At 46.1% G+C, this 576,716-nt stretch overlaps 1 protein-coding gene across 2 annotated transcripts; it reads left to right on the top strand.

Annotated features, from left to right (window-relative positions):
- The first annotated feature begins 139,048 nt into the window (after window positions 1-139,048).
- Window positions 139,049-442,561, top strand: FECH (ferrochelatase). Of its 2 annotated transcripts, XM_086960442.1 has the most exons (11): window positions 139,049-139,229; window positions 170,447-170,564; window positions 172,458-172,577; window positions 196,604-196,752; window positions 264,251-264,385; window positions 280,355-280,461; window positions 381,109-381,207; window positions 388,035-388,142; window positions 389,553-389,717; window positions 408,187-408,246; window positions 441,319-442,561. In XM_086960442.1, the coding sequence occupies exons 1-11, from the start codon at window positions 139,160-139,162 to the stop codon at window positions 441,451-441,453; spliced, it is 1,266 nt and encodes a 421-aa protein (XP_086816568.1). In that variant the 5' UTR covers window positions 139,049-139,159; the 3' UTR covers window positions 441,454-442,561. The 2 variants fall into 2 exon arrangements, with proteins under 2 accessions (XP_086816568.1, XP_086816569.1); XM_086960443.1 differs by lacking the exon at window positions 170,447-170,564.
- The last annotated feature ends 134,155 nt before the right edge of the window (window positions 442,562-576,716 follow it).

Raw genomic sequence — 576,716 nt, 5'->3', positions numbered from 1 at the left:
AGATCGAGGAAAAAGTGTCATCAATTGTCGAAAGGTGTCTTTTAGAAGCATTTCCAGACCTACCCCAGTGATTGTGCCTAGATCGTTCCCACCACAGTGCACAATTATAAGGTCTGGTTCTGGGAGATGCATAAAAGTTTTCACCAATGGAATCAATTGGTGACATTTCAATCCTCTTCTGCCAATCCATGTTATGTGTACATTTGGTAAGCCGAGGTTGCAAATTAGTCTGCTTACTGCATATTTTTCACTCCAGTGAATATAACTGTGTCCTATTAGCCAGACCTTCATTTTCAAGGGATTTGTAGTCGTCCTCCGATCGGTTCTGGAAGTGGAATGGTAGTTAGAAATTGAAAGTCAGGATAAAAAAAAAGGATGAGGCTGGGTGTGGTTAAAAAAAAAAATGATTGGTTGATTGTAATAAGTGGAGATTGAAGAGTACGTTGCATGTTAATGTTTATGTTAAACGAAAAGTACTATTGGGTGTGAAAAAAAAAGACATGTAACAGAGCTGTGGATTGGCAGGTGTTTCTGGAGGGAAAACAGTCTTCTTAGTTTGCTGTAGAACGTTGAGACATGAACTTTTGACCTGTGCCTTCAGCAAGGTGCAGAATGAGGTGTTACCATGGAAACAGCCGGAGATGGCAGTTGGTGATGGGTGACTCTCACGTGAGATTGAAAATATTGTGAAGGACAACCAATTGAAATGTAAATTTGATTTTACAATTTTCCGTGAGGAAATGTGATTGGCTGAAGAGTTATATGAGTGTGTATTGACTGGATATCTGTGCCATTGAATTTTGGTTGCAGTGATAGAAACATTATTCAGAGTTCCACAAACGAATATCTGTTTTGTGACTGTCACTGTTCTACATCGTTCAAAGCATTGGTAAAGGTAAGTGTGTAACTGTTTGTTTTGTCATGTACCGTATAATATAGTTTAATCACAAACCATGATTGATTTTCCATGTAAAAACTAATTTTTGGCTGTCATAATGTGTTGTATTTCTAAAAGTAATTTCTTCCATTTAAAAGTTGAATACGCAGTAAAAAATATTTTTAATATAGAGAGTAATTATTTTTGAAATTTTGAAGCGTTTATATATAATGAGAGAAGTTGTTCAGGAAATGAAGAAATGATATTAGCAGAGAGACACATAATGCAGAAAGAGAGAGAAATGGTAAATTACTAGTGATACCGTTGTCAAAAAATGCTAATGGTTAATGAATTCGTAAACTTTTTGTCAGTCGACAAAATTTCAGGCTGGTTGGTGGCCGTGGCCTGCACTGGTGGGGGTGGGGCGAGAGGGACGGGGAAGGGGGCTAAAGTGGTAATGAGTAAGGTATTCACAAAGTTTCTGTTAGACGTCAAAATTATAGTGCGGTTTCTGGTCGCCGTTTGCACTGGTGGGGTGAGGGAGGTGGTCGAGTGAAATAAAATGAAAAGTTTTGACCATGAGGTTGTACAGAGATTTGTGTAGTAAATGTGTTCGTACATTGAGGTTGGAAACGGAGTATATAAATATCTCTCTCAGTCCTGGTGTTTGACTGCATCTTCATGTCCCTTCTGTTTTCCATCTCCGTTGCCCTGTGTTATCTTATTGTCTGTGTGTGTCTGCCTTCAGTCCGGGCTGAGGTAGTTTGCTGTGGAGGCACACACAGATAGTTCTATCAAAGTAATTGGAACGTTTAAAAAAATAAAATTATATAATTGCAATGGTATTTTTAAAGCGCTACTGAATGTTTTCTTCCACAATTACCGCTTGGTTGCTTTTTCAGAGTAGAGGGTATGTCGTATTTCACTCTTTGGTGCCTCTGCATCTGACTCTGTTCTCTGGTGGCTGGCGGAGAACTGCTTGTTATTGTGGAGATGAAAGGGTGATAAGGAGAGAAATACGACATAGCGTCTGGCCTGTAGAAGCGTGGGAGCAGTGATAAACTCTGAGTGAAGCGGAACTGTGGCGGTGCTTGGTAACAGTAAAAAAAAATTTTTAACAGTGGTATAACTGTCGGTGTGCGACCTACTAAGAAAGAGTTCACAGGCCGTAATTGGCTTGCAGGTTCTAGTATCAGTAAGTGAGGTCGAGAAAAGAAAACATTCAGGGCTTTATTTATGAAGGCCTTGCGCCACCGGTGCATCACTTTTTCCCATTTTAAAAAATGAGGCACCAGCGGCGCAAGGTCTTCATAAATAAGGTCCTCAGTTACTACAGTTGAGGTTATGTGGAACCCATGAATAGTTTTTCAATATGAAATCATTTCAGTTGAGATTATGGATTAAAAGAGAAACCGTGAATATTTGAAATGTTTATTTAGAAATGTACTGTTTTAAAGGCAAATCATTATGTAATATGAGTACAGAAATTGCAAAAACACAGTAATTGGTATTGTCAGTAGTACATGGAATACAAACGCTATAGTTGAAGAAAAATGAATATAGTTGGAAAAAAACATTGTACACTCTTATAAGGAAGTATATTATATTTTAATAAATGGAAGAAGGTCTCTGGCCTTTCAGTTTAGGAACGATATATGAAAATGCAAGTGGTTATACATCATTACTTCATCAATCAGCTGTCTACATGCGAAGCACTATCAAGTTAGTGTTATGTCACTGTGTGAGGGAAAAAAAAGGCGACAAAAGCGACAAAATGGCGAGAGGTGCATGTATGTAATCTGTTGGATGGTGCGCCAATCAGTATTGAGGAGAACTACTGTATTGAGATATCTTTTGAAGGTTGCAGTATTGCATTTGAAATACAGCACAAGTAACAATGGAAATATTGTTGAAAGAACATATTTTTCTGTAAGGTATTTAAAAAAAATAATTTTATAGAAAATTAAAGGAGCAGAGGCGTGTGAGGCGGAAATAAGCAGTTGAGATGCGAAATGGCGTTTACAGTTCTAAAAAACTTGTTTAAAATTTACACATTAATTAGGGCACATGTAGCATATATTAGCGAGTTTTGCATCGAGTAAGTTTGAAATAACCTTAGATAAGATATGCAATAGAATTGTTGAGATTAGACTGTTAAAAAATGAAGTTGAAAATCGAGTAGCTGAAGAAACAAATGTAGTCCACATAAAAGACCAAAATTTAACCAGCACGAAATCATAATGTCCACTGTTAGTAAAGCCAATAGGTCTGTTCTTCATAAGAAAATATGGAAAAGAACGTGAAGAATATAGGGAAGCAAAAGGAAATGAGGACGTCAATGGCTTGCATAAGAGTTATCGAAGCATTGTTTAGGCAAAATAGGTAGCTTCTGCTTCTAACAGGAAATCACTTTTATCATTTGAAAGTATGTCAGCTATCCAATGGAAAAGAGTAAAGCAGTACTCATGATCTGTTATAATCGGAGCCTCTTTTTATCAGAGGGCAGCTCGGTGGGTTTTCGATGTAGCTCTCTGTTAGGAAAGCGTTAACCGTCCATTGTGTAGGCAAAATAGGCAGCAAGTGCTTCTAACAGGAAATCACTGTTATTATCTGAAAACATGTCAGCCATCCAATTGAGAAGAGGAAAGGAGCATTCATGATCTGTCATTATTGGAGCGTCTTTTACCATCAGAGGGCAGCTCGGTGGGTTTTCGATGTAGCTCTCTGTCAGGAAATCTTGCGCCGCTGCGAATATATTCCAATGACCCAGAACTCCTTGTATCGCTGCAAAGGCCATAAACCCTCCGTTGTAACAAAGCTGTTCATGATCAAGTAACGGATTCATGAGGTGTTTGTAATTCGCATCAGGAGGTACCAAATTGCAGAGACATAAATCCAGGGCCCACGTGAAATCACAGCTCAGGCAATGAAATATAGGCTGCACACAGGTGAAATACGAATATCGAAATGATAATCGATATGAAGTATTCAAAGTTGAGAGTGCTAAGGTGCCGTAGTAGAGAAGCATTCTCTGTCGAAATAGTTCTAAGTGGTCCGGCTCGTTTGCGAAGGCAGGAGGGATATCCATTTTGAATTTACCAAGATGGTAAAGGAAACGGCGCAGCACTGCCGGTTGTATAGCAACTCTACAGAATTAGGTTGCGGCTATGCAGTGGAGAGGAGCAGAATGACTTGATAAATTTTCTAGGAGTCTAGTCACTTAAATATTGCTTAGTAGTTATCAAAAAAATAGCCTGTCTTGAAGTGGAGGATACGTTAAAAAATAAGGGAGTCATTTGAGCAAGTTGTAAAGCAAGGTCAATTTCTTTTTACACCAATGCTGTTTTCTGTGAATGTTAGCTAAGTGAAAGATATGTGTGTGAGCAGATGCTACATTCAGTTTTAAATGTGACAATGGAGCTCTTGTTCATGTCTTCCGATTCAAGGTCTGTATTCGCTGCCAAATGCAAATATCAAGAAACGCATGCGTGGGTTAGATAATCTACATTCTTAACCCCTTCGATGCTCAATGCGATCTCAGCTCGTCATGAGGCACAGTGGAGCTGTGCTGATGACGAGCTGAGCTCGTCATGAACAATGGGAGTCATAAAATCACAGCACAGGAGAAAAATCTCCCTAGCAGCCAAGGTGTTAAAGGAAAGCAAATGGAGGGTTATTTTTACCGCGTTAGCATTGTCGTTTAAAAAGTTAGTGATTTTCATTATATGTTAAGAAAGTATCACTGATGAAGACTGAAAATAAATCCTTATAAATAACAGGGACTGGTGTATTTTAGAAAAAGTGTGTAACATTACATGAATTGTAAATAAAAAAATAATGTAATTGAAAGTGTATGGTTTAAAAATGAAATGTAAAGGTTTATAGTTGACGTTTTTAAAGCGGTTCTAGAGGGCCAGATGCATGATAGATTTAAAAAAAATACTACATGTTTTTCAATAGTATTATGTAAAAAATATGTGTCTTTATGTACTATTTAGATTATCTGCCTGTTGCCTATTCTTTGAGTTTTAGTAATGCTGTGTCTTATAAGTTTACCAGGGGCGGTTTGAGGTTCATGGTGGCCTTGGGCAGGGAGGGTAGGTTGGGGGTTTCTAATAGGGGTCCGGGTGGGGTGGAGTGCGGAGTTTAGTGAAGAGGGAGGGGGGGGGGTAGGGTGTTTGGTAGTGGAGCAGAGTCAGAGGACGCCAAATTTCTGTTATGGGCTGCCACGCAAATATGTATCCATTCTCAGAGGTTTATTATATTATGGATATATATTAACATGGTGGCTCTTGGGGTTTTGTGGTTCTGTGCAAGTGTACTGCTTACATGTGTATAATGCTGGCCCTGTAGTTTTTGTCTATGGACATGGGGCCTTATTTATGATGGCCTTGCGCCACCTGTGCGTCACTTTTCCCATGCTAAAAGTGACGCAGTGGTGGCGCAATGTTTTCATAAATAAGGCTTTTGTTTTTTTGTGACTTGGCCTTTTAGTTTTGAAAGCCTACTGTTGTAGGTGCATGAATTTTAACATGGGGAAAAGTGACATATCTGTGGCACAATGCTTTTATAAATGAGACATTTTGTATTTATGTTTAATGGAGAGGATTCTGGGAAACTTATTAGTTATGCTTGTTCAATGCTATAATGATTGTATATTGTGTAGGAAATAAGTTTGTAATAAGTTAATAACATTTTATTATTTCCATTTTTAGAGTGTTTGGTGCCTGTAAGGAACAACCTGCCATTTGAAGTCATATATTGAGAGTATATATTCTTTTTTTCAGGTGAGTTCCTTTTTTTGCTTTGGCAATTTCTGTGGGTGGTGATGAAAATAATAAAGAATAATTTGTAAATGTTTTGAACATGATTTTATCTTAAATTTTTCACATGTGGTTCTATCAGCGTATACTACATATTTCTTTTGACATGTTCTCCATTGACAGTTCAAATTATGTTTTAATGAGCTTGGGATATGTGTTCTTTTGCAAGGAGTTCAGATTTAGAAATCATTGGAGTATAATTCTTTCAGGTTTCTTTTAATTAATAATTGTGAAGTGCTCATTATTTTTGAAATCTTGTTGTATTATGTTTGGCAGTGTTCCATTTTTATTTACAGAGAGGTATTATGATATGGATCTAAATGTAATGCTCATGTTTCCTGCATATCTGTGAATATACTATGTATAGGCACTTTTTTACATATTAATGTAGAGCTTTATTATGAGGTGGTTGTTCATGGTAAGTATGACATTTTGCATATGCTAAGACATTGACATGGTGAGTATACTGTTGTAATATAAATGGAACTGTCTCTGTGGGAAGTAGTAATCTGTTAAGTGAATTAAATGGTTTGTATAGTGTGATCCTTTTCTTTAGAGTGCATAAATTTATATTGCACTTTGTAGTGATGAAATAAAAGAAATGGGTCTCTAAAAATTATTGTACAGGTAATAAATATTTCAAATATCTAGAAAATCTAAAAATAAATTTTACAGTGAAATGTCTTTTATCAACAGTAATTATTTAATTGAAAAAAAGCACAGTGTCAATGTTTAGAGTTATATTGCCAATTTCTTTTTCAAAACAAAAGGAATGTGGTATCTTACAATATATAGAGTTAATAAGTTAGAGATTATAAAATTATCTGTAGTTTAAAAATTAGTAAAGGTAGTTTTCAAGTATACACTTATGGACAAAGATATAATTTAGTCTTTATATTTTTTTAAAAGGATAAAGAAGAATTTATTCAAAAAATACTATGGAGAATTTTTCTGAAGATAATGAAGTTCATTTTGATATAATAAATGAACTGATGGAGGAAATATTAGACGCGGTTGTTGGAGAGGAAGCGGATGAAAATCATTATTTTATGGACATTTCATTAGATTCAGCCTATTTAGAGCTGATAGAAGATGAGGACAATGGACTTGAAGAAGTCCCTGATGAACTGATGTTGGAAGTTCTTTTAAATTATGAACTTTTGAATAAATAAAAAAAAAATGATAGCAAAGCATTCGTGATGATAGTTTACTTGATATATTCGTCGATGAAGTGCTTCATGAGAGTGATAAGATATGTTCTCATGAAGTGTAAAAGAGATTGTAGAAAAAAAGATTAAAACACTTATGATGACCGATAGTTCTTGAAAAAAGTGTACTGTTTGTATGCTTTAAAATTTTTTTTTAAAAATGGTCTATAAAGTTTAAAGAAATATAGAGTGTGATAAATTTACAAGGAAAATTCACTACAGGATTTACTACTTTGTTCAGAGATTTTCTGTTATTATCTGTATTTTATTAGAAAATGAATGTGTGGTTTTAATTTGTACGGTATATGCTAGTAGTGAACTATAATATTTGTTATTTTTGTGTCTTACAGATTCACAATTTCATCAAAATTTTAAATTAAGATGCCGACCAGAATTGAAAAAAAGAAACTCTACAAACGGATTTATAGTTTGAAGAAGAAAAGTACAGAATTATTTTCAAAGAATGAGAGGACGGATACAAAGAAGAGTGCTCCTGGTAAGCAAACTAAAAGGTTTTTTAAAAGCATTTTGGGAAGGAAAAATGTAAATATTGAAGTTCAGAAGGAGAAAACGATTTCACCATCTAAAAGGAGATCTGGAGTCAAACAAAATACTATTTCTGGAATTAGGAAAGGTGAAAGTCTGTACAGTAAAACCCGGAGCAATCAATTCAGCCAAATCAGGAAGCGTATGTTTTACAACAGAGTCGTTTCGAATTTATTACAAAAGGAGAAAGTTTCTAAAAAAAGATCAGTTTTTCTTAAAAAAAACCCATATATAGAGGGTATTGTTGAGCGAGCATTTGAGACAAAAAGAAAATTATTTATTTTAATACTTAATAGAATAAATATTTTAAATAAGGCGATTCGAGTTTTCAAAGGTAAAAGTAAATGGAAGAGACATATAAATAGGAGTCATTTTTGTAAAGTGTTTTCTGGGAAGTGGATGCATACTTCAACTTCTGAGCCATTTTTTAATGAAGAGAGTTACTTTCAAAGTAACGATCTGTTGCATGCAGTTGACACCAGTGGTCGAGCGTATGAGGTGAAGGATGGTTGTGTTATTGAGAAAGAGAAAATTGTGGTTAGAAATGCGGAAGATGTTATGGCTAGAGAAGCTTTAGAGGGACGTCCTAATGCTCCTGTTTACAGTTGGAATTGTAGTAGCATTTGTAGTGTACGACAGGATTCAATTGATTTCTTTCGCAATTTCTTACGTAAGTACACTAAAGAAAGTCTAAAAAAAAATTAAAATGTTGCAAGAATTAGATGAATGCAGAGTGCGCGAGAAAATAGGTCTGCAAGGCCATTCTCTGGCTTGTCTCTCTAAAAAAATATGCCAGAGTGTCTTTCATCACTTCCGGATGTTAGCAGTGCATCATACTAAAATGAGAAAATTAGTGAGAAAGTTGTACTATGCAAAAAGTCCAGCACTTAAACTTAAACAGTTAAATAGTGCTCTTTTGTATGGATGTGAATTAGATGTTCAGAAGATTTGTGCAGAAATTGAGGTAAGTTATTTTGGTCCAGAGGAAGATAATGCAGAAGGTGATATAATTATAGAAGGAAATGTGTTAGAAAATGTTGGAAATGTAAATATTGAAAATTTTGAACAGGAAATAATAAAGTTTAAGGTAATTGCAGGTGAGAAACCAAATTTTTCTTGTGTCTGTTGCCGACGCATTCATTACAAAAGTCAAACGAGGTTAGTTGATTTATATTTAAAAAGTGAAGATGAGAGTAATGGACAATGGAAAGATGTTGCAACTTATTTGTTGGTGGAAAACTATTTTGATTTGGGTTTTGAGCAACGTGTTTGTAAATATTGTTATAATAAATTAAATGAAAATAAAATGCCTGCTAGAGCTGTTCATAATAATCTGGAGTTGGTAAATATTCCATCAGAATTGATGGATTTAAATACTTATGAAACGATTCTGATTCAATGTGTACATCCTTTTCAGGCTATTGTTCGAATGGAGCCTAAGACTGGTAAATTAAATCCTTCAGACTTACTAAGAGGATTAAAGGGTAGAGTTGTGTATTTGCCTCTTGATCTAAAAAAAATATGGAAACAATTGGTGTTGAAAATGTAGAAGAGGAACATCTAGTTATTCTAGTTAATGGTGTGCCTACAAAGAGTAAGAAAATCTGGCAAGATTTAGTGGATGTTAGGAAAGTGAAAAAGGCAACGTTGTATTTAGTGCAAAATAATAAGTATTACAAAGATGTATACGTAGAACAAGAAGATGTAAGTGAAGAAGAGGATAGTGATTTGTCTAGTGGACAAATTGAAAAAGTTGATGTATCCAGATCTGAAGAAATTTATGAACATTACAGTGTTCATCCACTGCATTCCAAAGAAGCAATAGGGAATGCTATTGAATTATTTCAGATGAAAAAGGCGAAAGGAAATCCTATTAGTGTCTGGGAAGAAAGTTTGGAAGGTCGTTGTTTTCCACAGTTATTTCCTACAGGTGAAGGTACACGATATGATGATCGACCTATGCAGATTCCTGCATCTGAGTACCGGACAACAAGATTATATGCAGAAGATCCAAGGTTTCGCCAATGCATTCCATATCTGTTTCATCTTCTGTTTGAGAGTGACTTATCTGGTCTGTCTTATGCAGTAAATCATATCTTAAAAAGTAGTGTACATCTGCAAAATATTTCAGCAAAGGAATTTATGGATAAAGTGCAACAGAAAGATAGTGTTTTGGATTCTCATCTAATTAATTTAATGGCTTGTCAGCGGGGTACTAATGAGTATTGGTACCGTCGTCATGGAGATTTGAAGTGCATGCTTAGAAACTTAGGAGCACCAACATGGTTTTTATCTCTAAGCTGTGCAGAGTATGCTTGGGAAGATTTAATTGAATTTCTTCGGGAGGCGAATGCAAACATAGAAAACATAAACTACAAGACACCTGGAGAACTGTGTTCATTAGATCCAGTTAATGTTTGCAGGCATTTTAATCATAGATTTGAAGCTATGATGTCTTTCATTACTAACAAGAAAAATCCGCCTCTTGGTGAAGTACTGGATTTCTTTTGGAGAAAAGAATATCAAGCAAGAGGTGCTCCTCCTATTCATATGCTGCTATGGATCAAGGATGCGCCTAAATTTGGAATAGACTCGGATGAGACTGTACTGTCTTTTATTGAACAGTATGCCACTTGTGACATACCTAATAGTATCACTGATAAGGACTTAAGAGGAAAAGTGTTACGTTTTCAAAGTCATCGCTGTGGAGATGGAGAATATTGTCGGCGAAAATTCAAATCAAAGAGCAAATTTTACACCAAATGTCGCTTTGGATTTGCACGACCGGTACTTTCAAAAGGAAGAGTCAACAATTTGATGTCATGTTTGCGACATAATATCAGAAGGAGGTCACCTAAAAATACGTACAATTTAAGAAGAGGTGAAGAATCGAAATATATTAAGGACTATAACCCAGTCATTTTGTCCATGTGGAATGCTAACATGGACATACAATATGTTGCAGACAACTCTATTGCTGTGGCTCGATATGTAACGTCTTACATCACGAAATCTGAAAAGACGGAACTGAAGGAGATGTGGGAAGACATTTCTCATGAAAAGAGCCTGAGCAAGAAATTATATACGTACAGTTTGAAGATGCTGTCTCATCGAGAAAGTGGAGCATATGAATGTTGTGACAGATTATCATCAGCAAGTCTTTATGCGAAATCAAGGACTATTCTCTGGGTGAGTTTGGGCCTAGCAGAAACACGAAACCGTGTTCTGAAACCTGTGCAAGAAATTGAGTATTTAGCCCAGAAAGAACCAAACAGTACAGACATTTTGAAAACAAATATGTTGGATACATACTATCCAAATAGAAGTACTCTGCTTGAAAACATTTGTCTGTATGAAATACTTCAAAATTATACTTTTAAAAGAAATGTTACGGAGAATATTGATGAAGGTGTACATGCTGTAATTGGACATGAAGGATGTCTGGTAAAACAAAGAAAAGGACACTTGATAAATCATCGGAAACTGAGTTGCGAAACACCTGATAAAAGAGAATTTTACTATTTTGCTCTTTTGCAACTCTTTAAACCATGGCGTAGAGAAGAGGAACTACTTGGAGACTTTGATAGTTATGAAGATTCATTCAACGCATCTAAAAGTAGTATTGAATGTCCTGTTTTCAGCAATTATCTCCAAATGTTGAATGACGAAATAGAGCAAGAAGCGACAATTGCAGTGGAGATTGCTAGAGATAGTTCACAAGGTAGTCAAAGTTCGGCTTAATTAAGTCAAGATCCACTGGGACAACCAATTATTCAAAATGAAGCAGCCACCGCCATGGATGAGGTGGAAAGCGCCATGCAGCAAGGTCAAGAGGAAGTAATCGACTTAGAAGAATTAAAGAAGCAGTTTAATGTTGAGCAAAGACAGATATATGATGAAGTGACAGAGCACATTGAGCATGGCTTTCGTCATGAGAGAAAAGATTGCTCATGTATGTCATTTGAACCTATTCGATTATATGTAAGTGGAGAAGCTGGGACTGGTAAAAGTTTCCTAATTAAAGGAATTACTACATATTTACAGCAAACAACTCAGTCAACACTGTCGTGTGTTGTTACTGCTCCAACTGGATTGGCAGCACATAATATAAAAGGTGTTACTTTACATCGTTTGCTGATGCTGCCGGTTGAACATGAAAATAAATTACAATATCAGAAGCTATCTGGAGAAGCTTGTTTTGAAGTTTCTAGAGTCCTTAAAAAAATGAAACTTCTTATTATTGATGAAGTAAGCATGGTCTCCAATTTAATGCTTGCTTTTGTGCATTTAAGAATGCAACAAACACTTAAGACAGAGTATGATGTGTTATTTGGAGGTAAACATGTCATAGTTTTTGGAGATCAACTGCAGCTAACTCCTGTGAAAGGACAACCTGTATTTGAAACTGTTACACATGAGGAGACCAGAAAGTGCCTGGGCAGTATTGGAAATGTAAATATATGGTCACATTTCAAATATACTGAACTGATTCAAAATATGCGACAGGCAAAGGATACTAAATATGGAAGTATTCTTCAAGATATTAGGATTGGAAAATTAACTGAAGATGCAAAACACACTCTACGAACCCGATTACTTTCCAAGCTGTTTCCTAATGAAGATAATGTTCCTGAGAGAATATATAGTAAAGAGGTAGCAGATAAGTCAGTGATATGCTTGATGCCAACTCTGAAAGAATGTTCAGTTTTTAATGAGAAAATGTTGAATTTAGAAAATCAAGAAATTAAGAAACTGGAAGCTAAAGATAGAATAGAGCATGAAGGTAGTACTATTGTTTTGTCTGAAAAGTTTAAATTAAAATTGGATTCTCTTCAAAAAACTATATCTAAAACTGCTGGTTTAGAGAAAAATCTGTATGTATGTTTAAATTGTCGGATAATTTTAAGAAGAAATTTACATGTAGAAAGAGGATTGGTAAATGGAGCAATGGGTAATGTTGTTGGTTTTGTCAATTATACCAATAGAGATGAGATTGAATTTTTGAGGATAAAATTTGATGGGATTGAGGAAGTTCAACAAATTAGTCGATGTTCAACTCGTTTTTTGCTTGTGAAAGACTTATATGTCCGTCGTAAGCAATTTCCCATTTGTTTGGCATATGCAGTGACTATACATAAATCTCAAGGTTTAAGTGTAGATTGTGCTTTGGTAAATATTGGAAGCACTGTATTCAAAGAGGGCATGGCGTATGTTGCTCTATCGCGAGTTAGAACTTTATGTGGACTTTATCTAATTGATTATGATGAGACAAAGATTAGTGCAGATTTAAATTGTGTGAAGGAGTATAATAGGTTAAGAAGAGAATATGCTCCAAGTTTACCTCAATATCCTTTAATTGAAAGGCATATAGTTGGTCAGAAAAGGAAAAATGAGGACAAATGTGCTGAAGTAGTCAAGAAACGACGAAAAAAAGATGTAGCTGTTGTTGGTAGCTGTAGCAAAACTGTTAGTAGTGAAAAGATTGTTGGATTTAAGTTTGAAAATAGGTCTGGTGTCAACTGCTATGCAAATGTAGTAGTTAATGTTGTTTTCTTTCTGAAAAATGTTAAGGAACAGATTATAGAAAATCAGGAGTATACATTTTGCTATTCTTTAAATTCTATATTTGAAATGTGTAGTAGTGGTGATAGTGAAGTAGCAAGTGTTTCAGAACTAAGGAATGTTTTAGACATATGTGCAGGAGTAAATCAATTTTCTCAGAATATTCAGCAAGATTGTCAGGAATTTATCATGTATATGTTTACAGTTTTGGAAGATGAAGGTGTAGATATTGATAGTCTTTTTGGGCTTTCTTATAAATGGGAACATAAGTGTGATAATTGCTCATTTTTAAGTAGTACTGAGATACCCAGTGAAAGATTTTTATATTTGACATTACCAGACTGCAAAGAAGTGCCTTTTAATAAACTAGTTAAAGATGCGCATCAGAGCATGGTCTGTTCTCAATGCAAGTCTGAAATGTTATCAACTTTATTTATCCATAGATACGGACAATATGTAATTTTAATGTTTCAACGATGCAGAGCTGATGGGAGTAAATTGTTAACTTTAATTAAAAATGTTGTGGCTTCTCAAGTTTCTATTTCTAGAAGAACATTTGTAACTGTAGCCATTATTTTTCATGAAGGGCCTTCTACATCATCAGGACATTATACAGCTTATTTGAAGTGTGCTAGTGGCTGGACGCTTTGCAATGATAGCCAATTGACTTTTAAAAAAAGTTTGCCTTTTGCCTTAAGTAACTCTTATTTGTTATTTTTGGAACCCAAATTTCAGTAGAATGACTTGCTGTAGGAAGATGTATACTGTAAAGATCTGAAACTTACTAGTTTACAAAGATCATGTAAATGAGGGTGTACAAATCTATAAATGAAATTTGTGTTTGGCATAGTGATAACATCAGGTACACATTTACTTAATGTTTGATGGTATAAAATATGGTACAAATTTTAATTGTGAAGGTACAGAAAACAATAGATAAGACTAAGATTAAATAATTTCAGAAAAAAACTACTTAACTCATAGTATTTGGCCACGTGGAAAAATATGAGAGAAGAAAATGAGTACTTTTGAAAATTATTTCAAAACTTATATGGACGCAAGTGTTTGGAAGAGGTATTTAAAAGATAATGAGTTAGCTTATACAATTTGGCCACGCGGAAAGGTATGAGAGAAGAAACTGTGTCTTTCAAATACATTTTTTATAGGAGATAGCTGCACGGGGCTTTGTTGAGATATCTTGAAAAATAAGTGGTATACTTTAATTAGTTTGTAACTGTGGAAGATGTAGTGTGCTTACTCAAGAAATTGCGAATTTGAGGAAAACATTTAAGACATGTTTTTTTCAGGTATTTATAATATGTATGCAGATTTTGTATGGGTTTTTTAAACACAATCATTTTGATTGTGTTTTTTTTTCCCCGCTGTTATATGATGATTAATATTGAAATCACTCTCGATAGTGAAAATCAATGTATTCTGAGGACAGCAAAAATAAATCATTTAATATGTTGTTTTACTTATTTTGTTACATTGCATTCAGAAATATGTATCATAACAGATTTTTTTTTACTCTCCTCCACAGATATTATATTTATAAGGTAAGTTTAATTAATAATATCTGGGAGTTTTCTTTGCATCTCTCTTATTGTCTCCTATTGCTTTTTCTTCAAATAATATACTTTATAATCTTATTTTTAATTTTCTTCCACAGGTGCCACGTTTTAATAAGAAATTTACTTTTTTTTAGGTAAGTATATATATAATAAAGAATTTTTTACATCATTGTGTTATTTATTTCTCTATCCTTGTTAAAGCAATGTCATCTTTTATATTAAATACTTCCACATAGGATTGGGTGCATTGTTAGAAGGCATGCTTTAAAAGTGATTTAATAAAATGAGCGACATTTCACTGAGTGAGTTTAGCAATAGTGATATATGAAAACAATGGTGGATGATATTAAATGTTACATGGTGTTCTTTGCAGGACTTTAAATCCTGTGTTGCAGTGCCAATTCTGCCTCAAGATTAGGGGGCTGGGGGGCTTAGTGGTACTTGTATGGTCATGATAGAGCTACTCCTTTCTGAGCCATGGTTGAGGTGTGTTTATGATAGAGTGGTTCCGTTATGGTTCTGCTTAGTGAATAGAACGTGTCAAGGAAGCGCAATGTTAGTGTTGTACAAGCACAGCGGCAAGTTCATCACAAATGTTGTCCGTCCTGAGGACAGCTGAGGCAATGCTCATGATGGAGCGGCTTTGTGATGAGTATGGAAGGATTTAACAGCTGTTAAAAAAACCTGAGGGGTCTCTATAAAGAGGAGATATGTGTCATTCTAAAGCCCTGTATCATAAAGAAGTGTTCCTCTGAAGTAATGCGTCTTGAAAGTGGCTGACTGTAATTTATGAGATTTTACTCAGTGACTTTCAGGCCCATGTTGTTTCAAAACTGTGCATGTGATTGAAGCAGGCGTAGGTCTTGACGCAGCAATTTGAATATAGAGGTATATTATCAAGGGTGTTTATCTGTGTTTTTTGGCTTTAAAAGCCAAGAAAGCAGAGATAAAATTATCTCTCTCTTACCTAGCTGCTGCTAACACAAGTTAGCGACAGCTAGTAGGAGATAGTGACCATTTTGGGCCCCACTTTGCATGTCAGTTATATTTATATCTAATGAGATGCAAAGTGGGCGTGCCAAGATGTTAGCGACTGAAAATAGTCTCTAACATCGCTATCTCTTATTACTAGCTTTTGGAGATATTTGCGCTAAGCGGGAATATCTCTAAAAGCTAACACCTGCCCTGAGCAGTTCTTAGCCATGTTATCCAATGGGAGGTGGATAACATGGCTAATAGCATTAGGTCGCTATGCATGAATAATGCTGACTTTTCTGTGATACTCATGCTTTGCAACGATTTTTACCGCATTTGCGTTAAACCTCATTAATACCAAGGTTTATTTGCGGTAGAAATCGCTGCAGCGCTGCGGTAAATTTTTAGTCTATAACCAAGCAGGAGGACTACTACATACTTAAATATTGTTTAGTGCTTATTTTCATTGAGACCGTCACAGAAGTTCAATGGATCCGAGACGCTGTTCTTGTGCATCTTGGCGACTGCCAAGCCGTTGTAGCAGTGGGAGTCAAGCCTCTCCAAGGGGCACAGCGTAGCTCCTTTTGATGTTTACAATTGCAGATAGCAGGGTACAGATGTCCGTGGAATTTATGGATGCTTAGTCACAGTAGAGTGTGCGTGGTGCTCTTAGCACCTCATTACGACACACAGGGGAGCCACGTTGCACATTTGGAGATCAGAGACTTAGGAAATAAAACTTTATGATAGCAAGGGCTCTAAGCGATACAAATCGCCCGTTCTCGGTGTAAAAAATATCACCGCTATTGGTGGTATTTTCTACGGTGTTAGTGCTTGAAGGAGAATAGTAACATATATGTGAAAGAAAATTCTGTAACAGGCTCAGCATTTCACATTATCGCGTGAAAACAAAACTTGTTCTCACATAGCAATATGTCCCTTGTAATTAAGGGACGGAGTGTATCTAGTGTTATTTACTACACTGCTATGTGAACGATGACGAATGTTTCATAAGAGGAGGCTTTAAAAGTTTTTCGATAAACTAGTTTTCCAGGGAAGTGGGTGGAGTGTTCCGTGTAAATTGGAGAATAGAAACTAGTAAGAACCAATTGGAAGTGTTGTTTTGAAGTCACATGACTTCACATGCGTGTCTCGATGCCTCTACGCGATAGGTGGGTGCGCGCACCCGGTCGCGCACTGAAAGAAAGCGGCGAGAAAATATCACCTAATATGCTCTTGGAGCTCGTTTTGGTACAAAGAGTTAGTTCTGAAAAGAACTTTTTTTTTTTGGAAACAAGTGTTATGATGCTTTTGATTTCTTAAAGTTGCTACGACATTTTTCAGTATGCCATACTATCAAAATAAAGTGAAGAAATTTAACTTTTCTTGGAGCATTTATAACTCTCAATTTTGAGTTTAATTAGAATAAGGCTTTGCTCTCCGTATAGAAGAAGTTTTCCACAGTTTTTGCATTTCATGTGCACGTTCGCAAGATATGGTTTCAAGTCCATCTCAGCACTCGATGGAGATACAGGTCGTTCTGCAGAAGATGTGCTGGTCACTTCTAATGGTAATAGCGTGGCCTCCTTTTTTCTTGTCAAAGGTGGTCGCTCATTTCCTTCAAATTCGGAAGATGAATGCGGAACGGTAGCCATTGCAGCAAAGTCTTCGGGAAGATGTTCAACGTTGTTCTCTCTTGAGAGTAGAAAAGAAAGTGATGGAAGTGGGTGGAGTGCTGCGTTTAAATTCCAGAATAGAAACTACCAAGAACCAATTGGAAGTGTTGTTTTGAAGTCACATGACTTCACATGCGAGTCTCAGGTCCTGTACGCGATAGGTGGGTGCGCGCACTAAAAGAAAGCGGCGAAAAAACATCTCATAATATGCTCTTGGAGCTCGTTTTGGTAGAAAGAGTTAGGTCTGAAAAGAACTTTTTTTTATTTATTTTTTTGAAACAAGTGTGTAGATGCTTTTGATTTCTTAAAGTTGTTACGACATTTTTCAGTATGTCATACTATCAAAATAAAGTGAAGAAATGTAACTTTTCTCGGAGCATTTATGACTCTCAATTTTGAGTTTAATTAGAATAAGGCTTTGCTCTCCGTATACAAGAAGTTTTCCACAGTTCTTGCATTTCATGAGCACGTTCGCAAGATATGGTCTCAAGTCCATCTCAGCACTCGATGGAGATACAGGTCATCCTGCAGAAGATGTGCTGGTCACTTCTGATGGTAATAGCGTGGCCTTCTTTTTTTTTCTTAAAGGTGGTCGCTCATTTCCTTCAGATTCCGAAGATGAATGCGGAACGGCAGCCATTTCAGCAAAGTCTTCGGGAAGATGTTCGACATTGTTCTCTCTTGAGAGTAGAAAAGAAAGTGATGAAAGTGGGTGGAGTGCTGCGTGTAAATTCCAGAATAGAAACTACCAAGAACCAATTAGAAGTGTTGTTTTTGAAGTCAAATGACTTCACATGCCTCAGGTCCTGTACGCGATAGGTGGGTGCGCGCTCCCGGTCGCGCACTAAAAGAAAGCGGCGAAAAACATTTCTTTATAATATGCTCTTGGAGCTCGTTTTGGTAGAAAGAGTTAGTTCTGAAAAGAACTTTTTTTTTTTTTTGGAAACAAGTGTTATGATGTTTTCGATTTCTTAAAGTTGCTACGTCATTTTTCAGTATGTAATACTATGAAAATGAAGTGAAGAAATTTATCTTTTCTTGGGGCATTTGTGACTTTCAATTTTGAGTTTAATAAGAACGAGGCTCTGCTCTCCATACAAAAGAATTTCTCCACACTTGTTGCATTTCATATGCACCTTCGCAAGATATGGTCTCAAGTCCATCTCAGCACTCGATGGAGATACAGGTCGTCCACCAGAAGATGTGCTGGCCACCTCTGATGGTAATAGCGTGGCCAGGGCTCTTGTCGATGCTTTTGCATAATGCTCAGGGTGCCTTTGTTTAACATGCTGCTGCATGGTATGTATAGAAAAGGAATATTTTCTATTTGGATTTCCCCTTGAGAGCTCCGAATTGCATATCGTGCAGGTTACTTTTGGCGCATTCACTTTCTGTTGATCTTCAGGATAAGTGAAAAATTGCCAAATGAAAGATTCCTTTTTTCTTCTTAAAGGTGGTCACTCATTTCCTTCAGATTCGGAAGATGAATGCGGAAGGGCAGCCATTTCAGCAAAGTTTTCCGGAAGATGTTCGACGTTGTTGTCTCTTGAGAGTAGAAAAGATTCTGAGGAAAGTGGGTGGAGTGCTGCCTGTAAATTCCAGAACAGAAACTACTAAGAACCAATTGGAAGTCTTGTTTTCAAGTCACATGACTTTACATGCGCTTCTCAGGACGTGTAGGCGGTGACACTATCTAGTTACAAACGTGATTTGGAAGTAGCGATGTTCTTCACTGAAGTTTAAAAACGTGAAAAGAAGTGAATTCAAACACATACGGATTTCACATATTTTTAGAGCTCTATTTAAGTATAAAATTATTAAATTATAAAACCTTTTATATTTTTTTTAAAAAATATTAAGGTGTGTACAACCAGTCACGCACGAACAATTAAAAAGAAATTCGGCTCCATTTAATTAAAAGGTTTATATGACAAAAAAAAAGCCTAGGTTCAGTGTCTTTAACGTACTATAAGTTCTTTCATTGGTCTATGAAGAAATTCATTAGGTTTAAATTGGAAAGCTTTCATGAAATAAATAGGTGGGTGCGTGCACTCGGTTGTGCACGTAAGATTGGTATGTCGATATTTATTTCAGGTATATCTTTCATACTTAGGAACTAGCATTCAAAAAACCTATGAAATTCACTGAAAAAAACCATAGGTTTTACACAGGTTATAGTTAGGAAGTAGCATTTGAAAAACCTATGAAATTCACTGAAAAAACCCTAGATTTTACACACGTTATAGTTAGGAAGTAGCATTTAAAAAACCTATGAAATTCGCTGAAAAAACCATAGGTTTGACACATGTTATAGTTAGCTGGACATTTCACTCATATAAAACCAATTAAATTCCCCGTTATAGTTACTTCAGCTAACTATAACTTGCGCGCCCGCAATGCACTGCTGATGACTTCACATATTACATCACTCATGACATGGTCAGTGACATCACTCATGACATCACTGATGACATCTCAAATGACATCACTGATGACATCATCCTTGTGGAAGAGTGGCAGACATTCACTCACACTAATATAACCTTTATTACACACACTCAAAAATAGAAAATAACATTTTCAATACAATAGCCATACCAATGCCACTTGACACACCTATTTAGTAATTTGAAGATCTATATACACAACCACTTATTCATCAACAGATATATACAGTCAATCATATATTATATACAGTCACTCATATATGTATTCAGTCATCATATGTTCTTATACACTGATACATCCTGATCATCCTGTTGCACACCGACACTCAACCATAGAGTTACTCACACATAACGTATATGTACTAGTTTAAAACATATGTACTTACTCAGAAATACACTATTAAAACAGTTATTCATTCACTTAGACAGTCATATATACACTCATACAGAAAAAAACAAATCATAACCTATATACCTTTCACCACACAAACTCACTCACCCATACAGTCCAGCATATATGCTGCCTACAACACATACAAACAGTAAGTCACTCATTCATGCATCTATGCACTACATAAGATCTCCCAACGAAGCATATTGACACTTAGACACTCAGACACTCCAACTAATAATCAAACAAACAATAACCTATATAGACATTATGTATCACTCATATAGCTACTCACCAACACATGCAGCCACTTACACAGAAACTGTCATGAGTGATGTAATATGTGAAGTCATCAGCAGTGCATTGCGGGCGCGCGAGTTATAGTTAGCTGAAGTAACTATAACGGGGAATTTCATTGGTTTTATATGAGTGAAATGTCCAGCTAACTATAACATGTGTCAAACCTATGGTTTTTTCAGTGATATATATATATATATATATATATATATATATATATATATATATATATATATATATATATATATATATATATATATATATATATATATATACACATACATATATATAAATGCATATATATATGTGTGCTTGTAGGTAAAGGTGTAGATGTAGAGACTAGTAGAGAGAGAAGTTGAGAGAGGTAGAGAGTGAGTAGTAGAGAGAGAGTAGCAGAGAGTGAGTAGTAGAGTGAATAGTAGAGTGAGTAGTAGGGAGATAGTAGAGAGTGAGTAGTAGAGAGCAGTAGAGAGTGAGTAGTAGAGAGTAGTAAAGAGTGAGTAGTAGAGAGTAGTAGAGTAAGTAGTAGAGAGTGAGTAGCAGAGAGAGAATAGGAGAGTAGTAGAGAGTGAATAGGAGAGTAGTAGAGTGAGTAGTAGAGTAGTAGAGTGAGTAGTAGAGAGTGAGTAGTAGAGTAGTAGAGAGTGAGTAGTAGAGAGTGAGTAGTAGAGTGAGTAGTAGAGAGTGAGTAGTATAGAGTGAGTAGTAGAGAGTGAGTAGTAGAGTAGTAGAGAGTAGTAGAGAGTGAGTAGTAGAGAGTAGTAGATAGTGAGTGAGTAGTAGAGAGAGTAGTAGAGAGTGAGTAGTAGAGAGTAGTGGAGTAGTAGAGAGTGAGTAGTAGAGAGTAGTGGAGAATATTCCAAAGTTTTGCACAGCACCTCTTGTACAACAAGTCCAATCAAATCATATCACTTAGAGTCCTTATTGAAGCGCTGAATCTTGGTGTATATTCAAATGCTTTTATTTTCCTTAAGTTTATGTACCACAGCCAGCCGACGCGTTTCGTTCTGTACAACAGAACTTCTTCAGGGCGTTCTTATTTCCTTCAAGTTATGTCGGTATCCTGTTGTCATATAACTAGATATTTCTTCCAAATGTTAGATGAGTCGTAAGTACATTCTTATTCAAAGTGACTAGGTATCAATTTTACCCACAGAATTCGGGCAGACTTGAGTAATTTAAAGCATCCTCAAAGTCAGTCTTTCAAAAATTCCAAGGTATAGGACATGATAATCCAAATCCAAATGTTCCTCAAGAAAAGTCATTTTCAATCGTTCGGAATATCGGCGTTTGGGCAGATATGACCCACGGACACGGTTTATGACTTTTCTTGAGAAACATTTGGATTTGAATTATCATGTCCTATACTTTGGAATTTTTGAAAGACTGACTTTGAGGATGCTATAAATTACTCAAGACCATGGATGCTGCTAGGAACGCCCCCCTGCAACATCCATTGCACCCCCCTTTAACGAAGGACACTGTGTTAAAGGGACTGATATTTATCAGGCAGGATTACGCCACAAAAAGTGGCTTAGTCCTGCCTTATATATATCACTCAGTCTTCTGCGCCACCGGAACGTCACAAAAAGTGACGTTCCGGAGGCGCAAGGGGCTCGTAAATAAGGTTCCACTGAAAAAAACATAGGTTTCACACCAGTTAAATTTAGCTGGACATTTTACTCATATAAAACCATTGAAATTCCAACGTTATAGTTAGTTGTACTCACTATAACTTGCGCACCCGCTATCCACTGCTGATTATGTCACATATTACATCATTCATGACATGGTCAGTGACATCACTGATGACATCATCCAGTGAATGTGATTTGCTTTGATATTTAAATATGTATTATAAATACACTACTTTGCATTGAAGAATGAGTGGATATATAAATGTGTGGATGATGGATTTGGTAACAGTGTCATTGATTGTTTCCTTGACTAATTTGTAGAGACTCACTATACATAATGTGTAGTTACTAAACTGTGTGAAAGTCTTTATTGCTTTGTCTTAATTGCTATGTTAAAGACTATATTTGTTATTGGTTTCTTAACTGACTATTTGTATGGGTAAATGAATGTCTATGTGGTTTGGTGGGGGTGTGTGATTGAAAAAACAAAATAGGTGTGTGAAGGGTCGGGGGGAAATATTTAATGACCTTCCTGCTCGCTCCCCTATACCAAGGTATAAAACACACAAAAGAGCAGACCAGGTCTGAAAGCGGTGTGTAACTGTAAAAGCGACCGTGAGGCACTGGTGGCGAGTGCATGAGACAAAGGGTTGCAAAAATGTAGAGACTATTAGTCACAAAAGGCTGAAGGAATTCCCATCAGACCACCCATATGGTGAATTTTACGTCACGTGGGAAGAACTAATCTTACCATCCCAAGTTCGACCATATAGTGTCGATGCGGGAAAGGTTGTCAGAGACATAGTCTTAATGTGACACCCTAAAGTAGTGTGAATGAAAACAGTGCAGTGCTCAAAAAAATGATAAATAAAATTGACTACCAAGACTCCAAAGAGCGTTAAAATAGAAGTCCAAGTGTCAAAGATTAAAAACACGCCGAGTAGTAATACTACTCTTTGGCGCTGTGCAGTGTGGTCGACATGTTTCAGCTTTAAGGGCATCTAGCCAGCTTTCTTCAGGACCTTTGGCAAAAATTAGGCTACTGCAACTACATGTGATGTGTTTCAGTGTAGAATAACAAAAATGTACTGATACAAAGTTACATATATACCAGGAACTTAAATACTTAAATGTCCACTGGAGGGAAAGAAAAATGTCTTCTTCCTATCAAGAGACAAAAAAACAGAAAGACAATATGTCAAACAATACCAAAGTCAAACACACCCATCTACGTACACACATACAGAGACCGTGCAGACACACCTGCAGGAATAATTTACATTCTGCATTCTAAAAAGCATAATAGCTTGATCACATTGAGGCATTTCCTCTCAGTGATACTCACCCAGCTTTGTGTGGGTGATGACCTCACCTCACCCGGCAACCGCTCGGGAGTATAAGGCCCCGCTCTATAGTGTAGAAATAAAAGACACAGTAAGCACACAACTTTACTGTGCCCAACCAAATGGTTCTACACATTTAATCCAACAGACGTGTGATAGTAGGCAAACCGTCACACCCAACACTGATCACCACAAAGATTCACACGGGGTACATAGAAATCGCACAGCTTGCGATCCTAAACATACCCAGGTCACTGACATTGCTGTGTGTCTCTCAATGACTATTTGAAAGATAATGTATATCCTAAATCTCTACCCAGAAGCTTTTTTTAAAAAAAAAACAGATGTGTTTTCAAAAAAGAGGGGAGAGAGAGATATATACAGGGGTAAACTCAAGACCTATTCAAGGCTACAACACTTATGCAATGGTGGGGAGTTTGTGAAAAACGCCCCTGAGTGGCTGCCCGAGCCACCCATGTTAATAGGCTCCCAACCTGTATAGGAATAGCAAAAGGAAGGCTACTCTGGCACTAAGTTAGATTGGAAATAGGATGAAAATCGGGGCCATGCCGGTTCCTACTGAACTGGCTACTTCAACAGGGGATGGAAAATCCAGTCTCCCAAACAGGACCTAACTGAAGTCAAGTGCAGGTACTCTGCGACTCACCTGTCCGTCGGTGCCTACGCTTCTGACATGAGCGGAAGTGGAGGTGAAAGTGATGCCGCCCTTCCCCTTTAAATAGATGAATCTTCCGTGAAGTGATGATTCCACATAGTCGCGAACAAACGCGTGAAGAAAGGTACTACTTTTTGGCGCATGCGTATAGGATGTGAACCGCTACTCTCTATTACCTTGCATGCTTGTAGGATGCAGAACACTACTTTCTGACGCATGCGCAATAACCCGGCGTTACCAATCAGCGGAAACAAAGCATCCCCGGTTGGCACACAAGAGAGCGAACACTCCCACATTCAACAATAGCAACTACTGCGGGGGTAGGACCCAGACATCCCATATGTCGATAGTCTCACTGGGCTCAGTCAGGACCACGACCACATACCTTCACGGGAGGCACTGCTTCCCTAACAATGGACCGGCGGAACTCATCAAACCGGGCTCTCGTGATTGAGATCACTTTGTTAGATGGAGTAAAGAGTGTTCCTCCATCACTTCCATAGAAAGTAATGGCCTCCACATTAGAAATATTTATCCTAGATGGAGGGCTACGTCAAACAAAGGGGGGGGGGTGTCCAAGGTGCATGGTACACGATGGAACATACCCTAAAGAATGACTTCTCGGCTTTACAATTATAGGTAGGCAAACGGACGGTGTCTGAGGCAGGAACAAGACTTTAAGTTTAATTGAGGGGCATGTACGCCTTCATAGGTACTGTGTAATCACAAAGTGACATGACCCCATTTATGGAACAATTATTATTTAACAGTGATGAAAGTGGGTCTTATGATCTTTAAGTGTCAGTGAGGGTGGACAAGGAAGCAACAAACACAATTAGGTTGGATGAGCTATGTGGAGCAAAATAAACTACGTTTGCATCCTAATCAAAACGACCCGCAACTAGAAAGCTGCACTGAATACTGAAAAAACAAAATAGGTGTGTGAAGGGTCGGGGGGAAATATTTAATGACCTTCCTGCTCGCTCCCCTATACCAAGGTATAAAACACACAAAAGAGCAGACCAGGTCTGAAAGCGGTGTGTAACTGCAAAAGCGACCGTGAGGCACTGGTGGTGAGTGCACGAGACAAAGGGTTGCAAAAATGTAGAGACTATTAGTCACAAAAGGCTGAAGGAATTCCCATCAGACCACCCATGTGGTGGATTTTACGTCACGTGGGAATAACTAATCTTACCATCCCAAGTTCGACCATATAGTGTCGATGCGGGAAAGGTTGTCAGAGACATAGTCTTAATGTGACACCCTAAAGTAGTGTGAATGAAAACAGTGCAGTGCTCAAAAAAATGATAAATAAAATTGACTACCAAGACTCCAAAGAGCGTTAAAATAGAAGTCCAAGTGTCAAAGATTAAAAACACGCCGAGTAGTAATACTACTCTTTGGCGCTGTGCAGTGTGGTCGACATGTTTCAGCTTTAAGGGCATCTAGCCAGCTTTCTTCAGGACCTTTGGCAAAAATTAGGCTACTGCAACTACATGTGATGTGTTTCAGTGTAGAATAACAAAAATGTACTGATACAAAGTTACATATATACCAGGAACTTAAATACTTAAATGTCCACTGGAGGGAAAGAAAAATGTCTTCTTCCTATCAAGAGACAAAAAAACAGAAAGACAATATGTCAAACAATACCAAAGTCAAACACACCCATCTACGTATACACACAGAGACCGTGCAGACACACCTGCAGGAATAATTTACATTCTGCATTCTAAAAAGCATAATAGCTTGATCACATTGAGGCATTTCCTCTCAGTGATACTCACCCAGCTTTGTGTGGGTGATGACCTCACCTCACCCGGCAACCGCTCGGGAGTATAAGGCCCCGCTCTATAGTGTAGAAATAAAAGACACAGTCAAAAAATGTGTGAATAGTTCATTCAGTAGGTATATGAAGTTAAGACTACATGTTATAACAGTTGTTTCAGTGAGTGTATATGTTTATGGGTGTGGTGGTTATTAAATATTTCTCTCAATGGTACATCTCCATTAAACTTGAAAAAAGGCAGTGTATGTGGCAATTATATCTATTAAGTGTGCCTAAGACTTAGTAATTGTATGAGTCACTATGTGGATAACTGTATACTTGTAATAGTGATTTTATAACACACTTAATGTGAGTTACTATCTATATAAATAGATGAAGTGGTGTTTGTATAAGTGTGTAGGTGAGTAAATATAAGTATAATCAATTGTTTGCATAAGTCAGAAGGATGTATTTATAAGTGAATACAATGTGTGCTGGTGTGTAATGTTGAAATAGGCGTATAAGTATATTTGATAGTGTTATGTTGATTATTCACTGCATATAACACTGAATCTATAGGTAAGTGATTAGAAGTGTGTATAGTTCTATGAATAACTGAGTGGGTGTTTAGACATTTCTATTGGTGCATCAATGGTTTCAAATATGGCACTTTCTATTTCTATATGAGTGATGAAAGATTATACTAGTGTGTGATGAGGAGTATTTGATTGTCACATGGATGATGTCATCAGTGATGTCACTGACCATGTCATGAATGATGTAATATGTGACATCATCAGCAGTGGATTGCCGGCGCGCAAGTTATAGTGAGTACAACTAACTATAACGGGGGAAATTCAATGGTTTTGTATGAGTAAAATGTCCAGCTAACTATAACTGGTGAGAAACCTATTTTTATTTCAGTGAATATATATATATATATATATATATATATATATATATATATATATATATATATACACACACACACACACATACACACGAGGGGGGCCTGAGGAGATTTACTGCACCAGCAAGGGCACACTCCCCAATTAAAGACTCAAAAGCACACAAAGAGCCCTCGGGCCCGAAGTCACGTAGTGGTAGTCCAAAAGTGAGAGCAACCAATTTAGAGGGGGGTTTCCCTGTTAAAAGACGGTTTTCCTCACATACCAGAGGTGTCATGTTTAATCATGGGGAGACCTCCTCGCATCATGAGGCCTGCTCATGATGCAGGCTACAACCCCCTCGCTGCAAGGGAGAAGCACAGGGATTTTTTCAAATGAGAGGGGAATTCCTAAAACCCAACGTGAGCGATGTGTATGATGGGAAAAGTGCAATGCTGGCGTATAAATGGTTAAAACTAGCTACAGGGTAAGCCAGAAATAGTTTATTATTGCTACCCTGTGCTAGGATTAAAAACAAATGACATGAAGGGCTACTTCCGACATTAGATGCAGTCACACTGAGTAGTGATCAACATGTTGCAGCCTCAGACCTAGACAGAGTCATGACTTTCATCAGGATCTATAATAAAGCTACTGCTCCGTGTAGGTGAAAAAAGAAAATAATAATGCATTGGCTTGTTAAATAAAAAAATACTAAACCAGTGATCCAGCGGCTCAACGGATTCAGTGGTAGGACCGTTTTCATCCCAGAGGAGAGCCGTGGAGTGTGTCGGGTGGGACAGGAAGACCGATATTCACCACAGGTGCCATAAATTAGTCGATGATATGGACTTTTTGTTCTGTTTACGCAAATATTTTGTTAGAATTATAAGTCAGTGTGTCTTAGTAGTAGGATAGTACTGTATGAAAGAAAAAATATGTGGCATTACAAATTATCTTTGTTTTGACATTTAGTTTGCCCATGTGTAAGACAGGGCAAGATGACCTTTGAGAATGGTGATCGCTATGATCTTAGCAGCTTGACATGATATTATCAGCATATCCCCTTACATGTTCCTCTGTAAGTTTCTGTACGTCTCCTTATCGTGGCATCAGAAAACAAATTATGCCAGGATATAAGAGAACCTGAATCATTCATAACTGGGAGACTCTGTGCCGTAAAAACTGCAAGAATACTGTCATAATACTGTAATAACAACAATCATCTCCTAGGTAGGGTGCTTCCAAAAGCTGAAAAACGCCACATCTGTGATGATTGTGGCATATTTCCAACATGTTCAATAGCTCTTCTCTCTGAAGCTTTAAGAAACCAATGCTTTAAAAAAAAAAAAAAGAATAGAAAATATGAAATTGACTTTTTCCCAAAAAATGTTATCCGTATGTCTAAATCGCCTGTAATCCTATTGCAAGCGTTGGAGAGAAGGTGAGATGGCAAATGTGAGATACAGCAGGGTACCAGTGCCAACAAATCTCTGGAGACGAGGAGCGAAGAGCTGCATGGATCTATAGCAGCCGGTGATTGTAAAACACAATGACCAGCTTTTTTTTTCCTGTGGATTTTAGTCAATTTCATCATTGTCGCCCAGGCTGTCCACTAACAAAACTGTTGTATAATTAAGCACACTCGGCTGTTTTCTCAAAAAAGCATTGATTTTTCCATGTGAACTGTAATCATCGCCCCTCAGAAGAAAGACTATTACACTTCCTGCAGGACACGTGAAGGTCACCTGTGGGGTTTTAGAGCTTAACAACCTGGTCACTTCTCTACTCAACGATGGCATAAACTAGGAACATCCGCTTTATAGAGATGTGCTTAAACTTTTAGAACTTTGACTCTTCTACAAATAATAAAGGAGAAAAAACATTAGTATTGAAAGAAGATGGTGAAAATATAGAAGTTGGCATAGGAAGTTAAAAAGGCCATTTACTTTGATAAGAAGAACAATACAGGTTTTCTTGACTGGGGTAGAAGTCAGTAATGTCTGTTCCCATATATAGATATGTCACCCCTTTAACATCAGGTGCAGTTAAAAATTGGTCTGCTTAATGTGCGTAATACTGCACCCTGGTTCCCCTTTGGCACAAAAAATGATTTTTTTTGTTTTGAAACTAATTGTATTCATTATCTTCAGTTACAGGACATGGAAAAATGATTTTTCGAGTCATTTTCCATTTAGGAGGATCACATACATGTACATGATGATGACATTGATTGCATAGTGTTATATCGCAACTTAACCTTAAATCATAATTGTAGTCCCGACTCTTTGGAACTCAACTGAACAGTTTTCATTCTGCTATGGTATCTCTTTCCATCCTACTATTACAAGAATTGTACTATTTTCCTGGACCAAGATTTAGCTGGTGATTTAACAAACAAGCATTTGCAGTGCAATGGATTTCGCATTTGGGACCTTATACGTATTTAGCGCACAGACATACTGTGTAACAACCGAAGTAAAAGAGCCTGTACTCATGGGAGATTACAAATGAAGACAAGGCGGCACTAAGTAGGCTGAAAAGGGGGTGATTACTGAAAATCTTTGAGAGTTTAACGTGAAACTGTCTTTAGTTCCATGTTCTCCAACTTTGAACATAAGGACGAGTTGACGTTCTTCTACATTCTCAAGCACTTGAATGAACACTCACAAGCAGCTGGATGGGCCTATTTCAACACTCTTCTCTGCAGTTAAAAACACTTGGATGTGCATTCACAGGTGTCAAGATTTGCATTCACAACAACGCAGACGTGCATTCACAGGTGGCCAGTCTGTTCAGAGGGTTCAAATTTACATCCACAGGCTTTATAAATACTCTATTGTCATATAGTTACTGCTTACCTATATATCGTGTTAAGTTAGCATGAGCTTATTAAATGTTTAAACGCCATTTTACCTTTTGCTGCTTTTGCACACTACACATAATTGTTGCTTTAGCTTTCAGCCGAGAAGAGCGGTGTGATTTATACAAGAATAATATGTTCTTGCTCTGATAACATTGCTTCGTATACGGTGTCTGTACAGTGAGTGCTGAAGCCTTGAAGGATAAGTAAACACAGTGTTATTGTAAGGTCTGATCTTCGTACTTTCCTAGACAGAACATAAATGCAGCTGCTGCCAAATCTGGCTTTAGGTGTGTTTTATATTGCTTTGCAAAGAACACACAAACACACTTGATGGAGCTTCGCATGCAGAGAGCTGGTGGAAGATGATGTGATCCTCTGCCACTGAGAGATTGAGGTATGGGGTCGCCCTGCTAAAGCCCAAAGAGACCTTCTTAGATATAATATAATATGCTAGTTAGGGAGGGTGAGAATTAGGTGTTAACTCCTATTCATTTCAACATTTTAGCATGTTGTCACCTTTTGCCTTTTATGGACTAATAACTATGCTGATAACTTTGCTCTTTATAATATGTTTGCTTGTGTTATCTAAGATACTGCGTTTGAGAACCCTGCATTAGTAAATAAACATTGCAAATATGCATGAGTCCTCATTTACTCCACGTTCTGGTTTGAAATGATTGTATAACGAATGAGTGTCTATGTGTTCCATGTGACCTGAGGTATTCTAAGTTCATGTTCTGGTTTGTCTAAACATTGGGAGTTTGTTATGACCAATGAGACACTGTAGCTAGCTCGGTAAGGGGATTTTGGGTTCTGAGGTGAGTTTTGGGCCATCTTAATTCACTGAGGTTCCAAATCTCTATGCACAGTTCTGTAGGAGAATGGAATCCCTGCTACACTATATGCTGCTTACAAGGATACAGTGTGCATTTTAAGAATTCAGCTGTGCCTTTACAAACTTTCAGAATTAATATCCACCCAAATGTTCATTCACGAGTACTCCGGTTTGCATTCCTAATTGAAAAGCTATCCTTTCACAGGTGAGTAGGTATAGTATAATCAACTATTTGTCCCATGCAAAGCTGTCCTTTCACAGGTGAGTAGGTGTAGTATGCCTTTCTTGTTCTGCTCGGCCAAGCTTCTTAGGTCATGCGCCTAGATTCACTAGGATTGCACAAGCACTTGTGCGCCGATACGCACTTAACGCTGCATTTTTAAGCATTTTGTGCACCCTACTGTTTTCCCCTGAGACACTTTATTGCATCTGCAATTACACCCCCAGAGCACCCACTGCTGTGTGCCAAAAGCACCACTCTGGCTATGTTGAATCTGCACCCCGAGACCATGACCCAAGAAAAGCTCAGCAGGTGCAGCCTCACTGGCGAAATCTACGCACCATATCCAAACATGGTGAGGTATCGTTCTCTGCCCTGGCCTCACATTTCCAGAGGTTCCCACCAACAGTGCTCGTTCACCTCTCAGCCAGTGCACTGCTCAATGGTCTCGGTCGGTCTGTAACTCCAGGCCACAGCGAGTGCACCAACTGGCAACTGAATAATGCTGAAATGGGACCCCCTTTCAGAAACCCCCTTTCAGAAATCACCAGATTCTCCCTTTACCCCCACTCGCAAAATACGGACTGAGCCCCATCTACGGGGCTCTGAAGCAACATACACGCACCATGCAGCACTCTACGAACTTCTTAATACACTCACAAATTAGGCTACCCAAAGCGTAAAACACTCTCCCACTCCACAAAGGATAGCCTTTCACTCTCACTTCGATGCTACGGCGCAGCTTGGGAGGGAGGAGGGGGGTAAGCCAGTCTGACAACTGTATTGTGTGTGTAAAAGGCCGCTTTATTGAAACAGGTGTACATTACAAACTTTATTTACTGGCTCCTCGCCTTACAAAACTCAAACCTCTCTAAACATTGAGTTACCTGAGCCCTTGGGTTTCTTTCCTCCGCCCCTACGATCCCCACTTGATAAAACATCCCCCAACCTGCAAAAACACAATACATTAAATGCAAATACATTACATAAATAACATAATACCCAATCCTATCCCCTAACCTTTGACCTTCTTTGCCTCCAAACCTAACCTCCTATCCTTCTTCCTGCAACTGTAACCAATGAGCCCCAATGTAAAACCTCCAACCTGTTTAACCTTTCCCCAATCCTGAACCCCACTCCCCAACTTTACGCTAACTACCAAAAACTCCAGCCAAACTTGGCCAACTTCCAAAACCAACACCGCCACCCAGGAAAGGTTGGAAGGATAGGTGGCTACACCACCTCCCTACTTATCCTACCCCCCTCACCCCACCCCGCTCCCCCAACACCTGACAGAACTATCCCGAACTCTAACGAACCCCCAACAACCGTGCAAACACCTCGCGAAGCTCCAGCAGGTACAGATCCATGCACATTTGAGACAAATGTACCCCATCCCCCCTAAACAGTTCCGGGGTGTCTTACCTTATGTCCTTATGCAATATCCTAGAGAAACCCAGGCGCCTACAGAACCTCACCATCTCAACATTGACCTTTCTCCGTGCCTTGTCAATCGCCTGAGGATGCACCGCGCCCCTCCACAACCGATGCGGCACAAACTATATCCACACCACTACGCATCCTGACCATCTCCTTTTAATCTCCCCCAGGTCCCTCTTCATGGCCCTCATAAGCACAAGACCAGTCTCCCTCGCCATATTGTTTTCTCCCAAATGCAACACCAGGACATCCGGACACCTATCCGCTACCACCATGGAATTGAGAGTGGATACCAGTTCCCGCCACAACATGCCCCCTTTTTATAGAAAACACATACGTATTGAATCCCAAATTGCCACCGAAATAACTGGATTGCGCCTGCACCTGGGCCCTCCTAACAAAAGAATGCCCCACGATCCAGACCGCCATGTCTTTGGCGAGGGGACCCGCAACTGAACCTAAGAAAGAAATAAACAATAAATGCCATGTCCCCCATATTCACTGCGCGCTTCAAACGTTGTGCGCTTCTCGAATGTACTGCCGATAGCAGTCCGGCGACCACCTGCCCTGCCGCATGATGTCCCCTCTCCCTTGCCCCTGCCGGTGAGCCTTCCGACGCCATTCCGATTCTGAAAGAGTGGGTGCCAAAGCGCTTCACATCCATCCCCAGCCTCCTCAATGCCTTACGCAAAACCGCCAGGAGCTGTCCCGCCGACCCTCGACGGCCGTCCGAGTGTCGAAAAACTGCCCCATCTGCCCCTCCTGCTGCTCTCAGGCGCAAGCCCCACCTCACCGGGCACCCCCCTCCCGACGCACCCACCGACAGGGAAACCTAATGGCCTACCCCCCTCTGATCCGTCTTCGCACCCCTCAGCCACACGCGTGCCTCTCACCCCAAACGACACCTCCAACCATTTCAACCCAGCGTCCTTCCTCACACCCAGCAACTCAGAAACCCTAAAGGCTCCCGCGAACATCCATGTTATCAGTGTAGCAAACAAACAGGCCTCCCCGACAGAGCAACACACACCCAGCAAAGCATTGATGTCCTGCACCAGCAACAACGGCTGGCGGACCCTGCACCCCCTCCCACATTCTCTGGCCCACCCCTCCAACATGCGAGACCCAAGTTCCCCCGCCGACAGTGCATACCCCCACAGCAACTTGCCCATGAAGGCTATCCCCGCCAGTTTGCCTGCAATCATGACCCGCGAGAGACCCTTCTCAATCAAATCCAAAATGAATTGCACCACATCCTCCTGCCTTCCCCCCGTCATGTCTCGCCTCCATGCCCCGGACGCCAAGAAATCTCCCCAAGCAGTCAAGTACGTCACCTTCGTCGACACCGCCAAGGACTCTAGAACCAGCTGCAACATCCTGTGTTGCCTACGTACCACATCTGAGGGGGAATGCTGGTTGGCTCCTGGTCTGCATCTTTGGCTAAGCAACGGAATCTCCCCTACCGCGAACTAGACAAAGCATCCGCGATGTCATTGTCGACTCCGGGTACATGCACCGCGCGGAAAGCAATATCAAAACACAAGCAGCCCAGCACAAACACACGCAGCAGTTTCAACACCTGAACATCCTTTGCCGACTGTCTATTGACCACCTCCACCACCGCCATATTGTCCACATGAAATGTTACCTTCCAGTGTGCCAGCAGCCCCGCCACACTGCCAGCGCCACCACCAAAGAAAAAAGCTCGGGCCACTTTTCCGCACAGCACCGCCCCTGCCAGTACAGTCCGAAACCGTCGTTCCCCACCGCATCAGAGAAGATCTGCACATCCCACACCAGTGCCTCCCCCAACTGCATCGGAATTCCATTGAAATGATGTAGGAAAAAAACAAACATCTGTTAATCTCTTTGACTCCTGCGGGGAGCCGGATGTGGTGATGCGGCGGGTGCCGCCCTGCCAAAGCCCTGGCCAGCCTTCTACAAAAAGTCCTCCCCACGCGCACCACTCTGCCCGGTGAAATTGAGGTGGCCCAGAAAAACTTGGATCTCTAAAACCGTAACCTTGGGTTGTGCCAGCATTCCTTCCAGCAACTCCAGCATGTGCTGTTTCTTATCCACTGGTAAACGGGCCTCCATAGCCACCAAATCCAGTTCAATCCCTAAAAAGGACAACGCCGTGCTTGGCCCCACTGTTTTCTCCGGTGCCAATGGCACCCCCAACTCCCCCATGAGCTCTTGGAACCTGTCCAGCGCTGTCTGGCAGTCCGCAGAACCAGGGGAGCCGACCAGAAAAAAAGTCATCCAGGTAGTGTGTAACACCTTGATGACCCGTCTGTTCCATAAACAGCCACTGCAGGAACGTCCTGAAGCATTCAAAAAATGTTCAGGACATCGAGCAGCCCATCGGCAATGCTTTATCCACGTACCAGCGGCCGTAAAACTGAATTCCCAGTAGGCCCGAATTGTCTGGATGGACTGGGAGCAGCCGGAAAGCCGACTTGATGTCGCACTTTGCCATCCTTGCTGTTGCGCCCGCTGCCACCACCAGGGCCATGGCCACATCAACGGAAGAATACGAGACCGCAGTCTCCCGCTCGTCAATGAAATCATTCACCGAGCCCCCTTCGGGCCAGGAGAAGTGCTGTATCAGCTGAAACTGTCCTCTCTTTCTTTGGCATGACCCCTACCGGGGAGACAATGAGTTCCACCAAAGGCCAATCCTCGAAAGGACCCTCCATGCGGCCCTCGCACACCTCCTTCTCCAGATTGCCCTGCACCACTTCCAGGGTGCTCCTTGGCGGACTTCAAGTTGTCAGCCCACCTCCGCCGCCTACGGCCCCCGTACCCAGGTAGAACCAGTCTCGGAACCCTGCCCTCAAAATGTCGGTGGCCCCCGCATCAGGGTAATCGCGTAGCACCTCCACCAGTGAACTACCTTAACCGGCGTAAGAGCCCTTGGCCCCAGGACCCTTATCACCTCTGCCTGACGAGCTGCCTGCTGGGAACTCGCCCACTGACCACCTGCTGCTCCTCTCCATCCTTTAGAAGTGCCTGCCGCATCCCAGGACATAAGCAGGGGGTGTCCATATTTACCGCAGCCGGAACATCCATGCCGGAAACGACAATGCTCCCGCGTACACAAACCCTTGTTATAGTCCCAACAAGGGCCTGCGCTGCCGGACGGACTCTAGGCCCCTGCCCCCACCCCTCCACAGGCAGGGCGTCCCTGAAAGGGCTGATAAATTATGGGCAGCCGACTCGCCGTAAAGATGGTCTTCCCCGACCCTGCCAACCCCATCGTGTGTTGCCACAGGTCCGTATCTAGCTCGCCCCATTTCGCCTCCGGGTCCCAGGCCATCCGCGCTCTGAATTCTTCATCGTACTGCGCCCAGGCAAAACCACCCCCCGTGATCTTTGCCTTCCTGATCACGTCCATGTATTTAAACTAGGACACCGACCGCTTCGGAAACTTCTCGCAGTACACGCTCGCGAAGATCAAGAAGGCTGCCACCCAGTTCTCTATCGTGAGAGGCACTTTCGCCTCTTCTGGAGATCATACTCTTCCTCCTTCGAACCCTCCTTCGCCCGCACCTCCCAATGCAGTAACTTAAGAATCTCCACGTACTCCTCCTTCCAAATCCTTTCCTTCGTGGCCAGCATCAAGTGCACCCCCAGCGGCTTCGTGACCGCCATATACGGAAGTTTCTTAATTTTTAGCTCCTTACTCTCCAACTTATTGGCGTCCTCCCCGGCTGCGCCTGTGTCAACTGACCCCGCCGCGCCACCGGGCCCGGATGCTCCCGCCCCTTTTGCCCTGTCCGGCGCCACCTTGGCTCCCACCCCCTCGACGTTGGCCGCCGGCTCCTGGAGCACCTCGGCCCCACCCCCTTGTCTGTCACATACTTGCCTTTACGCAGCCACACATCCCCACCTGCACACTCATCCGAGGGCCCGGGCAGAGGTGCGATCTCCGCCCCGGACCCCCCCCGTCAGCGCTTCTCCGACCGCCCCTGAAGCAGCGGGGCGGTCCAACACTGCAACCGCCGGCCCGGACGGCAAACCCGCAGCTGCTTTTGGGCTATCCCCAAGCAGCCCAATATACTAAAATGGCCGTCGCCATCTCAACCCCCCTCCCAATCTGCCAGGGGGGCAGACCTCGAGGCTCGGCTGCCCCCCAAAACGCCCTTGTACTGCACTCCGTGGAACAGCCTTTCACTCTGGCACTAAGGGGCAACCTTTCACTCTTCATCTCCCCATGGAACAGTCTCTCACACTCTCCTACTCCACAGGACAGCCTTTCACTTTCACTTCTAAGCTACGGTGCAGCCTGTACTCTCTCGCACTCCATGACTCTGCCTTTCACTGTATCTCCAAAAACTTAGAACAGCCTTTTACTAGCTCTCCCACTTTCTGGTGGGAGTGGGACAGCCTTTCACTCTCTCACTAATGCTATGTTTCAGCCTGGTTTTCTTACTCACACCCTGTGCAACATCCTTTCGCGTCAAAACCATGGGGAAGCCTTTTACTCTCTCCCCGCACCATGGAAAAGATTTCCTTCTCTTTCACTCTTCATGGAACAGCCTTTCACTTTCTCCTATTCCGTGAAACACCTCTCACTCCCATGCTGTGTAGCAGCCTTGCACTTTCACTGGAGCACCGGACATGTCTATTTTATCACAGTTTTGCCCCCTTTTACATCACAGAAACCAGTCTACGAGCCTTCTGGCCGCAACAAATTCCCTTGGCTAACGTGCCGCCTGGGCTGCATTTAGGCTCAGCAGTTGCACAGTGTGTGCTCGGGGCTCCAGCGGCCGCTGAGGTCCGTGGGGTTGGGTCCCGGCAGTGTCAGGGATCTGATAATTCATGATTATTTTTAACTTGCAGTGCTGCGGCAAAACCACTGGCATTTATGCCACAGCCTCCACAAACAATAAGCGGCGGAAACATAAAACAAGTTATACCATCATCTGAGGAGGAGCAGCTTCCAGGCAAGGGGCAGTGGCGCTGTAGACCAGCACAGAGGCAGCAGGACAACGGCCCACATGCATCAAGCACTTTTTCATTCGCAAACGGTGCGATTCCTTAAAATCGTCCGTTTGCGAATGCAAAAGTGCTTTTGGGATGCATGAAGCAATTTTAGAATTCGTAACATGTTTGCGAATTCTAAAATTGCGGGTGCTTTTAAGAAGTCGCAGATGTGCGATTTCTTAAAAACAATGCATCATTATTTTAAAAAGTGAAAATTCGCAAATAGGGTGCCAAATTTACCGAGTGGTTGAACCACTCGGTAAATTTGGAAAAAGTGTTTAAAATGTTGAAAATGCTTTTTTTTCAACATTCATGTTACGGACACACATGTCCTTAGGACATGTGTGTGTGCAACATGATGCGAAAAATACATTTCAGGGGTGCATGGGGGGGGTCCACTCGCAATTTGCATTGACTCCTATGGGCCTTTTGGCCCATAGGAATCAATGGGAATTGCGAAAATTAACTTAAGAATTCGGTATTTCTTTGGGAATCACAAAGAAATACCGAAAAAAATGATGCATAGCATTTTGCACTTCTTAATTTGCGATTCCTTATTTTTCGCAAATTAAGAAATGCAAAATGACACAATGATGCATGTGGGCCGAAGCATCTTTAGCGCTGCACGCAGGCACAGAGGCAGGCAGGAGGAGCCTCACCACTGCCTCGAAACTGCACACCGGCACAGAGGCAGACAGAGGCATACGTAAGAGAGCCATTTGTATGCGCATGTCACTAGGACAGGTCAGGCAAAACATAGTGCAAAGTCACCAATCAATCACGGAAAAAAAGCATTGAAAGTGCAATAGGATTCGGATTTACCCAAGACCTATTGCATTTTAAATGTAAATGCGGGCATGAAGGAAGGCACGAACGGGAGGTGGTAGGGGGGCGGTTGTGGTACAAAAAGTAACAGACAGCGGGAGTGATGGGAAAAAAAGGATTTACTAGTAAAGGGGCTGATCGCCTCGGAAGAGGAACAAGCATTTGCCATGCAATAGGTCTTGCATTAGGAAACTGAACTATTGGTCTTGTAAATGAATTTTTTTTTTATTTATGTGTTGGTTTTGAAAATAACTAAATTAATAGCTTTGTCATTTACATTGCCAATAGTTATAACTTTCGCAAATGTGACACCTGTAGCATTTGTAATGCAACATGTTTTGTATTTACGTGACTTAGATGTATTGATATTACAAATAACAATGGCTTTTAATTTTTTTAAATAATTAAAACTTAAATAAAAGTGATTGTAATTTATAATGGCAATAGCTTAAACTTTTGTAAATAACTTGTGAAAATTATGTTCAGTGTATTTTATTGTGACGAAAATCCAAGAACAGAAGTGAAATAGTAACATCTTTTTGTGACATTTGTAATAACGCTTGAAACATTGAGAGAACATATTTGAACCAGTTGTGGTTGAATGGTTGCATAGATTGATGCTGTATTGGCGCGGAGTGATGTTGTGGTGGCGACGAGTGATGCTGTAGCGTTCAGGGATGCTGTGGTAGTGTATAGTGATGTTGTGGTGTCAACGAGTGATGCTATGGCGTTCAGGGATGCTGTGGTAGTGCATAGTGATGTTGTGATGGCGACGAGTGATGCTGTGGCGTTCAGGGATGCTGTGGTAGTGCATAGTGATGTTGTGGTGGTCCTGAGTAATGCTGTGGCATTCAGGGATGTTGTGGTGGTCCTGAGTGATGCTGTGGCATTCAGGGATGCAGTGGTGGTCCTGAATGATGCTGTGGCGTTCAGGGATGCTGTGGTGGTCCTGAGTGATGCTGTGGCATTCAGGGATGCTGTGGTGGTCCTGAGGGATGCTGTGGCGTTCAGGGATGCTGTGGTGGTCCTGAGTGATGCTGTGGCCTTCAGGGATGCTGTGGTGGTCCTGAGTGATGCTGTGGCCTTCAGGGATGCTGTGGTGGTCCTGAGTGGTGCTGTGGTGGTGCACAGGGGTGCAGAGTGGTGGGGCAGAGTGATGCTGTGGTGGGGCAGAGTGATGCTGTGGTGGGGCAGAGTGATGCTGTGGTGGGGCAGAGTGATGCTGTGGTGGGGCAGAGTGGTGGGGCTGAGTGATGCTGTGGTGGGGCAGAGTGATGCTGTGGTGGGGCAGAGTGGTGGGGCTGAGTGATGCTGCGGTGGGGCAGAGTGATGCTGCGGTGGGGCAGAGTGATGCTGCGGTGGGGCAGAGTGATGCTGCGGTGGGGCAGAGTGGTGCTGCGGTGGGGCAGAGTGATGCTGCGGTGGGGCAGAGTGATGCTGCGGTGGGGCAGAGTGATGCTGCGGTGGGGCAGAGTGATGCTGCGGTGGGGCAGAGTGATGCTGCGGTGGGGCAGAGTGATGCTGCGGTGGGGCAGAGTGATGCTGCGGTGGGGCAGAGTGATGCTGCGGTGGGGCAGAGTGATGCTGCGGTGGGGCAGAGTGATGCTGCGGTGGGGCAGAGTGATGCTGCGGTGGGGCAGAGTGATGCTGCGGTGGGGCAGAGTGATGCTGCGGTGGGGCAGAGTGATGCTGTGGTGGGGCTGAGTGGTGGGGCTGAGTGATGCTGCGGTGGGGCTGAGTGATGCTGCGGTGGGGCTGAGTGATGCTGCGGTGGGGCTGAGTGATGCTGTGGTGGGGCTGAGTGGTGGGGCTGAGTGATGCTGCGGTGGGGCTGAGTGATGCTGCGGTGGGGCTGAGTGATGCTTTGGGGGGCAGAGTGATGCTGCGGTGGGGCAGAGTGATGCTGCGGTGGGGCAGAGTGATGCTGCGGTGGGGCAGAGTGATGCTGTGGTGGGGCTGAGTGGTGGGGCAGAGTGATGCTGCGGTGGGGCAGAGTGATGCTGTGGTGGGGCTGAGTGGTGGGGCTGAGTGATGCTGCGGTGGGGCCGAGTGATGCTGCGGTGGGGCAGAGTGATGCTGCGGTGGGGCAGAGTGATGCTGCGGTGGGGCAGAGTGATGCTGCGGTGGGGCAGAGTGATGCTGTGGTGGGGCTGAGTGATGCTGCGGTGGGGCTGAGTGATGCTGCGGTGGGGCTGAGTGATGCTGCGGTGGGGCTGAGTGATGCTGCGGTGGGGCTGAGTGATGCTGCGGTGGGGCTGAGTGATGCTGCGGTGGGGCTGAGTGGTGGGGCTGAGTGATGCTGCGGTGGGGCAGAGTGATGCTGCGGTGGGGCAGAGGTATGCTGCGGTGGGGCAGAGTGATGCTGCGGTGGGGCTCAGTGATGCTGCGGTGGGGCAGAGTGATGCTGCGGTGGGGCAGAGTGATGCTGCGGTGGGGCAGAGTGATGCTGCGGTGGGGCAGAGTGATGCTGCGGTGGGGCAGAGTGATGCTGCGGTGGGGCAGAGTGATGCTGTGGTGGGGCTGAGTGGTGGGGCTGAGTGATGCTGCGGTGGGGCTGAGTGATGCTGCAGTGGGGCTGAGTGATGCTGCGGTGGGGCTGAGTGATGCTGCGGTGGGGCTGAGTGATGCTGTGGTGGGGCTGAGTGGTGGGGCTGAGTGATGCTGCAGTGGGGCAGAGTGATGCTGCGGTGGGGCAGAGTGATGCTGCGGTGGGGCAGAGTGATGCTGCGGTGGGGCAGAGTGATGCTGCGGTGGGGCAGAGTGATGCTGCGGTGGGGCAGAGTGATGCTGCGGTGGGGCAGAGTGATGCTGCGGTGGGGCAGAGTGATGCTGCGGTGGGGCAGAGTGATGCTGCGGTGGGGCAGAGTGATGCTGCGGTGGGGCAGAGTGATGCTGCGGTGGGGCAGAGTGATGCTGCGGTGGGGCAGAGTGATGCTGCGGTGGGGCAGAGTGATGCTGCGGTGGGGCAGAGTGATGCTGCGGTGGGGCAGAGTGATGCTGCGGTGGGGCTGAGTGATGCTGCGGTGGGGCTGAGTGATGCTGTGGTGGGGCTGAGTGATGCTGTGGTGGGGCTGAGTGATGCTGTGGTGGGGCTGAGTGATGCTGTGGTGGGGCTGAGTGGTGCTGAGTGGTGGTGCATGAGTGGTGCTGCTGAGTGGTGCTGCTGAGTGGTGCTGCTGAGTGATGCTGCTGAGTGATGCTGCTGAGTGATGCTGCTGAGTGATGCTGCGGTGGTGCTGCTGAGTGATGCTGCGGTGGGGCTCAGTGATGCTGTGTTCGGGCTCAGTGATGCTGTGGGGGGGCTCAGGGATGCTGTGGGGGGGCTCAGGGATGCTGTGGGGGGGCTCAGGGATGCTGTGGGGGGGCTCAGGGATGCTGTGGGGGGGCTCAGGGATGCTGTGGGGGGGCTCAGGGATGCTGTGGGGGGGCTGAGTGATGCTGTGGTGGGGCTGAGTGATGCTGTGGTGGGGCTGAGTGATGCTGTGGTGGGGCTGAGTGATGCTGTGGTGGGGCTGAGTGATGCTGTGGTGGGGCTGAGTGATGCTGTGGTGGGGCTGAGTGATGCTGTGGTGGGGCTGAGTGATGCTGTGGTGGGGCTGAGTGATGCTGTGGTGGGGCTGAGTGATGCTGTGGTGGGGCTGAGTGATGCTGTGGTGGGGCTGAGTGATGCTTTGTTGGGGCTGAGTGATGCTGTGGTGGGGCTGGGTGGTGCTGAGTGGTGCTGCTGAGTAGTGCTGCTGAGTAGTGCTGAGTGGTGCTGCTGAGTGATGCTGCGGTGGTGTTGAGTGATGCTGCGGTGGGGCTCAGTGATGCTGCGGTGGGGCTCAGTGATGCTGCGGTGGGGCTCAGTGATGCTGCTGTGGGGCTCAGTGATGCTGCGGTGGGGCTCAGTGATGCTGTGGTGGGGCTGAGTGATGCTGTGGTGGGGCTGAGTGATGCTGTGGTGGGGCTGAGTGATGCTGTGGTGGGGCTGAGTGGTGCTGAGTGGTGGTGCATGAGTGGTGCTGCTGAGTGGTGCTGCTGAGTGGTGCTGCTGAGTGATGCTGCTGAGTGATGCTGCTGAGTGATGCTGCTGAGTGATGCTGCGGTGGTGCTGCTGAGTGATGCTGCGGTGGGGCTCAGTGATGCTGTGTTCGGGCTCAGTGATGCTGTGGTGGGGCTGAGTGATGCTGTGGTGGGGCTGAGTGATGCTGTGGTGGGGCTGAGTGATGCTGTGGTGGGGCTGAGTGATGCTGTGGTGGGGCTGAGTGATGCTGTGGTGGGGCTGAGTGATGCTGTGGTGGGGCTGAGTGATGCTGTGGTGGGGCTGAGTGATGCTGTGGTGGGGCTGAGTGATGCTGTGGTGGGGCTGAGTGATGCTTTGTTGGGGCTGAGTGATGCTGTGGTGGGGCTGGGTGGTGCTGAGTGGTGCTGCTGAGTAGTGCTGCTGAGTAGTGCTGAGTGGTGCTGCTGAGTGATGCTGCGGTGGTGTTGAGTGATGCTGCGGTGGGGCTCAGTGATGCTGCGGTGGGGCTCAGTGATGCTGCGGTGGGGCTCAGTGATGCTGCTGTGGGGCTCAGTGATGCTGCGGTGGGGCTGAGTGATGCTGTGGTGGGGCTGAGTGATGCTGTGGTGGGGCTGAGTGATGCTGTGGTGGGGCTGAGTGATGCTGTGGTGGGGCTGAGTGATGCTGTGGTGGGGCTGAGTGGTGCTGAGTGGTGGTGCATGAGTGGTGCTGCTGAGTGGTGCTGCTGAGTGGTGCTGCTGAGTGATGCTGCTGAGTGATGCTGCTGAGTGATGCTGCTGAGTGATGCTGCGGTGGTGCTGCTGAGTGATGCTGCGGTGGGGCTCAGTGATGCTGTGTTCGGGCTCAGTGATGCTGTGGGGGGGCTCAGGGATGCTGTGGGGGGGCTCAGGGATGCTGTGGGGGGGCTCAGGGATGCTGTGGGGGGGCTCAGGGATGCTGTGGGGGGGCTCAGGGATGCTGTGGGGGGGCTCAGGGATGCTGTGGGGGGGCTCAGGGATGCTGTGGGGGGGCTGAGTGATGCTGTGGTGGGGCTGAGTGATGCTGTGGTGGGGCTGAGTGATGCTGTGGTGGGGCTGAGTGATGCTGCGGTGGGGCTCAGTGATGCTGTGTTCGGGCTCAGTGATGCTGTGGGGGGGCTCAGGGATGCTGTGGGGGGGCTCAGGGATGCTGTGGGGGGGCTCAGGGATGCTGTGGGGGGGCTCAGGGATGCTGTGGGGGGGCTCAGGGATGCTGTGGGGGGGCTCAGGGATGCTGTGGGGGGGCTCAGGGATGCTGTGGGGGGGCTGAGTGATGCTGTGGTGGGGCTGAGTGATGCTGTGGTGGGGCTGAGTGATGCTGTGGTGGGGCTGAGTGATGCTGTGGTGGGGCTGAGTGATGCTGTGGTGGGGCTGAGTGATGCTGTGGTGGGGCTGAGTGATGCTGTGGTGGGGCTGAGTGATGCTGTGGTGGGGCTGAGTGATGCTGTGGTGGGGCTGAGTGATGCTGTGGTGGGGCTGAGTGATGCTTTGTTGGGGCTGAGTGATGCTGTGGTGGGGCTGGGTGGTGCTGAGTGGTGCTGCTGAGTAGTGCTGCTGAGTAGTGCTGAGTGGTGCTGCTGAGTGATGCTGCGGTGGTGTTGAGTGATGCTGCGGTGGGGCTCAGTGATGCTGCGGTGGGGCTCAGTGATGCTGCGGTGGGGCTCAGTGATGCTGCTGTGGGGCTCAGTGATGCTGCGGTGGGGCTCAGTGATGCTGCGGTGGGGCTCAGTGATGCTGTGGTGGGGCTGAGTGATGCTGTGGTGGGGCTGAGTGATGCTGCGGTGGGGCTGAGTGATGCTGTGGTGGGGCTGAGTGATGCTGTGGTGGGGCTGAGTGATGCTGTGGTGGGGCTGAGTGATGCTGTGGTGGGGCTGGGTGGTGCTGAGTAGTGCTGAGTGGTGCTGCTGAGTGATGCTGCGGTGGTGTTGAGTGATGCTGCGGTGGGGCTCAGTGATGCTGCGGTGGGGCTCAGTGATGCTGCGGTGGGGCTCAGTGATGCTGCGGTGGGGCTCAGTGATGCTGCGGTGGGGCTCAGTGATGCTGCGGTGGGGCTCAGTGATGCTGTGGTGGGGCTCAGTGATGCTGTGGTGGGGCTCAGTGATGCTGTGGTGGGGCTGAGTGATGCTGAGTGGTGGGGCTGAGTGATGCTGAGTGGTGGGGCTGAGTGATGCTGAGTGGTGGGGCTGAGTGATGCTGAGTGGTGGTGCTGAGTGGTGCTGCTGAGTGGTGCTGCTGAGTGGTGCTGCTGAGTGGTGCTGCTGAGTGGTGGTGCTGAGTGGTGGTGCTGAGTGGTGCTGCTGAGAGGTGCTGCTGAGAGGTGCTGCTGAGAGGTGCTGCGGTGGTGCTGCTGAGAGGTGCTGCGGTGGGGCTCAGTGATGCTGCGGTGGGGCTCAGTGATGCTGTGTTCGGGCTCAGTGATGCTGTGGTGGGGCTCAGTGATGCTGTGGTGGGGCTCAGTGATGCTGTGGTGGGGCTCAGTGATGCTGTGGTGGGGCTCAGTGATGCTGTGGTGGGGCTCAGTGATGCTGTTGGGGGGGCTCTGTGATGCTGTGGGGGGGCTCAGTGATGCTGTGGGGGGGCTCAGTGATGCTGTGGGGGGGCTCAGTGATGCTGTGGGGGGGCTCAGTGATGCTGTGGTGGGGCTGAGTGATGCTGTGGTGGGGCTGAGTGATGCTGTGGTGGGGCTGAGTGATGCTGTGGTGGGGCTGGGTAGTGCTGAGTGGTGGTGCATGAGTGGTGCTGCTGAGTGCTGCTGAGTGGTGCTGCTGAGTGATGCTGTGGGGGGGCTCAGTGATGCTGTGGGGGGGCTCAGGGATGCTGTGGGGGGGCTCAGGGATGCTGTGGGGGGGCTCAGGGATGCTGCGGGGGGGCTCAGGGATGCTGTGGGGGGGCTCAGTGATGCTGTGGGGGGGCTCAGTGATGCTGTGGTGGGGCTCAGTGATGCTGTGGTGGGGCTGAGTGATGCTGTGGTAGGGCTGAGTGATGCTGTGGTAGGGCTGAGTGATGCTGTGGTGGGGCTGAGTGATGCTGTGGTGGGGCTGAGTGATGCTGTGGTGGGGCTGAGTGATGCTGTGGTGGGGCTGAGTGATGCTGTGGTGGGGCTGAGTGATGCTGTGGTGGGGCTGAGTGATGCTGTGGTGGGGCTGAGTGATGCTGTGGTGGGGCTGAGTGATGCTGTGGTGGGGCTGAGTGATGCTGTGGTGGGGCTGAGTGATGCTTTGTTGGGGCTGGGTGATGCTTTGTTGGGGCTGAGTGATGCTTTGTTGGGGCTGGGTGATGCTGTGGTGGGGCTGGGTGGTGCTGAGTGGTGCTGCTGAGTAGTGCTGCTGAGTAGTGCTGAGTGGTGCTGCTGAGTGATGCTGCGGTGGTGCTGAGTGATGCTGCGGTGGGGCTCAGTGATGCTGCGGTGGGGCTCAGTGATGCTGCGGTGGGGCTCAGTGATGCTGCGGTGGGGCTCAGTGATGCTGCGGTGGTGCTCAGTGATGCTGCGGTGGGGCTCAGTGATGCTGCGGTGGGGCTCAGTGATGCTGTGTTCGGGCTCAGTGATGCTGTGGTGGGGCTCAGTGATGCTGTGTTCGGCCTCAGTGATGCTGTGGTGGGGCTCAGTGATGCTGTGGTGGGGCTCAGTGATGCTGTGGTGGGGCTCAGTGATGCTGTGGTGGGGCTCAGTGATGCTGTGGGGGGGGCTCAGTGATGCTGTGGGGGGGGCTCAGTGATGCTGTGGGGGGGCTCAGTGATGCTGTGGTGGGGCTGAGTGATGCTGTGGTGGGGCTGAGTGATGCTGTGGTGGGGCTGAGTGATGCTGTGGTGGGGCTGAGTGATGCTGTGGTGGGGCTGAGTGATGCTGTGGTGGGGCTGAGTGATGCTGTGGTGGGGCTGAGTGATGCTGTGGTGGGGCTGAGTGATGCTTTGTTGGGGCTGAGTGATGCTGTGGTGGGGCTGGGTGGTGCTGAGTGGTGCTGCTGAGTAGTGCTGCTGAGTAGTGCTGAGTGGTGCTGCTGAGTGATGCTGCGGTGGTGCTGAGTGGTGCTGCTGAGTGATGCTGCGGTGGTGCTGAGTGGTGCTGCGGTGGGGCTCAGTGATGCTGCGGTGGGGCTCAGTGATGCTGCGGTGGGGCTCAGTGATGCTGTGGTGGGGCTCAGTGATGCTGTGGTGGGGCTCAGTGATGCTGTGGTGGGGCTGAGTGATGCTGTGGTGGGGCTGAGTGATGCTGTGGTGGGCCTGAGTGATGCTGTGGTGGGCCTGAGTGATGCTGTGGTGGGCCTGAGTGATGCTGTGGTGGGCTGGGGCTGAGTGATGCTGTGGTGGGGCTGAGTGATGCTGTGGTGGGGCTGAGTGATGCTTTGTTGGGGCTGAGTGATGCTTTGTTGGGGCTGAGTGATGCTGTGGTGGGGCTGGGTGGTGCTGAGTGGTGCTGCTGAGTAGTGCTGCTGAGTAGTGCTGAGTGGTGCTGCTGAGTGATGCTGCGGTGGTGCTGAGTGGTGCTGCTGAGTGATGCTGCGGTGGTGCTGAGTGGTGCTGCGGTGGGGCTCAGTGATGCTGCGGTGGGGCTCAGTGATGCTGCAGCGGGGCTCAGTGATGCTGCGGTGGGGCTCAGTGATGCTGCGGTGGGGCTCAGTGATGCTGCGGTGGGGCTCAGTGATGCTGCGGTGGGGCTCAGTGATGCTGTGGTGCGCCTGAGTGATGCTGTGGTGGGCCTGAGTGATGCTGTGGTGGGCCTGAGTGATGCTGTGGTGGGCCTGAGTGATGCTGTGGTGGGCCTGAGTGATGCTGTGGTGGGCCTGAGTGATGCTGTGGTGGGCCTGAGTGATGCTGTGGTGGGCCTGAGTGATGCTGTGGTGGGCCTGAGTGATGCTGTGGTGGGCTGGGGCTGAGTGATGCTGTGGTGGGGCTGAGTGATGCCGTGGTGGGGCTGAGTGATGCCGTGGTGGGGCTGAGTGATGCCGTGGTGGGGCTGAGTGATGCTGTGGTGGGGCTGAGTGATGCTGTGGTGGGGCTGAGTGATGCTGTGGTGGGGCTGAGTGGTGGGGCTGAGTGGTGCTTGTGAGTGATGCTGCGGTGGTGCTGCTGAGTGATGCTGCGGAGTGGTGCTGTGGTAGGTGCTGAGTGGTGCTGCTGAGTGGTGCTGCTGAGTGGTGCTGAGTGATAATGTGGTGGTGCTGCTGAGTGGTGCTGTGGTGGTGCTGAGTGATGCTGGGGTGGCGCTGAGTGGTGCTGAGTGATAATGTGGTTGTGCTTAGTGGTGCTAAGTGGTGCTGTGGTGGTGCTGAGTGATAATGTGGTGGGGCTGAGTGGTGCTGAGTGGTAATGTGGTGGTGCTGTGGTGGTGCTGAGTGGTGCTGTGGTGGTGCTGAGTGATAATGTGGTGGCGCTGAGTGGTGCTGCTGAGTGGTGCTGTGCTAGTGCTGAGTGGTGCTGAGTGATGCTGGGGTGGCGCTGAGTGATGCTGGGGTGGCGCTGAGTGATGCTGGGGTGGCGCTGAGTGATGCTGGGGTGGCGCCGAGTGATAATGTGGTTGTGCTGAGAGGTGCCGAGTGGTGCTGCTGAGTGATGTTTGGTGGTGCTGTGGTGGTGATGAGTGATGCTGTGGTGGTGCTGAGTGATGTTGTGGTGGTGCTGAGTGATAATGTGGTGGTGCTGAGTGATGTTGTGGTGGTGCTAAGTGATAATGTGGTGCTGCTGAGTGGTGCTGCTGAGTGGTGCTGCTGAGTGGTGCTGTTAAGTGGTGCTGCTAAGTGGTGCTGTGGTGGTGCCGAGTGGTGCTGAGTGGTAATGTAGTGGTGCTGAGCGGTAATGTGGTAGTGCTGAGCGGTAATGTGGTAGTGCTAAGTGATAGTGTGGTAGTGCTAAGTGATAATGTGGTAGTGCGGAGTGATAATGTGGTAGTGCTGAGTGATAATGTGGTAGTGCTGTGGTGGTGCTGAGTGGTGCTGTCGAGTGGTGCTGTGGTGGTGCCGAGGGGTGCTGTGGTGGTGCCGAGGGGTGCTGTGGTGGTTCTGAGTGATAATGTGGTGGTGCTGAGTGGTGCTGTGGTAGTGATAATGTGGTGGTGCCGAGTGATGCTGTGGTGGTGCTGAGTGATGCTGTGGTGGTGCCGAGTGATAATGTGGTGGTGCCGAGTGATAATGTGGTGGTGCCGAGTGATAATGTGGTGGTGCGGAGTGATAATGTGGTGGTGCTGAGTGATAATGTGGTGGTGCTGAGTGATAATGTGGTGGTGCTGAGTGATAATTTGGTGGTGTGGTGGTGCTGCTGAGTGGTGCTGCTGAGTGGTGCTGAGTGGTAGTGCTGAGTGATAATGTGGTAGTGCTAAGTGATAATGTGGTGGTGCGGAGTGATGCGGTGGTGGTGCTGAGTGGTGCTGTGGTAGGTGCTGAGTGGGGATGTGTTGGTACTGAGTGGGGATGTGGTAGGTGCTGAGTGGTGATGCTGAGTGGTGCTGTTGTGGTGCTGAGTGATGCTGCTGAGTGATAATGTGGTGGTGCTGAGTGGTGCTGTGGTGGCGCTGAGTGATAATGTGGTGGCGCTGAGTGATAATGTGGTGGTGCGGAGTGATAATGTGGTGGTGCTGAGTGGTGCTGCTGAGTGATAATGTGGTGGTGCAGAGTGATAATTTGGTGATGTTGAGTGGTCCTGTGGTGGTGCTGAGTGATGCTGGGGTTGCGCTGGGGTGGCACTGAGTGATGCTGGGGTGGTGCTGAGATGTGCCGAGTGATAATGTGGTGGTGATGCTGTGGTGGTGCTGAGTGGTGCTGAGTGGTGCTGTGGTGGTGCCGAGTGGTGTTTTTAGTTACCCGCACACACCCTAGTGGTGTCATGCTTCATCATCGGGTCACCTCGACTCCTACAGGTCGGGGTAGGCTCAACCACAGTGTTGGGAAGCTCTTATGATAGTGAAGGCAATAGGGTATATATAAAATACCTCAATCAGACCCCTGGTATCCCTTTATTCATGGGTCTGATTGGGTTGTTAAAAAAATTAATAAAAGTAGGGTCTATTAGGATTTTTATGGTCCTATGACCCTAGTGAAGTGCCGACATGTTTTAGTCCTTATGAGGCCATAAAGGTCCCGGACTTTCTTCAGGGCTAGATTCAGAAAACCCCTTTATGTGTGGGGATGCTTAAGAGGGGGAATTCCCTACTCTATCAGTGTGGCGAGGGAAGAGTAGCTACTCCTCGTGTATGTGTAATACTATTAGTAAGAAATGCCAGGCTCCATCTGTGGAAGAATGTAGCATATGAGATCTTATCAAAAACAGACATTATCCGTATATTTGTGTAAAATCCCTGTGTGTCGCATGCTGAATTCTCAGTGAACATGCTCGATTGGTGGAGAACACGAGTGCTCTCATACTATGTCACTCAATATAGTATATAGTGGCATTCTCATTATATGACACCCAATAGTGTCAAAACATCACACTCTATTTAACTCAAATGGTGTGACAGTGAGCAGTGAGATATTAAAACAATGGTCGAGGTCTCAATTGCAGTACAAATCACACAAGACAAACAAACATACATGTGCTGCATTCGTGAATATAACACTCTCTAGACATATATCCATGCAACAGTTAGTGGTTCGTATTTTCACTTACCCAAATTATGTTGGGCGTAGGCATCTCAGTAAACGGGACTTTAGGGCATACTCTCCTAATTAAAGTGTGGTTCAAAGTTAGGTATTGATCTTAAGCATAAGTGGGTCTAGCGTTGCAAGAAAGGCTCCAACGGGGCTAAATAAAGCTTGTAGAAATCCGCTGTTATTCAAGGAGACTCAACACTTGTTTAGAGGATGTTCTCTACCGGAATAAACAGATCCACTCGCCGGCTTGTAGCTGCTGTTCCAGCCGGTGCGGGCAAAAGCTCTGTTTATTTCCGTGTTGCGCGTCAGGAGTATGACGCACAACCGGAAGTAAGCCTGTCCTCATCCTACAAGGATTATGGGGATTATTATGCCTGATTTTCCGTGTAAATGACCGGAAGTGCCGTAAAAAAATGGGAGGGTTTATTTTATATATATTGAATATTGACATAAGCTGATTAGTGCCGGCTCATATGTATTCATGAACAGTTTCAAATATAAATTATTTTTTATTATCCTTATCTTCCTGTCTCAACAGCACCTATTGGTTGACAGAAATAACGAACTGGTTTTAAAGAATATTTTGAAAATGTTCATGAAAGTTAGGTGTTGGGTACTGGACACCTCGGTTTGTTCTATCTATGCCAGAGCAATAACTCAATATTATACAAAACCCCTTGTGAATTATGAGGAAGTATGTAAATACATATTCAATGCAGTGGTTGGCTCATTTGGAATAATCATTTCAAATAGCAATAAGGGACGCCTCGTGTGTTATATTCTGGCCAAATTGAAATTCGTGCAGCCACAGCGTCTAGTCTCCTACACTATTAACAAGTATTCGAATATTTATGTATGGTAATGGTAGGGTGCAATCATACACAGAAGAAGTCACATGAAAATTGTACATAAAGATTGAAACATAATGTTATGAACTGAATGTAAATGATCACTCAGTTTTATTCATGATCAGGTATCCAATGTTCTCAGAATAGTCTATTCAGATGTATAGATGTTCCAGAGTGTTTTGGTATCGTTTCCTTCCGGTTCATGGTCTATCATATCACAATGTCATTTTCTCAATTGAGCCCATGGTATTGAGTCATTAAGGCCTGATATGCGAGTCTTAAGACGATCGACCCATCTCTGTTCTTTCTCTAATAGTATCTTTTGTAGATTATTGCCTGGTTTAACTTTTTCAATTACTGTCCATTTTATATCAGTGTCCTTGTGATTTTTTTCAACAAAGTGTGCTGTAAGTCTAGTAGCACTAACTGCTCTTCTTATTGTACTGCGGTGTTCGCTGATACGTATTTTTATCTTGCGGGAAGTCATTCCCACATAGGACAATTGACACGGGCACTTGATCAAATAAATTACTGCCTCCGAGTTGCAATTTGTGTGGCATCTTTGTTCCAAAGGTGTATTAAGGCCGAGATCTAGATGTGTGGTGTGTTCAGTGAATTCACACACCACACATGTGCCACATGGGTAGTGTCCCATCACTGGAGTGGTATTCCAAAGTGTTGTTTGTGTATTTGTCGCTGGTTTGGAACTGTTAGTATGCACAAGTGAGTCTTTTAGACTCTTACTCCTCTTAAAAGATAACATCGGTTTTTCATATTCCAGGTTATTGGACGTCAAAATATTCAATTTTTTGTTTATGATTTTTTTGATCTGATTTGACGAGGAATTAATTAAATTAAATGATATCTTCCCAAATGAAACAGTGTTAATCGACTAACGCTCTTTCATTTAGGAAGATATAAATTCATCAGCATTTATTTCTTATGAGTATTTATTGGGGGCACGGCTATCAATCCAGCAGAGTTTCTCGCCACGGGCACCTAAAGCAACCTTGGAGCAGGAGATCCAGAAATCTATGTGCTCGAGTGGTCCTGTTGGTTTTTATTGTGAAGGACTGAACTTCTAAGCTCACTTTGCTTCCAGTCTCATTCATGAGATGTACAGTATTTGTTTTGGGGTTTCCTGACTGTATGAATGGTTCATTTACCCAAGAAAATTTTGTGTTAGGTTATTTTTTTTTACAGGTCGGTCCCCATATAATTCCCATGCAGCTGTTCTTCCTGAGGCATACATGTGCTCTACTTGCTTGTGGCAAGTACTGTACAAAATTAAAGTGTCAGTGATTGATGGCAAGTGAAACTTAATCATTCTGCAAGGCTGTCATGGAAACATCTCCAACGCCCACCTGCAACATCCTAGAAGACTTGGGCTGTGCCATAGAGGGACTTCTCTTGGCTCACCTTCAGGAGTGACCTCCACTTTCACTCACTCACTCACTCACACACACATACTTACTTACTCATACGCACTAATTCACACATACACTCTCTCACACATAAACACACTCACCCGAAAGCACGCCCACAAGATACATTTAAAATCATTTTTTACTTACATCAGCTCCTATGGCAGGGCATATTCCAGCTTATTTTACTCCATTTTTTATTACACTATTAGTGAATAATGTATTTTATTTATTTATTTACTATTAGTGTAATAAAAAATGACAGAAAATAACGAGGGGAACCCCAGCTGCCCCGGTGTTTATGGTACTGAATTTGCCACCTCTGAGGCCAGGGCTCGAAATCCACTGCCAGGGGTAGCAAAGGGCAAGTCAGAGCTTGCAGCTGCTGTCCCTGGCCATCCCCAGGTGACATCCATGGGCAGGTTTTGCTAATGTACATGTGTACTGACAAAACAGAAAAGTCTTCTTGCTTGGAAAAAAATTTAATGACGTGCTTCCAATCTGCAGACCTTTGAAGTGTAAAGAAAGGCTTTATTTCTGTGGATGCCAGCAGATATGGGCCCAGGGGGTGATAAAACATTTAGACAATGGGTGATGTGGGTGCCTTGAGTTTAGAGCACTGACGGCATCTAAAAGGAACGACTTTGTGATTGAACTGGAACTATTGTCGAGTACCTTAGCAGTGGGAAATCAGTCATATGTGTACTACTCACTATTGATATGTGGCACAGGTGCAGAGCTAGAATATCAACGGGAAAATATCGACATACAGAAATATCGAGGTAAGAATATTGTTTGTATTAAATATCGATGTAGTTTTTATCAATGTCAAAAAATAGTTTTTTTTAGAAGTACAAGAATATTGACAGTGTTAAATATCGATGTTAAAAATATCATTTTAAGTAATATCGTTGTAAAAAAAAAAATATCGATTTAATGATTATAATGCAAGTCAAAATTTAGGGGTCCATTAGGTAACGGGCGGTGGCACCACCGAAGTGCTAGCGGGCGGAAAAGCACCTTTTTCCGTCTGCGAGCAGCAGTACTCACGTCTGCCTTATTAGTATAGCAAAACATAGGTCATTTCCCGTCCGCCGAGGAGCGCCGCGCACCGCCATCAAAGTGCTCCTGTCACCGCGGCGGTGGGAGCCAATGGAGATTCTCTGCCATGCGGAATGACGTCCGCCCGGCTCCACACATTAGGATGGCCCAAACAAGCAGACGCACCGCAGCGGAGACCCCGCCCAACCAGAGACGGCGGAAACTTGACAGTGGAGCGCGAGAGCAGAGTCCCGGTCCACACCACTCGGTCACGACCGCCATGGACCCAGCTCTACATGTGTTTCCAGTGCTGTACCTGCTACACCACTATCATCTAATGGGCCGCCGCGGACGCCGCTGCAGGTAGGCAAATACACAAATATACAACACACGGGCTGACACAGGGTCCAAAACCATAACAGACACCCTGCTGTGGGCAACAACACATCCACAAGGGCACCCACACATGACCCACCTGCCACCATCGACCGCAAACCTGCAGCAACGTCCCGGTCACAACACTGCAGCGGTCAACACATGCGCACAATGCACAAAGCAGGGCCAGTCCAAGGCAAGGGCAGGGCACAAACACCACAGGGACATACCTCCCCCAACCACACATCAACACACCCCATCAAGTCACAGGCCAGGTGCCCATCCCGTGCACCCCCATGCACAGCAACAAGCAAGCACAATTCACACCCTGCACCACACAACAAACAACCAGGGAGACACCCACTGCAGGAGTGGCTGACTATGAACACACAACACCAGTGCCTCGCACACTGAAGGCTGCCAATACTTGCCAGCACACACACACACACAAACACACACCCTGGGTGTAGCCATAAACAGAACACACACACACAGGGATGCCTGAACAGATGCCTGCCCAAAAACTACACACAAACACTACAGTAACAGACACAGAACCACATAAGAAACAGACATACACTGTCAGCCAAACTGTGGAAAGGTAATGGGAGCACAGACACAACAGGAGTGCACAAACTCATCACACAGGAACAAAACAGACACAATATACCACAAATCACACAAGAAGCGCACCAGCACAGAACTACACTGCCACATGAAACCAACCACAGATGCACATCAAATCAAAAATGAACAAACACCACAGGACATCAGGGGATGCACATCAGGCAATGCAAAGGCCACATACACAGAGCACTGTGTGCACAACAAGCAGAACAGTCACACACAGACATGACTGACACAACTCAACACACACAACACTAATCAGCACAGTACAAACACAACAGCACACCCAGAAAGTGAAGCAATACCACAGCCAACACACATACATCCAACACAACAGATGCACCACTCTGGGACTCAAGAGCAGAACCATCTTGACCAGAGCACTGGGCAGCACACACAGCTGAAGTGCACATGAGCAATCCTCACTGATCAATAGCACAAGAACACCACACACAAACCATTGGGGCAATGTCCAGAGTTGAACATTTGCCCTGTCCCAAAAACTGCACCACAAAGCACAGTGTCACAAATGAAGTGATTGGGAGGCACACACACATGTAAACCAAGGGGACAGCTGACATCAAAGTGAACTCGCTTGTCAGTATAGACATGGAAGGGGTGTATCATACACAATAAGATGGAGTGCAGACCCGCAATGGGTAGCCATAAGCGGCACACATAAGGGATAGCATCACACCACACACACCATGCCACACAGGAGGAGAAAAGGCACCATGTGCATGCAATGCATGAGAAACACAACCACAATGGCAGTGAGGAGCAGCAGGGCCACAGTCCACACACTCAAGACACATTGATGATCAAACAAACACAACACTGATGTGTAAGGCACACACTTTGCACACTCATAAGTGACCAAAACAACAAGGAGGAGTCACACAGAACAGCACAGACACACCAACACACTGCACAGTGCACAACAGACAACTCGTACATGTCCATCCAACCATATCCACAGGGCACAACAATACAAACAACAGGCACATAACTCCTGGGTGACATGTGTGTCTTTCACAATCCAGGGGCACACACACGTCACACCCTTCACACTGCACACCGCTTGACTACCCAAGAGCACACATCTCATGTATGCCATGGGACCAGGGCTAAGGGCGAACGCAGGATGACCATACACACACACACACACACACACACAGCTGGGCACACAGAAAGGAATAACACACATACATCATGACAGTGCCCAGCATGCATGCAAACCTGTGCACAGCATCACACCCTGTGCTGGCAGTGTACCCCAACCTGACACGTGAACAATGTACCCAACAATAGCAAACCACTAAAAAGAGAACTGCATGACAGGTAAAAGAGCCATCACAGATAACACTAGTATCAGTGTCTGAATGTCCTGAAGACCCTGTCACCCCTGTATAAAAATGTGATGCAGGCACAGATCTTGGCAATGTTGAAGTGACACATAGAGCATGGGGCACAGGCAACCAAATGCACACACCAACATAACTTTAATCAGCAAGGATACTGACAAAACAGACAGCAGGAGTAACTGTCTTTATTCACATATTACACAGATGTGACAGTAGAACAACCGTAGACAAGAGCAAGGCACAAAATGCTGATCATATGCAAAATAATCTGCACAGGCAAACTCCAAACAGGAAGGCCCGTGTCCAGGGCAGGTGGCACAGCAGGTACATGAGAGGCTGCAGAGGGGAGAGTAATATACAGCAGAGCAACAGGGCCAGTGTCCATGGCACAGGGGAGAGTACAACACAGCAGAGAAACAGGACCAGTGTCCAGGGCAGGTGGCACAGCAAGTACATGAGAGGCTGCACAGGGGAGAGTCCAACACAGCAGAGCAACAGGGCCAGTGTCCATGGTACAGGTGAGAGTACAAGACAGCAGAGCAACTAGGCGAGTGTCCATGGCACTGGTGAGAATACAACATAGAGCAACAGGGCCAGTGTCCATGGCACAGGGGAGAGTACAACACAGCAGAGCAACAGGGCCAGTGTCTAGGGCAGGTAGCACAGCAAGTACATAAGAGGCTGCACAGGGAGAGTCCAACACAACTGAACAACAGGGCCAGTGTCCGTGGCACAGGTGAGAGTACAACATAGCAGAGCAACAGGGCCAGTGTCCAGGGCAGGTGGCACAGCAAGTACATGAGAGGCTGCACAGGGGAGAGTCAAACACAGCAGAGCAACAGGGCCAGTGTCCATGGCACAGGTGAGAGTACAACACAGCAGAGCATCAGGGCCAGTGTCCAGGGCAGCTGGCACAGCAAGTACATGAGAGGCTGCACAGGGGAGAGTACAACACAGCAGAGCAATGGGGCCAGCGTACAGGGAGAAGTTCAGAGTCAGGACATGAGCAGCTGCACAGGCAAAGCCAGAACAGGAAGGCCAGTGGGCATGGCAAAGTGCAGAGTCAGGACATGAGAAGCTGCCCATCAAGGCCGGAACAGCAGTGAATGACAAGGCCAGTGGCCAGGGAGAAGTGCAGAGTCAGGACATGAGAAGCTGCACAGGCAACACCAGAACAGGAAGGCCAGTGGGCATGGCAAAGTGCAGAGTCAGGACATGAGCAGCTGCACAGTGAGTGTGTTTGACTGTACCATTCCATGGCCAGCAACACATTCAGGTTGTAATAAATGGGCAGGACTACCACACATGTATGAGAGACAGGTGTATGAGGGGGACTAACACTCACTCTTGGCTGTCAGGCAGACTTGGAGCTGGCTGTGTGTGCAGGACAGCGGGACCACTTGACTGGGGAGACAGAGGCCCAGGTGATGTAGGGCTATCAGTGGCTTTGCAAGTTGGAGGGCTATTTGGACCAGGTGGTGTAGTGGAATCGGGAGGCAAAGTCATGCAGACCTGTGACACAATGTGGGTGGGAGAGGTTCGAGGGGTGCCTTTCCACTTCTTGGGAATGCAAAATGGCTTTCCTGTACTGGGGTTAATGGGAACTGGTTGGGACACAACAGGCACACACACCAATAGAGCTGCTTCAGGTTCAGACCCTGGCACTCCCTCTGGTGACGTGCTGAATCCTGCGGCACGCTTTGTCTGGCTACGCCTCTGGACCACCTTCCCCTATTTGCCAGGTGTCCCCCCCCCCCTACAGTGCCCTCCATTGCCTGTTTGTCAGGGGTAGCCCCTACAATTGGAATTGGAGTTGATGTGGTGGGAAAATGTGGCCATGAGCCCTTCCTAGGTGTACCCTTGCCAGACAACACCCCCTCAGTGGGCATAGACACTGCACGCCTAGCTCTGCGTGAAGTTTTAGGGCCTGGAGAGTCCTTGGCTGGTGATGCCTCTGAGGCATAGGAGCCTGATGCCTTTCTGCCTTGCTCTTCCCTGATGGGCTCTTGTCTTTGCATTCTGGACTGGCTCTGCTTTTCTGTGGGGATGGTGTCTGTGGGCGTGACCACTTGGGTTGCTTCTGCTTGGTGCTCCTTGTGCTGTATTGTGACTGGGAACCTTGGTCACTACCCTCTGTTGTGGCCACTGACTGGGGGGTGGACAAAGGCACTGGAGCAGGAATGGGAGCAGGATTTATAGAGTTCCCTGAGCACAAAAAGTATATAAGCGTATCTATAAGATTTACAGATAAGGTCTATTCAAACAATGATAGTCCATATCTATGTATCCAAGTTTTGAAAAAGTCCTTATTTTATTTTTTCAATCCAGATGATCACGAAGACTTGTAGGTATAGCAGTACAGTCTTGGTATAGTTTACAATAGCCAAACGCCAACACGTGTTTCGTCAAGGGGCATCACCCAATGACTTCCTCAGGGCTGAAACAACAAATTATACCCTATTATAATCCCCATAAGCTGGGGAACCAAATCATAGTAAAGGATGCCACCACCGACCATTACACCAAGTGTACCAATTAGAGATAAAAGTAACGTCATGCCAAACAATAAGCGATAGGATGAGAAAATTATATAGGAAAAGGAAAAACCAAAAGTACCAAAAGTGAATAAGACTGATTCCAGAAATGTGCCAATATAACAGAACCCTGTGACATAGGTGAAAGAAAACATGCCAATAGGACCAAAAGAAAAGAAAGAGGGGTAAGGAGCCATTATACGAGCACCTATTTTGATCAAGCACTCTATCCAATTAGATTTATGATGCAACCAAATATCAGGTGAGTACCCTCACTAAGGTGTGTATAGGATACCAAAAACCTAGTACTTGTGTTGAACTAATAACTGAAACTCACCATGAAACTGTTATCACTTGTAGTTGTAAGACAAACAGGATGATATCTAGGACCTTTATAAAACAATTCACTGGAAAATATAATGTGGAGAAATTGGAAAAAATTGGGAGTTTTAGAAATAGTCTTAATATTAGTATTTATAAGTCACTAAAATGACAAAATTCTAAAAACAATTACCACATGCTGTTCAGTAAGAAGTTTTCTTACCCCTCAAATGAACTTGCAAGTATATTGCTGACTAGTGTCTTCAACAATGTAATCTTCTCGCCTAGAAGCGACAGGCAATATTAGCCTATGATTCTGGAACCATCAAGTGTGTCAAAAAACCGAAATCGAGCAGACAATTATTTACCAGAGAAAATATCCAAAGCGGATCGTATCAACACTATTAGTATAACTTAAGCATTAGCCAATTATCGCTTACTAGTGCAAGTTTACCGCTACAAGGATTGCCCAACATCACACTTGTATTAGCATTCCGAAGATTTATGCAATATGCCCAATATCACGTGCATGTAAGAGTAACAAGTAAAAAAGGGATGCTGACCTTATCACCCGCAACCGACAAAAACTATAGACCATATCTCCAGTCATGCGGGCATACGTTGTCTGACTAATATCAAACAAAACTCAGATTACACTCACCTCGGGTTCCCGTGCTAAAGCGTAGTCCCGATCCTAATTGTTAGTAGGGCGTGCTGCGCCCGCGCCATCTTGAATAAGTATTATATACTGACGCTTCAGCGGAGATAGAGAAAACGGACTCAGCACATGGAACAGAATAACTCAGTGCTTTCGGTCCACCAGCCGATAATGATTGCGGCCATGAAAATATAATATTTAAAAACTAGTGTATTGTGTTAACAATCCTATAATTATTTTGTAACGGGAAATAACACACAAAATAGTTCGATTGCGAACCCAATCGTAAACAATTGGATTATACCGGCCAATAGCACACTACCGCCGGCACCATTTTAGAGTGGTCCAACTAATAACAATACTCTAAATAATCATATATTTATAACAAAGCTAATATAGCTTTAAGCAGTGATACACCAAATTCATTAATATTGCTCAGTTGGGAATTCTCAGAAAAGGTCTAAGGAATATATAGACACCAAAGATTAAATTAAGGCAGTCTTAATAGGAAGTTAGAAGAAAGTAGAAACAGTGAAAGGACAACATAGAGGAAGCCCCAGTAAAAGAAGAAGGAGGATTAGTCAACACTCCTATGTGGAAATGATAACCACAGTTGCATAACTACAAAACTTGACACTTTACATATCATACAGGATCCCTGATAATCTCACACACATGCAGGATGACTGCACTGAACCCCCTCAGTGGCTTCCACACATCTCCTGTCCTGGCCACTACACACGTCACATATCTGTCTGTGTGTACAATCACTGTATGCATGACTAGGCAGCATTTAATGAGCATGGCCTGTGAACATGTGCGTATGTAATGTGTGTGGCATCGGGGTACATGGACTCACCAACAAAATAGCCATCTACACAAGTGTGGTCATGTGCAATTATACAGGGCTGCGATGGTGCATATCTTTATTTCAGTGTGAATGAACAAGAGTAAGGACACAGTAAGTACAGTGATGTCATCTCATCTTGGTGGGTGGGCACTGGGCATACTTTCTGGGTTCACCCGAGTCGGATAACAGGGGCACACAGAGACAATCGCCCAAGCAATTACTGTCCTGGCACCTGCATGTCCAACATCCTGTGGCTCTGTGAGGCTGACAATGTAACACACTCCACTCAGACATACAACTGCAGGCAGGGTAGGCCGTGACTTTGGGACACACACACTCCCTCGCCCTGAAGACAGCAGGTTTGTCAGTGTATTACGCAACAGCACACCCTCAGACATATACTGCAGCAGTACAACTACATCTCTGACCCCCTGCCATATTCCTCCCTTTACGATGACTTATCACAACATTGGGTTCCCCATACTGCCTTGGATACTGTGCCAGTACATCGCCTCCACAAGGACCTCCAGCTCCTCACTTGTGAATGGACTGACACGGATCTTCTCTGTCCTTGCCATCCCTGTGGACATGGGGTACCTGTGGTGGAAGTGGGTGGTGAGGGGTCCCAGGCAGCAGGCTCTGGAGGCAGCAGCAGGAGGAGAGGGTCCCAGGCAGCACGGTCTGGAGGCAGCAGCAGGAGAGGGTCCAAGGCAGCATGCTCTGGAGGCAGGAGAGGGTCCAAGGCAGCACCCTCTGTGAGCAGTGGAAATGTGAGGCTCACTCCCACAGATTTAAAGCCCCCCTGGGATAATTTCTTAGGTGCCAAGCTGCAACAATTGGTTGTCCAGGTCTGCCTTTTTGAAACCCATCCAATGACCGCCTCCTCGGTGGCGGAGCACGCCTTCGCAGTGGTGGAGCACGCCTTCCGCGATTTTCAAAACTGCATCCTGCCACCACAATCATCGCTCCCATCAGCTGTAGGCAATGCTTCATGGCAGTGATGCACTGCAAGGGCCAAGAGTGCCCTACCACGATGGTGCATCTTTCAAAGCCATCCAATGACCGCCTCCTCGGTGGCGGAGCACGCCTTCCGCAGTGGTGGAGCACGCCTTCTGCGATTTTCAAAACTGCATCCAGCCACCACAATCATCGCTCCCATCAGCTGGAGGCAATGCTCCATGACAGTGATGTACTGCAGGTGCCAAGAGTGCCCTATCGCGATGGTGCATCTTTCAAAGCCATCCAATGACCGCCTCCGCAGTGGCGCAGCACGCCTTCCGCGATTTTCAAAACTGCATCCTGCCACCACAATCATCACTCCCATTGGCTGTAGGCAATGCCCCATGGCGGTGTCACACCGCCGTGGCCAGTAAGGGAGGCGTAAAATCCGCTTCGCGGGCGAATTTGCAGATTTTCTGCGATTTCGCGATCCGCGAATCTTGCGAAATCGCGGTAAAATCTGCGAATCAGCGGAGACGAATTTTCAGCCAAGCAAGGGTTACAGCAGCAGGTGCAAAAGTTGAACCTAATTTCTTTGTAACCTTTTACAAAAGGGTTACAAACAAATTAACTTCAACTTGGACACCTGCTGCTAATTGCTTCCTGGCGCCTCGTTGCCTACTTGCAACTATTCTCTGACCCTGCTCTGACCCTTGAAGCAGGGTCAGAGAATAGTTACAAGTAGGCAACGAGGCACCTGTCCAAGGACTTAAACCTCATCAGGAAGCACTTACAGATATAAAAAAACAGGAAGAAGGGAGAGGATGGCAAATACACCCATTTTGAGTTGTCAGGAGGGGTTAAACTAAAAGAGACCTTTACAGCACAATTTTCATATGCATTTTGCTAAAAATAAAAAGCTGTATGTTCTGTAGGGTCAACTCAGGAATCTGGCCCTTCAGAGATCAGGCCTCTCTTTCTTTCTCTTGTTCTCTCTCTCTCTCTCTTTCCCTCTCTTTCTATCTATCTATCTCTCTCCCTCTCCCATAACTGACTGCATGGGTAACTTCGCTATGCAAGCGGCTCGCGAAGACGCAAAAATCCCCGCGAACACGCAAAAATCCGGCGAACACGCAAAAAACCCAGCGAACACACAAAAAACAAAAATTCTCACAAATTCACGAATTTTGCAGATCGCGAATTCGCAAATCGCGAATTCGCAAAATTCGCCCATGTTACCGCGATTTGGGTGGCGGAGCATGCCCACCGCCATATACCCATGTCTCCATGCCAATGACTACCGCACTTGTGAAGGGTGTGGTGCTGGTGTCACACCATCGGGGCCAGGCGGTAGCTACCGCGATTTGGGTGGCGGAGCATGCCCACCGTCATCTACCCATGTCTCCATGCCAATGACTACTGCACTTGTGAAGGGGGTGAATCTGGTCTCACACCGCCGGGTCCAGGCTGTAGCTACCGCGATTTTGGTCACATGCAATGGCAAATGTCCATCGTGAACACTTCTACAGTGCACAGCGGAGACATGGTTAAGGGCACATCACAATGCCATTATTCCATCAAATCCACAGGTTGACGCACATGCCATGGTTGGCTATGTGTGACGTACATTGGTCTGTGGTCCCTGCCATGTCAATTAAGCATTGGATGCTTGATGATGCATGACAGTGTTGTAGTGGATTCAACAATGTGTAACAAATCAATGTGTTGTGTGTCATTGCGGACCTTGCCAAGGCTTGTCTCACTGTATGGTGTTGTTACTTACTTGTGCCTTCATATCTGATCATGCACACAAATGACAGTTCTCCGCCTACTGTGATCATCGTGTTGTGGTTGTGTGTCAAGTTTACATGATGCATTGAGGTTTGACGGGTAAGCAGATGAATATAAGACAGTCATGTTAATTTTACACACATTGGCTGGATTGTATGCTACAAGGCGTGCACATGTGAAATGTGGCGCTCAGTATGTGTGCATTCCCATTGACAGATGTGTTGTTTGCAGCACTTGTGCATGGTAAATGGAGCGGTGTGCCCTCTGTGTGTCATAAATGTACACCCATGTAACCTGGAGTGTCATGCATTTCACATGGCAGTCTTTCTTTCTCCTTGACGGGATGTGCTGTGGGCATCTCATGAAGGTTGTCATTGACATGTGTCCATGTTGTTCTCAACTAGGAGGAGGCCTAATCTCCTACGTCACTTGACACTGCTGGAGGATGTTGCGATCATTCGAAAATTCCACCTCGACAGACCCACCCTGAAGACCCTTTGTGATCTGTTGGAGCCCCACATGCAGCTTCGTCGCCACTACCCAACTGCTTTCACACCAACGTTCAAAGTGATGGCAGCCCTCCATTTTTTTGCAACTGGTTCCTTCCAGGAGACTGTGGCCAGCACTGCAGGGATGTCACAACCCATGTTCAGCCTGTTGCTGAGGAATGTACTTGCAGCCATGAAGATTTCCCCAGGGGAGCAGAATTGGCCATTGTGAAGGAGACTTCTATCCGCTTGGGAACATCCCTAATGTTGTTGGTGCCATCGATTGCACCCATGTTGGTCTGGTGTCACCACAGGCGAGTGAGCACATTTTTAGGAATCGAAAACATTATCCCTCAATCAATGTGCAGGTGGTGTGCTTTGCGGTCATGGCCATGTCGCATGTGTGTGCCAGATTCCCCGGCTCAGTCCATGACTCCTACATCCTGAGGCACAGCATTATGCCCAGGCCGATGGCTAATCTGCTTCCCGAACGTGCTTGGATTGTGGGTGAGTATGCCTAGTGATATGGCGTGCTGTGTGTGTGACCTGCTGCCCTCTGCCTGTGCAACGTTGCAATGTGTGTTTGTCATTCACAGGTGACTCTGTATATCCCAGCCGTCCATGGCTGCTGAGCCCACTACGGAATCCCCGGACCCCAGCTGAAGTCAGGTACAATGAGGCCCACGGCAGAACCCGTCTTGTCAAGATTCCGCTGCCTTGACAGGACTGGAGGTGCACGGTCATACTCGCCTGGGAAGGTCTGCAAGATCATTGTAGTATGCTGTAGGCTCCACAACATGGCCATTCACAAGGGGATTCCCCTGCTCATGAATGATGGTGAGGACCCAAGGCCCCCGCCTGTTCAGGGCCCTGAGTCCAGTGAGGAGGACAGTGGAGAGGAGGAAGGAGTTGACATGCGTCAACAGCTCATCACCCGCTACTTCACTTGAAGGTGGGTGACGAGGTACGACTTGTACATTATCTGGTGTGATTGCCGTTATGAAGGGCTATGTGCGGATGGTACAGACAGGCACATGTTAAGTTACCTGTATGTGGAAATGTGTATGTTGTACTTTGAAATGCAGGGGGGTACCGGGGCGGAAAAGCGGCGGACTGTCTTTCCGTCCGCGGCAGACCCCCAGCCATGCTAATATGGCAGGGGAGTCATTCCTGCACGGATGGCAGGCAGATCGCCCCCACCAGGCCGGCGATGGCTACCGCCGGCCTGGCGGGGGCGATCCGCCCGCCATCCTAATGGGCCCCTTAGTTTTGGTCTTATTTTGCTCAGAGATCGTTCTATTCTGAGCTCTTGGTAACTTTGTTCTTTTTTAATTGCCTGTATGAGTTTATGGAATGTTGGTTGTCCTCGCTCTATTGTGGCCTGGAAGGCATTATGCCATCCTTCTACCGCATTGTTAGTTTTAGCTTTTTGTGCGCTAGTGCTGCTGTAGACATTCCACCAGGGAATTTGGAATTGTGGTGGTCTTCGGTGACCTGAACGATGCAATCTCCCCACCCAGGTGTCATCAAAGTAATCTAACAAGGGACTTAATTTTGTTTCATTGGTGCAGTAGAAAAGACTGTCTAATAATATGTTATAATAATTTGCTACTGCTGTTGTTGGTACAAATGCTAGTGCTATCATTTTTTTTTATTTGGTATGCAAAGTTACTATTAGTGGAGTATTCTATACTTGAAGGTGAATTTTTGTAGGTGTCTCCAAATACTTTGATTAAAGTGGTAGTAACACCCTTGAACTGCAGTATGTGGTTATATTTTTAGAATAGCTTGAATCATAGCTAATTCAAAATCTATTATTATCCTTTGTGGATAATTATCAGTTAATTATTTCACTGTTAAAAGTTCTACATAGGTAGCATTGTTTTTATGTCGAAGTAAAGCAAAAATGAATGGTATATTTGTTTACTCAAATTCACCATGAATCGTGTAAAGTTGATAAAATGGTTTAGGACGCACTTTAAAAGTCCATCATCCATGTTTCACACAATTTTAATTTTTGCAAGTTATTATTTGTTGCAAAAATAAGAATTCTTTTTTCTTTACTTTTGTTGTCATATATTAGGAATGTGTCCTCTTTGTGGATGGCAGTATAGTCAGGCAATATATAATTTCTTCAAAGGTTTTGGGGGTGGGTGGAGTTGGGTCATAAGCTCTTTTTGTTTTAGCAATTAATCTTTTCAAGTTGGGAATAGAGGGCAATTGTCCTGTAACATTCAGGCACTTTTGTCAATAAAGTTTTTAATATTTCAGTGCTTGTTTATTGAGAACATGTACTAATTTCTCGAATTGCTTCTAGGGCTTCCCTTACTTCTAATTCAGTTACATTGGGTGGATGGTTGTGCTCTATAACATTCATTACATTATTGTCTATAGTTGTAGCTCGACCATAACATGCAGTTGAATAGTATTTTCTACATTTCCAATGTGTCTTATTATTTTTAACTTTTTCTTGCATATACGTATAACCCATATAACATAGCATTAATTTTCCTTTTTGCGATGTACTAAAGCCTGCTCCTTCAGCCATTTCTATGGTATTTCTGTGAAAACATACATATGTGTTGAGACAATCTGCTTTTGCAATTACAAATATGCTTGTTTTTTTACTGACTAATCAAATACTTACATTATTGATTTTTCTGTATTGTTGATGGCTTTTTTGCAGCTTTTTTTCTTTTCACAGCTGTATTTTCTGTAGATAGTTAGAAAATTGTTTATGTTAGTTATAATATTTATTTGTTTTATTTTTTGGTCACAGAAATTCGTTTACATGGGCAAAATACTTACTTTATGTAGTAGATGTTTTTGATTTGGTCTTTGTTCTTTGGTAAATGCAGTTTTTAAAAGCTGTGAAGAAAAATATATTTGTTAATTTTGTTTTTAGTTTTAAAGCATTTATTCAAGTTAGAAAAAGTACATTTATTTATATGTAAAGTTGTATTTTTAAGATAATGCTTTCTTAGAAGTAGAATTAGAGACGGTATTTAGTAACATTTGCATTTTTATATTTTTGATGGTGATGTTAGCATCTTTAGTTTGGTTTTCAAAAGAGGAGGCTATTTTACTAGTTAAGGTAGTTAAGTTAAGGAGGTAGGTAAGAAAATAAAAAAATGTATATCCTTATTAATGCCTCTGTGTTATAGTATGGTTTGCTCTAGTAGGTATTGTAGATATTTCTTTTTTTCCTCTCTCCAACAAAGTAATGTTCTCCCTCCGTGTTTGGCTGATAAACGGTAATTTTCTTTAAGTTAAAGGTTTTTTACAGTGTGCTCTTAATTACTTCTCAGTTTCAATTGGTTTGTTTTATTTTACTTTGAAATCATTGGTTGAGATACTTTTTTGAATTTTGTAGCAGTTTATTTGTGATTAGTTAAATATCTGTATTTGGTTGTTTTTTTATAATAGGTTATATGTTATTTAAAAATGTTTGTCAATAATTGTATTTTATAAGATAAGTAATTGTAGTTTATGTAATTTATTAACTGTAGATATTTTTTGGGTGATTACTTATATTTAATATTTTTTTAGAATTGTTTTGTATTTTATTTAAGTATATTATCATTTTTATATGTTATTAGTTTATAATGTTTTTTAGAATATAAATTATTCAATAGTTGTAAGGAGTGTTTTTTAAATGTTGAATAATATTATCGATATCTTTTGTATAGTTTATCATTATAATTGTAAGTGGATATTAGTGTCATCGATATTATTGTAGTGTTTCATTTTAAATTACCCTTTTTCAATAAGTTTGTTGTCGATATTATTGTAGTCAATATTCATGTTAACAATATTTTTTACGACGATATTCAGGTATTGATATTTGTGTAAAATATTGTTTAGGTATGGGATATGTTTGTATTTGATATTTTTGTCGCGATTTTTATGTATGTCGGTGTTTTTGTGTTCGATAATAAATCAGTGATCCGTGGCACAAAATTTGTACCTAAAATAACTAAGGAATGATATTGTGTTGAGCGGACCGGTCACTCCGGCACAAACTTGACGGATATCCCGCCCGCCATATTACAAGTGCCACTGGATATAATTCAGTTATAATGGGGGGAGGGGATACCCATCACATTTGTGACCCAGTAACCCGCCCACCAAACTGTAAACCAGGCACTAAGCATGAATGTTTGGTCTCTTGTGAGGAAGGATGCTGATAGCAAGCATAGCTTGCCTTGCTGTAATGTTTTAGACTGATCAATATTTAATATAGCCTGGGTAAACTATTGTGCAAGCTGATTTTATACTAAGTTTGTCTTTGGTAAATGTGGATGAAAGTAAGGATGGTAGTTCTATGTATTTTTTGAGGTTACTTGACCTGGAAAGGAATAGGTGCTTATGATGTATGAAGAAAAAATATGTGGTGTTTCTGAAGATGAATGGAGATCTGTGGTGAAAAAGGATTAAGTGATGAAATGACTGAACAGGAGAGAAAAGGTTTATTTTATGGCTGGACGCGGATGTGGGAAAAATTAGTGCAGGTGTAAGGCTTGTCAATTAAATTACATGTCAGTGAAACCTGTGGCTGTTCCATCATTGACCATCGAATGACCATAAGGGCCGAGACAGAACTTGGCAAAGTAATTTTTGGGGATCTTTTGCATGTCATGGGATTGGGTTAGTTCATTTTCTTTCGAAATGGCCCGATGGTTAGTAAAGCAGCCACAGTATTGGCGATTGACATTTTGGAAAACGTGTTTGAAAAAGAGGGGTTTTGGACAACGGAATGGAGTTAACATCTAAAAGGATGTTTACAAAAATGGAAGGTGCACCAGGAAAAAGGAGTCCAAACATGAATAAGGATGTCCTTTAGAATTCTTTATAATAAAGCATGCAGTCTGACATCAGCCAACTTGTTTCGTTCTTTACAAAAGAACTTCTTCAGGGCAAGCTTTAATAAGTAGTTGTGGTCCTATCAAAATCAAAACACTGAGGGATATTGGTTGGATCCCTATTGGCCAACCCTTAATAAGAGTTCCAAATTATTGACTGTAGTTACAAAATTCTTATTTCATAGTATGAGACTATTACAGAAAATTCCATCTGGAAGCCTCACAATCAGTTCGTCGATTAATTCCAGCCAGGTCCCAGAAACGTCCAAATCATGTATGCCACATAAAGTACTACTTACTCCCTTTACCGCTCACTGTCGGTACTTCCCTTTGACTGTATCTCTCCCGGCAAGCATTTCTCCCAGCCCTCATCACTCCTTCCGCATACCTCTCGTAGCCTGGACCCAACCAGTACAACTCCTTGTTTGAAGGTCTTCCAGGTCAAACCGCTCTGCCCATACCTCTTATTGTCCATTACTCTTTGCCTTTTCCTTCCTATATTTGTTCACATACATTATGTAGGTCTCAGTATTAGAGAATGCCAATAGGTCTGGCTTATAACTAAAAATAGATGCGAAACCTATTGATTTTGCCAATGCTTGTTTAATAAAGTCAACATCTTCACTTTCACATTTGCCACACTAACTCTCTGTTGTTGTGAACATTAATGTTTAGTTATGTGGAAGGGGCTGGAAAAGCCACTATTGCTTGCACTAGTGGTTTACCCCACTGGTGGCCAACACAAAAGCATTTCTGCATTGGCTCCCACCCCCTCCTGACGCTAATCAAGGACATCACTGCACCGTCTTTGATGCACTGGACCGTTGCCACATGTTGACTGGACGGTTTTGCGGTACTCATCCAGTGCTAGATCACTCTCCCCCTTCCCCAGTAGAAAAATAGTCAGGAGAGGCAACGTTGGAAAGGGAAGAGTCTCCTCTTTATCATAGTGTATCTCCCAAATAAATAGCTATGGCCATGCTGAGATGCTCTAGCAGGAATCTGATAGGCCACCTGAGATATCTTCCTTTGAGGGGGTCAAACCCCCATACCCCCCACATCCCCACTCCCAGCCTAGGAGTCATACCCCATGAGAGTAACACATCTTTTACAATTTTTGATGAAGAGGGAAGGTTGCTGTCACAGGATATAGCAGGTAAAGAGGCTGCACATCCTTGGGTTAATAAATGTTTTTCCCTGTCCTGGAGGAAGCAATTTCGCCCCGTCGCCGGGTGAGGGTAAAATGGAAGCTGCCATTTTCTCTTTACCCTATTTCCAATGGCGTCCCTCTGCTAAGGATTTCTGAGCAGGTATCCACCATCAAGTCACAAGCGTTTTGTTTTTATAGGAGGTGCCCCCTCCGCTCCCAGGTATAGACGTCGACCCCCATGATTGTAACTATTAATTAACTTTTACCCTTCCCAGAAGGGAGGAACTGCCACCTGATTGCTTCCCCTCCTGCCGAGGGAAGGGCCAAAAGTGGCCGCCATTTTGGATTGGTCTTTTCTGCACCTAGGGATCTTGTGTCCCTTTCCATTGGTGAACATAAAGGGGCCGATGCCGATTCGGGGGAAAAAAGCGTCCATCCGAATCGTATCCGGAGCCCTCTCTGTACGAATCGTACACGTCCGTCCGAATCGCGTAGTACGATTCGTATCTCGTCAATCCATCTGAATCATCGCAAACCGAACGAATTGCAAGGGAGAAACCGTACGACACGGACCCTCACAGTGAACCGTACAATTCGTAAACATGCAGTATGACCCGACGAGTACGATCCAGACAGGGGTATGAGGACACGATTCGTACGGTCTAAGTCAGGTAAGGGCAATTCGTACGGACAACCACACAATCACATACACACCGTACGGTGTATATGCCCCATGATCGCAGGAGTACGATGCGTACCCCTGCGATCATGGGGTGTATGCACCGTACCCCATGATCGCAGTGTGTATACACCGTACACCCTGCGATCATTGGATATGGTGCATACACTCCATGATCGCAGGGGTACGCACCGTTCCCCTACAGACATGGGGTGTAAGCACCATACCCGGGGGGGGGGCGTTCCATACCCGTTTTGAGGCGAACTCTGCTTCTTCGGACGTTTTGGGCTCCCGTAAAAAGAGTGGTGCACGGAGTGTACCCGACACGAATCGTACTTGCTGGGTCAGGAAAACCTGCTTCGAACCATACAGATGTCGCGTACAGCGGGTTCCGAGGGAGAATCGTACGGAGATAAGAGTCGTACGGTCTTTGTACGATTCATGCGGAGTCCTGATACTGGTACGAATCGTACTTCATTGTACCTACGGGGACGTTGCAGGGTACGATTCGTATGGGAAAAATGCTCCGTACGGCTATTCGGAGTGGTTTTTCCCGAATCCGAATCGGCCCCAAAGCGTGCACAAACTCCCCTGTCAGGTTAATTTAGCTTATGAATTGTAATCCTCTTGAGGATGAGTGTGTGTGGCCTAATTGTGTTTTGGGGTTTTATGTTATTCTTGTATTTTTGCATTCTTGGTTCATTGAATATTGGAATTGCATTTCACTTTGCCTTGATGCATGTCTTTTCAAGTTGTAGGTTGCATTTTAACTGCATCTTGAGGGCTTGCTTCTTGGCACTACACAAGATAAGATTTTAATGTATTGCTTGCTTCTAGTTGTAGCCCACTGTCACTTACACTGTATTGCATTGCCTTTTCACTTGCTGCTCATATCACACATGCAAACTGCTTAGTGTATTAATATGTGACCAAGTACCTCTGAATTCTGCCTACCACACAATAACCGAGAAAACTGTTTTAAATAGGAAACATTTTACACACTCTATAGAGCCCAGCTCGATTGGATCAATTTAAGTACCCTCCTGTGTACCTAAAGAGAAAATAATACTTTCATTTTAAACAACTCTTACCCATCAGTTGTACCCCTTGGTGGCATGCTCCATCATAGAGTTCCTTCCCGTCCCTTAGCGGAATACGGCATGCTGCATCCTATGAGAAGCACATGCACACTTTGTTGGAAAAGGAATATGATAGTGAATGGGAAATAGTATAATAATTCCTGATGAAAGCCACAAGCATTTGGGAATATCAGTGGCAGAAACAGGTTGACTAAGAGGAAGTAGGGGCAACTAGAGCCCCAGGACTTCCTGACTTTTCCCGTTTTAAAAACATAACGGCTGGTGCCCTGATTTAAACGTTAGGGCTACCAGGCAAGTATTTTGTCAAAGAGTAACCTTGTATTTGTATTGTGAATTTGTAAAGCGCAACTATCGCTCCGAAAGGAGCATCCTGGCGCTGGAGAAACAATGTGCAAACAATTACAAAAACTAGATAGCGGCCGTTACATAGTCATCTGGAATGTTGAAGATCCAGGTATTGAGGTGCTTCCTAAACTGGCTTTCCTGATTTAGGAATCTGAGGTTCTTGGGCATTGCATTCCAGGCTTTAGAGGACAAGAAGGCTAAAGTCTTACCCCCCTTGGTTTTGTAGTTAAATTTAAACAGCTTAATCAGGCTATCACCTGAAGATCGTAATGTCCTAGAAGGGTTAAAGTGGGGGTATCGCCTGATAAGATACTTCGGGCCTGTGCCGTTAAATGCACGAAAGGCGATCACCAGGATTTTAAACAATATCCTCTTATGCAGAGGTAGCCAATGGAGGGTCTTCAAAGCGGCCGAAGCTGAAGATTTCTTCGGTAATTTTAATTCGAGTCTGGCTGCTGCATGTTGCACGCTTTGGAGTTTTTTCAACTTGGCCTTTTTAACACCTAGAATCAAGCCATTACTATAATCAAGGCGGGAGAGGATTAAAGCCACTGTCACCACCTTTCTTGAGACTGTAGGAAGGAAGTCAAAACACTTCTTTAGGGATTTGATGATGCTAACAACTTCCTGCCACATTCCTCACATGCTGATCAAATGATAGCTCGGCGTCAAATAGGACACCCAGATTTCTGGCTGACATCACGGCCTGTGGAGGAGCAGGGGAATCCTCCAGCCACCATTTGCTAGGACAGAATTGGGGATTTTTTTTCCCATAGGAAGAATCTCTGTCTTATTGGCATTGCATTTTAGATGGTTATTTTCCATCCAAAGGAAGACATCCTTAAGGGAGTTCTTTAAATTTTGCACAGCATTGGTGGAGTTCCTATCAAGGGGTACAACGAGTTGAGTATCATCGGCATAAGATGTCACAAGTATGCCGTATGACTCAATTAAGGAGAGGAGGGGAACCATATAAATATTAAATAATAATGGGCTCAAAATGGAGCCCTGAGGAACTCCAGACAGCACCTTTTTTTCCTTGGAGAGGAAATGACCCAGTGCAATGGTTTGCAATCTATCTGTCAAAAACGAGATTATCTAAGCCAGTACTACATCTGAAATTCCAATGTCTCTTAGTCTACCTATCAGTATTGAGTGGGAGATGGTGTTGAAAGCCGCTGTGAGGTCTAATAAAATCAAGATGGCGTTCTTCCCTTCATCCTGTAGTAATTTTATGGAGTCTGTGAGTTCAATCAGGGCCGTTTCCGTAGCATGATGTGAACGGAATCTGCTTCATAGGATATTAGAAGGCTGTGCGATCGATATTTTGCAGACCTAATTCCTACAATAAAAGGTAAACCATATCACAGATTCAGAGTTTGTATACAGCAAGAAAAGAGGTAAGAGAGCCTACTACTGTCCCCGCCTCAGCTACTCCTAGTCATTCTAACTTGCTTGATACTAAACCACACAAAAGTGAAGTTCTGGAAAACGGTCAAGTAGTCGGTTTAAGAGTTAGTATGGGACTTTGAATAGGTGTGCAAGGATACATATATTCACAGCCCATTACTTAACTTGTCTACATAGCTTTTCAGATTGTTCCATCTGAGTTGGAAAAGCTTTTTTATCTCACCTAAATAAATTTCCAGAAGCGGAGAATTCAATCTAGTATTGTGCTAAATTGGGCAACATGTAATTATGTGCTATGTGCTGAGGTGCTATGGGCCGAGCTGCTATGCACCTACTGTGTCATTTGCATACACAGTATATGTATGTCTGGGTTGACTTAGTCTCTGAATCTTGTTCTTTTGCTTAATAAAAAAGAATTAAAAAAGTAAAATAAACACATTTCCATATTCCATACATGTGTTTCTTCCTCTTTGAGCGATTGTCTTTTCACTAACTTCAGTAAATAGTTACACAAAAAACATCTACTTTGACAATCAGCTGTGAACCATCATATACTTCTTAACCTTTTCCTTTGAAACTAGAGATTACTATAACTTGAATACTGTACTCTAATGTTATTCTTTTTATATAACTTTTGTATTTGATTGAACAGGTCTATCAATTTTTATTAATGTGATTAAATTTTATGTATGACTACATCTGCTGTTTTAAAAAAATCTTTCTTTTGCTTGTGCTTATATTTGCTATACTAATAAGTTGCCAGCTATCTACATTTTTTTTGCCTGGATGCTCTTTTCTCTATCAATAGTTACACATTGGCCACACTTGTGGCTTGTTAGCCATCTTCATCTTTGTCAAAAAACGGCAGATATTCTGTACACCACATTACAAGTGCATAATAGTTAATGTGCTGCACCTACCACATTTTGACAGAGTATCCTGTCAGCCACACCCTAAGGTTCTTAACCTTTCTGAAAATGCTTTTTGAGAGAACTGCTGCCCCAGGATTTTTACTCCAATTTACAAATGTAGATATGCTCTCACTAATGAATGAGTCAAACAACCCCCCCACCAACATAGGGGGTCATTACGATGGCGGACGGAAGGACGTCCGCCGGCATAAAGTAGGCGGAAAATGCCTTTTTTCAGTCCGCCAGCCGCGGCCAGTCTGTCCGCCATATTAGGATGGGAAGCACTGTCAAATGTACGTACGCCGCGGAAGAACAAGCACCGCCGCGGAAATACACCGACCCCGCGGCGGACGTAACCAACCAGAGACACCGCCGAACGGAATGACGTCTCCGACCGGCCACGTAATCACAATAGCGGATAACAAAGCAAATCGCCTTCATGATTCTGTGTTGCTGGAACCCACACTCATTGACTTTATTTTGCAGATGTCCATGGCATAATGGTCTTGTTAATTGTACTTTTTGTTTATGTTTAATAAAAACAATTTTAAAAAACAAAACAGTCCATGGCACACAGCAGGGGCATCAGTGGCAGCACATGAGAGGGCACAATGCAGCATCCTAACAGCAACAGTGCAGTGTTCGTAACAGAGCAGGTACATCAGAGGCAGCACATGAGAGGGCACAATGCAGCATCCTAACAGCAACAGGACAGTGTTTGTAACAGAGCAGGTACATCAGAGGCAGCACATGAGAGGGCACAATGCAGCATCCTAACAGCAACAGGGCAGTGTTCGTAACAGAGCAGGTACATCAGAGGCAGCACAAGGACGTGTGTCAAGCGCCCCGTCCCATGGACATTAATAATGCAAGGGTGGTTACAATGGACTATCTACACACCAAGTACAATGACATGTGAGTGATGGGAACTACACCTCACAGCACAGAATCTGGTGGACTGATCAACCTAGTAGCCTCGGACACAGTGGCAGGATCTGATACCGGATAGGTAGACACAGCCATAGCTCTAGTGACTGACATGAGCCATAGACCCAGACACACTGCCAGCACCAGAAATAGGAGTGTTGGACACAGCCACAGCTCTAGTGACTGATACATGAGCCATAGACCCAGACACTGCCAGCACCAGATACAGGAGTGTGAGACACAGCCACAGCTCTAGTGACTGACACATGAGCCATAGACCCAGACACACTGCCAGCACCAGAAATAGGAGTGTGGGACACAGCCACAGCTCTAGCGACTAGTGACTGGCACATGAGCCATAGACCCAGACACACTGCCAGCACCAGATACAGGAGTGTGAGACACAGCCACAGCTCTAGTGACTGACACTTGAGCCATAGACCCAGAGACACTGCCAGGACATGACCGTGCACAGTGACCAACAAATACCATGCCAGCATCTGAGACATGAGAGTGGCGGACACACACATTGGTAGTACCTGAAACAGGAGAGGGCACAAGTGACACATTGCTACTACATGAGGCATGACCGCGAACAACAGACACAATGCCACTATCTGACACATGAGAGTGAACTGCAGCTGACCCACTAGGACCACTGAAATGATGAGCAACAGGGCTGTATGGGCCAGGAGGCAGGGTGGCTCTGGGAGCTGGGGACAGCTGTACTTGAGCTACATTGGGGTGGGCAGGTGTTACAGGTGTGTGTCTCAGTTTCTTTGGGATATTTAAAATTTAAATTTAAATTTCGCGGTACTTATATAGCGCACGGCTACCCCTAACGGGGTGTCCCGGCGCTTTTGCATTGGGAACCCGTCCTGACCTTTCCCTGTGAGATAGCCCCTACAGGGCATCCCCAAGGTGAAAGCCAGGCATCCCGCCGCGGGGGGCCGTTGTGGAGATTAAGCAAGCTAATGCCCAGAGTTGCAGAGTGAGAACCCATGACTAGAGCAGGCACCGAAGCGAGAATTATCGAGTCCGTGGACGTTTTGAGCTCAAGACCCTGCCGCGACGGGAATCGAACCCTGGTCTGACCTCAGCTTCTGGGTCTGCCTGCTCTACACCGTGAGCCACACTTCTCCATATGGATATGGAAGGGCACCCTAGACATGACTGGACTGGCAAGTGGTGTGGCCTCATCATAAACATCACCCATCAAAGGTGGATCATGTGCTGGTGTGGGTCTGCTCTCTGGGGATGTGCTGGACCCTGCTTGACGTTTGCTGTGGCCCTGCCTTCTGCCGTGTCATCATGTGTAATGGGTGATGCAACAACAGTGTACTCCTTCCTCTGCTTCTGCGGGTGTGGATGGGAGTAAAGGTATGGGGGGGGGGACTCCACTGCTGACACATGTGTTTTACGTTCCTTCTCCAACATCAGCCTCAGGGCATGCAGGGGTGATGTATGCCTGTCCTTGATGGAGCTCGTGTCCATGGGAGAACCCTTGGCCCTGGGAGGTGCCTTGCCCGTAGGATGTGTCCTGTCTCTGGAATGTGCCTGATCCGTGGGCGGTGCCCTGTCCCTGGGAGTTGGCATGTCCTTTGTAGTGTCCCGGTCCATTGTAGTGTCTCTTTCCTTTGCAGTGTCCTTGTCCTTGGGAGTGTCCCTGGCCTTGGGAGGTGCCCTTCCCTTTGCAGTGTCCTTGGGAGTGTCCCTGGCCTTGGGAGGTGCTCTTTCCTTAGCAGTGTCCTTGTCCTTGGGAATGTCCCTGGCCTTGGGAGGTGCCCTTTCCTTTGCAGTGTCCTTGTCCTTGGGAGGAGCCCTTGCCTTGGGAGTACCTTTGGAGGGGGATGCCAGTATCACATGTGAATCCCTGTCCCCCAAAACCCCTTGAGTATCCTGTGTGTCAACTCCAGGGTAGGTAATGTCGTAGTCTGTGAAATATTTCCCTGTCCTACGGGATGGTGTCTGTTCCTTCCGTGCCCTGCCTTGCTGCCTGTGGCTGCTTCTAGTGCAATATCCCAAACATGAGGCCTGCTCAGAAATGTCACTCTCCGCTGAGACATCAAGTGGTGTGGATGGGGGAACTGAAGTAGAACCATGTCCCTGCGACTTTTCAATGGCTGCAGACACTGTGTTGGATAACGACTGAACTGTTCTGTGGAGACCAGCAACATCGCCATGCATCACCTCTATGAATGCTACCACCTGCCCCAACTTCCTATTGTGGTCTAGGAATGCATTGATCATGTTGGTCTGCCCTACACACAGCTGTCGCAGCAGATCAACCGCCTCAGCACAAAGGGCACTTTGTGTCACAGGGGCAGCGGTGCCTGCACCGAAGGCCACTCTGCTCCCCCTACTCTGGCGAGCACGAGCAGTACTTGTTGAAGTTGGTGGCAGTGTTGGCCCTGTGTGCTGTGTACTGACTGAAGGTGTAGATTGCCCACTCCCTGTGTCTACCAACTGTGCTGACTCACCAACACCGTCTGAAGAAGAAGTTGATGGGGTTTCCACATGTGAGTCCTCAGGGACAGTCTTGTCCCCCTCTCCAGGGCTGCTCTTCCGTCTCAGTGTGCGTGTGTGTGATCTCGGATTCTGATGCATTGCCACCACTGAGCTCTGTCGTTTGTGGGTCAGTGCCCTCGGCCAAAGCTGAAAGAGAGAAAAGAGAAGAGATATACGTAAGTGCCACACTCATGTACAGCAAATTTCAAAACCAAAATATCCTTGACTGCTGACCAACATGTAGCACCCATCCTGCACAATAACCACCCCTACCAGACATCATCATGTCAAAGAACCGGGGGTGCCTGTGAAACATGTACATCTAACAACCCAGGCAAGTGCATGCAGACCACCACACGTGTTGCCATGAGAACACAGACCTCAAGGGCATGTCCTGGGACCCTGCACTACAATGCAACTGGTATGTCCACCTGGCTGACATGGATGCAAAGCTCACTCCGATAATGGCACCAACATGCTATTGCAGCACAACATACACACCACGGATGTCACTACTGCGTCTGAGTATCAATACATGCATGCACTCACAAGTCACAAACACATTCAGTGTGCTTACCGCTAGTTTGCTGCTGATCCCCTCTCAACCGGGCGGACAGGTCAGGATGCGTCACTGCAATGATACGGAGCATCAGAGGGATCATGGTGCGTTGTGCAAGCCGGGATGATCGTGGAATCTGCCCCAGTGTCATCTCCGCCACATTCTTGCTGAGCCTGGAGATGTCATCCCAGCGCTTGTTGCAGTGTGTGTGTCGTCTATTGCACACTCACACTGCCCGTACATCACGTACTATGGTCCTCCACACGGCCTTGCGAAGGTGCAGCTTGACCTACCATGATGAGACAAAAGGGGAAAGTCAGTGGACATTTCGCCATTCACACATATAGGAGCAACACGTATGCTTCAGCAGCCATGCACATGTGAAGGTCCCACAGCACAACGCCAAGATTTCAAAAGCCAGGAGTCAGTGACCACCTCATGCACACCAACATGTCCCCCATTGCACTTACCACCTGTCCGGGGGCACCGTAGAGCCGTTCATAGTGGCGGAGCACACTGTTCACAAGGACATCCAGCTCTGCTGCGGTGAAGGGACCAGACCGGATCTCTCGCACTCTCGGCATGGCATGGTCCAGGACTGTGGCACAACAGCAGCAGTTGGTGGATTGCTCAGAAGCAGCAGGTAGAGGTGATGGGTGCAGGCAGCAGTTGGTGGATTCCTCGGCAGCAGCAGCTAGAGGTGATGGGTGCAGGCAGCAGTTGGTGGATTGCTAAGCAGCAGTAGCTAGAGGCAGGGCCGGACTGGGAACTGAGCAGCCCTGGCAAATTTTGCCAGACCACCCCCGTCCGGCACGTAGCGAGCGACCCCCCACTAGGGGGTTATGGTGGGGTTCTCCCCCCAAGAAAATTTTGGAAAACAACGGGCCAAAATGGTGAATTTTAAAGCACATTTTTCATTACATATTCAATTGTATCAACTTTCAAAGTACAGTAAATGGTAGATTATGACCTAAAAGACACTGGAATCATGCAATTTTGCACGTTAATTACGGATTTGCTGCAACAACAAAAAATAAGTTCCCACTGAACTAAAGTTACTAAAAACGCAGAAACGCATTGCAGCACAGTGGAGGATCCTTCCTAAAAGTTGACTGGTCCCCTTTATGTTCCTTATTTCTGTATTTGGAGTATTAAACTGGTAATGAGGAGGTACAACATTTGAAAAAAAAATGTTTATATGTGTTAAAAAGCAAAATTAATAAGCTTATGCTGAAACAACATGTGCAGCGTTATTTGCTTTTTGCTGCTACATAATTTAGTCAATCTACTGCATAAGTTGGTCCTCCCCTACGTATAAATTCATTGGCCCTAGCTATAATATAACAGTTGTAGAGATTGGGTACAAGTAAGGGGACACCACGAGTTCCAGTTTCTTATAAAAAGAATTACATTTCCAACTCAAGCTGAGGGGGATAGTGTCCGCTCTCTGAAATTAGTGAGGGGACTCACTCTGTCCACACAGGTCCTCTCCGCACTTGTACTTTGATTCAGGCAATGCCAGCATGTAAGTCAACGAAGACTAAGTGTCCCATTATTCCAAGATTTGTAAACTTAACAGCGAACTGGGTGAAAGCAATAACTGCTACTGAAAACACTAAGAAAGATAAAAGTGTGGTAGGAAGCACTATATAAAACAAGCATTGGAATAGCCTTTGGGACCTTGTAAGTGTTTAGCCACACAACAGTTAATGTTGTTCGATGAAGGACATTGTGCTGCATAACTAAATACTTATAAGGTCCCAAAAGAGAGACCTATTGTCTATGCCAAAGCTTGTTGTTAAGTTGTATTTTAGGGGAAGTGAGGGGGTTGGATGGGCTGCCCACGTTAGCCAAATACAGGAAACGTCAACCAGCCGCAAAACCAGCCATGTCCCTACCTCTTGTCAACAAACCATGAAGCCACGGCGCTTCCCAAGTGAGCATTTTAACCGCCCAACTCCTTTCTTCCCTGTGAAATAAATCGGGACTGAAATCCGGACAGTTAAAAAAAATATAGGTCACGACATGAACTGAGCCAGCGTCAACTTGTCTGCTTAAAATATATTTTTCAGCACAAGCCCCAAGTTGGGGGCTTGTGCTGAAAAATATATTTTAAGCAGACTTGCTGACCCCAACCTTCACCCCAGTTACTTACAACAGCATCACACTAACAACCTCACCCCTGGTTTATGAACACCGAAGTGTGGTCTATCACTACTGATAAAATGTGCCCATTGCACTCTTGTATAACTCCACTGTTAATTTATCATTTGCACATTTCTATTTGGTGATGTAACTGAGTGGTTTCCCTATTTACAATTACAAGGTATGGGTGATGGTGAAGATTTTTATGCAGAAAGAATGGTTTATGCCAACAAATGTCTTGTGATTGCTCCTTCACAGCCTGGCAAAAGCTCTGTGATAAATGCCAGTGTGAAACACGTGTTGCCTGCGGGTTTCCACTAAGGATAAGTTGCAAAATCAATTTTGTCAATACTTCAATTACCAACTTTTTAGGCAGTGCTGAGTGGAGGGCTACAAGTCTTCATACCTAAAATGTCACACATTCTGGGTTTGAGGGGCAGCGATCAAAGACATCACATGAGTTGCTCAAGCACCGAGCACATCGATTCAGGATTTCAGTGAACAGTCAGCTTAAACTTAAAAATATACATTCATATACAATGCACGTATAGATGCATGGATGGTTGGATGGGCAAATAGATAGATGGATTGGGGTGTGGCCGGATACACAGGCGCAGAGAAGTTGGCTTAATTTTTCGACCCCCTGCAGAGGAAGTAGTATGTTAGGTAGATAAAGGAATGGTGTGTCTAGTCCCACTGTCTTTTCCACATCTTGAAAAAATAGCTTATATTGAGTGCTAAAAGACATAGCCGCGCCAGCACACACAGCTTAGCAAGCATACCTTGATGAATGGGCACACAGGCATTTGTGCATGCAGATCAGCAAACAGACAGAATCTGTGCATACACCTACAGACAAAGACGTACTTTGCTACTGACAAAAAAACACATACAGAAACACATTGCAACATACAATATGCATCTAATCATAAACACAATATTAAAGCATACATGGATTGACAGTTGAACAAACCGAGGGGGTTGGTGATAATAACATCTACATGTACCTTATGCACACATGCAGATGAACATGCCTAGAGATACCACTGTACACAGACCAACAAACACAGTCAGACAGGCACCTGGACACACAAGCATACATGTACATATGTATACCAGTGAAAAAAGACAAACAACAGAAAAGTACCTATGTGCAGAGGCAATCATACAGGAGCTCAACCACAAACAAAACTCAACAGATAATCAAGAAAGACCTCCATTCATGATGTACGGGTACTTATTCCAGTGGCGTAACGATAATTGAGGGGGCCCCCCTGCCAGGTACGTGGAGGGGCCCCTTCCGGATTCTATTAGGAGCTCTCAGGCCGAAGTGCAGTGCTGAGGGGGCCCCCTTGAGCTTGAGGCCCCCAGCCCCCCCGCACTGCGTGGGATGAGTGGGCTTGTGTTCCGCCCCTGACTTATTCCCACAAAAAGTACATGTACCTACACGCATAATCAGACACACATCATGCACCCATGCAAGGAGGCCAAGCCAGAAAGTATAGAGGAATTTTTGTACACATGCTAACAGGCATAAGTGTACCTATGCACACAGAGAGAACGACAGGGCTTTCAGTGGGCAGGGTCTCACCGGTGATGAGCACCAGCAGTTTTTTTAAGGGGGCCTCGAAACGGGTCTCTATCGGGCTCGGTTTTGTGCCCTGGCACAGGCAGACTGCAGTGATAGCAGCACATCCATGTGCGCTGCTCACACTGCTTACTCCTCACTAGTGAAGAAGTTAAGCTATTAAGGCATGCCAGGTGAGCGTTGTAGGGCAAGGGAAATCCTTTAGAGAGTAATTTTCTCTCTGGACTTCTCTTTTTGAAACTTGGAGCAGCAACATTGTCATGTGTCCCCATTTACGTTGAAGCTTTTCCAATATTATATACAAGTCATAGTTGCTGCTTATTTATCTTATGCAACTAACAACCATTGACAAAGCCAATAGTCCTGCCTTGTAGGTATGATGTTACTTGCTGTATCATATATAAGGATGCAATGACAGATACAGCAAAATACAAGTTGGGCAGCACACCATATTTACATTGGCTATGCCCCTTTGAGAGACCCCCCAGTTTTTTCATCCCACTTAAAGCCCTGGAGAACGAAATATAGTGGCATCACAACATCCTTAGATAGAACACACAAAGGTACACTTTCGCTCACATAAAACACTAATAAAGGCCCACATACAGGCACAGATGGATGGTGTGATGGAACACAAAGAGCAATACCACGGATGGAAACCTGAATGGAGAGCTCAATGGATGTATGTAACATTGGTGCAGGGCTGATGGAAAATGGAATTCAAAAGAGAAAGAGTGGCTTTTTAACACACCTTCGCACTTTGTAGAGTCACTGGTGAACGTACTTCTACAGGGAAATTGAATGCTTTGGTCTCTGTGCCCTTCCATGGCTCAATCACGTTGGAATTATCACCTGTATGCAACAAACCTCACTGTGCCCATTCGATCCCTGGTGTACCTGATGTAAGCGTGTTCAAGTAGCACTGCTATTCAGTGTCTGTATCTCTTTAATAGTAACCCACAGGGATTCCAGATCACTCCATGATATACCCAGAGAGGACTCACCAGTGTGTGTCTCGGAGAGTCAAGGCAAGCCAGGCCCGCAGGCACCGCAGGCCCACCGCCCGAGCCGAGACCAGGAGCCCAACTCAACCAAGCCTGAACAACTCGACTCAACTACTCAAGCCAGGCAGGCCGCAGGCAGCCACCACCACCACCACCTCGCTCCTGCAGCCAGCTCGGCCTCCTCCGGGTCGCGACTCGTCTGCCTGGCCCCTGCTCACAGTCACCAACAGGCTCAGCCGGTCTGGCTGCCCTGCTCACAATAAATCCACACTCAGGGGCCAGGTGCTAGTGTGCTGCACCTGGCCTTCGCAGAACCGGGCCGGGGATTAAACAAAAAGGTATAGGCCAAGGCCCACCCCCTGGTCAAAGTGCACAGTGCTAAGCTACAACAGACTCCAAAAACGAGGTAAGCATATGACCTTTCTCTCTGGAGATACCATTTAAAAGTGCATAGCATCTAACTAGTAAGCGTTCATGTTAAAAATATGGTGGGTGCCCATGTCTTAATTTCATACAAGGCAAGGTGCCTGTTCTCAAGAATGTTAAAGCGCAGAGTGCTAAGTTGATTATTAACATATTGGGTCGGTGTAATCATTCGTTTGTTAATTCAGACAGCCCAGAAATCTTAAGGCGGCAATAGATATTAAAGTACACCGTGCTTGGCTGGTAAATGAGTTTGCAAATGACATGTAAACAGCTTTCTCGCCTATTTCTCTGTTGAATGTCACACACAGGGCAGTAAATAAGCTTGAAAGGGGGGTACTGGATGTGATACTTGTAGCCAAGTTGTTAAAGTGCACACTGCTCACATGGTAAGATGGTAAGATGCCTGAAAAGGGGATTGTATAGTTAGTCTAAAGCAAGGCCCGGGGGGGGGAGGGGGAGGAGTGGGGGAGGGGGTTTATACCTTTTGTATAATCCCATCCCAGAATCTTGCAATTGCAAAAATGCAAACGACTGGACGCCGGAGTCCGGACATGGACTGGCAGGGCCGGGCGGCAGTCGTCCGCAGGCCAGGCTGTGAGACTGGGACAGGCAAGCAGTAGGGGCTAGAAAAAAATTCAATTATGGGGTGCCTGAGGGGGCTAGAAATAATTAAATTAAGGGGTGCCTCTTTCACCAGGTGTAGTCATCTTAGTCTCTGCTCTGGCGTACTTATGGAATTCTCCTCGACCAGGCCTCAGTCACCGGTCACGGGCACTTTTTATTGCACATGATCAACCCCAGCTGCCAAAAGAGACCACGCTGATGCAGTGGGAGAGACATCTGCGCCCCAGGCACTACCCACCCACCCGATTAAATGGTGCACAGTGCTCGCATGCCATTTTTTATGCAGAGAGAATCCATTCCAGACTCAGAGAGATTTATAGAGTTTTGCTTTTTTTTTCCCTGTGCACAGAGCGAGGAGAGATGCATGCAGAGCGTGGAGAGATGCATGCAGAGAGTGAGTGTGTGTCTGAGTGTGTACTCTTGAACTTACTGCTCAGATTTTTTTCTAACTAACGCCGCCGGACCAAAAATCGGACCTAGAAAAAAAACCAGCCCCCTGCCCAAAAACTGGCCCCCACCCCATCCAGCCTACCGGGGGATTGCCTGGTGCCCGGCATTGCCAGTCCGGACCTGGCTAGAGGTGATGGGGGCAGGCAGCAGTGGATGTGTGCTGCTGAGATTCACACATATATAGGGCCCTGAGCGGATATCAGTGGCACACGTCTGCAGCAATTTGTTTTCCCGGGCTGCCTCTTTCAAAAAGAGCCAATGACTGGCCCTGCTGTGGCAGTGCATGGCTTCAGCTATTTTTGAATTCGCTTACGCACCCCGTGTTACTTGTTTCCATTGGCTACATGTGCAAGGACCGTCACGGTCACACACCGGCAACCGCATGTGCGCGCTGCCGCGATGGTGCATCATTTGAAATTCAACACTCACTGGCGTAGCAATGGCGGAGCACGCATTCTGTGGGTGCGGGGCAGGCTAACGCATACATTTGAATGTGCAAGTGGGAATGTCAGTTGGTACCCCCCCTTTCAGTCACATGGTAGCACCCACCACAGACCGCCGGGCCTGGCCGCTCACCCACCGCCGGGCCTGGCCGTGCACCCACCGCCGGGTGCAGGCGGGGGGTGACTGCCAGGTGCAGGCGGTGGATTACCGCCCTGTGTAGTGATATCAGCCTGGCATGGTTGCCCCTGGCCGCTCACCCACCGCCCGCACCCGGCAGTCACCCACCGCCCGCACCCAGCGGTCACCCACCTGGCATTTCAACTTGTACATTCAAATGTATCTGTTAGCCTGCTCCGCCATTGCGAGGCCAGTGAGGGATGATTTTCAAATGATGCACCGTCGCGGTAGTGCGCACATGTGGTTTGCGGGGTGTGACCGTGATGGTCCTTGTCAAGTCAGCAAATGTTATGCACTATTGCAGTATCAAGTATCATCTTATGTTTTGGGGGAAGGCATACCTGGATGGCGTGTGTACACACACTGCATGTTTCCGCACACATGTAATGTTCATAGTTGTACATGTGTGTCAGGACATGTCCAGAATGCGTCAGGAATCATTATGTAATGTCAATGGCCCGTGTACACGTGTATCAGTTAGGTCCATTGCTTACATGTGTGGCCATACTATAGACCTTGCCAGTGGTGAACATAGGCCTGTGATGTGAGCCCAAGTTGCGTCAGATGTACATGGCTATGTGTTGACGTCTTGGTTTTGAAGTCACACGTTTCTATTGGTACACATCTACACAGTACATCAAGGCTGTGTACCCACATTCAGAAGCTGTCGTGAGTGTGTGGTTTGTGTGTGAAAGTAGCATTGATGGGGATATACATGCATACTGTGAATGAGTCTGTGTGTCGCCTGTTGTATGCCCATGCCTGTCATTTGAGGATGCAGAGCATTGTAGGTGGAGTCATGGGTGCATGATGACAAGGAGGGTGTGGTCCATGTTAGAGTTGTGTGTGCACGTCCAGGTGTGTCTGTGGGGACGCTTGTCCACACTTGGGCAATCAGTCATGTTATGTTGGCAGTTCTTTCAACATGTGTGCATGTAACATTCAACATTTTTGCACACCGGATGTTGTTTGTGGGTGTACATTGTGTGTGCAGTCAGCTGTAGTGCCTTATATTTCGGTCACGTCACACATACAATCAGTGTCTGAAACCTGTATAATTTGTATTGTGTTGGTCAAGATGTGATGGTGTGGCACAGCTGTGCGTTGTTGGTCAATTGACATCTGCTCCCATCTACTCCCACACAGGAGGGCTCCAAACGCGCATCGACCATACACTGTGCTGGAGGATATGGTTGAAGAGGAGATAATCTGCAAATTCCGGCTGGACAGACGGAGGTTGCAGGACCTTGTAGGCCAATTGTCACCTCATCTGCAGCAACGCAGGCCATATCCAGGAGCAATTACACCCACAGCAAAGGTGATGGCGGCACTTCACTTTTTCACAACTGGCACTTTCCAGTACACAGTTGGTCAAGCCGGGGGGATGTCCCAATCCATGTTCAGCATGGTACTGCGGGATGTGCTGGATGCCATGATGTCTTACAAGGATGATTACATCCATTTCCCACATCCGGCAGAGCTGGCTGCAGTGAAGGGTGACTTCTATGCCCTGGTCCAGATCCAACACGTAGTGGGTGCCATTGATGGGACACATATTGGTCTGATTCCACCCCAGGCACGTGAAGCCATCTATCGTAATAGGAAGCACTACCATTCCATAAATGTGCAAGTGGTGTGCCTGGCTGACAACATCTCCCATGTGTGTGCAAGATTTCCTGGGTCCGCACATGACTCCCACATCCTGCGTAGCATGCTTTGTCCCCCAACTGATGGCTAATTTGCGTCAAGAATGTGCGTGGCTTGTAGGTGAGTTTGCTGTGATGACTACTGTGCTGTATGTGTGCCATGCTGTTCCCACTAATCCTGGTAATAATGTATGTGTCTGACATCCCCCCCCACCTAGGCGACTCTGCGTACCCAAACCGACCGTGGCTGCTGAGCCCCCTACGGAATCCAACTACCCCAGGAGAAATGCGCTACAATGAGGCCCATGGTAGGAAACGTCGGGTGGTGGAACATACATTTGGACTGCAGTTTCGCTGCATTGATAAAACCGGAGGGGCCCTGCCATACTCACCCGGCAAAGTATGCAAAATCGTGGTTGCTTGCTGCATGCTCCACAACCTGGCCTTACGCAATAATATTGCACTGATCATGGACCCTGCAGACCAACAGGTTGCTCCGCTTCCCATACCATGCATATTCAGTGATGAGGAGAGTGGGGAGGAAGAAGGTGTGGACCAGAGGCGTCAGCTCATTGCTCGCTACTTTCCTTGAATGTGAGTAACTACCTCTTGTGCTGGTGTTCAAAGCATGATGTATGTTCGCTGGTGATGTGTGGATGTGGTGTGTGGATGCTGCCTGTTCTGGTATGTTCTGTTCACAAATGGGTGTGGGAGATGGTGTACGTCCAATGCTCCCTGATGTGTGTCCTGTGATCCGCTTAATTTGTGATGAGTGTGGTTTGTGGGATGTTGCTGTACAGTGTGGTGTGATGGGTGTGATTCAGTTTCCTGACCTGTGCTTGTTCTCTCATTATCCCTAGGTCACTCCCACAGAGACATGATTCTCAAGAACATTGATACCTACACCTGGTAATGACAAGTACTAAGACAAACCTGTGATTGAAACATGGAAGTCACACAGCATTGAGTGTTTACGTGGTGTTTATTTACAGGGTGTGAATTACTGTTTGTGCATATTTACAAATAGGTGTTGGTGGGGAAGGGAGAGTTGAAGGTCCTACCAGATGAAAACACCGTGGGGACACCACATTGTGTGATGTACACCTAGTCCAACAAACGTGTGCCAATTCTTGGCATTGTGGGGTAAGATAGTTCACAGAGTGAATGCCAGGCTCAATGAAGGGTGAAGTCAGTGGCGGCCCCTCTTTGGGCGGGTGGATGGTGCATTGCCACTGCTGTCAGCTGGATCCAGCCTCGGACGGCCCCTCTGTCTCGGAGCCGGAGCGGTACCAACTGTGGGGGCAGGTTGTTCTGGGACCACCTCCCTGTCAGTGGCCTCAGGTGATGGTGGCGGTGGTGTTGGTGCCCTGTCCACCTGGCCAATTGGGGGAGGGGGAGGTGGTGTGGTGCGGGATAACCACTCCCTCCAAAGAGCCATTTGCTGCTGCATGACGTCAACAATTTGTCCCAATCGGGTGTCCACGGACCGCAACAGCTGGCAGGAGTCTAGTGAGTCTTGGTGTGCCCGATCGGCCTGTGCCTGCGACCGCTCGTAGAAGGCTTCCACTCTGGCAATGGCATCCAGGATCTCTGTCCAAGGATGGGCTGGGTGTTTTTCCCGACCTCGCCTTGCAGCTGCCCTCCTGTTTGTGACCTGTGGCGTCACCTGTGTCCTCACCCGTCCACTCTCCCTGCTAGCCTGAGATGTCGATGGCCCATCATGTGACGATGAGTCAGGCAGGGTGGCACAGGCAGGAGTGGTGGTGGTGGTGGTGGTGGTAGCTGCACAGGTCACAATGGCAGGTGTTGGTGTTGTGACACTGGCCAAAATGGTGGAGGCAGGGATGTCCTCGGAGTCTGATGGCCCTGGAAGTGTGCTTGGCCCAGCATCGTCCTCTGCACCCGAGGTGTCCATGGATTCTTCTCCTGAGAGTCTTGGCTGTGAGGGGGGAGACTGGTGCTGGCGGTTGCTGGTTTCGCCTGTCAAGTTTTGATCACCTGAGGGACAAGAAATTAACAATCAATGCTGTGGACATGACAGGTTTGTTGCTTTTACATTACACATTACGATACAATCAGGACATGGTTGTTGGTGTCATCATGTTGGTGTGGTAGACAGTAATGGGCATTATGGGGTTGTTGAGGTGGGGAGACAATACTTGTATACGTGTGGTCCGGTCCTGCTATTGGATGGTGCCCCTGTGAAGATGGCTACCTACCTGTAGGTTTGAGGGAGGAGATGCACTAGTCAGCAAATGGTGGCCGAACTCCATCGTGCTCTGGGATGGGACATGGGAGCCTGTTGGGACTTGTAGTGCTGGACCAACCCCAACCCCCACCCACCCCCACCCCCACCCTCCCTGTAGACATGGGGGGCCTGTTGGGAGTTGTAGTGCTGGATCAACCCCCCCCCCCAACCCTCCCACCCTCCCTGTAGACATGGGGGCTGTTGAGAGTTGTAGTGCTGGACCAAACCCTCCCTGTAGACATGGGGGCCTGTTGGGAGTTGTAGTGCTGGACCTGGTGTTCTGTGGGTGTGGTGACTTGGGTGCTCTTGTTTGTGCTGGGGGGGCCTTGGGGCGTGTAGTTGTTGGGGGTGGGTGTTTCAGGTGGGTGTGTGTCCTGTTTATTGTGTTTTCTATTTTCTTCCGTCCGCCATTTTTTAATCGGTTTGACGGCAGAGGTGATGTTAGTTTGGTCCTTCTGCAGTCATGCTCAGTTTCTCGATGATTCCGCGGTGGTCGTGGGAGCAGGTGAGTTCCGTAGGGATTGCGGGGTTATCCTAATCGTGCGGCCGGACCCTCCGCAGGTCGTGCGGCGGTTGGCCCTGTTTCCGCGGTGTTTGCGTCCGCGGCGGAGGGAATTTATGTGGTACCGTCTGCTTGCGGCGGTCTTTCATGCAATCCGTCTGCCGCGGTCGGTGTTTGATGTTATCCGTCCGCCGCGGTCGGTGTTTACTGTCAGTTATATCCTAATCGCTACCGCGGATTATCCGCGGAGCAGTCGGGAGTATTTTTCCCACGACCATGGCGGCCGGAACACGTTGTCGTCCGCCATCCTAACCGACCCCATAGTAAGTACCATGATGTGGAAGGAGTTGGATTTGGCACAATGAAGGCAGAAGAAAGACCAGGCCAGAGCGGCACTAGTAAAAGTTCACTTAGCATATGCATAGTATTGGTCAGGATTCTGAGTGAGGCAGACATAAAAACACAGTAAAAGCTCAGCCTAAACTTGTTTCCATAGGGATCTTGTACAGGGAGTAGGCAGATGGTCAAGGTAGGAGTGAGCCGCAGATCACTGAACTCATCAATACTAATTTAGATTTTGCTAAAAAAAATAAAAAACACATCTTTCTAACCACGCATATAGGTAAACCTGGTAAACATGCCTGTGGCACCTGTACACTATGCAAATGCCAGACAACACAAAAGGAAGATCCGATGACGAAGCAGGCTATTCTATGTGAGTGAGTGTCTACCTTCCTATGCAGTTTTGACCTATAGTCATGAAAATAAAGAAACACACAAAAATGAAATGTCAAAAGATCATGATTATACCACTAGTGGAATTTTGGTATCCATGACATACTTGTTTATTGCCAAAGTGGAATTTTATACCCTTTATCCTTCTTATGCTTTTCCTGGTGAGAATTATTCTGGCAAGTATGGATCTGCTGTCTCTTTGGGAGAAAAAAAGTTTGACACTGCATTCAAATGTAGTCAGTCAGTGTGACCGCATGTAGGGTGGGACTGGAGTTTTTGGCCTCAGGGTCAGCCGGCAGAAAGATAAACTTACCAAATCCAGACATTTCTGCAAAGTAATCTTCCAATGGAGTCGAGAGTGGTGTGACAAGTGAATGCCACTACATTTTCTAACTCTGGTTGCACTGCAAATGTCAAACCTTGGCTAAAAAATATGGTTCTTACTTACATTTCTTACTCGGGGGGGGGGGGTTGGGGAAGGGGGCCTTTTGCCCAAGACAACAGACCAAATCAGTGACCGTGGAGAGGTGTGGCTCACTGGTTAGAGGCAGCAGACCTGTAAGCAGAGAACGGCCCGGGACCAGGGTTCAATTCCCGACGCGGCAGGGTCGTGGACCAGGGGTCAACGGACTCGATAATTCTCGCCTCAGTGCCTACTCTAACCTGGGAACACACTCGGTAACTCTGGGCATTAAGCTTGCCTTATCTCTACAACGGCCCCCCACAGACGCCGGGGATGCCTGGTTTCACCCTGGAGATACCCAGAAAGGGACCATCTCACAGGGAAAACCAGGACGGGTTCCCCAGCGGTCTGCAGCGCCAGGACACTCGGTTAGAGTAACAGTCCGCTTTACAAATACCCCACATTTACATGCAAAAATCCCATTGACGCAAACTGATAAATTCAGCCACACAAGTGAGGTACCTCTTTGAGAGGGATAAGTGTGGGAATACCAGGTGGTAGGATTTTTATATATCCCCACATATTCTGGAACTTCCCTGACAAAAATGTAAGAAAAAAACTGAGATTTTAGATATAGTTTGATGTTTACAAGGCATTCTGAGTAAGAACACTAGAGGTATCAAAGCACGTCACATTACTTCCCTTGGTATTTAGTCTTCAGATCTTTCTGGGTTTGGTAGGTTTTTCTGGTTGTTGGCCAAGCCTAGGCCCAAATATCACTTCCTACCTACATTGACGGTATGGATCAATTTGAAGGCAAAATCTTAATGTTTTCTGTTGCATTTTTTTGGGTCTTTTGAGTCATGTGGGATAGGTCAGCCACACAAGTAGGGGAACTTTTTGTATCAGAAGTATTGGAACTCAAAACAGTAGAACATTTGTTTTCATCAATCGAATGTCTCTACATTTTTGCTTTCACATGTAAGCTAATGTGCAAAAAAAAAAAAACACAATCTGCTAAATGGGCTGTCTCATTCAAATAACCACTATTCCTACATTAATTATCTTGGGTGCATTTCAAAAAAGCATTTTTCATTCATTACATTAACCGTACAAAAGGATTCATGGTCGGTGCACAATGAAAAATCAGCAGCTTAGTTGTTGGCTCTGAAAATTGTGTGTTTTTGCACAAATAAACAAAACTATGTCCCTATGACCAAAAGAGTCTGCCTGCCATAATGATTTATTATCATCCAACGGGGTCAAAATTTACAGATGAAAACGTTGTCTCATTTCTATTTTTTCCAACTTATTTCCATTACTTTATTATTTCAACAGTTAGTTTCTTTGGGGGAAGCCATGAATGATCTACAAAAATGGCCTCTTCCTGAATTCGGAATTGGGTCTTCTTTTCTTAAAAAATTTATAGCCTTCCTGGTTCACCCATGTGTTTTCTCCTTTTTATGATGATTTCTACCTACTTGCTGTACAGGTGTAAATCTACGACCATTTCTAAAATGGTCCCAAATATCTGCAGGATATGGGGAGCCGGCTGGGACCGCGGGGGAATTGGGGACCGCGGGGGAATTGGGGACTCCCTCCCCCCCCCCCCTCCCCCCCCCCCTCCCACGGTTCCAACGGAGAGGGCCAGCCCCGGAGGATAGGGTCCCTAGGGCCATAAATGGCCCAGGACGGGGGCCACGCGGCTCCCTTCCCCAACAGTTTAAAACATAAAAAATTTAAAAAGGGAAAAGGCCATGCTCCGGGGATGGGGTCCCGGGGGCAGATTAAGGCGTCGGGAGGGAGGCCACGTGGTCCCCTTCCACATTTTTTAAATGTAAAAAAAAAAAAAAAAAGAAAATGAATAATAAATAATAGGGGGTGGGGGGGGGGGGGCTCTACAGCCCGCAAAAAAAAAAAAAAAAAGACCGGCATCGTGCCAGAGGCCACACACCCTCCTTTCATCACTCTGCAAACGCACCCCCTGGCGCGTTTGCAGACGGGGAACAAATTTCCCTTGAATACTGGGGGTCCCTGGGGGCCAACAAGCCCACCAGGAACCTCCAGGATGAGCCAGTGCGATGCATTGCAGAGAGGCCATGCCCCTTTTTACACCTCTGCAGCACAGCTCTGTGGCCCTTATTGAAGGTAACTGGAGGGCTATTTGCACCTCAGGGACCCTCAGTATTCAAGGGGAGTTAATCCCCCAACTTAAAACGCACCACAGGCGTGTTTGCACAGAGGTGAAGGGAGGGGGCGGGCCTGAGTTCACATATGTGCAAGCACACCCTGTGGCACGGTTTAAGTTGAGGATTTAATTCCTTGTCAATCCTGAGGATCCCTGGGGGCTAACTAGCCCACCAGGTACCTCCAGTAAGCGCCACGGAGCTGTGTTTCAGAGTGTTGTAAAAAGGGGCATGGCCTCTGAGCACCTCTCTGCAATGCAGCCCCCTGGCACATACTGAGGTACCTGGTGGGCTAGTTGGCCCATAGGGACCCACAGGATTGAGGAAGAATTAATTCTCTAACTTAAAACACGCCACAGGGCATGTTTGCAGACATGTCACCACAGCCCACTACCCCCTTCCTTCACCACTGTGCAAACGCACCCAGTGGCGCGACTGAAGTTAGGGAATTAATTCTCTTTCAATACTGAGGGTCCCTGAGGGCCAAATAGCCCAACAGGTATCTCCAGTATGCGCTAGAGAGCTGCGTTGCAGACAGGTGTTCAGAGGCCATGCCCCTTTTTACACCTCTCTGCAAACCTGCTCTGTGGCGCTTACCGGAGGTACCTAGTGGGCTAGTTTGACCCTAAGGACCCTCAGGATTAAAGGGCACTTAATCTCCCAAATTAAAACACCCACAGGGCGCGTTTACACGGTAGTAAAGGGAAGGGACGGGGCCTGAGGTGATGTGTGCAAACATGCCTGTGGGGTGTTGTAAGTTGGGGAAAAAATTCCCCTTCAATCCTGAGGGACCATGGGGGCCAAGTAGCCCACCAGGTGCTTCCAGGAAGCGCCACTGCACTGCGTTGCAGAGAGGTGGTGCAGGCTGTGCCCCTTTTTACATCTCTCTGCTACGCAGCTCTGTGGCGCTCACTGGATGTACCTAGTGGGCTAGTTGGACTCTAGGGACCCTCAGGATCGAAGGGGAATTATTTCCCCAACTTAAAACGCGTCACAGGGCGTGTTTGCACAGTGGTGAAGGGAGGCGATGGTGTAGGAAAGTGGGTCTATATACTGGACCGAAGTAAAATCAGTCGAATTACAAATTCCAATTTACTCACCTGTTACCAGGAGAGACCTCAGTGCTGCATCTTTCAGCCCAGTACTGATCCTGAAAAGTAATTTTAACCGTACTTACCAGTAACTTGAATTTCCTTTAACAGGATATCATTGCCTGCTTTTGGCTGAAAAAGTTTAAGTGTCGATTTTTGAACCTTACTAATATTCTTCTAAAATCAGCTGACCTACGAATTCCAATTTACTCACCTGTTATCAAGAGAGTCCTCAGTGCTGCATCTTTGAGCCCAGTACTGATCTGAAAAGTAATTTTAACCGTACTCACCAGTAATTTCAATTTCCTTCCATAGGCTAACATTGACTGGTTTCACTTGGAAATTCTTCTAAGTGTGGAGTTTTTGAACTTTATAATATTCCTCTAAAATTAGCCGAACGACGAATTCCGATTTACTCACCTGTTATCAGGAGAGACCTCAGTGCTGCATCTTTGAGCCCAGTACTGAGCCTGAAAAGTAATTCTAACCTTACGTACCAGTAACTTGTAGTTCTTTCCATAGGAATCCATTGTTTGGTTTTCACCAGAAAAGTTTCTAAGTGTCGACTTTCATAAACTAAAAATATTCCTTAAAAATTGCCTGTATGACTTAAACGCATTCTTTCAACTGTTTACAGGAGATGCACCAGTGCTGGATCCATGATCCACCACGGAGTAAGAAAAAGTAACGATAACACTACTTACCTGCTGAGTGAATTTCCTCCCATAGGAGAACATTGGTGAGTCTATGTGAAAATGTTTTCCAAAGGGGGCCATTAGGATGACGCGTGGACTTTGTCCGCCCGCCATCCTATCCGATAACAGGACCGCCCGCCATAAGGGCGGGGTCCCGTGGGGGGTATTAGGATGCGCCCGCCACAGTGGCGGGCGCATTCTGCATTTTCAACATTGTGGCGGGCGGTGCTCTCAGCACCGCCCGCCACAATGCTAAAAATGCATGTTGTGCATGTGCATGCACAATGTGGCCAGCACCGCGCGGTTCCTGCCATGTTGTGCATGCACATGTAGGGGTGGTGCCATAGGTACCCCCCATGTGCCTCCCCCACACCCCCATCACCCTGGGGGCCCCCAAACTGAAAGGCCGCATGCCTTTCCCTGGCGGCACCCTCCTGCCTGCATCCTAATATGGATGGCGGCGTCTAGTAGATACAGCCACCATATAAACCCTTATCCGACCCAGTCACAAGGCGACCGAGGCGGAAAAGCGGCAGACGGTGTTTCCGTCCACCGGGGAGGAAATTTGGGGCGGACAAGGATGTCGGGCAGATCGCCACCGCCTGCATGGCGCCCAGGACGGTGATGTGATCAGTGATGTCACGGACCATGCCATGAATGATGCAATATGTGACATCAGCAGTGAATTGCGGGCGCGTGAGGTATAGTTAGTACAACTAACTATAATGGAGGAATTTAAAAGGTTTTGTACGAGTGAAATGTCCAGCTAACTATAACACCCCTAAAACCTATGTATTTTTCAGTAACCTTATGAGGTTTTTAAATGCTAATTCCTAACTATAACCTGTCTGAAACCTATGTTTTTTCAGTGAAAATACACACACACGTATTATAATATATATATATATATATATATATATATATATATATATATATATATATACATACACACATACACACACATACATACACACATACACACATATATACACAGAAAATCGCCATTCACAAGCGCTTCTTTTCAAAGAGGCTGAATAACGAAGGAGCAGAACCAACGTTTTTGTGCTTTTTCCTCAGTGCTTTATTTGTGCAAAGTTCTCAGCCCGCAAATCAACATGTGAAATAACCTAGGCAATCTACTGTTTGCTTGTCATATCTAATGATAGAGAGGAAAAAGAAACTAATAACATTTAAAAATTCAGCTTTTTATTAATTCAGTCAAAATATAATATATAATAACACATTGTTTAAAAAGATTATAACTCGAAATAAATGAGCCAATACATCAAAAATTAACAGAAGATTGTTTATATTTGTTTATTCGTCTGTGGACCAGGAGGCACATTAACTTCGGCACCCCTCAGATTAGAGTCGTGCCTTGTTACATCGATGAAATTGCATTAGACGCCGCCTTACAGATTTACCAACTTTTAAATCCATTGATACCCGCGAATTAGCATGAGCATCTTAGACAACTTTTTCTTTATCACGGCATGCGGAAACCGAGGTGTTTCGCGTTGTTCTCACTTCGTGATTTAGTAATACGTGGTTACTCCTTAAGAAGGCGCTAGTCGCCAAAACGCGCGTCGATAATACTATTGTGCCGCTGTGTTTTTAAAAAAAAGTTCTCTTTTTAACAAAATATTGCTTGTATAAATTTATGATGTCTTCTGTTAATTTTTGATGTATTGGCTCATTTATTTTGAATTCTACATCTTTTTAAACAATGTGTTATTATATAATCTTTTGACTGAATTAATAAAAAGCAGAATTTTTAAATGTTATTAGTTTCTTTTTCCTCTCTATCATTAGATATGACAAGCAAACAGTAGATTGCCAAGGTTGTTATTTCACATGTTTTTATGAACCTGACCTAGGAATTGTTAAAATCGGTCACTCAGGGGGTCCTTGTTGTTTTCACCTACTCAGCTCGCAAACCGCCATGACGCGTTTCGCCTCCACCAACGAGGCTTGATCACATGACGTGTCATATACATAAATGAGGACATTTATAGCTCAGAATGTTGTGTGGGAGCAGCTGTTACCACTTAGTTCATAGGCAGCAAAGAAATACTACATGTTTATAACGACAATGACAATGTAATAAACGACATAGTGCCCATTTAAATACAAGAAGGTTCTAGATGTAAATTCATGAATAAAACCTTTCCACAATTTCATATATACACATATCTGACCAATTCATGAGAAACTATATATATTCTGTATACCTTTACATATGAAAAAATAATAATCCATATATCTACTTCTGTACAAACTAATTACAACTATATACAAACATGATTTTTGCATCATAATTTGTCAGAACCATATCAATACATGATGTGTCGTATTGAAATAGAATATAGCTCCTTGCTGCCATAATATTTTAACCCCAGTTGGTCATAAAAAAAACAGTTAAACAGCTGATTGTAACCATATTGATAGTTCATCCCTACAATGCCCTCCTTGGGGTGCTGTAGTAAGTTTGTGTGTTAAATCCAAGTGCTTAACATTTAAAAACAATCCTACATTTAACAGACTGCCGAATCTATTCATGAACTCTTTTAGGGAAGCTCTATCGCCTCCATATTTACAATGAAGCCCCGACAGGGACCTAATAACTATTACTCCACATGGGCACCTTCTAGATCAATTTGAAAGGATTATACTCAGAGTTGTTAAAGGAAAGTATACATGTCCTCACTGGCATTCAAACCCCCAGGGTTTTTGCTGCTTAATTCCAAAATATATCTCGTTTCTAACAGGCACAACTTAGCATCCCTGTTGCCACCCATTTTAAGGGGTAGAATTGAATCAATGAGAAAATATTGGAGACCACTGGGGTCGCTGTTGAGGACAGATTCAAAGTGCCGTGCCACTTGATAGGACTGGTCTTTCCCCGATATAGCCCTAAGGTGTTGCAGAATGAGTTTGTGGGCGGGCAGGCGTGTACTGCCCACATATTGAAGCCCACAGGGACACTGCAACACGTAGACCACAAATTCGGTCTTACATGTGAGTCTCTTACTTATTGCTATAGGTTTATCCAGAAAGGGGCTAGAAAAATAGGTCTTATTAATTCCATGGCGACATGCCTTACATGATTAACACTTCTTGAAGCCCTTGATGAGATCCATCCAGGATTTTGAAGTATCTAAACTACTGCTTACCAGAGCGTTGGAGATCTCCGAAATGTGAGGTCTGGTTTGTTTGCTACCAATCCTCCTATTATCGGGTCTTCCTTCACCAAGTTCCATTTCTTAGTGAAGATTTTTCTGATTTCCGAGTGCTGATTGCTATATGTGATAATAGCCCTTGACTGTATCTGCTCATTGCCATTTCTTGTTGTAGCAGCTCTGGCTTAGGGTTTTAGGGCCTGTTCTCTTGTGATCTTTTTTGTACGATCAATAGCCCCGTCAATTACTTAATTGCTATATCCCCTATTTAGGAACCGTATTTTACTGTCCCTTTGGGCTAGATCACATTCAGCATCTGTACTACATATTCTCCTCAGCCTAAGCATCTCCCCGTAGGAGATGCTACGGATGAGGTGTCGACTGGTTGCATGAAGCAACGTATTACCCGCGGTTGCTTTTCAATGTAGTTTTGTCTCTACCTTATCATCCTTGATGTAGACCTCAACGTCTAAGAAGTTAACAGACTCCTTATGAATTTGTGAAGTGAATTGCAGATTAAAGTTGCTGACATTCAATTTCTCTGCAAAATCAGTGGCTTCCTCAATGGATCCCCTCCATACTATGAAGAGATCATCTATATACCTGAGGTATAGCATCACATTGTTGGCCATAATGTCCCTGTGTTGATCCATGAGGACCCGCTCCTCCCACAGCCCCATGTGCAAGAACGCGAAGCTGGGGGAAAAACAGGCCCCCATGGCCACCCCTCTCATCTGTTGGTAAACCTGATTATTAAATGTAAAAAAGTTCTGCTCTAGGCAAAGTTTTACCATTCCAACAATCATTCTGTTGTGATGCATACAGTCCATGGGACGTTTGTCCAGGTAGTATTCCACTGCTTTCACACCATCATTATGCTTTATAGACGTGTAAAGTGAGGTCACATCAAGAGTCATGAGCAAAAAATCAGAACTCCAACTTACTCCTGCCAACTTGCAAATAAAGTCAGTAGTGTCCCTTACATAAGAGTCTAGTTGTTTAACCCAAGCCTGCAAAAAATAATCGATGTATCTAGAGATATTTTCTGTAGAGCTGCCAATAGCCGAAATGATTGGCCTCCCAGGTGGCGTCAAGGCATCCTTGTGCACCTTCGGTAAAAGGTAGAAGGTAAGTATAACAGGGTGTTCTTTTTTGAGGTAACGGAACTCCTCATAAGATATCAATCCACTGCTCCGCCATGCCATCAATTTAGAATTTGTCATTCCATGCTGCCTTTATTGCTGATATATTGCTCTTTCTGTAGCAAGCTAAGTCTCCTAGTTGCTGCTCAGCTTCTTTTATATATTGTTCTCGGTCCCAAAGGACGTTGTTACCTCCTTTGTCCGCCTGTTTCACTATTATTTTGTTGTTGGCTTTTAATTTATTGACCAAGTTGTTATAGCTTTGATTTTGTCTATTGATGGCCAAATGTTTTTTATTTGTGGCAGTGTAAAGTTTTTTGAGATCCTCTATGATGAGTTCTTGATAGACATCGAGATGGTCATGTGTAAGAACTGGCAAGAAGGTGGACTTAGCTTTGAACGGCGTGGTTCCGATCCCGGTACCACACATGGTTGTGCTTGTTGCCACTAGACTTGTGTCCATACCCTCCCGTTGGAGGTCCCAGATTTCCTGAAAGGCCGGCCCCTCCCCCGCAGTTAGTAGTGAGGGGCTTTGCACTCCCATAGTTTTAGACTTTCTGTATGGCTGTAAGCGGTGGAATTTACTTAGTTTTAACACAGAACTCCGTTTTTTTTGTCCTGAATGCACCAGAGAAATGAAAACAGACCCAGGCAGGTAATTTACAATACTTTTATTTTGCGTGCAACACCATGACACGTTTCGGGCCCTATGAGCCCTTGTTCACATAACGTTGTAATGGCAAGCCCCACCCATATAAAGTGCAAGTGCAGGTCTTCTGACCCCCAAGCCGAAGGACATGAAAAAGACATCCGCAGCAATTCCTCATAATACATTGGAAAGTTCTAATCAATTACTTAATACATTTTTTGATATTTACATTTCTAAATAGATGTAAATGAGCTCCTCTATGCTCCACAACTTGATCAGGATCATAGAACTAGCAGCATAAATAAAGGAGTGCAAAACTTTCGCATGCGCAATATTCCGCAAATAAATATACAAATATACAACAATATAAATAAATATTTAAAATGTGCAAATTTGCTTCAGAATGTGCAAAATGTTATATTTTGTGCAAAAGGTACTGTGGTCTAGGTAGCTTTGACCTCAGGCTGCTTTCTACAGGATCGAAGTCTATGCAATATCTACCTAGTTCTATCCCCTTTTCTAAAATGCTCATGAAGGGGTCTTTCCCTACTGATGTCATTGGACTACCCACAGTATGCTATTTCCATCTCGGCTGCCTTCTTTTAGTTAGAACTATGACCCTATAAGTGTGGATCTATGATGTCATAATAAAGCCCCAGTGAGCTGATTACATTTCCTGAAATTGCTGCGTCCCAACTGCCTATCCACCGTGGTCAAATATTACTGTGCAACAATATGGATAAAAGAGAAAAAAAACGAAAAATGATCATCGTGTAGGTCATATAGACCAACCCACTTGTGAAAATCTTTTTTTTTTAAAGTTATAAAAAATGTGAAATGTCTCTTATATACAGCCGTATACATACGGATTCATTTTACTGACTGGGCATGCAACTTGTTAAATCCCAATATGTACTCTTTTGCGGTTATAGAGAACCTCTAAGTCATGTACAACTAGAGACATCTATACATCTCACTTGAGTTTAAACCATTCTGTGTCTTAGAGTTCAACTCAAGGATGTATCGGGTCTCTAACAATCTCAATCGGGCCTCCCGGTCTCCCCCTCTACGTAACTGAGGGACCATGTCTATGGCAAAGTAGCTCAAACAGTTAAAATGCCTCGCCACTGGGTATGCCTCATCCCCATTACTAATAGCCCACATGTGCTGGGGTATGCCTTTGTGGACCTGAAACTTGGTACTCCCCACATATTGCAGGCCAAACGCACACTCCAGCACATACACGGCATAGTCCGATTTGCATGTAATATTTTAGAGATGGGCACTGGCACATCACTAAAGGGAGTGGTGTAAGACATCTTATTTTTACCCAGTTTAAGCTTTGCACGGGGTACATTTAATGAACACTCTGGTGGTTTGTAACCAAGAGCTACTGCCATTAACCTCCGGACTACTTTTCACGAGCATGTCGCTCATAGCTAGAGCTCGACTGAAAGTAATTGCCGGAGTTTTAGACAAAGTCCCTCCAATAATGGGGTCACCTTGAACAATAGACCAATTCTTATGGATAATATTCCGCAATTGTTTGTGCTGCCTAATGTATGTGGTGATGAGCCTCGGTTGATCTGAAACGGTCTTATCAGGGATTGATGTTATCCCTGTACCTTCACCCTGGGTAGGTTGGTGTGGTACCATATTAGCTTTAAAGATGGCTCTGTCTAACACCACTGCTGAGTAACCTCTGGCCAAGAATCTAACTTTACTCCTCTTTTGGGCCTACCTACACTCATCGTCTGTGCTACAGATCCGTCTGGATCTGGATGATGGCTAGTGGCATGCAGGACTGTGTTCCCCGCTGTGTCCTTGCAATGCAACCTGGTTCCTATTTTGCTACTTTCGATGTAAACTTCCACATCAAGGAAGTTTACTGACACCCTGCTCAACTGCCCAGTGAACTGGAGATTTAAATTGTTCACATTGATCCCTTCAATGAATCTCTCTGCTATTGATTCCGAACCTTCCCAGATGATAGAAAGGTCGTCAATATAATGGTACCATGCTATTATGTTGTTAGACATGGTGTCCTCAAATACGGTTCTGAGGACCCGCTCCTCCCACAGCCCCATGTGCAAGCACGCGTAGCTGGGGGAGAAGCAGGCCCCCCATCACCACTCCCCTCAATTGCTGGAAAACTTGATTCTGGAAGAGGAAATAGTAGTTGTTGAGGCAGGTCTGAATCATATCAATGAGCATTCTATTATGATTCAGCATATGGGCAGGTTTAGTTCGCAATAAATATTCCACTGCACGTACACCATCCAGATGGTTAATACTCGTGTACAATGCAGTTACATCAAGCGTAATCAGCAGGAAGTCTTGCTGCCATTCTATCAATTGGACTTTCTTCACAAAAATCCCAAGTGTCCTGTTGTGAACGTATCTAGGACCCTAATTAAATATTCCCGATTTATGCCCTTATGTGGTTATAACAAATCATATCCTTATAAAGGCATAAGAATCATATCCATATTTAGTAATAGCCAATGCAGTCCAAATACGGCAAGGCTACTTCCCTAAGACTCCTAGAAAGTACAACGCGTTATTTAAACAAACCAAACCTTCAGCAGCACGGGAATTACCCCTGCTTTTGTTTTGATTTGTCCTAGAACTCCTGCAAGTCCGAAAGAACTGACAGTTCTTAGTGACAGTTCTTAGTGACGTCTTATGTCCAACCTTACGTCAAACTGGGCACCTTCCAGGTATAAATATACCAGCATTTGCCTTAAGCAACACACTGTGGTTTGGAGCAGAGCGGCTATCTACTTACCCAAGCCCAGCTGATGCGAGTGCCGAAGGAAGCCGTCCCTCCCATTTGATGCACTGAGAAAGACGCAGTCTTTTCTCCAGCCGAGAAAATCCATCTCCAGTGTTTCCAGTCGCCCTTGCGGGTTACTGGTAGATCGAGTCCTGAGAGCGAGATACAAGACCTCCTTCGTTCTAAAACCAAGGTACGGAGCCGATTAGATCCTTCGAGAATTCTTGATTCAGATTCTTGGCAAAACTAACAAACTTAAACCTCAACTCTCTTACTCCTTCCCACGTACTAGGCTTAGGTTAGGCACACTGGGGTATGCGTAATTTAGAAGCACCAGTTGAGTACGTTTAGTCAAACTTATCTTTGTATGTATTGTATATATTTTATCAGTTTTAAGTATCATATGGCTCAGAAACCATATCAATGCTTTTACAGTATTATTTCATAATACTCCTTTTACTGTACGCACTTTATGATAAGTATTGCAATTGTGGCAATTCACTTCTCTTGCATGAGAAAGAAGACTGCTCAATAAATAATACCTTTTATTGAAAACGCCCGTTTCTCTATTTATCTGCACTCTGGTGAAACTAAGTATGCACGATTGAGTGAAATAGCTATCTATTGTTTTCACACGACTCTGGGGATATACTCCTTATTCTAGAGGGAGCAAAGTTGTCATGTTTATAAGGTTGTCAGAAACTAATCCCTTCTTGTCTAATCAGGGAAGTTAACTCCTCCCTGTTCATTCGAGAAAGTTTCTAGTGACCTCTGAGCTAGCTGGCATACCTAATTAAGTCTAACATATTCAGTAGAGACCTAGTCGACCTCAGTCCTACGTCTAAACTGCTGTTTAGGTTATTCCAATGCGCAGAGCCTATTGGGAATATAGGAACTACACTACATGGCGCCCAACGTTTGGTAAGGCGATAATCTAACGCAAGATACTAGAGTAACTCAGTCGTGCTTTTTCCTGTAAAAACTCCAATAGACGTCTGGAGTGGGTGAAAGGTTAATATCCACCAGAACTTAGTAGGAAGAGATTCCTATGTATTAGTTTTTGGTTTAGTCAACGTTGAAGGATACAGTGTTCCAAAATATTGTGCACCTAATCTTTGTTTCCTCAAAACTTGCTCTGCAAACTTTCTGTCAGTAAAAATGTCAGACAGTGAGGACGAAAGGGAGAGAGCTAGACTAGCAGCTCAACTCATAGCGGACAACACAACTGTCCAAAATAACGACCCGGATGTAATAATCATCCTGGTCAATATAAGAAAAACCAGAACTATAAAACAGAGAATGGAGTAACATTAAGAGGTGGTATAGTCGTATTTGTGGTAGAGGCCCATGAACATCGGCAGACAGAGGTATTCTAATCCTGGATAAATTTTCCAGCAGCACATGCTGTAACACATGAGTTCCACTACTACAAAATAGCGGAATCTCCAGAGGAATACTCTCCTTTCGAGGAAGTTGAAATTCCACTAACATACCAAGAGCACCTGCTCTGGTTTAATGGCACCCTAAAACATCAAAATCAAATTACCAGGCTCGGTCCACTAGATAGACCAGGAGCCACATGGCTGGTTCTAGCCAGCTATACACCACATCCTGACATTGAAAATATGTCAAGCAAAGAATTCTTAGTTAAAATAAAAGAACTAACAAAAGCATATAGAGATTTAGTTCATTTAACAGTTGACGGTACAACCTACCGACTAAATACATTAATTGAAAATCCTGAAAAAAAACTTTAATTAAAAATAATCTCAACTCTCAAAAGAAGAAGTGGGAGGGTAATGAACAAACCTCTCCCAGAGAAAACCAGTTTCAGTCGAGAGGAAGGTCTCCCCAACGAAGAAATAGATCTCCAAAAGGGGGGGTGGCTAGTCTCCCCAAAGGGAGCCCTCTGAAAAAAGATATAACCTTAAAAATAGGGAAAATTTGAGAAAACCTGACAGATATCAAGATATTGATACACGTCCCTCTCAATCTTTTCAGACTTCCTCAAAGAAATCGGAAAGAGGACAGTCAGAACATAAAGAAGAGCACGTCAAGTCCAAAGACAAGGAACCTGCTCATCAAAGTAAAAAATTACAATTTCCCAGAAAGAAGGTAGCCAGTATTAAAATAAAACATGCGGAGAATGCGGAGGACACAACTGAAAAACGGAGAGTGGGCCCAGACAGTGCTAGACAGCACAGCAGAAGTGACCATAGCTCGCAAGATCCTAATTAATCTTCTGGAGACAGTGGACACGAATGAATACATTCAAGTGGAAACTGCAGACACCCGAGTTAGCGTGCCCCATAAACTATATGAAATAACATTAAGTATAGAGAGAGATAAAACTAGGAAAATAAAAAGGTCTCTTTTGGGAGAATCTATCTAAAGGCTATGATATCCTTCTAGCAGAGAAAGACTGGCCACCAGGAGAAGGCACTGGAATGGATCATCTCCTTCCTCGACGGAAGGACCCAGAGAGTCCGCCTACCACCGTACAAATCAAAGGCCACCGAAGTCATCTGCGGCGTTCCCCAAGGATCCTCGCTGAGCCCAACCCTCTTCAACGTCTACATGAGCCCCCTCGCTGCCATCGCACGCCAACACAACCTGAACATCATCTCCTACGCCGACGATACCCAGCTGATCCTCTCCCTGACCAACGACCCCGCCAGAGCCAACCTTCATGAAGGAATGAAAGAGGTAGCCGAGTGGATGTCGACCAGCCGCCTGAAGCTGAACTCGGACAAGACAGAAGTCCTCATCCTGGGATCCTCGCCCTCCGCCTGGGACGACTCCTGGTGGCCCCCCGCCCTGGGCAGCGCACCCAAACCGACAGACCACGCACGCAACCTGGGCTTCATCCTGGACTCCTCCCTCTCCATGACCAGACAAGTCAACGCCGTCTCCTCGTCGTGCTTCAACATCCTGCGCATGCTACGGAAGATCTTCCGGTGGATCCCCACCGAGACCAGGAAGACGGTCACCCAGGCACTCGTCACCAGCCGACTGGACTACGGCAACGCCCTCTATGCCGGAACCACCGCCAAGCTCCAGAAGAGACTCCAACGGATCCAGAACGTCTCAGCCAGACTCATCCTCGACGTCCAACGACACAGCCACATCTCCGGACACCTAAGAGACCTGCACTGGCTCCCGGTCAACAAGAGAATCACCTTCCGTCTCCTCACCCACGCACCCAAAGCCCTTCACGATCAAGGCCCGAGCTACCTCAACAACTGCATCAACTTCTACGCTCCCAAACGACACCTCCGATCAGCCAGTCACGCCCTCGCCGCCATCCCCGCATCCGAAGAGCGACAACAGGAGGAAGGTCCTTCTCCTACCTGGCCGCCAAGACCTGGAACTCCCTCCCGACCGACCTGCGCCTGACCCAAGACCACCTCGCCTTCAGGAAGAAGCTCAAGACCTGGCTGTTCGGGTAGTAGCAGCACCCCCTCCCCCCCCCTTAGCGCCTTGAGACCCTCCGGGTATGTAGAGCGCTCTATAAATGTCTATGATTGATTGATTGACCAGAGTTTGCCAGGGAGTGCCCACATGGCGAAGAAATGATTATGCCTGCCTTCTCAAATCACATTCCAATTCATAAAAAATACACATTTGCAAGAAAATGGGCAGTGGCCCAAGCCCCTGCATTATATAAAAATCATGTAGGATGGGATGAGGATTCGCCTCACCATAAAAATCAGTTAAAAAAAAAAAAAAAAAAATCAACCTACTGCGCAGAGGCAGTATACTGTTAAGCAAGAAGCTAAAAAACAAGTCAGAGAAATTTTAGATCAACTTGAATATCAGGGGGTGATTGAAAAATGCACGTCACAAATTAACAATCCTTTGTTTCCTGTCTCCAAGCCAGACGATTCATATTGTCTAGTTTTGGACTACAGACACCTAAACTCCTGCTGTAAAACTTTTGCAGTACAAAACACACAGTGCAGCACTAATGAATAACATTGTGCGCAAGAAATATAAAACGACATTAGAAATTTCAAACGGTTTCTTCTGTCAAAACATAGCACCTGAAAGCAGATATTTGACCGCTTTCTCCAGCATGGGGACCCAAAAACAATTTTGTCGTCTCCCACCGGGATTCAAGAACAGCCCAGGATTATTTTCAGCCAGGGTAACAGAGTTACTACAAATATATGATGATGAGGCATTCTTTTATGTTGATGACATCTATCTTACAGACGATGACCTGGAGACTCACTTGAAAAGAGTGAACACCATAATACTTGGGTACGCATCTGAAGGTTACAAATTTTACTTTAAAAAAATCACTAATTGCCCATCTAACTGTCCTATTTTTAGGATATGAATCATCAAGTGAAGGCAAAAGCCTAGCAGACAACTTCTTAGAGAAGTGTGCTGTACTCCAAGCTCCAAAAACGATGAAAAACTTACAATCAATACTAGGTTGCCTGAATCTCGGAAGAACATACATTCTAAATTATGCAGAGAGGGATAAACCTCTCTACGAACTAATAAAACCTGATTTTAAACCAATTAATTGGACTAAAAAACACACAGAAATTTTAAGATCATTACAGACAGACATGTTAACTAAAACAAAACTGCAAACACGCGCAAACGAACGCAACCTTGTAATCAGAGTCATCCCAGGAAGATGCGGAATAACATACCTGACCTCTAATGAGGGAAAAACGGTACCAATAGCATACAAATCACACGTACACACAAGCTGAAATGAAATTCAGTTCTACTGAAAAAATCCTAACTGCGGTTCAAACTGCTGTAGCAAAAGAAAGAACCCTAGCCCAAGGGAAAAGGATATCTGTTCTAACAGCAGTATCAGCCCTTGAGGCAGTAACAAGACCAGGCATTCCAAATGCTATAGCTCTAGATCCAAAATTGATACAATGGGAAAATTCTCTTGCTATAGAAGACATGAAACACGCTTTTGATCCGAAAATGAAAAAACTAGAAATCTGGAATACGAACATGAATGCTCTCTGTCAATCGAAATTCTGCCTCTCGAACAGTACACCTGTGTAATCTACACGGACAGATTTGCACAACACTACGTTGTGGAAAAACAAATTTACAATGCTGCGTGCGCGATTGTTAAAGGTCGCTGGCGCTTAGGTAAATTCAGACCGATGGTCACTAAAACTGAATCACTCAGAAACTGTACAGTTCAGCGAGCTGAAATAAGATCTCTAAAAATGGCGCTTGAAAATGCTGATCGCGAATTCCCCACATTAATAGTGTGCGATTCGCATTACCGCGTCCGATCTTACAATAATTCCATGCAGACCTGGATAAAAAACGGTTACAAAGATGAGACAGGTGCCACAATAAAAGCATAAAAACTATGGGAACAAGTAGATCTTTTGCAGAAAGTACTACAAAAGACTGACGTGATACATACGCCGAATCTTCAACATGATGGCGTTCATGTTGCAGGGAATTCATTGGCTGACAGAGCCACAGGGGCAGCTGATCATTCTGCTTCCGTAGCTACAAAAAAGCGTACAAAAAAACAAATAGATGGCGAAACGCTGCTTGCAGTAAAAGCTTAAATGGAAGGCAATTATGCGTTGTTACCTCTAAACTATCCACTCGGCAATACATACATAATTGATGCGAACTACGTTCCGTTTGCTCAAATCCCTGGAGTGGGGGATAGAGTAATTCCAAACACGAACAAACACGAACAAACACGAACCAGAGAGTCTACTTGATTGAAGAAGCGCACATGGGATTGGGTCTGAGGCACCAAGAGATACTGAAATCTCGAAATAGGATTACAATCAAAATACTAGTGGCCGGGGATGAGTGTGCAAATTTATAACTTTGCAATGAATTGTCAGGACTGCAACAGAGATCGCAGTTGTGAACCGGACCAGACACCTGCCCAGACACCTCTATTAGACAGCATCAGGCTATCTATACGCAGACATCCAGACGGAAGAATGCGATCCCATAATTATTAAGACAAGATTAATTTAGATGTGGCCCCAGCACTCGGCTGACGCCGGAACTGTTATAAAAAGATTTGCGAGTCTTTATTGGCATATACGCAATTGGCGTGCTACATTCTGACCAGGGTCCTGTGTTTAGCTCTCGGGCTTACAAGGAGGCCATGGCCAGCATGGGCATTGCATTGCTTTATTCTAGTCCATTCCATCCCGAGGGAAATGCAGTAGTGGAGAGAAAAAAACGTGACAAAGCAATCTATAACAGCGAGGGTATTAGGTTCGGGTGACGGGTGGGTCAAACATCTAATAAGTGTCCAACATAGTCTTAATAATCTGCCAAGAAATTCTCTAGGAGGTATCACTCCATACGAATTTTTGTTTGGTACAAGAATGATCATTCATGATCTCGATTGTCACACTCCAGTGGTGAAACAAAAAACCTTTGATATCAAAGATAGTTTGGCTGTTTTACAGGACTTAAATGAAACAAGGAAAAGCTAAAGCCAACGACCACTGAAGAAAAACCACCTGTCCCAGCAAGACCTGTCTGGATTCCAAAGATTGGGATCTGGTCAGAGAAAAGATCGCGGTGAAGAAGGTATTTGGGCCTTCTTACAGAAAAACAGTACCTGTCTTAGCTGTCAGCGGAACAAGATCAGTAGTACTACCGCCCCTTGCTGTTAAAAAGGAGAACAGAGTTGTATCAATCGACCTGGTGAAACCACAACCATGTGGCCAATAATAAGTAGTAGTCCCTGTGGACTCCCAAGAAATAGCAGAAGACCAAACCTTGCTACAATCTAAGAGGTTTAAACTGAGAGACTAATCACATTTGATAAACCTTCAGTGAATAAAAAAAGGACTATGCAACAAAGCCATAGAACTTGTGCCTCTTGATACCCAAATCGCAACAGTTCATCAAGAAACACCTGTATACAACAATGTAGCCTCTGACTATACAAATGTAACACAAGAAAATCCAAAGATCAATGGAAATCCGGAAGCAATTCCACCAATTGACAGAACTGCATCTGGCTACTTTATCAACTTTGATGACTTTTCCGATGATCCAAGTGACCATGGAGACAAGCCAGCAACAAAAACTTTCAAAAAGAAAATCCCAGAGCTCTTTCATCAACCCAGAGAAACATACCTAACTTCACCATGGATTAAATTATGGAATGTGTTAGGTGTACTTTTCCTCCTTCTGTGGCTCATCTTGGTTTTAAGTTTGTGTAGATTTATTGACGGAAATTATAGTACAATGGACACAGTAAGTCAGAACATCAACTTGGTCCTGAAACCACACAGATCTTCTCACATCGAAAAAGAGAACTATCATCAGTGAACATCACAGCCATCCCTATACCTGGTGGTATAGCATGCGACAAAACGGACTATAAAATCTATGGCCCGGTTGAGCTCTTGAAATATCCACACCAATTTAAGATCTCCTTAAGTGACTTTGTATCACCTAATACTTTCTCTGATGATTGGGACTTTGAAAATATTAATAATATGATGGCAGATTTAGAAATGTCAGCAAAATTTACAGAACATGATTATTTACAGGGTTCATCGAATTATGAGGAAATGTATTGTTTCAATCACTTTGGGCATCATTATCTGCATAAATCTGTTAATCCTAGAAATATTTTCAGTTATAATCAGTGGGAACATTGTCCAACTCTGCCAAAAGGCAATTCAAAAACATTTTGAGAAATTTCCATACTTCTCAGGGTTTAATTACACTAATCCAGAAATGTTTTATTTCAAAATGTTAAACAAGACAGGAGTGAAAAACATGTTGACAAATACTAAACTGATTTATTCTGAAAAATTTTATGAAAAAAAGGTCTACATTTGGTTTTGAATTTTGGAAAAATAACATTGAAACAAAAACCATCTGGGGTACAAAAGAGTGGCAGGTACAAGGTCTAGAATCATTGTTTAGAGCCTGCATGATCCCAGAACAAATCATGTTCCTGAATGACACCATTCATCAAACAACCTCTCTTGGTCTAGCCAAGATAAAAGATTTAAACAACCCGTCTATACCAAGGCCTATGCCTGATAGAAACACCACTACAGACGAGGGGTTAGACGTGTCCTATATTTTAAAACAAAACAGAACAATTCCTGATTGGAACAAATGGTTGATCTGGCCCACAGACACTAATAACTCTCAAGATAGATTCCTGAACAAAATACAGGGGTTCAAACAGAACAAGCCAGACCCAAGATATTCCCAGAGACAACATCCAGGGATAGTTACAACATATAGTGTAGGAAAACAATGCCTCGATTAGCTATAGAGATCCACACTTCCCGAAAATAAGCAACTCTTAACTTTACTTAAAGAAGGTGCTGACTTGCGAGATTTCATAATGGGACCTCGCAAAGTGTCAAAAACGTTTCATATACGCCGGTATATACGCAGCTTGCAATGAAGCTTGGAAAGTAACACAAATTGAAACTGCAGAAAAAATACGAGAAATTGATCGTATTCATTTGGAAAAACCACTTTCTGTAGTGGACAATGGGTTAACGACTCTGTCCTCCAGAATGTATTCACTGGACAGCATTGTATCATCTGCTATTGATTTAATAGAACAGGATATACTAATGTTACAACATGGTCAATCCCAATTACGTTCTATTGTGAAGCTAGGCTGGACATTACAAAACTTCCGTTCAGGCTACGTGCCATGGCGTCTAATCAACACAACGTCATTATTTTCTATCTTTAACCTTACTGATAGACAAATCTCGTTGGCACAAAAAGGAGCAGACTATACGGTGCTGAGCATTGAAAAACTAGAAAGATTACCATTGACAATGTCAGAAAGACCTGTCATTAAATGGATAATACATGGCACCATTACAATCCCGATAACAACTTTTCAGTTTCAATACTGCGAAAAGTATATACCAGCAGGCCTGTATGAAAGGTTGGGTAAAGGATACATCAAGTCGACCTGGAATTTGCCTTATACACAGAGATAGTATAGTGAGGGGAAAAAGAAAAAGAAAAAAAGAAAAGTATTTTAGTGGTAACAATTGTAAAAAATCACTAAGCGGTACACTTCTGTGTCAAGGAATTAACTTGCATGGAGCCTGCGAAGGTTCATCAAACAACCTTTCATGTCATCTGCACGGCACCCCTGCTACACAGATAGAGCCCTTTTTCAGACAACTTTCCAACGGTAGCTACGTTATATTAAGTGACCACAGCTGTTGTGGCATGATGCCAGGAAAAGCCTATCTTGTGAGCGTTACATCCAGGGTCATTTGTTGTATGCAAGTATTGTGTCCAAACAGCAACCCAGACATGGAGGCAGCAATATGGACTTCTGTGAATATCTATTATAATTGATACTTTAAGCATAATGAAGTCTATTCTTTTACAAACAAATGTGCCTTTAACCTCGTCCAAAGAGACGTATGACCTGCAAGTTGCAAGGACAGCGGCAGAGATACATACCCTATGATCGACAAATTGCCCCGTGCATTTCGTAGAAATGTTAAGCCAAATCTTAAACATGTCAGATACCAGTGGAATCGCACATGTAGTTAAGACAATTTTTTCGGGACTGCTGGCACCCTTTGAAACAGTTCTGGGCATCTTTCTGAATTTTGTGCATTCTTTTTTCGGCGGCCTGCCTCTTATTTTGGGACTTGTAGCAGGAATTTTATTTTTGTTCCTCCTGCTCCGATATGGCAAGCCAAGTCACAGACAAAACTCAGGCTACGATGGAAGAAACGATCCTAGCAATACGATACCGAGACCGTAGCACTAAGGTCCTCGGATTGGGCCGGCGAAGAGATCTGAATACTACCTGGTATCTTTCATTCAGACCAATCTGGCAAAATTGCATCTTACCTGTGCTTTGATATCTGCTATGCAGAGAAGAATGCGTGTTGGACGTCCGGTTTACCCTACCATCAGCAGTACCAATGGATATCGATGCTTTGCTTTGTCCGGTAACGACTCATACAACGTGTTGTCCCCAGCGGCTACCGATTTTGATGACGGCATTCGTTGAGACTTCACCACTACGATTAGGTGGCTGTGAAGTACGAGATGAAAGCGCCACCACACAGGTACAACCTTCTGTGAACATTGCTGATCTGAACACAGATGATGGCAATGCATCGCATATATGCACTACTTCTGATTTTTCAGCTTTGGCCCAACTTTCACCTACTGTTGTAGACAAATTTTTTGCTGGCCTAGCAGAGGTAATGTTCTCTCCTAACAACGAGAATAATATTTGAAAAAGCGAGCACACAGCGTTCCCTGAACTCTGAATTTGGCCTTCAGTTTTTTATAAACAACACTACTGAAAACATTTGGAACTATTTTTTTTCCCAAATTCCAAAATATTTACTTTTTTTGGCACATGGTACTCTGCTTAAAGTACAACTATTCTTAGAGAACAGAACTTCTATTCTTGTAGACTCTAGAGACAATATTTTGAATCAGCCTCTAGCACATGTACAATCTTGTATAAATATGTGATGAAATCGTCTCTACCTTTTTTCTGTATTAAGAGCCATTTCATGAATGTAATTTTCGTGATTCATTCGGTCAACATTCTATGTGATGAAATGGTCTCGACCTTTTATGTATTAAGAGCCATTTCATGAATGTAAATTTTGTGATTCATTCGGTCAACATTCTAAATGAACACAATTTTATCTGAATGATACCACTGCTTGAAAGCGTACAGTATAATACTCCTTTTCGTGTATCTATACCATTTCAAATGCGATTTAATGTATTTTGGGGTGGGCTGGAAAACACATGCATACACATGTTTATATATTGCTTAGTATTTAGTGATGATGGACATTATACATGGAGTGGGTGTTGTGAATGTATCTAGGACCCTAATTAAATACTCCCGATTTATGCCCTTATGTGGTTATAACAAATCATATCCTTATAAAGGCATAAGAATCATATCCATATTTAGTAATAGCCAATGCAGTCCAAATACGGCAAGGCTACTTCCCTAAGACTCCTAGAAAGTACAACGCGTTATTTAAACAAACCAAACCTCCAGCAGCCCGGGAATTCCCCCTGCTTTTGTTTTTATTTGTCCTAGAACTCCTGCAAGTCCGAAAGAACTGCCAGTTCTTAGTGACCGTTTTTAGTGACATCTTATGTCCAACCTTACGTCAAACTCGGCACCTTCCAGGTATAAATATACCAGCACTTGCCTTAAGCAACACACTGTGGTTTGGAGCAGAGCGGCTATCTACTTACCCAAAGCCCAGCTGATGCGAGTGCCAAAGGAAGCCGTCCCTCCCATTTGACACACTGAGAAAGACGCCGTCTTTTCTCCAGCCGAGAAAATCCAGATCCAGTGTTTCCAGTCGCCCTTGCGGGTTACTGGGAGATCGAGTCCTGAGAGCTAGATACAAGACCTCCTTCATTCTAAAACCAAGATACGGAGCGGATTAGATCCTTAGAGAATTGCAACTCCCTTACTCCTTCCCACGTACTAGGCTGTATATATGTTATCAGTTTTAAGTATCATATGGCCCCGAACGATGGTCCTCATTTCTTTACTAGCCATGCCTCGGATATAGGATTGATAGCTGATACCATTACTGACGATGACTAAGGTGACACCTTCTGAATCATTATGTTATATTGTAATTGTTCCCTTATTGTTTATTTGGTCTTTCTTTTGGGAGAAAAATGCACATCCGATAGACATGTGTCCTGCATTCATTCTGGACGAAAAAGGTTCAACCCTCCAGACTGGCTCACCCTACCTCATGATTTGTACACTATATGCTTGCTTTGCCACTACTAAACGCCGCCGGACCCCCGGGTTGTCGGAAGCTTGGCTGTGTCCTCACATCACACTCCCACTTGTTGCCATTCCTTGACTGCTGCCGGCCCCCGGGTTGTAGGCGATATAGCGGTGTGCATTGTTGAAGTTTGTAATAAACGGTTGAACACCAAAAAAAAAAATATATATATCATATGGCTCAGAAACCATATCAATGCTTTTACAGTATTATTTCATAATACTCCTTTTACTTTATGATAAGTATTGCAACTGTGGCAATTCACTTCTCTTGCATGAGAAAGAAGACTGCTCAATAAATAACACCTTTTATTGAAAACGCCCGTCTCTCTATTTCTCTGCAGTCTGGTGAAACTAAGTATGCACGATTGACTGAGTGAAATAGCTATCTATTGTTTTCACACGACTCTGGAGATATACTCCTTATTCTGGATGGAGCAAAGTTGTCATGTTTATGTGGTTGTCCGTAACTAATCCCTTCTTGTCTAATCAGGGAGGTTAACTCCTGCCTGTTCATTCGAGAAAGTTTCTAGTGACCCCTCAGCTAGCTGGCAAACCTAATTTAGTCTAACATATTCAGTAGAGAACTAGTCGACCTCAGTCCTATGTCTAAACTGTTGTTTATGTTATTCCAATGCGCAGAGCCTATTGGGAATATAGGAACTACACTACAGTCCTGCAAGTATGAAGGCAGGCCCTTAACATGTTCTTGGAGGAACTAATCAATATAACGGGAGGGGTTCTCAAAAATACTTTGTTTGGCCGAGATAAATCTGTCTTCCAGGTGGCTTTGCAGGATCTTTGTCACTTTCGGAATTAAATAAAAAACGGGGATTACTGGGTAGTTCGTTTTTAAAAATTTGAACTCCTCATCACTGAACAACCCGCACTTTTTCAAGATAGTAATTTGGAATTGTAGTTGTTCCAAGCTGTTTTTACTGTTGGCCAATCAATCCGTCTATAACCTTGTCGGTCGCTGAGATGTTACATAGCCTCCTCCTTGTACATACTTTATGGCCATAGAACAATGTTCCCACCTTTATCTGACTGTCTTATTATTACATTCTTGTTGCTCTGTAATTTCTGCATCAGACTACCATTAGCATTGTTATGTCTGCGTTTCCTGTTCTCATTTGCCAATGTGACTGTGTGTAGATTCTTAATTTGGGTGGTCACTAGCTCATTGAACACATCAATGTTGTCATGCATGAAAACCGTATTGAAGGCGGATTTGGGTCAAAACTGTGTTGCCCCTGGTGCATTTATTCTTGGTTCAGTCGTGGTGTCCGAGCTGCTCCAGTCTGTGCTTCCTTCTCTTTGCAACTCTTGCAGATCACAATATAACTCATATTCCCCCGCTGAGATACTGGGTGAGCTCGGATCGGATGTGATGATGGATTTCCATCCATTCAGTGTCCTGTTTTTGTTGAGAAGATGGAATTTCCTTAATTTCAGTTTGTGAGTATATTTAAACAGGTCCATTCTTGTGCGGGCATAATTAAAATTACTTGGAGGACAATATGTTAAACCTAGAGACAGTGTTTTTATTTCCTTTGGACTTAAGTGCACATTGGTCAAATTGATTATTGACAGAGAATCGCCAGTTGGATCTTCTATCTGCACATCTTTCGCGATTTCTTTTTGGGAATCGATTTTTCTACGCTGTTTGCTCTTGTGGCAGTTCCTGCGCTCTCGGCGTTTGATGTTGTTGCTCTGTTTTGTTTTTGGTTGGGCACCCGTGGTCTTAATGTCTGCCTGCGTACCTGTCTCAGGCAGTCCACCTCCTGAGCATGCGACAGCTTGGTAAACCCCAACCGCATACTTGAAGGAGCCTGTTCATTCTCTGATTCACTCCCAGGCACTGAGCTTAAATCCGTCATAGAGGTAGAAGATTGAGCTGCATCATATGGGTATATATATTCTAATTCTAATTAAATATGCCGAAAGTGATCGGATGAAAATCCAAGACGAAATCATAATGGTGGAGGCGGAACTGGAAAAATTGGGTGATGACGAGGCTAATACAAAAAAGATGAGGGAAGAAATGGAATCCCGGTTACAAAAGGAGGAGGAAATTATTAAAAAACGCAAAGCGTTTAAATTTGAGAGGGACAGGTTGGACTACCTAAATGGGCGTATCTTCACCTTTGCACGAAGATTTGAAAAAGATGGTAACTACAAAAGTGCACTGGGGAATAATAAACGTGCCAACAACACTAAGGGCAATGTGAGCTCAGCTTCCTCAGTAAGTTTAAGTTCAACTGAAGGTAGTGAACTTGAAGGTGAAACACGGAATGCATCGTTGGGGTTTACAGCACTAACACCCGCACAGGAGGTGAGTCGCCTGTGCGAGGCCAGACGGGAAACCCTAAGACCAAGAGTTGCCTTTGCTTAACCAGGAAAAGTGCAAACAGAAAAAGAGCAGAGCGACGCAAACGCCACAAAGAAAGGTGGAACAACCAAGAAGAGAACACAACGGAAGTGGTCCAACAAAAAACGGGGGAACCAACAGGGAGCCCCTCAATAATCAATTTGACAAACATAACTCTAAGCCCTAAGGAAACGAAGATACTTAGCCTGGGGCTGTCTTATTGTGCACCACAGACCTTTGACTACGCTGGCACACGTATGGATATATATAGGTTTGTGAGGAAACTCAAATTGACCAAATTCCATCGCTTACGACCAAAACCTAACAAAGATGAGACCACCGTAACTTTGAGCCCTGATCTACTTACAGCTGGGGATGCCTCCTCCTTTGAGGAAATCTGGGAACTTCAAGCGGAACAGAATGTATTGAACCCAGATACACCGCCCACGGCTGCCATCACCAGTACTAGTAGAGAGAAAGCAATAACACCTTTTAGGCCGAAATCTACTTTTAACCCCATTTCGGCACACAATAATCTGGATACCTACCAGGATCTGATGGTGGAAGATCTCAAGAAACTCTATACAAATACAAATAAAAAGAGCCAAGCCATTGCACGACAAAACCAAAACTACAATTTATTGGTGAAAAAACTGAAATCTGAGGAAAATCTGATTGTGAAGCAAACAGACAAGGGGGGCAATATTGTCCTATGGACAAGAGATAACTACGTAGCCGAGGCTGAAAAACAACTCAGCGATACTGCTTGCTACCGCAAAACCAATATTACAATTGTTAAAATGGCTTGGAATGATCTCAATGCAAAGTTGATGGGTTGGCGTAGCTGTGGTTTGATCTCCATGGAGGAATTTAAGTTCCTCAAGAAAGAATTTCCGGTGATTCCGACGTTCTACCTCTTGCCCAAGATCCACAAGGACCCTCTTATGCCTCCAGGGAGACCGATTATATCGGCAATCGATAGTGCGACGGAAAACCTATCCAGGTACATTGATTTCTTTCTACAAGAATGGGTTAAGGGGCTGAACTCTTACATCAGAGACACGAGTGACTTCCTGAGTAAGCTATCTTAACAGAGTTGGAATGAGAACTATTTACTGATGACACTGGACATTTGTTCACTTTATACATCCATCAGGCAGGTTGATGGCTTAAAAGCAACCCAATTCTTTTTGGATAAACGCCCCATACATAATGCACAGCACAATAAGATGCTCATGGGGATGCTCAACATATGCTTACAACAAAATTTCTTTATGTTTGGGGGCCAGACCTATCAGCAACTAAGGGGGGTGGCCATGGGATCTTGCTTCTCCCCCAGTTTCGCATGTCTACACATGGGACTGTGGGAGGAGCAAACCCTGATGGGACAACATAGACAACTAATGGAACAACATGCGATTCTGTATCTCAGATTTATCGATGATTTGTTTTTTATCTGGAGAGGTTCCATGGACAGTGCTACTGATTTTGTTAACAAGCTAAATGTAAATGATTTAAATCTTCAGTTTACTTCGACAATCAGTGATGTCTCAGTCAATTTCCTGGACGTAGAAGTATATGTTGCAAACAACAGAATAGAAACTAAGCTGCACAGGAAAAGTACCGCTGGTAATACGGTACTGCATGCCTCTAGTAGTCACCCGCGCCACCTTATTCATAGCATCCCCTACGGGGAGATGCTAAGAATAAAACGTATCTGTAGCAATGAAGAAGAGTGCAGAACAGCTCAACTACAGTGCAAAATGCGTTTTTTAGAAAGAGGGTACAGCGCTAAAATGATAGATGATGCTATTTTGAAGACTACAAAATTAGTAAATGAACATCTATTACAGAAATGTCCAGAATCTAAGAATACAACTGAAATTCCACCAACAGAAAAGATTCAGTGTAGGGCTATAGTTAACTATAGTCAACAACATGCTGAGATTCGCAAAATATTCAAGGAATTGGAATCTCGTGCAAGGAGATCAAGTAATTGGTGATCTAGTAAAGAGTCAACCAGAGATCACGTTCAGAAAATCTCCTTCCCTAGGCAGTGCCATTGTTAATAACACCCTAGACGTTCCGAAGAAATGGTGGGAACGCATTACAGGCTTTAAAAAGTGTCAGGTTTGCAAAGCCTGTAAGCACGCCATAAATAAAACCCATTACACGAGTCCCTTCCATGACAAGCCCATTAAGATCCGACAAAAGCTGGGATGCAAAACGGAGTTTGTGGTTTATATATTAGTCTGCCCCTGTGACCTTCAATACGTGGGCAGTACCCGCCTCCCGGCACATAAACGCATCCTCCAGCATTTGAGGGCAATCTCTGGAAGGGACCAGGCTTATCCAGTAGCTCGGTATTTCGAGAAATGTCACAACAGCAACGCCGAAAAGCTGCAATATTATCTGGTGGACTCAGTCCTACCCTTGAGGAGGGGGGGGAGACAGAGACAGCAAGTTGCGTCTACTGGAAACCCGCTATATCCTCGAATTAAACAGCAAACAGCCTGGGGGGCTGAATAGTACAGAGGATCTTTATACCTGTTTATAATAAGCTCCCTGTCTTTCCCATTGGATTGGATAAGAAATTGATGAAACAACCTAACTGTATGTGTTCCATTTTAGCAGCCTGCATTTTTTAACTGATGAAACTCTATTGAGTAGTTTTTCTTTATTATTTTTGCACAATCACTTTATTCTAAGTTTATATTTAGCAACCCATAGGGAGGTATTTAGCGATTTACACATCTCTGATATTGGACTGATAATATGTGCATTTCTCACCCACTTGGGTATGATTTATTACACTATGCTAAAAATTGAGACTTTTTCCAACAATACTGTCTACCAGTCAGTAGTCCTAATACATTGATGAAGTGTCGATATGAATTGATAGAGTAGACACGGGACATATGAGGCAATGGTTGATATGAATGTTCACAAGTAGAATTGATGTAAATAGTTGCACATTTATTGCACATGATGTAAATATATGAAATTTGAGATATATTTATATATTTGTATACATAGATTTATATATTTTTCGATAAACTGTATTAGTTTTAGAAATATTCTGCTTGTAATGATGAAATGCGTCATCTATTTTTGCCTCACGTCACATACTAAATTTTGTTACGTTGTCTGACTGGTTTTACACATAAATGTACAGTATCGACATGCACTTTACATGTTTGTATAGCTTTTTTGGGGTGTAAATAAGGGCACTGCGCCCAGCATTACCTTTTGATGTGTACCCCTTTAACAACAACAGGATGTACTATCAGTCATGTGACCAACTTTGCTATTTAAAAACTACCTTCTTCCTCCTTCTCATGACATGTGATCAAGCCTCGGCTGAGGCGAAACGCGTCATGGCGACTGGTGGGCTGTTTATTCTCCACGAATAAATGCACTGACAACAAGAGCACGGAGTTTGTGGCTTTACTCGATCTTTCCGACTTTGCTGTGTGGCGTGGCGTGGCTGCGCTTTGCATCGGACTCAACGATATATATGTGTGTATATATATATATATATATATATATATATATATATATATATATATATATATATATATATATATATTCACTGAAAAAACCATAGGTTTCACACCAGTTATAGTTACCTGGAAATTTTACTGACATAAAACCATTGAAATTCCCATGTTATAGTTAGTTGGACTCACTATAACTTGCGCGTGTAATGCACTGCTGATGACATCACATATTACATCACTCATGACATCACTGATGACACCATCTTTGTGACAGAGAGACTGACCTCCTTTCACTGTAAAGTAACCCTTGAAACACATATTGATAAATAAAAACTAACATTTTAAAAAAAGTGGACATACCAATACCAGTTACAACAACCAATTCAGTAATTACACCATTTATATACACATCCACTCATTCACCAACACTTCTATATAGTCACTCATACATATACTCACTCATCATATGTAGTGAGACACCTATACATCCGTTAACACAACGACAGTCTTCCAAAAGTTGCTCACACATGCAAATAAACTATTGAACATCCATTTATTTGCATATACAGCTATACACACACTACCACCTTACTTCTAAGGAAACTTAGACATACTTACTCTCTTAAACATTCACTTATAGAAAAACATACTTATTAAAACAAGAACTCTTTCAATCTCTCACTCTCACATATACTCACTTATATACACCAATACTCACATATACTAGATTAAAACATATGTAGTTACTGATAAAGACAGTAGTGAGACAGTCATTCACTTACTAACGCATACATATACACACTCACTCACCCATACAGTCTGGCACATATGCGGTCTTCAAAACACATACAAACAGTGAGTCAGTCATTGATGCATCAGTGTGCTAAGTAACACCCCCACCAAATCATACAGATATTTATACGGATACTAAAAAAAATCTAATAAGCCATAGAAACACACATGTAGCTACTCACCAACCCATGCACCCACTTATATACAAAGTGAAACACTGATACAAACATTTAAATATTGAAACAATACTCGCTAATATGTGTATTCACTATGATACACTTAAGCCAGTTAACCAATCATTTTTTTTTTTTTTTAAACATCCATTAAGACACTTATTTAAACATTCATTCTTCCATCGACCTTTACATATACATATATAAGACATATTTATTTTTCAGAAAGGCACACTTTCACTGGATGGTGTCATCAGTGATATCATGAGTGATGTCACTGACCATGCCATGAGTGATGTAATATGTGATGTCATCAGCAGTGCATTACACGCGCAAGTTATAGTGAGTCCAACTAACTATAACGTGGGAATTTCAATGGTTTTAGGTCAGTAAAATTTCCAGGTAACTATAACTGGTGTGAAACCTTTGGTTTTTTCAGTGAATTTCATAGGTTTTTTAAATGCTAATTCCTAACTATAACTGGTGTGAAACCTATGGTTTTTTCAGTGAATTTCAAAGGTTTTTTTAAATGCTAATTCCTAACTATATATAGGGCCTCAAACCTATTTTTTTCCAGTGAATTTCGAATTTCAAATCTCTATAGGTATGAAATGTAATATTTTTATAACGAATTTTATAATTATGTAATATATATATATATATATATATATATATATATATATATATATATATATATATATTTTTTTTTTTATTTGTTTGCCCCGGTGCGCTCCCGGGGCGCGTACCGATGCGCTCACCGGTAAGCGCAGTGCTATGGCGCGCCCCGGGGCGCGTACCGGTGAGCGTCCCGTTAGCGATATTTCCGCGAACGAAAACAACATTGTGACGTATCGCGTAGCCGCGTGATGCGTCATATGACGCACAGCGTAAGCGCACCCGGAAGCACGCATGCGCATACGATCGCAAAACATTCTGACGCGCTTACGCTACGCGACCCGGGTCGCGCCCCGCGGCGCGCCCCGGGGCGCGTAGCGTAAGCGCGTCGGGTCATGTGACCTGAAAATAACACTTTATTGGTTCACAACACTTTTAGTTTCAAAATGATGAAAGCCCTGCTCATGTGACTTGAAAATAACACTTTTCATCGGTCCAGAACAGTTTTTTTTCCAAATGATGAAAGCCCCCTCCTTTTTTCTTTATTCTGACTTTGTCCTTTGACTGAGGAAGACCTGTTTGGAGATCTGTCTCTAATATATTCTAATTAAAAATGGCTACAGTAGCAGCAGCAGCTGGAGCATCTGCCCCACCACCACCACCACCTCCATCAAAAAGACAACCAGAAGATCACATTGGTGGTCAAGAAGAGGAGGAGGAGGAGGAAGAAGAGGAGGAAGGCTCAAGGCAGTTCCTGCAAGAAGTTCATCAGCCCTACAAACCAAAAGAGCAGTTCGTATGGCAGTTCTACAAAATCCCAAGGGGTTTCAAAAAAGTCAACGCTGCGAAGGTGACTTGTTTGATTTGTGATGCTGAGCTGTCCAGGGGGAACCCCAACAAAAAATATTCCTTCGGGAATCATAACATGATTCAGCACATGATCCGTTGGCACCCAATCAACTATTCTGCTGCAGAGGTAAGGGACCTCTGCAGTAAGCTACCCCCATCATCATCTAGACCCTCAACATCAAAAGAACCAACTCCATCGGGTTCAGAGGCAGAGACAATGCCTATCATACAACCCAAATTGAACAATTTTAAAATCATGTGCAAATATTGTGGTAAGTTAATTTGCTATGGTGAGCAAAGTGTTAAACTTATCATCTGTGCTGGGGATAACCATAAGTGCCCGAAAAAACCCTAATTTTTTGCAGAATTTTTTTTGCTCCAGTTGAGCCATTTACAATTCCCTGTTTTTTGTTTCTCCCCCAAGAAAATACAAAAAAAAATATATAAAACTGTTCAGTAAAGCCATAAAAAGTAAAAAAATGTTCAAAAAAACAATAAAAAAATATAAAACAACAAAAAGAAAAAAAAAAACAGTTCTTTTCAGAACTACCTTCCATTTATATAAAATGACGTACATTTTTAAACTCTGCCATTCTCTTTTCTCCCCGGTGCACTCCCCGGTGCGCGTACCGGGCGCTCCCCCGCGCAATTTTATAGCCCCAACATGAAACCTAGGAGGTCACGGGGGTCTAATCTGCCCCCTAATGGTCTTTTCCCCCTTTGTTTTGGCCACCTCTTGTGTCTCAATCCTACCGAGACACTAGATGGCGGCCGCTCCGGACCGTTTGGAATGTTTACCGACACCCGAGAGCCAATCAGCTTTCCGTGCGCAAGTCGCGTAGCGCGCCCGGTGCGCTCCCCGGTGCGCGTACCGGGGCGCTGCCATAGATATATATATTTTTTTTAACCTAAATTACTCAAAATCCACTGGAACACATATCTTGAGACATAGCAAAGGCACATCGGGCTACCAGTCCCTACAATTCAGCCAAGTTTGGGGAAAATCCATTCAGCCGTTCGGGCTAAAAGTGAGGTCGACCGCCCTATGGAAATTAACATGGGGAAAACGCATTTTGGGACCCCCTTTTATCTTGGCCCCCGCTTGACGCATGCCCCCCAAACTTTCAGGGAAGGACCGGAGCTCGACGAGGCCATTTTGAGGAAATTCAGGCAGATTTGTCAACCGGCGCCAAAGATATATATATATACACACACACTTTCGTCGTTTGTGGAAAGACTTTGGCGGTTGCCTGGTTTTTGAGAGACACACACACACACAAAGAAGCAGCAAACTCTGGGTGGTTCTCAAGTTTAGCTGGAAAGCAGCTCCAGTTAGAGCACTCTCAACACCAGCGACACTCTAGATCTGCTCACCTCAAATGTCTGCTTTGCTATCAAAGTCTTTAAGCATAGGATTAGCACACTGCCATCCACGCCGAGATAGAAAAGGACAGTCTTTTGCCATTTCTACAGCAAAGTCCTTAAGCATAGGACTAGCACAGTGCTGTCCTTGCCGAGCTGTAAAATAACAAAAGCCATTTACCACTCCAGGCACAGTATTCTGTGGTATTCACATGCAGGTCTGGGAATGTGCCTCAATCCTGACCTGCAGTCTTCAAAGCATTACCAGTGGGAAGAACGTATCTCAGTTATGTAGTTTTAAACATCAATGAGTGTTTGTTGGTCCAGTTCAAGAGGATCAAGGCTACAGATACTAAAATTAATGGCTTAAATTTAAAATCCAGGATTAGAACACGTGGTCTCCATACCTGGTTTCCTGCTATTGTAATAGCGGTGCCGTTAGAAGAAGCTCTAGCATTATGATTCAGTTCTGATCTGCAGCGCCATCCCTCTGCTGATCTAGAGCCAGGACCATCACAATCAGATCTGCCAATCTGAATCAATCCTGACCTGCATCAGCATCATCATCATCCGGCTTTTGCAGGGGTGGCAGTGCAGGTCAGTCCTGAATTGCAGGACTATTACCCTGCTGTTCCAGAATCAGGGCCTTACTAAGCAGCCCAACAATATCCATCAATCCAGAACGGCATCACAATGACCTTGTTGTTGAGGAACAGGACCCCGACATGAACATCTGCCTCTCAAAAATAGTCTGCAGCCCTTGTCAATGCCATGCTATACTAGGAACCTTACAAGCAAGACCATAATTACACTTCAGTCTACCTCAGGCAAAGGTTGAGCATGCAGCAGGCCCTCCGCATGTCTGGGGACCTGAAGTTTGTAACCCTAAAAAACCTTTCCAGTGCCACTTCTCTTAAAGAAGAATCAGCACACCATCCCCTGAATCACAGTCTAAAGACGCACTAATCCCCGACACACCCTTCTACCCCAATTCGCCCCTATTCTTATGACTCTCCTCTTTCAATCCACTCTCCTTAATGACCCTCATTTCCCAATCTTCTTGTCTACCATTATGAATGCCCTTTCCCCACAACCTCAGAAGGATGAAAGGCGGAGTTGTGCATTCATGGTTTCCGCACTTTACTGCACATGACCAACCAAGTATCACAGGTATGCAGATGCCTGCGTAACAATAGTGCACATTACAGTAGAGTGACCAGAGATATAGGGTCTAACAGATCAACAACAGTAAAGGGAAGCCACTGGGGGGCCTCAGAGAACAGGCCCTATATACGGTGGCAGTGCATGAAATCATCTCTATCCCAGCAATCGCAGGCCCAATATACCCATCCTCTCAGCTGTACCCATTCGGGAGCCCAGAGCCAGTCACATCACACAAACAAATCAAGAAGCCTACCCGGATTCTGGGACTGCTTCTCGTGTCTCGGCAGCCAGGAAGGGACCGCCCACCAAACAGTTGGGGAGACAGTTCAAAGCTCGGATCCATAACCCAGTAAATGACCTGGAGGATGGTGGTTCAGTATGGGAGCAACGTCGGGCAAGACTACACCATGTCTGCATCATCTGCATGGCACTTAGGACAGGCCGAAGCAGCACCGGGGAACATGGCATGTATTTGCTGGGGGACGAGGTAGGCCCTGTGCAGTTAGTAAACTGAATAAAGCTTGAAGCAAGCATTTCTAGATACGTTGGTGCCTTTTTCCAAGCCCATTCAGACAGCGGTGCCTCCTAGTCCTCCTCCCATCATTGACAGATGCGTCAAGTCCAGCTGGTCCCCGCCCTGTATAACAACGTGACCACTCTAGTTCAGCCCACGAGGAGAAAAATATAATGTAAGCATTCACCTTCTGGTGGTGCCAGCCTACATCCACCTGTGGAGCCCCGACTAACCCCCCCCCAACCGTCCCCAGCACCGGGCAGCCAGCAACAACAGCTTGCTTGTATATGGTAATTTATTGAGCTTCCTCTTAAGTGCCCTAGCTCACACAAAGTGTGCTGTTTGAATCAACACATTCATACTTCAAACTATGATTGCGAGTGTTGGATTCTTCAAAATGCTAGTCAACAGGTCTTTGGGGGGGGGGGGACAGGCCTCTCCTGATGGCCTACATCGTCCCATAATGTAGACCTACATCAAGCCATCCACTGTAGCTGTGCCACTAAACAAAGTTCAAAATCAGGTGCAGCCAGGTCCTCTTTAGCGACCGGCAAGCTCGGTTTCTGTAGTACTACATGATGTGCAAGGTACCCAATATAGTGTCAGTAGGATTCCAACTCCCAGAGGAACTTGCACAGGAACACGACCTGGATGGCCGCAAACAAATGGAGGAAGCGGGGTAGCATCACCATTTTAGAGACAGTCACCGTGCCACCCATCGACCATGGCAGCGTGGTCCGGAAGGCCACTGAGAGTTTGAGGGCAGCAGTTGTGTGGCAGAAGTTGCACTTGTACAGCATGTCCTAGGTGAGGCCACCCCCAAACAGCAAACAGTGCTGGTTTCCCATTGTAGGGCTGGGGCAGCGGGGATGGACCTACAACAATGGGCATCCACAGAAATTTTTACAGGGGGGCTTACCTGGCAAATAAAGGGGCGTGGCTAATGTTAATCAATAGGGGCGGGGCTAAAATGGTAGACAATCAGGATCAGGTAATGCTCAGGCCAAGCTGAGAAAAAAAAGTGGTGAATTCTGCATTTGAAACTAGACAACAATTTGAGCACACATATGAACCCTAAAATTACCCGCCTGGCCCCTTAAAACCAATACGTGCCCTGAACTAATGTCCCCCCTTGCAACCTAAAACCCATACCCACCCTGAACCCTAAAATTACCCCCCGGTACCCCAAAACCCATACCCACCCTGCCCCTCAAAACTCATACCCGCCCTGAACCCTAACATTACCCCTGGCACCCCAAAACCCGGAGCCCTAACATTTGCCCTGGCACTCAAAACCCAAACCCAGCATGAACCCTAAAATTACCCCACTGACATCGCAAAAGTTGAATGCTACGGGCAGATTTACAAGCCCCTTACTCCACTTTTGCATCACTTTTAACATGGGAAAAGTGACGCAAAAGTGGCCCAAGGGGCTTGTAAATCTGCCCCCACAAGCTTACACTACATGTACATATTCGGAGGGGACTGTCCTCCTTGACGTTTTCATGCATGCAAGTCTAAAACACCGTAACCTAGATATGCAGCCAGTAGGTAATGCTAGTGATGCTGTAGAATGCATTAAAGTTACTGGAACTGACTTAAAAACTGCTGCTTGTTCTTCTGATACTATTCAGTGGAGTTGAGCTGATCAGCAGCACTGTCGCCCTGGCATCCAGCCCATCCCAAAGGACTCACTTTCTAGATAGGTGTGGGTCAAATGTCTCCTGGATCCTCCTTTACTTCTTAGTCGGTGCCCTTGGATGCAAAAAGAGACAGATCCATGGCCCTGTTCACCATTTATCTGGTGAGCAGCGCCATGGATGTGTATTCCATACAAGTGCACAGACAGCAGGGTGAAAGGGGTGGGAGTGCAGGTGACACTTTTCCTTTGTAAAGTAATTCCTGCTGGCATCATAGCCCAGGGTGTGCGGTCTGTGCACTTGTATGGAATACACATCTATACAAGTGCACAGACAGCAAACCCTGGGCTATGACACCAGCAGAAATTCCTATACAAAAGAAAAGCGTCACCTGCACTGGCCATCCCTTTCCCCCTGCTGTGCATATGTTCACACTCCTACCCCATGATGAGGCAGCTAGAAGTGGTGATTTGTTATTCTGAGGGGTGTGAATGTTCTAAGAATGTGTGTGCCTGGCTGAGACAGCTTCCCGGCACAACACACACACAGCCACACCCGAGTACTTCACACAAGTCTTTAAAAGGACCATTTACTTGGTAATGAGGCTTTGTTGTGATGTCACCCCTATTTAGAGCCCCTGCATCTCCACTCCGCACATGGCTTTGGCTGGATGAATTAGCCCCCCTCCCGAAATTTGAGGGAGACGAGTTGACGTGAGGTTTAAAACCGAGGGATTGAAGTTGCTGAGTGGTGACCGTGATGGGGAAGACATTTAATGCAGTTTCCTTTTCAAATGGGTTTATTGTACAAATATACTTCAACAAACTCGCAGACAGCAAATGCTGCTGCCTTTCCATGGCATCTGAAAGTTTTTTTCTGGAAGTTGGGTCGACGAATTTATCAGGTTCTTTTCTTCCTTCATGTGGTGATGATAAGTGGGTTGCAGGGCGCCTGCATTTGTCGCCTCGGTCATTGGTAGCCCCCTGCTTCCATCTGAATGCCGAGGATCACCGCCCCCCCCAAACCACCGGCACCTGGAGGGGTCGCCGTAATGTCTAGGGTGACCAACTGGCATGGGTGCAAATTCAGGACAGTGAGTGTAAAAATTCAGGACAAAGGGTCAAATTTTGGGACAAAAATTCAGGACAGGAGGTTAAAATTCAGGACAAAAGGTAAGGTTTACAGACACATCAGAGAAAGTTTCCTAATAGTATATAAGTAAGTAAATAGACAACCACTAAAGTACAAGTGAAAATAAGTTTATATTAGGTTGAGACAATTGCGCAGCTTTAATCAAATGTGCAGGTCTTTTTGTGGTAACAAAACTGCCCCCACCTTTCCAGCTCCTAGAGAAAACGCCTGATGCCCGGTCCGGCGAGTCTGGCCTGGATACCACCCTCCAATGGCGCCCCTCATCTTAACATAGACCCTCTCTCATGTGTATTTAATTTCTTCTTTAGTGCTACTCATCCTAAGTATGTGGGGCAGAGTTTTGGAGTGCGTTACAACACACACAGATTATATAGAGACAATCACTCATATAAATGGGAAAGTCAATGTATAGGAAATGTTGCTTAAGATGATGGGGCTTACAATGTGTAATCATACTTTTATCCATCATTCCGTCTTTCACCATTCATTCTGTCCTGCCATCTGTGTGCCCATCCATGTCCATATGCAACCATTTACAAACCTATCCATCATGTATCCTTCCATCCATCATTTCACTCATCCATCCCTCAAACCCTTTTACTCATCCATTATCCATCCATCTTTTCACCCTATCCATCCATACATTCATCGATCCACTCTTCCACCCATCCATCACCGCATCCATCCAGCCATTCACTCATCCATTTACCCATCCATCCTTCCATCCACCCACCGATCCATCTACTCATCCAATCATGAATACATCCATTAAGCCTGTCATCCATCCATCCTTTCACTCCATCACTCATCTATCCATCCTTTTGTCCATCTACCCGCCCTTTCACTCCTCATCCAGCCTTACATCCACGCTTTCACTCATCTGTCCATCCATTCACCCTTTCACTTATCAATTCAATCCACCCTTTTACTTATCAATTCATCAATCCATCCATCATTTCACTCATCCATCCACCCATTCACTCGCCGTCATCCACCCTTTCCCTCATCGATCCATCCATCATTTCACTCATCTATCAGCCATCCATCCACCCATCCCTTCACTTACTCACTCACTCACTCACCTTTTCACATTAATTATGAGACCCATCAAGAACTCAACCCTCACTGTAGTTCCTAAAGCAAGGGGTGGGGTGGAGGAGGGTTCACTATGCCCCTGCACATAGGCAATCTGAAAAAGTGGAAGGCATGAGTCATACATGATGCACAGTGCCTTGACGTGGGGCGACTGTGAAAAGGGTGTTTGATGTAATAAAATGCGTGGCTTAAAACACATAAGCTAAAAATCTCTGCTTAATATAATGTGCCGCCCGACTGGTATTTTTGTTGCTTCTGACATTGCATCTAGATATATAATACAAGTAACGTTACACTTAGAACAAGTAACATTTCCTCTACAACAAGCCAGAACTATTGGCTTTGTCAATGGTTGTTAGTTGCATAAAATAAAAAAGCAGCAACCATGGCTGCTATACTATAACTCTAATCCTTTCAACTTCTTTCACGGCCTTCCTTTGGCTAACTGGATTCTCACCTAGCAGCAGCATGGGCGTTTTTGCACCTCCATGTGGCAGAATGCCCTGCCCTGGACTGAGGCGGGAGGAGGCCCCCACATGCTGTGCCAGCCCAGACTGACCCATTGTCATTCTGTATGGGGCAATCAGCCCCACACAGAATGATAATGGGCAGGGTTAGGCTGCTCTTGTGCTCAGAGGAGTGCGAGGCGGCCCCATCAGGGAGCTGAGGCCTTTTGCAGGGGGACAGCTCTGTTCCCTGCAATGCCTAAAATTACAGACAAAAAGCATCTGTGCACTTGGGCGTGCACAGGGGGGCAAGAAGAGGCACTCCAGGGGGGGGGGGCAAGCGCCCCTCCTTGCCCCCCCCCCCCAACGGACACCCATGCCTACAACCCTTTTGATCTCCCCAGAGAGGGTAGATACAAGATTTGCACCAGTTTACCTCCAGAACGGAGTAGAGCCCAAAATCCATCAATGCAGACACAGCTTTCCCAAGATTAGAGTCCTCCCCCTCATATACAGGAGTACGTCTTCTGCTTATAAGGAAGGATAAAGGCAATCAGATGAAAGTTGCAAACCCTGGCAGTGGCACCCCCGTCGGACCGCCCGGGCAAATGGCTCCAGCGACCAGGGCAAACAACAAAGGAGACAAAGGGCATCCCTTTCTGGTGCCCTACTCCATCGCACATGCCTCTGAAATCACTGGGCCACTGCGAACTCGGGCCAACGAGCTATTGTATAAAAGCTTTGTCCAACATCCATGCCAAGCAAAGTGGCATATTAGAACTCATAGTGGAGTGAGTCAAACGCCTTCCGAATACCTGCAGGAATGACCAGCGCATACGGAGGGCGTCGGTTCTGCTGGTCCCGAGCAAAAAAAGAGCCAACTAATGTAGGGCTTGGAACTATGAGTAGGAATGAAACCGGTTTGGTCAGGGTGGAACAGTAAGCACACATGGGGTAGTAATCTGTTTGCCAGAATTTTGCTCAGGGTCTTATATAGTCGACGTTGTGCATCAAAAGGGGGCGATACAAATCAAGAAATGGATCTTTATCCTGCTTAGGCAGTTATGGTGGTTTCACGCAAGAAGGGGAGTACTCCCCATGTCAGAGAGTCCTTAAATAGGGCCACAAGCTTAGGAACCAGTTCTGTAGTATACAATTCTATGGGGACGCCATCTTATCCCCAAATTACCAACTTTATAGCCTCCCACTCCACCCCCACTGACGATGCCGAGCCTATGCTATTCAGCCAATTGTTATCAATTCATTCCCCCAGATAAGCCACAAAGCCTGATTCTCCAGCGTTGTGGGGTCCAAGTGCAAAGTAGGAACATTCAGTCTACATGAGGATCACCGAATGGAGCAAATCATGGGGAGAGATCGCAATAGCTTCTCACCAGGTACTCAATGTTGAGCACCTTACTATAAACTGCCTTGCAGCAATACATTCTATTAAGCCGTACCTCCAGGTTGTGTAAGTCAGAGCAATAGGTATCCAAGTTCCTCGCCCTCCAGTAATCTACAAGGTCCCACTGTGCAGCTCAGGTGCTAGTAGCTTCAGCCAACCTAAATCCCTGGTGCAGTAAGCAAGGGTGGGTGTGATCTATCCAAACCAAGCCTTCTTGCTGCTAGCGCTGGGACGCCTCATTGCTAAGGCAGCTGTGCGCTTTATCAGCTAAGCTAACATAAGTTCTGCTGTGCAATTAAAGTCACATCCCACAATCCTTGAATAGGGAATCAATGGAAGGACAGGGACCAAGCCAGTCAGAAAGTCAAATTGGTCCATATTCGGAGCATAAACATTCAGCAGGGCAACATCTAAATGATCGAATTGACACAGCACCAAAACAAAAACCCTCCGGGTCAATAACTGCCCTATGTAAATGAAAAGGCACCCCTGGCCTGACCCAAATGAGGGCGGATGTGCAAATGCAGAGTAAGTAGTGTTGTATAACTGTCCCCTCCATCGCCTATGGAGAATCCGGGCCTCAGGTTTCGTAAGGTGGGTTTCCTGCAACAACACAATCTGTACCCCTCTACGCTTCAAGTAATCCAACACATTCTAATGTTTAGAGGGAGTTTAGATGCTCCGCACGTTCCATGTGATCAATTTAATCTGGTCTGCCATTCAATCCACTCCACGTAAAAGGCCCACTAGCTCCTTCCACTCAACCCCAACCCTATTGATCCGGTCCATCCGCACCAGTCTCACAACAGAGCTTCGGCAGCCAATCACACTGCACTAAAAGACAATACCAAAGAAGAATGAATAAAATCATACAATCCCCCGGATCTCTCCTAGGATTATGACACAAAAACAACCTGTTCAAACAACAAACAACCTAAGGCCCACCAAGGAGTCAAATATAGTCCAAGATGGGACCAAATGGCTTCAAATCAGAAAGGTACATTTTAGGGGAATACAGCTGCTGGCCAAAGAATGTGAAAGGGTGAAAATAAAAGCAATCCAACTCAATGGGACATCTTGGAGTCACCCCAGGAAGTATATTCTCTAAGCCCAGCACAACTGAGTCCTCTGATTCAGAGGTAGAGCTACGACAATTTGAGGATGCTTGCCGAAAGAGTACTCTCCAGCCCCAAGAGTAACAGTTTACACCACCCTTGCCTGTTCCATAGTAGCCTAGGACCTAGTTGACTGATTTGACCCCCTGTCGCTGTGGGCATGGTGGCCGCTGTTGCTCTTTTAGTTGTAATCTCATCATACCCTTGTCATAACTCCAGCCAATTCCACACCGCAGCGGGGTCCATGAAGAAGTGCACCAGATTTTCTGTCTGGACTTTCAGCCAGGCACAGCAGAGAGTAAAGCAACCCCAGTTCATGCAGTCATTTCTTAACCGCAAGGAACGACACTCTCCAAGTCTGAACATTGAGGGTGAAGTCAGGATATAAAGTAACTTTTACATTGTCAACCACAAAGGGCCATCAGCAGACGTGCTGGAGCAGACGGTCCCAGTCTTGAAAACACGGAAGACGGGCCACCACCACGCTTAGCGGGCGGCTGTGTCAGGGGTGGCTCTTCAGGCACCTGATTAGCTCGCTCCTGGGCATAGAATTTGTGTAAACCCTCCAAGGGTACCAGCTCCTGGAGCCAGTCTTCCAAAAAGGCTATCATAGAGTCACCCTCAAATCGCTTCGGGAGGCCCACAACTCAGACATTATTCCGGCGGGCCCTCCACTCCTGATCATTCAGCCGAGCGGCCAACTGCCATGTTTGAACCTCCAATTCGGTAAGGCAGTGTTCTGTGGACTGAACAGCTGGTGCCAACGACAGTACAGTGGCCTCCAGAGCATTAACCCTCTCAGATAGTTTCCTTCAGTTCTCTCAAATGAGGCCTAATTATACCACAATGGAGTCTATCTTACCATTCAGCCGTTCCCCAGAATCGCTGCCAGGAGTTTATCAAGCTTGTTGTCAATAAGAGATGTGTCACCACCACTGGTGTCATGCTTAATACCCTCCTGGAATGCGCTTGAGGACGCATCCTCGTTAGTCCATTGGGTACGACCCATGGTAGTCCCGGAGTTGAAGGAATGAGAGCCACCATAAGGTACAGGGCTAGAGGCCAGTCAGAGAGCAAAGTCCAACAGATTCTATAGCAGCAAAGGCTACTGGCAGCACCCCAACAGCCACCAGGTGGCACCCAGATGATCAAATTACCCGCTGCCAACCAGGATCCCAAAGCTTCCGGGAACAATGACAGTCTTACTACTCTCCGTACAAGGCACACAATATGGCAATGGAGGGGTAGGATGTCATGAAAGAAAGAACCACACCAAGCGCTCTGTGTCCCAAAACAGGGAAGTGAAAAGCAATACCAGGGTTCAGGCTCAAAACATCATGAGGAGTGGACCCCGGGCCATGCAGTGGTGAAACTGGAGCCGCTAGCAGACATCTGTGGTCAAGGAAAAGACCTAAGCCCAGTCGAGGTAGGCTAGTGTTAACATCATGCTCACCAGAAGGCCATAATAACTTGGGCTATTCCCAGCACCCAGAGCATCTGGGCAGGTCTCCAGTGCAATCCCCAGGAATCTGTAGCAGAGAAGTTAAGGCTGCCAGAGCTGCTCCACCCAGTGCACGGGGACAAAGATGCGGCCAAACAGCACCAGGGGGCCGGCCCATGGACCTCAAGGGTACAGGGGCCCTCGCAGCGGCACTCATAGCTTTGTGAGCGCCCCATACAAGGGCTGCATCCAATGTCTTTGTGGCCCTTACTAGTCCAGCGAGCTGGCATCTTGGTTGCAACAGGCCACATGCCCGAACACCCAGCGAGGTTATACAGCCCACAAGTGTACAAGGGCCCCCGCCGAGGCCCAGGAACAAGTAGTACTCTGTCAGGCCGGGGGGGGGGGGGACATGGCTCCATTGCAGCAAGGTAGCATTCAGCGGTTTAGCAGCCCTGCTAACTGCATGCCGCCATCTTGTGCTGCACCCAATGCTGCCTGCATCATCACACTGCCATTTCCTGGATCTCACAGGCCACCCAGAAGCCCCAGCAGGGTTGCAGCAATCAGAAGTGTAGCTGCAGGGCGAGCAGGAGGTGCACAGTGGCTGCTTCAGGCCAGCAGTTCGCGATCAGCAAGGAGCTTGCGCCGTCCACTTCCTCAGGGCATGGCGGCATCTGCTTTGGTTATTACCACGGAGGAGATCTGCATGCAGGTGGACAAGGGAGGGAGGGCTGCTCTAATCCTACTCGACCTCTCGGCCTCATTTGACAGGGTTAATCATCATGTGTTTTTCAACCGGCTGGAGACAGTAGGAAAAAAAGGTGCAGCCTTAACCCTACTCTTTTCGCTTGCTTAGAGAACAGACTGATATTTGGAGGAACACCTCTAATCCGTTTTCTCTCCCTTGTGGGCTGCCTCAAGGATTGTCATTATCCCCAACACTATTGATCATCTATATCAGCCCCTTGGCAAGGCTTATTCAGTCTCATAGTTTCTCTGCTAAATACCATGTGGATGATACAATCAATTACATCAGATGCACATAATATGGTCAGACAATTTAACAATTGTTTGACGCACATCACAAGCTGGATGCATGAGAACCATCTCAAGTTAAACACAGAGAAAACAGAGGGGATACTTTTTGGGAATTATCTCTCCTTCTGGAACTACTCCTGGTGGCCTGTTGATTCCAGCCCCTGTTCAGCCCCAGTCTGTAAAGTGAAAAATCTTGGGGTTATGTTCGACAACCAACTTTGTTTCTCTGAACAGATCAACCATATTACATCTTCATGCTTTTATCTTCTAAAGATACTAAAACAGATATTCCCCTTCATTCCATTTGATATGTAAAAAACAGTAATAGTTGCTTTGATCCTGTCCAAGATAGGTTACTGCAATGCTCTCTATCTAGGAATAGACAAACTACATCAAAGCTTAAGTCTGTGCAGAACGCAGCAGCTTGGTTGCTATTTAAAATACTCAATTTCAGCCCCATATCTAACAGCATCAAGGACCTTCATTGGTTGCCTGTTCAAGATAGGGTCAAATTCAAGGCATTTGGTATGTCCCTTGATGGGATTTAAGATCTTCAAATGCTCGGCTGGTGGTTATCCCTAGGGTGAGGAAGGCAAAGTGGGGTGGTAGAAGCCTCTCCTATTTGGTGGGCAAACTATTAAATTCCTTGCCTTCCTCCCTTAGGTCTCAGCTGAATAGGCTCTGCTTCAGAATATCTCTCAAAACCTGGCTCTTTGCCCCCATGTCCAAATAAGTCTCCTCTTAGATCAGCGGCAGAATTATTTTAGAGCTAAAAACACTCAGCATCTGTGCACTTTAGAAAATTTCACTTACTTATTATGGCTGGCACTGCAGTGGGAGTAATAGAACATCTATGTAAATAGTAGGTGCTGAAACAGACTGAGCTACATCACCTAAACTACCCAGGTGAGTTGCAGATGTGTAGGCTGACAGTGCTCCTCAGAGCATGACGATGACTGTGCAGGATGGCATAGTAAGTCTTGAATCACAGGTAAGAGAGCATGAATGAGGAGGGAGGGTTGGGGCCATGGCTAGCGAGCCATGATGGCGGACGGAGACTGCTAGAGCTCCGGAGCCACCGGGGGGTTGAAACTCTGCCGATGCTTCTGGCGGGCCCTAAACCAGCTAAGTAGAGCGGATCCAGAGACGCTGGGTCCCCCGGAGGCTCCGGGATGATATTGACATCACATCACGCCGCGGCTGGCAGCGGACGGGCCCGATGCTGGTGCGGCCTTCCCCCCCGGTGGCAGCCGTGGACTAAAGTTGAAAGTGAATCCGAGAGGTCCGGGGCGACTACCGCCGGAGCCCCACTCCGGGGCACCACCACGGACCCTGATTTCTGGACCGCCATCTGGGTGCGGAAGAGGCTGGGTGTAGGTGTGAGACCCCCGACCATATAATTACGTTGTGGGGGCGAACCAGAAGACCCCTACATAGCTCAGTGGGCCTAATATAAAGCGATTGGCGGCGTGAAGTAGAGGACGCAGCCAACACGGACCGCCCAGGGCCAAAGGACATATCCTAGATAGTGCTTCCTCGCAGCGTGCTAGACACCCTGGATTGTACTAGACATGGTCCGGAAAGGGACAAAACCACTGGATGGTCAGGATGGTGTTACGGTGCCCGCTCAAGAGAATACACCACGGAAGGCCCTGCCAGGGACAGCCGAACTGAATCCTACTGCAGGACAACATATGGACAAATTGGACTTGATCCTAAAAGAGATTAGGGACTCCAAATGAGCAATGGAATCACAGTTGGGGGCCCTCACCACCAACCTCTCCTTACTAAAAGCAGATCATAATAAACTAGCTGACAAGGTTAAAGACCAGGACATCGAGGTAGCGGATTTGACCCCGACGGTAGCGGATCATACTACCTCTGTCCAACAATTACAGCAGCAGCTGGCATGTGGGATGTGCCCTGCAGACCGGCCGGCCCACGGGCAGAGGGAGCCCAGAGGGACCGAGCCCGATAGCCGGTGCGAGACACGGATGACGGGCCCTGAAGTAGTGACGAGGTCGGGTGGCCCCAGGCACTGGAGTGCAGATCCGGAGACGCAGACAAGAAGGTAAGAGGGCGAGACAGGTGACACCTGGGTAGACATTCAGTGGCCTTATCCCTCACCCTCCCCCTTCCTTCCCCCCTGCCTAGATGGCCATAAATCCAATGAGGAGCACCGATATCAGCCGCCACTACTACATTTGGATGTCTACATAGCGGGGGCCCGAGATACTACCGAATTGGGGGCACCTGGTACACCCGTACACCACACCCTGAGGTGGCACGCCCTGCTAACTTGACGGCTCGAATGATAACCTTCTCTAGCCCACGGACGATGACCTGGAGATACTAGAAGGTGTGGGTGTAGGTGTGAGACCCCCGACCATATAATTACGTTGTGGGGGCGAACCAGAAAACCCCTACATAGCTCAGTGGGGCCTAATATAAAGCGATTGGCGACGTGAAGTAGAGGACGGGAAGGCACTGCCAGGGACAGCCGAACTGAATCCTACTGCAGGACAACATATGGACAAATTGGACTTGATCCTAAAAGAGATTAGGGACTCCAGATGAGCAATGGAATCACAGTTGGGGGCCCTCACCACCAACCTCTCCTTACTAAAAGCAGATCATAATAAACTAGCCGACAAGGTTAAAGACCAGGGCATCGTGGTAGTGGATTTGACCCCGACGGTAGCAGATTATACTACCTCTGTCCAACAATTACAGCAGCAGCTGGCATGTGGGATGTGCCCTGCAGACCGGCCGGCCCACGGGCAGAGGGAGCCCAGAGGGACCGAGCCCGATAGCCGGTGCGAGACACGGATGACGGGCCCTGAAGGAGTGACGAGGGCAGGTGGCCCCAGGTACTGGAGTGCAGATCCGGAGACGCAGACCAGAAGGTAAGAGGGCGAGACTGGTAACACCTGGGGAGACATTCAGTGGCCTTATCCCTCGCCCTCGCCCTCCCCCTTCCTTCCCCCCCTGCCTAGATGGCCATAAATCCAATGAGGAGCACCGATATCAGCCGCCACTACTACATTTGGATGTCTACATAGCGGGGGCCCGAGATACTACCGAATTAGGGGCACCTGGTACACCCGTACACCACACCCTGAGGTGGCACGCCCTGATAACTTGACGGCTCAAATGAGAACCTTCTCTGGCCCACGGACGATGACCTGGAGATACTAGAAGGTGTGGGTGTAGGTGTGAGACCCCCGACCATATAATTACGTTGTGGGGGCGAACCAGAAGACCCCTACATAGCTCAGTGGGGCCTAATATAAAGCGATTGGCGACGTGAAGTAGAGGATGCAGCCAACACGGACCGCCCTAGGCCAAAGGACATATCCTAGATAGTCCTTACTCGCAGCGTGCTAGACACCCCGGATTGTGCTAGACATGGTTCGGAAAGGGACAAAACCACTGGATGGTCAGGACGGCCCTGGTGTTACGGTGCCCGCTCAAGAGAATACACCAGGGAAGGCACTGCCAGGGACAGCCGAACTGAATCCTACTGCAGGACAACATATGGACAAATTGGACTTGATCCTAAAAGAGATTAGGGACTCCAGATGAACAATGGAATCACAGTTGGGGGCCCTCACCACCAACCTCTCCTTACTAAAAGCAGATCATAATAAACTAGCCGACAAGGTTAAAGACCAGGGCATCGTGGTAGCGGATTTGACCCCGACGGTAGTGGATCATACTACCTCTGTACAACAATTACAGCAGCAGGTGGCATCTCTGATGAACCGCGTGGAAGATGCGGAAGGCCGCAACCGGCGCAATAACATCCGCGTCATTGGCCTTCCAGAGCGCAGTGAGGGGACCCACGTGACGGACTTCATGGAACAGTCGTTCCGGGACCACGTGACCGCGGAGGGCCTGTCACCACTCTTGTCTGGAAAGGGCACACTGCATCCCCACTGGACGGCCTAGACCTGGCCATCCGCCGCGCCTTTTGGTCGTCCGGATACTTAACTACTGGATAGAGATATCCTACTGCAAAAGGCCCAGGAAAAATTCCTCATAGAATACGAGAATCGACGCATCTCTCTGTACCCGGACTATACTAATGTGGTACAAAAACAACGATCCTCTTATTTTGAGGTCAAGAAGAAATTCCAGAAGGCCAAGCTACGATATGCTTTATCATTCCCAGCCCGCCTCAAGATAGTGTATGACAAAAAAAAAAAAAACATTTCTTAGAAAGCCCTACAGACGTGGAGGAGTGGCTCGAGGTGATGGGCATCGAAGGTAGCCAAGAGACAACCCAAGGGGCGTCGGCCAACGGCTCCCGGAAAGGCTCGGAACAAAACGATGGAGCATCTCTCGCCTCGACAGGGCTGGGACGGCGAAGACCCTCCCGGAAACAACAGAAGGACAGCTAGGACCCGTTGCCTTGGTGTGCAACTTCAGAGAGGATCGGGAAACGATCAATACGGACACGGACGGCAGCACGATACACTCGGACTCTGAACACAGCACAATCTTATTTCCAACTGTAACGCCCAGAGCAGCAGATGAACTGCTGGGCAATTGAAAGGAGAAACCTCTCCATGAGATGAGAACTGCATACCCTAAGGACCACGGATATCCTTTTTCTGTTACTTGTTTGATACTAGTACCTACACAGTATGGGAGGGCAATAGGGTGGTTGAGAGGCTATCTCTACACTGTGATCTCTCTACAACAGGTGGTTTAATCGCATAATATATTTCAAGAGGCATCCTTTGCATTTAATTAAGAGAGAACAGATTTACTGTCACGTTTCTCCTTGGTGCCAATATATTTATGACAGTTTTTAAAAAACAAATGTATAAATTGACTGCGAGACAGCTTTTCTTGGCTATGCAGCCCCTTGTGACTACCTTATTTTAGTTGCCCACCTTGACCCCCAATTTACAGGATCCCAGATTTAAAAAATTCCAATTCCAGAACTATTATCCACGTGAATCCTCATTTGGGATGTAAAGCCAGCATATCACGTTCACTGCTGTTGAAATAAAAGCGTATTTTCCTTCCGCGATCTCAAATTGATTTTTTTCTGTTTCACGAATTCTGATGAAGTAGAGATCACTTTATTGGGCCGGTGTTTCCAGGACAGGGAAGGGACAAGAGGTCTACAGCCTGGAAGCTCGTACGGTGCGCTACATGACACGCACACCAGCCGTGGACTCGGCCATGTGAACGAGACATGGCGCGTGCCTGGGCGGGCTGTTGCCTGCTTTTCAGTTGGAGGGCGGGTCCCGGAACAAGGTTGCCTCCTCCGCCTATCCCTGACGCGACCGGTGGTGGCAATAACAGAAGCACACGTCCTAGAGGGGGGAACGCGCTAGACGCTGGTCCCGGGCCGTGAGAGGAGAAGGTGGCCTCTGCCAACTCCAACGGAATGTACTCCCACTGCACTAACATGGCGGCCGCCTTGAGGAGCGTCGCCTTCAGGAGACTCGGCGAGCAGTGTAAGTCCGCCCTGCCTGGCGCGTGTGCTGCTGCAACAAGCCTCGTCAGGCGTGTGCTGCTGCAACAAGCCTCGCGTGACGCGTGCTGCTGTCTGCGTTTTACCTCTACTGCGGTCATACCTTCGGCTCACTTCTTTCTCACTCTAGGGAACCTGTTCATAATTGTCACGTGCGCCACCTTTAGCCAGTCGTATCTTTTTATAGCCAACAGGACGTTGCATTCTGGGACTTGTAGTTTCACTATAACATTATGAACACGGACCAAGCATCCCCTTATAGAACGTGGGATAATAAACAGGACTGGTTGGAGTTGACACATCTGACACGGGCCCATCAGGCAGCTATGCCCGCATACTGAGAGCGGTGGTGGTTGTTTGCTCTGTGATGTTCACAACTGCAGCTATTGGCTGCTTAGCAGCTGCAGGGAGTGCAGTCCCACCTGTGAACTTAGCCGATGTTTCAAATAGCATCACTCTCCAGGTTTGGGTTTATAGTTAACGCTTCTCTTATTAGCCATGTACCCCAAAAGACCTACCATGCTTAGTACAGTCGGTTAAATAAGGAGTGCCTGATTGTGTCACGCATTAACAAGGGACCTACCGCCTTCAAGCAGAAAATACAGATTACCTGTTTTTGCACAGGCAGTGCCCTTCTAGATCAGTTATTTCAGTCACAACATTCTTGCAAGGGACCGGTGCAATGGGCAATAATAGTGCTACTTTGATTTAGAAAGCGCGTCATGCTGCCGTTTCTGTGCGTTGTAAATTACAAGTGGGCCGTAGTGTCACCATTATTTATTCTTACGCCACCTCATCACCGCATGGCGTGTTTAATGGGTCTAGTTCCATGTGTCGAGTATTTTCGACTGCCTTTACCTTCGGTTAAAGTACCGCAGTTTCTTGGTACTCAACGGACTCAATCTGTGTGCTCTGCTGCAATGGTGGCGCTATCCAGCGTTCCCTTCACCTGCAACTCCGGCTGCGTACTCAGTGGTCTCTGCGGGACGCCTCTGCAGTCTGCAGTCATGGAAGAGCAAGGATGCTATGGTCCCTTATGCAAGCAAATAAAACGGGAACCCACCCGATGTTTAAATAGTGCAGTAAAGATATATATGGGTGCAGAGGGCCCTTCTGATCTCTCGGCCCCGGTGCAACTGTACTTGCTGCGCTATCAATAGCTACGCCCCTGTCTTCATTTGTGGCTGACAGCTGGAGACCTGCGATACGGGAGGCAGGAGTCGTACTAGCACATAAAGCTGCAGTAACTTTACTAGCAGCATAGCCGTCCTACACCGTATTTTCTAATGTTTACATTTTCCTAGCGCGTGTTCTCGTGCAGCATATGCAGCGTGCACGTACCAGTAGCTGAGTTAGAACTGTGTAATTCGGGGACCCTCGTATACACAGTGCTCCTTGCCTCCTAGAACAACGTTTGCACCGCTGTGTAATTTGTTTTAGTTCATGGCACAGCCCAGGGTTGTTCCTCTCCTTGTTCGTGCCAAGAGTTGTACGTTACATAATGCAGTCCCGATTTACATAACTACGCAACCACGTGTTCCGTTGGAGGATTTGGCTTTAGTCAGCTGCCCGCTCTGAACGTAGAAGCCTCTTATTTACTGTGTATCTGTTATGTCTGAGCCTATATCTCACCTTTCAAAAGTTCGTGGCACCCCAAAAGTTTATTCTGTGCCGTGTTGCACCACGAATGTATGTATGTGTTTTTGTAAACGAAGCTCTGATTAAGAATAAATATGTCAGGGAGGCCATGGGAGACTGTTCATACAACATTGTTGGTACGCTGGTATGCAGCGTTTAAGCAATGCAGCATAGCAGTCTTTTTATCGAATGCGCACAAGCAGTGTCTGCAACCTCGCGAGAACAGTGCATAATACTGGATAGCATTACCAGTGATGGGCAGTGGCATTATGTGGATTTTGAGGGGCCCGGCCAAGACATAGGCCCTGTTTGGAATAACTTTGTATTTTTTTACCCAGTTTCTGCTAAGCCAAGCCCCCCTCCCCGATGCCAAACAATATTGAATAATATTGGGGAGAGGATATGGCAAGAGCTCACGACTTTGGAGTTGGGGAACCCGGTTTGAGTGTCGACGTTGGCTCACCATCCTTTGATTTTGGGCAGATCACTTAATTCACCCATCAAGCCCCACTTAAAAAAAAATAAATCAATAATGAGACTTTGTGTAATGTAACTGGGGCTCATGTAAAGCACTACAATACATTCTGGTCTAGTTCACGCTATATAAAAAAACTGCAAGAAAAGAATAATACATTAAAGGTTGAGATGGAGAAATCGATAGATGTGAGACAAAAAAGTTCGCTTTCCGAGGCAGACCCTATTAAGGTGTGTGCCCAGGGCAATTCATAATAATGAAGTTTATAAAGCGCATAGCTACTTCGACAGAATTGTCCCAGCACTGGTAGTTCTAGCTTCTGAAAAAGTCATGAAGGCCAAGGATGAGACAGTGTATGAAAAAGAGGAGGCCAAGGAAAAGATAGTCTATCTAAAGGGCCAGGTTTTTAAGTTTCTACATTAATTTAATTGCCCCTATGCACATGCCTTAAAATGTAATTAAATAGTTACATTTCAATGCATTATTTGAAATGGATGGCAATTACAAAGGTAAAGTAGGAGTACTCGCAGTCCAAGTAGGTGTGTGCTAATGAGAAGTGCTTGTACTCTTCCACTAAAAGTACTGCACCCAGCTGAGAAGCACCCTCATTCTCACTTTCAGATTGATGAAACACAGGTTTTCAGTATCTGAGAGTACCTGACCATGTAAAACACTGTGTCAATTACATTTTTTAATCTGTTATATCTATTCAGTAATCCTTGACCCTCTGTTGCAAACACTGACTTTGATGATGAGGTAGGGTGCCTTTTGAACTCATCGCTATATTCCTCTGGGATCTGTGAGTAACTAATGGTTGGGTCTAATAACATAAACACGAACATTTTATGTTAAGCACTCCTGCAGGTGTCTTCTTGCTACTAGAACTGCACAACTTGTGTGTGTTCTACCAAGGGCAGATACACATAGTTTCAGAAGGCAGGGTTTAGAGCTCTGGACAGGCATATCTATCAGAATGAAATGATCAAAATATACATTCTTAGACTGAGTTTTAGATATATATCAGATGTGTGGTGTAGACCCAAGATGGGCTTGAAGCAAACATTGAAACATGGAACTACCTTAATTTCACCTACTGTTCAGTTTATTCTTATTTTATTCAGGTCGCATAAATCATCTTAATGGACTTTTTGAGTTCAACTGCCCCACTGCCTCTGGATAGTATCCTGTCTGGTTACTTTTTTTGGACACCCCAGGTTTTTCTTTTGCTTCACAGATTATCTTGTTGTATTTTACCTATGCGTCTATTGTTGGCAATTCTCTTTCCTGATCACCTTGTGATTATCCTGTTCTAGACCATCAGAACTTAACTATTTTATCTGGATGCTGACCTTTATTGCCATGCCTTTATATTGATCTACAAAAATGGATGCAGCACACATTTTTATTCCAGTAGGAGAAAGCATAGCAGAGAGAGCGTTGAGGATTGCAGTGGTGCAGTGTGTTACCACCTTATGCAGCAAGCCCAACTAGCTTATGTTCAGTGAAAGATCTTAACATTGTCGTTTGTAATGGTCTTCAAAACTGTAGTTTGTAGGCTTTTATTTCAATATGCCCATCACTACCAGGTTTTGAGTAGATGTGCAATAATCAAACTATCCTAGATAGTGCAAGCAGGAAAGAAGAAGTTACATAGAGACTTCCGTAAAGACAACTGTGTGTTTATGGCAAATAAGCACTATAATATCTAAAACAGATAATTTCTCCAAGACTTTTTTTAACTGCCTTTTTATAAAATGAGTGGTCATTAATGTATTTTTTGATACTTCATATGTCTTGGATTTGCTCAGCTATTTCAGTCAAAAGTACACTATTTCTATCTTATGATCTACACAGTTGTGGTACACTTTTTAACACCAAATGAGGTTTTAAAGGGCTGGTATTAACTATAAATAATACATTTTTAGAAAGTGATTCACATCATCTTAAATAAAAAGAACATTACCTGTAGACCAAGAACTTGGAAACTGTTAGTAAAATTTAAAGTTTGAGACACATGCTTGTATGGTATTCTAAAAGACTTGCCGTAGGCCAAGAATGTATTTTTTAACATAATTGTGGGTTTGTTAATGTTGATTTACCATGCCTTCTCAGAAGTCTGGAGTACTCCTGTTTATGGTGGCTTACCATGTAGGAGTTATCAGCACCTTCTCGCAAAGTACAGTAGAATAGATGAAAAATGACGCAGTTGTTGATGGCATATAATCATTTTAGGGCTGTAATTAGAAGATACCTGGCTAACTGTCCAAGGGAATCTCTACTAAATATAAATCATACGGACAGCCAGCAATTGATCCTTTCATCCTACTGGGAAGCAATAGGCTTGCTTAAACTAACCCTCTTACCTTGGTTTGCAAAGTTATCTCTTATATTCTGCATACAATTTAACATTTAGAATGACAACCAGAATCGTTCTCTGTCACTGTTCCACTGGTGCATTCTTGAAAAGAAGAGTAAGGTGGAGCCACCTCTCTTGGTTAGATTCAGGTCCTGAGTTGGGTGGTTCAGTGGCTTAATGTCTCCACTGCAGGGAAACCGGTTTGAATCCCAGCAGGCCCACTCAGCCTTTCATTCTCCCTTATTTGATAAGATAAGCACTTTCGTTTTCGGTAATGATTAGATCTGTTTTTAGATAGCACAAGGAGTGGACATATACTTTACAAATTTATGTTCTGCTATGTTAGGGTCTCGCAATGCAAAAAAGACTCGGACCAAAACTGTATTGCGTGCCCAAGAAACTCTAATGTTCTACTACCTTTTGCTGTAGAATGATCTAACGTCATTTATGATCACCTATACAAGAGGAAAAACTTTAACAAATCATTAAAAGTTCAAGTAATTTCATAGAAGCATTTATTAACTTGCACACATCTCATAAATCATTCTCTGCAATAGTTAAAGTTGTTTACTTTAAAGGGAGTGCACCCTAGAACTCAAAAAAAGTTAGATGTACCTTCTAAAGACAAGACAAAGGTGAAAGTCAAACAGTGCTTTCAAAACAGGCCATCAAGGAATATGTTATTGACTAAAATGCAGTAATATTTTCATAGTCAGCCCTTAGATGGTTGACCTTCAGCTATTCACATTGCGCTTAATGCTGAACTTTCAGTATGAAGCAATCATTCCCTACCTAAGCAGAGTTTCCATTAGGCAAATATTCTAAAACAGAAATAATACTCCGCTATCAATGCGCTTGTACCAAACCTGCCCCCAGCCAACTCACAAGGTTAATGTTGGAGAAGAGAATAATGCAAACGCTTTACTAAAGGAAAAGAGCAATTAGGTTGCTGATCGAGGCCTGAGATCATGTGTAGCTAACTGGTACTTTCTAAAACATTTAGCAACACATAACTTTGAGTGACCAGAGAAAGATGCCAATTAAATCAAGTGAGTGTTTGTCTTAGTCCTATTTGAAAGAGGAAAGGTAACTTCCCCCACTCGGAGATTCCACGCTTCACACCAAAGTAAATATAACAGCATAGTGAGTTTTGCATACCTCTACTTTTGAGAGAGAAATTTGTTATCAGCACAATGTTGAAACAATGGCAAATCTTTGTTGACATCCCCAAACTGGTATATTTGACATGGTAGAGGTTTGGAAAGAAGACTTACTCCCCTCAAAAGCTTATGTATGAGGGAACACTACCAATAGGATTTTTTTTTTTTTTTTTTTAAATCTCTTTATTAACAGGTTTTTACAATTATTTTCCCCCCTCTGGAACCGAGAGGGGGGTGAGGAACAAATTACAAAAGTAAATCAACAATGCTTCCACCGTGGAAGTGACAAAGTACAAATATATAATCTTAAACTATACACATCATATGACACATTATAACTTATATTGCACCTAAAAAAAAATCCTCCTTCATGCCTTAATATTTACACAGTCCATGCTTAACTCAAAGACAACAAATCCTTTAAACTTACATATTTACATATAAACAAACTATACATCACTTTATCTCGTGTTGAAACCAGTGCCCCTCCCTTATATCCCAATAATCCTTATGCCCTTTTATGCATTATATACACTTTATATACACTTTTATACTTCCTCCTTCCAATTCGTTATTGGCTCCCATATTTTCAATCCTAGTTTCCTTGCATTCTTTCCTCTTCTAGAGTATATTTCTTTTTCAAGATTATATATACTTAGGAGCTTGGCTAACCATTGTTGGAATACTGGTGCAGATTGTTCTAGCCAGGCTGAGGCAATACATAATCTAAAGACTGCCATGGCAACAAAGATGAAGTAGTTGCCCTCTTCATATTCATTACCCGAGTCTACCCCCAGTAAAATAATTGCAGGTGTTAAATTGATAGAAACATTTCTTCAAAGGGCATTGAAATTATCTATCTCGCTCAATATTGTCAAAAGACATGGGCATGTTGCAAAAATATGAATAACATCTGCCTCTAAACTTCTGCATCTAGGGCAATTTATACCCGTAGTCGCCCCCCATTGTGCAAGTTTCGCTGGAGTGTAATATAACCGATAGATGGTTTTATAGTGCTGAGCCTGCAGCGACGCAGAACACAAAATATTCTTTCCAAGTACTACTGATATATTAAAGCACTCCTGCTCTATGTCCAGTTTCGCCGACCAACTTTGCCCCCATTTAACCATATCATCTGTTTTAGATTCAAGTAGCTCTGCGTAAAACCTTTTAATTGTACAATCTGCTCCATTATGTATTACCTCTAATATACAATTTTTCTCAAATCCTCTCACTCCCCCCCCCCCCCCTTTTATTTTGTAGGAAACTTCTTACTTGTAAATATTTAAAGAAGTGTCTTGTTGACAAATCGTATTTCGCCTGTAATTTTGTAAATTGTTTCATCCCCTGTGGGGCCATCAGATCCCCTACTTTTATTATCCCTTTTCAATACCATTCTGTGTACACTAAGTCGGAAAATATATCTTCAGGGAATAATGTATTCTCTCTTATCCTCGTGTATCTATTAAATTTCCCCAATCCAAATTTCTTAATAAACCACCTCCAAATGTTATGTGCACCCAAAATGGTCTTAAATCGTGTTCTCTTAAAATAAGCAGTGTCAAAATGTTTCAAAAATATATTTTTAACTTCTTCTCCCATCAATATGCCATATATCGCTAATGAACCCAAGTCATCTTCTCCTTCCGCTTCTGCTCCGCCTATTAATCCTACCATATATTGTAAGGCTGCAGCCCAATAGTAAAGTTTTAGGTCCGGTAGCGCCCATCCTCCTCTATCCCGTGGAAGTGCCATAAATCTTGCTGCTCTCCTAGTTTTACCTTTAGACCAGATAAATCTGTTGATCATTTGTTCAGTTTTTTTAAACCAAAGGTTATCAAACCACAGCGGAATTGTCCTGAACAGATATAGAAATTTCGGCAGTATTAGCATTTTTATGATATTTACTCTGCCAACCAGGGTGAGATGTAGATTATTAAGTCTATCTAGCTCCTTCCCCACTTTTCGTATAATGGGGTCTATATTTAACTCTACTAGCTTTTCTAATTCTGTAGTTATAGTTATACCCAAATACTTTCCTGTTTGTACCACCCGTGGATCCTGACATATAGTCTTGTTGTTTTTAAAATAAGTTGCGTTTTTCCAGTGTTCAGAGAGTATCCTGATACTTTCCCAAATTCTTTAGCCTCCAGCTCCACATGTCTTATAGCCTCTGTGGGTAATGGTGTTACAACAGCCACGTCATCGGCATAAGCAAGTATCTTACAGTCCCCCCTAGGTGTGGCAACTGGAGGTATACTCACATTTGCTTCTAATCTACGTATCAGCGGATCTAAATATACTGCAAAAAGTAACGGGGAACACGGGCATCCCTGCCTAGTACCCCTATTTATTTTCACTTGTTCCGTTGTTCCCGAATTTATTCTAATCGTAGCTACTGGATCTCTATACAAGGTCTTTATTGCTGTAAGAAAACCATTTCCAAACCCCATTCTTTTCAGTACACTCCACAAATATACCCATGATACACGATCGAATGCTTTTTCAGCGTCTAGCAATAAAACCGAAAACGGCTCCCCAATAACCTCCATTTTATCCATAAGGGTTATTCGTTTTCGTATATGATGCGTAGTCCCTCGTCCAGGTATAAATCCGTGTTGGGTGACAGTTACTAATGGTGTTATTACACTGGCGAATCTTATTGCCAGTGCTTTTGAATAGACCTTTGTGTCAGTGTTCATGAGCGTGATTGGTCTGTACGACCCCGGTTCAGTAGGTATCTTTCCTTTCTTTAAAATAACGACTATTTCAGCCCCGGACCAGGAGTTTGGTATTGACATTCCCTTCTGTGCCTGTTTCATAGTGCGTACCATATCTTCCCCTATCTCCTCCCAGAAAACTTTGTAAAACTCTAGCGGAATCTTGTCCGGCCCGGCCGCTTTTCCGGATGGTAAACTCTTCAAAGCACCTTTTATTTCCTCTTGGTCTAATGGGTTATCTATCCTCTGCTTCTCTGTTTCATCCAGCTCAACCCCTTCGTAGTGATTCAAATATTCCATTATATCTTCGGGATCTTTTACATCATTTTCATTATATAGATTCGTATAAAAATTCCTAAAAACTTCTCTAATTTGTTGCACACTTGTTACAATTCCTCCTGAACTGTCCTTTATTGCTTTTATCTCTCCGAATGATGCTTTTTGCCTTGCTCTAATAGCTAGCATTTTACCAACCCTTTCACTCATCTCATAGGATTTCTCTCTGTTAACCACATATTGTTTTGCCGCCTTCACTGCTATGTATTCTTCTGCTTCCATTCGCAGTTTCGCAAGCTTCATAAAAAAAGGGGGGGGGAGGAACAACAACAAAAAAGCTGGTATTATCGCAGAGGTAAAGTGACCTGGAATACAAGTATCAATAAAATAGAGAAACTATATGAGTTGTACATGGCTGTTAGCCCAATTTGTTTAAGGAATCGGTTTAGTCGGTTCAGTATTTGTAAAATTAAGGATAAATTACCTAAAAAACCAGGATGAATACTCGAATAATGACGTGGAATGTCTGCGGCCTGAATGATAGATTAAAAAGGCAGAAGGTGGCTGTCCTGATCAAAAGTCTAAGACTAGATTTTTTAATACTTCAAGAGACACATATACAGGCGTCCGAAGTTCAATTGCTTGACCAGCTAGGTCTTACTGTCATAGCATATTCCAGACAGGGCGCTAGAGACAGGGGGGTGGCTGTAATGGCAAGACAAAGAGACATCACTACTAGGAAAAAATGGGAGGACGCTCGGGGAAGGTGGGCTCTAATAGAATGTTTGATAGGAGAACGGTGGGTAACCCTAGGTTCTATCTACGGGTCTACAGGAGACGATTCGGAAATCTTTGAAGAAATTGATATTGAATTGGCGACCTGGGCCCCATATGCAGTGATAGGAGGGGATTTTAATATCAATGGTGCAGGGGGGTTGGGTTTGGGGTTGGGACCTCCAGTTAAATATAAAGGAAGGAAGAAAAGAGTGTTTCAAGCAGTTTGTTCTTTAGCTAGGAATAATGGGCTACTGGATGTTTGGGATACTCTTAACCCAGGACAAAATGGGTACACGTATTACTCAGCACCACACAAAGTAAATGCAAGATTAGATTATTTTTTAATTAGTAGTCAAGGCATAGACGGTGCAGGAATGGAGAGATTACCAAGATTACTAGCGGATCATAATCCCCTAATTGTTACCTTAAAGGGATTGGCAGTAGCAAGGAGGGTCTCAGAGTGAACATTTGAAAAGGCACTGTTGGAGGAGGAGGCATATATTCAACATATGAAGAGCTGGATAATTGAGTTTATGACAACAAATAGAGATACAGCAGCTGTAGGGACAGTATGGGATTGTTTTAAGGCAGGGGTGAGGGGGGAGACTATTAGTTTTGGGGCTAGGAGAAGGAAGCAGGAGAAAGATAGAAATGATGGATTAAAGGGGGATTTGTTACTAGCAGAGGAAGAACTAAGTAATAGACCAGATGAGAGTAGTAATGGAGGTGTATTAGATCCTGTTTTTATGAAGCTCACCAATAGGATTTCTATCTCGCCTGTCATGACCTGACGAAAAGGCTAACCTGTGGAAATAAGCTGTCTGGTTGCCTTACCTTCGCCGGCCAACTCTGAGGAAAAAAAACAAAGCATTTGGAAAATCCCAATGCCATGGGATCATCCCCCCCACCCTCTTGGTTCAAACCCCTACATCTAGCCCACCCTGATCACTATATTTTGTACGTGGCAGGAACCCAACCGTGCTCCATAAATACGCAGAGTCTTCAAAAATCTTCCAACCAGTTAGGTTTGTGAGAGAGTTCTGAATCATTGTATCAGTCAGCTCTCCCACTCCCGGTTCCAACAGAAGAGCCTGAAAGTGGAGGAGTGGGGATGAAGAATCCATGACAATTCTAGCAAAATTGAAAACCATAATTGAGATAACTAAACCTTAGTAACCAGTGCTTTCTTTTTTTTAAAACACCATTTTCTATTGCAATTAGAGCACAGTAAGACATTTTACACAGATCATAGAAGAAGCAGGAGTATCAGCCTACACCCAGACTATTACACAGTTAATGTCCATGGGTATCAGTAAAATTTGCATACACATACCTCTTGCGCTCTGGGCCATTAAAATGACAGTGCAACCAATGACAAATGGTCGAACTAAAACCCCCGGGAGCCCTCCCCCCACCCCTTCCAACACCTATGTACTATCCCAACTATAGTCTCTCTCCGCCTCCCCACCACCTCCCATCTCCCCACCTCTCTTCAACCCTCCCCACCCCCCTCCCCCCCTAGGCGTGTCGTGGTGCAGCCCCCAGTGGGCTAGAAAGGGGTTGACCTCTTTACTCCTATCTCGCTACAGAACCGTGGATATTATGTGGTATGAGGCGTCTCACTTCCAAGTGTGGGACATTGGTGTGCAATCAATTAGTGCTAGGCAACTTACTTTCATCTTGACCTTCTATGGCGGGTGTGTCCCAGGGCTATGTGTAGGGGACCCTCCATCCTCTTTGCGGGGGGGTGTGAATTCCATGACCAATCTCTCCCAGGCTCTTGCCCTCTCTATTGCATGGTCGTTTCCTGTTCTATGCGCCATTTGTAGTCTGACCTCCCCCTCACATCGGGCCCACTTACTAAATTCCTGCTTCCATTTATCTACATTGGGGCCTTTGTTCGCCTTCCACTGAGAAGTTATGGTTCTTTTAGCTAAGAAGAATCCCAGATCAATAAATTTACTTGTGATTTTGTTTTTTGAGGTGTGAGGAATCCAATGGAGGATGCAGTGCGCCATAGTGGGTTGTATGTCCCTCTCAGTAACATCCCTCAACAATGCCGACACCCCTTGCCAAAAGGAATCAAGCGCCGGACACGCCCACACCATATGTTTAAAATCGGCGGCCCCCTGTGCACATCTTGGACAAACCGCGGACTAGGCTGGAAAGTATTTCTGTAAACGGGCTGGTGTCAGATATGTCCTATGCAGGATGTGAAAATGCACCAGCTGGAATTGGGCATTGCGCGTACTCTTCCAGGCTCTCTCCACTATCCCATCCCATGCCGGATCGGGTATAAAAAATTCCTATGTCCGCTTCCCATTTCGCCTTCAATGTTACCATTGGTGCTAAAGCTTCGTGGGTCATGCGCCTGAACAATTACCGTCCCATTACTAATATCCCCACTCCCGCCAAACTACTGGAAAAATGCGCACAATTACAACTGACTAAACACATTGAACAGTTTGATCTCCTCAACCCTCATCAATCAGGCTTCCGAGCAGGACACAGTACAGAAACTGTTATGACTCACATAATTGACAACGCACTTCAAATGCTAGACCAAAACGACACTTGCCTCCTCATCCTTCTTGATCTCTCTTCAGTATTCGACACCGTTAAACATGAGAATCTACTCGAACTACTAAACACAAGAATGGGTTTATCTGGAACTGTTCTCAAGTGGTTCACCTCCTTTCTACACAACAGGTCGCAGAAATTCAAGAGCAACAACCTGATGTCCTTGCCAATACCTGTAACGCTGGGTGTCCCCCAAGGATCCGCCCTATCCCCAACTCTGTTCAACCTAGTTATGGAACCTCTCACCACCCTGCTACAGGCATCCAATGTACACTTTCACATGTACGCCGATGACACCCAACTTTATCTCAAATTACAATCCCCTAAAGACATTTTGCTCCTGAACTCAACGATCAGAAGCACCCAATCCTGGCTGGGCGATAACCATCTCAAACTCAATGCTCTGAAAACGGAGTTCCTTCTGATCTCACCTCCAGCGAAGATCTCCACCACTCAATTTTGGCTTAAACACCTAACAGCACTCAATGTCCAACCCACCATCGTGGACTCAGCAAAATCTTTAGGCATACCACTCGACACCAATCTCAACATGCAGCAACATATCAGCAAGGCAACTAAGGGAGCGAACTTCCAAATCAATACCCTGAGGAAACTTAAACCTTTCCTCCCAGCCAAAGACTTCCAAACCGCAGTACAAGCACTAGTCATCCCCCGAATTGAATATGGCAGCGTCGCCCTCTGCGGACTCCCCCTAACTACAACTGCACCCCTAAGAGCTTCTCTAAACGCTGCAGCGAGACTCATCACTGGGTCAAGAAAGCACTCTCATATCTCTCCTGACTTTAAATCCCTGAACTGGCTGCCTTTTGAAGCCAGAATACATCTGAAAATCGCCTGCATGACACACAAGGCGGTACACCTGAACTCTCCCGGCTACCTCACTCAGAAGCTGACAATCTCTGGCGGTGCTAGAAACACTAGAGGCACAAACAATCTATTGCTGAAACCTCGTAGATTCCGGAAGGAAAAAACCTATAAACTCTCCTTCTCAGGAATGGCACCCAGGATCTGGAACTCACTCCCTCCCGAAACTAGGCTCATCTCTTCCACTACACTCTTTAAGAAAGAAGTAAAAGCTATCCTCATGGCAAAATACACCTGAACTATTACTTCGGACTCTTTTATAGACTCTGCACCGATCTGTACTACTTGTTTGACCCCGTTGTTTATTTGTATTATCTGTATTATTGTTTACATGATTCTGATTCATCTATCTGACTATGCTCGCTCATGTACCCCTTCTGTGTAAAGCGCTCTGATATCTGCAAAGATCTTGTCCGCGCTATATAAAACTCTCAAAATAAAATAAATAAAATATACAAACACGAGACCTCCTTGATTGTGCCTGCAGCAACCACGGCGTATTGGCAACCCATAGAGGTAGGCGGTTCTGTCAAGCCCGATTTCCAGTGTTTACGAATTGCTATTCAAAACGGTCCCTGAGGACATCAAATGGCAGCAGATTGCCGTTCTCGTATAGGTCTCCCATGGTCTCTAAACCCTGCTGCTCCCAGTCCTCCAGTCTCCGCCAGTTTCCTCAGTGCGACAGTGCCCTGCACAGTTTTAATGGGATATTGGGATATCGGATCGCTATACCCCCTCGTCGTAGATATCTGTGCCAACATTTACGCGCTGTGGCAAACTCCTGAGTGAGCTGCATATCTCAGAGCGGAAGGCGCAGCACTATACGAGACAGCACCAGAAAGGGGCCCGTCGGTTCTCTCGCCTCTCCTTCGTCCCTAGTGGCCCTCGCCACCCATTGTGTGAGCCATTAAAGTTGGGCAGCTAGGTAGTACGTTTCATAGTCTGGGACCGCTAGTCCCCCCTCTGCTCGGGGTCTCATGAGCGTCCTGAGCGCCACCCTGCCGCATTCCCACAGAAAGGAACTGATCATCCCCCGAAGCCTCCGAATGTAGCTCGCCGGAATCCAGATCGGGAGAGTCCCAAAGAAGTAGAGCAAGCGCGGCAGAGTAACCATTTTGAGTAGTGCCACACGTCCCGCTACAGATAAAGGAAGGGTGCTCCAGAATTCAAAGTTAGCTTTGGCACCCCTAATCGCCTTCCCCACATTTCCGTCCAGTATATCTCCCTGTTCGTGGTAAATCACTGTACCCAAGTAGGGAAGACGTCTTTCTTCCCAGGACACCCCTTCTACCGACCGCAGACGGTCTCTACCTCCGCGTGTCGGAAATAGGCACAACTTTTTCCAGTTGACTTTCAACCCTGCTACCACACTTAGGGCTCTTAGCAGAGATTTCGCTCCTCGCAGGGCTTCCCCCGTATCTGCCAAAAACATTAATAGGTAATTCGCATAAAGTGCAATATGGTGGACCTGCCCATATACGTCCAATCCCTGGTATGCTTGCCCCAAGCGAGCGTGCGCCGCAAGAGGTTCCACTGCCATAGCGAACAACAATGGGGAAAGGGGACAACCATGTCATGTGCCCCTTCCCACTTTACATGCCTCCAAGGTCACCCCTCCCGTTCGCACTCTGGCTGTGGCATCTTTGTACATTAAAGCCGTCCAGCTCACAAAATCCAGCTCACAAAATCCGGCCCCAACCCCATCGGACTCATAACATGGAAGAGGTAATCCCATTCTAAACTATCGAAAGCTTTTTCGATGTCTACCGCAAACACCGCTGCGGTATCCACTTCATAAGTATCAGCCTCCAGAACATGTAGGAACCGTCGTATATTAAGCAATGTGTTGCGCGCGGGGATGAACCCTGACTGATCGGCATGGATCAGCGTGGACTTGTGGGGCAGTAGCCGAGTCGCTAAGATTTTGCTCAGAATTTTGTAATTCAGGTTTAGCATGGATAGAGGGTGATACGCCGTTCTATCCCAGGGTTGTTTGCCCGGTTTCAATAACAGGATAATGATTGCCTCCCTGGTAGATTCCGGCAACCCGCCCAACCCTTTGGCCTCATTGTAGAGCCACGCCAGCCGAGGCGCAAGTACATCGATATAAGTAAGATAGAATTCCACCGGAAAACCGTCAGATCCCGGTGTTTTATTCCGTGCCATACTTTTAATTGCATCTCTCACTTCCCTCACCTCGAAGTTTCTTCCCAGCTGCTTCGCATCCTCTTCCCCCAATTCCGGCAAATCCAGACCCCTCGTAAAGTTCTGTAATTCTTCCTCTGATGGAAGCACCCTACTACGGTAAAGCTCCGTATAGTAATCGAAAAACAGCTCATTTATCCCTGGCTGGTCAAAGCGGGCCACACCTGCCTGGTCCCTTAATTCAAGTATAACAAAGCCGCACCAAGCTGGATTACCCAACCAGGCCAAAAGGGCTCCCGATTTATCCCGCTCTGAGCGCGCCCGAGCGAGAGAGGCTTTGTAGTCAAAGCACCGTAGGCGCTCTACAGTTGCTTCAACTGCTTCCCTAGCTGCCAATAACTCATCTTGCTTATCTGGTCGTTCAGGGCGCTCTATTTCCAGGGCACGCAATTGCTCATCATCTCGTTTGATGTCTTGCAGTAATGTCTTCCGGGTCCCGGCCGCCGCCGAAATACAACTCCCTCGCACCACTGTTTTATAGGCGTCTCATTCAGTGAGCACCGATCCCGTAGTCCCTGCATTAAGCTGAAAAAAGTCTTCAATGGTAGCAACAAGGACGCCTTCAAAAGCGCCATCCGTACTCACCACCAACTGATCCGAAAAGCCAAGAAAACAGCATTCAAAGATCGACTTGACAACAACGCCCACAACAGCAAGGAACTTTTCAACATCGTCAAGGAATTTTCCAACCCCTCGGCCAACTCCAACGACATCACCCCCTCTCAAACCCTCTGCGATTCCCTAGCCTCTTTTTTCCACAACAAGATTGCTGACATCCACAATAGCTTTGACAACCAACCCGGAAGCCAACCCACCCTACCATCAGCTGACCATCTTCCCCCCGTTAACACCCTTAACGCCTGGAACCCAATCTCCACTGAGGACACCATCCGCCTGATGAACTCCATCCACTCTGGCTCCCCCACAGACCCATGCCCTCACCACATCTTTAACAAAGCAGACTCCGTCATAGCTCCGCACCTCCGAGACGTCATCAACTGCTCCTTCAACTCCGCTACCTTCCCAGAAGACTGGAAACACGCTGAACTCACCGCCCTTCTGAAAAAACCAACAGCAGACCCCACCGAACTCAAAAACTACCGCCCCATCTCGCTTCTTCCATTCCCGGCCAAAGTCATCGAGAAAGCTGTCAACATCCAGCTCGCCGCCTTCCTCGAAACCAACAAATCACTCGACCCCTCACAATCTGGCTTCCGAGCCAAACACAGCACTGAGACCGCCCTCATCGCAGCAACAGACGACATTCGAACTCTACTGGACAATGGAGACACAGTCGCCCTCATCCTCCTCGACCTCTCTGCAGCCTTCGACACAGTCTGCCACAGCACCATTTTACAACGCCTCAGAAATATCGGAATCCAGGGAAAGGCACTGGAATGGATCACCTCGTTCCTCACCGGAAGAACCCAGAGAGTTCGCCTCCCACCATTCAAGTCCGAGGCCTCTGAAATCATCTGCGGCGTACCTCAAGGATCCTCACTCAGTCCCACCCTCTTCAACGTATACATGAGCCCCCTCGCGGCCATTGCCCGCCAACACAACCTCAACATCATCTCTTACGCGGATGACACTCAACTGATCCTATCCCTCACCAAGGACCCCAGCACCGCCAAAACTAACCTACACGAGGGAATGAAAGAAGTCGCTGAATGGATGAAACAAAGCCGTCTGAAACTGAACTCAGACAAAACAGAAGTCCTCATCTTAGGTAAATCCCCCTCTGCATGGGACGACTCTTGGTGGCCGGAAGCCCTCGGAAAAGCACCCATCCCGACAGACCACGCACGGAACCTAGGCGTCATCCTGGATTCTTCACTCTCTATGAACAGACAAGTCAGCGCCGTATCCTCTTCCTGCTTTAACATTCTTCGCATGCTCAGAAAAACATTTCGCTGGATCCCCTCCGAAACAAGGAAAACAGTCACCCACGCTCTGGTCACGAGCCGACTGGACTACGGAAACACCCTCTACGCAGGTACTACCGCAAAACTCCAGAAGAAACTACAACGAATCCAAAACGCCTCAGCTAGGCTCATATTAGACATCCCACGCAACGAACACATCTCTGGTCACCTTAAAGACCTCCATTGGCTACCCGTCAATAAGAGGATCACTTTTAGACTGCTTACCCACGCACACAAATCACTCTACAACATCGGACCAGAGTGCCTCAACTCTCGACTGTCCTTTTATACCCCCTCCCGCCAACTTCGCTCCTCCAGCCAAGCCTTCGCCACTGTACCTCGCATCAACAAGACCACCATGGGAGGCAGATCCTTCTCATACCTGGCTGCCAAAACATGGAACTCTCTCCCCGATTACCTTCGCCTCACCCAGAATCACCTAGCGTTCAGAAAGCAGCTTAAAATGTGGATATTTGACAAATAATCCTCCTCCCCTTCCTAAGCGCCTTGAAACCCTCTGGGTATGTAGTGCGCTATATAAATGTTATGACTTGACTTGACTTGACTTGGCTATAGTGGTTCGGAATACTTGGTCCTCAAGTGTTTCTGGACGCAGTCTCCAGGTAGGAATTCTGGGGCGCGGCCGCGACCACTGCAACTGGGCTATCAGTCGGTTATGGTCATAAATAGTGCGAGTGACCCATTCGCTATTGCTAATTTCCCCATGTATCTCAGGGGAGCATAGAAATGCATCCAGGCGAACATGTAATTCGTGGAGGGTGGAGAAAAAGGAGTAATCCCTATCCAATGGGTGTTGAACCCTCCAACTGTCAATCAGCCCCCAAGTTTGCTGCCAGGTAGAGCACGCCACTGCCAGTTTACCCGCTGGTGCGTTCGGTAAGGGTGGGTGTGAACGGTCTAAATCAATGTCTGTGACACAATTAAAATCGCCCCAAAATAGTAGAGGCCCTACGAAGACTGATGCTAATTTGTGGGACAGTAATGAGAAGAAGGCTGGTTGGTCCACATTAGGCGCATATAAACATCCCAGAGTTAAATCTCGACCATCCAGCTTCAGCTGGAGCACCAAGTATCTGGCCTCTGGTTCAATCAATTGTGAGGTGCACTGAAAGGGAAACCCAGCTCTTACCCAAATTAAGACCCCCCTCGCCTATGCCGAGTATGACTTGACCCCTCCAGCGGCATTGGATCGCCTTCCCTTCCTTTGCAGTGAGGTGGGTCTCCTGGAGAAAAGCAATTTGTATCCCTCTACGTGTCAAGAAGGAGTGTATCTTGTGTCGCCTATGCATAGTATGCATCCCCCTTACATTCCATGTGAGACATGTGTAACCTAATGCGGGTCCCATTGCTGGCATTGTTCTAGATCATGTTCCATCCAAGCACCCCAACCCCACAAATAGAACAATTCAAACATCCCCAACTCCCCCTCCCCAGGACAGGCATCCAACGCGGAATCCCCAATCCAAACAAAGAAAAGACATATAAACTCCAATCAGTTCAGGCTGCCTGGAACTCCGATTCAAGAATCCCAGAGGTCCCCCAGTCCCCTTCCCACCCCGTGTGAACATTTCCCTACCCAGGTCCCCCCCCATCAATTCCACTGCGCTCTCCGTCAGCCCAGCCTCCCATCAGGCACCAAATCTCAAGGCCCAGCAGTCCAACTCAATACCTTACAAAGTCAGGCTGATCATGCAACTGTTCAGTCAGCCAAACACCCCATCCGCTGTTTGTGGAGTGACGCCTGGTAATTCCGTCTCCGAGAGCCCGTGGACGCTGCTGGAACTGGGGCTCTGTTCTCCACTCCCTGTATGCTCCGACGTGTTGCTGGTTGGGCTGAGACCTGCCTGACTCATGGCCGCCACTGCCAATACTGCCTTGTCACGTTCTTGTCGCCAATTTGCGGGGGAACTTGGGCGTTGCTTTGGCATTGTGGTAGGGGAACGGTGTCGAGGCGAGGTCGCAGCCGGTGGACACTCACCCGTCTCACCCCGGGCTTCCAGCCAATCCCAGGTGGCTTGAGGCGTAAGGAAAAAGTGCGTATTCCCATCAGCAGTGACCCGCAACCGAGCCGGGAATAGCATTGCGTAAGGAAGGTGCAAAGCCCTCAATTTCCGCTTCACCCCCAAAAAGGAAGTTCTTTGTCGCTGCACATCCCTGGTGTAATCCGGGAAAATCATTATTTTACTGTTGCCAATTTTCAGATTCTGCAACTCCCTGGCTTTCTGGAGGATGTAGTCGTGGTCTCGGTAGTATAAGAGTCTCACCACCATCGGGCGTGGCTGGGACCCTGGATTTGGAGGTCGTGTCGGAACCCTATGCGCTCGCTCTAGTGCGTAGAAGGGAGAGAGACCCTCAGGCGCCACCTCCGCTTTTAATCATGTCTCCAGGAACTGCATCGCGTTGGATCCTTCCTCACGCTCCGGAACTCACACTATGCGGAGATTATTACGCCTGGAGCGCCCTTCGCTGTCCTCTGCGCGCACTTGCAGCACGCGGACCCTCTGCACCACCTCATTGAGCTGCGTTCGCAAGGTATCAACCGATTCCGGAATGTTTTTCATGGTCAACTCATGAGACGCCACTCGTTCCCTGAGTTTCCGGTGGTCATCTTTCAGGAGGGAGAGGTCAGAGCCGATGGAGTCCATCTGTTTCTCCAAGGCCTCCCTCGAGGCCATGATGGGCTGCATGATGTCTCCCGAAGAAGGGTCCCGCGGCTGTGTGGAAGCTCTAGTCCCCGGCGCCAATTCCTCGTCCTCCATGGCGTGACCCAGGTCATCTAGTCGCAAGGCTTCAAAACCTTTCTTCTTGGACACCCTGCCCATTGTGGGTGGCTCAGTGAATGTCCAGTCTTTCAGCACCTCCCCATTCGCTGCGTTACTGGGCCTCTGTGTCAACGGTCGATGTAATAAAATCACCCTTTCAGAGGCTCTCGTGTAGTAGCCAGCCCATGCAGCGTCCTAGCCCCCCTCCGACAATAAGTCTCCTATGCCTGGTGATCCGTGGGATCCGTGTTCCCGCGCCTCCTTGCCGCACACTTGAGCCCAACCACTGTCCCTAAGGGAGCCTCCACGGGGTGACCGCACTGATCGGTAGGCTCAGCTGCTCAGGAACTCAGCTCTCACCAGCAAGGCAGGTAGCCTCCTTTGCTCAGCACCTTTAATCGCCTCTCTTCCTCAGCTTCAGGGGGGTCTCTGTGGGCCCTCAATGGGCCAGCGCCTGTGTTCTCCTTGCCCCGGATCGCTTTCACATGCTCAATCAGGGCCCCTTGGCAAGCTTGCAGTCAGTAGTGATCCGCCAGCGTCAGTGGCCGTCTTCCTCCCTCCTTAGCAGGTCATGCTCCCCTGTCACCGTAGAACCACAGAGCTATCGCCCCTTCAGGCAACCAAGCTGTCCCCTAAGCACTGAAGCAATGTGCCTCGAGTTACAGCACGGGCGCCGCCATCTTAAGGTCAGGCACTCCTCTGCCTGTTCGCTCGTGGGTGCTCGCCTGCCAATACTGTTAGCACCCCCATTCTGCTGATTTGTGCGGCCAAGTGTCCTGTGCCTACCGCTCGTGGCACCTGTCCAAGGAAGGCGTCCTTGCGTCCAGGGGGAACCTTGGTCAGGCGCTCCTCTCTCGCGCTCCGGCTGCCATTTTGTGCAGGAAAGGTTCAGGCTGCACCGTGCTCGGCGAGAAGTGTCCTCATGCCGCGAGGGGGTCCCGAAAACCGCGCTTCTCCTCTGCCAGGTTGGGCACAATGCTTTTAGGAACCCGTTCTGATGTTGTGGACCGGGTATTGAGGTCAGGATATTTGCGGGAGTAGGGCGGCTGCGGAGGAGCTCCGAGGACCGCTGCCGCCTACATCGGTGTCCAAATCACACCCCCCGAAACAGTGCTTTCTTCTCAGTTCCTCCTGATCTGGACACCAATTGCGGGACTCATGGGAAATCACAATTCAGCCCTACTCCCCAAACCTATAGAAAGCATACGTCATTGTTGCTTCCAGGGCCAGATTTAAAAAAACAAGTATGTGGGTGTTCAAATCTAAAGTTTGGCACAAGGCCCCCACCTGTTAATGATCTCTGCGAATACAGACAGGTCCAGTCTCTAATTGCTGGAATGCGCGAGGAAGCAAAAGGTCCAGCCAGAGACCATATTTGTTTTTTTCCGGAAAATACTGTGTTGTAACAGACACTCCACTCACTCAAAGCAGAAGTGCCAGAAATTTTGACTATCTCGGCTAGCATTCTGGACTTTGTGCCTCATAGACAGATGTGTGTAACTGCTGAGATGTTGTTCATCCTCAAGAGTTTAAAATATTGAACCCTGTCACTGACAGCCAAGGACACTCAGGAGCTCCAAACAATTGTTATGAATTGTTATGAAGCTCAAAACTATCTTATGACGACTTGCCTCTCGTGGACACCCCCATAAACTGAGCTTCCCGAATTAGCTGGCTGGCATCTGATGTGATCCCATCTGGAGAGGATCTGAAAAATGGCCTGACTTTTTCTGATGCGTTGGAACACAAACACAGCCCAGTCCCAGTCAGCAGCTCCTCAGACCACAGCACTATGCGGCCCTCGCGGCTGTCCCAGAGAAGAAGGCCAGATCTTGGTCGGGCCTCTGTCAAGCCATCCAGAACCATCGCAGATGCCAGCGGTAGAGGTCGCACCTCGCAAGTGGAAGAAGACAAAAAAGGAATCCAGGCACGGGCGGTGGCGTGATGCGATGGGCGGGGGTGGGACAGCCGGGGCCTCACGGCCAAAGAGCTCTCCACACTTCCCACAGCGGGCCTCCCTTGACAACACTGTCCCCCAATGCTGGGCTGCACCACACCGCCATCCGCCGATACATGGACCGAGTAGGTGGCTATTTCTCTCCACATGCCGCCTCCACGACACGCGAAGCAGACCCCACTCAGGGCAGTAGGCCCCTTCCGCACTCTCCCCGCAGCTCACAGCTAAGACGGGGCTCAGACCCCAAGGAAGAGGCGCCGTCCGCCGACTTATTGGCCGATGGTAGGCCTCCCGCTTCCCACAGGACTCTCAGGCCCCAGCGACACAGCCAGGCTCACTTAATATCCACTCCGGGGGAGGAGCGCCCGCCCCGCCACAGGCTTTCAGGCCTCACCGCTGCGGGGGACACTCTCAGTGCGGTCGCTCCATGCAGCTCCCACACACTCTAAGCAGGGCCATCTCCCAATTAGGCGAGGGAGCCTACGGACCGCCCCAGTCACCAGCGCAGCTTTAGAGCAGGAAACGAGGCCCGTGCTCCCTCAGTCGGCAGGGCCTCCCACCGACTTCCGACCCGCGGAGCGAGATCAAGGTCCCGCACCTGCTGTCCCTCCGCTTCTCACCTCGAGTCTCATGGGCCCACGCACCTTGGCCCCTCGCTGCAGCGTCTCAGGAGCACACACCCGCTCACCGGGGGCTGGACCGCCGCCGCCTCACAGGCAGAATCGCTCGGATCGCACTGCACAGGGTCGCCCTTGCTCCCAGACTCCACACTCCACACTCCTTGCGTAGGCCAGGGCCCCAGAGCTGCAAAATGGTGGCCGCGCCTCGGGACTCGTCACCGCTCACACCGCTCTGCCCTTGAAGTGCTGCTCAGTCCTTCAAGCCGCAGCCGTGTTTGTGGCGTCAGACGTCCCACTGAGCAACCGCTCAACCAGGTCCACTGGGCCGCAGCAAGGCCGGGGTCGGGCCCCCCAGAAAGGGCGGAAAGCCGCTCAACAGCGCAGAAATAGGCACACCGCCAGTGTCTGGGGCGTCAGTAGGGACAGCAGGCCCCTGTAGGCAGCTCAGATGGGCACTAGAATGGGTGATATCCAAAGCTGCGTTCAGACAGCGCCAGTGGGACAGGAAAGCACGTCCTACTCCATCGGCAACTTGGCCACACCCCCCCCCGCGGAAGATTTTATTAACAGTCTTAAATAACTCCTTAATAGAATTTGTAAATGTTAGAATCTTCTGAATAAAAGAAGTAGATTTTCTTTATAGATCAAGTCTTTGCATTTATTGATTTTCCGTTTATAGGACTTTTTTCCCACATAGCAAATTGTTTCCTCCATCTATGCTCCTGTCGATGTCAGAGCTGTTTCATATCTTAGTGTTTCAGAAAACCAAGGTTGAGTTGAAGTGGCTCTCTTGTTGCAAGTAACTTTTTCGGGAGCCAACTGCCTAATTGCTGAGTTTAGCCAAGAGTGATAGTGAGTTGTAGCTCGGTCAAGGTTCTTTGTGATTGTTGGTGAAGAGGCCAAAATGATTTAATCTAGAGTGGTAGTCAATTTTATGCCAAGGATGATTTGTCTTCATTGTGGGAGATGTAAGTGTGTTGGTGAGTTTAGCTTCAAAATTAATATTTAACATAGCCGCAGAATGATTGGACCAAGTCAGCAGTAGAGCCTCTGTGAAAGAGAGTCTGATTATCAGAAACAATTCCATCAAGTCTATCTCCAGCTGAATGGGTAGTGAGGGGTATTGACCAGCTGATTTAGCCCAAGACTGATCATTGGGTCTTTCAACTAGTCTGAATCCCTATTTAGACTATTCTCTAAATGAAAATTAAAGTCACTGAAGACTGTGTAGTCTGCGGTGCACAGACATAATATCGAGTCCAAAATATCGTTTGGACATAATATCGAGTTGTAAATATCGATTGGACAAAATATCGACAGGACAGAATATAGATATCCAAAATATCGTTTTTAAGGTAAGTGATGTATTATCGACTGTTAAAAATATAGAAAGTTAAAATATCGAAGTATATAATGTAGATAGTAAAAAAATATTGTTTTTTTAAATAATATATAATTATTTATAGTGTTTCTTTATGTTATAATATGTGTGAAAAGTGTCTTTATGTTATAATTAATTTTAATTAATGAATTTTGTTTTTATGATTATTGCGTAATTTAATTCTGTAGCGGGTTGTGGGTTTATAGGGGAATAGGGTGGGAAGTAATTTAATTATAATTAATTAAATATGTAAATTTATTTATAGGTAGTAATATTTAATTAATTGTTAAATTTATATTTGTTCATTAATTAAATTTTAATTGGTAATTAATTTAATTGATTAATTGCTAATTATGTTAATCTTAATAATTTATTTTCTGTAGTGGGTTGTGGGTTTATAGGGGAATAGGGTGGGAAGTAATTTATTAATTAATAAAATAATAAAATTTATTTAATTCGAAATAATTGTTAATTAATTTCTAATTATTAAATAATTGTTAATTTGTTATTAATTTGTATTAATGGGTAACTAATTGAAATAATGTATGTTAATTAGTAATTTTAATATATTAATTATTATATTATATTAAATTGTTAATAATTTTTAAATAATTTTTTATTGATATTATTTTGTAATTTTTTTAATAATATATGAAGTATTTACTTTCCCTAATGTTGCACCCACTGGAGAGGGAATAGTCATTTTAACCCCTACGCTATCCAACGCTTTCCCTACTGTTGCACTCTTTGGAGTGGGAATAGTAATTTTTACCCCTACGCTATCCAACGCTTTCCCTACTGTTGCACCCACTGGAGTGGGAATAGTAATTTTAACCCTTACGCTATCCAACACTTTCCCTACTGTTGCACCCACTGGAGTGGGAAGAGTAAATTTTACCTCTAGGCTATCCAACGTTTTCCCTACTGTTACACCCACTGGAGTGGGAATAATAATTTTTACCCCTACGCTATCCAACGCTTTTGCTACTGTTGCACCCACTAGAGTGGGAATAGTAATTTTAACCCCTACGCTATCCAACCCTTTCACTACTGTTGCACTTTTTGGAGTGGGAATAGTAATTTTAACCCTTACGCTATCCAACGCTTTCCATACTGTTGCACCCACTGGAGTGGGAATAGTAATTTTAACCCCTACGCTATCCAACGCTTTCCCTACGATTGCACTGTTTGGAGTGGGAATAGTAATTTTTACACTTTTGTTATTGTTCTTTAATAATATTGGCTATTATTTAATTATATTTTGTTACTATATATATATATATATATATATATATATATATATATATATATATATATATATATATACTTTATAAAATATGATTTTTTTATAACTTTCATAAATTATTTAATTATTATAAGTTAATTTAAGTATTTTTAAGTATATTTTAGTAATTAACTTTTAATAATACTTTAATTTAACATTGTTTTTAGTAAAGTCGATATTTTTTAAAACTAAATTTTAATAAACGATATTTTTAACTCAATATTTTAGTACTTACCTGTTTGTAGATAGAAACTCGATATTCTGTCTGTCAATATTTTTGCTACGATATTTTTGATGGTCGATATTCTTTCCTTCGATATTATGTCAGTGATCCGTCGATAGATTAATAGTCCATTAAAAGAGGTGTTACTGTTAAGAACAAACTTAAAGGAAAGAGCCTCGCATATAAAAATGTGGGGGGCCGCAGTAAAGCTACCAGTTAAATGGTTCCGGTATAATATTGCGAGCCCACCGTCCTTCTTTCCTACACAATCTGTTCTAAAAACTGAATAACTAACAGGGTTTGCTAAAACTTGGTAGGGGCCTGAACTCTCTCATCTGCCCAGGTTTCAGTAATAAAGACTGTGTCTTGGGTCTGAGCCTGAAGAAATTCGAATAGTTCAAGTTTGTTCTTATTCAAAGATTTAGCATTAATAAGATTCCAGATTAGCATTTATTGAGATACAGGTATCTGAGTACAGGGTGGCTTAACAGCTGTCTCCGTGCTGATTTTGAGATTAGAAATTGTTAGGCTGCAACCTGGACACTTCAGCGTGCCTACAATTTCAAAGGGTCAAGAAGGAGACAATGACCATTCCTACCGGAGGGTGAAATTTCTGCAAATATTCCCCCCGGAAATGAAGTGCTGGGCTGGGATAAACCGGCACACCGACAGGGGGGCTGGCCCTAGACACTGTCCGAAAACTGGACGAACTCAAACAGGTTTGCCTTTGGCGCACCAGCGGTGTGCCTGCGTGTGGTTTCTTTTGAAGCCCAACATCTAGGACTGTGTAGGGGGCGTGCCCATAGGTGATACTCACTGCAAACAATAAATGAGGGCAATTAAAAAATAACAAGGGTCCAGCAACCCCTGTTGTGCAATCACAAACCCCCTTGTGGAGTGTAGATACTGCTAACAAAAAAAGCAGAAGCAAATTAAAACGAAACTGACTAGAGGCTTGTGCTACAAGGAAATGATCAACAAGTTGATGATATGGCATCTTTGGCTAGCCTGGCGAGAGAACAATGGTCCCTACAACTATGCGTACGCAGAAAAGTTAATATACACTTAATGTCAATAAATGTTTTTATTTTTCACATAATAAGGTTATTATACTATCATCGAAAGGGAGTGAACGAAAAGTGCCTGGTGATAGCACATGTAACACACTGTGATAAAAATACATTCCAGGATGAAACACTTAGTGATTATCCATACTGCCAAAGAAAGAAAGACACATAATTCATTTGTTGGATCATAGCTTATGGTTGACGACGTTTCGATTCCAAAAAAAATCGGGATCATCGAGACTGGGAAACATAGAAAGAGAACCAGAGAGAAATAGTATAGAGAAGCTGTAAATAAGAAGGGGAGAGGAAGTCCGATTGACTGTTCTGGGCAAATAGTTTGGAAGTGAAGCATGCAGTACTCATATAAATCCATAATTGTTCTAAAGAGGAAATGACAAAATAAAGGAGAGGGCAGGTTAACAAATAATTGTCACTGGCACTGGCCAAGATGCAGATCAAAGCAATGCTCATAGTGATAATTGTAATTTACCTGGCTTGTAACCCTCAATAAGATCTTTAAAAAGGAGCTGCTTTACTCGATAAAGAAATATCCGGAGCAACTAGAGGTGTGAAAAATGAAAAACAAAAGAGGAATAAAAAAAAGAGATCAACAAAAGACCAAAATGATACCCGGACAGTACATACGAAACAATACCTCCGGTGTTTCTGCTGGTAGTAATAATGGATCAAAATTGCCGTGGTAAAACTCCAGTTCTAATGCCACTGAATGGGGACAAGGTCATTCTGTATGGTAATGAAAGAGGAGAATTCTATCAATAGGAGGGGGAAGTCAAAGTGTGGAAACAGGTACAAAATAAAAAAAAAAGGGATGCGCACATTGGACCTTGGACTAACCTGCTGCCATAACTTGTTGAAGAAGCCGGGGAAACCCTAGTGGTGCGTGGTGAAATAACTTTGACTCCTGGAGATTTTTAGACAGTCAAGTACCAAAACAGGCAGAGGGAAAATCGAGAGGAATCCATAATCGAGCATGTCGAGCGACCAACATATATGTCATCTCCCCACTGCCCTCTTTTATCAAACTGCACTAATCTGCTGGGTCTAATTCACAAAAATATTGGAAATCGGAGCCATTTCTTATTTTTCACTGTGTTCATAAAATTCCTTGGAGCATCCCAAGGAACCTTCACAAGTTAAAACTTTACAAGAATACTCCTTCTCCTGTATATCTTTAAATGCAGATTATTCGCTGCGTGCACGACCCGTTGAAGTTATGTACATTTCCACAGTTTAAGGTTTTCTCTTATTTTCCCAAAAACTCACACATTCAATTTTTACACTGACTGACTACGAAGCAAGGTTCGTGGTTAAAGTGGATGTGAAATGTCTTTGGAGTGTTTGTGACTACTAGAGTTAAGCGTTCATGGGTGTTCACCACATTTCTAATGGCCCCGTCTCCACTAATAACAATTGTTTCCACTGCTAAATGCAAAATTTTACAACAGTGACTGATCAAACATACAGATGGATTTCCCAGGTCTGTAATATTTCATTATAGCCTAACCGGGCATTCTAGTCGGCTGATAGGCATACACCACAGGCTAGGACCTATAAGGAGGGAAATGGCCTTAGTGACTAGTATAGCCCGAAGCAAAAAGGATATAAAGTTATTACATGTATAAACCGAGGGAGAAGGAGGTACTAGAGAGCAGGTCGTCCTCCTGAATAGACATATGTAGAAAAAAGAACCCAGTTCTGGGTTCAGAGACCTGTCTCGTGCAGTGGCTAACTACATAGTTAATAAAGTCTGAGTGTAGCCAGAAAAAGAAAGAAAAATGTCTTTCTTTTTCTGGCTACACTCAGACTTTATTAACTATGTAGTTAGCCACTGCACGAGACAGGTCTCTGAACCCAGAACTGGGTACTTTTTTCTACATATAAAGTTATTACAACATTATTGCATCTACCGGGGAAGAAAGTTCCAAATGAAAATGGGAGAATCATTAAGGCAAATGTTGGAGCACAAGTCTATTGGCCCTCTAGCAATCCATTTTCGTCAATGAAGCTCCCAACATTACATGTTTCTAAATTCACAAGAGAATGTGGCAGAGATCACCGCTTTCGTGAGAAAGAGACAGAGATTTTCTGCTTATTCGACATCGACCACTTGAGAGAGGAACTTTAACCACTTTAAAAATAGGGAGGGAGACATTGGCATCTTCCAAATAGTACGTTTACAGAGGTGGAATGTCTGTAGGTAAAGGCCTCTGGCTCACATTTGGAGGGAAATGAACTCTGCCAACAGGCTACGTTGCTGAACAAAAGAGGAATACACGAATGATAATCCTCTTTGGTTTCCCGAGCAGCGTGCTACTCGCTGAAAAGCGATTCAACGCCTCGTGAGGGGTAGGGCTATATAATTACAATTCCAATGAGCGTGCTGCTGCCGAGTAGTGACAGATACCAACACGTGTGTGTGTGTGAAGAAACGATAGGCCTTCAGAGGCCTTCAGCAGGTGGTCTCCTTATCTACTGTGCACTGAAGGCTCCTACAAGAACAAGCCCAGGGCGGCCTCTGACTGCTTAGGCCTGATATGGCCTGTTATGATAATGCCAGGGTTGTTCCCGGGTTATAAAAAAAAAAAAAAGATGAAGAGCTGTGGTGATCATTTTGCACAGTTAGCAGGGCCCCTGCCTGCGACATTTAGATGTGGACTCCTGGAAGGTCGATCCCACTGTAAACGTATTGTGCCTGCCCAAATTTCACCCAGGAGCGCAACAAAGTTCCAGATAATCCATGTTACCCAATTTCGTTATAATTGAGAGCTCGAGTAGGGGTGTAGTAAGCAGCATATGTTTCAGCCTTGTCTCTCTCCAGTAGTTTTTAATCCGCTATTTTTTTCTGGAACTATTTCTACCACAAAGAGGAGCAGACTTACATATTTTTTCTTTAGTAGTCACCGGATAAGCGACATTTTGAACTTGTCTGCAGAAATATCTGTTTGGATATTCATTCATTCATTCACCCTGTAAATTCCAGTGCTTTCACTATGCTGATGGTGCTGTAGTGGCTCCTATTGCATGCTTTTCATTGGCCCTCCATGGTTTTCCTGTATGGTGTAGCATTGCATTTATTGCCTATTATTGACTTTTCTGGGTGAATGTAGTCTCTCTGCACCCAGTCCCTGACTGGCCACGATTTAGGCTTGTTCAAATACGTGAGATATACCTGATCCGCTCTCACTCAGCAAGAAAACTGTTCTGTAGGACCAATGAAAACTAAGTGGCTAATTTACCCTGAAATGTTTTCTTATCCGTGCATTGTCCATAAGCAAATGAAACCACCATTAGTAAGGCCAAGCCAAAAGGCATTGCCTTAGCCTTGCCATTGCAGACCTGTTGTTTTTGCCAATGTTTTCTGACATTGCTGCTCAACATTGCCTATAAAGCGGTTGTATCTGGTACTGAACAGCATTAAAAACAAAAACATAATGATATATATGCACATATGCTGCTTGAGCACAACTGCACATATGCATCAGCTAAGTGGGTCCCTGTACATCATGACATGGTTGCCATGTTTTTTTTTTTTTTGCCATTCCAGGATGGCAGTCGACATTGGATATTAAATTGAAAAACAGAAAAAATAAAGATGCATCAAAAGATTTTCATTGGACATCCTGGCAGCAAATTGCAGCTGCCTGTCCTTCATAAAAAGCAAATTTGAATTTGAATCCATTGTAATGTGCTATTTCATTAGCTCATCCAAATCCTTTTTTTCATCAGTGAGTAGTCTTCATGTTGTTGAAGAACACAATAATGAGACTGTAAGCATGAAGGTGCCGAAGGGTGATAACTGAGAAGCAAGCAGGATCCCACACACATGTAGATGAATAGACTACTCTAACATATTGCTCCTTCCAAAAAAAGCAAGGAACAATACCACTGTGTATTCCTGATGTCATATTCCCACTGATCTGTACTTCTGTCTGACTGGAAGATGCTTAAACACTGGTCACCAAGCTCACAGTCCCCGAAATTACCTATCCACTCGTCATATGGGGGGAAAAATGCTCTAGTGCTATTGCCTCATCAGACCTCTCTAAATAGTCTTGCACATCACCAAATCCAAACCTGATTGCTAAAGTGTACGATGGCAAGGACATTGAAGAGGCCGAACTGTGCTTCACATTCGGACCCAGATCATGAACAATGCTGCAAATTTAGGTCATCTCCTTTCATACGGTTTTAATTTCTCATGTTCCTAAATACCAGATTCTTTTTGTCATAATAGTGTGAGTCTTCTGAGCCACACACGGTCTACTGATCTTCTTGGTTATATTAACTTGGAGAAGAATCAAATGATTTCCGTCTTTCTGCTCACTTATTGCAAAGTGCACCCCTTCAGGTAGTTGGTGTCTGACTTGAAAAAGGAGGAGGTAGATGCACAGTGTATGAAGATCTTCCTTTGTTTGTTTCATGTTTGCAGAAGGCTTCAGGGTGTTTGGGCATCTTTGTAAACCTAATCTAAGATTATGTCACTGGGACTGTAATTGCAAAGGGTGGTTACAGGTGTAATGTCTCTTATTGGACATGTGAAATCTTAATGAAGCAAAGAGATTGCTATTAAGGGGGTGTGGCTACACACTCTGTCTCTGAGTAAGAACTTTGAATACCCTCACTAGCGAAAAATTAATGAAGTTGATGTTTTCCACTAGTGATAGTGATCCTGAAAGAGAAAACGGGATGTTAGTAATTGGCTTGCATTTTAATTACTCTTTGACAAATCAGGTAATTGTCCTTGAAACCAAAGCTAATAAAAGCAAGTTAAATAATTATTTGAAGTACATGTACAAATTGCACCCATTTCTTTAAGTGCTAACCACTTATATTTTGTAGTAAACCAAACATTTTGTTTTCTCATAGTTCTAAAAAACAATATTTGTGGAAGAATAAGATGCAACCATCAACTGCGATGGCATTCAAGTGCGATTCCTGCAACACAAGCAAAAGAATCGGAACCTCAGATCCACCCAGACAAAAGGTAGGCAAGTGTACATGTCGGGTATAGGGATTTAAAAAGCAATATCTGCGGATGGTACTTGACCACGGTGTGAGATTACAAAGACTGATTTCTTCTGCAATTAAACAAGATTTAATAATTGTACTCTATTTCTGTTTCCTGCTCTACCACCCCCCCCAGCCGGTCCCCACTTTACTAGCTGATCCATCACATTCCAGAACAGCCTTCCATTTATGCGCCCAATAAATCTACTGAGTACAGCATGAGGAGTAGCAAAATTAAATTTGTATTGATCATTGGTAGTAGGTTGGAGAAGGAGCATTGGAGCATCTTTGTGGGGTTTTGTTTGTACCTTAGTCTTTGTCATTTTCTTTCCAGTCTTCTTTAGCATGCTTGCCTGATTTATTCTCTTGTCTGCTTGGAAAAATAATCAGGCCATTGTCAGAAGCACAAACAAAGATCCAAGAAATTATATGATGCTCTAGATTTGGAATGTGATGAGCGTAAAAGTAAAATTGGTATTGCTGTTTACAAATTGATTGAATACTGGTTTGAAGGCATGTTTCAAAGGTAAGTAATGTCACTTTTCAAAGGTTATTAATACATGAAAGTTGCATGACATGCGTAGTAGAGATCCATAGGATTGACCAATAGACCCTATGATTTAATATATATTAACAATTTGGTGCCGATTAGGAAGAATCTTTTTTTAATAAAACAGTATAGGCTTGCAATGCTGAGCAAAACTCACTAATAATACAAAAAATATTATCAGCCTCAAAAGAGATGCACTGTAGAGGCCTGATTTAGGGGCCAATTACGATCTCTGTCGAAAAGCCTTCGACCTTAGATTGGAGGCTTTCCGACAGAGAGCGTTGGTTTTCTTCCGACCGCTTAGTTACAATTTAGGCGGTCAGAAGTGAAACCGGCTGGTCATTCCGGCTGGCTTTCGACGGGCTCAAGGAGCAAGTCGGAGACTGGCCCGTAATCCATAAGGACAACGTTTTACGCCGTCCGGATTACAATGGCTGTTTCCGGCAGGCTTTCCATGCCGGGCTTTCTGACATGGAAACCCACATGGAAAGCCAGTTTTAGGGCCCCTAGCAGGATCCCCTTCAGCCAGCGTCCCACGGTTAGTGGCCGAGGGGGCACCTATGGTGCCCCATTGTTTATCCATGCATCATGTGGCAGGCACCGTAAGTTGCCTGCCACGCTCTGCAGAGATGAACACTATATCCCATTTCCCTATGGACGCTTCTGCTATGGCCGGTTATGGCTGTAGCACATGCTCCCATAGGGAAATGTCAGTATGCGACTGCACCATGTGCGGTCTCATCGCGAGGACGGTCGGACCCTTATCTGCGACTGTGTCGTAAGGAGCAAGTCCACCAAACATAATAAGCCCCTTTATGTTCATAAATGTCTTTTATTGCATGTGGTTCCAAATAGAACACACTACAAACTAAATCAGGTGTGCCTGACAGCACCATCCAAGAGGATCAAAGATGCTGATATGTAGCGTACCTTTATATAGCATGCAGTGCGTTGCAAAATCGGAAACCGCTTTTCAATGAGAGTTAACACGAACATGAAAAAGAGGAAGAATAATTCAAATCCAAGTGTTGGGAATATGTTATCACATAATGGAAGCTGGTTGATTGCCTAGTAATGTTTTTAAATATTTAAGTGTGATTATTGTTTCTATGAAACCTAATGAAAAATTCGAATTTAAAGAATAGTGAAGGATTATTAAGCTAGGCATTCTCTTCCAGAACATCAATGGACAAATTTATTAGTATACAGCGCTACATGATGATTTCAAAAGTAGGGAATATATTATCCTGCATTGTGGAATTTGCAAAGTTACACAAAGGTGACATATTTGTTTGTAAACTGGTCGTTGTTTGTTTTCAGGAAACCTAAAACTGGAATCCTGATGTTAAACATGGGAGGCCCCGAGACCCTGGATGATGTACATGGTTTCCTCCTCAGACTTTTCTTAGATAAAGACCTCATGACTCTTCCAGCACAAAGGTAAGGGATGTATGTTTATTCCTCTGTATAACAAGGATAATAATGCAACTTTTTAACACAGTTTTAACATAGTGTAAGAAAGTGAATTATGTTTTGGGGTGAGTGACTGCCCACTACAAGGAATATTAACTTATCCTGTAGGTGTGAACCCTCAACATCAGTAAGATAACCTCAGCTCAACTCCCTGGCAGCTATGGCACAGAGCAGGCAGTCGTAACTTAGGGTACCAAATGGTTATAAAGTTAACAAAAAATCAAAATGATGACCCGAATTAGAAACCTAAAATAAAACGTAATTAATAAAATGACATCAAAGCAACAAAAATTTTATACGTTTAACTGGAACTATGATTTTTTTTTAAACGTAAGTAAAATTGGCACCAAAAACCACAAAGCGGCAATGATCGTTCTTGAAAGTGGTACACCGGGACCTCAGCGCATTTTGAGGCCAACTGTTGAGCCCTGGTTGTAAACCACAAGCTGATCGGTCCCGGTAAAATCCTGGAAGTCAAAATTGTTTCTAAAGTCCTACTCAAAGAGGGGCTATGTCACTTTTTTTAACAAAAGCTTGAAAATTCTTCTAAGCCAAACACAGAATTGGGCTTTTTGAGATAAAAAATTCTCTGCTGCTGTAATTGTAGCCGCCACCGTGGAAGAGAGCGTCAGATATCTGAAGCAGGTTGGTCCCTCTGGACCTAGTTAGATTTTTCACTGAATATGTTCTACGTTCCAACGCAGACTGGGACTTAGTCATTTTTTTCCGATGTGCTAGGAGTTGAGTAGGATGAAGTTGAAATTCAATTTGACGCTGTAGAACTGCCTATCCGATATCCTTTCTGGTTGGTCCTGCTGAGGTTGCGAAAGGACAGTTTTCAGAAGTTTCAAAACTTTCTTCTGATGACCAAACAACTAAAGTAGTACATTCTAAGCCCCCTTGGACCTTACAGGAAGGCCTGTGGAGGTAGTCCGGGTGTCAGGCACAGGCCAAGCCGAAAGTCCAGCTCAGGTTTAGTTGCCTCTGGTCTTTTGCAGTTTGTTTTGTCCCTGTAGCCACACAGGAGGTTAGTCAACTGACCCTTGGAGCCCAATTTTGTTCCTGGACACTGCTTCTTCTGGGTGCAAGAAAAAACAGATCCCGACTTTCAGAGCTCCTCACAGGTCACAGACCGTAGGTTCAGTACTTCTCTGATCTACCGCAGGGCCAGTAAATGTTCTAAGAATGGTGACCGGTGATGCCACATTTATTTCTGGCACCAGCTAGTGGGTGGGGTTGATTCCTGAACACTACCTAACCAATGAGGTAAAAGTTCTTGGGGACAATCTACCCACTTTTTTCAGACGTTCCTGCATGCCCTACTGCAAACAATCCCACAGTGCCGCTCACTCAAAATCCAAGATGGGGAAACCCTTCTCTCCGTCTGCAGAGCCTGGGTCCCCAGTCAGGGATGTAGCTAGGGTAATGAACATTCCTCTCCTTTGTGGTCTCAAAACCGGTTCTAAGGGTAGCTTTCCTCCCACTGGGTTTAGGGCCAGTCTGACTATTGGGATATAGACTGGGGCCTTCCAGAAATCACAGGGCATTTACTTGCAACACAGCAGGTTCCTTTGAAATAAATGATGTTCCTGGGCCCACCTTAAATTGGTCGACCTTCCCACTACTCTACCAGTGTCTCTGTTCTGGAAGTAGGTTTCACACCTAATTCAAGCCAATTACAGGCTAGGCTGTGGATGGCGAGCTAATGAAAATTAGCCTGTGGTAGTTTCAGGCATGGCAAAAGATAAATTTCTCAAAATGACAGTTCCCATATATTTCATAAAAACCTGACTTAAAAGAAGGACATTGGATTATTAATTAGTATAAATAATAAGTCTTTGAATTGAGTCTGTAACTCGTACAGGTCAAAAGTTATAGATTAAAGTGTACAATCTATACCTTGACTCTTCCTATGTGGTAGTTGCAGCCTGATCAGTATCGATGTAATTTTGGCCCTGGTCACTGGTAAAACATGCCATTTCTAATATCACACATGTCCCACTCCTAAGTATTATGCACCTTACCTTGTGGGCAGAGAAATATGCTTAGAGTGACGTATTTAATATTTTAAATCCGATTCCTACCTGTCAAAGGGGTGATTTTGACATGCCTGTGCAGTAGTGTTCTAGCTTCTACTGTCAGGCGTCATTGGGTAGAACTGAAGCCAATGTTATGCTGCCCACTGTAGTAGATGGCATTGTTAGTGCTGCAGTTCACAGGTGGCTTTTAACTTTCATTGCCTGAGGCTTGTTTCCATACAATATACTATGGTCTTGAAGAAAATTTGATTGTACCCATCAAGTTTAAGACCATTTCAAAATATTTAAAGGGGAAGCATAGACACTTTAATCTTGTTTAGCGGGGGTAACGTGCACAGGGTTCCAGGTCCAGAAAAAGGCAGCACATATGGGGGTAAAAACACAGAAAAGGCAGGTTGCCTACATAGTTTTTTATTATATTATCACATGTGTGCTTCACTCCAGCTTGCCCTAGTTGCTTGCTACATAGCAGCTAAGATAGCGTACTGAGATCAGTGGTTGGAGTTGAGATATATGTGTAAACCACATGTCACCAATTTGAATCCCAGGAGGCAAAACTGACCCTTTAACCCTTCTTTGACTGAAACACTGAATACTATTCAATAGGGCATTATCAACACAATTTACTTGCGGTGATATGAAAATGTAAAAATCTGCAGAGGCTAGAGTTTGATATGACAACGTTTTTAAATAATTCTCTCTTTTGATAATTACAAAGCTGTCATTAGGTTTGATCTGATGACATTCTCTCCATTGATTTCAAAATATTGCTATATATATATATATGTATATACACACACACATTATATACACACACACACTAGGTGTTTAATATGTGAGTTGCAATCGGTAGAGCGAGAGTTGTGCTTCAGGAATCATGCTAGTTCGGTATGTGTTTTCATTAGTGGCTTACTGGTGAGGGTACAACGTGCACTATTTACAGAGACAACTTTGAGGCAGGCATTGGTTGTGATAGCTAAGCCCATACTGTCTAGCTGGAGGTAACCTTCTCGTTTGCTGGAAAGATAGTTTAATAAGAAACCTCACTGCTGAGATAGTTGATAATCTGCAGGTTACTAGTTTGAATCCCAGTATGACCGACGTACATTTCAATCATTCACAATTCAGTAAACTTGAGCTTAGTAATGGTTCTCCTTTTTTAGGTTTCGCCTGGCGTCCACTGCGCAGCAGTGTCGCGCAGGCGAAATCTTTTGTTCTTCAGTACGGGGCTTTAACCCGCCTCTGTCTTCCATTGGCTAGCTCCATAAATGGAGGCTAGCCATTGGAAGAGAGATGTGCCAGTAAATGTTGGAGCAGATTCGTGGGCGTTAAGTTGATTTTTTTCCTAGCTCCGCCCCTTTTAGAACGTCATGCGGCGGTGGGCGGTGTTTTTTTTAAAAAAAAATTTAAGAAGGTTTGTTTTGGTCATTTCTCCGAAGATGGCGCCCGGGCAGTAGCTTCGTATTCGAACAGCTACCGACCCTTGTTCTAATATGGCTACAGAACGGGGTACACAAGGCAGTTTCACTGCGCAGATGCAACGGCAAGCCACGGGCTGGTGGGCTGTATCAAGAGGGGGTGATTGTGATCCATCATGGCGGACGTGGCATAGCCGCCAAAGCTGTCCACAACAGGAGAAGAAGCAGGGTCGGAAGGTGGTCACTGAGGCGTCCAGAACGCCATCTTCGGACCAGCAGTTAGAAGGACGAACACAGACCATCCTTGCGTTGAAGCATAGACAGGCGACCATATCAAGTATGTCTTAAGTACCCTGTTCAGCGAAATGCGCGTGCATAGTTCAGAGAGCACTTCATGAAGCTCCCGCTGTCCGTGTGCCAGTTCCCGCCCCCTCCCGCTGTCCATGTGCCAGTTCCCGCCCCCCTCCCGCTGTCCGTGTGCCCGTTACCGCCCCCTCTTTCGCTGTCCATGTGCCCGTTCCCACCCTCCCTCCCCCAGTCCATGTGCCCGTTTCCCCTCCCGCTGTCCGTGTCTCCTGGATGTGCAGTGGATTGCATGCACACACATGCCCTTGACGACCATGAGCGAGCATGCACCAGCTCCTTTTCCTCCCACGCGTCACGTCCCCTTACACCCACGTGACCCCACCCTCCCCTTGCAGGTTTCCATTTAACATGGAACCATTGATTAGTAAGAGTATGACACTTTACTAGTCTCGCTACCGGACACATCCCGGACCCTTGAAACACTACCTTGCAGGGCCTTATCGGATTTCTTCCCCGTCCTGCAGACATCGACATCCCTGCTGCCGATTAGAACCTTCTCCTAGGTAAGCTTACGATGCCCCAGCCAGTACTTTCCCATGTGCTTCTGCCATACGCGCTGGTAGTTACCCCGGGCCGTTTGTCATCCCTACTTCCAGATTGCAGTCCCACTTCGCATCAGCTGCCTCCTTTGATGTGGACTGGATGGAATCATTCGCCGCCCAGCCACCTCGGATTTACTCGCTACAGGTAACCTCTTGGCTGAGATTTACCTACCTTTTTACGCCGTGTTCCCCTGCCCTACCCCTATTCCTGTCACCGCAGGTCCAGACTCCTGGTTTCCTGCTCCCGCCCTCCCCGGACTTCTCTGCCCCAGTGTCAGCTGGTACCCAATTGCTCTCCCAGGACATCCTGGTTTAATTTGTTTTTCCTTCTTGGCTCCATCTCTATTCATTATCCTTTCCCGACTCCTCCTGATTCTATAGAGCACTTTTCAAGAATTTTTGTAACCATCGTCCATTTGCGAGAGCTTAAGCTATTGGCATTGTAAATGACAATGCCATTAATTTATCTGTTTCCAAAACCAACACATAAATACAAAATTTGTCATTTACAATGCCAATAGCTCTAACTTTTACAAAGGCCAAACCGTTGCATTGTAAATGCTTGTTTATTTTTTTAAGCGATTTGCAAAGGCAGAAGTGAGGTATGGAGTTCTTTATTTTTTCAAACCTGAGCCCTTTTTTTGTCAAACCATTGCAATGGTTTCTTGCATGAAAACTATAAGAAAAAAAAATACAGATGCAGAAAACAATATTTTATTCTCTTTCATTGTGGAGGATAGCTTTGGACATTCACTTGCCTACCTTTCGGTCTGACATGACCACCTTAGTATTTAGAACAGTTTTGTGGTGGGTTATAGCATGTCTAACGTCTAATACATTATCTGGACAACATTTTATAATGGAATAGGTGAAAGGGTGGTTTCGGGTAAATACCCCCAATGACAATCAGCTTGTTGTAAGTACATAGTTTTGTGCTGAACTGGATGAAATCCAGTCTCGTTCCAGGAGTGGAAACTCAGCTTTTAGGATTTCAGCTTGAAATGGTGGAGTATGCTTTGAAGCTGCCAAAGGATAAGTGGATGGATCCCCAGGTGATATAAGAAGACTTTTAAATGTGCAGAAGGTTTCTTTTTTTAAAAACTGTATTTATCATGTTTTATCAAACATCACATAAACCAATAGCTTCATCTTATATCAGACGTGCATGTTACAGCAGGAAAGCAAAAAAACTGTTACACATTTGAGAAATTTTACATGTAGCATTACTCTTATGTACAACCACAGCTGTAGGAGTCCTTGAATTGACGCGCTTATACCATGCCACATATAGTTCCTCCAAGATCTATGGGGAGTTTGACAAAGAGAGAGTAGTGTCCCGTGTCTCACATATTTTGCATATTCTATCAAGTCGTATTGCTTGCAGAGCCGGGTTCACATACAGCAAATGACTATACCACACTTCAGGGGGTGTCATATAGCTACTTCTTTTCTACATACTGTGTTACCTTAGCATGAGTTTATTAAATGTTTGCACGCCGTTTTCATTCTTGCTTCACTTTTGCACACGACACATAATTGTTGTTTTAGCTTTCAACCCAGAAGAGCTTCGTGATTTACTAGAGAAATAATATGTTATTGCTCTCATATCAGTTTTGTTCTGCACTCTGTCTGCACAGCGAGTGCTGAAGGCTACACGGATAACTTAACCCAGTGTTGTTGTAAGGTCCGATCTTCGCACCCCTATAGGCATAACACACATGCTGCTGCCAAAATCTGGCTCTAGGCGAGTTTTATATTGTTGTGCTGAACGCACAAAAACACACTTGATATGCTTCGCATGAAGAGAGCTGGTGGAAGGTGATGTGATCGTCTTGCCACTGAGATTTTAAGGTATGGGCCCGCCCTGCTAAAACCCAAATGAGACCTTCATAGATATAAAATACTATGCTAAATAGGGAGAGTGTGAATTAGACATTGTTAATTTCTATTCATTTCAGCATATTAGTATGCTCTCACCATTCGCCTTTTATGGACTGATAACTATCCTAATAACTTTGTTGCTTATAATATGTTTGTTAGTATTATACAAGATACTGCGTTTGAGAACCTTGCATTAGTAAATAAATATTTCAAACGTGCACGTGTCCTCTTTTACTCCACGTTCTGGTTTATGATGATTATATAACGAAAGAGTGTTCATGTGTTCCACGATTCCTGAGGTACTCTAAGTTCATGTTCTGGTCTGTCTAAGCATTGGGAGTTTGTTATGACCAATGAGACACTGTAGCTAGCTCGGTAAGGGGATTTTGGGTACTGAGGTGAGTTTTGGGTCATCCTAATTCACTGAGGTTTCAGGTCTCTATGCACAGTTCTGTAGGAGAACGGAATTCTCGCTACAGGGGGATCCCCGTGTGTCTCCTCCGAGGAGGAACCCTCGGTATGCTCATCTTGTGCCTGAAGATATGAAATCAATGGTTCCCAAATATCTCTGGGACGGGAAGTGATCTGCAATAGTTCTGCATATGCTGTGAGTTGGTCTTTGCAATTTATAAAATCTTGCAGCCACTCATTGAATTTCGGAGCTCGCCTCCTACCCTATCTACAAGCCACTTTCCACTTAGCCAGTAGTAGCCCCCTGGTGGTGAATTTTTTGTGTGTCTTAGGGGATGTCTGCTGTGTAGCTTAGTAGTGTAATCAGGGTAGAGCATGAGAGTGGAATTGTAATCATCTTGGATAGTGCTGCAAGTACCTCCTGCCATTATTTTTGTACCTGGGCACATGCCCATGCAAGAAGTCGGCCCCCTGTTGGTGACATCTTTCACATCTGTCATCCTCTTGTAGTTTGTATTTGCAGAGTAGTGTGGGTGTATAATACGCTCTATGTAGAAACTTGAAGTGTATGAACCGCAGACTGCTCCTGCCTGTGATTTCTGTGGTTTGCTCGCAGCAGAACTTCCACTGCACATCCATTATCAGGGATTCTAGATTGCAGTCCCAGGCAACTCTGGCCGTCGGCGTGGTGTAAAGTCTCTCCAGCAGTGATGCATGATAAATGCGAGACACAGTATGTGAGGGGCCAGACATTTTAAGCGTGACCTGCAGGACCTCCAGCGGGTCAGGTTCCTGTGGGAAGCTAGGTGTGCTGGCTCACATATCATGCTTCAAACGTATGTACAGGAACATCTCTGAAGGTATAAACCCCTCCCTGGTCAGTATGTCCTTCTGATCCTTGAATCACCCCTGAGATACAGATCGCCCCATGTGTGCAGCCCTCTTTTACGCAACATGTCTCTGCATACTGCTTCCTGCATGACGGGCGCATGAGAGCTGTGGTAGAGGCATGAGGGGAAAGTAGAGTAGAGCCTTAACCATCATCCTGGTTAGGCGCTTCAAGGCATTATTGGTGCATGAAACTGTGTGGTGTTACCTTTTTGCCCGGGACTTGCGCTCCCAGCAAGGAGATGATCGGTGTAGGTGCCATGTAGCCTTGTTCAATGACCAGATGGGGCATGAAAGGTGGTGGTTGAAACCAATAGACTGCATAGTGGGCCTGAGCACTAAGGTAGTAGAGTTCTAGGTCTGGAGCTTCAAAACCTCCTCTAGAGAAGGGCTGAGTCAAGCGTGTCCAGCTTAATCGGGGTTGCTTTCCGCCCCAGGCTAGTTTAATGAGTAAGGAGCGGAGAGTGTTAAAAAAAATTACGCCCTGGGTAGTAAGGTATATTGATAAATAAGTAGGGAAGCTTGGGAACGATGTTCATTTTCATGAGGGCTATCCTGCCGGCCAATGAAAGAGGGAGGGCGATATAGCGATCTATTCACGTGCCAATTTTTTCAATTGCAGCACTGTAGTTTGCTCTTATAGTCTCCAGAGGGTCCTCTAGTAATGTTGACACCCAGATACTCAATTTCGTCACTACACCAGTTTAGTGGGTATTCAGATGCAAATCTGGGAATATTGGGGATAAGCGGGAAGATTTGCGATTTATTCCACTTTAGGTTTATTCCTGATATGTGGCTAAATCTGATAAATTCTCGCAGGATGGGATTGAGACTGACACTGAGCTCACAGGGATAGAGGGTGATGTCATCCGCGTACAGGGATATTCGGATTTGGCAGGAGGGATAGATTATGGCGTGTTCTCCATGATGTTGTCAAATCTTTGCGCCAAAGGCTCAATAGCTAAAGCAAAAAGTAATGGGGAGAGCGGGCAACACTGACGGGTACCTCGCTTGATGGGGTCAGAGTATAGTCCTATGATCTGAACCACCACTTCCGGTTTGGAGTATAACAGCTGAATCCAGGCGAAGAAAGGACGAGGGAGGCCCATAACACCCAGAATGGCATGCATATAATCCCACTTCAAGGATTCAAAAGCCTTTGTGGCATCTAAAAAGACTCCTGCTGCCGCACTATCAAGATCAATGTCATGGAGAAGCGCAAAGGTGGTGTGCAGGGAGGCGGCCCTTCACGGAACGGAACGAACCCTGCCTGAGCAGGGATAATCGGTTGGCTATTACTTTGGCCTATATTTTCGTATCACAATTAATTAAAGATAGGGGTCTGTAAACTTCGCACTTATCAGCTGCCTTACTGGCTTGAGTAAAGTTATAATCATAGCCTGTCACATAGACGAGGGGAGGGACACAGAGTCTCTTGCCTCTTTGTAAACTTGTTTGAGAACGGGGTTCAATTGCTCGCTATACCATTTATAAAACTCTGTGAGTAAACCGTCCGGCCCAGGGGCCTTACTGGAGCCCACCCCATTATGGGGGCCCTAATCTCATCCTCCTCAATGTCTGCAGATAAGAATTCCCAGCGGAAACCATTAATCCAACCCAGAGCTGTGTCTTCAAAATATGCAGCTACGTCTGGGGGGTTTCAACCATCCAGTGTGATATAGTGCTGTGTAATAGTTAGTGAAGGTGTCAAGGATTGCCTGTGAGTCTACATTCCTCTGCCCCCTATCATCCGTAATTTCCAGGAATTGATTAGCAAACCTAGGGATTCTACTTGTCTTGGCCAGGGAACTACCAGGACGTTCACCCTCACCATAAGCCCTAGCAGTAAAGTACTTCAATCGGAATTTGGCCTCACGTTCAGCTTCCTCACTACCAGGAGCTCCTTGAGTCGAGCCTGCGTCTGCGCATCCAGTGAGGATGCAATCTGCGATTCAGTTTGTTTGATGTCTATTTCTAACTTACACGGCATGCCCCAGAGGGATCGTAAAATCCCACTGCTCTTGGCAAATGTGGGTGTGATCCCTGGGTCTATTGACAAATTGAAATCCCCGCCCCACAATATAAATGTAGAGCCTGTCTCCAGTATGCGTCCCCATAGTTGGGTAAAGTAGTGAGTATCGTCAACGTTGGGTGCATAACAGCTTACCAGGGTAACCGAGTGCTCTGACAACCTGCCCCACATTATACTGAATCTCCCCTGAGGGTCCTGTATGAAACCTAGCGGGCATTATTCCAGACCCCTCTTGTTCACAATTGCAGTGCCTCTGGCGTATGTGGAGTATGCGGAAAAGCAGCTGTGTGCAGCCTATTTTCTGCCGAACAGCAGCAAAGCCCTAGGGGCCAGGTGCGTCTCCTGAAGCATAGCCACCTGTGCATGATGTCTTTTGAGATAGTGGAGAACCTGCCTCCGCTTTCGGTGATCTCGGTGGCCTCTCACATTGAATGCCAAGAAATTGATGGAGGGCATGCAAGACTGTGATTGACTAGCCAGTCAGTGTTAAATAATTGTGGGGGTGACAGTTACAGGACAACGTTGTTAAAAGGTGTGTGTGCGCCAAACATACTACACGCATCTTAAGTGTGTACGATTATTGCTAATAGCATGCAAATCGAAGCAATATGTCAATCTGCTTAAGTAACCCCCTCCAACACCTGCAGCCCAATCCAGTAGGGAATAAAGGCCCCCTACCCCCAACAAACAATAACATAGGCTGTTTGGACAGTGTACAATAGGAGTTTCATCCCCGAGCCCAAAGCCATTCTGTAGGGTAAGATAGAACATAGAGGGACATGCCTTGATGGGGCCGTACGCCACTAGTCTCTGCATCAGCCATGACCAAAAAAGCAATAAGAACCGCACATTCAACATATAGAGCATTCACTGGGGGAATTCCCTCTAGGGGTACATGCTATAGACGCCATCAGCGAATCTCGCTAGTGCGAGGGAGCCCGAGAAACCAGTGATACATTAAACGCCTCATGGCTAAGTCACTCGAAATAGGGCCAAGCAGAGTATCGAGAATGTCAGAGAGTTCCTAGAACTTGAATATATCTCGTCTCACATTTTAGCGCATCTACAAGGAACAGTCTTACCAGTTCGTAGTATCTTCGAGGCTTCCTGAAATGTCTCTACATCTCCTCTTGGGTGGGCGTGGAGGAACCAGAGCCAGACTCCGCGGCCGGTGGGGTAGGTGATTGTCTCAAACAGGTCTTCAGGAAGTCCTGGATGTGCTGTGGGCTGGTAAAGATGTGCGTCTTCCCTCTATGCAGGAAGCGCAGTCTGGCTGTATAAAGCATGGCATATGGAATTGCCTGCCTGTTGAAGCTTTTTCTTTGCTGGGAGGAATTTCTTTCTCGCCTCCTTTACTGCCATGGTGAAATACGGATATAGCGCCACTTTCACTCCATCGTAGACCAAGTCTTGTTTCTCCCGCTCTAGCCTAAGTGCAGTGTCCCGGTCTTTATAATTTAGGATACGTGCCAAGATAGGGCGCGGTGGCGCACAAGGTGGTGGTCGCTCCAATCAGAACCTTGGAACAGGCGTTGGCTCCAAAGAGACCCAGTTCAACATATTCCTCTATGCGTCCAGTGGCTGTGGATTCCGGGACCCCTACGATGCGCAAATTATTTCTGCGCGGGCGCGCCTCCAGGTCTTCATTTTTCAGCTATGACTTGGAGCAGTTTCTCCATGCCCTGCAATTTGGCATTGTTTGCTTCAGTTGTATCTGCAAGAGTGGAGATACGTTGTTCAGTTTCTGCTATGCGGCCATCATGTTTCTTTAGTTTCTGCGCGAGGAAGTACATGCACAGGTTCATGGAGTCCTTCTTGGATTCAATGGAATTTAAGCTCTGACTGATCGTGAGGAGGATAGTTTTGAAGTCATCATCTTGTGGTTGGGTCAGGGGAGGTTGGTTGTCATCCCGTCGTGATTCTGCATCATCACTGGGGGCCTGCTTCCATGCCGAGAACTGCAGTTTTGCTTGCTTGCCGTCGGTGAAACCCATTGTGCATTTCCCTCTTGTGGGCTCGATACAGCTCTTGCGCAGCAGACCGGGATTGCCTCCAGCAGCAGCAGGGCCAGAATTGCGAGGGATCTCAGGGTAAGGGGATGCTTTTGCTCCGTGCACCAGGGCCCGTGTGGCGCTTAACTACTGCACCTCACTTGCGATCACGGATTCCCCGAGATCATGAAGCATTCACTGTAGCCCAAAGGCGTCACCGGGTGCCACTATGTAATGTGCCACGGGTTGGCGTGTCTTGTCTGCAAAATAGGCTCTTTCCTCTATTTCAACGCCCCAGTCTGGAAGGTGCAGGCCCATTTGTTCATGCGTTAGGGGGGGCCACAGGCATCCCAAACCATCTACCGTGTCCGACCTCAAGGAGTGTTAGCCCCCTCTACCGATGCACATATTTGCAGCAGAATGAGGTCCCTCTGCAGCCCCCGCGCTCTGTAACTAACGCAGGCTCAAAGTCGCAAGAAGGCTCAAGGGCCCGCCACAGGCCTTCCGATCCTCCCAGTCGCCACAAATTGTCCTGCAGGGGTCCGAGTCCGCACGTTGGCAAACAAAGCAGCTCATCACAATTCACTGTTCAGAAGAGGCTCAGCATGGTATCTCAGGTGCACTTGCAAGTAGGCCACGCAGGCGGGCACGGCCGCAATTTACCTTAAAGTTGCTGATTCCTCCGACCTCACCAGGCAAGGCACAGCTGCAGCTCGGCCTCAAGACAGTCAGTTGTCCACTTTACCGCTCACCCAGGGGTAGAAGATCCTAATTATGGGCATTCACCCATATGTCAGGACCCCACGAGCAGAGCGCCCGCTCCTCAAGCCTCTCTTCAGGGTCCCCAGCGGTCGCTCAGGTCAGCGTCCCTGTCAGGCCTCTGCAGGGTATTGCAGACACACTGGAGCCCCACCGCACACGATCCCAGCGGGCTCCGGTGAATGATGAGCTCAGCAGTCTCCAATGCACAGCTCGCAGCGGTGACATAAGGCACCCCGGGGCTCTAACTCTCACCTCTCTAAAGCCCGGGTGCCACCATTTTGCAGTCCTCCTCGCGGACCAGGCCTGAATCAGGAGCAGGTCTCGATCAGCGAAGTACAGCACCGCGGGAGCCTCAAATAGTTTTTTTTTTCCAATTCTCGCTGACTTTACAAAGTGTGGTGCATGGTTTTAAATCAGTGAGGTGCCCTGTATGCGCAGGATGTTGTTCTCTGACGGAGCCTCCCTAAGGTGTGGCCATCATGTCCGCCGGCTCTCTAGCACCCACAGAAGGTTTGTGTAAAGACATTGGCTTGAGTTGTGTGGTTGCTTCCGTCTTCCTAGCAGGTGATTTTCTGGTGATTTCCTTACTTGCTTCATAGGCTGAAAGGGTCCAATTTACACATGGGCATGAGGCATTCACAAAACATTTGATTACCATAGGAAGCTGAACCTGGAGGGGGTGGGAAGCAGGCTTTGGGGACACGTGCAGTAGGATTGATTTTCTCGCCCCATCCCTCTTGATATACAAGACAGAGGAAGGGCTTTGATGTGCGGTGTGCACTCATGTTTAATTCCTTTTAATTGGGAGGTGAGGGGACATTTTCTATGCTAGTGTTTTGTTAGACCGCCAGAGGTCATGTACATGTTGGAATCTATCCATGATACTCTTTGTTAATCTAGTTGTTGATTTCAATAGCGGTATCTAGAAATGCAATAAAGGATAGTTTCCCCACTGAAGCAGTCACACACGAGGGGGTAGGCTACCCAGCTGCCACAGGCGGTAGCAACACAGCGCTCCTGCCGTGCTGCGGATTTCAAAGCCAAACTCGTTTCGAGTTAACAAACACTTGGTCACTGGCAGTTTGGCCAGTGGCCGCGTTTGGCTTTGAAATTAGTAGCGCAGCAGGAGCACTGTGTTGCTACCGCCTGTGGCAGCTGTGTTGCCTACCCCCTCGTGTGCGACTGCTTCAGTGGGGCAACTCTCTTTGATGTGTGTGTGTGTGTGTATGTGTATACTGTGACGTAGCCGAAACGCGTCATGCTGGCGACAAGGGGTCAATAAACCACCTTTGAATCTACTCATAGTGCTGTATTGTTTAGCATTTGCTGTGCATTCTGGGATATGTAGTCTCACACATAGTGATAATACACTTAAGGCGATGCGAGTTCACACTACTACTATAACGCCATACCACATAGAGAATATATGAGAAATACGTGGTTGTTTGCTGAAAACACAGCTGAATAAAGTTGCAAACCTAGCAAAAACTACATATCCCAGAATGCACAGCAAATGCTAAACAATATAAATATGGAAAGTGAAAAGGGACAAATTGTATGATACTGCTGTGAAAAGGAACTACAGGTTCGAAACGCGTAGGCCATCACAATTGTGGAATAAACTAACTTGAAATTACTAAGTGGAGTGCCAGGAGTAATCATTTTCGTGTGGGATATATATATATTCACTGAAAAAACCATAGGTTTCACACCAGTTATAGTTAGGAATTAGCATTTAAAAAATCTATTAAATTCACTGAAAAAACCATAGGTTTCACACCAGTTATAGTTAGCTGGAAATTTTACTGACATAAAACCATTGAAATTCCCACGTTATAGTTAGTTGGACTCACTATAACTTGCGCGCCTGCAATGCACTGCTGATGACGTCACATATTACATCACTCATGACATGGTTTTAAATGCTAATTCCTAACTATAACTGGTGTGAAACCTATGGTTTTTTCAGGGAATTTCATAGGTTTTTTAAATGCTAATTCCAAACTATAACTGATGTGAAACCTATGGTTTTTTTCAGTGAATTTCATAGGCTTTTTAAATGATAATTCCTAACTATATATAGGGCCTCAAACCTATGTTTTTTTTCAGTGAATTTCAAAGGTTTTTTAATCGCAAATTTCTATTGCTATCAAATATAATATTTTTTATAATGAATCCTATATTGTATATTTATGTAATACTATTTTTTATGTGTATATTCTTCATTTTTTTTCCCTTGGGGCGCTCCCGGTGCGCGTACCGGTGAGCGCTCCGGTAAGCGCAGTCTTGCGGCACGCCCCGGTGCGCGTACCGGTGAGCGTCCCATTAGCGCTATTGCCGCGAACGAAAACATCTTCGTGACGTATCGCGTAGCCGCGTCCGCGTGATATGCACGGCGTGAGCGCACCCGGAAGCACCCACGCGCATACGAACAGGCTACGTAAGCGCCCCGGGTCGCGTAGCGTAAGCGCGTCAGGTCATGTGACCTGAAAATAACACTTCTCATTGGTTCAGAACAGTTTTGGTTTCCAAATGATGAAAGCCAGAGTCATGTGACCTGAAAATAACACTTTTCATTGGTTCAGGACAGTTTTGTTTTCCAAATGATGAAAGCCCCCACCTATTTTCCTCATTCTCACTTTGTACTTTGAGTGAGGAAGACCTGTTTGTACCTATTTGTACTGAAAAATGGCTACAGTAGCAGCAGCAGCAGGAGCATCGCAACCACCACCACCACCACCACCACAAGGACCACCACAGTGGTGGTGATGAAGAAGAGGAGGAGGAGGGGGAGGGGGAGGAGGAGGAGGTTCCTGCCTGAAGATACTACCCAATATAAGCCAAAGGAGCACATTATCTGGGAGTTTTTTTCAATCCCAAAGGTCCTCAAGAAAGTAAATGCGCCAAGGGTTACTTGTCTAATCTGTGGCACTGTACTTTCCAGGGGGAACCCTAACAAAAAGCACTCTGTTTGGCAATAACACCATGATTCGCCACATGCAACGCTTGCACCCTAACAACTATGCTGCGGCAGAGGTCAGAGAACTGACCAGAAACCCTCCCCAATCTTCTCCGAGCACCTCCCAAAGTAAGCAACCCACTCCATCGGGTCCAGAGACAAGGGAGATGGTCCCAAACATCCAAACCCAGTTTGGAGAATACAAAATCGTATGTATATTTTGTGGAAAAACAATTACCTATGATGAGCAAAGCATTAAACTCATCAACCGTGCTGGTGACAACCACAATTGCCCCAAAAAACCTTAATTTTTTCCTGATTTTTTTTGCTCCAGTTGAGCCGTTTACAATTCTCTGTTTTTTGTTTGTCCCCATAAAAATAACAAAAAAATATAAAATTGTTCATAAAAACCAAAAAAAGTACAAAATCTTCAAAAAAACAATACAAAAAATAAAACAACAAAAAGAAGAAAAAAAACAGTTCTTTTTAGAACTACCTCCAATTCATAAAAAAAGCTACTTTTTTGAAAAAATCTGTCATTCTTTTTTCCCCATGGTACGCTCCCCGGTGCGCGTACCGGCACACCCCCTCCCCCCCGCCCCCCGGCGCAAATCGAAAAAAAAATCTTTTATTTTTTTGCCCCGCGGGGCCCTTTTATGGCCCCCACATCAAACCTAGGGGGTCAGGGGGGGTCTATCCTGCCCCCTTTTGGTCAATTCCCCCTTTGTTTTTGCCACCTCTTGTGTCTCGATCCTACCGAGACACAAGATGGCTGCCGCTCCGGACTGTTTGGAATGTTGACAGACACCCGAGAGCCAATCAGCTTTCCGCTCGCGAACTCGCGTAGCCGCTGGAGCGCGTCCCGGTGCGCGTACCAGCGCGCTAATAGATATATATATTTTTTAACCCAAATTACTCAAAATCAGCCGGAGCACATATCTTGAGACATAGCAATGGCACATCGGGCTACCCGTCCCTACAATTTTGCCAAGTTTGGTGGAAATCCATTCAGCCGTTCCGGCTAAAAGTGAGTCCAACCGCCCTATGGAAATTAACATGGGGAAAACACGTTTTGGGACCCCCCTCTTATCTCGGCCCCCGCTTGACGAATCCCCCCCAAACTTTCAGGGAAGGAGCGAAGCGCAGCGAGGCAAATTTGAGAAATTTCAGGCAGATTCTATTACAGGACCGGAGGCTTCAGATTATGCTTCTCAAACTTTACTGCATCAACACAGCAGCCAATGAAAATATATTATTTTCGCAACAAACAATAAATTACTACATTTCCCATGAACACCATGGTTATAGGCACGCCCCCATAGTCCATAAGAACCCTCTGCGTGTGTTACACATCCTCTTTCTTTGCTGCTCAAGTCAGAGTTAAGTGCACCTCCCCTGGGTCCCCTCACTCTGCTTGTGTTTGGGTTGTTCCTTTGGGGTTGCTTTGTATTGATTTAACATGGGTTGTATGATTGAGCCATAGCTCCGAATTGAATTGTTTTATTATTTCTGTTGGAATTGTTGTTGCACTTTTCTCTGTCCGTTTACGAACCACTTCAGAGCCGTTGACTTAGGACGTCAGTCTTTCGGTCCTCGCGCTTCTAGCGCTCAGGACAACGGTCTTTGGCCGGCAAGGGGGCCGCCGCGCTAACGCATACGAGCCCGATACCGGCAGCCGCAAGGCGCGCAGAGGCTTCCCTCGTACGCCCTGACGCTTCTCCGGGTGGCTCTCGGCCGACGCGCGCTACCTTCACGCTTACCAATTTGGGCGGTTTTGGTAGCGTTTGGGCGGCGCGCCTCATGCTGATCCCTCGTGCTGATCCTAACTAGAACTACCTACTGGCGACCGCCAGTAGGTTATGTATGTATATATATATATATATATATATATCTCAAAAGGTCTTGGCTAACCCCAGACCTAAAAAAAAATAATTCCCATCTGTAACAACATCAAGGCCCCCATGGAGGACCTATCCAACTATTGCCCAATTTTTCTGTTACCTCTCCTGTTTAAAACATTGGAAAAACCTATCAACAAACATCTATCTGACCATGTCGAAGCCACAGGATGTCTTGATCCATCTTAGTCTGGATTTAGGCCCAGGCACAGCACCGAGTCAGCTTTGATTGCTATTACTGACAATATTAGGCAGTCCCTGGACAACGGACAAGCAGTACAACTTGTTCTGCTCGATCTGTCATCTGCCTTCGACATCTCATCAGATTCTGCCCAGGAGACTTAAAGAAATTGGAATCCTTCGAACTAAGACTATCAACTTACGCCCCTTCCATTCGAAGACTATGGGACTGACTAAGGGAGTGACCCAGGGCTCCTGTCTTGGTCCTTCTTTATTCAACATTTATGTTTCTCCATTAGCGGTGTTACTTAGGAAATTGGGTTTCACACCAATCTTGTAGGCTGATGACACTCAGCTTCTACTTTCCTTTGACAAACACACTCCGAAGGCCCAGTCTACCTTAGCGGAAGGCATGATGGCTATTGCTATTTCCTCCAGCTCAATACGGGGAAAACCAAGATAATGCTGTTTGCAGATGCCCCAATGCTGTGGTCCCCAAGTTGGTGGCCAGAGGAGTTAGGCGACACCCTGGCTCCCACGACTGTGGTCAGAAACCTTGACATACACTTAGACCAGAAACTGACCATGAAGGAACACGCTGCAACCAACGCAGGCTTCTGCTTCCATCCGCTAAGCTTACTATGGAGGGTATTTCCCTTCCTCCCTCGGAAACCACTCATTCAGGCATTAGTGCTGAGCCACCTGGGCTACTGTAACGCCCTTATGATCTCAGAAAATGAGTCCTCGCTGAGCAGACTACAAGTAGTCCAAAACAGCGCATCCCACTTTGTCTCGAATGCCGCCCAACCCCCGAACTGCCTCTCTCCCGCTCCTACAACAACTTCATTGGCTTCCGGTACGTAAACGGCTCAAATTTAAGATATGCTGCATTGGGCATAAAACCCTGAACGGCAAAGGCCCCAGTTATCTTGCAGGAAAATCCATTCAGTACCTCCCACCCAGGTTTCTACGCTCAGGAACTAAATCTCTACTCCTACCACGTTTCAAAAATCATGCTTGGGTAGAAACGCTTTCTTTCACCTAGCCCCTTTCTATTGGAATCAACTTCCTATCCATCTTCGGCAATACCCTGGTCACCTTTAATTCAGAAGGCTCCTTAAAACTGCACTATTTTAATCTTGTGTCTCCTCCTGGCCAGCTGCAGCTCATCCACGGAACAGAGATACACCCCTTTGGGGGTGATTCGGGCACTTTATAAATTAATAAATATCAAATACGTGTGGTCCTTATTTGTAATAGCCTGTAGATACTTTAGGATGCTCATATAAAAATGTTAACTGTACTCCCTGCATATTTTATCCCCATCCACACTCTAATACATAAACATGTGTGGTGTCGCAACTTATCCGATCTTTGATTTCTCTGGTGTTTCCGTGTAGAAGGTCAAATTAGTTTTATTCTGACCATACAAGCATGCCTTGCATTTCCAGAATCCTCTCTTCTTTGCTATTGGCCAATTCAGTGTACCTGTACTTGGAAGATCATAAGCACGGAGATACCCTTCGGGGTCGATTCCAACGCTGTAGAAGAATATATATAAATAAATAAATACATTGTTTCAAAGTCCCATTATATGTTACCGTTGTTATTCTTCAAAAGATTTTATATTTCATGATTAGAGATGTTTAAATCCATAATGTATCTCATTATTTTTTTATCTTCATTATTTATCAGAATTGCCTTCTTCGCTACCAGCAGATCTTATTTCTTTCTATTTTTTGCTCTTTCCAAGGCATCATCCAACACGGTTTTCGGGTAACCTCTCTTCGTGAATCAGTTCCGACCTTGCCCTGATGAACTCCTCATAAGACGCACTCCACTTGAGTGCCTTGGGGTACCCACTGTTTGCATGCAAGTTGCTGTTTCAGATTTTTGGTGTTCTATGGATTTTAGTGCAAATGTTACCATTCTCTATATAGATTCAGGTGTCAAGGCAATTTATTTCCACTGCACTGATTTCCTAGGCGAATTTCAATTAAATTATTGTTGAATGTTTGATAAAAACCTCAATTTTCTTTCCTCTCATATTAAAAACAGACTGCCTATGAAACGGACCAATAGTATTACGTGTACCAGGACTACTTCATTCTGTTCAACTCATGCCGTCGCTGCCTCCCACCACCCCATTGTTAAATTAGCATATGTTGGGGCGAATGTTGTAACTTGCTTTTACAGGAAGTAATGGTCAATCAAATAAAAACACAATATGTCTGCAGCAGAAGCCCATCATCTCTAAATGTTCTAACAAGCTGATAGATCTTGATCAAAGAAAATACCTACATGTGCTGAGACCATCCGTGTGTTGTATTGACATGTATAAAGATTCAGCATCTATGGTTGCCATGAGATACTCGGCTCTCCATGGAATTTCATTTCTGGAAATCTATTGAATCTCTGAGATAAGATGGAAGATTTGGTACATAGGGGAATAAAAAAATGTCTACAAAGCTGGACATGTTCTCTAGAAGTGAACGTGGGCGCTGACAATTGGCTGTCCGGGTGGGTTTATGTTCTGCGGAAACGTATAATATTTTACATTAGCATAAGCAACAGCCATTTTGGCTGTAGCTTCCATTTCGTTTCCTTCGTCCTCTGCTGTTCGCCTTTTCACTCTGCTTGTGTCATCAACTTTAGTTGACCTCTTTCGACATAAACAATGTACGTGCTGGGGGGTTTGTAGCTGCCGGTGCACCTGGTCTATCTATTGATTGTTTACTGTTGCCATAAGCATTCCTGCACCCCCTCCTATTTGCTGACCAAGTGGTCATCCATCTGCCCTTGTTTGCCGATGGCTATTTCTGTGTTTAAAACTGTTCTTTCCATTTCTGTCCATATGCTTACATTACAACAAAACTCATGAGTGATTAATAAACTTTTTGTTTTACTTCAGCTTCAGTGCCGATCTCTCTTTTGTTAGTCTTTGGACCCGTGGACGAGAGGGTGACCCTGCACCAGTGTGCTCACTTTTGGGTACATTTCCACAGTTCCTTTGAGTAGGTAGTACATTGTGGGCCTTATTGGGTGATCTTTCTTGAGGTATCCTTATTCTTCATCCTCTAAAAGGCCCCGCTTATACAAGCTTATCAATTTTTATGATAGATGACCATGGCTTAATCAGTTGGATCCTTAGACTGTTTTTCATAATGTTCCTTATCATTTATTTGTCAACTAGCTTCCTTTATACATTTTCCACAGTTCATAATGACTATTTTTCTGTCTTTGTTGAACGCTTTGGTTATTATATTCTGATCATCTTGGAAATGTTTGAGGGCTGTCCAATCATTTTTCATCACATTACCCTTGTTATCTTGCTGGTTTCTCCTATGTTCCCTATTGGTTATATTACTTAGTCTCTCCATCAATATTTCTTGGAACAAATGTATTTTATTACCAGATGGTAACTGTGGACATAATCTTGATTTGGGTTTGCATGTATTTATTGTTGTTAGGTCTGTTTCAATACCCATTACCTCACAATACTCCACATCGGAAAGCTTTTCTAAAGTTATTTTAATATTTCTGTGAAATTCAACCTCTTGCTCGAAATAGACTTTAAATGGACCATGTCCTTACTTGTGATCATAAAGATTTCCTAACATTCCCTTAATTTGTTCGTCTTTTTTTGTGCATAATATTTTTTTGTTTTCATTTTCTAGAGAATTTTTTTATTCACTTCGAGCCTGTGCAAGATCCATTTTCATATTGGGGCAGAAGATTAGGCCTTTATTCAGCAGTTTGATATGTTTATCAAGTTGTTTCAAGGAAAGATTGGTGACTAATTCTTTGTCAGTCATAGATGTTTTTGCTGTTGATTTCCTCTGCCCCTTCTTCCTCTTCCTGCTTTTGTTTGATCTCCTTGTTCTATTAGGCCTAGGTTCATTTTGCTGAAGGGACCACTGCCCCTTCTCTGGTGTTCATTTGGTAGAGATGCATCTCTCCTGAAAAATCAAGTTTGGGCATAGATGTTGAGGGGCTTTGGTCCCCCAAACTGACCTCCGAGCTTTCTACCCCGGATAATATAGGTTTTTTTTCCCATTACTTTATCCATTATTTGCCTGCTGTAGAGAGAATCAAACCTTCTTGCTAAGGTGTATACCCTACCAGTGATGTTATTCATTCTCTGTTAAACTTCTTAGCTTTTTTAGTTTGTATTTCTTTTTCATGTTTTTCCACTTTCTTTTCCCTGTTCTCTAATGCTTTTGTCACATCATCTCACTGTGTCTTTAATGTGCTCCAGAGCTTTTTCAATTTCTTTATTTTTTACTAACACTCCTTCTAATTTGCGCTCTGCCTGTAGTATCAGTGTGTACATTAATTTTAGGGAGCATTCCACTGTATCCGCTCTCCCTTGTTTTAAAAGATCCATGTCATTTAGTTTGCGGAGTACAAAAATCCTGAGCCCCCTTGGTGTCCTTTCACTTTTGATATACTTTTTTTAAGGTGGTAATTTTCCTTGATTCACACTTGTTCAAGTTCTTTTATTAATTTACCAGGTGTACATTCTTGGTATATCTGTATCTCCTAAGGAGTTGCCATCTTAATGCTACTGTTACCAAACCACTCCTTGGTTACCAGTTCATGATATTGATATATATCCGTAGCCTACTTAATAGTGGTCGCCAGTAGGCAGTTCTAGTTGGGACCTAGTTTCTTAGGAAGAACACTTTTTTATGTTTTGCTAATAACTTTGGCGCCCTTTTGACAAATCTTAATGAAATCTTCAAATCTAGTTTGTCAGTCGCTTCAGCTGCTGCCTGGAAAGTTTTGGGGTATTCCGTCAAAGGGCTGGGAAAAAGGGGGGGGGTCCAAAAACAAGCCAAACTGCTGAACGGAATTGCACCGAATTGGGCAGAAAGATAGATCATTTCAGAGTGCTTTTTAGGTAGAGCCTAGAGCCAGCGCTCATGCGCTGCTCTGCGAGACTTGTTGTGATTCTTTGCAGTCAATTTTTGAGTTTTTTCAAGATAAAGTAAGTTATTATTTCCATTCTAACTATAACAGCATTTTAACTTTGTTTTCTTCCCTGTAAATTTCTCGTTTTTTTTTGTTATATTAAGTAAGATTATAACCATACCTACGTCCTGCAACCCCACCCCCTCCTCTCTGCCCTGTGGGCCAATAACTCCCATTACTGCAGCTTTTGGCAACACGTCGCATGGGGTTGGCCACAGAGGCTACCCTGCAAGCTCCCCACGGGCAGCCAACCCCTTCAACCCAAACTGAGACACCAACACACATTTTCATTTTTAATTGTTTTGTTTTGCCCATCCTGCGTGTGCAGCTCTGGGTCCAGTGGGACTCCTGTTGGAATCTAGCCACACGCACTGGCAGCATCCCAAAAACAAAACTTTTTTTTTTAATATGGCCCTGAGGTGTTTATTAGTAGGAGCTCCCCCACAAGGTCCGGGAACCCCTACCTTGCCCTTTGTACCTTAATTTATTTTTATTTTCGGGACACTGAGACCTAGTTGCCAAGTCAGGTAATGATGGCTGCAACATTTTTGTTCAGGTCGCGCGCAACAGAGGTGGCCAAGGGGGAAATGTCAGGAGGTGGAAGCCCTCTTGGCCAATCAGATTGCTCTATTTTTTAAAGGTGAGTGCCTGCAGAACTCCTGCGAGCTTCCCACAAAGCCACCCATCAAGATGTCTATACATTTTTAACCTTTATTTTTCAAAAACAACGAAGCTGATTTACATAAAATCACAAAAGAACACTTTCTGGGTAAAGATCTAGCTTTCTGCAAAATTGTAGCTGTTTGGGTAGTAGCAATGTTAAGAAACCCTATGGAAATTGTGTAGGGAATTTGGATTTGGAATCCCCCTTTTACTCAGCCCCCGCTTGATGGATTAGCCCAAAACATTCCAGGAAGGAGCATAGATCAACAAACCTTTCTTTGGGAGGTTTTGTGAAGATTTGTCAAAAGGTGCCAAACTTGTTAGCAAAATAAAAAAAAACTATTTTCTATGGCAAGTAGGGCCTATCTATAACTATACAATGGTAACAGCCACTGTGTAATATGTATATATGCTGTACAGTCAATAGTGCCCTATGAAGTGAATCAAGATCTTGAACGTCAAGTTCAACGTTGGTGTTTAAAATATTTAAAATGTATAGTGACATGACATTTCACATATTTACAACTGCACGTTACAATTTTAGACACAGGAGGACCAAATAGGGGCTGACTTGATGTTAGAAACATATTGATATGTTTTTGTTTGATTAATGGTGCAGGCTCTGCTGTACGCAAATGGATTGTTCATATACAACACAATTATTTGTGAATTGGGATCCTGCTCATGTACAAATAGAAAATGATACATCTCTAAAACTAATGCTCTGTCTGATACAAACAGTATGCGTTTGTTGTGTGTGTGCGCCTGTAACCGCTCCTTTATATTTTTAGGCTTTTTGAGTACTCTGACATGAGCTCATTCCTTAATCTATGTTGAAGTTTCCTTTCATTTGAAATAGTGTCAAATATCCATTAAGTCACCAGCAAAGCAATCTCACCTGTTTTTACCCCTTAAAAATGTTTGTAAAGTGGACTGTTTCCTTTTGATTTGATACCGTAGTTAACCTTTGTTATGTTTGAACATTTCAGCAAGCTTGCACCTTTTATTGCAAAACGACGAACCCCCAAAATTCAAGCGCAGTACAGCAAGATCGGTGGTGGGTCCCCTATTAAAAAATGGACTGCAACACAAGGAGAAGGCATGGTGAAACTATTGGATGAACTCTCTCCTAAGACAGGTACATTGTGCACTTCAGGGCGTGGGGTGGAATTACAACATCCATTGAAGGCAACCACAATTCTACGTTCAGTTGCGATTTGTTGAACTAGCTCATGCAATTCAAGGCCCATGTCCTAATTCATGTTTCTGCCTTTGGGTGATGTTTGGCAGAGTAGTTTTATGTCAAACACCTAGGGAGTTATATCCAAGACTGAACTGTGTTTAGACCATACATGTTTCGCTCTCGTACAGCCTTTTCAAGACTGAAGGAAAAGCAAGTATAAGGAAACCAGCATTAGTAAAGCTCATAGATCTTACCTTGTAAATGCAGTGCTCGTTGTTTCAGGCATAGATAATGGCCAAAACCATTCCAAGGCCGCTGCCTGGTTGTATGCATTCATGTGGATACATGGACAGGTGTCCTGGAATTATTTGTTCAAAGTGTAAAAGAAACCATTACAAGAAAGCTGCCTGAGCACGCACTGCAGTCATATTGGAATTATGCCTTTTTTAATTAAAAAAAATAGTTCAGTATAACAAATCATTAGACGATGGCCACCAGTGTGTGAGCAGCTGTCTTGGATGGATTTTCTAAATACTTTTTTCTTACGCTGCTGGGCTAGTATGGCAGATCTACATTTTAGAACTGTAGATTAAAAATGATAAAGTATCTATCTGTGTTGATGCTGCACATAGAGAAAAGTGACCAGCCCAGTAGTAGTGTGCAGCTGCTAGGCCTTCACTAAAATAATTTTAAAATGTTATTAAAAAAGTGGTTTGGGAGGTAGGTGTGAGCTGAATGTGCGGAAGCAATCAGCCAAAAGTGAGCAGCCTAGTAGTAGCAGTGTGCAGCAGCCAGGCCATCAAAGAAGGAAAAAAAACAAATTAAAAAATCAAACTGCTCAGGAAAGAAAACTGGGAATTGATGCATCTAGTGCTGAAAATAAATATAGACCACTCAAGTCAGCAATGAAAGGATACAAGCCTTATAGTCAAACAATGTAATGAAGAAATGCAACCGAGTCAGGGTAAAATAAAGAATATGAAGTAAAGGTGTTGAATAAAGAGCAGGGAACTGAGGTAGATCGCACTGCCATCAGTCCTAAGAAAATGGCTGACCCAAAATCTACTATGTTTATTTTGCATAGTAGACAATAATGCAGTGGTGGCTGCTATTAGTGGAAAGTAGTGGGGAAGCACAGGGGACAATAATATAAATAATAAACTAATAAAAGATCACTTACCTGCCGCCCGCTGCCTCGCCGCTCCTCTGCTTCTAGTGCACAGGCATCCAGACTCCCCTGCGCCAATCCAGGCCCTGCTCTCATGATGCGTATATTATTACTGAGAAGGAGAGAAGCGCAGGGATAGGGCAGAGGGGGCTGGCTTTATGTTCCCAAAGGGACTGGGAGCCTGTGCCTGCTGTTCTCCACCCGGCTTTGCAACACAGGTTGGGTTGGAATCTGTAGAAATTCCAAGTGGGCATGTCAGTATGGCCGTCCTTAGACAGCTGGCCAAACCGACTTGTGCATTTACAGTCCCCACCACCCCTCCTCCATGCTTTGTTGCCGTCAAAGATGGCCCTTCCCCCAAGGCTCGCTCTGTGATTAAGACTAAAACGATAATAAAATTGCTTTATTATCAAGTCAAGTCAAGATTCTTTATTGGAATTTAAAAAATTCATAAAAGTTGTAACGTAACAGAGTATCATAAAATAATAAAATCCCATTTAAAAGACTTTACACAAATTTCCGGAATTTACAACAGATTATTGTAGCAATTAGGACCAACTAACAGTTCATGGGTTTTCCATCATTTTACGGGTGCAGATGATCAGTTTCAAGAAAATGCTAGAGCGGAAGATTAGTTCTTCAGTATCCAAAGAGAGCAGCAACAAATATGATTCTCCCAAGGAGAGGGGTCTATGTTTTTTAAAATATGGAGCTAAAAACCATTTAATATATTTTAAATAGAATTTACAAAAGAAGAAAAAGTGCAAGTCATTTTGTGTGCTCACTCCATCACAGGGACAAGGTTTACAATGCATTTTTGGACAATAACCCAAGGGAAAACATACCCAAACTCTTACGTTTCCAGCCCTTAAGCGAAACAAAAGCGATCTTTCGCAGTTAGACATTGGTAAAATAAGGTAGAGAGGTAAGGGATATCTAAACATTTCCTTATTCATGTATGCTACCACAGTTGATTTTTCCAAGTGCCTTCTTTGTCCTCTCTGAATTATAAAGTGCATATAGTGCAAGTTGTAGCTCTCTCTTATCACTAGGCACAATTCTGGTGGTGTCCAGGAAGAGATGTCCTTTGCCCACGCTACATAAACTTTTATAAACTCCTGACAACCAGGGAATCTCCATACCGTTATCACAACTGTGACAGTCACTTATAATTTCTTGCGTCAGGGTGGCTGAATTATTTCTCCAAATGGATAGCCAAAATGACGCCGGTCTTGTCCCAATAAAATCACAGATAAAATGCAGATTAAGTTCCCTGTGGCAGATATACTCAGAGGTAGAAAATGGTGCACCCAAGATTTTCCTGCAAAATCGATTTTCTTGTAATTGGATGCAATTGCGTTTTTGTCAGGCCCCATACGTAACAACTGGGGCACATTGCAATTTAAAAAAAAATTAAATAGCCTTAGTGGCACATATTTTCCTTGGGCGGGGTAAACTGAGGATTGAATTGATGGCCTTTGAGAACTTGCTCGTGGAGTGGGCCAAATGCCCAGTCCATGAGCCGTTCGCAGCAGAGACCATCCCCAAATATGGGAATGAGCTGGTACAGTGTAATCGGTTACCCCCCACTGAAATGGAGTTGAGCTGTCGCTTCCCTGGCCCACACAACATAATAAAAGATTTTCTCAAATTCATGCGTAGGTCCAGGTCATCCATATATTCAATGAAGGTTTTCACCAGGATACGCAGAGAGTTAGGGGTGCGGCCCATAAGGACCACATTGTCTGCGTAAAGTAATGCTGGGAGTAGTTTCCCTTTGATTCTTGGTACATCTGGGGTTGCCTGTCTTAGGGAGTTACTCAGCCCATTAATATAAATATTAAAAAGCAGGGGTGCTAAATCGCACCCCTGTCTGACACCTCGTCCCACCTTGATCGCGCCCGAGGTTTCCCCCCCAGTCCAATCCTTACTTGTGCATTAAGGTCGGTATGTAAAAATGCTAGCAAGTGTACCAGGGGTTTGTAGTCCAAAAGAATGGTCCAGAGTTTCGCCCGGTTTACTAAATCAAATGCGGACGATAAGTCCATGAAAGCTAGGCAGATCGGTGAGGATCGAGCAATATTGTATTTACCAATTACTAATTTGAGATTCAAACACTGCTCGACTGTACCGACCTTACTTCTAAATCCCATCTGGCAGGGATCCAATATCCTGCTTTCCTCTGTCCATTCCAGGACCCTATTATATAGTACCCTCCCCAGGATCTTCAGCGTGTTGTCTAACAGCGAAATCGGCCTGTTATTGATCGGATCAGATCTATCTCCCTTTTTGTATGTCGGCACAATAATGCTGGTTGACCAGGTGTCGGGCATGGGAGCTAAGGGCACACTGCTAAAAACGTTTAATAAAATTGGGGCCCAAAGATCCGCCTTCCACTTGATAATGTCTATTGGGAGGCCATCAGGACCAGGCGCCTTGTTACCAAGGCTCCGTTTGATGGGTACTTCTACCTCGTGTAGCATAATTTGTAAACAACATAATTCTCCTGGTGTATAACAGGATTCCTCTTCTAAAGGTGAAGCATATATTTTGGAAAAATGGTTTTCCCATATATCGCTCGAGATGGTACAGCTGATAGTTGTCAAATGTTGACCCATATTCCTAACTGCGGGCCAAAAGGATTTTCTGTTGGGGCATATTACCAACAACTAGCGATAATTTTTGTCTCTAACTTGTTTAGAGACAAAAATTATCGCCGCACATCGGCGATTTTTATCGCAGATAAACCTTGCTATTAGCAAGGTTTATCGCAAATGCGATAAAAAAACGGCCGCAATGCATGAATATCGCTGAAAAGTCAGCGATATTCATGCATTATCGAGCAAATGCTCTTAGCCATGTTATCCACCTCCCATTGGATAACATGGCTAAGAACTGCTCAGGGCAGGTGTTAGCTTTGGGAGATATTCGCGCTTAGAGGAAATATCTCCAAAAGTTGGTAATAGGAGATAGCGATGTTAGGGACTGTTTCCAGTCGCTAACATCTTGGCACGCCCACTTCGCATGTCATTAGTGATAAATATCACTGACATGCAAAGCGGGGCCCAAGATGGTCGCTATCTCCTATTAGCTGTCACTAACTGGTGTTAGCGACAGCTTGGTAATAGGGAGATAATTTTATCTCCGCTTTCTTGGCCTTTAAAGCCAAAAAAAGCGGAGATAAACCCCCTTGATAATATGCCCCTCTGTTCTTCTCACCTGCGGAGTCAACTAGGGCCTCCCAATGCTCCATCATTAGGGTAGCCTTTTGTTCACCCGTCTTGATTTTATAAGTCTTCCTAGCCGCTCTTATCTCAACTGGGCACCTAGGTTTGGAGGACAGAGCCTTACGTAGGGCCCTATTTGCCTCTAAGCAACTATGATCAAACCATCTAGGTTCTTTCTCTGTCTTGTGTGGTGGGACTAACAAAAGAAAGGGATTTTATTACAGAGCATAATTTGGTGAATTCATAAATTTTCCTTGTATAGCTCCCATCTGTGGATAGGCTGGAGTTAATTAGTTGCCCATGTTCTGCTAGAATGATTTCTAATATTCCACCACTGCCTACTCCCCTCTATTTTAGCCTTAGATTATTCGTTGAGGGAGTAATGTCTCTTGACCCATGGGCAGTTGCATACACAGGCCTAGTACCTACACATAAGGCTACTGATAACGGATTATAATCTCCAAAGCTTGTTGAGAGAACTTTAGCCTCTATGAGCCGATCTACTAAGCATGGGGACATAAATATATAGTCGATGGTTGGAGATCAATCTCTCCCTCAAAAATTCGGTATCTGTTTTTCTTCCGCAAAATGGCGCAAATCCATTACATTAGTGAGAATATGTTTGTTAATAAAACGTTTCAATTCTGAGCCCCTTCGTGTTGCTGAGTCAACTTGGGGTTTGTCCGTGCCTTGAGATGCCCCTAATATTTTCGCATTAAAATCTCCTCGAAGGAGGATCCCTAAGTCATCGCCCATGACATGTTGTTGGGCTAGGTCTGATATTATTTTAAAAAGTTCAACAAGATCTTATTGGGAACAAAGATGAAATCATTATTATAAAAGTTAATCAGATATAATGGTACCGGTCTCTTATATTCTATTATTTGGATATTTAGACTGGTGGTCAGTATTGCCCTAATACTTCCTCCCGTGGTTATCCTAACGCCAGTTAATATTCCGCCCGATGCACGGCCAAAATCGGGTTTAGGTGCTGTCACACTAATGCAATGATACCCTTCTATGTGTAAGTCGACTGTGGCCCATGTTTCCTGAAGCATTATTATGTCTATGCCACACAGCGTATTTAACCAATCAGTGTCAGCCAGTCTTGATTCAAGGCCGGCGACATTCCAGCTTAAAATCCTAAAATCTTGACTTTTACTTCATTCCTTTGGATTACATGCATTTGCCAACTTACTTTTATTAGTAGTCTATTAACCGTGGATTAGCCACTGCAATAGAGTGATCAGTAAGCTGCATTACTGAGCGTGTCAAAATATTTTCCTGCACCACATTACCCTCTGCTAAGCTTATTTTTACATGGTGTGGAGTTTTCACTATCGGTTGTCCCACCTGGCAGCTTGCACTGGGCAACTTAGTTGGGAGTCAATCTTGGTCATCCAAGTTGGAAAATGCCTGTTCAAAACGGTTAAAAATCGGTACGTTATAATTATATCTCCCTAGATTTTGTGTGGTGGATAGACTGTTACACCGATGAGGAGGTATTGTCTGAGGATTGCAATAGAAAAAACCCAAAGGCAAAATATGAATCTCCTCCCTTCCCATGTGCGTTGCCCCTGCCCTTTCTAAGATAGTTCTTACTAGCTCAGGGGAGCCAAAATTCAGAACTATACAGTCACTCTTTACATATTTATTTGAGCTTCCTACCCACGGCACCCTACGTACCATTTTGAAATCTTCCAACAGATGGTTGCCTAGTCCAGTTCTAATGTTTACTAAGTGTAGTGCTTTATTCTTTATAGAAGTACAATGTTCCTCCGAATTAGGTTCAATCGGTAGGACATTCGAAAGTATGACTGTATAGGGTGTGCATTCTGGTGGTAGGCTAAAATGTCCCTTTCTACTCTTGGTGATAGTTTCTCCCCTGTCTTGACCCGCTAAGCCATTATTATTATTTCCTCCTGATTTCCCCCTGCCCGAGTAGAACTAACAGCTATCGACTGTGCGCTGTCTTTATTAGATTTTTGGGCCTGCGAGTTTTCTTCTGTTATGGTATTTCTAGATACTGAGGCGGTGTTAGCCTCTGCGGCCAAGTGTGCTGGTTGTCTACTCAGAGCTGAAGGACCCTTATTTATTAATTGGCTAGTGGGCAACAGAATTTTTTGATTTATGGCATTCAGGCGGTTTTCAATAGCCACAAGTTTTTCTAATAGTGCTTTTAGCAATGCGTTTAGCCTTCCCTCCATTTTTTCCACAATTACATCTTCCAACTCAGCTGAACGTTGTTCACTAGAGTCTGTCGACGTGTTTATGAGAATGGGGGTGGGGCTACCAACTACTGTTTGTGTTTCCCGGCCCTCTTTGCCGGGTGTGTTGCCAGTTGTTTTTGCCATTTACGTGTTTGATTAGTTGTTAGTGGTGCTTTCCCTGCCTTTCTTTTCCTTACTGCTGCCTGGGCCTTACCCCCTTAGCTTTGTGCTGTGTCTGTCGTGTAACTCTAGCTACGACTGGGGAGGGTGGTCGTGTTGGTGACGATGTTATGGCAATAACATGTGGTATGGCTGGGGGTTCTATAACAGTTATCAAAGGTTCTAGTGGCACTTGTGGGGTAATGATCACCTCACTTCTTTGCTTCAGGCGTTGCCATTTATTTTCCTAGTTAGCGCCACTTCCAGTTCCAGCAGCAACGACACCGGGTTCAGCTCCGATTACGGATCCAGAAACAGTTTCAGCGGGAGCACGTCTGATGTCACCCTAAACCACAAATAAGGCTCCGTCTCAAGTTAAGGAAGCTTTTCTCCTTTTCCTAAAGGCAATATCGCAGGAGAATGGAGGCTATTGGGATGACGGACCTCTGGATGCACGTGTGCTCTGCGAGTGAGACTCAATCTGGAAACGTTTGGAAGAACATTCACAAGTAATTAAAAACTGACAAATTGCTCTCTGCTGATGAGACCAAATCCCAGAAACACTAGGCCAGCAATACCGAGTACAAGCTGTGCCAATAATGGCAATCACTGGATATGTGCGAGTAAACGTAAGACTGTTATCACGCATTGGATAGTATGCCATAATGCATCTGTGAGAGGGGTGCTCCACTCCCCTCCTTTAATGAGGTTACAAGACAGATTTAGCAGATTGTCACGGTTCTCAGTCTGTCCGCCATACAGTCATGCGGACTGCATAAAAGGTCACGGTAATCCGGGGTGTACAGGTTATTCCCCATCCCAGGCTCTTTAACACATGACCCGTGCCCCCTGACTCCCCCTGGGACCGGGGAGGCACCTGCTGGTTTCACCCTCTAAGTTAACGAGGACGTCTCACTGAGGCCCTTATTTGGGCAGAATGCTATATTTCGTCAGTTATAATACATCTTGTAAAGAAGTCTCCATTGATATCGGATTTGATCTAGTTCAGTTTCATGTTTTGCCAGGTCTCCATTCCCCTTGCCCTCAGAAGCACTTACCAAACGCATCTTGGACAGGGCGTTGTTAGGCCATTTGCAACTGGTGCAGGAAATCTGACGCATCAGTGCCGATGCGTCGGGTCTTGTAAATATGCCCCAGTGTTTGGATAACTTTCGCTGAGGAATCAGGCGTTATGAACGTGGACATCTTGTATCCAGGGATGGAAAGTGATTTCAAATGATCTCCTTTATAAATTTCAACGGTGAACAGTAGATTGTACTTTTTAAATAGGAAGGAATTGGAGGTACATTATTTCAGGGGAGCTTTATTTTAATGCAGAATAGCAAACAAAATGCAGCAAAAGGCCCAAACTTGTACCTCAAAATGTGCATACTTGTTGTGCAAATTTTGCTAATCCATGCCGCAATATCCTGGGAGGTCGGATTAAAATGTTGTTTTGATTTTGTTTTTGTCTGTGAATTAAAAAACATATTTCATCGTGTTTTTGTTGAATGAAATCTTGTTTCTTTATGTTTTGCAGTTCATATCAACGAAAAAGCTTAGGATGGGGGCCCTGCTTCTAGTAATGAGACATTGGGTCTTCCCAGATTCCAATGATTCAATGGGGTCCCCGGGTTACAGTAATTATTAAGTGGAAGTTAACATTAGTCAAAGGGTTATGGATCACTGACCTAGAATTCTGGGAGGATGCACTTCCACTTCTTGGATACATAATTCATATTTACTTATGGAGATTAGTGGAAGCAGCAAAAGAATTCTCAAAATAAAACAATGCCGCGGCATTCAGCTTTTCTGTCAATTCCTAAATATGTGTATAAAAATCTTATGTCCAATTCCCAAGCTACGCAAGCAAACCAGTCAACAAAGATCATTTCTAAACAATTAATTTTTACTCATGAAAATATACGCATTACTTTGCTTTAGCAATTAGAGGCGACAGGCGGCTTCGATTTCGTTTCTTAGTTTTCAGGCGCGAATCTGTTTGGCGGAGATTAGGAAACCGTTCTCCACACCCCACAGGGCGTGCAAGGGGGTCTGGGAGGGCGAGGAACAGATGAAAGGCAAGCTCTGGCGCGAGGCGCTATCACGAGCTGCTATCTCGCTGTCCCTCCATCCCAGGGCGCGCCAACACAGTGCACATGGGAGTGCCGACTCTACAGCTGTATCAGTTTAGCAGCTTTCTAACGGAAGCTCCTCGGACCACCAGCATCTGTGGGTAGTCTTGTCTCATGGAGATTGCCCTCACCCCCAGCTGAACTCTCCTGTGCATCCGCGTCATCAGTCCCCCTGTTCTCAGAAGCCGGGGCATGCGTCATGATAATCTCTATGAAAGGTTTCCCGCGTCCATGCGTCAGAATGACGTCCACGGCAAGCTTTTGTTTTACATTATGTGACTTGTAGTCCTGATTTACTAGGTTCGACTGAACTACGAATCCCAGAATGCAAAGCAAACAAGCATTTACAATGCAATGGTCTCGGCATTATTAAAGGTAGAGCTATTGGCATTGCTCATTTTTTTCTTTTTAAAAAAAAATCATAAATAAATAGCATTGTCATTTACATTGCCAATAGCTTAATCGTTAAATAAATGGCATTGTCATTTACAATGCCAATATCTTAATCGCTCGCATATGCATGACCTATTGCATTTACACCCACACAGAGCCACACGCACACACATATAGAGCCACACAGTCATTCACATAAAGCCACCCACACACAGAGCCACCCACACACAGAGCCACCCACACACAGAGCCACCTACACACAGAGCCACCCTCACAGAGAACCACCCTCACAGAGAGCCACCTACAAAAAAAGCTATCACATATACACACTTAACAGAAAAAAACACCAAAAGAAGAGTCATTCTCAAAAGTAAACTGAAGAGCCAGACACACTAACGCAAACACACACATCCCAAAACCACAAATATCAACACAAACAATAGAAACACACAACAACACAAGAACCACCCACCCACCATGAATCATGCATGTATAGCCACAAACACCAGAACACAATAGAGCTACACATACTAGCAAACGTAGGTCCCACACTAAGTAAATTCTGTCAACCTGGGGTTTGGAAATTACCAGGTGAGTAAGTAATGCCGACAAGTGCCTCCACCCTCAAAAATAGGGATAGAGATGTAGATTTTAGAGCTAACTGGTATTTATCAGGCATTGGTGGAAGCTTCATCTTTATGTAAAACGCTAATATATGGAACACGATTCAATAAAAAAATCACCCAACCTTTTCACATAATTGCATGACACAAATTAACAAAAAAGTGTGGCTAATGGTGACTCCGACTATTCTTGCACTCTGCAGCACCCTTTCATATGCGTGTGAGATGAAGGAAGATGGTGCTGAATGGGATGTATAATAGTTGGTTACATCAAGGGCAGGCCGATTTATATGTGTGCATTGGCTGGAGATAGGTAGTGCTACTGTGGATGCCCGATCAGATATCTTTAAAATTGGAAGGTTGACACATGTACTTTGACATGGACACAAACTTCTGTTAGGTGTGCTCAAGGTCTTAAAGTAGAGTGCGCTGCTGGAGTTATTTGGTAATCACGTAACATAGGAGATGGTAGCTCACATGTTGTGTGCAGACGCCCACAGTAGTGATAGTCCACTGTAAAGCAAGATGCTGAACTGAAGGCAAAGGCAACAGGCGATATTGCAGTATTACAGATGTAAGGTGCGTGAACCTCATATGGGGGGCATGGTTTTGGAAACAAAGGAGCTTGTGTGTATAACCCGTATGAAAAGGGCAATGCTGTGTATGCCTGGTTGTAGAGTAATTCGGGGAGTGGAGTATCATGGTACATTTCCTGGGGAGAATACAGAGCAGAGACGTCCCTCTTCATCAAGTGTTTCTGGCTTGGAGACAGCTGGTGCACTAATGGTTGTTTGGCGGTAACGGTTGTCGGGGGCGGCCTGGGACATTACCCCCTGGTTGTAGATTATGACTGATTGTTTGGTCCAGACTGTATCTATGCTGAAAAAAAGGCAAATTACATTGGGCTCTCTGGAGAAGAGGATTTTGCGGTGCTGACAGGCTCGCATTATATCTCTTAGTCTTCTATATGCAACAACAAAAAATAAGGGTTGTGAAATAATTGCAAACGGTAATCTAAAAATATATCTGGTTCAGCTACCCCAAAGCTAAAGTTAGCAATTCATGCAGCTCTTTGACACTGAGTAGAGCCCATCCCCCAATGATTCATTTTAGAGCTTCAAATAACAGATGGTACGGCTACAGATGCTTGCTGAAGCGGTATGTAACCTAGGTACTACCAAATCACTGCGTGCCCACTGGCTCATTAGGGACGGTATTGAATCCTGCAAATAAAATGAATAGACGGCTCCATGCCACTAAAGACGCAATGAGGCAGCCCTGTACCTTTATTTAACTCTTGATATTTAGGTAGCTGAACACTAGATTCTTGTTACTGAAACCGATTGCTGTAAACAACAACATGGTTTGCAAAAAAGAAACCGAAGGCCATAACGTCTGGGGCGACTTTGGGTCATCTGGCAGCCTAACGCTTACGATGTTTCTCAACTGGACGCATAGGGTGCATGCTCCTGGGTGTGCAGCAGTGTGCTAATGTGACAAGTAGTCAAGTGCTCTTTGGTCAGCGACGGGCAAATACCTTTCAACTCTCCCGTATTTTGGCGGGTGACACGCATTTTGTACTTTTATTCTCCTACCTGACAAACAAAATGATTGATCGTAATATGATCACCCGTTTTCAAAACTGCATCACCCTCCAAAAGAAGTGTCCATTCCTAATTTACCTTAAAAAGATCGCCCTCCTAAACGACTAAATTCACCCCATTTTAAAGTCAAGAAGTTGCCAGGTATGCAGACAACTGTTGACCAAGGCTAAGTAAATCTTGCAGCTGGAATGCACTGCGGTGGGTGTAAAGACCCTGCATCAGCTGGCAGCTCCCTTTGTTTCCTCCCGATACCGTAGTGTTCTGTCTGAACAAATGCTGCATACACTGTACAGTGTGCTGGTTAGGTGAACACATATTACAGATAATGTACGGTGTGCCTGTGTGGTAGACACGTTTTGTAAACGAGTGTATCTGGATATTCGGTTCTATAGGGCTCGTAGGTCATTGTGCTACTCCCGGTCATGAACACAATCTAGGTATAGCTGATAAGCGGTCCCTTTTCATGCGTGACACCTTCAGCAGTCCTGCTACTTTCTGAGACTCGTTCCTTCTCCTTTAATACTGTAGGCATGCACTAAACATCTCCGTATGAATGAGCTGTTGTGTAAAAAGCCGCGTCCTGCTAGCTGACGGTGTCACATGTAAGAAAAACTACTATTTTGGCGGTGAAGACTGCAAAAGCCGTTGTAGCGTCTCTCTCTGTAACTGAGGCAGGGATGCTGCTGGGGATGTAAAGAGGAAAATAGCGATTAACATCTTACTGTGTTCTCCTGATCCTGGACGTACACGTTTGTCTCACTGAAGGGTGTGTTTGCAAGCTAGAAACAGAGGGTGATGCTGGGAAGGTACGTCCAGCTGTTACACGATCACGTACCTCCTGTGGTGCTGGCAGATCGAGCCCTGTCGCTCTATGCCTGGCTCGAAGACACGCCCGTCCGTATAGACTATGCATGTGTGCACAAGGTGACCATCTCTCAGCTACTTACAACGCCCATCCGTAAATTCAACCTAAGTCCGTTGCCGGCTACTCATCTTATAAAATCAGGCACTAAACACAAAGTTAGTACTTCCGGGTCGCATAACCACCAATGGCAGGGCTAAGCATAATCTGGAATGGTCTGGAAGTATTAGGGTCTCAAATAGTGTAAGGGGACCTAAGATTGGATCATTAGCTGTCCCTTAGCCAATCCTACTTCGCTGCTAAGAAATATGAAGTGCTCATTGGTCGTGGAGTCTGCACGTGTGTCTGGCATGTATAAACACAGTACCAGCTATCATCTTATTGTTGACAACACTGGCGGGTTAGATTTACGAGTGACATACATCCTGCTAAAACTCCAGGTGGAATGTACTTGTCTAGTTTTCCCCCGATTGATTCATTGAGCCTAGAAACCTTAATGAGGAAAACAAAGTCAGGCTCTCCAGCCGACCCATGTCCTCCTAGTGTGTTTCGCCTAGCCTGCCTCCGCCTAGAAGAACGCATTCTGTCCATGCTAAACAGGTCATTGAACACGGGGCAGCTGCCAGCTAGCTTTAAAGAGGCCCGAGTGAAGCCCCTAATCAAGAAAGCTGGGGCCGATCCCAAAGTATTAAAAAACTATCGGCCCATCTCCCAGCTTCCATTTCTATCCAAGGTGCTTGAGCAGCATGTTTTGAAGTCCCTGGCTGCGTTCCTGGAGTCTAACCATCTGCTCCATGAGATGCAGGCAGGGTTCCGTGCCCACCATAGCACCGAGTTAGTCATGCTCTCGGTGCTGGACGACCTTAGAGGGTTGGCTGACCGAAAGAAACCAGGCGCCCTGATACTTTTAGACCTATCAGCGGCGTTTGATACCGTCAGCCATACCATACTCCTGGATAGGTTGGCCGGGTTTGGGTTTCGGGGCTCTGCTTACCTCTGGCTGGAATCCTTCCTGTCCGGGCGAACCCAGAGGATTCAGCTGGGAGAGGAGGTATCAGGAGCAGGAGACCTGACATGTGGGGTACCCCAAGGCTCCGCCTTGTCCCCCTTATTGTTCAACCTATACCTGCAACCACTAATAAGCACCTTGGTTGAGATGGGCTGTCGGGTGTTTAACTATGCAGACGACACCCAGTTGTTGCTGAGCATAGATGACACCGTGCGGGCCCAGTCGCTGGCACAGGAGATTCTCAGGTACACAGTCAACTGGATGTCCAGGAATCTCCTGAAGATTAACCCCGAGAAAACGGAGGTGTTAATTGTGTCATCCACCTGCTCCCCCTGGTGTGACCTCTACTGGCCCCAGGAATTAGGGCCCACCCCTAAGCCAGCAATCGTGGTCAAAAGTCTTGGCATTAGAATAGACGGCGCCCTCTTAATGACCAATCAAATCTCTGCGGTAGTGGGTACCTGCAACGGCATCATAAGACAACTGCGCAAACTTGTTCCACTTCTTTCCCAGTCCATGATCCGCACAATAGTTTCTGCCACCATACTGTCGAGGCTGGACAACGGAAATGCGCTCTACCTGGGCTTACCTAAAGCCTTAACAAACAGACTGCAGGCAGTCTTAAATGATGCGGCAAGATTAATCTTCAGACTTCCAAGGAGATCACATGCATCCCCGCTGTTGCTGAGTCTTCACTGGCTACCAGTGACGCAAAGGTCGGCTTTTAAGAGTCTCTGCATAGCCCACAAGGCCATCTATGGGCAAGCCCCTTCCTATATCAAGGAAAGACACGCCATCTATAGGCCCGAAAGAAGTCTAAGGTCCTCCGAGGCTCAGTTGCTTGTATGTCCTCGGTTAAGGCTAGCAACAAAAGGAGGGAGATCCTTTTCGGTCCTACTGCCCAAAATGTGGAATGAGCTGCCTGAAGCTCTTCGCAAGGAAGGAAACCTGTTTCGCTTTAGGAAAGCCCTAAAGACAACTCTATTTAGAACAGCGTTGAGCTTAGTATAGACCTAGCTCGCCTCCTGTTGCTGCCCGAGCTGTGATGTCATTGCGGTCAAGAGCGCCCTGAGACCTGTCGGTGATTTGGCGCTATATAAACCGACATAAACATACAGTCCGGTGGCGTATTTTGGGAGGGGTTGGGGGTGAGGTGTTTGGAGGTTACCCCCCTTCCCTAATAAATGCATTGTTTGCTTTGTAGTTGAGTCTGGGGGGGGCCGAGACGAGTCTCCTGTGTGGATTGCTCATCCATGGGACGTCCAGCTGTTACACGATCACCTACCTCCTGTGGTGCTGGCAGATCGAGCCCTGTCGCTCTATGCCTGGCTCGAAGACACGCCCGTCCATGTAGAATATGCCTGTGTGCACAAGGTGACCATCTCTCAGCTACTTACAACGCCCATCCGTAATTCAACCTAAGTTCGTTGCCGGCTACTGATCTTATAAAATCAGGCACTAAACACAAAGTTAGTACTTCCGGGTCGCATAACAGCCAATGGCAGGGCTAAGCATAATCTGGAATGGTCCGGAAGTATTAGGGTCTCGAATAGTGTAAGGGGGCCTAAGATTGGAGCATTAGCTGTCCCTTAGCCAATCCTACTTCGCCGCTAAGAAATACTAAGTGCTCATTGGTCGTGGAGTCTGCACGTGTTTCTGGCGTGTATAAACAGAGTACCAGCTGTCATCTTATTGTTGACAACACAGGCGGGTTAGTTTTACGAGTGACATACAGTCCGGTGGTGTATTTTGGAAGGGGTTTGCGGTGAGGTGTTTGGAGGTTACCCGCTTCACTAATAAATGCATTGTTTGCTTTGTAGTTGAGTCGGGGGGGGGGGGCGAGAGGAGTCTCCTGTGTGGATTGCTCATCCATAGCAAAGAAACAAGAAAAGCAAATGGCAGCCGCTCGAAAATGTCGGAATCGGGGGCGTGTTTTTGGCGTTCTGAGTGACGGATGACGTCACAGGGCGAAAGAACGCCAAAAACACGCTCCGGAATCCGAAAGAGACGGGGCTTTATTGGAGTGACCCCCTTCTCCTCCAATGGCTGGCCTCCGTTTAGGAAGCCAGTCAATGGAGGAGAATGGAGGAGAGAGGCGGGTTCCAAGCTCCCTAACTCCAAAACATTAATTCTTTGGGACTCCGCCCTCAATGCGTGAGAGCTACAGTCCCTCGACCTAAAAAGGATGGCTTTTGAGATACTCGTGTATGACACCGGGAGGTCTTAGAGCTCACATACTTCATAGGGATTACCTACTCGATCACTAGTCAAAACCTGTATAGTTCAGTCACGAATTGTGTCCAATAGTCGCACTATGCAAGATTCAACTTTTACGTTATGTGTGAGGCCCCAATGTAGGGACCTGGGGCATATTTACAAGACCGGACGCATCGGCATTGATGCGTCAGATTTCCTGCACCAGCTGCAAATGGCCTAACCACGCCCTGGATGTGCTGTATTTACAATACAGGGCTTCCATGGCGCAAGGATTTATGGATCTGAGAGAGGTGTGGCACCGCGGCCTGGGCGACTGACGCTAGAATCTGGGGATCACGGTTCGATCCCCGGCTCCGGCGGCAGGCTAGCCCAGCACCATGTGACTCTGGGCAATAGCTTGCTTAATCTTCCCGACTGCCCCCAGTGCCTAAAAACCCTTACGGGTGATTGTTTGCGCTTTACAAATGTGGATTATTATGGATACCTCAGAAATTCTGACGCATCTCTTGGGGCTAAAGTGATGCTTTACTGGAGTTGGTTGTAAGAACACAGATGGGAGTCCCATGTTAAAATCCCTGCATCAATGCTTACATCTGGTTTGAAAAGGCATAGGTATTTTGACACAGTTAAATCGTAGAGTGACGCAGTGAAAAGTTGTAAATGTCACTGCGTCAGTTCTATGTGGCCTTTAACTTGGGAACGCCTACTCTGCATACATTATGCTTGGTGCAGGTATAATGTGACTCCGGCCTCTTCAAACTAACGCATTGGGCCCAATGCATCAGTTTGTAAATATAGAGCAGGGTGGAGCACCTTTTGTACCTCTCCTGCATCAACAAAAAAACCGACGCTGCATCAGTGCTTGCTCCTCTTAAATATGCCCCACAATAATTTTGTTGGTTACTCCCTTTTTATTTCTTATCTATGTTCAGACAGCGAAGTTGCCCTCCCTTCTCCATTCTTTCATCTTTTCTTTCAGTTCCCTTTGTTTAAAATATATTTTTGTTAAAAAAAAAAAAGGCATTTGAAACCTTCCATAGAACCATAATCCATTGTTAGTTTTTGATATTTCATGGTCTTTTACAAGTATATTGTAGCGCTCGCTTCCTCGTACAATAATCTGCATAGACTTTAGGGGTGCAGTAAAACTCGCAGTAGACTGAGATAATCACACACGGGGCCTCAATTATGAGTTTTTGACTTAGGGTAGCGCAGCAAGTCACTTGCTGTGCTGCCTTGCTTCAAAAAGAAAGGGCAGGAATACGCTGTATTTATTCTATAATTTGCATTCCTGTCCCTTCAGCCAGCACTGGCGCACAATATGCTGCTTAGCGCCAACGTAGGCACCCTTGCACCATGGTGCAAGGGTGCCTGCGTTATTGGCAGGATTGTTTTTGTGCAGGAAGGAAAACCTTCCTGCACAAAAACAATCCATGGAGGCGTATTCTTCGTTCTATATGTGCTGCAGATGCAGCTCTCATGGAAAGAACGATCAGAAATGAAACCATTTCTCCTCATTACGCCTGCTCTGGGGAGGTGTAAGATTTTTGCGTTGCCCCAGGTTTACATGATTTTGTAAATCTGGGGCAGCGCCAAAATCCATGGGTGTTGCTTGAGAACACCCACTGCAACGCCTATGGAATGTCTCCTTGACACAGAGTACGGCTGCACATCGCTTTGCTCTGCCTTGCCTTACCCCATATCTATGAGGCCATGCAAATCCACACTGTGCTTTGCGTCGCTGCGTAGATATGACTGAGAGGCCTGCGCTACCGGAGCGTCAGAAAAAGAGACGCTTCGGTGGCACAGGCCTCTTGTAAATGAGCCCAAGTTATTACTGTCGAGCCCATCAGTCACAAATGCTTTCACAAAATATTAATACTGCCACACAAGTAAAATAAAATGTCAATGCTTTGTCACTCAGCTGCTTAGTCTCAATTTAGTGCAAATTCTTACACACATCCATATACTTAATTAGTCTCTCATTCATCTCTCACCTCTATTTCACAAGCCTGATGGGAGACACAATGATATCTGGGCAAAGCAGCATTCAAATGATGGTTATGTGTGGGCAGGATTGATGATGCATTTCTTGTCTACCCCGAGGACAGGATGAAGCAGAGCCTGCCGCTAGTTCACCAGTCTTCGACTCTTCTCACAGTTTGAAGCACATTTTTGCTGTTTTGAGAATTTGCAATAAATCCGCCTAGAAATAGACAGGCGCTTGTTGAGGTCCCCCGAGATTCACACCATCTGGCACCAGTCACAGAGAAGGCTTCCTTCCCTGCATGATATTTCTTCCATTAAGCCGCGCACAACCAAAGGCTGAAAGAGAGCAGAACATAAATTGTAAAATAGCCAGCTAAGAATAGGAACAAAAATCACTTTCTGTCCCTGGCCACAAGATGTCCTCGTTTCCATAAAGTTGGTAACGGAGAGGCAAAAAATATCTATAAATTCTCCGAATTTCATGGGCACGTTTGTAAAAAGTGCAGCCTTTTTTTAAAACTGCTGATCTTGTTAATTTTTGTAACTTGCGAAATCCTGGAGTATCGCTTTAATTGAAAGTTTGGAGTTTTTCTAAATTCAATTGAGACCACTCATCATCGATACTTGATCTTGTTCGATGCACTTGCACTCTCACTCAATCAATCAGGACTTATAAAGCGTCGCTAATAACCAATTGGGTATTCAGGCTATGAGAACCCTGCTGCTGGTGGGGTGTTGGTGGAACAACGAGGTCTCGAGCCCTTTCCTGAATCCCAACAGAAAGGATGCGGTCTGGAGGGGAAGGTAGTTCCAGGACTCTGCAGCGAGGTAGGAGACGGAGCACTCTCCACTGTTGGTTCGGCAGATGCAGGGGGTGTGAGAGAGGGAGACGGAGTGCAGGTGTCTGGAGGGATGGTGGAAGTTCAGGCAGTGGTTGATATATGCTGGTCCTTGATTGTGTAGGACTTTGTAGGTGTGGATCAGCATCTTGAATTGACATCTCTTCTAAATGGGGAGACAGTATAGCTTCTTGAGGTGTGGGTGATGTGGGTCTGCTTGGGGAGGTCGAGGTTGAATCGGGTGGCTGAATTTTGTATGGTCTGTAGTCTTTTTCAGGAGGTGCAAGATGATTCTTAAGTTTAGTACATTCCCATAGTCCAGCCGGTTGGTGACTAAGGCTTAAGTGTCGGTTTGTCTGGTGTTGACCACTGCTCTCACAAGTCAATCTGAGAATACTAACTTAATTTTTAGCCTCTAATTTTGCATTCTGTATTCATGTACATTTTTTTACATCTGTTAGTAATATTTAATTTTCCAAGCAGTCGCTGTCCCCCTGAGTAGGCTTCCCAGAGGTCGACGGACCATAGGTTAAAAAACCTCTGTTTTAGTTGGGCTGAAAAATACACTTATATTGGTTGAGAATAGGTAGAATTTATAAATAGGAAGTGGCTTTCGCCTTGTAACTTAAATTTCTAACTATGCTTGGATGTTTGTTATGAAAGGACCTAATCACATGCGTGCGTCTAGAATCCATTGCTTCTTAGGTTGATAAATATTGCCTTCCTTTGTGTAGACAAAAACTAGAAGAGCAAGATGCCAGCAATTTATAATCTTTTTTAATGGTAAAGGGATGCACACCTTTTTATCATATTTCTTATTTTGTCCCATGTTTTTCTTGCCTTCGTTCAGTTTGCGTGCAAAAAGGTTATTAGGCCTGCCCCACTGCCATCAGTTACAATGAGCTTCTAAGGGATGGGACTACATCTAGCCCCAAAGAACCAATTGCACAGCATCATGCCGCCCATGGCGTGCATGTTTTCAAGTCTTAGCCATTTCTCCATAATATACCAACTTTTTTCCATAATTTTCAGTTTCTCTTAAACCATTCTTTTCTCACTTTTGTCCAAATCCACAAACCGAATGCAATGCCAATTTTCAATTTTCTGATATTCCAACTGTGCCTCAGGCCTCTTGAAAGAATACGAATAATGCCATGTTCATCACAAGCAGTCTTTATTTGTGTTAAAACCCAATGCATTTCGGGCCATAGAGTGCCCTTCCTCGGGGGTCACTGCAATTCATAATAAAGCTATAATTAGCACTATGGTTCTTCAAACATGTATTATTGCAACACATTTTCATCAATGCTACGCTTTATGCTACAATGCATGTCCATCTATTGTATTCTTTACCTTTCATTTCTCCCCACCAAATGACTACATAGCACGCCCTTCGTTCGTCCACACCTGTCTTTAACCCTGATTGGTATATTATGGAGAAATGGCTAAGACTTGAAGAAAACATGCACGCCAGGGGCGGCATGATGCTGTGCAATTGGTTCTTTGGGGCTAGATGTAGTCCCATCCCTTAGAAAAACAATTTATAACCTGCATTTCTTGGGCAGTTAAACACAATATTTGATCAATAATCTATTTTTGTGGAACTTCCTGTTATATTTTGGAAATAGTTTTTGGTCCAATCCACTAAGCTGTCTTGGTCGAATGACGCCGACCACCCCACTTCCACATTTCTCTCTGTAGGTAGAGCCTCCTGCCACTGTTACTACCAGTTTCATCGATGAGGCAGAGCGAGGGAATCCCTAAACCCACTGGTGAAAACCAGTATCAAGACCTGCACCTGAATGTGCCACTTTTTTTGAAAGTGCTGTACTGGGATGCTAATAAAATGTTATGCATTCTGATTCTATAGTGAAACGACACGACTGTGTGTTGCAAATAATCGTTTAGACCCTGGTGAAAAAGGCTTGATGGGCAGGAATATATTTGGTGAATGTAAGCACATTTTGGAGACTCATCTAGAGAAAATATCCAGCGGAAATCCCAGTGGTGCCCTGTATTCAATTATAACTATATTATATTACATTATATTACAATTATAGCGTTTCTCTAGGTTAGGGATTTATTGAAGAGATGGATACCATACGCTGAATGTTTTAATTATCTTGGTCCAGTAAGGTCCCTTGTCCCAATTGATTCTCAGATGCACTGTTGCACATTCAACTAAATTTATGGTGAGCAACACTGCTTTTTCTGTTCATTTAAATGTTACATTGGTCCTGGAACAGTAATGATTTGAGTCGTTAGTAATCCTGAATGGATAAATAGAAGCAGAGTGCCGATTTATCAATCTGCCAGATGATTTCATTACTTGATAAATCAGAGCAAACGGTTGCAAAAGTAACATAACTGTCCCAGGAAGAGTGGGTCCAGGAAGAGAATGCTTTTACTACACTAGGCAGATTTTGTGGAGTTGTAGGCATTAATCATTATTGCTGTGCACTAGCTCACCTAGTGAGGAAGTACACTGGATTCGGTGGGGCATACTTATTGATGATTTAATTTAATGTAGTTCCACATTCTTTGGACCGGCTTATGCACTCTAGGAAAAATAGTTGACACTGAGCTAAACCTGAATCTGACCATGCTTAACATAGGTTGTGCTCTTCATACAAGCACTTGGTGTTGGGTATGACAGAATTGAATAGGGACATGCTAAGTTAATCACTGTTTTGAAGGTATTGTTAATTAACATTAGCTTAGTGCACAATCAACCATTAATATGGCATTGCTATGTCTTTTGTTAGTGAACTGTATATCTGATAGAGATGTCTAGCCGCAGATTCCTTAGCTTAGAATATCCCCAAAGCGATACAAAAGGGTATGATGGACGGAGTGCTTGAGCAAATCAAACACTCACCCCCAGTCAACTGATCTGGGCTTAATCCATCACCATTCTTTAGCTTACTCCGCCACCCCAGTTCAGACATGGCCATATGCAAATCAGTCTGACCCTGTGCCTCATGGGAATTATCCAGGCCTACATACAGTACATCTTTTGGATACATCATGGACATTTTGAACACTGTAAATATTGCACTAAAGACAAAGCTGCACCAATTGAAGTGTGTAAGGTATTTTATTTATAAAGTTGACATGTGAGGGGTGCGGGCATATTTACATGAAGGTGGTGATGGAGCAGTGAGTTGACAGTTATGGTAAATGAGATGCAAGAGTATCCCCAGGCGTCAGACTGGATCCGGAAAAGTTTGCGCAGCAGCACCTCTGCGCGCTGGGGGGCGGCTCGATACGGCTCCGCCCTGACGTCGTCCAAGGACGTGACGTCAGCGGAGCCATATATGCCCCGCCCTGGCACGCCAACATCAGTTTTCTTCTTTTTCGCGTCACAACCCGGATCCCGTAAACCAGCAGTTACTGGCCTAGTTTTGGGCCTTCTCGGCACCGCTAGTGTAGTACCGGAACAGTGTGCAATGCCCTCCGGGTTCAAAGCCTGTGAGGCCTGTGTGCGTCAGATGTCTGGCACAGACCCGCACCTTATTTGCATGTGGTGACTTGGTGTGCACCACAATTCCAAACAATGGGGCGACTGTCAACAGATGAAGCGAAAGTCCCTACGGGAACGCCATATGAAGCTGTTGGCCGCACGACTGTCCGGCCCAGCCACCCGTGACCGGCGCCCTAAAAAAGGTAAGCGGGGCCACAAGCGTCCACTGTGGTCCACCTCTTGGAGGCGTGCCGCTGGTGCTCACTCCTCTCATAAGGGGTTAGCTAAGGGCACCCGGAGGTCACCTCCTCCATACCCTCCTTTTCCAGGAGTTAGAGCGACGCGCGCTCAAATGGAGGCCTACTCCAGGGCTCTTCAGGCCTACTTCGAGTCCCCCTCTTTCCCTGGCACACCTTCGGGCCCCCCAGAGGCGGAGGGTACTCAGGGCGGGCCCTCGCTGGTGGATCCTTCCCAATCCAGAGCTGTGTGCACCGACTCCGGAGCCGGGGCGACGACGTTGGGCCGTCGCCCAGACGGTCCTTGTCGCTCTAGCACACACGCCCAGTCAGACGGTGGAAGCGGCGTCGGCGACGCCGAGCTCGACGCCAGTCTCACACCGCCAGTCAACGCATAGCCATGTGCTGCTTCCTGTGCGGACGGCAAAAGCAGCGTCGACGACGCTGGACTCTGCACCAGGCTCAATGTCCAAACCAATACCCGGCTCTCCGCCTGATCCCACGTCTGGGCAACGCATGATCCGACGCAGGTCGACGTCCAAGTAGCATCCCCAGTGGAGGCCGTCGACGTCCAGTCAACTCCGACAGGATGCCCACCGACGCCGCTGTCGACTCATCCATCGCTGCCGGTGTCCATACGTTCATCGACACTGGCGTCCATGCCTAAGGTTGACCTCCCTCCGTATTCATCGCTTCTGACTCCTCAGCCGTGTCCGGCGGCACTGGTATCCTCTGCAGACCTTATGGAAGCTGCTGCTTCCCCTGGTCGGGGGCCACTGGTGCAGGTCCCTAATATGGCATGGCCTTCGGGTCGTTCCCCGACCCCACTTTTTATGGAAATTGGGAGGATTAGACCCCAACCGTCTCCTACAGATGGCCTCTTGTCCCCTCCTAGAGTGACTACTGAGCTTGGGGCCGCCTATGCACGGACTATCAACAGGGCAGCTGCTATCCTCTGCTTTCAGCCTCCTGTAGTACCCCCTCATTCCCGAACCCTTAATGGATCATCTCAAGCCCGTTACCGTGGTGCCCTTGCTAGCTCTTGGGGGTGCTTTATTGGACGTCTGGCGTGGCACATTGGCACGACCCTATTCCGGAGCCCCGGTTGATCGGGCCATTGCTAATAGGCACGGTCCCGGGGATCCACTTTGCCTGTCCCTCCACCCTACTGCTGCGGGCCTGATAATTCAGGGGGCTTTTGGGTTACAAGACTCCTCCACTTTGCCTTTGTTTCCTTCCACCCGGGAATCCCGGTGGCTGGATGCATGTGGAAGACAGCTTTTTGCTTCTTCTAGCGCGGCCATCCGCGCTCTAAACACTACATGCGTGTTTGCACGTGCATCCTCCGCACTCTGGGACTCCGTGGCTAACCTTCTTCCTTCCCTTCCTTCCCTTCCGGAGGAATTGCGCCCAGAGTTTCTCTGTCTTGTCCTTCACGACAAGGAGATGGCACATTTATCAATACGCTCCTCCCTGGATACCACAGACTCTGTGGGCCGTGCTCTTGCTTGGTTGGTGGCTTTGCGCAGCCTGCATGGAAGCGTGATAGTCGCTTCCCTGATAATATTCGGGAGAGCCTCCAAGACTTGCGATTTAACGGAATAGACCTCTTTGGGTCCCACGCAGGTTACTTTAACAAAAAAACGAACATAAATTTAAAAGAAAGAGGAAAGAGCCTCCCCCAAAGACGTGCCGTGTACGTCAAAAAAGCAGTCCTTTTTTTATTTTGGTATACGTGTTTTGACGCTTGTTTCAAAGGAGGATGGAAGTAAGGGCTCGTGGAGAAAGACGTGCAGGTAAGACGTTTCTACTCGTAGTAAAATGCTACGTTGTAAATACCAGCGTGGTAAAGCCACTTGCGAGGTAAAATTCGCGTGGTAAAGCCATGCGTGGTAACTGAAATCGTGGTATAATCATATAACCACGTAAGACTGTTATCACGCATTGGATAGTATGCCATAATGCATCTGTGTGAGGTGTGCTCCACTCCCCTCCTGTAATGAGGTTACAAGACAGATTTTGCAAATTGTCACGGTTCTCAGTCTGTCCGCCATACAGTCATGCGGACTGCATAAAAGGCCACGGTAATCCGGGGTGTACAGGTTATTCCCCATCCCAGGCTCTTTAACACATGACCCGTGTCCCCTGACTCCCCCTGGGACCGGGGAGGCACCTGCTGGTATCACCTTTTAAGTTAACGAGGACGTCTCAACGAGGCCCTTATTTGGGCAGAATGCTATATTGCGTCAGTTATAATACACCTTGTAAAGAAGTCTCCATTGATATCGGATTTGATCTAGTTCAGTTTCATGTTTTGCCAGGTCTCCATTCCCCTTGCCCTCAGAAGCACTTACCAAACGCATCTTGGACAGGGCGTTGTTAGGCCATTTGCAACTGGTGCAGGAAATCTGACGCATCAGTGCCGATGCGTCGGGTCTTGTAAATATGCCCCAGTGTTTGGATAACTTTCACTGAGGAATCAGGCGTTATGAACGTGGACATCTTGTATCCAGGGATGGAAAGTGATTTCAAATGATCTCCTTTATACATTTCAACGGTGAACAGTAGATTGTACTTTTTAAATAGGAAGGAATTGGAGGTACATTATTTCAGGGGAGCTTTATTTTAATGCAGAATAGCAAACAAAATGCAGCAAAAGGCCCAAACTTGTACCTCAAAATTTGCATACTTGTTGCGCAAATTTTGCTAATCCATGCCGCAATATCCTGGGAGGTCGGATTAAAATGTTGTTTTGATTTTGTGTTTGTCTGTGAATTAAAAAACATATTTCATCGTGTTTTTGTTGAATGAAATCTTGTTTCTTTATTTTTTCTGTATTTTTTGCAGTTCATATCAACGAAAAAGCTTAGGATGGGGGGCCCTGCTTCTAGTAATGAGACATTGGGTGTTCCCAGATTCCAATGATTCAATGGGGTCCCCGGGTTACAGTAATTATTAAGTGGGAGTTAACATTAGTCAAAGGGTTATGGATCACTGACCTAGAATTCTGGGAGGATGCACTTCCTCTTCTTGGATACATAATTCATATTTACTTATGGAGATTAGTGGAAGCAGCAAAAGAATTCTCAAAATAAAACAATGCCGCGGCATTCAGCTTTTCTGTCAATTCCTAAATATGTGTATAAAAATCTTATATCCAATTCCCAAGCTACGCAAGCAAACCAGTCAACAAAGATCATTTCTAAACAATTAATTTTTACTCATGAAAATATACGCATTACTTTGCTTTAGCAATTAGAGGCGACAGGCGGCTTCGATTTCGTTTCTTAGTTTTCAGGCGCGAATCTGTTTGGCGGAGATTAGGAAACCGTTCTCCACACCCCACAGGGCGTGCAAGGGGGTCTGGGAGGGCGAGGAACAGATGAAAGGCAAGCTCTGGCGCGAGGCGCTATCACGAGCTGCTATCTCGCTGTCCCTCCAGCCCAGGGCGCGCCAACACAGTGCACATGGGAGTGCTGACTCTACAGCTGTATCAGTTTAGCAGCTTTCTAACGGAAGCTCCTCGGACCACCAGCATCTGTGGGTAGTCTTGTCTCATGGATGCCCTCACCCCCAGCTGAACTCTCCTGTGCATCCGCGTCATCAGTCCCCCTGTTCTCAGAAGCCGGGGCATGCGTCATGACAATCTCTATGAAAGGTTTCCCGCGTCCATGCGTCAGAATGACGTCCACGGCAAGCTTTGTTTTACATTATGTGACTTGTAGTCCTGATTTACTAGGTTCGACTGAACTACAAATCCCAGAATGCAAAGCAAACTAGCATTTACAATACAATGGTCTCGGCATTATTAAAGGTAGAGCTATTGGCATTGCTCATTTTTTTCTTAAAAAAAAATCATAAATAAATAGCATTGTCATTTACATTGCCAATAGCTTAATCGTTAAATAAATGGCAATGTCATTTACAATGCCAATATCTTAATCGCTCGCATATGCATGACCTATTGCATTTACACCCACACAGAGCCACACACATATAGAGCCACACACAGTCATTCACATAAAGCCACCTACACACAGAGCCACCCACACACAGAGCCACCTACACACAGAGCCACCCTCACAGAGAGCCACCTACAAAAAAGCTATCACATATACACACTTAACAGAAAAAAACACCAAAAGAAGAGTCATTCTCAAAAGTAAACTGAAGAGCCAGACACACTAACGCAAACACACACATCCCAAAACCACAAATATCAACACAAACAATAGAAACACACAACAACACAAGAACCACCCACCCACCATGAATCATGCATGTATAGCCACAAACACCAGAACACAATAGAGCTACACATACTAGCAAACGTAGGTCCCACACTAAGTAAATTCTGTCAACCTGGGGTTTGGAAATTACCAGGTGAGTAAGTAATGCCGACAAGTGCCTCCACCCTCAAAAATAGGGATAGAGATGTAGATTTTAGAGCTAACTGGTATTTATCAGGCATTGGTGGAAGCTTCATCTTTATGTAAAACGCTAATATATGGAACACGATTCAATAAAAAAATCACCCAACCTTTTCACATAATTGCATGACACAAATTAACAAAAAAGTGTGGCTAATGGTGACTCCGACTATTCTTGCACTCTGCAGCACCCTTTCACATGCGTGTGAGATGAAGGAAGATGGTGCTGAATGGGATGTATAATAGTTGGTTACATCAAGTGCAGGCCGATTTATATGTGTGCATTGGCTGGAGATAGGTAGTGCTACTGTGGATGCCCGATCAGATATCTTTAAAATTGGAAGGTTGACGCATGTACTTTGACATGGACACAAACTTCTGTTAGGTGTGCTCAAGGTCTTAAAGTAGAGTGCGCTGCTGGAGTTATTTGGTAATCACGTAACATAGGAGATGGTAGCTCACATGTTGTGTGCAGACGCCCACAGTAGTGATAGTCCACTGTAAAGCAAGATGCTGAACTGAAGGCAAAGGCAACAGGCGATATTGCAGTATTACAGATGTAAGGTGCGTGGACCTCATAGGGGGGGCATGGTTTTGGAAACAAAGGAGCTTGTGTGTATAACCCGTATGAAAAGGGCAATGCTGTGTATGCCTGGTTGTAGAGTAATTCGGGGAGTGGAGTATCATGGTACATTTCCTGGGGAGAATACAGAGCAGAGACGTCCCTCTTCATCAAGTGTTTCTGGCTTGGAGACAGCTGGTGCACTAATGGTTGTTTGGCGGTAACGGTTGTCGGGGGCGGCCTGGGACATTACCCCCTGGTTGTAGATTATGACTGATTGTTTGGTCCAGAATGTATCTATGCTGAAAAAAAGGCAAATTACATTGGGCTCTCTGGAGAAGAGGATTTTGCGGTGATGCCAGGCTCGCATTATATCTCTTAGTCTTCTATATGCAACAACAAAAAATAAGGGTTGTGAAATAATTGCAAACGGTAATCTAAAAATATATCTGGTTCAGCTACACCAAAGCTAAAGTTAGCAATTCATGCAGCTCTTTGACACTGAGTAGAGCCCATCCCCCAATGATTCATTTTAGAGCTTCAAATAACAGATGGTACTGCTACAGATGTTTGCTGAAGCGGTATGTAACCTAGGTACTACCAAATCACTGCGTGCCCACTGGTTCATAAGGGACGGTATTGAATCCTGCAAATAAAATGAATAGACGGCTCCATGTCACTAAAGACGCAATGTGGCAGCCCTGTACCTTTATTTAACTCTCGATATTTAGGTAGCTGAACACTAGATTCTTGTTACTGAAACCGATTGCTGTAAACAACAACATGGTTTGCAAAAAAGAAACCGAAGGCCATAACGTCTGGGGCGACTTTGGGTCATCTGGCAGCCAAACGCTCACGATGTTTCTTAACTGGACGCATAGGGTGCATGCTCCTGGGTGTGCAGCAGTGTGCTAATGTGACAAGTAGTCAAGTGCTCTTTGGTCAGCGACGGGCAAATACCTTTCAACTCTCCCGTATTTTGGTGGGTGACACGCATTTTGTACTTTTATTCTCCCGCCTGACAAACAAAATGATAGATCGTAATATGATCACCCGTTTTCAAAACTGCATCACCCTCCAAAAGAAGTGTCCATTCCTAATTTACCTTAAAAAGATCGCCCTCCTAAACGACTAAATTCACCCCATTTTAAAGTCAAGAAGTTGCCAGGTATGCAGACAACTGTTGACCAAGGGTAAGTAAATCTTGCAGCTGTAATGCGCTGCGGTGGGTGTAAAGACCCAGCATCAGCTGGCAGCTCCCTTTGTTTCCTCCCGATACCGTAGTGTTCTGTCTGAACAAATGCTGCATACACTGTACAGTGTGCTGGTTAGGTGAACACATATTACAGATAATGTACGGTGTGCCTGTGTGGTAGACACGTTTTGTAAACGCTTGTATCTGGATATTCAGTTCTATAGGGCTCGTAGGTCATTGTGCTACTCCCGGTCATGAACACAATCTAGGTATAGCTGATAAGCGGTCCCTTTTCATGCGTGACACCTTCAGCAGTCCTGCTACTTTCTGAGGCTCGTTCCTTCTCCTTTAATACTGTAGGCATGCACTAAACCTCTCCGTATGAATGAGCTGTTGTGTAAAAAGCCGCGTCCTGCTAGCTGACGGTGTCCCATGTAAGAAAAACTACTATTTTGGCAGCGAAGACTGCAAAACCCGTTGTAGCGTCTCTCTCTGTAACTGAGGCAGGGATGCTGCTGGGGATGTAAAGAGGAAAATAGCGATTAACATCTTACTGTGTTCTCCTGATCCTGGACGTACAGGTTTGTCTCACTGAAGGGTGTGTTTGCGAGCTAGAAACAGAGGGTGATGCTGGGAAGGTACGTCCAGCTGTTACACGATCACCTACCTCCTGTGGTGCTGGCAGATCGAGCCCTGTCGCTCTATGCCTGGCTCGAAGACACGCCCGTCCGTATAGAATATGCCTGTGTGCACAAGGTGACCATCTCTCAGCTACTTACAATGCCCATCCGTAAATTCAACCTAAGTCCGTTGCCGGCTACTCATCTTATAAAATCAGGCACTAAACACAAAGTTAGTACTTCCGGGTCGCATAACCACCAGTGGCAGGGCTAAGCATAATCTGGAATGGTCTGGAAGTATTAGGGTCTCGAATAGTGTAAGGGGACCTAAGATTGGATCATTAGCTGTCCCTTAGCCAATCCTACTTCGCTGCTAAGAAATATGAAGTGCTCATTGGTCGTGGAGTCTGCACGTGTGTCTGGTATGTATAAACACAGTACCAGCTATCATCTTAATGTTGACAACACCGGCGGGTTAGATTTACGAGTGACATACAGTCCGGTGGCGTATTTTGGGAGGGGTTGGGGGTGAGGTGTTTGGAGGTTACCCCCCTTCCCTAATAAATGCATTGTTTGCTTTGTAGTTGAGTCTGGGGGGGGCCGAGACGAGTCTCCTGTGTGGATTGCTCATCCATGGGACGTCCAGCTGTTACACGATCACCTACCTCCTGTGCTGCTGGCAGATCGAGCCCTGTCGCTCTATGCCTGGCTCGAAGACACGCCCGTCCATGTAGAATATGCCTGTGTGCACAAGGTGACCATCTCTCAGCTACTTACAACGCCCATCCGTAATTCAACCTAAGTTCGTTGCCCTCTACTGATCTTATAAAATCAGGCACTAAACACAAAGTTAGTACTTCCGGGTCGCATAACAGCCAATGGCAGGGATAAGCATAATCTGGAATGGTCTGGAAGTATTAGGGTCTCGAATAGTGTAAGGGGACCTAAGATTGGAGCATTAGCTGTCCCTTAGCCAATCCTACTTCGCCGCTAAGAAATACGAAGTGCTCATTGGTCGTGGATTCTGCATGTGTTTCTGGCGTGTATAAACAGAGTACCAGCTGTCATCTTATTGTTGACAACACAGGCTGGTTAGTTTTACGAGTGACATACAGTCCGGTGGCGTATTTTGGGAGGGGTTTGGGGTGAGGTGTTTGGAGGTTACCCCCTTCACTAATAAATGCATTGTTTGCTTTGTAGTTGAGTCTGGGGGGGGGGGCGAGAGGAGTCTCCTGTGTGGATTGCTCATCCATAGCAAAGAAACAAGAAAAAAAAATGGTGGCCGCCCGAAAATTTCGGAATCGGGGGCGTGTTTTTGGCGTTCTGAGTGACGGATGACGTCACAGGGCGAAAGACCGCCAAAAACACGCCCCCGAATCCGAAAGAGACGGGGCTTTATTGGAGTGACTCCCTTCTCCTCCAATGGCTGGCTTCCGTTTAGGAAGCCAGCCAATGGAGGAGAGAGGCGGGTTCCAAGCTCCCTAACTCCAAAACATTAATTCTTCGGGACTCCGCCCTCACTGCGTGAGAGCTACGGTCCCTCGACCTAAAAAGGATGGCTTTTGAGATACTCGTGCATGAAACCGGGAGGTCTTAGAGCTCACATACTTCATAGGGATTACCTACTCGATCACTAGTCAAAACCTGTATAGTTCAGTCACGAATTGTGTCCAATAGTCGCACTATGCAAGATTCAACTTTTACGTTATGTGTGAGGCCCCAATGGAGGGACCTGGGGCATATTTACAAGACCCAACGCATCGGCATTGATGCGTCAGATTTCCTGCACCAGCTGCAAATGGCCTAACAACGCCCTGGATGTGCTGTATTTACAATACAGGGCTTCCATGGCGCAAGGATTTATGGATCTGGGAGAGGTGTGGCACCGCGGCCTGGGCGACTGACGCTAGAATCTGGGGATCACGGTTCGATCCCCGGCTCCGGCGGCAGGCTAGCCCAGCACCATGTGACTCTGGGCAATAGCTTGCTTAATCTTCCTGACGGCCCCCAGTGCCTAAAGACCCTTACGGGTGATTTTTTGCGCTTTACAAATGTGGATTATTATGGATACTTCAGATATTCTGACGCATCTCTTGGGGCTAAAGTGATGCTTTACTGGAGTTGGTTGTAAGAACACAGATGGGAGTCCCATGTTAAAATCCCTGCATCAATGCTTACATCTGGTTTGAAAAGGCATAGGTATTTTGACACAGTGAAATCGTAGAGTGACGCAGTGAAAAGTTGTAAATTTCACTGCGTCAGTTCTATGTGGCCTTTAACTTGGGAACGCCTACTCTGCATACATTATGCTTGGTGCAGGTATAATGTGACTCCGGCCTCTTCAAACTAACGCATTGGGCCCAATGCATCAGTTTGTAAATATAGACCAGGGTGGAGCACCTTTTGTACCTCTCCTGCATCAACAAAAAAAACGACGCTGCATCAGTGCTTGCTCCTCTTAAATATGCCCCACAATAATTTTGTTGGTTACTCCCTTTTTATTTCTTATCTATGTTCAGACAGCGAAGTTGCCCTCCCTTCTCCATTCTTTCATCTTTCTTTCAGTTCCCTTTGTTTAAAATATATTTTTGTTAAAAAAAAAAAAGGCATTTGAAACCTTCCATAGAACCATAATCCATTGTTAGTTTTTGATATTTCATGGTCTTTTACAAGTATATTGTAGCGCTCGCTTCCTCGTGCAATAATCTGCATAGACTTTAGGGGTGCAGTAAAACTCGCAGTAGACTGAGATAATCACACACGGGGCCTCAATTATGAGTTTTTGACTTAGGGTAGCGCAGCAAGTCACTTGCTGTGCTGCCTTGCTTCAAAAAGAAAGGGCAGGAATACGCTGTATTTATTCTATACTTTGCATTCCTGTCCCTTCAGCCAGCACTGGCGCACAATATGCTGCTTAGCGCCAACGTAGGCACCCTTGCACCATGGTGCAAGGGTGCCTGCGTTATTGGCAGGATTGTTTTTGTGCAGGAAGGAAAACCTTCCTGCACAAAAACAATCCATGGAGGCGTATTCTTCGTTCTATATGTGCTGCAGATGCAGCTCTCATGGAAAGTGGAAAGAACGATCAGAAATGAAACCATTTCTCCTCATTACGCCTGCTCTGGGGAGGTGTAAGATTTTTGCGTTGCCCCAGGTTTACATGATTTTGTAAATCTGGGGCAGCGCCAAAATACATGGGTGTTGCTTGAGAACACCCACCGCAACGCCCATGGAATGTCTCCTTGACACAGAGTACGGCTACACATCGCTTTGCTCTGCCTTGCCTTACCCCATATCTATGAGGCCATGCAAAGCCACACTGTGCTTTGCGTCGCTGCATAGATATGACTGAGAGGCCTGCGCTACCGGAGCGTCAGAAAAAGAGACGCTTCGGTGGCACAGGCCTCTTGTAAATGAGCCCAAGTTATTACTGTCGAGCCCATCAGTCACAAATGCTTTCACAAAATATTAATACTGCCACACAAGTAAAATAAAATGTCAATGCTTTGTCACTCAGCTGCTTAGTCTCAATTTAGTGCAAATTCTTACACACATCCATATACTTAATTAGTCTCTCATTCATCTCTCACTTCTATTTCACAAGCCTGATGGGAGACACAATGATATCTGGGCAAAGCAGCATTCAAATGATGGTTATGTGTGGGCAGGATTGATGATGCATTTCTTGTCTACCCCGAGGACAGGATGAAGCAGAGCCTGCCGCTAGTTCACCAGTCTTCGACTCTTCTCACAGTTTGAAGCACATTTTTGCTGTTTTGAGAATTTGCAATAAATCCGCCTAGAAATAGACAGGCGCTTTTTGAGGTCCCCCGAGATTCACACCATCTGGCACCAGTCACAGAGAAGGCTTCCCTGCATGATATTTCTTCCATTAAGCCGCGCACAACCAAAGGCTGAAAGAGAGCAGAACATAAATTGTAAAATAGCCAGCTAAGAATAGGAACAAAAATCACTTTCTGTCCCTGGCCACAAGATGTCCTCGTTTCCATAAAGTTGGTAACGGAGAGGCAAAAATATCTGTAAATTCTCCAAATTTCATGGGCACGTTTGTAAAAAGTGCAGCCTTTTTTTAAAACTGCTGATCTTGTTAATTTTTGTAACTTACGAAATCCTGGAGTATCGCTTTAATGGAAAGTTTGGAGTTTTTCTAAATTCAATTGAGGCCACTCATCATCCATACTTGATCTTGTTCGATGCACTTGCACTCTCACTCAATCACTCAGGACTTATAAAGCGTCGCTAATAACCAATTGGGTATTCAGGCTATGAGAACCCTGCTGCTGGTGGGGTGTTGGTGGAACAACGAGGTCTCGAGCCCTTTCCTGAATCCCAACAGAAAGGATGCGGTCTGGAGGGGAAGGTAGTTCCAGGACTCTGCAGCGAGGTAGGAGACGGAGCACTCTCCACTGTTGGTTCGGCAGATGCAGGGGGTGTGAGAGAGGGAGACGGAGTGCAGGTGTCTGGAGGGATGGTGGAAGTTCAGGCAGTGGTTGATATATGCTGGTCCTTGATTGTGTAGGACTTTGTAGGTGTGGATCAGCATCTTGAATTGACATCTCTTCTAAATGGGGAGACAGTATAGCTTCTTGAGGTGTGGGTGATGTGGGTCTGCTTGGGGAGGTCGAGGTTGAATCGGGTGGCTGAATTTTGTATGGTCTGTAGTCTTTTTCAGGAGGTGCAAGATGATTCTTAAGTTTAGTACATTCCCATAGTCCAGCCGGTTGGTGACTAAGGCTTAAGTGTCGGTTTGTCTGGTGTTGACCACTGCTCTCACAAGTCAATCTGAGAATACTAACTTAATTTTTAGCCTCTAATTTTGCATTCTGTATTCATGTACATTTTTTTACATCTGTTAGTAATATTTAATTTTCCAAGCAGTCGCTGTCCCCCTGAGTAGGCTTCCCAGAGGTCGACGGACCATAGGTTAAAAAACCTCTGTTTTAGTTGGGCTGAAAAATACACTTATATTGGTTGAGAATAGGTAGAATTTATAAATAGGAAGTGGCTTTCGCCTTGTAACTTAAATTTCTAACTATGCTTGGATGTTTGTTATGAAAGGACCTAATCACATGCGTGCGTCTAGAATCCATTGCTTCTTAGGTTGATAAATATTGCCTTCCTTTGTGTAGACAAAAACTAGAAGAGCAAGATGCCAGCAATTTATAATCTTTTTTAATGGTAAAGGGATGCACACCTTTTTATCATATTTCTTATTTTGTCCCATGTTTTTCTTGCCTTCGTTCAGTTTGCGTGCAAAAAGGTTATTAGGCCTGCCCCACTGCCATCAGTTACAATGAGCTTCTAAGGGATGGGACTACATCTAGCCCCAAAGAACCAATTGCACAGCATCATGCCGCCCATGGCGTGCATGTTTTCAAGTCTTAGCCATTTCTCCATAATATACCAACTTTTTTCCATAATTTTCAGTTTCTCTTAAACCATTCTTTTCTCACTTTTGACCAAATCCACAAACCGAATGCAATGCCAATTTTCAATTTTCTGATATTCCAACTGTGCCTCAGGCCTCTTGAAAGAATACGAATAATGCCATGTTCATCACAAGCAGTCTTTATTTGTGTTAAAACCCAATGCATTTCGGGCCATAGAGTGCCCTTCCTCGGGGGTCACTGCAATTCATAATAAAGCTATAATTAGCACTATGGTTCTTCAAACATGTATTATTGCAACACATTTTCATCAATGCTATGCTTTATGCTACAATGCATGTCCATCTATTGTATTCTTTACCTTTCATTTCTCCCCACCAAATGACTACATAGCACGCCCTTCGTTCGTCCACACCTGTCTTTAACCCTGATTGGTATATTATGGAGAAATGGCTAAGACTTGAAGAAAACATGCACGCCAGGGGCGGCATGATGCTGTGCAATTGGTTCTTTGGGGCTAGATGTAGTCCCATCCCTTAGAAAAACAATTTATAACCTACATTTCTTGGGCAGTTAAACACAATATTTGATCAATAATCTATTTTTGTGGAACTTCCTGTTATATTTTGGAAATAGTTTTTGGTCCAATCCACTAAGCTGTCTTGGTCGAATGACGCCGACCACCCCACTTCCACATTTCTCTCTGTAGGTAGAGCCTCCTGCCACTGTTACTACCAGTTTCATCGATGAGGCAGAGCGAGGGAATCCCTAAACCCACTGGTGAAAACCAGTATCAAGACCTGCACCTGAATGTGCCACTTTTTTTGAAAGTGCTGTACTGGGATGCTAATAAAATGTTATGCATTCTGATTCTATAGTGAAACGACACGACTGTGTGTTGCAAATAATCGTTTAGACCCTGGTGAAAAAGGCTTGATGGGCAGGAATATATTTGGTGAATGTAAGCACATTTTGGAGACTCATCTAGAGAAAATATCCAGCGGAAATCCCAGTGGTGCCCTGTATTCAATTATAACTATATTATATTACATTATATTACAATTATAGCGTTTCTCTAGGTTAGGGATTTATTGAAGAGATGGATACCATACGCTGAATGTTTTAATTATCTTGGTCCAGTAAGGTCCCTTGTCCCAATTGATTCTCAGATGCACTGTTGCACATTGAACTAAATTTATGGTGAGCAACACTGCTTTTTCTGTTCATTTAAATGTTACATTGGTCCTGGAACAGTAATGATTTGAGTCGTTAGTAATCCTGAATGGATAAATAGAAGCAGAGTGCCGATTTATCAATCTGCCAGATGATTTCATTACTTGATAAATCAGAGCAAACGTTTGCAAAAGTAACATAACTGTCCCAGGAAGAGTGGGTCCAGGAAGAGAATGCTTTTACTACACTAGGCAGATTTTGTGGAGTTGTAGGCATTAATCATTATTGCTGTGCACTAGCTCACCTAGTGAGGAAGTGCACTGGATTCGGAGGGGCATACTTATTGATGATTTAATTTAATGTAGTTCCACATTCTTTGGACCGGCTTATGCACTCTAGGAAAAATAGTTGACACTGAGCTAAACCTGAATCTGACCATGCTTAACATAGGTTGTGCTCTTCATACAAGCACTTGGTGTTGGGTATGACAGAATTGAATAGGGACATGCTAAGTTAATCACTGTTTTGAAGGTATTGTTAATTAACATTAGCTTAGTGCACAATCAACTATTAATATGGCATTGCTATGTCTTTTGTTAGTGAACTGTATATCTGATAGAGATGTCTAGCCGCAGATTCCTTAGCTTAGAATATCCCCAAAGCGATACAAAAGGGGATGATGGACGGAGTGCTTGAGCAAATCAAACACTCACCCCCAGTCAACTGATCTGGGTTTAATCTATCACCATTCTTTAGCTCACTCCGCCACCCCATTTCAGACATGGCCATATGCAAATCAGTCTGACCCTGTGCCTCATGGGAATTATCCAGGCCTACATACAGTACATCTTTTGGATACATCATGGACATTTTGTACACTGTAAATATTGCACTAAAGACAAAGCTGCACCAATTGAAGTGTGTAAGGTATTTTATTTATAAAGTTGACATGTGAGGGTTGCGGGCATATTTACATGAAGGTGGTGATGGAGCAGTGAGTTGACAGTTATGGTAAATGAGATGCAAGAGTATCCCCAGGCGTCAGACTGGATCCGGAAAAGTTTGCGCAGCAGCACCTCTGCGCGCTGGGGGGCGGCGCCATACGGCTCCGCCCTGACGTCGTCCAAGGACGTGACGTCAGCGGAGCCATATATGCCCCGCCCTGGCACGCCAACATCAGTTTTCTTCTTTTTCGCGTCACAACCCGGATCCCGTAAACCAGCAGTTACTGGCCTAGTTTTGGGCCTTCTCGGCACTGCTAGTGTAGTACCGGAACAGTGTGCAATGCCCTCCGGGTTCAAAGCCTGTGAGGCCTGTGTGCGTCAGATGTCTGGCACAGACCCGCACCTTATTTGCATGTGGTGACTTGGTGTGCACCACGATTCCAAACAATGGGGCGACTCAACAGATGAAGCGAAAGTCCCTACGGGAACGCCATATGAAGCTGTTGGCCGCACGACTGTCCGGCCCAGCCACTCGTGACCGGCGCCCTAAAAAAATAAGCGGGGCCACAAGCGTCCACTGTGGTCCACCTCTTGGAGGCGTGCCGCTGGTGCTCACTCCTCTCATAAGGGGTTAGCTAAGGGCACCCGGAGGTCACCTCCTCCATACCCTCCTTTTCCAGGAGTTAGAGCGACGCGCGCCCAAATGGAGGCCTACTCCAGGGCTCTTCAGGCCTACTTCGAGTCCCCCTCTTTCCCTGGCACACCTTCGAGCCCCCCAGAGGCGGAGGGTACTCAGGGCGGGCCCTCGCTGGCGGATCCTTCCCCATCCAGAGCTGTGTGCACCGACTCCGGAGCCGAGGCGACGACGTTGGGCCGTCGCCCAGACGGTCCTTGTCGCTCTAGCACATACGCCCAGTCAGACGGTGGAAGCGGCGTCGGCGACGCCGAGCTCGACGCCAGTCTCACACCGCCAGTCAACGCATAGCCATGTGCTGCTTCCTGTGCGTACGGCAAAAGCAGCGTCGACGACGCTGGGCTCTGCACCAGGCTCAATGTCCAAACCAATACCCGGCTCTCCGCCTGATCCCACGTCTGGGCAACGCATGATCCGACGCAGGTCGACGTCCAAGTAGCATCCCCAGTGGAGGCCGTCGACGTCCAGTCAACTCCGACAGGATGCTCACCGACGCCGCTGTCGACTCATCCATCGCCGCCGGTGTCCATACGTTCATCGACACTGGCGTCCATGCCTAAGGTTGACCTTCCTCCGTATTCATCGCTTCTGACTCCTCAGCCGTGTCCGGCGGCACTGGTATCCTCTGCAGACCTTATGAAAGCTGCTGCTTCCCCTGGTCGGGGGCCACTGGTGCAGGTCCCTAATATGGCATGGCCTTCGGGTCGTTCCCCGACCCCACTTTTTATGGCAATTGGGAGGATTAGACCCCAACCGGCTCCTACAGATGGCCTCTTGTCCCCTCCTAGAGTGACTACTGAGCTTGGGGCCGTCTATGCACGGACTATCAACAGGGCAGCTGCTATCCTCTGCTTTCAGCCTCCTGTAGTACCCCCTCATTCCCGAACCCTTAATGGATCATCTCAAGCCTGTTACCGTGGTGCCCTTGCTAGCTCTTGGGGGTGCTTTATTGGACGTCTGGCGTGGCACATTGGCACGATCCTATTCCGGAGCCCCGGTTAATCGGGCCATTGCTAATAGGCACGGTCCCGGGGATCCACTTTGCCTGTCCCTCCACCCTACTGCTGCGGGCCTGATAATTCAGGGGGCTTTTGGGTTACAAGACTCCTCCACTTTGCCTTTGTTTCCTTCCACCCGGGAATCCTGGTGGCTGGATGCATGTGGAAGACCGCTTTTTGCTTCTTCTAGCGCGGCCATCCGCGCTCTAAACACTACATGCGTGTTTGCACGTGCATCCTCCGCACTCTGGGACTCCGTGGCTAACCTTCTTCCTTCCCTTCCGGAGGAATTGCGCCCAGAGTTTCTCTGTCTTGTCCTTCACGGCAAGGAGATGGCACATTTTTCAATACGCTCCTCCCTGGATACCACAGACTCTGTGGGCCGTGCTCTTGCTTGGTTGGTGGCTTTGCGCAGCCTGCATGGATGCGTGATAGTCGCTTCCCTGATAATATTCGGGAGAGCCTCCAAGACTTGCGATTTAACGGAATAGACCTCTTTGGGTCCCACGCGGACTCTGCGGTCTCCAGGCTTCTGTCAGGGCTACCGTAATTCTGCCGTGCCACTGACTGACTTTCTTCCTGTTTGCAGGTCTTCCTTTACGGCCCGGTTTTTATCAGAGACAGGTTGGTGTCTCTATATTGTCTGTATAGCCGTATGGCAGGGTTGTTTTGTTTTCAGTCCTCTGACTGTCTGTTTTACCAAGAGGACCTCCCTTCTTACCAGGGGTTGACCCTTGCCCTATGTGGGGTATTAGCTGGTGGCAGGTGTCTGCATTTGCCTTTGTACGCTCCTGCGGAGTTTTCATTGTGGGTATCCCTCTGGGACTCATATATCCCTTTACTGCGTCACGCAGGGTCGCATCGCTCTATTGTCTCTAGTGCTTCGACTCCTGGTCTAGGTCTATGCTGTGTAGTATCTACCTAGCACGGCCTGGCATCCTGCTTTTTATCACATGGTCTGTCTTTCGGCGCCAGCCCCTTCTGGGTTGTTCTCACCAGTAAGGAGTTGAAGTGGGCCTCTCTGTTGTACATTGTTATGGCCATTTGGCTTATTCCCCACCAGTTCTCTCCACATCCCCGCTGCTTCAGCGCTGGAATTTCTACATTTTATTGGCGTTCTTACTGTGACGGGTTTGTGGAGCCGGTACTCCTTGATCACTGCTCTTCCTGTCGTCTAGGACCCGTGAGTTGGTCCTGAGTACCCCCTTGATAGGCTTTTCTTTTCTTATAATTGTCCTGCGAGGGGACTATTCTCTCTTCCGGACCGGAGGCAGGCGCTGCTCATAGCCTCGACTAGTTCCACTTTCTGTATATATGCGGGTAATTTTGAGCCTACCCTAGTCTCTGGGTTTGGCCGGGTTTCAGCCTCCTCTTGAGGTTATTTCTGCACCATGATCTTCCTAATGGCTTTTGCAGACTTTCCTGCCTTGGTCTTGGCCCTGTCGTCTTACATCACCTGATCTTCTCTGGTGTTTGTGGCCCATTGCCTTCTTGCAATTTTGTGCATCTCAGCTGTTTCTGCTGTCTCGCTTCCTGGTGCTCTTCTGTTATGGTACTACAGGCACCCTCTGGCTGCGTATGAGTGTATGGGCATCCTTTCAATGCTCTCACACATGTCTGGGTGGCGAGGGTCTCGGCAGTAGTACATGCAGCGGCGGTACGCGTTCTCTCCACCATACCACTTATCAGTCTTTTGGGCCCATATGTTCAGTTCTGCTTCTTGCGAGGTGCTGTACTCCCTTTTCATGCCAGTTTCTTTACTGGGTGTGCTTTTGTTACATATGTTTTACGCTGTTCGAGTTGTTTAGCTGGGGCTAGCTCTGACTCTTGTCAACACCTTGGATCCTGCGGATCCTTCATGCCCGACTGCTCGTCTTCTTTCGAAGTTCGGCATTTTTCGCTCAGGCACCAGCGTTCTGACTTGGTGTTTTCCTTCTCTCATCCCCTCTGCATATTGGGGTTTTCGTGTTATTCTGGATGGGCTTGGCGCCCTAGCCTCCCCTAATTCCTGCTCTCTTCAGCGCATAGGGGTCTGGTGGTTAGCTGCGCTGTCATTTCTGTCCCCACTGTGTTTCGCTCTTTGGTTGGTGACACTGTTTTCGTCATGTTATTGATGGCTAGGTACTCTCTGGACCTTAGTGGGATTCAGTGGCAGTCCCGCCTCCTCTAGGGGTATGGCTTTGGTATCTATTCTAAGTTAAGGAATCTGCGGCTAGACGTCTCTATCAGATGAACGAGTTAATTACCTTTAGTAACGATGTATCTGGTAGAAACATAGTCTAGCCGCAGATTCCTTAACGCCTGCCCGTCCTCCCCGTCCTGCGACAACGCTTTAAGTTTGGGCTTCTTGCCTTTGCCTCCTTTTGGATGGCTTTATTCCTCTGCGGGATGATGTCTTCTCTTCACTCCGACTCACAAGGCTACATTCTGTTTCTTGGCTCTGCTCTTCCCATCCTTGTGATTGGACGGTATGCTCATATGCCATGTGTTCTTTATAACCCTTACCCTGGGTTGTCCGATGTGAGTCTCTGACAATGCTGCATTCGGTAGGTCTCTTATTCGGATCTGACTTCCCCTTTTGAGTGATGCCTTATGGTAGTTTGTCCTTACTCGTGGGTTGTGGACTGGTCGTCCTTCACTGTCATATATTGTGGTTGCAGCCTTTCTGCTGGCTGCTGTGATAGTTCACCGAGGAGCTATGACTGCATGGTAGGTCTTGTGCCTCTGGTAGCACAGATTTAAACAGGCCAAGGGTTGAAATCCTGCTTATGCTCTGCATCTTCTTCTGCCTCCGGGGAAGGTTTTGGACTTAAACAATTGCGAGGGTCCCTCCCAGAGTGGTGCTCTGTTCTTTTCCCTCCCTCACTTTGCAATATATGTTGCCTTGCACTGTCTTTCTATGGTGATGTTTTTCACCATACCTTGTTTTTTCTTTTTCTGCACACTGTTCCCATATTTTCACAATTTTTGGTGGTGGCTTCGCGTTCTGGTGCGGAAAAGTCTTCTGACGAAAACTGATGTTGGTGTGCCGGGGCGAGTCATATATATATATTGCAGTGCGGAGCCGTATAGAGCCGCCCAGGGCCGGACTGGGAACCAAAACCAGCCCTGGCAAAGAGCTCGGCCGACCCACCCCCCCCCCCTCCCCACTCGGGGGTGGGGATGTGTTGGAGCTCTTTGTTAGGGCCGGTTTTCGGCTGATTTGCTGCAAAAACGTCCCTGTAACAAAATCGGCCCCCTCCCTTGCGGCGCACCGGGGGATTGCCCGGTGCCCACTATGGCCAGTCCGGGCCTGGCACCGCCCCCCGGTGCGCAGAGGTGCTGCTGCGCAAAATTATCCGGATCCAGTCTGACGCCTGGGGATATTCTAAGTTAAGGAATCTACGGCTAGACTATGTCTCTACCAGATACATCGTTACCGAAGGTAAGTAACTCGTTCGGCGTTGGGTTGTGGACTTGCTCCTCCTCTGTTGAAATTTTTCCTGCCTGATTTTCCTGGGAAGTTGATCTGAACAAAGTTCTCCTGGCCAGATGTCATGGCTGGAACCACACCTAATGCATGATGATAGTCATTGGTATAACATATTTATTTCTGAGATATTTTGGGCTTCTTGAGGAGAACACTTATTCGCCTTTTAGAATGCAGTAGAGTCCCGTTGACAGTTAAATATAAATAAATAAAACCAACTCTTACATCCCTCTGAATATAACCTCAGTACTCCAAGAGCTGGCCAAGTCTGAGCATCAGGAAACTATGCCTTTCGACAGTGACTTTCTCCTCTGGTGATCCACTTCCTAATAGATAATGCAGAAGCCCAGCACCTTCAGACCCTCGCAGGTAAATAGTTGCGTTTTACCATCCCTGATTGATTGGTTGAGAATTCAACAAATAAACAGTTAGATGCCTGATTTCCTTTCTGTAACATAATTAATTACTAATATGTATTAAAGAACCGTACAATTAAGGGATGTAAATGTCCCTCTCCTCAATATAGTCCTAGTAAAGAGGTTTAAGTAAACAACCCAGTTCTGTAAAGTCTTTGCAAATGCTTTACCTCCTTGATGATGAGAGACATTTAAGGGATAACTTGCTGTTTCTTGTTTACTGCCCTTAATGATGGAAGAGAGTGCTCTTTAAACTCCCAACACCATTGCTAAACCTATAGGGCTTACTGCCATTGATTTGCCAGTCTCAATGGGCAAACTTTCAATTTTAGGTATATAAAAGGTTTGTAGCACAGGTCTTCTACAGTGGAATTCAGATGAATAACTCTGGAAAATACTGTCCAGAAGATTGTTCTGAATGGATGTCTCGTAAGGGTTTGCTTAACACTTACACCATTACAAGCTAAGTAGCAGAACACATTAGAGCGCCTTTGAGGCCTTTACATCAAAACCCTTTCCCCACTCTGTCTTCATTAGTGATCATGTCTGAAACTAAACTTTAAGAACACAACCAAATCCAGACCCATTAACGTATTTTATATAACTGGCACCTACTGCAAAGTTTTTTCTTCAAAGACGGAAATACGGTACCATATATGTGGACAGGGTCCATGTGATAAGGATGCCTTTCAAGCCAGTCCTAATATTTTGTCCCTTAACACTAACAATGATTAGTTATTCACAAAGCTTTCTTCATTTAGTAGGTGTGACTTCTTTTGAGGATTCAGGAGTGACGTAAGAGTAAGTCACAGCTACTCAAGCGAATCTACTAGATAAGATTTGTGGATCTATTGTTCTAATAAGAAAATGAAACTAGAAGTCCTAGCATGCTTCATGCTGTTGGCTGATAATTAGTACCCGCTGAAAGCCACCCTCATTTACAGGAGCAATTGACAGCCATGCATCGGTGACTGAGATCCTTTAAGTGCTAGCGTCAGGACCAATGCTTATTAGTTACTAATAATTAGTATTAAGTACTACAAGCGCATGGTTTATGATGCTTGACACCTAGAGAGGAATCCGATGTCGGGAAGTAATGAAGGGATCAAACTCTTGTGACAGATTTCATGTTTGGATGCACTCGGCTCCATTGTAGCCCCCTTCTTTTGACACTGCTGGCTACCTGTGGGGGTGCCCTGCCCTGTGCTTGCACCCACGCACTGAGTGCTCATACGGGAAGTGTGGCCGGTTTGGGGATCACTGCCCTCGGTCCTTACCAAAGCAATTCACATCCTGCCAACCCTGTGATGGAAGGACACTGGGCTTCACCTCTTCTATTGTAAGAGCAGCCAGCTGAAAGAATTAAGAGATAAAATAAGCCGCGGGAGCATGTGAACACGAAGGCAATAAAAACCCTCTTCTTTCTGCTGCCCACCTAGAGGAAACGTTCTCTAATGGGCTCCCCCTTCTCACGACAATTAACCTTGTCAGGGGAAGGGGAGGTAAGACAAATAGGAGAGGGCGGGGAGGCGCTGTGCTAGCCATCTCCTATAGAAATGAAAAGATACAAAAATGCTTGGAGCTGCTATTAGCTGCTGAGTGGCAGGTGATTTACAGCCCCTCGTCTGTGCACATTTCTCTCTGCCTTAGAACAATATCAGATTTACGCGCCTTTGCAGTCTAAGTCGGTGACAGGAAGAGTAGTGGGAGATGTGCAGCGTTATTGCATTGATGCAGGTTCTTGGCTGAAGAAAACAAAACATAATAATGACAGCAATTGAGCACACCCAGGAAAACTGGTGTGAGTTTCCTAGGCTGATAAAGAAACCCGACTAATGAAATCCTCCCCCGAAGCATAGTAAGGTACTTGGAACTCACTGCAATAAAGAAGCACGGCGCACACATTTTGTTGGAAAACAGTTTACTGCAGGTTTATTTCATACATGAAGAATGCCAACGTGGTGGGTTGACTTACGGGCGATCTGAGGGCAGGCAGTGCTGAGTAAACTGAGCTGCTCACTCACCTGATGAGCCAAACGGCACTTTGGCCAACCCAATCAGTACCACCATACATCTGGGGATTTCCCCCCTTAAATACAGTGGAACACCAGTCCATGACTTTACTCTCCCCTTTTTAGAGCGAGCGGAGCGTTGCAAGGCAAGCCCTTGGTTGCTCAGGCTTACAACCGCCCTAAGGAATAGAGGAGTGCTGACGTTTCCATCCAGGGTTCCTGCAGTGGCCAGACCTCCTTTGTTCTGATTTGGCTGGCTGTTATAACATGCTGAGCATGACAGTTGTCTGATTTTTGCAATACTTATTCAACAAGCATTTACAATGCAATGGTTTTGCCTTTGTTAAAGTTAGAGCTATTGCCATTGCTCTTGACATTATTTTTATTTATGTTTTTTTAACATAAATAAATGGCATTGTCATTTACAATGCCACTAGCTTTATCTATCGCAAATGACACACACAAACACACACAGAGCCGCCCCACACACACCCCCACACAGAGCCCCGCACACACAGCCCCCCACACACACAGCCACACAGAGCCCCCCACACACACAGCCACACAGAGCCCTCCACACACACAGCCACACAAAGCTTCCTACACACACAGCCACACAGAGCCCTCCACACACACCAACACAGCACAAGCAGGCAACAGGGGCAGACGGAGGCACAAGCAGGCAACAGGGGCAGACGGAGGCACAAGCAGGCAACAGGGGCACACAGAGGCACAAGCAGGCAACAGGGGCCCACAGAGGCACAAGCAGGCAACAGGGGCCCACAGAGGCACAAGCAGGCAACAGGGGCCCACAGAGGCACAAGCAGGCAACAGGGGCACACAGAGGCACAAGCGGGCAACAGGGGCACAAGGAGGCACAAGCGGGCAACAGGGGCACAAGCAGGCAACAGGGGCACGAAAACGGAGGCACAAGCAGGCAACAGGGGCAGGTGGAGAAAACACAATTTTCAACAGCCCACTTGGCTCTGCAACAGTTGCCTTTGAAAAGCAATACGGCGTAATGGGCATGATCAAATCCCGTCCCCTGCATTAAAAACAAGCATTAGAAATGCAATAGGTCTCGCAGCATTAGAGTTAGTGCTTTTAGAATTGTTTATGGGTTTTTTTGTAAATCTTTAGCATGAGGTTGAGGGTGAGTGAGGGTGAGGGGTTGAGGGTGAGTGAGGGTGAGGCTGAGGGGTTGAGGGTGAGGGTGAGTGAGGGGTTGAGGGTGAGGGGTTGAGGGTGAGTGAGGGTGAGGGGTTGAGGGTGGGTGAGGGGTTGAGGGTGAGGGGTTGAGGGTGAGGGTGAGTGAGGGTGGGTGAGGGTGAGTGAGGGTGGGTGAGGGTGAGTGAGGGTGGGTGAGTGTGAGTGAGGGTGAGTGGGGGTGAGTGTGGGTGAGTGGGGGTGAGGGTGAGGGATTGAGGGTGAGGGGTTGAGGGTGAGGGGTTGAGGGTGAGTGAGGGTGAGGGGTTGAGGGTGAGTGAGGGTGAGGGAGGGGTTGAGGTTGAGGGGTTGGGGGTGAGTGAGGGTGAGGGGTTGAGGGTGAGTGAGGGTGAAGGTGAGTGAGGGTGAGTGAGGGTGGGTGAGTGTGAGTGAGGGTGAGGGTGGGTGAGTGTGAGTGAGTGTGAGTGAGTGTGAGTGTGGGTGAGGGATTGAGGGTGAGGCGTTGAGGGTGAGGCGTTGAGGGTGAGGGGGTGAGGGGTTGAGGGTGAGGGGTTGAGGGTGAGGGGTTGAGGGTGAGGTGTTGAGGGTGAGGTGTTGAGGGTGAGGGGTTGAGGGTGAGGGGTTGAGGGTGAGGGGTTGAGGGTGAGGGGTTGAGGGTGGGTGAGGGGTTGAGGGTGGGTGAGGGGTTGAGGGTGGGTGAGGGGTTGAGGGTGGGTGAGGGGTTGAGAGTGAGTGAGGGTGAGGGTGAGTGAGGGTGAGGGGTTGAGGGTGAGTGGGGGTGAGTGAGGGTGAGTGAGGGTGAGGGGTTGAGGGTGAGTGAGGGGTTGAGGGTGAGTGAGGATGAGGGGTTGAGGGTGGGTGAGGGTGAGTGAGGGTGAGTGTGAGTGAGGGTGAGTGAGGGTGAGTGAAGGTGGGTGAGGGTGAGGGGTTGAGGGTGATTGAGGGTGAGGCGTTGAGGGTGAGGGGTTGAGGGTGAGTGAAGGTGAGGGTGAGGGTGAGTGAGGTTGAGGGGTTGAGGGTGAGTGGGGGTGAGTGAGGGTGAGGGGTTGAGGGTGAGTGAGGGTGAAGGTGAGTGAGGGTGAGTGAGGGTGGGTGAGTGAGGGTGAGGGTGAGGGTGGGTGAGTGTGAGTGTGGGTGAGGGATTGAGGGTGAGGGATTGAGGGTGAGGGATTGAGGGTGAGGGGTTGAGGGTGAGGGGTTGAGGGGTTGAGGGTGAGGGGTTGAGGGTGAGGGGTTGAGGGTGGGTGAGGGGTTGAGGGTGGGTGAGGGGTTGAGGGTGGGTGAGGGGTTGAGGGTGGGTGAGGGGTTGAGGGTGGGTGAGGGGTTGAGAGTGAGTGAGGGGTTGAGAGTGAGTGGGGGTGAGTGAGGGTGAGTAGGGGTGAGTGAGGGTGAGTGAGGGTGAGGGGTTGAGGGTGAGTGAGGGTGAGGGGTTGAGGGTGAGGGGTTGAGGGTGAGGGGTTGAGGGTGAGGGGTTGAGGGTGAGGGGTTGAGGGTGAGGGGTTGAGGGTGAGGGGTTGAGGGTGGGTGAGGGGTTGAGGGTGGGTGAGGGGTTGAGGGTGGGTGAGGGGTTGAGAGTGAGTGAGGGTGAGGGTGAGTGAGGGTGAGGGGTTGAGGGTGAGTGGGGGTGAGTGAGGGTGAGTGAGGGTGAGGGGTTGAGGGTGAGTGAGGGTGAGGGGTTGAGGGTGAGTGAGGATGAGGGGTTGAGGGTGGGTGAGGGTGAGTGAGGGTGAGTGTGAGTGAGGGTGAGTGAAGGTGGGTGAGGGGTTGAGGGTGATTGAGGGTGAGGCGTTGAGGGTGAGTGAGGGTGAGGGGTTGAGGGTGAGTGAAGGTGAGGGTGAGGGTGAGTGAGGTTGAGGGTGAGTGGGGGTGAGTGAGGGTGAGGGGTTGAGGGTGAGTGAGGGTGAAGGTGAGTGAGGGTGAGTGAGGGTGGGTGAGTGTGAGTGAGGGTGAGGGTGGGTACTCCTCGATGACGGGCGTGGGTGGGGGGCAGTGCTGGAGGATGTGGCGGGGGGGGGGGGGCGGGGCGGTAATCGAAGAACAGGGCGAGAGAAAAAAAATCTAAATAAGAGAAAAAAAATTAAAGGAGAAAAGACAATTACCGGAGAAAAGAGAGGCTACATAGACGTTGCTCGGGGGCGGGAGGGGTTTAATAGGTGCCCGGGAGGGTGAGAGATAGGCGGGAGCGGAGCCGGGTTCAGAGTTACAGCTGGTTTGTGGGCAGAGAACGGAAAGTGCGTCCGGGGAGGGTAGAGGTAGCGAGGCCCGAGGAGCGAGAGGAGGGGAGAGCCAGCGGTGAGCGATAAAGGGTTCGGAGAGGTAGTGCTGAAGTGATGGGGAAAGGCTCGCGATAAAAGGCCCTAAGGGAGAGCCCGTGCTGGGACTGGAGAAGGGCGAGGCATGGAAATCAAACCACGGGGGAGGGCAGGTGAAGTGTGGCCGGGGGAGGAGGCTAGCCAGTGCGGTGGGCGGCTGGAGGGACAGCAGAGGTGGAGGAGAGAGAAAGAGGCGGGAGGGGCTGGCACGAAGATGGAGCGGGAAGGGTGGCAGTGCAGAAAGAGTGGTTTGAGCCCTGGGGAGAGGCCGTGGGAGGGAGAGCAGTGTTATTGTGTGTCGGGGGCGTTGTAGAGGGAGTGAAGGACTATGTATGTGTGCTGTTTGATATAGCGCCAGCCTTCACCCAAATATGATAGAGCGCTTTACATTTGACGATTGAGTCCCAGGTAGCCACGGAGAGTCAGTGGGTGAATGACGATAAAAGTGGGGCAGTATAGAGTCAGTGATATGGGGAGATAAAGTGAGGACCGCCAATCCCTGAGGAAGAGGAAGGAGGAGTAGCAAGTGCAGGAGGAGGATAAGGGTGGATGAGGAGCACGTGCTGCAGGAGGGAGGGGGAGTAAGGCAGGAGAACCAGTGCTGGGGGGAGTAGAGTATGGTCGCGTGCCAGAGAGGGGGCGGGTGCACTGGGCCGAGAGGGAGGGGCGCCGACAGTGTTGAGAGCAGCAGGTGTTGTGAAATGGAGATAAACTGGGCGGAACAAATAAATGATGAAGGCAGGAGATTGGGACTAGGCGCGAAGACCGGATGGAGACTTTAAAGGGGGTGGGGGGGAGAGTGTAGAGGCAAAGTTTGTCAGGTGCAGAGTAATGATGGTACATTTAGGGCCGACTTCTGATATGGGCGAACTGGGCCCAAGCCCAGGGCGCCAAGCTCCAGAGGGGCGAAAAGAACTGTCAGCACAACTACCCTTGCAAACACCAACACAACTCCTCTGTTCCTTTGTCCAGTGATCTATTCAAAGCGCTATCTAGCCCCCTGCTGCCACACATCAACAGCCCCGCCCCTCCAAACAACTTGGAATTAGCTTCACAGGGGGTGGGAGCTACCTTGTGGGTAACTCGAGTGAGGGGGGGGGAGATGTGTGTTCTGACACAAGTCAGTGCTTGATGTAGCCAGTCAGGGACTGGCCAGGCAGAACCGGCCTTGAGCACGGGCGAGCTAGACCCAGGGCGCCAGGGGAGCACCGAGGTGCTTTATTAATGGCATGCAGTCAGCAGACTAAATATGGCTCTAGGGCTTCATCGTATTCTTTTGTTTTTCATCAGTTTTTTTCTATATTCCATAGGCACAACATTTTTACCGTCAACTAACCCTCCTCCCTCAACTAACCTTCCTCCTCCCTCAACTACCTGGCACCCCCTGCCCACATCCCCCAACCGGCCCCTCACCAACAGCTTGGCTCTACCATGGAGCAGTTGATCTGTGTACAATTTAGGGGGGTGAGGGTGATGGCGGAGATGTGTGTGTTCAGAGGCCACTCATGGCTCTGATGTAATCAGCCAATGACTAGCCGTTGAACACAAAAGGGACCCCTTGTTGCCTTATTTTACGCACAATCGGGAGCAAGGGCGAAGTTCTGGTGCCGCCCAGGGCGCTATCTGAGCGAAGGCCGGGCCTGGGCTTGAGAAAGGAGGATGAGGAGAGAAGGCCGGGTCTGAGGAAGGACTGTGGAGGAACATTAGGGTTGTGAAGGACTCAGGGTGAGAATAGAGGACCGGAGAGCCGGGTCGTGGGGTCAGGGTGAGGAGGGAGGTGAATGGGACTAGAGAGTGCGAATATTCGTCGATGCAGAGAGAAGCAAGAGCAATGCCCCGAGCTGGGAGCGAGATTGGAGGGCTGGAGGGCCTGCAGCAGGGAGTGGAGACCGGGCCCTGTGATTGGTAGAACGGCTCCTGTCTGCGCCAATGGCAGCTCGTCACCGGGGCTCACTGTTGCTGCCTGACTGAACTTCCCTCAGCAGCCCTACAGCTTCAGGGCCACGGAGATAGAGGGAAGGGAGGGACGTGCCTCAAAACGGGTCGGACTTGGACAGAAAACCAGGCATAAAGAATAAGAGAGGCACTCAGTAATGAATCACATAGCTAACAAGGCGTATTTCAAGACTCGTCGAAAATACATGAAAGGCGAGCCTGCAGCCTTTACCTTGGACGCGCAGAAACATTTTAGCGCTCCTTGCAGGTCTTCCTCTTTCGTCCTGCTGCTTCCTTCTTCCCCCGGGCTGCCGGGGGCGGGCACTTCCGGCCGGCCGCGCTAGGATTGGCCGGCCGGCCAGTCACGGGGTTAGGAGAGACGCAGAAGTGCCGGCAATGCCGGACCAGACACGGGGGCGTTCCCGGCGTCCCGTGACGTCGGCAAAAGCCAAAGAATGTCGGGAACGCCCCCGTGTCTGGTCCGGCATTGACGGACAGGCCCCTCGTCCAATGGCAAGGCTCCGTTTACGGAGCCAGCCAATCAACGACGAGGGCCGAACCAAGCCACACTACAGTTATCATCAGGTTTTCGCCTGCGCCGAAAAGATGCGCAGAGCGCATCTTCGGCGAGGCAAAACCTAAAAGTAGTAATTCCCTCCATTCTCCGCTGTGCAGGAATATATCCTTGGCAAGTCATGACCCCGTGCTCTTCTCCCATCCTCCCCCACCCACCCATTGTGCATCTTGATCTCCTGAGCGTGGAGGTACCGGACGTGGAATATTTGTGTGTCCATGGACAGTGCTGGATTGGCATGTTGGTCTTTCGAGACTGGCTTGAAAGAACAAGTGTGTGGCCAGTTTTATTTTGGTCCTGTCACAGCTCATTTGACCAAAAAACACAGCCCACATGGACTTTCAAGCTGGCTGATCTGGCAGTGCTAGAAAGGCAGTCCAACACTGTCCAAAGGTAATAAACTAGGTTCAGCGCATTTTGAAAGCTACTGCAAGTGAATTGTCATTTAGGTCACCTGTTTTTTTGGTTGCAGGTTTCACCCCTGGGCTGTCTACCATTTTCTCATTCTAAGGTTTTTTTGGCTGGGTGCCAGAACTCCCTTACCCTGACTGACTGGCCAGGAGATTGTGCTGAACATGATATTAATCAGATTTTTCAATTTTCTTACTTACTTATTTTCTTTTAGTAATCCCCACTAGCATCCTATGCAGGAACATATCCCTGCCAACACCTGAACGATAGTTTTTTCCTCTCTTGCTCCTAAAGTCAGGGTTACTGGACACACATGGGTTTTCTATGGATGTTCAGGAAATTTTGAAAAAGCCAATTAAGGCGAAATGCTGGTATAGTGTACTGGTCTACTGGTCGCACGTATCACCCCTGCGCTCTACCACAACCATGTTATTTCAGCAAGGACACATCATACAGTTTCTCTTGCTGGATGCAATATAGCCCTCTCTGTGTTAGGCTTGACTGGGACACTGCTGGACATGACATTTGTCAGATTTGAATTATTCTCCCACCTCCACTTCCAAAACATGGTAGTGTTCTTCTGTCTTCCTCACTCAGAAACGTGTCCCTACCAATCCTTGACTTACATCTGGGGTGCCCTGGGCCTTCTGAGTATGGGATTATCAGATGTGTGGTATTTCCATGGGTTTGAGCTTTGATCCATACTCCAGGGTATACTTATGAAGAAGGGATATTCCATGGAATATGCCTGTAGTATTTGAGTCTGGGGTCAGTCAGTACTCGGGAGTGGGGGTGGGGGAACCTACCACCGTAGACATTTCCAAAAACTAGAGACCCAGGGCAATCTGAAGTGATGTAGTTTGCGTTAACCCCAACACTTATTTCCCAGAATCCTGCAAATGTCAAAATGTGGGTAAACAAAATCACAATTGTGGGCTACTTTTTTAATTGCTGGAAGTGTGGGTATGCAGTATGGCAGGACATATGTTATTTATTGAATTTCTTTATATTTTATGCTTCTTATTGTAAGCTAGACTACACAAAATGATTTTAGCAAAACCTTCCTCAGAATCCCTTGGCATCATTGGTTATCCTGTATTTGGGATGGTATGAATGTTCCCAGTCCTACACTCAGATTCTTGGGTACGTTTAAAAATATATAGCTTTAATTCACCCCCTGTTGGAACAGAATATCCTTTCCATGTGTTTGTGTTAGAAATGGGGGTCTCTAGTTGGCAGAGGTAGGCACCTTTGTCCAAATAGGGGCCCTTGCTTCTAGTCAGGGTAAGGGGGATACACTCCTAAAATAACCCCTGCTCACCCCCTTGGTAGCTTGGCACGAGCAGACAGGCTTATCTCAGAGGCAGTGTGTAAAGCATTTGTGAACACATACAGTAATACAGTGAAAACACTAAAAATGGACACCACACCAGTTTAGAAAAATAAATTCTCTTTATCCAAATCAAAACAAGACCAAACGACAAAAATTCACAGTACAGTTATCGAGTTACCTTACAAAATTGGTTATTCACTCAAATAAAGCATGTAGCAACAAATAACTCCACTTCAATCAATCAATCAAAGCATTTGTATAGCGCGCTACTCACCCGGAGGGACTCAAGGCGCATGGGGGAGGGGGTCCGCTTCTGCTCGAACAGCCAGGTCTTGAGTTGCTTCCTGAAGGCGAGGTGGTCTTGGGTCAGGCGGAGGTGGATGGGAAGGGAGTTCCACGTCTTGGCCGCCAGGTAGGAGAAGGATCTTCCTCCCGTTGTGGCTCTTCGGATGCGGGGGACGGCGGCGAGGGCGTGGTTGGTTGATCGAAGCTGGCGGGTGGGAGTGTAAAAGTCAGACGGTCGTTGAGGTATCTTGGGCCTTGGTTGTGGAGAGCCTTGTGTGCGTGGGTGAGGAGTCGGAACGTGATTCTCTTGCTGACGGGGAGCCAGTGCAGGTTTCTCAGGTGTACGGAGATGTGGCTGTGTCAGGGAATGTCCAGGATGAGTCGTGCGGAGGCGTTCTGAATGCGCTGGAGTCTTTTCTGGAGCTTTGCTGTGGTTCCGGAGTAGAGGGAGTTGCCGAAGTCCAGTCGGCTGGTGACGAGGGCCTGGGTGACCGTCTTCCTGGTTTCGGTGGGGATCCACCGGAAGATCTTACGTAGCATGCGCAGGATGTTGAAGCATGACGAGGAGACGGCGTTGACTTGTCTGGTCATGGAGATGGAGGAGTCCAGGATGAAGCCCAGGTTGCGTGCGTGGTCTGTTGGTTTGGGTGCGCTGCCCAGGGCAGGGGGCCACCAGGAGTCGTCCCAGGTCGGAGGGCGAAGATCCCAGGATGAGGACTTCCGTCTTATCTGAGTTCAGTTTCAGGCGGCTGTTCATCATCCACTTGGCTACGTCTTTCATCCCTTCGTGTAGGTTGGTTCTGGCGGTGGCGGGGTCGTTGGTGAGGGAGAGGATCAGCTGGGTGTCGTCGGCGTAGGAGATGATGTTGAGGTTGTGTTGGCGTGCGATGGCCGCAAGGGGTCTCATGTAGATGTTGAACAGTGTGGGGCTGAGTGATGATCCTTGTGGTATGCCGCAGATGACTTTGGTGGCCTCTGATCTGAACGGGGGGAGGCAGACTCTCTGTGTTCTTCCGGCGAGGAAGGAGATGATCCATTCCAGTGCCTTCTCCTGGATTCTGATGTTGTTGAGGCGCTGTACTAGGGTGCGGTGGCAGACCGTGTCGAACGACGCGGAGAGGTCCAGGAGGATGAGGGCGGCAGTTTCCCCGTAGTAGAGTAGGGTTCGGATGTCGTCGGTGGCTGCGATGAGGGCGGGCTCGGTGCTGTGGTTGGCTCGGAAGCCGGACTGCGAGTGGTCGAGGGATCCGTTCGTCTCGAGGAAGGCGGCAAGCTGTCTGTTGACGGTCCTCTCGATGACTTTGGCAGGAAAAGGAAGAAGCGAGATGGGGCGGTAGTTTTTGAGGTCGGTGGGGTCAGCTGAAGGTTTCTTCAGTAGGGCGCTGAGTTTGGCGTGCTTTCAGCTCTCCGGGAAGGTGGCGGTGTCAAAGGAGGCGTTATGATGTCCCGGAGATGGGGTGCGATAACGGAGTCGGCCTTGTTGAAGACGTGGTGAGGGCATGGGTCGGTTGGGGATCCGGAGTGGATGGAGTTCATCGTGCGGATGGTGTCTTCGGTGTTTATTGGGGTCCAGGCGCGGAGGATGGTGGTGGGGGGCGTTGGTACGGTCGTAGGGTGCGGCGGATGTGTGCTGAAACTGTTGTGTATGTCTGCGATCTTGCTGTGGAAGAACGAGGCGAACGAGTTGCAGAGGTCTTGAGAGGGAGAGATGTGGTTGTTTCCGGCGCAAGGGTTCGAGAGTTCTTTGACGATGTTGAAGAGTTCCTTGCTGTTGTGGGCGTTATTGTCCAGTCGTTCCTTGAATGTGGTTTTCTTGGTGGCGTGGATCAGTTGGTGATATTTTCGGGTGGCGAGCTTGAGGGTGGTCATGTTGTCTGTAGTTGGGTCTCTGCGCCATGCTTTTTAGAGGGTCCGGCAGTTCTTCTTGGAGCTCTTGAGTTCGTCTGTGAACCAGGATGCTTTCTTGGAGCCGGGTCTGGCGCGCGGGGCTTCAGCGGAGCGAGGTCGTCTGCGCAGTTGCTGATCCACCTCGTGTGGTTTTTGGCGGCTTGGTTGGGGTGTGCTGAGCTGGCGGGAGGGTTCTGGCTCAGGGATGTGGCGAGCTGGTCGGCTGTGATCTTGTTCCAGCTTCTGCTGGGGACCTGTTGCGGGTGGTGATGGAGCGTGGTCCTTCTGAAGCTGAAGTGGACGCAGCTGTGGTCTGTCTAGTGGAGTCCGGTGGCGTGGCTGAAGGAGATGTCCTTGCTGGAGGAGAAGACGGGGTCAAGCGTGTGGCCGGCGTAGTGGGTGGGGGTGGTCACCAGTTGCTTGAGTCCGAGGTTGTCCAGCAGGGTGGTGGTGTTGCAGTCGTTGTTGTTCTCCAGGTGGAAGTTGAGGTCCCCGAGGAGGATGTAGTCAGCGGAGGGGAGGGCGTGCGGGCTGATGAAGTCGGTGATGTCTTCGCTGAATTGTGTGCGGGGCCCTGGGGGTCTGTAGATGAGGGTGCCTCTGAGGGTGGTCTTGGGGTCGGTGTGGATCTGGAAGTGCAGGTGTTCGGCCGCAGTGAGGGTGTCGTCGGAGTTGGTCGCGATGCGGATGGTGTTCTTGTGGACGATGGCGATGGACTCCACTTGGAGTTATAACAACGTCTTGACCGGTAAAAATCCCAAAGTACAGCGCCGACCGTGAGGTTTGCGGCGACTGGCCCACACAGAACAGTACTTTGGAAGATGGTAAAAACAAACACAGTTCACGGCGTCGGGGGGTGCGGCTTTGTTGGCGCTGCACGGCGTTCGACTCCTTACGACCCCAGGGAAGCCTCGGTTCCTTACTGCAGCGTAGGGGAGGTGAGAGGACGGTTCCTTACTGCGTCAGGGAGATAACGTCACAATGGCGCCGAAACCACTGTTCCTTACGATGGCGCGATGTCGATGGATTCGGGGAGTCACCCATGTCTAGGATCGGCTCCGCGATGAGGAAGTCTGCTTCAGAGTCGATGGGGGACAGCAGCAGCCGTCGGTGCTACGTCGCAAGTCGGAGCAGTGCTCACGGCTTTGAGCAGGTTGCGGTGTCACTCGCTGGCATGGATATGGCATGGCGGCCGGTCTACTTGCAAGTCGGAGCAGCGCTCACAGCTTCATTGCAGATTACAGGGTCGCTCCCCGGCGTCGGTGTTGCAGTTTCCTTCTGTAGCAGCCAAAATGGCAGTTCTAGTTGCAGGCAGACAGAAGGGGTCAAGTCTTTGTGTTCCTGAGACTTCAGAACAGGAGGCAAGCTCAGTTTCAAGCCCTTGGAGATCATTTCTCCAAGCAGGAGACGAAGCAAAACAGCAAAGTCCTTTTTCTCCTTTCCTTGACAGCAAGCAGCCACTGCAGGCCAACCCCAGACAGCAAACCGCACAGGGGCAGTATTCCTCTTCAGCTTCTCTGGCTCTTCTCCTTGGCAAAGGTTTCCTCTTGATTTCCCAGAAGTGATCTAAAGTTCTGGGGTCTGGGTCCCACTTTTTATACACACACACCCTTGGTTCTCTGAAGGCAGAGAGTGTCTGTACCCAGCCAAAACCAGTGGTGCAGATTCCTGGCAGGAGGTGGAGACCGCATTGTTGAAGGCAGACCAGGCCCATTCAGGTGAAAAGGAAATACCCTTCCCCTACTCCATATGCAACCCAGGTCTATTCAGCCCAGCCCTGACTCATCAGACTTCTGGAGCCACAGCCCTCTCCACCCCCTGTCATCCAAAAGCCAGACATGCAATAAGCAAACCTTGCAGAGGCACACTGGAGGGTTAGGCAAGAAAATACCTACTTTCTAAAAGTGGTGTTTTCTAACACAGAATGTAAAAATCACCCTTATTAAAAGATACATCTTAACATTCTGAGTTCAGGCATACTAAACTTTTTTCCTTTCCTTGTTCCCAGGGTCAGTTAGGTTTATAAGATGCTATAAACTAACTCCCCATTCGGGCCTACGGGAACAGATAGCCTTACAATAGTGAAAAACGAAATTGCCAGTATTTCACTATCTGGACATGCCACACACATCAGGGCATGTCCTAACTTTAACTTATAATGCACCCTGCCCACAGGGGTACCTTGGGCCTACCTTAGCGGTGACTAATATGTAGAAAAGGGAAGGTTTAGGGACTAGCAAGTGTGTGCACTTGCCAAGTCGACATGGCAGTCCCAGCATACAGGCTCTGCAATGGCAAGCCTGAGTCATATTTTACAAGCTGCTTCTGTGGGTGGCACAATCAGTGCTGCAAGCCGACCAGCAGCATTTGATTTACAGGCCCTGGGCACTCACAGTGCACTGTACTAGGGTCTGACAAGTAAATCAAATAATCCAATCATGGAATCACTAATCCATACAATAATTGACAAAGGGAGCACTTGCAGTTTGGCACTGAACAGTAGTGGCAAAGTGCCCAAAGCATCTAGGCCAGCAAAAACAGATGAGGCAACAACAAAAAATGGAAGGGAGACTCACACCAATGGTGCCAAGTCTTAACAGTTTGGGATGTGCATTCCTGCCCTATATTAGCTAACTGTGAGTGAATCTGTTTGTTCCAGCACTCATGACATCCTGCAAGTATGCCGCAACCTAGGCCTGAAATTGACTCTGAGACTTTGCATTGAAGTTAAGGGGAAGCACAAAAAGTGTGCTCATTTGGCAACACAAGACTACTTTTCTGTGTCCCTGAGACTTGTACAGTGAGCGGTGGTGGTAGAACCATGCAATTTGTGAATCATTATAATTGGGGACAGGCTTTTTTCCTGCTTCTAAAATTGAGTACCGGGCCAGCTTGCCCAATTGTGTAAACTTTTGCTTGTGTGTCATACCCAGACCCTCTGCTGACATCTGTGTATGTGAGTGCCCCATCCAGGAAGACCGATGATGGCCAGGTACACAGCTTCACACTTATTGTGCTCATGTTATGGGTATGTCTGCTTGCAGCCAATATCACCATTACCTGCTGTGAGAGCTATCTATCACCTTACATACATAATTGTTTGCTCTGCAGAAGGAAGATAAAGTTCTAAAAGGTAACTACCCCAAAAAGGGTACCTGAACTGTTGACACTGGATCCACATCCCTTGTCTAAAAAATCTGTATAAATGTGGAGTCCGACTCCAGACCTCCCTACTTGGTTCCAATTCCAAACTGCTTCAGTGACCAAGGACAGTGGTACTCTGCAGAGTAGTTGAAGAGATGCTGTTATCCAGGGCCGTTATCACAAATAGTCAGGCTCCCAGAGATGAGGTGACCTCATCTGAAGCTGTTTGTACTGATGAGTGAGTTAAAGAGCAGGCCTTACCCTGCATGAGCCACCTACCCAAGGAGAAGCTCAGCCTCCGAGTCTTGATTAGGAGCAGGCCAGAAGAGCCGGTTTGCTTAAAGGAGTGTGCCAGACCATCCTGTGTGAATTCCAAGGGCTTCCAAACTCCTCTATTACTTGAAGACCAAATACATCATCGTGGATATTCACCTGTGTGCCCGCTTCTACGACTGCCACAGAGTTGACTTCCTACCTTCTTCGTGCCTGACATCTGATTCTCAGAGCCCAGAGCGGAGTGAGCAGAGTTCGATTGCAAGCTCCAGAGGCTGTGTGCCCGTTGCAGAGCTGCTGTTGAATAACATAGAGCGAAGGAGGGGGGTACTGAGCTAATATTCGGTGACCCCAAGCATGTTTGCTTGGTTGTATGACTTAACAACTACTGCTAAACCACGACTTCTGGATCAACGAAGGCTAAACCACGACCATCACTTAACCACTACATTTTAAACCACTACTCCATAAACCACGAAAAAATTAGATTTAATGCCATTTTTTTTCTAAAATACTTTTTTAGGTCTGTTTTCAAAAACGAGCACACTGATCATATGCTGTTCGTTTTTAAATTAAAGCTACACTGCCATCTTCTGACATAAACTGGTAATTTATGTTAACTAATTTCTTCAACAACCTGTTTGTTTCGATTTTAATCTTCACGTATTTTTCAATCTATATATATATATTTTTAATCTTATTTGTGGGGGGGAGTCCCCCCCACACCCACATTTACCCTTTTAAACGATTTCCTAGCATGCTCCGGTGTGTTTTAAAAGTCGTGGTTCTATCCTTCGTTGTTTCTTCATTCGTGGATGTTTCCTTCGTGGTTCAGCCCTCTTCGTTGTTCAATCCTCGTTGTTCAGGTGAGCCGTTCTTGAAACATCGTGGTTTAGGATGTTTCCCTGTTTGCTTATCTGTGCTGAAGCACAACGGCATACATAGTGGAGAAGTGTGGCTCAATGGTTAGAGCGGCAGACCCTGATGCAGAGGAATATATGATTTTACCTCGATTGCAAGTTCCACGCATGGCATTACCACGCGATTTTAGTTCGCAAGTGGCTTTACCACGCTGGAATTTACAACAATGGATTATACCACGCGTAGAAACGTCCACTAAGCACAAATGAAACATAATGAAACTGATAGGCAAAAAAAGTATGTCTAGAGTTTGTAGTAACTGCTTAACCCAATCGATCGTTTTTTTTCAACATTCAAAAACAAATTACCTTAGATTTATAAATTCTTTTATTTTACTGTGCGCTTAAATATATACATATTTTAAATAAAGATTATTTTCTTACCTTCCACCTTCCCGTCTTTCACCAGCAGCCCTTGCTTCCATTCACCATGGAAACAAGCGTCAAAACACGTCTACCAACATTAAACAAGCATTTGCAATGCAATAGGTCTCGCAGCATTAAAGTTTGAGTTACTGGCATTGTAAATGACAATGCTTTGCATAAATTTTTTTTTGGTGTCCGTGTGTGCATGGCGGTGGTGGTGTCTGTGTGCATGCCACTGGTGGTGTCTATGTGTGCATGGCAGTGGTGGTGTCCATGTGTGCATGGCAGTGGTGGTGTCCGTGTGTGCATGCCAGTGGTGGTGTCCGTGTGTGCATGCCAGTGGTGGTGTCTGTGTGTGCATGCCAGTGGTGGTGTCTGTGTGTGCATGGCAGTGGTGGTGTCTGTGTGTGCATGCCAGTGGTGGTGTCCGTATGTGCATGCCAGTGGTGGTGTCCGTGTGTGCATGCCAGTGGTGGTGTCCGTGTGTGCACGGCAGTAGTGGTGTCCGTGTGTGCATGTCAGTGGTGTTGTCCGTGTGTGCATGGCAGTGGTGGTGTCCGTGTGTGCATGCCAGTGGTGGTGTCTGTGTGTGCATGCCAGTGGTGGTGTCTGTGTCTGCATGCCCGTGGTGGTGTCTGTGTCTGCATGGCAGTGGTGGTGTCTGTGTCTGCATGGCAGTGGTGGTGTCTGTGTCTGCATGGCAGTGGTGGTGTCTGTGTCTGCATGCCAGTGGTGGTGTCTGTGTGTGCATGGCAGTGGTGGTGTCGAATGAACTATAGCTGCAGTGGTTTTTAAACAGAGAGGGGCTGCCCCCCCCCCCTTCGAGCCCTGTTAAAGTCTGATGAGAAAAATAAGTGCTAGTTCACATAAATGAGTGTAGGTGGGCACCACCTGCAACCGCCGTGTCAAAGTAAGCCCTGCCTGTAGCACAGATCATCCAGTTGGATCTCACCTCTTCCCCAGTCCTCAGGGCAGCCTTTCACTCCATTTAGAGTGTGTGTGGACATGCCCATTGAAGCCAACTGGGACAGACTGTTCTAAAGAGAGTAGGCATGCTTAGCCATAGTATATATGTGAGCAGGCTGAAGGCATGGTGGAGCCTGTACACAGCAGGATGGGCAACTTTACCAGAAGTGTCTCTGAGCACACTGATCTCACTGGAGACAGACTGCTCTCAGAAGGGTGGGCAGCCTTATTCATTGTCTATGTGAGCAGACCGAAGTCATTGAGACAAGCGGAATTAAGAAGTGTGAGCATCCTCACTGAGAGTGTCTTCGTGCAGTCTTACGTCATGGAAGACAGACTGCTCTCGGAAGGCCGCACAGCTTCACTTGGAGTGTTTCTGACTGACTGCAGTCAGTGGAGACCGGCTGCTCTCAAAAGGGTTGGCATGCCACGAGACAGACGGGCCCTCCCTGCGGGATTCTCATCAAAGAGGGACTCTTTGGGGTGGGTTGGATGGGGGAGAGATCCTTTGGGGGAGTATCGTGCAGGCGAGGGGCACACGATGGTTGTAAAGACGCGCAGTGAAAAAATATCGCGCAGCAAAATAATTAAATAAAAAATCCGGTACCCAGTGAGAATATCGCGCAGCTACATAATTAAATAAACAAGTAGAGAGGCAGAAAGAGACCTACGAGGCATCCGGACACGGAGACCGAGAGACTGACACAGCGAGACAGACGGCGAGAAAAACAAGGTTTACAATCCGGGCGGAAGTCAGGCAGGCCGGGGGCGGGACGTGAAGACGTGAAAGAAATCTTTTATGCGCTTTGCAACATCCATGTACGAGGGAGGATCGTGGCATTTAATATGAGCAGTTGCAATGATCCTGCTACCAGCAAGTTGCCAAACATGCAGCTCATGAACGGCTTCAACTCCTTCAATGTCATGAACAATCCCGGGCGGAAGTAGTGTGGCTCACTGGTTAGAGGCGGCAGACCCGAGAGCAGAGGACGGCCCGGGACCAGGGTTCGATTCCTGGCGCGGCAGCTTTCTGGACCAGGGTCAGCGGACTCGATAATTCTCTCGCCTCGGTGCCCACTCTGATCAGCGATCACACTCGGCAACTCTGGGCATTAGCTTGCCTCATCTTCACTAACGGCCCCACCAGACCGCCGGGGATGCCTGGTTACCCTGGAGATGCCCATTAAGGGACCATCTCTCAGGGAAGCCAGGAAGGGTTTCGCAGCGGTCGAAGCGCCTTGGGACCCTCCGGGTAAGTAGTGCGCTATATAAATGCCTATACAGGCCGGGGGCGGGACGTGAAGACACACCGGAAGCCCGGGCGGGCTCCCGTGAGGTGAGAGAGCCTCGCACGCAAAATAAGGAAGAGACCGCCGCCGCCTGCAACGAGCCCTCGCCTGGAGACGAGTACCGGTGAGTGGGGGCCTTTGCTGAGCTGCGAGGGCGGGGGGCATGTGTGGGGCGGCGGGGGGCTCTGTATGTGTGTGAGCGTGCATGTGTGTAAGTGTCTTGGAGTCTGTGTGTATGCGTGTGTGGTTTAAAAGAGCCCGATGACTGGGGGCGGGGGGGGGGGGAGTGTGTGTGTGTGTGCGAGCGAGTGTCTGTCAGTGTGTATGTGCACGCATGTGTGTATGTGTGGGGATGTGCACGGCATTGCTGCGAATGTGGACGAAGCCGACGTGCGCGTGCACGAGGTCAAATCCACAGGAAAAGCGCGTGGCACCCTCTTGTCCTAATCCCCCCCCGAAGTTGATAACTATAGTTGTCGAACTGGACTGGAGCATCCTACGGATGCTTACTCCAGCTCGACCTAAAAAGGACTGCTATTTTGACGTACACGGCATGTCTTTGGGGGAGGCACTTTCCTGTTTCTTCAGTGGTACTGAAGTGCGTATTTTTTTAAAAAGTAACCTGCTACTTTTTTTTTTTTTTTTTTGGGGGGGGGGGGGGGGAGACCCCCCCCCCCCATCCCCCCAAGGCCCCTCCACAGCCCCCAAGCCCACGCAGAACGACTGGAAGGAATACCACGTCCCCCCCCCCCCCAGCCCACGCAGAACGTACTTGCGTGGTAAAGTCAGTCGTGGAAGGCACCCGCGTTTTAAAGACGTTTGCGTGGTAAGTGACTCGTGGTAAACGTTATTAGTGGTAATTACTTCGTAGTAAATGATGTTTCCCGATGCAGAGGTCTAGCCCGGGACCAGGGGTCAATTCCCCGCCTCGGCCGGTCTTGGGCTCAAAATTCCACGGACTTGATAATTCTCGCCTCGGTGCCTATTCCAATCATAGAGTCCCACTCTGCAACTCTGGGCAATAGCTTGCTTAATCTCCACAACGGCCCCCACAACGCTAAGGATGCCTGGCCTCCACCTTGGGGGTGCCCAGGAGTGGACACCTCACAGGGAAAGCCAGGATGGGTTCCACAGCGGTATTCGTACAAGCGCCTTGAGACCCTTGCGTGTGAGTAGTGCGCTATACAAGTATCAATTTACATTTACATACATGTGCTAGGACATCACAAGTGTGCCACAAAAGCTTTTTACGGCAACACCGGAAAACATTGACTGTGAACTTGCTAATCAGAAAAGCTTGGTGGGACTTAAAAAAAACACACCTCAACCTATAGAATTGCCTAGCAAAGTGCACGGACTGGCCTGCGGTTCACAGACTGCAGGAAAACGCCACTATTTTAGCCATAGTGGGCCTGTACTTAAATTTAAACTTTGCTATTGTGCTATAAAGTAGACTCCGTAGATTCTTTAGTGAACATTTCAAAAGTGCTACTCCTTTCTTTATGTACTGTATTATGTTTTGGTGTGATTAAAGTACTTCTCTTTCCAAAAGAAGAGCGGTGGGCTCGACATTTTCTTAATGGACCTTTTGTTGTTGGATGATGGTTGAGTTCTGAGTCTCTATTCCTCCCCACACGCCCATTCCACACTACCTCCCTGAGGCACCTTAGACTGCTTGCCCTCACTACCCTGCGAGTCCAGTCTGGTAGTGTACTTTGCCCACTTTGGAGTATCAGTGGGCGACCCACTGACAGCTCGAGCTAGGATTGAGTCATATGCCTGGTAGTGGCTCAGCTCGAGGTCCACTTGGACACGCAAGCCGAACTTTCATGAGACTACTGCTAATCACCAGTGCTTAAAAACACATGAGCCTAAAATGTAAGAAAAAACAGTAAGCTTGGATCTAAACTGGCGACAAAAAGAGATACCCATCTACTGGCAGAGTGTCACAATATGAAATCTGAAAACCAGGGATTTTTTCCAGCTTTCTCTCTTGACCAAATTGTTTGATCCTTGGCAAATAATGTATTTCACTGTGCTTCCTTTTTCCTTTTTGAGATTTTTGAGTTTAGAGTGTGTGCTATACAGGCACCTCTTGTGTTCTTTTGTGTCTGATTTACATAAACTATAATTTTGCTTCCTGTAATAATCAAAGCCATATATAGGGTGCTTCGTGACAACAGGTGTGCCTCTTAATTCACTAATGCAAAAAGAACAATTGATGAATTCACTAATGCAAAAAGAACAATTGATGGACAGAATGCAGAACAATGTCATACATTCACCCCAGTATAGAGATCTGGGCCTAAATCCATAGTTGTTTTGCTCACCAGGCCATTCCAGTTTGGACCCAGCCATATGCAAATCAGTCTTGACCCTGCGCCCAATGGGAACAGTCCAGCCCGAACTGCCAGGCAGGCCAGTTCCTCCCTGAACTGGAAACAAGCATCCTAGGGCTGGTTTCGGGCTTTCAGCCCTCATCAGCCAGAATAGCTTGACTCCAGTAGTATGGAGAGCACAGGACCCACGTCTGGGTATTCCTGTCCCATTCAGGATGACAAATGCAAAAAGAACAATTGATGGACAGAATGCAGAACAATGTCATACTTCACTAATAGCATAATTATCTTGGCAGTTGGTGGGGAGGCATGAACATTTTTAAGTTGAAGTTTAAATTCTGTCATGTTTAATAAATGCCTCTCAATGCAGTGATATATTCTGATGTATTACGTTTCAACGGTTCTGTATATTCAAGAATTACACCCTTTTCCCCTTGAATATTTTTATTTGATTTTCTGTTAGTGACGTAACAAATAATAGGATACACCAACACACATTTAGCTTCTGGAGGGCAAGTACATTTCTGATTGCAAAATATATCAACCCCATTTAGGGACCACAGACTTCACATTGATAGACTGCATATCCATATCCATATTACATTCATGTATGGTTGATAATTCAACATGAGGCTATGCATATCTGGGCTATTCTACACCACTTCCCAATTCTATTCCACAGTGACGCAACCAGGGACCCCAAATCTCAGTAAATTTCCTCAGGAACCACTGGCCATATTTGTGACTTTTTCTGTGGCCATGTAGAGGTCCATATCAATTTTCCATTCTTGGAGCTTGGAGGGATTAGGTGTACCCCAATGTTTAGCTATATGAAGTTTAGCTACTACTAGGCCTAAATTACTAAATACGAGTTTGGCCCTGAGAAGGACTGTTTCCGTGGGGATGCCCAGTAGTATGCATTTAGGATCCATCTGTATTGTTTCACCCAGTATCCCATTGAGTTCACCCACAACATTGGTCCAATGTCGTTGGATGCTAGGGAATTCCCATATTGTGTTTATATTTGTCCCCTGTTCCACCCCACAACGAAGGCAGCTAGGCAAGTCAGTTCTGCTGAAGCTGTGTAGACTGGCCCTATCATAGTAAACCCTATGTAGGAGTTTGCACTAAATCACACAAAGTCGTGCTTTATTGCAATTTCCCTAGGGTTCATTAAGGCGGCCTCCCAAACCAGATCTTCGAATTCCCCCACTTCCAGCATTGTCTTAATTTCGTCAGAGATTTCAGGCTATTATTAGCAATCATTTTATATGTCCATGACACTGCCTTTTCTAGTACCTCCCCATTAGCAGCCTTCACTTCAGAGGTGCATACTCCGGTATATTTTCAACATTCAGTTTCTCTGTCGCCTAAGCATCTTGCAACTGCATGTATTTATAACGTTGTGTCTTGTGAAGTTGGTATACTCTGTAAGGACCTGAAAGGGATAAAAGCACAATTTTCTATTATAAAAAAAAATTAGTTTTTTGAATGTTGTCTTTATAATTTCTTTAATATGTAGTTTATTTAACAGTTTACATGCCAACCGTTTTCAGGGCTCGACCGGTGCATGGGATCTTAGATCTCAGCCAGACCCTTGTGTTTGCTCTCCCTGTTCACTTGTTTGCTTGCCAACCTTTAGGTTTCAGTGCCATAGTGAGACGGGCACCAGAACATCTGTGGTAAATGACCCCAAACTCCATGGCTTGGGGCCCAGTAACTCTTTTCTGACCTGTTGTTCCAGACCACTTTCTGACCACCCCAATTTCTGTTCATCAGATTTTGTGTTATTAAGTAACGCTTGTTTGGGACTCAGTGGAAAACCATTGTAAACCACATTTTGATTGCTGACTGAGTATTTTGGACTTTTGAACTAACCACAAACACTATGCATGTCTGCTACAGGAAGAGTGTCGGACATGTGCTACATTATTTTTGATAATCTTATTTCAGTGCAAAAATGTATGGGTGAAAACCGTATGATCCAATGCTTTTTCTACCCCTCCCCTAGTTATGTGCCCCTGCAAGGAGCAATACACTTTTTGGATGTTTTAATAGGTCTGTGCCCCAGCAAAGTATCCATAGGCTAAGAGAAAATCCGAACAGCGTCTAGCACTTTGCTTGGGCACAGATGTCCATGTCTGTGACTCCGAAAGGAGCTTGAGGTTGGTTGGGTTTTTTCATTGGCCAAAACAATCTGAAAATTGTCTTAGACAAAGAAGCATTCTAAGCAAAGTAGCTATGTGAAATGAACCAGGAAGTGGAGATTTGAATGGAAGGGTGCTAGGGACAGTTTTAGTCCCCTTCCAATCCCAACCTCCTGGTTTGTTTTGTCTAAAGGTGAGTAGGGAGGGAATGTAGGGGAAGTCGTACTGCTCGTTCTGCCCTCTTGCTCTTGCCCATTAAAACATTGGTTGAGCAGGTCAGCATGGCTAAGGAGGAGCTGCAAACCGAAAAAGCAAAAAATGCTACCCTTAGTCGTGCATGCCATCACGATCTTTGGAAGGTCCTTGGATGGGCTAGGGTCTATTTGGGAATTCCGCCCAGGTCTATCTGATATCTGAATTACATCATTTATGACAACACGTGCATATTAATAAGGCAGCCATCAGTGAGCAGTGGGCTGCCTTATTTGTGAGTTTGCTAAATCTCGGAAGGAACTGGGCACCAGAAAACTCCTTACCTGCACCTCCAGCACGTATTTGTCTTCCATTGCGCGGGCAAAAAAAGACAATAAATACAATAAAATAATAGGCCCAGGTGCTGCAGATATGAAACACATTTAGATATGCACGTCATATGACTTTCTAGGCAACAGCTTTTTATGCCTCTTAAATATGCCATTAGATCAACCATCGGGGTAAATGTAACAAGGATCTTAATATACTCTAGAATCGTGTTTAAGCTTCGTACATATACAGATTAAGTCACCTGTGTAAATCCTACCAAACGACTGAATGCACTTTGCTAGTTACTGTTTCTAGGCAATGCTAAAATAAACCTAACGTGCTGGGCATGGGCTACACTTCCTACAAAGTAAATTAGATACGTTGTATGTGTTAGTGACCCTGAGGAAACCATATTAATCTCGCAAAATGTGTTGGACTGATAATGTTCTGCACAACTAAAAAAATGTGGGCTTGTGCAAATTAATGGGAAATGGAAATAATTGAATTAAGTAATGAACTTTCAACTCGCGCCCCTCATATTTGATCTTTGTATTTATTTTAAATAATATCACAGTTGCAGAGCTCATTTGGCCAGTTTGGTTCCGTATGCCAGTGCGTTGGGTTGAAGTTTGATGGACCTGTATTGTGTAATGCCCCTCAGGGAAATCCACATCTCCAGTTACCATTTGAAAATCGCCTCAAATTCACACATTTTCCTTAGTGAGGGATTTTGTTCTTGATGCTATGTGAATGGAATTTGACAATTGGGAGAGATGTCACTCATGGTCTTTTTTTTTTTTAATCAGAGTTTTATATAATGCGAACTTGACCCTAAGGTATCGGAGAGCTTTACATAAGCACTAGTTGTGTAACAGACGGACATATTGATTTTTTTTGTTAGGCACGGGGAGATCTACTGCTCTTAACGTTAGGCCACTCTTTTGTCCAGTAGACCTTGGAGAGAATGAGAGGAAATAGTAGTAATCAAGCTGGCGGGTGGCAGGAGAGACTCGGCCTGCACGCTGAAAAAAATTAAATTACTCCAGCACTGTTTCCATTGTCTTTTTTTCAACTGGAAATTTACTTTTCTGGTTGAAAAAAATAGAAGAAACTACTCTTCCGCCTTTGCATTGCTTTTACATGTAACAAGCATTCCTTTGCAGGTTAAGAACACATATGCTACATTTCTCAAACACCTTTATGTGTGGCATTAGGCAAGACCGTTAGATTTTGCACAAAAAAAAATATATATGTAATATTCTTACTTAGATGGGCTGTCAGCTAGCCCTGTTCATTCTTTGGTCTGCAGTAGTATCATTCTTGTATTATTTCCTTTCTGTGTGAGTGACTGCATCCTGCCCAAGCGTAATGTTGTCAATCGCACAGAAGGCAACCTAGCTTTGATCCCCTTATGTTGCTACCACATATGGTAGTCCATACCTTATCACATGTTTTTGTGTTTCACAGCAAGATTAAATTTGTCAATGCAGATTTGCATTAACATTTTATACTTGAATTCCATCAACAGCACCTCACAAATATTACATTGGCTTTCGATACGTTAATCCTCTAACAGAAGACGCCATTGAACAAATGGAGAAAGATGGAATTGAAAGGGCTATTGCTTTCACACAGTATCCGCAATATAGCTGCTCTACGACCGGTAAGTATTTTCAGTGTAAGCGCTATCCTCAGGTTTTCTTTTGACAATTTCTGTGAGTAATATGCCAGTAGCAACATTAGTAACAAACTTAACAGATGTACTTGAATGGGAAAATATTTAAAGAAAACAGACAAAACCGAATGGTCTGGCCTTAGTGACCTGGTGGGATGAGTATTTTTTAAAACAATGTATCGCAAGCATGTGCCACAAAATATAAAGAAGAAAAAAAGAAAACAGGCCGCCTCCCTTAACACGGTGGCCACATGCAATAAAAATGTCAAATGTAAGAAAAAGTATGTCAGGGTAGACTCTTTCTAGGCTACCTGCCTCTGCAATACTCACAAGCATCCTCTAAGCTATGTACACTTGTAAGAAATGTGGATTATTATCCACATCCAACACTAAAATTCAATTTAAAGCAGACCTAGGGCACCTAACAAAAAATGAGACAAGTTTGGTAAGACAAAGCTTGGACCTTCAGCAACCAGACAAAAATTATGATCTAGTCCTGTTTGATTCCTTTCAAGGGCGCACTAGCATCACGTGTGCCACAGACAGTCATTTCAGGCAGCATTTGACACTGTTTTGCCCACAGGAGAGGCAGCAGCCCCCAGCCTGAATGTCCAGCTGAGCTCAGAGTATTCATCCTGACCATTCAGGTCAACCTTTCAATCCATGTAGTTTGTTGTGTGTCTCCTGGAAGGAATTTCACAAAAAAGCCAAGTACAGGCTCGTCAGCTGTGGTATAGCCTATGCAAATGATCCTTCTGGAGTGTCTAGCTGGATTTAGGTACCTTTCTAAAAGTTACATTACCTTAATACGTACTCAAAATCAGATTTCACCTTTGAACTGGATTTCTAATCGGAATTAAAAATAGTGGTTTCGCCATATGTCCCAAACTTGAAATATCAATTTGAGTATTTAATCTGTTTTCTGGTGTTATGTATAGGACAGCCAACCCTGCCACTGTGAAAATATCTTTTGGAGCCTTGTCACAGAGGAGGATTGGTGACCTGAATTTTCTAGGTGGTCCACTTTTAAACAAGACCTAAATCTGGGTGACTTATTAATGTTTAAAAGGAAAGTCTTTGCCTGTCAACAAGGGTTATTTGACAGATTGTACTGCAGGTTTGACACTGCAGCAGTCCAGCTACAATGCAAGGCCTGAATCACATGTTCTGTAGGCTCACTCTCTGGGTGGCACAATAGGTGCTGCAGTCCCTAAGTAGCGTTTAACTTTCAAACATTGGGTGCGATTTCTACACCAAATGCTGGTGACATATAGGCAAGGTAAATGTGTCAATTATGAATATGCCATTTTTACTATGTTTACAGAGGAAGCACAGGCACCTTACTGCTGTCTAGCCCACAGTCCTAGAAAAAATATGGTTCAGAAAAACATGAAAAAGCTGGGATAGTCATGCAGAAAAGGTGAATTTTGTGCCTTAGAAAATAGTGTCTCCATCATAAAGGGAGTTGCCCAGCTCGGTTTGCTTGTGAACCCTGTAATGGGAGGCAACAGGGAATTTTTCTGACAGCGGCTTGTCTGCCTTTTAAGTTACCTTAGCTTGAGAGTAGATGTAGATCAAGTGAAAATCTTTGTCAGTGCTCAGAATAGGAAATGTCATTGTTTTTTGTCATACACTTACCTCTGAATGGTTCCTAGTGGGATGCCATCAGGCTGATTTGGTCCCTGGCCCTGCTACATGCATTTCCACTGGTTACACTTTTGTTGCAGGTCCTGCAGAAGTTGTGGGAGGATTGAGCAAAACTGATCATTATCACCCCCAGATTGCGTAGGATCTGGTGCGCTAATTTGTTGGCCCTCGAAATTTGGCCATCTTTTCCTCACCTGTGAAGAGTTGACCTAATCTCGTACCAGGGTGGTCAGGTCCTCCACCCTAACTCATGTATGCTGCTGGTGCAGATTGAGCAGTATCCGCTTAACATTTTGCCTGTCGGGTGAAATTGTAGACGTTGTTGTCTTGATGGAACAAATTTGTTCAGTGGTGCACATGGAAATGCTTGAATTTTTTTTATTCCTGCGTGCAATTCCCATTGTTTCTAGCCCTTCAAGGAATAGGGGTTATGGCTAAAGGTTAGTCTTTAACTCTAGCCACTGCCATGTACGCCTTCACGTCCAGCCATCTATGCTTGGATACCCGTTAGTAGAGTGATTTCTAAAAGTAAAAGTTTACTTGACATGTTTCATGTTCAGTGTTCCTCAGTGGGATTTGATGCTTGCTTTGACATTCCTAAGGGAATTCCCATTTTAACATGCACAATTCTCCACTTAGACTTCTTACTTTGAAGACAGTACTGATGGTGGCAATAACTTTAGACTGTAGGGTTGAAGAGCTTCAACTCCTCTTGGTTTGACAAGTATTCAGTTTACTCTCTAGATACATTGGTCTTTATAGCTGGGCATCCTTCCTATCGAAATGAGATCTGCTTTTCATGTACGTCAGTCTGTTACTCTTCTGTCCTTTTTCTCGCATCCTACTCCAACCAAGGAGGAAAAGTAATTGTATAGACTGGACACCAAACATGCAGTACCATATTACATGAACCACACTTTCTGGGACTAGATGGATGATCAGCTATTTGTGGTTTTCCCTTAAGTCAAGAAAGTCAAGGCAACAACCAAATATATCTGCATAGTACACATAAAAAATCCTTTTGTGGTCGAAGCCTACCAGGCTGCACAGCTGTCTGATTTGCTGAAGACATCTTGGGGACATTCAGAAAGCTTCCTTGGGAATGCATTCTGCCTGTAGCTTACTATTGACTTTGTGGTTTGTAACTCGCATTTGCTTGCTTTCTGTTTGCTGACTGTATTTGTTTAAGCCAGTCCAGCTTGAGTTTGTCCCTTTTCTTGCCCAAACCTGGTTCACTGTATCCTTCAGAAATCTCATTTTCTGTAAACAGGGCTTTAAATCTTGTTTTTATCTTGTCACATTTGTGTGCATTTAAACAACAAAGGTCAAATGTCAGGCTCAGTCTTCTGAGGGAGCTTGGTGTTTACTTTTCTTTTTCTGACTTCAAATTGAAAGCGTTTATAGGAAAGCAGGAGGAGCCTATAACATAACCATTAAACAAGGCCTGCAGTGAGGAGGTGCACACGCATTCTGTGGCAGGGCTAAACTCATATTCATGTTGAGGTTCTTCTGTTAGAGCATTGTCGAGGTTTGCTTAATGGGACCCCATAGTGAATGTCTAATGATCTTTCTATCTACAGTCTGCGACCTAGAGTACCAAACGCTTTTCATAATACTTGCATTGGCAAGCCAAAAGGTGTAGCCTGCACAGGTACATTTAATAAACAATAGTGCAAAAGCACTGTGCAGTATAAACCTAAACAACACAGAGTATTGCTTTCCTGAAAACCACAAACAAGACCCCGAAATTCCACTACATTATTTACACTACAGCCTTAAACATCCTGACTCTGTCAAAACCTCGTTTTTATACTATTGAGTGAATGCGTGCGTTGTCAGTGATGAAATAGGTGAACATGTTGCACTGAAGCAACAATGACCTATCACCAGGGCCGACTTTAGCACTGCTGGCATCTGGTGCAACACTTTTTATTGGTGTTTTCTAGAGGTTAGGGTTCCCACAACCTCTCTCAAAAAGCAAAAATTCAGGGCAACATACGGGCAAATGAAAAATGGCAGGGAAAGCAGGGCAGCTGTTGTGGCACTGTTCTTGTTCCATTAGACGCACAAACTCATCTTTGAGCCTGTTTGTTCATATATCAGTGGCCCATCAAACCACACACTACTGCACCCATCCTCTTGCATCCTTATGTTTGTAACTGCATGTGTGGTGTCTGTGTGGATATTTACCTGCGAGTTATGTGCAAACACTCTTTTAGCTGCGTTGTTGCATGTGCAGTAGCCTGTGTGCGTGGATGTTTTGTAGGTGTATTGCTGCATGTGCATTTATTTGTGTCTGTATAACTTGAATGTTGCATTTTTCGATGTTTATATAGTACACAAAATCCAGGTGACTTTGCTCATCAAAGCTTGACTCTCCCACACTGATTCTTTTTTTATGAACATATTTTCTCCAGTATTAGGGGTGTCTTTCATAGATTCACATGCTTGAATATTCCCCGTCGTCGAAGTGGGAGTCCCACGGTACATAAAATAGCAGTAATATATGCATATATAAGTAAAATTATCATAATTATATAAATATATAAACAAATATATATATATAAGTTTCTTATCTAACTTGAGACAGTGCTCAACCATGCATATACACTAGGTTTTAACTAAAGAACATGCATAAATAATTCTTTGTGCGCAGAGTGTTTTGTTTAAACATTTTAGTCATTGACTATTTTGCACTTTCTGACGATGGCACTTTATTGCATTATTCTTTGCACTATGTCTGCATATTTTGCACAATCTTGCTGGTTGCAATATTTGTACATTGTCTCTGTTGGGTGTTTTTTTTTAATAAAAATGAATAATATATTTTTATAAATCAAAAACATATTTATTTTTTTATCTATAAAATAAATTGTAATATCATCGTGATTTTAACATGATTATGCATTTATGCTGTTATAACACTCATGTAAAGACTCTTCATGGCACTGATTTGGAGAAAAAAAGAAAGAAGAAAAAAAGACTGCTTAAGCCTAAGATATGTAGTGTGTCTTCAATGTTTACTACCACGTGGTTGTGAGAAAAAAAAATGCCTGGGAAAACTCTTTGTATTTAAGCGGTGGCGGATGTGCTTTACTCTAATCTCCCTAGTGTAATCAACAAACAGGGAGTCAACAAAGCCGCGTCCGACAACGCTGAAAATACGGACGAAGATAAAATTCGAGCTGCCATGAAACGCCTTGAAAAATGCATGCGGCAAGAACTCACCAAATGGTGGGAACATAAATCCCTCACCAAGTATCTGGAGGAGGGGCGGGTGCCCCGTGGTCTTCGCATCCTCTTAGCTCCGAGCTATGAAAATCCCAATCCGGACATGCTGAGGGAATGGGGACAAACCAATCTCGAATCATCCAGCAAATTAATACAAGTTCTTGTGAAATACGCTGTGATTGACAGAGAAGCCATAATGAAGGAAATAGAGGGCATAAATGAACTGCTCAGCACGTTTGAACCCAACGACTTAATTGGGAAGCTACGGAAAGAGATTGATGACCGGCTGAAACAACAAGAGGAAAAAATCAAAAATCGCAAAATATACAAATTCGCCCGTGATAAGGAGGACTATGCCCAAGGACAAATTTTTACATTTGCCAAGAAATACGAAAATGCAAAGAAGACAAGATTGGCACAACAGGCTTCAAAGAAACCTGCTTCCTCCACCGAAACCCCAGTGGCTGCCTCCACCTCAGCAGGCATTGGCGTGGTATTCGAGAACAGCGATAATGAATCCCTTACAAGTAATTCGTCATGGGAAAGCAGAGGCGAAAAATCATTGTATACACCAATAGCGATTTTGAATCTTGGGGAAGAGGTTGATTTTTTACGCTCGGATCGGCTGCAAACATTGAGACCCAGAAATCGGAAACAGCAGCCGCAAAGCAAGCAAAACGAGCAAGGGCAAACAAACGCCGAAGAGAACGCCGCAAAAAGCAAAAAAATCACCAAAAAAGCCAAAGAGGCAATACTGGCGAAAAAGGAAGTAATGGACAACGCAATTATCAATTTATCCACCATTGTACTTACAGAAGCAGAAAAACAGCTTCTAAGTTTGGGGCTTACTTATTGTCCTGTGTCCGACTTCAGCTACACCAAAACACGTGTAGACATCTTTCTTTATATTCGTAAGTTAAAGCTCATGAAGTTCTTTAACATTAAAGAGGGCAACAAAAACAATCTTCCAAAGCAACCTGAAATTGCATCAACCTCGAGCTCGCTTGATGTCCCGGCTGGAGACACTAGAGCTTATTTGACAATACATCAATTGGCAATGAATGATGCGCCGGTTGCTGAGAACATGTCAACACAGGATGAACTGCGTACAGCACAAATACCACAGGTAGGAATGAATTTAAGTCCATTCAAACCTAAATCAAGTTTCATCCCAATCATGCCCCGTGACTCAATAGACACATTTCACGATATGGTCATTGAAGATCTGAAACAACTTTACCATAAAGTGAAACACAGAAAGAGATACAGAAGTAGCAGAGAACAGGCTTACACAACTTTGGTCAATAAGTTAAGCAAGGACCAAAGTATTATAGTCACCATGGCAGATAAAGGCGGCAACGTTGTGATTTGGCCGCAGAAAGACTATTTTGATGAAGCAATGTTGCAATTAAACAATGGGACCTGCTACATGAGAACTACTATGAAATTGTACAACGAATCAAAAGAGGTCCTTAAAAAACTTTTGTTTAAATGGAAAAGAGAAAACATGTTGTCCAAACAAGAATTTGACTTCTTAAATGTTGAAAATCCAGTACTGCCCAAACTATATCTATTACCCAAGGTGCATAAGATGGTGAGTCCCACCCCTGGCAGGCCCATCATTTCTGCTATCTCCAGTGTGGCTGAGCATATTGGGGAATACATTGATTACTTCCTTCAAAGTTTGGTGCAAGCATTGCCAACCTATATTAAAGACACTGGCCACTTTCTTAATAAAATCAAAAATGTTCCCTGGAGTGATGATCTACTATTAATCACCCTAGATATAGAATCACTCTATACCAGCATTAATCATCAAACTGGACTTAGAGCACTTGAACACTTCTTAGGAACCAGACCCATCAGTTGCTACAAACATAATAAGATGCTAATAGAATTGACAAATTGGTGTTTGCATCATAATTACTTTATGTTTGGCAAGGAATTGTATCTGCAACAAAGAGGGGTGGCGATGGGTGCCTGCTTCTCCCCCAGCTACACGTGTTTACACGTGGGCTGGTGGGAGGAGCGGGTACTCAACATCACTTACAGTGATATTATGGTGAACAATGTAGTGCACTGGATGCGATTCATTGATGATGTCTTTTTGGTATGGAGGGGGGATCAGACCAGTGCAGAAAACTTTATAAAATCAATCAATGTCAATGATGAAAATCTACATTTTACATCACACATCAATCAAGTGGAGGCAGATTTTCTTGATGTTAAGATATTTGTAAAAAATGGCAAATTATGCACTAAATTACATCGTAAAAGCACTGCCGGCAATAGTACACTCCATGCCAGCAGCTCCCACCCCCGTCACACCATCGACAATATCCCTTTTGGTGAGCTATTGAGGCTCAAACGAATCTGCAGCACTGATGAAGATTATGAACTTTGTGCTGCAGAAGCCCTGAATAGATTTGAGGGAGGGGATATAAGGAATCCGTCTTGAAGCAATCTATTGAGAAAGCTAAAAACAGACCCAGGGACTCTCTGTTATTGAATTGAGAATCCATTACGGAGCAAACATCAGATTCAGACATTAGTGCACCTAGACTAATATTGACATTTAATAGACAGGAACGTAAAATTCGGTCTATTATTAACCAAAGGTGGCCGGCTTTAAAAACTGATTTGGTGTTGGCACCTAGAATAGCGGCAGGACCCAACATTACATACAGGAAAGGCTTAAGTTTGAGAACCCAACTGAGCAGAGATTTTCCTGAAATTATCAAAAAAGACAATTGGATGGTTAAGCCTGGCTTCATCCGGTGTTCTAGCTGCAGAGCCTGTAAGTTCGGGGTGAACACTACCAAGTATTCCACACCCTTTAGACCCGATCCAGTGGAAATTAAGGGCAAACATAACTGCAAAACTGAGTTTGCAGTCTATGTTCTGACATGCACCTGTGGCCTCAGATATGTTGGCAGCACACGCCAACAGGTGCATGTCAGAATCCTGCAACACCTGCGAGCCATCGTTAACAACGACAGCTCATACCCGTGGCTCGGCATTTTAAAGCTTTTCACCACAACAACCTTGAATGCCTGACCTACTTTGTTATAGCCTCCATACCTAAACCTATTAGAGGAGGGGACAGGGATCTTATGCTTAGGAGATTGGAATCCCAGTTTATCCTTGAACTGGACAGTCGTTTCCCTAACGGTCTCAACACAACTGAAGACCTTCATGTATTCCTGTAAAAACCATTTCCTGACCATGATGTATTTAGTTTAAAGCTTTCCCGCAAAAACCCGCCCCCCTTTCCACTCTTGAAGTCTCTTTATGAAATATATGTTTAATTTCATCTCTTTAATTTTGGCACATATGTTTGGTATTGAGTAAGAGTTTTTCTCTCACTCACCATTCATATTGGAAGAACATCACTTTGGATTTCTTCCATATTTTTCCCTCCTAGGGCACACATAATTTTGGGTTCTCTATAGCACTTTAACATTGACACAGACAAAGGGGGCATGATGATAAGCAGTGGCATTACTCTTTCGCATTGTATGTTTTACTTCAGTAACCATATATGAATAGAACACAAAATCATGATGGATATATTAAGCATTTATGCTGATATCAGATAAGTTTCTTATCTAACTTGAGACAGTGCTCAACCATGCATATACACTAGGTTTTAACTAAAGAACATGCATAAATAATTCTTTGTGCGCAGAGTGTTTTGTTTACACATTTTAGTCATGGACTATTTTGCACTTTCTGACGATGGTACTTTATTGCATTATTCTTTGCACTATGTCTGCATATTTTGCACAATCTTGCTGGTTGCAATATTTGTACATTGTCTCTGTTGCGTGTTTTTTTTAATAAAAATGAATAATATATTTTTATAAATCAAAAACATATTTATTTTTTTATCTATAAAATAAATTGTAATATCATCGTGATTTTAACATGATTATGCATTTATGCTGTTATAACACTCATGTAAAGACTCTTCATGGCACTGATTTGGAGAAAAAAAGAAAGAAGAAAAAAAGACTGCTTAAGCCTAAGATATGTAGTGTGTCTTCAATGTTTACTACCACGTGGTTGTGAGAAAAAAAATGCCCGGGAAAACTCTTTGTATTTAAGCTATTGAGATTGTACTGATCAACGATCTGTGAACAAGGGCGGATGCCCGAAACGCGTAGGATCTGGTGGCTTGAGCGCAAATAAATTGTTTTTTTGGCCCATGACGAACGTTGGAGTGGCGTGGCTTCATTTCGACATTGCTGCGGCGGCGGCTGCGATAATTACTGGAGAGAGCCTCACCTTGTGTATGTATATATATATATGTATATATACATACATACAACAAATATCCAGAAAAAAATCAAAAGTACCATAGAACAGAATAGGCCCATAGAAAGCCTAAGGGAGAAACTCACCTTGGTAACATATCAGTGTCATTATGTTTTGGTCCAAATTCCAGCCAATCAGGCTGTAGCTCCCTCTAGATCCTTCTCCTCAGAAGCCCAAGACCTCAGATTTTCTACCGCACGTCGTGTGAAGGGAGTCTCCCTGAGCTCTGCTCAGTTTTTCACTTATTTAGCTGTATTCTCAACTCTTCATGTCTTCTTCAAGGAAATCTTTGTTCAGATCTTGTCCATCCTGTGGAAAACTGCGTCTCTTTCATGAAGATCCACACAGTAAATGTATTTACTGTCTCTACCCTGACCATGAAGTGAAGACCAGTAAGTACTGTCGTACTTTTCCACCTAAAACTTTAAGGGACAGAGATGCCCGTGTCCTTCTGTGGCTTCAGAAATTGAAGACAACGGATGCTGTGGTCTCGGAGGATGAGAGTGTCTCTTCTTTTCACTCAAAGACCTCTCAGAAACGTGGGTCGGAGACTAAGATACCTTCTCCTTTTCTAAAGAAAAAGAGACTTGTTGATGTTTCTAAGGTTGTCTCCCCATAGAATTTACCTCCACATGCGCCTACGGGACCTGGTTCTCTGGCGTCATTGTCCAAAGCCATGCCTTCATCCTCTAAAATGGGCACTGGCTCGTCGACGCGTCCGTCGACGACGACGACGAAGTCCGTTGATGCTGTCTCCATGTCGACGACAACATGCTCTATGTCCTCGAGAACTACGTCGACGACGTCCACCTCGTCGACGACATCACATGAGGAGAGGCCTATTACCTCTGTTTTGAAGATCTCGTCGACGGCTGCTAAATCCACCTCTTCGACGAAGGTTTAACAGTCGACGCGCCTTTCGTCGACTCACTCCTCGTCGTCGACCAAGACTACTACAGCTGTCGACGAAGCAGGTCCCGTGGACGGGCGACGACCTGTCGACGGGACCTCCTTCGTCGACAGCTACCTCGTCGACGACTGCCTTACCGTCGACGACGGCTTCGTTGACGGCAGTCACTTCGTCAACGGTCCACCCTTCGTCGACGAGACGATCTTCGTCGACTAGCAAGTCCATTGCCTCGTCGACGGCACCGTTGACGGCGAAGAAATCTTCGTCGACGAAGCCTAAGACACATCCGTCGACTGAATCCTCGCCTGTGGACACAGTGCAGACGCCTCAACCGGCTGTTGACTCTTCCATCGCCACGTCGACGGGCTCGTCGACGCTGCACCATTCTTTGGCCACAGCTACCACCTTCACAGTGGTTACTGCTTCTACGCTGCGACGCGTACCTCTAATTCAACTGAGTCCAATTAAGAGTGGTTCTGCACTTCCTGACAAGTTAATTCAGTCTGCGGAGGAGGACTCCAATGATGATTCGGAGCACGATAATGCCTTTGGTCAAGCGAATAGTCCATCCGAGCTGCACATTAAGTGCCAGGATTATGATGAGGAGGAGGAAGAGTACGTCGAAGATGGGACAGAACTTTTTCCAGTAGATAGGTCGGAAGCACTTATGTCAGACCAAACGGCACAGATACCACTGTCTTTGGTAAGGAATCTGCAACACATGTTGGATGATTATAACCGCAGATTTCCTCCATCTCGGCCTGTGTCTCCAGTCCCGCAACCTCCTCCGCAAACACAAGCCTCTGCACCAGTTCCGTCACGATCACCGGTGCATGCCTTGCCTGATACGGACAATGACGATCCTGATCCTCAAAATACGGATCCTAATGATGATGATGACAATGCCCTTCAAGAATGGGATCATTACAGGGCTCACACGCCTTCCACTCCACCATCGTCGCCATTGGCTTCGCCTCCTGTGGACATTGGCAGCTTCCACAATTTAATGGTCCACGCTGCTAAGAGGTTTCATCTCACTTTGGACGTCCAACAAACTGACTGTTTTCTCTACGATTTTAAAGACCTACCTCAAAGGCAAGCTCACACTATCCCTATAATTGACCACATTTGGGAAGAAGGTCTCAAATTAATGGAGCGACCAAATTCGATCCCAGCTGTCCTGCCAAGACTTGATAAAAAATATAAAGCACCAGCAAATTCTCCAGCATGTTTGGTGTCTCAACCTAAGGCGGACTCCGTCATTACTCAGGCGGCTCAAAAGAGGTCTCGCAATCCTTCCACGCCCCTTTCTTCTCCTCCAGATCAGGAAGGCCGAAAGCTGGATTCCATAGGGAAAACATGTACTACCATGGCAGCTACCACTGTAAGGGCAGCTAATTCCTTGGCCATTCTTGGACGGTATGACCGCCAAATGTGGTCCGAGATTGCAGCATTGCTTCCACAACTTCCAGATGCTATTCGCGCAGAGGCACAAACCATCATTCAGGAGGGTGAAAAAATCTCGGAGATCATTGACTGCGCCATTGATATCTCCTCAACGGGGTTTAGACAGTTGGCGGGAGCTGCTGTTTAAAGGCGTCAAGGCTGTTTAAAATCAACAGCATTTCGCCCTGAAGTCCAAGCTGAAGTCCTCGATCTTCCTTATGATGGGGAATCGCTTTTTGGAAAGCATGTCGACGAGGTCCTCGAATCAATCAAAAAAGACACGGATACTGCCAAGGCGTTGGGGTCTCTCCAATATAAGAAACGCCCTTTTCGAGGAGCACGTGGTAGAGGAGGCAACTATTCCACTTTTCGTGGATCAAACCAATATCGCTCCTACATTGACAACCGGCAAAGACAAACTTACCAGTCCCAGAGTCGTCAGACCTCCTCCAGACCATACCAAAGGAAAACTACCTATAGAGGTGGTTCAAATGCAAAGAAACCGTGACAGTCCCAGCACTATTTCTCCACCGACTGTAAAAATTGGAGGTCGAATCTCAAATTACATCTTGAACTGGTCCAACATTACTTCCGATCAGTGGGTCCTAGATCTGATTTCAAAGGGACACACCTTGGAATTCACAAAATTTCCTCCACCTCGCCCTCCTACTGGCCCACCTCCTCCCCATTTCAAAGACCTTTTGACCCAAGTCAAATTAATGATCAGGAAGGGTGCTATCGAGGTAGTACTACAAGGCCAGCAGGGCAAAGGATTTTACTCCCGCTTTTTTCTAGTCAAGAAAAAATTGGGGGAATGGCGCCCAATTTTGGATCTACGAGCTTTAAACAAATTCATCACGTCCAAAACTTTTAAAATGTTGACCCTGCTCCAGATTCTACATTACCTCAATCCCGGAGAGTTCTTCTCCACGATCGACCTCCAGGAAGCATATTTTCATGTTCCGATCCACCCCAGGCACAGAAAATATCTTCGTTTTACAGTTGGACACCTACACTTCCAATTCAGAGTCCTGCCGTTCGGCCTCCGTTCAGCACCGAGGGTCTTTACCAAGATCATGGCCCCGGTAGCTGCTTTTCTGCGCCTACAAGGCATACAGTTTTATCCATACCTGGACGATTGTCTCATAAAGGCTCCGAACCTCCAACTGGCAATCCAGCATACTCAGTCTTGCATCTCCCTGTTTCAGGACTGGGGCCTTTCCATCAATTGCCAGAAGTCACACTTTCGTTGTCTCAGCGGCGAGATTTTCTAGGAGCCTCACTAGATTCTCAGCTGGCAATGTTTTTTGTCTCCCAGGAAAGACAAGACCGTATGCTCCAGATGGTACGATCCCTGCAGTAAAAACTGTACGTTTCAGTCCGGATGTTGAAATCATTCATCGGCATGACATCCTCTTCCATACAGTTGATTCCCCACTGCAGACTACATATGAGGGTCGTCCAAGAGGAATTAGACAAGCAGTGGAAACAGATTTCAGGATCATTCAACGACAGGATCCTTCTCACGCCCCGCATTCAGGAGGCTCTGGAGTGGTGGGCTCACCCTCGGAACATTTCAAAAGGTCGGTCTTTTCAAGACTCTGCTCCAACTCTGACGCTTACAACTGATGCGTCCCTGGAGGGCTGGGGAGCGCATCTCGAAGGTCTGTCAGTACAAGGGAAATGGACTGCGGTCCAACGCACTTGGCATATAAACCGCCTAGAACTTTTTGCGATCTTCCTTGCCCTGAAGTCTTTTCAACGGATCGTTCAAGGCCAATCTCTGCTGGTGAGGACAGACAACACCACCAGCATGCATTACCTAAACAAACAGGGCGGCACAAGGTCCCTTTTGCTTTCCCAACAAGCACAGGAGAAATGGAAATGGGCGATTCGTCATCAAATTCATCTCACAGCCATCCATGTGCCGGGTGTTTCCAATGTTCTGGCGGATTCACTCAGCAGGTCTTTCTCGGACAACCACGAGTGGGAACTCAATCAACCAACTCTCGAGTTCATTTTCCGCCAGTGGGGCCAGCCGCAGATGTATCTGTTTGCGACTATCACCAACAGGAAATGCCAACGCTTTGCAAGTCTTCATCCCCACTGAGAGTCGAGCGGAAATGCATTTTCGATCAGCTGGTTGAACACATTCAGCTACGCTTTCCCTCCGCTTACGCAGATTCCGTGCCTGTTGCACAGGATGAGGCTTCAACCCTGCCATATCATCCTGATCGCACCCAAGTGGCAGGGGCGCCCATGGTTCTCGGACCTGCTCTTGTTCTCCCAGAACGAGCCAATTCCGCTTCATCCACTGACTCACCTCCTCACGATGCAGCAGGGGCAGATTTGCCATCCGGATCCAGCATACCTCCAGCTCCATGCCTGGAACCTGAACACCATGAATTTGTGCGTCTGACCATCGACGCTGACTGTAGAGAGGTGTTAGCGCACGCCCGTGCTCCTTCCACCATTAAAAGCTATCAGTTGAAGTGGAAGCGTTTCTGTGTGTGGTGCCACACCAAAGCCTTGGATTCGATGACCGCCAAACCAGAACAGATCCTGCTTTTCCTCCTATCCCTTGCAAAGTCAGGACTTTCCCACTCCACTCTGAAGGTATTTCTGGCGGCTCTCTCCCGCTTCCGTCATGATGGTTCTACCTCACTGTATTCGTCTAGAATCATCCAACAGTTTTTATGTACGTTTCCACCCATTCGGCGTCCTCCGCCTGCTTGGCGCTTAAACCTGGTTTTGTCTCAGCTCCTCCTACCTCCTTTTGAACTCATCCATTCAGCAAGCTTAAAATTCCTCACGTGGAAAGTTGCCCTATTGCTCGCCTTGACGTCATCTAGGTGTGTCAGTGACATTCAGGCATTCACAATTCAGCCTCCTTTTCTCCAGGTCTCAAAAGAGGCTGTTACACTACGTACTAATCCTAATTTTATTACGAAAGTTCCCAGTGATTTTCATCTCAATGAACCAGTCATTTTAAAAACTTTCTTTCCTGATCCACAAACTCCTGCGGAACGTTCATTACATTCCCTGGATATGAAACGTTGTCTCAAGTTTTACATTCAGCACACTGCATCCTTCAGGAAATCTGATCAACTGTTTGTGGCCTATGGCCGATCTGCAAAGGACAACCTGTTACCAAACAAACTATTACTAGGTGGATTTCTTCCACCATTTCCTTTTGACATCAACGGGCTGGCAAGCCTCTTCCAGCTCCAGTACGTGCTCATTCAACTAGAGCTGTGTCAGCGTCTACTGCCCTCTTTGCGGGGGGTACCTCTGCGACATATTTGCAGAGCTGCTACGTGGTCGAGCAGCCATACTTTTATGAAGCACTACTGTCTGCAGTCAACAGACGCCGCAGATGCAGCAGTAGGAGAAGCGGTGCTGCGGAATATTTTCCATTAAAGATGAGCCTCTGTTGCTACCAGTCATAAAGGTTTTTTCACTTTAATATGATATGTTTATTATATGCTTGAACTTACTGTTACCTTTATGACTTATATGATGATTACTGCTTTCTACTCTTATTCAAGCATGTGAATCTATGAAAGACACCCCTAATACTGGAGAAGAACATAAGTTACTTACCCGTAAACTGTGGTTCTCCAGTATTGGTATCTTTCATAGATTCACATGCGACCCTCCCGTCCTCCCCTCAGAGGCTCTCTTCTCCTCAGGCACTTTTGGTTACTCTGTGCTACGAAAATCTGAGGTCTTGGGCTTCTGAAGAGAAGTTTCTAGAGGGAGCTACAGCCTGATTGGCTGGAATTTGGACCAAAACATAATGACACTGATATGTTACCAAGTTGAGTTTCTCCCTTAGGCTTTCTATGGGCCTATTCTGTTCTATGGTACTTTTGAGTTTTTTCTGGATATTTGTTGTATATATATATATATATGTTTATATATTTATATAATTATGATAATTTTACTTATATATGCATATATTACTGCTATTTTATGTACCGTGGGACTCCCACTTCGACGGGGAATATTCAAGCATGTGAATCTATGAAAGTCACCAATACTGGAGAACCACAGTTTACAGGTAAGTAACTTATGTTCTTATTGGTTTTGTACAGACAGAATAGTCATTGTTTGATTCACACACTGTTCATATTACAGTGTCATTCTATGCACATCTATACATTAAGTGTGTCTCTCCCACACTGATGTTGCAGTGTTTGCATGCAGGAGCCCAGGTTTGTGTATGAGTATGTGGTCACTATAAACAAATGGATTGTAAACCTGAGATGATATCGCTTTTCATGGTTTTAGTAAACAAAGTATACAAAAACATTCACTGTATTTATCATTGGGTCTGTCTGAAATATTTGCTGCATATTACATGTTAAAATCTTCGCTGACTCCCCTGTATTTTTTTTTCTTAGGAAGCAGTTTAAATGCTATATATCGATATTACAGCAAAAAAGGGGAAAAGCCAAAGATGAAATGGAGTATTATTGACAGATGGCCTACGCATCCACTCCTAATTCAGGTAGTAATCTTACTAGCAAAGTCATCTTTCAAGGTGCTCACTCACCCAAGTCTCGGCGCACCAATGGTCCTTATTTTCATAGTTGACTCACTGATACTGATTCTGTTGACCTTGGATGTTTGAAATTCTGAGTTATCTTAGCTGAGATTCTAGCCCATGGCTTGTAAGTTGTATTCATGTTTCTGCAGCAAGGCTCTTAAATCACCGAACCCATGCCCACTTACCACTTTCTACGAAACCTGTAAGGCGTGTCCTAAAGAAAAACCAAAGGTGATGATGGACGGAGCGTTGACAATACAAACACTCACCCCCAGTCAACTGATCTGGGTTTAATCCTTATGCTACCAGATGACTACCTAATGTCGGCCATCAACAGAGAGGGAAGAGGAGGCGGTCTCGCTATAATCTACAAAAAAACACTCTCCTGTTCCTTTATCAAGGAAGATCTGTCAGACTCCGAAAGCGCCCTCTTCAAAATTACCATAAATCCCAACTTCACCGTAACGGGTCTCTACATCTACCGTCCACCGGGCCCCTCTTCAAAATTTATCGAGGCCCTCCTTGAATCAACAACCTCTCTAATAACTAAAAGCCCCAATTTTACTATTCTGGGAGACCTTAATCTTCATTTTGATCTACTGAATGACCCTACGATCAAAACACTCCTTGCAGACCTCTCCGCGCTGCAACTCAACCCCCTCATTTCCACTCCAACTCACCTAGCTGGCCACATCCTAGACCCAGTTTTTTCAAACTTAGAAGAACTCATATCAGAGCCACCCCTTCCTATGGGATGGACAGACCACTCCCTTATTAAAATGGCCATTTCGGTCAATAAAAGCAGACTCAATACGGCATCGACCAGCCGCCTAAAAAGACCATGGCATAAACTGTCCCAAGAGGACTTTCACAAAACCCTAGGGGATTTTCACCTCGACAACAACTCTGATATTAGCGCCAACTACAGCACGTTTCATGAGTGGATTACGGATGGACTAGACAGTCTCATCCCAGCAAAATGGACAAAAAGTCGTAACTCCCCATCCAACCCCTGGTACAACGACACACTAAAAAATCTACGGAAAGAGTGCAAAAAGGCAGAACGCCTTTGGCGTAGGGAATATAACAAAGAAGACAAAGCTAAATACCTTCTGGTACAGAAATCTTACCACAAAGCCATTCGTGCTGCACGGACCGCTTTCTACGCCGACAAAATCGAATCCAGTCCCACTCCCGCTAAAGAAATTTTCAAACTGGTACAAGAACTGCAGAGCAGCAAAACACCCCTCCCCACCATTTCCTCCGAGCAACAATGTGAAGAACTTGCCAGGTTCTTCGTTGACAAGGTACGGAAAATCTACACCTCCTTCCCTCAGCACGCCCCGAGTACCATCAGCAATCCTTCTGCTTCCCCCAGCTACTCGACCTTGACCTGCATCCCAGAAATCTCCAAAGACATCCTCATCAGACTATGCAATAAAGTCAAATCTGGCTCCCCCGCAGACCCCATGCGCCCGGCTCAATTCCTGGAGTCACTCGAATTCTTCCTACCAGCGCTAACCGACATCCTGAACCTCTCCTTCACTTCAGCGTGTGTACCATCTGTCTGGAAGCAAGCGTGGGTTTCGCCTATCATCAAAAAACCCACCCTAGATCCATCTAAACCGGAGAATTTTCGTCCAATCTCCCTGCTTCCATGGCTCTCCAAACTCGCTGAAGCGCATGTCAACAGCACCCTATCCCAGCATATGGTCAAAAACAACATCCTGGACCCATCACAAAATGGGTTCAGACCAGGCCATAGCACTGAGTCTGCTCTCTTAGCCACCACAGAGCACCTCCGAACGATCTTAGATGCCGGTCAAAGTGCTGCGCTGATCCTTCTGGATCTCAGCGCGGCCTTTGACACAGTATCCCATGTCATCCTTCTTAAACGTCTGGAGACCTTTGGAGTAACTGGTCTTGCCTTGGAGTGGTTCAGATCTTTCCTCGAGAACAGGTCTTTTCGAGTTTCTGCCCCCCCCTTTCTATCTAAGCCCCACCCTATTGAACAGGGAGTCCCGCAGGGCTCTGTGTTAAGCCCCTCTCTTTTTAATCTTTATGTTCAGCCTCTGGCAGCAGTGGCCAAGGAGTGGGGCTTGACACTAGTATCGTATGCTGACGATACACAACTGGCCATCGCTCTCTCAGATGGTCCTTCCAACTATTCCTCTAATTTCAAAAACGGACTCTCTGCGGTCGCCCAATGGATGACCACGAACTGTTTACAACTTAACGGCGGAAAAACAGAGGTGCTTCTCCTTGGCAAAAACACCAGCCTTTGGAATGAGCACTGGTGGCCGTCCTCCCTTGGTACCATCCCTCCCCCCAAGACCCTAGTGAAAAACTTAGGTGTCTGGATGGACGACTCACTCAACTTTCGAGCCCACACCAAAAAAGTTGCCGGCACCTGCATTGGCCTATTGAGAAGCCTCAGCTACATACTAGGCTTCTTCGACGCAAAGACCCGCCAACTCATCATCCAAGCCACCATCCTCTCGCGTCTAGACTATGCCAATGTGCTCCTTCTTGGTGCCAATAAATGTGAGTTAGCACGACTCCAACGCGTGCAGAACTCTGCGGCTAGAACTTTGGTTGGCCTTCCCCGCAGATGCTCAGCCAGAGCGACCATCAGAAAACTGCACTGGCTCCCCGTAGACTCCAGAATCAAGTTCAAGACCCTCATCATGACCTTCAAAATCCTCAAACTCAACACCCCCCCTCTGCTTCAACCCCTTCTCACTCCCTATGCGCCGTCACGGAACCTAAGATCGTCCAATCAAAACCTTCTATGCGTTCCACGCATAAAACTCTGCCGCATGGGCGGCCGCTCCTTTAGGTTCCTGGGAGCCAAGATGTGGAATGAACTACCACATCACATTCGCTTGATAGACAATCTATCAGCTTTTCGAAAAGCAGTGAAAACCTTTCTATTCCCCTGCCTATAATCCTCCCTCTGTCCATGGATTCTCCACGATCAGGAGTGGATCCGGGTTCCAGCGCCGGGACGCCTCATTGCTGGGGCAGCTGTAGCGCTTTACCAAAACAATAAGATAAGATAAGATAATCCATCACCGTTCTTTAGCCCACTCCGCCACCCCAGTTCAGACATGTCCTAAAGCAATCTATTTTAAATCTAGAAAAATGTTATACTAAATTATTAGTAGATGGAAGCAAACCTGTACCACATTTCTGATGAGTAGTGGACTTCTCTGAATATTCATTTGCTCTGCTCCACAAAGCATTGTTTAATGATAACCATATGGGCTACTAACGTTATACTACCATTGGCTTTGAGGTATAAAATTGTGTCAGCAATTGATGTTTCTAATAAAATGAACTAAGAGAGTATTTGTGTTTGCTTATAGTAGACCGTGATTTGAAAGGTGGTGTACCAGTGTTAGAAAAGTTTGAGTGTCTTAGCTGCTTCTTTGCCAAGCGTGGGTATATTTCATTGGTATCGTCAGTTTTGCCAATGGGGGATGGGGAAGGGGCGGGTGTGAAGTCGGAAACCACCAGACTGGTTTTATCTGGTTCGGATCTGCTTCCCCAAAAAACTGGGAACAGGTGCAATTAGGATAGATGCAAAAGAAACAGTTGATGGACGGAATGATGGACAATGCAAACATTCACCCCCAGTCACAAGGATCTGGGTTTAATCCATCATTCTTTTGCTCACCACACCACCGCAGTTTGGACCAGCCATATGCAAATCAGTCTTGACCCTGTTCCTTGTGGGAACAGTCCAGCCCGAACTGCCAAGTCAGGTCCTCCCTGGACCGTAAACAAGCATACTGGAACGAGTTTCTGGGCTTTACCCTTCATCAGCCAGGCTAGCTTGAATCTAGTGATGTAGTGAGCATGGGACCCACGTCTGGGCATACCCTTCCCACTTAGGGCGACATATGCAAAAGAAACAATTGATGGACGGAATGCTGGACAATGCAAACATTCACCCCCAGTCACAAGGATCTGGTATGCCCAGACGGGGGTCCCGTGCTCTCCATGCCACTGGAGTCAAGCTATCCTGGCTGATGGGGGCTGAAACCCAAAACCAGTCCTAGGATGCTTGTTTCAAGTCCAGGGAGGACCTGACCTGGCAGTTCGGGCTGGACTGTTCACATTTGGTGCAGGGTTAAGACTGATTTGCATATCGCTGGGTCCAAACTGGAATGGCATGGTGAACAAAAAAACGATGGATTAAGGGCCATATCTCTCTACTGGGGTGAATGTATGACATTGTTCTGCATTCTGTCCATCAATTGATCTTTTTTGCATTCAGTATAGAAACACAGCCTGCCCTCTGCCTACCCCATCCCGAACCACAGCAACACCACCCAACCCCACTAGCCCATCATACATATTTACCTTCCACTTGTAGCAGGTGGTAAATATGTACTTTAAACTGCCCAAAGTCGGAGAAAACCAGTTCAAAACAACCTTGTAATGCTAGTCCCAAAAGGTATTCTTCATTCCAGGGTTTTTAAACTTCTGATTCCTGTTACTTCACAAGGAGATAACTTAAAAATGTTTTGGACAAGTATAAGAAATATGTAAAAAGAATCAGCATGGGAAAGTATTCAGTTATGGATTTCCAGGTCAATTGCTTTAGAAAATAGCATGCAGTTTACTCCCCCCGACCAGGTATTATACTTGGGGGATAAAAGAGAAATGGAACAATGCATTGTCAAACAGCATACATGATGGCAAAACCAGTAGTATGCCTTGAATGCCAATAATAGTTCGTACATAAGAAATGAACGTCTGGCTTAACAGTACAGTTGTTTGTATTACCAATTCACTAATACATGCAGAGTATGGGCTTTGGCTCAACCACACTGGAGTATCACTCTTTCATCGGAGGACATTGGTTGGTTGGTAATCATTTCGCCTCAATGCATGAGGGACTATTTTGCATCTAAAACCTACACTGAGTCATCTCACAAATTCTATGTCATACCTGCATTGTGCACACAAAGAAATTCCTTTTAGGTCAAAGCCCACCAGACCAGATAATGCAGCATTCTGCTTTGCTGAAGAGACCTTGGAGACATTCAGAAAGCGTCCCTGGGAATGCATTCTGCCTATAGCTTACCATTGGCTTTGTAACTCACATTTCCTTGCCTTCTATTTGCTGGCTGTATTGTTTTAGGCTGTCCAGCTTGAGGTTGTCCCTTCACTGGCCCAAACCTTGTTTACTGCATCCTTCTGAGATCTCTCTTTCTGTAAACAGTCCATTAAATCTTGTTCTTACCTTGTCATGTTTGCTGTGTATTTAAACACAAAGGTCAAATGCCAGACTCAGTCTTCTGAGGGACCACGTTTTTTTACTTATCTTTCTTTGACTTCAAAGTGAGAGACTTTATAGGAAAGCAAGAGGAGGGTGTAACATAACCCATAAACCAGGCCTGCAGGGAGCAGGTGCACGCACCTTCTGTGACAGTGCTAAACATATATTCTTGTCAAAGTTTTTCTATCAAATCATTGTTGGCTTTTGCTTAAGGTGACCCTCTACTGAATGTCTAATGATCTTCCTGTTTACAGTCCGCGACCCCAAGTACCTACCACTTTTAATATCATGCATTGGTAAGCCAAAAGGTGTAGCCTATACAACTACACTTAATGAGCAATAGCCTCCGTATATGCAACACATGCAGTAGCACTGTGCCACAAAAACCTAGACAACACAGATTACTGCTTTCCTGAAAACTACAAAAAGGAACCCTGTAACTCATTACATTATTTACTCTACAGCCTTAAACATCCTGCCTATTTCAAAACTGTGTTCGATGGCATGTATGGCTGTAGATACACATGTGCATACTCCTGCCATCCAGTGGTGAATTTGGAGTTGTGCAACTTGTTGTTCTTTGAAGAATTCTTTTGAGTCATGAGGTGGAGTGACTTCTCTCAGTGATATTGAGCATAGTCATCGACTCCTTTGTTAGATTGTTTTCTCTCCACCGTCGGGTGTGGACATGTGTGCCTCATCTTCGTGTTCATCTCTGTTCGGTACCAGTCTTTGGTCCTGTCCTGTCTTCTTGGTATCGTTATATCGATCACGCTTTTGAATTTCTGCATTTCTGCACCCCTAGAAATGTTTGATGGTTCGGACACCGAACGATCGCCCCTGGCGACGCCGCCCTTCTCGGATCTACCCTTCTGTTAGATCTGGGGGTCTCTAGTTGGCAGAGGTAAGTACCTTAGACCAAGTAGGGACCCTTGCTTCTAGTCAGGGTGAAGGAATACACACAGTAGATAACCTCCGCTCTCCCTCTAGGTAGCTTGGCGCGAGCAGGCAGGCTTATCCCCAAGGCAATGTGTATAATAGTTGCACTTAACACAACAATAATCCCCAATCCACCACAAACTGAGACCACACAGGTAAGTATATTTTTATAGAAATATATAGCTTTATCTAATTTCAGCAGCAAGAATCATCAATATACATTAATTACTTCTTCAGGTAAATGTTGCACATAATCTTAGTGGTTGCACTGGTGAATACTTTGTTATAAAAACGTTGCACTGGTTGTCATCAGGAAGCTTCTTATAAAGAAACGAATATAGTCTCTAGTCTCTTCTAATCAGCACAAAGATATGCCCATGTTATGATTGAAAACGCTCTTCAAATGGGCAAAGAAACAATGCCAGCGTTTTGTAATTTAAACGCTCTTAAAATGAGCAAAGAAACAATGCCAGCGTTGAAGAGATATGCCACCATGAGGAATAGGCCCCCAGCGCGGCAATCGCGCCTCACCGAGTGCTTCTGTGACTCCATCCTTCAGATCGGCACAGCCTCGCACTCCCGATGACTTTAGGCGCCCCGCGCCTAACAGAGCACACTCGCTCCTTGCCCCGGCCGGTCCCGGTTGCTCTCCCGCCCGCTCTCGACAATCCTACGAGCGGCGGGGGAGGTATGCAGGCACTCGGCAGTTGGGACGGCAGGCCGGGGGCACAGGGGCACTCGCGGTTTCCTCGGCGGGGACGGGTCTTCTCCGGGAAGGCTCTTCGTCGTGCTTCGGACGCAGCCCCTCGCTGATGGCCCAATCAGGTCGCGGCTCTGAAGGCGAGCCCTCGCAACCACCCGGGAGTCAGCCAACGGCAGTGCGGCTCCCGGGACAAGCCCACGATGACGAGTCCTGAGCGGCCAATCCCTGCACAGCTTCAGCGGTGACGCGACGGCGCACGGGCCAATCCCGTCGCGGTGTCGGTGAGGGGGCTCGACTCCTGTGGCCAATGGGAGCGCGGCGGCTTCGATCTCCGCTACCGCAGCTCCCGGTCACGAACGCAACTTGCAGAGGGTGTTTCTGGCCCCGGGCCGCGACGGTGATTTAGCGGCAAGAGATTTTCGGGCCGCAGATCGCGGTCAGCTTGCTTCCTCGCCAGCAGATCGACACGGGGGAATACAAGACACAGGGAAACACCACGGGTCTCTCCTCACCCCTGAATCTGTGCCGATGAGCACAGCGATCGGTCCTCACAGCTGGCAGCTTGGAAAGACACGCTGGGGCAGGCCACCACACGATTTCCTCAGCAGTTCTTGGCAAAGCTTAGGAACCTTTAACCCTGGGTTCCAAACAGGAGGCCAGCTCTTCTCAGGCCCTTGGAGATTCAGTGGAGACACAGCACACAGCAAAGTCTCTGTAGTTTCAAGCAGGCAGGGTCACAGCTCACAGCAAGGTCCCTTTCTCCTCCTCAGCTTTCAGTTGCAACAGCAGAACAGGTCAGCCCTTAGAGCACACAGCAAGGCAATCTTCCTTTAGTTCTCCAGCCGTCCTTCTTCCAGCAGAGGTTCCTTCTTGATTGTAGAATTTTAGAATCTAATCTTCTGTAGTAAGGGGTCCTTCCCTTATACCCCTGAACGCCTTTGAAGTCCTTTGTGCAAGGGGGTCCTTGGCTCTGGAATGTTTCTGGTGTTCTTCTTCCTGACAGCTTCAGGGCCAGAGGTGACAGTGGGCCGGCAGGGGAGTTAGCCAGCACGGTGGTCAGGCAGGCACAGCCCAGCACTATCAGGCGCTTCTCTCTCCCCTTCCCCGGGCAACAGATGCCGCCTTTCACCCCTGGGCTGACTCCAACCCCCTCCGGGGCCCTGCAGCTCCTGTCACACAGGCATTCCACACACACAGGCCCAAGCACACAGAAAGGTTTATACAAAAGAACAGCCACTTTCTAAAAGTGCTCTTCTCAACCCCAGGATCCAAAAACAACCTTCACTAAAAGATGTCATTTAATTCTGAGTTCAGGGATATCTTTCATTGATGTTCCATCTTGTTCCTATAGGGAGATAGGATGGGAATCAATGGGACCAGCCTCCCCATGTTACCCTAGGGAGCCTTACAGCCCTACAGCGGTGAGCACACAAAGTGGCTGCTGCTCTCCACCAGAGCATGTTACCTGCACTAGTACATGCTCTACCCTATCTATACACTGCACCCTGCCCAGGGGGGTACCTTGAGCCTTCCATAGGGGTGGCTGATGTGCACAGTCAGGGGAGGGTTAAGCCCAGCCAGTGGGGACACTGGCCAGGCGGACATGGCAGTCCACTGACTGCACACAGGCCCTGCGCTGGCAGGCCTGAGACACCATTTTAGAGCTACTCATGTGGGTGGCGCAATCTGCGCTGCAGGCCCACTAGTAGCATCTGTCATCACCAGCCCTGGCACACACAGTGCACTTTACTAGGGACTTCATGGTGATACAGATATGCCAATCAGGTATACCCAATCAATATGACAATTTACAGAGGGAGCACTTACCCTCTGACACTGATCAGCAGTGGCAGAGGGTCCAAAGCATCTAAACCAGCAAAAACGAAATCCAGCACCGCATCAAAAATACATGAGTCAGAGGCAAAAAGATGGGGGAAAAGCCACGCCAAGGATGTCAGGTCTAACACGTGTCCCCTCCAGCTGAAAGTGGGGAGAACTACCCAACCTCTTGGGAGTCCTCATCACTAAGGCGGAAGAATCTGGACAGACCGTCAGCATTGGCGTGTTCTGTACCAGGGCGGTGCTCCACCGTAAAGTCCATCCCCTGTAGGGAAATGGACCACCTCAACAGTTTTGGATTCCTGCCCCTCATATGCATTAACCATCTGAGGGGCCTGTGGTCGGTCTGAACACGGAAGTGAGTCCCAAACAGGTAGGGCCTCAGCTTCTTCAGAGCCCAGACCACAGCGAAAGCTTCCCTTTCGATTGCACTCCATCTCTGTTCCCTGGGGAGTAGCCTCCTACTAATGAAAGCCACTGGTTGGTCTCCACCCTCATCATTGACCTGGGAGAGTACTGCTCCCACGCCCTGTTCTGAAGCGTCAGTTTGTACAATGAACTCACTTGAAAAGTCAGGTGCCTTAAGCACCGGGGCTGTGCACATGGCAGTCTTGAGGGTGTCAAAAGCAGTTTGACAGGCCTCAGTCCAATTCACTTTTCTGGGCTGATTTCTAGATGTCAGCTCTGTCAAAGGGGCTACAATGGTGCCATAACCTTTGACAAACCGTCTGTAATACCCGGTGAGACCTAAAAAGGCTCTCACCTCAGTCTGGGTCTTTGGGGGTTCCCAAGCCAGAATGGTATCAATCTTCGCCTGTAGGGGCGCCACCTGGCCGCTCCCCACCTGGTGTCCCAAGTACACCACAGATCCCTGCCCTATCTGGCACTTACTGGCCTTGATAGTGAGGCCGCCTTCTGCAGAGCCTTCAACACTGCGCAGAGGTGTTGCAAGTGTTCCTCCCATGTGGAGCTGAACACAGCAATGTCATCCAGGTATGCTGCGCTGAATTCCTCCAGCCCTGCTAATACCTGGTTGACCAGTCTCTGGAATGTGGCCGGGGCATTTTTCAACCCAAAGGGCATGACACGAAACTGGAAGTGCCCCTCGGGTGTTGAAAATGCTGATCTTTCCTTGGCCCCCTCAGTTAAGGCAATCTGCCAGTAACCTGAAGTCAAATCAAAAGTGCTCAGGTACCGGGCAGCTCCCAACCGATCCACCAGCTCATCAGCTCTGGGGATGGGGTGCGCGTCAGTCTTGGTGACCGCATTGAGCCCACGGTAGTCCACACAGAAACAGAGTTCTGGGGGGCCACCAGGTGTAGCAGCTTTCTTAGGCACTAAGACCACTGGGCTAGCCCAGGGGCTGCTGGAGGGCTCAATTACCCCTAGCGCTAACATCTTCGAAACCTCTTCTTTGATGCTAGCCCTGACCTTGTCAGACACTCTGTAAAACTTCTGTTTCACAGGCAGGTTGTCACCGGTGCCCACATCGTGGACGCACCACTTGGTGACACCTGGGGTCAGGGAGAACAGGGGGGCGAACTGGCCAAAGACTTGGCGACAGTCCTTCTGCTGCTCTGGGGTCAGGGTGGGTGAGAGTATCACACCATCCACTGACCCATCCTGCTCCTTGACTGCCAGGAGGTCAGGGAGAGGATCACTGTCCTCCTCCCCTCCAGCATCTGTAGCCATGAGCATAGTCACTTCAGTCCTCTCAAAGTGGGGTTTGAGGCGGTTCACATGTAGCACCCTCAGGGGTTGCCTGGGAGTCTTCAGGTTAACCAAATAGGTAACCTCGCTCTTGCGCTCCACCACCTCATATGGCCCTGACCATTTGTCACGGAGCGCACAAGGCTCCACCGGCGCCATCACCCACACTTTCTGCCCAGGTTGGAACTCCACCAGAGAGGTGTTCTGGTCATACCACCTCTTCATTTCCTCCTGGCTAGCCTCCAGGTTCTCTTGAGCGAGCTTCCTGAAGCGCTTGGTCTGGTTGCGAATGGCCAGCACATAGCTGAACACATCCTGAGGGGTTTTCCCACGGGATTTCTCCCACCTCTCCTTCACCAGAGTAAGAGGCCCTCTGACAGGGTGGCCATACAGCAACTCAAAGGGACTGAACCCTAAGGATTTCTGAGGCACCTCCCTGTAGGCAAACAACAGGCATGGTAACAAGACGTCCCATTTCCGCCTCATGGGCTCCTCTAGGCCCATAATCATGCCCTTCAAGGTGCGGTTGAATCTCTCAACCAACCCATTTCCTTGAGGGTGGTAAGGAGTGGTGAATTTGTTTGTCACCCCACACTCCGCCCACAGGGACTTCATATACCTAGAAATGAAGTTTGTCCCCCTGTCCGAGACCACCTCCCTGGGAAATCCCACCCGGGAAAAGATCCCCATCAGGGCACAGCCCACCACTGGGGCTCTGACTGTCCTGAGCGGGATGGCTTCCGGATACCGAGTGGCATGGTCCACCAAGACCAGGATAAACCTGTTGCCTAGGGCTGTCTTGGGATCCAGGGGCCTCACAATGTCAATGCCCACCCGCTCAAAAGGGGTGCTCACCACGGGAAAGGGTTGGAGGGGTGCCACGCACTTCCCTCCGCTCTTGCCACTGGCCTGACAAGTCTGACAAGACTTACAAAAGGCAGCGACGTGCTTCTTCATCTGGGGCCAGTAGAAATGGGTGACAAGCCTGTGATAGGTCTTGTCTTGCCCCAGATGTCCTGCGAGAGGCACGTCATGAGCCAGACCCAGTAGGAAGTTCCTGAAGCGCTCGGGCACCACGAGCACTCGGGCTGCGCCGGGCTCGGCGAACTTAGGCTCACTATAAAGTAAGTCATCCTCCCAGTAGATCAAATGCTCCTTGGACCCCAGGCCTGCGGCCTGGTCTGCAGCCTGCTGCCGCACACCAACGAGAGAAGGGCACTCCTTCTGAGCCTGGCAGAATTCCTCCCTGGAGGGACCACCTTCTTGCTGCCACTGGGACAGCTCAGGCAATTCCCCTAGTTCGGCCACCTGCTCCCCTGTAGGTTCCAGGGCATCCCCCCCTGGGTCTGCCTCCTCCTGGACCGTGGGAACAGTGGGGGCCGCTTTCCCGCGCCCTCTACCCCTTCTTCTCTTGGCAGGTTCCTGGGCCATTGTTCCAGGCTCCAGCTCTGCTAGACCGCCCTCTCTGGCTGCCATTGCACGGGTGGACACACAGATCCACGCAGGCAAACCCACCATCTCCAAGTGAGTCCTGTGCTCTACATCTTTCCATGGAGAGCTCTCCAGGTCATTACCTAATAGACAATCTACAGGCAAGGCATCACTTACAACAACTTCCAATGTACCGGAGACTCCTCCCCACTCAAATGGAACACGTGCCAACTTGCAGAGGCGCACTGAGCTGTCAGCTGCCACCACAGGGAGGAGTACCTTGGGAATGATCTGCTCTTCAGACACCCATTGACACCTGACAGATGTCACACTGGCCCCGGTGTCTCTCAGAGCTTCTATCTCCTTTCCATTGATGGTCACCTTCTGCCCATATTTCTTAGTGTTTAAGGGCAGCAAGGCTTCCTGGGCCATCTCTTGGTCTCCTAAAGAGACAAGGGTCATCACTGCTAACCCCTCCTCCCCACTAGAAATCAAATCCCCTCCCAAAGCTACACTGGCCAACGCCGGTGCTGGAGCACCAGAGGGTGCTGGAGGTTTTTTTGGACATTTGGGGGCAATGTGCCCCACCTCCCTACAGGCATAGCAAGTAGGTGGGGACCTGTTGTCCTGCTTGCCCTTATGGGGCCAGGACTTCTTGGACTTGGGGGGTTGAGACGCTTTCTCCTGGGAACCATTTTGGGGCCCTTTAGAAGACTCCTTTTGATTACCCGTGTCCCCCCCACTCTTCTGCTGGGGACCCTGTCCACCCTTGGCTGGGGTACTTACCACCCCCTTGTGGACCCTGGTGCTAGTCCACCGGTCCGCCTCTTTAGCAAGCTCACTGGGATCAGTTAACCTGCTATCCAAAAGATGCTGGCGCAGCTCGGGGACACATAAACTACTTAAGTGCTCCCTACTAATCAAGTGGCACAACCCCACATAATCAGTAACTTTGCTGCCCTTTATCCAACCTTCCAGTGCACGCGTGTACATACTCACACACTCCACCCAAGTACTTGAATCAAGCTTCTTGAAGTTCCTAAACTTCTGGCGGTACTGTTCTGCAGTGAGCCGATACCTGAGGCATAAAGCCTCCTTCATGTCGGGGTAGGATAAAGTACCTGCTACCTCTAAGGGTGCCAAGACATCCCTCCCAGAGGCCTCAAAATGCTTCCACAATCCTGCCCCCCAATTCCTCTCAGGCACTTCATTCATCTTTAGGGCTAGCTCATACGCTCTAAACCAGGCATAAATATCCTCACCCCTCTGATAATTCTGTACCAGATCCTTTGGTATGTATACCTTACCCGCCTGTACTGGTTGTGCGCTGCCACCATTAGAACTGGACACCCTCTCTTTATATTTGATGTCCAACTCCTTCATGCCCCTCTCATGAGCCAATTGGAGCTTCTTCTCCTCCAAAGCGAGAGCATGCCTCCTCTCCTGCGCCGCTCTCTCCTGCGCCTCTTTCTCAACTTCCAGGCGCAGTCTCTTCTCGTCGGCTTCCGCTCTGAGCTTCAAAAGCTCAATCTCATGAGCCCTAGCTCTCTGATTATCCTCCAGCTCCTCTGGAGAAATAACCCTACTGGAATGGTTGCTGCCAGCCTTAGATGCTGACCGCGCTGGCAAATCACTGAGTAAAAAAACATTCTCCGCTGCGCCTTCCACTTCAGTAGCTTCTTCTGAGACATGTTTGGCCTCCCACCAGGCCCTCAGAGCTTTCTGTAGCTCTTCCTTGTTTGCGCTGCCCTTCACTGTGAGGAAAATTAAATTTTAGGTCATGTTATGTTCCCTAGCGCGTACCCCACCGACTCCATGTACCAGCTTAAAGTGCATGTAACTTCCCTCCTGTGCCAGCTATGAAAACGTAAATACATTTGCGTCCACCGTTAACATGTCCTCTTTCAGATCCACCCTGAATGGATTATGTAGTCCGTTCCTAAGTATGCTATGCCACCGTCTTTTTGTAGTACACTTTACATGTTTTCCTGCTCCAGCAGAGTAGGCCCTGAATTTATGCAATCGAGCCTCTTTTGTGGCTCCTGACTCTGGCAGCCTCTGCCCAGGCTACCTCTGTACCCGTGAACTCTGACTTACTTTCAGCGCGGCCCCTCGCGCTCAGCTCAAGCCTGCTTTCTGCCAAGACTGACTATAACCTTCGAGTTATCTATTCCGCTCCCCGAGAATACATTCCTGCCTACTAGATCCTGTAAACATCCTCCCCAGCTGCAGAGCCAAAGGGCCGACCTGTCTCAATGCAAGTAATTCATAGCCTCTGTTACCATGCTTCCATGGAAGGCCCCGTGCCCCACGCTTCACATGCAGACACTTAGGCGCTTATACACGTATCCACAGTTAGCATAGAATAGCTTCTGCCCTAGAGACCTTTCCGCCCAGATAGTATAGTTCCTAAACATCAGATATCAGATATGATAGAAGTACAAGTTGATCTGACATGCCAGACTTCTGTCTCTTTCCGTCAGTGTAAATGTCAAGTCCCCTGCACCCCGTCAATCACACGTCATGCAGCTGCGCGCGCATCCAAGCCTCCGATTTCTGCTGACACTGCAACAATTCTGTTAGCACCACCTCTTGGTGCCACCCACTTGCGTCACCTATCAGTGACGTTTCTAGCACACACCTCTAGTTCACGCCTAGTTTACGCCTCTTGATTACGTATTAGTACCACATGTATACTGTTATCTTGTCTTCTCTCAGCTGTTACGCCTCTTACATTGATTCTTATGGTATAAATCAAGTATATAAGCTATGTATTGTCAATAAACGAGAGCGCTCTATCCCTTCTGACACCCCTGTGGTGGTCAGAACATGATATCCTGATCAGACCATTCCTTTATGAGGAATAAAACCCTTAGAAACTCTAACACCACGGACTCTGTCTTTTTTCATTCCGATTGAGTTATTATTGATTAAGTACTTACCTGCATAGAAATTAAGAGAGTAAATTAATTATTTACGTCATTTTGGCGCCCGAACAGGGACCCCTCCCCCACCTCACGCGCCGGTTGGTGCGTTGCAAGCTATGTCCCCTGCCATCAGTTAGAAGGAACCTACGCGTACTGGCAGGATTTCCTGCATCTCCCTCTGACCCACGGAGGTGACGAAGACTGCGATCAGTGCCCAGACGAGGCGGTGAGGAGTGCGGAGGATCCCGACCAGAGCCTAGCCGAAAGAAGCAAGGTCCGAGGTGTTAAGAGGCCCACCAGGTTTCCGAAGTTTTCCGAAGTTTTCCGAAGTATTCCGAAGTACCGAGTCGAGTCCAGTCGAAGTTTTCCGAGGCCTTCTGTTTCCGTGCTTCCCGGTGAGTACCATTGCTGGGTCGTATCTAGACGGGTTTGGGTACGCAAGTCCGGTCTGCACTGTTTTTAGGCAGTGTATCTGTACTGTTTAGCAGTATATCTAGTATTCCGAATTTCTGCACTGTTACACCAGTGTATCTGTACTGTTGAGCAGTACATCCAGTATAGGGGGGTAGTCATCTATGTCTTCAATGTTCTTATGTGATTAATGTTGTGGTATGAATGTGACTGTTTAAATGTGTATTATTGTGTTCTTCGTATAACCTAGCTGTCAAGAGTACTCAGGTATAAGGATTAAGCATTCAGTAATAAGTAAGCAAAATGCCGTTTTTCAACAAGTTAAAGCAGATAGGAACTAGGAAAGGGATACTGGAGGAAGAAATTCCTATTCCCCCTAGGGACACTCCAGGCAATTTTATGTACCAGAAGCATGGCATAGATGCCATATTATATCTAGATTTATGGGCCGATTACACCAAACACCTAGACGAAAGACATAGATGGCCGGTCACCGGAACATGGGATGCCGAGTGCATCATGAGGGTAGAAGAAGCATTATGGAAAAAGAAAGCTAGACAATCTCAGAAGGACGCCATAGAATTTTGGCGTAAGGAATCACGCAAGCGTGCTGACAAAGCACTCCGTAGAGAAGACAGACTTAAAGAATCAGAGAAAGACCAAGAAAACGAATTAGTTACTGAAGGGATTCGAGTAAAAACAGAACAAATAGACCGTGCCCGAAATAATCTTGTAAACGGTATGTATCTTGCAGCAGATGGCACATCTGAAGCCCTATCAGAAATACCGAAAAACTTACCGACACCATTAGTTCCAACTAAAGTAACGCATAAAACTACTAAAGATATATTCCTAAATTCATACTTAGAGGATGTAGTACCAGCTTACACCAATCTGCCTGTCCGTGCCCTGCCTACTGACAGGGATGGGGGTGGCACTACGCCCCCGGATCATGTCCCGCCGGTATCGCGACAGACCTCCCCTGTTCCGCCAGCTCCGCCACTTCCCGCACTCAAGACTGACTTACCGAAACAAGTCCTACCTGATCCTACTAAACGACAAATTCCAGTTCAGATACAGACTCCGCGGAGAGATAATGCCCAAGCATCCGCCGCAGGAGGTGCGACTGCGGGTCCGCAGACACCGCCATTAACACACAGATTCCATTTAAGGGACACGCAGAATCCTTTCCAGTCTCCCCACTCGACGCGTCTTGACGCATTCAAAGAAAAGATGTCAGTTTGCAGATATGATCCAGTACCTGGAAGAAACGATCTAATGATATTGGCATCACTACGATTAAGATCTGCCACCGATAGCTTGCTATGCTATGTAGGAATGAAGGAGCGTCTCGACAGACTATATGAGTTTATACAGACAGGGAAAGACCCTGACAGTGTCAAAGATGCCATGCATAAACAGAAAGTTGACATTCAAGCCCAGATATTACGATTTTTCATAAATTGTGTAATAAGAGAACGAGACAGGCCCGAGAAAGATCAAAGTGAATTAGACGCATTAAACAAGTGGGGTCAAAATATAGCCGATGGAAAACATGATAAGGGGACTTGCATAGCCAGTATGTCCCAGAAAATTAGAAAGGCAGTATTAACTGCACACCAGGAAGAGAATGATAAAGCTTCCTCCGAGGAGGAAGAAGAACTTACAGCACCAGGAAGGTCTACAGATACTATAGCATATGTAGGTAAGGGAAATTACCTTAGGAAAGGTATCCGTCCGGAAAGCAAGAGAGTTCTCTTCTCTGCTTTAACAAATCCGAATTCTTCTGAGCATCAGTTCCAGGAAACTGATAAAAGGCTTCGAGACCGAGTGGGGTACCATGTACTCAATTCTATGGATGAACAGGAACTAGCCCGGTCAGCCGTGTTATGGGCCGAAAACCCAGACATATATAATGATGATACGTTAGTACAGACATTCTTGAACCTTTCCCCAGAAGAGCAGAAAATAGCGGGTGTATACATGATTCAGCACCTCCTCATCAAGTTCAGAAACCATCATTCTGATCCAGGTCCCTTACACGAAACATTAGAAGCCCTACTCATGGATAGATGGAGAGGTTTCAGTACCAAATTAATACAAATAATTCTAGAACAACGACGTAAGTACAACACCTTCATAAGCTCTGAATATGTTCCCGCCCCGCCTCCAGAAAGAAAAACGTACCACATGCAATGCGGTAGTGGCATTGAAAGTCAGAACCCCTTACGAGAAGTACACCCAGTAATGGGTGCGGATCAAGTTTTAAGGCGTGTGTATGTCCACACACCACTGACTAAGCTAGAACTGTTAGAAATGAAGAAACTAGTCCCGTGTCACGATAAAGACCCTGCAGGTTTTCACAGAGAGCTCAAAGACATGTTACTGATGGGGGATTACACGTATGATGATATTATGAAAATGTTAAAAGTACTGTTGCCCACGGGCATTTACGAGAAATTAAAGGAAAAGGATTGGGAGGTGGGAGAGTCTAAGATAGCATGGGCAGAAATAGAAGACGAAGAAAGCAAACGAATCCCAGGGTTAGGCCTTGGGGATAGGACTAAAGCATTGCCCGGATTAATAGTACAGGTTTTGCCAAGATTATTGACAACTAGAAAGGAAGATTGGGACGCAATCTCGTCCTGTAAACAGAAACAAGATGAAGATACTAGTGACTTCTATTCCAGATTCGAGAAATGTTTCATTATAAATAGTGGCCTACAACCTAGTAGCGAGTCATATCCACACCTTTTCGTATCAAAATTAGTCGAGAATTCCCTACCATTAGTCAAAAATAGAGTGTACAAAGTTGAAAGTACTTGGCAGGCAAATACGCCGTCCCAGATGTTACAAATGTTACAATATCACCAGAACAGAATTAGAGAAGAACAAGATCAGGAACAGAAACGTATGAAAGACACGAAAATGAAAATGTTGGTAGCTCAGACGGTCCCAGCCGACGGTCAAAGAAAAGGTGGGGCCCAGACCAATCATTCTGCAGCTCCCGTTAAAGGGACATGTAATTACTGCAAGCAGCCAGGTCATTATGTACATGAATGCCCAGTCCTGAAACACAACATCGCGACAGGTAAAACTAAAGAAAGACCGCATCCGCCTAGACATGAACATGGCCATCAACAGACCTCGCAGAACGAACAACAAATGCAAAATATGCAGCCTGCGCATGCTCAGTCCCACACAGCACAGACAGTAGCAGTACCGCAGCCACAGCCCATTGCCGCGACTCAGCAAGTTTCACAACAGATGTACCAGTATGCCCAGTCTGCATATCCAGATTACCCCCGATATACATGAAACAGCCTAGAGAGGGAAGGTGGTTTGCCTCTTATTGAAATTCCTGTAGATCAAGAAGGTCCTTATGTACACAGTCACGTATTGGGAAAAGATAGAAAGTTTTTAATTGACACAGGGGCAAGTCGCACTACAATCAGTCACAATGAAGTCCCAGGGGCACCCCTCTCAGGCTCACAGAATGTTTCCCTTGGTTTTTCAGGACAGCATATTGTAAATGAAGTATCGGAACCAGTACCATTAGCTGTGGGTCCATTATCCCGAGTTACAGATTTGTTACTTACGAAATCATGTCCAGAAAATCTGTTAGGAATTAAAACACTGAAGGCTCTAGGAGCTATAATATGCTGTTCCCCGGAGGGAGTCAGACTCTTTCTACGGGATTTCAAGGGTCATTATGTTTTACGTGATTTTGATGTCAGATTGAAAAATGTACCAGATCACTTATGGGCAAAAGGCCCAGCTGATGTAGGTTGTATGCATATCACTCCATACCGTGTTACACTCAAGACAGGAGTTGTCCTACCCAGAATCAGACAATACAAGTTACCACCCGATGCTGTAGTGGCTTTACTGAAAATCATTGAAGAGCTTATTGCCCAGGGGGTGGTCGTAGAGACCAACTCCAATATCTGTAATTCACCTATCATTCCAATTTTTAAACGTACAGACCCCAATGCACCGCCAGTATATCGGCTGGTGATCGATCTTCGAGAACTGAATAAATGCATTGTACCACAGTACCCTGTGGTCCCCGATATCTCTTCCCTATTGACTGCTATTGATTCAGAAGCAACGTTCTTTACTGTAATTGATCTCAAGAACGCTTTCTTCAGTGTACCTATTGATCCGGAGAGCCAATATCTCTTCGGATTCAGTTTAAATGGACGAAGTTTCAAATTTTCCCGCGCACCTCAAGGATTCACAGAAAGCCCCAGCATCTATAGTCAAGCACTGAAAAGACAACTAGATTGTATTCAAATGCCAGTTAATACCGCTTTACTGCAATACGTCGATGATCTGCTGATCACCGCACGAAGTGAGCCCGAATGTGAACAAGCATCGTTGACAGTTTTGCATTTCCTGGCCGACAAGGGACACAAGGTGTCTCCTTCGAAGCTACAATTCTGTGTTCAGCAAGTTGTGTACTTGGGTCACTTGCTGTCCAAAGTGGGGAGACAGCTCACTCCCGATCGCATTCAGTTAATTGTAAATATGCCACGACCCCAGACACAAAAGGAAGTGCGGGCCTTCATAGGCCTCACCTCGTACTGCAGACAATGGATTCCTCAATATGCATTTCTAGCTAAACCACTCATCCAGTTAACGACGCAGGAGGTAGCAACTTCCATTGCCCTCCCTTGGACTCAGGAACACACACAAGCCTTTGAGGAATTAAAGAAAGCTTTATGCCAAGCACCAGTTTTAGCGACACCATGTTACAGCAAACCGTTTACACTTTTTGTTACAGAACGTGATGGTACAGCGTTGTCTGTCCTCACTCAAGACCAAGCAGGTTCACATAAGCCTTGCGCTTATTTTTCAAGTACATTGGATTCAGTAGCCCAGGCACTCCCTGCGTGCTTAAAGTCAGTAGCAGCAACAGCGTTAGCAATCAGACAAAGCGACTCAATTGTTCTAGGTCATCAGTTAACAGTACAAGTTCCACATTCTGTAGAGGTTCTGTTAAACAGAACCCAGACTCAACACTTGACTATAGCACGACTGACAGGTTACGAATTGACACTATTCCAGCCACACATAGAAATCAGACGCTGCAGTATCCTGAACCCAGCAACACTGTTACCTACAGTTATGACAGATCCAGTTCCGCATGATTGCATAGAGATCATTAATGCAGTAACAAAGCCCCGACGAGATTTAACAGATGTTCCATTGACAAATCCAGACCTGACACTTTATGTAGATGGTTCATGCATGAGAACAAGTACAGGAGAGTTAGTGGCCGCGTATGCAGTGACCACTGAAACTGAAGTTAAAGAAACACATCGTATTGATACATTATCTGCTCAAGCAGCAGAGCTCATCGCTCTGACCCGAGCCTGTATTCTAGCCAAGAACAGAAATGTCAACATATACACAGATTCCCGTTATGCGTTCGGAGTCGTACACGACTTCGGCATGCTGTGGCAAGAACGAGGTTTTTTGACCTCTCATGGTGCCAAGATACAACACGGTCCTCTCATTCAAGCACTGTTAGAAGCAATACATCTGCCTTCAGCCATATCCGTCATGAAGTGTAAAGCACATACTAAAGTCACAGATTCTGTTTCCCAGGGTAACGACCTGGCAGATCAGACAGCAAAACATACAGCACTGACTCACACTCAGATAACTGATACGACAAAGACAACAGATCCGACAAACTGTATGACAGTCAGGGATCCCACACTAGATGTTATCGACATTCAGACACATGCTACTCCAGAAGAAATAAAGAAATGGATCGAACTAGGAGGGATCCAGACAGATCAAGGTTGGATGACGAAGGGAAAATCTACATGGTTTCTCCCTGACTCTATGGTTCAAGTTATGATAAATACAGCACATAGTCCTGCACATCTAGGAGAGAAAGCAATGTTAGACAGCTTGCAAAATCTCTGGAACAATAAACACTTACGAGCAGCAGCAAAACAGAAAGTGCGTACTTGCATGATCTGTTGTCAGTTCAATCCAGGTAAAAGCGTCCCTGTAGAGCAAGGTGGATTTCATCCTCCCGATCACCCTTTTGAAGTCCTCCAGATGGATTATATCCAGATGGACCGTTGTCGAGGATTTAAATATGTTCTCGTAGTTGTCTGTGCTCTGTCCCGCTGGACCGAAGCATACCCAGTCTCAGATTACACTGCTCCGACCACTGCCAAGCAGTTGGTTCGTGAATTCTTCCCACGATACGGCCTGCCTCGTGTCGTGTACTCAGATAACGGTCAGCCATTCTCATCTGCCTTAATGAAAGAAGTTTCTTTATTACTGGGATACCAGTGGAAGTTCCATTGTGTCCGACATCCCGAAGCAGCAGGCCTTGTAGAAAGGCATAACCAGACACTAAAGATCCGCCTTGCCAAAATATGTCAGGAGAAAGGGGTCGACTGGATAGTCGCCCTGCCAGTGGCACTATTCTACATGAGAATGGTCGCCCATTCGAGATCAGGACTATCCCCGTACGAGGTGGTCTTTGGAAGACCACCGAATATGTGGGGGACGCCCATTCCAAAAAAGATTACTGATGTTGATTCTAACATGTTGACAGATTACCTTGCCTCCTTGATGTCTGCACTCCAATCATGTCGTTCACAGGTTGCCGCAGCCTTCCCTGACAACACTGATGTAAAGCCACACGACGTCCGTCCTGGTGATACTGTACTCGTCCGAAACTTCGACAGAAAAAGTCCGCTGGAGCCCCGCTGGAAGTCTCCGAAGACCGTTCTTCTAACAACGAGGACCGCAGTGAAACTGGAAGGAAGAAAGGGGTGGGTTCACACGAGTCATATAAAAAAAATTTCTGGACTGAAACCTGAGCAAGACTCGTCCACCCCCACCAAAGACTGTGTTAAACAGAAAGACTTTACAGAATCTGAACGAGAAAAGACTCCTCAAGAACAATATCGCATGAAATTACGATCTAGCAAGTCAGACAGTTTAATTGTTTAAGTCCTCCCCTAGGTGAATCGGTTAAATAGTTTCTGACATGTATCCCCTAGATCGAGATAGAGAGAGAGAGAGAGAGGCCAAGAAACGTACATACTGCAAATCACTTCGTAGTCACTGCATAGTGACACTAATAATAATGTTTATTCTCAGTGTTTTAATTATCATTACTAGCATCCTATTGCCTATCTATTACCCTATTTTCAAGCATGAGCAATCTGTTTACAATGTTTCTGCTGAACACACTTTTAGTGAGTTACCTCCTCACGAGCTTTCCTACAGACTTGCGCTGCGCAACAACACATTCATTAGTATGTTACATCATTCTCATCAAACTAACAACGCTACAAATTGCTGGATATGTGGCCGACTCCCTCCCTATCAGAATTACAAGGGAGCTCTGCCTCTCTTTCCGTATCCGTTCACTCACAATGGCTCCTGCGGAGCATGGTTTAAAATAATTAATTCCTTAGATCCTGATATTGCTGTTTTCGATGGGGGCTGGGTTTGGGGAAACCTGAACTTGGTCCTGCTAGACGTCTGTTACCCAGATAAGGAGGGACTCCCCACTAGAATAGGAACTGATCTAGAAAATGAAGTATATGGATTAGGTAATTATACAATTAGCCTTATGATTCTTACTGTCGAGTCCAAAGCTGCACCAGTTCTACCCATTATGTCAGTATTGCCAGTCACTGGTGAATTATGTATCAAGAAGAAAGGTTCTGTACACCTAGGTCATAGTAAATGCACTACTGTGGTCGAATTCAGTGATCATGGAAAATCGTCCTTTAAAGCTATCAGTCACTCTTACTTTGTTTGTGGTCATACCGCATACACACGTCTACCTCCAGATTGGGATGGTACCTGTTACATTGCATTCCTTCTACCACCAGTTTTTCTAGCTCCCCCTGATTACCATAGAAATACCAATCTAGTAAAGAATAGACCCAGCAGAGATGTCCCACTTGTCGACTATACAGAAACGGCATGGGAACAGTACACCGATTTTAATAAAGGATTCTTTTTCTTTTTAGGCCCTGTTCAGAATAGTAAATTAATACGCAGATTAACTAGGACACTTGAAGCAGTAGTGAATGAAACTGCCTCCGCCTTAGGTAACTTAACAGAAGAGCAGTCCGCCATGCGGGTTGTTGTCCTTCAGAACCGTCTTGTAATTGACGTCATCTTGGCAGATAGAGGTGGAGCCTGTAAGGTCATCGGGTCAAGTTGCTGTGTTTTCATTCCACAAAACGCACCATCTGTATATCAAGCTATCACCCGTCTTCATAAAATTGCAAATCAGATACATCAGAATCCAGGCACCTGGACTTGGTCCGGTTGGTTCTGGACCACGTTAACAGCTTGGGGATGGAAGATCCTATCCTTCCTAGGCATTGGCCTAGTCCTAGTATTCAGTTGCTGCCTGTGCCTGCAGTGTGGGCCAGCGATTTGTGGACTGTGTGCCACCTCTTGCATTGAACACTCCAGTTTCCTCTCAAAACGTAACCGAAAGAAAGAAGAACAAATGATGTTGCAAGAACAGACTGATCGATTCATGAGGATCGATATATCATGAAGGGTCCGTAGGGAACAAGGAGGGAATGAGGAAAATTAAATTTTAGGTCATGTTATGTTCCCTAGCACGTACCCCACCGACTCCATGTACCAGCTTAAAGTGCATGTAACTTCCCTCCTGTGCCAGCTATGAAGACGCAAATACATTTGCGTCCACCGTTAACATGTCCTCTTTCAGATCCACCCTGAATGGATTATGTAGTCCGTTCCTAAGTATGCTATGCCACCGTCTTTTTGTAGTACACTTTACATGTTTTCCTGCTCCAGCAGAGTAGGCCCTGAATTTCTGCAATCGAGCCTCTTTTGTGGCTCCTGACTCTGGCAGCCTCTGCCCAGGCTACCTCTGTACCCGTGAACTCTGACTTACTTTCAGCGCGGCCCCTCGCGCTCAGCTCAAGCCTGCTTTCTGCCAAGACTGACTATAACCTTCGAGTTATCTATTCCGCTCCCCGAGAATACATTCCTGCCTACTAGATCCTGTAAACATCCTCCCCAGCTGCAGAGCCAAAGGGCCGACCTGTCTCAATGCAAGTAATTCATAGCCTCTGTTACCATGCTTCCATGGAAGGCCCCGTGCCCCACGCTTCACATGCAGACACTTAGGCGCTTATACACGTATCCACAGTTAGCATAGAATAGCTTCTGCCCTAGAGACCTTTCCGCCCAGATAGTATAGTTCCTAAACATCAGATATCAGATATGATAGAAGTACAAGTTGATCTGACATGCCAGACTTCTGTCTCTTTCCGTCAGTGTAAATGTCAAGTCCCCTGCACCCCGTCAATCACACGTCATGCAGCTGCGCGCGCATCCAAGCCTCCGATTTCTGCTGACACTGCAACAATTCTGTTAGCACCACCTCTTGGTGCCACCCACTTGCGTCACCTATCAGTGACGTTTCTAGCACACACCTCTGGTTCACGCCTAGTTTACGCCTCTTGATTACGTATTAGTACCACATGTATACTGTTATCTTGTCTTCTCTCAGCTGTTACGCCTCTTACATTGATTCTTATGGTATAAATCAAGTATATAAGCTATGTATTGTCAATAAACGAGAGCGCTCTATCCCTTCTGACACCCCTGTGGTGGTCAGAACATGATATCCTGATCAGACCATTCCTTTATGAGGAATAAAACCCTTAGAAACTCTAACACCACGGACTCTGTCTTTTTTCATTCCGATTGAGTTATTATTGATTAAGTACTTACCTGCATAGAAATTAAGAGAGTAAATTAATTATTTACGTCAACTGGGCATCCAAGCTGTTTGCAGAATTGCTTCAGGAGATCCTTTCTGTAGTTGTACAACTCCTGAATTTCGAATTCCACTTCCAATTCTACTCTCACGCTTGCCGCTTTCAAAGACATGATGCTTCCTAACCTTTTCAACAAAAAGGTTTCACCAAAAAGAAAAAAATCTTGCGCAACCTGTGCTGCTAAACTAGACTAGTGATGTACAAGAGATCACTGCATGTCAAGTGCAATTATTAGTTCAAAATCCGCACCGCTGTCCAACAATGTTAGATCTGGGGGTCTCTAGTTGGCAGAGGTAAGTACCTTAGACCAAGTAGGGACCCTTGCTTCTAGTCAGGGTGAAGGAATACACACAGTAGATAACCTCCGCTCTCCCTCTAGGTAGCTTGGCGCGAGCAGGCAGGCTTATCCCCAAGGCAATGTGTATAATAGTTGCACTTAACACAACAATAATCCCCAATCCACCACAAACTGAGACCACACAGGTAAGTATATTTTTATAGAAATATATAGCTTTATCTAATTTCAGCAGCAAGAATCATCAATATACATTAATTACTTCTTCAGGTAAATGTTGCACATAATCTTAGTGGTTGCACTGGTGAATACTTTGTTATAAAACCGTTGCACTGGTTGTCATCAGGAAGCTTCTTATAAAGAAACGAATATAGGGCCAGATGTAGGTAAGTAACATATACCGAATCTTAATTACCGAAAATTACCGAATTTTACCGATTCGGTAATTAAGATTCGGTAAATGTGAGGGGTTGGTATGTAGGGAATCCAGATGTTCCCTTTTACCGAATCGGTAAAATTCGGTATTTACCGATTCGGTAAATACCGAATCAGTAAAGCCTATTGATTCCTATGGGCTTCAAAGCCCATAGAAATCAATAGGCTTTACCGATTCGGTATTTACCGAATCGGTAAATACCGAATTTCACAAGGGTGCAGGGGGTGTCACTTTGACACCCCCTGGCACCCCCTAAACAGGATTGGGTGCCATGTGGCAGGCATACCTGCCCTAAGGGCAGGTCTGCCTGTCATATGGCACAGGTGTGCATGCACACATGTGCATGCACACCAGAATCGGTATTTTACCATCAAATAGTTTTTGATGGTAAAATACCGATTCTGTAATGCTTGTGGGACTCAGAAGAGTCCCACCTACATATCAATTTTACCGAATCGGAAAAAATACCGATTCGGTATTTTACAGAATCGGTAAATTTACCGATCGGTAAATTTACCGATTCTGTAAAATACAGGGCCCTACATCTCAAATTGCATTTACCGGTCGGTAACGGCCGAATTCGGCCGTTACCGACCGGTAAATGCCTACCTACATCTGGCCCATAGTCTCTAGTCTCTTCCAATCAGCACAAAGATATGCCCATGTTATGATTGAAAACGCTCTTCAAATGGGCAAAGAAACAATGCCAGCGTTTTGTAATTTAAACGCTCTTAAAATGAGCAAAGAAACAATGCCAGCGTTGGAGAGATATGCCACCATGAGGAATAGGCCCCCAGCGCGGCAATCGCGCCTCACCGAGTGCTTCTGTGACTCCTTCCTTCAGATCGGCACAGCCTCGCACTCCCGATGACTTTAGGCGCCCCGCGCCTAACAGAGCACACTCGCTCCTTGCCCCGGCCGGTCCCGGTTGCTCTCCCGCCCGCTCTCGACAATCCTACAAGCGGCGGGGGAGGTATGCAGGCACTCGGCAGTTGGGACGGCAGGCCGGGGGCACAGGGGCACTCGCGGTTTCCTCGGCGGGGACGGGTCTTCTCCGGGAAGGCTCTTCGTCGTGCTTCGGACGCAGCCCCTCGCTGATGGCCCAATCAGGTCGCGGCTCTGAAGGCGAGCCCTGTAAGGCTTTGCACTCCGCAGGATTCACGTGCAGCAACAATGCTCCACCTCCGGACCCTCCGAACACCCTGAAGTATAAACACAGGGTGTTCAGACGATACGGCGAGGGAAAAACCCCAAAAGGGGAAAAAACCCAAAAGAATAAAGAGGAGAAGGAAGGGACAGCAGGGATAAAGAAACTGAAAGACAAAAATACACAGGTTAGTACACTGCTAAACCCTACTCTCATAAATTCTTACTAACACCACACCAACATGTATTCACCTGAATATGATTGACACTAAACCTCCCTTTTGCTGTAACTCCCGTCTTCCTTCCTGATCAATACAAAAAGAACAGAGTTACAGTCAAGCCTATATTGGGAAGCGTAAAGCCTAAAGATAACAGACATACACATACCCCACTGTGATAACGTACGAGCTTGGAACAAGGACCCCAAAACGTGAAATGAAAAGTCACTTCCTGTGCTTGAATAAATGCTGTAACTTAATACTGTTATTTGTTTTACACAGAAACGTAGAAGTTCCTTCAACATATGCCAAAACACCAAAGAGTACCCAAACACGGCAGTGTGTAGTTTAATCACTACCACACTCCGCTTTGGTATTTGCCATGTCAACAGTTACTATATGCCACTGAACCATATGCCTTGAGTTCGTAACGGCAGTGCGGAGGTCCAACAATACCCCCCTGCACTCCGCTACTTGAAAGGAATAATAGCTTTAACTACCCAAATACGGCAGTGTGTAGTTCCATCACTACCACACTCCGCTTTGGTATTTGCCTTTTCTGAGAATTCACAATGCACTTGAACCCTATGTCTTGGGTTCGTGACGGCAGTGCGGAGGTCCTTCAATCCCCCCCTGCACTCCGCCACTGGAAGGGATGTAACCGATAATCCTCTGCTCTCCCTCCAAATAAGCTTGTTCCAGGAGAGCGTAGCGCTCGACCACAACAATGTTTTCCCTCGCAGCCGCGAGGCTAGAATCCACAAACAACAAACTCGGTTTCCGTTAAAACGAGAAACACTCAAGGTATCTGCAATGCGCAGCACGCTAGCCAGCGCGCTGTTCGGCACCCGCCTAACCTGCTCGAAGATCAGCCGGTCAGACGACACCCCAAGCCAAAGAACAGGAGCAGAATTCGAGGAGCAGCCGCGTCCTCGGAAGCAAACGAAGAATCACTGACACCGGCGTTCCTGGGCGACCGGCAGATATCCCGGAAGCCGCCGGGAACTCTGGGTAATGTAGTTCCGCGCCCAGGACTGCCGGTAATTGTAGTTTGTATGCAGGCGCGTCGGGCTAGATCCCGACAGTACGCCCTCCTCCCAAGCGCCTCCTAGGCCCAGGCTTGGCGGGGTTTCTGACATGAAATGTTCGCACAGCTCTGGGAGCATGGACATTGTGCACAGGTTCCCAAGAGTCCTCCTCCGCCCCGTAACCTTTCCAGGACACCAAGTACCACAAGACACCCCTGCGAAACTTGGAGTCTTTTATAGATCTCACCTCATATTCCAGATTCCCATCCTTGGCCAGCACCGGAGGTGCAGTTCTGCGTGAGGTAAGAGCCTTTTTTAGCAATTGGACATGAAACACGGGGTGGATTCGTAACGTGTTTGGCAACTTCAATTTGTATGCCACAGGATTGATGCGGCGCACCACAGGATATGGTCCAATGAAGCGCGGATGAAACACGCTTCGGAGCTTGAAACGTATATATTTGGTTGAGAGCCACACCTTATCTCCTACCTCGAACTGAGGACCAGGTATCCTATGTCTGTCCTCCCACCTTTTGTATGTTTCTTTGGCCTTTAGCAGATGTTTTTGCACTGCGCAGTGTATTTTCCTCATCAGTATCACCCGCTCCTTCACCGAGGGCTGATCGTTTACCTCTTCCGGTATATTTATCGGCAAAGTACGTACATCATACCCATAATTGGCTTTGAATGGGGACATACCTATGGAGCTATGCCAAGCGTTGTTGTATGCCATCTCCGCCATCCACAACAGCTCCACCCAAGACCCATGAGCCTCCTTCGAGTAACACCGCAAGTACTTCTTTAGAGTCTGATTTAGACGTTCTGTCTGTCCATCAGTTTGTGGATGGAAGCTAGTAGACAGTGCTGCTTCTATGCCCAAGGCACTACACCATACTCTCCAAAAACGAGCAATGAATTGTGGCCCCCTGTCGGACACAATGACTCTTGGAATGCCATGTAAACGAAAAATTTGTGATGCCATTATCTGTGCTGTTTGACTAGCTGTGGGGAGGTTCACACAAGGTACGAAATGGCCCATTTTTGTCGAGTTGTCCACAACCACCAGCGCTGCGGTGTTCCCTTGATCTTTTGGGAGGCCCGTGATGAAATCCAAACTAATGTTTGACCATGGGCGATCAGGCGTGGGCATTGGCATTAACAACCCTTTCTTTTTTGATGTTTCCCCCTTGCTTCTAGCACAGACTTCGCAGCTGCCTACCCATTGAGTGGTGTCCTTCACTAGAGTTTCCCACCAGAAATGCCTTCTAAGCAAATCCACAGTCTTTGTGATCCCTGGATGTCCAGCCGCAGGTGCTTCATGACACCAACTGAATGCCTTCTTCCTAATCTCCATATTAGGTAGAAACAAGCACTCTCCATGGAAGGGTAAACCCTGCCTAATCTTCCTGTCTGGTTTGGCGGAAGCCCAACGAACCCAACATTCCATGGACCTAGAGTCTTTGATGTCCTCCAGAAACCTCTCGGCTCTCACTACACAAACCACCTTCGTGGAAGGGAGTATGGACTGTTCCTCTGCATTTTGTTTGGTGGGGATTCCCTGTCTAGAAAGAGCATCCGCTTTTCGATTCTCCGAGCCAGGACGAAATGTCACAACAAAGTTATACTCGGAAAAGAACAGCATCCACCGCATCTGCCTTTGTGTAAGGTGCCTAGCTGCGGACATGTACTGGAGATTCCTGTGATCTGTGTACACAGTTACTGCCTGACTTGCTCCCCACAGATACGGCCTCCACTCCTGGAAAGCCTTTTTTATTGCCAAGAGTTCTTTTTCTGCGATTGAATAGTTGACCTCAGCAGGACTCAGTTTTTTCGACAAGTAGGCCACAGGATGAAGCTGACCTGTTTGTACATCTCTCTGGGACAGGATTGCACCTATGGCTTCATCCGAAGCGTCTGCTTCAACAATGAATGGATGTTCCAAAACCGGATGTGCCAACACTGGAGCAGTAGTAAAAGCCTTTTTCAGTGCCTGAAAAGTGTGCTCAGCCTCCACTGTCCACTCAAAAGACCTCCCTTTCCGTAATACCCTAGTGATAGGGACAGCGGTTTGGGAGAAATGTACGATAAACCTGCGGTAATAGTTGGCAAACCCCAAAAAGCTCTGTACCTCTTTTACATTCCTGGGGGCTGGCCAATCCCTCACCGCCTGTACTTTCCTCTCTGACATCTGTAATCCTTCAGGACTAAGATTCACACCCAAAAATTCTACCTCATGCACCCCGAACTCACATTTACTCAGCTTTACATATAGATGGTGTTCTCTCAATTTATCCAGAACCTTGCAGACATGGTTGTTGTGGCATGAAACGTCCTGAGAGTAGATCAAGATGTCATCTATATACATCACCACGAATTGATCCACGTATTCCTTTAGCACATCGTTTATAAAAAACTGAAACGCTGCAGGGGCGTTACAAAGCCCAAAAGGCATCACTAGGTATTCATATAACCCAAACCGTGTTTTGAACGCCGTCTTCCACTCATCCCCTTCTCTTACTCTAACCAGGTGATAGGCCCCACGTAAATCTAAACAGGTGTAAATCCTGGCCTCTCTCACCTGGTCGAGCAAGACTGAAATGAGCGGAAGAGGGTATCGATTACGAATGGTGTTCTTATTCAATGCTCTGTAGTCCACACACACTCTCAAGTCCCCGTTGGCTTTAGATATAAAGAAAAGAGGGGAAGCTGCGGGAGAGCGAGAGGGGCGAATAAAGCCCAATCGAGAATAATGGTCAATGTACTGCTTCAAATGGGAGGTCTCTGGCACAGACAAAGCATACACCCTACATGATGGTAATGATGCCCCCTCCACTAAATCAATTCGACAATCATATTCTCGATGAGGGGGCAGTGTTTCTGCCTTCACCTCACTGAACACATCACTGTAAGAAGCATATACTAATGGTAGCTTGACATCCTTTTCTGCAGCAGTGGCAGCCAAAAACGGTGTGGCTAACACGGTGACATTAGCAGACATACAAGGAGTTAAATGGTCCCTACAGGTCTCTGGTTCGAACTTAATAGTTTTTTCCTGCCAATTCACCACAGGGTTATGTTTATGCAGCCACGGCATGCCCATTATGATCTCGTACTGAGGAGCATCTATGATATTTAATGTTAACACCTCAGAATGCACACACCCATGCGTCACCATTGACAGCCCCAAATCACCAGTCCTCTCCGTTATCTGACCTGAGGTTAAAGGCTGCCCATCCACTGCCAACACATCTTCTGGTGTCTCCCTAGGAACTCGAGGCAATTCTAGACGTCTTACCAGACCTTCATCTACAAAATTACCAGTCGCTCCTGAATCCACCATCACCATTACCGTACACCTCTCTAACTCATATTCTAGCGTCATCACCACCACCAGGTGAGGCTCTGTTTCCTCATCACCCGAAGAGGACAGGGAGGTAAGTTTCCATGCTTGTTCTCCATCTACTCCCGCTGTGCGGTCCTCCTTCTGCTCGTTATCTGATACAGTTTTAGACACCGCATCCTTCTTAAATCTACTAAAAGTCCCTGATGCTTTTGGTTTAGAAGGACATTCCCGGACGTAATGCCCCTTCTTACCACAGTACATGCACAAGCCCTGTACCCTTCTGGCTTCTCTCTCTTCTCTAGACAATGGTGCTCTAAGAGCCCCTATCTCCATTGGTTCAGACGTAGCGTCCATACCCCCGGATGCTTTCCTAGGGTTTCTTTCAACAAAGTACGCTCCTCTTTCCCACCGTCTCCTATTACTACCCCTGTCCGTTAATCTACTGTCTAACCTTAACACCAGGTTTACCATGTCCTCAAAAGTAGTGGGCTGAGGATCCACCTGCGCTACTACATCCTTTAAATCATCATGTAACCCCTGATAAAACAAAGATAGTTTTTTCTCCTCTGGCCATGATGCTTCTACCACCAGCCTATTGAAGGCCGTTAGGTATGTTATCAACTCTCCTCTACCTTGTCTTAATGTCAACAGCTCACGATCAGCACAGAAAGTGGTGGCTCTTCGGTCAAAGACCCTCTCAAATTCCTTTTTGAACTCTGCCCAATTAGATAAAAGAGCATCATCACGTTTCACCAATGGTACCACCCAATCAGCTGCATCCCCAATTAAATAAGAAATCAAAAATGCCACCCTTGAATGATTTGTGGGGAACGAGGACGGTTTACAGGAAAAATGCATGAGCACCTGTGTCATAAACACATGCACCTTACGTGGATCCCCTGAAAACCGTTCAGGAGTAGCCAATGGAATGGGTGGGGGTACAGTAACCTGAACATTAGAAGATGATGCGGAAGCGTTGAACGGGTTACCACTCAAACGCTCCACCTTCTCACGCAAAGCTGCGGTTTCAGCCTTGGAGGAGGCCAGCTCCTGCTGTACCAAAACCAAGGCTTGTAACACATCCTCCATGGACGCCATTGTTGCTACATATGAATCGGGCAGAGTGTATTTCTTGGGTCAGTGATTCTGTAAGGCTTTGCACTCCGCAGGATTCACGTGCAGCAACAATGCTCCACCTCCGGACCCTCCGAACACCCTGAAGTATAAACACAGGGTGTTCAGACGATACGGCGAGGGAAAAACCCCAAAAGGGGAAAAAACCCAAAAGAATAAAGAGGAGAAGGAAGGGACAGCAGGGATAAAGAAACTGAAAGACAAAAATACACAGGTTAGTACACTGCTAAACCCTACTCTCATAAATTCTTACTAACACCACACCAACATGTATTCACCTGAATATGATTGACACTAAACCTCCCTTTTGCTGTAACTCCCGTCTTCCTTCCTGATCAATACAAAAAGAACAGAGTTACAGTCAAGCCTATATTGGGAAGCGTAAAGCCTAAAGATAACAGACATACACATACCCCACTGTGATAACGTACGAGCTTGGAACAAGGACCCCAAAACGTGAAATGAAAAGTCACTTCCTGTGCTTGAATAAATGCTGTAACTTAATACTGTTATTTGTTTTACACAGAAACGTAGAAGTTCCTTCAACATATGCCAAAACACCAAAGAGTACCCAAACACGGCAGTGTGTGGTTTAATCACTACCACACTCCGCTTTGGTATTTGCCATGTCAACAGTTACTATATGCCACTGAACCATATGCCTTGAGTTCGTAACGGCAGTGCGGAGGTCCAACAATACCCCCCTGCACTCCGCTACTTGAAAGGAATAATAGCTTTAACTACCCAAATACGGCAGTGTGTAGTTCCATCACTACCACACTCCGCTTTGGTATTTGCCTTTTCTGAGAATTCACAATGCACTTGAACCCTATGTCTTGGGTTCGTGACGGCAGTGCGGAGGTCCTTCAATCCCCCCCTGCACTCCGCCACTGGAAGGGATGTAACCGATAATCCTCTGCTCTCCCTCCAAATAAGCTTGTTCCAGGAGAGCGTAGCGCTCGACCACAACAATGTTTTCCCTCGCAGCCGCGAGGCTAGAATCCACAAACAACAAACTCGGTTTCCGTTAAAACGAGAAACACTCAAGGTATCTGCAATGCGCAGCACGCTAGCCAGCGCGCTGTTCGGCACCCGCCTAACCTGCTCGAAGATCAGCCGGTCAGACGACACCCCAAGCCAAAGAACAGGAGCAGAATTCGAGGAGCAGCCGCGTCCTCGGAAGCAAACGAAGAATCACTGACACCGGCGTTCCTGGGCGACCGGCAGATATCCCGGAAGCCGCCGGGAACTCTGGGTAATGTAGTTCCGCGCCCAGGACCGCCGGTAATTGTAGTTTGTATGCAGGCGCGTCGGGCTAGATCCCGACAAGCCCTCGCAACCACCCGGGAGTCAGCCAACGGCAGTGCGGCTCTCGGGACAAGCCCACGATGACGAGTCCTGAGCGGCCAATCCCTGCACAGCTTCAGCGGTGACGCGACGGCGCACAGGCCAATCCCGTCGCGGCGTCGGTGAGGGGGCTCGACTCCTGTGGCCAATGGGAGCGCGGCGGCTTCGATCTCCGCTACCGCAGCTCCCGGTCACGAACGCAACTTGCAGAGGGTGTTTCTGGCCCCGGGCCGCGACGGTGATTTAGCGGCAAGAGATTTTCGGGCCGCAGATCGCGGTCAGCCTGCTTCCTCGCCAGCAGATCGACACGGGGGAATACAAGACACAGGGAAACACCACGGGTCTCTCCTCACCCCTGAATCTGTGCCGATGAGCACAGCGATCGGTCCTCACAGCTGGCAGCTTGGAAACACACGCTGGGGCAGGCCACCACACGATTTCCTCAGCAGTTCTTGGCAAAGCTTAGGAACCTTTTAACCCTGGGTTCCAAACAGGAGGCCAGCTCTTCTCAGGCCCTTGGAGATTCAGTGGAGACACAGCACACAGCAAAGTCTCTGTAGTTTCAAGCAGGCAGGGTCACAGCTCACAGCAAGGTCCCTTTCTCCACCTCAGCTTTCAGTTGCAACAGCAGAACAGGTCAGCCCTTAGAGCACACAGCAAGGCAATCTTCCTTTAGTTCTCCAGCCGTCCTTCTTCCAGCAGAGGTTCCTTCTTGATTGTAGAATTTTAGAATCTAATCTTCTGTAGTAAGGGGTCCTTCCCTTATACCCCTGAACGCCTTTGAAGTCCTTTGTGCAAGGGGGTCCTTGGCTCTGGAATGTTTCTGGTGTTCTTCTTCCTGACAGCTTCAGGGCCAGAGGTGACAGTGGGCCGGCAGGGGAGTTAGCCAGCACGGTGGTCAGGCAGGCACAGCCCAGCACTATCAGGCGCTTCTCTCTCCCCTTCCCCGGGCAACAGATGTCGCCTTTCACCCCTGGGCTGACTCCAACCCCCTCCGGGGCCCTGCAGCTCCTGTCACACAGGCATTCCACACACACAGGCCCAAGCACACAGAAAGGTTTATACAAAAGAACAGCCACTTTCTAAAAGTGCTATTCTCAACCCCAGGATCCAAAAACAACCTTCACTAAAAGATGTGTCATTTAATTCTGAGTTCAGGGATATCTTTCATTGATGTTCCATCTTGTTCCTATAGGGAGATAGGATGGGAACCAATGGGACCAGCCTCCCCATGTTACCCTAGGGAGCCTTACAGCCCTACAGCGGTGAGCACACAAAGTGGCTGCTGCTCTCCACCAGAGCATGTTACCTGCACTAGTACATGCTCTACCCTATCTATACACTGCACCCTGCCCAGGGGGGTACCTTGAGCCTTCCATAGGGGTGGCTGATGTGCACAGTCAGGGGAGGGTTAAGCCCAGCCAGTGGGGACACTGGCCAGGCGGACATGGCAGTCCACTGACTGCACACAGGCCCTACGCAGGCAGGCCTGAGACACCATTTTAGAGCTACTCATGTGGGTGGCGCAATCTGCGCTGCAGGCCCACTAGTAGCATCTGTCATCACCAGCCCTGGCACACACAGTGCACTTTACTAGGGACTTCATGGTGATACAGATATGCCAATCAGGTATACCCAATCAATATGACAATTTACAGAGGGAGCACTTACCCTCTGACACTGATCAGCAGTGGCAGAGGGTCCAAAGCATCTAAACTAGCAAAAACGAAATCCAGCACAGCATCAAAAATACATGAGTCAGAGGCAAAAAGATCGGGGAAAAGCCACGCCAAGGATGTCAGGTCTAACACGTGTCCCCTCCAGCTGAAAGTGGGGAGAACTACCCAACCTCTTGGGAGTCCTCATCACTAAGGCGGAAGAATCTGGACAGACCGTCAGCATTGGCGTGTTCTGTACCAGGGCGGTGCTCCACCGTAAAGTCCATCCCCTGTAGGGAAATGGACCACCTCAACAGTTTTGGATTCTCGCCCCTCATATGCATTAACCATCTGAGGGGCCTGTGGTCGGTCTGAACACGGAAGTGAGTCCCAAACAGGTAGGGCCTCAGCTTCTTCAGAGCCCAGACCACAGCGAAAGCTTCCCTTTCAATTGCACTCCATCTCTGTTCCCTGGGGAGTAGCCTCCTACTAATGAAAGCCACTGGTTGGTCTCCACCCTCATCATTGACCTGGGAGAGTACTGCTCCCACGCCCTGTTCTGAAGCGTCAGTTTGTACAATGAACTCACTTGAAAAGTCAGGTGCCTTAAGCACCGGGGCTGTGCACATGGCAGTCTTGAGGGTGTCAAAAGCAGTTTGACAGGCCTCAGTCCAATTCACTTTTCTGGGCTGATTTCTAGATGTCAGCTCTGTCAAAGGGGCTACAATGGTGCCATAACCTTTGACAAACCGTCTGTAATACCCGGTGAGACCTAAAAAGGCTCTCACCTCAGTCTGGGTCTTTGGGGGTTCCCAAGCCAGAATGGTATCAATCTTCGCCTGTAGGGGCGCCACCTGGCCGCTCCCCACCTGGTGTCCCAAGTACACCACAGATCCCTGCCCTATCTGGCACTTACTGGCCTTGATAGTGAGGCCTGCCTTCTGCAGAGCCTTCAACACTGCGCAGAGGTGTTGCAAGTGTTCCTCCCATGTGGAGCTGAACACAGCAATGTCATCCAGGTATGCTGCGCTGAATTCCTCCAGCCCTGCTAATACCTGGTTGACCAGTCTCTGGAATGTGGCCGGGGCATTTTTCAACCCAAAGGGCATGACACGAAACTGGAAGTGCCCCTCGGGTGTTGAAAATGCTGATCTTTCCTTGGCCCCCTCAGTTAAGGCAATCTGCCAGTAACCTGAAGTCAAATCAAAAGTGCTCAGGTACCGGGCAGCTCCCAACCGATCCACCAGCTCATCAGCTCTGGGGATGGGGTGCGCGTCAGTCTTGGTAACCGCATTGAGCCCACGGTAGTCCACACAGAAACGGAGTTCTGGGGGGCCACCAGGTGTAGCAGCTTTCTTAGGCACTAAGACCACTGGGCTAGCCCAGGGGCTGCTGGAGGGCTCAATTACCCCTAGCGCTAACATCTTCGAAACCTCTTCTTTGATGCTAGCCCTGACCTTGTCAGACACTCTGTAAAACTTCTGTTTCACAGGCAGGTTGTCACCGGTGTCCACATCGTGGACGCACCACTTGGTGACACCTGGGGTCAGGGAGAACAGGGGGGCGAACTGGCCCAAGACTTGGCGACAGTCCTTCTGCTGCTCTGGGGTCAGGGTGGGTGAGAGTATCACACCATCCACTGACCCATCCTGCTCCTTGACTGCCAGGAGGTCAGGGAGAGGATCACTGTCCTCCTCCCCTCCAGCATCTGTAGCCATGAGCATAGTCACTTCAGTCCTCTCAAAGTGGGGTTTGAGGCGGTTCACATGTAGCACCCTCAGGGGTTGCCTGGGAGTCTTCAGGTTAACCAAATAGGTAACCTCGCTCTTGCGCTCCACCACCTCATATGGCCCTGACCATTTGTCACGGAGCGCACAAGGCTCCACCGGCGCCATCACCCACACTTTCTGCCCAGGTTGGAACTCCACCAGAGAGGTGTTCTGGTCATACCACCTCTTCATTTCCTCCTGGCTAGCCTCCAGGTTCTCTTGAGCGAGCTTCCTGAAGCGCTTGGTCTGGTTGCGAATGGCCAGCACATAGCTGAACACATCCTGAGGGGTTTTCCCATGGGATTTCTCCCACCCCTCCTTCACCAGAGTAAGAGGCCCTCTGACAGGGTGGCAACTCAAAGGGACTGAACCCTAAGGATTTCTGAGGCACCTCCCTGTAGGCAAACAACAGGCATGGTAACAAGACATCCCATTTCCGCCTCATGAGCTCCTCTAGGCCCATAATCATGCCCTTCAAGGTGCGGTTGAATCTCTCAACCAACCCATTTCCTTGAGGGTGGTAAGGAGTGGTGAATTTGTATGTCACCCCACACTCCGCCCACAGGGACTTCATATACCTAGAAATGAAGTTTGTCCCCCTGTCCGAGACCACCTCCCTGGGAAATCCCACCCGGGAAAAGATCCCCATCAGGGCACGGCCCACCACTGGGGCTGTGACTGTCCTGAGCGGGATGGCTTCCGGATACCGAGTGGCATGGTCCACCAAGACCAGGATAAACCTGTTGCCTAGGGCTGTCTTGGGATCCAGGGGCCCCACGATGTCAATGCCCACCCGCTCAAAAGGGGTGCTCACCACGGGAAAGGGTTGGAGGGGTGCCACGCACTTCCCTCCGCTCTTGCCACTGGCCTGACAAGTCTGACAAGACTTACAAAAGGCAGCGACGTGCTTCTTCATCTGGGGCCAGTAGAAATGGGTGACAAGCCTGTGATAGGTCTTGTCTTGCCCCAGATGTCCTGCGAGAGGCACGTCATGAGCCAGACCCAGTAGGAAGTTCCTGACGCGCTCGGGCACCACGAGCACTCGGGCTGCGCCGGGCTCAGCGAACTTAGGCTCACTATAAAGTAAGTCATCCTCCCAGTAGATCAAATGCTCCTTGGACCCCAGGCCTGCGGCCTGGTCTGCAGCCTGCTGCCGCACACCAACGAGAGAAGGGCACTCCTTCTGAGCCTGGCAGAATTCCTCCCTGGAGGGACCACCTTCTTGCTGCCACTGGGACAGCTCAGGCAATTCCCCTAGTTCGGCCACCTGCTCCCCTGTAGGTTCCAGGGCATCCCCCCCTGGGTCTGCCTCCTCCTGGACCGTGGGAACAGCGGGGGCCGCTTTCCCGCGCCCTCTACCCCTTCTTCTCTTGGTAGGTTCCTGGGCCATTGTTCCAGGCTCCAGCTCTGCTAGACCGCCCTCTCTGGCTGTCATTGCACGGGTGGACACACAGATCCACGCAGGCAAACCCACCATCTCCAAGTGAGTCCTGTGCTCTACATCTTTCCATGGAGAGCTCTCCAGGTCATTACCTAATAGACAATCTACAGGCAAGGCATCACTTACAACAACTTCCAATGTACCGGGGACTCCTCCCCACTCAAATGGAACACGTGCCAACTTGCAGAGGCGCACTGAGCTGTCAGCTGCCACCACAGGGCGGAGTACCTTGGGAATGATCTGCTCTTCAGACACCCATTGACACCTGACAGATGTCACACTGGCCCCGGTGTCTCTCAGAGCTTCTATCTCCTTTCCATTGATGGTCACCTTCTGCCCATATTTCTTAGTGTTTAAGGGCAGCAAGGCTTCCTGGGCCATCTCTTGGTCTCCTAAAGAGACAAAGGTCATCACTGCTAACCCCTCTTCCCCACTAGAAATCAAATCCCCTCCCAAAGCTACACTGGCCTACGCCGGTGCTGGAGCACCAGAGGGTGCTGGAGGTTTTTTGGGACATTTGGGGGCAATGTGCCCCACCTCCCTACAGGCATAGCAAGTAGGTGGGGACCTGTTGTCCTGCTTGCCCTTATGGGGCCAGGACTTCTTGGACTTGGGGGGTTGAGACGCTTTCTCCTGGGAACCATTTTGGGGCCCTTTAGAAGACTCCTTTTGATTACCCGTATCCCCCCCACTCTTCTGCTGGGGACCCTGTCCACCCTTGGCTGGGGTACTTACCACCCCCTTGTGGACCCTGGTGCTAGTCCACCGGTCCGCCGCTTTAGCAAGCTCACTGAGATCAGTTAACTTGCTATCCAAAAGATGCTGGCGCAGCTCGGGGACACATAAACTACTTAAGTGCTCCCTACTAATCAAGTGGCACAACCCCACATAATCAGTAACTTTGCTGCCCTTTATCCAACCTTACAGTGCACGCGTGTACATACTCACACACTCCACCCAAGTACTTGAATCAAGCTTCTTGAAGTTCCTAAACTTCTGGCGGTACTGTTCTGCAGTGAGCCCATACCTGAGGCATAAAGCCTCCTTCATGTCGGGGTAGGATAAAGTACCTGCTACCTCTAAGGGTGCCAAGACATCCCTCCCAGAGGCCTCAAAATGCTTCCACAATCCTGCCCCCCAATTCCTCTCAGGCACTTCATTCATCTTTAGGGCTAGCTCATACGCTCTAAACCAGGCATAAATATCCTCACCCCTCTGATAATTCTGTACCAGATCCTTTGGTATGTATACCTTACCCGCCTGTACTGGTTGTGCGCTGCCACCATTAGAACTGGACACCCTCTCTTTATATTTGATGTCCAACTCCTTCATGCCCCTCTAATGAGCCAATTGGAGCTTCTTCTCCTCCAAAGCGAGAGCATGCCTCCTCTCCTGCGCCGCTCTCTCCTGCGCCTCTTTCTCAACTTCCAGGCGCAGTCTCTTCTCGTCGGCTTCCGCTCTGAGCTTCAAAAGCTCAATCTCATGAGCCCTAGCTCTCTGATTATCCTCCAGCTCCTCTGGAGAAATAACCCTACTGGAATGGTTGCTGCCAGCCTTAGATGCTGACCGCGCTGGCAAATCACTGAGTAAAAAAACATTCTCCGCTGCGCCTTCCACTTCAGTAGCTTCTTCTGAGACATGTTTGGCCTCCCACCAGGCCCTCAGAGCTTTCTGTAGCTCTTCCTTGTTTGCGCTGCCCTTCACTGGGCATCCAAGCTGTTTGCAGAATTGCTTCAGGAGATCCTTTCTGTAGTTGTACAACTCCTGAATTTCGAATTCCACTTCCAATTCTACTCTCACGCTTGCCGCTTTCAAAGACTTGATGCTTCCTAACCTTTTCAACAAAAAGGTTTCACCAAAAAGAAAAAAATCTTGCGCAACCTGTGCTGCTAAACTAGACTAGTGATGTACAAGAGATCACTGCAGGTCAAGTGCAATTATTAGTTCAAAATCCGCACCGCTGTCCAACAATGTTAGATCTGGGGGTCTCTAGTGGGCAGAGGTAAGTACCTTGGACCAAGTAGGGACCCTTGCTTCTAGTCAGGGTGAAGGAATACACACAGTAGATAACCTCCGCTCTCCCTCTAGGTAGCTTGGCGCGAGCAGGCAGGCTTATCCCCAAGGCAATGTGTATAATAGTTGCACTTAACACAACAATAATCCCCAATCCACCACAAACTGAGACCACACAGGTAAGTATATTTTTATAGAAATATATAGCTTTATCTAATTTCAGCAGCAAGAATCATCAATATACATTAATTACTTCTTCAGGTAAATGTTGCACATAATCTTAGTGGTTGCACTGGTGAATACTTTGTTATAAAACCGTTGCACTGGTTGTCATCAGGAAGCTTCTTATAAAGAAACGAATATAGTCTCTAGTCTCTTCTAATCAGCACAAAGATATGCCCATGTTATGATTGAAAACGCTCTTCAAATGGGCAAAGAAACAATGCCAGCGTTTTGTAATTTAAACGCTCTTAAAATGAGCAAAGAAACAATGCCAGCGTTGAAGAGATATGCCACCATGAGGAATAGGCCCCCAGCGCGGCAATCGCGCCTCACCGAGTGCTTCTGTGACTCCTTCCTTCAGATCGGCACAGCCTCGCACTCCCGATGACTTTAGGCGCCACGCGCCTAACAGAGCACACTCGCTCCTTGCCCCGGCCGGTCCCGGTTGCTCTCCCGCCCGCTCTCGACAATCCTACGAGCGGCGGGGGAGGTATGCAGGCACTCGGCAGTTGGGACGGCAGGCCGGGGGCACAGGGGCACTCGCGGTTTCCTCGGCGGGGACGGGTCTTCTCTGGGAAGGCTCTTCGTCGTGCTTCGGACGCAGCCCCTCGCTGATGGCCCAATCAGGTCGCGGCTCTGAAGGCGAGCCCTCGCAACCACCCGGGAGTCAGCCAACGGCAGTGCGGCTCCCGGGACAAGCCCACGATGACGAGTCCTGAGCGGCCAATCCCTGCACAGCTTCAGCGGTGACGCGACGGCGCACGGGCCAATCCCGTCGCGGCGTCGGTGAGCGGGCTCGACTCCTGTGGCCAATGGGAGCGCGGCGGCTTCGATCTCCGCTACCGCAGCTCCCGGTCACGAACGCAACTTGCAGAGGGTGTTTCTGGCCCCGGGCCGCGACGGTGATTTAGCGGCAAGAGATTTTCGGGCCGCAGATCGCGGTCAGCCTGCTTCCTCGCCAGCAGATCGACACGGGGGAATACAAGACACAGGGAAACACCACGGGTCTCTCCTCACCCCTGAATCTGTGCCGATGAGCACAGCGATCGGTCCTCACAGCTGGCAGCTTGGAAACACACGCTGGGGCAGGCCACCACACGATTTCCTCAGCAGTTCTTGGCAAAGCTTAGGAACCTTTAACCCTGGGTTCCAAACAGGAGGCCAGCTCTTCTCAGGCCCTTGGAGATTCAGTGGAGACACAGCACACAGCAAAGTCTCTGTAGTTTCAAGCAGGCAGGGTCACAGCTCACAGCAAGGTCCCTTTCTCCTCCTCAGCTTTCAGTTGCAACAGCAGAACAGGTCAGCCCTTAGAGCACACAGCAAGGCAATCTTCCTTTAGTTCTCCAGCCGTCCTTCTTCCAGCAGAGGTTCCTTCTTGATTGTAGAATTTTAGAATCTAATCTTCTGTAGTAAGGGGTCCTTCCCTTATAACCCTGAACGCCTTTGAAGTCCTTTGTGCAAGGGGGTCCTTGGCTCTGGAATGTTTCTGGTGTTCTTCTTCCTGACAGCTTCAGGGCCAGAGGTGACAGTGGGCCGGCAGGGGAGTTAGCCAGCACGGTGGTCAGGCAGGCACAGCCCAGCACTATCAGGCGCTTCTCTCTCCCCTTCCCCGGGCAACAGATGTCGCCTTTCACCCCTGGGCTGACTCCAACCCCCTCCGGGGCCCTGCAGCTCCTGTCACGCAGGCATTCCACACACACAGGCCCAAGCACACAGAAAGGTTTATACAAAAGAACAGCCACTTTCTAAAAGTGCTATTCTCAACCCCAGGATCCAAAAACAACCTTCACTAAAAGATGTGTCATTTAATTCTGAGTTCAGGGATATCTTTCATTGATGTTCCATCTTGTTCCTATAGGGAGATAGGATGGGAACCAATGGGACCAGCCTCCCCATGTTACCCTAGGGAGCCTTACAGCCCTACAGCGGTGAGCACACAAAGTGGCTGCTGCTCTCCACCAGAGCATGTTACCTGCACTAGTACATGCTCTACCCTATCTATACACTGCACCCTGCCCAGGGGGGTACCTTGAGCCTTCCATAGGGGTGGCTGATGTGCACAGTCAGGGGAGGGTTAAGCCCAGCCAGTAGGGACACTGGCCAGGCGGACATGGCAGTCCACTGACTGCACACAGGCCCTGCGCTGGTAGGCCTGAGACACCATTTTAGAGCTACTCATGTGGGTGGCGCAATCTGCGCTGCAGGCCCACTAGTAGCATCTGTCATCACCAGCCCTGGCAGCACACAGTGCACTTTACTAGGGACTTCATGGTGATACAGATATGCCAATCAGGTATACCCAATCAATATGACAATTTACAGAGGGAGCCCTTACCCTCTGACACTGATCAGCAGTGGCAGAGGGTCCAAAGCATCTAAACCAGCAAAAACGAAATCCAGCACAGCATCAAAAATACATGAGTCAGAGGCAAAAAGATGGGGGAAAAGCCACGCCAAGGATGTCAGGTCTAACACCTTCCATGTGCAATGTCAGTGCTGAAGATGTGTTCCTGATGAAACTGACACCTTTTCAAGTCTACCCGCAGTGCCTCGCCAAATATCCACAACCTGACCAACATCTGGTGTGAAACCTTGCCTTTCGCCTGATCACCGTGGACAGACTGCAATGCTTGCAAGTCGAAAAAGACTCTGGAGTCGATGGGCTTGTCGGCTCTGAATGTCTTTTTGCACTGAATACGACACTCCCGACATTTACACGGAGGAGCATGCCCAGGAAGAGCATGCTGCCATGGAGGAAGAGGAAGCTTTCGCCGTCAAGGAAATTTCTGGCTGCGACATGTAGGAGGAATTGGAGTACATCCTGCCACTCGAGCTGCATGTGAGTAATTTCAACCAAGATCCTGCTCCACCTTCCAAAAAGTCTTCCAAACCCTCACCCGTTCCATTATTAGAGGACGTCGGACCACCACTGCCACCTGGCCATGATTGGATCTGAATTTTTTTTCAGGTTACTCTGCCTTTGGTCCTGGCAATGAAAAGTTCCACTAAGGTTAAATCCTCAGTCTCGACCTCCTCTGATCGAGCCTTTGGCACGGAATCGGCAACCAACCACAGCTCCCTCTGTGTCAACCAAAAAACATTCTATCTGATAGACATCTGGCCGAAGAATCCTTATCTTTGAATTATCCCCAGGAGCCAGACTGGATCCAGAAGCCTCTGCGTGTCGGTAGAGGGCGTTGAGCAACCCCTGCGGCGACATCGACAGCTGGATGAAGATTGATAAAGTCTAAAAAAAAAAGCCCTTCACTACGCGCTGATTTCATTTTCATCCTTTCCGCACTTACAACGCAGCTCCGGAGAGCCGTGCCTCCTGACGTTTTTTGGCCTGTCAACATTTTGTCGATGAAACTGTATGCTTTTTTCTGGATATCCTCAGGTTTCAAACCCTGTGGGTCCTGTGGATGGCAGATATCGGCCACAGATCCTTATAGTATTTGTCTGTTGTGGCTTGGTAAATATCATGACTCAGAGGAGTGCGACTCCGGTCACCAACTTTAGCTTAAGGCGTTGAGGAAACTCTTGGTGGCGGGGTTATCGTAGGCTCCACATCGTTCGCGGGCACCTTCTCGTTCCAGGGACTGCTGGAGAGGCCGCTCCAGAAGTCCTGCCCACGAGCGTCCTTCGACCTTGACGTCAAAGGGTAACTTGAACCGTAAGTTGGTGAAGTTGCGGCCTGCCTGCCTTTGCCACGTATGTGCGGCGTCTGAAGATCGTCCTCCGGTTTAGGAGTTGGAGCAAGAGTCTGCCTTGCCCCTTTTAGTATTTCCTGGAGCTGGCGGGGACTCAGCACCAGATGAGGGAATATTATCACTTTCTTAATGCTATCTTTGGTTTCTCGCCTCCCTCTGGTGTGTGTCTCAGCCCCAAGAAGGCTAGAGAAGCCATGACTGAATCTACGTTGGTGGGTTTTCCCCTTGTATCAGTGAGGCCCTCTGGATCTGTAGTCGGATCCAGTGCACAGGACTTTGAGGTTCCCGCCTGCGACGCCAGTGTCTACTCTGATGTTGACTTCAATAGCACTGATCGGTGCTACTATATTGCTTCGCTCCAATGTTGAAGCGGCGCCATATCCACGCTGTACGGCGTTGGCTGTGCAGTTCACCTCTGGCTAACTTCCTCCTTAAGAGGTGCCCCTTATTCCTCCCTCCTCCTTCCTCCAGTGTTTTGATGGAGACAGAGAAAAAATGGGGCCTCTTCCACCCATGACTGACACTGTTTGACCTCCTCTAGAGGTTAATTTGATTTCTGAACCGGTTAAGGCTAGTGGCCTTGAGGAGTCTTCCCTTTCTCTGGCTTGTTTTCGCCTCCTGAGCTCGCTACTGAGGCTAGCTGTGCTTTTGCTGAGCTTCGGAGGAGGGCAGTGGTCGTTCTGGAGCTGCAGCTCCCTTCTGTGGAGGTGGCCATTGACCCCTTAATTGGGTGTTTCATCAGGGACAAATGGGAGCTGAGCCTGTGCTCCCCTTCATTGAAGCCCTATTTGATATTTTGTTGGCTCTTTGGCTAAACCCGCTTTGGGGACCCCAGTGGACTGGTCCATAGCTCATAGGCATTGTCCTGTGCTTGGAGAACTGGCATGCCTCCTCCGGCAGCCTACTCTGCGCAGCTTTGTGGTTACAGCCCCCTTGACATCAGCATCCTTCCTAATGTCCCTCCAGAGAGGGAACCCAGGGGTCTTGATGCTTTTGGTCAATATATTTTTTCTGCAACTAGTTCCGCTTTGTGGTCACTTAAAACCACTTGTGTTCTATCCCGTTTTTTTCACAGGTTGTAGGATTCCGTCTTGTACCTTCTCCCCTTTCTCCCGCATGAAACCTGGAACGCTCTTATTCAGTTACTTCATGATTGCCAACAGGCCGCTAAATTGCTGTTTCGATGCGGCATTGATACCACTTATTCTGTTGGGTGAGTCATAGCACTTTTAGTGGCACTTCGTCGGTGTTCTTGGCTATGCACCTCTGGTATTTTGGAGGCTGTTTAATCCACCTTGGTGAATATGCCTTTTGATTGTCAATCTGTTCAGTGTTCATGCCTATTCTGCTTTGTGCCATTTTCGGGACAGTAGGGGTGGAACAGACTCTTAAACTGTGTTTTGCTGTACTATCTGCTCCTCTTCTTCCTCCCCTACTGAGCTTGTACGGGGTATGGTTTCCTTGATTTCTTTTATATCAGCCGTTCTAGGGCAGTGCCCATGAACTTTTTCTTTCAGACTCCACCTATGGGTGGCACCCGGTAATGTGCTCCTGCCTCCTGCAGGTATTTTCTATTACTTCTAACACTATCAATGACAGATTATGATCCCCGTTCTTTGGGACGCATATTGTTTTATGACCCTGTTGTGTTTCAACGCCTTTTGATGGCAGGTGCTCTTTTGCTTTTCAACGCAGGTTCTCATTGGGGTAGTTTGCTTACATTGTGTGGATGCAATGTCGCCTTGTTCGGCATTACTATGTTTGTTTCTGGTACTCTAGTACCCCATATAGAGGACTTCACATTCTGTACTTTGGTATGATGGTGCAAGGGGTTTCTTCATGCTCCCCTCCTTCCCTGTTTTGTTGAAACTATTCTCCTCACTAGCCAAGGCTTTTTCCAAACACACTATCTGGTGCCCTTTCTTTCCTAGCAGACACAAGGGAAGAGGGCATAGTTCTTCGCTTAGGGTACATTGTCTGATCCTGGCCTAGTCTGTATTCCTTCTTTAGTTTCTTTCAGGCATTAGTACTCCTTGAGCTCGCTCTTGCTATGCATGAGCAAGAAGGACTCTTGCAATTTCTGTTTCTCACAAAGTTCCTGGTGCTGTACCTGGTCTGTATCTGAGAATAGGTTGGTTACTCTGCTGTCTCTTTCTCTTTGCCACTGCCTGGACTGCTTTTAATCTGCTTCTGCCTTGCACGAAGCTGTTGTTCCGTTTCATTTTTGGGGAATGTTTTTGAACTTGTTGGAAATATCACCATGACACTTCTGATACCAACCCCAACATTTAGTTACTAATCTGGTTGTTCTTGAGTTGTTGCCTTCTACCCCGCTCAGGGGTTTATGGCTGGTTTTCTTCCTACATTCTTCTCAAGCATATCGTCATTGACTACCCTCGCTTGGGTTGGTGTATAAGGAGGATTGATGATCCTTTTCAGGAGAAATTCCTTCCTTTCTCAAAAGTACGGATAAGGTTCCAAACCCATGTGGGTTTGTTTTCCCTTGGACTAATGAGTATAGAAGTTGACTATCTTCGGTGACGTTTGGATCCTCACTCATGATGTCATGGGAATTGTTGACTGTGCACAGATTGTCCATTGGAAACTGGAGGTCTCTTATTTTGTTTGTGTATTTTTCTTCTCTCTCTACCCTTTGGAAGAAATAGGGTTCTTTCTACTCCATGGTCGTGTAATTCTAAAGGTTTCTAACTGTGTTTCGATTTGGGGGCCATTGACACTGCCATGCTGATGGACTCACTTGGAGCTTGTGAGTTTACCCAATTGGTGCATAGCCCAACCAATCGGGCGAGTCACATTTTAGATGGTGTGTTCACTAATGACCCTAGACTTTCAGCTGGTCCTCCTGTGCCTTTAGTCTGGTCAGACCACTTGGCAGTGCCCCTTGAATTAGCATCTGCCCCGGCAGAGATGTCTTTTCCGGTTGCTATTAATAGAGGTCCCAAAAGGAGCTATAGGAATATTACCAACGAAGCCCTTGCTCCTTATATAAAAGCTAGCGAGCACTCTTTTTTGAGAGAAGCTGATGAGGCAGCCCAAGAGCTTGCTAACTCCATCACCAAAGCTGTTGATGAGCTAGCCCCTGCATCTCTTCGATACTCGGCACGGCGTAAACCTTCTGCTCCCTGGTTCACGGAGCCATTAAGACTTCTGAGACAGAGTTGCAGGAGACAGGGGAGAAGATGGAGGAAGGCTTGGGACCCCACTGAAAGAGAGGCACACAAAGGCCTGTTGTGAGAATATAAGGCTAGTGTAATTAAGGAAAAACAGGAGTTTTTCTCAAATCTCACTACATCCCTTACTTCGTCCAGGGAACTTTTTAAGATCGTGGATTCTCTATGTTCCCTTCAAGTGCCTGATCCAGTTGTGGGCTCACAGGAGTTGTGCAACAATATCTCAGAGTTCTTCCATAAAAAAATCGAGGATATATATCTCGCTCTGGAAACTCAGAGGAACACTTTGGGGGATTCTTCCTCCCAGACTCTAGCTAATTTAGAGTTTTGGTCGAGAGACCCTCACTCATTTTCCGCCGCTCTCCCTTGACGGGCTTGATCTCCTGTTAGACAGGACAAAGTCGGCCTCACCTTTGGACCCATGTCCTTTGAAGGTTCTGAAGGAATGTAGGGACACTCTTCTTCCGCCTCTTCTTGAAGTGATGAATGGTGCCATGGCTCAGGGTACCTTCCCTTCGGTTTGGAAAAAGGCGATAGTGAAGCCCCTTTGAAGAAACCCACCTTGGACCCCGAACAGCTTAAGAACTTCAGACCCATCTCCTTGCTACATGCCCCAGCAAAAATGCTCGAATCACACCTGAATTTACATCTATCTACTTTTCTGGTTTCCTCGAGGTTCTTAGATAGCTCCCAGCATGGATTCAGAAAATCCCATAGTACTGAATCGGCACTTACTATGGTGGTGAATAACATCCGCCTGAAGGTGGATCTGGGCCAAACCACTGTGTTGGTCTTACTTGACCTCACAGCAGCGTTTGATACCCTGTCTCCCTCCACTTTAACATCTCGTTTGAGGGAGGCAGGGATTGCGGGTCCAGCCCTGAGCCTTCTGCACTCTTTCTTACATCTAAGAGAGCAGAGAGTCATGCTCGGAGAGTTCCTCTCCCCTGCTAAATCCTTGCATTATGGGGTGCCACAGGGGTCGGCCTTGAGTCCGACCCTATTCAACATCTATGTGGCTCCCCTTGCCAGGTTAGTAAAATCGCAGGGGATGGAGGTTGTGTCATACGCCAATGACACCCAAATCATGGTGTCCCTGGCTCACTCTGTTACTACTTCCGCTGTCAACTTTAGGACTTGTATGCAGACAGTCTCGGAGTGGATGATCCAAAACTCCCTAAAGTTGAACGGCGACAAAACAGAGATCCTGGTCTTTGGCAAAGACCAGGACATCTGGTCTAGCGAGTGGTGGCCTCCATCTTTGGGAACCTGCCCATCACCCTCCCAATCGGCCAGGAATCTCTGCGTTATATTTGACACATCACTGTCCATGACTACAGGTCAACAGAACGGTGGCCACTTGCTGGGGGGTCATTAAGATTCTTAAAAGAATCCTGTACTATCTCTCTCCCCAAGCACGTAAGCAGATTGTGGTTGCATTAGTGGGTTCCAGGTTGGACTACTGCAATGCACTTTATGCAGACTCCAACAAGGGCCTCATCCAGCGCCTCCAGGTCGTTCAGAACGCGGCTACGAGATTCGTCCTGGCTCTACCCAATGCATCCTCTGCTACAATGGCCAGGAAGAGCCTGCATTGGCTTCCTATCCAACAGAGGATCTCATTTAAGATCTTTTGCCTGGCCTATAGAGCTCTCGCAGCTGGTCCTTTGGACCCTCTGGGCTCCCTTCTAACTCGCCATGTTCCCAGTAGGACCCTTAGATCGTCGGAGATGAATCTGCTTGTAGTCCCCCGCGCAAGGAAGGTCAGATGGGGCAGCAGAGCATTTTCCATCGTTGCCCCTCGGTTGTGGAATGCCCTCCCACTGGAGATTAAGGCCCAACCGTCTCTGTCCCTCTTTAAAAAAGCGCTCAAAACTTGGTGCTTTATCAAGGCCTACCAGTAAGAGAGTATATTTGCTCCAGCTAGCTTCTTTTTGGTTAGGCGCCTTGACGCCCATTGGGCTTAGTAGCGCTATACAAATCAGATTTCATTCATTCATTCATTCATTCATTCATTAACCTCTTCTGACCTTTTTTCGGGTCCTGTCTTTCTTATGTGGCCGCAACCATTGTTATGCTATACAAACTGCCACTCCATCTGTTGTTTCAGTATTTTATGCTAGTCCTTGGTTTTGGACCTCCACTGGTGGCGTTTGGTCTCCCACAACTATTTACTCTCTCTTACCCTCTGCTTCAGCCACGTTTCGTTTTCTTTCTGATATTCTTCTTTAAGATGGAGACTAGTTATCTGAATGGGCCATCACTGTGTTGGTCTTTGTTCAACTCAATCTTTTTACAGTGTCAGATAGTTGTCTTTGTTCTCTATTCTAGCGGGGTTGTTTTCCCCTGCTGTCTTCTTTTTCAATGATCTCTCAGCCGTCTGATTGTAACAATTCATTCATTAGTGTTATTTTATGGCCGCTTGCTTTTATTTTTCCTGGGGTGTGTGAAATCTTCCACTTCCTCTATTCTTTTAAATGGTTGCATGTGGCTGTTTGCCAGCTCACTATTGTCACATCTTTGGGCCATGACCAATGTTGTGAACGTTTATATGTACCCTTCTTGGGCATATTTTATTATTTTGTGTGTGTGTGTGTGTGTGTCTGTGTGTGTGTGTGTGTGTGTGTGAGTAATGTGTATGTATATATCTAAATATATATATATATGTTTTTCATCCAGGGGATACTCCTCAATAGTCATAATCTATGAATAATCCACACCCATGTGTGGGATCCCGGAGCATATAGAAAAAAATATATAGATATATGTAGTTTGTAATATGAGGTTATCAGTCTAGCTTTTAATGAACACAAAGAAGGGTACTATCACTGAGCACTTTCCATAAATTCACTAGACATTTGGGACTCTATGGTCCAGTTGAAGGCTAATTGCAGCCGAAACGCGTGGACCGTCCTATCTTGTGTGTTTTGCACATGGTGTTTTTGAAAAAATAAAGAAATAAGTAAACTGACCCGACCTGCTGTTGTGCCGTGACTTCCGCTGGGAGGAGAGAGAAAGCGAGAGGAAACAAAGGAATATATATAAATATATATATATATATATATATATATATATATATATATATATATATATATATATATATATATATATATATATATATATATATATAATTTCACAAACCAAAAGCCCGAAAGCTTCAAAGGACGCACTCACAGAAGTTGTAAACTGCAAGGTTTTATTTACAGAGAGCCAGCATCTTCAGTTCAGTAAGCTCTTTGCCGACACGTTTCAAGGATAAACCTCTTCTTCTTGGGCAGCTTTAACATCGCACAGAGGATTCCAACTAGTCCGTTTATATTGATGCAAGGCCTCCCAGTGGGTCATGCACAGTGCGTGTATGTGGTAAGTTGCATGCTGGGACTACGAGTCCTAATCGGAATTAGTTATTGCTCACAGTGAAGTCCGTGCGACATTATCAATAAAAGCATTGTTCACCGCAGTGGGCCCTCCATTCGTATGCTGGCTTAGTTTCCTCCCAATTTCTGTGCTGATCGCGGCTTGAGTGAGGTACAGCACTCCGCGCAGCCCCTCCTTTCAGTCTCGGAGACGGTGCTTCCTTCCACGGCAGGGCAGCAGTGTAATCAGTATTTTACAAACCAAATGCCCGAAAGCTTCAAAGGACGCACTCACAGAAGTTGTAAACCGCAAGGTTTTATTTACAGAGAGCCAGCATCTTCATTCCAGTAAGCTCTTTGCCGGCGCGTTCCAAGGATAAACCTCTTCTTCTTGGGCAGCTTTAACATCGCACAGAGGATTCCAATTAGTCCGTTTATATTCATGAAAGGCCCCCCCAGTGGGTCATGCGCAGTGCATGTATGTGGTAAGTTGCATGCTGGGACTACGAGTCCTAATCGGAATTAGTTATTGCTCACAGTGAGCTCTGTGCGACATTATCAATATAAGCATTGTTCACCACAGTGGGCCCTCCATTCGTATGCTGGCTTAGTTTCCTCCTAACTTCTGTGCTGATCTCGGCTTGAGTGAGGTACAGCACCATCTCCGAGACTAAAAGGAGGGGCTGCGCGGCGTGCTGTACCTCACTCAAACCGAGATCAGCACAGAAGTTAGGAGGAAACTTAGCCAGCATACGAATGGAGGGACCACTTATTGATCGGAATTACACAGCGTGATTCAGAGAAGATTCTATTGAAATTAAATTCATTTGTAAGCTGCAACCACAGAATGATTTAGAATTCTCAAGGTTTATTTGAGCGATACTAAGAAGGGACAAGTTGTCTGTCGTAACCTTTTGAGGGCTGATGTCGCCCGCTACGCCTTAGGAGCCACCTGGCCCTGCTTCCATTCGGTGTCCTAGTAGAAGGACTGCTGGTGCACACCATCACAGATCCCACCTGTCCTGATGAAGACCCCATTGTAAGGTGTCTACAAACCTACCCTGTCTCCACGGGGTCGAAACGTCGACATCTTTACCGACAACTAGACCTTGTAGCAACAGAGATCCTTTACTGTGTTCCCCAAATAGGGCATAGTGCTGTATAAATATACTTATGAATTTATGTACTTTTGGCTTTTTGATTTTGAATTTAAACCTAACAGCGAAATGATGTATTGATTATCACTTCTTTTTCCATTTTTTACTAAATGATCACTATCCTCACGAACAAACTCACCCTCACCCCCTTATTTTCCGTCCTTTGGGCACCTTTTGTCTAAACCTATGAAAGAAGGTCTTTTGAATTTGTCAAAATATGTTTTTTGATGTGGTAATGTCATTAAATAACATTCACCTATACTAGATTCTTTGTAGATTCGTTTATATGTTTACTCAATTTTTAAAACCTTGAATGTCCTCAATTACTAGGCCCACTCTATAACGCCCCAAAGAAGATAGGCAGGACTTCCATGAGATCCTGCTGGAGGGTGGTCTAGTAGCCAACCAAGTCATCAGCGCGGCAGCGGATGCCTCCGATCTCGCAGCGCATGGCTACTCACATGGCATCTGTTCGCGGCGCTCAGCGTAGCTGCGCCTCACAGGTCTTAAGACGGACACACAGAAGAAGATCCTTAACCTCCCTTTTAATGGTTCCTCCTTATTCGGGGCTCATGCTGATGAGGAGATAACTAAGACGAAAACCGAGCTGGATACGGTCAAAGCAGTTGTGCTGGAAAAATGGAAGGAGTTTCAAGAAAGCTTTTGTCAGAACAACAAACGTCCCTTCCAACAGAGGGTTCAAACCCCTCAATGGTCCTCCCAGAACAAGCAGAGGTCCTAATTCCAACAGAAGCTCCCTGGCAGAGGAATGGGAAACAACGAGCAACAGCAGTCCTCCTCCAAGCAGCCTCCCAAGCAGTGAGGCATTGCTTCCTCCGCAACCGTTCACCACTCTGGTAGGAGGGAGTATCGTTTTTCACCTGGAACCATAACAAGAAACAAATGAGTGTTGAATATTATGCAGCATGGTTACTTGCTGAGGTTCAAGTCTCCACCGCAAGTGCCCCCACAATTGCAGTGCCTTCCTCAATAACACAATCTTCTGTTACGAAGCGAAGTGTCCACCCTCCTCTCCAAGAAGGTCATAGAGGAACTCCCACCTCACCAGTGAAACCAGGGGGTATACTACTGGTACTTCCTGGTCCAAAAACGAGGAGTAGCCAATGAGTACAGACCTATCTTTGACCTGCGCCTGCTGAACAAGTTTATAAGGAAAGAGAAATTTTTAATGCTAGCCCTGCACCAGATTTTCTCAAATCCTCACCAGGCACACTGGATGTGTGCCATCGACCTGCACGACGCCTACTTTCACATTCCTGTATCAGTGAAACATCGCAAATTTCTCAGGTTCCAGGGTTCTCGCCAGCACTACCAGTACCAAGTACTGCCGTTCGGGCTCAGATCCGCCCACCGGACGTTCTCCAAGTGGATGGCGGTGGTGGCCGCCTTCCTCCGCAAGCGGAAGATCTTAGTCTGTCCCTACCTAGACGACTGGCTCCTAAAAAGTTCCACACCTGCACTACTCCAGAGCCATCTCTCTTACTGTCTCAATCCGCTGCACTCCCTGGTATTGCAAGTCAACTACAAGAAGTCAGTCCTCAACCCCACACAACAGATACATTATTTGGGCGCTTCCCTGGACTCCGCAAGGGCAAGCGTGTGTTCTTCGGAGGAGAGGTTGTCATCAATGCTGATCAAGTGCTGCACTCTTCTCAGCTCTACACATCCCACAGCAGGGCAGGTGTCATCACTGCTGGGATCGATGGCCTCATGCATTTACATTGTGCCCAATGCAAGATTTTACATGCGGCCTCTGCAACAGTCCCTCGAAGATCAATGGACACAGAGGTCAGGCCGTTGGGAAGATCGTGTCTCTCTCCCTCAGGCTGCCAGGGACTCCATCAAATGCTGGATGAAGCGCTCACACCTTCTACAAGGGGTCCCTTTTCATCAGGTTCCTCTGACCCAGGCAGTGGTTCCAGATGCCTCCCTACAGGGTTGGGGAGCTCACATGGACCAGCTAAAGGTACAAGGTCTCTGGTCCGAGACAGAAGTTATCACCTCAACTTCTTGGAACTAAGGGCAGTCCATCTTGTAGTGTAGTTCCTATTTTCCCAATAGGCCCTGCGCATTGGAATAACATAAACAGTAGTATCGACGTAGAAGTGCGGATCTTCCAGGCCTCTACTGACTATGCTAAACTTAATTGGGTTTGTTACCAACTAGCTCAGAGGTCACTGGAAACTTTCTTGACTGAATAGGAAGTGATCAGCTTCCCTGGTACAGACAAGATGGGATTCAGTTTTCCAACAACCGTGCAAACATGACAACTTTGCTCCTCAGATAAGAGTCAATCTCTAGAGTCGTGTGAAACAATAGACAGTTATTTTACTCAGTCAGTTGTTGTGCAGATTACTTTCACAATGTGTAGAGAATAGAGAGACGGGCGTTGTCAATAAAAGGTATTATTTATTGAACAGTCTTTCTTCTCGTACAAGAGAAATGAATTGCCACAATTGCAAGACTTGTTATTATAAAAAGTACGTACAGTAAGATGAGTATTGCGAAATAATACTGTAAAAGCATTGATATGGTTTCTTAGCCATACAATGGTTTAAAATGAATAAAACATATATACATTCATATATACATTAGGCTAAAATACTCAACTGGTGCTTCTAACTATGCCTACCCCAGTGTACCTGACCTAAGCCTAATACTTGGGAGGGGAGTAAGTAAGTAGCTTTAAGTTAAGTTGGTTTTGCCAAGGTTTGCTTCAAGAATTCTCTCTAAGGGTTTAGTCAACACCATACCTCTGGAATAGAATGCTGGAGGTCTGGTATCTCCTTCAGGGAACTCGATATCCCAGTCACTCGCAAGAGTTGGCTGGAAACGCTGGAGCTGGATTTCTCGGCAAGAGAAAAGACAGCGTCTCTCTCAGCGCGTCGAGGAGGAGGAGGAGGGGCAGAGTCCGTGGGCAGCTTGCATCTGCTGGGCTCTTGCGGGGGACGGCTGTTCAGCTCCTGTGTTCACCACACCATCGGTCGCTCGTTTGCAGCGATAGCATTAGCAGTGATAACGGCAGCGATGTCTATGAGGCAGCTAGTCAGCATTTGCTTAAGGCAACGTTGGTAATATTTATACCTGAAAGGTGCCTTGTTTGACGTAAGTTTTTGGACATAAGACGTCAATAAAGATGTCATTAGGAAGTGATCATCTATCAGTGCTCATTAGAGTTCTATTACTAATCAAAACATAGCAAGCGGGGCTATCCCAGGTTGCTGAGTTTTTATCTTGTTGAAGAACTCGGAGTGTTAATCTAGGAATCTTAGATAGTAACTTCTGCTATGTCATTTGCACTAATGAGCTGCAAAGGAAGTTGCAGAGGAAGCGATTCTGAAATGTGGCTCTGTTCGTGTGAGGCCAGAGACGAGTTTCTGAATATTGCATTTGATCGGTTATGCCAATATAGGGAATAAATGGATTTATAGCCGTATAGGGGCATAAGGTCACAGTATCGATCAGGGTCCTAGATTAGAACGTGACACCCACTCCAACTAGAGCAATAAAATGCATGTGTAACATTGCCCACCCCAAAATACATATATGCATTTGAAATAGGCGTATTTGTAATATGTGAAAATATAGGTACTGTACGTCTTTGAAGCATAGAAACCATTCAAATTATAGCATATGCAATCAATGAACGATTTTGCAAAAAGAATTACACATGAAATATCTCTGAATACAGAAAGGAAGGGCGAGATAATTTCATCACATATAAATGCATTGCAGTAAAATGTGCTAGAGGCTGGTTGAAAGTTATTATGTCTCTAGATTTACCTAAATAGAAGTAGAAGCTTCTGTTCTTTATGAATAGGTCTACTTTAAGCAAAGAATTTTCGTGCCAGAAAAAGGGGAAAATATTATGAAAAATAGTTCAATCCCAAAAATATTTTCTTGTGAACGGGGGAATAGAGTTCCAATGCTTTTAGCAGTTTTTGTTGATCAAAACTGAAGGCCGAATTCAGAGTTCATGGGAACCCTGTGTGTCGGAATGCTTTTCTAAAGTTATTGTTTCTGTTCGGGTGAGAACATCATATCAGACAGGCTCTCAAAAAATTGGTCTACAAAATCAGGTGACAGTTCAACCAAATTTGATAGTGCTGTAACTTGGCAGGTGTGAGAATGATTGCTGTCATCAAAGGCTGGATCAGCAATGCTCACAGAAGGTCGTACCTGGGTGATGTTGCTTTTTTCACTCGCTCCACTGTAACCACCTAGTCGTAGTACAGGAGTCTCGACAAATGCCGTCATCAGGATTGGTAGCCGCTGGGGACAACACAATGCGTGAGCCGTTATCGGACTGAGCAAAGTATCGATATCCATTGGTACTGCTGATGGAAGTGCAAGACAGATGTCCAACACGCACTCATCTCCGCATAGCATACATCGAAGCACAGGTAAGATGCAGTTTTGCCATATAGGTCTGAATGAAAGGAACCAGGTCATGTTTAGATCTCTCAGCCTGGCCAATCCAAGGACTCTAGTTATTCTGTCCCGGTAGCGCACTGCTAGGATTGTTTCTTCCATTCCCATAGGAGTCATGTCTGAGCTGTGGCTTGCCATATCGGAGCAGGAGGGTCAAAAATAAAATCCCTGCTACAAATCCCAAAAATAGGGGTATGCCGCCAAAGACTGAATGGACAAAATTAGGAACGATTCCCAGAATTGCTCGAAATGGTGTTAGCAGTCCCGTAAAAATCGTCTTAAATATGCCTGGGATGCCTATGGCACTAGACATGTTAAGAATTTGGCTCAGCATTTCTATGAAATGCACGGGGCAATTTGTTGATAAAAGGTCATGAACCTCCGTAGCTGTCCTTGCAACTAGGAGATCATACGTCTCTTTTGATGAGGTGATGGGCACTGTTGTCTGCAAAAGCACAGACTTCATTTTGCTTAAAGTATCAATTTGTATAGAAGAGAAATTCAGATGAGGTCAGATGGGAGTCTCTATGTCTCCAGGGCCACTCGGAAACAATGCTTGCATACAGCATTTGACCATGGAAGTTACGCTTACGAGATACGTTTTCCCTGGCAAAAGGCCACAACATCTGTGATCCATCCTTAGAATGTAACTCCCATTTGCGAGTTGCATAAAGAAAGGCTCTATCTGCGTTGCTGGTGTGACAAGCTGGTGGCATGACAGGTTGTTAGAATTACCTTCACAGGCTCCGTGTAAATTAAAACCTTGGCACAAAAGTATACTGCTTAGTGAACGTTTACAGTTTTCACCACTAAGAAATACATTTTTGTCGCTGTCACTATAGCATGAATGTGTGTATGGTAATTTCCATGTTGACTTAACATATCCTTTACCTTGTCGTTCATACTGGCCAGTAGGTATGTATTCAAGGCAATTTTTAAATCGGAAAGTTGTTATCGGAATTGTGATAATCCCGTGTATTATCCATTCAATGACAGGACTTTCTGACATTGTCAAAGGTAATCTCTCAAGTTTTTCGATGCTCAGGATTGTATAGTCTTCTCCTTTCTATGCCAAGCTGATTTGTTTATCAGTAAGGTTAAAGATGGAAAACAATGACGTTGTGTTGATTAAACGCCAAGGCACATAGCCTGAATGAAGATTTTGCAGCGTCCAGCCTAATTGTACAATAGAACGTAATTGCGACTGGCCATGCTGTAACATTAGCAAGTCTCTGTCTATTATATCAAAGGCAGAGGATACAATATTGTCCAACAAATATATTCTGGAGGACAGAGTCATTAACCCATTGTCCACTACAGAAAGTGATTTTTCCAAATTAATACGATCAATTTCTCGTATTTTTTCTGCTGTTTCAATTTGTGTGACTTTCCAAGCCTCGTTGTATGCAGCATAGATACTGGTCGTTATGAAACGCTTTTGACGCTGTTTGCGTGGTCCCATAATAAAATCGCGCAAATCAGTACCCTCTTTAAGTAAAGACAAGTGTTGCTTAATTTCAGCCAGTGTGGATGATCCTAGCCATTCAAGGCAGAGTTTTCCTACACGGTTTGTTGTTACGATCCCTGGATGTTGTCTCTGGGAGTATCTAGGGTCTTGTCTGGACATTTTTAACCCCTGTTTTATTCAGGAATCTATCTTGACAGTTGTTTGTGTCAGTAGGCCAGATTAACCACTTTTTCCAATCAGGATGTGTTCTGTTTAAATGTAAAATTTTAGATACGTCTATCTCAATATCTGTTGTTGCATTTTCAGGTATTGGCTTTGGAATAGACGGTTTGTTAAGGTCTTTAATCTTAGCTAGGCCAAGACAGGATGTTTGGTGAATTGTGTCATTTAAAAACATCATTCGTTCTGGGATCATGCAGGCTCGAAAAAGTGTTTCTAGGTCTTGTACCTGCCACTCTTTTGTACCCCAGATGGTTTTTGTTTCAATGTTATTTTTCCAATAATCAAAACCAAATGTCATCTTTTTTTCATAAAATGCTTCTGAATATATCAATTTAGTATTTGTCAGCATTGTTTTCAATCCTGTTTTATCTAACAGTTTATAATAAAACGTTTCTGCATCACTGGTGTTAAACCCTGAGAAGTACTTGAATTTCTCAAAGAATGTTTTAGAACTGCTTTTAGGTGGAGTAGCACAATGTTCCCATTGGTTATATTTACAAACATTTCTAGGCCGTGCAGTTTTATGCAAGTAATGATCGCCATAATGTGTGAAGCAGAACATCTGTTCATACCTAGACGAACCTTGTAAATAATCATGTTCTGTGAATCTAGCTGACATTACCAAATCAGACATCATATTGTTAATACTTTCAAAGTCCCAATCATCAGAGAATGTACTAGGTTTTACAAAGTCACTTAAGGAAACCTTGAATTGATGAGGATACTTCAGGATCTCGACCGGACCATAGATTTCATAGTCAGTTTTCTCCCATACTCCCCCACCAGGTATTGGAATGGCTGTGACATTTACTGTTGACAGTTCTCTTTTTTTCACGTGGGATGATCTGTGTGGTTTGAGGACTAAGTTGATGTTCTGACTTGCTTTGTCCATTGTACTATATTTTCCCTCAATGAATTTTCCCAAACAAAGTACCATGATGAGCCAAAGCAGGAGGAAAAATATACCTAGACCAAACCAAACTCTAACCATGGAGAAATAAGGTACATTTCCTTGAGTTGATGAAAGAGTTCTGTTGCTTTTACTTTAAAAGTCTTTTTTGTTTCTGGCATCACTTCGGGGTTGCATTGATCCTCGGAAAAGTTGTCGAAGTCGATGAAATAACCAGAGGCAGTTCTGTCAATTGTTGGGATTGTTCTTTCAATTTGTCTCTCGGTAGCACATTCAGATGCCACATCATTGTAGACTGGTGTTTCTTGACGAACTGTTTCAATCTGTGTCTCAAGAGGCACGAGTTCCATGGCATTATTGCATAGTCCCTCTCTTCGCACTGCAGGCTTATCGAATGTGATTAGTCTTTCAGTTTGAACCTCTTGGATTGTTGCAAGTTTGGGTATTCTGTTGTTTCTTGGGAGTCCACTGGGCCTACTGTTGATTATAGGCCACATGCTTGTGGTTTTACCAGGTCGATTGATACAACTCTGTTCTCCTTTTTACCAGCAAGGGGCGATAGTACTACTGATCTTGTTCCGTTGATAGCCAAGAAAGGTACTGCTTTTCTGTAAGAAGGCCCAAATTCCTTCTTCACCGCTATTTTTTCTCTGACTAGATCCCCAATCTTTGGAATCCAGACAGGCCTTGCTGGGGCTGTTGCTGGTGGTGCCTCGTCAGTGGTAGCTGGCTGTTGCTTTAACTTTATGTTACTTAAGGATTTTCTTGTTTCATTCAAGTCCTGTAAAACAGCCAAACGATCTTTGATGTCAAAGTCTGTTTTCTTATCTTGTACCACTGATACCTGACTATCTAAGTCCTGAACTCGCATTCTAGTTCCGAACAATAGTTCGTATGGGCTGAAACCTTTTAGAGAATTTCTTGGCAAATTATTAAGACTGATCTGGACACTTATTAAATGTTTGACCCACCCAGCGCCTGAACCTAATACCTTCGCTGTTATAGATTGCTTTATGTCCCGTTTTTTTCTTTCTACCACACTGTTCCCTTCGGGGTGTGACGGACAAGAATACCGCAACCCAACTCCCATGCTGGCCATGGCCTCCTTATAAGCTCGTGAGCTAAAAGCAAGACCCTGGTCAGAATGGAACATGGCAATTGCGTATGTGCCGATAAAGACTCGCAGATCTTTTATAACCGTTCTGGCGTCAGCTGAGCGCTGGAGGCCACATTTTTTAAGTGGATTTAGCCTTAATGATTAATAGGACGCAGGATGGCATGTAGACAGCGTTACGCTGTTTCTGATTGGTAGTCGGTAGCGTAGTTCACTACTGCGATCCCTGTCGCAGTCGGGACAATTCTTTACATATATTTGATGTTGCACGCTCATTCCCGGCCACCAGTATACTGATTGTAATTCAGTCAGAGATTCATTGATCTTTTTGTGCCTAGGACCCAATCCCATGTGTGCGTCTGCTATTAAAAATATTCTCCGGTTCGTGTTTGGAATTACCCTATCCCCCACTCCAGGGATTCGAGCAAAAGGAACGGAGTTTGCATCGATTACGCATGCATAATTGAGTGGATAGTTCAAGGGTAGTGCTGCACAGTCGCCTTTTATGGACGTTTTGACTGCCAGCATGGTTTCCCCGTCTATGTATTTTTCTGCACGCTTTTTTGTGGCTACGGAAGCCGGTTTAGTTGCTTCCGCTGTGGCTGTATTAGCCAATGAATTCCCTGCAACGTGAACGCCATCACGTTGAAGACTCTGTGCGTGTATCACGTGAGTCTTTTGTAGTTCTTTCTGTAAAAGAGCTACCTATTCCCGAAGCATTTTATGCTTTATTGTGGCACCTGTGTCATCTTTGTAATCGTTTTCAATCCAGCTCTGCAACTTATTGTTGTAAGAGTTGACGCATAAATGAGAATCGCACACGATTAGTGTCGGGAATTCACGTTCTGCATTTTCGAGCGCCATCTTTAAAGATCTGATTTCAGCTCTCTGAGCCGAACAGTACTTCACTGATTCAGTTTTTGTTATTTTCAGTCTGAATTTACCGCTCAGCCAACGACCTTTAACAATCGCGTAGGCTGCATCGTAGGATTTGCTCCCTACGTTGAAATGCTGTACAAATCTATCTGTATAGATTATACAGGCGTACTGTGAGAGAGGTAGAAGTTCGATTGGCAGAGGATATTCTTCTTCATATTCTAAATCATTCAGTTTTTTGAATTGCGGGGCGAAATAGTATTTCACATCTTCCGCTCCAAGAGAATCTACACACTGTATCCATTTCGGATCCAGTGACACTGTAGGCAGGTTTACTGGGCTGAATAGCGCCTCGAAGGCAGATTCCTCTGTGAGGATATTAATCCTTTTGCCGTGTGCTAGTTCTCGTTCATTCGCTAATGCAATCTGCACTGCTTTCACAGTATTTTCTGTGGGACTGAAGTTTTTTCTGCTTGTGTGTACAAGTGAGATTTAATTGAAATTGGTACCTTTTCTCCCTCATTTGAGGTCAGGTACGTGAATCTGCATCTTTCTGGGATGACTCGTATTACAAGATTGCGTGTGTTGTCACGTGTATCAAATTTTGTTTTTGCTAACATGTCTGTTTGCAGTGACCTCAAAATTTCGGTGTGTTTTTGAGTCCAGGTGCTTTGTTTAAAATCAGGTTTAATTAGTTAGTAGAGAGGCTTAACCCTCTCCGCGTAATTTAGAATGTAAGTTCTTCCGAAATTCAGGAAGCCTAGAATCGATTGTAAATTCTTCAGCGTTTTTGGTGCTTGGAGTACAGCGCACTTCTCTAAGAAGCTGTCCGCTAGGCTTTTTCCTTCACTTGATAATTCGTATCCTAAAAATAATACTGTCAGATGGGCGATTCTGGACTTTTTAAAGTTGAATTTGTAACCCTCTGCTGCGAACCCAAGTATAATGGTGTTCACTCTTTTCAAGTGAGTCTCCAAGTCGTCGTCTGTGAGATAGATATCATCTACGTAAGATAATGCCTCATCATCATATATTTGTAGTAACTCTGTTACTCTAGCTGAGAATAGTCCTGGGCTGTTCTTGAACCCCTGTGGGAGCCTACAGAAATTTTTCTGAGACCCCATTATTGAGAAAGCGGTCAAGTATCTGCTTTCTGGTGCAATGTTTTGACAAAAGAAACCATTAGATATGTCTAATGTCGTTTTATATTTTTTCCTAACTATGTTGTTCATTAGTGCAGCACTATGCGAATTTTGTACTGCAAAAGTTTTGCAACATGCATTAAGGTGTCTGTAGTCCAAAACTAGACGATATGAATTGTCTGGCTTGGAGACAGGAAACAAAGGATTGTTCATTTGAGAGGTGCATGTTTCAATCACCCCCTGGTATTCAAGTTGATCTAAAATCTCCCTGACTTGTTTTTTAGCTTCTTGCTTAATGGGATACTGCCTTTGTGCAGTTGGTTCACTTTTTAATTGGATTTTGTGAGGAGGAGAGTCTTCATCCCATCCTACATGATTTTTATATAATGCTGGTGCCTGGGCTACTGCCCATTTCCTTGCATATGTATATTTTTTGTGAATCGGAATATGATTCCAGAAGGCAGGCATAATCATTTCTTCGCCACGAGGGCACTCCCTGACAAACTCTGGGGGCCAATCTTTTTCAGCTAACAGAATATCATAGCCTTTTGAGAGTTTATCCCAAAATAGACCCTTTATTTTCCTAGTTTTATCACCCTCTATACGCAATGTTATTTCGTATATCTTATGGGGCTCGCTAAGTCTGGTGTCGGCAGTTTCAACCTGAATGTATTCATTCGTGTCCACTGTCTCCAGATGACTCATCAGGATCTTGCGGGCTATAGTGATTTCTGCTGCACTGTCTAGCATTGTCTGTGCCCACTCCCCGTTTTTCAACTGTGTCCTCAGTATTCTCGGCATGTTCGATTACTCTAATACTGGCTACCTTCTTTTTTGGAAATTGAGATTTTTTACTCTGAGCAAGTTCCTTGTCTTTGGACTTGGTGTGCTCTCCTGGGTCTGACCGTCCTCTTCTTTCCGATTTCTGCGAAAAAGATCGAGAGGGACGTGTATCAATACTTTGATATCTATCAGGTTTTTTAAAATTATCCCTATTTCTAAGGTTGTATCTTTTCTCAGAGGGCTCCCTATGGGGAGACTGGTGTTCTCGAGTCGGAGATTTTTCCCTCCGTCGAGGAGACCTTCCTCTGGATTGGAATTTTTTTTCCTTTGGAGTGGATTCTTTATTTCCATCCCAGCTCTTTTTAGGAGTGTTTGAATTATTTTTAATAAATAACTGTTCGAGGCATATGGGCTGCAGATGGTACATTATGAATAGATCGCCATCTGGTGTTGGGCTCGGATGATTGCACTTTGTTTTTCTCTTGGAGAGTCTTTTGTATCTTGGTGACTCCTCCCTTAGTTGGTAGTGCGCATGGGCATCGGCTCCATCCTTAGATTGTTTTTTTCCGCCATCGGGTTCGGATGAGGATCGAGACGCTCCAGATCAACTTCAGAGAAAAGTGATTTATCGGCGCGTATTCCCTTTCCAATTCAACGGTATTGTTATCGAACGCGTTTCTTTTCCATTCCGACGCGTTGCGAATTCAAAATCGAAGAAAAAACTTTGATCTACGTCGGCGAACAGGAGGCCTTCTCGACGCAGTCAAGCCCGGAGTCCATGGAAAGGACTCCATTCAAAAAATGTCCAACGTGTGGTGCTAAGTTCCCACACAAGGACATACACGAGGTGTGCAACCTCTGTCTATCGCCTGAACACGAATCCAGGGACTGCGAAGCCTGCGCATCATTCTCCTCCAAGCTAACGATTAGAAATCGTCGAGCTCGAAGACACGAGGTTTCCAGAATGCAGTCGGAGGCGATCCCGGAGCTGTTCGGAGACGAGCAAATCGAGGAAGAAGAGGATCAGTCGGGGTCGGAAGGGGACCAGTCGGATGTTGAAGAACTCGACGTGCAACAAACCGTGAGTGACGACGTCCCCTTACCGAAAAACCGACCCCGTGCGGTAACGACCCCGCCTTCGAGCCCGGTCAGACCGCAGAAAAAAGTTTCAGACGCCCCGCCCTCGGGCCCGGCAACGAAACCGAAACTGAAACCGAAACACTCGGCCTCCCACCATGTCGGATCCGAGAAAAGGTCGACATCGACTTCAACACCGAAGCTCCATACAACGGAAAGCTCGGTATCGAAACATTCCATGTCGAAACAGAAACATGATTCGTCGTCCAAGACTCACTCGATACCCAGGAAGTCGGAATAGAGTAGACACTCGGTGCCGAAAACACCGAACACTGACGATCGAAAACATAAGCACCTTTCGGAACCAGGGCCTTCGGTACCGATTCAGGAGCAACAGACAGATCCCAAACAAAAGATTTTGTTTATCGATCCGCAAACTGGCAAAGTAGTGACGAAGAAGAGAAAGAATGAACAGACAGAAGATAAATCTCTTCCTTCAAAAAAGAGAACACTGGGGACAAATACAACTCCTCCTGCTTCTCCTCGACCTAAAGTCACACCCTCTTCTCCTATTCCTCACACTATGCCAAATATTCCTACACCTTCCACACCAAGACCATCTACACCTCAGTCTGATGTAGACAGTGATATAGGGGAGGGAGAACCTCAAGGGGATGATGAAACCATCCCAGATGAGGATGACCCATGGGAAAATTATGACGTAGGGTCAGATGAGGACAACGACCCAGAGTTATATCCATCAAAGCCTTCACCACCTGATGATAACACAGGGTTTGTGCAGCTCATTAATAGGGCAGCAAAATATCATAAAGTAGATATACATACAGAACCTCAAATAGAGGATTTCCTGTTAGAGACGCTACCTAATGCACAAAGAACATCAGGTACTCTTCCTATGTTGAAGGGTCTTCTCAGTCACACAGAAGAAATATTCAAAGACCCAGTGAGGGCTCGGGTGTTAAACCCAAGAATTGATAAAAAATATAAGGCGGCTCCAAAGGATCCAATATTTATCAAAGGGCATGTACCTCTGGACTCGCTTGTAGTCTCAAACGCTCGTAAAAGAGCAAACTCATTATCTACAGGAGAGGCTCCTCCACCTGATAAAGAGTCAAAATTAATAGATGCATCAGGCAAGAGAGTAGCATCACAAGCAGCAAATAGCTGGCGTATAGCCAATACACAGGCACTACTTGCACGTTATGACAGGGCACATTATGATGAATTAGAAAAACTCATCACACATCTCCCCAAAGAACATCAGAAAAAGGCAGATCAGCTAATACAGGAAGGTAAAATAATAACTAATACTTCCATTAAGTGCGCCCTAGACGCAGCAGACACTGCAGCAAGATCCATCAACACCAGTGTCATGTTAAGGAGACATGCATGGCTTAGAATCTCAGGATTCAAACAGGAAGTACAAGCGTCCCTACTGAACAAACCATTTGATCAAAAGACACTGTTTGGTTCAAGCACAGATGAGACCTTAGAAAAGATGAAAAAAGATACAGAAACGGCGAAGTCAATGGGAGCATTGCAACAGCCAACACAAAGAGGTTCCTTTCGTAGATCAACCTATAGAGGGGGCTCAAAGAATACAGGAACAAATCAGCAATCCACCTCTTTCACACAAACATCACCCAGAGGTAATTCAAGAGGCAGTTACAGAGGTAACAACAACAAGGGTAGAGGCCGCGGAAATAATAACAACCGCAACGCCTCAACCCCAAAACAGTGACTTCATAGAACTCCCCCCAGACCACATAACACCGGTCGGGGGACGTCTATCACAGTTCCTACCTGTCTGGGAAAACATCACATCAGACAAGTGGGTGAGACAGATTATCCAACATGGTTATTGCCTGGAACTCACAGCTACCCCACCAAACATCCCACCCAAACAGCGTCCAATGAGTCAAGATCATCTGACATTGTTAAAAGAAGAAGTACTAGCACTTCTACAAAAGCATGCAATAGAGAAGGTCCCAAAAAATCAACAAGGGACAGGAGTATACTCTCTATACTTCCTAATCCCCAAAAAAGACGGGTCCCTAAGACCAATATTGGACCTCAGACCTCTCAATGCTTACATAAATTCGGAGCATTTCCACATGGTCACGCTCCAGCAAGTACTCCCTTTACTGAAGATAGGGGACTTTCTTTCTACACTGGATCTAAAAGACGCTTACTTTCATATCCCAATTCACAAAGCCCACAGAAAATACCTAAGGTTTGTATTAGAAGGACAACACCATCAGTTCAAAGTCCTTCCGTTCGGTGTCACAACAGCACCGAGAGTTTTCACAAAATGCCTAGCTGTGGTGGCAGCACACCCAAGAAGACAACAAATACATGTTTTCCCATACTTGGACGATTGGCTAATAAAGGCCAAGTCAAAAGAAGAATGTCTTCACAACACACAGAAGACAATTCAATTGCTGCACCACCTAGGGTTTACGGTGAACTACAAAAAGTCACACCTGCAACCAAACCAGATTCAGCAATACCTGGGGGCTACGATAGACACAGAAAAGGCAATAGCATACCCCAATCCAATCAGGATACAGACAATGGTTGGGTTAATACAAAGATTTCAACCACAACACTCACTACCAGCACGAGTGTTTATGCAGCTGTTAGGCATGATGTCCTCCTGCATACTGCTAATACCACATGCCAGACTACAAATGCGTCCACTACAGGAGTGTCTAGCGACACAGTGGAATCAGGCTCAAGGTCAGATTACAGATCTGGTGTTGGTAAACGACCGGACGTATCGCTCTCTGAAGTGGTGGAACACAGAAAACATTTCCAAGGGACGGTCGTTCCTAGAGCCAATTCCACAAGTGATAATAACAGCGGACGCATCGCTCTCCGGATGGGGAGCGCATATGGACAAATACACAGTGCAGGGGAAGTGGAGTGTGCAGCAAAAGAAACTGCACATCAACTACCTAGAACTATTAGCAGTATTTCTAGCACTAAAGGCTTTCCAAATGCAAATAACAAGCAAGGCAGTCCTGATCAGAACAGACAACATGACTGCAATGTATTATATTCAAAAACAGGGGGGGACACACTCTCTCCAACTATCCAAACTAGCACAGGACATTTGGAGATGGGCCATTCCTCAAAAGATCTATCTGTTAGCAGAACACCTACCAGGAGTTCAAAATCAGATAGCAGACATCCTAAGTAGACAGTCAGAACAAGTACACGAATGGGAGCTGCACGACCAAGTACTGCAGCCATTCTTCCAAAAATGGGGGCAACCAGAGATAGATCTGTTTGCCAATCATCAGAACGCAAAATGCAAAAACTTCGCATCCAGGTACCCACACCAACGGTCCCAGGGCAATGCACTATGGATAAATTGGTCCAACAAATTTGCTTACGCGTTCCCTCCTCTCCCACTAATTCCGTTACTGGTTCGGAAACTGCAGCAACACTCAATGACAATGATACTAGTGGCACCCACGTGGGCAAGACAGCCGTGGTTCACCACGCTGCTACAACTCTCACAAGTGCCACATCAAAAACTAAGATTATTACCAATGCATCTTACACAGAACCATGGAGAAATAATGCACCCAGATCCCAAACAACTGAACCTAGCGATCTGGCTCCTGAGGTCATATAGTTTGGATATTTAGATTTACCACCAGAATGTATGGAAATCATTAAACAAGCAAGACGTCCTACCACCAGAGCATGCTATGCAGCAAAGTGGAAAAGGTTTTCTATACACTGTAACAGTAAGCACATCAACCCTCTGGACGCATCCACTAAACAAATCATTTGCTATTTACTACACTTGCAGCAATGTAACTTAGCATATACCTCTATCAGAGTTCATCTCGCAGCCATAGCGGCGTACCTACAAAACAGGCAACATCTTTCCCTGTTTAAAGTACCAGCAATTAAAGCTTTCATGGAAGGACTCAAAAGAGTCATTCCACCAAGAAGACCACCTTCCCCAGTCTGGAATCTCAACATAGTACTTACCAGACTAATGGGGCCACCCTTTGAACCTATGCATAGGTGTGAAATACAATTCCTCACATGGAAGGTGGCCTTCCTCATAGCTATCACGTCACTTAGAAGAGTAAGTGAGTTGCAGGCTTTTACGATTCAAGAACCATTCATGCAGTTACACCAAAATAAAGTGGTTCTTAGAACAAACCCAAAATTCTTACCAAAGGTAATTTCGGCATTCCACATCAATCAGTCAGTGGAATTACCGGTTTTCTTTCCAAAACCACAAACAGTAGCAGAAAGAGCCCTACATACATTGGATGTTAGAAGGGCAATATTGTACTATATAGAAAGAACACAAACTTTCAGAAAGACAAAACAGCTATTTGTTGCGTTTTCTCCTACACATAGAGGCAATCCCATCTCTAAAGCGGGCATTGCCAGATGGATTGTAAAATGCATTCAAATATGCTACTTAAAAGCAAAGAGAACATTAACTGTTCCCCCTAGAGCTCACTCTACACGTAAACTAGGAGCATCTATAGCATTTTTGGGAAACATTCCACTAGATGACATATGCAAAGCAGCTACCTGGGTTACACCGCACACCTTCACAAAACACTATTGTGTAGATGTGCACACAACACAACAAGCTAGAGTGGGACAAGCAGTATTAAAAACTTTATTTCAGACAGTTGCAACAGACACGGGCAACCACCGCTAGGGAGAGAACTGCTGTATAGTCTATTCATAATGTACCATCTGCAGCCCATATGCCTCGAACGGAATATGCTACTTACCAGTATGCATCTGTTCTTGGCATAGAGGGCTGCAGAGTGGTACATGCCCTCCCAGCCTCCCCGGAAACCTGTGTCTGTTCCAACATTATCTTATTTAGATACACTTACATGGGCATTCTTATCTGTATTCTATCATACTACTCCATCTAACCCTACTATGGCAAAACAATCTAAGGATGGAGCCGATGCCCATGCGCACTACCAACTAAGGGAGGAGTCACCAAGATACAAAAGACTCTCCAAGAGAAAAACAAAGTGCAATCATCCGAGCCCAACACCAGATGGCGATCTATTCATAATGTACCACTCTGCAGCCCTCTATGCCAAGAACAGATGCATACTGGTAAGTAGCATATTCCTTTCAGGATTTTCGAGCAGTTGGGGCTTAACTGGTTTTCCACCTAAGCTGTCTCTACCTAGTTCTTCATAGCATTTCTCTATGATTCTGGCAAGCTCAATTGGTTTATCTGTTATATCTGTTTCCTTCAACTTCTGGCGGATCGCCACAGATGCTGCTTCTCCTTTAATGTTGGCTAGTAATATAGCCGAGACCTGCTTGAAGTCTTTCAGTGATTTCATACCAAGAGTTAAAGCAGGTTCTGGACCGTATTCATTCTGAATCTGTTTTAGCACTTCTGGTATTACCGCCATTGACGGAACACCATGTGTTTTTGTGTAAATGGAAGCAAAGACTGTACCCCAAGTGTCACAGTCCTCCATGTGTGGTGTGACCCCCATAGGAAGGCAGATGGTCAAGATTCTGTGTTTCTCAATAGGGGTAGTATTCGGAAATTCTGCCTCTATTTGAGTGATTTTCTGCGCTAACCAGAAAGGAATTTGTTCCCGTTTTACGGGTGTTTTACCAAGACATGATTGTATGTTCTGTGGTGTAATTTTATTAGTGTTCCCCTGATGAGGGGTCAGCTGTGGTACATTAACAGCTGGTTGGACTGTTGCAGTCCGCATTACATATTGGACTAATTGCCTATGTATTTTAATTAATGTTTTTAGCTGTGCTAACAGCTCTTCTTTAGACATTTTTGCAATGTCCGGATGTGGTGTGTAGCTGGCTAGAACCGGCCACGTTGCTCCTGGTCTACATAGTGGACCGAGCCTGGTAATATGATCATTATGTTTTAGGGCGCCTTTAAACCAAAGTACATTTTCTTGGTATTTTAATGGGATTTCAATCTCCTCGAAAGGAGCGTACTCTTCCGGTGGATCCCCTATTTTGGAATAGTGGAACTCATGTGTTGCGGCTGGAAATTTTATCCATGAATAGAATACCTGTCTGCCGATATTCGTGTGCCTCTATCACGAAGACGACTGTGCCACCTTGTGTGGTCAGTCCATTTTCTCTAAGTTTTAACGTTATAGATTTTCTTAAATGTGCCGGGATGATTATTGCACCCGGTTCAGTAGTCCAGTCGGGACCCTGCTGAGTCGCATCTGCTGCGACATCAGTTCCGTTGTTTTCTACTGACATTTTATAAATGCAGGTTTCGCAGAGCAGGTCTCCTAGGAGACAAAGATTAGGTGCACAATATTTTGTATTTTGGAACACTGTATCCTTCAACGTTGAATAAACCAGAGCTTTACATAGGAATCTCTTCCTACTAAGATCGGGCGGATTTTAACCTTTCACCCACTCCAGACGTCTATTGGAGTATTTACGGGAGAAAGGGGTATGTGTGAAATATGCACGACTGAGTTACTCTAACGCCTTGCGTTAGTTTATCGCCTTACCAAACGTTTGGGCGCCATGTAGTGTAGTTCCTATTTTCCCAATAGGCCCTGCGCATTGGAATAACATAAACAGTAGTATCGACGTAGAAGTGCGGATCTTCCAGGCCTCTACTGACTATGCTAAACTTAATTGGGTTTGTTACCAACTAGCTCAGAGGTCACTGGAAACTTTCTTGACTGAATAGGAAGTGATCAGCTTCCCTGGTACAGACAAGAAGGGATTCAGTTTTCCAACAACCGTGCAAACATGACAACTTTGCTCCTCAGATAAGAGTCAATCTCTAGAGTCGTGTGAAACAATAGACCGTTCTTTTACTCAGTCAGTTGTTGTGCAGATTACTTTCACAATATGTAGAGAATAGAGAGACGGGCGTTGTCAATAAAAGGTATTATTTATTGAACAGTCTTTCTTCTCGTACAAGAGAAATGAATTGCCACAATTGCAAGACTTGTTATTATAAAAAGTACGTAGAGTAAGATGAGAATTGTGAAATAATACTGTAAAAGCATTGATATGGTTTATTAGCCATACAATGGTTTAAAATGAATAAAACATATATACATTCATATATACATTAGGCTAAAATACTCAACTGGTGCTTCTAACTACGCCTACCCCAGTGTACCTGACCTAAGCCTAATACTTGGGAGGGGAGTAAGTAAGTAGCTTTAAGTTAAGTTGGTTTTGCCAAGGTTTGCTTCAAGAATTCTCTCTAAGGGTTTAGTCAACACCATACCTCTGGAATAGAATGCTGGAGGTCTGGTATCTCCTTCAGGGAACTCGATATCCCAGTCATTCGCAAGAGTGGGCTGGAAACGCTGGAGCTGGATTTCTCGGCAAGAGAAAAGACAGCGTCTCTCTCAGCGCGTCGAGGAGGAGGAGGAGGGGCAGCGTCCGCGGGCAGTTTGCATCTGCTGGGCTCTTGCAGGGGACGGCTGTTCAGCTCCTGCGTTCACCACACCATCGGTCGCTCGTTCGCAGCAATAGCATTAGCAGCGATAACGGCAGCGATGTCTATGAGGCAGCTAGCCAGCATTTGCTTAAGGCAACGTTGGTAATATTTATACCTGAAAGGTGCCTTGTTTGACGTAAGTTTTTGGACATAGGACGTCAATAAAGATGTCACTAGGAAGTGATAGTCTATCAGTGCTCATTAGAGTTCTTTTACTAATCAAAACATAGCAAGCGGGGCTTTCCCAGGTTGCTGAGTTTTTATCTTGTTGAAGAACTCGGAGTGTTAATCTAGGAATCTTAGATAGTAACTTCTGCTATGTCATTTGCACTAATGAGCTGCAAAGGAAGTTGCAGAGGAAGCGATTCTGAAATGTGGCTCTGTTCGTGTGAGGCCAGAGACGAGTTTCTGAATATTGCATTTGATCGGTTATGCCAATATAGGGAATAAATGGATTTATAGCCGTATAGGGGCATAAGGTCACAGTATCGATCAGGGTCCTAGATTAGAACGCGACAATCTTGCTCTCAAGTCTCTGTACCCGTCCCTACAGTCCAGCTCCATTCAGATTCAGACAGACAACACAACAACAATGTACTATCTGAACAAGCAGAGAGGCACCAGGTCACGGGTCCTGTCTCTGGAGGCCAGACCACATGGAAGTGGCTTCTGGCGAGGAGTCTCACGATCTAAGCCATTTATCTACCAGGAACCTTGATCGTGCAGGCAGATGTTCTCAGCAGAGACTTCGTAGTAGCGTACGACTGGGTGCTCAACAACGAAGTTTCTTAGGACGTCTTTCGGAAATGGGGATATTGACCTGTTCGCAGACGCAGCAAATACAAAATGCCCCGGCTTCGTGTCCAGATTCCCTCAGCAAGGATCACGGGGGAATGCACTTTTGATCAGCTGGTCGCAGACATTGCTGTACGCTTTTCCGCCACTCCCTCTGATCCCGGCGGTCATACAAAAGCTTCTACCACAGCTCTCCTTCGCAACGTTCCTATGTCTGAAATCTGCAAGGCAGCTACATGGCGATCAGTGCATACTTTCACACGCCATTACTGTCTAGATTCTGATGCTCAAGCCGATGCACAGGTTGGGCAGGCTTATTTAAGAAATTTGTTTGCATGATTGCAATTTGAATAAGATGTTTTTCTATGTTCTGTATACTCTATTGCTTGTCCGCGAAACTTTGAGTATGGGCTTGCTACTCTATTCATAGATTATGACTATTGATGAGTATCCCCTGGATGAGAAGGATTAGTTACTAACCTGTAATCTTAGTTCTCATCCAAGAGTATACTCCTCAAAGTCATAAGCGACCCTCCCTCCTCCCGGACGAGCATTATTGGAGTTGTTTTTATGTTCTTTGCATGTCTACTCAGGTGTCTGTACATAGTACACCGTCAAAAAGAACTGACCTAACTGTCACCTGTGGTGCATCATGGGAGCAGGGGGTCTCCTGCAGGTCTTAAAGGCATTTTTGCCATGTTGGAAACATTCTAGGCTGCATGTATATGTTTTTGCTAAAGAGACCTGAAATAATAAACAATCGTGTTCAAGAGGAGTGCCGCGTCCTTGCCTTTGTTCATAAAATTACCAAGGAGACACGCTCCCATAGATTATGACTTTGAGTATACCCCTGGATGAGAACTAGGATTACAGGTAAGTAACTAATCCATACCCACCCACTCCAATTCTGATGTTTGCAGATGACACCCTGTTAATTTTTCAAACCCCTTTGGGGCTGCATGTAGAATTGAATGCCTTTGTCACTTTTTGTGGGGAAAGAGGACTAGAATTAAATCCATCCAAAGTCAAGATCATGAATCCCCATAAAAAATACGGGGTTAATATGATTATCCAGGGACTTTCTCTTGAAAAGGCCTCACATTTTGACTATCTTGGTTTGAGGCGAAGTGACAACCAAACATGGGGTCCATAGTTGGAAAAAAGTTAAGTCCTCCTCCAACAGAAGGCCTCTGCAATAAGAAGAAAATACAGTGCAGCTTCTGGAAGTGCTGTGTCCTCATTCCTTACTGTATATAGAGCAGTAGCGGTAACATCCGCGATATAAGGACAGAGAGATAGGGCTATGCTACAACAGAGTCTTTAACCAAAATTGAAAATAAGTTCATTAAGGCCTTATTTAAACTCTTCCCCCCCCAGCCCCAAGCTCGCCCATCACACCACTGCGACTAGAACTAGCGCTCAACCCTATACACCTAACCGTTCTAATAAAACCTCTGTTATAAACAGCAACTCGCCGGTGGCCCTGCCCCCTCACTGCAGCACTCTGCAAATTCACCCCATGGCGCGTTCTAAATTGGGGGATTAAGTCCCCTTGAATACTGAGGCTCCCTGGGAGCCTACTAGCCCACCAGGTACCTTCAGTATGCGCCACAGAGCTGCACAGTGGTGCAGGGAGGGGGCGGGCCTGATGTAACAAGTTAGCAATCCTGCTGTGTGAGACTTACTGGAGGTAATAAAAGGGGTAGTTGTCCCTCTAGGTTGACGTTAGGGGCTAACTACCCCTCCTGTTACCTCCAGTAAATCGCATGCAGTGGGATTGCTAAAAGGTGTTTGGAGGCCACGCTCACCTTTCTCCCCCATTCTGCAAACGTGACTTCTATGTTATAGTTAGAAATTAGCATTTAAAAAACCTTAATATTTCACTGAAAAAACCTTCAGTTTCAGGGACTTTCTAATTAGTTTGATATTTCACTCGTACAAAACGAGAGAAATTCCGCCATTATAGTTAGTTCAGCTAACTATAACTCGCGCCCCCGCAATGCACTGCTGACGACGTCACATATTACATCATTAATGATATGGTCAGTGACATCACAGATGACATCTCAAATGACATCACTGATTACATCATCTACGTGGAAATCTGATGCACCTCCTCACACCCTAATATAATCTTTGATACACCCACTCTAAAATACAGACTACCATTTTCGAAACCATACATACCAATAGCAGTTACTACATACGCACTCACTGATTCCTAGGTCTACACACACAACCACTTGTTCACCCATACAGTCACTCATCAATACAACACTATCATGCACTCCTACACCTATACAGACACTCACACACCAACACTCATCCAGTTACTCACACACCTAGTCAGTCATGCAAAGACTCAATCTCACTTCCATTTACTCACCTATACAGTTATACACACACCACCTCACTTATTCATACAGATACTTATGCATACTTACTCTCTTATACAATCACTGTTACAAGTACACACTCATTTATAAAGGCACTCTACCAATCACTGACTCTCACGTATAGTCATTTATATACTCCAAATCTCACATACACTGCCTTTTACATATGTAGTTACTTGGACATGTACCATCCATCCATCCATTCACTCATTAAAACACCCATAAACACACTCACCCACCCATACAGCTGTTTCCACATGCACTCTTGAACCCATACACCCAGTGAAACAACCACTCACACATCTACGTACAGTAACACACCTCCCACCCACCCACCCACACTCAGGCACTCCTATAAATACTCAGGCAACCAATCAATACCGCATATAGACACTCATGTAGCTACTCACCAACCCCTGCAGCGGCTTGCACAACAACAGAGAGACCGATACAGATATTCACACAGTTTAGTCACTTACCCATGCATTCAGTAAGACACAATTAATCACTCACTTAAACAGTCAGTCACGCACCTACTAAATCCTCCATCCAGACACTTATACACATACTTATTCTTCAATACACCTTGGCTTGTATATAAAATATATTTAAGCTTTATAGAAACACACAGTCACTGGATGATGTCATCAGTGATGTCATTTGAGATGTCATCAGTGATGTCACGGACCATGTCATGAATGATGTAATATATGACCTCATCAGCAGTGCATTGCGGGGGCGCGAGTTATAGTTAGCTCAACTAACTATAACAGAGGAATTTCTCTGGTTTTGTACGAGTGAGATGTCCAACTAACTGTAACGTCCCTAAAACCCATGGTTTTTTCAGTGAATTTGTAAGGTTTTTTAAATACTAATTTCTAACTATAACGTCCCTGAAACCTATGTTTTTTTTCAGTGAATAAATATATATATATAATATAAGATGCATCCTTTTATGTAGGTATCGCTGTAGAGAGTCTCATTATGCTGCCTTTCTTTGGGGAAGTGCGTTTTGTTGATGTTGCTGTGCATGTCCGATAAGGACCTTCAGTTGTTTATTGCCTTGCAGTTGCTAACCCTACAGGATGTCATTCCACTTCTACAACAGGGTGACTTATGGCCTCTTTGAACCTAAAGGATGCTCTCTTCCATATAATTATTCACTCTGCTCACTGCAAATACCTTAGGTTTGTCATAGCAGGAAAGCACTACCAACTTAAAATTCTTCTATTTGGGGTCACTACTGCACCTCTGGTATTCATGAAGTGCTTGACAGTAGTCGCAGTCCATCTATGACGACAAAATGTTCATGTGTTCCCATACCTGGATGATTAGCTCATCAAAGCCAGCACCCATTATCAGCAATGTCAACAACATATTCAATTGACAGTAGATGTGCTCCACAATTTAGGGTTCACCATCAATGTCCCCAAATCTCATCTTCAACCTTTTCAAATTCAACAATACTTTAGACCTATTGTTAACACACAGTTGGGACTAGCTTACCCCAATCCCACTCAAATGCAAAAATTGCCAGACACTTCTACCTCCATTTTACTCAAACAAAACACTTACAGGTCCGAATTTGATGAGTCTACTGGGAATTATAGCATCTTGTATTGCCATAGTTCCTCATGCAAGACTACAAATGCGCCCACTACGCAATGTCTGTCTTTCCAGATGACAAATGCACAAATTGTTACATTTAGCTTCCTGCTACTTATAAACAAATAGATTCCACAATCTTAGAGCTACACAGAAAAACCCACCTCCACCCGTCCACAAGTCTAAACTCTTCCCAGCGCTCCTCTCCCTCTGTGTTTCCAACTTCAAAGCTTTGCAATCTGCCTTTAGGTTCTTTTATCACTTTGGCTGACACTGTGTCTGCTTACACCTCGTGTAATCATCACACGCTCTGACAACATTTACACTTCATCCTTGATGCCCTTCCACCCTAGAAAACAATTGCGAAAATATGCTCTTTCTGGGCCTGTCCATCATTTACTAGATCACATAAGCAACACAAACCTGCCTCTCGCATTTTAGCTTGTCTGGTTTGTTAACAACACCTTGGTCATTCGGAAAGCTTTTTCCAATTACAATTGCTTACCATCAGCTTTGTGGTTTGTAACTCACAGTTGCTTTCTTTCTATTTGCTTGCTCTATTTGTCCCTTCTGTTGCCTATACCCGATTTACTGTAATCTTCCATCAGTCCTGGTTTTTAGCAAACCAGTCTTTAAATCTTGGTCATATCTTGTCACATTTGCTGCACATTCAAAGACTGAGGTCAAATATCCTACAGGGAGCTTGGTGTTTACTTTTCTTTCTCAGACTTCAAATTGAGAGGGTTTATGCGAACATCATACTGGCCACTGGCAGTGAGCTTGAGTAAGGCTGTGCAATGTTGTTTTATTCCCTAGCACACAGTAAAATCTAAATGTCTCTAAATGAACTGTGCTGCTATTTCAGAATATATCAGAATTAGAAAAGCACATATGAAGCACATTTTTGGGTAATTTTGAGGTGTGGTGGAAACAAATATTTTAATATGATTAAAACAAATCAATACACTAGGTGATGACTTTTCCACACATTATTTGTGTGCTGTATACTTTTATTAGTAAAACCATGTTTCTGCTAATGCAATGGTTCTTTCAATTGAAGATGCACACAGTACGCTACCACACCATTCATGCTCCGCTCTGCACCACTCCATACTGCGCCACTTCACTGTACGCCTCTCTACGCTCCACTACTCTCGCCAATGTACTGTACCCCAAATTACTCTACCATGCACCACTGCACTCTTCACCACTGCACTCTACATCATTCCACGCTATGCCACTTTACTCTGCAACACTGCATTCTATGCCACAGTACTGTACACCAATACACTCTATTCCAAGCCACTCAATACCACTCTCCTCTACTCTGCAGTTTTTGCCATACTACACTATGGCACTGTACTGTAGCGTGCACCGCTCCGCCCAGGAACAATCTACTTGGCACGATTGCACTCTGCCCCATTGCACTCTGCCCCATTGCACTTTGCGCCATTGCGCTATGCGCCACTGCACTCCGCTCTGCTCCACTCTACTAAGCGCCACTACACTCTACTCTGAATCCCTCCAGTCTATGCCAATGCACTCCACTACTTTACCCAAAACTAATGCAGTCTATGTGTCAGCACTCTGCATCAATCTACTTGGTACCTCTGCACTCTACTCGAAACACGTTTCGCCACTACACTCTACACCATTGTACTCTACGCCACTGCTCTCTACGCCTCTCTACTCTGCACCATTCTATGCCACTCCACTGTACACAACTGCACTATACGACAGTCTACTCTGTAACACTACATTCTACGTCACTTAACTCTGCACCACTGGACTCTACCCTGCACCACTGTACACCACTCACCCTATGCCACTAAACTCTGCATCACTCCATTCTACGCTATGCCACTGCACTCTACCCTCACTAGTCCTGTCTCCACCACTTCACTCTCCACCACTCAACTCTGCAACACTGCACTCTCTGCCACTGAACTCTATGCTACGCATCTCTGCATCATTTCACTCTACTCTGCACCACTAAACGCCATTTCACTCTATCCCACTGTACTCTGCATCACTGCACTCTACGACACTGCTTTCCATGCCACTGCACTAGGCTCTGAAATAATTGACTCTACGTGACTGCACTGTTTGCCTCTCTATTCCATTGTGCGCCACTCCACTCTGCGGCACCGAATTCTACTCTTTGACACTCCATGCCACTCTGTTCTACTCGCTGCACTCTAGGCCACTGCACTCTACGCCAGTCTAGTCTGTACAACTGTGCTGTACGCCACTATAGTCTACTTTGCAACTCTCTATGCCACTGCACTCTACTCTACACAATTTCAGTTTACGTCATTTTACACCAATGTACTGTATCCAACTCTACTCTACACCATTGCACTCTATAGCACACTGCATTTCCGGCACTCTTACTATGTGCTACTGTACTCTATGCCACTGCACTCTACTCTGCACCCTCTACTCTATGCCACAATACTGCACTCTGCCAGTTCACTCCACTACACTGTACTCCACAACACTCTACACCACTCTAATCTACTGTGCATCACTTCACTCTGACACTGCACTCTATGCCTTTTCACTCTGCCTCTCTACTCAACTCCGCACCACTCAACTCCACTCTACCCCACTCTACTATGCACCACTGCACTCTTTGCTACTGCACTCTACACCAATCCAGTCTAGGCCACTCCCCCTCTACTCTACTTCAATCTATGCCACTCTCTGTGCCACTGCCCTATATGCCATTGCACTCTAGCGACTACTTTGACACTGCACTCTATCCTTCACCACTCCACGCTGAACCAATCTACTCCATGCCACTTCACTCCATGCCACTCTACTCTGCACCACTGTGTGACACTGCGCTGTATGCCACTACTCTATTCTACTTCACTCTACCCTGCTCCACTCCACTCTACTTCATTGTACTCTGAAACAATCTACTGTACGTCACTGCACTATGTTGCACCACTACTCTGCACCACTGCACTCTACGCCAATGAACTCAACACCACTTTACTCAAAAGCAGTGCACTATACGCCAACTACTCTGCACCAGGACACTCTGTCATTATACTGTAGTCTGCAACACTCTATGCCACTGCATGCTACACCACTCTATTCTATTCTGTGCCACTCTACTCTGCGCCACTCTACTATATTCCACACTACTCCACACCACTGCACTCTGACTGCAATCTCTGCTACTGAAATCAATGGTACTCTACTCTTCACTATTGCACTGTATGCCACTGCGCCACTCTACACCGTTTCACTCTGTCACTGCATTCTACGCCACCCTGTTCTACCCTGTACCACTGTTCTCTGTGACACTTCACTCTGTCTCTGCACCCTACTCTGCAAGACTGCATTTCCGGCCACTGAGCACACCACTCTACTCTGTACCACTGCACTCTACGCCACTGCATGCTACACCACTTCATGCTATGCATCTCTACATCATTGTGCTCTACATCACTCTATTCTACTCTGCACCACAACTCTCTGCCCCTCTCCGACTCTGCGCCACTGCAATCTGTGCCACTACACTCTACACTACTCCTCTGAATGCCACTCTACTGCACTTTGCACCACTGCACTGGATACCCTCGCAGGTGATTAGCATTCTATGCAAAACAATATAACAAAACATAACACTACACTCTGCAGCACTCCACGCCACTCTCATATAGCCTGCACCACTGCACTCCACGCCACTACATTCTGCACCACTCTCTCTACACCATTGCACTCTGTCACTCCACCCTACATGCTACCATGCACTACTGAACTCTATCTCAAACTACTCCACTCTACGCCACTTCACTCTACTCTGGAACAATCAACTCTACGCCAATGCATTCTATGGTTCTGCATTTTACTCTGCACCACTCTACTCCACTGCACTCTATGCCACTCTACTCTGTCACTGCACTCTACGTCAGTGCACTCTACACCACTCTATTCTGCACCACTCTACTGCACTCTGGCACTCCACTCTACGACACTCTATTCTGACTCTCTACTTTATTAAACTGTACTATGTGACACTCTACTCCACTCTTTGCCACTCTACAAAACTATTATTGCCCCAGTATTGGAACTTTCATAGATTCCCATGCTTTGTATCATTCCTCCGTCGTCGGAATGGGAGCCTCGATAAACAAAAAATACCATAGCAGTAGGTACAAAAGAGAAAGAAAGGCCTAGGCCTCATCTCATTTTGTAGCATATCCACCTCTTTTTGTAAATACTCATATACGAAAAACGTTGAGGGTGACTAAATCAGCACAGACAAAAACTAAATTCCTGCATACAATAATTGAGAAAATATTAATGATACACTGTCTGCTCAACACCTCATCTGGATCCACCTATAAAATCCAGTAAAGTCCGTAATGTATACAAAAGAGACTGAGGGAGCGACCAAATTCCACCACGAAATCAAACTGTTCACAAATGTGAATTCCAAAAAATGGTCTTTTATTTGATGGTATTCAAAAGAGATGATGACGATCAGATCAGTAGTAAATCTTCATTATTTCATAAGTCAATATACATAACAAACAGCCGACGCGTTTCGTCCACAGATGGACATCATCAGGGCTGTAATTACCAAAAACATAGAAAAAGGAAAAAATTAATAAACTGTGCATACATTAATAAAAAATAATACATCAAATATTACAAATTTACGATCATTGTCTATCAGTGATATATATTAGGACACCTGCCTATATAACAATCTACAAAAATGAAAAAATGGGCATATTAATAATGAACATTTAAACACATTCCCTAGAACTCGCCATGAGAATAACTATTAATAGTGTAAACGTGTTCAGCCTACCTCCTGTTTATATGCACTTTTCAAAAGCGAAATCCTGTCTCAGTATTCGAACAATCCAACTGCAGTACAACCTAATTAGAAATTATTGACAAGCTTAACACATAATATTGATTCAAATAGATCCTAAACATCATACGTACTAATTAATACATACATTTCTTGTGAATATAGAGGAATTCATATTTATTAAATTTTATAGATTTAAACAATTAAATACAGAAAAAATGCTTCCCAAAGACATGACTGAGTAACCTCAAAAAGTATATGGACATTCACAGACCAAAACTCATGAAAAAACATGACCTATTTCAAAAGAGCATCTCACTTGAAAGTGACACTAAAGTTTCTTTGCCTGAACTCCCCCTTTATTTTCCTTTCCAGAATAAATTATTTTTCTTTATATCACTGTAAGATTAAAAGATACATCTGATGTTACAAAGTAACAAGACCTAAAAAGCTAATATAATAGCTGGAGGAGGCATCACACTTCCAAGTCTAAATAACTCTGAATTACACTTCTGGAGCAAGTCTCATTAAGTTAGAACAACAACATACAAAGGGAATCGTTTTATGTAAAACTCATAATAAAAGGGGGGCAGACAGATCCCTTGATAATCATTTCATCCTGAAAAAATTCAACCAAATTAAAATAAAGATCGGTCTCCATCGGCCCTCTGGCTGCTGATCACCACCGCAAATTTCCATAATAATTCCTGATCTCAAAAGAAATTCAAAAGCGCTATTCCTATTGAGAGAAAAATATATATGGGATTTATACTTTCACAAGGTGAGGTGCAGACCGGCTTAGATAGTTTATCGGGGTGAATTATTATTGTCCATTTAAACTGTGTCTGTTAATTTTTGGGATAGAGGATGGTTTCTAAGGGTCGTATTTTATTTATTTTTCTCTCAATAGGAATGGCGCTTTTGAATTTCTTTTGAAATCAGGTGAGGATCAGGAATTATTATGGAAATTTGCGGTGGTGATCAGCAACCAGAGGGCCGATGGAGACAGATCTTTATTTTTATTTGGTTGAATTTTTTCAGGATGAAATGATTATCAAGGGATCTGTCTGCCCCCCTTTTATTATGAGTTTTACATAAAACGATTCCCTTTGTATGTTGTTGGTCTAACTTAATGAGACTTGCTCCAGAGGTGTAATTCAGAGTTATTTAGACTTGGAAGTGTGATGCCTCCTCCAGCTATTATATTAGCTTTTTAGGTCTTGTTACTTTGTAACATCAGATGTATCTTTTAATCTTACAGTGATATAAAGAAAAATAATTTATTCTGGAAAGGAAAATAAAGGGGGAGTTCAGGAAAATAAACTAATTTAGTGTCACTTTCAGGTGAGATGCTCTTTTGAAATAGGTCATGTTTTTTCATGAGTTTTGGTCTGTGAATGTCCATATACTTTTTGAGGTTACTCAGTCATGTCTTTGGGAAGCATTTTTTCTGTATTTAATTGTTTAAATCTATAAAATTTAATAAGTATGAATTCCTCTATATTCACAAGAAATGTATGTATTAATTAGTACGTATGATGTTTAGGATCTATTTGAATCAATATTATGTGTTGAGCTTGTCAATAATTTCTAATTAGGTTGTACTGCAGTTGGATTGTTCGAATACTGAGACAGGATTTTGCTTTTGAAAAGTGCATATAAACAGGAGGTAGGCTGAACACGTTTACACTATTAATAGTTATTCTCATGGCGAGTTTTAGGGAATGTGTTTAAATGTTCATTATTACTATGCCCATTTTTTCATTTTTGTAGATTGTTATATAGGCAGGTGTCTTAATATATATCACTGATAGACAATGATCGTAAATTTGTAATATTTGATGTATTATTTTTTATTAATGTATGCACAGTTTATAAATGTTTTCCTTTTTCTATGTTTTTGGTAATTACAGCCCTGATGATGTCCATCTGTGGACGAAACGCGTCGGCTGTTTGTTATGTATATTGACTTATGAAATAATGAGGATTTACTACTGATCTGATCGTCCTCATCTCTGTTGAATACCATCAAATAAAAGAAAATCGTTTGGAATTCACATTTGTGAACCGTTTGATTTCGTGGTGGAATTTGGTCGTTCCCTCAATCTCTTTTGTATCCACCTCTTTTTGTAAAAGAGACCAAACAATTGCTACAACCAATCAGAGTAGCCTCACCCCATAGAAACTTCCTGAGCGAGCCTCAGAGCCTTAGATTTTCTACTGCACGTTGTGCTAAGGGAGTCTCCTCTGAGCTCTGCTCAGTTTTCTTTCTACAACCCGAATTTCAACTTTTTTCTTCAAAATGTCGGATAAGGAAAAGAAGGCCTTGTTCAAGGCTTGTGCTACCTGCTCAAAAAAGAGGCTTTGTGTGGAAGACAAGCATAAAGATTGTATTTACTGCTTGTATCCACACCACAAAGCTACTGATTGCAAGATCCGCAGGACCTTCTCTACTAAAACATTGAGGGATAGAGAAGGAAGACTTCTGACCTGGCTACAGAAAATGAAGTCTAGGAAGGAGGTGGTTTCCAGCGACAGCGAGGATTCCTCTTCAGCTTCCTCTTGAAGATCTAAAAAGAGGGGTAGGTCTTCCCCTTCAACATCAGCGGAACTACCTTCTAAGGCCTCTCAAAAGACCTCTGATAGGTCTAGTCCCTGAAAATCTCCTCACCGAGGTGAAAAGGAGAAAGAGGAATCGGCGTCTGAGGTGATTTCTACTCGGAAGGAGTCTCAAGGGCCTTCTGTTCTCTTTCCACCACCTGGAAAAGCAAAAGGTTTCAAAAAGCCTGTTTCCCTGCCTCAGGAATCGAAATCTGAAAAAAAGACCCGTTCGTCGACGGTGGCATCCTCCGGTACGTCGACGACGTCTGCTAGAATCCATCAAACGCCCATTTCTTCCTCGTTGACGGGACCGTCAACGATGGCGTCGACGACGGCAGCCTCGACGACGACTTTGTCGACGGCCGGAGTGTCATTCTCTTCGTCGTCGACGAGATTGGTACCCTCAACGTCGACTATGATGACGCCGACAGTGGTGTCGACGACTACGAAGACGACGTCGATGACGGCGTCTTCTTTGATATTGACGACGAGCTCGTCGACGATGCTGTCGACGAATTCTCCATCGACGAGGACTCTATCTCCGACGACGGTGCGCTCGTCGACAACGGCTCCATTACCAGCGACGTCGACGACGATCCCGTCGACTGTGACCCCGTCCACGGTACAAAAAGTTACAATTTCAATAAAAAGACGCCAGATTACACGGGACATGACATCGCCACGAAGGGTAACACCCTTTCCTCCAGCCTTACTTCTAGAGAAGAACTATTCAGAGGAGGATGATGATGATAGTCCATATGGGGATGCTTACAGCCCATCTCAACTCCAGGTAAAATACCAGGACTCCGACTCAGATGACTATTACGAACAACAGTGACAGCCTCCTCCTAGAGAGCGAATGCAGGAGCAGTCTCAGCAGGGTATGGTCTCTATGCCCTCCTCTTTGATAAATGACCTGCAAATTATGTTAATGGATTATAGGAGAAGATTTCCTTCCCAATCCTGCGAAGCCACACAGCTACCTCCTCAACCACCGCCACCTTCTTCATCAGTTGCTGCGGTTCAACCAAGGGAACAAGAACCTGCGGGTGAGAGACAGGCTATCACCACAGGTCAGGTGTATGGTGATAATAACGACAATTCCTCTGATGATGGACAGGATGTAACAGAGGCCCCAGATCCGAATAGAGAGTGGGACGATTACATTATACCAGATCCACCCTCTCCTTCACAGGATCCGGTAGATTCCCCTCCAGCAGACATTGGAGGTTTCCATAACCTCATGGAAAGAGCTTCGAAAAGATTTGGCCTTCTGGTACCAATGGTTCAATCAGACTGCTTCCTCTAGGATTTCAAAGAACCATTCAGGAAATCCATCCGCTCCATTCCCTTTGTAGAGCATGTGTGGTCTGAGGGTGTGAAAGTCATGAAGTCTCCAGCTACTGTTATTCCGGTTCTACTGCGGCTGGAGAAGAAGTATAAGGCCCCTGATGGTAGTCCCGCTTGCCTGGTTGGCCAACAGAGGCCGGACTCCGTGATCTTCCAGGCGGCCCAAAGGAAATCGAAGAATCTATTGGCCCCTCTGGCTTCTCCTCCGGATAAGGAGGTTAGACGCCTTGACAATGTGGGTAAAAGATTCTCTTCAATGTCAAGTCTCCTGGTTCGTACCTCCAATGCACATGCAATTTTGGGTCGATACGATCGCCAAATGTGGTGCGAGATGTCTCCATTTGTGGATCAGCTACCGGAGAACGCGAAGGCAGAGGCAAGAAAGATTTTAGAGGAAGGGGAGCGATCTTCCTCAGAGATAATTGACTGCGCCATGGACATCGCCACACCTGCTTTTCGTGCCTTGGCAGGTTTGTCTGTCCTAAGAAGACAAGGTTGGCTTCGGGCTACCTGGTTTCGCCCTGAGGTGCAGAATAAAATTCTAGATTTGCCCCTTGATGGGAATATGCTTTTTGGAAAGCATATAGATGACGCCTTACAAGATATCAAAAAGGACACTGAGACGGCCAAGTCCTTAGGCGCTCTGCAATATCGTAAGGTACCTTGGAGGATGCATATTTCCATGTACCGATCCATCCAGCTCAGACGTTTCTTACGCTTCACAGTAGCCAAGAGCCACTTTCAATTCAAAGTACTTCCTTTCGGGCTCAGATCCACCCCACGGATATTCACAAAGGTTTTGGCCCCAGTGGCGGCGTTTCTCAGAAAGCAATCGCTAGAGGTTTTTCCCTACCTGGACGATTGGTTAGTGAAGGCACATTCCTTTCAAAGAGCTTCCACAGCAGTCGACAGCTGCATTCGGCTTTTCAATCAGCTAGGTCTATGACTCAACAGGGACAAATCTGTTCTTCAACTAGCCAGGTCAGCCAGGTTCCTAGGTTCCATTCTTGATGCAAGTTGCTGCAAGGCTTTTTCCTTTGGAAGAACGACAGAAAAGACTTATTCTTTCGGCTCGTCTCCTACAAAAGAAACGGTCTCTATCGATCCGTCTGTACAAGTCACTCCTAGGATCGATTTCCTCTTGCATACCCTTAATTCGGCACTGCAGATTTTGGAGGCGTCCGCTGCAGGAGCAGCTAAGACTGGGGAGCAGTATTGCAGGATCTTCAAGTGAGCGGTCAGTGGACGCCCGAGCAGTGCATTTCCCACATCTATCTTCTGGAACTCAAGGCCATTCAATTAGCTTTGCAAGCTTCCCTTCCAAGGATTTGGAATTCCACCGTGCTGGTCCGTACAGAAAAGACAACAGCCATGCACTATATAAACAAGCAAGGTGGGACAAGATCTCGACTTCTTTCAAGGGAAGACCAAAGAATTTGGAACTGGGCAATTCTCCACCGGGTTTCTCTTTCAGCAGAACACCTCCAAGGTACGCTCAACACGACAGCAGACGCATTGAGTCATCTAAAATCTATCTCTCACAAGTGGGAATTGAATCAAAACACTCTCGACGAGGTCTTCGACTGTTGGGGCACTCGGACCATAGACCTGTTTGTGAGTCCAGAAAACAGAAAATGCCCATTCTACGCAAGCAGAGATCACCATCTCAATTCACTGGGGAATGCTCTTTCGATAGCCTGGTCAGGCGCATTTGTTTACGCCTTTCCTCCAATACCCCAGATTCCGAGGCTAATTGGGAAACTCAAATCGGAACCGTGCAGAATGATTTTGATCGCACCAGTGTGGGCCCGCCAGTTCTGGTTCACGGAGCTTCTCCTACTCTCTCAAGATTAGCCAATTTACCTACGGCCCATCCAGTCTCTATTGACTATGTCACAGGGCCAAGTGCTGCATCCAGACCCGAGCTCACTCCAATTGACAGCGTGGCTCCTGAGTACCGAGAATTCCAGGATTTGAATATTCCCCAGGAGTGTAAGGACATACGATCTCAATCCCGGGCTCCAAGTACAAATGAGACTTATCGTGCTAAATGGAAACGTTTCTGCATATGGTGCCAACGAGAGAATCTCCATCCGTACACTTCTGCTCCTCACCAGGTTTTACCTTACATTCTTTCTTTGGCTAAATCAGGCCTGGCGCATTCCTCCATTAAAGTGCACCTGGTAGCTATTTCCAGATTTAGACAAACAGCTTCAGGTCCTTCTCTTTGGTATGCAAGGATTATCAAACAATTCCTAAAGGGTCTCGTCAAAGTTTTTCTTCCAGTCCGGCCTCCACCTCAGGTTTGGCAGCTCAATTTTGTTTTGGCTCATCTCATGAGACCCCCATTTGAGCCTATTCACAGGGCGGATCTTAAGTTCCTTTCATGGAAGGTGGCTCTTCTCTTAGCCCTAACGTCGGCTAGACGGATAGGTGAGCTCCAAGCGCTTACTATTATGGAACCATTTTTACAGTTCAAGAAGAACATGCTCATCCTGGGAACAAATCCAAAATTCATTCCGAAGGTCCCTTTGGATTTCCATTTGAACGAACCGGTGGTTCTAAAATCTTTTTTCCCTCGACCATCGTCTCCTGCAGAAAGGTCTCTACATTCCTTAGATGTCCAAAGATGTTTAAAAAAAATTCTAGAACGAACAAGAAGTTTCAGAAAGTCTTCACAACTCTTCATTGCTTACAATACACCGCGGAAGGGATTTCAGCTTTCAAAACAGAGCATTTCACAGTGGATTTCCAGTGCAATTCACTTTTGTCACCAGGAAGCGGGCAAGCCGCTAGACTGACATGTTCGAGCTCATTCAACAAGATCAGTCTCATCCTCTGCGGCTCTCTTCACTGGTGTCCCTATCAGAGACATTTGTAGAATGGCTACGTGGAGCAGTACCCACACGTTCACAAAGCATTACTGCTTAGACTCTTCCACGAGGAGCGAAGCTGCAGTCGGACAAGCAGTCCTGAGAAATCTTTTCCAATGAGAGGTGAGCTTTCCCTACTATCCCTCTTTCCAGTGATTGCACATTTTGTATCAGATAATGTTTCTTGTTATAACAAGATCTACTTACTTCCTATGGAAAGAAGTTTACTAAGATGTGTTGATACTCTTGTAACAAAATGTGCTATTATTGCTTACTGCTAGCTACTCTGATACAAAGCATGGGAATCTATGAAAGTTCCAATACTGGGGCAAGAAAACAAGTTACTTACCTGTCACTTTGGTTCCCCAGTATTGGTAACTTTCATAGATTCTCATGCGCCCACCCTCCTCCCCTTGGAAAGCTCAGCCTCTTGCAAATGTGGTTTGGTTACACATTGGCTACGAAAATCTGAGGCTTTGAGGGGCTCTCAGGAGGGTTCTATGGGGTGAGGCTACTCTGATTAGTTGTTGCAATTGTTTGGTCTCTTTTACATAAAGAGGTGGATATGCTACAAAATGAGATGGGGCCTAGGCCTTTCTTTCTCTTTTGTACCAACTGCTATGATATTTTTTGTTTACCGAGGCTCCCTTTCCGACGAAGGGGGAATGATACAAAGCATGGGAATCTATGAAAGTTACCAATACTGGGGAACCAAAGTTACAGGTAAGTAACTTGTTTTCATCTCTGTGATTCACTACAAAACTCTCTCTTTGCCACTATACTCCACACTATTCTATGACATACTGCTCCACCCTATGCTAATCTGATCCATTCTGTGCCACTACACTCTACAACAATCTTCTCCACTCTACAACACTCTACACAACACCCTGCGACTCCACTCTGATCTGGACCATTCTACAACGCTCTGCTCCTCCACGGCACACTTCTCCACGCCCTTCCACTCTACGACAGTCTTCTCCCTCCACAACACTCCACTCAACTGTTCTGCACACCACTCCATAACACTACACTGTAATCCTCTTTATGACACTCCATGCCATTCTCATTTAAACCACTAATGTTTAGTCTGGTGTGCAACAAACATGTCAAACATATTGGCAAAGCCATTAGCTCTTGCATAGGCGAGACCTATTGGCTTTGCCAATGCTTGTTCATTCTGTATTTCACTGTAGCTGCGTTAATAAGCCAGCACTGCCTACTCATCCATCCAGTCAATAAGAAAGTGTGTGACTAATTGGAAGAAAAATAAGCCTTCAACCGCACTGCATGTTTACCTGGCCATCTTTAAAAAACTGGAAATTTAATAGAACAGAAATTTTTTAAAAAGGGTATGTCCCAGCAAAGCTTTAGTCTCACTGAAGAACAGGAGCGTAGGCGAAATGAAAACAGACAGAACAATGCAGAAGATCACACAACCAGTCCCAGCATTTACTGTATTACTGTCCATGAAAAACAGGAACTTTCTGAAACAATACTATCCTCAGACACTATTGTTATGTATTACAATGTTCATCATTGTAAGTGGGCATTGCATGCTTTGATCCCTCTACCTCCCTGTTGTCCGAGCCTGGACACGGAACGCGCAAGAGCCTTCCCATCACAGGAGAGAAAATCGAAACTTATCTCCTTAGCCAAGTTAGTAGCATCCAAAAAGACTCTGACTGTCCGTATCTTCAAGTCGCTCCTCGGCATGATGTCGTCATGCATTCTGCTCATCCCGCACTGCCGCCTAAAAATGCGTCCCCTTCAGGAAGAACTGACAAGGCAGTGGACACAAGCTGCGGGATCCTTCGAGGACCGCATACGAATCACCCAATCTATAGTCAACAATTTACAATGGTGGAGGTCGACCAAACACCTGTCGCAGGGACTGCCGTTCCTGCTTCCGGCGCAACCACATATAGTCACCACGGACGCATCCTTAGAAGGTTGGGGTGCAGTCCTGCAAGAACTACAGATCAACGGCAAATGGACGCCGCAGGAATCCAAACTCCATATCAACATTCTGGAGCTAAGGGCAGTTTTCCTGGCGCTCCAATCGTTCCTCCCACGCATCCGAAACTCCCCAGTGCTCGTCAGGACAGACAACACCACGACGATGCACTACCTGAACAAACAGGGAGGGACCCGTTCTCTCTCTCTCTCTCTCTCTCTCTCTCTCTCTCTCTCTCTCTCTCTCTCTCTCTCTCTCTCGAGGATCTCAGAAAGTCTGGAACTGGCTCCTCCAACATGGCATAACACTCAAAGCCGAATACGTTCCGGGCAAAGACAATGTCCTAGCGGACGCCCTGAGCAGAGAACAGTCTCTATCCCACGAATGGGAGCTAGATGCGGGAGCGGTGGACTACATCTTCGCGACGTGGGGAACACCACAGATAGACCTCTTTGCCACCAGGGAGAACGCCAAATGCCCAAGCTTCGCAAGCAGGCTTCCCCAACCAGGAACACTAGGGAATGCATTTTCCATAGCTTGGCGGAACGTGTTTGCTTACGCCTTTCCGCCATCCCCACTGATACCCAGGGTAATCAGGAAGATGAAATCGGAGCCCTGCACCCTGATCCTCATCGCCCCATCCTGGCCAAGGCAGCATTGGTACACGGAACTTCATCGCCTGTCTATCCAACCACCTCTTCGCCTACACAGTCATCTGACCCTGCTCACAATGTCCCAAGGACAGGTTCTCCACCCGAACCTGGGCCCTCTGAAGTTATCAGCCTGGCTCCTGAATACCGCAAATTCAGCCACCTGAACATTCCGCAGGAGTGTAGAGATGTCCTGGCTAACGCTAGAGCTGACAGCACTAAAAAGACCTATTCTCTCAAATGGAAACGCTTCTGTGTCTGGTGTGTGAAAGAAGGTCTACACCCTTTCCATGTCACCCCACAGCAACTGCTGCCATATCTACTACACCTGGCGCAGTCAGGTCTTGCCCATGCGTCCATCAAGGTTCACCTGGCAGCAATATCTAGGTTCACTAGAACTTCTGAGGGTCCTTCCCTGTGGGCGGACAGGCTCATCAAACAATTCCTGAAGGGCCTTTTCAGGTCCTTTCCTAGGCCAAAACCTGTCCCTCCGTCATGGCAGCTCAACGTGGTCCTTCACCAACTGATGAAGCATCCCTTCGAGCCTATCCACAAAACGGATATCAAATTCCTGTCGTGGAAGACAGCCCTCCTCCTGGCCCTAACCTCAGCCAGAAGGGTCGTGAATTGCAAGCCCTCTCCATCCAAGACCCTTTCTTACAATTCAAAGAGGACAGAGTCATCCTGCGTACTAACCCACGATTCATACCCAAAGTCCCATCGACTTCCATCTAAATGAGCCCGTGGTTCTCAAATCGTTCTTTCCGAACCCATCTACTTCGGCTGAGAGAACTCTGCATTCTTTAGATCTTAAGAGATGCCTCAAATTCTATCTTGACAGAACAAGACAATTCAGGAAATCATCCCAACTCTTCGTCGCATTCAGCAGACCAAGGAAGGGCATGCCCTTAACAAAACAAAGTATATCAAGGTGGATCTCTTCAGCGATAACTTTCTGCCATGACAAGGCTGGGCGACCTTTGGACTCACGGGCCAAAGCCCATTCCACCAGAGCCATGTCCACGTCTGCGGCACTGTTTGCTGGAGTGCCACTCCTGGACATCTGTAGAGCGGCGACCTGGAAGTCCCCGCATACCTTCACCAGGCACTACTGCTTGGATGCTGAGCTGACGAAAGACGCAGCAGTGGGCAGAGCAGCGCTTCGCCATCTATTCCAGTGAGGTGAGCCCTCCTACTTCCCACCATCCTTGACTGGTATGCACATTTCTTTATTACTAGATACTGCATGACATTGTATGTTGTTGATTTACAGTCGCAAATGTTTCTTATCTGCAGACTTATGTATGCTGTACCAACACAGAATGTGCATATTGTATTGCTTGCTACTCTGATTCAGGCATGTGAATCTATGAAAGACACCCAAATACTGGATAAGAAATGCGTTACTTACCTGTAACTGCAGTTATCCAGTATTGGTGTCTTTCATAGATTCACATGCACCCTCCCGCCTCCCCTGGAAGGACTCACCTCTCTCTAACAGGTTTACACCTAACAAGCTTGGTGCGTACGAAAATCTGAGAGACTGAGGCTCCTCACAGGAAGGTTCTAGAGGGAGGTAGTAGCTGATTGGTTGTTCCTTTTACTTTGGTCCTTTTTACAAAAGGACACAGATAGGCTACCAAGGTGGGACCCTGGTGCCTACTCTGTTTGGTCCTTCCTACATAAGGACCTAGATAGGACACTAAGGTGAGACCCTTAGGCCTATTCTTTTTTATGTATGTCTTAGGACATTACTTTTTTATATACCGGAGGCTCCCGTCTCGACGACGGGGAATGATTCAGGCATGTGAATCTATGAAAGACACCAATACTGGATAACTGCAGTTACAGGTAAGTAACGCATTTCTTCCCTGCTATTACAGCAGATATTGGTCGCTTAGGATATTGCCACAGCTGTCTATTTTGATAGCTGAGATTTATTGCACAACATATGGTATTTTAATTCATATGGGTTAATATGCCCTTGTTTTTAACACATGTTATAGTGCATTGTGCACTTGGTGGTGGTGATAAAGTCTTTTATTCTTTACACATATTGATTTGAGCATTCAGATTGTGCAACACGTCGTTTTTCTTCCTTTACTTTTACTTTTTCTTACCATTTAATCACATCTTTGGGTCCATCACACAGCATCACTCAGCACCACCACAGCATCACTCAGCACCACCACAGTATCACTCAGCACCACCACAGCATCACTCAGCACCACCACAGCACCACTCGGCACCAGCACAGCATCACTCAGCACCAGCACAGCATCACTCAGCACCAGCACAGCATCACTCAGCACCAGCACAGCATCACTCAGCACCAGCACAGCATCACTCAGCACCACCACAGCACCACTCACCACCACCACAGCACCACTCAGCACCACCACAGCACCACTCAGCACCACCACAGCATCACTCAGCACCACCACAGCATCACTCAGCACCACCACAGCACAGCACAACACAGCACCACTCAGCAGCACCACTCAGCAGCACCACTCAGCAGCACCACTCAGCACCACTCAGCACCACTCAGCACCACTCAGCACCACTCAGCACCACTCAGCACCACTCCGCACCACCACAGCACAAAACAGCACCACTCAGCATCACCACAGCATCACCCAGCACCACCACAGCACCACTCAGCAGCACCACTCAGCACCACCACAGCACCACTCAGCACCACTCAGCAATGCCAAGCACCACTCAGCACCACCAGAGCACAACACAGCACCACTCAGCACCACCACAGCACTACTCGGCACCACCACAGCATCACTCAGCACCACCACAGCATCACTCAGCACCACTCAGCACCACCACATTATCACTCAGCACCACCACATTATCACTCAGCACCACCACATTATCACTCAGCACCACCACATTATCATTCATCACCACCACATTATCACTCTGCACCACTCAGCAACACCACAGCACCACCACAGCACCACTCAGCACCACCACAACATCACTCAGCACCAACACAACATCACTGAGCAGCACCGCATTATCACTCAGCACCACCACAGCATCACTCAGGGCCTCCACAGCATCACTCAGGGCCTCCACAGCATCACTCGGGCCCTCCACAGCATCACTCAGGGCCTCCACAGCATCACTCAGGGCCTCCACAGCATCACTCAGGGCCTCCACAGCATCACTCGGGGCCTCCACAGCATCACTCGGGGCCTCCACAGCATCACTCGGGGCCTCCACAGCATCACTCGGGGCCTCCACAGCATCACTCGGGGCCTCCACAGCATCCCTCGGGCCTCCACAGCATCCCTCGGGGCCTCCACAGCATCCCTCGGGCCTCCACAGCATCCCTGGGGACTCCACAGCATCACTCAGGGCCTCCACAGCATCACTCGGGCCACCACTATAGGCATCGCTCTATCACCCTCCCTCTATCTATCTATCGCACTCACTCTATCTATCGCATCACTCAGCACCACTACAGCATCAATCTGTGCAACCATTTAACAACAACTGGTTCAAATATGTTCTCTCGATGTTTCAAGCTTCATTACAAATGTCACAAAAAGATGTTAGTATTTCACCTCTGTTCTTGGATTTTTGTCACAATAAAATACACTGAACATAATCTTCACAAAAGTCATTTACAAAAGTTTAAGCTATTGCCATTATAAATTACAATAACTTTCACATAAGTATTAATTATTTAAAAAAATTAAAAGCCATTGTTATTTGTAATATCAATACATCTAAGTCACGTAAATACAAAACATTTTGCATTACAAATGCTATAGGTGTCACATTTGCAAAAGATAAAAGTATTGGCATTGTCAATGACAATGCTATTAATTTAGCTATTTTCAAAACCAACACATTAATTAAAAAATTGTCATTTACAATACCAATAGCTCAAACTTTCCTAATGCGAGACCTATTGCATTGCAAATGCTTGCTTGATTATTGGTATTGACGACGGGAGGCTCAGTGAACCTGTTGAATTGCCTCTATCTCCCTTTCCTTTGATTTGTATGACTGCATTAGCACCATAGAGAGACATTAGAAGGCGTGACTTGAATAGGAAGAGCTTTGACCTGGAGCACAACATAAGGGTCCTGAAAATAGTCCTGGGAGGCTACAAACCTAGGGCTCCTGAAGATCAGGAGAAAGCCGTAAGTGATTTGGACTTCACAGAATCACTACACACGAGCTGGACACTCGCTCTGTGCAGTTCTGTCAAGCACACTCAATGTTCACTGTGTGAAATCGGCTCTTTCTCCATGATCAGATGCAACACAGAAGACCTCACTAGCATCCCACCAACTCATTTCACACAACAACCGACAAGGCTCCCTCCCTGAGATAATTTCCCTTTTCTCCATAGTGCGTCATAAGTTACACACCAAACGAGGACAAAGAAAGGTGGCTGTGAACGCAAGGTCATGTTTTATATTAGGATGCGAGGAGGGCAGGCTTGTGTTCACAGAACTTAGCGAAATGTTGGATCTGTTTTGTCAATTAGCCTTATCTGTGAAGCTTTTAAGTGGACAAAACTGTCTCTGGTAATTCATTTTGAAGATTCTAGAGCCTGCGGGGACTTACTAATGCTTTTTATTGTGCATTCTGACGCACACCGCATCTCCTTGTACCTGTATTGTCTTGGTTATTGCTGTGGCCTGTCCCTGAACCGTTCTAACTAAATGACATGCAGAAGAAGAGGCCTCACACGTGCTCTTTAGATGTTTGTATCATTTGAAGTGTCTAATAATTTACTTATTCGACACTGAATACAATTAGCTCATATATTTATGGTGTCCTGACCATATGTGCCGAAGTGACCCCATGTAAGCATTTTTAAATCGTTTTTTCAACTGTAGTTCTTCTCAGCAGTGTTTATCCATGTGTACAGAATATGCACATTGCACTGCAATGTCATACTAGTGGAAGGTTGTGCGCCATAACAGTACTATTTACCCTTCCTACACAGGACTCATTCAGTCCTTGACTTGCCAGCACAGGGGTAAAAAAGGACTGGAACAAGTAACACGTTTCTGTGTGTTTTCCAGTTGAGTATTAGTACATCATAGTATGTTTTGCAGTATCGATCTTCCTCGGGTCTCACAGTTGCATTGGTCTGGAACCACATGGCTGGATGGGGAACAATCTGTAAGCAAGCATTATATCTCTCACGCATAAGCCAATGTCACATACATACCTTCCCATACATAACATTATGAAACACACAATGCTCTTAGATACACCCACACAGGCAAGAATACTTTGGTAGTAGTATTGCTGGTAGTGACTGTGATGGTTGTAGTAGTGCTGGTTTTGATATTGGTGGTGGTTGTAGTAGAAGTGGTTTTGCTGAAGAGTGAGGCAATAGTGTTGGTAGTCATGATGGTGATATTGGTGAGGATGGTGGTAGCAGTGCTGGTGTTCTTGGTGTTGGTGATGTTGGTGAAAGTGGCAGTGTTTATTGTGGTAGCAGTACTGAAGGTGACCAGTTTGGTTTTAAAAATGGTGGTGGTGGGGTAAATGATGGTTGTTGTAATGGTGGCGGTATTTGTGGTGGTGTTTGTGATTAGAGTGGTTACTCTGGTAATGGTAGTAGTGATAAATTTGACCTGTTATGTTTGTAGGATCATTTAAAGCTTTCAGGGTCATCTTATCACTCAGCTGTCGAAAGTATTTCAGGAGCACAATATCTATGTATCCATCATTAAAAATTAACAGAGAAGTGGAACTTCAGAGTTATCAATTAAGACTGCTACTGGTGTAGTCTGATTTATCGAACACCAAGCTTAGTCCTTCATCACTAAAGTTAAGTGTGTCAATGGTTAAGCTTACTGGCTGTCCCTCAATTTTCTCCTTAAACGATCTCTAACTGGGTGTACAGAGGTAAGTATGCTAGTTCTTTGTAGATCTTCCTCACAATTAAGGGCTGCCTGACGAATGCAAACATCGATTGTTGTTTTCCTGGTCTTCCTCAACCTTTTGCCATAAGAACATTAGATATACAAAGGGAATAATTCAACCCTTCTGGCCTGGGTTTTCGCAGGCAAATACACATTCAAGCTTAAGTATTACTATTATTTTGGGTGGTGAATGTAGCCTTTTTTGTATTCTTTCTAGACCTGTACTTTTTAGAGGATTCATTATTTATTGGGGACAGATACCTGTCTGAGGAATTTTATTTACATGTGAAGGTTTCTTCATTATCAGTTTGTGAAGCTACAGACTGATGATTCAGTTGACTTCTTGTGTGAGCATAAATCATAGGATTTACTTATAACGATAACTGCTCTGCTTTTGAGCTCGGTCAACACCCGTGCTGGCCACCATGTTGTCACAATTTTAATATTTCAAGCAAATCTTTTTTTTATTTTTTGTAAGTTATTGGAGTTAACAGGCTTCCTAGTTCTAAGAGGCTTAATACAAAATTTGTAAACCTGATAGCACAGGGAGGACCCTAGAGGTGTGCTCAGTGTGCCCTTTATTAGGATACATATAGGCTGTCTATGCTATATTATAAGACATATTATTTTTGAGACCCTGATTAATCTTGGGTAGCTATGTAATTTGGAGCCTAAAGAGCTATTGAAGTGAGCTAGATTGCTAGATAGTTTACTGCTCACCTTTAGTCAGGCCCTGACAGCAGCACCCCATAGCCTCCCCAACCCCACTTTCACGTTCAGACTATTAAAAAAACATTACATGTGCTGATATCATTGTTCAGTCAATATTATCTACAGGAATATGGTCAGAAATGTATCTAATTTGCCCGCAGCTGATCAGGATGAATTCTGTCAGCTTGTTTACATGTATTAAATGATATAATCCGTGGGGGCTTGGTTATGGTACTGCCAGATGTTGGTCTCTGTTTAAAATGTTGTTCATGCTCATAGCTCCTCCTTTTTAGGTTTCGGCTATCTAACAGCGATAGCTGTCTAGATGTGAATGATCTTTTGTGGCCCATACCAAGAACGCAGATTGTGCTAAGAGCATGTCCACTTCTTCAGCTGGTGCTTTTATTTTCACTTTCATTTTCTTCTTAGTCAGTGGCTTTCCTTCCTCTACCTTCTTGTGTGTCCCTCCCCTAGAGCATATCCTCTTACAATCCTTTTGATTGTCTGTCTTGTATCCTTTCCCTGCTCACCTTTATTGGAAGTACTTTTTTCTTTTTCTTCAAGACTGCATATGTTTGCTAGCTTTCTCCCCTACTAAACACCTGCTTTCCCATGTCCTCCCTCTCTCCATTGCATCCCCTCCTCCGTTACTCCCACTCTCCATTGCATCCCCTCCTCTGTTACTCCCTCTGTCCATTGCATCCCCTCCTCTATTACTACTTCACCGCTTGTGAGGAAAAAAGCAACAGAAAAAGTAAAGTTCTATTAGCGGGCCCTGTAGCTTTCAATTACTGCTGAGTGCTCTAATTTAAAAAAAAAAGTGCTTTTGCTCACTTAAAATTTGTATTTTGTGTCCACCCAGAAAAAGTAAAGTTCTATTAGCGGGCCCTGTAGCTTTCAATTACTGCTGAGGGCTCTGATTTAAAAAAAAAAAAGTGCTTTTGCTCACTTAAAATTTGTATTTTGTGTCCACCGTCTTAAATTGGTCAATAAAAAAATAAGAAAATAGCACCCTGGCATTCTGTTGGTGCATTTTGATGGATGCGCATCCATCATAATGGAAGCACGTACATCCGTTCTAATGCATGCGCATGCATAAATCCTAATGTTTGCACATGCATCGAAAATTATGTGACTGCCAACAGCGGCTGCGTAATAGTATCTTTTTTATGCTTTCACAAGTATTGTACAACTTTGACAAAAGGTATTGCCTAAGCCAATAAGTCTCATAGGCAAGACTTATTGGCTTTCCTATTGCTTGCATTTTTCTAACTGCTTTTAAGATCCTTGCTTGATATTGCACTAAATTACTTATAAATTGTAAAGCAATGAATATACAAACCCAAATGTGGCTTCACTGGCTTCACTGGCAGTGTCCCCAAAGGCTGCTCAGGTAAAAGCCCAAGATGCAATGCACTTGCTAACACCCCAAAACTCACTAACAAGGGACCTTTGATCATCAGCTTCTCACCTCATCACCCAATTATCCTTGAAATGGCTCAAATACGAAGGCAGATCATTTGGAATGAATGTCCTTGGCTAAGGAACACCCTACAAACTAAACTAGATATGGTTAAGAAAACAAAATTTGTCTAACCTGCCTGCACTGAACCTTTTCTGCCAAGAGCTTTTGCTTGTAAAACATTGAAAAGATCTTCTTTCATCAGTCAGACTCTAATATCTACTTTTTAGGTCTTGCCTAGCGAATTCAGCGCATGCCCTGCCTCGCCTTGGCAAGACTATTGTTGTCGGTTTGGTGAGCGAAAGGGACAAAACGTGCATGCCCGGACAGGCGATGTGCATGCGCACGGCGACAGGAGATGTGCACTACGTACGCATGCACATCTCCTGTCCCCGTGTAGGGCTGGCGTTAAACAGCGCGTGCATCGCACGCTTTCACTTTCCCTCCCCCCAGTCGGCTCCACATAGACAGCTTCTTTATAAGCTTTTGCTAAATTGACTCCGCGTAGGGCTGGCGTTACACAGCGCGTGCATTGCGCACTTTCACTTTACCTTCCCCCGTTGGCTCCACGGAGACAGCTTGTTTATAAGCTTTTGCAAAACAAGCAAGCAGAGGGCAATTGATTTAGAATACCTTATTTGTCTTCAAAACCTTGTGCTATATTGAAAACTACGCGAGAGCCAATGCCGCCAGCCATTACCATGAGTGCATGTCAGTATCAGACAAACCTCATTTTACAGAAATTTCAAGGTCTGTGAGTACCCTGCTGCCATACCCGTTATTAAAAAAAAAACATGGAATCCCCACTGGAGCTAAACGCTAAGGTGAACTGTGTCATTATCTCTCCCTGTGGGACACCGTGTCAAATATCTTAATAAACTATGGGTAAGCAGTTTGCACGCCTCACAACACAGTGTTAAAGTAATGAAGCCATTTGACTGGCACTACAAGCAAGCATAAACAGATAGTTCTGAAATACAGTTAGTTTGAGGGTAAAAAAGTGTGAAAGGGAAACAGGATAAAACCAGCATTTGCAATGCAATAGGTCTCGCATTTACGCGAGTTAGAGCTATTGACATTGTGAATGATAATACCTTTATTTTTATTTTCGTTTTAAAAACATAAATAAAAGGCATATTCATTACAATACCAATAGCTTAAAGTCGCGTGATTTCTAGACCTTTTGCATTGCAAATGCTTTTTCACTTTATCTTCAGAGTGAGAGAGTAATGGAAGGAGACACGTGGCACTTTATAAAATACCCTACTAAATAAAGCACCAAGTACCTAAATGTTGGGACTCTAGCCTTCCTATATTTGGTTTTGTTTGGAAAACCTTTATTTCTCATTTAATAAATTCGTTTTTTTTACTTTTAGTGTTTTGCGGACCATATCCAGAAGGAATTGCTGATGTTCCCTGCCGAGAAGAGGGGCGATGTTGTCATTCTTTTTTCTGCTCATTCCTTGCCAATGTCTGTAAGTTATGACTCTACTTTTAAAAGTAAAAATGAATTCTTTCTGATAACCCTAAGAAAAGTTTGCCATGATTAAGGAAAGATAGCCCATGCCTAGATATAAGTTTGCTTGCCTACTGAATGGTAAGAGCACGCTTGGGTGGGTGGGGGTGTGTTCATTGGAAAGTTAAGAAATTGATTTTACAGTATCTTTACTTAAATGTTTTAACCTTTCATGTGTTTTAAATGGGTTGGTGCACACGCTGTAAAATGGAAGAAATAAATTACTCCTTTATGTGGAGACTTTGAGAAAACGTGACCCGTTTTCATAAAATCTGATGAATATTGCATGGCATATACTCACATCGTTCAAAATACTGCTGTGCCATGCCTGAGTGGTGTTAACATGATTTTACATTTTTCAGAAAATAAAAAAAGGGAGGGTACATCCTGTTGTTAAAGCTACTGTCAAAGTCTTTGAAAAATTATTCACAAGTTACTGATAATGGTGGTCAAATAAATAGTTAAAATACACACAGTAAATTATAGTGTAGAGTAACAAAGAAATAATTTGGATTATTTGTCGTTTCACAGATGACCATGCGTGTCTCAACCCAAATAGACAAGGAGCCCACCCAGTCTGTGCATTGTAATACATTAATGTTTTTGAGGCACTTTATAGCATACATAAGAGCAATTCAGAATTCACCAAACCAGAAAATATTTAATACCGAGTGTATATAAAAAAAACTTTTACGTTTGTAGATTTCAGTTTCATTAGACTGTCTAGTTTTTTCCAAGTTTATATATGCACAACACCTGAGCACACCAATATAATTATTTCAAATTTAAGTAATATAGGTATTTCTCCAGAGCAGTCAGTAATGTCTCAGCGTCCTATATGTTCTAGATCCAGAGAGTCTTAAAGGAAAAACATGGAGTCCAAACAAATCTTCTTAGGTTGAGGTCTGGTTTTAATTTCCACAGTTCACAAAAGGAAAAACAGCTGTTCTAGTTCATACAAGAGGGTTTAAGGAAAAGTTAACCCACAAGGGTATTACTGTTGAGGGATATAGTTTCGTTCTAGGAAAATGAAAATTTTCTTGTATCAGATTTCAGGTTATTTTAGCGCAGAATAACCAATGAACAAATACACATATGTGACTCTTAGTGTCTACTTTTAAATATCTAGCTTCTGTCTGCTTGTTTCAAGTCATTTCACGTTCATGGGATAGGTCCCTAGAGCATGTGATGCTAATCAATCAATTAATTAATCAATCAAACAAGACTTGTACAGCGCAGCTAATCACCCATGAGGGTATCCAGATGATGTGGATCTTGCTGCAGAGACGTCAGTTGAACAGCCAGATCTTGAGCCCTTTCCTGAATTCTGCAGAGAAGGTGAGGTCCAGCGGTTCAGAGGGAGGTAGTTCCAGAATCTGGCTGCAAGTTGGAGAAGAAACAACCTTTGCTGTAGCTTAGACGTATGCTAGGAGTGTGAGCCAGGTGAAGGTAGGCAGAACGCAGGTATCTGGAGGACTGGTGGAAGTTTAGGTGGTGGTTTATGTATGCTGGTCCTAAGTTGTGCATGGCCTTGTATGTGTGGATCAGCATCGAAGTGACATCTATTCTGAATGGGGAGCCAGTGGAGCTTCCTGAGGTGGGGTTGAGATGGATCCGCTTGGGGAGGGCGAGAATGAGTCTGTCCTTCGAGTTCTGTATGATCTGTAGTATCTTCAGGAAGTACGTGGTGATTCCTGTGTAGCGTGCCTTTGCTGTAGCCAAGCTGGCTGATGACTAGGGCTTGGGTGATGGTTCATCCGAGTGTTGACCAGAAACAACTTGAAGATCTTGCATGCGGAGAGTCCGGAAGCAGGTGGAAGAGACTTTGTTGATCTGTTTTTTCATTGTGATCTTGCTGTCCAGAATAATGCAGAGGTTGCAGGCATGGTAAGTTGGAGTGGAAAAGGGTCCTAGTTCAGAAGGCCACCAGGAGTAGTTCAACAAGGAGGTGTTGTTCCCGAAGATTAGTGCTTCAGTCTGGTCTGTGTTGAGTTTCTGACAGTTGTCTCTCACCCAGTCAGTGATGCTCGTCATGCACCTGTGGAACTTGGCCTTTGTGGTGGAGCTCTCTTCTGATAACGAGAGTATTTATTTATTTGGTGTTTTATATAGCGCGAACATGACCCTGAGTAGGGTGTCGGAGCGCTTTACATTTTCATTTCCAAAAACAGTTATGTTACCAAGTCATCAGTTGTTGTACAATGATTTAGAGCAAAACATTAAGCTTAATATACATATATACAGACCACAAAGGTTAATGTTTGAAGAAAGGTATCATGTAAATGATCATGAAGGAACCATGATGATGGCGAGTCTGTTGAGCTGGGTGTCATCGGCGTAGGAAGTGTTTAGTCCATGGGCCCTGACGATGTGTGCTAGGGGCCTAGTAGGTGTTGAACAGGGTGGGGCTGAGGGAAGAGCCTTGAGGGATTCGGCATTTGTGTTCCACGGTTAAGGTAGAAAGGCAGATTCTCTGGGTTATTCCACTGAGGAAGTAGGCAATCCATCTGAGGGCCCCTCCTTGAACACCAATGTGGTGGAGCCTCTTGATCAGGGCATGATTGGCTGTGTGTTGAATTGTGCTGAGAGGTTGAGGAGGATCAGGGCAGCTGTTTCTCCTCTGTAAAGGAGGGCTCTGATGTCGGTGTCAGCGACGAGGGCAGTTTCAGTGCTGTGGTTGATGCGAAATCGGGACTGGAAGATGTCCAGAAGATTTACATACTCCAGGTGTTCCGTAATTTGGTGGTTGATCGCTTTTTCAAGAAACTTGGCGGAAAAGGGTAGCTGAGAGATGGGATGGGAGTTCTTGAGTTGCCTGGGGTCGGTGGACGGTTTCTTGAGAAGGGTTTTGACTTCAGTGTGTTTCCATTCTTCATGGCAATGGATGCCATAAAAATGGTGGTGAGCTGTTTACTGATCTACTTGCCTCCCAGGTTGAAAACGTGGTGGGTCCAGGGGTCCACAGGTTTTCCTGAGTGGACCGAGTTCATGATGGCTGTTGCGTTTTTGGTGAGTTGGTCCCACGTGGTAAGCATGTGGTCAGATTTTTCATCTGTGGTTGCGATAAGGCTGTCTGTGGCGGTAGGTTGGGGGCTCAAAGTTTTTGTAGATGTCGGAGATCTTGTCATGGAAGAAGACGGCCAGGGTGTCGCAGAGTTCCTGGAAGGAGGTGATGATGTTTTTGGAGGCTGACAGGTTGGAGAACTTTCTGACGATATTGAAAAGTTCCTTACTGTGGTTGGAACTGGCCTTGCTGCGAATGGCAAAAGCGCTTGGTTTCGTCTTTTTCAGGGGTTGGTAGTATTGGGTGAGTGATGTTTTGAAGCTGGTTTGTTCTATGATGTTCTTGCTGATGTTCCACCTTCTTTCAAGTTGCGCTTTGATTTTCTCAGTTGCACGGTGTACCAGCTGGCCTGTTTGGAGGGTCTCTTAGATAATGTGAGCTGGATGGGTCAGACTCTGTCGGCGCAGTTGGTGATCCAGGTGGAGAAGTTCTTGATAGCCTGTTCTAGTTTGTTTTATGTGTCCGGACGGTAGGAGTTGAGGGCATTGGTCCATTGGTTCTTTCGTACTTTGCTCCAGCTTCGGTGAAAGGTGTTGGGTAGGTGCCGGGGGGTTTGGTGGAGGTGCCGGTGGGACCTGCGATGGTGAAGTGTACAATGATAGGGTCTGTGCAGGTGATTTTGGTAACATGGCTGTACTTGACTGTCACTGGCTGAGACTATGGAGTTGAGTGTGTGTCCTACAATGTGCGTGCGGTTGGTTGCTAGTTGAGCGAGTCCGAGGATGTTCATGCTTTCGAGGAGGTTGGCGGTATTGGTGTAGTCTAGGTCGGCAAAGTGGAAATTGAGGTCTCTGAGGAAGATGTAGTGTGTTGAGTCAGTGGTGAGTGGGTCATTGAAATCTGGAATGGCGTCGCAGAAGCTGGGGCAAGGCCCTGATGGTGAGGGGGGCCTCCGATGATGGTTTTGCCATCAGTGTTGAGTTAAAAGCTGAGATGTTCAATGATCGGGTGGCGACGTCTGCCAGGGTGGTCTAGTGGATGGTTTCCTTGTGGATGATGGCAATCCCACTTCCGTGTTTGTGGATGAGGTCTCTTTGAGTTACCTTGTAGCCATCGGGCGTTGCTGAGGGAATGTCAGGTGCCGATGCAAGGTTGAGCCAGGTCTCGGTGAGAAAGATGTTGTGGGTGTGGGAGGTGATGGTGTCCCAGATCTCGGTGGCATGTTTGCTGAGAGATAGTGCATTGCACAGGAGGCAGTGTAGATGTTCTGGGGTGGTGGTGGACGTGGCAGTAGTTGCCATATGTGCAGGTGTTCCGGTGCAGCAGTTGAGTAAACAGGGCTGCAGGCGAAAGGTCCACCGTAGAATGTGGCGAGGTACGGCAGCAGCTGTTGTTGCTGGGTCCAGGGCTTGTAGCTTGATGGCCGTGTAGCTTTGGGTGGCGGGAGATCCATGGTTCCTGGTGCAAGGCTGGTCCAAGCGCAGACGGGCTTGCCTTTGGTGCGCCCGATATGCGCCTGCACTTTGGCCTTCCTTAAGTAGATTGTGGGAGGGGCGCTAAGAGGCGGGAAGCAGGAGGGAAAGAGCAAACCAACTGCAGCAAAATCAAACAGCAGGAAAGCAGTGGAAGCACAATACAGTGATACAAAATAACTAGAGAGAGTTACACAGAGCGTATGGATAAGCAAAACAATGAACAGTCAAGGAATGGGCTAATACAGAGTAAACAGTGCGTGGCAAAAATAATGTCTAAGTATTGACACAATACTGAATACTAAAAACAGAGTGATTTGGAGCTGAAAGAAACAAAACGGCTGGGAGCGAGAACACAGCAGCTAGGGGGCAACTGGCACAAGGACCTGCTCCAGTTCAATAGTAACATCACTTCACAGCTATTTTGGACCCCTTATCTCGCTGAATATTTATGTGATCAGTATCCCGGAAAACCAAACCAAGAACCCTCTGTTGAATGAGAACCTTTTTACTGTGTGCACCATAACCTGTATTTCTAAGGCTACTTTCCCTCACAGCAGTATTTAACCGAGACACCATTTGATCATAAGAAATTAGTCTTGGGTGACAAGGATGTCATGCTTTCTACAGAACACACTGGTTACATCATTATTCCTAATTTCCATTATTTCTTACTTGCTGGCTCATTAGTCAGCTTCCTGGTGGTTATACGTTTTATCAACACACATATCCTGTGAGCCTACAGGATAGCTTACCAGGGCCACATGGATGTGAGGATTTGTCTCTGCTGAATTAGAGTCACATTTTAGCGGTCTAAGCCACCTCTGATGGCTAAATGGAGAGCGTGAGGGCAGGTAGGTTTCTACTAAAAAATCTCTACCCTGAGAACACCTCAATGAAGGCTCCTCAACGGACCTGGAATGCAACTCCTTAGTTCTCGGCTCAATCCCATTCTCTGTTATGAAGTGCCTCACATACGGCTTTCAGTCCGCTCCAACCCTAACATTCGGTGATAGCTGCACAGCATGGATGGCTCTAAAATGCTCCTGAGTGAAAGCACACTCACTGCATTCACGTAGACAAACTCCAGACGAAATGCAAACTCCAAGGCATACTAATCCCCCAACTACTCTGAAAGCATAATTGCAGCCAAAAAAAAGCTAATGCACAATCCAGCTCCTGCCTAATTTCATTGCTGCAATGCAGCTCCCAAACACAGAAATCCAGACTGCGTGCCTTCTACGCGCTACACATTTGAATCTTTTTTCCAATTGTTTCCCAGACTGAAGTTGCATATGCAAATACAGTAGGAAAAGTGTTTTGACTGTTTAGGTGTTTTTAACATTCCCAAAGGCCAATCTCTGTATTCGTCCACTTTCCCACTTCTTACCCAAATTACTGTTGCGGAAAAGTATGGCCAGTGGTTGATTTTTTTGAAGAATTAATTCAAAATCACAAATAAAAATTTCTGTAACTAATGATTCAGTGAAAATCATGTTTTACATTCGACACCAAGCAGCCAAGATGTTTTTTTTTTATCCCTTATACACTTTATCAAGGCTTTGGTCATTACGGTTCGACATTTCATGTGTTTGTGGTTCTTGAAGACGGAGCTTTGATCTGGCCCCATAGTTATTAGGCATGAGTTAACATATCTGAAAACAAAGTTTATCTTCATGCTTAGTCTACTGATAGGCCAGTTTATTTGATCTTCAACACAGTGTGATGTACAGCGATGAACTTTTTTATCCTTGTGGCTGATGTCACCATTGGTGCAGAAAAATATAACCTTCCCGTCTCCTGTTTGTGCCCTCAATATTATGTATTTATTTGGCTATTTATTTAGTAGCAGTTTTAGGGCGCAGATGTGGTTCTGTAAGGGCAGCAGAGCACTTTCAATAGAACATCAAGATGTAAACCAGACTTGTGAGGTTATATGTAGAAGTGGGGATACTTCCATAGTTCATAGTTACTGCGCAGTGAATCTAATCATCTGGCTTTCGTAAACTTCTGAAAACTTGGCTTTTCTCTTAATGTGGCTGTGGTGTCTATTGTTTTACCGCTGTTAGCTCTGGAATGCCCCCCCGGGTAGCTGTACGCTTAATAAATGCTTTTTTTCATTTCGTTTCAATGAAGGCGTATATATTCAGGTCAGGCATCCCTTGAAGAATAGAGCACAGAGTGAATGCCTAGGATACTAATAGTGCAACAAAGAGGCGATAAGATAATATTTTTTGAAGTAACTACTGCAGTACTTGCAAATAATTGGTAAAACAACACTTTTAAAAATATCTCCATTTTGTGCAACAGGTAGTGAATCGAGGGGATCCTTACCCACAGGAAGTGGGTGCAACCGTCCAAAGAGTTATGGAGAAACTTGGCAATTCCAACCCATATAGGCTTGTGTGGCAATCCAAGGTATGTCTTATGTTTTCGTATGAATGTAGATGGTATGGATAGATGAATTTGAAATGAGCATGCTACATGTGTATTGCTGTGCAAAATACTCAGGTGCTTGGTGCCTGATTTTCAAAAACTCAAGTGACCTGAACATCAAATGCACGATAGCTGCAAGCCATATTCAGTACTGCTTTGGATTGAACCTTTACCACCCAAAACCTTTCTAGAGCCCATCAGAAGTCTGGCATCAAGAATTTTCACCACTCTTGTAAACAATGACTTCTTCTGGATTCACCTGCACTTTACCCCGCTTGACCTGTCTTCACCTCTGTAAAGATCTTCACATAGAAACCACAACCCACTTAACACAGTTTACTCTGAGCCTGTGGCTGTTGTCCACTGTGAGTGAAACAGTCTCCAAACCCCACAAAATAACTAGTGCACATTATGGTGGTTTGTACAGTGGTCTTGGGTGTTCTTTTAACCCTTTCGATGCTGATGACGAGCTCAGCTCGTCATCACCCACGGGTGGCGTGTGCTGATAACGAGCTGAGCTCGTCATGTAACGCGGCTTTTAAAAAAAAAGCCGCACAGCGCAAAAATCGCCGCAGCATCGATGCGGTTAAACCAAATCACACAAGGGGTGGGGGAACAGCGGAGGTCTCAGTCCGAAGTGGAGGTAAAACATGGGATCAGAAAATGCTAAATGCCGGGGGGTACGATCCCTACGGTAATCGATTATACTTTCCTAGAGCTGCAGAGAGCCCCACCAGCTGTCAAAGCTAGTGCAATGCTGATTTGATTCAGACATCCTAAAACACATATACTTTTCGTCACTACCACTATAAGGTATGGGTCCTAGGCTTTCGTTTCCTGTTTGTTATATGTAAAGCATGCTTGTGCTTCTGTTTGTTTGATTTGTTTTTAAAACCCTATTCATTTCTTGGTATATAAGAACAACAATCAGATCAATGCACCAACATACTTTTGAAAAACTTGAGTATTCAACAACTTTTAATTAGGCAAAAATATATAATTGATAGAGTAAGGACACGTTGTACATTTAGCTATTCTAGCATAGACGTGAAATAGTGAGATGTGAAATTTATTGTTAGTTATAGTAAAGTACTTAACATATTGCCTGAGTATCAAATATGTGAACCTTGAGAAAATTGTATTTTCAGGTGAAAACCCTAACAGTCACCAGATAACCATTTTGACGAACGTTACCTAGCATTAGGGTTTCAGTTTGTTTGAAACAAATGTTGTCATAATATTTGAATTGTTATTTAATTCTAGATACAAATTTTTCATGTATAGCTAAGTGCTTTTTATGTTTTTGTTGCATGGCAGTCATATTTTTTGAGGATCTGCTGTTTTAATGGCCTCTAACTCCAGGCTTTTCTTTTTACACTCACTAAATTTTAGGTCGGTCCAATGGCCTGGTTGGGGCCACAGACAGATGAAACCATTAAAGGTCTTTGCGAGAGGGGAAAGAAGAACATTTTATTAGTTCCGATTGCTTTTACCAGTGATCACATTGAGACGCTTTATGAACTGGATATTGAATATGCTCAAGTTTTAGCACATGAGGTAATTATTTTTATTAACAAACCTATAGTTGATAGAGGTTTACTGATTCCTAGTTTTCATGAAGCCCCAAAGCCATTGTGCACCCCTGTCTTCTTACCGTACAACTTAATTCGAATTTCCGTCCTGCCTTATAGCTTCATAACATTAAAGCTTCAAATTTGAACTACTCTGGATGAATGATATGAATGAAAGGGCATTTGTAAAGTGCAGTATTACTTCAGGGGGTGTCCTGTTGGTCTGCACCTCTGCCGTCACTACATAGAAGATCTAAGCAGTTAGTCCTGGTTAAAGAGCCATGTCTTCAGTTTTTTTTCTTAACTGAGAAGTGGCTGTGATGCTCCACAGCTCAGGGGGTAGTTCATTCCAGGCTAGAGGCCTTAAAAAGAAGAAGGATCTGCCATCTGTCCTAGAGTACCGGATCCTGGGGATTTTCGCTAAAAAAGCATTGCCTGAGCAAAGGCACCTAGAGGGGACATAGAAACGAATCCTTTACCTGAGGTATCCAGCACCCGTCTAATTAGGGGCCCTATGGACCAGGAAAAGGTTCTTGAATAAGACTATATTTTTTATAGAAAGGCAGTGGAGCACCTGCAGATGCTGGAACACGTTTGAACTCCGAGGCAGTCCCCCAAAAATTCTGCTGCATTGTGGACCACCTGCAACTTCTTGGTGAGATAATCGGGCAGACCCAGATACAGTATTTAATATCATAAAGGCTAGATTATGGTAATGCCTTGTATCACCTGTTTCCTAGCTATGAAAGATAAAAGGTTTAAAAAGCGTTCTTAAAATATGCAATAGTCCAAAACAAGCTCTGACTTATGAATTCACTCAGTATAAAGGAAGGACAATCATCAAGTTTGTGTCCTACATTTTTTACTGAATTTGCCTGGTGCCACAGAAAGGGGGTGTCAGCTAGCCAAAAGGATTAGCATGTTTCCTGGGCCTTCACTGTATCCTGATGAAACTGTATCTTCATTATTCCTGTGCACACTTCTTGACATCCCTGGAACACTCCTGCCACTGCCGAAAAAATATAACTAATAACCACTTGAAATTGGAATCTGGCATACTTGCCACTTGTCGGGATAAAGGAGATTCGGATTACGATTCTGGATCTCATTTGGTTGACCCTTATTGTGGGGTATTTTCCAGAGCTGCTATACATCTATTTCAGTCCTTTAAAAAAAATTGTTGAATACTCTACTTGATACTTGAAGCCCTGATGAAGTTCCTTTGGAAAGGAACGAAACGCGTTGGCTGATGGCCACTTTTACTCCTATTACTAATAAACAAAACTAATGGACTTACACTGATGTTTCTGAGATTTGGATTGTAACTAACACAGGTTTTCATTTTTCTGAGTTTGATACACTGAGGACCACTGAGTTGGGTAAGAATGAGCCCTATTGTTTCAGTCTTAATTAACTGCTGGTCTAAGGTTACAAATACAATGTAAAAAAAATAACAAGTACAAATGTGTATGCATGTTTGGATCTATTACATGCGAAAAAGGGTGGTGAAATGGAGCGAGCCACTTTTTCACACGAGAGGTGAGGAAAGACTGGAGTCTGCTGCATTCCGAGAACCATACCGAATGGCTATCCTAGGCCCCTGCCCTTCCATCTTCCAGAGCTTAGGCTTGGCCCCTGGGAACGGAAAGGAACACATTCCAGAATAGCTGGGTAGAAGACCCTGGCTAACTAAGCCACTTGGAAACACTTTTCCTGCTAAAGCTACTCTTGTACAGGAATGTACAGGAATTTATATAGCGCAAATCACCAAGCGGTTTCTAAGCGCTTTCTTAGGGAACCCGTCCTGGTATTCCCCTGTGAGATAACCCCGGCAGGATATCCGCAAGGTGAAAGCCAGGCATCCGGCCGCGAGGGGCCGTTGTGGAGATTAAGCAAGCTATTGCCCAGAGTCGCAGACTGTGAACCCGTGAATCGAGTAGGCACCGGAGCGAGAATTGTCGAGTCCATGGACATTTTAGGACTCAAGACCCCGCCGAGCCGGGAATTGAACCCTGGTCCCGGGCTGACCTCTGCTTCCAGGTCTGCCTCCTCTAACCAGTGAGCCACACTTCTCCATATATTAAGTTCTCGTAGGAAGGAAGTGAACAGAGAGTGAGTCTAAAGCTGGTGTAGGGATTATTTCAGCCCTGTGTTTTAATTTATAGTGCTCAGGTGTTTTTCTATTTTAATTAGCATTCTAAGCATTGCTTTTCACTATTTGTTTATGCTGTCTTTCATTTTCCAGTAGCCGTTTTTCTTGGCAAAGAGCTACTGGACTCTTTCTCATGCCTTTCCTTTAGGGATCTGTGTTTCATTTGTTTCTATGATAATGTTTGACTCCTATTCCCTCAGGTTAAGTACTGTCCACTGCCCTTGCCTTGGAAGTAGGCCTAGTGATGTTAAAACCCCATGCGGAAGCAAACTGAACTGCTTTTATTTTTTTCCCTGTATTTTTTCCCTTGTATTTATGGGTGCCTCATTGCACCACTCGTTCTTATTTTAGATTCTTGTTTTAATTCGTAGCACTCTGGCACTTTTAATATTTGAATCATTTTTTTTATCTTTCATTTTCCTAAAACTGATTACCTGGAGAGCAGCTTCTGGGCTCCATTTTCCATCTTCCCATTGGCTGTACGTGTCTATGATAATAGTTGACTGCTCTGCCCTCGGGGAAGGTCCCATCAGCTCCATATGAAAAAGTCCAAACACTATTTAAGCCTAATACATAATATCTGTTGTAAAGATACGCACAAAAGGCACAACTGAACGGGCCAAAAGCAGGCCCATCTGCACCTATCCACTCATCCGCCAGACAAAGGGCTGGGGTGTCTAACTATTCCAGCTCTTTTGATAATACCTTGATACAAAAGTTCAGAGAACAGATCTTTATTTTTCTCACCACACCTACTTGGGTGGTGGAAATCCAACTAGCTACACGTTTTTATCATCTTCCACCAACTCCCTCTTTCACATGGCTTCTTAGACGTTTCTTATAACTTTTTGCATTCTACTCTCTAAGTTTGACTTCCCTACTACTTTATTGCAGTGCGCCTCATGGTAAATCCTAGTATATCAACGCCTTGTACCATGTGCTTTTGTCTCATTTACTGGCCTCCCAGGCCTGCTCCCAATTTAGCTGCCTCTTTGTACGACCTATTGACCTTATGTAGGAAAGTGGTTTTTCTGTTGCAGGAACACCCCCCCCCCCCCCCCCCCCCACACACACACACACACACATTTTGCATGACACTTGACTTGATGTGCCCTTTGTCCCTGCCAATCCGGTTCCCTGGCCTGTATTCTTTCCCAAAACTGTACCTTTTTTCCCACAATGGGCTTATCTCTGGCCACAAGTAGGCCCCTTGAAAAAGGTACCATGGGTACCAAGGGCACTGTAACCAGGGAAGGCCTCAAAAGCCTGCAGCACCTGTTGTGCCACCCTTAAAGGCCCTGTACCTAAACACCCACATTTTGCCATTGCAGGCTGTGTTTTGGTGCAGAGAAAAGTGAAAAGTCTACACTTTGGACTGGAGAATTGGCGGGAAAACCAAACTACGAGGAGAGGTGTGCCCACGGTTGCCAACTTCACCCCTCAGGTGGGGGAGGCGAGGGGAAGAACATGTCTTGGTCCCCTCCATCTTGAAGATGAGGGGACTCAACCAATTGGGGAGAGGCTCATGCCCCATCCCAATAGAGGGTGGCATAAAACGGGGTGTACCCACCCCAAGGAAAGGACATACACACCCCTTTAACTCCCCTAAATTAAGTATTTAGGGGCAACCCTGAATCTTGCCTCCTGAGGTTCGAGGAAGAAAGAAGGACCAAAGAGCTGTGCTAACCCAGGAATAAGAAGACACCTACTGCTTTTGCCACAACCCTACCGGCCTGTTCCGACTCCAGCCTGCCTACAGCGAAGAAACCAGCTTGTCCAGCAGCCACCAAGAGAGAGGAGGACCTGCCCTGCACTCACCTTACAGACTCTGTTTCACGTGAGCTCCAGATTTGCTCAACAAAGACAACAACACCAGAATCCGGATTCAGGCCACTCCAAGATTCTGCACCCGACGCCCATTGCTCGAGTTCGAGTGGGCCAACACCATGAGAAGGTCTCCCCAACGATCCTGACCTCCTACCTGGTGATTCCTGACCTCCCTCAAGCTTCATGACAACGCCTGCAGCCTCAAACCGAAAGGTTCCCCTGACCACAACCAGAGCTGGCAAAGAAAACCAAAGTCAAGACACCCCTGCACCTGATGCCCCACCGACTGTGTTCAGGCACCCCCCAAAAACCTTCAGGAAGTTTCCCTGCCCGAGCCTGCAGCACGTTTGCCAAACCAAAGGTCACCATTGAGAATCGCAGGGTCCCCGACGTCTTCTTGGCACCCTACTCCCGGCTACCCTAGTGCTGCTGGTGGTGCTGATTGTTGGCCCCTGCAGTGCTTACATTAATCCCAGGAGCTTTGCTCCCACTCCTGAGTGGCCTGCTCGTAATCAGTCCCTAACTGAAGGCCCCTTTAGCCCCATAGGCTAACATTGCACCCCTGCACTCTGCACCCGGCAGCCCCAGTGCAGCTGGTGGTGCAACTTGATTGCCTACCTAGACCTTGGGGAACCTTGGTCCTAACACCCAAAACTTCCACTCGGAGATGTTTACTTACCTGTGAAACTGATAACTAATTTTCTCCCATAGGAACCCATGTTATTAGTTTTTGCCCCTAAAATGTTTTGTGTTGAACTGTGTTTTGTATGGAGGAAAAAGTCATTACAACTTAAACCACAAAAAGTCTTGCCTTGTATTGTGAGACCCCTTGGTGTTGTATCTAAGCATTCCACCCTAGTAGTCCCAAGTAATCTAAAAGTAGTCTACACGTAACTTGTGTAATGTAATCTGCTTTTTGAATCAATACTAACCTGTAACTATTGCCAATTCAACCATAACTGCATTTCTTTGTGAAGTTTTGCATTTGAGAGTATATCTTGCTTACCTGTGCCACGTCCTGCTTGGATCTTAAAATAAAACTTAAGTATACCTTTTTATGCTTACCTAAATGGTATGGATTCAGTCTCTGAGTGTGTGCCATCAGTCTTGATTGAGTGAATACAATAAAAGCTTAACACACCCTCTGGATAAGCCTAACTGCTCACCCACACTACCACAAAGAGAGCTGTTACTACTTACCTAATTTAGCCTCCGCTGTACCTCTGGGAACTCCCTGGACTCTTTTATATACTATACAAAAGTAAGGTATAGTGTGCGCAGAGCAATCTTCCTACATTGGCTTCTTATAATTTGCTTATCACTTTTCGTATTCTCATGATCAACTCTCTTAGGGAGCATACGCTGAGGATTGTGATTTGATTTTATAGACAAACCCAACAATGTCTATCCTAATCCAGTGTTGCTGTGTGTCATCTTGTCAATCTATTTAGTAAGCTTTACCAGATGGCAATAATATATATCCCGCTTGATCAGCCTTCTTGTTAGAGGTGCGAGCAGAGGCCACACATCAAGGAGATATCGACTGCCCTAAGGCAGTAATCTTGACCTGTAACGGCGGGACAGGCTTCATTCAAGTTTCTTCTACGGGGGCGCTGGTATATGAATGAATGGAAGCCACCTGGTAAAATAAATGGAGAAACGAGTTGCAGAGATATCTCAGACCCTAACCCTGAAATTGCCAGTGAATTTAATTTGGCAATGAAACATGTCGGTTTTTAATTGAGTTGGCACACAGCAAGGAATAAAGATATCAGAGAAATCTGGTATACCTAATGGTAGGTATACCAGATTTCTAAGGTAGAATTTGGTATCCTTGGAGGGTCACTAACACAGAGCACACTTATTGGTTGTTTTGTTTTGTTTGTCCTGCACGTATATATATTTTTATGTTCACAGTTGGCAGTCGATGATGAGAGCCTTAGGAGACAGGCGAGTACCAGTCTGTCATTCCCTCCCATGGTGTTACTTCCGTGAGGCACTGCCAACTTTTTTCACACTTTTTCCTTTCTCTTGTTTCTCCTGCAGCATTTCCCTTTCGTCTTGATAGTGTCCTACCTGATGATAGGGCGTCACAGTTACCACAATACCATATGTTTTTAAATATCAAATAGTGCGTTAAACTACTTTTAAGGTGGTAGTGAAAAGTAATTCACCGTGGGTACCACGCTAAAGTATGGTGGTGGACATATATCCCCATACATAATAGGGGCAGGTCCTTTGTTGATATATAGATGTTGAGTGGGGGGCGACCTGTTTAGTAACCCTTTTTCCTCCTTCGGCTCCTTTATGGTCATAGGGTGGCAGCCTAGCCATTGTCTCCAAACCCCATATTACTTTCTACAATTTGCATCCCACCTTCCTTCTGGTATAGCACTATCTTCTACCATGTGCTTTTGTCTCATTTACTGTCCTACCAGGCCTGCTCCCAATTTTGCTGCCTCTTTATACGACCTATTCCCCTTATGTCCTCCAAGTCTCAGTCTTTACCGATTAGGAGATTCACATTTTTTGAGCTGGGGACAGACAAATTGAGTAAAGTATATAACTTGGTGGAATACTGTGATGTTTAAGTCTTCTTATAATCTTACTGTCGTGCCTTAATTATTAATGCTTGAACTGACTGTGCTCTTTTACTTTTTAGTGTTCCTTGTAAAAGCGTCCCTGCATTACTGTGAAACCTTTTCCCTGATATCCCAGATGTTAGTCTAAAGTCACCAGCACCATCCTTCATCTTGCTTTGGGTTCTGGTCTTGTGATCTCTGCTGACCCCTCGTGTGCACACATTTCTTTTTTGTAGTAACTGACTTCTGACACGGACCTATTAGCTATTGATAATTAAATGCATGTGAATAAATACTCAAGCGCACCCTGATAACACAAGGAGCTGCAATCTTTAAAATCACTTTGTAAAAATGCTGAACGTAGGTTGTGAGTAACCTTATGTGATCATACACAAGAAATATATAACGCAGCCAGAAAAAATACAAAGTGCCGCCTAAGACACCTTACCACCTTGATTGTCAAGATAATTACGCTGAATTGAACTCTTCAGGAACGGGTTTTAAAAAAGTTCCGAAACCCACAAATCTTGCTAGCTGAATTTCCTCAGTTCCAGTATGTGAGGACTATTCTTTATTTTTTCCACGTTGAACAAAGGCACTAGTAATTCATATTTTTATCTTTTGTACCTTTCCATCAATTACTGTTTTTTTAATATCTGAAAGCTTTTAATTATCGAACTCATATGTCTGCCAGGACTGTGCTTAATTCTTGTTCTCATTTGGATTTTTGTCCAATGTAAAACTTGTGACCAAACACTGTTGCTCGCCTTACCACGGAAATGTGCAATACTTCTCGCTGCATCCATTCCTCATTCCCTCTTGTTCGAAAAGGGCCATTGCATTACAAGTCTATCCTTATTTGCTTGCCAGTGGAGCCCATTTCCTTCATTCCGTTTACAGCCAAAATTATTGTGTGTGGTTAATGAACATTCTTATTTTCTCAAATGCCGCTCCTTGCTTGATGCAGCATAGACCAGTTTTCGAGTGTTTAATATGCATGTGTTCGTGTTGCTGGTCTGTATCATTTTCGTGTGCTTCTTGACTCGGATAGCCATGTACCCATGGTCCGAAGGAATAGTATCCCAACCCATTGATCACTGGGAGAAGCTGAGGTGAAAGTTATGCTTTATGCTGGCCAGCCCGATTGACAAGAAGCAGTGGCCCTCCCCTCCTCTCCAATCGATCTACATTTTGTGACTTGTGTGGTGAGTTCCTCTTTCTAGAGCCCATCATACTTTAATGGCCCACCATACTTTAATGCCTACATGACTCTGGCTGTTTTGCTCAGATCCTTCGGCACTAATTTTACTGCTCTGCATTTAATGCCCAACTTTTCCGATTGACTTTTCTTCCTGCCCATGCCTCACTTGATGAATGTCCACCAATAACTTTCCAGTGTTGCAAGGTGACACCATGCAGTTTTAGCTGTGATCTCGCTCGTGAGGATGTGATTACATCTGGCCATACGCTGTGCTGACTGGGACTGTTTTTTCACATCTCAACCTGGGTCCTGAATTCCTCCCAGGCTTCACCTACGAAATTCCTCAGCTTTGACACCAACCGTGTCAAATGTGCCCAAATGTGTCGGGGTTTAATTCATGTTGCAGATGCCGAAAGAAGATGTCCTTGTCAAATCCACATGACAATTGCACTTGTCAAGGCAGTCTGTTTTACCTCCAAAAGCACAAAAAAAATTACATGGCGGAGACATCCTCTTCTTCTTCTTCTAGGAAACAGTCCTGTGCTCTGGATCATTTGGAGACCCAATGGTATTCTCCATGCCAGAGTTTCTGTGGTATCTTTGTATTCTCTATGCTATCCTTCTCTACCTCTATTGGAATGTTCATGTGATGCATCTATCAGAATGTTGGTGATCTGCCTGACAGATTACAGTTGGCTGGGCTGAGCACCATGTTGGATGCTCCTGGTGGGGTCTCTCTATATAACTTGGAATAAAGCATCTCTGAATTACATCATCTCTTGTGGACATTTCATCATTACAGTTTCACCAAAATCGAAGCTTTTTTTTCTTCTGATTCTGAAGCCGTAACTACGCCTTGCAAGGACTAGGACTTCAAAGAGGATGATGACTCCAAAGCGGCTAACCTCCCACCGCCTCATAATACTGATGCTGCCCTTTGTGGTGCTGCATAATTCAAGGTCTGGAAACATCCCCAGAAGCGAAATCTGTTCAGTGGTACGAAAAGCAGCTGAAGAATTGGAACGGACTCTGCCCACTACTGAGACAAAGGCTAGCATTTTCCAAGAAATATTACAACCCTCCTATACAGTTTTGGCGGCTCTGCTACCCTTTAACGAGGCATTATTGGAATCAGTTTTGGCTGTCGGAGGGTAACCCTTTCTTTGCCCACAGGAGAAATGACTGAGTCTCCTTCTGGACATCCAGAAGGAGCCTTGGTCATTCTCTCAAGGGAAGGGTGCACCTTTCCCTTGAGAGTCTGGTAGTCCAGCCTTCTTCTGCTAAGCTGAATCCAAACGCCTTTCCTACTGCAAACATTATTTGCTTTTTGGTCCACTATTTCATGTTTTGTGGGAGCAGGCAAAAATGATTGTCATCTGTATCCTTGACAACAGAAAAAAAGCCCTTTTAAAATGTGTTCATTGACGTTTTCAACACATCCAAACATATCCTGAGGTGAAGCTTAGATTCTGTGGACAGAGTGGCTTGATCTATAGCTAAATCTGTTACCTACGCTGCCACACTTGGGTGCGTTCCACTGGCTTCTTGGGTGACGTCCAAGTAGCCCTCATGAACATGCCCCATGACAGTGAGCAGCTGTTCGGAGAGACTTCCTTGTGTGTCCAGAACAGCCGAGCCATATCATTATCACAAGCACTGGCAAAGCAAGTTCACCATCAGTACAGAAAGTATTGAGGTTACTCAGGGCAGATCAGTCACATCAGTTACAACCATCCCAACTGATGGCCCAATACATACGCCTTTCCTTTAGGGAATATGTAGATCTTTTGGACAGCGTCACCAGCAGCAGCTTCACTCGACACCAACTTACACTGACTCTGCTCCCTCAAACCTCTTTGATCCTCTCAATCACCTGCTTCCTTGGGGGTGGGTGGGCTGAGGGTTTACTTTTTCAACACAAAAGATTGCCGAGTGTTTCAGCTCACTTGCAAGGGGCATGTCCTCCACGTAATTTTATTCATTCTGATCCGGTTTCCTTCAGCCTGGTAGTGCTCTACAGTTAATGCTCGAATTTTTGAGGTGGTAGTTGTAGTTCTTGCCCTGCTGAGCAAAGGCTTCATACAAATGATGCCTCTGAAAGAACGAGGCACTGGATTCTATTTCCTTTACTTCTTGGTTCCCAAGAAGGTCACAAGTCTGTAATCCACCCCAGACCTTCATGTCTTAAACTTGTTCATTGTGCAGCAGTAGTTTAAAATCTGACCCGGGGCAGGTCTTGATGACCCTCAACATGGGGGACTAGCTCTCTTCATTAGTAACTTGCATTTCTACCATTTGGAGTGACGACTGCCCTGTGGGTCTTTACCAAGCCTTTTGGTCTTCCAAGCATGGCATCTATAGCCGGCTGTCTTGCCAGACTTAATTGGCTGCCAATAATACAAAGGAATGTATTCAAATGCTTGTGTGTATGTGACCCTGCTTTTGTCTCTTGGCTCACATATTTTTTACCAATACATCAGCATCATTTTACATGTTTGTGATTTCCTACCAGGAGACGGCCCCACGTTGGTGACCGAGACGTTCCCCTTGTCACTACTAAGTTATATATTGTTCTTCCATATTGTTTCACTACTGAAAGTCCTTTAGAGCCAGGGGTCTTTTTCTGCGTTTGGCAGTCAGTATACTCCCGCAAAACGTGACATACTTGTAATCAGGCGAACAGGAAATCTGCCATATTTGTGACTCTAAGTCGGTCATCCGTCATACTCTGAATAAGGCGTTTGGCTTTCTCCTCTGTGAATCATTAAGATTTAGCCTCTGTGATGTTTTATCCGGAGAGCACCTAGATACTTCTCGAGTTGCAAATTTACAGATGGAAACCACTTCACTCTTCAGGGACTCATGAGAGGGAAGCCACTCATGTCGCTGAGACCCTTTCCCCGACATTCAGAATCAGAGCTTATCTTGTAAATAAATAAAAAAGTGCCATGGTCCAAGATATTTCTTAGAAGGCCATTGCAGCTTGCACCAACCACTGTACATTCCATGGACTCCAAATGCTAGTACCGACTGTGCCTACCAACAATGACACTCTTACAGAACCCCTCCCAGACGTTCGAGTGACCACCATTCCCCCCCTTCCTCAGGCACCCTTTTTATCCCATCTAAGTAAACACAAGTTGCGTCACTGTTGGTGTATAATGGGCGCAGTTTAATCACAAACATGGAACTTAACATCGCAATTTAATGGTCATTCGTATGCTCCATGATTTCAATACTTCATCACATCTGTCATCTTTATCAAACCAAGGCAAACACAAGGAGATGATGGGCGGAGTGCTGAACCTTTTCAGACACTCACCCCCAGTCACAGATATGGGTTGAATCCATCATCATTCTTTAGCTCACTTCGCCAACCCAGTTCAGACACAGCTATATGCAAATCATTCTTGACCCTGTGCCTCATGGGAACAGTCCAGCCCAAACTGCCAAGCCATTTCTTCCCTAGACCGGAAACACGCATCCTGTGACCGGTTTCGGGCTTATCAGCCGTCATCAGCCTGGCTAGCCTGAATCCAGTGGCAAAGTGAGCAAGGGATCCACAACTGGACCTACCCTGCCAACTTAGGGCGAACAAAGCAAACACGTCAACCGTGCTTAATTTATCTACAGTAACTATTATAGCACTTCCCGCACAGCCCCCTGATTTACCGCCATTCAGTCGGTGTCCAGTGTTCACAGCCTGTAGACTTTCTTGCTACCGAGATCTGAGTGGGTGGCTGTCAGGCTTTGCCTGGCCTGGAAGTGCCATGTTCGCCTGCTGCAGCCCCTTTGCTGGGCATTCGCCTGCTCCTAGTGCCCCTGCCTTAAGGCATCCTAAGGACACTGTTTGAGCGGCTCCTCTTTCGCTGCTATTGTGCTTTCTTGGCTGTCTAAGTGTGCTGTCTCTGTGGCCTCCTTGACCGCTCCCAACCTGTGGTTGCGATGCCCGCAATCTGGTATTTCAACGTGGAGAGTTCAAGATATTTTAGCCCTCTTTTTCCATATCGCGCTTCCTTCTGATTGGGGGCTTTGAACCATGCAGCTCAATTGCCTGCTTTCAGTTTTCGCTGACTTGAGGTGATTTTTTGCGGGCTTACTGCCTTCCGTCTCCTCGTGGTCCCGCCCTTGGGAGGAGTTCATTGTGGGCCACTCATTAGTCCGGCTTTCCCTTTCTGTCCTGCGACTTATGTCACAATATGGACTATTCCTCGGCACCTAGACCTGTAAGAATGGACTGGATACGCTGGTAGTATTCTACTGAAATGTTAAACTCGCTGCTGCAGGACTCTTCAAAAAAATATATGGACAGCGCGACCATGTGGTTTAATAACATTTCTATGTTGCGGTGTTAAGAAATAAGTGACTGTGCTGATCACCGGCATATCCCAGTACAGATTAAGCACTGTTTGCATGAAACCGTGCACACACGCACACAAAGCACTCCACAACGCCGGGCCAGCCTACCTGAACAGCAGACTTAGCTTCCACATCCGACCCGCCAGCTCCGCTCCGCCAGCCTCGCCGCCGTCCCCCGCATCCAACGAACAACCTCAGGAGGCAAATCCTTCTCCTACCTCGCCGCCAAGGCCTGGAACACCCTTCCTACCCACCTACGGCAGACCGAAGACCTACTCTCCTTTAGAAGACTCCTCAAGTCCTGGCTCTTCCCCCCCCATCAGCGCCTTGAGACCCTCACGGGTATATAGCGCGCTCTACAAATTGATTGATTGATAGATTGAAACAGGAACACATATTTGCTAGCTGTGTCTTTTATCACCATTAGAGCGGAGAGTCCATTCAGCTCCACTTCTGCCCTAAACATGTAGTCACACTTCTACCCTACAAATGTCTCTTCGTTCCGCCGGTATGAACCATCCACATGTGGAGCGCCTACTGCTCACATCTGTGTGCAGCATTCAGGTACTGATTGGAACCCTAGCAAACCCCCTTAAAGCCCATTTACTGCTTCATCCTTCCAAGGTCAACAAAGCCAGTACAAAGCTGCTGTTTGTAACGGTTTAGGGTCGGACCCTTCTGTAATAGGATAGGCTTTTTAAAGCTACACCTTAGCATTGCTAATTATTCTTGCTCCGTTGGAGGAAAAATCTATTTCCCGTTCCTAACTAACCATGAACGTTATGGGGGCTGGGAGCCCACTGCCTCACATCCCAGCATAGTTCGCCCCTTTGCATCCTGGTAAATGCTGTACACAGTTCATGTTTACATCAAAATTAGCTGGAGTTTTTCACCAATGTTGGTTCAGACATTGCTGTATATCTCTAGACACGTGTTTCTAGGTTGAGCCCTTCATCAGCGGAGAGCAGTAGTATTAGAGAGCCAAAAAAAATCATCGGGTTGCTGGAAAAGCTGCCAAGTGCCTCTCAGGTCACAGTACCACTCCGCTTCGTAGATGCACATCTCCCTGCTCCCGTTCCCGGCAAAGGTCATCGAGAAAATCATCAACATGCAACTGGCCCGCAACCTGGAAGACAACAACATCTTGGACCCGTCCCAGTCCGGATTCAGACGAAACCACAGCACCGAGACAGCCCTCATCGCTGACACAGACGACATCAGGCGGCAATGAGACAACGGCGAAACATCAGCCCTCATCCTTCTGGACCTGTCAGCCGCCTTCGACACAGTCTGCCATTGCACTCTAAAGACACGCCTCCTTGAAGCTGGAATCCAAGAGAAGGCTCTTGACTGGACCACGTCCTTCCTCTCCGGCAGACCCCAGAGCGTCCGCCTCCCATCCTTCCGATCCAAAGCCACCAACATCATCTGCGGCGTCCCCAGGGCTCATCCCTCAGCCCAACGCTGTTCAATGTCTACATGGCTCCCTTCGCACAAGTGACCCGCCACCACGACCTCAACATTATCTCCTAAGCTGACAACACCCATCCTCTCCCTCACCACGGACCCACACACCGCCAAATCCAACCTCCACGAGGGAATGAAGGCCGTCGCCGACTGATTGAGGAGCAGCCGTCTGAAGCTGAACTCTGACAAGACGGAGGTCCTCCTCCTCGGACCCACCCCCTCAGCCTGGGACGACTCCTGGTGGCCGACCACACTGGGAACAGCACCAACACCCATCGACCATGCACGGAATCTAGGATTCATCCTCGACTCCTCCCTCTCCATGTCTAAGCAGGTCAACGCCGTCTCCTCCTCCTGCTACAACACCCTCTACATGCTCCGCAGGATCTACAAGTGGATTCCGACCAAAACAAGAACGGTGACACAGGCCCCCGTCAGCAGCATACTGGACTACGGCAACGGACTCTATTCAGGAATCCCAGCCAATCACCTACGACTACTACAACGCATCCAAAACGCCTCCGTCCGACTGATTGTCAGCGTCCCCCACCCCAGCCACATCACCCTCACCTGAGAGACCTACACTGGCTCCCCGTCGACAAGAGGATCACCTGCAAGCTCCTCACCCACGCACACAACGCCGGACGAGCCTACCTGAACAGCAGACTCCGCTTTCACACCCCACCTGCCAGCTCTGCTCCGCCAGCCTCGCCCTCGCCACTGTCCCCCGCATCCAACGAACGACCTCCAGCGGCAGATCCTTCTCCTACCTCGCCGCCAAGACCTGGAACACCCTCCCTACCCACATACGGCAGACCCAAGACCTACTCGCCTTCAGAAGACTCCTCAAGACCTGGCTCTTCGAGCAGTAGCAGCACCCCCTCTCCCCTCAGCGCCTTGGGACCCTCACGGGTAAGTAGCGCGCTTTACAAGTACTCTGATTGATTGATTGATGCACCACTCAGCTTTGTAGATGCACCTGTGTTCCTGTGAGTGGTACTGTGACCGGAGGGGAACTCTGCAGCATTTCCAGCACCCCAGCTGATTTTTCTATGCTCTTTAATACTGCTGCTCTCCACTGATGATGGGCTCAACCCAGAAAGGCATGTCTATAGATATACAGCGATGTTTGCGCCAACTTTGAAGAAAAACTCCAGCTAATTTTGAAGTAAGCATGAATTGTGTACTGCATTTACCAGGATGCAAAGGGGCGAATTGGGCTTCGATGTGAGGCAGTGTGCTCCCAACCCCCATTCTTTTTAAAAGGCTCCCTTGAGCCAGCAAGCTGACACGCTTTGGAGATGCACCTGTGTTCCTGTGAGTGGCACTGTGACCCGAGTGGAATGTGGCAGCATTTCCTTCGACCCCAGTTGGTTTTTCTTCTGTGCTCTCTAATACTGCTACTCTCTACTGATGAAGGGCTCAAGCCAGAACTGCGTGTCTAGAGATATATAGCAATGGCACCAACTTGAAGAACAAGCATTTGCAATGCAATGGTCTCGGCATCATTAAAGGTAGAGCAATTGGCATTGCTCATGACATTTCTTTTTTTTTCTTTAAATCATAAATAAATGGCATTGTCATTTACATTGCCAATACACAGCACTCTGCACTAAACAGCACACACCACTCTGCACCTGCACTCACTGCTCTGCACACTCACTCTGCACACTCACTACTCTGCACACTCACTACTCTGCACACTCACTACTCTGCACTCTGCACTCACTACTCTGCACTCTGCACTCACTACTCTGCACTCACTACTCTGCACTCACTACTCTGCACTCAGTACTCTGCACTCAGTACTCTGCACTCACTACTCTGCACTCACTACTCTGCACTCACTACTCTGCACTCACTACTCTGCACTCACTACTCTGCACTCTGCACTCACTACTCTGCACTCTGCACTCACTACTCTGCACTCTGCACTCACTACTCTGCACTCACTACTCTGCACTCAGTACTCTGCACTCAGTACTCTGCACTCACTACTCTGCACTCACTACTCTGCACTCACTACTCTGCACTCACTACTCTGCACTCTGCACTCACTACTCTGCACTCTGCACTCACTACTCTGCACTCTGCACTCACTACTCTGCACTCACTACTCTGCACTCACTACTCTGCACTCTGCACTCACTACTCTGCACTCACTACTCTGCACTCACTACTCTGCACTCTGCACTCACTACTCTGCACTCTGCACTCACTACTCTGCACTCTGCACTCACTACTCTGCACTCTGCACTCACTACTCTGCACTCACTACTCTGCACTCACTACTCTGCACTCACTACTCTGCACTCACTACTCTGCACTCTGCACTCACTACTCTGCACTCACTACTCTGCACTCTGCACTCACTACTCTGCACTCACTACTCTGCACTCACTACTCTGCACTCTGCACTCACTACTCTGCACTCACTACTCTGCACTCACTACTCTGCACTCACTACTCACTACTCTGCACTCACTACTCACTACTCTGCACTCACTACTCTGCACTCACTACTCTGCACTCACTACTCTGCACTCTGCACTCACTACTCTGCACTCTGCACTCACTACTCTGCATTCACTACTCTGCACTCACTACTCTGCACTCACTACTCTGCACTCACTACTCTGCACTCACTACTCTGCACTCACTACTCTGCACTCACTACTCTGCACTCTGCACTCACTACTCTGCATTCACTACTCTGCACTCACTACTCTGCACTCACTACTCTGCACTCACTACTCTGCACTCTGCACTCACTACTCTGCACTCACTACTCTGCACTCACTACTCACACTCACTACTCTGCACTCTGCACTCACTACTCTGCACTCACTACTCACACTCACTACTCTGCACTCACTACTCACTACTCTGCACTCACTACTCACTACTCTGCACTCACTACTCACTACTCTGCACTCACTACTCACTACTCTGCACTCACTACTCTGCACTCTGCACTCACCACTCTGCACTCACTACTCTGCACTCACTACTCTGCACTCACTACTCTGCACTCTGCACTCACTACTCTGCACTCTGCACTCACTACTCCCACTCACTACTCTGCACTCACTACTCTGCACTCACTACTCTGCACTCACTACTCTGCACTCTGCACTCACTACTCTGCACTCACTACAGCTTCCTTCCACAGCTAGAACTAGTGCATAATGTCAAAACAGAGAAAACAAGGAAACACACTGAAGCTGTCTGTACCACGCCAAGTTCACATTTCGAGCAGCATGTGTTAAATCACGCTTTAGACTACTTCTCTACTCAAAAGTAGTACATTTCCTTCAAAAAGATAAAAATATGACATGCAAACAGTAATGCCGAAACAAACTGTTCAGCATGGGTTCTGATTTACATGAAAACATTAATTTCACTTAAAATAATAATAGTTTTTAGCTAAATTAAATTTACATTTGGATTTAGGGCATATTCACATATTTTTAGTAAATTTAAATGTCAGTGGCAGATGGACACGCTTTCATTTAGCAGCCAAATATACAATAACTCTTACTGCCCCCGGAATTCCGCCGCGGCCGCACCGGAAGTCAGGCAAGGTCGCCTGTGACGGGGGCGGAGCCGCGTCCGGACCGGAAGAGGAGGCAGGCGGAGGAAATGCGTGGAGCGGCCCGGGGCTCCTGCGAGCGTGGAGAGCCCCCGGGGCCGACAACAGGACGTTGCACGCGTGTTGCGGGGCTCCCTTGACCAAGAGGGAGTCCCGGGATAGGAGCCGCAGCGTCAACTCTCCCTGCCGGTGCGGAGAGCGGAGTCCCCCAGATTGCCACAGTAAGTTAAAGGGGAGAGGGGGGCCGGTGCGCGCGCGCGCGTGTGTGTGTGTGTGTGTGTGTGTGTGTGTGTGTATGAGTGGGGGGGTTCTGTATGTATGTATGTGCGTGCGTGAGCGCTTCTGTTTCTATGTATGCGTGTGTTGTGTGGGAGCCTCGCGCAGCGCTCGTACTAATGCGCGTGCCAGTTTAGATTCGCCTGCGCGCGGCCAGGAGTGTCTCCTGGGAAGCACGCTCGGTGACATAAGATCTCGGCGGAGACGCGCTTCCGCGCGTCTTTAGCCGAGACCTAAAAACTCCAGCTAATGTTGAAGTAAGCATGAACTGCATTTACCACGATTCAAAGGGGCGAACTGTGCTGGGATGTGAGGCTCCCAACCCCCATTCTAACCGTGAATGTGTTAAGAAGCAGAATATGGTGCAGCAATACTTAAATCTAACATAATAAACCCAGATTAGTACACGTGAAGAGTTGATGCTAGGCAATCTTTTCCCTCGTCCAAGACGTAAGTTTTCTCAAGCCCTAGAGGTTTTACCAACACGGATATTTATCTGGCAGATGTGATAGAGCATTCTGGGACTTGTAGTGTTTAATGTTTCCAGTCTAGTGCTGTTAAAGTGGCAGGGTAGATGGCCACTACCATTGTCAAATCCTCAAGTAAATTAAGTACATTTTTTTTAAATCTCTCCATGCACATTCATGCTTTTACTAATAATCTGTTGAGAATATTTGTTCCTTTTTAATTATGAGAGGGCCAGTAGGCTGTTAATGAATGCCACAACCTACAGTTCTGGAGCATGGTCTGCCATATTACAGATGACTTAAACAAAAGACCCAGATCATTCATTTTAAATTCCTTATCAAATAAAGATAGAGTGTAAGGTAAAACGCACCAGTGTTTTCTGCTGGCCGATTTTCCCACAGATTCTAAACGTGTGTTTGTTTTACTTAACTTTGTATAGCATTCCTTCTTGTAGAGTTCTGCGATACATAAGTAACTTGCCTTTGTATAAACACTATAATGAACAATACTTTTTTGTTTGTTTTGTTGCAGTGTGGAGTTGAAAACATCAGGAGAGCGGAGTCTCTAAATGGCAATCCGTTGTTTTCTAAGGTAATATATTGATGCAAAAAACGTTGTGACTCACTGAAAGCAAGCAGGTTATTTTTCACTTCATGGTAATTTTTGTTTTTACAAATCCTGTATCCAAGATGAATTCTGGTCCTTTAAAAAGATGATTTATTCGGAGGTACTTTAAAAAAAAAAGTTGCGTGTATCTTCATAGTTTAGTAACTTGTGCCTTCCTTACATCGATGATCAAGTCCTGAGCACTGGCTCCTATGTGTAGTGTAAGGAGGGCCACCTTGAACTACAGGAGGCTGTAGAGATTAACTGGGAAGGAGCACATACAAGCAACTGCGGTGAAACAAGCATTGGCAAAGCCAGTAAGTCTCACGGTGCAGTGGCGTTACACAACTTTTTGTGCTGTGCCAGTGCTTTTTGCCGATGCTGTTCCACATCCTCAAAAAATATGCATATATGCTTGTATGCTGATACGGAATAAGATTGTGTAATGTATAAGCCCACAGTGTAAAGGACGTAAGAACGTGTATTTTACTATACCCATACATACATTAGGTGCAAAATACTTACCGAAACTTGCAATTGCTATGTAAAAAACATTTTCATCCCCACTACCCAGAATCAGTGATAACGGCTCAAAAACTTTTAACCACAGAGGTCCCACAGAATGTAAAAATATAAGTTGTTTTTGTAGTTCAGGTTTCATCTTATCAATATCGATCGCATCTAAATAATTCTGAAAATTGGACTTCCCATGCGGCCATTTTAGGCATAGTTCTCCAGCCGGCCAAAATGCTTGTCGAGGAGTTAAAGTGCATAATTCTGGGTGCTCATGACGCTGTCCTGCGTTAAAGAATATTAGTACTGACTGAAAATAATCACAACTATGTATAAACAATGTCCAGTAGGTTTGTTTCCAAGGCAAGGGGAGCCAATAATGAGACTGAATAAAGGTAATTATTGTGTCCCTTCTTTACCCAAAGGGATTAGTTCACTGCAATCAACATGTATATCCTGGAAAAAGCAGGTTCCCCAAAACGAAATTTTGAAACCATAAAATATACTTTACTTCCGCGCAGTCCTGGCCATATATAGCTGCAGAATGGAGTGCGTTCACATAAGAGTTAGATCGCTTCAAAATTCCATACACAATGGAGCGCGCATTAAAGGAAAATAGCCCACACACAAAAAAAGCTGGAAGCACAGGGGCTTCTCCGGATCTGGAACCTAAAAGCACTCCCACGTCTCAGAGGACACCGCCAGCCACAACAGGACCTGGACAGTGGTAAAGGGCAAAGAAATTGTCCTTCCTAATCTTCACCGATGTCGCACATAGTGCAGGAACAAAGTACTTTAGGAGTCCTACTTCACTTTCTATGAATGAGGAAGAATAGCGTAGCGCAGGCAGTTCGTCAGTTGCTGGGAACGCCTCGAGCCAGCTGTGTAAGAGCTCCACGAACGAACCAGCATGGGGAGCTTTTCAAATGATGCCGACCCTACCCACAGGGTTGTATGGTATTACAACGCGGGCTTTTACCCCGCATTCCATTACAACGCAGGGATTACACCGAAAGTTGTTACAACGACTTTCGCTGGAGGGCGCTGGATAGTGGAATAGTTTAATTTTCTATTCCAACTCCAGCCCACGTTGACAGTAGGGAAGGTGTTGGATAGAAAATTAAACTATTCCCTATCCAACAGCGCCCTCCAGCGAAAGTCGTTGTAACGACTTTTGTTGTAATCCCTGCGTTGTAATGGCTTTGCGGGGTAATCCCCGCGTTGTCATGGCTGTTTACCACCCACAGCAAAGGCAACTGTTGTAAATAGATGACCGGATACTTCTAGTTGATTACATGTAGATTTATTGTAGGACACAGCTGAGAACACACCTCGTCAGCTGCCCAGACCATCAACTGACACCAGTAGAACACTCTGGTACAAGTTAGAACACTCACAGGGATTCTGGGAGGCTGAGGAGGTAAGAACACTAAGGAAGGGCTAAAGACTACTGTTAGCCATATTACATGAAGAATCAATATACAACATATCTTCCTCCTTTAAAGAAATGAAACAAAACATAAAAAATAAAGCTTAAAGTATGGGAGACAGCAACAATAATATTAAAGACAGATAGTAGGTCTAAGACGACTTGAACTATTTTAGTTCATTAAAGCAAAAGAGCACTTTTTGGGGCAAAGAGTGTAAAAGTGAAGTGTGAGGTGAGACACAACACTCAAAACAACTAATAGGCATCACCACTACCTACTCTACTCCCCTTAGACTGACAAAACAGGAAAATACAGTCCACTCTCCCCAATCCGTCTTTGACCAGCAAAACAGGAAGAGACAGTCCACTCATCTGTTTCTGTCCACCAATACTTTATGCTCTGAGTTGAAGATAAACAGTTCAATGTACGCCTTTGTGCTTTACAAATACCACAGTCTTAGATAAAATTTGAGAATTCCATTCATAGGTACTCTTCAAGATTACCAAGGGAAGTATTGCATGTGATGTGAAGAGATTGAAATGTTGGCTTGAAGATTTCACTTCAAAAGATGGATACATAGTCCTAGATGTGACTAGCCTAGACACTGTCTGGACCACTGTCCATCCTTGGTCTGGACCACTGTCCATCCTTGGTGTTTATCCTGGAACGTTTGTCCCAATTTAAGACTTTACGACCTTTGTCCCCATTGTGGACTTACTGTGCAGACTCTGACCTGGGACCTTTGTCCCCGTTGTGGACTTTCTGTCCAGACTCTCCATTTTGGAACTGTGACATTCCGCTCCTTTCTCCGGGACGACCTTGTCTCCTCTTGCACGACCATTGTCCATTCTTTGTTTTCGGAACAACCTTTGTCACCTCTTGGTTGACCTCTGGTCACTCCTGTTTCTGGGACCTTTGTCCTCTTCTGTTTCTCGTGGCTTTGTCCCCTCCCGGTCCTGGGACCATCTTTGTCAACTCCCGCTACTAGCAATGATACATAAGTCCCCTTTCTGATTCTCAGACCTGGTTCGGGGCTCTTTAACCAGCTTCTAGTTGTGGAACCTTTGTCCCTGTTCTAGGTCCCGTGACACGCTTCTAAGCTCACTGTCTCTGTCCCTAGTACTGGGCTATTTTACCCACAAGTGTTGTGTTTCCCTCTTATTTCTTTGCTTTAGTACTTTGGAAATTCTGCACACGAGACGCGCCTTCTCGTGATCTGGTACCATACTTAAAGCGTGGACAAAATGTGTCATCCATTCGCACAATGTCACTGGCTACTGCCTTTATTATTCCCAAGTATTTCTCGCACAAAGAGCCATTATAGACTTTAAAATCTAGAGATTTTAGTTTTTCTTCATTAGTTAAAGCGAAACTGCATAGTATGTCAAGATGCACAAGGTGGCACTGTTGTCAAAGATCTAACATTGTGATTGACTTTAAACCCACTTACAGTCATAAACACATATGCAAAGTGACTATAACCCTATGCCTCGGTTAACTTTGCTTTGCCGGTTCTGAACTTAGATCATGGAGCTTAAGACACGTTTCTGGTTGCGTTACAAAGCATTTTGCAGATCATGTTGACCTGACTGTTGCTGTGTTAGTACGTCTTGTCAGAAAGGGCTCCTTAACACAATGTAATCTTAAAGAGTTGAACACACATTAGTGTACATTTGGAAACTGTCTTAATAGAGCCGACATTTCTTCCATATGCAGATTGTGTGTGTAAATAAATTTGTCTGACGGAAAACCAGTCGTCATCTCGCAATGAATAAATACCATGAATGTAAGTGACGTGCGAGCTGACCTCTGCTTGTCAAGTATTTCCATGGTCATTAGCGCTCGCAGTGAAACTTCGGCATTGCTCTTGCTGTAACAGCCCAAATTGGGACACATGTATAAATGCCACACATGGGTGAAACGAGTACGCGGAGGCAGAGGGTAGCGTTGTGTTTTTCGTTACCATGGGAACGAAAACGCAAGATGGCTGCCTGACGGATACAAAAGCTTATGAAAGACGCTGCCGCTTGGGAACGCTGTTGCCTAGCAACGTATAGAGCATGTAGGAGTTACACATGCAAGATGGGACACGCGCAACGGACTCACGGTTTTTGAAGAGTGACGTCAGGGAAGTACCTCAGATCGATTTCTTCATTTACCACTTAAATTTCTTTTACCCAAATCACGCAAAGGACCACCAGATGGCAGCAGCTGAGCAGAGTAAAGTGAGTTATTAATTTCATTCTTCTTTTCTTCTTTCTGGCAGCAGAGAATGTATGTCTAGTGCTAGCAATTGGTTTCTTGGCGGTTTTTCCAAGCAATTGAGGAATACTTGCGTCAGATTTCTTCAACTATCCCCTTTTTTTAAATTTGCTTCTTGCTGCACTCTTGGGTTCTTGGTGTGATGCTCTGCCAGAGATCAGCAATTGACTCGCAGTTTTGGCCGGTACTCACTACTTCTTTTCTCTTTTTCGTTTCTTTAGAGTTAATCTTCAGTTTTCACTAATTTCTAAGGTTTCTTACTTCTTGTGGCCACGTTGATGGCAGCAGATGGGTGGGCTGCCTTGGATTCTTAGTGCTGCTGCCAGGGATCAGTAATTGACTCATGGTTGAGAAAGGTACACTTTTCTTTTCCTGGTTAAGTTTCCTTTTACTTTTCCCTCGTTTATCCGGTTTCTTGTTTCTTTGATCATGTTACTGGCAGCAGGTAGGTGGACTGTTGTGGGTTCTCTGCGTGAGGTGTAGCTCAGGCTGTGTTTGATGGTTTCCTCTCTGGTCTGGTCAGCAGAAAACGTCGCTAAAATGTTGTAAATAGATGACAGGATACTTCTAGTTGATTACATGTAGATTTATTGTAGGACACAGCTGAGAACACACCTCGCTAGCTGACCAGACCATCAACTGACACCAGTAGAACACTCTGGTACAAGTTAGAACACTCACAGGTATTCTGGGAGGTTGAGGAGGTAAGAACACTAAGGAAGGGCTAAAGACTACTGTCAGCCATATTACATGAAGAATCAATATACAACAGCAACCAGTATAATGCCCCACGGTAAGGGTTTGAATCAACACCTCACTACCCGGCAAAAACAGTGATAATGTGAAGTTCCGATTTTTAAACTTCACCCTCAACCGTAATGTGGTTCTGTGGTGTTCCAGCCGCTCATTGCCACTTTTATAAAGTAAAAGCCCACTGCATAATGGTTGAAAAGTGCTTTATTGGTACTGGAACACCGTGTAGAGAAAGGCAACAAACACAACCAACTCCTAGCTCTGCCAGCTCCTCTGTACCTGTCCCACCTAACAATCTAGAACCCCTCGTTACCAGGGAGCTAGGCACCAGCCTAATAGCACACGACACGAGCTTGACAGGATAAACAAGTTAAACATAACCGATTGGCAAAACAAGCTGCCACAGCTTGATGCCATATGTGTACTCATGGGTCACTATGCAGCCGTTTTTAACTTGTAATTTACCATTCCTAGATGGCAGACGTCAAACATAAAGAAGGAAATAAAAAAAATGCATGACCGTGCTTTAAAGAAAGAAAGTGTGACCTGGTAGCCAATTGGTGCTTCTAGGCCCGCCAACATTTTTTGAATTCAAATCATTTTTATTGAAGAAAATTGTGCAAAAACGAAAGAAAATACATACAATAAATGGTACAAGGAAAGACTAGGGGAGGAATAAAAGGACAACGCAGATGGCATCTTGGTACATTATACAAGACAATCATTGTATGCAAGCCAGCCAAAGAAACAAGTTATAAGTTAACAAAAGGAATACATACTGTACAATACAATAGTGTACTATATAGTACAATATTATCGTGCTCAAGTGCCTATAAATACATTCATAGGGACAAAGGAATAGCCTCGGGCAAAATAGAATACCAAGTGTGCCAATTGATAAACATTAAGTATCATATAAGGAGTGAGACAAGATTACAGCATACCTCTACATAAGATGGTGGTACATTACAGAGCTATATATTCTCAGTAGACTAGATTCATGGTGGTTCAAATGATAGTGTTGAGGCATCTAGAGATTTCCACAGTTTCCTATGGGAATTGCGCCAAGGGGAGAAGTGGAGAGCCGGGTTGTCCGCACCTCTTAGAAAGGTCAGCCACTCCTGCCAGACTTTAAAAGACACGTTGCTAGCATTTTTTCAATTGCACAATATAACCTTACACGCTAAGGTGAGCAAGAGGTCCATCAAGTGACGGTCGTTGTCATTGACCAGTGTAGGATCCAAGACTCCCAATACAATATATGAAAATTCCCTGGTGGGGTTGAGTTTTAAAGATATGACCTATGTGTTTATCCCAATATGACTGTAGAGTGGGGAAAGTGAAGAGCATGTGTGTGAGATCGCCAACAGCAGAATTGCAGTTACAGCAACTCGGACTGTCTCGTAATTGGAGTTTGAAAAGTTTTTCTGGAGTCCAGTATGACCTATTGAGTAACATGAATTTAGTCTGTGATAAAATTGGGGATATTTTATTCGAGAAGGCTGTGTTGTAAATTTTTCCCCAGTCAAACGTGATGTTAGTGGTATTAGGTTTGGATTCCCATTTAGCTTCATTTCGTTTATGTGCTGTCATTGGGTTAGGTGACAGGAGCTTGTACATCTTGGATACGGTATGGCCAGAATTCAATAACCGTGGTAATTGGGTAACTAGCGATGGGACGTAGGGTTTAATTGAACGCGAGGAGATAAGGGCTTTCAATCTTTGAAATTCATAGAAATTCATGGGGGTTAAGTTGTACTGGTTTTGAAGAGCTGAGAAAGGTAGCGGTTGTGTACCTGAAAAGAGGTCTTCAATTAAGTTAATACCTTTATGAGACTACCTTCGATTCGTAGTGGGGGGGTTTTCCACAGAGATGTCATGCAAGACTTGTTTATTTTGAGCTTAAAAAGGTGGTCTAAACGTAGAAGGGCTCTTTTGGTGTTGAGGAGAACGTATTTTCAGTAAGGAAGGTGGGATAGGTCCATGGTGAGGAGAGCAGATAGAGGTATTCTGTTAATGAGTGACCTTTCTATTTCCATCCATATTGGCGTATAATCTAGATGCCCTGTAAACCAATTAGCCCCTTGTTTGCATAAAAATGCTGTTTAATAGTTCCCAAAGTTGGGCAGACCCAGACCGCCTTTGTCTTTAGAAAGCTGTAGCTTACTCAATGATATTCTGGGCTTCATACCCTGCCAAAGGAAAAAAAAAGTTTATATATTTTGTTTACAAAATCAGAAGAGAAAGTCATCGGGAACATGCTAGCAAGGTAATTGACCAGGGGGGTCACCATCATTTTTAGGGTTTCGGCCCTACCCCACCATGAGAGGTATTTGGGTGACCATCCTTCCAGTAATGCGGATATCTTTTTATAGACCGAAGCTTCATTGACATTGAGAGTGGATATTAAGTCTTTCTCGAAGTCGAGGCCTAGATATTTAAAGCTTTTGGGTTGCCACGTCAAGCCGGAGTTGCCCATAATGTCTTTACTGCCGCTATTGTTTAGGAGTTTAACTTCAGTTTTATTCTTATTTAATTTAGATCCCGACACCCGTGAGAAATTGTCTATTGTGGACATCAGAGCAGGGATGGCCTTATCAGCCTCCTCAGAGACAATTAGGACATCATCGGCATAAGCCGTGATCTTGACCGTGTAGTCATTAAAGTTAATCCCAGAGATATGTTTATTGTCCCTGATGTGGCACAGGAACGGTTCAATGGCAAGTAGGAAAAGTGAGGGGTAGAGGGGGCAGCCCTGTCTGGTTCCCTGTTTGAGTTGAAAGGCGGACGTGATCGCGCCGCCGGCCCAGAGCCTGGCCGAGGTGTCGAAGTAAAGTGACATGACCATGCGCGTGAAATTTTCACCTAATCCAAATTTATTCAGCGTCGCTTCAAGATACGTCCAGTCCACTTTATCGAATGCTTTTTCAGCATCGAGTGTGTTGGCTACTGTGGGCGACGTGGTTAATTTAGCTTTTTCCAAAACATGTGTCAGGACCCTAGTATTGTTGCTAGATAGTCTATTCTTTAAAAACCTACCTGAGATGGATGGATCAGTTTAGGTAAAAAAAATTGTAGGCGGTCGGCTAACATCATGGCATAGATCTTAGTCTAAATTAATGAGGGAAATCGGCCTATAATATTTGGGGAGTGTAGTGTCTTTTCCTTCCTTTGGAAGCACTGCGATAATAGCTTCGGCCAGGGTACCCGTGACTTTGCCTGTCTCGCTAAATTCGTGGAATAGTTTCAGGAGGAGAGGAACCAGTAAGGAGGGGAAGCATTTATAAAATGTTGCACTAAACCCATCGGGGCCTTCCCACATTTAAGCTTCCTAATAGCCTTTTCAATCTCCTCGGCGGTTATTAGACTGTTAATTTCCAATCGTTCGGAATCTCCCAGGGCAGGAAGGTCGCACTCATTGAGGTAGTCCTGAATTTTATTCTCATCAACATCTTTGTTCTTAGAGTATAAAGTATTATAGAATATTTAAAAAATATCCGCAATTTTATCCGGTTCTGAATGAACCTCTCCCCTATGGTCTCGTATACTATTTATCGTATTTTCCTGGACTTTAAACTTTCTCTTTTACCAGCCTTGTTGGACTCACAGAGCCTAAACTTCTTCTGTTTATTAAGCCACACCCCAGCTCTATCGCTTATTATTTTATTATATTCATATTTTTTGTTCACCAGATCGTTCAAAATTGATGCATCTCTGGATGCTACATGTTGGGTGTCGAGGGCTACGATCTCCTTTTCTAGATCGTCAAGTTTTTAATTGTAATTCTTATTGATTGCTGATCTGATTTTTATGATTTCCCCCCTGATTGTACTTTTCATGGCCTCCCAACGGGTCAGATCTGATGTGTCATTCTGTTTGTTATTCAAAAGGTAATTCTGGAGTGCTTGCTCAATGGATTTCCTATGTTGCTCTTTCTCTAGTATCTCATCATTGAGTCTCCAGAGGGATTGGCGGGTCGAAGGCTTACTATTGGATATAGATAAGGAGATGCAGGAGTGGTCTGAAATTACTCTTAGTTCTATTGTCTTCTCTGTTATTCTAGCAGTGGCGTTACTGGTAATAAATAAGTAATCTATGCGTGAGTATGAGTTGTGAGGTGGAGAGTAAAACGTGTATTACCTACCAGTGGGATTTTGTAGTCTCCATGAGTCCAACAGGTTAAATCGGGAACAGAGATTAGTAAAGGCTCTGTGGGAATTGCTACAGCGATAGGAACAGTGTGAGTCCCTGTCCAGAGCAGGGTCAAAGGGTAGGTTAAAATCTCCCGCCAGTATATGCATCTGAGAGTCTGGAATAGTTTCAATCTGTTTGGAGAGATCACTCCAGAAATCGAACTCACTAGTGTTAGGCGCATATACGTGGTAATAAAACATTCTGTGTTGTCTTTAAGCAATTTGGTTGTGACCCACCTCCCATGAGCATCAGCCGTATGAGATACTATTTCAATGTTCGATCTTTTTGCAACTAGTGTTAGGACACCAATTTTCTTGCCTACCGCCTCCGAGCCAAAAACTTCGGTGTAATATCTATTCCTGAGTGTGCTGAATTGTTTAGCATCAATTTTCAACTCATGTAAGAGAACGACATCCCCTTTCAATCTCTGTACGTAATCCAAGATCTTTCTTCGCTTAACCGGATGATTAAGACCTTTTACATTAAGCGAAAGTATTTTCAAATCATTAAGAGAGGAGGTCCCCATCGGAGACTTGAGTGTAGTACTTGACATCATAGCAAGTTAGAAATGTGGTCCACGATCGTTAGTGTGAGCGACCTCTGTATTGAAAGGAGGTATAGTACTGGAGCAGGTACCGGGAGCCGGAGCCCCTTGTTGTCCCTGCGACTTGACCTGTAGACAGAAGGACAGACTGACTTGTGGTGGTAAGACAAGCAAATAATAATTGTGGTTAATTGGGAACCGTGATAGTCGGACCAGTGGTGGATTGCCCCGGCAGGCTGACATCTGTATTCGCATACATTCAACGGGAAGTGGCACTTGAGATCTGCATTTGAGAACTGGGGATTGGCACTTGAGCACGGACTGGCATTTGAGCAAAAGAAATAATAATGACATACACAAGGGAGCGAACAAGGTAAAATAACAGGACAACCCCCCCCCCCCCTCAGCCTCCCCCCTCTTCAACCTCCCACCCTCCCCACAGAAAAACTAGTAAGCATGGTGACCAGGCGAAGATGACTCCTCTTCCTTGGCCTTCAACAGAACATGTTTAGGCTATTGTAAGCGAATACATCTTCAAACAGTAAAGGATAGCTGCCAAACTGGCAATAACTAATTGCGAGGCAGCCGATGACTTGGACTGATGTTGTCGTAAGAACGGTCGGTATCGTAGGTATTGTCTCCAGATCCCTGGCTGCAAAGACTAACAATTTCAAATCAAATCAACAGTTAACATTTGTAGCACTGTTGGCCTAGGGTTCTAGTACGCATTGGTGATGAAACTTGGAAGTAGCATCTGTGTATGAGGCAGAGCGTTAGCCTATATTGTGTGAGTATCGAACCAAGATACATCATGTCGGAGCATAAGTGTAGGAAAAATCAAATAACGCCATTACAATTAACAGATCTATGTGAACTCTATTAGGGTTACAAGATCCAATTAGGCTAATAACATACTCTGGATATTTGAACCAAAAACATGCAAGAACGAGATATCAAATGACACATATAAGCATCCACATCTGTGCGAAAAGGCAGAACCCAGCCATGGGTAAAGATTCATGGATGCTTAGTGTATGAAGCAACGCCATTACTGAGGCTTAGGTAACTCAAGCCCTATTTGAAAAACTACTTGGATGTAGCTCAGGTGAGGTAGATCAAAGCTATTGCAAACGGACATGAGTGTTAAAATATTCAAGCTAGGAAATCGACAGCGATATTATAAAGTGATGCAGACTGATAATCATGAGCCGCCAGTGGACGAGCCAGAAGCAGGTTGACAAGATGATGATGTGTCCATAACTAGCTCTTCCTGACCATCGAGGAGACTTTTGAGGCAATTGGGGTCCACAAAGACCTGAGGATTCCCTTTTATAAATACCCGGAACCTCGCATGGCCTGCAAAGCCATACTTGTAGTTCAAGGTACGCAATCGGGGTCGAAGAGCAAGAAAGCCTTTCCGAGTGTCCACCGTCTCCTGGCTATAGTCTTGTGAAATGTAGATTTTATTGGACTTCCATAGGATGTGGTTGTGTTTGCACATAATGGCCAAAATCTGCTCGACATGTTGGTAGCGGAGAGGCTTACACACGTTCGGCCTGAGACCTCTTTGGTTTAGAGACTTTCTAGAAGGAACCCTGTGGGCCCTGTCGAATTCGAGTGGGTGGAGAAAAGTTAAATTGGTGGCTTGCGAGAACCAGGACTCTAGGAATGAAATGCAAGAGGTCGAAGTATCTTCTGCTCCCTCAGGTATTCCAAAAAAGCGAAGGTTCCCTCTACGATTCCTATCTTCCAACTCGGAGAGTCTCCTGGATAGGGAGTCTGCCGTGATCGATAGATTTTTGATGGATTTGCAGACTTTTGCTTCTGTGTCCTCATGGTGGCTTATCCTATTCTCGGTCTCAGTCAACCTTGCATTGGTCTCTCTAATGTCTTGCCTGATCGCTGAAGTATCTTCCTTGGTGGATTTAGCCTCTTCCTTGGTGGATTTAGCCAGATAATGTACTTCTGCAAGTTTATTTAGTGTAGTCTCCATAGTAGCATTCAAGTCTTTCCTGCCCTTTGGGGGCGAATCCGGGTTCAGCGGGTCTGCTTTGAGTCTTTTGAGGTTTTTTGTGTCCTTGTCACCCATTTTGATTAAGTGCCGGTGGGGTATTGTAACTTGAACTTTAAGTTTGTAGGATCAATGCACAGCCTTGTGTTTTGTATTGTTTTTTACTCAGATTAATCTGGTTAAGGTGCTGCTGTTGGGTGACGCTTTCCGTCTCAAGCGTCCTTTAAAGATAACTACAAGTGTGACCAATGGGTCATTGGTTACATCCCCAATAGGCACTCTATGTTGGTTCCTCTTTGAATAAGGACTCCAATTCAATTTCTTTAAACAACGTTTTTATTGTTTAAACTCCTTTTCTTTTTTGATTATGTTCATCGTAATTGATCTTCAAACATTCTTGTGAAAATATTTTTCTTTTTTCAAACACATTTCTTTTCGAGACAGGTATACATTTATAAGCTCCAATGCATTTCGGGCATCACTTGCCCTTCCTCAGGGAGCAGTGTCTGTTAAGAATACAAATGTAATCAAAATCACAACCCTCATTTCTGTACACTTTCAGTCTTTTTTATCAATGGTTTAATTTCACACCATGCGGGGTTTTTTTTAATGTGTCATACTGTGTGCAGGATAAATGTGAACTTTATCACCCATGCCGTGATGCAATTACTAAAGAAACGCACTTACATGATAGTCGGAAACCGTTTGAACTCCCGAATCTGCATGTGAAAAATTACGCGAGTCAAAAGAAGTTCAACATCGTGCCAACGAGTGAAATGCCGTGCGGCATTTAGTTCGTGTTACTAACCTTGAGCGCCGGTGGAGTTTCTTTCAAAAAGATATGTGCCGCTTTACTCGACAGGTCACGCCGTCTCCCGGTGTTCGTGCTCCGTTGTAGCTAATGCTAGCAAAGTTTAAACAATAAAAACGTTGTTTAAAGAAATTGAATTGGAGTCCTTATTCAGAGAGGAACCAACATAGAGTGCCTATTGGGGATGTAACCAATGACCCATTGGTCACACTTGTAGTTATCTTAAAAGGACGCTTGAGACGGAAAGCGTCACCCAACAGCAGCACCTTAACCAGATTAATCTGAGTAAAAAACAGTACTAAACACAAGGCTGTGCATTGATCCTACAAACTTAAAGTTCATATACTACCTTTCCGCCACAGGTAATCGATAGCACGCCACTTAATCCACAGAATTGAAACATGTCTTATGAAGAAATAGAAAAAAGCACAGATGCAAGAGCAAGCAAATTTGCTTTCAAGGAGGATGAAGCATCTAAAATATATGCTCTAATATGGGAGGAATTCACACAATCAACCACCAATAAGACCAAGGAACAACAACTGAAACAATTAATTTACTTATGAAAAAGGGAGGTCAATCAAAAACTTCATGCCAGCACACTAATACGGTACCATCGATCACAACGAATTCCACGCGTCCTACGCATAGCTTTGAAACCCTCTCTATGCAAGAACTCCAAAATCTTTCAAGATAGATGGTACGCAATTTTAAACAAGTGCTCCCTGGACCTAATCCTATTAATTATTGAGGAACTATCTGGGATCTTGGAAGAACTCACGAAAGAAATAGCGGAGGTATCAACTGAATTAACCAGCATGATGACAACAGAGGAATGGTCCAAAACACTGAAAGAGATCAATGATGAAATAGCAAAACATTTCAGAGAAATAAACGAACGGAAGATCAGAAGGTTTAAAAGGGACACCTTGGATTATAAACTTGGGGAGGTATACACCTGGGCAGAGGTGTATGCCCAGAGAAGAAGGAATAGACCACAAACACAGTTCACAGACACATCATCGTCAGGAAGTGACACCTCTAATAGACCCCAACAAGGAAGACCTCAACAAGCAAATACATCCCGAGCTACATCTAGAACAGAGGAAAGACAAACAGCCACAGCAACGACCAGTGCTTTTTTAGAGGAGGGCCTACCACAAACCGAAGACCCAGGAGGGGAAAAAACAAAGGAAAAAGAACATCCAAACACCAGGAGCACGGCAGCACCCAAAAAGGACAAGGGAAAGAAGAAGACATAGGCCAGAAACAACTAGTAATTAACATATCAGACTACAACCTAACCCAACAAGTAAAAAACTTACTACAAAAAGGAACATCGTTCATTCCTACAACTGACACTGACAAACTGGAACTTGAAGTTAGTTTCTTCAAACTAATGAGGAAAATGAGACTCAGACATTTTTTTGATAACATCCTTCCAGAAAAAACGGAGGAGGAGTCTGATCAATTGAGAGGACTGGTCGCTCCCTTGTCTCCCCACCGAGACTCGGTATTGTAGCACTGCGCTGCCTGCATTTGACTGTGCCTATATTCTCCATCGGATCATAATTGTTTCAACTTTGTAGTGCTTGCGTGATTGTTTTTACCTTTGTAGTGCTTGCACCATATCTGTTTCTGATTTTGTATTACTAGCGCGATATCCCTCGGCGCCTTGCTCTACCCCCCCCCCCCCTCCATTTTGTCCCTGTTGTTGTTGTGCCTCTGTGTGCGCTGACCTGAGCCCGCCCCGCCTCCCAGCTGAGACGCCCTCCCACTGATTAGGTACAGCGCTCCCAATCCCAGAATCGCTGTGATCTCTCTTCGCTCCTGCCCTGAGTGGTCGCTCCCTTGTCTCCCCACCGAGACTCGGTATTGTACCACTGCGCTGCCTGCATTTGACTGTGCCTATATTCTCCATCGGATCATAATTGTTTCAACTTTGTAGTGCTTGCGTGATTGTTTTTACCTTTGTAGTGCTTGCACCATATCTGTTTCTGATTTTGTATTACTAGCGCGATATCCCTCGGCGCCTTGCTCTACTCCCCCCCCCCCCTCCATTTTGCCCCTGTTGTGGTTGTGCCTCCGTGTGCGCTGACCTGAGCCCGCCCCGCCTCCCAGCTGAGACGCCCTCCCACTGATTAGGTACAGCGCTCCCAATCCCAGAATCGCTGTGATCTCTCTTCGCTCCTGCCCTGAGTGGTCGCTCCCTTGTCTCCCCACCGAGACTCGGTATTGTAGCACTGCGCTGCCTGCATTTGACTGTGCCTATATTCTCCATCGGATCATAATTGTTTCAACTTTGTAGTGCTTGCGTGATTGTTTTTACCTTTGTAGTGCTTGCACCATATCTGTTTCTGATTTTGTATTACTAGCGCGATATCCCTCGGCGCCTTGCTCTACTCCCCCCCCCCCCCCCCCTCCATTTTGTCCCTGTTGTTGTTGTGCCTCCGTGTGCGCTGACCTGAGCCCGCCCCGCCTCCCAGCTGAGACGCCCTCCCACTGATTAGGTACAGCGCTCCCAATCCCAGAATCGCTGTGATCTCTCTTCGCTCCTGCCCTGAGTGGTCGCTCCCTTGTCTCCCCACCGAGACTCGGTATTGTAGCACTGCGCTGCCTGCATTTGACTGTGCCTATATTCTCCATCGGATCATAATTGTTTCAACTTTGTAGTGCTTGCGTGATTGTTTTTACCTTTGTAGTGCTTGCACCATATCTGTTTCTGATTTTGTATTACTAGCGCGATATCCCTCGGCGCCTTGCTCTACTCCCCCCCCTCCATTTTGTCCCTGTTGTTGTTGTGCCTCCGTGTGCGCTGACCTGAGCCCGCCCCGCCTCCCAGCTGAGACGCCCTCCCACTGATTAGGTACAGCGCTCCCAATCCCAGAATCGCTGTGATCTCTCTTCGCTCCTGCCCTGAGTGGTCGCTCCCTTGTCTCCCCACCGAGACTCGGTATTGTAGCACTGCGCTGCCTGCATTTGACTGTGCCTATATTCTCCATCGGATCATAATTGTTTCAACTTTGTAGTGCTTGCGTGATTGTTTTTACCTTTGTAGTGCTTGCACCATATCTGTTTCTGATTTTGTATTACTAGCGCGATATCCCTCGGCGCCTTGCTCTACTCCCCCCCCCTCCATTTTGTCCCTGTTGTTGTTGTGCCTCCGTGTGCGCTGACCTGAGCCCGCCCCGCCTCCCAGCTGAGACGCCCTCCCACTGATTAGGTACAGCGCTCCCAATCCCAGAATCGCTGTGATCTCTCTTCGCTCCTGCCCTGAGTGGTCGCTCCCTTGTCTCCCCACCGAGACTCGGTATTGTAGCACTGCGCTGCCTGCATTTGACTGTGCCTATATTCTCCATCGGATCATAATTGTTTCAACTTTGTAGTGCTTGCGTGATTGTTTTTACCTTTGTAGTGCTTGCACCATATCTGTTTCTGATTTTGTATTACTAGCGCGATATCCCTCGGCGCCTTGCTCTACTCCCCCCCCTCCATTTTGTCCCTGTTGTTGTTGTGCCTCCGTGTGCGCTGACCTGAGCCCGCCCCGCCTCCCAGCTGAGACCCCCTCGCCCCTCCCCCTTCCCACCATCCATATATGACAGCAGCCCAAGCGCGCAGCGTTTACGCGCAGCGACCGCGCCCCATTCGCGCCGAAGGTGCGCCAAAGGTAAGCCCGTCTACGCCCGTCCGCGCCTGGACCGCGCCCAGCGCCATACCCCCTGGCCCCCGTCCCTCCCAGCCCTCCCGCATTACCTACGATGCCGCAACCCTCCTAGCCCTTAACTCCGGTCGCTCCCCAAACTGCGTCCAAGCAGCTCCTGGACACACCCATGGACCTTTCTCCTGCTACTCCTGCAAATTCAGCGGCACCGACAACTACTCCGCTACGACCACCCCACAGACTCTCGACCCCAACCACCTACAATGCATCCTTCTCAACACCCGCTCGGTCCACAGACACGCCATTGACCTATGGAATCTACTAGACACCATCTCTCCAGACGTCGCCTTCCTAACAGAAACATGGATGAACGCTTCCTCCGCCCCAGACATCACCATTGCCATCCCTGAAGACTATAAGATCACACGCAAGGACCGTTCCGGCCACACAGGAGGAGGAATCGCTATCGTCCATAAGAAATCAATCCGCATCTCTACCAGCTCTGACGCCAACCTCGCCAACTCCGAACACCTTCACTTCCAAATCCACATCGACCCCAAGACCACACTCAGAGGCACCCTCCTCTACAGACCACCAGGTCCCCGCGCGAAATTCAGTGAAGACATCGCGGACTTCATCACTCCACACGCGCTCCCCTCCAAAGACTACATCCTTCTGGGAGACCTCAACTTTCACCTTGAAAAGAACAACGACCGCAACACCACCACCCTCTTGGACAACCTCGCCAACCTCGGACTTAAACAACTAGTCACTTCCCCCACCCACATCGCAGGTCACACACTCGACCCCATCTTCACCTCCAGCAATCATATCTCCTTCAGCCACACTACGGATCTCCTCTGGACTGACCACAGCTGCGTTCACTTCACCTACAACAAGCCAAAACCTACCAACCACCTCCAACAAACTCTGCAAAGAAACTGGAACAAAATCACCAACGACCAGATCTCCGCATCGCTCCTTCTCAACACCCCAGCCCAGTCTTCTAACCCAAACCAAGCCGCCACCAACCTCACCCTATGGTTATCCAACACCGCCGACACCTTAGCACCACTGAAAAAACTTCAAAGCAAACCTGGCAACAAGAAGGCCTCATGGTTCAACGATGATCTTAAGAAGTCCAAGAAACTCTGCCGCTCCCTTGAAAAGGCCTGGAAAAAAGGCCCAACCACTAGCACCAAGGACGCCTTCAAAAACGCCACCCGCACTCACCACTAACTAATCCGAAAGGCCAAGAAAGCAGCATTCAAGGATCGACTTGACAACAACGCCCACAACAGCAAGGAACTTTTCAACATCGTCAAGGAATTTTCCAATCCCTCGGCCAACTCCAACGACATCACCCCCTCTCAAGCCCTCTGCGACTCCCTAGCCTCATTCTTCCACAACAAGATTGCAGACATCCACAACAGCTTCGACGACCAACCCGGAGACCAACCCACCCAACCATTTGCTGAACATTCTCCCCCCGTGAACACCCTCAACGACTGGAACCCAATCTCCACTGAGGACACAATCCGCCTGATGAATTCCATCCACTCAGGATCCCCCACAGACCCATGTCCTCACCACATCTTCAACAAAGCAGACTCCGTCATAGCACCGCACCTCCGAGACGTCATCAACTGCTCCTTCAACTCCGCCACCTTCCCGGATGACTGGAAACACGCCGAACTCACCGCCCTTCTGAAAAAACCCACAGCGGACCCCACCGAACTCAAAAATTACCGCCCCATTTCGCTCCTTCCATTCCCGGCCAAAGTCATCGAGAAAGCTGTCAACAACCAACTCGCCGCTTTCCTCGAAGCCAACAAATCCCTTGACTCCTCACAATCTGGCTTCCGAGCAAAACACAGCACTGAGACCGCCCTCATCGCAGCAACAGACGACATTCGAACTCTACTAGACAATGGAGACACAGTCGCCCTCATCCTCCTCGACCTCTCTGCAGCATTCGACACAGTCTGCCACAGCACCCTTTTACAACGCCTCAATAACATCGGAATACAAGGAAAAGCACTTGAATGGATCACCTCGTTCCTCACCGGAAGAACCCAGAGAGTCCGCCTTCCACCATTCAAGTCCGAGGCCACTGAAGTCATCTGTGGAGTACCACAAGGATCCTCACTCAGCCCCACACTCTTCAACGTATACATGAGCCCCCTCGCAGCCATCGCCCGCCAACACAACCTCAACATCATCTCTTACGCGGATGACACTCAACTAATCCTTTCTCTCACCAATGACCCCAGCACCGCCAAAACTAACCTACACGAAGGAATGAAAGAAGTTGCCGAATGGATGAAACAAAGCCGTCTGAAACTGAACTCAGACAAAACAGAAGTCCTCATCTTAGGTACATCCCCCTCTGCATGGGACGACTCTTGGTGGCCGGAAGCCCTTGGAAAAGCACCCATCCCGACAGACCACGCACGGAACCTAGGCGTCATCCTGGATTCTTCACTCTCAATGAACAGACAAGTCAGCGCCGTCTCCTCATCCTGCTTCAACGTTCTTCGCATGCTCAAAAAAACATTCCGCTGGATCCCCACCGAAACCAGAAAAACAGTCACCCACGCGCTGGTCACGAGCCGACTGGACTACGGAAACACCCTCTACGCAGGTACTACCGCTAAACTCCAGAAGAAACTCCAACGAATCCAAAACGCCTCAGCCAGGATCATATTAGACATCCCGCGCAACGAACATATCTCTGGTCACCTGAAAGACCTCCACTGGCTACCCGTCAATAAGAGAATCACTTTCCGCCTGCTAACCCACGAACACAAATCACTCTACGACTTCGGACCAGATTGCCTCAACTCACGACTGTCCTTCTACACCCCCCCCCGCCAACTACGCTCTTCCAACCAAGCCCTCGCCACTGTACCTCGCATCAATAAGACCACCATGGGAGGCAGATCCTTCTCATACCTGGCTGCCAAAACGTGGAATTCACTCCCCGCTGACCTTCGCCTTACTCAGAACCACCTAGCATTCAGAAAGCAACTTAAAACGTGGATATTCGACAAATAATCCCCCTCCCCTTCCTAAGCGCCTTGAGACCCTCTGGGTATGTAGTGCGCTATATAAATTATCTGACTTGACTTGACTTGACTGAGACCACACAGTACATTCCAGGCACCAATCAGCCACAAGACGTTAGACCTATTTGAAAAAATGGTTAAACAAGATTTGAATAAAATGAGACCCAACAAAAAGAGTAGAAAAAACTTAACACAGAAAGACAGCGATACTTTAAGGAAATTGGCCAACAATGAAAAGATCATGTGCGTTAAAGCAGATAAGGGTGGCGCATTAGTCATCATGAACACATCAATGTATGAAAAGAAAATAATGGAACATCTATCAGACAACGACACTTATATGTTATTGGAGGATAATCCCACAAGTGAATACATGCAGGAACTAAAACTGATCATCGAGAGGGCAGTGGATGAAGGCACAATTAATGAACGAACAAAAAATTTCCTTATCAAACAAAACCCCAAAAGCCCATGTATACACATGATACCAAAAATTCACAAAAACCTCATGGATCCACCAATGAGACCAATAGTGTCAACCTGTGACAGCATACACGAACCTATAGGCCAGTTTCTTGACAAATATCTACAACTCATGGTCAAAAAACTAAACACTCATATTAAGGATACAACAGATTTTTTAAACAAACTTTAAACCGTAACCATAGAGGCAAATCAAGAACTAGTTCTATGCACAGCTGATGTAAAGGCATTGTACACCTCTATTCCGCATGCTTTAGGCATAGAGGCGATTGAACAAGCATTGGTCCATTCAGACCTAAACCAGTCCTTACAAACTTTCCTCATGGAACTCATGCTATTTACACTGTACAGAAGTTATTTCAGATATGGCGACAGATGGTATCAACAGCTGGCTGGCACTTCAATGGGCAATTGTGCCGCACCGGCATATGCTAATATCTTTATGGGACAATACGAACAACAACATATATTCTCTAATGAACTATGGAAAAAGAACACCAAGATGTTGGTACGTTTTATAGATGACATTTTCATCATATGGAAAGGCACTGAATCACAACTACAAGAGACATTATCAGTGCTAAACACGCACGACGAACACATCCAATTGACATGGGAGACCTCAACAGACAGAGTGACGTTCCTAGATGTGGAAGTCAAACTCACTCAAGAAGGATTTGCGACAGACATCTACCGAAAATCAACAGACCGTAACAATATGTTACATCACGCAAGTTTTCACCAAACATCATTGAAAGATCACCTTCCGTTATCTCAAATAGCTAGAGTAAAACGAATCACCTCAGATCCCCAAAAAGCGGTATTAAGAATAAAAGAAATGGGGGAACTTTTTAAGGAGAGAGGATATCCAGAGCTCATAATCAAAAATAGCTGAAAAAAATATACTAACGAAAACAAGAGAAGAGTTACTCATTCCGAAAGTCAGAGCAGACAAACAGAGGATTGTAGCAGTTTCTAAATTCTCCACATCTAGCAGTCAATTTAAAAAAACAATAGTCAAACATTGGCCAATGCTAAATTTGGAACCCGACTTCAATAACATCTTCATGTCAACCCCATTGTTCGCTTACACTAGGGGTAAGAATTTGGGAGAAATACTCAAACAAAAGAAACCGGATTCAACACCACACAGAGGTACACAGCCGTGCTACAACTTCAGCAATTGCAACAATGTCATTACAGGTAACGTGATTACTCACCCTATGAGGGGACACAACATCAAATTAAAAGTCACAGCAACCTGTGACACCTCTAACGTCATTTATTTACTGAAATGCCCCTGCGGAAAGGTTTACATTGGTAAGACGGAAAGAAAACTTAAGACACGCATAGTAGAGCAAAAATCCAATATTCCCACAAAGAACAACAAATCTGCGGTTGCATCCCATTTCATGGAAGCTTATCACAACATCTCTCAACTAAAAATTTTGGTGTTGGAAACTATTGAAAAGAAAGAAGGAAGAGACAATAACGAATTCCTTTTGCGAAGAGAGAACCTCTGGATCCATAAGTTGGGATCCTTGAAACCGAATGGACTCAACGAACGGATTAAACTGTTTTGTTGTTTGTAAATATGAATAATCTGAAATGTCATATAAATGTAAAAACATGTACACATGATTCAAACTCGAAGTAGGCATCAGTGCCTACAACATGGTCAGGGTACAACTGGTTTGACATGGGAGATGACCCCATTGTCAGTTCTTCACCTTGCTCATATCGGGAAATTCTCTTTTCAAATTACTTTCGTTTTTTAATTAAACCCGCACGTTTTCCGTTTTTATACATATATTTTTCGGCTTATTAGCGTATTTTTAACATACAGTTTGTTTCCCAACTAGCGCCCCCGAATTTGACATGCAGTCTGTTTTCCAAACTCGCGCAGCGTAGTATGTTTTCATTATCCATACCCGCGTCAGAGCGACACGGAAGTAACTTTGCTAGCATTAGCTACAACAGAGCACGAACACCGGGAGACGGCGTGACCTGTCGAGTAAAGCGGCACATATCTTTTTGAAAGAAACTCTACCGGAGCTCAAGGTTAGTAACACGAACTAAATGCCGCACGGCATTTCACTCGTTGGCACGATGTTGAACTTTTTTTGACTCGCGTAATTTTTCACATGCAGATCGGGAGTTCAGACTGTTTCCGACTCTCATGTAAGTGCGTTTCTTTAGTAATTGCATCACGGCATGGGTGATAAAGGTCACATTTATCCTGCACACAGTATGACATATTAAAAAAAAAACCCGCATAGTGTGAAATTAAACCATTGATGATAAAGACTGAAAGTGTACAGAAATGAGAGTTGTGATTTTGATTACATTTGTATTCTCAACAGCCACTGCTCCCTGAGGAAGGGCAAGTGATGCCCGAAATGCATTGGAGCTTATAAATGTATACCTGTCTCGAAAAGAAATGTGTTTGAAAAAAGAAAAATATTTTCACAAGAATGTTTGAAGATCAATTACAATGAACATAATCAAAAAAGAAAAGGAGTTTAAACAATACAAACGTTGTTTAAAGAAATTGAATTGGAGTCCTTATTCAGAGAGGAACCAACATAGAGTGCCTATTGGGGATGTAACCAATGACCCATTGGTCACACTTGTAGGTATTGTGACTTGAAACAGCTTGATCCGTTATCTCAGAGAATTATGAGAAGGCGAATGGGCTAGGATGGGCGATGAGCTTTAGTACTGGAGGGATGCCGTGGTGAGCGATGAGCTTTAATACTTCCTTAATGCACTCTGACAAACCGACATGAGTGCTGTTTCTTCAAAGTTGGTGTAGAGTCTGCTTATTACCCCAATAGGTGTGAAGACTTCCCTCACTAGATGAAATACAGAAATGAGGAAATAAGAAAATTGCAGAGGTGCTCACTTACTAGCAGAGCCCACTTGCCCACAGAGGTGCCCACTTGTTAGCAGAGAGCGGGCAGGCACTTAATCTGGAATTGCAGGCTTTTATTTGGCATCCATTTCTTATTTATTCATCCATTTTACAGTCAGAACTTGGAGTAGGCATGGTAGTGTTAGAGGTGGCCATTTTAAGGTCAGGCAACAAGGCAACAGGGTGGCAGGAGACGAAATTTCAAAGTTCAAAATACACACAACTTATTAAATACAGCCAGTGCTTATTGTATTTTCAAGGTGCAGGGTCAAAAAGCGGTAGATATTGGCCACTGGTGGTCAGGAAAGACATTGCGCTGCCTCGGGGCGTCCGCCATTTTGTGGTAGTCGTGCTGCAAGGAGAGCAATAGCCAATAATGGCGGACAGTCTCCAGAACCCAAATAACAAATTCCAAGGTCGTTGAATTAGAACCCCAGGGATCTAACCGTGCAACTGCCAATTGCTGTAAGGCAGAGGTTCCCTTTAAGTCGATCGCGTGTGCGGGCGTATATGTAGGAGCGCGCACTTACTAGCGCTAGGGCTCCGCCGAAGATCGTAGGTTCAAGGGTACAAGGGCGCTCTTGTGTCAGCGCTCAGGTCCGCTGCCAGGTCGCCGTGGGGGAAATCAGGCCAGCGCCGCGCCGCGGCTCCTCTTCTGATACCAGGCAAGCCATCGGGACAGCCAGAAATAGGGACAGTAGGTGCCTCTTATGTTCCGCCTTCTGGATATACGGAAAAAAGCATTAACGCGTCTCAATAGCCCTGTCAAAAAGGAATACGAAGTTTGCCATACGAGGAGGAGGGCGCCTAAGCTGCCATCTTCGCCAGCGTCCAAACCACGCCCCTCTAGGCCTGCCAACATAAACAAAATTTTAAATACGCATTTCTGCACGACTGATCCTCGACGTCCCCCGACGCAGCCACATCACACCCCACCTGAGAGGCCTACACTGGCTCCCCGTCAACAACAGGATCACCTTCAAACTCCTCATCCACGCACACAAAGCCCTACACAACGCCGGACCAGAATACCTCAACAACCGACTCAGCTTCTACACCCCCACCCGCAGCCTCCGCTCTGCCAACCTCGCCACAGTTCCACGCATCTAGAAAACCACCGCCGGCGGCAGATCTTTCTCCTACCTCGCCGCCAAGACCTGGAACACTCTCCCTACCAGCCTACGACAGACCCAGGACCTGCTGGGCTTCAGAAGACTTCTCAAGACCTGGCTCTTCGAGTCCCCCCTCAGTCACCCCCCCAAACCACCCACACCTCCCCCCAGCACCTTGAGACCCTCACGAGTATGTAGCGCGCTTTACAAATGTAATGATTGATCAATTGAAATACGAATTCCCGCAGAGCTTCTGTGGGAATCGGAATTCATTGCAATTTGTAATAGGGCTGTTCCTCATTGGACATTTGGTTAAAATGCATCTTTTGGAAAACATATTTTAAAGCATTAAAACCATACTGTCTGTTTAACGTGTTAAGCATGTTCTTTCACTTTTATGGACACTGTTGAGTTTTTAAAAGACAGATCCTAGCCTCTAGATGTATTGAATACATTGGGAAGGCTGCCATCTTAACTTGTTTTATTGTTTTTTGAACAAAGGGAAAACAATTTTCAAATGCCCAAATAGGCATGTACAGCTGCCTGCTATTCAGAGAAAAAAAAATGTGTGGTTCCTTTAAGGCTGCACACTGACCCTGCTATCCTAAAAGGCACAGTTCTGGGCACTTGAACTGACCGCCCTCCATTTTGTAGATCTCTGAACTTAGGGCTATACCCATTTTTAGGTGTGACGATAGCCAAGAACGGTGATGGATTAAACCCAGATCTTTTGACTGGGTGTGATTGTTTGATTGGTTCAGATGCTCCGTCCATTGCCACCCCCTTTTGTACCGCTTTTGGCCTCCATAAGTGTGGCACAGTATGCTCAGACGTGAGTCCCTTGCTCACTTTGCCACTGGATTCAAGCAAGCCGGGCTGAAGACGGCTGGAATGCCAGAAACCGGTCCTCGGAAGCTTGTTTCCGGTCCAGGGAAGGCATGGCTTGGCAGTTCGGGCTGGACTGCTCCCATGAGGCACAGGGTCAGACTGATTTGCATATAGCCATGTCTGAACTGGGGTGGCAGAGTGGGCTAAAGAACGGTGATGGATTAAACCCAGATCTTTTGACTGGGTGTGAGTGTTTGATTGGTTCAGATGCTCCGTCCATTGCCACCCCCTTTTGTACCGCTTTTGTGATGATAGCCAAGGCCTTTTGATTTTAGTAAAAATCTATGTATAATGTACCTACTTATAGGGGCTTTCAGCCAGCCCTCTTCATCCATTGCTCTATTATTATGTCAATCTGAAAGAGACAGTTGCAGATTCCTTACCTTTAGAATTTCCCCCAGGGGTCAGTCTGGATTCGGAAAAGTTTCTTTAGCAGTATCCCTGTGTGTCAGTAGGTGGCATAGTGGTCGCCAGAATGACATTGTGGTGCCTACTTAGATGTTGCCCCTGCGCGCTGACGTCAGCTTTTTTTCTTTCTCTGCCAACCTAGCGCAGATCCGGAGAGAGCTACCCCTTAGCCTTTTGTGGCTACTCTTTTTGCAACTTTTGGCAACATCTTTTTCAAGTCTTAGACTCCTGCTGTGCGAGGGATGTCACAACGTCAGACCGGCTTCAAATCCTGCGGGTCCTTCCACAAGATGATGATGATGACTGACCCGCAACTCGTGTGCTTGTGTCTGGAGCACGACCATGACCCAAAGTCGTACTCTGACTGCTGTGCCATGCACCTGAAGACTTTGCAGGAGTAGTCCCGAAAGTTGTTGGAGGCCCGGCAGTCAGCTCCACATCGTTCCCGGTCTCATTCGAGAAGAAGGTCTCGGGGCCATTTGCTGAGCCCCGACTCCTCGTTGCACTCTAAGTAATCGAGGTCTTCGGGTAAGTCGAAACACAAGAAGGCAAAGAAGCACAAGTGCTCTTCACCCTCTCCCCGTCCGTCCTTTAACTCGACGTGGCACTCTGAGCATCGTCGCATCATCGTCTCTGGCACCTGTTTCAGGGCTGACTCTGCGCTTCCCACCGTTTCCCAGAGCATACCCTGCCCAACGTAAGCAATTCTACAAGGCCTTACATCTTGTCTTTGGGCAGCCCGACTGCCGGCGCCCCTTCGGGCCCGCGTAACAGGTCGGGGTTCCTGGGCCTTCGATGGGGGCTCCGGCCCCAGCGGGCCCCCCTTAGCCCCATGGATCCAGCTCTGGATCCAGATCGACCGGGATTGATCTTACCCAACCATCCCCGGTGCCGATCCTAACGATGACGCCATTCCCATCCTCATCCACAAATCGGAACCGAAGCCGGAACGATGTCGGCCGACATCAGGACCGATGTTGGAGGGTACATTGTACCCCTGTTCCTTCCCGCTGTTCCCTACCAACCACAGGGTATTGATGAGGTCTGGGAAGGGTCACTGGGCCCTTTAACTGACCAGCTAGAAGAACCGGATTGGCGAGAGGACCCGGGTGATACCAGTGGTCTGAACACCTCTCCAGGCACTGGTTTGCTTTCTCCACCTACCGTGGCTATGGAGGAGGGAGTGTCCTATTCTTTGGTGGTGAGAAGGGCAACTGAGTTCTTGGGCCTTGAGCTCCCTTCGGTGGCAGACAGGACTAACCTACCTACAGAGGTGCTTCAGCCTGTGGCTTCCTCTTTCAAACCCTATTGCCGTTCAGTAAGGCCCTCACTGATGTCCTCCTGTGCACTTGGTCCAAGCCCAGCACAGGGTCTCCCGTGGAGAGGACGATTGGCTACAGCCATCGCCCTGCCCCGGGTGACCCAGTGTCTTTGACCTAACACTCTTCCCTGGAGAGCTTGGTGGAACAAGCCTCTTCTTCTAAAGGCGCATTTCCTTCTGTCCCTCCAGATAGGGAATCAAAGAAGCTGGACCATCTTGGAAAGCAAATGTTCTCTTCCTCCAAGTTGGCACTATGGTTGATAACTACTACGTGCCTCTTGGGCTGCTGATCCCATACCATCTGGGATAGGGTCGCCCAGGTGCTGCCTCAGTGCCCAGAGGAAGCCAAGGCTGTTCTCTCTCAGGCAGTTGCAGATGGGAGAGATGCAGCGAAATTCACCTTTAGATGTGGACTGGACACCACCAACTCACTGGGCAGAATGATTGCCATGTCAGTAGCCCTTAGGCGCTACGCCTGGTTGAGGACGTCTGGCTTTTCGGGGATGTCCAGTCAACTTTTATGGACATGCTCTTTTGATGGCCGTCACCTTTTTGGCGACAAAGCAGACTCTGCGCTGGAGCTCTTTAAATATTCTAGAGCAACGGCCAGATCTTTTGGCCTCACTGTGCCTTTTCGCCCACGCCAGTCTGCCTTTCGTCCTTTTCATGGCTACGGAAGGGGTACCCAACCACATTCGGCCCAGTCTAGCCACCAGTTCACGCAAGCTGCCCATCCTCTGCGTGGCCGCGGACGCGTATCAGAGGATCATTTGGCACTTCTCTGCCAGGAAGTCTTAGCTCTCTTGGCCAGGGGAGCTATAGAGTGGGTCCCTGCGCCAGAAGTAGTTTGTGGTTGTAATCGGGTGTAATCGGGTGTTCACAAAGGTGATGGCGGTGGACGCAGCTCATATGCGCAGATCAGGGGTTCCAGTCTTCCCCTATCTCGACGACTGGCTGTTGAAGGCGGGCTTGGCCCAGGCTGTCATCTCCCACCTCTAGACTCTGCGGACCTCCGGTAATCGCTGGGGTTCACTATACATGTGCGGAATTCACACCTGACTCCTTCTCAGATGCTCCCTTTTATCTGAGCTGTTCTGGACACAGTGCAGTTTTGAGCCTATCCTCCAGAGCAGCAAGTCTGGGATATTCGGGCTATGATATCGATGTTTCAGCCTCTATCCCGGATTTTTGGTGAGAATGCATTTGAGGCTGCTAGTGGATCATTCGGGCTCTGCAGTGTGATCTGAAGTTTCAGTGGACGCAGCATCAGGGCAATCTTTCCGACTACGTTCAGATCTCAAAGGGAACTGCACAACAACTGCAGTGGTGGCTAACGAACCAAGATTAGGTCAGCGGCAGATCCCTCTCCCTTTCCCAACCAGATCAAGCGGTGGTGACAGATGCGTCACTGCTGGGATTGGGCAGCCATCTGAGTGAGGCGAAGATCAGAGGCGTCTGGTCTCTGGTTGAGTCCGGTATCCAAATCAACCTGTTGGAGCTCCTTGCAATCCAACTTGCACTGAAGGCATTCCTTCCTCTCTCAAAGGGAAAGTGGTGCAGGTGTTTACAGACAACACCACCGCCATGTGGTACTGCAACAAACAGGGTGGGGTGGGGTTGTGGATTCTTTGTCTAGAGGCTCTTTACCTCTCGACGTGGATGGAACATCAGGGCATGACCCTGGTGGTTGAACACCTGGTGGGTTCTATGAATGCTAGGGCGGACAAACTCAGCCATTGGTGCTTGGTCGATCACGAATATCGTCTTCACTAAGAGGTGATGCAAGGTCTCTTTCAGCGGTGGGGAGAGCCTTGGTTGGATCTGTTTGTCACCAAAGAGAACGCACAATGTCAGCAGCTTTGCGGGTTGGAGTTCCAAGGTGGCACTCGCTCGGCGACACTTCATCATGAATAGAACTGCGGCCTCCTGTACATCTTTCCACCTCGAGAGCTCAAGAAGGTCAAGCGCGCCAGGATCAAGTAATTCTTGTGGCTCGAGACTGGGCACGAAGAGTCTGGTACCTCAAGCCTCTGAGCATGGCCATTGATCCTCCGATCAGACTACCGCTACAGGAGGATCTTCTGTCGCAGCAGCAGGAGACGGTTTTCCACCCAAACTTGTCTAGTCTCCTCCTCCTTGCGTGGAGATTGAGCCGCAACTGTTGTCTGTAATGTCATCTTGGCAGCCAGGCATCCCTCCAATAATTCTGTATACACCTATAGATGGAACAAGTTTGTGGCATGGTGCACAGCAAAGGCTGTGTATCCCCTTTCTGCTTCTCTTTCAGAGGTCCTTTTGTATATACTTTCTTTGGCCAAGCAGGGCTCTGCTCTGGGCACTTTCAAAGGGTATCTTGCAGCTATCTCTGTTTTTCTTCGGCTGCCTGATCAGCTATCCTTTTTCAAGTCTCATGTTGTTACTAGGTTCTTTAAGGGCATTACTCATCTTTTTCCTCCATCTCCTTTCATAATGCCACAGTGGGACTTGAATCTTGTTCTCACATACCTTATGTGTGCTCCCTTCGACCTCTTCATAACTGTCTTCAGGCTTCTCACTCTTAAAACTGCCTTCCTTGTGGCCATCACCTTTGCTCGCAGGGTTAGTGAGCTTCAAGCTCTGTCTTCCAAGACCCCTTTCTTCTCTGTTCATCCTAACTAAGTGGTGCTTAGAACAAGGTCTTTGTTTCTTTCTAACGTGGTTACACCATTTCATGTAGGACAATCTATCACTTTGCCCCTTTTCCCATCTCTGCACCCATTTAAGGAGGAGTAGAGACTCCACCGTCTGGACCCTAAACGTGCACGGTCATTCTACCTTGACCGCACCAAAGATTTCAGGGTGGATGATCAACTCTTTATTGGATATGTAGGTGCCACAAAAGGCCGGGCTGTTCAAAAACGTATCATCTCTAGATGGATTGTCCTTTGAATAAAGATCTGCTCCAGTGGGGTTGCGTGTTCATTCCACTTGGGCTTCGGCAGCAAGCACGGCATTGGCACTTGGAGTCCCACTCCTTGATATCTGCCAGACAGCCACGTGGGCATCTCTGCACACGTTTACCAGAAATTACTGCCTGGACAGCCAAGTCTGGCGGGATGGCTATTTTGCCTTTATGTCCTCCAGAACTTTCTCATCTGAACTTGGTTTGCAGACTCTCCTCTGGAGAGGTTATTGCTAGGGTATATATTCTAAGGTAAGAAATCTACAATTAACTGTCTCTTGCAGATAAAGAAGTTACTTACCTTCGGTATTGATGTATCTGTAAGAGACATATGTTAGTTGTAGATTCCTTACCGCTCCACCCATCCTTACAGCTCTGCGAACTGATTTCTAGGGATAGGGACTCCCATACAGGGCCATAGTTGTGGTGCACCAGTGGTCAGTGTCTTGCATCGCTCTGCTCTTTTGGCATGGAATGTCGTGTTAGAACTGACGTCAGTTCGCAGGGGCTTCATGTAAGTAGGCACTGCGATGTCATTCCGGTGACCACGACGACTGTTGCGGTGTCAACCGACGCTACCTACCGACGTGCAGGGGTACTGCTAAAGAAAAATCCTCGGATCCAGACTGACACCTGGGGAAAGTCATGGCCATATGCAAATCAGTCTTGACCCTGTGCCCCATGGGGCAGCCCGAACTGCCAAGACCGGTCCTCCCTGGACTGGAAACAAGCATCCAAGGACCGGTTTCGGGCTTTCAGCCCTCATCAGCCTGGATAGCTTGATTCCAGTGGCATGGAGAGCATGGGACTCGCGTCTGAGCATACCCATCCCACTCGGGGTGACAAATGCAGAAACAGTTGATGGACCGAATTCCGGTCCAGGAAAGAGATAGCTTGGCAGTTCGGGCTGGACTGTTCCCATGAGGCACAGGGTCAAGACTGATTTGCATATGGCCATGTCTGAACTGGGGTGGCTTGGTGAGCAAAATAACGATGGATTAAACCCAGTTCTGTGACTGGGGGTGAATGTTTAGCCATTGTGCAACATTCCGTCCATCATCTTGTGTATTTTGCTGTTCACCCTATGTGGGAAGGGTATGCCCAGACGTGGGTCCCGTGCTCACCAGGCCACTGGAGTCAAGCTATCCTGGCTGAAGACGGCTGATAGCCAGAAACCGGTCCTAGGATGCTTGATTCCGGTCCAGGAAAGACATAGCTTGGCAGTTCGGGCTGGACTGTTCCCATGAGGCACAGGGTCAAAACTGATTTGCATATGGCCATGTCTGAACTGGGGTGGCTTGGTGACCAAAATAACAATGGATTAAACCCAGATTTGTGACTGGGGGTGAATGTTTTGCCATTGTGCAACATTCCGTCCATCATCTTGTGTGTTTTGCTAACTCATCATATAATCCTTATGCTTATCTGACATAGCACATGTTCTCTCCATTCTCACTTTACTGCACGGTACATCATGTTGTGACACTTTGCAGCGTATAAACACCCACCTTCACAGGTTAAGAGATGAATGGAGACCATTGATTTGATTTAATATTTGAGTGCATCATTCATCCTCCAGCATGTTCGCGTTTAAAAATATATCAAATACCTTAGTTGAGCGGTATTGGCCTCAGTATGTGCGGGATCGGTCATAATTCTCACATCAACAAAACAGCCAGGTTATCAGACTCTTTCTGATTGTTTAATAATTAGTGAGGTAACTTGAATGAATGTGGAGATCCTTCCACAATTTAGGGCCCAAGACACTCGCGGCTTAGTGACTTGAACAGGCCTGCTCAAATGTAAATTTACCTTGAAAAAACAAGAGACAGCTGTTTGGCAATACAGGAACAGTTGTTTTAATAAAACTCTTTGACCGGGAGAACAGTTACAGGGTTGGGGTCCGAGGACGGTCTCAAAGTACAATTGATACGAGTGCCATTATGTATATTTCTTGGAGCATCATAAAACAATTCAGAGATCCTTTTTAGGAAGAGGAATACGGGCCTAGTTGTGGAGTCATAAATTAGTCCCACCTGATAACATATGCAGGTGGTTCTCGACCTTGCGTGGACACAATGAGGGCCCAGTGGGTTACGTGTCCAGAAGTCCGGCATGAGGAGCACGTGATCACTGCGTTTGCTGTGACCTGATTGACTGAGTGTTCGTAACTTCATGTGGCATCTAACTTTGTGGTGTTTTTGAATGTGCGCACACCTCCGGCCATGACTGCTATATTGAGGCCAATCTCCCCGGACCATTGTGGTGGTGTTGCCTATCTGTGGGACTGATCTTCCAGTTTGCTTGTTTGATCTACTGGCTACGTGCCACCCCATCTGTGATCTGTCAATTAGTTGCCTCAGGTCTAGGTCGCAGGACCTGCCTGATCACGTATTTCTGACTCTGGCTTGATGGAGAGGTCATATCAGTTAATTTTGACAACTGTGATGCGATCTTGATTTTATATACACATGCATCATTGAGTATATCTATTTTTCCAATATTAACAAGGGAAGTAATGCACCTAAGGATAGTGAACAAGAAGGATGATGGGTCTCAAAACATTCTTCAAGCAGGAGAGTTCTGATCCATTGTAACATCGATGCATCGGGCACAGGACTTTGAGAGATGCGCTGTCATACCAGTACGGTCTTAATGTGGATGTGCGGCCCTCATAGGGGGAGGATTGAGTATATATTTACTAGCCACTCACATGGGTGTGCATAGCCAGAGATGCATAGGGGTATGGCATGACACTCTCAATATAATTGACCTGTGAACTCAAACTGTTATATTTTGATACATTTAAACGTTGACGGAACAGTACATGCTACAATAATTTACTACAGTGCATTCAATATTCATACCAGTATACACAGAAATTAATGGCCCAGCAGCCCGGTGTGTCTGAGTGGAAGGTGGCTTTGCGAGTGCTGCTGCTACTGCAGGAAAGGAGCTTGCAGGATCTGCATGGCCTTAAAGTGGAAAGAATGGAATTTGAAGGCATGGTGGAGGGGACATAACAGGAACAATCTCCTGGTGTAGCTGCACTGTATACCATTGTCTATGCAGTACTGTTCGCTGACATGGATTAATGCACTTGCAATGCCATGATTAGCTGTGTCATTTATTATACATCAGGGTTCTCCAGAATCGGTCCTGGAGGGCCGGTTCCATGCCAGATTTTTAGCATATCCCCATTTAGATCAATGTAGTAATCTTACAAATCTGGCATGGATCAGACCCTTTAGGACCGACTTTGGAGAATCCTGCTATACATTACAAAGGGTGCCATTGCAGCGTTCTCAAGTTTCCTAGGTCCTCGTGTGAGTGGCTCATCCTGTCCAGGTTTTTGAGTTTCATGCTAATATTTCTAGTCCTGAATATAGAATGGTGTACAGGCCTACTGGTATTTTAATGCAGGCGAAATACATGGACTCAAACTTGAGAGCTCAGCCCTTGATTGTTAAGTCAAAGTCGAGAACTGGGAGCCGGGTATGCTGTTCTGCTGACACTGTACCGTCTGGCTTTTCTACTTCAATGAAATCATGCCTGTGTTAGTGCATATCTTGGGTCCACCTTCTAAATATGAAGTTGTTGAGCAGCAGGAACACTGAATTGTTTTGTGGTGTGCCATCGAAAAGGTGATAGCCTTCAAAGATAACACTGTACAGAAAGTCATGTGTGTAAATGCTCGGTTATATTCAAGAATGTAATTTAAATATGTATCTCTTTGTTTTTAGGCACTGGCAGACTTGGCCTATTCCCACATCAAATCAAACGAAGTATGTTCCAAACAATTAACCCTACGGTGCCCACTTTGCGTGAATCCTGTCTGCGGAGAGGCCAAGTCCTTCTTCTCAAGTCAAGAACTGTGACATTAAACCAGAACTGTGACATTAAACATCTAAGTGCTAGCGGCACAGGAAGACCGCCTGAGAGTGCAGCGCCCAAAGCACCTGAAATGTCGCTCCATATTTTTCCTTAGAATCTAAGACAAGTTGGTTTTTGGTTTGTTATTTGTACTCCTGCTTACTTCCAGTCTCCTCCAATGACCACAAATATGTCACTGGAGAGGTTATGTTCTGTACATTAGAGTCCGACATTAACCACTAGAAAAACGTGCCATTAAAATGCCACTGGTGGACTTTTTCATGAACTTATGTCGCATCAGAAAAGTATGTATTTCAGCCTTCCATGTAAATGATCAAATTAAAGTTCATGTGCAACGTTTTTAGATGCAATAAGATACATCTTGAGTTATTACAACTGGGTGCCTTCCACCCTGTGCCCTAAAAGCTCTGGTTTGCTCTCGCATTGGCCAGTAAAGTCCATTTGTAGCAGCGATACTTGAAGGCAGCAGCAATACTCAGAGACATGCTCTACCAGATAACTATGCATTGATTCTTCATGTTTTACAAATGTTAGAATATGCTGTATTCGCGCAGTATTCATGTACAGTTAATGTGTACACGTGTCTTTCAGTTTTATATTATTAAAGTATAAGCACACTTAATTGCTGTGAACAAACTGTTTTCAAAGTAGCGTAGAATTGGAATTATTTAAAGTACCCATTCAGACTGCTTTGAATACAGTGTGTCAGCGTTGTTCAGAGTAGGCCTCATCCACAAGGCTTTACAGTGGGTCCGGCCTGTCCTCTTTGGTGACATTTTCAATGGTACTTGAAGTCTCAAGAGGAATAAAGTGCAAGAAAACATCAATTTACACGTTATTGATAGAAATTATGATATATCCAGGACCTCAGGGGTTCAGTGTTCAAACCTACCGAAGTAAACAGGTTGCAGTCACAGAATATCGCCTTCCGCCTAAGAGTTCAATTTTACTTTTGTGGAATGTGTTAGAAAGTCTATTTGGATTCAGTTTTTGTCGGTGGCGGACGCTGAAATATCACAATGAAGATGTATCTTTGCAAGTGCCCCTGTCGTAAACTGAACTTGAAAATAAAATCTCATAAGAATTTGTGTTTAAGGAGCGTTCGGTTCTTCCTAAATCTTTGTCATTCTTCTACCTTTTCCAATTGCTGAAAAACAGCATTACCAACCCCAGAGTAAATGGTAACGTTTAAAATGTGGCTGTTTAAAAAATATATATATATCATGTGATCAAGGACTCTGTGTAGGCCGAAACGTCATGCTGTGGTGTGCCGCTTCCTCGAGGAAACAATAAAGAAGTATTGCTCACTGCACCTGAGGTCTCCTCTCTTCTTCCTGCGCAGCGGTTTCCAGTACTGGGCTCCGGGCGAGAGGCAGCACGGATTGTTTCATATATATATATATATATATATATATATATATATATATATATATATATATATATATATATATATATATATAATATACGCTAGAAAGTCATACCACTTCATGTTGGAGCTGATGGCATTCCATCTAGCTCTCAAGTCTTTGCTGACTTCTGTCCCATCAGAGACAGTCTTGGTTCAAATAGCCTACACAACCACCATGTCTTATCTGAGCTCATAGAGAGGAACACGTGTTTGAAGACAGGCCAGTCTGAGTGGTGCATAACCCTGGATATAACCATACAAGTGTTGCTGTCAAAGAGTTTTGGATGGACCAGGAGGTTTATTTTGATTTTCCTTGTTCAGATGGATTCCTCTTGGCCTCGAAACCATTAGGGATTCATTGTAAACTCATAGAGCTGAGAAAACAGGCAAGCAACTTACTACAAGTAGCACAAAATGTTTTGTGTCCAGAACCGAATGTTAATGTTAATGTCTCGGAGACGGGGAATGATTCAGTCATGTGAATCTATGAAAGACACCCAAATACTGGATAATTCTCTTTCAGGCGGCCGTTCAAGCCTTTATCTCATTATGCAGTTGAAAGAATCCAGGGAAAGAAAACATTTTTGTCCATGGCTAGTTTGTGTTTGTTCATGCTTTATACATTTACTACTTGTTAGCAATTTTATTTGTATCTCAAAAGACCCAATGGGTGGCGTAGGAACAGTATCGTACAAACAGTAGCGGTCATAATATGCAAAATGATATTTAACTCTCTTAAACACCACCTGATAACAATCTTTAGAGTAGAGGACTCCCCCTGGTACATCAAGCTGGGCAAAGCAATAGGCGCTCTCAAAATTGAACCCCAAAGCCTGTCCCTAGCAGACATTCTGCACAAGACCTGGTCAGACATGTGACTACAGGTCCGCTCCATATCGAATGAATTGGATCTCATCGCACTTCGCCATAACACCTTCACTAAGGCATAGACTGAATCTTACATTATGGGGAAAGCTCAACCATATCTAAGTGAAGCACTAGGGGTCCAGGCCCGCAGGAAAATCCTTTTTGTGAGGCTAATTGCCTTCAGAACTGCGGACCTCAATCCAGCATGGGCACGTGCAAATGGTGCCACCTCTTGCCGCCTAAGCAACTACCAAAAGGAATCGTGGCTTCACTTACTATGCTGCTGCCCCAAATTAACGAGTGAGCTACAAAGGATGCTCCGCCCCATCTTAAGAGACCTTGGCATCAGAACATGCAGGGAGGCATCAGATTGGTGCTTCTCGGAAATAATCAGTGTGTAAGCTGGGAAGTCACAATCTCCTCTGTCTTTCTAAGCAAGACATGATGTATCTATACCCACAGGTCTCCCCAGGGTTCCTACCTTGCTGTGTTACTGTGTCGGCCTAAAGGTTGATGTCGGGCCTGAAATTTATACAGAGACATTATACAGGAGATGTTTGTTCTGCTGTCAGCCATGCTGTGCTTCCAAGAAACCTACTGCATAAGTTTCGAACTAGGGAAAAACCAGCGTTCTGAATGCAGTGTCATATCTAGGTAAAAAGTCAGTCCCTATGAACCGTTATTTATGTTATGTAGTGAAGGATATAGGTGAAAAGTTGCTGTGTTACCTGTATGGTACCTGTATGGAATATAATACCTACACCTCTTCCGACTGGACGACTTATGTAACCTATTATTGTACTACCATTCAAACTATACATTGGTACGCACAAAGTGTTAAAAACATTTATTTTGCTAAAATGTTTAAAAAACTTCTAAAATTTCTAAAAAGTCTTAAAAATGTTTAAAACCTTTTTCAAGCCATAGTTCTAAAAGTGTCCATAGCTATAGTCCGAACCGCTATAGACATTTGAAAGCCGTGTATGCCCAATAAATGAAAGGAATGTCAATTTAGTTTTTGAGTCTCAAATTTGAGCTTTGTTTAAAAAAAGGCGAATTTCTTCCAGCACACGACGAGCGACAATGAGTCAATTGATGGTGTCCTTGCTGGTAGAAGCAACATTTGTTGTTGCTTGCTTCCGCAGTAGACGGCCCCTGTTGCACCTCGCAGAATACGTCAATTGAGCACAGATGATGTTCCACACTGTCCGTAGCTGGTGCTGGGGCAGCCAGTGCGCCTGTCCAAAGCCTGAGTGTCAGTGGAGGAGCCAGTGACTATACCAACAGGTGCTGTTTCTATCTGCGGTGGCTCAAGGAATGACGCCATCAACATTGGAATATGCAGAACATAGGCCGTTATGGGGTCCAGTACAGCATTCGCTTCCGGTTGCGCGCATGATGGGAGTGTCAAACAAATGTCTAACACGCATTGTTCTCCGCAAAACAGGCATCAGAGGACAGGTAAGATGCAGTCCATCCAGACTGGTCGAAGTGACAAGAACCAAGAGGCTCTTAGTTCTCTTAGCGAGGCGTGCCTAGATGTTCTACCATGCGGTTACGGTATTTTCGCTCCAGGAGTGCTTTTTCCATCTCCTTGGTGACTGGGACGTCCATTGCGTAGCAGATAGAAGACAAACAGGATAGCTGCCATTAGAAACAGGATTAGCGGAAGTCCTCCAAAGATGCTTCCGGATACGGAGTGTATGAAGTTTGGTATAACTCCAAGAACCGTCTGAAAGGTGCCTAGAAGTCCAGAACCTATGGTCTTAAATAGGTGGACAATGCCAGTCGTATCAGACATGTTAAAGATACGATTTACCATTTCTATGAAATGGAAAGGGCAGCTTGTATGGATAAGCGTCTGTATCTCTTCTGAAGACCTTGTGATCTGGAGATGAAAAGTCTCTCAAGCGGAGGTTAAGGGCACAGACTTCTGTAAAAGCATGGCTTTCATTCTGCTTAGAGTATCAAACCGTATTAAAGAAGCATTCAGTGAAGGTCATAATGGGGCCTCTTGCATACAAGTAACCCTGGAGCTCACGGTTACCAGGTATGCGATGCCTGGGAGCATTCCACAGCAGCCTTGACTGTTCAGCATCAGGCAACTCCCATTTGAAAGTAGCCCGAATACTGGAGTAATCATTTCAGCTGGGACACCCCTCAGATGACAGGACAACATTACCACAGAACCATTACAAGCCCTGTGCAGCATTATATCCTGATATGAGTGATCCACTTAAAGCGTTCTCACATTTTGGACCGCTTAGAAACACTTCTCGATCCCCACTCTGGCATCGAAATCTGTATGGTAATTCCCATGATTCCTTAATGTATTCCTTACCCATTTTTTCTGCCTGCCTGCTTTTGTTCAAATCAATATTGAAACTGAAAGTAGTGACCAGTAGTTATGTGGCCATGGATTATCCATTCCGTGGATGGTGATTCAACCACTGTAAATGGTAATCTATCCAGTTTTTTGATACTCAGCACTGTATATTTTGCTCCCCTTTGTGCAATTTCTATCTGTTTATCAGGTATATTGTATTTAGAAAACAGAGACGTGCTGTTGATAAAATGCTGATAAAATCTCTCTCCGGCCTCTTGTTTTATTTCCCATATTTCATTATAGGCAGCATTAATGCCAGCATATATGAAACGTTTTTGATGTGGCTTCCTGGGACCTAGTAAAAAATCCCTAAGATCCACATCCTGTGACAGTAAGGATAAGTGTTGTTTCACCTGAGAAAATCCCGGTGTCCAGGGGCGTGAGACAGGGTTGTGTTCTGGCGCCCACCCTATTTTCACTATATGTGAACGGGGTGGTAGAATATCTCCAACTAGAACCAGCCGACGCCCCTTGTCTCGGAGGAGTGCGAATCCCCACCCTGCTATTTGTGGACGACACGCTTTTGATTTCCAAGACTCCGCAAGGCCTCCAAAAACTACTAACCCGCTTCCAGGATTTTTGTGCTACAAAGGGCCTAGTAATTAATGTGGACAAAACTAAATATCTAGTCCTAAATCCCCCAAGGAAACTGGGCCGCCCACCTATGCTCAACTTTGTGGCCTTCGAGAAAGTATCCGAATTCGACTACCTTGGAATTCGGATAACGGATAGAATGTCCTGGGCACCCCACATCGATAAGATGGTTCTTAACCATCAGAGGGTAGGAGGAGCTTTGCTGAGGGAATTCAGGGCTTCACTGAGGAGATCGCTCACCCCAGTAATTGAAATCTACAAGGCCAAGGTAGTAACATCGGCCTTGTACGGGGCAGAGCTGTGGGGTCATTGCCGCCTGGAGGCCCTGGCTACAGTGGAAAGTAAGCTACTGAAAACCATTATCGCCATCCCCCCGAGCACCCCAACTGTACCTGTGTTGTTGGACACAGGATGTAAAAACATCAAAGACCAGGCCCAACTACGCCCCCTCCTTTTATGGACACGAATCTGGAGGGGTGAAGAACTAAAATCATATGCTGATGGACTGGCGGAACTAATGAGTTTGGGCGGTTGGGCAAAAATAAGATGGCTGAGAGACACTAAAAAGCTTCTGGAGAAAATTGGACTGGGGGACTGTTGGTCAACTCGTACAGCCCCACCAAAAGAGGTTGTGAAGAGTCTTTACTGGAAATGGTCTGCGGAGCACCTAGTTACAAACCCGAATCATTGTAAGTCCACAGCTGCTTTTTTAGTAGTAAAAGATGTGGTGGCATTTGAGCCTTACTTGGACCTCATCACCCTCCCTTTTGATCGAGCACTATATTTTAAATTTAGAGTTGGTTCGCTTCCGCTTGGGGCTGTGGTATCAAAATGGAAATTAGCTGCACATATGTCCCCCAACTGTGCATGTTGTCCGAGTAGGATAGTCCATCACGCATATCCTGTTTGAATGCCCGGACTATGCAAAGCCCAGGAGCTGTTGGCTTAAACCTCTTTGCCGAAACATGGGTACACATAGCTACCTAGTAGCTTTGCGCATCCTAATGACGGACACATCCCCCCCAATTGTATGCGGAATAGCAAAATTTTTAAAGCAGTTTTGGATTATTCGATGCAAGAGATTGTCAGTAGCGGTTTAATTCTTCTATTAGCTAAATTAATCCGGGCATTTTATGCCCTTTTACCCTTTTTAAATGAGATTTAATATTGACTTCTTATGTAATGGTTTTGTACTTTTGTAAATGACTGTATTGTACTTGTGCTTATAAGATATCTTGCATATCGAATAAAAGCTTATGACTGACTGACTGACTGACCTGTGTAAGTGTTGAGGTTTCTAGCCAATCATGGAATAACTTCCCAACACTGTAGGATGTCACTACCCCTGGATGTTCTCTCTGTACATAGCGTGGATCTGGCCTAAGGATAACGAACCCTTCGGTTTTACCCATGAATCTTGCCTGACAACTGTTGGTGTCAGTGGGCAAATCAACCATATCTTCCAATCGGGGTCTGATCTATTGTATTTTATGTCATCTAATATAACCTCTTTTTATGATGTTTCATTACCCTTAGTCAGTGATGGTGGTGGCAGCCGGGATGTGTTCAAGTCTTTATTCTTGGCTAGTCCAAGGCAAGACGTCTGTTGCACTGTCTTGTTCAAAAATATGATCTGTTGAGGGATGAGGCATGCTCTAAACAAAGCTTACGTTCCCTGAATTTCCCATTCTCTAGTACCCCAGCCTGAGTTTAAGTCTATGGTGTCTTTCCATAAGTCGTAACCTTGTTCAGACAACTGGGCAATAAAGGATGTAGAGTAAATCTGTTTGGTGTTTGTTCACATATTATTCTGTGCTGATGTTCACAAAGCAAGGAGACGCTGTTGCTGTGCTATGCACGAAGGCCTGCATTAGTCTACTTGGGAGTATTGGTGCTTATTTTTTATCTGCTTTTAACTTTCTTACCTTTCTCGCTGCTTCCCCGGTCCACCGCTGACTTTGTCAGATTGATGTGGAGGGAAGACGGACTTGCAGCAAACACCGGAAGTAAGACTTCCGCCTTAGCTCGTGTTACAGGTTAGCAGTCCAGCTTTTTTCCAACCAGCATTTAAGGGCCAACCTCCTCCTCCCCTGCTTGACTTGAAAGCAAGGAGACAGTGTTGCTGCGCTATGCGCGAAGGGCTGCATTAGTTTAATTGGGACTATTGGTGCTTATTTTTGATCTGCTTTTAACTTTTCCCTTTCTCGCCGCTTCCCCGGTCCACCACTGACTTTGTCAGATTGATGTGGAGGGAAGACAGACTTGCAGCACACACCGGAAGTGAGTAAGACTTCCGCCTTAGCTCGTGGTGCAGGTTAGTTGGTTCCTGAGTATAAGTAGGGATGTCCCCCCAAACGCCCAGCAGACGCGCCAAAGCCAAGCTCGTCTGCGCCAGGACGTCGCATCTCACCAGGAATGCTGGTCGAGGTGAGTCGGGTGATTACACCTACTCTAGGGATACTCTACTACATTTGAACCCGCTAGGTAATTGATGTAACATGACTCCACTATACCATTTGAGTGGCCCCCTTCACTGTGTATGTGGGATGTTTTCCATCCCTAATCCAATAGCACTTTCACCCCCTCGAGTCATAAGGTGTATAGGCCCCCTGGTCAAGCCAGCAGTTTTAAAAATGCTCTTTTGGAGGCAGTAGGGACGCTTGCTGTAGGAACTGCTAATTTTAGCATCTTTGGAGACTTGAATCTTCATTTCGATCTTATTCAAGACAAGACTATTAGCAGCCTGCTTGCAGATTTAGCGGCATTTCAGCTGTACCAATTAGTCGCACTCATAGCGGGGGACATCTGTTAGACACCATCTTTTCAAACATTGACTCCGCCACGGTGGCAGCCCCCATCCCGGTAGTTTGGTCGGATCATATGTTGGTTGAAATGACCCTCCCTTTATTAGAACCTCTGGATAGGATCACCAAGCATCCAGTTCACAAGCGACCATGGCGGAAATTGAGAGTAGATGACTTTTATGCCTTGCTCAGAGCAGACCCCCTTGAAGCTTTTGACAATGCAGAGTCTGGTTACGAGATGTTTTGTGCCTGGATAACTCGGGCTCTTGACTCTCTTATCACCCGAGTTAGTTCAGGGGACGATCTCAAGGGTCTAGTCCATGGTATAATGATACCTTAATTACACGGTGGAAATTGTGTGAAAGAATTGAACGGGACTGGAGGAAAGATTATGACCCGGAAATAAAAACCCACTATATGGCAGAACTTAAAAACGACCACAGAGCCATTTGCAGGACGTGGGCGGCCTACTATGCCGATGAGTTTATCCGTGGCTTAGAGGATCTGCTGACTTTTTTAGAAAGGCCATTAAGACCTATCTTTTCCCTTTAAAGTAAGCTTCAGGTGACTGTTACTTTGAGCTTTTGTAATGCTTCATGTTGGGGCAGCCTGCCCTTCTTGCTAGTGACCGCGCTGTGACGCCCCTTCGCTGGGGCAGCTGAACGCTATATAAAACCATATAACATAACATGTTGGTGCAACCCTTTCATAATATGAGGCCGGGCTTGACATATTAAACCCTGAACAATATGGAAACTTTTGTGTAAAGGTTTTTGAACTGTCCCTTGGCGGTTATGGGCAATGATCCCACTGGGGGTATGTGGACACCCTTTCTAGGATTAGCAGATTTATGCAAAAAGTGATGACCATAAAGTTGAAAATGATACATAAATTTGTAATCTGATGTACTTTCCAATGTTTCACTATTAGAAAATGCAGTAGATTTTTCTAAATCGGATAATTATTTACAGTATCAAAGTCCCAATCATCGGAAAATGTACTTGAGGTAATGATCTCTCAATTATATTTTAAATAAATGTGGAATTTTCAAAATTTCTGTTGGGCCAAATATATCGAAATTAACCTTGTCCCAAACTATGCGATCCGGTATAGGAACTGCTGTAATGTTCACTGATGAAAAGTTTCTTTGTTCTCAAGATGATTCATGTGGTTTTAAAATTAAATTCACCTTTTGGGCTGCAGAGCTTTGTCGAAGGTATTTGCCATTAACAAGCATGCTAAAAACTATTAATAAGCCTACCCAGAAAAGAAAGAAAAGTATCCCGGAAATTACCCATAGTTCTTTTTAAGAAGCTTCAGAAAGACTTTAACTTGCTGCTTGTGTGATTTTTGGTCTGGCATTGTTTCAAGTTCACTTGGATCCAAAGAAAACATATCAAAGTTTATGAAGTAGCCGGAAGCAGTTCGATCAATTGTTGGTATTGTATCACGATTTGTAGTAATCCTAGCTTGCTCTTGTTGAGGCATGTTGATGTAGACATCTGTATTTGGTAGAATTGCAATTTGTTTTTCATTTTGATTCTGAATTCGAATTTCATGTTCAAGGGGAACTAGTTCCATAGCATTATTGCATTGTCCTTCATTCCGTACAGGGGACTCTTCGAACGTGATGGATTTTTCCGTTTGAACTTCTTGAATTGTAGCAAGAGGAGGGCGTCTGCTACTTTGGAGTCCACGTGGCCTACTGCTCAGCATCAGCCACATAGTGTGGTTTGATTAGGTCAATTGAGAAAAATCTTTTCTCCTTTTTTCTGGCAAGTGGCGGTAGAAATACAGTACATGTTAATTTCACTGTTGGGTCCTTTACAGGTTTTCTGTAGGATGTCCCAAATTCTTTCTTGTCTGCTTTTTTCTCTGACCAGATCCCTGACTTTCGGGATTCAGACAGGTCTTGCCGTGACTGTTTTGACTTCCCCAGTGGCGGTCTGCTTCAAGAGGACATTACTTTGTTGTGTCCTGGATTCATTTAGATTCTGTAAAACAGCCAAACGATCATGGATGTCAAAAGGTTTTTCATCCGCCACTGCGCCTTCTCAATCAAGATCAGGTACCCACATTCTTGTCTCACATAGGACCTCATATGGAGTAACCCCCTAGAGAACTTCTTGGCATATTGTTCAGAGCCCGCTGCACTCCATAAAGATGTTTTACCCAGCTCTCACCCGTGCCTAATACTCTAGCTGTTAAAGACTGCTTTAAGTCTTGGTTTTTCCTCCACACAACTGAATTTCCCTCTGGATGGTATGGAGAGGAGTACTGCAATGCTACACTCAATCATCGCATGGCCTCCTTGTAAGCCCGAGAGCTAAACGCAGGGTCCTGGTCAGAATGTGATGTGCCAATTGTGTATGTCCCTAAGAAGACTCACACATAATTTATAACAGTTTGAGTGTCAGCCGAGTGCTGGGGCCCCACCCATCGGAATCTTGACCAGGAATCCACTGCTACTATGATATATGTCGATGCTCCATCTCTTGTTAAGGGACCTTAGTGGTCCAAGTAAACACATGCTAGTGGTTTGTCAGATATTAACAATGGTGTCTGCGCTGGATGTGTTACGTTGGAACCTTTCATCTGCTGGCAGGTGTCTCATTTCAAGACCGTCCTTAGTCTGCCCCGTTAAACCAGGTGTAGTATAAATCCAGGCAAGGATGTGATAAAGTAAGCTTCTTTATTTCCACACATAGGAAACAGGTGGGTCTCTTCCAGCAGCAGTAACAGTACTAACTGGAATACAAACATCACCTGGCAACATTGCAATACATTCCATTACTGTGGCAGCCTTACAATATATTCCATTACCTCATAGGTTCTAATAAAGAATACAGATATAACGCATCCCCTTCTTTATAATGAAATCAAACAAAAGGATGAGAAGGACAATAAAGAGTATATGCAAAATGTACCCCCACTTTCCCCTATAGAGAGAGAGAAAGAAAAAAAATAAAGGAAAAAGAAAAAAATACCAATAAATTTACAATTTTATAATCATCCTACAACAAACCTAGTGGGTAAATTCCTTTTTCTTCTACCCTACCCCTCCCATCTACAATTTCAGCTCTTTTATTTTCAAAATCATGTCCAACTGTAGGTGTATTAAAATTCTGGTAACTGGGTCCGCCAATATCAGTAGATAAAAGAGGATCAATAAATGACTTACTTTTATTTTTCACACTAATTTACTTTTTTCTTTACATAACACAACTCTTTTCAAATTCCATACTTTGCCATTCACTTAATGAACAGCATTCTTAAAAACTTCAATTACTCTTTCTGGTTCATAAAATTTCCTAGGACCTTTTTTAACCATCATTGTTTTTTTGATTCTTACCCAATCACCAACTTTCACATGAACCATTTTTACATTATTGCGTAAATCATAATATTCTTTGCTCTTTTTTCTGATTTTCTACAAGTTATTTCATTATATTTCAGGACACCATTTAAAAACAATACTATCACTTAGCCACTTTGGATTAAATGTACGTCTAGGAGATCTACCTCTCATCATTACAAAAGGATATAATCCAATGATGTCATTTTTGGTTATTCTGTACGCCGATACGGCTTTCTTTACAGCTAATTTCCAATCAGTCCCTTCTGTAACAGCACCTGGAGTTGCTCCTTTGAACACTCTGTTGAACCTTTCAACTGTGGTGTTTCCACTTGGATTATAACGTGCAGTAGTTTTGTGTTTTAAACCAATTCTAGAAAAATATGTTTTAGCTGCTGAAGAAGTGAATTGTACTCCATTATCACTTAAAAGAGTGACAGGAATACCTTCAGACAAGAAAATACTATCTATAAACTCTAAAACAGTGTCTGTCTGCTTTACGTACAACATCAATAATTGGCCGTTTGGTAAATAAATTCATTAAGACAATAATGTACTCATGAGACTCACCAACTGGACCCATAATGTCAATAATAGCAACATTTTGCAAGGTTGATTTGGAATTTCCACGATAGACATGGGAGTTCTCAAAGTGTGGAAAGTTTTATCTGAAGAGGAACAGACAATGCAGTTGTCTACAAATGTTTCAACTGCCTTACCTATAAAAGGCCACCAAAACGATTCTTTGACTATATTCTTTGTTCTTACCATCCCAAAATGTCCTTCATGACATAAACTTAAAATCCAATTTCTCATGCCATCAGGTGGAATTACTTTGAAACCTCTATAAACTATATCATTATCTATTGAAAGTTCAGATCTAACTTCCCATAAGCTTTACATTCTTGTGACAGGAACTCCTTTTTAGGCCATCCTTCTGACATGTACTTGATAATTTCTATTAAAACTTTATCTTGAAAATGTTTCTCAAACCAATTCTTAAGTTCAATGGCGGCAGTGCCAGAATCATGTACCAACGCAACTTTATAATCACTCCATGGACCATCTTCACACGTTTCTAATGGATTAGGTAACCTCTATAAACAATCAGCAATTAAATTCTCTTTGCCTGGAACATAAACCATTTTATATATACATTCTAGCTAATCTAACCGATGAAGATGTAATGCCTTCAGTTGAGAGTATTTTAATCAGCCGTTTATTATCACTACAGATGACTACAGGTTTACCCCAAATAAATGCTCTAAAATGATCAAGTGCCCAGGCACAAGCTAAAGCTTCTCGTTCAATTGTAGGGTATTTTTCCTCAGTAGGTGAAATGGATCTAGATGCGATTAAAATTATACTTTCTTTACCTTGAGCATTCTTTTGAGAAAGAACTGCTCCAAGACCTTTATTACTTGCGCCTGCTGTGATGTAACTAAATTAGGGTCAAAACTTATGTGTGGCACTTTTTCTAAAAACTCTTTAATATATTGGAATTCTTCTTCACATATGGAATCCCAACAAAATGTTATATGTTTTTTAAGAAGTTGTCTTACGTTGAAGACTTTTCCAGCAGAGTTCGGAATACATTTTGTGCAGTATTCCACCATTCCTAAGAAGGATCTTACCTCATCCTTACTAGTAGGTGACGGAACACTTGCGATAGCATCAATTAAAGTTGGTTTAGGCTTAACACCTTCCTCGCTAATAATATGGCCTAAATATGATACATTCCTTTCTGCAAATTTACATTTGCTCAATTCAACTGTCAAACTTTTTCCATTAAAAATATCTAAAACATCATTATGCTGACATGTTATCTCCAAAAACTAAAATGTCATCCTGGAAGAAGAACACACCATCCTCCCTGCCAAATAAGTTATGCATAAGTCTTTGAAGTATAGCCGCGGCTGAAGCCAAACCAAATGGCATACGTTTGTAGTGGAAGCATCCAAATGGTGTAATTAAAGCTGTGATTTTCCTTGATTTTTCTGAAAGTAAAATCTGGTGATATGCATTTGAGAGATCAATGGTTGAAAACCACGAAGCTCCTTTAAGAGAAGAAACCATTTCTGTTATTTTAGGCAAAGGAAAGCGGTCAATCAAAATATTAGTGTTAACATAGTGCAAGTCAACACATAAAAGGATTTTGCCATTGCTCTGTCTGGCAACTATAACTGGTGAAATCCAGTCTGAACTCTACAGGTTCAATCACATCCATGTTTTTTAGACTTCCAAGTTCCTTGGAGACTTCATCTCGTATAATTATAGGTACCATCCTCATTTGATGTATTTTAGGGTTTGCATCCTGTTTAAGGACAATTTCATGCTCAAAACCTTCTAATGTGCCCAATTGTTCTTTAAAAACATGAAATTTCTTTACCAAATCTTTACTCTTTGAAATCCCTTCATCCATGAGTAATACTTTTTCGACTCTATTAGTGTCTAAAATAATATGTAGGTTCCCTTGGTCATGCCAACCTAACACTGATGGTCCGTTCTTAGCTACGTACAATTTTCCTTTTGCACGTCTGCCTTTAAATGCAAAAGATAACCATCTGTAACCAATGATGTCTATTCTACCACCAGTAAAGCTTTCCGGATTAATATCAGAAGGCGATAAGTACTCCCCAATTTTCCCTTTGAATTTTACTCTCCACGCCTCTTCATTTACCAATTAGCATATTGCATTCTGGTTTCCCTTTAATATTCTTGTCATCAATATTGAGTACCAATCTTTTCTTCTCAGAGAAGTTTAAAACACTTCCATGTTTATCATTATCCTCCTCTTCCTCACTTCTTGGAATATCATGAACACATTTCACTTAAAAATTCTTCTTACTGCAAACTTTGAAATAATGTCAACCACACCACAATGCATGCATTTTTGTCTGATAGCAAGGCATGATTTACTGTATGCTAAATGGTCTTTACTGCCACAGCGATAGCATTTCCAAACTGATTTGTTCATTTTCCAATCTGTGTTACTTGTTTTCCCTTTTTGCTCATATTTCTTTTTATGATCAAACTTACGATCACCGACTTTGCACACACATGAATCTTCCTTCTCTGGGTGTTGCAATTAATTTCCACATCTACCAGACAGTTCTGCTTTCTGCACTATATTAACTACCTCTTGTAGAGGTGAGTCTCATTAATCCACAAACGATCTTGAATGGTATTGCTATTACTATACATCACTAGTTGATCTCTTATAAATTCGTCGGGGTTTGTTCAGAATTTTCAATCTATAGCCAGCTTTTTAAGTTCCGCAACATAATCGTCTACTGCCTCCCCTTTGAGTTGTTTACGTTGAGAAAAATAGTACCTAGTGATACCAATGCACACCTTACGTGTGAAATACTTGTCTAAATCTTGTAAAGCAACTGAGAATGCATTTGTGTCACAACTAACAGCACTTTTGGGCATCCTGTTATAAGTCTTTAAACCTATTGGTCCTAAGGAAAGTGAAAGGATTATTTTCTTTTGTTCAGCTGTCATATTTTTATTTTCATCCATTGCTGCAATATAGTTTTCAAAATATTCTTTCAACTCTGACTATTTCATTGTAGGCTTACAAGCAGTAACCCAAGAATTGTGGGGAGGATTGATGGTAAAGTTTTGTTGAGCCTTTATATGTGTTTTTTAAGGTTGCCAATTGAATATCCATTAAATGTTCCTCACATCAAATTGCTCCTTCCAAAGAAGTAAATCGGAAATAAAATAAATGATAATCAATTTTTAAAAGCGTTCTACCTGTTTCCTGTGATAAAAGTAGTTGCTCCTGTTAAATTCCTTTTTCCCCGTATGCTGTGAATAGCTGTATTTTCCTTTGAAATTGACTTGAAAAACAAAACAAAATGGCCATTGCCTCGGGTCACGTTGCGTGACCTCGCTGTCACTTACGTAGCGTGCACGCGTAATAAGAACACTCCTGTGTTCAGCGCACGGTCAAGACGTCAGAATGCAAGACGAGCAAGTGATCCGAATCATGCACTCTTTCAAAAGATGCAGGACCAACTCAACTTCCAACAGCACAAAAAACACAGCAGATCAACAATCCCACGCTGTAAAAAAAAGAAGGTAAAAAAATTAATAAATCCTGGGCCTTTAAAGGTTTTACCAGACATACGACTCTTCTTTTGTAAAGTATAACTCCTTCCGCCTGTATCTTCAAAACAATTCACTGGTTTCTTTAAAACGATGTTTCCTCAAAATATCTCTTGTAGGGAGTTAAACACAGAAATAAAAGGTCAGGGTTCAATCCTCCAGCTCGTTGCCACAATTTGTAGTATAAATCCAGGCAAGGATGTGATAAAGTAAACTTCTTTATTTCCACACACAGGAAACAGGTGTGTCTCTTCCAGCAGCAATAACAGTACTGACTGGAATACAAACATCACCTGGCAACATTGCAATACATTCCATTACTGTGGCAACCTCACAATACATTCCAATACCTCATAGGTTCTAATAAAGAATACAGATATAACACCAGTCCACCAATAGCATTGTTTCAATTAAAAAACAGTCGCCGTAATGCCTGCATGGGCAGAACCTACCCCTTCATGTGCTGCTAGAATTAAACCTAACCTACGATCCATGTTTGGAATTACTCTTATCACCCACCTCAGGAATCCTAGCAAATGGAATGTTATTGGCAAACTTGTAGGAGTACTTGAGTGGAAATCTTTTTTTTTTTTTGGTACTGCACCTCTTTTTTTGCGTGAGGCAATAACAGCTACCATATTCTCACTGTCTATTTTAGTTTTAGAACAAGTGATTGCAGCTACGGAACCCGTGCATACAGCCCCCTTTGCAGCTTCATCAGCCAATGATTTCCCTTCAACGTGAACACCATGACGCTGATGACTCAGTATATGTAATACGTGAGAACTTGTATGGCTGAGATACCCGCCACCCCCTCTCGACGCAATCCCCAAGGATGGGAAAACGGAAACGGTTCTGAACTTTTGGAAGGCGGGAGGGAGTGACCCTCCCGGCCGTATTTATTAAAATATGAAACAAAATCAAAACATTAAAATAACAGTTTCATATTATGTACAATTTCATTTCCACATTACGATATTTGGCTAACCTTAACATATTTCTAATACAAAGGTTCTCCTAGCCGAACTAACATCCTGCAAAACATTTAACTTGAAATTGTACATCCTAACGTTAAGGGCCAACGGCAAGGTCGTAACCGGTGTCAGATCCCTAAACCAGAATTACCCCCCCCCACTTGGGAGGGGCGACCGCACAGAGCCTGTACTTCAAATGCATCTACCAATTTCCCTTGACTTGACGGGGGCCCCAATGAACTCGACGCCATTTAAAGGTCGTCCGAGGACTCGTGTGAGGTGTCTAGAAGGTAGCGTAAACCCCCTCCCCACCCCACACAACTTACCACATCTGCCGTCGCAGGTGTCCTGGCCCCGGGAAATTCCCCAGGAGGGGCCCGTAGCCCCTCCTATCAAGGAAGGGGCCTTGACCGCCTTTCCTTTTCTTTCGGCGGCCCATCCTTAGAAGGGACCGCCTCCCCGTTGAGGGGCCAATGGCCACCTCCCCCGGGCGCTCCCATCCGTAATGGGTGACGCCCCCACCATAGGGATCTTCCAATTACTGCTCACCGATCATGACCTTACCGCCCGACCAAAATAAATACGACAATTAACTAAATTACTAAATTAAAGACAACCATAACTACTTCACGTATGATTACTGATCGATACTAGTGCAAAACTTTATTTGAAAAAACATACTCTAGATGATCATTCTCTTTATTGCATACACAAATAACACGTCCATCATCGCAACCTGTAAGAAATAGAGTTACCACATCAAAACTTTATTTAAAAACCACTTGCTGTCTTCAGGGGCTGGTGGGTGGGTCAAAATTGGCTCTTCGTTCCGTCTCGAGCTCACGTGCTGCGGGGAGGTGCAGCTTCAGAGCACAGGAACAAGAGGATGCTTTCTTGGCTTGTTGCTCCTTTTATCTGTCTTCGGGCGGGCGTAAACCCGCCTCCGCCTGCCCCCCGGGGGCGTGGTCGGCGGCGTCAGCGTCTAGGACAACCCACTCCAGGGCGGGAAAAGGCGCGCCCCGGCTACGCCGCTTCGGGCATACCAGCCGAGACTCTCCTCCCGCCCAAGATGGCCTCCCGGGGGGATCGGGGTACTCCACCATACGTTCGGGGGGACCGAGTGGTCGCCCCTTTCCATATGGCTGAGATACCCGCCACCCCCTCTCGACGCAATCCCCAAGGATGGGAAAACGGAAACGGTTCTGAACTTTTGGAAGGCGGGAGGGAGTGACCCTCCCGGCCGTATTTATTAAAATATGAAACAAAATCAAAACATTAAAATAACAGTTTCATATTATGTGAACGCCGAAGGGAGACGACAGCCACGCCCACTTCTTGTTGGCCACACCCCCACCTACGTTACGTGGATACGTTACCCGTTACCACTTTAAATCATGTGTCAATATCGGAAGCGCAGCGGACGAGCGCAGCGGGCACGCCGATTGCGCGCCGAAGGCGCGCTTAAGGCAAGCTCGTCTGCGCTCGTCCGCGACGAGGAAGCGCCGAGCGCCATAAGCCCTGTTCGGCACAGCCCAGTACCCCCCGGCTCCACTCGGGATGCGTTGCTCGACCTTCGAGGGTATGCGCATGAAGGTAAGCTCTCCTTCGAAGAGACGGCCTTCCCATTAACTGATTTTACACTAAAGGACCTAATTGTAGGAGGCCTTTTGAACGTTAGATCCTTACCAAAACATGCCACCGAAATCAACCTTCTTATCGAGTCTCATCATCTAGATGTACTCTTCATAACTGAGACCTGGACACACGCAAACTGCGAGACCGATCTAGCAGCCGCCTGTCCGCTAAACTTTAACATTCTCCACCTTCCTAGACCCAAAGGCCGCGGCGGCGGAGTTGGTGTCATCTTCAAAGCCTCATGGCAAACGAACATCTTAGACATAGACCCGACACCTGGAATCGAGATCCTAGGTCTATCTATAAACTGCCATCAAGGAGATACCTTTACAGTAATCATCAATAGCGTGGGTTGCTAAAGAAACCCACGCTAAACCCAGACTGTCTGTCCAACTTCCGCCCCATATCACTCCTGCCTTTCCCAGTGAAGGTGCTCGAACGCTGGGTTAGTAAATGCCTCTCTACCCACCTCGAGCAACACCACTTTTTGGACGAATTCCAATTTGGGTTTCGCCCAGCCCATGGCACTGAAACCGCGGTGCTCACGGCCATGGAGGAGCTTCGAATGCGCGCAGACAGGGGTCAAGCTGTGGCCCTCATTTTACTTGACTTGTCTGCCGCATTCGATACTGTCAATCATAGGGTCCTGCTCCAGCGGTTGAGAGCGGCTGGGATCGACGGCACGGCCTTGATCTGGTTTCACTCATACCTAAGCGACAGAAAACAGGCTGTTTCCCTCCCCCCCTTCCAATCAGCCTTCTCCCCGGTCCCTCACGGTGTCCCCCAGGGCTCATCTATCAGTCCGATCCTTTTTAACGTTTACTTAAAACCTCTGGTCACGTTAATCAAGTCACACAACATGGGAAGGCGAAGATTCCATTTCCTTGCAAGCCTTCCATGACTGCCTACGAGACACGGCATGCTGGCTGCACCGGAACTCACTTCAGTTCAACTCCTCGAAGACCGAGGTGATGTATTGCCCTGCAAGTCGCATACCCCGCCCGCTGCCCGCTGAGTTCTGGCCCCCGGAAAACCCTAACAACCCCCCACCAGTCACCACCGTTCGCAACCTGGGCGTCATGCTCAACCATCAATTAAGCATGGAAACACAGGTCTCTAGAACATTCGCAACCTGTGCCGGCCTTATGCGCTCACTGCGCAAAGTCCTGCCCCTTCTTCCATCCTCCGCCAGAGCACTAGTAGTCAGGTGTACTATTCTTAGTCGCCTTGACTACTGCAATGCCTTGCTGCTTGAATCTCCTGCGATTCTACTGGACAGACTCCAACGTGTCCAGTCGGCAGCAGCCAAACTGGCTTTGGGATGGACTAGGAGATCCTCGGCCACTGCTGCATTGGCTGAGTGTCATTGGCTGCCCTTGAGGCAACGCATTGCCTTCAAGGCCCTTTGCCTGGTCTTCAAGGCACTACATGGAATAGGACCCAGACCTCTTCAACGTCTGTTCTCTTGGTACACCCCCACCAGAACACTCAGGTCCACAACTGCCTGCCTCGCGAGAGTGCCCAGATGTAAAAAGGCCAGGATGGGAGGAAGATCGTTCAGAGTAGCTGCAGCCAAGCTATGGAACAGTCTACCTGTCGACATTCGCCATATCCCTCATCTCCTCCCATTCAGGAAACGTATCAAAACATGGCTTTTTCCCCTGTCCCTGTAAAACCGGCCAGTCCCAGTCCACCCCCGTCAATAAACCACAAGAGTAGCTACCAGCGCCAGGATACCTGCCAGGTGACAGTCGCGCTTTACAAATGTTTTAAATAAATAAATAAATAATACAATTTCATTTCCACATTACGATGTTTGGCTAACCTTAACATATTTCTAATACAAAGGTTCTCCTAGCCGAACTAACATCCTGCAAAACATTTAACTTGAAATTGTACATCCTAACGTTAAGGGCCAACGGCAAGGTCGTAACCGGTGTCAGATCCCTAAACCAGAATTACCCCCCCCACTTGGGAGGGGCGACCGCACAGAGGCTGTACCTCAAATGCATCTACCAATTTCCCTTGACTTGACGGGGGCCCCAATGAACTCGACGCCATTTAAAGGTCGTCCGAGGACTCGTGTGAGGTGTCTAGAAGGTAGCGTAAACCCCCTCCCCACCCCACACAACTTACCACATCTGCCGTCGCAGGTGTCCTGGCCCCGGGAAATTCCCCAGGAGGGGCCCGTAGCCCCTCCTATCAAGGAAGGGGCCTTGACCGCCTTTCCTTTTCTTTCGGCGGCCCATGCTTAGAAGGGACCGCCTCCCCGTTGAGGGGCCAATGGCCACCTCCCCCGGGCGCTCCCATCCGTAATGGGTGACGCCCCCACCATAGGGATCTTCCAATTACTGCTCACCGATCATGACCTTACCGCCACAGGCCGGATAGTTGACCGGCTATCCGGACCCCCCACAACAACTCCTGCCTAAAGGTCATGTTCTAAACTCTTTAGCCAAGCTATGAGGTCTCCTATGAGTAACTCATTCCCCACCCGGGACAAATGGACCCCATCTCCCAAATACATACTGTCCCCCTTGATACAACCATGCGGAATAGAATGCAGTGTCCTTGAACGAAACAATCTACCCAACTTGTTATTTACTTTCTTCACTGAGTGATTCAGAGCAGAAACCGAAATCGCCCCCCGCCACACTTTTCGTGGAATCATATGGGACCATGCAATTGTGCACCCTGGAACTCTTCTCGCCAACCAACTTACAGTGGAAAGCATTGCCTCGAGAAGCAGTGGTCTACCAGTGGTCACCAAATCATTACCCCCAAGATGGACTATGATTATAGACGGCGGTGACCTTGTCCGCCCTAACAAACCCTCCATAAAATTTTGAAACTGGTCAATACAGAGCCCGCCCCTTCCGTAGAAGGTCACCCTGTACCCGTATTCCCCAGCCACGTGAATCATGTCACCTGCTTTGAATACGTCCGCGGCACGCCTCACGTATGAGTGGCCCACGACCCACACCACTTTTTCCGCAGCCGGTGATGTTTGACCGCTGGTTCCCAGGTGTCGGGTCGACTGCACAGTCCGCCCCGCCTCGTAAGCTTGCGAAACTGTAAACCAAACAAAAACAAGAAGCGTGAGTACATGATAGCAGCTTCACAACATGTGCAACCGCACATACCTTTTGTAACAATTCGAGGACCAACGCCCCAAACGTTTCACTTTTTCTATACTCAGACCCCTGGCTGTAGCCTCAGTAGCAGCCCCTATCCCAAAGGAATGGGTCCCAAACTCGCCGGGGTTCAAGCCCGCGGCCGAAAGCGCCATTGCAAGCACCCGCTGGAACTGAAACCTCGTCAGTGGGGTGGCATCAGCGTGCCTCAACAAGGTCCCCCCCCATGATGACGCCCTCTGCGCTAAATATTCCTCTAAGCAAACAACAGGGCACATGGGAGATCCGGGAATCCGATGTATTACTACACAATCCCCTATCGCACCCTGATCGGCCTTGGACCTGACAAACGAGACAGTCATTGTCTCCCTCTTTACCTGAATGTGCTCTCGGCACAGTCCCCCCACCGTATCCCGCTTGTTCTTCGCCACCAGTTCGCTTACCCGCATTGCCCCATGGAATGCTAACGCAAAGGCGGCCCGGAATAACACTGTTTCATACCGGGATGAACATGTCGCAGGGAGTACGGATAATAACAGGGCCAACCTATCCAGACCTATCGGGTGCCTCTCATCTACTCTGCGACCCTCAAGGCGTTGCCACCCCCGTAGCGCTTTCTGTACCACAAAAGACGCTGTCGGGTCCTGGATCCCATGAGCCCTTGCCATAAAGGAAATGGCGGCCCGATGCCTCTGGGCCGTAGCTACTGATTTGCCTGCCTGATGTAAAGACAGCAAGAATTTTACGACAAGCTCTTCCTGGCCCCAAAGCTCCCCCCTAGCAGAACCCAAAAAGGACCAATAGGAACGGAACGCCCCTTCATATGCCTTCCTTGTCCTGGGTGCTAAACTCTCTCCCACGAGGTTTTGTAGTTCGGGGCACCGAGAGACCAGAGAGCTTCGGGAAAGGGTGCCGCCACCGGGTCCGCTGTGGGCAGAAAACCCCAGAAGGCCTGCATATGGAAACGAGAAAGCGCATCAGCCGCTTGGTTCAGCACCCCTGGGACATGTCGCGCCCTAAAGATCACATTCAACTGCATACACAACAATACCATTTCTTTAAGCAGTCTCAGAATCCATTTGCAACGTGCTGCCTGACTATTGATACACTCAACCACGGTCATGTTATCAGACCAGAACACCACAGAGTGATCTCGGAACCCCTCAGGCCATGTTTTCAGGGCCACCAAAATAGGGAAGAGTTCGAGGAAAGCAATGTTACTTGTCAGCCCGCACTCGTGCCACCATGTCGGCCATTTCCGAGCCGACCATTGCGTACCGAATATGGCGCCAAAACCTATACTCCCCGCCGAATCAGTCCACAGCCCCAGCTCCTCGGAGGACACCACCGGCTTGTTCCAGACAATTCGACCATTGAAATCCGCCAGGAATGCCAACCAAATGCGCATTTCCTGGCGAATCTCTGCCGAGAGCCTCGTGCGGTGATGTCCCTCCTTAAGGCCGACCATGGCTTGTGCAATCGAGCGGGAAAAGGGGCGGACCATTGGGATTACTCTAAGGGCAAAATTCAACTGGCCCACCGTTTGTTGCAATTGATGCAGGTTCACCTTAGTCTCTCGAATACATGTTTCAAGGGATGCCCTGAATTTCAACACCTTCTCTTTGGGCAACCGAAAACAACCTTCCTCCGAGTCGAGCTCGATCCCCAGAAACTCGAGTGAAGTCGAGGGACCCACAGTCTTACCTGGTGCCAATGGCACGCCGAAGTGATTCATTAAGACACAAAACTCTGTTAAAGCCTGTCCACATTCTGGATCCCCGGCTGCCCCCAGGAACAGAAAGTCATCGAGATAATGCATCACATGCTGAAAACCCGTCTTTCTTGTGAATACCCATTGCAGAAAACAACTGAACTTCTCAAAATAAGCACAAGATATGGAGCAACCCATTGGCATACATTTATCCATGTAATAGCGACCCTGAAACGTGAAACCAAGGAGACGCTGATCGTCTGGGTGTACCGTGAGCAACCGGAACGCTGACTCGATGTCTGATTTGGCCATCAGCGCTCCGGGCCCCAGGCGATTCAACATGGCGACGGCCTCATCGAAAGATGCGTACCGCACCGAACACACTTCCGGGTCTATCGCATCATTCACGGAAAGACCTCGTGGTGCTGACAAATTATGTATTAGCCTAAACTCACCCGGGTCCTTCTTGGGGACCACCCCTAAGGGGGAACAAACAAAGTTAGCAACCGGCGGTAAATCGAATGGACCGGCAACCCGCCCTCGAGTCACCTCTTTCCCAATCTTTACCTGTACCACCGCCGTATGCTGCAGGACCGACAGTTGGTTCTTACAACTTGTTTTACCCTGAAAGTCCCCCACTGGAATGCGGAAACCATACGAAAACCCGTCTCGCAACACCCCTGCGGAGACATGATCCGGGTATTCATTGAGCCAAGGAATCATTGCCATGGTATCAACCGGGGTAGGTCAAGGCGCCCCTCGGACTATTTCAGACCTGTTTGGCGCTTCCCCTACCACCGTTATCACCCGTTTTGACTCTGCACATTGTCTCGGGATGAGAGGACTGTCCACAACCCCCACATTCGTGTCTAAACTTGCATGACCCCTGAGGCCTTGTACATTTTCCCCTGTTAAAATTCCAACAAATCCCCCTTTTCCCTGCGTTGCCACTCGACTTTGAGTGATGCTCGTTACCTGCACCCGTCCGAAAGGGTGTCCCAGAGGTTTGGCGGGAAGACTCACCCCCGCTACCTTTAACATGCCTGAGTTCTCCATTTTTTGCCAAGAAATGGAGTCATAACAGTCCCAAGTTAGAGCTGGGTCGTGCTCCTTAGCCTTCCTAAAAATATTGTCATAACAAAACCACTGATTGCCCTCGTACGCTAGAGAATACTCCATAATACGTGTCTGATAAATAGGCAATTCCGTCAACAACTCAGGCCTTCGCTCACCCATAATGGAGGTGAAAATGCCAAATGCTCTGCCCCAAGTACCTATGTTCTCGTCGACCTTAAAGGCGGCCATTTTTGCGCGCCAAACACTCGGATGCATAAGCTCTTTTTGGGCCTTCACATGCTCGATCTCGTAATGGTCAGTAAGTAAAGAAAACATGTTCACATACTTATTAGCCCAAATCTTTTCCTTAATTTTGAGTGGAACATGCTGGGCCACTTTCTCCCTTCGCGAGGGTACAGACCCCTCCCCCGCAATCGGCAGTAGCCGCTTACCTGAACTAGGTGCTGTACTTGCTGCCGAACTTGCGCCTGCTGCGATCTCAGCCACCGGAACCTGCGGGGGAACAGAAGATGGTGCCTTCGCAGCCTGCCTAGATTCCTGCAATTGCCTCATTACTGCCCTGGCGTCGTCCGCCGTGGCGCCCTCGCTATCCTTTCCCAACCACGCTGCCAGTTGTGCAGCCAACTCGGGAGGCATATCTTCTCCGTTCACGGGGGTGACTACCACGGGGATCGGATGCCCCTCCTTCGGAACCAGGATTGGCTCCTCTATCGGTGTATCGGGAACCGGGGCCTCCCCCCCAGGTGCCCCCCTCTTGGACCTCTTGCCTCTCCCGCTAGGGACTACTCCCGGCAATGCTGGTCCGACGATTCGCTTCGGGCCTCCCTCCCCGTTCTTTACCGCCATCTGTTTCTTCAACTCGGCTACCTCCTTTATGAGCATGCGGAGCATCTGATCGGTACCGACCCGCTTTCCGACCTTCTTGCCCGGCATTCTCCAACGAAGATATCTGTAAAACAAGAACAAAATTACAACGCTCAAAATTGGCTCTTCGTTCCGTCTCGAGCTCACGTGCAGCGGGGAGGTGCAGCTTCAGAGCACAGGAACAAGAGGATGCTTTCTTGGCTTGTTGCTCCTTTTATCCGTCTTCGGGCGGGCGTAAACCCGCCTCCGCCTGCCCCCCGGGGGCGTGGTCGGCGGCGTCAGCGTCTAGGACAACCCACTCCAGGGCGGGAAAAGGCGCGCCCCGGCTACGCCGCTTCGGGCATACCAGCCGAGACTCGCCTCCCGCCCAAGATGGCCTCCCGGGGGGATCGGGGTACTCCACCATACGTTCGGGGGGACCGAGTGGTCGCCCCTTTCCAGTAGTTCGGTTTTCAACTCCACTACCTGTTCTCATAGCATTTTGTGCTTAATTGTGACACCTTTTGCGTCTTTGAACCCATTTTGAACCCAGTATTGCAGGTATTATATGACTGCACACAGTAAAAGGAATCGCACACAATTAGTGTGGGGAATTCTCGATCCGTATTCACAAGTGCCAGTATCAGTGCTTTTAATTCTGCCAACTGTGCCGTGTTGTCTCCTAAAGATTATGTTTTAGTGCAACTTGGATGGAACTTTTGCAAATGCGCAATATTGTTGATTACTTCCTATGGCAGGTTGAGCAGATCGGTCAGTGTAAATTATATATTCATACTGATCTAGAGCATTATTTCATTTGGTAGAGGATATTCTTGTTCATATTGCAGGAATGCTTGTGTCTTTAAATTCGGGTCGTACCTGTATTCTACATCTGTTTTAGTGAGACAATTAGCCCATTGTATCCATCTCGGATGTAAAGCTGTAGTGTTAGGAACGTTTGCCTTTGTTGCAGCCTCCAAGGCTGGAACCGGAGTCACTACTATTATTCGTTTCCCCTGAGCCAGTGCTCTTTCTCTTACTACATGTCAGAATATTTTCTGTAGATGCGAAGCGCATCTCAGGATTTGTGTCCAAATGTGAATTGTGTGTAATTGGTACTGTTTCACCTTTGTTATATGTTAGGTAGGTGTACCCAGATTGACCTGCAATTATATGGATCACCAGGTTGCGTATGTTTACACGTGTCTGTAAGTGTTTTGAAGCTATCATGTCAGCTTGTAAGGAACAAAGTGTATCTGTGTGTTCCTGTGTCCAATGTTTTACTGAAAAATCAGGTTTTTTTAAGTCGTAGAAAGGTTTTACTCTTTCTGTGTAATATAAAATGTAAGTTTTAACATTCATTGTATATTTTTTAATGATTTTGGAGGTTGGAGCTGCGCGCATTTTAAAAAAAAACTGACTGCAAGGCTTTTTCTTTCACCTGAAAGCTCATATCCTTTAAAGTTGAATTTGTAGCCCTCGGATGCAAATCCCAACCTTATGGTATTCACTCCATTCAAGTGTTCCTCTAGGTCATCGACCATCAGATAAATATCATCCACATAAGACAATGTCTCTTCATCCAATTTTTGAAGTAACTCAGTTACTCTGGCTGAAAACAACCCTGGGCTGTTCTTATACTCCTGGGGGAGTCGACGAAATTGCCACTGGTAACCTAGCGCTGAGAATGCTGTTAGATACCTGCTTTCAGGTGCTATATTTTGGCAGAAAAATCCATTTGAGATATCTAGTGTTTTATATTTTTTCCGCACAATTTTATTAATTAATGCGGCACTGTGTGCACTTTGGACTGCAAATTTCTTAGTGCAAGTGTTTAAATGTCTGTAATCTAAAACAAGCCGATATAAATTGTCGGGTTACACAACTGGAAATAAAGGATTGTTTATTAATGAGGTGCAATTTTCGATCATCCCTTAGTATTCAAGTTGATATAAGATCTCCCTGACCTGTTTTTTAGCTTCTTGCTTTATTGGATCCTGCCTCTGTGCATTTGGAATATTTTTTAAAGGAATTATGTGGTGGGATGAATCCTCATCCCATCCCATCCAACATGGTTTTTGTATGATACTGGAGCCTGGGTTACTGCCCACTCATGCGCATATGTGTGCTGCAATTGCCTGGGAATATGGTCTGAGAATACCAGAAGAATTACCATTTCTCCCTTTAGGACAATCCATGACGAATGCTGGCGGCCAATCTTGTTCGGCTAACAAAATGTCATAGCCAAACTTAAGGTTCTACCAAAAGAGAACTCCCTCTGTTCCATTTTTGTCCCCCTCCATCTGGATTGTTATTTCATATACTTTGTGGGACACTTATCCTAGCATTGGGTGTTTCTACCGTGATATAATCATTCAAGTCCACTATCACCAGAAATTACATCAGTTTCTGGCAAGCTATTGTTACTTTTGCCGCAGTGTCTAGCATTGTCAGATCCCATTCTTCATTCAGTAGTCGAGTCCCAGAATTCTAGGCATGTCTGATCTTTAGACCTGCAACCTTCTTCTTTTTGAACTGTGGCTTTTGCTTTGGCTTCTCTTCTTTATTGGAAGTGTAATCTTAAGCGTGCTGCTGGTCTCTGGACTTTGTAGTCTTTCTGATCGTCCTTCCCTCTCTGAGTTTTTCGATGAATCCTGAAAGGAACAAGAGGCACATGTATCAGTATCCTTATACTGATCAGGTATCCCTATTCCTGAGGTTATACCTCTTTTTAGCAGGCTCCTGTGGAGGAGCTCTACCTCGGGATTGAGATCTGTTTCCTTTCAATATATATATATTTTTATTACCCCACTTCTTTTTAGTTGAAGCAGGTGTCTGGTTGGGCGTTTCCTTTTCAGAATTGCCCATCAGTTATGGTTTTAAAACTATTCCACCCACACTGTCTGCCTAATTCTGCATATGCAGTTTAAATTTTGTTTTGGTAGTTCATGTTCCTGTTCTAAAGGACTGAACTCCCTTCGGCGTTGGCGGATAGGCACTGATGCTGCTTCCCCTTTAATATTGGCTAAAATTATGGCTGATACCTGGACATAGGTACCTAGTAACTTCATACCTAAAGTTCAGAGCAGGCTCTGCTCTGTGCTCATTTTGTATTTGTCTTAATACATCGGGTATAACCGCTAATGAAGGAATATCATGATCCCTGGTACAAATGAAATTATGGCTGATACCTGGACATAGTTACCTAGTAACTTCATACCTAAAGTTCAGAGCAGGCTCTGCTCTGTACTCATTTTGTATTTGTCCTAATACATCGGGTATAACCGCTAAAGAAGGAATATCATGATCCCTGGTACAAATGGCATCAAACACTGTACCTCAAGTGGTACAATCTTCTACTTGTGGTGTTATTTCCTTGGGCAAGCAGATTGCTAGCATTCTGTGTTTTTCATACGGGGTAGTATTTGGGAATACTGCCTCTAGCTGTGTTATTTTCTGAGCTACCCAGAATGGCATTTGTTCACGTTTTGTGGGCATTTTGCCCATCACTGCATGTAATATTTATTGTGTGATTTTAGTTGCTGTACCCTGAGATTGAGTTCCATTTGTTGCAACTATTGCTGGTTGGACTGTAAATGTCCTCATGACTAATTGCGTCATGTTTCTATAGATTGTAATTAAATCTTTATATTGTATGAATAAGTCTCCTACTGGCATTGTATCAATGTCAGGATATGGTTTGTAGGCCGCTAATATTGGCCATGTTGACCCTTCTCCGAGTGTGCAGAGTCTTACTCTTCTTCTTATATAGGGTAAGGTGCCTTTAAACCAGTATAAGTGTTCCTGGTACGTGAGCGAAACCTCAATGTCCTCAAATGGAAAATATTCTGCTGGTGCATCTCCTTCTGTATAGTAGTGAAATGTCTGTGTTCTTGCATTTGCTGCTGGGAATGTAACCCATGAATAAAATACCTCTGTTTTGTTTGATTTGTGTGCCTCAATCACGAAAGCTACTATGCCACCCCTAGCTGATAACCCATGCTCTAGCAATTTCAGGGTGATTGTATTTCTAAATGTTTCTGCAATATGTATTGCACCTGCATCTTCTTAGTCCGAGAGTTGCAAATTTTGCACAACTCCCCCTGCGTTCTCGCCTTCGGTCATTTTTTAGAGGAAGACGTTTTCAAGGGAACTAAGATAAGGGGTTTATGCACAATTCTAGGAGCACTGTGTCCTTCAAGCTTGATTAACCAACAGCCAATAAATACGATTTTCACCTAATCAGCTGTATCTGAGTTTGTGCCCACCCACTCCAGACGTCTCTGGTATTTTGCAAGTAGGGGTCTCTGAGAATAGCACACCTGAACTACTCCGATTCTACTGTTGAATAAGTACCCAACCAACATTGGCGGCACCATGTTGTGTAGTTCTTATATACCCAAACAGGATCTGCGCTTTCGAATAACATAAACTGTGGGATTGGTGGCAGACTGATTCCGAGCACCCCCACCGGATATGTTAGCCTGTCTGTATTAGCGAGCTCAGAGTGCCACTAGAATCTCCTCTTATTGCGGAGAGAATCGTTTCCGGCAACCTCAGAACATGACAACCATGATCTCTCAGAACTGTGGAAACAATATACTACCTTTCGCTCAGTCACTCGTGCTCACTTAGTTTCTCTGAGATACACAGAATAAACAGTGTGGATGTTGCAATAAGAATTTATTGAACAGTTGTTATTCTAGTGTAGAATAGATGTGCTGTAACAACTATTAGACAGTAGTAGAGATATATGATTAGCAGTACTACAAAAGTAAAGGGATGGTACAATTCTACCATTTTGCAATAATCATGAATATATACAAGTACACAAAATACATGACAAAAAAATGTGTGCTCCTACGATGCCTCTCTAACTAGATGTACCTAGCATCTGTGTAGGTGTGTTGCCAAGAATCCCTCTAGGATCTTGTCAACCCCATTACCTGAGAATGAGAGAATATGAGACCCCATTCTGGTCTCTAGTTCGACACCCCGTGAGGAATGTTAGACAACTGCTAGCTGGAGCGTTTGCATGCAGGAAACTCAGCTTCTCTGGTCAATTCTCAGCCGGGAAGTCACGATCTCCTCTCTCTTTTCTAAGCAATACATGATGTGTATATATACCCACAGGTCTGCCCAGGGGTCCTACTTTGCTGTATTACTGTGTCGGCCTAAAGGATGACGTCGGGCCTGAACTTTATACAGAGATATTATACAGGAGATGTTCGTCTTGCAGTCAGTCCTGCTGTGCTTCCAAGAAGCCTTATGCATAATTTGAGTTTCGAACATGGGATAAACCAGCGTTCTGAATGCAGTGTTGTTTCTAGGTAAAAGGTCAGTCCATATGAACCATTATGTATGTAATGTAGGGAAGGATATAGGTGAAAGGTTGTAGTGTTACCTGCGCCTATGTAGGCCCAGGTGAGGTTGTATGACATTACAACGCATGCTTTTACTACGCATGCCTTTACATCGCAAGTTTTACAACGCATGCTGTTACAACGCATAGTGTTGAGGGGTGCTGGCTAGAGAATAGTTTAATTTACTATTCCAACTCCAGTCCCCGTGGATAGTAGGGAAGCTGTTGGATAGTAAATTAAATCTATTCCCTATCCTAGAGCGCCCCCAGCGCAATGCGTTGTAATTACATGCGTTGTAAAACTTGCGATGTAGAGGCATGCGTCGTAAAAGTTGCGTTGAAAAGGATGTTCCCCCCCAGGTGACTTAGTTGCATTGCCCCCTCCCATGTTAACTTTGCATTGATGTATGCTTTAATATTTGTTTTGTCTATAAAGAGGCGAAAAGATATGTCTCACTCCATGACTGAAGAGTTTCAGTTCTGACGAATACTTCTAACTTCAGATTCCATTTGTTGTGAGTATCTCCAGGTGCCAGACAATCCAGAATGCTAAAAAAAGCAGTGTGCCCATAAGCAGCATCGTGCAACTCTGCAACAACTTTGTTCTGCTCCAGAAGTGACGAGCGGAGCCACATATAAGTGCCAACTTTATGCACATATGTCAGTTTGTTTCTTTCCATGCCTGTAGATGAGGATCCAGAGCTCTGCTTCTTCACACCGTGGAGAGAATTTTTCTTCTAAGTTTTCCAGTGTGTAAGGGTCTGTCAGTGATGTCACAGCTGGCCAAAGCCTTTTGACATGCTTCTGACTCCCTCTGGCCTTAATGCACTGAGGATCTATAAGGACCTCCAGGCAGGTTATCACAACAGATTAGTCCTTGGTGTCGTCTGTACCCCTTGAACCGACTTCGGGTTCCGCACCTGCTTCCGTGCCAACTTTTGGTCCGGTATCAAACTCTGTGACACATTGTAGGCCACAATTGTGCATCATGCCTTCTCACTTCAAAGCAGTCTTTATGGTTCTGATAACATATGCACCCTTGCTCCGAAATTCTATGTGCTTGCTGAGTGCTTGTATATGTGTTTTTTTTCTGAGTTTTATATAGCGCGAACTTGACCCAAAGGTATCGGGATTCAGAGTGCTTTACATGAGCACCAGTTGCTTACGCAAGGACACATTCATTTTTGTTAGACACAGGGAGATTAAGTGATTTGCCCGGAATCACTGGATGTTGAGCGTCATTGCCAGGATTCTAACCCAGTTCCCCAGTTTTGAGGTCGACCGCCAAAGCCGTTAGGCTATATCCTCTCCCAAGTGGTTGGTATGTGCTATGTGTATATTAATACGCCTCTCAGAGTCTGAGAGCTGAAACCAGTGCAATCCATTTTGTATATCCTCTGATTTAGATAGCAAAAGATGGAGGATGGGTGAAGTTTTCCTAGACAAAAGCATATTGACTGCATTCCTGAGGCTAGAGGTTGGAGAGCCAGTTGCTGATGTAAAGGAGGATTGCTACAGATCTAATCTTAGAAATCCTGAGGGGGTCTTTTTAGCAAGGGATTGCAGATTAAACTTTCCTGAGCACTTCCATTCTGTAGTTCAGAGGGACACAGTTTCTCAAGAGGGTCTGCCCTTTGTTCCTTGATTGATTTAGGAAGGCTGATGACTGCCAGGTGTAGACTTTCCCCACTTCAATGTGCCTGTAGTTTTGATATTCCCATTGTGTACCAAGATCATAACGGCCTCCTGTAAGTAACGTGGCACCAATTTGCACAAAAGCTACAGCCCAATAATTACATTTGAGAGAGAACCAGGCTAAACCAGTTCCAGAATTATAGACAGTGGATCAACATACTTTGTCTGAAAAAATAGTATAAAAGTGTGACCCAAGCACCCTACTTTGTTCCTATTCGAAGCTGCTTACTGTCCAAGGAAGAGTGTGCTCTGCATAGTATTTCAAGAGCTGCTGTGAGACAAGGATTATTGTCTGCATGACAACCTGCCTCCAGTAGTAAAGCACATCAACAGAAGTCTTCACAACTTTCTGAAGAAGCTGAGGGTCTCCTTAGTAAATAAAAGCAACAGTCATTGACCAACAAATTAAAGGTAACCAGGTCTTCTAAGTATTTTGTGCGGTAAACTGTGCGGAAAAAAAACTTGTAACTCAAACCAGGCTGTCCAATATCCTGCAGCGTACCCAGATTGATTGGTACTGCTGCAGCTCATCATACCACATACCCAAAGAAGATCCCTGCAGTCACTGTAGTGGAGAGCCCGTCCAGCAGTGGCGGCTGGTCCATAAGGGACGCAAGGGCGGCGACCTCCCATCACCGACACCCATGAGGAGAGAAAAGCTACTCTGTGCATTTCCAGCCTCCAGAAATGCAAACGGACGAACTGACAGATTTGTCAGTTCTTTTTGCTTTCATTTCTGTGCAGGTGTCATCGGAAGTGCACAGAGGAGCAACACAGGGCTTGGGTGCTTCAGCTCCATATTTTGCGCATGTGTGTAGAGCGCTTTTCATTTCAGCCCTCTTCACACATTCGCAACCCATAGACTTGCTACGCATGCTCCTTGCAGCGCAGCTTGTCTAAGAATGGATGCATGCACGGGGTGGTGTGATAAAATCGCCCCAGGCCCTATCAGAAGTCAGAATGAAGCAGGGGTTTAAAGAGGGTTAAAGCTAACTCTAACCTGATTCCTGATACGGACGTGATCAGCACGTTCCTGGCGCTGTAATAAACAAGCATTGGAAATGCAATAGGTCTCGCATTAGAAAAGTTGGAGCTATTGGTTTCGTAAATGACAAATTTTTTTAATGTGTTGGTCTTGAAAATAGCCAAATTAATAGCTTTGTCATTTACAATGGCAATACTTTAAGCTTTTTCAAATGTCACACCTATAGCATTTGTAATGCAACATGTTTTGTATGTACGTGACTTAGATGTATTCATGTAACAAATACAAATGGCTTTTAATTTTTTTAAATAATTAATACTGAAATAAAAAAAATTGTAATTTATAATCGCAATAGCTTAAACTATTGTAAATAACTGAAATCTGACAGCAGGTTCTGTTGACTATTAGTCTTGGGCACTACATGTAAATTCCCTAGTGGAGAGATAATCATGATTAAAAAGATGGCAATGAAATCAGTTGGTGTTCCTTGTCTGTACAACTGTGCAGATATCTGCATTTGTGTATATGCATTCACGTTTTCTAATGCCATATATGGGAGTCTATTACGCTCCCATGCCCCCTGGGCCTGTTCTGGGGAGATGCTCCTTAACTACAACCTTGATGACAGATGACGGTGCTTTAATGGGGCCGACTGGGCCGAGCTCTTCCCGGTTGCAGCCTCCCACTGTGCACAAACGGCCTGGAACTAAGGGTTACGTCTCCTTCCTGGCCCGGAGCCTGTCGGATGGGATGTGCTATTCGGGTTTGCAGAGTTCTGATAGCACAATCTAAGCCTTTTTTTTTTATTTGGGAGCGTCGCATGATTCACTGCCTGGCAGCTCTCTCTTTAATTGTATACACGTAGAAGGTCCTCTGCAAAATAGGTAGCTCGGTGGGTTGTGTGTGTAATCAACAGGTCATCTCAGATCCAAATCTGATACAGCGTTTAAAGATCGACTACAAGAGTGCTGTTTATTGGGCAATATTAGCATGCATTATTTTAAACAAAAAGAACAACCCACTTTGTGGTGCATGTTAATTACAAAAACAATGTTAACAAGCTCCGTGGAGCCAGGGTAGGAAAAAAACAGGATTAGGAAGATGCTGTATGTGGACTCTAACCTCCCACAACAAGATTAGTTAATGGCATTCCGGCACAAAGTAACTTCTAGCTGTGCAAAGTGTCTGTAAAGTGCTGCCTAAGTGCTGGGCAGAGTGGATGAGCGCGGAAATGACACGTTGCCCAATAACAGGGTACAGTCAGGTTGTTTGGGGCGGTATCTATCTAGGTCGGCTCCCATGCCCCCTGGGCCTGTTCTGGGGAGATGCTCCTTAACTACAACCTTGATGACAAGTGACGGTGCTTTAATGGGGCCGACTGGGCCGAGCTCTTCCCGGTTGCAGCCTCCCACTGTGCACAAACGGCCTGGAACTAAGGGTTACGTCTCCTTCCTGGCCCGGAGCCTGTCGGATGGGATGTGCTATTCGGGTTTGCAGAGTTCTGATAGCACAATCTAAGCCTTTTTTTTTTATTTGGGAGCGTCGCATGATTCACTGCCTGGCAGCTCTCTCTTTAATTGTATACACGTAGAAGGTCCTCTGCAAAATAGGTAGCTCGGTGGGTTGTGTGTGTAATCAACAGGTCATCTCAGATCCAAATCTGATACAGCGTTTAAAGATCGACTACAAGAGTGCTGTTTATTGGGCAATATTAGCATGCATTATTTTAAACAAAAAGAACGACCCACTTTGTGGTGCATGTTAATTACAAAAACAATGTTAACAAGCTCCGTGGAGCCAGGGTTGGCCCTTGGCTCAGCTGCTTGGCAAGAGGTGGGTCCCCGCCGAAAAAGAAGATCACAGATTGGGGAAAGCAGCACTCCGGAGGAATTTGTCAGGAATTGAGGCATATAAAATGTCATTTTCTATGTACCACTGTCGCTATCTCATACACTGGCAGTAATTCGATATTTATTTATTTTAATGTTTCTAGAACACTAAAGACAACCCAAGCATTAATAAAAAGCAAAATACTATTGAGACAAGCAAAAGAAGTAAAATAGGGAGACACGGCCGGCCGAGCGGCCGTGAAACTAAAAGCACGGCCGCTCGGCGTGAAAGCCTTTGATCCGGCAGGGGGTGGAGCGGCACCAAGCTGGGCAACAGATGGCTGGCGATTTGATGCTGTGCACGCGCATTTTAGTCAAGTCAAGTCAAGTCATAAAATTTGTATAGCGCACTACATACCCAGAGGGTTTCAAGGCGCTTAGGAGGAGGTGGAGGATTATTTGTCAAATATCCACGTTTTAAGCTGCTTTCTGAACGCTATGTGGTTCTGGGTGAGGCGGAGGTAAGCGGGGAGTGAGTTCCATGTTTTAGCAGCCAGGTAAGAAAAGGATCTGCCTCCCATGGTGGTCTTGTTGATGCGAGGTATAGTGGCGAGGGCTTGGTCGGAAGAGCGTAGTTGGCGGGAGGGGGTGTAGAAGGACAGTCGGGAGTTGAGGCAGTCTGGTCCGATGTCGTAAAGTGATTTGTGTGCGTGGGTGAGCAGTCGGAAAGTGATCCTCTTATTGACGGGTAGCCAGTGGAGGTCTTTAAGGTGGCCAGAGATGTGTTCGTTGCGTGGGATGTCTAGTATGAGCCTGGCTGCGGCGTTTTGGATTCGTTGGAGTTTCTTCTGGAGTTTGGCGGTGGTACCTGCGTAGAGGGTGTTTCCGTAGTCCAGTCGGCTCGTGACCAGGGCGTGGGTGACTGTTTTCCTAGTTTCGGAGGGGATCCAGCGAAATGTTTTTCTGAGCATGCGAAGAATGTTGAAGCAGGAAGAGGATACGGCGTTGACTTGTTTGTTCATTGAGAGTGAAGAGTCCAGAATGACGCCAAGGTTCCGTGCGTGGTCTGTCGGGATGGGTGCTTTTCCGAGGGCTTCCGGCCACCAGGAGTCGTCCCAAGCAGAGGGGGATGTGCCTAGGATGAGGACTTCTGTTTTGTCTGAGTTCAGTTTCAGACGGCTATGTTTCATCCATTCGGCGACTTCTTTCATTCCTTCGTGCAGGTTAGCTTTGGCGGCGTCGGGGTCGTTGGTGAGTGAAAGGATCAGTTGAGTGTCGTCCGCATAAGAGATGATGTTGAGGTTGTGTTGGCGTGCGATGGTCGCGAGGGGGCTCATGTATACGTTGAAGAGGGTGGGACTGAGTGAGGATCCTTGAGGTACGCCGCAGATGACTTCAGAGGCCTCGGACTTGAATGGAGGAAGGCGGACTCTCTGGGTTCTACCGGTGAGGAACGAGGTGATCCATTCCAGTGCTTTTCCTTGGATTCCGATGTTATTGAGGCGTTGTAGAAGGGTGCTGTGGCAGACTGTATTGAATGCTGCAGAGAGGTCGAGGAGGATGAGGGCTTTTAGGTCAATGCGCTTGCGCATTGACCTAAAAGCCACGGGCACAGCATCAAATCGCCCAGTTAGTTTAACTCTGGTTAAAGCCCTATATCCTCGCAAGCTCGATGCGCATGCGCATCGAATAGCGAGACCTAAAGACGGAATGGAGCCATTCAAGGCGTGCGGAGGTAAGTAAACAATAGAAAGGAATCCTTCATTTAAAAACATTTCCCGTAAGTTTGAAGACCGCACGCAATGGTTAAGCACTCTCCTCCCTCGGATAACAACTTTGCGAGGGTGGCCCACGTTTATACACTGCCACTGCCTATTGTGGGAGAAAACTTACACGAGGTTGCAAAATAGGAGGCCCTGTTGTCCCTGCTTGTGAAGGTTGGCACTGCACTACTATGATTGGCAGGGGCCTTACACACTACTCAAGAGTGCAAGGGGCATCAGCGGTTGTAGGCACCAGCACCTAAGATCTGCAGGATAGGAGTGGGCATTAATTGTGAAGAGTGCTGTATATCGTGAGCAAGGGAGTGACCTATCTGAACGCTGTGAGGAGTAATGTCCTGTTTTTCTTAGTGGTAAAGGTCCTGGGGAGGTACCAGCGATTGACGCACACTACTAGAGCTTATTGTTTATTGGGGGGGTAGACTGATAGGCACCCATCTCTATGTTTGCACCGTTTCAGAAACCTAGGAATCTACGGTGATAGGCATTTTAAACTTAGCATTGGTGAGAGGAATGTTTCTCTGAGATTGCAGTGTTTGAGAATCCTGGGGAATCAGCAGTGCTAGGCACCTTCACTAATGGCACTCTTTGCTGAGATAGCAGTACTTTTGATTCTCTTCCAGGGGATACTCATTAATAGTCATAAGCACTGAATAATCTCTGCCCATGAGCGGGAACCCGGAACACATAACAAAAATACATATATATGTGTAAATATATAAAACTAGAACATAGTACTAAACAAATTATACACATATACATGTATAAACCAATAATATGCAGCCCAACATAACCCATAGGCTAATAAAGCACTCACAACATACCTTCTGCAGTATGAAAATACACTATATAAACAATGCAATAAACAGGCATGAGCCTAAAATCCATTCCATAAACAGGAAAAACCCTTTTATTTTCATCAAAGAATCTGTAGTAAAAGGCAATTAGCCTAAAAAGGCTGCATATGAAATAATGTCCGTGTACAGAAAATCAGACTGTCACCTCGCCTTTAAGGCCTCAGAGAATCTGAACACTTTGCCTTTAAGGACTCCAGGAGAACTCTGTTCCCATCATGCCCCAAAGGTGACAGTTAGGTCAGTTCTTTTTTCCGGCTTGTTCTGTGAGGATCCTGGAACTTGAGCTCTGCTGAATTTGACTGTTTTCAGTCAGAATTTGTTTTTTTCCTGTCTTTTATGACAGTACTGGCTTTTGGTGGTGTTTTTCTACCTTTTCTGACTAAATCTTTAAAAACAATTTAGTCAGTTATGCCACCTTTATTCTACAAGTGTCCTTCCTGTGGGAAGAAGATGTCCAAAACAGATCCTCATTCTGTTTGTGTGGTTTGTCTACCTTCCACACATGATGTGGAAAAATTTTACCATTGGCTCAAGCTTTCTAGCAGAACTTTGAAAGAGAGAGAAAAGGTTTGGCTTTTGGAGCTTATGGAGAGAGAAGGACATCGTGAAAAGGGGGCAAGGAGTGTTTTGTCATTTGGAAGGCCCTCTTCTCACTCAAAACGTCGAAGATCTGCTTCTCCTGAAGGTAAAAGCAAGAAAAAACGGCATCAGAAGGCGTCGGCGTCGAAGAAAGAGAGTTCGGCGTCGAAATCCAGATCGCCTTCAGGTTTGTCGACGTTGAGGCAAGAAAGAACTACATCGACGTCGAAGATTTCGCCGGTGAGGCGTAAGTCGGCGTCGAAGCAGTCGCCGTCGAAAAGCTTATCGACGTCGAGACATCTGGTGTCTGTTGCTGTGAGGACGACGTCGAGGGTAAGGCGTTCGACGTCGAGGGAGAGACGGCGGTCAACCTCAAAGGAAAGAAAGAAGTCGACAACGAAAGAAAGAAAGAGGTCGACGTCGCGAGGCAAAATGGGGTCGACGTCGAGAGATGAAGGTGGTACGACGTCGAGACCTGAGAAAAGGAGAAGGTCAAGATCGCCGTCGAGACGTGGTTTGACGTCGAGGCATGCCTCGGGCTCGAGGTATGAGAAGACCAGGTCAACGTCGAGACATGGTATTTCGACGTCCAAGTCTCCGCCACCGGTCTCACGATCGGCGTAGAGGCATTCTAGATCAGCTAATACAAAAGGGGCCCCCTGCAACGAATAAGGGCAGACGTCAGGGGAAAATAACACTACTGCAAAGGAGAAAGTCCACCCAAACGAATCAAACAATGGCTCATAAAGAGTCCACTCATTTTAATGTACAACATGGAACTCACCACAGGGCGACAGAAGGGTCACAAGGTGAAATTAATTACAAATATAGATGTACAAAATCTTTATTTATTTTTTTTCTCATTATTTAGTTTATATACTTTTTATTCAGGGCTCTCCAGTGCGTACAACACCACCTGTCAATATGTCGCCAAGATGGCTGGAAAGCCCTGCGGCATTGGAAAATGCAACCAGATCCTAATCAGAGACCGTTGGTTATGGAGGCTGCGAGACCACCGGCTGGTGGTTCCCCAAGACGATCAAGATCTAGGTCTCCAGTAAGAAGGCAGTCAAGGTCTAAAGAGCGTAGTAGGCATCGGTCTACTACTCCTGAGAGGAGACATAGATCCCCTTCTTCCTCTTCTTCTTCACCGTCTTCATCTTCAGTGAGGTCTTCATATAAGGACTACTCTTCCACTATTTCATCGACTCCACCCTCAAGGGTTTCTTCTGTGGACAATTTAGGTACCTTCAATGACGTATTGTGTCGTGGGGCTAGTAAGTTCAAAATTGCAATGGCAGTTCCCCAGGTGCAATCTTCTGTTATTTTCTAGACTTTACATCACAAGTCCTCTGCTAGACCTCTTCTGCCATTAGTTCCTGGATTGTTGGAGCCGGCAATGAAAACATTCTTGACTCCAGCTACAGTGGGTTCAGGACCTTCGAGGATTGCGACAAAAATATAAAGCACCTGATCAGGATCCTTTATTCTTATGCACAGACCCACCAACAGACTCCCTTATAGTGGCAGCAGCCAGGAAGGCACATTCTGCGACATCTGTCTCCTCTGCTCCACCGGAAAAGGACAGTAAGAGCATGGACTCCTTAGGTCGGAGGATGTGTAACACAGCTGGGTCTGTTATGAGAGTGGCCAGTGCTGAAGCCTTACTGGGCCGTTATGATCGCCTATTATGGGACTCTGTGGCGAGATTTACATACAAGCTTCCGAAGGAAGATCAGAAAGACTTCCTGGAAATTGTTGAGGAAGGTGGATTGGTGGCTAATCAGAGTATTAGTGCAGCTGCTGATTCGGCGGACCTTGCAGCACATTGCTATGCCCACGGCATATGTTCGAGACGGTCTGCTTGGCTACGTCTTACAGGACTTACACCAGATGCCAAAAGAAAGATAGTTAACCTGCCTTTCAATGGGTCGACATTGTTTGGATCTCATACAGATGATGAGATGGCCAAAATGAAGTCAGAACTGGACACTCTAAAGGCAGTGGGCCTGGAGAAAAAGAAAGAGTTCAAACGTCGTGGGAGGTTTCGTTCCTACGACAAAAGGGATTTCAGCAACGTGGGCAACAGTCAAATTGGTCCTCGCAAAACCAAGGCCAAAACCAACAGAGGTCGCAATTTCAACAGCGTAGACCTGGGCGAGGCAGAGGAGGTAATAGACAACAGTCCTCTGCTGCAAAACAGCCGCAAAAGCAATGAAAGGAAACTTCCTCCACAGCTGTGGTCCACTCCGGTAGGAGGAAGCCTTGCATCATATGTAGACGAGTGGAGAAGATTGACAAAGGACAGATGGGTCATCGGCATTATCCAAAATGGTTACCATCTCAGATTCAAAAGACCTCCTCCTGTTATAAGTCCAAAGAAAATGTTCCATCGAGACTTGAAGCTTTTGCAAAAGGAAGCAAACATCCTTCTAAGCAAAAGAGCCATAGAAAAAGTTCCTCTTCCACAGAGAAATCAGGGCCTGTACTCTTGTTTTTTCCTTGTAAGAAAGAAAGGTCCCAATGCAGAATTCAGACCCATACTAGATCTGAGATTGCTGAACAGGTTCATTCGGAAGGAGAAATTTCGAATGTTAGCGCTCCATCAAATTTTTCCCCAGTTACATCAAGGGGCTGGATGTGTTCCATCGACCTGAAGGATGCATATTTTCATGTTCCAATCTCACGAAAGCATCGCAAATTCCTCAGGTTTCAAGTATCTGTTCATCACTACCAGTATGCAGTACTTCCATTCGGCCTGAAGTCAGCTCCCCGAACATTTTCCAAATGTATGGTGGTGGTTGCTGCTTTTCTTCGAAAACGAAAGATTTTCATATATCCTTACTTGGACGACTGGCTTCTGAAAAGTTCGTCCCCATCTCTGTTGGAAGATCATCTGTCAATGTGCCTCCATCTCATGCACAAGTTGGGTCTTCAGGTCAATTTAAAGAAATCGATTATGAACCCGACCCAGCAGATCCACTACCTGGGAGCTCTTCTGGACACAGAAAGAGAAAACGTGTGTCCTTCGGGTGAGATGTGGTTATCGATCAGGTCAAAATGTCATCTTCTGCTTCATTCCACTTTCCTGACAGTTCGTCAAGTATCCTCTCCTCTGGGATCCATGGCGTCGTGCATCTTCATTGTTCCAAGCGCAAGGTTGCACATGCGCCCTCTGCAACAGTGCCTAGAGGATCATTGGAGACAGAGGACGGGTTGCTGGAAGGATCGGATTCTCCTTCAACAGTCGGCCAAAGATTCCATCCGGTGGTGGATGAAGAGGTCCCACTTAATGCAAGGAGTGCCATTTCATCAAGATCCTCTGACTCAAACTCTGATCACAGACGCCTCTCACCAGGGTTGGGGTGCTCATATGGGCCCTCTGCAGGTACAAGGACTATGGTCAGATTTCGAGAAGGGATATCACATCAACCTGCTCGAACTCAGGGCGGTCCATCTTGCCCTCAAGTCCCTGTTTCCATCGCTCCAGTCTCGGTCACTCCTGGTGCAAACAGACAATACAACTACAATGTATTACTTAAACAAGTAAAGGGGTACCTGGTCCAGGACTCTGTCCATAGAAGGCCAGACCATCTGGAATTGGTTGCTAGCGAGAGGCTTGTCAATAACAGCTGTACACTTGCCAGGGAACCTCAACTCGCAGGCGGACTTTCTCAGCAGAGACTTCGTCAAAGCTCACGATTGGGTTCTCAACGAAGAGGTAGCAAACAGTATTTTTCAGTCATGGGGAACACCAGATATCGATCTGCTCGCCGACGCGGCAAACACAAAATGCCACGTCTTCGCGTCCAGGTTTCCCCAGAAAGGGTCTCAAGGGAATGCCCTTTTGATAGACTGGTGTCAGAACTTACTGTGCGCTTTTCCGCCGATCCCTTTGATACCAACAGTAATCAACAGGATGTCCAAGACCGACTCCAGGATGATTCTGATTGCCCCCCGAGTGGCCTTGCCAACGGTGGTTCCCAGATCTCCTTCAATTGTCGGAAGTGCCACACAGGAGGTTGCCGTGTCGCCCGGACCTTCTGTCCAAGCAGAAGGGGAAAGTGTACCATCCCAATCTGTCATCTCTACGCCTGGCAGCATGGCTCCTGAAGTCATCCAATATGGGCACTTGCAGCTGAATCCTGATTGTATGCACATTTTTAAGGAGGCAAAGAGACCTTCTACAAGAAAATCCTATGGATTCAAATGGAAACGTTTTTTTCTGTGGTGTGAGAGCAATGGTCTTGACCCTATTCATGGTCAGGAACAGGTGATTTTGCCTTATCTGTTATACCTGGCAAGATCCGGTATGCAGTTTAACTCCATTAAAGTCCACCTTGCTGCAATCACAGCCTACAGAAAATCAACCACCCAGACCTCCTTTTTTAGAATGCCTGTGGTGAAGGATTTTCTGGAAGGTTTAAGAAAGGTGTATCCGCCAGTTAGGTCTCCTTCTTCACCTTGGGAGCTTAATGTGGTGTTAACCAAGTTAGCGGGTGCTCCTTTTGAACCTACACATAAGGTTTCTTTATAACACTTAACTTGGAAGGTAGCGTTCCTGGTAGCCATTACTTCTGCTCGTAGAGTGAGCGAAATCCAGGCTCTGTGTTGCAAAGAACCTTTCATGGTGTTCCATGCGAATAGAGTGGTACTTAGAACGCACCCTGCTTTTATACCTAAGTCTACCTAAGGTTGTGTCAGATTTTACATTAATCAGGCCATAACCTTGCCTATCTTTTTTCTGAATCCTTCTAGTCCTTCTGAAAGGGCTCTTCATTCTTTAGATCTGAAGAGGGTCCTTAACTTTTACTTAGACAGGACAAAGGCGTTGAGCCAGTCAGAGCGTCTGTTTATCAAATATGGTCCTACTAATACTGGCTCTGCAGCGTCTAAGAGGTCCAGCTCTAGATGGATTGTTTCTTGTATTCTTCTAGCTTATCAGTTGTCAAATAGGTCTTTGTCAGGTAGACCAAAGGCACACTCTACAAGAGGTAAAGCTTCCACCACAGCTCTGCTTAGAAATATTTCTATGGCGGAGATATGTAGGGCAGCTACTTGGCGTTCAGTGCACCCTTTTGCACGCCATTATTGTCTTGATTCAGACACACAGGCAGATGCGCAGGTTGGACAGGCATCACTCAGAAATGTATTTGCTAGCTCTAGCTGAAAGCTGTGTGTTAGAAAGGTTGCTATTCGTTTCTCTGTTCTCACGCGTCTTGTGGGTATGAGCTTGCTACTCTATTCAGTCCTTATGTCTATTAATGAGTATCCCCTGGAAGAAAAGGATTAGTTACTTACCTGTAATCCTAGCTCTCTTCCAGGGGTATACTCATTAAAGTCATAAGCACCCTCCCGCCTCCCCGGGCGAACAGTAGCATTGTGGTTTATAATATGTTATTATTGGAAAGTTTTTAAATGCAGATTCCTGCTAAGTTTACTGTACCGTACAAAAGAACTGACCTAACTGTCACCTGTGGGGCATGATGGGAACAGAGTTCTCCTGGAGGCCTTTAAGGCAAAGTGTTCAGATTCTCTGAGACCTTAAAGGCGAGGTGCCAGTCTGATTTTCTGTACACAGACATTATTTCATATGCAGCCTTTTTAGGCTAATTGCCTTTTACTACAGATTCTTTGATGAAAATAAAAGATTTTTTCCTGTTTATGGAATGCATTTTAGGCTCATGCCTGTTTATTGCATTGTTTATATAGTGTATTTTCATACTGCAGAAGGTCTGTAGTGAGTGCTTTATTAGCCTATGGGTTATGTTGGGCTGCATATTATTGGTTTATACATGTATATGTGTATAATTTGTTTAGTACTATGTACTAGTTTTATATATTTACACATATATATGTATTTTTGTTATGTGTTCCGGGTTCCCGCTCATAGGCGGAGATTATTCAGTGCTTATGTCTTTAATGAGTATACCCCTGGAAGAGAACTAGGATTACAGGTAAGTAACTAATCCTTCTTTGGTAATTGGCAAGGATCGCCACCTTCACCTTTGGTTGGTGAGAGAGAGAATGATGAGTACTCTTTGGTAAGATTGCGGTTTTTCAGAATAATGGAGATCAGCAGTGATGGGCACATTCCTTTAGGGCTGACATCGTGAGTGAGCACATGATCCTGGAAAGGCAGCAGTTATCAGCACAGTTCTCCAAGACCGCTTTTATTTCAGAATGCTGACATGTTGACCTTAATTAACTGACTAGTATCCACCACTTAAATTACTTTCATATTTCACCATACTAATTCACCACTAATCCTTTATGGGTTTCCGGAGTAGCATGCTTCAACACCCCATCAGGGGTAACAAGTGCTATATTAAATACAAACCTTTTTTTCCTCTTCTATCCTTCTACTATCCTTCCAAATCCAAATAACTGACTAGCCTATCCACCTAAAATGTACTTACATGTTTCACTATACTAATTCAACACTTATCCTCTATGGGTCGTGGAGTAGTATGCTACTCCCCGAAAAAGCGCCTCAATGCCTCGTCAGGAGTAGTAAGCGCTATATAAATACAATACATCTTACATGACAATCGCGCTTCTGTACACGTTTTATTTAGATATTCTGTACTCATTGTTTAGTCTTTGTTTGCTTTAATTATCAGGGAGTGGAAGTGCTGAATTTTCAAAACAAAATACTCTAATATGTGACAAAGGAAAGGAGGTTTAAGTCATAAGGGCCTGAGCTTGAAAACCAGAGTCTGACAGTCAATTTCCAAATGTATTTCAAAATAAATCTGCTGCACTGAAATTGGCATCAAGCACATATTTGACAGTAAATCTGCTTTAGATTACCTAACTGGTCACAAAGAGGCTGCATTGCAAACTATTTTACAGGATTAAGACACCTGATGCAGAAGTCTGTGTCTGCCAAGCAATTTTGAGGCGATTATGCTGGAAATGATGACTCTAGTGATTAACACAGCTCTGGGAGAGTTCTTTCCATTCACAGTTTTGATTCATAAAGTAGTATAGAGGATGAATGTGCATGGTGCAAGGCACACTGTAACATGCAGATCACAGAATATTTAGCTAGGTAAGTGAGTTACTGCTTCTGACACTGAGGCCTTTTTGTTCCTTCCAGTTTTGTAAGTTAAAATATTCTAATATTGTACAGAGATCTATTTACTGGCAAGAAGGTGCTGTATGAAAACTGTAGGTTTTGGGTTTACATCCTTATTTTTTCTCAATCTGTTGTTATTCTGAGATTGCAAAGTAGAGTTCCTTTGGGAAGTCATAAAGTCTTGTTAGTACTGATAATTACAAACAACTACATTACGTTTTATATTCTAACTAGATGGTCCTCCCAGCCATTCACTCTTAACCTAGAGTTTCTAGAGGTGTGGATGATGAGATTCCTACACCCTGTAAGACTCAATATCTTGTTTAACATTTCCTGTACATTGATTTACACACTTATATGACTTATTGTATCTCTGTTTGATGAAAGCACTCTGAAACCCTACACTTAGGTGAGTGGTGCTATAAAATAATTACATAGAAGAATTTAGTAGATTACAGTTATATAAATATCACACTATTTAAAAATAAAATGTTTTCAGTGTTAGAACTCCCTGCCAATTCCCACCGGGAGTCAGGCTTGCTCCCTTCGCACACTCCTATGATAATATACAGTGATATAATTTTGCCTCACCACTTTCAAAGTTCGCACTGCCGCCCAGTGCCTGGAGCTCACCTGCTGCACTATTCATGCATGTGGCTGTAGCAAGGACTAAGGCTGATGCCCACCATCCCACGCCTCCTCCGAATACACTGCTGGTGTGAACCTCGCAAGCACGCTGACCAGAGCTGCTACAGCCACCACTGCTGTAGGTAGGTAACACAGGTGAAGTAATAAAGACGCTTGAGGCAGCAGGTAAAGAATGAGCGTCTTTAATGACAATAGTTAATCAACTAGGAGGGAAGAGGAAACTGTAGTGTCCGTTTTATTTCCCCGGGTGAGTATGAAATTAATCAAAAAGAAAAGGACACTTGTAACAAATCACAACCATTGGTTAGATAGATGGAACACCCTCAAAAACTAAATGTTGTTCATATTTAGCGGTAGATGAAACATATATACCGCTAAATACGAACAACATTGAGTTTTTGAGGGTGTTCCATCTATCTAACCAATCGTCTTTAACACCTTCGCTGCGGCGGCTATTCCGCCGCAGCGCTAAAGGGGCGGGGCGGCCGCCGCATGCTGGTGACAGAACCGCTCCGTCACCAGCTACAGTTGAGCTGTGCTGGTGACGGAGCGGTTCCGTCATATCCCGCCCCGCTCTTTAGAACGCCCGCGCAGGCGCAAAATCAGCGCCGCGCAGGCGCGGCGGCCGGGCCACGACGGAACCGCTCAGTCATCAGCACAGCTCAACTGTAGCTGATGACGGAGCGGTTCCGTCATCAGCATGGAAGGGGATAATGACAGTCATCCACCCTCTGTATCCCGGTTGCTCACAGGCAACGTTCTAACGCGTACTCCTGGATCTGAAAGAGACACATTAGTGATAGATTCCTTACCTTAGAATATCCCCAGGCGTCAGACTGGATCCGGAAATTTTTGCGTAGCAGTACCCTTGCGCGTCGGTAGGCATCGTCTGCGGCTCCGCGTCCGTCGTGGGCGCCGTGATGACGTCGTCGGAGTACTTAGACGCCTCCTCCGTGTGCTGACGTCAGTTCTTCTTTTTTCCGCGCCAGCAGAGCAGATTCGGAAAAAGTGGTACTTTAGTCACTTTTTGACTGAATCTTTTTTGATCGTTTGATCATCCTTTTTCGAGTCTTCGACTCCAATCGGTGCCGATAGGGATGCCTGGTTTCAAGCCCTGTGAAGATTGCGACCGACTGATGTCGGTCACGGATCCTTACCGTTGGTGTCCCACTGTCTCGGCGTCGACCACGACGACAAGGCCTGCCTCGACTGCCGGGCCCTTACTTCGAAAGCTAGACGGGAGCGGTCCCGTAAGTGACTCGAACTCCGGCAGTCGGCCCCGTGCCGAGAGAGGCCCCGGTCCGGACGGAGGTCAAGGGACCGGTCGATTGAGCGGAGCCATCATAGCTCCGGGAGTCGACATCACTCCTCAGGGTCGAAGTCGTCCGGTAAGCACAAGAAGTCGAAGAGACGTCATCGCTCTTCCGACTCCCCCCCGACGCTCGCGCGACGCGGCCAGGGGTTCAGGTGGCACCGCCCACGCGGCTCCGTCGGAGTCGCAGGCGTCGCGTCTGGCCTCATAACCTCCGGTCCCTGGGCCTAACCCGACGCCGGGGGAGATCGAGCGGTTCCTCATGGCCATGAGGTCCCTCTCTCCCCCGATGGGTTCCGCAGCACCTTCGGGCCCAGCGTTCCCATCTGGGGGTCCTAGTGAGTCGGGGGCTTCGGCCCCGAGGCCGTCGGGTGCTTCGGCTCCAACGCTGCCGGCGCCTTCGGGCCCGGCGCCGCAGGGCCCAGCTGGATCCGGTTCCGGATCCGGGTCGTCGCCGGTGGACTTAACGACCTCCCCTGCGCCGAACCCACAGGTGCCACCCCCGGCGCCGTCCTCGGGCGGCGCCATCCCCGACGCCTCCCTCAACTCGGTTCCGGCGCCGCTGAGCGCCGATTCAGACGCCGTTCGGGGAATTCACTTTCCATGAACTGGCCCCATCCTTTGCTGACCCTGAGTACCAGGTGATGGGTGATGAGGAGGATTGGGTGGGGTCTGAGGACCCTCTGGCACGTGAATGCCAGTCTTATGAGGACTGAGCAGGTGAACTTGGGGAAGCCAGTGGTTTAGACACTTCGCCTGACACTGGCTTTGTCTCCCCTCCTAGCGTGGCTACGGAGGAGGGGGCAACCTATACTGTGGTGTTGATGAGGACAGCCAAGGCCTTGGGCCTTGAGCTCCCCGTCGCGGCCGTGAGTCCTAACCTCCTCACCGAGGTCCTTAAGCCGCAGTCATGCTAAGCCGAGCCTCTGCTGCTGTTTAACAAGGCCTTAACTGACGTTCTTTTTTGCACTTGGTCCAAGCCCGCTATGGGTTCGCCCGTAGATAGGAACGTGGCCAGACGCCACCGCCCGGCCCCGGGTGACCCATGTTTCCTGTCCACCCACCCCACCCCTGAGAGCCAGGTCATCCAGGCCTCCAATTCCCAGACCGCATTTCCGTCGGCTCCACCGGACAGGGAATCCAAGAGGTATGAGCAGTATGGCAAAAAGATCTTCTTCTCCCTTAGTCTGGGACTGCGGTCTTCTAACGCTGCATGCCTCTTGGGCCGCTACACCCACTCTCTGTGGGATACGGTCGCGGAAGTGCTGCCAGAGTGTCCGTTGGAGGTACGGGCCAAACTCGGCCAAGCCCTTGTGGAAGGTCGGGATGCAGCCAGATATTCTATCCAGTGTGGACTGGATACCACCGACACACTGGGTAGAGCGATGGTAACGACGGTGGCGGTCAGACGCCACGCCTGGTTGAGGTCAGCCAATTTCTCGGCCGATGTCCAGAACACACTGATGGACATGCTGTTTGATGCGTCGCCTTTTTGGCGACAAGGCAGACCATGCGCTTGAGAGTTTTAAGGATCCAGGGCGACGGCCAAGTCCTTGGGCCTCTCGGCCCCACGCCAGCAATCGGCTGCCTTTCACTCCTTTCGTGGCCACAGAAGGGGTGTACCCACACGTGCTGCCAGCCACGCTCCGCAGGGTAATACCCAACGTGGTGGCGGCCGTGGAAACCGCCGTGACGGCGGTCGGGGACAACGGCGAGGTCAGTCCACACCTTCCCCCGCAGCATCCGCCTCAAAACCCTCCCAGTCCGTGCTTTCTGGCCCATGTGACGCCAGTGGGTGGCAGGGTTCGCCATCACCTCCTCCACTGGCGCGCTGTCACGTCGGACAGGTGGGTGCTGCAGATCGTCCGAAGGGGCTACTCCTTCCCCTTCGAGGCGACTCCTCCAGCCATGCCACCACAGAACCACCGTGTATCGGGGGATCATTTGCGACTTCTGCAGGAGGAAGTTACGGCCCTCTTGGTCAAGGGGGCCATCGAGCGCATTCCTGGGCCGTAAGTAGGGTGTGGTTGCTACTCCCACTACTTTCTGGTTCCCAAGAAGGGCAAAGGGGGCCTATGCCCTATCTTGGACCTACGGAACATCAACGGCTTCCTCCAGAAGGAGAAGTTCAAGATGCTGACACTGGCTCAGGTTTTAGCTGCCCTGGACCCAGGAGACGGGATGGTAAAGTTGGACTTGCAGGACGCTTATTTCCACATCCCCGTCCTGCCGGCCCACCGGCGCTACCTGCGGTTCACGGTTGGCCACGAGGACTTTCAGTACACCGTGCTCCCCTTCGGCCTTACCAGCGCCCCAGGGGTGTTCACAATGGTGATGGCGGTGGTCGCAGCTCATCTGCGCAGGTTAGGGGTTTCAGTCTTCCCCTACCTCGACGACTGGTTGTTGAAGGCGGGCTCGCCCCAGACAGTCGTCAACCACCTCCAGACGACGGCAGACCTCCTGCACCAGCTGGGGTTCTCCATCAATGTGCCAAAGTCACACCTGTGCCCCTCTCAGAAGCTCCTCTTCCTCGGAGCGGTTCTAGACTCAGCGTGGTTTCGGGTTTATCCGCCCGAACAGTGGGTCCGGGATATTCAGGTTCTGATTCCCATCTTTCAGCCGTTATCCCGGATCTCGCTCAGGTTAACGCTACGGCTTCTGGGGCTGATGGCCTCCTGCATCCTACTGGTGCATCACGCCAGGTGGCGGATGTGGACCTGAAGTTTCAGTGGGCCCAGAATCAGGGCAACCTGTCCAACCACGTCCTGATCTCGGAGGGAACTACGAGACAGCTGCAGTGGTGGCTCATGGACAGCGATTGGGTCAGCGGCAGATCCCTCTCCCTTCCCCAACCGGAGCACGTAGTTGTGACGGACGCGTCCCTCCAGGGCTGGGGAGGCCACATGGGAGAGGCGGAGATCAGAGGCTCTGGTCTCCGGCGGAGTCCCGGCTCCATATCAACCTTTTGGAGCTGCGGGCGATTCGTCTAGCACTGAAATGCATTCCTCCCCTCTGTCCGAGGGAGTGTAGTGCAGGTGTTCACGGACAACACCACCGCCATGTGGTACTGCAACAAACAGGGCGGGGTGGCGTTGTGGACCCTCTGCAAGGAGGCTCTGCGCCTCTGGCAATGGCTGGAACATCAGGGCATGACCCGGGTGGTTCAACACCTGGCAGGTTCTCTGAACGCCAGGGCGGACGAACTCAGCCGCCGGTGCATGATGGATCACGAATGGCGTCTGAACTCGGGCGTGGCGCAAGGTCTCTTTCTGCAGTGGGGAGAGCCTTTGGTTAGATCTATTCGCCACCGAAGAGAATGCGCAATGTCATCAGTTCTGCGTGTTGGAATTTCCAAGGCGGCACTCGCTCGAAGACGCTTTCCGTCACGAGTGGAGTTGCGGTCTGTTGTACGCCTTTCCGCCTATACCACTTCTGCCCAGAGTGCTCAAGAAGATCAAGCGCGACCGGGCCCAAGTCATCCTTGTGGCTCCGGACTGGGCACGAAGGTACTGGTATCCAGAGCTACTCAATTTGTCAGTCGATCCCCCGGTTCGTCTGCCTCTTCGGGAGGACCTTCTGTCGCAGCACCAGGGGACGGTCCTCCACCCGAACCTGTCCAGTCTCCACCTCCATGCTTGGAGATTGAGCGGCGACAGTTGAGGCCATTTGACTTGCCTCCTGAAGTCTGTAACATCATTCTGGCAGCCAGGCGTCCCTCCACAAAGTCGGTATACGCCTGCAGGTGGAACAAATTTGTGGCATGGTGCACAGCAAAGGCTGTGGATCCTCTCTCTGCCCCTCTTTCTGAGGTTCTTCTCTTTCTTCTTTCTCTTGCCCAGCAGGGCTCTGCTCTGGGCACTATCAAGGGCTATCTGTCTGCCCTTTCAGCCTTCTTAAGGCTGCCTGATCAACCATCTTTGTTCAAGTCCCCTATTGTAAATCAATTCCTAAAAGGCATCACACACACATTTCCACCTGTTCTGTTTGTCATGCCTCAGTGGGACTTGAACCTTGTACTTACATTTCTTTTTTTTTTTTTTTATGTATTATTGGAACACGGCAAAATACAAAATCAAAAAGACAATATTCAAATACTTCATAATTCATCACAAAATATTACACAAAATACATTTGATAATAAATAAATAAGAGCGTTAACAAAAGAAAGAACAACATAGAAAAATATACAAGGAAACACACAAGACATAGGATTCTTAAGCTTCATAAAAATCAGAAAAGTTCCCCCATATTTTCCATCCCAATTTTTTTCTCCGTCTTGATTCAGATAACGAAAAAAGACTCCACTCTAACTTATAAAGTTTGTACAGCCGTGCTTGCCACTGTTGAAATAGTGGAGGTTTTTCTTGAAGCCACTCTACAGCAATACATAACCGTGCTACAGTCATTGTGAAAAAAATGAAGTGTCTAAAACAATGAAGTGCGTTATTTTGACTGTCGCCTGGGATCTTCCCTAAGATCAGCATAGAGGGAGTTATCTTTAAATTGACTGTAAGGATTAAGGACAAAAAGTTTTCCATATCTTAAATAAATCTTCCTAATATAGGACAAGAGAAAAAAATGTGTATGCTGTCCGCATTGTCAGCTTTACAGCGAAAACATTTACCGTCATAGCCTCTTCTCCACGTTAACATTCGGGCAGGTGTATAATATAAATCAAAAAAACTTTTAAAAAATTGAGCTTTTAAATTAGCAGACATCAAAACATCTTTAGAAATCAAAATCAAATTTTCAACATCAATCTCGTTATCTCCCAATAACTCCCTCCACTTTAATTGTATTTTATCCAAATCATCAGACTTCTCTTCCATAATCATACGATAGAGAGTACCAATCTTGACTTGTTGTGCAATGCCCTCTACAACTTTATGCTTTTTTAGAGATAATGTATGTCTTATGAGATAGTCCCTTATTTGTAGAAACTTAAAAAAATAAATTCTAGATAAGCCAAACACTTCACACATTTCAATCAGCGATTTACATTCACCTTCACTCGAAAAAAAATCTCCCAAACAAGTCAAACCTTTTTTTTGCCAGTTCCTGGCTGCCCCATCCGCAAATATCCTTGGTAAGGATCTGGCAGAAAAAGGGGTATATTATGACAGTTTCCTTATATCAATAGAATGAGCCACCCATTTCCAGGTTTTATGGGCGCTAATAAGTACCTTAAATCGGGTCCTTTTGTAATAGTTACCATCAATTTTGTTAAAGAAAATTTGTCTTGTGTTTATTCCCATCAAAATCTCAAATATGGAGGGATAATTATATGTATACTCTGAAGAACCTCTTATTAACAAAATTCTCATTTTTAACAAAAAACATACTATATAATATAAGAAAAAATCAGGTACCCCTAGTCCTCCCCTCTCAATGGGTAAAGTAAGATATTTCATCGCTCGCCTAGGTTTGCCAGGGCTCCAAATAAATTTGCCACAAAGGGATTGTAAAGCCTGCAACTTAGATTTTGGAATTTCCAAGGGTATGGACCGAAATAAGTAAAGAATTTTAGGGAGGACATTTATTTTAATAACATTGGTCCTACCTATGATGGTCAGATATAACCGATCCCATTTCTCCAAAGAGGTCTTAATTTTCTGATAAGTATTACTCCAATTTACATTAACCAATTCAGCCATATCTGTTTTGATACGTATCCCTAAATAGGTGACCTCTCCAGCCACCCTCTCATCCACCCAAGTTATGGCATCTGAACAAAGGATCTGTGTTTTGGACGCATTGAGTTTATACCCAGTTATCATACCAAATTCCTTAGCCATCCTCTCAATCTCCAAACTAGCAGTTTCAGGGGTGTCCGTGACTACTGCTATATCGTCCGCGTAAGCGAATACTGAAAAAGAAAATTCGGAAACTATAAAAGGAGGAATTAAGGGGTTCCGGCTTAGTAATTCAATGAAAGGGTTAATATATAATGAAAATAATAAAGGGGAGCAGGGGCACCCTTGACGAGTCCCTCTGGTAATGTACACCGGCTCAGAGAGTCCTCCCAAAGTGGATATTTTAGCGGTGGGTTTGAGATAAAGTGTTCTTATGGCCTTAATATATCTGCGGCCAAAACCCATTTTATCCATTAAAATCCAGAGGTACTCCCAAGACACTCGGTCAAATGCTTTTTCCGCGTCTAATAAAAAAAGCGCTAGTTTCCGTTTATTCACAGCGGCCAAATCGAACAGCGTGATAACTTTATTAATATGATCAACTGTACTTCTTTTAGAAATAAACCTGTGTTGATGTCTAGATGCTAACGATGCCACTACCCCGGATAATCGATTAGCTAAAATCTTTGAATATATCTTGTTGTCGACATTCAACAGCGATATGGGTCTATATGATCCTACACTATCAGCGGGTTTCTCTTGCAAAACACAACTATAGTTGCTTCAGCCCATGTAGGAGGGGGACTACCATCTTGAGCTGCCAACATTACCTGATAGAGCTCATCTTTTAAAATATGAAAAAAACGTTTATAAACTTCAACGGGTAATCTATCTGGCCCCGCAGCTTTACCCACTGCGAGACTATTCACAGCGGTCTCCACTTCAATCAAAGTTATAGGTAGATCTAATTGATCAGCTAATCCGGGATCTAGAATCTTCAGATCTTTCAACATTCTGTCATACCATTGGTCATCTGAAGCCATACTGTCCTCACTAGCATAAAGCTTTGCGTAAAAAGTTTGAAATATTCCTAAAATGCTTTCCTGATCAGAATGTAAATTACCTTGGGAATCTTTCATTGCACTTATATTCTGGGCTGTCCGTTTCATTCGGAGCCTAGTCGCCAAAGTCCTGCCTATTCTCTCGCCAAATTCATAACTCGTCATTTTTGAAGATAAAAATTTTCTGGCAATTTCTTTATCCCAGAAACCCAAAATATTGGTCCTAGCCTTAATGACTTCATTTTCTTCTTCAGATAACCCCGTATTACCCAATGCAATTTTTCTAGTTAAACAAGTCTCAGCTTTAATCAGAAGTTCATATAGATTATCCAATTCTTTCCTTAACTTCTTGCATTGACCAATTACAAAATTAATACATTCCCCCCTAAACCCTGCTTTAAATGTATCCCATACTACCGGGATATTAGCAGTACCGCGATTCTCCTCAAAGAAGATTCGAATCCAGCCCTGCATATGCGCAATAAATTCTACATTTAAACCAAGCTTTCGATCATACGAAAAACTGGATTGTATCTTCCTTTTAGGTAAGTGATGAATATCTACCACTACAGGGGAATGATCCAAGGATATCCGGAGATAAATTCTAATATTGGTTCCTTCAAGTAAATTTCGAGGTATAAAAAAATAATCTAGTCTCACTAGCTTTTTATGTGGATGAGAATAAAATGTAAATCCACTATCCCTCTCTCTCAGCATACCCCATGTATCGACCAAACCATGGTCTTGTAGTAAATTCTTGAGTGCTATGTACACCCTAGGTTTACGTCCTTTATAAATTGCTTGTATATCTCCTAATATATTATTGGTCAGATTTATGTTGATATCACCACAAACCACTATCGGCTGTTGAAAATGACTAACTCCATGTTAATCTCTATCAATGGTTCGGGGTCGTCCAAATTAGCCCCATATATCGATACTAGAGTAAGTTGTCTATTACCAGTTTTCAAATCCACAATGACCCAATGTCCCTTTTTATCTTCTACCTTACGGCTGATTGTTATTGAGCTTAGTTAAGATAGCCACCCCTCGTATCATACTAGATTGTTTGGAGGCAGATACCAACATAAATCCTAAATCCTTTAAGAGCTCCCTCTTAGCCCATGGGATATGCGTTTCTTGTATACAGACCACATCAGGCTCTATATATTTTAACTCTGCTGCGACTTTGTGTCTTTTTATTAAATTATTTAAACCTGATACATTCAAAGAGCATATTCTTAAACTGTTTCCCGCCATATTTGTTCATATCGTAATCATAATACCCAATTTAGCCATTACTAACTCATAAATTTAAACATCCATGTGCGGTACCTCCTTTCATAAAAAAATATATTTTGCACTGTATTACGCTCTATTTTCTTTTCTTCATACCTTTCGCCTATATTTTCACCATGCATTTGTCGTGTTCCACTTTTTTCCCTTTATTTTCACCCCCCCGTGCCCCTGTCCCACCCCAAAAAGCATCCCCCCCTCTCTCCCCCACTCTCTCCCCCCCTCCACCCCCTTGTCCCCAACCCTTCACCGAGGCTTTCGGACTTATGGTCCTGTGATGGAAGTTTGCCACTCCCCCCTACCACACTCCAACAGAGTTTCTAGACATCACTTTAGGTGAGAAATTGTCAATTGCTCCAAACGATTTATACATTTAAGCCCTATGACCGGTTTCATAATGCCAACAAAAATTCTTTAGCGGCAGATACAGTTGTAAAGAACCTGGTGTGCTCCTTATGAATAATTTTGAGCTTTGCAGGAAACATTAGATAAGCCTGCGCACCTTTCCCTTGCAACTGCGCAATAAGCTGTCTGAACTGCCATCTTAACTCTACAGACTGCTTACATAAATCCGGTCTAACAAAAAACTCGCAATCAAGACCTTTACATTTTTTATCAGGGCGAGCCTTTAAAAATATCTCCTCCCTAGCTTGGAAGCTATTAAAGGCCACTAATATAGCTCGCGCTTTTTTATCTCTGACATTAGCCCTGAAAGGGAATCGATGGGCCCTCTCAACCTCCCTGTCCCAATCCCATCTCCCTGTCTCTGACATGACAGATTTCAAAAGTGATACTATAAATCCTCGTACATCAGACCCTTCTTTCCCTTCCTCAATTTGCAAAAACCTCAAGTTATTCCTACGAGCTCTATTTTCAATGTCTGTGAGCTTCCAATTAATATCCTCTTTAGTCGCCATATGTAATTCTATAGTCTTTCGCTGCTGACCCATCTCATCTTCTAATGAGGATATACGTGCTTCTGCCTCCGTTGCTCTTGCTACAAATTCGGTGTGAGACTTGACCAATCTTCTCACAGGGTTCTGTAATTTCTTGCAAGAATTTTGTACTTTAATACTGTCCTCGCGATTCTCTTCCCTATGTTGCATCATGATCTGGTAAATCAAATCTAATGAGATATCCTCGGAGCGCTCTATGCCCATATAGGTATTGACAGCACCTTCTTGTGTTTGCTCTTTACCACTCATATCCAATCTGAGTCTACGAACGGTGCTAGGATCAGAAAAGTCTCTGTCGTTATTTTCATCGAGGCTAATATATGCGCAATAGCCAGTTTCCTCTTCTAATACACCATCTGATCCACAATCTCCCATGCTCATTCGTGTAGCGTATAGCTCAACCAGACTTTCTGAAGAGGACATTGAGTGTTATGACATTGAAAAAAAGTCTGCGGAATCAGTATCTGCCGCCGCTACTTCTAGGTTTACCGCTTTTCCATGATGCATCTCAACAATTGCAGGCAGAGCGCTCCCAGTTAAACAACCCTTTTCCGTTTGCGTGGTCAAGTCTACTAAAGCCCCAGCAGTGCCTCCATTAGTACTTGTGTTTGGCTCTATCACCGTCTCCTTGTCCACTGCTTCTGTTGTAGAGAAGGGAACTAAACTTAGCTCTTGCACGTTTTCAGAAGCGGTCTCTGAAGCAATCTCTGAGACGTTCCCCTGACAGTTAGCAGTTCCCTGGACCTCTGCTGTTTCACCAATCGGTTGCCTTTTCTTTAAGGTTACTTTGTCCACTTCTTTAGTTCTCAAAGCCGTGAACATCCCAGGAATTTTTTTACGGACACTAGCCTCCCCCTCTCTCCCTGCTGATTTCTCTTGCAATGTACTAGCTGTACTCACTGTGGGAGGGGGGGGGGGGGGAGTCGAGGCGGCGGCAGCAGCAGTCCCGGCAGGTAATTCCAGTGCTTTACTCGATGTTGTATCTACTCCGTTAATCATCTCTGCAGCAGCTCCCTGTCCTCGGGCTCTCCTGCCTTTTAACCGCATATCTCCTGCCAAAGCACCCAGAGCAGCATTCAGACTCCACACGCCGTTCTCAACAACGTACTCCACGCTGCCTGATGTCGCTCTGTCTTGCTTCGGGTGGAGAAACCGCTTTCACCAGGTGTGCTGTGTTAATTGGTTAATCAGGAATTGCCGAAGTAACGTGTAGCGCGTCCGCGGCCAAGACCGCCGCCGAATCCAACTCAAAGCTGTTCGCGAAGTCATAAGTAAATAACCAGTTCAATTGTAAAAAAAAGCATTTTTTTTTTCCTTCTCACATAAGTGATAAGGTCACAGCATCACTTTTTCACCGTTTTCTTCCGTATTCTCTGTTTTCTCACCGCATATGCTTCCACTCTGTGGGGTCCGGCAGGAGCGACAAACTTAGGCGTCCGACTCGGACGCCATCTTGCCTCTGTACTTACATTTCTGATGTGCGCTCCCTTTTAGCCACTTCACAACTGTCCTCTCCGCCTTGTTACACTGAAGACTGCTTTTCTGGTTGCCATCACCTCTGCCAGGAGAGTGAGTGAGCTCCAGGCCATCTCTTGTACTCCTCCTTTCCTTTCTGTCCATCCGGACAAGGTTGTGTTGCGTACTAAGCCATCTTTCCTGCCCAAGGTTGTCACAGCCTTCCACATCGGGCAGTCCATCACTTTGCCAAGCTTATCTCCACCACCGCACCCCTCTAAAGAGGAAGAGCGGCTCCACCGTCTGGACCCAAAACGTGCGCTCTAATTCTACTTGGATCGCACACGCCAGTTCCGGGTGGATGACCAACTCTTTGTTGGCTACGTGGGCGCAAAGAAGGGGAAGGCGGTACGTAAGAGGACCATCTCCCGATGGATCATCTTGTGTATCCAGGCATGCTATTCCTTGGCTAGAAAGGAGCCCCCTATTGGATTGCGGGCTCACTCCACCCGAGCCACGGCGACAACAACTGCCCTGGGCTGGGGAGTGCCCTTGCAGGACATTTGCCAGGCAGCTACGTGGGCCTCGCTGCACACGTTTGCAAGACACTATTGCCTGGACAGTCAAGTCCGGAGGGATGGATTCTTTGGCAGTTCCGTCCTCCAGGACTTTCTGGTGTGATTATTGGTTGGCAGACCCACCAACGGGGTTGGTATTGCTGGGGTATCTATTCTAAGGTAAGGAATCTATCACTAACGTGTCTTTTTCAGATGCACAAGTTACTACTTGTGTAACCATATATCTGTAAGAGACATTAGTTAGTGATAGATTCCTTACCGACCCACCCATCCTCCCCGTTCTGCGAACCGATATCTAGGGTTAAGGTCATCCCCTTTCAGGGCCCTAGTTTCAATGGCACCAGTGTTGGTTTTTAACATGGCTCAGCGCTTCTGGCACGGAAAAGCTGTGTCTAAGAACTGACGTCAACACGCGAAGGCGGCGTCTAAGTACTCCGACGACGTCATCACGGCGCCCACGACAACAGACGCGGAGCAGCACACGATGCCTACCGACGCGCAAGAATACTGCTACGCAAACATTTCTGGATCCAGTCTGACGCCTGGGAATATTCTAATGTCTCTTACAGATATATTGTTACACAAGTAGTAACTTGTACAACGATCCAAACAGGGAGGGGAGGAGGGAATATACCAAGGGGCAGAAGGAAAAGCGGATAAACTACAACAACAGGGCCTGAAAACAAAGGACTGATACTGTATCTTGGGAAGGAAACACCAACCTATAGTTGGAAACCTAAAGTTCCCAGCATAAACTCGTTTTGCTCCAGCTCAAACAACCTGACCTAAAGGTTGATGATGCATAGAGATTGCTAGTAAAACCTGCACCTATGCCTGTTGTTACCTATGTTCACTTATCTGTGATAGATACTGCAGACTGGGAGGATCCCCATAGAAACTGGGGAGAGGGAGCAGGAGGTAGCGGGTCATCTAGCAGGGGGCTTGTATTTGAACCGTATTTGTGTGTAATATTTCGTTTGGCTTCTCTTTTCTAAAGACAAGTGCTGGACTGGATTATTGTGTATATTGTTTTATTGTTGAATTCTGAGTCTTTGCCATCCCACACTGACCCTTGAAAATCATTTGAATGCTGGTCCTCGCTACCCGGAGAGTCAAGGGCAGAAGCGGTTTCCCTGGCTCAGTTTGCAGTCATAGGCGGACGCAAGGACACAAGTGGTAAACAACTCCAATCCGCATGGTTTTGACCCTGTAGCCCTGTCTGCCAAGTGAACTCTCGAATGGGGTCTGTCACCAAGTAACACTGTTTCAAGCAGCTTGAGCTTTACGTGTTGAAGTGACATTCTGGCAGGGATGTCCTCAAGCACTAGGTTATGAATTAAACCTCTTTTAGAGAGGAAATTTCAGAGCTGTATGTCTTGGTATCTTTGAGGAAGATAGTAAAGAGTCAGAGTTTCAGTTTTGTTGTGTAGGCAATTGGCACACATCTGATGCTATCTTTTCAGCAAATAGATAGCTCAGTTGTGGATTAGGCTCACAACTGTCTTACTGCTGTAGTGAAGTGGATGGAACACAGTTATCTAAAGCTGAATTTAGAGGAATCTGAAAGTTTGTTTTTGAGCACCTCTGGCTCTCCTAATGCCAGGTTATTGTGGCCGCAAGGTTAGGAAGCTGGGCATAAAATGTGACAAAGCAAACACAAGGAGATGATGGACAGAGCGCTGAAACTTTTCAGACACTTGCCCCCAGTCACAGATCTGGGTTGACTCCATCGTTCTTTAGCTCACTTCCCCACCCCAGTTCAGACCCAGCCATATGCAAATCAGTTGTGACCCTATTCCTCATGGGAATAGTCCAGCCTGAAGTGCCAAGCCAGGACTTCCCTGGACCGCAAACAAGCATCCTGGGACCGGTTTGGGGTAACACCCCTCATCATCCAGGCTAGCTTGAATCCAGTGGCAAAGTGCGCAAGGGACCCACGTCTGGGCATACCCTGCCAACTTAAAGCGAACAAAGCAAACACAAGGACATGATGGATGGAGTACTGAAACTTTTTAGACTCTCCCCCACTCACAGGTCTGAGTTGGATCCATCATCATTTTTTAGCTCACTTCGCTACCCCAGTAGAAGTGGCTAAAGAACGATGATGGGTTCAACCCAGATCTGTGACTGGGGGTGAGTGTCTTAAAGGTTCCAGCGCTCCGTCCATCATCTACTATTTGGCATCTAAAATATGGAACTCACTCCCTAAAGTTTTGAGAGCTCTAGATGCGGAGAAGGCCTTTAGGGCAGTACTAAAAACTCATATTTTTAGGCAATTTTAGAGCTTCTCTCTATTCTGCTCTTCAGGCTTATTGAGCGCTGGGGCGCTTCCTGGGAAGCAGCTGCTTGCCTTATAAATGACATTCATTCTTTCATAAGAATAGAAGTGATATGAGGCAGAGTGGAGGCTAGAGGCTCTCTACAAAAATTCAAGAAACAGGTCCGGTGTAACATGGAATATTGTGCACACCTCTTACTTGATGATTGATTCTTCTATGATTAAGGTAACCCTTCGACTTTAATTACTCAGACATTTTTGTATGGACGGATGTTTTACAATTATAGTTGATCAAGTCCAGACGTACTGTATAATTCTTTTTTACAGGAGTATAAGTATATATCGCTGATTGAGGATACATTCCTCGTTGGTTCTCCACCCTAGGGTAAGCGTGTAGCTCCCCCTTTTTTATTTAATATTTTTGAATTAATTGTTATCGCCACTACAACTGGGTAATGTCCCCTCTATCTTTTATAGGGTCATCGATACCCCTTGGTTGCCCATCTCTATCTTGTCCTGATGAAGACTCGCATGCCCCAGGTTTAAATGACCGGTTGGCCCTAAGTCGAGTCGAAACGTCGACGCTATTATCCCTACCTTGGACCTGTTTCTTGACATTACATAGTGCAAACTGAGGACATGGATGTCTCTTTACAATGTTTTGAATGTAGTAGTTATTAAAATCTTGTTTGGCCATTTAGACTCAATACGGAAAAAAATAGAATACCATTATTGACTAAGAAGTAATGTGAATATGTTATGATTATCACTGTGAATTTCTTTTTCCTTCTTTATCCACTAAACACTCTGATCACTCTCTTTTGCACGCTCCTTTGGGCAACCTTTTCCCCGGTTTTTACTTCTGAAATAATGCAATATTGTGCAAAATGAATTCAAAAACATGAGACAAAGAATTAAATACATTGTTACTATGTCTCTGTTGTAGTGGCTGTTGTGTTTTCTTAAAATTATTAATTATATTTGTGATTTGGAGCAGATTCAGTTGAAATGCTCTTGAATATTTGATTTAATGAATGAAGATTGATTGGGTCAATCATTTCTCCCTGGAGAGTGGGCCGTGGCCCGGGCCTGTGCTGTGGCGTGTGCTGTGGTCAATGCCCTCCCAGGACCTCTCTGTGGCTTCTACTTGCGGGCCCCCCTCTGACCTGCACTATTCAAACACATACAGCGCTACGTTCTGCAGCCTAACACCAGGTGACCAGAGGTGTAGGCTCCTAATGGCGACTGGAATTGTAGCTGCCGATGCTCCGCGCTGGGGGGAAACATCATTTTCCACGAAGGCATTACCACTACTAACGTTTACCACGTGACACTTACCACGCAAACGTCTTTAAAACGAGGGTGCCTTCCACAACGTCTTTACCACGGGCTGGGGGGGAGACGTGGTATTCCTTCAAGTCGTTCTGCGTGGGCTTGGGGGGGCAGAGGGGGGGGGCTTGGAGGGGAGGCTGGGGGGGTCTCCCCCCCAAAAATATAACAAGCAGGTTACTTTAAAAAAAAACGAACATAATTTTAGAAGAAAAAGGAAAGAGCCTCCCCCAAAGACGTGCCGTGTACGTCAAAAAAGCAGTCCTTTTTTTATTTTGGTATACGTGTTTTGACGCTTGTTTCCATGGAGGATGGAAGTAAGGGCTCGTAGAGAAAGACGTGCAGGTAAGACGTTTCTACGCGTAGTAAAATCCTACGTTGTAAATACCAGCGTGGTAAAGCCACTTGCGATGTAAAATTCGCGTGGTAAAGCCATGCGTGGTAATTGAAATCGTGGTATAATCATATATTCCGCGCTGGGAGCTAGTGCGCGGTGGTGAGATTGGCGGCCGCTTACACTGTATTCAACAGAGCAGCTCCAGCTTACAGTATGAGCCCTCGCCTGCAACGTGGCCCTGCTTTGCTGTAACCTGCTGAAAGCGCCCACATATGCTGACAGGCACTGACACTCCCCTCCTCCGTTTGTCTGCCATGCCATGACCGGGGGTGACACCGGTCATCTCAGTGCCTCCCGCTGCTGCCAACTTCCGAGACCCATCTGACAGGCGCCCTATCTTCTACACATTTGCCCGCCGGCTCTACCATTCAATATCGCCTTTCCAAGTGGACTGCTGCGGGCTCTCATCGCCATTTCTGTTTCGCTTTTGGGTCTGATTGTGGCAGCGGTTTGCATGATCTGCTCTACAGTGGAGACTGTTGCCTATTACGTGGGATGTGTGCTGGGGCGTGTGGTGCACTGGAGGCCAACTACTGGGACGTTGATTGTGCAGTGCTAACTGCCCGAGCGCTGCTCCCTGCTTTTGCGCCCCTTCCCAATTGAGGATCAATCTGCCTCTGTCTTGACTGTACTGGTGTTGCTGTACATGGGCTGGCACGTTGTCGCACGGTGCCCTGTCTCCTTCACCGCAGCAGCTGGCTGCTGGACTCCTGTTCATAGCGCCTGGGGCGCCCTCGAAAGGACATCATCTTTCTGCCTAGCTGTGTCCCACCTCAATATCACTGCTATGGAGAAATCTGAGTGCCGCCAGCCGCGCCTCACTTTTGAGCCCCAAAGGTTCACAAAAACCGCTCAGCAGGCTGCATCAGATGCCGAACTTGACGCACCAATATCGGAAAGACTCTCCTTGCAGTCCAAGCCAGCCTCCAAACTATCGACAGGAAGATCGACAATTGCAGAGGCCGCCGCACCCGCCCGCAGGGTGGGGGAGGCTCGAGGGCCGGCGCCATAACCCACGCGGTGCCAACAGGGGGATGGGAACTGGTTCTGGGCGCCCCGAAGCGGCCAGAACCAGCAGAAACGGGGTGCGCACCAGCCACCCCGACAGGAAGTGACCTCGTGACCTGGGCGCCCACGGGGGGCGACCAATGGCCAACCTTGCTACCTTTGAACCCCCCAATCAAAGGGGGTTCACCTGAGACCCCCTAGGGGGCATAAGAGGATTTAAGCACCGCCGCTCCCCAGCAGAAGCACAACGTCTTCGAAGGAGCTGGGGGAGCGGCGCGACAACGACATCGTTTGAAGAGGACCGACTGCGGCAAGGAACGACGAAGGACTGCAGAGGCAGAAGGACGGCTCCGCAGAGCAGCGCGCCCTACAGGTTTCCCGCCCAGCTCCCCGAGAACCCGACGCCGGTGATCCGAAGCGACTGAGAAGGACGACGAACTCGGCGGCCTAGCCAAACGCCAGCGGTAAGCGACTGTCCCGTCAGAGCGCGCATTGGGCCGCTTTATCACACGAACGACATCCACGTGCAAGGAAGTTCGAAGGCGGGACCGGAATTCCTTCCGACCCAGCGGCGCAGATAGCAGCCCGCAGAAATCAGGCCTAGGGCCTATTGACACGACCCAGCGGCGCAGAGGGCAACCCGCTAAAGAAAAACACCTCACAGCCGTGCGAGCCACACCTTCCCGCCGATCACGTGAGCCACACCTTCCCGCCGACGGCACCCGCATCACGCGGTGCCCTCATATACGGCCGGACATAGAAGCAGAGGGTGGAGGACAACATGACTGAAGATCAGCCAGAAGAAATGGCGGAAGTGCTGAAGAGAATCCGCGAGATATCGGCAGTACACGGCGACGACTGTCTCCAACCACACTTGGCCAAAGGAAAGGAGAATAGGCCGGACGGCCAGACGGAGGAGGAAGCGGGCCCGTCAGCACCCAAGAAACCCAAGACCTCGCCAAGAAAGAAAACTTCCAAGAGGAACCCCCCCGAAAAAGGCGCGCCAGAAGCTCCCGCCCCCGAGGTTAGACGACAGCAAGCTGGGCGAGACGACCGGCAGAGCGGTTAATGGTGAGCATATCTGAAAGAGACACGTTAGTGATAGATTCCTTACCTTAGAATATCCCCAGGCGTCAGACTGGATCCGGAAACTTTTGCGTAGCAATACCCCTGCGCGCTGGTAGGCGTCGTCTGCGGCTCCGCGTCCGTCGTCGGCGTCGTGAGCGCCGGGATGACGTCGTCGGAGTACTTAGACGGCGCCCATGCGCGCTGACGTCAGTTCTTCTTTTTTCCGCGCCAGCTAGCGCAGATCCGGAAGAAGCTCTACCCCCAGTCACTTTTTGACTGAAAAGTTTTTTTGATCCTTTTTGATCTTCTCTTAGTCGACTGTCTCGACTATCGGTGCCAGGGATGCCCGGGTTCAAGCCTTGTTCGAAGTGCGGCCGACTCATGTCGGTCACGGACCCCCATCGCCGGTGCCTGAAGTGCTTAGGCCTCGACCACGACGATCGAACCTGCGCCGACTGCCGGGCCCTGACGTCGAAGGCTAGGCGGGAGCGGTCCCGCAAGCGTCTCAAGCTGAGGCACTCGGCCCCGCGCCGCTCCAGGTCCCGGTCCCGGTCCCACGGGAGGTCGAGGGACAGGTCGCGAGGTCGGAGTCATCGACGTTCCGGAAGTGGACACTGATCGTCTGGTTCCAAGTCCTCAGGTAAGAGGCATGAGAGGTCGGAGCGACACCATCGGTCCTCCGACCCGCCCCGACGCTCGCTCGATGCGGCTGGGGACTCGGGCGACACCGCCCACGCGGCTCCGCGGGAGTCGCAAGCGTCGCCGCCTGCCCCACACCTTCGGGTCCCTGGGCACGGCGCGTCGCAGGAGGAGGTCGAGAGGTACCTCATGGCCATGAGTGCCCTCCCTCCTCAGTCGGTTCCCGTGGCGCCTTCGGGCCGATCGGCTCCGTCTGGAGGTCCTTCCGGGTCGGGCGCTTCGGCCCCGACGACGTCGGGTGCTTCGGGCCCGGCGCCGCTGGCGACTTCGGTCCCGGCGCCGCGCGACCTCGCTGGATCCGGCTCCGGATCCGGGACCTCGCCGGTCGACCTTACGACCTCGCCGGCGCCGTCCCTTCAGGTGTCGTCCCCGGCAGCCGATGTGGTTGCCGACCCCAATGTTTCCTACGGTCCTACTCAGGAGTCGGAGGGGCGCCGCTGGGCGCCGATTCCGTCGGCCTTTGGAGACTTCTATCTCCACGAGGAGGCCCTGGCTGTTAATCCTGGTCTCCAGGAGCCAGGTGACGAGGAGCAATGGGAGGGGTCCGAGGACCCTCTGGCACGTGATTGCCAGTCGCATCAGGACTGGACATATGAGCTTGGGGAGGCCAGTGGTATTGACACCTCGCCAGACACTGGATTTACGTCGCCCCCGACTGTGGCTTCGGAGGCGGGTTCTGCTTACAGCGTAGTGTTGACGAAGGCAGCTAAGGCCTTAAACCTTCAGCTCCCCGTCGCGGCCGTGAGGACTAATCTCCTCACTGAGGTCCTCAAACAGCAGTCCGGCTCCGCGGAGCCCCTCCTGCCGTTCAATGAGGCCTTGTGTGACGTTCTGCTGGGCACTTGGTCCAAGCCCGCCACAGGCCCCCCTGTGGACAAGAACGTGGCCAGACGCTACCGCCCGGCACCGGGCGACCCATGCTTTTTGTCCACCCATCCCACCCCCGAGAGCCTGGTCATCCAGGCCTCTAACTCCCAAACCGCATTCCCGTCGGCCCCGCCCGACAGGGAATCCAAGAGATATGAGCAGTTCGGGAAGAAGGTCTTCTCGTCTGTGAGCCTAGGGCTACGGTCTGTGAACACCAACTGTCTCTTGGGCCGCTACACCCACACTCTGTGGGACACGGTTGCGGAGGTGCTGCCACAATGCCCTGAGGAGGTCAGGGCTAAACTCAGCCAAACCCTTGCGGACGGCCGAGATGCGGCACGCTTTTCTATCCGGTGTGGGCTGGATACCACGGACTCACTGGGCAGGGCGATGGCAACGACGGTGGCGGTTCGACGCAACGCCTGGTTGAGGTCCGCCAACTTCTCGGCCGATGTCCAGGCCACCCTCCTGGACATGCCGTTTGATGGCCGTCGCCTCTTCGGCGACAAGGCAGACCATGCGCTGGAACGTTTCAAGGACTCCAGGGCCACGGCCAAGTCCTTGGGCCTTACGGCCCCACGCCAGCAATCGGGTGCCTTTCGCTCCTTTCGTGGCCACGGAAGGGGCGCCCCACCACGGACCGTCAGCCACGCGCCGCAGAATGTTCAGCAACGCGGTGGCGGACGTGGGAACCGCCGTGGCGGTGGTCGGGGCCAGCGGCGAGGCCAGTCCACACCTCCCTCAGCAGCCCCCGCCTCAAAACCTTCCTAGTCCGAGTTTTCAGGCCCATGTGACGCCTGTGGGAGGCAGGGTTCGCCATCACCTCTCCCACTGGCATGCAGTCACTTCGGACAGGTGGGTGCTGCAAATTGTCCGAAGGGGTTTCTCCCTCCCCTTCGAGTCTTCCCCTCCATCCATGCCACCTCAATACCACCGTGTGTCGGGGGATCACTTGCAACTTCTGCAAGAGGAGGTTTCGGCCCTCTTGGCCAAGAGGGCCATCGAGCGCGTTCCTGGGCCAGAAGTAGGACGTGGTTGTTACTCCCACTACTTTCTGGTACCCAAGAAGGGCAAAGGGGGCCTACGCCCTATCTTGGATCTGCGGAACGTCAATGGCTTCCTCCGGACGAAGAAGTTCAAGATGCTCACTTTGGCTCAGGTCCTGGCTGCCCTGGACCCAGGAGACTGGATGGTAGCGTTGGACTTGCAGGACGCTTATTTCCACATCCCCGTCCTGCCGGCCCACCGGCGTTACCTACGGTTCATGGTAGGCCAAGAGCACTTTCAGTTTACCGTGCTCCCCTTCGGCCTTGCCAGCGCCCCACGGGTGTTCACGAAGGTGATGGCGGTGGTCGCAGCCCATCTGCGCAGGCAGGGGGTATCAGTCTTCCCCTACCTCGACGACTGGTTGTTGAAGGCGGGCTTGCCCCAGTCAGTCGTCAGCCACCTCCAGACTACGGACGACCTCCTGCACTTGCTGGGGTTCTCCATCAATGTGCCGAAGTCACACCTGTGTCCCTCTCAAAAGCTCCTCTTCATCGGAGCGGTTCTCGACTCGGCGCAGTTTCGGGTTTACCCACCCGAACAGCGGGTTCGGGATATTCAGGCTCTGATTCCTGTCTTCAGGCCGTTATCCCGGGTCTCGGTCAGGTTGACGCTGCGGCTTCTGGGGCTGATGGCCTCCTGCATCCTTCTGGTGCGTCACGCCAGGTGGCGGATGCGGGCTCTGCAGTGGGACCTGAAGTTTCAGTGGGCCCAGCATCAGGGCAACCTGTCCGATCATGTCCTGATCTCAGAGGGCACTGCGAAGCAACTGCAGTGGTGGCTCACGGACCGCGACTGGGTCAGTGGCAGACCCCTCTCCCTACCCCAGCCGGAGCACGTAGTTGTGACGGACGCGTCCCTCCAGGGCTGGGGAGGCCACATGGGAGAGGCGGAGATCAGAGGCCTCTGGTCTCCGGCGGAGTCCCGGCTCCACATCAACCTTCTGGAGCTGCGGGCGATTCATCTTACACTGAAGGCATTCCTCCCCTCTGTCAAGGGGAGCGTAGTGCAAGTGTTCACCGACAACACCACCGCCATGTGGGACTGCAACAAACAGGGCGGTGTGGGGTCGTGGACCCTCTGCCAGGAGGCTCTGCGCCTCTGGCAGTGGCTGGAACATCAGGGCGTGACCCTGGTGGTTCAACACCTGGCAGGCTCTCTGAATGCCAGGGCGGACGAACTCAGCCGCCGGTGCATGATGGATCACGAATGGCGTCTGAACTCGGACGTGGCGCAAGGTCTCTTTCGACAGTGGGGAGAGCCTTGGTTAGATCTATTCGCCACAGAAGAGAACGCGCAATGTCAGCAGTTCTGCGCGTTGGAGTTTCCAAGGCGGCACTCGCTCGGAGACGCTTTTCGTCGCGAGTGGAGCTGCGGTCTGTTGTACGCCTTTCCGCCTATACCACTTCTGCCCAGAGTGCTGAAGAAGATCAGGCGCGACCGGGCCCAGGTCGTCCTTGTGGCTCCGGACTGGGCACGAAGATACTGGTATCCCGAGCTACTCAGCATGTCAGTCGATCCCCCGATTCGTCTGCCTCTTCGGGAGGACCTTCTGTCGCAGCAGCAGGGGACGGTCCTGCACCCGAACCTGTCCAGTCTCCACCTACAAGCTTGGAGATTGAGCGGCGGCAGTTGAGGCTATTTGACTTGCCTCCCGAAGTCTGTGATATCATTCTGGCAGCCAGGCGTCCCTCCACAAAGTCGGTATACGCCTGCCGGTGGAACAGATTTGTGGCATGGTGCACAGCAAAGGCTGTGGATCCTCTCTCTGCACCCCTTTCGGAAGTGCTGCTCTTTCTTCTTTCCCTTGCCCAGCAGGGCTCTGCTCTGGGCACTCTTAAAGGGTACCTTTCTGCTCTATCAGCCTTCTTGAGGCTACCAGATCAGCCTTCTTTATTCAAGTCCCCTATTGTGAGTAGATTTCTGAAGGGCATCACGCACATGTTCCCTCCTGTTCCCTTCGTGATGCCCCAGTGGGACTTGAATCTGGTTCTCACCTATCTGATGTGTGCTCCCTTTGAGCCGCTTCATAACTGCCCTCTTCGTCTCCTTACTCTAAAGACGGCCTTCCTGGTTGCCATCACCTCTGCCAGGAGGGTGAGTGAGCTCCAGGCTCTTTCTTCTTCCCCACCTTTCCTGTCTGTTCATCCTGATAAGGTGGTGTTACGTACACGACCTTCCTTTCCGCCCAAGGTTGTCACGGCCTTCCACATCGGGCAGTCCATCACTTTGCCCACCTTCTTTCCGCCTCCGCATCCCTCGAAAGAGGAGGAGAGGCTCCACCGTCTGGATCCAAAACGTGCGCTCTCCTACTACCTAGATCGCACACGCCAATTCCGGGTGGATGACCAACTCTTCGTTGGTTACGTGGGCGCGAAGAAGGGAAAGGCTGTGCACAAGAGGACCATCTCTAGGTGGATCATCTTGTGTATTCAAGCATGTTACTCCATGGCGAGGAAGGAGCCCCCGGCTGGATTGCGGGCTCACTCCACTCGGGCCACGGCAACGACAACTGCCCTGGGCCGCGGTGTTCCCCTGCAGGACATCTGTCAGGCAGCCACGTGGGCCTCGCTGCACACGTTCGCAAGACACTACTGCCTGGACAGTCAAGTCCGGAGGGATGGCTTCTTTGGCCGTTCCGTCCTCCAGGACTTTCTGGTGTGATATTGGTTCGCAGATCCACCACCGGGGTTGGTATTGCTGGGGTATCTATTCTAAGGTAAGGAATCTATCACTAACGTGTCTCTTTCAGATGCACAAGTTACTACTTGTGTAACGATATATCTGTAAGAGACATTAGTTAGTGATAGATTCCTTACCGCCCACCCATCCTCCCCGTTCTGCGAACCGATATCTAGGGTTAAGGTCATCCCCTTTCAGGGCCCTAGTTTCATGGCACCAGTGTTAGTTCTATCATGGCTCTGCGTATCTGGCGCGGAAAAGCTGTGTTATCAGAACTGACGTCAGCGCGCATGGGCGCCGTCTAAGTACTCCGACGACGTCATCCCGGCGCTCACGACGCCGACGACGGACGCGGAGCCGCAGACGACGCCTACCAGCGCGCAGGGGTATTGCTACGCAAAAGTTTCCGGATCCAGTCTGACGCCTGGAGATATTCTAAGGTAAGGAATCTATCACTAACTAATGTCTCTTACAGATATATCGTTACACAAGTAGTAACTTGTGCATTAGTACCATTGTAAAAGAATGCTTGAAATCGCTGGCGCCGGCATTGCTGAGCGGCTCGGGGCAGGGGGCTGCGGGGCCTAGGGAACAACGCACGGAGGAGACAGGGGGTTTAACGTGGTATATTATTGATCCAGGGTGGGCCCGGCAGACAAGGGTACAGGAGCAGGTGGGCCTGTCCGCAGAAGGTGATCAGGTTTCCCCGCTACCCGGGTGGGGGTACAATACCGGGTCCGGGAGCCCAGGGTCGGGAGGGCTAAGCACTGACCTGTACGCCAGGCCATCCCCCGGGCCTGCCTCCTTGACGACGAAAGCCACGGGCTCGCGTGCCTTATTCCTCTCGCAGTAAAGGAGAGGATATGGCGCAAGGAGTTCATAGATATATTCTCGCTACTGGAAATACAACTGGAGGGCCTCGACCTGACCACATGTGACAGGAAAGAGGACGACAAAAGGGAAAGGCGCGGGGCCAGAAAGGAGCGGAATTTCGAGAATTGGCTAGACGCTTTCCGCATCATGGCGTGTATCATAGTGGAGAGGTTCCCCCATTGCGCAGCTGACCTATGGTTATACGAGGCTAACATACACTCAGCGCAGAGGCAATTCCCTGGGGATGCCTGGTTGGAATATGATAAAGGGTTCAGATTAAAGATGCAGAGGCACCCAGAGATGGAGTGGAACGAGGAAGACGTTTCAGGTTTTATTCATAAGATGCTTGCGGCCAAAGAAGTGAGAGCCTGGACGGGCAAATATGAGCAGTCCTTTCGGAGTTCTTCCCATAAGGGGAAGAACAAAAATTACCAAAAGCATTCCTCGGGGAGATCCAACTCCCCCCCCGCGACCAAGGCAATATGCTGGAGATACGATGCGGGGGACTGTTCATGGGGCTCCTCGTGCAAATTCCAACACGCATGCTCAAGCTGCGGGGGGAGGCACGCCGCAGTGGCGTGCAAAGGCTCCAAGCGCGAATCGAAAAGTGAAAAGAAAGAGAAACACAAGAAGCACTAGCCCAAAGGCTAGTGGGGGCGGGGCTCTAGTGGACATTCAGCATTGCCAGCTGGCTAGGTCCCCCATTAATACGCAACAGCTGCGCAGATTAGCGAACAGGTACCCAAACAAAGCGGACGCCAGGGCACTGGTGGAGGGTTTTGAGGAAGGTTTCACTATCCCATTTCAAGGCCCGCTGCCATTGGCAGGAGCGAATAACTTGCAGTCAGCGAGGCAACATCCCCGGGTGGTGAGCGCGAAGATAGAAAAGGAAAAGAGCTTGGGTAGAATCGAGGGCCCCCTTCCTAAGGAACTACATGAAGGAATAGTCGTCTCCCCACTGGGAGTGGTTCCCAAGAAGGAGAAGGGTCAATTTAGGCTAATACACCACTTGTCATACCCCGAAGGGGCATCCGTGAACGATGGCATTGACCCGGAAGCATGCTCGGTGGGTTACGCGTCAGTAGATGACGCGATCGCACTAGTCAAAGCTTCAGGAAAGGGAGCCCTTATGGCCAAGGCGGACATTGAATCTGCCTTTCGCTTACTGCCGGTTCATCCGAACAGCTTCCAACTGCTGGGTTTCCAATGGGAAGGGGACATGTACGTCGACAAAGCCATGCCCATGGGCTGTGCCATATCTTGCGCCTATTTTGAGCAATTCGCTACCTTTCTAGAATGGGCCCTCCACGACATGCACCAAGGGGGCGGGAAGCTGCACTACCTGGACGATTTCCTGTTCACAGGACCGGCAGGATCCACAACGTGTGCCAGTACGCTGGCAGCGTTCGAAGCCCTGACCGAAACACTCGGGTCCCCCTAGCGAAAGAGAAGACAACAGGCCCAACGACAAGACTAACGTTCCTGGGCATCGAACTGGACTCCACGGAAGGGACCGCCAGGCTCCCCCCGGATAAAGTGCAGGAATTCAGGGAAGAAATTGCCAAACTACGGGGCCGGCGCAAGGCCACCCTCAGGGATATCCAGGGGGTGATAGGCAGACTGAACTTTGCGGCTAGGGTCATCCCGCCCGCGAGGGTCTTTTCCAGGCGCCTGACCGCGCTAACAGCTGGCGTTACCCACAAACACCACCACATCCGGCTGAGCACGGGTGTGAGGCAGGATCTACAGGTATGGGAGGACTTCCTGCGGGAGTTCAATGGTGTCCTAATCTGGAAAAGGGGTTGGGTGACCGCTGACCAGCTATCCCTCTACACGGATGCAGCTGGGAGCCTGGGCTTTGGGGCGGTCCTGGGGAACAAATGGTGTGCCAGCCAGTGGCCAGACAGGTGGCATGCACAAGGGCTCACAAAAAACATCACTTTCCTCGAACTGTTCCCAATAATAGTGGCTCTGACCGTCTGGAAAGAGGAGATAAGGAACCTGAAACTCACCTTATGGTCGGATAACAAGGGGGTAGTGCAGGCCATTAACAGAGGCGCAGCAAGATGCCCGGACATGTTGAGGCTAATGCGAGAGTTGGTTAAATTGCAGCTCGAGGGGAACCTCGAGCTGAAGGCTCGACACGTTCCAGGGACAGAGAACACAGTGGCAGACGCGCTATCCCGGTCCCAGATGAAGCGGTTCAGACAACTTGTACCCGGGGCGGACAAGGAGATGACCCCCTTTCCACCATACCTGTGGGACCTGGGGGGTTTGACCTGTCCAGATTAATAGGGCACTCGCTCACCTCTGAGGCACACAGGAGATACAAGAAATACGCGGCCACAGTAATGAGAATTGGGGGAATAGAGTCACTAGAGGACAAAGCAAAGGCGCGCACAGCAGTGGAGAAATTCGTGCAATGGGCATTCGATGCCAAGAAAACAAGGTCTTGGGCCCAGGCACACCTGGCCGCCATTGCTCACTTTGCCAAGCTCGACACAGGCGAGGACCCCACGGCATCTGTCTATCTGAAAGCAGCCTTGAAAGGATGGCGAAGAGTTGAGGGGACCAAGAAGGACGGCAGGCGCCCCATTGACTTCGACAAGCTGGGGCAGCTACTGAGCGCCCTAACCAGCATCACTGCAGGCAAATATGAGCGGCTACTCTTCGGGGCCGCGTTCACCACGGCTTTCTTTGGAGCATTTCGGGTAAGTGAGATAGTGGCTCCCAACAAATCAGGCCCGGCACAGCGTTGCCTGCAAGCGAGGGACATCAAGCCGATAGTAAGAGCTGTGGAGCTCACGCTTAGGCAGTCCCAAACGGATAGGGCACGAAAGGGGACGACGATACGCCTACATTGTATCCCAGAGGCGGGGCTCTGCGCAGTGTGCTGGCTGTTTAAATACATGGCGGCCCCCCCGGCGGGCGAGGGTCCCCTCTTCATACATCAGGATGGAAGGAACTTGAGCAGGTTCCAGTTCACAGCTGTGATGCGCCGGGACCTCAGTAAGGCTGGGTTTCAGGCAACAGCATTTGCCCCGCACTCCTTCAGGATCGGGGCGGCGACCTCGGCATCGCAGCATGGCATGCCAGAGGACAGGATCCAGGCCGTGGGCAGATGGCGTTCCAGGGCCTACAAGTCATACATACGCCCACATCTCATATAAAAGAAAAAAAAAAAAAAAAAGGAGGGGTAGTGGGCGGGCGGGGGGGGAGCAGCCGCCTTGGGATGCCGCACGGCAGGGTTCTTGCCCACCCTCGTCCACACCCGTGCGCAGAAAGCCACCTTAATGGAGCATTTTCTCTCGACAGGGGGACGCCCGCAGCTTGTCTGGGTGGTGGGACATTCATTCGTATCCAGAATGGAGTCCTGGTGGCGGCGAGTGGGGCACAAAGAAAGCAGACCCAAGGCGACATACATCCGCTGGATCGGACGGCCCGGCATGAGATGGGAGCAGTTACTACCGACCCTGGACGGCCTTATGGCGGACTCAGCGTGGCTGCCAGATGTGCTGATCATACATCTCGGGGGGAACGACCTAACACGGTTGGGCCGCAAGGCGGTGGGCGAAGCCATCCAGAAGGACCTAACCAAAGCGGCGGCGTGGCTGGGGACCACGACCGTGGTCTGGTCAGAGATGATCAGCAGGAGGCACTGGAGGGGTGCCGACTCCAACAAAGCAAAACAAAAATGAAGATTGTACAACCAGTATGTTAATAACATTGTTATTAATAATCATTATTGATATTAATAAATCTGCGGCCAACAATGACCACCACTAAGAGCTGCGATTGTTGGCTGACATTATTTCCTAGTGTGACGGAGAATGTATGCAGAATGCCGACCGGCAAGTAAGTATGTATTGGTGACCCACTGAGTAGGCACATGCGAGGGTTATCTGAACTTGCGCATGGACCACATGTCGCAGAAACTAGACAAACACGCAATGCGCCTGGGGGAGGCCGAAACATGTATATCGGAGGCGGAGGATGGCCAGAAACAAGTGACCGTGAAAGCAACATCTATGCGAAGGGTATTGGCTGTCATACAAGTACGCAACAAAGATTTAGAGGCCCGATCGGGTCTCAACAATGAGCGCATAACTGGACTGCTGGAGTCCACAAATACTGGTCGCTTGAGACCTATGTGGAGAAACTTCTCCGTGATATTTTTGGGGCGGAACACCTGTCTCATAGAATGGAGCTATCTTTTTAACATCCTGCGTCTATGGGTTTCCCCCATGTTTGTCCAATGTATACTGCTCCAATACACAGAACCGATGGCCCGTGTCAGGGTGAAGGATAGCACATCCAACCCCATATATATTACTAGAGGAACGCAACAGGGCTGCTCCCTCTCTCCCCTTCTTTTTGCACGGACGCTGGAGCCTCTTGCCTGTATACAGCGAGGACATCGCCGACTTCGTCAGCCCGCATGCCCTCCCCTCCGCTGACTACATCCTCCTGGGAGACCTCAACTTCCATCTGGAGAACAACAACGACCACAACACCAGCACCCTGCTCGACAACCTCGCCAACCTGGGACTCAAGCAACTGGTGTCCACCCCCACCCACCTCGCCGGACACACACTCGACGCCGTCTTCTCATCCAGCACAGACATCGACTTCAGCCACGCCACAGAGCTTCAATGGACGGACCACAGCTGCGTCCACTTCACCTTCAAGAGAACGACGACCCACCAACACCAGCAACACACCGCCCGCAGGAGCTGGAACAAGATCACAGCAGACCAGCTCGCCACCTCCCTGAGCCAACACCCTCCTGCCAGCTCAGCGAACCCCAGCCAGGCCGCCGATAACATCACGAAGTGGATCAGCAACTGCGCGGACGAACTCGCCCCGCTGAGGACCCCGCCCAGCAGACCCGGCAGGAAGAAGGCCCCATGGTTCACCGACGAACTCAAGAGCTCCAAGAAGAACTGCCGAGCCCTCGAGAAAGTCTGGAAAAGGGACCCGACACCGCACAACAGGACCTCCTACAAACTGGCCACCCGGAAACACCACCAGCTGATCCGCGCCGCCAAGAGAACAGCATTCAAGGACCGGTTGGACAACAACGCACACAACAGCAAGGAACTCTTCAACATCGTGAAAGAGCTTTCCAACCCCAACGCAGGAAACAACGACATCACCCCATCGCAAGACCTCTGCAACTCCCTCGCCTCATACTTCCACAACAAGATCACAGACATACACAGCAGTTTCAACAACCAACCAACGCACACCACGACCGATCAGCCACCCCCCCCCACCACCACCCTCCACGCCTGGACCCCGATCAGCACAGAAGACACCATCCGCACGATGAACTCCATCCACTCCGGATCACCAACCGACCCCTGCCCTCACCACATCTTCAACAAGGCCGACGCTGTCATCGCACCCCACCTGCGAGACATCATCAACACATCCTTCGACACCGCCATCTTCCCCGAGAGCTGGAAACACGCCGAACTCAGCGCTCTACTCAAGAAACCAACAGCGGACCCCACCGACCTCAAGAATTACCGCCCCATCTCGCTTCTCCCGTTCCCAGCCAAAGTCATCGAGAAGACCGTCAACAAGCAGATGGCCGCCTTCCTCGAGACGAATGGATCCCTCGACCCCTCACAGTCCGGCTTCCGAGCCAAACACAGCACCGAGACCGCCCTCATCGCCGCCACCGATGACATCCGAGCCCTGATGGACAATGGAGAAACAGCGGCCCTCATCCTCCTAGACCTCTCCGCGGCATTCGACACGGTCTGCCACCGCACCCTAATACGGCGCCTCAGCAACATCGGAATCCAGGACAAGGCGCTGGAATGGATCATCTCCTTCCTCGACGGAAGAACACAGCGAGTCCGCCTACCACCGTACAAGTCAGAGGCCTCCGAAGTCATCTGCGGCGTCCCCCAAGGATCATCCCTGAGCCCCACCCTCTTCAACGTCTACATGAGCCCCCTCGCGGCCATCGTACGCAAACACCACCTCAGCATCATCTCCTACGCCGACGACACCCAGCTGATCCTCTCCCTGACCAACAACCCCGCCGCCGCCAGAGCCAACCTACACGAAGGGATGAAAGAGGTAGCCGAGTGGATGACGACCAGCCGCCTGAAACTGAACTCGGACAAGACGGAGGTCCTCATCCTGGGCTCCTCTCCCTCCGCCTGGGACGACTCCTGGTGGCCTCCCGCCCTGGGCACCGCTCCCAAACCGACTGACCATGCACGAAACCTGGGCTTCATCCTGGACTCCTCCCTCTCCATGACCAAGCAAGTCAGCAGCGTCTCCTCGGCGTGCTTCAACGTCCTACGCATGCTACGGAAGATCTTCTGGTGGATCCCCACAGAGACCAGGAAGACCGTCACCCAGGCCCTCGTCACCAGCCGACTGGACTACGGCAACGCCCTCTACGCCGGGACCACCGCCAAGCTCCAGAAGAGACTCCAGCGGATCCAAAACGCCTCAGCCAGACTCATCCTCGACATCCCACGATCCAGCCACATCTCCGGACATCTCAGAGACCTTCACTGGCTCCCCATCAACAAGAGAATCACCTTCCGCCTCCTCACCCACGCACACAAAGCCCTACACGACCAAGGCCCGAGCTACCTCAACAGCCGAGTCAACTTCTACGCTCCCAAACGCCACCTCCGATCAGCCAACCACGCCCTCGCCGCCGTCCCCCGCATCCGAAGAGCGACTACAGGAGGAAGGTCCTTCTCCTACCTGGCCGCCAAGACCTGGAACTCCCTCCCGTCCGACCTGCGCCTGACCCAAGACCACCTCTCCTTCAGGAAGAAGCTGAAGACCTGGCTGTTCGAGCAGTAGCGGCACCCCCCCCCCCAGCGCCTTGAGACCCTACGGGTATGTAGCGCGCTTTATAAGTGTCAATGATTGATTGATTGATTATTGTTAGGCAGCGACACCGTGCCTCGGTCTTGCGCTTTGTGCAGCGTCCTCTCTGCATTTCACTATATGCGGATGACATGCTGCTCTTTATATGTGAACCGCATACCTACCTGGTGCCAATACTCCGAGAATATGTCAGCTTCGGACTGTTCTCTGGCCTACATATTAACTGGTCTAAATCGGTGGTGGTCCCGCTGACAGAATGCACCCTTCCGCACAAACTTGACTTCCCTCTGGAATGGGCAACGGACCCTGTGAAATATCACGGGTGTGGGTGCACAGAGACCCTGGCACGGTTATGCGCAAAAACTATGGCCCTGGATATGCGAAGCTGGAGCGGCAGGTAGACAAATGAGTGAAACTACTGCTCTCGCTGGCCGACAATATTGCTTTAATCGAAATGGTGGTGCTTCCCCAATTTTTATATCTATTTAGCAACATACCGATCATTCTCACAAAACAATTTTTTAAAACAGTGTGTTCCCTGCTCCTTAGGCTTGCTTGGGGAGGCAAACAAGCCCATGTGAATTGGGAAACACTAACACTGGATTACAAGCATGGTGGATTTAGCCTGCCAGATTTTTACTTGTATTATCTGTGTGCTCATGCACAATACACACACTATTGGCTTGGCGCTCACAAATTCATCCCACACGTAACAGTGGAGGATGGAGACGCGCATCTCATCCCGCTGGGTTCTATGTTGACACACTCCAGACGACAGACTCCACGCTCAGAAATCAACACCGTGGATGCCACAATAGGGGCCTGGCAGGCTTTAGATAGCATGGCTGGGAACTTGCCGCTGTATTCCTCCCCCTTTTGCCTTTAGCGTATCACTCAAACTTATCAGTGACACACGACACGGGTGCTATACGTGTTCTGCAGCAAGTGGGACTAGTCAAGATGCAAGATCTGTTTCCAAACGGGGTCTTTCTGACTGACAGTGACTTAATCTTCATAAAGAATAAAACGCCTCTATTCATATTCCAATTCCACAGGCTCAAAAAGGCGATACAAGCCCATTACCATACCTTCCCTGCAGAACCTTTGACGTTACAAACCCTAAACACACTATTGGTCAGCCCTAAGGGGCACAAACTTCTCACCAAATGATATCGCTCGGCTAAGGAGGAGAAACAAATAAATGATCGCTTGACCCCACGGCTTACACTTAAGGACTGGGAATATTGCTGCTAGCTCACGGGCGCTCTTGCATCCAACAGTAATCTCCAGATAATTCACTTCAAATACATACACCAGGCGTACTATACCCCACACAAGCTGTTCAAATATGGACTTCGGGACACTGACACGTGTAAGAGGTGTGGCGCGGCTGGTGCTGACTTCTGGCATCTATCTTGGGAATGTCGCAAGTTTGCGCTGGACTGGGAGGGTGTGATTTGCACTACAGTGCTCACCGCATGTGTGTCTGGTGGGTCTTGTGTCCTCAGTGAAGTTGTGACAGGTAAACTGGTAAAAATTGCTCTACTCATGCCTAAAAGATGTGTAGCGATGGTGTCGGAAAACACAACTGGACCGGTGGCTCCGAGATCTGGCAGTCTGCGGAGACAATTTGGCACTCTATGCGGAGGAACTGCCCACCGCCCCAACCAAGCCTCATGATATCTGGGAAACGCTGCTACAGTACTTTTGATCAGTTGAGCAAGCTAAGTCCCCAAATAACTTGAAAGACTGAGTATGTGATTGCTGCGTGGCTGAGCGTGATACCTTATATTATGTAGAACACTGCTGATTGACATTTATGTGTCTGCCAACAATTGTTCCCTTAGTTATGCAATTTGCCAGGTTTATTGCTGATTGATTGCAAGCTGCATAGGTTTAATAAAAAATAAAAAATAAAGATATTTAGCTTTGGATGCCAGCAACATAAAAAAGAGTGCAGTGATAAATGTCTTCTTAGACTGAAACGCGCCAGGACTGCCGTGGTGTTTCGCCAATAATAATAAATATCTTTGAAACAGAAAAAAAGTATGATTGCATGAAATGTGGATACATAAATGGTATGTTACTATGCATTGAGGCACAGTGCTGCTCCAGGGGAAGCTGAAATCCTGGAGTCTGGAGATGATGCTTCCTCTCGGTTCTGAAGCAGGCATAGAACATTGTCTGATGGGCAGTGTTAGCTGACTGGGGCACCACGTCATCTCCTTAATGGTACTGCCTAATTAATACGGCTTTATGCATGCTAACCTCAAGTGTAATAATTATCCGGTTTGTGTAACTGTCAGACCATAATAGGGGCTGTAAGCATCTCAGTTCTCCGTAAACTGTTGCGGCTTCATTAGACTCCTGTTTGTTTCTTCTATTCTGCAAAATAGCATCTCGCTGTTGTGAAACGCGCGAAGCCGCATCACTTAAATTTAAGACAACGGAGGGAGGGATAACCACCACTGACACAAGCCCCTGAAATAAATCAGTGGCCTTACCTAGAAATGCTAGCCTGCCCGGTGTCTGCACTTATATGTACAAGGAGCGGGCATCGCCGTTTATTGAATGAGAAAACAGTGTAATAATATAACGTGTGTATTTGTAAAGCTCACGTTCCCCCCAGCAACGGGGCATCTTGGCAATGAAATACCAGATGTATATGTTACCCAACTTAATGGTACTCATTTTATCGACCTCAAATGGATGAAAGGCGGAGTGGACCCACCGGGATTTGAACTTGTGACCATGAGGTCGAACAGAGGCCCTTTTAGTGGATGCATTTTGTTAATGTCACTCTAGGAAGGTATTGTCTGCCAGCGCTGCACTGCAGGCTTTCACCCACAAGAGTGCTTTATTTGTGTGAATGTTCCTCGTGCACTTGAGACCCGCTTCTCACCTTGTGGGCAGTGTGGTAACTTTTTAGTACCGCTTGGAGGGCTATCGCTGTGCAGGATAAGACTAGCCTTTTGAGTATCCCATCCCAGGTAGTGTTACAGAGGTGCAAAGGGAGGTGTGCTAGTGATCACCTGGATTGAAGAGGGTGGGGGAATCCCTGGTGACCTTGTCCTTCGCATGGGATGTGGGCTGAGGGGCCACCGTCCACGAGGGAGGCAGACACCACACTGCCCCCTGCTGCTTGGCAGTGATATTTCTGCTCTAAAGATACTGCTGGGCTGATGGCAAAAGGACTGGTGGTAAAATAGCACGCTCTGAACTTTTTACCAGCCACCCAGATGGAGACACAATTCCCTTTGTAATATCCCTCCATCTGAACAGTACTGCTGAAGGACACCATTCAACGTTCTCTAGCAAGGGCTTGAGTGTGCGACCCAGGGCAGCTCACTCCCCTCCTCAGCCTCTGTGTAAACTGGAAATACTTAGAAGGAGGTCTAATAAATCCCTAAATTATCCAGGCACTATCACTTATTCCTGTTTTCACAAGTGTTTACTTGATTAACATATGTATCATATTTAATAGACGTGCAATATATATACATACATAGGACAACATGTATTATTTATATACGTATGTGAATGTTTCTTTTATTATGACTTTTTTTTCCTAATGTGGTCGTTGAAGGAGTTTAGACGTGGTTTCTTTCAAATGCAGATTGATTTACGGTACTCTTTGCTTTTAGTGTTTTTAACATTCCACTTGGAATAACACAAAATATGTGGTGGCATGCTTTATAACTGAAAAGTGTTAACTTTATTTTTTACCACACTGTGCTTGCTTACATAGTTCTAGCAGCTCATTCTTAATTACCTTTTGAAGTTTATCTTCTAAAATATCTTTATTGGAAATAGTGGTGTTGATATGGGTAAAAGAGTTCTCTCTTCTCACAGTTCTGTGATTATTCGTAGTAGTACTGTCTTCTGGTACAGGAAAGTCAAAATTAAGTCTTTCAATATGGAATATATCTGACATACAGATGATGTCACAATATCAATCATATAATATCTTAATGCGCTCCTGCTGTGCCAGATGGTAAGTCAGTTGCATCACAGTTCTATGCTTGTCATTCCAGCAGTTTCCAGAAAAGATGATAAAACATAGTTTTAATAAATGTCAAACATTATTAGCACATTCGCTAATATTGATAAATGTCAAACATGGTTATTAGCACATTCGCTACATGAATTAATGTATTTCTGGGTTCTTACAGACAGTAATTAATCTGCAATACGATTCATCAGGGCTAGAGCTGCAAATCAGAATCAGTAATTTGGCAGTGAAGGCGTTAGAATTCTTAGAATGTTAAAGAATTAATTTACAGATGCAGGTTACTTTCTCAGCATAGCAACTGATCTATGTCATAATACCTAAACCCCAGAAAATGTAAACCATAGTACCTTAACGGTATTATTAATGTATGTGGAGCTGGGATATTAAACCTGCACTCTTTTCTCTGTGTGGAATTTTCCCATATAAATACTAGAGGTGGACATAACATGCGTAGAGTGCAATGAAGTGTTGGGGCAGAGAGTGGAGGGCCATAGAGTGTTATGGAGTAGACTGGAGTAAAGTAGGGTGTTATAAAGTATCGTATAGTGAAGTGCCATAGAGTGGAGTATCATAGAGTGAAGTGCCATGTCATGAAGTAGAGTGGCGCGGAGTAGGATAATGTTCTGTCTTCCCATACTCAAGCTGGGCTCAGCAGCAGGAGGGCAGAAATGTGTCTCTGGTCAGCAGCAACCTTTTTGTGCTGGCCAGGACTAGAAGGCTGGTACTGGGGATACTGAGAGCCTAACGGTGGGCTCTTCCAGTGCTTGGAATCATACTTCTCACACAATTTACAGTGTGGGGGTATGGTTGCAACATGTTTGATACCAAACATGATAGAATATGTTGCAGCCGTTTTCGAGATGTTCATCACGCGAATATGCGTGCCCCTCTTTATAGTATATGGCTGCTTCACTGACAACCCGGGAGAATGGACTCTGTAGGGGTGTCCTGCTCATGCAGGGGCACCCTCTCACTTAGAACTAAGAACCCTGCCCTCAGTATTGTTAAGGCCTGCCAAAGGGGTGACACAGTTTTTAAGTGCAGTGACCCTTAGATATATTAAACCTATACTTTTAGTAAGTGGTGCATGCACTAATTTACAAAGGCTGCAATGGCAGGCCTTCAGTTCCATTTTGGATGGTCTCTGGTCTCTGGCCATGATGGGACCACATGGCCATTTTCTTTTCAATCATGACCCAGCGTAATCCATCTGCTCCTTGGTTCTCTCTGGCTTTGAAAGCAGCACAGTTGAGGTGCAGGTGCGAAGAGCGCTTTTGGAGGGTAGATCATTCCCCCGTGAAAAAAGCCACATACAAATAAAAACCTTGTGGGGTATAAAGAGCTCATTAGAGCTGAAACAACTAAATGTTTTGCAGGGAAAATTAGACTAGCAGCTCATTCCCCCAGGGAACTTTTTAAAACGGTTAAAGATTTGTCAAATTGGAGCAACCCCTTAGTCCTGGACAAATCTTTCTGAAACAAGCTGGCAGATTTCTTCCAATGTAAGGTTAACTCTATCTTTCAGGTATTCTCTCAGCAGTCTCCTATCACTGACCTCATCTTTAATTTGGAAGACGCCTCGAATTCGGGTACATTCATGGGTCGCGAGGTATCTCCCACCTTTGAGAAGTTTTCTCTTCTCACATGAGATAAAACAATCAGCCTCATGAGTTCCATCAAGTCGGGGGCCCCCTCTGACCCTTTCCCTCCGGGGATCATCAATAAGCTGGCTAGTCAGGTGGTTGGATCACTTAAAGATCTACTGAACCAAGTACTGAGTTCAGGGCACTACCCTGAGATCTGGAAAAAGGCCTATATTCTTCCTTTGGTGAAGAAACCCTCCCTGGCCCCTAAGTTGTTGGACAGTTATAGACCATTTTCCAGACTCTCGTTCACGGCTAAGGTGTTAGAGAAGGCCATGAATGTGGAAATTCTAACATTTCTGGATACCCATCAATTGCTGGACCCCCCTCAATACGGGTTTATAGCGAACCACTCCACGGAGTCCGCACTGGTGGCCGCATCAGAGGAAATTGGAGTGAGGGTAGACAAGGGCGGTAGAGCTGCATTAATTCTACTTGATCTCTCTGCCACATTTGATAAAGTCCACCATGTGCGTCTTAGGAAATGCATGCACTCCTTAGGCTTTAGGAGCACTGCACTATCTCTGCTGAGCTCATTTCTCGAAAATAGGCAACAGTGGGTCGAGATGGGAGATGTAAAATCCAGCCCCTTTTCCCTCCCTTATGGGGTGCCGCAGGGTTCGGCGCTTTGCCCCACCCTTTTCAACGTGTACAGCAATCTCCTGGTAAAGCTTATGCTGAGCTTCGGCTTGACCGTACTATCCTACGCAGATGACACTCATCTGAGTTTGAAAATGATGCTAACAATTTCTGCAGTTGCATGGCTGCAGTTGCAAGCTGGAAGAAGGAGAATTATCTAAAATTGAATTCAGATAAAATGGAGATGGGATTGAGACTTCATTCTGGAATGCATAATGGTGGCTCCAGGAACTGGGTGTCCTGCCCAAGCCTGTCAGAAGACTAAAAATTTGGGAGTAATTTTTGACACCAAACTATGCTTCGCTGCTCAGATCAATGCAGTGAGCTCTGGGGATACTTTATGTTAAGGGTTCTTAAAAAATCCTCCCTTTCATCCAAACGGACCTTCAGAAGCCTGTAATTCTGGCCCTCTATAGTATTGGTGATAAATCATTGTGCAGCTAGCGCGAGATGCATTAGAACCATATTTAATGTCCGCCAATGTTTATCTGAAAGAAGACATTCAGGACAATTGTTAATTAAATGTTTAACCTGAATATCTAAAGAGGGCCACCAGTAATGCTGTTTTATCTTCATTCCGGTCTTGGTAGATCCAAAATGCCCGAGGTGTGCCTTGTTAATAATAGAACAGCATAACTCAGTGGGTGGTGCACATCTGTCCCCCTGACGCACTATACCATTTTCAACAGACAATTCATCAGACACCTGGGAACAAATTCTCAAATCACCATTCAAACATATTGGGTCAGGCCAGCTGTGAGTCGTATATTTAATTACCTTTCACAAAACCAGGCTACCTTCCAACCATCCTCAGATAACACGGAATCATGCTCATGCTCAGCGATCACTACGGTCACATACTCAATGTCCCCCACCAACAAATCTTCATCTTTGTCCATGAGCATCCTGGATAAACAGACAGCACGGAAATTTCTCCCGCCCTGAATATGTTCAACGGTAAGACTATAATCTTGTACTTTTGACAACAACCTCATGAGCCTGGCAGACATGCTGTTGTTGACCTTATTGAAAATATAAACCAAGGGTTTATGATCCATAAACAATTCAAAATTACTTCCCTAAATATACATATTAATCTTTTGAACAGCCCACATGCATGCCAAAGCTTCTCGCTCTATTGCACTGTATTGCAGTTCAAATTGTGTAAGTGACCTAGATGTGAACGCCACGGTGTGTCCGAACCATTCGCTCTGACTCAGTAGCACCCCAAGCCCATAAACGCTGGCATCCACAGTTATAAGGGAAACACAATCATCCCTGAATACATGAAATGCTTGAGCAGATACAATTAATTTTTTTACTTTTCCAAATGCTACATCCAATTCCTCTGTCCATTTAATACATTTACCTTTTCTAAGCAGTACCCGTAGAGGTTCTACTGTTTGTGCATAGCAAGGTACAAATCCGGCATAATATTCAAACAGGACGAGGAATTAACATAATGCGTCCTTGTCTGTAATGTTATGTTATGTTAAAATTATTTTTAAAGTGCACTTACACCAGACGGTTTCATGGCGCTTGTCTGCGAGTGCTTTTCCTCTTCAGTTGCCCTTACAACTGAAAATGTAGGTATAATGCCATGACATGACACTGTGTGGCCTAAGTACTCCAACTCTTGTACAGCAACTTTACACTTATCTTCCCTCACTGTCATCTCTCTGGTCCTCAGAATAGATAGTACTCATCTTAAAATGATGTTCTGTTCTTCGAAAAATTTAGCAAAGATCAGTATATCATCCAAGTACGCTTGTACTCCTTTAATACATGAAGTAACGTGTCCATAAGTTTCTGGAACATGCTACCAGTTGATGCGAGGCCGAAAGGTAGATGTAAAAATTTATACGACCCGATATGAGTCACAAATGTGGTCAGGTCTTGTGAATCAACAGACAAAGCCACTTGGTGGTAGGCTGATCTTAGATCAATCACAGAAACCCACTTTGCTCCTCCAAGGTTTGCCAACAACTCATGAATTCTGGGCAGTGGATGGCAATCCATGATTGTGTTTTTATTAAGAGCACGCAAGTCCACACAAAGTCTAAACTCACCTGACTTCTTGCACGCTACCACAATAGGAGCCATCCACTGAGACGAATCTGTGGTTTTAATGATGCCTTGCGCACATACTTTTGTAACATAAACTTCAGTTACTCCCTGACACTCATGGGGACAGAAGATACTTTATGCGCCACAGGCTGGGCATCTGGTACTAATCTTATGTGGTGTTCCATTTCTTTGACCAGACCAACCTGCTCACTAAACACAGATTTGAACTCAGAAAATACGTCTTTCAATATATCGCCACTAATTTCCAGTTTAGCATTCTGTACTAGGCACACAGGCAATTCCCCCACTTTCATTGGATTTTCGTTCCCTGGAACTAAATTCATTCCCATGGGAACCAAATCTCTCCACTTGATAATGTTCTTCCCCTTTTCAGCCACTTAAACCTTGGTTTCAGTTTCTCTTCCTAAACATTGTACCATTCCCAAGAAATATCCAATCATATTGATATTAAGTATGGGCGGAAAATCCGTTACGCTCGGGGATTTTGCGGATTTTGCGGATTTTTGGTAAATTCGCAATCCGCGAGATTTGCGAATTTCCCGCAAAATCCGCAAATTCGCACGCAGCGGATTTTTTTTTTCTTGGTGATACAATTTTGCGGCGCGCGGCGTTTATCATCGTTTGCCGAGTTGTTTTTCTCGATATTTTGCGAGTGCTGCGCCATTTTGGATCTTGCTGCGGGATCCCGCGGGAATTTGGCAAGCGCGATTACGTAATCGCGGCTTGCCAACTTTTGCAGCGAGCGTTTGTCAACGCGAGTACGGCGAGATCACGTCTCGCTGTACTTCGCAATTGCGAGCTTTGAGATGCGGCGAGCAGCAACAATCTCGCACAAGCGAAAATATAAAATTTGCAATTCTGCACAAGAAATCCACCAGCAAGCAGCATAAACCTTCTTGAAATGATGATTTTTATCTGAATAACTCCTTAGGTTGACATTTGCCTGCACTTTTTTAGCGAGGAGTCCATTTTGGGGAGGGGGTAGGGGGGTGGGAGGAAGGAAGTGCCCCACAGTCTTCAACTTCCTGTTCCTGTCCAGCAAGCTCCTCCCAGTGCTTTGTCCATCTCCTGGTCACTTTTCATTTGGATCTGGAGCTGGAAGGATTACTTTTTGTGGATGCTGCTGGATATTTGGATTTGAGGCCTTTTTGACTTTCTTTGGATCACTGTTGGATTAGAAATTTTACAAGTAAGTTTGTTTGGGGCATTACAGTTGCTGCAACTACCATTTTGGAATTTTCGATTTTTGGGCTGTTTTGGGGCCTTTTGCCTAGGGGTACTCAGTGGTGGGTGGACTGAGTCTTTCTGTGGGGTGTCTTGAACTTAAACATCATGGAGGGCATGGATGGATTGGGATAGTGCTGATTTGTCAGTGATTTTCGTTTTTTGGGGCTGTACTTGTGGCCTTTTCACCAGGGGTATTTGAGTCTAGCATGGGCCTAGTCTTTCTGTGGGGTGTCTTGAACTTAAACATCATGGAGGGCATGGATGGAATGGGATTGTGCTGATTTTTCAGTTATTTTCGTTTTTTGGGGCTGTACTTGTGGCCTTTTGACCAGGGGTATTGAGTCTAGCATGGGCCTAGTCTTTTTGTGGGGTGTCTTGAACTTAAACATCATGGAGGGCATGGATGGAATGGGATTGTGCTGATTTTTCAGTGTTTTTCGAATTTTGGGGGTGGTCATGGGGAGGGACAGGCCATGTGGCTGGGGGCCATTTTGGGTGCTGCTACAGGCCCTGGCCATGTGCTGGGAGGCAAGTGGCCATTTTGAATGCAGGCATTGTTGTTAGGCCTGCAACCATTTTGCCTACTTTTCAACCTTTATGCCCAGGGGTAGTGAGTCTTGCATGGGCATAGTCTTTCTGTGGGGTGTCTTGAATTTAAACATCATGGAGGGCATGGATGGAATGGGATTGTGCAGATTTTTCAGCGATTTTCGTTTTTGGGGGCTGTACTTGTGGCCTTTTCACCAGGGGTATTTGAGTCTAGCATGGGCCTAGTCTTTCTGTGGGGTGTCTTGAACTTAAACATGATGGAGGGCATGGATGGAATGGGATTGTGCTGATTTTGCAGTGTTTTTCGATTTTTGGGGGTGTTCATGGGGAGGGACAGGCCATGTGGCTGGGGGCCATTTTGAGTGCTGCTACAGGCCCTGGCCATGTGCTGGGAGGCAAGTGGCCATTTTGAATGCAGGCATTGTTGTTAGGCCTGCAACCATTTTGCCTACTTTTCAACCTTTATGCCCAGGGTTAGTGAGTCTTGCATGGGCCTAGTCTTTCTATGGGGTGTCTTGAATTTAAATATCATGGAGGGCATGGATGGAATGGGATTGTGCAGATTTTTCAGTGATTTTCGTTTTTGGGGGCTGTACTTGTGGCCTTTTCACCAGGGGTATTTGAGTCTAGCATGGGCCTAGTCTTTCTGTGGGGTGTCTTGAACTTAAACATCATGGAGGGCATGGATGGAATGGGATTGTGCTGATTTTTCAGTGATTTTCGTTTTTTGGGGCTGTACTTGTGGCCTTTTCACCAGGGGTATTGAGTCTTGCATGGGCCTAGTCTTTCTGTGGGGTGTCTTGAACTTAAACATCATGGAGGGCATGGATGGAATGGGATTGTGCTGATTTTGCAGTGTTTTTCGATTTTTGGGGGTGTTCATGGGGAGGGACAGGCCATGTGGCTGGGGACCATTTTGAGTGCTGCTACAGGCCCTGGCCATGTGCTGGGAGGCAAGTGTCCATTTTGAATGTAGGCATTGTTGTTAGGCCTGCAACTATTTTGCCTACTTTTCAACCTTTATGCCCAGGGGTAGTGAGTCTTGCATGGGCCTAGTCTTTCTGTGGGGTGTCTTGAATTTAAACATCATGGAGGGCATGGATGGAATGGGATTGTGCAGATTTTTCAGTGATTTTCGTTTTTGGGGGCTGTACTTGTGGCCTTTTCACCAGGGGTATTTGAGTGTAGCATGGGCCTAGTCTTTCTGTGGGGTGTCTTGAACTTAAAGATCATGGAGGGCATGGATGGAATGGGATTGTGCTGATTTTTTAGTGATTTTCGTTTTTTGGGGCTGTACTTGTGACCTTTTCACCAGGGGTATTGAGCCTTGCATGGGCCTAGTCTTTCTGTGGGGTGTCTTGAACTTAAACATCATGGAGGGCATGGATGGAATGGGATTGTGCTGATTTTGCAGTGTTTTTCGATTTTTGGGGGTGTTCATGGGGAGGGACAGGCCATGTGGCTGGGGGCCATTTTGAGTGCTGCTACAGGCCCTGGTCATGTGCTGGGAGGCAAGTGGCCATTTTGAATGTAGGCATTGTTGTTAGGCCTGCAACCATTTTGTCTACTTTTCAACCTTTATGCCCAGGGGTAGTGAGTCTTGCATGGGCCTAGTCTTTCTGTGGGTTGTCTTGAATTGAAACATCATGGAGGGCATGGATGGAATGGGATTGTGCAGATTTTTCAGTGATTTTCGTTTTTTGGGGGCTGTACTTGTGGCCTTTTCACCAGGGGTATTTGAGTCTAGCATGGGCCTAGTCTTTCTGTGGGGTGTCTTGAACTTAAACATCATGGAGGGCATGGATGGAATGGGATTGTGCTGATTTTTCAGTGATTTTCATTTTTTGGGGCTGTACTTGTGGCCTTTTCACCAGGGGTATTGAGTCTAGCATGGGCCTAGTCTTTTTGTTGGGTGTCTTGAACTTAAACATCATGGATGGCATGGATGGAATGGGATTGTGCTGATTTTGCAGTGTTTTTCGATTTTTGGGGGTGTTCATGGGGAGGGACAGGCCATGTGGCTGGGGGCCATTTTGAGTGCTGCTACAGGCCCTGGCCATGTGCTGGGAGGCAAGTAGCCATTTTGAATGTAGGCATTGTTGTTAGGCCTGCAACCATTTTGCCTACTTTTCAACCTTTATGCCCAGGGGTAGTGAGTCTTGCATGGGCCTAGTCTTTCTGTGGGGTGTCTTGAATTTAAACATCATGGAGGGCATGGATGGAATGGGATTGTGCAGATTTTTCAGTGATTTTCGTTTTTGGGGGCTGTACTTGTGGACTTTTCACCAGGGGTATTTGAGTCTAGCATGGGCCTAGTCTTTCTGTGGGGTGTCTTGAACTTAAACATCATGGAGGGCATGGATGGAATGGGATTGTGCTGATTTTCCAGTGATTTTCGTTTTTTGGGGCTGTACTTGTGGCCTTTTCACCAGGGGTATTGAGTCTAGCATGGGCCTAGTCTTTTTGTTGGGTGTCTTGAACTTAAACATCATGGATGGCATGGATGGAATGGGATTGTGCTGATTTTGCAGTGTTTTTTGATTTTTGGGGGTGTTCATGGGGAGGGACAGGCCATGTGGCTGGGGGCCATTTTGAGTGCTGCTACAGGCCCTGGCCAAATGCTGGGAGGCAAGTAGCCATTTTGAATGTAGGCATTGTTGTTAGGCCTGCAACCATTTTGCCTACTTTTCAACCTTTATGCCCAGGGGTAGTGAGTCTTGCAAGGGCCTAGTCTTTCTGTGGGGTGTCTTGAATTTAAACATCATGGAGGGCATGGATGGAATGGGATTGTGCTGATTTTTCAGTGATTTTCGTTTTTGGGGGCTGTACTCGTGGCCTTTTCACCAGGGGTATTTGAGTGTAGCATGGGCCTAGTCTTTCTGTGGGGTGTCTTGAACTTAAAGATCATGGAGGGCATGGATGGAATGGGATTGTGCTGATTTTTCAGTGATTTTCGTTTTTTGGGGCTGTACTTGTGACCTTTTCACCAGGGGTATTGAGCCTTGCATGGGCCTAGTCTTTCTGTGGGGTGTCTTGAACTTAAACATCATGGAGGGCATGGATGGAATGGGATTGTGCTGATTTTGCAGTGTTTTTCGATTTCTGGGGGTGTTCATGGGGAGGGACAGGCCATGTGGCTGGGGGCCATTTTGCGTGCTGCTACAGGCCCTGGTCATGTGCTGGGAGGCAAGTGGCCATTTTGAATGTAGGCATTGTTGTTAGGCCTGCAACCATTTTGTCTACTTTTCAACCTTTATGCCCAGGGGTAGTGAGTCTTGCATGGGCCTAGTCTTTCTGTGGGTTGTCTTGAATTTAAACATCATGGAGGGCATGGATGGAATGGGATTGTGCAGATTTTTCAGTGATTTTCATTTTTTGGGGGCTGTACTTGTGGCCTTTTCACCAGGGGTATTTGAGTCTAGCATGGGCCTAGTCTTTCTGTGGGGTGTCTTGAACTTAAACATCATGGAGGGCATGGATGGAATGGGATTGTGCTGATTTTTCAGTGATTTTCGTTTTTTGGGGCTGTACTTGTGGCCTTTTCACCAGGGGTATTGAGTCTAGCATGGGCCTAGTCTTTTTGTTGGGTGTCTTGAACTTAAACATCATGGATGGCATGGATGGAATGGGATTGTGCTGATTTTGAAGTGTTTTTCGATTTTTGGGGGTGTTCATGGGGAGGGACAGGCCATGTGGCTGGGGGCCATTTTGAGTGCTGCTACAGGCCCTGGCCATGTGCTGGGAGGCAAGTAGCCATTTTGAATGTAGGCATTGTTGTTAGGCCTGCAACCATTTTGCCTACTTTTCAACCTTTATGCCCAGGGGTAGTGAGTCTTGCATGGGCCTAATCTTTCTGTGGGGTGTCTTGAATTTAAACATCATGGAGGGCATAGATGGAATGGGATTGTGCAGATTTTTCAGTGATTTTCGTTTTTGGAGGCTGTACTTGTGGCCTTTTCACCAGGGGTATTTGAGTCTAGCATGGGCCTAGTCTTTCTGTGGGGTGTCTTTAACTTAAACATCATGGAGGGCATGGATGGAATGGGATTGTGCTGATTTTCCAGTGATTTTCGTTTTTTGGGGCTGTACTTGTGGCCTTTTCACCAGGGGTATTGAGTCTAGCATGGGCCTAGTCTTTTTGTTGGGTGTCTTGAACTTAAACATCATGGATGGCATGGATGGAATGGGATTGTGCTGATTTTGCAGTGTTTTTTGATTTTTGGGGGTGTTCATGGGGAGGGACAGGCCATGTGGCTGGGGGCCATTTTGAGTGCTGCTACAGGCCCTGGCCATGTGCTGGGAGGCAAGTAGCCATTTTGAATGTAGGCATTGTTGTTAGGCCTGCAACCATTTTGCCTACTTTTCAACCTTTATGCCCAGGGGTAGTGAGTCTTGCATGGGCCTAGTCTTTCTGTGGGGTGTCTTGAATTTAAAAATCATAGAGGGCATGGATGGAATGGGATTGTGCTGATTTTTCAGTGATTTTCGTTTTTGGGGGCTGTACTCGTGGCCTTTTCACCAGGGGTATTTGAGTCTAGCATGGGCCTAGTCTTTCTGTGGGGTGTCTTGAACTTAAACATCATGGAGGGCATGGATGGAATGGGATTGTGCTGATTTTTCTGGGTTTTATTCGATTTTTTTGGGGTGTATAACTGAACTGATGTTCCTCTGTCTTCCATTGTTTTTAGGTGCACAAGACTCAAGAGAACCACCAGTGCCAGGAAGAAGTCCTGCAGCGGTGTGTGTGTGCAGCATAACGTCACGCGACGTCACGTCTGGCCTCAGACAACTCTACAATTCGTGCAACTGCGGCCTGCTGTCTGACCTGCTCTGAAGAAGATGGCCCCAAAAAAAGGTCTCCGTAGCTCCTCTAGCTAGTAAGTTGCTAGTAAGGAGCAGAAGAAGCAAGTTACTAAGGATGCTGGTGTGCCAACCGCCAAGTTTTTTGGGAGCAAAAAAAAAGTACGCCTGCAGCAGCAGGATCTGCTGGGGACCAAGCTGGGAGCAGCACCCCCGCTCCATTGGGTTCAGTGCCTCCACCACCACGCCAACTTAAGTCAAAGCCCTTGAGTGCTTCTGAGGCAGTCAGTGTACTTCTCCAATCACCATCGACCAGTGATGTTGGCTCATCGCAAGAAAGTAGCAGCAATGTCCCTGAATCAACACAGGTTGTTGTAACTCATCTGACAAGTGTTGAACAACCACAGCCGCAACAACAACATGTGCAAGTAGTACAAGCCCAAGTACATGTGGAAGGAGAGGCAGCGCAAGGAGATGCGCAAGCAGAGGTGCATGGAGGGTCACAAGTGCCCACAATAGTTGTTCCTCCCGAAGTAGGGGCACATCAGGAAATTGACAATCAGACCGAGTTATCATTTGAGGAAGCCACTCCTCCTGATGATAATTCATTGTCTTCCACATCCCTAGCAAGGAAAAGATCAAGGTTGGTGTCTACATCTTCTTCAAGCCCACCTCCTTCTGATGATACGGATCCCAATTGGGAACCAGCACCACTGCCGTCTGAGAGTGAGGCACACCATGATCTGACAAAGGTACCTAAGCGTAAAAGGAAGGTCGTCCAAAAACTCATAGCTATGGAGTGTGATGAGGCTCAACAAGAAGTGACGCATACTGCTGCTGATGAAGCCCTTCACGACGACGATCCAGTCATCATAATGGTCACTGCAGCCCCAGCGGGCATGCAGCAAAGAGACATTTTGACCCTATCCCGAGAAGCTGCTGAGCGTGATGATGATGTCGACGAGGAGTCAATGGAAACACAACAATCATTGGATTTGGAGTTAACTAGTACACCAACACCTACCGCTTCCATATTTCTTCCTCGCAAGAAGGGACCTCCATCCACCTCGACCTCAATTAGTGGTGGTGAAAGTGCAAAACGTACTGAAGTTCGGCAATCCACATCCTCCACTTCATCTGGCATTAGCAGCAGGACCACCACCACCAGTATCGCCGCCTCCTCCGGCCCCCAAAGACATTTCAAGTCTGCAGTTTGGGACTTCTTTAGTGTTTGCCCAAAAAAGGAAAACATACCCAATTGTAGCATTTGTAAGCTTCGAGTTAGTCGTGGTAAGTTTGGTACCAACTATGGTACCGGAGGCCAGAGAGGTCATCTTGAGAGACAGCACGCTGTCCAATGGTTTGCGCACCTACAGGCGATCAAGGAAGCCCGAATTGCCCAAAATGAAAACGTTGATGTTTCATCTGATGATGACAAGGAGGAAGAAGACGTGTCAAACACTTCACTTACACCCAGTACCCCTGTCAGCAGCACACCACATGTGAGCCACACTAAGAGTGTGGGAGAGAGTGAGACACCAATGCGAAAAAGATCATCAGCGAGCGTAACTGGGTCGAAGATATCATCATCATCATCCCGTAAATCCTTGGTCCAGGGCAACATTAAAAAGATGTTGTTTACAGAAGCGCAATATGAACGCAACCACCCACTGACGCGTCTGTATAACACTAAGCTGGCTAAAATGCTATCTCTGGACCTTCTCCCTTTTTCTTTTGTAGAAGGGGTTGGTTTTCTAGAATTAGTGGCAGCGCTCTGCCCTAAATGGAAGGTTCCTAGCCGGTTCTATTTTGCCCGAGTTGCGGTTCCAGCACTACATGAAGATGTTCTGAAGGTGATTGGGGCAGCTTTGCAGAAGAGTGCTGTTCACACTATACATCTGACAACAGACATGTGAACCAGTGGCGCAGGCGCTGATTACATGTGCATCACTGCACACTGGGTCTCTTTTTCAGGGGCTAAAGCAAAGCTAAACGCAGGTGTTGACGCGGACATTGTTTTTAAAGCTGCTCGGAAACATGCAACACTAGCCATGTTTGGTTTGGAGAAACGTCACACAGCAGAAAACATTTTGGATGTCTTTAACACAAAGGTCCTTAAGTGGCTGTCCCCAAAAAAACGCCAGGTTGGTTATGTTTCCACAGACAATGGCGCCAATATAGTTAAGGCCATGAGGCTGGGTGACTATTTCAGAGTGCCGTGTTTGGCGCACTGTATAAACCTGGTTGTCCAAAAATTCTAGGGTAATAAAGGCAGTGCAGCGTACAGAGTATTGGACACCTGCCGAAAAATGTGCAACCATTTCAGCCATTCTTTTAAGGCCCGGAAGCAGCTGAGGAGCCTGCTATATCAACGTCAAATGCCAGTGAAAGCACTCATCCAGGAGGTGGTAACACGTTGGAACTCAACCTTCTACATGCTTGAGCGTCTGTATGAGCAGTATACGGTACTCAATCAATATTTCTTAACAGAGGGTACAGCTCAGGAGGACCTGAGGATGGGTGCGGCGCAATGGAACATAGTTCAAAGCCTGACACGCATGCTTCGTCCTTTTGAGTTCTTCACGCGTGCAGTCAGCAAGGAGGACTGTAATTTGGGAAAAGCTATCCCATTGTTGTACATGCTGGAGCACCAACTGAAGGAGGTGTGTTCTGTGTTTGAAAAAGATGTAAAAAACCAAGACTCTTTTGTTCTGGCTGAGAAATTATTAGAGCTCCTACAAGGTGATGAACGTCTTAAAATGATCCACTCAGAAGAGCATTACATTTGTGCTACTATTCTGGATCCACGCTACAAAAAGGCGCTGGCAGGCCAAGCATTCTTTCCTTTTGATGATGAACATGTTCCAAAGTACAAACGCTGGCTAGCCTTGTCAGCCAAGAGGTTTGAAAGAGAACGGCAGAAAATTGAAGGAAATGGCAGTACATCAGCAGGCCATCCCCAGTCAAAACAATCCACTTCTGCACCTGTGGCTGTGGCACAAGTGACCTCTCAGCCGTTAAAGACACCGGCAACCGGATCATCTGCACCAGACACAACAGAAACATTGGAGGCTGAAGAGGATTGGCTAGCTCGGCTTGGGTATGGTTCTCAAAAGGGCAGAGGCACAGCAACAGCTAAGCAAAGTGGAGGAACCTTGGATGAGGACCTTGAGTCGATGGTGAAGGACTATCTGAATGACTCAACAGAGGTCTATGTTAATGCTGACCCATTGGCGTATTGGCATGGGAAAAAAGAATTGTGGCCAGAGCTCACCAACCTGGCTTTAAACTACTTGTCTTGCCCACTCGCAAGCGTGTCTTCTGAACGTGTTTTCAGTGCTGCTGGTGGCATTGTAACTTCCAAACGGAGCCACCTCTCGCCCAAAAATGTGGAGAGGTTAACAATGATCAAGATGAATCAGCACCTCATACCACCAGATTTCAGAGTACGAGAAAGCGCGCCGGATGAAGACGAGGTGGCCAGCAACATAGATGAGGGAATTTCTACTCTGTCAGGTGACACTGAGCTCACCCTGCCTGAATTCTCAGAGTATGATGACGAAGCCTTATTCTTATTCCTGGACCGTGATACCGAGCCCTGAAGATGAGACAACGAATCAATAACTTTCTTTTTCGTCCTTATTCACTTTTATTCCTGTGTGTCTGTCTTTCTTTGTTGTGCACAGTTAATATATTTCAAACTTTAATCAGATAATCACAAAAACAAGCCCATCAGCAGAACTGTCTTCACTGGTTTGCTAATTGATTTGAAGGTGCCGCAGTCTGCATTCCTCAGGTTCACAAGTTCAGAAGAACATGCTCCTCTATCCTCCTCCTCCAGACTCCTATTTCCATCAAAGCAGAGGGCTGGTTTACGCCCAATGAAGAAAGACTCATCACTTGTGGGGGTGTTGTTCTACCTCTTTGTAGGTGAGTTGACGGCTCTGGGACCATTGTTGGGAAGCTCTAATACCGGATAAAAGTGGTTTGGACCAAATCCGAGGCGCACATTTTTCAGTGTTTTTGCTGACTTGCTTGCCTTTGAGGTGCTCTTAGGGGGGGTTCCGTCTGTTTGTGGGTGAGTTTCGGGGTCTGTCAGCACTGCTGGGACACTCTAATCTTGATTGCATTTGCTTTTCAGGAAATCCGTGGTGGCAACCCCGACTTATGGCCTAGCTACGCAGCGCGTTTGGACCGAAGGCCGAGAAATATTGTAAGTAGGAGATGTTGGTTTTGGCCTGTTTGGGGGTGTTATGCTTTTTGGCGGGTGGGTTGGCGGGTCTTGGGGCATTCCTGGGAAGGTCTAATACCGGGTAGAAGTGGTTGGGACAAAATCCACGCCGATTTTATTTTTGCTATTTCTGACATTTTGCTCAATGTAGCGTTTTCGGGGGCCTGTTTGGGGGGCTTCCTGGTGTTTGTGGGTGAGTTTCGGGGTCTGGGAGCACTGCTGGGACACTCTAATCTTGATTGCATTTGCTTTTCAGGAAATCCGTGGTGGCAAACCGGACCTATGGCCTAGCTACGCAGCGCGTTTGGACCGAAGGCCGAGAAATATTGTAAGTAGGAGATGTTGCTTTTGGCCTGTTTGGGGGTGTTATGCTTTTTGGCGGGTGGGTTGGCGGGTCTTTGGGCATTCCTGGGAAGGTCTAATACCGGGTAGAAGTGGTTGGGACAAAATCCAGGCCGATTTTTTTTTGTGCTATTTCTGACATTTTGCTCAATGTAGCGTTTTCGGGGGCCTGTTTGGGGGGCTTCCTGGTGTTTGTGGGTGGGTTTCGGGGTCTGGGCGCACTGCTGGCTATATATACTTTACTTTGCAAGAGGTTTGAAGCAAATCCATGGTGGCAGAGGGGAGGTAGGGCCTAGCTGCAGAGCGCACGCGGAGTGATTTGGGAAATTTGGAAAAAAATGACAAAGTCCCCATTTTTGTACTTTTGCTCTTTGGCTGTTTGGGGGTCTTCTACTCGTTTTCTCCTGGGTTGACGGCTTTGGGGCCATTGCTGGGAAGCTCTAATACCGGATAAAAGTGGTTGGGACAAAATCCACGCCGATTTGTTGTTGTTGCTATTTCTGACATTTTGCTCAATGTAGCGTTTTCGTGGGCCTGTTTGGGGGGCTTCCTGGTGTTTGTGGGTGAGTTTCGGGGTCTGGGAGCACTGCTGGGACACTCTAATCTTGATTGCATTTGCTTTTCAGGAAATCCGTGGTGGCAAACCGGACCTATGGCCTAGCTACGCAGCGCGTTTGGACCGAAGGCCGAGAAATATTGCAAGTATGAGATTTTGCTTTTGGCCTGTTTGGGGGTGTTATGCTTCTTGGCGGGTGGGTTGGCGGGTCTTGGGGCATTCCTGGGAAGGTCTAGTACTGGATAGAAGTGGTTGGGACAAAATCCTCGCGGAAAAGCCTTTTGGCACTTTTTGTAACTTAGGGTTCGTTAGGGTTAGCCCTAGCAGCAGGATTGCATGTGTTTCGGGGTGTTCTAGATTTTTGCAACTGAGTTCTGGGGTCTTAGAGCACTCGTGAGAATGTGTAATTTTGGTTGCAAGTCATTTGAAGAAAATCCATGGTGGGAAAGGGGGGATTTGGCATAGTTAAAGAAAGCCTTTGCCACTATTCTTAACGTAGGGTTCGTTAGGGTTAACAGTAGTTCTATTGCATGTGTTTGGGTGGGGGGGTTTTCGAGTCTTGGAGCGATGCTGGCTATGGATACTTTTGCTTGGTTGCTTGCAAGTGGTTTGAATGCAATCCACGGTGGGTAAGCGGGTACTTGGGCCTACTTTTACTTTCAAAGTACGTTTTGTCACCAGTTTTCTGCTAGGCCTCGTTTTTTGAGATTTGATTGGGGGTCTTCTACATTTTTGCGACTGGCTTTAGTAAGGGTCTGGGTGGGAGCACTGCTGGGAAGATCTAATTTTGTTCTAAAACACAGTTTACAGGACACCTAGCTTGAGGGGAAAGATCCGCTACATTAATTTGCCCATACTTATTTATCCTTCAAAAGGTGACTCAGACAGAGTACGCACTTTCAAAAATATTGTACTGTCTACTAGGAAAATCAAAGTGTGACTTTTTGCACTCCACAGCCTACATACCTTATATTTATTTATCAGTGGTGTTGTAATATTATATCACTTCCTGTTTTTCGTTGAATAATTACAGGCTGGGTTTCAGTCTGTGCAATGGGGAAAAAAGGATGGAGTCAGACTTCACATTAGCGAGCCACAATTCAGCATCAGGCAGGCAGTGGACAGGGTGTCTTCTGGTCACCAACATTGATGGACGAAGCGTCAGCTGCAATGGAGGAGTGCCGCTAATGAGAGGAGTTTTTTTCTGCATGCAACTTACTTACCAAATTCAACAGGACAACTACAACAACATACAGATACAGTATCCTTTGTCTTTTTCTCTGACTGTGACTGCATTTCTTGGATCTCTCTCTGCTTCTAAATTGATCCCTTAACACATCACTTAGTCCACTCCACTATCACATCTGCACCACACATAGTCATTTGTAAGTGCTCCTATGTAATTCGCAAGTCGCAGCACGCCCCAGCCCGTAGAGGACTGGGATGGCCCCAATGATGAAGCATGTCACCAAGGGGCAACCCTGGTGAGTGAGGGGACACCTAGAAAAAGAGCAATTTCTCCTTTTCTATCTCCTATACCTTCCAGACCAACCCCATTGAGTGTTGTGAATGGATTTATAGTGACCAGCAAGGCTCTCAGGTATCTGGCAACAGAGACTTATGTTGAATATAGTTATCAATAATTCCACACACGCCCTGTACTGTCGCATTCTTTCTTCCACAGTTGTCGAAAGTACTACTTACTTTTCACTGACATGCATGCAGTAGTGCATGCACTTTCAAAGATTGATGGATAGGTTTGTACCCAAAGATTTGTTTATGGTTAATTGTTTGTCCATGCTGTGCTTTTTTTACAGGGTGTCTTCTGGTGACCAACATCGATGGACGAAGCGTCGGCTGCAATGGAGGAGTGCCGCTAATAAGAGGATTTTTTTTCTGCAGGCAACTTACTTACCAAATTCAACAGGACAACTACAACAACATACAGATACAGTATCCTTTGTCTTTTTCTCTGACTGTGACTGCATTTCTTGGATCTCTCTCTGCTTCTAAATTGATCCCTTAACACATCACTTAGTCCACTCCACTATCACATCTGCACCACACATAGTCATTTGTAAGTGCTCCTACGTAATTCGCAAGTCGCAGCACGCCCCAGCCCGTTGAGGACTGGGATGTCCCCAATGATGAAGCATGTCACCAAGGGGCAACCCTGGTGAGTGAGGGGACACCTAGAAAAAGAGCAATTTCTCCTTTTCTATCTACTATACCTTCCAGACCAACCCCATTGAGTGTTGTGAATGGATTTATAGTGACCAGCAAGGCTCTCAGGTATCTGGCAACAGAGACCTTATGTTGAATATAGTTATCAATAATTCCACACACGCCCTGTACTGTCGCATTCTTTCTTCCACAGTTGTCGAAAGTACTACTTACTTTTCACTGACATGCATGCAGCAGTGCATGCACTTTCAAAGATTGATGGATAGGTTTGTACCCAAATATTTGTTTATGTTCACAATTGTTTGTCCATGCTGTGCTATTTTTTCTTGTCTCCCAAAACCTTTCCCAAAAACCCCCATACCCATCCATTTTTCAAACCCTAACCCTCTTCCCCCGGGCTGTGTGGTTTTGATTGATGTGTGACTAAATTACAGCAATAAATCCACACACTTGCTGGGGAGGATAAGGTGATAGCAACAGGCTGGTGAAGAAATCCGAGGATATATTCTTACTCTGCTTGACAAAGACCCATGGCTAATGTCAAAGAACTTCAACCGAATTAGTTATACTTTACCATTTGTTAGGCTACAATGTGGCACTGTTCTAGTGTAATTCTGTCACCTGCTATATTCTCTATTGTACCGTTTTATTGCTCAGGAGGACAAACCAGATTTCATTTTCTTTTTTTTCATAGGCATGCAACTGCCACTGTGTCACACCACTAGTACCACCGCTATGAGGAAATTTTATCCGCCCAGGATTGCCAACCTTATTCGCTGTTTCCCGTGGAGCCAGCCCTGGGCCTAGCCCTACTTGCAAACAGAAATTACAGGTAAGATAGGCGTTTGGTTGGAGGTAGTATAATGGAGTATTAGGAGAGACGAGAGATTGGATTGACGGTAGTACTACTAAAGTCGTAGGACTATTCAGGAAAACAAACTTACTGTTAAACCCCCACCCACCAGACTCAAAAGCAGTAAAAAACAGGTATGGTCAGATAAAGTTTCAAAAAGTATATTTTTATAGCCCTAACAAAATAATCTCCCGCAAGACCCTCCCTAACCCCAACGATTGTCCTTCAAAAGTCCCCAAAAAACCCAACTCCCAATTCCCACCCCCCAAAAGTCTCTAAAAAAGGGGCAAGGGACACTATGGCAGGGTGCTGTTGGATTTAGCAGCCAGGGCATCATGCTCCTTGCGGAGGGTGGCAAGTTCGAAGCGGAGGCCCTCCACCAAGTTCTTATAGTTATGGACCTCCAGCTCCAGGTAGGACAGTCTGAGGGATAAGCGGCGCCGGTGTACCTTGCAAATCCTGTGAGGGGCAGCTGCTTTCTTTGCTGCTCGGCGGTGGCGTTTGGCTTTGGTAGCCCGGCTCCGTACCGCTGGAGCACTGCACTGGCTGGCAGCCCGCACGGAGGAGGATGCAGCTGTCCCAGTGGACGTTGTTGTTGTACCAGACTGCGTCTCCTCCTCCTCCAGGGCCACCAGCCGCCGATATTCAGCGACAGTGGCATCCAGCCTCCGTTGCCGGGCCATTCGAGCCAGCTCCTTCCTCCTTGATGGTGTCTTGGATTTGGAAGGAGCAACTACATGAAAAAAGAAAGACATAGTCTGTAACCAATGCTCCTTAAGATTAACACAAAATGATTGAGCAGAAAGTTGTCACAGTACAAGTAGCAAATTGAAAGCACAGTACATAACTATTGAGGACAGTATCTATGTAACCTCCGACTTCTTCATCCTTGCTCTAACATTAGTGGGAGTTTAAGGAACAAATTCTACGAGCACTATGGACTTCCATTACAGTCGACTATGACAGTACACAACTCTTATTCTTCTTCTTCTCTCTTGTTTAGGAAAATTGGTACGTTATCTTCTGCAAGCCGGCATAATGCCAGCGCAGTGAACTTGCACCCGAGAAAAACAGACGCACACCATGGTGAGTGAGACAGACTTGCGTTACTGTACCGGTCCAGTACATGCAGGTGGTGAAGCTCTTGCTTTTCTATTACGGGTGGCACTGAGAATACTCTGTTAAAAGGGCTACTGCTTAATTAATTTAGCTTTCACCCTACAGTGCAAATGAGTATTAGAAAAGGAAAATGAAGAAGCTAAATTATCTGATTATCTATCACTTCACATGGGATGTATTTGATGACATATGGGATGACTTTAGGTGCTTTGCTTATTATTGAGTGAACAGTGATACCCCCACACATGAATGACGTACTACTACTAAACTAAAGTTATTAAGAGAGGTAGGGAGTGTCCACCGTAATAACCGGATATATGCTGTGCTTGCAGTTGCAATACAAACTACTGCTACTATTCATGGTAGTATTTGGACAACGTTACAACTTCTTTTCCTTGCCTTTCCTACACTGGAACGGACGTGCGGGTGCGGTGTTACATGCTCTTCAAAGTAACACTTAGTTCATCCAGTGACCGTCTACTCTCTCTAGATACACATATGTTATGTTATGTTATGTTATATGATTTTCTTATAGCGCACGGATGCCGCAGCAAAGTGGCGTCCCGGCGCTTTGGAGAATAATAACACAACACGACAGAAAAGGTAGAAAAAATGGGCCTAGATTGTGGTAAAAAGGAAGGTTTTAAGTGCTTTCCTGAAAGGAAGCAACTCAGGAATAGAGCGCAAAGGGGCAGGCAGAGAGTTCCAAAGAGTTGCCGCCAACACTGAAAAAGAGCGTCCGCTCATCCTAGATTTTTTTAAACGTGGCACAATGGCCAAATTAGATCCGGCAGAGCGAAGAGCTCTGGCAGGGACATAGTGCTGGATAGTCTGTGCAAGGATAGGAGGGGAGGCTGCTTTGAGAATTTTAAAAGTTAAGCAAAGAGCTTTAAACTTAATTCTCTGCCCCACCGGCAGCCAATGGAGATCCTGGATAGTCCGACGGGCCGAGACAAACTTCGGAAGGCCAACAAGCATCCTAGCTGCCGCATTCTGAACTCTCTGAAGGCGAGATAGCTCGGCCTGGTTTAGGCCCAGAAACAGGGAGCTAGCATAATCCAGTCTGGTAAGAACCAGGGCTTGGACAATAATCTGTCTGGTCTCCGCATCGAAGAACTTAAAGATTGGTCGGAGACACTGCAGAGTACCAAAACAAGTGCCGGCCACACGTTTTGTGTGGGAAGTGAAAGAGAGCTTGTTGTCGAACCACACCCCAAGGTTTCTAACCTCAGTCACAGGGGAAGGGACGGGGCCAAGATCAGAAGGCCACCACTGATCTCCCCATAATTCACTTTCCCTACCAAAAATAATGACCTCGGTCTTAGAGGCATTAAGTTGGAGCCGATTGTTCGCCATCCAGCCTGCCACAGCTTTTAGAGCTGACTGAAAGGTGGGGGCATCCATGTTGGAGTCGCCATTAAGTGCCACCGCCAACTGCGTGTCATCGGCGTATGACACTAAGGAGAGACCAAAACTGTGGGCTACCTCCGCCAATGGCTGAACATATAAGTTAAACAAGGTAGGGCTTAGGGCCGACCCTTGGGGAACACCCTGGAGTATGGGGCGAGAAGCAGAAACAAAAGGGGGTGTGGAAACCTTGAAGGCTCGATCCTTAAGAAAGGAGCGAAACCACTCGAGTGCCACCACTCCGACTCCGGCTTCAATCAGGCGATGTAAAAGAATCTGGTGAGACACCGTATCGAATGCGGCACTGAGATCCAAAAGGATCAGTGCCGCCGTCTGACCCAGATCCAACAGATGCCTGATGTGTTCCACCACAGCCAGAAGGGCAGTTTCTGTGCTGTGGCCTGCACGAAACCCGTTTTGGGAATTATCCAATATATTTGCTTCCTGCAGGTGAGAAGATAGAATAGCATTCGCATGAGCTTCTGCTAATTTAGCTGGCCAAGGGAGAAGGGAAATAAGTCGGTAGTGTTCAGGCTATATGCTATCTAAGAGTCAGATAGTACCATGAATGATCCAGGCATCCATCCATTCAAAGTATATGCACACATACAGTTTCTGTCTCACCCACCCAGGCTGTTCTCCTTCCACCCATCCTTGCTTCATCATTCACCCATCCATGCACCATACCATATTCTTTCCTTCCCAGCCACCTCGGGGACCAAGCAAACACATATCATTCTTCTTTGCCAGTCATCATTACATTTCTCGTCCTTCCACACTTACTTACACCCTTCTTTCGCTTTTCGTTCATCCCATCCATCAAGTTCACCTCAGATCTGATTGGGATTCTTCTCGCCAAAAACATCACAGCTAAGTCGAAGTACATTTAGAGGAGGCTACTACCTGGTTTATTTATAATACACCCGTGCAGAAAGCACACTCTGCAGTCTTCAATCTCAATGACTAAGGAATGTATAGCTTACCTCTGCCCACCACCACCGTGTGAACCCTCACAGGCATGTCCTTGTCCGGCACTTGCACCGCCTCCTCCCCAGAGTTGTCCTCCTCGTCCAATGCCACCACCACCTCCGCGCTGGCCCCGTCTCCAGATGTTCCACCTACAAAGTACATTTAATAATGTTAGAATACACCACTCACTACTATATAATATTTGGTCTAGGAGGAAGAAAGAAATGTGAAAAAAACAGTATACAATTTAATAATTTATGACTGTGTACTCTAAAGTAAAAATGTCCCTTTTTCCAGGGAAGGCTGTTGTCTTGCTGCACTTTTTGGCACAACTGATGAATGTTTGCTTTTTACTTTTTAACACGCAACACTTTTTCTCCTAACAGACAGAAGCTTGACTTCTAAGAACACGAGCAGGATCAAGTTCAAACCAGGTGAGAGCTCGGCTCGACCACAAGAAATGTGTCCAATTAATCGTCAGCACTAAGCACTTTTCCATTTTCAGTTACACGTTCACTTGTATGACAAACTTGATTTTAATAAATGTGTTTACTTTTAATAAAGCTTTTAAACTTAAATGGACTCTGTGGTTTTTGGTCCTCCAGACTAGAGTGGATGAGCTAAAGGTTTTGGAATGTTTGCAAGCATGAGTCCGTGCCTCTGCCATCGGTGACTTTGGGAGCTAAATGACTCTGCCACACTATCTAGTCAGTAAGGAGATTGGGGGTTCAACTACAAAGTCTGTTATCACTGAGGTATGTGGAAAGTCTAACAGCACCTATTATAATTGATAAGCTAAGCAATGCATTATTTAGTGTCCATAGTTCTGTTTGTGCAGATTTGTCCCTGCAAAAGTAGTAGAATGGATTGTCCTCCTATCCAAACCAAAAGTAAAGTAGTATCTTATTCTTTCTTGGTGGTCATTCACCTTTTTATTGTTGGCAATGGTCAAAGCATAAACATTTAGAATACTTGAAAAGACATTATGGACAATCCCAGAGGACTGCACTCAGTGCATAGAGCTATTGCTGACTAGAATGGGAGTCCAATGGAAATGCCAAATGTGCAATCTTAGTTAGCTACACAGACAGACTAATAAGAATAATCTAGTAATACCACACGGAGTCATAGTCGAGGCAGGATAAGAATTTAGATCCTGTCTACAAGAAGATCAAAGACGATTTAGAAAAAATCGAATGAGGAACGCTAGGAAAAAATAAGTACTCTATATTAAAATTAAAACTTACTGGGGCCAGCAAAGGAGCCCTCGCCTGCCCGGTCCTGGCCTGCATCGCCAACAGCACCCTCCTCCTCCTCCTCCTGTGTCCTCCTCTTGCCCCTGGGGGAAGCTGATGTACAACATGAAAGAAAGAAAAACAGAAAACATGGACGATATTTCTCAACCAAATCAAACATTTCAAAAGAACTAACAAAATATTTTTGCGAAATAGCAAATAGGGAACGACTCCACGGGATATATTATTGACCAATCTCATGTGGTCGACTACGTTTTTACTTTAGTATTGCTTGATTTGCGGACCGTCGAATTGGAAACTACCCTATGTAACTCACTAAACAAAGTACTAAAAAGGTTTGCCTAGGATTGGCAGGCAGCAGTCCGCAGCACGCAAAGTGACAGCCAAAGTCCATTGTGATTGAAGATCAGCGACAACACTAAAGTTTCCTACTACATTAACCAGTCATTAAAATACTCAAACTATTAATCCACCACCACTATTTCTTCTTATCGCCATGTGTACAAAGGAAGGACTGGACTTGAGTCTGTAGGGGCTGATTTAGAAGCCCCTTGCGGCTCTTTTGCTCCATCGTTGCGTGACTTTTGTGACGCAGCGACAGCACAAAAGAGGCGCAATGGTGCAGCGTATATTAACAACGTGACGCATATGGGAGATGCATCACGTTGTAAAGCCCTGCGCCAATAGGGGGCGTTCCGGCGCAAGGGAGGGTGTTCCTGCGCAGGAACGCATCCTAAAAGTGGCTGAGGGAAATCTACAAGATTTCAATCAGTCACTTTGAGGACAATGATGCGTGACTCAAACCCTGCGCCTGCTTGAAGCAGACGTACGGCTTGACGCAGCATTGGGGAGATAGGGCACCCCAGAGCATTGATGGAGCTGCACCATCGTTGCGACGCAATTCCAGCAATGCGCCGCCTTTACGGCACAGATGCGTAACGCTTTGGTGACGTTTTGGGCCCATGGTGCGCCGCATTGTAAATACGGCGCACCATGGGTGATGGTGGCGTGACGCACAATTACTGGCGCATCCCTGCTACTTTGCAGGGCTGCGCCGGTATTTAAAAATCAGAACCTTAGTGTGTAGCATTACGCAGTTCTTTAAACTACACTCATACATAATTTCACAGGCCAATGAAATGAACACAAAGTCTAAAACAAATAAGCATAGTAGCAACACTACTGAGAAGAAGGAGAGCAGTGTTCCTGAAATGCACAGAAGATTTTGAAATATAATTTACCTACAATGTAATGAGCAGCATTATTGCTCTTGGTAAAAAACAAAAATTTGCAATATAATAACACAGCAGGAGAAAACATAGTAGTAAAGAAATAGCTACTACTACTCACCAAGCCCGGGGATCTCAAGGCCAAGGAGGTCGAGCAGATCTCGCTCACGGGTCAGGACATCCGTCCAGCGGTGGGTGGCCTGGTTGTAGGTGCGCCAGACCCGAGAGTGGTGGTAAATGGCCTGGCACACCTTCTCCCACCGCTTCCGGCGCTCCCGGACCCTGTACCCGGCACTGATCTTGCCGCCTCCCATGATGGTCCTGGGGAGGCGGCGCTGAACATAAAAAATGAGTTGGCCCACCTCCTCCGGGTTAAAGATCTCCCTGGGTACGACCTCCTCCCCCCTCAAACGCCCGCACGGGAGCCGGACACGGGGTGCGGGACCCTTCCCCTTCTCGGGATGCTTCCCGGCTCTCTTCACCATGGTCTGGGCGGAAAGGAATAAAGAAAATAGAATAGGGAAGAGAAGAAAAGAAAAGAGTTTAAAAAAGTAGTTTAAAATTAACCAAAAGTAGCAGTAAACACAAAAATATAGGGCTAGAAAAATAGAGGGATAGATAATAAGTAAAATAGATAAAAAAATACTTCAAACAAGCAAAGGATGGCAGAGATTGACAGAGGATACAAAGACCATGCCCAGAACCATAGCAATGAATGAGAAACAAGATGGCCGCGCCCGTTCACGACCGCGCGGGTAAGTTCGCGCGAGATTTTCCTTGCGAACACGCGCGAAACTGTACTGGCAAGCCGCAGACTTTGCGAGATTACATTTCGCGCCCGGAAATGGAAATATGTCAGGCAAACAAGATGGCCGCGCCCTTGAATGACCGCGAGGGTAACTTCGCGCCTTGCGCTACGAGCGGGTCGCAAAAACGCACAAAACCTTGCCAACTAACACGCCGCAAAAAAAACAAATTGCATATTCGCACGAATTTGTGGCTTCCGAATCCGATCTCGCGCGTGTTCGCGCCCCGCGAATCCCGCGAAATTTCAGAAAAACGAGTTTTTCAAAACTGAAAGCACTCGGCAGGGGCAAGAGTTCAAACTCATCATTAGTAACAATTCCCTGTAGTGCTTCCTGACTGGGGCCCCTCCAGAATTCAGTTGCTAGTTGCAACAATTGTATGACCCTGCTCTGACCCTCACAGCAGGCTCATAGAATAGCTACAAGTAGGCCACAAAGGTCCTGGGGAAAAAAAATGCACTGCAACAGAAAGCAAAATTACAGATAAGGAAGCAGGTGCCAGACTGGAATTTTAAAACAGTGACACATTAATTAACTAACCCCAAATTAATTCATGTCAGTTGAAGCAGGGCTGGTGTGCTTGCTTTTCCCCCCCATAATCTACAGTAATGATGAACCAGAGGGTGGCATTGATGTAACAGAGGGTTGCAGTGGTGAAACAGAGGGTGCTGGGAACCTGTGATGATGAACCAGACGTAGAAACAACATAATCGCGACCGTTGCGTGCCGAAATGTAAGTTCGCAATTGCGAACTGGTACGAAACCCTCGCGAACTGGCAGAAATCCTTGCGAACACAAAAAAAAATCCGCAAATTCGCAAGAATTCGCGGATTTTGCGGATTGCGAGTTCGCAAATCCGCAAAATTCGCAAACGCGAGATTCGCAAAATTCCCCCATGCTTAATTGATATCCTTCTCTACGAGAAGGGGGAAGGTGTTGTAGTATTGGTGATAATGCATCACACTGTTAGTACAAGATGCATTAGAACGATATCATTGTGTACCTTTGACTGTGGCTCACGCATTGAGTGGTCGCTGGTCGGGGTTCGAATGGCATCGAGTCAGTTGTTTTCGATCACCGGACTAGGAGGTCACTCTGTGTAGTGGGTGGAGTATTGTACCAATAAACGCTTCATCTTTTGAGAACCGGTTCCCTGCATCTTATTTCACCCTCATAGGCTCTAAACTGGACTACTGCAATGCCTTTTATCTTGGCACCTCAAAATACCTGGTAAAAAATTGCAGTCCCTACAGAATGCGGTAGCCATAACTCTTTTGAAAATCCCTACGTTTAAACAAATATCTCATCTGTTACACAGCCTTCATTGGCAACCGGTGGAGAAGAGAATCTCATTTAAAACTCTGTGCCTAATGCACAAGGCTCTTCAAGGTACTGGCCCCATCTATTTCCAGGAGTGACTTACCTGGTATGCTCCAATTGGAACACTCAGATCTAGCTTGGCGCATATTGTCCTGATTCCCAGAATTAAGCGAGTAAACAGGGGTGGTAAATCACTGACCTTCCGGGGGGGAGGAGCAAGTTATGGAACTCTCTTCCTCTTGCCCTCTGGTCCCAACACAGCTTACAGCTATTCAGAAGGCAGCTAAAGACCTGGCTATTTCCACCGGTAAAGAACAAAGTGACTGAGGCCTAACTCGGCTTGATGCTCCTTCCTCTGTCCTTGATTCGCCTAGCTCTAAGACACCTTTGGGTAATGCGCGCTCTATAAAACTACTCAATTCATTCATTCTTTCTCAGGGATGGCATAATACATTCTTCAGCCCATGGTAGACCTCTGGGGTACCTATGCCCTGGGTACTATATTCTAGGGTCTGACAAGGATACACAAAAGGAGACTACCGGTCAACACTACGTAAACTATTCTGGAAAGAAGAGAACACCCAATAATCACGAGTTAAGTCGCACCTTGCTGAGAAGAAAATCCCATCAGCCCACCCCACTGGCGGAGCATCATCATCTGGGAGGTAGTGGTAACAAATATGTGCAGTCAACCCAAGAGTCGGGAGACTATGCTGCACTGAATTTGTAACCAATGTGTAACTCAGCCGAGTGTAATCTCAAACAAGAGGTGCTGACAGTGTGCAGTGCAAAGTGAAATGTGAAAATTAAAAATGGCTACAAGGACAAAAATTATATTTAATTGGGATTGTCCTGGTGTCAAGATTAAAAACAAAACCTAATAGTTTGAAAATATAACTATATTTATGGAAATAGAAAGGTCAACATGTTTCAGCCATGTTGGTAATAGTACCCAGCCTTCGTCAGGACCAAATGTGTGATATGCTGAAGAACCGGGATTTAAACCCAGCGGCGCCAGGGGCACGCCCAAAGTCTTCGGGTTCACCTGTCTTAGAATACAAAGATATGGGATACTTCTTGGTGGCGTCAAAGATCAAATTTATTGGCTGCAGCCAGTAACAGAGGTCCTAGAAGTACAACACGGTGTATGTTCTCAGGAGACTGCTCAACTTTTCAAAGCAAGCCATCCCTTTTTATACAAAAAATTGTGCTTCAGGCAAACATTCCTTATTTACAGTTTGACCACTCACATGTTTCCACGACAAAAAGCATTGCATGATGACAAACCCATTTTTCAGTTTGTCCAGCCCAAAATTAATCATCAAACAAACCCAAGATAAACATTCTTCTTTAGGCAAACCCATAATAAAAAGGACCACAACCCACATCATAAATAGACCATAAAGAAAGAAACAGAAACAGATAGAAGTAGGAAAAGGCATGTTTGTGTGTAGTAAAACTTTATGATGTCCTGTGGTCTGATCCTTAATCTTGATCAGCTAAAGGGCAAGAACTGGTTTGGCAAGGTCAGCTTCAGGCAACAGGGTCAGTTCTCTCAGGTGAAACTGAAGTCAGCACAAACTCAAGCTAAGGTGTACTTGTCCTAAAGACTCGTTTGGCAACAGTCATCGGCCTATGTGAGGGCAACCACAAAATGGCTGCCATGCACAAAATGGAACCCGAGGGTACAGAACGAAATCTTCAAATACACAGGGAATCCATCGGTGTAACATGACGAAAACACTTATACTTGCTGAACTCACTGTTTACGGTTCGCTGTTACTTTATTACTTGAGTTATCTCTCGTGGAACGCAGGGGATAGAATTCGATGGCATAAATGAACATCGTCTGGAAAGCCCATAAAGACCCATTCTGACTAAACGACAGAACCAGATAGGGAATACCTCTATCCGTAGTATGTGGCATAAGACCACACACCCAACAATTAGTGGTGTTCACTACCAACTGGTGTTGATGCAGGAGCTGTACAAAAGAATTGTTTACAAATTCTGATCTTCTAACCTGCTCATGTTCAGGAAAAGGGTGAAAAGAATGCAAAGAAGCAGTAGTAGGAAAAGACATAGGTTGGGAAGTGGGTGCCGAAGTCAATTGGGTAGCAAAAACAATCCCACCCACCAAAGCTAACGTCATACTAAGGCACATCAGAATACATGCGATCAGGAAACATTTGCTATGCATTATACTACACATTTTCATTTTCAAGTTCATATTCTCAACAGCTCTCTCAAACTCAAAAAACTCCATCCTGTAACCGTGCTGTTCACGGCGGTTGGTTTTCTTCCGCTAAGGAATGCGTCTGTCAGTCCAGGGAACGCCCTAGGACCAACCAGAACCTCAACCTTGTGTCTTCGGCTTGCACTCCCAAGTCTTTACACCGCGACCCTACAGCTGAACCGGATGGCGGTTCGAAAAACAAAAATAGGTCAAAACAGTTTCTTGGCTGAGAGAGTGCAGTTATCAAAAGGAAAAAGGAAAGATTATTTATTTATTTGTCCATTTTTCTCGGTCTCAAGTTATAACGATCTTTGCCAGATACTGTATGATCTCGGAACAAAGTTTCCAGCTCAGTCGTGTCCAGTCTCAAAGATGAGGGCACAGCTGCTTGCAAGACATCATCATCCTCTTTCTCAGACCTCATCCATATCAAGTGTGCATCACTAAAAGGCATAAACTTCGGCACACGCTCTGTTTCTGAGTCACCAATTCCTTTCTGGACCCACTGGGCATACGGCAGAGGTAAAGGTACCCTCTTACAGTGTACGCCGTGGATCCAGTTTCTTTTACCGAAGACCTTGACAGATGTTCTCGTGGACAAAAGCACTTGATGAGGGCCTGTCCAACGGGGCTGATCATTCTTGGTCCGTTGAAAATTGCACGTTAACACCCAGTCACCTGGATTGATGGTGTGACCTGGGTCCACAGACGCGGATGGGAGGCTATCATGTACCTGTTGATGTAAGACACGCAATTGAGCCGTCAGGTCATACAGATAATCCACCAACACAGGATACTCAATGTCACTAAATTTTGTTGGTCTTGGCACTCCCCACACATTTGCCGGTCGACCGAACGCAATTTCATATGGGCTAAGCCCAATTCGGGAATGCACTGCAGTTCTAGTTGACAAAAGTGCCAACGGCAAAGCATCGGGCCATTGGAGACCAGAACTCGCCTGAATCATAGCCAGCTTCAGCTTTAGGGTGCCATTATAGCATTCCACTAAACCAGCTGATTGGGGATGATTAGCAGCATGAAATTTTTCTCTCATGCCCAAACCCTCACACACTCTCTTCATGAACTTCCCCACAAACTCACTTCCGTTATCACTCCACACCATCCGTGGCAAACCAAATCTAGGGCAGTACTCCTTGAGCAAGACTTTAGCTGTGGACAGGGCAGTATTATCTTTTAGAGGATATGCCTCTACCCATCTAGAAAAGGCACAGACAACTACAAGGACGTATTTCAAATTGTTACACCTTTCCATATGGATAAAATCCAATTGCAAAACCTCAAACGGATACGTCGGAGGTGCAAAGTGATCAGCTGGAGTTGGGGTTCCCTTGCCAGGATTATGCATCAAACAAACCATACAATTCTTAACCACATTCTCCGCACATTTAAGAATCCCACCATTCTCCCATACTGGAGCCAACAACTTACAGATCCCTTTTGCACTAATGTGAGCCATTCCATGTGCCATCGTAACCACTGCAAGCACATATGCATCAGGCAACAAGCATCTTTGGTGTTCAGACAAATCAACCCAACAACCATTCGGATCCAATCTTCCTCTAGTTTCTCTCCACACATTCTTCTCACTCTCAGTAGCTTCAGGTTGAATCGATTTCACACTCTCGATCGTATCCTCACACATTCAACCTGCACCAATCCATCTTGCAGGGCCTGCAATATACATTCGACCCAATACATTCCTCGCTGTTTCTTACGCAACTTAATTCGCGAACGCATTAACACGGCCAACATCATCCGTAACCTTCCGGTGAGCACTACACTTCACAATCGCAAATTGCTTCGGCAAAGTAAGTGACTCAAGAAGCTCATTCACCAACTGTCCATGCTGGATCTTAGTCCCATGTGACGTAAGAAATCCTCTCTCTTTCCACAAGCGTCCAAAACTGTGTGCTACACCAAACGCATACTGACTATCGGTATACACATTCACTCTCTTTCCCTCAGACAAAACACACGCTCTTGTTAATGCAATCAATTCCGCTGCTTGCGCAGAATTGTGACTAATTCGTGCAGTTTCCACAATCGTACTCAATGTCGTCACCGCATATGCTGCAGTCACATCACCATTCGGAAGCTTGTAGCATGATCCGTCAACCCATAACGTACCATCCGGATTCACAAGAGGAGTGTCTCTCAGATCTACTCTACCCTTCGTTTCCTCTTCTGTCCTAAGAAAGCAATCATGCTGTTCCTGACCATCTGTATCTACAGAAATCGGCAACAATGTCGCAGGATTCAATACATTGCACCGCTTTATATGCACATGACTAGCTAAAAGCGTCAACTCATAACCCGACAACCTCGCACTAGTAAGATGCTGAGTCTTTGTTCTATTCAATTAAGTATCCACTGCATGTGGAACCATCACAACCAGCTGATTATCCATCACCAAACCAGCAGACTGTCGGATAGAAACAGCCGCTGCAGCTGTAGCTCTCAAGCAACTCGGCAACGCTCTAGCTACCGGATCCAAAGTCGACGAAAAATACGCACATGGATGCTGTTTATCGCCGAACTGTTGCGTCAAAACTGACAATGCGCAACCCTCTCTCTCATGAACAGAGAGTGTAAAAGGCTTACTGTAGTCAGGAGTACCCAACACCGGAGCCGAACACAATACATCACCCAATTCAGAAAAACTTTTCTGACAATCGTCAGACCAAGGAAGAGGATTCGGTGTATCCTTACAAGTCAAAGCCAACAAAGGCTTCGCCAACAAAGAAAAATTCGGGATCCATTGTCTACAGTACGATGTGATACCCAAGAAGGCATGCACTTCTCTCTGTGTGCTTGGCACAGTCATGTGAGCAATCGCTCGAATTCGTTCTGGGGTCAACCTTCTTCCCTCCTTCAATCAATCAATCAATCAATCATAACACTTGTATAGCGTACTACTCACCCGGAAGGGTCTCAAGGGCTTGGGGGAAGGGGTCTGCTACTGCTCGAACAGCCAGATCTTGAGTTGTCTCCTGAAGGCGAGGTGGTCCTGGGTCAGCCGAAGGTGGATGGGGAGGGAGTTCCATGTCTTGGCCGCCAGGTAGGAGAAGGATCTACCGCGGCGGTGGCTCTTCGGATGCGTGGTATGGCAGCGAAGGCGAGGCTAGTAGACCGTAGCTGGCGGGTGGGCGTGTAGAAGGTCAGGCAGTCGTTGAGGTACTTGGGGCCCAGGTCGTGGAGAGACTTGTGTGCGTGGGTGAGGAGCCTGAACGTGATCCTCTTGTTGACAAGGAGCCACTGCATGTCCCTCAGGTGGCCGGAGATGTGGCTGCGTCGGGGGATGTCCAGGATGAGTCGGGCGGAGGCGTTCTGGATGCGTTGGAGTCTTTTCTGTAGCTTGGCTGTGGTTCCGGCATAGAGGGTGTTTCCATAGTCCAGTCTGCTGGTGACGAGGGCCTGGGTGACCGTCTTCCTGGTTTCGGTCGGGATCCATCGGAAGATCTTGCGAAGCATGCGTAGGGTGTGAAAGCATGATGAGGAGACGGGGTTGACTTGTCTGGTCATCGAGAGGGAGGAGTCCAGGATGAAGCCTAGGTTGCGTGCGTGGTCTGTTGGCTTGGGAGCGGTGCCCAGGGCTGAGGGCCACCAGGAGTCGTCCCAGGCAGAGGGCGATGGTCCCAGGATGAGGACTTCCGTCTTGTCTGAGTTCAGTTTCAGGCGGCTGTTCTTCATCCACTCGGCGACGTCTTTCATCCCTTCATGCAGGCTGGTTCTGGCGGTGTCGGGGTCTCTGATGAGGGAGAGGATCAGCTGGGTGTCTTCGGCATAGGAGATGATGTTGAGGTTGTGTTGGCGTGCGATGGCAGCAAGAGGTCTCATGTAGACATTGAAGAGGGTGGGGCTGAGAGATGGTCCTTGCGGAACGCCGCAGATGACTTCGGTGGTCTTGGATCGAAACGGGGGGAGGCGGACTCTCTGTGTTCTACCGGCGAGGAACGAGATGATCCACTCCAGTGCCTTCTCTTGGAGGCCGATGTTGCTGAGGCGTTGAACTAGGGTGCAGTGGCAGACCGTGTCGAACGCTGCAGAGAGGTCCAGGAGGATGAGTGCCGCTGTTTCCCCGTTGTCGAGCAGGGCTCGGATGTCGTCGGTGGCTGCGATGAGGGCGGTCTCGGTGCTGTGGTTGGCTCTGAAATGGGACTGTGAGGGGTCGAGGGATCCGTTCATCTCGAGGAAGGCGGCAAGCTGTCTGTTGACGATCTTCTCGATGACTTTGGCAGGAAAAGGGAGGAGCGAGATAGGGCGGAAGTTTTTTAGGTCGGTGGGGTCCGCTGTTGGTTTCTTCAGTAGGGCGCTGAGCTCGGCATGCTTCCAGCTCTCCGGGAAGGTGGTGGTGTTGAGGGAGGTGTTGATGATGTCCCTGAGTTGGGGTGCGATGGTGGAGTGGGCCTTGTTGAAGACGTGGTGGAGGCAGGGGTCGGTCGGAGATCCGGAGTGGATGGTGTTCATCGTGCGGGCTGTGTCTTCGGTGGTCACCGTGGTCCAGGTGCGGAGGGTGGCGGTGGGGGGCGTTGGTTTGACGGTTGGGTGCGTGGATGGTGCGCCGAAACTGTTGTGGATGTTGGCAATCTTGCGGTGGAAGAACGAGGCGAGAGAGTCGCAGAGATCTTGTGAGGGAGTGATGTTGTTGTTGCCGGTGCTGGGGTTGAAGAACTCCTTGACGATGGTGAAGAGTTCCTTGCTGTCGTGGGCGTTGTTGTCCAGTCGTTCCTTCAGTGATTTCTTCTTGGTGGTGCGGATGAGCTGGTGGTGCTTGCGGGTGGCGTGTTTGAGGGCGGTCATGTTGTCAGTGGTCTGGTCGAGGAGCCAGGCTTTCTCGAGGGTGCGGCAGGTCTTCTTGGAGTCCTTGAGTTCGTCGGTGAACCAGGAGGCCTTCTTGCTTCTGGGTCTGCTGGGAGGGTTCTTCAGTGGTGCGAGGTCCTCGGCGCAGGCGGTCATCCACTGCGTGAAGTTTTGGGCTGCTTTGTTGGGGTCCGTTGTGCTGGCGGGTGGATTCTGACTGAGGGAGGTGGTGAGCTGGTCGGCGGTGATCTTGCTCCAGCTTCTGTGAGGAACCTGTTGCGGGTGTTGGTGGGTTGTGGTTCTTCTGAAGCTGAAGTGGACGCAGCTGTGGTCGGTCCAGTGGAGTCCGGTGGAGTGGCTGAAGGTGATGTGCTTGTTAGATGAGAAGACGTGATCAAGCGTGTGGCCGGCGTAGTGGGTGGGGGTGTTGACCAGTTGCTTGAGTCCGAGGTTGGCGAGGTTGTCCAGCAGGGCGGCGGTGTTGCGGTCCTTGTTGTTCTCCAGGTGGAAGTTGAGGTCCCCTAGGAGGATGTAGTCGGCGGAGGGGAGGACGTGTGGGCTGATGAAGTCCGTGATGTCTTCGCTGAATTGTGTGCGTGGTCCCGGGGGTCTGTAGATGAGGGTGCCTCTGAGGGTCGTCTTTGGGTCGGTGTGAATCTGGAAGTGGAGGTGCTCGGCGGCGGCGAAGGTGTCGTTGGAGTCCGTCGTGATGCGGATGGTGTTCTTGTGGACAATGGCGATGCCTCCTCCGGTCTGGTTGACGCGGTCCCTCCTGATGATCTTGTACCTGTCCGGGATGGCGATGGCGATGTCCGGCGCTGAGGAGGCGTTCATCCAGGTTTCCGTGAGGAAGGCGATGTCTGGTGATGTTGTGTTGAGGAGGTTCCAGAGTTCCACTGCGTGTCTGTGGACGGAGCGGGTGTTGAGCATGATGCACTTGAGGTTGCTGCTGGTGCTTGGCTTGGCGGGTGCGGTGCAGGTTCGGAGGCAGGTGAACTTGCAGGTTCTGCAGGTGAAGGGTCCGTGAATGCGTTTCGGGGCGGCCCGGCAGCAGGCGAGGTTACGGCTGGCATTGAGTGCGTAGAGGGCGGTGGCGTCGTAGGTCTTTTGGGTCGTCTTGCAGCAGTGGGGACCAGGGGTCCTGGCACCGGGCGCGGTCCAGGCACGGACGGGCGCAGACGGGCTTGCCATTGGCGCGCCTTCGGCGCACAATCGGCACGCCCGCTGCGCGCGTCCGCTGCACGGTCGCTCCGGGGGCGTCATAAGAGGGGAGGAGGGGTCAGCTGGGAGGCGGGAGGGAAGAATCCAATGGGTGTGGGGCCGCACGGGAGGCAGCAGCGGGAGAACGGGGCTGAGAAGCCCGGCGGGCGAAGCAACTCCCACAGGGGTACCAATAGATAATGGGGCAGGCAGGCACACGGGCACTCAGGCAGGGGTACAGAAAGGAGAATGGGGCAGGCAGGCACACGGGCACTCAGGCAGGGGTACAGAAAAAGAGGAAGGGGCAGGCAGGCACACGGGGGCACTCAAACCAGGGGCAGGCAGTCCAGGCGGAGCTCGAACAGGGTAGGAGAGCACTGATCTGAAGGGGGGAGCAGGAGGCAAAAAGACTGGCAGGCGGAGCAGCAGCGGTGGGGAAGTGACCTACCCGAGGGTTAGGGTCACTGTCTCTGCCGCGCTGCGGACCTCTTAAGAGGGGAGGGGGGAGGAGGGGAGGAGGGGTCAGCTGGGAGGCGGGAGGGAAGAATCTAATGGGTTTGGGGGCGGGGCCGCACGGGAGGCAGCGGAGGGAGAACGGGGCTGAGGAGCCCGGCGGGCAAAGCAACTCACACGGGGGTACCAAGAGATAATGGGGCAGGCAGGCACACGGGCACTTAGACAGGGGTACAGAAAGGAGAATGGTGCAGGCAGGCACACGGGCACTCAGGCAGGGGTACAGAAAAAGAGGAAGGGGCAGGCAGGCACACGGGGGCACTCAAACTAGGCGCAGGCTGTCCAGGCAGCTCTCGAACAGGGTAGGAGAGCGCCGATCTGGAGGGGGGAGCAGGAGGAAAAAAGTGACCTACCCGACCTATCCTTCGACAAGAGATGACCTAAACAGGTCACTTCTTGGCGACAATACTGCAACTTCAAAGGTGACACTTTATGATGCAAGTCAGACAAATGTCGCAACAAAGAAAGAGTAGCTTCTTTACAAGTTTCCTCATCATCAGTGGCAACTAACAGATCATCCACATACTGAATAAGAGCAGCACCAGCAGGCAACACAAGAGTATCAAGCTGAGTTTTCAAAGCATGACTATAGATAGAGGGACTTTCGCAGTACCCTTGAGGAGCGCGCTTAAATCGGAAGCTTCGTCCTCCTAAAGAGAAGCCAAAAATGTCTCTACTCTCTTCGGCAATCGGTATGCTAAGAAAGCATTCTTTAAGTCTATAACTGAAAACCAGGCTGCTGAAGCAGGAATCAAAGTCAACAAAGCAGTAATGTCCGGAACAACAGGAAACTGTGGCACGATAATCTTATTACCTCTTGAAGGTCGATCACAAAGCGATACACAGGCGGCTGTGACAAGTATGTGTGCTTCAAAACAGGCAAAACGGGACTGTAACACACATTACCTCTCGTTTCTTCAATCACACCTTTCTCAATTAAATCATAGATAATTGCCAAAAGTGCTCTTTCACCATCACTAGAAATCCGATATTGGGGAATACGTGGCAATTTAACATTCGATTTGAGCGTCACAACATATGGTGGAATCTCCAAAAGACCCACGTCATTAGGACCAGTAGCCCAAAGAGTATCAGGGAGAGAACGTAATTCCAGTGGAAGCCGATCTTTAGACAGATACATCGGAGAGATCACATTCTTACCCAATGTAAGATGTACTCCCGAAGGAGAACAATACAATGTCGCATGCAATCTCTTTAACAAATCCAGACCCAACAAATTCTCACCACAACCTGTCGTCAGAATGAGGGGTGCTTCCAATTCACAAGGTCCAATAGAAAGAGACAAAGGACTAGAAACTGGATTACGAACTGGGGCGCCAGAGAATCCTACTGAAACATTCGTTAAGCCAGACAAAGGTGCGCCAGGGAGTTTAGAGTGCATGATAGAACTCTTCGCGGCACCAGTATCCAAAAGAAAAGGCTCTACTACACCCGATGTAACTACTGCAACATAAGGTCCACTCTGATCTACTGGAACTGACACTACTACCCCTCTTTGTCCTTGGCTGTCCTAGCAATCATTATAATCAATACCCTCACTCTCAACATAGTAATCATCAGCATAATATTGTGGAGATCTACCAGTCTGTACATTCTGTTGATCAAAATAATTCATTGAATTCAGTGGGGAAAAAGAACGTTCGTTCTGAGGAAACGCACCACATCCTCTACCCCTGAACACTTGCTGGAAACCACCACGACCTCGCGGAACCGACATACCACTCACACGTTGGCGCAAAGCAAGACACTCGTTCTTGTAATGACCTTCCTCTCTACAATACGCACACTGATTCAAACCTAAAGGAGGCCTTGGAGTAAAATACTCAGGTTTCTGTGATATTCTCTGAAACTGTGGCGGTTGCTGAAACTGTGGACGTTGCTGTGACTCTTGCTGATTCGAGCGAGGTGGATACGCCTGCTGTAAAAGAACCTTAGTCTTTAAATCTTTTGTCTTTTTCTCTACTCTCTCTTTCTCGTCCTCATCCCTATTCTCGTAGTACTGAGCAGTCGCTAGTATCTGGGCCGACGAAGAAACAGCCCAAGAACTTTCAGAATCTTTCAACTTATTACACAGTTCAGGAAGTAAGTTAAAGACAAACTTATCCACAAACAATCTTTGGCCACCTTCCGTACTCATATTCTGACCACTGTGATCTTCAAACCTAGTGAAGAAATCAGACACGCTTTCGTCCTTCTTCTGCGTACATGCTGCCAACTTGCCCCAATTTACTCGCAACGCTGGCATCATCATTTTCATAAGATCTATAATTCTGCCAGGTACATTTGCCACTAAAAGCTCAGGTTTAGGACCACCAACTTGTCTAGCCTCTGCAGCAGGAATATTGGCCCATGAGTCACCGAATTCTATCGCATGATCCTCATGATGAATCTTAGCCCACAAAGGTTGAGGAACTACGTTACCCAACAGCATATCTATGTCGGCTAAATTCATGATGCATGCACCAACTGTCTGGGACAATTCCTTGTAATAGCCAGCTGGATTCTTACGGGGATCAGGTAAAGACTGTTTAAGAGCCAACACCTCAGCTCTCTACCACGGAATATGTACCCATACCCTCTGAAAATGTGGCAGAATAGGTGGATTAGCTGCTGCATCTCCTTCTCTCCAAACTGGGGGAACCTCTCTCATCGGATATTGTCTCACTTTCCTCCTAACTGCAGGATCAGGCTCAAAGAAGCGCTGAGAAGGAGAATTGCTCCTAAACGCAAGCACCATCGCAACTGCTTTCTCAACTCCGGGACCCACTATCGTCCCTTTCGCAAACTCGGACTGTACATTTAGCAACTCCACTGAGATTGAACCCAAATCATTATCTTCCCATTCCTCACGGAGGAAAGTACACATTTCATCAAACACATATCTTTGGCTTGGGTGCTTCCCACTGCTGGAAAACATCCATAACTGACTCTAAATTATACCTCGAAACATTCGAAACCCATCTGCGAGCCAAGAGATCCAACACTGCCCGCTCTTCGGGACTAGGTAACTGACTACGCAGTTGTTTACATGCAGAAACAGGGGTCATACTCAATGACCCAAAGAAAGGAGACAAAAGACCAGTAACAGTTTCAGTCATTCACTGTCGAGCAGAAGGCGAAGCTGTCATAAGGACAGGAGACAAAGTATTTTGAGGCAAAGTAGCAGAAGTCAAAGGTAAAGGATAGTGAGGCAAAGAAAGTCCAGGCAAAACTGATAGCAAAGTCGGCGGCCCCAGACGAGGCTGCGCCGTAGGAGGAAGAACCGGCTGAAGAGGAGCTGGTGGCTGAACAGCAACAAGAGGTTGTGCAACTGGAGGTTGCGGAGGTGCCGTAGCACTCTGTGCATAAGGGGGTGGTAATCTCAACAAATGTGACATAAAAGGATCCTTCTCAGGGTCCTTCGTTGCATTCTCAAGAAGAGATGGCAAAGCTGGATAACATTTATCAATAGCCATATTATGTTGCCTATCTGACACCTCAATTGCTTTATCTTCTTAGTTTTCTTTAAACTGCCTAGCAGCTTGCATTATTGATAGATCCTTTTCTCTTTTATCTCTTTTAGCTTGTTTAATTTCTCATTGTCTGGCTTCTTTATAAAGGCAGAAAGAGTCAAACATTGCCGGCCGGGCTTTCTTCTTAAATAACTTTGCTTCCAGATTATCTAAAATCTCCTTATCAAAGCTACCATGTTGGGGCCATCGTAAGACACCATCTTTCCTAGTGTAGCGGACCCATACTTCATTAAACGTAATGGGGCCCACGCCGTGTTTAGAATAGAGCTCATAAGTCGGAGTTCCAACCGGAGGTATCGGACACGAGTCCTCCAATCGGGATTCCCTGTTGCAACCAAAACAAAACCAAGTACCAAGTACAAATTTGCTGCGACTAGGCATCTTCGCTCACTAATCGAGCTTCAAACTTCAAGGGGCTATCTCTATCGATACACTCGTAAATATACAAGACCCTCGGTTTTTGAAAATTGCAATCTTCAAATAAAAACTAAGGACCAAACAAACTAAGAACCAAACTAAGGACCAAGCAAAACTAAGAACCAATCAAACTAAGGACCAAAGAACCAAAAACTAAGGACTCAAAGAACCAAAGAACAAAGGACTTGGAGCGACCCACTTATACTTAACTGAATTGTCTTTCACGACACCAGAAGACCCGTCTATCGTCTCGCCTTACAAAGCTTCACAAAGAGGGGTCCAAGACAGGGCGACAGTCAGGGCAGCAGTCCCTTCGTAGCCGCCTGGAAAGCGGGAAACCTCGTGGAAAAGACCTTCGGTCCACGTTTTCGACATGCAGGGGTCGCTGAAGTGGGGGCCCTCCTCCAGAGTTTCCTCACGAAGCTCCTCACGATCCTCGGGCTTAGAACGGTATCGCTGAAGTCGCCCCACGTTGGAAGCGCCAACTGAAGAACCGGGATTTAAACCCAGCGACGCCAGGGGCACGCCCAAAGTCTTCGGGTTCACCTGTCTTAAAATACAAAGACACGGGATACTTCTTGGTGGCGACAAATATCAAATTTATTGGCTGCAGCCAGTAATGGAGGTCCTAGAAGTACAACACGGTGTATGTTCTCAGGAGACTGCTCAACCTTTCAAAGCAAGCCATCCCTTTTTATACAAAAAATTGTGCTTCAGGCAAACATTCCTTATTTACAGTTTGACCACTCACATGTTTCCACGAAAAAAAGCATTGCATGATGACAAACCCATTTTTCAGTTTGTCCTGCCCAAAATTAATCATCAAACAAACCCAAGATAAACATTCTTCTTTAGACAAGCCGGACAAACCCATAATAAAAAGGACCACAACTCACATCATAAATAGACCATAAAGAAAGAAACAGAAACAGATAGAAGTAGGATAAGGCATGTTTGTGTGTAGTAAAACTTTATGATGTCCTGTGCTCTGATCCTTAATCTTGATCAGCTAAAGGGCAAGAACTGGTTTGGCAAGGTCAGGTTCAGGCAACAGGGTCAGTTCACTCAGGTCACTCGTTTGGCCACAGTCATCGGCCTATGTGAAGGCAACCACAAAATGGCTGCCATGCACAAAATGGAACCCGAGGGTACAGAATGAAATCTTCAAATACACAGGGAATCCATCGATGTAACATGACGAAATCACTCATACTTGCTGAACTCACTGTTTACGGTTCGCTGGTACCAAAATCCACGACCTTTATGACCCAGGTTCAGAATTCACGGAACCTCAATGCTACTGCAATAGTAATACAATAAATGTGAAAAAAATCCTCAAAAACATTCTAGGAATAAGAATGGGGGTTGGGGGTACCGACAGACAGAGCGTGGCCTCATTCACCGAGCAGTTGCCGGGTGAGGTGAGGCGTACTCACACATAAAGCTGGGAAATAAGACTATAATTGTACCTACTTGGAATTGATCTCACTTTGGTGTAGACCAGGTTCCGGTAGGGTGGTTTATAACCACTACTGTACAAATTTCTTATTCCTAGAATGTTTTTGAGAAATTTTTTCACATTTATTGTATTACTATTGCAGTAGCATATCACACATTTGGTCCTGACGAAGGCTGGGTACTATTACCAACATGGCCTAAACATGTTGACCTTTCTATTGCCATAAATATAGTTATATTTTCAGACTATTAGGTTTTGTTTTTAATCTTGACACCAGGACAACCCCAATTAAACATATTTTTTTTCCTTGTAGCCATTTTTAATTTTCACATTTCACTTTGCACTGCACACTGTCAGCACCTCTTGTTTGAGATTACACTCAGCTGAGTTAAACATTGGCTACAAATTCAGTGCAGCATAGTCTCCCGACTCTTGGGTCGACTGCCCAAATTTGTTACCACTACCTCCCAGATGATGATGCTCCACCAGTGGGGTGGGCTGATGGGATTTTCTTCTCAGTAAGGTGCGACTTAACTCGTGATTGTTGGGTGTTTCCAGAATAGTTTATGTATTGTTGACCGGTAGTCTCCTTTTGGGTTTCTTATATGTACAATTCGGGGTGTGGAGATTATAAGGTCGGTAAAAATTATCCCTAATACCCTCTTTTTGTAAAATTGTGTTTTTGTGTTTTTTTTTTATAAGGGTACCCCGTGTATCCAATCTGGGGAGAACTGAAGTACATTTATTTATTTATTTGTGGTATTTGTAGAGCGCAGCATTCATCCCAGGGGATATCAAGGCGCTAAATAAGAAAGGGCTGCTGAGGTTGAGCAGGGGGGGTTATTATTTGGGGAAGAGATGTGTTTTGAGTTTTTGCCGGAATGAAAGAAGGTTCACAGTGTGTCTCAGATCCATCGGTAGTTCATTCCATCGTTTGGCCGCCAAATGCGAGAAGGCTCGTACTCCTGTTCTTGTTTTGTAGATACGCTTGGGTTTTGCTAGGGCTGAGTTAATGGATCTTAAGTTCCTGTTTGGAATGTAAAATTCGATTTTTCCTTGCAGGATTGTAGGGCCTGTTTTATGGAGGGCTTTGTGCGCATGACAAAGTAGTTTGAATGTGGCGCGCTGGCGCATCGGCAGCCAGTGGAGTTGTTTTAGACATGCCGATGCAGAGTCTCGTTTGCCTTTGTTGCATACCAGCTTGGCAGCCTGGTTTTGCAGGACCTGAAGGCGGGAGAACAACTGCTCGTTCATTCCTTCGAATAGAGCATTGCCATAATCCAGGCGGCTGACTAGGAGGGCCTGGGTGATCGTACGACGACAGTCAAGTGGGATCCATGTGAAGATCTTAGCGAGGAGTTTCAGGATTGCAAATCCCTTACCCCAAAGTGTGCGCATGTGGTCCTTCATGGATAGTGCGTCATCCATCATGATGCCCAGATTCCTGGCATATTGTTTCGGGGCGGGGGCTGTTCCCAGAGCCGGTGGCCACCAAGAATCATTCCACGATAGTTTAGCTCCTCCGAACAATAAAATTTCGGATTTTCCGGCATTGAGCTTGAGGCAGTGGTTACGCATCCAGTCCGCCATTTCGGAGAGGCAGCTGTGGAGTTTATTTTTAGTTGTTTCTAATTTTTCCGATCTTTCATCCAAGGTCACCATCAGCTGCGTGTCGTCGGCGTATGAGCAAATGCCGATGCCCCACTTTCTTCCGATGTCGGCCAGAGATGATACGTAGGCATTAAAGAGAGTGGGGCTTAGGGAAGCCCCTTGTGGGACTCCACAGCCGATGGGGCGGGGTTCTGAATGGAATTGGCCCATATGCACTGCTTGGGTGCGGTTGCACAGGAAGGATTCAATCCATTGCAACGCTGTGTCTTGTATACCTTTGCACCGGAGAATGTTCAGTAGGCATTTGTGCGACACTGTGTCGAACGCTGCCGACAGGTCCAACAGTATCAGAGCCACCGAACCCCCTTGGTCAGTGATGCATCTGACACTGTCCGACACTGCCAGCAGCGTAGCCTCGGTGCTATTGTTGGATCTGAATCCAGTTTGGGTGGGGTCCAGAAGCGAGTTGTCCTCAAGATATTTGGATAACTGTGAGTTAACCATTTTCTCCAATGCTTTGGAGAGGTAAGGGAGTTGTGAAATTGGCCTATAGTTCTCTGGGTTGAGAATATCGGCCCCAGCTTTCTTCAGGAGGGGGGTTACAGATGCGTGTTTCCAGCAATCTGGAAAGGACGCGGAGGTGAGAGATTGATTAAAAAGTTTGGTGATGATTGGGCATAGAGTCGGTGCAATTTCAGAGAATACAAAGTGTGGGCAGGGGTCTGCAGGGGAGCCGGATTTTATTGCTCTAAGGACTGTTAGTACTTCCTCTTCGGAGAGTGGTTGGAAGTTGGATAGGCGAGGGGAGTTGCCCAATTCTATGCGATCGTTGTCGTTGCCGGATGTAGATGGGCGTACGTCAGAGTTATCATAGGGGGGGACGGTGTGGGAGGGGGTGAAGGTTGAATAAATTTTATTGATTTTTTCAGAGAAGAAGGAGCTAATCCGTTCGCATGCTTCTGTTGAAGGGGTGAGATTTTGCGAGGTGCAGGATGGGTTGCTGAGCTCAATTTTAAACAACTCTTTTGCCGAGTTGTGGTTTTCGTTGATTCGTTGCACGAAAAATGCCTTTTTTGCCTCTCGGATGGCAAGGATGTATAGTTTCCTTTTGGCAGTGTAGTTGGCTCTGGTTGTGGGGTTTTTCGCTTGTCTCCATTGGTGTTCTGTTTTTTGGCATTCCCTTTTAAGGCTCTTGAGGGAGGGGGTGTACCATTTTTCGTTAATGGTTGTTTTTTTCCTAACTTCTCGCAGAGGTGCAATTTTGTCCAATGTTTGGCGGATACTGGTTTCTAGCCGGTTGGCATTGTTACCAATAGGTTCGTTATCTGGTAGGGAGACATCTGTCTCGTGAAAATGATTTTGGAAATTGGAGTCTTTGATTAGTTTCCAGGCTCTGTTGGAGGTGAGGGGGGAGGATCTGATTTTCACGGGTTTGCCAGGAAGTTCAAGTAGGAATGAGAGCATGAAATGGTCAGACCATGACAGGGGGAGAGTTTCCTTGAGAGTGGTCAGCTCGATGTTCGTAAAAAGGAGATCCAGGGTGTGCCCTGCTATATGCGTAGGGCTATCGACCAGTTGTTTCAGTTGGAGGATTTCCATGTCGTATTTAAGCTGAGCGACTCCAGGGGCATTGGGGTTTTCGTAATGGACATTAAAGTCTCCAATGATCATGTAGTTTTTGTGTTTTAGGCACAAAGGGAGTACTTGATTCAGGAGTTTCGCACTGAGGTTAATTTGTTGTCCAGGTGGATTATAGACGACTGCGCCCGCTAGCATGACATGATTCTCAACGAGAATTCTAAATGGTAGTAGCTCATGTTCAGGCTCCGCATTAGTTGTATCCGTTAGGCAAGTTAGGTGGTCCCTAAAAATTACGGCGACTCCGCCTCCTTTTTTCTTGCTTTGTCTGTTTTGTGTTATTATTTTATAATTGGGGGGGAGAGCGTTAGCTAAGTCCGGGGCACTGGCATCTGATAGCCACGTTTCGGTGACAAAAACCAGATCTGGCGTTTTGGAGGTTAAGGTGTCCCATATGTCGAGTGCATGCTTGGGTAGTGATCTGGCATTAAAATATAGACATTTTAGTTCATGCTGGGGGTTGGTGGGGATCATGTGAAGATCCGTTGAGGATTGACCCAGGCTGGTCCAATGACAGGAACGGCATGAGATGGGACCGTAGGATAGACCTGGGCCGGTTTGGATGCAATTTGTTGTTTCAATAGGTTTACGCAGGGCTAGTAGATCGATACGATTGTAGCGAATGATGGCTGCCTCAGGTGTACTGGAGCCTGTAGGGGGTATGGCCCCTGGTCCCGGTCGGTCCAACACAATAATAACACAATAGTTTAAGGAAAAACCAGAGAGTCTCGGGTCCTGATAGACTGGGGTCCTGATTAGCAGGATCCCAGTCAGACTAGTCAAAAACAGCATCACATCAAGGAAAAAGTGGGGGTAACCATAAGAAGCAGATTCTACTTTCCTACACAACCCCCACCCCCAAACATAAGGAGATGAGACTAACCTTGCCCAGTTGAGTATTCATTTCTAAGTGGAAATATCTGGAGGTTCCATCTGCATTGGCATGGTTACTCCCAAGTCTATGTCCCACAGTATAGTCTATCCGCTGTAGGGAAATGGACCACCTAAAAAGTTTTGGGTTTTCACCCTTCATCTGTTTTAGCCACAAGAGGGGCTTATGGTCGGCTTGAACAATGAAGTGAGTGCCAAACAAGTATGGGCTCAACTTCTTAAGGGCCCAGACCACAGCAAAGGCGTCCCTCTCTAAAGCTGACTAACGTTTCTCTCTGGGGGTCAACTTTCTGCTTATAAAAGCTACTGGTTGATCCTGGCCATCTGCATTAAGTTAAGACACACAACTCCTACCCCCAACTCAGATTCATCTGTTTGGACAATAAATTGCTTGGAGTAGTCAGGACTATGCAGAATGGGAGTAGTGCACATGGCCTGCTTGAGATCATCAAATGCCTTCTGACAGCTTACTGTCCACTGAACATTCTTAGGCATTTTCTTGGAGGTGAGATCATTCAAGGGAGTCACTATGGACCCATATCCTTTTACAAATCTGCTGTAATACCTAGTCAGGCCCAAGAAAGCGCTGACCTGAACCTGGGTAGTTGGAGCAACTCAGTCCCTTATGGTCTGGATTTTGCTCTGAAGTGGTTGAACCTGGCCTCCGCCCACAAGGTGGCCAAGTACACAGCCTTGCTCTGCGCTGTCTGGCACTTAGTAGCCTTTATAAGGAGGTCTGCTTTCTTCAGAGCCTCTAACACATTCTTCAAGTGGACCAGGTGATCCTCCCAGCTGGAGTTAAAGACAGCTATATCATCAAGATATGCTGCACTATAGGTAAGCTTTCCTGTTTTCAGTTTCTATTTTTGGTAAATTCTGGTGGTGTTTTTCAGTGTTTCAAGTGATTTCATTACCTTAAAAAAACGGTGGGTATCAGTGGTTACATATTTTTGCCCCTTTAAAAACAACAGAAACAGCGTTTTTCCAGTGTTTATGGAACTTTTTGCTTTTATAATTGCTTGCTCTCTGCACTGATAGTGCATGGTATATAGACAGTGTATATGATGTCCAAATACATTTTCACTAATCAAACATTTCATAGTACACCATAAAATACTTCTTTAGCGAGTCTTTGGTCATGCACGCTTACTCTTTCCTTCCCATGTAAATTTTTATCTGTGCGCCGGGACACCTCCATTGGGGGTAGCTACGTGCTTTAGAAGCTTAAATGCATACATACAAAAGGCCCTCTCAACATTGCCACTTGAGACAGGCAACGCCAAAATAGCCAGTAAACAATTTGCTAACTCTGGCCACAGACATAGCTTCCTATGCCAATACTGATGCACCTGAAGATTTTGCTTCTCTGTGACAGGTTCTGCAACATATGCGTTGAACTGGGTGCATATGCCCTCAGAGTTATTTAAGCGGTCAAAAATGAGGCAGCACTTATGAAACTATGGAGAAAATTTCCCTTTATGGGAGGGATTTATAAGTTATGCAGAGTACCTTAATGAGGCTTCATTGACTTTAAATGCCATGTTTGGTGAAGGGCTATTTCTCATACATTGTAAAATAAAAGTTCTAGAATTGCTCCTCAACATTTCTTTGCTTACCAAGAGCCAAGCTCATGTTGCAGTGCCAAAGTCACTTAAAGTGTCGCCCAGCCTACTCTCAAGTAGATGTTTCACATCTACAACAATTATGCTGAACACTTTGTAGACAAGGGTGATTTCAGACTCTAGTTTTTTTAATATGTCCACTACAGCAGTCATGCTTTCATGTAAAAATGTAAGAATGCAGTAGAGTGTACTTTTTTTCAAATCACAATCGATATGTGACCAAAGATCCTCACATTTCTTGCCTTTGGCATCATTACTCAGCAAAAGTTCTGTAACCCATTGCCACATGGATAATATAGCATTCATTGCCTCTATGACTGAGAACCACTAGCTAAGTGACACAGTTGGGATGACTCTTTCTTTGATGCCACACAAAGCACAAAATGAGAAATATTTGCATTTTAGTTTCTGCGCATAACAAAATAGTGTACCAGAATGGAGTAAAAAGTCAATAGCATTCTTCATTAACTCTGAAGATTGCAAAGATGCTTTCAGTATGCCATCTAACAAGCGGCAAGGATCTCTTACAGGGAAGCACTTCAGCTCAGGTATCGATTTTGACAGGTCATCGCACAACTTTTTCTAATATGTAGCTGGATCACTGCAAATACAAACAATATCACTCCAATCTTTGTTTGCAGCAGCATCCCAATTGACACTCTCTTCCATGTTTTCCAAAAGTCTGGTGTCATGTTTTCACCCGTATCCCAGATGCTTTGTGACTATACTCTGTTCACATATACCTGTCACTATACCTTGCATTGAATGTTTAAAGCCTGTAGTGTTTGGCAATTCACATGCTATCAATACTGACTCACTAGAAAAGGGGATTGATGTATCAAGAGTTTTTACCCATTCTCTGTGAGTAAATGTGATAGTACATATTAGGAAAAATTCTTATGAAACCTACATTTTTCCTATCAGTGAAAGACTCAAATTTCAGTGTTTATATGTTTACACTGGTGAGTGCTATTTCTCTTCCGGTGGGGTTTTATCAGTTATTATAGGTTTAAACATAGAACCAGACAGCCTAACTGTAGGCGTCGAGGCCTTTGAGAACTTTGTTCATAAGACTTTGGCATGTGGCAGGTGCATTCTTCAAACCAAATGGCGTCACAATAAATTGATTATGCTAACCATGGGTTGAGAATACTGTTTTTAGTTTGGCATCCTCATCTAGTCGGATTTACTAATCATGTAAATGTGCTCAAGAACTTGGCTGAGTCCAAAGGGTCAATAAGCTCATCTGCCCTAGGAATTGGATGAACATCAGTTCTAGTGACTGCATTGAGTCCCCTGTAGTCAACACAAAACCTCATCTCTCTCTTAACACCCTGGGTGTGAGGTTTTGGTACTAAGACCACTGGACTAGCCAAAGGGCTATCTGAGGGTTCAATCACTCCCAACTCCAGCATCTTTTGGACCTCTGTCCTGATGCCATCTCTGACATGGTCAGGATGCCTGCAGATTTTATTCTTGAAAGTTAGACTTTCTCCTGTCTCCACTTTATGAGTACACCAGGTGGTTTGACTGGGTGTCAAAGAAAACATATGCCTATGTTGATTGAGGACCTTCCTCAAATCAATCTGCTGTTGGTGGGCGAGCCTGCCTGCCAAGGCTACACCATCAACTGACCCATCATCAGGGTTTTGTGAGAGGAGATCGGGAGAGGGTCACTCTCTTCCTGCTGTCCCTTATCAGTTGCGATGAGCAAGCCCATGTCAGCCCTATCTAGAAAAGCTTTGAACCTGTTTACATGGAGCACCCTGTGGGGGGCTCCTGGGAGTGCCAAGGTCCACCAGTTAGGTGACCTCATTTTTTTGCTCAATGATAGTGTGGGGTTCACTCCATTTATCTTGGAGAGCTGCTGGGCCCACAGACTCCAACACCCAAATCTTTCTGGCCTGGCTAGTAAACAGAAAGCCACGCTTTATGCAATTCTTGACTGGTCTCCAGGTGTTTACTTGCCTTCTTCATGTACTCAGCCACCCTGGAATTGAGACCAAGTACATAGTCCATTATGTCTTGTTTGGGAGGTTTGAGGGGTAACTCCCATCCCTCCTTCACTAAACATAAGGGACCCATAACTGGATGCCCAAACAGAAGTTCAAAAAGGCTGTAACCAACCCCCTTCTGAGGGACCTCTCTGTAGGCAAAGAGTAGGCAGAGCAGAAGGACATCCCATTTTCACTTAAGCTTTTCTGGGAGGCCTTCAGGGTTTTTGTTGAATCTCTCAACTAAACCATTGCATTGAGGATGATAGGGTGTGGTGAATTTGTAATTCACTCCACACTCCTTCCACATTGCAGTGATGTAACTTGACATGACGTTTGTACCTCTGTCAGTTAAAACCTCCTTAGGAAAGCCCACTCTGGAAAAAATCCCAAGAGGGCCTTGGCCACTACAGGCGCTGTAGTGGTCCTAAGGGAAATTGCTTCTGGGTACCTAGTAGCATGGTCCACCACTACTAGTATGTAACTGTACCCAGATGCTGTAGGAGGGTTCGTGTGACCAATGAAACCACACTCAACCCTCTCTAAGGGAAACCCCACCACTGGAAGTAGTATCAGGGGGGGCCTTTGTGGTGCCACCTACCTTACCACTGGCTTCACATGAGGCACAGGAGCGACAAAACTCCTTGGTGTCCTCATGCATGTGAGACCAGTGAAAGTGGGGGGCAAGCCTGTCCCAAGTTTTACTTTGGTCTAAGTGTCCTGCAAGGGAAATTTCATGTGCTACGGTGAGTAGGAAGCCCCAAATCTTTAGAGGTATAACCAACCTCCTGGTAGCACCAGAAATTGGGTCTCTCCCCTCTGAATTAAGGAGTCCCTCATCCCACTAGATCCTTTGGGACCCATTGACATTCCCAGCAGCCTCAGCAGCAGCTTGCTGTCTGAGGGGTTCAAGAGAGGGCTAGGTTTGCTGCTCCAAACTCAAGTCTGCCCTGGAAGGGCCCCCTGTCCCCAAGAACTCAACCTGATCAGGTTCGAGATTATCTGGGGCAGTTCCTACATAGGGACTGAGATCATCTCCCTCAAGAAACTGATCCTCTCTCTGAGCCTGGGGGAAAGACACAGCCTTAACCCCTCCTACTTCTTCTTTTGCGAGGCACCTGGTCCATTGTTCCAGGATCCAGGGCCTGTTCAGTGGATGTCAGTTAGTCCTGTGACCTAGTCACAGCAAACACATCTGCAGAGATGCCCAAAATTGCTGCATGAGCCCTAGATTCATTCTCAGCCCAGGCTGAGGTTTCAAAATCATTGCCCAACAAACAATCTACTGGTAGGTCTGAACTTACCACAACCTACTTAGGACCAGTTACCCCTCTCCAGCTGAAATTAACAACTGTCAAGGAATGGTCAGTCCTGACATTGTTTGCATTGGTCACCTGGTACATTTCGCCAAGTATGATCTGTTCAGTAGACACAAGTTTCTCTCTCACCATGGTAACACTGCCCCTGTGTACCTGTAGGCCATTGCCTCTGTTCCATTAATCAAAGGTGTTGTCTGTACTTGCCGATGTTACTGGGACTGACAAGTAAGGTGGCCATACCCATGCCACCATCATAGACTAGAACAGCCTGAGCTGGAGTTCTGACTAAGCCAGAACCCACCTCAGACTTAAGGTTAACCCCACGAATCCCTTTTTCCCTGTACTACCTCTTGTACTTGTGCTAGGGAGAGCAGGTGCCTTAGGGGCAGTGGTGGTAGGAGTAGTTTCCTTGGCTTTTGGACAATCAGGATCTTTTGTCTAATTGGCTTGAACCTTACAAAGGTAACACCAAGTTTTCTTTTTGCCTTTTCCCTTGTTAGATCGTGCCCCCTTCCTCAGATGCAGGTTTTTGGGTCCCTGATGAAGACTCTTTTTTTGTCTTTACCCTTGCCCTCTCCGTTATCTGGAGTTTTTGAATAACCGTGCTTCTTCTGGTCACCACTATTGTTCAGGTTTTTCTGTTTCACCCCGGTTCTGACCCACTTATCTGCCTTCTTATCCAATTCTTGGGGAGAAGTCAGATCTGAGTCCACTGGGTACTGATGCAATAGCTGATTTTGGCAATTATTAAGAATCCGCTCCCTCATAATCAAATTGTACAATCCATCAACATCATGCACTTTGCAGCCAAGCAACCAACCTTCCAGAGCCTTAATAGCACCATCAATAAAGTCTAGATAGTCCTGATTCAGTACCTTCTGGGTATCTCTGAACTTAATCCTGTATTGTTCAGTGGTTAAGCCAAACCCATCAATGAGAGTACTCTTCAAAAGTGAGCAATTGTCAGCATCCTCTTCTCTAAAAGTCAGGAGCTTATATCTACTTTTATCAGCAAAGGAAAGCCAAAAGATACCTACCCACTGCTCTTGAGGGATCCTCTGCACTTTACAGGCCTTCTCTAAAGCAGTTATCCATTCGTGAATGTCATCACCAACATGGTAGGGAGGAACAATCTTGCTCCGGTTCCTAGGGTCAAAGGAATGTTCCTTCCTTCTCGGAACACTGTTGCTGCCTCCATGGGACTCTAGTCCCAATTTCTTCCTAGCCTTCTGAAATTCAAGAGACTCTCTGTTAAGGGCCAACTGCTCTTGCCTGAGCTTTCTCAAGCTCTAGACGTTTTTGCTCCCTATCTAAAGAGTGCCCTCCCTTACTAGAAACGGAAGTCTGTACTGAATGTCCTGAGGCAATGGATTCTCTTGAGGAGGATCTAGATCTCCTCTGTCTAATCTGCACTCTCCCAGGAGGGACAAAGGGAGCACCGTCTGGGCTACCTGTTGTATCCTCTGGGCGGTCTGGGTTGTGCAGATGAGGGCCATCAGACTCCACCTGGTCAGGGTTAGATTCTAGGCCAGGATTCTCCTCCTGCCCTATCTTTATTCCCTGGCTCACCCACTCTGTCCTGTTCCTCTGACCTGGAGGCTTTCCTCAGTTCATCCAACAGTAACACCTCGACCTGGAGGCTTTCCTCAGTTCATCCAACAGTAACACCACCCAAGGTGTTGGGTGTTGGCACTGCTCCCCGTCTTCAGCTTTCTAGATGCACACAGTGCTTTCAGTTCTTTGAACGAAAGTTCACTGTATCTAGTAGGCAGAGAGCCACTGGCATCTCCTTTAGTAGTTACACTAAGTGAGGTGTGGTGTTGCACCTACCTAACCTAGTGGGAACTAAATTCTCTGAGGTTGGGGACAGGGTGTGCAAGAACCTTGTCTTACCCAACCCTGAGTTCAGTAGAACATTTTTTTTGTATTTATATGTGCCTAGTACCAGTGGTTTTTCAGTTAATCAATACAAAGATGTATCTGGTAAAACAATGCAGGCTTGAATCCCAACCACTGCACACCAATGTGAGAAGCTGGCCTGGCATATGATGTCCACTAATGTAAGTGGGTACCTTGCACAGTCCAGACAAGCCTTATGGTGATTTAAGAGGTCTCAGACAACCTTAGAAAGCTATCCAAGTGGTAGCTGTGGAAAGTAGCCTTCAGGCGTACTCTTGAAGGAGTGTAAAGCAACTTGTTTTACCAGAATGCAATCTTATAGTATAGATTAAATGAAAAAGAACCAAACAGAGTGTTTATAAAAATATGTATTTATTACATAACACTATCAAGTATGTTACAGTATCTCCTTCATTGAGATATTCACAAAGCCCATACTACTTTAGCAAAGAAATCACAATAAATAGCACTAATACACAGTGGGCCCCACGGGGGGACCAAAACATATACTAAGAAAGCTTTATACGATCCACAACTTGAGTCGAGATAATGTCAAGAGGACGTAGAATTGCTTGGGACCCACAGAGCCACCCAAGGTACGTAGAGATCGTGTGCAGTGTGTGAACACGACCGCATGCTCACTACAAGTCTATATGCAAGTCGCGATTAGATTTTTAAAGATTAGGGACCCTTCCAAGTTGACCCTGAAGAAACTCTATGGAAGACTGAAGGTTGGAGATTCACCTCACCCGTGGATACCGTGGTACCCAAGTTCACTATCTCATAAAAGCCAGGTGCATAGGAGTTAAGTGGTGTCAGAAACTGGCGTTGAACCCAATGGAGGACTTCAGGAAAGTGCCGTAGCTGTGGATTCTTGAGTAGGAGTACCTGAAAGCAGAGAGGACAGTGTCTATGTCACTCAGAGATTCCCGGGAGACTTGGAAGACGGATGCCCTCAGATGTCGGGTGCTTCAGGTAAGATGGTGGTGACCTTGACTCTGCAGCTGCGAGCTGAGAAAAACCACCACCTGTGTTGCAGAGCCCACGGAGTCTGGAGGAGCTTGGGATCTGCAGACCGGTCAAATTAGTTGTGGTGCCTGCTAATGCAAGAGAGTGATTCCTTCACTCCAAGGGAGATTACTTTGGTTGTCCTTGATGCTTCACAGGCCTTAGAAGGTTCCTTTATGATGCACAAGCACGGACGATGCAGCAGACTGGAAAGGACACAAAGTCAGGTGCAAACGAAGTCCAGAATACCCAGATGGTAGAAGTGCAGTGTTTTCAGTTCTGAATCTTATCCCATGACAAATCTAGTGACCTACACCCAGGTAAGCCCTTAAGTACCCTAAGGAGAGGGTTGGGAAGATTCAGGGGACCCTCCCAGGAGAGGGTCTGGACAGGGGGAGGTTACTCCCATGTCCTTTGTCCAGTTTTGCACCAGAGCGTGAGCCAACGGCTCTCAGGACTGGTTTGAACTGGACTATGCACATGGGCACCAAATGTGCCCCTCATGCAGACTTTTTTTTAGGTTGTTCATTGAAAGAAGCTTCTTCAGTTATACACAGCCTCACGCCTACAACCCAGGGGCCGGCGACATGTATTAAAGAGCATTTCACACAGCTGTAAGGCCAACATCCCAAAGGGCAGGCAGCGTCTCTTATCCGAATTATACCAATGTCCATGTATGCATCACACCATTGTCTCACACATTATATTACCGTAGGAGGGAATTTTTACCCT

Source organism: Lissotriton vulgaris, chromosome 3_1 (assembly GCF_964263255.1).
Source record: "Lissotriton vulgaris chromosome 3_1, aLisVul1.2, whole genome shotgun sequence".
Classification (NCBI taxonomy): domain Eukaryota; kingdom Metazoa; phylum Chordata; class Amphibia; order Caudata; family Salamandridae; genus Lissotriton; species Lissotriton vulgaris.
The sequence above is the reverse complement of the archived record's forward strand: the minus strand, read 5'-3'. Positions and strand labels throughout refer to the sequence as shown.

What these genes read in the sequence shown, in the direction of transcription:
- FECH (XM_086960442.1), top strand. Translation starts at nt 139,160, where the DNA reads ATGTACTCCCACTGCACTAACATGGCGGCCGCCTTGAGGAGCGTCGCC. An exon ending in CAGGAGACTCGGCGAGCAGT is followed by an intron (nt 139,230 to 170,446) that starts GTAAGTCCGCCC and finishes GTTTTCTCATAG; the next exon opens with TTCTAAAAAACAATATTTGT. An exon ending in CAGATCCACCCAGACAAAAG is followed by an intron (nt 170,565 to 172,457) that starts GTAGGCAAGTGT and finishes GTTTGTTTTCAG; the next exon opens with GAAACCTAAAACTGGAATCC.